Below are 576,716 nucleotides of genomic sequence, written 5' to 3' on the forward strand. Positions count from 1 at the left end.
TGAAAGTCCGGTTCTGGTTCCTGGCGCGCGTCTCTGGTAAACAGTTGTTTTGCTTTCAGACCACGCCCCCTTTTACAGGTAGATTTCGAGGCAGGTATATCACCCGGGCGCCGTGTCTCTATTGAAACTTGAGTCTCACGCGGCGCATCATTTGTATATAACCTGCACCTTAAGTGCGTTGCGCCGCATCCTCCATCGGAGTGCCCGCGGGGCAGTGACGCAGGCTGCACAAGGTGCCAGGTCACGTGGTTCTGGGCAGCAGTCGCTCCCTGGCATGAATGTGACCTGGGAAGTGTGCCAGCCCTGCCCAGGCCGGCTGTGGCGAGGGGCACTGGCAGGGTTAGCGGGTGCGCTGGGCTATCCACGGACACGGAGGGAGGTCTCTGCACCCTCCTTCGCCCTGGGCTGGGGCTCTGACTGAAGGTGAGGCCAGGACCGGGCGGGCTAGAGAGAGCCGGGGTGTGAAGCCGGAGAAGCACGTGTGCCGGCTCATGTGCTGTCCCGGGAGACAGCCGAGCCCAGGCACTGCTCGGGACGGACCCTGCCCTCCTCTGATCCGGAAGCATCTGCTCCATCAGCGCCGGTTTCCTGCTCTTTTCCTGAATCCCTCTCCGCCGAGGTCGGGGCCCGGGGTGGAGGTGCGGGAGATGCCGCCGCGGGTGAGTACCGGGCCCACCGCGCTGCCGGCTCCAGGCACGGAGAGGTCACCTGTGCGCGAGCAGCTCACCTGGCGCCGCCTGGCTTCTGTGCTTTGTTTTTCTCATCACAAACTCAGAGCTTGAACTACAAGAACGGATAGCAGAAAGCCGATCTGACGATCTGCTCGCACTTGCCCTGGGGAATGCCTTCATCACTTAGGTGGCGGGCGAACCAAAAAATGAATGAGGCGAGCCGAGGCTCTTGCGTCCCATGCACGAGCCAAGCCTTGCAAAAGTTTGCCTTAAAGCGGTCAACATCACATAGAAGATATTGACGTCTCTTCGAAATTAAAAAAACTATTTCTTTAACATGTGAAAGCGTCAACGTTAATACGTCACGTTATAGTACTTAGCGAACAGTACTTATTAAAAGTGATGGTTTTCAAACATGAACTTGGAACCATTTTTACCCCCACACTGGCAACAACGACGTTAGTAGTTGCCGAAGATCACCCAATTTGGTTGAGCGCGGAGGTCACAATGAATGCAGTTTTTCTGTTTTCCCTTTGTATAAATCACCCACTGAATGGGCTTTGGGGAGGTGGCTGAACTGTGGGAGCTCCCCCCTCCCCACCCCGGGATTATTTGGGATTTGGAGCAGTCCCCAACTGTTTAGGGCTACATCGGGCTTCCTGGGCTCCATTTGGGCTCCCCGAGTATATAATGGGACATTTTGTTACCCTGCCACCATTTTGTACGGTGACACATAGGCTTGGCAGTAGGAGGTGCAAAGAACTTTTGTTCCCCTCCCACCCACCCCTGCAGCCAGTCTAAAGGCAGGTGTAGATTTGTCATGCGGGAGGCTTGTTGAGGAGAGGTGCTCTGGATAGGGGTTTGAGTGTTGTCGCTTGAGAACAGTTTTACCAGCAGGGGAAGATCAAGTTGACATGTTTTGCAGAAGTTTAGGCTTGTTGAAAGCGGCAGTCCAGGTGGGGGAAACTAACGGGTAGAATGGCTCATGCCTGGACGAGCCGGGCTGGTAAATGTTCGGCACAAGGTTGTTTTACTTAGAGTTGCTGTAAATATAGGCTGCAAGGAAGTTTAAACTCAACAGGCATTCAGGTAGAAGGAGAAACTACAGGATTGCAATAAGGCATTGTGGGAGAGTAGGGTAGCGTAGGGGTGGGGGTTACAGGTAAGCTGTTTGTATAGTGAGACAGTTAGTATTGAGAGGCAAAGGCCTAGGTTATCATGGTCAGGTCACCGGTTTTCAATAAAGCGGTCTTTTCCACACAGCCGGTTGTCAGTCTCAGTTTGCTCCCCTGTTCCCCAATGGGTATCTGTTTGTCTCTCCTTTTTTATTTAAAACGTTTATGCTTTGTTTTTACCTCTTTGTGCATAAAAGTAGAGTGAGGGTACCAGGCTCATTAAAGCTCAACTTGTTTTGGGCTCAGTGTTTCAACAGGACCTCGAGCTGAGTCAGAGCTGGGTCTCCTTAAGCAGATTACCAACTAAAAGCAGGGTAGAGGGCAGGCATACCATCAAATGTACCTACCTTAAAAAATATCACTTTGTTACAGAGTTGAGCTCTCCTGGCAAACACTTGTGTGTATCTTGCAGGCCACATGAAACTACAGCAAGGATCAACCCATGCTGGAACGAACCACTTTCCAGGATTAGGCATGTATTTAATGTGAGTCTAAAACAATGAATTGGAAAACAAAAAGCCGTGGGCAGGAAACATGGGGCCTCATTACGAGGCTGGTGGTCTTGAGACCGCCAGCGTTGCGGTGGCTGTCAGGAGCACCGCTGCTGTGGCAGTCCGACCACCACATTACAACCCTGGCTGTCAGTCTGCCAGGGTACCGACGTCTCCGCTGGGATTGATGACCCCGATGGGCTTATGGTGGCAGAGGTTGGAATCAGCCTGGGTGGAGCTGCATTCAGTGCCGCCCTGCTGATTACGACCTGGTTCTCTGCAAACCTTTTCATGGTGGTAATACCGTCATGAAAAGGCTGGCGGAAAACAGGTGCAGGCATACCCCTTTCCAGCACCCTTGCAATGCTCACAGTCTTCTGTGCAGACAGTGAGGATTGCTAGGGTGCTGGTGGCCCCTGTGATGGCAGCATTGCTGCCAGCTTGATTACGAGCCGGCAACAATGCTGCCGCCACATTCCCACTCTGCTGACAGGTAGAATCCTTGGTTTACACCCATCAGCCCTGCAGGAAAGTCGTAATGGGTCCAGCGTGGAGGTAGCCAGCATGGCGGCAACCTCCCTGTCAGAAGTTCGGAGGACGGGTCTTCCCATCCGCCAAACTCCTAATCAGGCCCATGGTGTCCTGTTGACAAGAGTGATTTGGTAAGTCCAGCTCACCATGCCTTTCATCCTTCAGAGTTAGATAGTCTGGTACACTTGGACTCTGTGTTCTTTGTAAAAGGCATAGCACTGACAATATATGTCAAATAACAGCTATTTAACTTCCAGGATACAATTTAGTTTGCAGTGTGATGATATAAAAACTGTAATTTTGTGATTACACGTTTTATAAATACAGCTTTCCATTAAGGGAAATGGTTGTTTACCTATGTGATGAAAGACACAGGGATGAGATTCAGCGGCCCCAGGTTGTTTCTTGTCACTATCAATGGCTCACCAGTTATTAGTTCTCTTTATTTTGCTTTTCATCCGGTTCCCACGTTTCCCACTACAGACAGCAGAATAGAAAGTGAGACTAGTTTATTAGCCGGACTGGGTGGAGATCTTGCATCTGGTCTGCAATGCCTAGAGAGACCTGGAGATAGATGCACGGCTGTAGAACTAGGAGATGCACGGTCTAATCTCACCTTCTCCACATGCTTGTATTGTGTGATCTGGGCATGATTTTAGCCCCCGGTGCTTCGGTTCAAACTCCGTAATGGGTTTGTTCGAGACTGGAAATACACCAGCATTTTTGCAAGTGAGCAGTTAGAACAGAGGCCTTCAAAGCTGGTGCATGAGAGGAGTTTCAGACTAACATCCATGTTCCCATTTAAATATTTTATATGTAATTTTATCCCATGTGGTATCCATCCTGCCTATTGGGCCACAAGGCCTGGCTCCATGCAAGTTTTCAGGATGACCACTTACTATGTGATTGTTTCCATTTAAACACCCGTATATACTTGTTTGTTCCATGTGGATATCCTGGAAATCTGGTATCAGTAAAGCCTGTTGGGACACAAGGTCTACATATTTTTCTATTTAAATTAATAAATTAATTGTGTGTGTGTGTATATATATATATATATATATATATATGTTTCATGTTTCATGTGGATATCATGTAAATCCCAAAGGAGCTGCATGTTTCAAATTTTATGACCATACTCTGATGCAGTGTTGAAATGTCTTAAACTTGTAGATGTTCAATTTGAGCCAAAAGACATCCTTTGAGAAATGCCCGATAAAGAGAAACAAGGTTGTTGTAACCATGACTTTTTTTCCTCTTTAAGGCCTCAATTCCGCTCTTTTGAATGGCGTGCTAATCAATCAAAACGTACATGATTAAATCAAGTGCACATTCAATTCATATTGTTGTCTTCTTCAAATATGATAATCAAGCTTCCATTAATATTGTCATGTTATTTAATCATTGAAGCGGACAATTCAAGTTGTAACCATTATTATGAAATCAGAGTTTTGAGAAGGTTGATAATTGCATGTTTTGTTGTCTTTTCAAAACAACAGTGCCTAATAGAGAGAAAAGAGCTTGAAGGACATTGTGCCTCTCCTTGTTGATTGTTTATTCTGAAAGATTTCAACGAGCTTCTAAATAAGGTTATAAAAACTTGGTACAGGGAGCTAAGAGTTAGAGAGGATTTTCACGCCTGGTAAAGACGGGGGCAGACACACCCAAGTACCTACTTGAACTGAAGGGTGCTGGGTGGGAATCAGCCTTCGCTGGCTGTCTGGATGAACGTGCTTATCACTCACACACATGCTTTGTGAGCTGAAAATTGCAGGCTTGCTGTTTAACTGAACTCACTGTAATGAAATTAGGTTTGCAGGTGTGAACCATCTTTGAAATGCATCATAGGCTCCTTACTTGCTAGTGTACTATAATTTGTAAAGTGCTTAGAAGTAGCAAATGAGGGTGTTAGTTCAGTAGTTTACCGGGCTCTAATTCTGGAGTACTTTCTGCACTTTACACTTTTTGTTAACTTTATTGCTGCCTTATTATGTATGTTCTTTGTGATTACAATTCAAATTGTGTGCACTAGATTAGGACTCTCATTTTACAATAAAAATCTTTAAATGTATTGTGAAGAAACAGGTTTTTTGCAGGTTCCCCCCACTTCTAGCTCCATTTGGATTACTAGCTGCTCTTTTTCTACTCTGAAAGTGCACTGGAGCCTGCTAACCGAGTCCCAGTGCCAGTGCTTTCGCTCTAAATTATGATGCATATAAATTGATAACCCCAATTGCCAAGGACTTTAACTCCTTTTATAAGTCCCAGTTATGGGAGTTAAAGGTGTTCCCAGGGCCTGCTGGACTGATTCTGCCACCCTGTGGGACCCAAGTAAAAGGATGACAGCAGTCCTACATCTACAGACTGCATGTGCAGTGCACACTGCCCAAAACTGGACCTTGCCCGCTCCATCAGTGGCAAGATCTCAGCACTATATTTAGGTTGAGCGTAAGAGTGTGACCTTTTGTATACTTGTACTGTGGGCTTAAAGCCATTTCATTTGTTCATGTCTGTGTCATTTAAAAACTCCTGGCTTGCTAGTAGTCAGTCATGCTTATTTGTACCTCCTTTTTCTCTTTGGCAACAGGGGACCAACTACTTTATAATTATACTTTGTCATGTTCATAGGGGGACTTTTTTTCTGTTTGTTTCCTGCTCCTGTTTGGTGAAGCTTCTCTTTTCATTTGCAGAACATTCCTGCTCTTAGCTTGGCTGTAATCTTGGTCACATTTGCTTTTCCTCGCTCTGCACCCTCTTAGCTGCCTGGCTCCCACTGTTCCTTGGTTTAGATTCTGTTTACTGAGTGTGCCTGCCCAGTGTGTTTATTTAATTACTTGTTTGCTAAGTAGCCCAAACTCCACCCAAAGGTATTGGAGGCTTTACATAAGTACCAGCTACGTTGCACAAGGACATATTCATTTTTTTTTTTAGGCACAGCAGGATTAAGTGATGTTGAGCCTACGCTGTGACTTGAACCTGGGTCCTCAGTTCCAAAGCCAGCAGCTCTAGTCGTTGTGCCACACCTTCTCCCTGTTTTATCATGATTCAGTGGAGCACACAAATAATCATTCCAGTTCCTTTCATTGTGACAGTACGGCATGCCACACTTTATGTTTACCTCCTCCATTTGTTATTTAATTACTTGTTCAAACCTGTTATTGTTTAACGGTAGGGAACCAGGACTTAGCACACGTGGGTGTCCTATGTCACATGACCACCACAGATGCTTGCACAAAACTGCACACACACTCGCAGGTCGCACTTTTAAAGTTGACTCATCAAGCAAAAGACATGCACAAACTCCACCTAAAGGTATTGAAGGCTTTACAAAAGTACCAGCTATATTACACAAGGACATATTCATTTTTTGTAGGCACAGCGAGATTTAGTGATGTTGAGCCGATGCTATGACTCAAACCCGGGTCCTCAGTGCCAAAGTCGGCAGCTCTAATCATTGTGCCACACCTTCTCCCTGTTCTATTACATTTCAGTGGAGCACATGAGGCATTCCAGTTCCTTTGATTTTGACAGCCGTGCATGCCGCACTTTATGTTTACTTCCTCCATTTATTTATTTCATTACTTGTTCAAACTTGTTATTGTTTAACGGTAGGGAACTAGGGCTTCCCACGCTGACCACCACAGATGCTTGCGCAAAACTGCACACACATTCAGAGGGCGCACTTTAAAGTAGACGCATCAAGCAAAAGACACACAATTTTGTGTATTAACAGATATAGCAACTGATATAAATCTATGTGATTCTGAACATGTGATCTTAAAGACACCACAGATAGTGGAAAATATTTCCATTTGAAATGAAACCACGTTTGTTGTGAATAAAAAACAGGCCTTCGTGTGTCGTTCTAGGTCAAATGAGCAGATGGCATGCAAGTTCGTGTGCTGCCTAAAATAGAAATCTCCTAATTACAAACTTTATTTCTCTACAAACCACTGTTGTCAGAGCTTGAGTACATCTTTAGTGCCTGCATTTCTGCTCTGAAACAGACTGAGACAAATGAGTGTTAAGTAAACTTAGTGACAGGCCTGCTAACATCTGCATTCCAGGCAGCTATAATCTGCTGCCTGCAACATCGCTTCAGATTATGACACATCGGGGAAGGGGTTTCCCCCCAAAAATGTGCCCAACTGTCAAGATGTTCTTTCCATCAGCAACCCCCGGCCTACTCTTTTTTTTTTTTTTTATCTTTTGATTTTTTTTTTTTTTAGTTGAGTCTGGCTGCTGGTATTTGATATCAAATACAAGAAAGTATCATTCCCTTTGTTTTGGAATTAATGCTGTAAGATTCTCGTTTGGTGGAACTTTTATGAAATAGCATGGCTATTAGGGTGCTAAATGACAACATTTTCATTTTTTTGCCACAGATAGAGGAAGAAGGTAAATGGAAGTGCTTTAGTTATATGCAGGGCTACTGGAATTATGTGTCAGGAAAAGTCCAAATTATGAGGCAGGGTTGACCAATTTATGTGTCAAGAAAAGTCCAGGTATGAATTTGCAAGGTAAATAGCTCTAACTCAAGCAAATGCGAGGCCTACTGCATTGCAAATGCTTGTTAATATATGGCGGTCATCCCTAAGGTAGGCCTCCTGAGCTCAGGAGGCAGGGTGCATTAATTATAGTAAGGGTGTGGCCATACAAGTGCAAGCTTATATGTCACAAAAGTAGCCTCTTTCCATCAAGGGCTACTGTAAATGTTCACAGGGTCATAGGATAACATGGGCTGGCACCTAGGCATCCCGAGGTTGCCAGCTCTATTATGGTCCCACTGAAAGGTGTCATGTTTGGTATCAAACCACTTGTCTCATCCAACCGACATGTCACATGACCACCACAGATGCTTGCACAAAACTGCACACACACTCGCAGGTCGCACTTTTAAAGTTGACTCATCAAGCAAAAGACATGCACAAACTCCACCTAAAGGTATTGAAGGCTTTACAAAAGTACCAGCTATATTACACAAGGACATATTCATTTTTTGTAGGCACAGCGAGATTTAGTGATGTTGAGCCGATGCTATGACTCAAACCCGGGTCCTCAGTGCCAAAGTCGGCAGCTCTAATCATTGTGCCACACCTTCTCCCTGTTCTATTACATTTCAGTGGAGCACATGAGGCATTCCAGTTCCTTTGATTTTGACAGCCGTGCATGCCGCACTTTATGTTTACTTCCTCCATTTATTTATTTCATTACTTGTTCAAACTTGTTATTGTTTAACGGTAGGGAACTAGGGCTTCCCACGCTGACCACCACAGATGCTTGCGCAAAACTGCACACACATTCAGAGGGCGCACTTTAAAGTAGACGCATCAAGCAAAAGACACACAATTTTGTGTATTAACAGATATAGCAACTGATATAAATCTATGTGATTCTGAACATGTGATCTTAAAGACACCACAGATAGTGGAAAATATTTCCATTTGAAATGAAACCACGTTTGTTGTGAATAAAAAACAGGCCTTCGTGTGTCGTTCTAGGTCATATGAGCAGATGGCATGCAAGTTCGTGTGCTGCCTAAAATAGAAATCTCCTAATTACAAACTTTATTTCTCTACAAACCACTGTTGTCAGAGCTTGAGTACATCTTTAGTGCCTGCATTTCTGCTCTGAAACAGACTGAGACAAATGAGTGTTAAGTAAACTTAGTGACAGGCCTGCTAACATCTGCATTCCAGGCAGCTATAATCTGCTGCCTGCAACATCGCTTCAGATTATGACACATCGGGGAAGGGGTTTCCCCCCAAAAATGTGCCCAACTGTCAAGATGTTCTTTCCATCAGCAACCCCCGGCCTACTCTTTTTTTTTTTTTTTTATCTTTTGATTTTTTTTTTTTTAGTTGAGTCTGGCTGCTGGTATTTGATATCAAATACAAGAAAGTATCATTCCCTTTGTTTTGGAATTAATGCTGTAAGATTCTCGTTTGGTGGAACTTTTATGAAATAGCATGGCTATTAGGGTGCTAAATGACAACATTTTCATTTTTTTGCCACAGATAGAGGAAGAAGGTAAATGGAAGTGCTTTAGTTATATGCAGGGCTACTGGAATTATGTGTCAGGAAAAGTCCAAATTATGAGGCAGGGTTGACCAATTTATGTGTCAAGAAAAGTCCAGGTATGAATTTGCAAGGTAAATAGCTCTAACTCAAGCAAATGCGAGGCCTACTGCATTGCAAATGCTTGTTAATATATGGCGGTCATCCCTAAGGTAGGCCTCCTGAGCTCAGGAGGCAGGGTGCATTAATTATAGTAAGGGTGTGGCCATACAAGTGCAAGCTTATATGTCACAAAAGTAGCCTCTTTCCATCAAGGGCTACTGTAAATGTTCACAGGGTCATAGGATAACATGGGCTGGCACCTAGGCATCCCGAGGTTGCCAGCTCTATTATGGTCCCACTGAAAGGTGTCATGTTTGGTATCAAACCACTTGTCTCATCCAACCGACTTGTTCCCCAAGTCGGATTTAATGTGACATGCACCCAGGTGGCTACCTTTGAGGTTGCCCCTGGTTGCCCCAGCCTTCCTGTGCCCTGACTGACAGCCTACAGACTACTGCCATAAAGAGAGGCATCTGACCCCTTGCCAGGAGGTGTGAACCCTCCCAGGAGTCAGAAACAAAGGCCTGTCTGGGCAGGAGGTGTCACCTCCTTCCCTGGCAGGATGTCTAGTGAAGTGGCACATCAGGGCAGTGAGCTTCAAAGCCACAGAGCCTCTGATATGCAAGTAGGCGGCCTCCTAGAGGAGGACGAAGCCCCCCCTACCCCAGGTACATTTGCAACCCAGGCAGGCAAGAAAATTAGGTATTCAAGAGGCATACATCCCCAGAAAGATAGCCACACTCCTAAGGTGTGGTACCTGGTCTGTACAACTGAAGATGGGTACTGCGATTATTAAAAGTGGTGGAATAGAGGCTTCTGGGTAGAAAAGGTGCCACCCTCCACAGGAAGTGGTCACCTCAAGAGCGGATTAGTCGCTGAGGCTAGAAGCCCTTTGGCTACCAGCACCCACACCCCTAACACACCTAAACCTAGCATCTAAGGCTCTCTCCTGGTACCAAAACCTCAGGGCTAATGAACCTACAACAAAGGACAAAGAAGAGACCCGTGACTGCGATGTCAGGACCTGCACATAGCAAAAGTGCAATTACCTACAGCTGTGGCAACCACCCTGCAGCTGCACACCCACAGCTCTCCCTGGATATCATTAGGATATCAGGAACACCAGGCACGGTTTGGTGGTCAACTAAGTAATGATGGGGCCACCTTACCCATGTTGGCTATATATGTACTATATTGTGATGTAGAAAATCTGATACTCTCAGAAGTAACACAATTACTGAATCAGGTAGTGTCTGACTATAGATGACATGGACAGTGTGCCTTGCAAACATCTGTTAATGCAGTGCGAAGATTCTGCCCCGAGTGCAGAGACTCCACCCCGAGAACCCTGTGCACTCGTAACTTTACCATTCTACCTTTGTGAATCAGGTCCTTAATTCCCAAGAAATCAGAGCTCACCAAAAAGCCATTAAAAATACCTCATTACAGAGTTAAGCAATGTGATTTTCTACATTTAACAAAAGGCACTGCACTTAAAATGTGCCTCCTTACTGAGTGATACATGATGGTTTTCCGCGTCTAAAAATACCCTGTGCTTAAAATGCTGATAGCAGATCATAGCAAGGGCTTACAAAAAACACAGTAGCTAAAATTAATTAGGCATTCTTGAATCTTAATTTGAAGGACTATAGCAGAATAGGAGACGTATGAAGCACGATAGCAGAATTGAAAATTAAAAGTGAGGCCTTATTAAATCAAAGTGCATTTAAATCAAGCTCAGTGCTAGGATCTATCAGGGTTAGAAATAAATCACACAATCGTTAAAATACATTTGACATGACTAGCTGGTAAGTCAGGGAATGAGGTGGAGCATCAAAAGGGTGATGTAAGGTTACATTGGAGTCTTAGCAAAGGTGTGTTCAAATGTGTTCCAGACCCTTCCTTCCGCAGGTCAGAGTTCAGGATGACAACATCTGTATTTGGCAGATACATACCCCCGAATATTAAGTGTGGGATTGTTGTGATGGCGGCCTATTAGGAGGCAGTATGAATCTTGCAGAAAGTGTTAGGGCCTGATTACAACTCTGGAGGACGGTGTTAATCCGTCCCAAATGTGACGGATATACCACCTACCATATTACGAGTTCCATAGGATATAATGGACTCGTAATACGGTAGGTGGCATATCCGTCACATTTGGGACGGATTAACACCGTCCTCCAAAGTTGTAATCAGGCCCTTAGTGATTATTATTTTTGCAAAGGCTTAAGATGCTGGTGGCTGCCTTCAGGAACTTAAGAAATCTTGACAAATGCTGTGTGGAGAGCCTTCCTTTAAACAGCCTTCCACTGCCATGTTGCAGGTCAGAATATTAAGAATTCAAAACATCCCCACAGCCAGAATTTTGTTTAAGGGCTGAAATCTTCACCAATACAGACAGACAGCATGGACTAATGATTCTGTTGGATAGTCACATAAGCAACATGCAGTCTCTGTAAACCCCTTCAACCTTTTTAATTTGAATCCTTTTAACTAGATCAGGTGAAATTGTAGTCACATCAATTGATGTTTCTGAATCTTTGAGAGAGGTAGGGTTAAATACATAGGCAGTTGCTGGGGATCACAGAGCTTAAATACCCAGCCACCATGTGAATGTTTTGCCAGCTCCTCAGCATCAGCCAGGGCAGAGATAGTTTTTGCCTGTTTGGAAAGTGAACTTGTGAGCAGCTTAAGGTTCAAACAAGCTTCCCAAAGATCCGCTGCCTCCAGACAGCATAGTAACTGATTCAAACAATTGTTCCAGGTTGAACCTTCGTGGTATATGAGGCTCTTGAGTGACCCGTCAGGGCCCATCCTCGCCTTTCCACAATAAGACAAGAATCTAGACTTGAACATAAGTTCTTGTCCCAAGAGATGGAATTCTAGGCAGATTTGTACTAGCCCAGTACATAATGGCAGGTGGAAAATTTGTCGATAAGTTACACTGTTCCCTGTCCAACCAGGCGGTGAGTTTATTTGGCAGTGCAATGGTACCTTATGACAGTGTAGGAATTCATTTACTGTTAATCCTTCTCTTACTACACTTATGTCAGGCCATGCCAGGTTCTTTTATAGCCTTTTAAAAATTGTTAGTGAATAAGAGGAGTTTTTCAAGGCTTACAAGCGTATGAGTTCTCGTCCTCTTTCGTCCACCCAGATTCCCAGGTATCTATTTGATGAGTTTCTTTCTAGATTTAAGGCCTGATTTAGAGCTTGGCGGTAACAGTCCCACCATCAGTTTTACATCGGAAAACCTGCCCGCCGCCTTGGCGGTCCGCCTGCTTGATTTAGATGTTGGCGGTCCCATAGGCAATAGACCGCATGAGTCCCACCATCTCTACCATGAAACTCCACCCGTGTCGACTCTGCCATTGGAAATAGTGGCTGCCGGCAGGACTCCAGCCAACCTTACCGCCAAGCAGATTTGGATGTGCCTTCCCACCAAGCCAACTGTGGCGGTGCTACCTCCACACCTGAGTTGGTGGATTTGGGGGCGGGGTGGTAAAAAGGTAAAAACCTACCCTTTTCCCCAGTTCAACTTCTGTTTTCAACTGGACATGAATGGACAAGACCTTCCGCTGCTGCTGGACCACAAAGAAAACACAACTCCAACTCCCCACCCCCCCACACTTCCCTGGCAGACACAAAGGTAGGTAATCTACATCTCCACTGTACGTTGTGTGGTCACTGCACATGAGCTTGGCATCACTGCAGTCATATATATGTCATAGTACTTTTTTTCAAATTACTGTGACATGCATATGTCGATAACACATTTGTGGCACACATGGATGGGAACACACTAGTACAAGACACATATCACAAACATACACAAATGTAAATTTGGTGCGAGTATTCATTGCCAAATGAATGCTGGCACCACACTGACGTTACAATCACACTTGTCAACGATGTCCATGCGTGTACAGGGCAAAGAGACCTGTAAATGTGATGTTGTGTATGTGAGTCAGTACTTGTGTGTGTGTGCGATTGGATTGGCTGGTTGAGGTGGAGGGATCTGGAGTGGGTGATGTGGTTGTGTCAGATTGTGTGCCACTTGCAAATGGTTCTGATGTTGTGTCTGGCTGTGTGTTGTTTTGCTGTGTGTAACATTCAGGTGAGTGTTGTTGTGTGAGAGTTGATGTGATGTATGTAGTTGTGATTTTGTGTGTTTGTGTAGATGAGTGTGTAGTTGTTGTCGTGTCTGGGTGTAGTGTCAACAGTGTGTGGGTGTTCTGGTTCGGATGTATGGCAATGGCTGTTTTTTGCATATACGTTTTGTGGTGGAATGGCAATGGGTAATTGTGTGTATGTGGTGTGCTGTGTAGTGTGTTGTGCAGTGGGACACACATGGGCAAGATACAGTGTGTGTGTGACTTACCTCTCTTCCATAGCTACTGTGATTGTACGATGTCCATTGGGTCCTGTGACGGCCTCCCTCCGTCCGAAGTCAGCCTGCTGCAGAACTGTAACATCAAAATATGGTCGGCGGGAATCCACCAGCCTGACGGCTAGGAAGAACACTCTGTCGTGGCGGTTGGCGGCTCAGCCACAATACATCTAAATACGGTGGTCGGAACACAGTCTACTTGGGTCTGCCGCGGCTAGGCGGAAATACCGCCAAAATCTAAATCCGGCCCTTAGTTTGTTCAAAACCACAGTTCTCCTTTTAATTATCTTCTGACCAAAGAAAACCAACTTGGTTTTAGAAATGTTTATTTTATTTCTATTTACTTGGCAAAACTGTCCTACTGCTTCCAACGATCTTTGCAGATCCACCTGGTCTAAAAAAACGGTGTCATCTACATATTGTAGTGCCTCAATTTTTTCACTGCCAAATTTAGGGGGAAAGCTATTGCAGTGCCTAGAGCAGCATGGTGTGAGGATTCAGCCTTGTTTTTAGTGTAAATCGTTTTAGAGGTTACCCAGCATGACGAGACTCTGTCACCCAGGTGTCAGTGTAGAGTGCAGTTATCGCCCTCAAGAGATAGGGTGGGGTGCCCCATTTCTGTAATGTCAGCCTCAGAACATCTCTTGCCACACTATCAAAGGCAGTAGCCAAGTCGATGAACGCAGTGCAGATTAGCACATGTTTCCAGCTCTTCATTAAGAATCCTAGCAAAACATTTTCTCTCTACGTTAAGGAGTGCTATGAGTCTGAAATTAATGTTTGATGGAACAAAGAATGCTGGAACCACGCATGCCTGAACAACGTGGTTGGAACAACGACAATCTCATAATGTGGGGATATAAGCCGCCAGCCTTATGGCAGTGATACCGCCACATTAACCCTGGTGGTAAATAGACTGCCAGGGTTAAAATGAGGGCCTATGTGTGCAGATTGAAGAGGCGAGTCAGATGTTCATCCCAGGTCTGATGCCGGCAGAGAGGCGCACAGCAAAGTGGCTGATGTTTTCCCAGGAGACGTCCACACCGAGTCGCAGCGCAGAAAATCCGCTACTAATTGGGAATTTGTGAAAAGTGATCCTTGCCCTGGTAGGAGATGCAGGATAAAGCATGGCATATGGGGACTCTTCTGCTTTATCCGAAGAAACTTGCGCCTTGCCTTCTGGACCGCTATTTGAAATCTGTGTACAGTGTGATTTCATTGCCATCAAACTGTAGAGAGTGCCGCTGTCTGGCCAACTGAAGAGCAGTATCTGGGTCCTTTTAATTTAGGAGGTGGGCAACGATTGGCAGAGCCTGGGTGCCTGAAAGTGGTCAGGTTGCCAAGAACCGGTGTGCCTGCTCAACTGTTAGTAGCTTTGAGGAGTCAGTGCCAAACAGAGTCACCAAAGGGTTCTCAACATAGTCTTCCATTTTACCAGTATTTGCAGATTCGGGCACCCCCAGGATACGAAGATTATTGATGTGGGACTGCGCTTTGAGATCTTCATTCTTCGCAGCTATGACCTTGAGAAACCTTTCCATATTAAGCAAGGTGTCTCCTTGGGATGAAACAGTGTCCTCCACTGTAGAGAGGCGGTTTTACGCCTCCTGCAACCCGCTATCCTGCTTCTCCAATTTGTGCGTGATGGCGTCCATCCTGCTTTACCTATTGTCCATTTTGGACTCAATAGACACCAAGCTTTGCTGAATCAAAACCAGAAGTGTTTTCATGTGCACTGAGTCTGAAGTGTCATCTGAGGATGGGCCTGCTGCATCCAACTTCTCTCCCCCCATTCTCCAAGACACGCAGAGTCTGACGGGAATTAAATTGTACTTTGGACTGACAACCCTCAGCCTTGCCCGTTGCAGTCCCAAATGCTAATGCCACAGGGCAACCAGGCAGTAGGATTCTACGTGGTGAGTGGGTTCCACCAGAGGTTCCCAGGCTATGGCAGCCCAGCTAGAACTAGGAGGAGAAAGTAACAGAAGGGTAGTGGGCCAGAAGCTCAACTTGCCCTCCGAGTGCAGTAGTACTATGTCTGTAACAATGCTAATGATAACAGCCACAAACGATGGTTGCCTACCCGCCCAGGCAGAGGTTCAAGGGTATACTCCTACAGTGTATAACCAGTCCAATCAATATCAGAGCAAATCACCAGGCAGAGATCCCATGTGCCAAAGCAAAAGCACACGCAGCAGGCAATGACTGTGCACTATCCCGAGGGCCCTCTGGGAGGATAGCAGGGCCCAGTGTCTATGTATGGGGAACTAGAATAACTGTAGAGCCTGCCATTCGAAAGTTGAATACATACTACACCCCACTGAGAGCATCACAGCAGGGGGACACGAGCAGACCTAATATCCTGGACCAGGCATTACAAGGAAAAGACCATGTGTATGACTGAAGCGGAAGTCCAACAGTTCCTCATGTTTCAATAAAGCACACCCACCTCCCAAATATCAATCAACAGGGGCTCCCTCTTTCCCGGCAACAAAATCCAGGCAAGCATGGCCTCACATGCAGGCCCTGGCTCACCAAATGTCAATGCATGGAGGCCAGTGAATTAAGCGGTGCGTGGTGTAGCACAAAAGTCTTGTTGTAATATAAACCAGTCAGTAATCTTCTGGGGGCCGGTATCTTTTTCAAAATAGGCAGCAGCTGTTCGGGACCTAGGGTGGCCGACCCCAAGTTCAAGTGCTATTCAGGCAGTTAAATTCAGCAGGTCCCCAGGCCTCGGTTCGGTCGCGGCATCCCAAAAGCACCACACTACATGCAGCCTCCCTCTGTCCTGGACCAACCGGGCAGACTATTTCAAGAATGTGCGGTATGGTGAATCTTGCTTACATCATTATTCATCAGTCTATGCTCTCCCAGGGGGCCAGCACCTCTCGGAAGGCAGGCAGTCGCTTTACAGAGCTTAGAGTATCCAACCCAGAGTCCGATGACTCGAGCCAACAGTCAAAGGCGGCCAGGCATCACGCTAACAGGCCTCCGCTCGGCTGCCACCCAATGGCCTTGCCCCATACTCAGCAGCCAGTCATCCCAGACCTCACTGCGCGCATCCCCCACTCAGTGCCACGACGTACCTGGAGTGAGCAGACAGGACTTGCTTTGGAGAGGCACTGGTAAATCGTAGTGTGCTTTCCTTCCGCCTTAGATGACTGCCATGTTCTGTGTGGCCATAGGCTGGACAGCGATTAACCTTGCATATATTGGCAAAAACATACACCAAATCGATATCGCTTTGTTGTAGTATTGTTATTGGAGGCAGTCCAATCCCCAGCACTGCCAGGGCGCACTGGATGAGGCAGGATGGTGGTAGATTTTGTCTCTGGACTGCAGGAGCCTCACAGGAGTGTGGCCATCTTGCATGCTGGCTCTCTGGCGGCCCCATTTCCTTAAGCTTAGTATCAAGGAGTTGCAATTCAGAAAGTTCACACCTGGGGTGCCAGATATCTTGAATAAGTCCTGAAGTTCCTTCTGTGTAGAATCAAGGAAAAGTAGTCTGCTTGCCTGATGTGTAAAGGTTATTTGAATAAATGACTATAACTATCCACTCTTGTTCATGGTGCAGATATTTATGTTTCCCATATGGTCCTAGAGTTTAAAATCTGATTTCCCAGTGTTTGAATTACCATTTTTCTTTCCTTTGTGTTAGTAGCCATTTATGATGTTTGGTAATCGCTACAAGTGTGTTATATTAGAGTCTAGATAAACAGTGAGCTTCGGTTGTTCTTACCACAAATGTAAACATTAGGTACTTTATACCTGCAAAGTGTGAGACATAGGAGGGCGATGTTATTTTTCCCCCGAAGATGATTCAATGATTCATTAACGTTGGCTACTTATAAAGCTGCCTAATAATAATGTTTTAAATAAGTTTCTCATTTGGCATTCATTGAATGGTTAATGGTCTTACAGTTGTGTTCATATCTTGTATGGGATGTTTATGTACTGTTGTAATTGGTTTCAGAACTGAAAGAATTGCCCCCTGACGAAGGGCTTTATCTGGCCCGAAAAGTAGTAGTATCTGTGACATGGACACACAATATCTATATTGATGTCAATACTACTCATGTCAAAGCCCTACACATCATGATTTTATATTGAAATAGAGATGAATAATGCAAGAACCTAGCAAAAAATATGGTTCCATTGTATATAAAAGAAAAACATGTGAATTGGACACTTACCCGTGCAGGTAGTGCGAAGCAGCCTAACCGGGGTTCTTGTATTAATTTTCAGCCTTATTTTCTGATGAACAGTGTTGATTGTCAGTAGAACTGGCACTTTCAATAAGTACAAGAAAACTGTAATGTTAGTGAAATTATTGTTGAGGTCACAAGTAGAGCTTTGGTGGGATGGCATAATTGTTGTACTGCTAACAATAACTAAATAATTTCAGTGTAGCTAAGCCAAATGACCGCTACCCTAAGTGGCATTTGCAGCTCAAGTGTACCCCAAATATTGGGGAGTAAATCAGCACTGAGTTGAGTAGAGAGCAGCATTCAATGATATAACCAGTGACTGTGCTCAATAGAAGAGAGTGGAGAAGTGGCTGCCTAGAAGCATAAAGGCCACCTGAGGCCTTGGTTCAAAGCAGAGACACTGAACTAGCTTGATAGAGGGTGGACAGCACAGAGGGTAGAATAAACATGGTGGGTGAGACCAGAGTGTAACAAGAGCTAACAGAACAGGCCAAAGGTGTAGCTGAGTAAACCACCCTACAGGGAGGAAACAACAAAGGCAGCCAATTGCTGAAAGCGGAATGATAAAGATGGAAATATTCACTAATAATTAGATGGGGCACTACAGATACATTCGCAGTGGACATTGTATACTAAAGGAATAGACAAGAGAAGTCTAATCCAGGGGTCTCCAACCTTTTCTCTAACAAGAGCTACTTATGTCCATTGAAAATCATCATGAGCTACTAATAATGTTAGTGGTATACACAGCAGACAGCATTACATTTGTGACCTCCATATGCAAGCTTACCAGCCGTGCTCACCTCAGTGCAGGATTACCAGCCGTAATGTAAAAAAAAAGCCTTAGTCAATTTGTAATGCCTCTACTAGGGGAATACATAACAGCCACAGGTGCAATGCTCCCTGGCACCAAGGTAATACTATAAGTAATAATAAGTCTGTCAAGGCTGCATGATTTATCATTCAGATATCAGCTTTTCAATTTTGGTGTAAATATATTAATACAATCAAGCAAAAGCTTCTAATTTAGTAGACTAGGCTGCACACAGGAGAGCTACTCACAGGTTGCTGGAGAGCTAGCAGTAGCTTATGAGCTTCTCGTTGGAAAAGCCTGGTCTAATCCATAGACGGACAGGACTTCAGCAGCAGACAGGAATTGATAGAGTGGCCTCACTTTGGTGGCATATGTGTATGGGGGAGAGGCAGAATTGCCTTGACAAAAAAACACCCTGGAATATACCAGATACAGATGCTGTGATGGCTTCACGCTCACACTCTCCTAGGTGTTGAAAATGTAGTGGGCTTTGTGGTAAAGGGCAAAATAGGTAAAACACATGCACCATGATGGGTACCAGTGAAAACAAGCATTTGCAATGCAACGGGTCTCGCGTTTGCTCATGTTAGAGCTGATAGCGTTGTAAACCACCCTACAGGGAGGAAACAACAAAGGCAGCCAATTGCTGAAAGCGGAATGATAAAGATGGAAATATTCACTAATAATTAGATGGGGCACTACAGATACATTCGCAGTGGACATTGTATACTAAAGGAATAGACAAGAGAAGTCTAATCCAGGGGTCTCCAACCTTTTCTCTAACAAGAGCTACTTATGTCCATTGAAAATCATCATGAGCTACTAATAATGTTAGTGGTATACACAGCAGACAGCATTACATTTGTGACCTCCATATGCAAGCTTACCAGCCGTGCTCACCTCAGTGCAGGATTACCAGCCGTAATGTAAAAAAAAAGCCTTAGTCAATTTGTAATGCCTCTACTAGGGGAATACATAACAGCCACAGGTGCAATGCTCCCTGGCACCAAGGTAATACTATAAGTAATAATAAGTCTGTCAAGGCTGCATGATTTATCATTCAGATATCAGCTTTTCAATTTTGGTGTAAATATATTAATACAATCAAGCAAAAGCTTCTAATTTAGTAGACTAGGCTGCACACAGGAGAGCTACTCACAGGTTGCTGGAGAGCTAGCAGTAGCTTATGAGCTTCTCGTTGGAAAAGCCTGGTCTAATCCATAGACGGACAGGACTTCAGCAGCAGACAGGAATTGGTAGAGTGGCCTCACTTTGGTGGCATATGTGTATGGGGGAGAGGCAGAATTGCCTTGACAAAAAAACACCCTGGAATATACCAGATACAGATGCTGTGATGGCTTCACGCTCACACTCTCCTAGGTGTTGAAAATGTAGTGGGCTTTGTGGTAAAGGGCAAAATAGGTAAAACACATGCACCATGATGGGTACCAGTGAAAACAAGCATTTGCAATGCAACGGGTCTCGCGTTTGCTCATGTTAGAGCTGATAGCGTTGTAAACTCATAACCCGACTTTTCACCTATCGGCAAAAGTGCATTTATGCACGTAACCCGAAAAGGTGCAATTAACTATGTAAAGCGCTCGACTTCTGCCAATCGAAATCGCGCTAGTAAATTAGAGAAAAAGTAGTCCACGAGCCGGACAGAAAACAGTGAGCCTCGCATGTTTTCTGTACTTGGTCGATGTGCTCGAGGAGGGCTAGCCACCGGAAAACTAATGAAAGCAAGCAGATTTTAATAGGCAAGCCCACGAACCAATGAAAAACATGGACGTGACGTCGACAGGGCTCCGAGCCCTTTTCTAAACACTAAAGCGTCTTGCTGCGATGCGCGAGCGCATGCAACGCAGGCTCGACCCTAAAAATGGGCAGGAGGATGCAGTGTGAAAACGAGGTTAGAGCGCCGTTAGAAATTGGGTTTGTGGTTGGCAGAGGTATGTACCCTGTCCAGGCAGGAACCACAATACTAGATAGGGCAAGTCACCAATACACCCTAAATTAACCTGTGCTCGCCCCCTGGCAGCTTGACACAGAGCAGTCAGACTAAACTTGAGAGGTAGTGAGTAAAGTATTTGTGCAACACTTCCAACAGTGTAAAGATGACACAAAAAAGAAAAACTGAGCTTAATTTAATAAATGAAACAAGACCAAAACAACAAAAATTCAATAAGTAGATCTTGAGTTAGGAATTTTTTAAGAATAAACAGTGGAATAGCAGTTAGAAGCAATACGTTCTTACTTGTGGTATCTGATAGCGCTGGACCGGGACAAAGTCAAGAGTTCAGGCCGACTTTGATGGAGCCTGGGCCGGCTACAGGGACCCAGTGAGGCCCGCTGAACAAAAGTACCTTGGTCCTAGTTGCGTCGGTGGAGGTGCAGACAGGGGCTAAGGCAGAGGATCCTCACCCGCTGTATTTTTGAAAAAGGAAAAATAAAACGATAATAAATGATAATAACGAATCCTATGTTATTAACATTTTATTTTTTCTGGGAGTAACGGGTGGAATGGGGTGTGGCTGGGATGGAAGGAGGGGGCCAGAGGAGGACTATGCACCATAACGTGTGCATGTCTCTTTGACCGGCCGTGTTGGGCCAGCCAAACAGACATGCGCACATTGCATGTTCTCTACCCTGCAGTATTGCACAGCAGAGTGGAGAACATGCACAGGCTCCCACTCCCAGTCTGAGCTGTGAAGCAGGCCGCTCAGACCAATCACAACGCTGCTGTCATGCTGGTGACAGCCATGTCGTGATTGGCTGGGAGCGTGTGCGCATCCGGAAACAGGAAGAGGACGAAGATGGAGATGAACGCATCTCCCCTCAGAGGTTAGGGTTTTTTAAATGTTTTTTTTTTTTTTTCAACGCTTCCGCCGTCCTATTGCACCCCATCCCGCCCTGCCATCCCCGTTCTGTGCCAACCACTACTGGATACAGAGAAGGCGATGTGTCTGTGTCAATCCTCACACAGTCAAAGAGATGCATCACATTTCCCCACACAACAGCGGCGATGCAGCAGTAGCAAGCTGAGGTGGCTCCGAAGGTAATGCGCTGGAGTCTACCTTTGCACGGATGATATGCATCAATTTTCCCCACGCAGCAGCGGTGATGCGGTGACTCTGATGTGCGGTGGTTTCAAAAGGCGATGCCCTGGTTCTGTCCTTGCAGTGCAGTGATGTGATATGCATCAATTTTCCCACGCAGCGGCAGTGATGCGGTGACTCTAATGTGCGGTGGTTTCAAAGGTGATGCGCTGGTTCTGTCCTTGCAGTGCAGTAATGTGTTCCAGTTGCTCCTCACTCTAGAGGTGATGCGCCAGTTCAGATCCACGCAGTGGGGCAATGCACTGGTTTTGTCCCTCTCAGTACCGGCAATGCAGTGATTCTTATTGGAGCAGCATTTCATGCCCACTTTCACGGGCCCAGGACTGGATTGGCACCACTTGGGAGGTCAAGACGTGCAGTTGGCAGAGTCCAGGTGCTGTAGTAGGTGAGGTAGAAGTCTTTTGTGTCCCTGAGACTTCAGAAAACAGGAGGCAAGCGAGAAAGCCCTTGGAGTCACTCTGGTTCTGGGTTGGAGAGATGTGGTTCCAGTCCTTCTCTCTATCAGGCAAGGTGGGCAGTAGGCAGCAGGTCAGCAAGCAGAGCATGAGTCCAACAGGGTCCAGCAAAGTGACAGTCCTTTCAGCAGCATAGTAGTCCTTCTTCCTGGCAAAGTATCCACAGGTCCGGAAGTGTACTGAATTGATGGTTTCAGAAGTCCAGTTCTTATACCTAGTGATGACTTTGAATTGATTGGGGGAGACTTTAAAAAGGGGCCTTTGAAGTGCACAGAGTCCCTATTCTTCCTGCCCTGGCTTCAGACTCACTACAGAGGGATATGCAGCCCTTTGTGTGGGGACAGGACTCTGCTTATTCAGATGTAAGTGTCACCCTCTCCCGCCCATCCTGCCCAGGATGGACCATCAACCACGCATCAGTCATACCTAAGCTCTCATTGTGTGTGGCTGTCTATAGGGAAAGCAGAAGCCCAGCTGTCAACTCATCCCAGACATGTATTGGAGACAGACAGAAGGCACCAAATAGTAAGAGTAAGTAAATGTCAACTTTCCAAAAGTGGCATTTTCAGAAGTACAATTTAAAAATCCAACGTTACCATGAGTTGTGGTTTTAAATTGTGATTCCAGAGACCTCAAACTCGGAGATCCCATCTCTTCCTAATTGGAAATTATCCTCATGATGTGTAATAAAATAATCCCAATGTTATCCGATCGGAGAGATAGGCCTTGCAGTAGTGAAAAACAAATGTGCACTACTAGGACATGTACAATTTAAAAGTACATATCCTACTTTTCAAATACACTGCACCTCACCCTTGGGCTGCCCAGGACCTATCTCAGGGGTGGCCAACATGTATTAAAAAGGAAAGAGTGAGCATGGCAAGAGGGTTAACTTACCAGGCCAACTTGGCAGTTTAAAACTGTTCACACAGGCTCTACAAGGGCAGGCCTGAGACATGTTTGAAGAGCTACTTATGTGGGTGGCACAATCAGTGCTGCAGGCCCACTAGCCGCATTTAATTTACAGGTTGGGGATGGCCCCTGCTAAAAGAACTGAGTGGCGTATTTGAAATTAAGTTCTACTCTTCCGCTCACACTACCACTCCTCAATAAAGCATGTCAATTCCATGGAAGACCCCATTCATCCCCGTCAAATTCATGGTTTTCTCTTGGTTTATTTACCCACACTAATCTCCCAACTCTTGTCCATTTTTCCTTCTTACTCCCCCAGTAAGATTTTGGGCTACTGAGATTTCCAGCAACAACATGTACTTATGCCTAACTAATGATCTGGCAGGGGATAGAGGTTCCCAACGTACCCCATCCAATCATCCATCTTTGGACTTAATCAGGTTACTGTTGTTTGCGAATTTGTTTAAAAGTGATCACATGTATGTATTTATATATAGTTACGAAGTTTGCAGAGTGGAAAACGGGTCAGCTATGTTTTCGGTGAAGAATTGCTCTGTACCTCTGCCCACAGTCTCTGCTGATCATGGTATGCTGTCTTGCCTGTAGTACCTGCTGAGAACAGGGTGTGACAGCTTCCCATGCCTTGTGCTCAGTCCCCTGCAGTCAGTGTCCATAAGTAAATGACCTTTGAGATATCTGGCAGTGGACATAGTGTCTGGCCGCTCAGCAAGGCTGCCCTTTTCACTTTGCGTTAGCTTCAGTCTCTCCCCAGTACCAGTTGGGAAGCGACTGCATCCCCAGGTGGAGACAACTGAACCGTCAGTTGTGATTAAAAAATGAGTATGTTTACACTTTTGTTGCAGTAGTACTTATTCTCCCTTGTAGATGGAGATAATACTTCAAGTTTGACAGAATTATGGTAATTGGTCTTTACATTTCCTTTGGTGAAGCGAATTACTTCCCTCAGTCATGGTGCCCCCCCGGGCAGGGGTGGCCGGTAATTTTAGCAGGAGAGGGCACATGAACACATACACACTCACACTTATGCTTTCGCACCTTATGAACACACACACATACACACACCTACACACGTACAAACACACATTCACAACACTCACTCATAAATTCACACACCTTCATACCTTAATACTTACACACTTGAACGGAAAAAATATAAAAAAAACATACCCTCACTGCAGCTTGTAAGGGAAGCCTTGGAGGTCCCAGGAGGGTTGGGACTCCTTCCTTCCCTCATGGAAGGCCACAGCCCCTCACTCATCACAGGGTGGTTGGGATCCCTGAGACTGCTGACCTCATCCCACTGTGTGACGAGGTGTCACTGATTGACACTTGGCCGTGGGCACTTCAGGGCTTAAAACTGAAGCGCCCAGGTATGAGGCTATCAGTGATGCTCCCCTCATCATGAGAAGGGAGGGCCTCAAGGCACATTTACCAGGCTGTGGAAGTCACACCGACAGGGCTGTGAAATCCTCTGCCTGGCAAAGTTCTGCTCAGGCAGCCAGGGGTCCGGGCAGTTAGCGCCTGTCTAGCTCCTGGCTGCCTGATCTGAACAAAAAGAGTGTCTGTAAGACTGACCTTTACTCAGCCTGACAGACACTCTTCATGTCGGGAAAACAGTGGAGGGTGTGGCCTCTTGGCATGAAGGGATGGGCAGCGGCTGCCCAGAGGCACCATGTCCTCTGTTCTTCTTCTCCACATCTTTCATCGAGTCCGGGTCTTGGACGTCATTGGAATATGGTGAGGTGGATCTTATGTTCAACATGGACTGGGAGGGCAAGGCAAGTGACTGCCTCCGATGGTCAAAATCTGTGTCCTAGTGGACTTCATCTTAGAGAGGACAACCTATCTGTCCACTGGACAGGCATTGTGGAATTAGAAGTGTAACATCATCATGTCAGTGTCTTTAAATTTGAGACAGATTTCACTGCAGCAACACATGAACATGGTCTCACAGCTCAAGCCTAACTTGAAAGAAAATGTTGTTACTGTGAGCAGTTGAATGTGTTCCAGTCTTCTGGATCTATGTATGCCCACCAAACCAATTGACAATTGAAACAATAAACTTTATTGTGATTGCTATGCCATTCTTCTAAATTTAATTTTGTGTGTGTTTTTGTTTCAGAAGTTGCTCCTAGCTTTACTTCTTTAGTGACAGAAGATGGATCGGCTGCTGCCTGAACTCTGTGGGTCCAGACCCTTAGACCCGCTTCCAGTCTGGGAACATGGGAGCATCGGGTACTGCTTTAACGAGCTGGTGCTGAGTGCTCTCCCACACCTTCTGTTGGCTCTATCTAGCGCATGCTATGTGGGAACGCCTAGGTATGTATACACCATCTAAACTGACCAAATTTGGTATTGCATATCTACTTCAACATTTCACACCCTCAACCACATCCAGCAGACCACTGTTTTACGGGTGAACACTGTGATAGATACCAAGTTCTGTTACTTTCCTACCAGCTAAATGTATGATACTTTGAGCTCTTAGAACAGTGGTTCTTAACCTGTGGCCAGTGGAACCCTGGTGGTCTGTGATACCTACTCAGCGGGTCCGCAACTGTATTGCAAAATTAAACAATAGGGAAATTATTAATTTCAAATTAATAAAGTATATACAAATAAAGAAGCAAAATAGAAAATGTTAAACGTTTTCAATATTTGATTGTTAATTAAATATTTGAGAATTTGTTTGATGTATACTTGTTTTTGTATTTTTGTGTACAGTGTTTACAGTCAAATTATAGAAATTGCTTCCGCCGGGGGTCCCCGGCTTCCAGAAAGAGTCAGCGGGGGTCCCCGGATTCCAGTCATGGTTCAATAGGGGTCCACGGAAGTCAAAAGGTTAAGAACCACTGTTTTAGAAGATTGCCTCCTTACAGATAGACCATACCAAGAGGTATTCTGTATTTCTATACCACCTGCTTTACTTAGGTGTCGAAGCAGAAATACTACCTTTGCCTGTCTTGTTGAGTCTACTTGTCTTGTCACTGTGCCAAACCGCATAGGAATGGGACATGGCCGGACTAATGAGTGGAAAAGAGAGGGGGAGGTCAAACCAGTCTTACCAGCTGGGTAAGTGGGCAGACCTGAAAGGCGGTGGCAGTGAGAAGAGTGTCAGCTGGAGAACATTGGCAGGGAAGAAGAAACAAGCTGGTGGATGAGGGTGTAGGGTTAACAAGCAGAGGAGGTAAAACAGGCTGTCACTGGCTATTCCCTGTGAAAAAAGATGAAGCAAAAGTGGAAATGGAAGTCAAGGAAATGTATATGACAGCAAGGTCCTGAATAAGCCTGGTTGAAATTTTTGTTACACCAGCATAATCTTGTGCAATTTCCGGCTTTTTACATTATGCCTGTTACAAGAAATTCATGAAATTACACCATTGCACCTAGCTGCATATTAAAGAATACTTTAGTGGAAAAAAAAAACAATTACGCAAGCACAAGAACACTTCAATTAGCTTGTAAATGTAGGCCGTTTGCTTATAATTTTATTAAATGCTAGGATGGAACTCTTAGTTTACTTTGTTTACCTTTGTCTATAGGTTATCATTATTCTTTTGATTATGAAGATTGCCCCTTAAAGAAGGGAGTTTCCCCAAAATGCGTTGCAATGTTGTATACATTATTTGATACTTCTAATGTTCATATGGCACCAGCAATCAATATAAAAGGATCCGGAAACTAAGGCTTCAGTCCTACCTTTGAAAAATAATATGAAGAAATGGCTAAAGTTTACACACTAATTGAATTTAAATGTGTTAAAATATATGAAATCATTCACCTCACTGTATTATGAGATGCCATCCAGGTTTCTATTGTATACATTTCTTATGCATTTGATTGACCGTGACTGTGGGCCTTAGGAGATACCAATCTATTTTGGTACCTCTCCTAGGGATCAGTCTCATAGAAGGCTACACCCACTGTGTGGACGCAGAGAAGAAAGTCATTGGTGACAGATTGTCCCCATTTATGTTGTCGCTAACCCCACAATAATATCTTTAATGTTGTTGCTACCTTTAGTGTCTGTATTCCTTGTTTACTCAAGGACATACATTTTTTATCATGCATGAACCATACAAGAGTCTGTACCCTTGACATGTGAATTTATCATATGATGCTTTGTGCTAAAAGTGGACGGGTTAGGTTTTTTCAGCCTCCCAAAACATAAGAGAACCTCCAGGTGGTTCTCTAAGGTGTTGATGTTAAACCTTACTTTGAACCTGCTGGTGCAGCACCTCCCAATCATAGTTCCCTGTTCAGCTCCTTGGAACTAGATTAGGAGCCCTTTACTTGGTCTCTGTCATAGGGGCTCAACTGGTTGACAGTTCCTAGGTACACACCTCTCTAAGTCTGTTTAGCCATCTGACGTCACTGCTTCACAAGTACTGGTTTCTACCCGCATTGGAAGAGACTGGCTACTGGAGAAGAATAGCATACATAGGCTGATCCTCTTTCGGTCCTACCCTCTCTAGGCCTTCCATTCATCCCGCTCTTTGACCCTTCTCCTGTCCAATCCCCCCTCTCTCTCTCTTGTCATCCCTTTCCTGCCTCTTTTCTGGTCTATCCACCTTGTGTTGCACTTACAGATAGATTTGTGATGTATTCTGCATGTATGACAACTCTTGCATAGGGAGAGCCACTGATGTGGCAGGAGATGGGTCAGCAAGTTCCTTGAGAATCTGGAGTATTTCTTTTCAATGATGTAGAACATAGGACATAACTCAAAAAACGTTTATTTTTAAACTTCTCGGATTCAAGCTTGTAGTCTTCCTCAATCTATACTTCATTTGATTTGGTCAGTAGTCAACATCCCATACGTCTTTTTGTAGAGAAATGCATTTTGTATTCCCTAATATTATGCCTTGTCTATTGTAGATTTCACGGATCTGAACACCGTCCCAGACTTGCTTGGAAGTGCAGGATCACTGTTTCTTTCCTCTTTGCAGTGCTTGCCATCCTCAGTATTATCCTGGAGGCTGTTTTTCTAAAGCAGGAAACAATTGCCTTGGAAGTGTTGACTGGTGGAATCTCAGCACTGGCATGGATCACTCACGGCATAGCTCTATTTAGGCTCCACAGGTCAGCAGATTGCACCTCTAGAGGCCCCTTGGTCTTGGTATTCTTGGTGCTCCTTCCTGTGCCATCCCTGGTCATCAAGTTTGTGTGGTATAGCCATAATGGATTAGCATCATATCCAATGCTGCCTGAACCCATTTTGGAACTTATTGTCACAGGTCTTCAGCTGGCCTGTGTTGCCATCTACCTACTTGCGTTCCTGGCTCCTGTTCCCACTCACCAAGCCTTTTTCACCATAAATGACACCTTGGTATGTACCCCTATTCTGACTGATTCAGGGGCCCTAGTGCCCGAGTGGCAGAAGATTGATGAAAATAATGAGAGTTGGCTTTCACGTTTGTTCTTCCACTGGATGAATCCTTTGTTGAAACGTGGATACCATAAAGATCTGAAGCAGCCTGATGATGTCTATCATTTACCATACAATCTCCAAACACAAATAATCCGCAAACGATTCAATGCCTGCTGGCAGAAAAAGAATGCCACTCTGAAGGGGGTATCTAGTTTGGCCAACCAAGAAGGCAGCAGCAGACTTCTCAGTCCCACAGATGACACAGATGGGAGCGGTCTTCCTCATGGTACTTCAGGCATCCATAAGGAGGTAAGCCTCTTTTCTGTACTCATCTCAGCCTATGGTCTGAGGTACTTCTCACTGGGGATTGTCAGACTATTGGTCAGCTTCATGGCCCTTGCTGGCCCTCTTTTGCTCAATCGCTTGGTGAATTTTATGGAGACACGCCAGGAACCTTTGAGCTACGGACTACTCTATGCCTTCGGGCTCTTTACCTGTTCTTTTCTTGGTGCCCTGTTGCACAATCAATTTGAATATGAAGTGCATAAGTTGGAGCTAATGGTCAGAGCTGCAGCTGTGTCCACCATCTACCGCAAAGCTGTGAGGGCCAACAGCAGTAGCTTGTCTCACTTCTCAATGGGTGAAGTGGTCAACTTCATCAGCACCGACTCAGAGCAGCTGACCAGGTTCTGCTTTGCCTTTCATGAAGTATGGATCTTGCCAATTGAGTTTGCTGTCACCTTCTATCTGCTATACCAACAAGTAGGGCTGGCATCCCTGGCAGGGCTAGGACTCACACTGCTTCTCATGCCAGTAAACAAGTGGATTGCCACCCTTGTCATGAACAAAAACTGCAGCTTCATGGAGCACAAGGACACACGTCTTAAGGTAAAATTATTTTCTATACATTGAATTACGCCTAGGTGTTCATTGCAGTACTGTATAAAACAATATCACTAAATCTGATATCCCTACAGATGGTAACCATTTTTGTCATTTTTTATCCTACAGTTAGAAATGAAGGGGGTCATTAAGAGTTTGGCGGGCTTAAGAGGCTGCCCGCCAAAGTCCAGCGGCCAGGTTGCCACCAACTGAACAGCCTTCCCGTGGGCCCCATTAGGAGTTCCCTGCTGGGTCAGAGGATGGAAACGGTGTTTCTGGCCGATGACTCAGCGGGGAACAGCCCACAACATTGACACCAGCTCATAATTGAGCCGGCGGCAATGTTGCGGTGTGTAGGCTGCAACAACACCTGTCTCGCTTTTCACTGTCCGCAATACAGCACCCCATCTCCACCAGCTTTTACATGGCGGTGCAACCGCCATGTAAAAGCTGGCGGAGAGGGGCAGCGCTGCCAGTCCCTCCAGTGGAGGGAAACTGGCAGTGCTGGCGGTCTGACTGTGGCCCAACCGCCACGGTCATAATGTGGTGGTCAGACCGCCACCACGGCCCTGGCAGTTTGAAGACCGCCAGGGTCATAATTAGGGCTTATACTCAGTCTATGGATGTGTGGCGAGTCCTTTGCATTCTTCTCTTGTCAGATGGCTAGGTATAGTTCAGATAGCAGAACACGCAGTCCTTCCCAAGACTTTAACCAATTTCTTCACAAACATGATTTTAAATGGTCTGGAGTTCCATAGCTTGCAATGCCTTCAGTGAATTTTGGGACTGTCTGTTCATCAGAGGACAGTAGTTTAACCAAACACATGAAATGTACACCCACAAACATGAATAGAAGCAACCATGAGCCACAAACAAGTACGTTAAGGAAAACCAAAACTCTCAAATATTGTGACACAAGCAATTGACATCAAAGTAAAGGTATGGTGCTATGTTTCTATTGTAAATTATTAGATACACTCCAATAAAGGACTTAAGGGAGTGTTTATTGACAAAAGAAATGATAGCCACTCAGCCACATCAGCTGTTGATTAAATTGCAGACAAAGTCAACTGTCACAATCAGTGGTTAATGGAATGTTGATCGTACCAACTAAGCGGACTAGGGGAATGTGGGGGAGGAAGGAACAGTGCATTAGTATGTATTTAAACAGATAGCTATAACCTTAAAAATTAAGGATTTTGACAAGCTTGTATAATATTATTATGGTAGGCAATTGTGCTGTGGATAAAATACAACAGTTCTCCTTTCCATTAATGAAAAAAGATATGACTTTTGTAGCATAACTCATAACATTACTCCTTCCAGAATTTTAGGGGAAAATGTAATCCTTACCCCTAGCAGGAAGTGCATGAGCTCTGACACTGCGACCATGCCCATTACCACTTGAACCGCCTTGGGACCTTACATCGGTACACACAATGGGCCTAATTACGAGTTTGGCGATCTTGAGAACGCCAAACTCGCAATGGCAGTCAGACTGCCGCACTCCTGGTGGTCCGGCCACCAGATTATGATCCTGGTGGTCTGACTGCCAGGAGACCACCGCCTCCACTGGGATCAGGGATCCCACAGGTTGGCTGTGGTCGACGTTAAAGTCAGCCATGGCGGTGCCGAGTTCAGCACCGCCATGCTAATCGCAACTTCCCTTTCCACCAGTCTTTGCATGGCACGGTCCCCACCATGAAAAGGCTGGTGGAAAGGCAGTCCTGGGGAACACGGGGGCCCCTGCACTACCCATGACCATGCCTATTGCAGAAAGTGCACATTTTGAAGGTGCTGTGTGCGTCAGTGTTGGCCTTGGCTCCCTTAGATGCCGCAAAGCACAAATCAGACATTCCTTGTTCTTATTTTCCACAATCCCATCCATACTGGGAAACTAGTACGTGGCTCTGACTTTAGATTTAGTTAGACCCCTACCGAAATGACCTTAATAAGCAGTTCTGCAGTCCTATCCAACATGCCTTAGGTGGTACCATCCTGTCCCCTCTCATAACTTTGTTATCAATTATTTTCAATTCTTGTTGTACTGCCCAGTAATTCCTGAGGTCTTGATCTAAGTTACCTGGATTCAAAGGCCATCACTGAACAATCTTCTCCTTTACACTTGAGTGTTATATCATTCTCCATGCGAGTATTCGACTCTTCTTTTGTGATGCCAGGAATATTAATCATAAGTATAGATTCATCTATCTTGTTTCCATCTATCTCTTGCCCCTTGCAGGGTAACCTGGAGAAGCAATCAGCTCCGGAGTTCTTTGTATCTGGGACATACTCAATTTTGAAATTGTATCCCTCCAGTTCAATAAGCCGTTAAGCTGCACGAGCAGTAATATTCTCCCACCCTTTTGTGAAAATTATATAAAACAAAGGCTTATGAGCAGTACTCTCAATGAAAGGTAAACCCCATTAAAAAGAATTAAAATGTAAAATAGCCCAAGTACAAGCTAGTGCTTCACGCTCCACAGTAGAATATTTGCATTCAGCTCCAGTTCCCTTCCCACACACATCAATGGTTAGGAGAGTTTTACACCTGGTGTCAAAATTTCCCAAGAAGGGGGCATTGATGGTAGATCTTTGGACTGATTCAAAGGATTCTTGACATTATACATCCCACCTGAAGTGTATCCTCTTTTTTAAGAGGCTTCTCAATGGTGCTGTGACGTCTGCAAAATTGCTTACAAATTTTGTAATATACTGAACTAACCATAATAAGGATTTCAATTCCTCATTGTTCATTGGGTTGGTGCATCTTTTACTGCCTTTACTAAGTCTAGTTTTGGTTTAATCCCATGTCTGGAGATTGTATGACCTAAATAATCTACTGACTGCACACCGATGCAACACAGTCTTTTTTTTATGGTTAACCCTGCTTTCTTGAGTACTGTTAGAACTTCCCTCAATGAGTTATCATGACTGTCTGCCAAATCACCATAAATTAGAATATCATTTTGGAAGCATAACACATTTTTTATCCCTCCCAAAACTTGTTGCATAACTCTTTGGAATTAAGTACCTGAAATCTCCAAATGGAGTTTTTTAAATGAAGTTAAGGATTTGGAATCTTGATGCAACTCTAATTGGTAGGTTGGCCGGTTAATGGAATGTTGGTAAGTACCAACTAAGAGGACGAGGGAAATGTGGGGGAGGAAGAAATAGTGCATTAGTATGTATTTAAGAAGATAGATACAGGATTAAAATACAAAAGTAAGAATTGTCACAATTTTGTATAATAATATTATGTTAGGCAATTGTATTGTGGATACATTGCCACAGTTTCTTAGTAGAGCATTGAGGGGACCATACTAATATCACAGTACACATTTTCCCAGGTTTGTAGTGCATGCTGTCCTACTGTGCACCATGCACCAGTATGAGCTTACGCAGCACATCTCCACAATGGTCTGTAGAGCACTATGAGAGAGAGCTGGAGAGTAAAAGAGAAGCTTGGAGTATGAAAGAGAGAAAATGAGCATGTTACGTTAGTGCCACATAAGCCACAGGAGGAAAGGGCCCAGTAGGGTCCGGCGAGCCTGTTTTGTTTGTCTGGCATCCCAGGGGAAAAGACTCTGGTTTGTTTTGCGATTTTTGCTAATTTTTTGTGTACTTATGAGTTCCTACATAGTGGGAGAGGAGCCGCTGCAGAGCTCAGGGACATGCAGGGGCTGCAATCCTTCCTAACTATTTTTTGGAAACTGCAGTGTTGGCAAAGTTAGAGAGATGCTGAGGCAAAGGGCACAGGGTGGCATACATTCCAACATTTTCAAACTGGGAGAATCTGCATACAAATTGGGCCATGTATTTTCTCCATTTATTTATATTGTAGCAGCAGCAATTTGAGTGGGAAGACACCTAAAATAAAGCAATTTTTAGTTCTAAAAATCAGTTGTCTCCTACCTGAATCATCTGTGTTGATATGTATTGGGTGGGCCTCATCGTATCTAGAATCATATTGGCTGGGAGCAGAGTCACTTCCTATTTGGGCCCAGCACATGCCTTGTCTGCACCTTTGTCTTCAAGCATTCACACCACCAAGGAAGAGCACTGTCTTCTAGGGCATACATGGTGGCCTGAGACGATATCTCAATATCCTGCCGTACAGTGGGTTCAGTGTGTGCAGAAAGCTGGACAGCTACACCAGAGCATGAGATTGGTGCTGGAGAAGAGAGGATAGTGGTGGACACTATACAGAAAGTGAGTACTGCTTCACCCCTTATCTATCACTTGAACATGATATGATCCTCCTTGTCACCCTTCTCTGCAGAAACCAAGCATGCCCTGATCTGAAGCCTCATCCGGGCATCACAATTAGAGGAGGCAGTGGCTAATTGAAAATTAGATGGCAATGTAGCAGGTAAAACTCACCCCTACACCTCTCGAGGAGGAAGTTACTTATAGGACGAATAGCCAACAGGCTCAGGGGACTGCGTTTGTCTTTAAACTTATGAAGAAGGTGTACCAACAAATTGCAGTTGAGCACCTTAAAAGCTCTGTCTACCATCCTTAAACAGATTAATTGGTAGAGAGGCCAATGTCTTGAAAGTCATCTAAACTGAGTTCTTGCTTTGCTTTCTAGGACTTTTATTCCTGATTTTCTCAGAACAACTCACTTTTGGACTTGTGAAACACAAGACCATAGTCTCAGGGTTACATTTTTGATGCTGTACTGCTACAGGGAATGAGCAAGCTCTACACATTGGCATCCACCCTTATTCACCCATCTCCTGAGTGTTCATTAGGCTAAAAATCATTGTCCGGCCTGGTGTTTCCCAGCACTAGCTGGGCTTCAGCTGGGAGGGTTTGAGCTTATCAAAGCAGTACATGTCACAGGCGGTGGTAGTCAAGTGGGGTTGAGGGCAGACATACATTTGATCTTAGTTCTGTTTCCAGCTGTGATGGGGGGGGATGAGCCTTCTGGTTCTGCTTGGCTTGTCCTCCATAGCATGGGCTAGATTCTGTGGGGTGGGTTCCAAAAGAACAAGTTAATTACCTTTGGTAACGCCTTATCTGGTAGAGACTCTATCTAGCCGCAGATTCCCTACCTTAGAATATTCCCCAGGCTCACACTGGATCCGGACATTTATGTGAGCTATACCCCTGCGTGTCAGTAGGTGCCATTGTTTGGTTCCTCTTGGTGTTGTTGGTGTCATCCCTGCCTGAAGTGATACATGCAGTGTCTATGTAGGCACCACCCCAGCACACTGACGTCCATTTCTTTTTGCAACTTTCCGCGCCATGTGAGCAGAGCCACAAAGTACACTGGCAACTGGTGTGTGGAACTAGGGCTCTAAAAAGGAAATAGCTTGTATCTATACATTTTTTCTCAGAGCGGGGAGGATGGGTGGGTTGGTAAAGAATCTGCGGCTATAATGTCTCTACCATATAAGACATTACCTAAGGAAAGTAACTTATTAATCTGATAGAGAACTCTAGACGCAGAAACCTTACTGTAGAATAGATACCTAAGCAATACCTCACTGGAGGAGGGTGTGCAAATACAATTTAGACCAGAAAGTCCTGCAGAACCAAACAGGCAAACTGCCCATCCTGACAAACCTGACTGTCCAGGCAGTAGTGCTTGGTGAACATGTGCAGCAAGGCCAAAGTTGTTGCTTGACAGATGTTGAGGACCGGAACTCCTGGTGCTAACAGAGTAGTCACAGCCTTTACTCTGGTGGAATGAGCATGCAAACCCTTTCTGTCTGCTTCTTGGCCAATGCGTGGAAGATTTTTATATAGAGTACAATTCATTGGGATATGGCTTGTTTCAGCACAGCCTTCCCTTTCTTGGCTAAGACATATCCCGCAAAGAGCTGATCGTCTACCCGGAACGGTTTTGTGTGGTCAAGGTAGGACAGTCTTTTTGGGTCCAACCAGTGGAGTCTCCCCTCTTCCTTAACAGGAAAAGTTGGAGTGTAAGGAGTGTAAAAGGTAGGCAAAGGGATGGACTTGCCTTCAGTGATAAGGATACTTGAATCCAAAGGACCAGTTTGGGATGAGACATATGGAGAATGATATTACAGCGCCTTCACTTCACTGACCCTCCAAGCGGATGTATTTGCCACCAGAAGGGCTATCTTAATGATGAGAAGCCTAAGAGGGCAGGTGTGAAGATGCTTAAATGGAGCACACATTAGAAAGGTAAGAACCAAGTTAAGATCCCATGGAGGCATAACCAGGTGAGCTAGAAGAAATGTGCTGCAGACTTTTAAGGAGCCTATTTACTATAGGGGACCTGAACAAGGATGGCTGATCTGGCAGCAGCAGGAAAGCAGAGATGGCAGATAAATAACATTTCAGTGTGCCCAATGCGGAGCCCTGCATGACTAGGGTAAGGATAAACAAAAGATCTGGGTAAGGGATGCAGATAAATGTTCACATGTTTGGCTGTACACCATGCCACAAACTTGCTCCAGCGGCTGCTGTATACCGTCTTGGTGGAGGGCCAAAATAACATTAAAGACTTTGGTCAGAAAGTTGAAAGCTGTCAGCTGTCGCCACCCAGTCTCCAGGCATGAAGGTGGAGGGTTCGACAGGTTCATGTGGAGAACCTTAGCAACACAAAAGGATGATGGATGGAGTGCTGACACTTTTCAAAACACCCCTAGTCACAGACCTGGGTTTAATCCATTGTTCTTTTGCTCACCACGCCACCCATGTTTGGACCGAGCCATATTCAAATCAGTCTTGACTCTGTTCCTCATGTGAACAGTCAAGCCCGAACTGCCAGGCCAGGTCCTCCCTGGACCGGAAACAAGCATCTTGGGACCAGTTTCGGGGTATCAGCTTTCATCAGCCAGGCTAGCTTGAATCCAATGGTACAGTGAGCAAGGGACCCATGTCTGGGCAAGGATGACGTGGGCCAGGTTGTTCCTGATCTTTTTGAGAAATCTGGGCAGTAGTGGTATGAGTGGAAAGGCGTACAGGAAGCCGAAGCTTCACTCAAGATGAAAAGCGTCTCTGAACAAGAGCCGCCTGGAAAACTCCAACGTGCAGAACTGCTGACATTGAACATTCTTGGCAGTAGCGAACAGATCTAACCAAGGCTTTCCCCACTGCTGAAAGAGACTTTGCACTCCCTCCGGTTGGAGTCGCCATTCATGATCAACTAGGCATCTTTGGCTGAGTTGGTCCGCTCTGGCGTTCAGAGAGGCCGCCAAGTGTTGAACCACCAGAGAAATGCCTTGTCGTTCCAGCCATGTCCAGAGATGTATGGACTCTTGACCTAGGGTCCACACCCCCACTCTGCCCCCTTTGTTGCAGTACTGCATGGCAGTGGTGTTGTCTGAGAACACCTGCACAGACCTTACCTTAATGGAAGGTAGAACAGCTTTCAATGCCAGTCGGATCACTCAGAGCTCCAACAGGTTGATGTGGAGGCCAGATTCCACCAGAGAGCAAAGGCTTCTAATCTCTATCCCTCCCAGGATGGCTGCTCTAGTCCAGGAGTGACATGTCTGTCACTACTGTCAGATTTGGTTGGGGAAGGGAGAGGGGTCTACCGCAGACCCAGTCGTGGATCATCAGCCACCACTTCAGGTCTTTTGCTGTGCCCTACATAATCAGGACCACGTTGAAGAGAGTCCCCTGATGCTGCACTCACTGGAAATTCAGGTCCCACTGCAGAGCCCGCATGTGCTAGTGAGCTTGTGTCACAGACAGGATGCAGGAGGCAATGAGACCCAGCAGCCTCAGTGTCACTCTCACCGAACACCAGGATAGAGGCTGAAACATCGGTATCATAGCCAGAATGTCCTGGACTCGCTGCTCAGAAGGATAAGCCCAAAACTGCACTGTGTCCAGAACAGCTCTGATGAAAGGGAACCTCTAAGAAGGGGCCAGGTGTGACTTCAGCACATTGATAGTGAACTCCAGTGAGTGCAGGCGGTACTCTGCGTACTCTGGACATGCAAGACGACTGCCTGGTGCGAGCCCATCTTCAACAGCCAGTAATCAAAATAAGGGAAGACTGGCACCCCTGATCTCTGCAAATGAGGTTTAACCTCTGCCATCCCCTTGGTGAACACCTGAGGGGCGCTGGTAAGGCCACATGGGAGCACGGTGAACTGAAAATACTCGTAGCCTAAAGTGAACCACAGGTAACGCCTTTGGGCAGGCAGGATGGGAATGTGAAAGTATGCATCCTGCAAGTCCAACAATACCATCCAGTCTACTGGGTCCAGGAAATACAGGACTTGAGCGAGCGTGAGCATTTTGAAATTCTTCTTTTTCAGGAAGAAACTACAAGGGTGCAGGTTTAGGATCGGTCAAAGGCCTCCGTCCTTCTTGGGCATCAGAAAGTGGTGGGAATAACAACCATGTCATATGTCTGATGCCGACACTCCCTCTGTGGCTCCCTTGTCCAAGAGATCTACCACTTCCTGGCGGAATAAGGAAATGTGGTCCTCCATCAGCCTGTTGCAAGTGGGTAGCATGAGTGGAGGGGTAGTCACAAAGGGAAGGGAGTAGCCCCTTTGGACAATTCGGAGAACCCAGTGGTCAGATGTTATTGACCTCCAGTGGTGCCGGTGATGACGTATCCAGCCCCACACTGGATGCCTGTGATGGTCAGAGGGAAAACTAAAGAGCCTTGGAGGTTGCGGGTGCCAGGGCAGGGATGGTATTGGATATCTAGCTACCTGACAAATGAGGTCCATGGGTACTGTGTCCTTGGCCACGCAAGGGCTGGGAAACCTGTGTCAGGGGTGGCTGTGTGGGTAGAGGTGCAACTTGAAGCCCCTTTTGTGGCCAGGAAAGGAGTGAAAGGCAAACCGGTTTGGCAAGGGGCCATTGAAAGGCCCAAGGACCTGACCATAGCTCTGATGTGCTTATGGTGCTCCTGCGCCGCGTCTGCTTTGTCTCCAAAGAGACGGGAGGGATCAGAGCTCATGTCCATGACCGAGGCCTGGACAGCCCCTGAAAAAACAGTAGTCCTCATCCAGGCATGGCTGTTAAGGGCCACTGATGATGAAATTGCTCTGCCTAGTGAGTTGGTCACATCCAGCCCACAGCGTAAGGCAAACTTGCAACCGAGTCACAAAGTGAATGGGAGTATCAGCCCAAAAGGCATGCGGTGTTCACCAGCTGCCGCAGCAGGCTGGCAGAAGAAAACCTCCTCTTTCCCAAGGCTTCCAGGCTCTTGGATTCTGGTGGAGTGGATAGGGATTGCACCAGGATTTACTCTGGAAGTGAAGGCTTAGACCACTAAGCTCTCGGGTGAAGTGCTTGGTGAGGAAGAAGGGTTCCCATGGGCAGGGAGATGGCAGCAGGCAATTGTCCTATTCACAGGAGCCCCTATGCAGGACTTGGACCAGGCCCCCAGTAGGACATCCGTGAGGGCTTTGTTCGGACAGGAGAAGTGGTTTGGATGGGTTCACTTCCGTCTAAAGCACCTCTGTCAAGGTGTTTGTCTTGACCGCCACAGAGAGCAGCTGAAGGTCCAAGACCTCAGCCGCCCTACTCACCAACATAGCAGATGACGCTCCATCCTCTGTAGCCACAGTAGGACAGATCAAGCCAGTATCTGGCGAGGTGCTCAGTTCACTGGCATCCACCAGATCCTCACACCAGGTGTCCTTGGTGAAATCTCTGGGCTGGTATTCATCAGGGTCCAGTGGCCTGTCCCGATCATCCCCCAAGTCTAGTCCATAGGAATAGGGATCAGGCTCTGGCCTGGAAGGGAATACCGCCAGACACCCCAGAGTTGACATCGGACAATGCCCATCCGACTCTGTGTCGGATTTGGGGATGATTATGAGGACGGCACTGCTGGTGGATGCTGGCAGCGCTGGGGACATTAGCAGTAGAGCCGGGAAGGTCGAGGTGGCATAACTGGCGATGGTCTGCATCCGTCTGTTTATCCGAGGGGCCTGACTTGCGCCGGGGTGAGATTACTGGTGGAAACCAGTAGAGGCCCCTCCCAAACTTACAGGCTGCCCAAATTTGAGGTGCATGTCCTCCTAAACCTCACGGAAGGGTGGGGGTTCCAGGAAACTTGGGGAGGGGTGGGGATGTACTAGGCGCAGGCTCACCACGGAATTAGGCCTCGAATGCTGATGTTTCCATTCTCTCTTCAGATGACTTTGATGGTCTGGGCCAAGTTGTAGACCTCTTCGTCATCTTGCTCTTCTTATGCTTGTGGGGCTTGCCCGAACTGCCAGACGACTTTGACTGCGATGACCAGCATTTGGAATGTCTCCGTGACCGATCCAGGCACCTTCCAGTTGACCGGGATCAAGAGTGTCATGGTGGTGCACATCGAGCAGCCTTCTTCATGGATATTCCTACCACACCAGGAGACAACGTCTCAAAAATCTTCAAAAAAGGTCAGTCAAAAACTGACTGGGGGTAGCTCTTTACTGGATCTGCGCTGACTGGCATGGAAAGAAAAGAACTGACATCAGCGCAGGGATGGCGCCTATATAGGCAGTGCACATGACACTCCTAGCATGGACGCTGTCACGTGGAGCCGAACGACACCACCTACCAGTGTGCAGGGGTACCACTCGCATGAAATTTCCGGATCCAGTCTGATGCTTGGGGAATATGCTAAGGGGAAAAAATCAGCAGCTAGGAGCCTCTATCAGATCCCCATCAATGCTGTTTCCTATGTTAGTTTGAAGCAGGCCCATGGTCTTTTTTTTCATATCTTTCTGTGATGCCAACTCAGCCAAAAAGCATCATTACACACCAATGTGTTAAGCTAATCACAAGAAGGATTCAATGAAGACATAAAGGTTATATAAACAGATCCTACCTTAATATTACATTTATTTCAAGTATCCAGATGAAAACGTCCTAGTAAACAGGTTGCTTAATGTTACCCATAAATACATTGTACTGGCTGTCTAAAAATCATATTTTTTGGGGAGTTCATTCTCTAAGAACTTCAGTTGAAGAGAAATGTGACTACAGCTACCAGGACACATCAGTTTGTTATATGAAATGGTGAGGTTGATTCTGTTGTTCTGAATGACAAACAGCAAGTGGTGATAACTATGACAAGTTCTGAATTGGAATGGGAAACCTCTGACTTACTGATGTGCGTGTAGGATCTGGAAATGTTGACTTTTTCACATCATCCTCCAGGTCCCAGCATAATTGTTGCTGCTGGCTGAAAATACAGGACTATCTGAAAGGATGGGTAAGATGATTTGGTCACTTTGCTCAATATTCCATGGAAAGGGCTTCTGAGGGCCCTCTGTCCCCAGAACTATACATAAAGGTCTTGTGTATGATGTTTATAGCAGCACCTAATCAGTACCTGCTGCCCAAGTTGTCATCTCTTGATCTAGGAAAGGAAGTATTGGGTGGCATTAAAAATGTGCAATTAATAGCATCTGTTATGTATGGCTCGTAGATACGAGAGAGGTGTCGTAGAAAGCACTATGTGAAAATAAGTTATATATAATTATGTCTTCCTGCATGCACTGCAAATCCATTGTGCGCAAATCCATGGCCAGTCCTCGAATTTGCAACCAATGAGTTTGAGGACTGGGTTTTTGTCTTACCCCATTGGTGTAACTACGATACCCATATACTTGCTAACAGCTCCTTGTCGTCCAGTCGGACTGCTCATCGTTTTATGATTCTTCCACCTCCGTTCAAATCTTGGGGAGCACACTCTGCCTCTACTAAGATCATGTTCAGTGTTTCTTTCTTGTATTTAGGTGTTTAGGGTTTAAAAGAGTTGGAAATACAAGTCTGAGCTTAAAAAGCATGGTTGTCTCTAGTCTTTCATATGAAAAAATTGGCTACGTTCATTAGTATCCTTCACAGCCGCTGTGGTACTTTCTGGGAAGCCAAATAAGCATTCTTTATTGTGAGGGTGGGTGCAGGGCATAAGGTAACTCCCCTGTAGACAGGTTGTAACAATCACCTGTTTACTGTGGAAATGAACATTATTTGTTTTCCTCTCATACCTTTTTTCGAAGCTCTGTGCACTATGTTAACGTAAAGTGCCTACAAATATACCTAGGTGTCTGCAGAAGCGAGATGCTGCAGTGCACGTCAGAGCGAAGCACTATTGCATTTTATTTAAAAGTGCCTAAAGTTTATGAGAAAGGATAGACGTGATCAAAGATGACCATAAACTTGCATACTGTCAGTCTGTAAGCAGTAGGCAGATTTCTTGGCTTTCCCATCAAAACTGCCCTAAATCAGCCAGAGACACACGATGCTTGAATCCGCTATTGTGCAGATTATAACCAGTATTTGTACTTGTGAAATACCTTTTTGCTACACGATAACAATAACTAGTACATATGTACATACTTTGTACATGGTAGTCTCCCCTTCAGCTGCCCCCATCGGTGTAAACCATGCTAATATTTTTTAACCTTGAGGTCCATAGTAGTTGCAGAAATTTAGCAGTCTATTTTTAGATCCCCTCTGTTTTAGGACTCTATAAATTTTGGCACTGTCCTTGGAGGATAACAACTCTCTTGACCACCTGCTTCATGTCCAAACCCCCCCAAAAATGCTTTGTTTTGATGATGAAGAGGATGGAGCAGCTTCTGGCAAGTCATGTTCAAAGGATTCTTCTGCTATACTAAAGCTTGAGAGAGGGTACCTCTTGAACCACATTAAGGGGGTCATTCTGACCCCGGCGGGCGGCGGGAGCCGCCCGCCTGGAGGGAGCCGCCAGAAGGCCGCCCGCCAGCCCAGCGGGAAACCCCTCCCCACGAGGAAGCCGGCTCCGAATGGAGCCGGCGGAGTGGAGGATGTGCGACGGGTGCAGTGGCACCCGTCGCGAATTCCAGTGTCTGCAAAGAATTCAAAGTGGGGCCCTCTTACGGGGGCCCCTGCAGTGCCCATGCCCATTGGCATGGGCACTGCAGGGGCCCCCAGGGGCCCCACGACACCCCTCACCGCCATCCTGTCCCTGGCGGTCTGAACCGCCAGGAACAGGATGGCGGTGAGGGGGTCGGAATCTGCGCTGCCATGGGGGATTCCCAGGGCAGCGGAAAACCGGCGGGAGACCGCCGGTTTTCCTGGTCTGACCGTGGCCAAACCGCTGCGGTCAGAATGCCCTGCGGGGCACTGCCAGCCTGTTGGCGGTGCTCCCGCATCGCCGGGGTCGGAATGACCCCCAAAAGGCCTGATTTAGATCTTAGCCGAATTGGTCCAGCTGTCGATTTTCTGTTGGATTACTCGCCCGCCAACGTGGCAGTCCGCCCACTCTATTTAGGTGTTTGTGGGTCTATAGCCGAAAGTCTGGCAGTGAACCGCCATCACCGCCAATAATGTTTACCGGCGTCGACTGCGCAATAGGCTAAAGCAGCTGGTGGTGTGACTTCAGCCTGTTTTAATGCCAGCTCAATTAAAATGTGCCTTCCTGCCTATGTAACTGTGATGACTAAACCGCCACACCTGAGTTGGCAGATTGAGAGGGATACAAGTTGAAACCCATCTTTTTTCAAGTTTTCTCATTTCCTGCTGCCATGCTCCAGATCGTACAAGTCCTACCTTTGCTGCTGCTACTGGACTAACACGTAAATTAACCCTGTCATCATAGGAACTGAAAAGTTGCCACTGTTTCACTTGTGATCCTCGGAATTGTTGGTGTTCATTCACACTGGATTCTTGCATGTTTTAAAAATAGTTGGAAGCAATAGTACAGTGATGTGCAATATATATGTGTGTAATGTTTTAATTAGATAGGCAGACTTAAAAAAGCACACCTCAATAAATCATTTACACTCACCAATCTGGTACTAACTGCCTTCATGCCAATGAACACCTACACAAAAAGTCACATCAATCTCAATGCGAAATGTGACAATGCAGGTATAATAATTTTCCCTAAACTACCATATCATATTCATAAACAGTGTACATCATTGGAACTACATGAATCCAATATCATGCACTACACAGTTCTACATGTGGGTTTACACATAATGTACAATCAGTGTTACCTCTAAACTGTAAACATGTCAGAGATATATTAAGGTCACATGTCTCCCCGGTTTGTGCAATTGTTCTTAAACAATATATCTCATTTAACTCTAAAGTTCATTTTCCCTGTGTAATGCATATGTGTATACTATTCACATATCCAGGTAAAATAAACACACATGCATTCTCAACTCACAGAAATAGAAACATTTATAATTTTGGTGTAACTATCCAGTAACATGATAAATGCTTGCACCAAAATTAACATGTCCATCACAAATGTGCAACACTGATGTATGCACTACTTAAATATGTCAAAAAGTAAGCCTGTGCTTGTCACTGTCAGAAATGGTAAGTGCATGTCACACACATTTGCAGAAATAATATTATCAGCAAACAATTACTAAAAATTAGTGCCAGGGCAAAGCTTTGAAAATAAAATAAATTTTAATGAAACAATGAGATAATTCTCTCATAAAATAAAAATGATAAATGAAAGTCCTTAACATTTTCAATTGAGTCCAGCAGTTGAACAGGGGCTGTAGGCCTAGAACTTGGCTTTTGATTGCGCTGTCAAGTACATGCGCCTCAGGAAGCGGTATCTATAGGGTAACGAGCAGGCACCTCAGTGATCTTACTTGGGAGCGGAGTTTGGGTTTGGGAGGGGTGGGATTGATTTTGGGAGGTTGACACAATAGTGAGCAATTGATCAATAGGCCCGGATGGCCTGGCACATTGCTTAGCTCAAATCAATCCCTTCCATGGACACTCTTTGAATTGCCCTCTTGAGTGTGCCCTTAAACCATGCTACTACACCATTTGCTTAGCTGCCTAGGCGTATACCTTTGTGTCTGAAGGAGTGAGGTGTGGCACTGCAAGAGACTGTTGAATTTTTCCACTGGGATGATATTGATTCTCAATATACACAACCTTGTCTATCGATGCTCCATTGTCAAGTGATGAAGGATATGGGGTGACCGTTTACCTTCAATGTAATTCTGGGACAGTGTCCAAAAGAAGTTTGGTGCTTTGTTTGGCGAGTTGTTTTGGAACTTCGTCTTCTTCACAGGCATGTAACCCCACATGTGCATGCCGCCTTCTGGTGAACATCATCAGCATGCACCCATTGTCTTCGCAGGTACTCAGAAGTGTCATTGAAGAACCTTTGTACAAGGATCTTGATGACGATTGATTTTGCTTGGTCTCCACTTGTCGTAGCTGATGTCACTTTTTGATTTTGTGGGCGTAGCGAGACTGCTTCTGGTACGTTTTCACGTCCGTTATTCTTTCCGTTGTGACACACTTGATTTTTCCTTAGCTCGACACACAGTTATGAAGTGGTTCCCTTTCCAACAACCTTTACACATTTGTACTAAGGCTAGGCATTTGCCTTCATGGGGAAACAACAATCCACATCAGAAGCATAGTTTTTTTCTCTTTGGGGAAGTCGACTTACGTGCATCAGTTGTGTGCTTGTGCTTGCTTTTTATGGTGAACGCTGATTCATTGTGCACTGTCCCTGCTTCCATGCCAGCAGCTTGTCTTTCTGCTCGTTCCTCTGCTCTTGCAGCCATCAGCATTTCCTCTAGACTGAGTGTGTCTCTCAACATGCTCCTTCCAAAAAAATCTGAAAGGCGGCCATGGATGATTCGGAGGCTCATGGCTTCTTCATCTGTAAAAGCCACAGAACTTGCAAGTGCGTCAAGTCTTTCAACAAACTCATCCATTGTTTCACTAGAACTGTTGTGCTTTGTTGAAGATATACCTTTCCTATTCAATAATCCACATTGTTTTAAACTTGGCTTTCCGCGCTTCTTTCACCGTTCAGTACAGTGTTGGTTCAGGCCGTGAAACTTTCTTTAGGGCTTCTTTCACTCCATCACCTGCAAGGATTTTCAAATGTTTGATGATTTTCTTATCTTATTTCTCTAGCGCATCTATGAAGTGATAGTGTTTCAATCCACTCAGTCCACCTTGCTCCAATGTTTTGTTTCTAGGATGTGTTAAACGGCTGTGGTGGCTTAAAGAACACGGCTGCATTGTATTTCACGCTCCTTTCTGACGCCATTGCTTTAGCACATGTCGTTCAGCTGATTTTTCTGTGCTGGGTGACTACAACAACATCTGCAAGCATCAGCTGCATGCAGAGGCCTACATCACACTATGCATCTTTCACCCCTGAACGTGAGTATGCTCTCTATTTCTTGTACCTTGTTGGTGTTATGGTTCTTTTCTTGCTTCACCTTTATAGTTGCTCTGTGTTCAGTACGCAGTGTCTCTGCCGACAACCTCACCGTCAGTATTGGCAGCGTTTAGAATACGCTCCTCTGCAGGACCTTCGATTGCTTCTGTGGTTGTGTATAGGCTGGAGCAGGGCTTTGACTCCACATGTGCTGATTGAAAACTGCTTTGTGTTGATTCTAGGCAAACACAGCCCACACAAGCAGTTTGCCGTACCGTTGCGGACTCTTTTCAGGAGCAGTATTGTTTTCCATGGGCACATAACCTCCTGCTTGTCACCAGTTGTATCATCTTCACCAGCCCAGGGTCATGCAAATAGATTATGCCACACACAGGAGCTGCGATTGAGCATGTCTTTATTCTCCATCATCCATTTACCCACTGCACATTACGTCATGCTTCCCAGAACCACACCCTGACACCTCCCCTGTATATCCTGTAGTTCCTGTTCAGAGTCTGCCCAGAAATACAAGGTGTCCTTGTGCGTATAGCATCAATAAGCTACACATTTTTCAGGCTTAAAAAAAGCTGGGAAACTGGAAGTAGAGGACGGACAACACAAAAAATAAATGGACAGAAACAAGAAGAGAAAGGGGGAGGCAGGACACCATAAAAGAGTAGGGCATTGAGCAGGGGAGACAAATTCAGCCAAAGCAATCCCACATTCACATCAAATTACTCTCCAAATTGCCAGCCCAGAGGAGGGAAAGGTGTGCCGTCCCCAGGTGATCCTCCGAAGTCTTGAAGAGGCGCAAGAAGATGCTGGCTACTGCCTGGCTCCTGTAGGTGTTTGGTACTCATGGGCCTTCCCCACTCTGCCTTTAACCCTTGTGTTAAGAACAGTGGAAACAGAAGTATATGATGAGGACAAATGTGACTCATTGGCTGGCAAGATGAATGAAGCCCTTTAATCAACTGTCTGATCAAAGTCCTGTCTTTAACTTCTGCACACCTCTCTAAAAGTAGCCCCGTCTTCCAACACGTGATATCAGAAGTGGGATATTCTTCTCTCTGTCTTAAAATGACTACAGTTGTGCAGCAATTGATTGAAGGACAGAAGGATTTAGAATGGACTTTGAAACAATATATGAAAGGTGCTGACCAAGAAATAAATGTTTTTCAAAACAACCTGAGTAACCAGTCAGAACAATTACAAAACATATATGAGAATCAATTACAGGTCACAACCAGACTTGCTCAAACTAAAGGTCTTTTTCCCATGGGAACTTAAATTGCCCTACAAAAGTTCACGCCGGGAGAGGATCCAGGCGTCAAAAAGAAATGTTCCCCAAATAATGCCTTAGTAATCACAGAACACTGGGAGATAGATACAAATTTTAGGGCCCTACTTTCCGATTTGCCTGGCAGAGTGCGAGGGAAGATCCTGTAAGGCATTTAGAACTGTTTAAGAATGGAGGGTGAGCTTTTCTATAACCCAAGATCTCTAGCCAGAAAGTGTGAATGGTCGTGAAAGAGAAGTTGTTTTCTGAACAAGACAGGTGCTAGCAATTGAGGTGTATCTAGCAGGTTTCCCAATACGATACAGCAAACTTTTTTGAACTTTAAAAAGTGGACTATCCATTTTCAACTGACATGTTGAAATAAATGACTTCTAACAGTGACCGTAGGGAAATCTCTGAAACAACTCTTCAGGCTTTATAAAAATTGAAGAATATTATAGCATCCAAGCCTGTCTTGCATTCACCAAATTTCAATTCCACTTTCATTTTGCAAACGGATGCTTCTGATATAACTGAGAAGTTGTGATATTACCTAGAAAGACACAGGTTTATACTGTAAATGAAACATGCCCCACTCACTTGGAAGAGTACTAGCAAGGGAAATAACCTGAGAATACTACAGTTGTTCCTTTCCCTGTAGACATTCAACTTTGAGGCTTGACACAGAGAAGGGAGGGGCCAACTCAGTGCAGACTTCCTCTTCAGTGATCCGATCATTTTTCCAAAGCAGAAAAATCTAAGGGGAGGGATATGCAACGAAGGAGAGAACTTACTTGATGGAGTTCCACATCCATACTCCTGCAGCGTTCCACAGTGACCTGAAAGATATAAGAAAATAATTAACAGTTATAAATAAGGACAAGCAAAAGAAAAAAACATAGAAAGTGAAAACAGACTTTCACACATCATCTTTCAGGCTCCAAAAGCTGGGGAACTGGAATTAGAGGAGAGACAACGGTAGGAAGGCACCAACAGAAACAAGAGGAGAGAGGAGGCAGCAAGAGACCACGAAAGAGTCAGACATCGAGCAGGGGAGATAAGTTCAGCCAATGTGATCCCAAATCGCATGAGGAGATTACTCTCCAAACCTCCAGCCCAGAGGAGGGGAAGGTGTACCATCCTCTGAGGTTCCTCCGAAGTCTTGAGGAGACCTCAGACTCTGCTAGCCCCTGCCAGGCTCCCGGACCGTACTTTCCCACTCTGGCCCGGACTTCTGAAGAAGAAAAGGAAAAGACAGAAGATTAACCCTTGTATTAGGAATGGTGGAAACAGAAGTATAAGATAACAACAAAAGTGACTCATTGACTGTTCCAGCAAGATTTATCAACCTGTTTAATTGCCACTCTGAACAAAGTCCTATCTTTAATTTCTGTACCCCTCTCTAAAAGCAGGCCCAGCCTTCCAATACTAGTGTATTGCCCACTTGTTTAAAACTCCACCCCCAACAGAACCACCCTCCCACCAATGTATGACCAATGTCACCAATTGGCTGAGTGATAACCGTCTCAAGTTTAACACAGACAAGACGTAAGTCTTCATCTTTAGCAGCGACAAAACCCACTGGTGGTAGAACTAGGGGCTCACTCTAACCCCAGCTGAACTTGCCAGGAACCTCTGTATCATCCTGGGCAGAAAACTCATCATGAGGTCCCAAGTCAACGAAGTGTCACCAACCTACTCCTTCATTCTGCGCATGTTACGTAAACATTTCAAGTGGCTTTTCCAAAATGCAAGGCGCACCATCACCAAAGCCCTCATCACCATTCGACTGGTCTATGGAAACACCCTCTGCGTGGGAATCGAGGTCCACCTAGTTCAAAGACTACAGACTATACAGAACGCTGCAGCAAGACTCATCTTGGATCTCTCTCGCCACTTCTGTATACCCACCGGCATATAACGCAGCAAAGCAGTAGGATGCTCCTTTGCCTACCTCGCACCCAAAGCCTGGAACGGCCTCACCTTGCACCTCTAGGACCTTCCCTACTCTACAGAAGTACCGCAGGATGCTGAAACACTGGCTGTTCCACTGAGATCCAGGACCCTGCCAGCACCTGGATACACTCATGAGTGATAAGTCACTTTCTACAAGTCAAATGATTGTTGAAGTTGTCGAATTTCTTCTCTCCATAAGGGTCATGCCATTCTTGTGCCTCATTAAACTAAGGCATCCATTGCAGAAGCCTGTATTTATCTATGTGTTTCTTCGCGTTGTGGTAGGCCCACTCAGCTTTTTGCCCTTCCATGTCCAATAAAATTAACACCACTGACTTGGGGAACAATTCATGTGTTATTGCCAACAAACTATTGTATTAGCATGGTATGTGTATTTAACAATATCTACGAAATGTTAAGATGTTGAATGTCTCAATCATGCATATCACCCTAGTTATCCTGACTCTACTGGTTAATAATCATTATCATAAAAATACTGTGACTTATAAAGCGCATGGCTTCTTCAACAAAGTGACATAGAGCTGAAAACCCAATCCAGATGATCCGCAAGCACTGCCAAAGTATCATGAGATCAGCCCGAGCCGATAAGCCAAGTTTTAAATTCTTTCGGAAAAGAGATTCCCTTGGGGCCTGCCGAAGCTGGGGGGGGCAAGGAGTTCCACAGTTTTGGTGCAAGATAACCAAATGAGGACCCCCCAATACACACTCTGTTTACTATAGCAATAGATCCCTCTCTTTTGTGGGAAAAGGGACATTTAAAGCCAATCATGGGTGCCATAAGTTGGCCAAACGTTACCTTCAACATGTTGTTGGTAAAGGATGTCTTCAGTTGAATATACCATGCTCCAGATGAGATCTATGATTAGGTATAGAACAGTGACACAGCCTGTGTTTGCCAGCACAAGAGACCCGCTGTTCTATTACACTACCCCTGCCTTACAGCTTTCCATGGAATTCTTCCTGCACACCAGCATTTCTAAAACTTCCTTTTGACTAGTAATTCCCTGCTTTCAGTAACTCCTGGAATATGTCACACTTCATGTCTCCTGCATTTCAGTTACAGTCCGTGAATACCACAATTCTATTGACTTCTCGTGCACTCCAGCAGATCTTAAATGCACTGAAACAGTTACTTTAAGTTCCGCTGCACTGTTAGTGTTTCCTTAGTAAGGAGGTATCAACTGGGACATTGTGAGTGTTTGACATCTTGGGACTGTTCACCTCCCTTGTTATAGTCTTTTTAACTGCTGCCTATTTGGACCTAGACTTCTGCCCTAAGCCTTGTGTACACCACTAGACTCCAATCTTTGAGGAGAAAAAAATACCTCTAAAGTTTTGTTTAAAATCTATTTTATTAATATAATAAAAAAATGCAGTACGCGGATAAGTAATAATTCTCTGCACATGCTTGTACAAAAATAGAAAATTCGAGGCTTCCCAATCAAACTTCCCATTGAGCACCTCTGCAGAGCTGTCTTTAAATAAAAAATTTCATTTTTGACATGCCTTAAGTGAACTAATTATTTATCATTTTCTCAGAAATTCCCTGAGAAAGGGGTAATCATCAAACATAAATGAACATGTTATGTGTGCTTTAAATTCGCATCAACATTGCAGCATCATTTAAAAAAAAAAAGTTCTGGAGATTATAGAAAAAAACCTTTTCCATCAAAAGTCTCTCCTCATGTTTTCTTTCCGGGGGCCGTGGCCCCCAAAGCAATCACTCCTGACTATGGACCTGCCACAGGCCATAGAGTTCAGTGCCACAAGGTTACGTACCTGGGTTGTAATCTTTGTGGACGGTGACACAGATTCCAATGCTAGTGAGATAGCCCAGAATGTTAATGTGCCTTCTGCAAGATTAGGTAGCAGGTCCGACTCCCTGTAGGGTAGGTGGGAAGATATGTGGAGGGGGGGGTGTAAGCAGGTGTGCGTGAGATATACGTGTTGCAGAGTCAAATAGCTTCTATCACCTCTCATGCTGAAATCTCTGCATGCCATGTGAAGAGGTGAAAGAGAAACATTCTGTGGCATCTTTCGTGTTTGGGTTTGCGGGACCCAGGGCTGTGGCCAGGATCTGTACCCTCTTTCACTTCCTTACCTTCTCCGCTCACATCCTGCTTTGTTGTTGAGTAACCAGCTGTTGCTTCTGGTTTGACTTCATATAGTGTTTTATTAGCGGCTTCACAGGGATTTGGGCCTCACTGCCTCTTGTTGGAATGAACCTAGATTCCATTCACCATTCCTTAGTAGTTCAACAGTGCCATCAATGTGTTGCTCCTGGGTTGAGGACTCATAGTATTTTCTGATGGTCTACCACATCCACCAGAGGCTGGGTTCCTGGCACTCCTTGGTTTACCCATATAATATCTCACTGGTACCACTACTGCCTGATGGTAGGCCTACATTTGAATAGCCCCTGCATGAGTGCTTTCATGATTCTTTCATGACTACTTGCATGATGACTTCACAATTGCTTGTGCAATCACTTTAAATGACCTTAAATGACCACCAGCGAGACACTTTTTTTTAGGCATGAATACATTAACGAATCACAGACAATACAGGTATTTTCCCATCATGCAAACATATACAATATTAAGTGGGTCATTATGACCACGGCGGTATATGGTAATGTGGCGGGTTGTTTGCAGCCAACCCGTCAATTTACCATTCCTACCGCCATGGCGGTAGCAGCCCCCGGGCCAGAGATAACAATCTCCAGACCGGCTGCCGCTACTGTACCAGCGGCGGCATTTTGAGCCAGCGTACCACCATGGTTTTTGTGGCATTAGCAATGCCACGAAAACCATGGCAGTAGGCCCTATCAGTAATAGGGAATTCCTTCCCTTTCACTAGTAGGAGGCTCACCCACCCCCCCAAACACTCCCCAGACACCCCCTATCTTCAACACCCCCTCCCCTTTTGATACCATCCATCTGCCAGATTATTACCACTGACGGACTTCTGCCACAATAAGGGCGGAAATCCATCAGCTATCATACTAGGGGACGGTGGTAAGGTGGCGCTGCTACCATCAGCACCGCCACGCCAGTAGAATGCTGCCAGCTGTATCATGACACATGAGACGGCCTGGTGGTGTTCTGCTGGCGGGCGCTGCTGGCGGTAGCAGCGCCCCATCCCATTCCCTGCCAGAAGACCTCCTGGATGCAGGTAAGTTGGGTTTCCAACAGGGGAGGGGTTGTTGTGTGTGTGGGGTTATGTGCATGAATGTGTGAGTGTGTGCGTGCGTGAATGCAACTGTGTGTAGTGTTTGCGTGGGTGTATGCATGTGCGAGAATGCGTGTCTGCATGTCAGTGGGAATGTGTGTAAGGATGTGTGTGAGAATGAATGGATGCATGCGTGAATGAATGCGTGTATGCCAGTGTGAGTGAGTGTGTGCATGCGTGTTGCCTGTCTGCGAGTGTTTGTGTGTATGGGGGGTCGGAACGGGGAGCGTGGATGGAGTAGGGTGGTGGGGGGCATCTGGGGAATGTTTGGAGGGTGAGCCTCCTACCAGTGACAGGGAAAGAATTCCCTGTCACTGGTAGGGCCTACCGCCATGGTTTTCGTGGCGTTGTGAATGCCACGAAAACCATGGCGGTAGGCAGGCTCAAGATTCTGCCGATGGTACAATAGCGGCCGCCGGGCTGGAGATTGTTATCTCTGGCCTGGCAGCTGTACCACCATGGCGGTAGGAACGGTAAACTGATGGGTTGGCCGCAGCCAACCCGCCAATGTCATAATGTGGCGGTATGTATCGCCAGCCTTTTGGCAGTACTACCGCTGCATTATCACCTACTGCTGGGGTCATAATGACCCCCTAAATGACAAAGGCTTACATATGTTGTGACAACGGAGTGATAAATAGCACAACCCTCTGTAACTCGGTCTGCGTCTCTAAAGATATAGACATCCCTTGGCGAAGTGCTCTGCGTAACCCCGATACTGGTGATCCTGGATGTGCTTTCAGTCAGTGCAACCAATATCAAACTCATCGGCCAAGCCTATAATGTTAGGCAACCATGTTCAACATGCCTTAACTGAAACACTTAGGCCCTCATTATGACATTGGTGGTGACTGTTAAAGTGGCGGCAATACCAACAACAGGCTGGCGGTAATTACTGCTAAATTATGACCATGGGGGTGAGAACTCCCATAGACATCCAATGTACCACACCATCCGCCCGAGCGTTGACACCATGCACCACGGCGGTAGCCATCAACAGCCAGGCTGAAGACAATGTACTGCCCACCATATAATGGCACTGCAATCCGCCACACTGTTTGGGGCGGTACCAATGTCATCAAAAGCCTGGGGACTGCAAGGTCACTGTCTCGCAGGGGGGTAACTTGACCACTGGTTCTGGAAGGGGCTCCATGCCCATTATCTTTGCTGGGGAGTGCAAGGTCACAGTCTCTCAAGTGGGTGACTTGCCCACTAGTTCTGGAGGGGGCTCCTTGTACAGAAGTCCCTGGATGGTGGCCTTCATGCCCTCCGCTGGAGGTGAGGGCTGGCTGCACTGTCTCAGCTTGAGGTGAGGGCTCCGTGACCACTGGTGGTGGTACCCTGCCAGCCTGTGCTGGAGGTGAGGGCTGCAGTGTCTCATCAGGTGAAGGTGCCTCCTGGGCAGCCTCTGCAGGAGGTGAGGGCTGCTGTGTCTCAGCTGGGGAAGGTGCCTCCTGGGCTGCCTCTGCTGGAGGTGAGGGCTGCAGTGTCTCAACCTGGAGCTAAGGGCTCCGTGACCACTGGTGGTGGTGGTGGTACCCTGCCAGCCTCTGCAGGAGACTCCTTCCCTTTCATACCAGGAGGTTAGGGCTTCTTCGCTTTCATGCCAGGAGGTGAGGGCTTCTTCCCTTTCTTGCCAGGAGGTGAGGGCTTCTTCCCTTTCATGGCAGGAGTTGAGGGCTTCTTCTCCTTCATGGCAGGAGTTGAGGGCTTCTTCCCCTTCATGGCAGGAGGTGAGGGCTCCTTCCTTTTCATGGCAGGAGGTGTGGGATCCTTACCCTTCCTGGCTGGTGGAGTGGGATCCTTCACTGTCTTGCCTCCAGGCCCAGGAGGGGCCTCCACTGTACCCGTGGACTGTTTCGTTGAGATGCTGGGCTGGGTCGTTGGAACCCTGCTCCTACAGGCAGGACGGGGAGGGGAGGGGGGAGTGTTAGAGGTCAAGTTGGGCAAGGAAAAGCTTCCTATTGACGGTGGGGCGGGATGAGGGAGGAGAGATGGGAGTGGAGGTTGAGGGAGTGGTTGTTGGAGGAGTACATCTGCTGGACTTGAGTGCAGGTGCATGGGCAGGGTGCTGATGTGAGGTGGATGGCTGTCGGGTGTCTGAGTGCTTGCGTTGAGGGGGGACAGACAGGGTGGGAGAAGACACAGGGGACGCATGGTTGGATGTTGTGGAGGTGTCTGCTAGTGAGGTGTGTGTGATGTTGGTGTGGTGATGCTGGTGGTGGATGTTGAAGCAGTGCATGCAGGTGTGAGTGTGGACGTGACTGTGAGGGAGGTGGAGGAGGTGAGGAGGGAGAGACAGTGGAGGCAGTGTATGTGGTTGTGTGTGCAACTGTCTGGTGTTTGCATGAGTGCTTGTGGGCTGAAGTGTGGTGCCTGTGTTTGACTATGCCACTCTTGTGTAATGTCTTGTGTGCATGCTCGTCTATATGTGCGCATGGGATGAGTTGGGGTTGAGGAGACTAGGACTGGGAAGTGGTAGTTGGAGGGGGGCACAGTAGGAACAGGGATAATGGCTGCCATCAGAGAGGAGGCCAGAGCCTGAATCGATCTCTGTTGGGCCGCCAATCCACTGTGGATGCCCTCCAGGAATGCATTGCATTGCTGCATCTGGAATGCCAACCCCTGGATGGCATTCACAATGGTTGACTGCCCTACAGAGATGGATCTCAGGAGGTCAATAGTCTTCTCACTCAGGGCAGCAGGGCTCACTGGGGCAGGGCCTGAGGTGCCTGGGGCGAAGATTGATGCCCACCCTTGTGGGTGAGCAGGCACGGGCAACTTGCTGAGGGGCTACTGGGATGGCGGTGCTGGTACGGGGGGTGGCAGCTTTACCTGCAGCTGGGGTGGTCACGGACGTGTCCACCACCACCAGTGAGCTTCCATCGGAGGAGGTATCTGGGTTAGTGTTGTCACCTCCTGTCTCCCCCATTGTACTCCCCTCACCCTCAGTCCCACTGGTTCCCTCGGCGTCGGTGGACTCTGCCTCCTGGGTCCTGTGGGATGCAGCTCCATCTGTCGCCGGTGCCCCTGCTCCTCCGCCAGATGATGCTAATGCACACATGGACAGGATGACAGAAGAAAAAAGGGGGAGAGACGGAAAGGGAGCACTGGGTCAATTACAGCACCAACACCACACATGGCATACACAATACCGTCACACACAGGGATCAGGATTGAGCACTATGCATTGCACTGCCATTCAATTGGCTAGATGCTAGAGCGAGATGAAGGCCAACCACTGCCAACTGTACCCCTCCTGGGACCCACTAAGCCTTGTCTGACATGGAATGCAACCTAGCAAGGTTACCTGGATTTCCCTTTCAACCATTACCCTTGAGCTGGATCACGCTGCAATGTCTGGCCTGGCATTAAGGGGCACCCACTAACTGACACCCACCACCAGGATCCCATGACACTTACCAATTATTGTAGTAATGCCCACTGTACTAACCCCCTTGTGGCTGCTGTGATGCCCTCAAGCGCCCATCCAGCTCTGGGTAGGCCACCGCCCGTATGCGGGCCATCAGTGGAGTCAGGTTCCGACGGGCACCCCTTCCTTGTTGGGAGGCCATCCCCAGCTGGGCCTCCACGATCTTCCGTGCCCACCGTCTCAGGTCCTCCCACCGTTTCCGACAGTGGGTGATCTGCCTGCTATAGACCCCCAGGGTCCGCACGTCCTTGGCGATGGCATTACACAATCCCTTCTTTCAATGGGCGCTGACCTGCAGATACAATCCAGCCTGTCACACATATGGCCCACCAATTCCGTTTCCATCACTGTTGGCACACACATCGCCAAGCGGCCACCATGTACACTACCACAGGACACTCCCCCGATGACACGATGCTTGCACACACATCTCCATGTGTACTTTCCACATGCATCGTGCCCAAGGTGTACTCACCTGTTGGTCTGGAGGCCCATACAGCAGTCCTTACTGGGGTAGGACCCCATCCACCAGTCTCTCCAACTCCTCTGTAGTGAAGGCAGGGTCCCTTTCCCCGGTCACATGGGCCATAGTAGGTTCCAAACACAGGTCACAGCAGCACACGCAGTGTAGGTGTTCTCCTGTGGAAAGTCAGGAAAAAAGTGAGGATTCAGATCGGAAATGGCGGTCACGTCCGCGGCGGTGTACACCATCACCACCGGCACTGATCCCCATTGGCCACTGTACTCCATAGAGCCCCATATTAGCCAATGAGAAATTGCACCGCAGTGCAAGATCGCCTTCCGCCACAACACCCAACGTCAGCGGAGTTACCTCACTTACACCTGTCCCAAGATACAGAACAGGTGGTCTCCATTTCATGGTGGTGGACAGCGATCAGAATAACCCTAACTGCGTCACTGCTTTAAATTGCACATACCTTGCTATTCCCACTGTCCTGTCACATTGATGCTCTATGTACACCGAGATGGTGGTTCCATTGTTCTAATTGTTACAGCCTACTCACTCTTGTGTCCCTTAGATACCTACTGTTGCGAATGAATGGGAGGAAGAGACAAACCCCTGTGTACAGACCCCTTCTGGACTTGGCTACACTAAAGGACCGGCACATAATACTCACCTATAGAATGGACAGGGCCACAATCACAGAGCTGTGTGCCCAATTGGAGCCTGACCTCATATCAGCTATCCGTAAACCCACTGGGATCCCTCCTCTTGTGCAAGTGCTATCAGTGCTTCATTTCCTGGCAACTGGTTCTTTCCAAGTGACAGTGGGCTTGGCAGCAGGAATGTCACAGCCAATGTTCTCAATCGTGCTTGCAAGGGTTTTGTCTGCCTTGGTGAAACACATGTGCCCCCAGGTGGAAGATTTGGCCACTGTGAAGGCTGGATTCTATGCAATGGGACATATTCCCAATATTATTGGAGCGATTGACTGTACACATATTGTGTTTGACCCCCGCCAGAATTTCACAGGTGCTCAGGAATCGGAAGAGTTTCCACACACTGAATGTGCAAATGGTGTGCCTGGCGGACCAGTACATCTCCCACGTCACTGCCAAGTATCCTGGGCATGATGCCTCTGTCCTGAGAAATAGCAGCATCACAAATGTGATGGCCCAACTACAGAGGCACAGGGTGTGGCTAATAGGTGAGCCAGAGCCCACACTCTCTGTATGTCAGTGTATGCCTTCAGGTGTTATCCCCTTATCATTGTCTTAGGCTAATGTTTGTCCCTCAATACTTGCAGGGGACTCTGGCTACCCAAACCTATTGTGGCTGCTGACCCCTGTGAGGAATGCCAGGACAGGGGCTGAGAACCTTTATAAAGAGGCACATGGGCGAACCAGAAGAATAATCGAAAGGACCTTCGGCCTCCTAAAGACCAGGTTCAGGTGCCTCCTTCTGACAGGTGAATCCCTGTGGTACTCACCCGGGAATGTCTTCCAGATAGTAGTGGCATGCTGCATGTTGCACAACCTGGTGGACACTGAGTACAGTGAGGATGAGGATGTGGATAACAGGACATCAGTTATAGGTCAATACTTCCAATGACACTCAGGTGAGACAGTGGAACTGATCATTGCTATGACTATTGATTTCAGCTGTGTGACTGTGGCTTGATGGCATTCACTTGCTTTGCATCTCAACTTACTGTCACCTATGACTTGTCATTTTACAGATTTTGGTGATATGACAACAATGTCCTGATGTGATCACTACAGACAGTTATAGGTCATTAATTGTATTTCACAGTGTTCAGATAATTTGCACCAGATGTGACTGTTCCCCTAAATGCACATTCTCAAAACATTAAGGGCCTGATTACAACTTTGGAGGAGGTGTTAATCCGTCCCAAAAGTGACGGTAAAGTGACGGATATACCACCAGCCGCATTACGAGTCCATTATATCCTATGGAACTCGTAATACGGCTGGTGGTATATCCGTCACTTTACCGTCACTTTTGGGACGGATTAACAGCTCCTCCAAAGTTGTAATCAGGCCCTAAATACTATCAGTCAAGTTGTGTTCAAGGGTGTTTGTTGCATTGCTATAAAATGTAGGGACAAGTGCAATGGAATGGGGTGATGGTAGTGGAAAGTCCAGGGTATTATTCCAGTCTGTTTGCAGCACAGGTCTAGTGTCCGAGGGGCCATAGGAAGGGGAACAAAGGCAGCTCAAAGTGACAAGGTGACAGGGTGGGACAAATGGGGGACAATCAGGAGATTCTCATTTCCTGGTGGTGGTCTTGGCCTTGGCAATTGTCTCTGGCTTCTCTCTGATTCGCAGAGAACATTTACGGGGTGGTTCACCTTCTGCAGGGGGAGCAGTGCTGGTGGCCTGTGGGTCCTGTGGCAGGGCCTCCTGCCCACTAGCTGCAGTGGAAGTGGTGGGCTGGTCAGTAGGCTGGCTAGTGGTAGGGGCCCGCTGGTGTGCTGTTGAATCCCTCATGATGTTGGCCATGTCTGCCAGCACCCCTGCAATGGAGATCATGGTGGTGTTGAGGGCCTGCAAGACCTCCCTGATCTCCCGATGGTGTTCCTTCTATAGCCGCGTGTTCTCCTGCATGTTGTCAAGGATCTGGCCCATCGTGTCCTGGGATTATTGGTAGGCCCCCAGGATCTTGGTGAGTGCCTCCTTGAGAGTCAGTTCCCTGGGCCTGTCCTCCTCCTGGCGCACAGCAGTCCTCCCAGTGTCCCTGTTGCCCTGTGCCTGTGCCCCCTGAATGGTGTGCCCACTGGCACTGACCGCAGGACCCTGATCGTCGTGGGTGTGAGGTGTGGACTGAGATTCCTGTACAGGTGGGCACACTGCTGATTGACGTGTCCTGGGGACAGAGGTGTGGGGACGCTTTGTGGGTGCTGTGGTGTTGGATACTGATGGGGGTGGCTCTGTGGTGGACTGTGATTGGGCTGGGATGACCGACTGTCCAGTGGTCCCTGATGGGCCAGGTTGTTGATCGAGAAATCCAGAGTTCCTGTCATCACTGGGGGCATCTTCTGTTGGGGTACTGGTTTGTCGTGGCACCTCCTCGCTGCTGACATTGGCTAGGGCACCAGTGGGGATGTAGGTGATGTATTATGCTTCATGCCTGTGACATATTGTACATCCCTAGCTTCCCCTCTATCGTTGCTGTTTCCTTGCCCCTTGTTCAAGGGCCGCTCCCAGGGCGACAATTTATTTTTTAGGCCATGTCTGCCCCCCCTGGGGGCAGATCAGCCTATTATAATTTTTATCGGGAGACTTGGGGGAACGTTGGGTGGAAGGAAATTTGTGGCTCCTCTCAGATTCTAGAACTTTCTGTCACCGAAATGTGAGGAAAAAGTGTTTTTTGGGCCAAATTGTAAGGTTTGCAAAGGATTCTGGGTAACAGAACCTGGTGAGGGCCCCACAAGTCACCTCATCTTGGATTCTCCTAGGTGTCTAGTTTTAAAAAATGCACAGGTTTGTTAGGTTTTCCTAGGTGCCGGCTGAGCTAGAGATCAAAATCCACAGCTAGGCCCTTTCCAAAAAACACATCAGTTTTCAGTGTAAAAATGTGATGTGTCCATGTTGCGTTTCCTGTTGCAGGCATTAGGCCTACCCACACAAGTGAGGCACCATTTTTATGTGGAGACGTGGGGGAAAACAGAATAGCAGAACAAGTGTTATTGCCCCTTGTCTTTCTCTACATTTGTTCCTTCCAAATGTAAGACAGTGTGTAAAAAAAGCCGACTATTTGAGAAATGCCCTGTAATTCACATGCTAGTATGGGCACCCCAGAATTCAGAGATGTGCAAATAACCACTGCTTCTCAACACCTTATCTTGTGCCCATTTTGGAAATACAAAGGTTTTCTTGATACCTATTTTTCACTCTTAATATTTCAGCAAATGAATTACTGTATACCCGGTATAGAATGAAAACCCATTTCAAGGTGCAGCTCCTTTATGGGCTCTGAGTACCTAGGGTTCTTGATGAACCTACAAGCCCTATACATCCCTTAACCAGAAGAGTCCAGCAGACGTAAAGGTATATTGCTTTAAAAAATCTGACATCGTAGGAAAAAGCTGCAGAATAAAAAGTGGAGAAAAATTGCTTTTTTCACCTCAATTTCAATATTTTTTTATTTTAGCTGTTATTTTCTGTAGGAAAACCTTGTAGCATCTACACAAATGCCCCCTTGCTGAATTCCGGATTTTGTCTATTTTTCAGAAATGTTTAGCTTTCCGGGATCCAGCTTCGGTTTCACTCTCATTACTGTCACTAACTGGAAGGAGGCTGAAAGCACAAAAAATAGTAAAAATGGGGTATGTTCCAGTAAAATGTCAAAATTGTGTTGAAAAATGTGGTTTTCTGATTCAAGTCTGCCTGTTCATGAAAGCTCGGAAGATGGTGATTTTAGCACCGTAAACCTTTGTTGATGCCATTTTCAGGGAAAAACCAGGAGCCTTCTTCTGCAGCCCTTTTTTCCCATTTTTAAAAAAAATCGAACTTTTTGCTGTATTTTGGCTAATTTCTTGGTCTCCTTCAGGGGAACCCACAAACTCTAGGTCCCTCTAGAATCCCTAGGATGTTGGTAAAAAAGGACGCAAATTTGACGAAAGTTATGAGGGCCTAAGCACGAACTGCCCCAAATAGCCAAAAAAAAGGCCTGCCACCTGGCAGCGAAGGGGTTAATTTGTGCCTGTAGTTGTTGGAGGCAATAACACTTATTTGATGGGACCAGGAAACTGATTGTTGTCTCCCTGGTTTTGCTCTTGATCAAGTAAATGGAAAAGTTCCCTGACTTAGCTGCCTGGGCTGTCACTCCAGGCCCAGAAAAGAGCCATGCGTGTAATGGTGTGACATCAGTGAAATCAAGAGCTTGCACTGACTGCAAGCTGGGTCACACAGCAAAATTGGTCCCATCCTTCTGGGAACAGCTCATTGCATGTCATCGCTGGTTATTGAATTGTATCTTGACAGCTTAGCTGAGGTGGGCCAGGCCATTTGCACCCCATTCTTGGCACTGCCTTGCATAAATACCTGCCTTTAGCTGTGTCTCACTGTCCTGCTGATGCCCTGCTAACTGACCAGCACTCTGGAACTGGTGCCATTTTCTTCTACTGTGCTGTACCCAGGTCATCCAGCACGATGGACAGTGGATGAGCAACATGGGACAATGGCAGCATGCTCTGGTGTGTTCCTCTTGGGCTATGTCCCTCCAAACCAGGAATGTGCCTTTGGCTTATCTCCGGATGGCAGTAGGGGAGCTTCTATCTGTATGCAGAGGATGCACAATCAGCAACCGCCAAGCTGTGGTTTCTTCAGCCCTATTTTGCTCCGTACAGCCACACCTGGAGGTTGAGGTAGGAGTCAGCAAATGAGCAGACACCGATTATCTCCGCTTCAGGCAGTGCCTATGTGCTTTACTTCCCGCATTGGTACTCATGGGCCTTTGATTGAGACTGTCGCACAGTCAGAGTAGGAGACAAGAGAAGGAGCCATGGAGCAGGGCAGAAGGAGGTTATGTATAAAAAATCTCCCTTATGCATGCCTGCGAGTGAGTGCCTTTCTGTAAGTGTTAGCACATAAGTGCATTTGTGAGCAAGTTTGTTGGCTAGCACCAGTGGCTCTGGAATATTAATGTTAATTATCTGCATATTGGGGAAGCCTTGGTTTGATGGTGCTCATCCCTGACAAAATGTTTGCCCTAACACAGCTTTTCTTAACCTGTGGTTCGGGGACCCCTGGGGTTCGCAAGGCCAACTCAAGGGGTCTGTGACTGCTTAGAAAATTAAATAATATTAACATATTTATAAAGTGTATATAAATAAAGAATCAAAAAATTAAATTTTACATTTTAAAACGTTCTGTAAATATAAAGGAAAAAATTAAGGGCCTGATTTAGAGTTTGGCAAAGGGGTTATTCCTTCTGAATGGTGACTGATATCCTGTCTAACAAAATATAAATTCAGTTATACCCTAAGGGATTTATATTTCGGCGGATGGGATATCCATCACCGTTGTGACGAGTAACCCCTTCGCCAAGCTATAAATCAGGCCCTAAAGTTGTATCCCCATGGGAGCAATGCAAGTGCATCAAACAGAATACAGCATGGATGGTGGGTGGCCTCAATGGAATTTAGAAAAGCTGCAATCTTTCTATTAAAATTTAGATTTATTTTTATATTTGTGAATTAAATAAAACAATTCATAAATTGTGTATTTGGTTGATGAATGCCTGTTTCTCTGTTTTTGTGTGTTGTTTTGCACTTCAAATCATTGAAATTTCTTAGTCCAGGGCCTCCGATTTCCAGTAATGACTCAGTGGGGTTCCCTGGATTCCAATAAGGAATCATTGTGGGCCCCCGGATTCCAGAAATGATTAATTGGTTGTCCATGGAAGTCAGAAAGTTAAAGAACCACCACCCTAGCATATTGGTCATAAGTAACTTGGTATATTCTGGGTAGCCTGGTATGATAATGTCCATTTTAGGCCAGCCTTAGTAATTAATGACATATTGTAGGTATTCATGACATTAGATGGTCAGAATCTACTAACCAGGTGTGGCAGTAGTAATTGGGAATACGTGATGAAAATGAAGAATTGATCTTTGGTAAGCAAACAGGTATTTACTAAAAGCAAAAAACTTTTTTTTCAGGGCACACATCGTTTTCTACTGTAAATGTTAAGCATTTGCTTGGGGGAAATTGACATTATTTTCCAGAATTAATACATATATTCAGTGTTAAAATGTGTGTATCATACACCGAGAAGCTCAAGTTTGAGGACCAAATTAATTAAAGTATTGCCAAATATACGTTAAAAGCAGATATATCAGGTATTTTCACTTATGATGTATAAGCGTATAGTCAGTAATATTGTCATTACCTCTTGCCTAATCAGACCTATAAGGTTTCCATAACTATAGCAAGCAACCTTCTAGGAGGCTGTAAAACCCGCTTAACACGTTAATGTGTGTGATTGCAAAAGTTTGTGGTTTTCCCCTTCTTGTCCCCTTTAAGGAGATTCTCACTTAAGATATGATTGAGAATGTATTTGGAAGGGGGAGAACAGAAAAATGAAAGTTAGTGAAATGTAGATAGCTAAATAGATGCTTGAGAAAAGGCTAGTTTTGTGGATTTTCATGTTCTGAACTATTTGTATCGTCCATGGCTTTACATGTATTTTTTACCATTTTGCCACCATTTTCTCAAAATTATCCTAGGGTGGTTAAATCTACAACGTTCCGGGGGGAAACAAGGAAGGGCTAGGCTTTCTTATCACAAAGAATTGTAATGGTTCAGGATTATCCTTTCAGAGTGCATAACATTTTAGCAAATGCATTTGAAAATTGTTCTTTAAAATGCACTATTGTACTCTCCAAAACCCCCCCTCCAGAACAACCCAGAGGGTACCGTACCCATTGCCTACATGTTTAACGGATATGTGAGGATTTAGGGCGTGATGTAGATGTTGGTGGAGAGGTTACTCCGTCATAACGGTGATAGATATCCCATCCGCTGAAATGTAAATTCCATTATATCCAATGAGATTTAGATTTCGGCCGATGGGCTGTCTGTCACTGTGGTAACGGGGTAACCCCTCCAACAATATCTAAATCAGGCGATAAATCTGCTTGATGAACAAGCAAGCAAAACAAGCAAAACATGGACCTCCCCCCCCACCTGATTAAACAACTCGCCCTGAGGGGTAGTGAAAGTACCAGAGGATGTGGTCAGTGCCTGTGCAGGCAGTGTTGAGGCCAATGATTGAAGTTGGATGCACCAGTGGGGGGATGTAGGTGGGTGACTATCTGCTACAAAAGTTTTGGCCTCAAGTACTGTAGCATGTTTGGAAGTTAAAGGAGGCACGCACAGCAGTAACCTAATCGTACAGTCTTAAAAATAGCTATCATGAAACCCACCATCAAAACAACAAAAAGTGTCCAACTTCAGGAATCTTTGCCAACTTTCAACAATGTCCAGATAACCATATAGCTGGACACTGGGCTAGCCACTGATGGCTACTAGGGGTCAATGTCCAAGTCACTGGAGACAAGGTACCAGTAGTTTACCTTGCTTGCCTTTTAGAACTTAATGGGGATAGACAGACAAATAATGGATCAGTTTTGCATGTGTCCTGAAAGTAGTGCCCAAAAATTCAGATTTGAGATAGTCACAGTATACATTTACTGGTGGTTGTACACCCTTGGTACAGAAGCACCTACATGAGTCCAGGGTATCACAGTTAGCCAAGGGCAAGTGATCAAATGGGTGTTTCAGAGGACCCTGCCTTTAGCTACAGATAACTCCTGAACTCCAAGGGCACTACTTCAAAACATTTTTGGATCAGCTCACCAAAACCAGCTGTCTCGCTCTGGGACAGTAAAAAGTTAAATGGATTCACCATATCCGCAAGCTGTGACTCTGGGACAAAGCACGCTTACCATGCTTGACTTTCAAAGACGATAGAACAGCTCATCGACCTGGTGGTAGTTGTTTCTCCTGAGCAGCTGGGCTTGGGAACTTGTGGGGAGTTTGGATTCCTTGAAATGCCCTCACAATGGTCCTGCTAGTGAGCCAGGCCTTGAATTGTCTTCTTGGAATTAGGGCACTTCCTCTAGATAGACAAAGTCTTGCTCTTCCTTTAAGTAGTTAAATATTTCTCCTTTCCAAGTCAAGCAACAAGGCTTCCAAGACATTAACCAATCTAGAGGTAGAGTGCGTTCACAGTCAGGCTCCATTCACGGCCTTTATCTTCTTTCCTACACTGGAGTCTATGCCTCCTTGGTGTCCAGCCGAAAGGGATGAACCTATTGATGCACCTCCACACAGCCTGTACTTCATATCTGATGATGTTTGGGACATGGCCAAGAAAGCTGGACCTCATATATGATCCTCAGAAAGACCATAATGTCTTGAAGGACATGCAATATGTATTCCTTAGATACGTTTTTATTGTATTAAATCAATACTCAAATACTTGTTTTAAATTGATAAGTGTGAATTGTTGCCTTTCACCATTTCATCTAATGCATGATTGTTTTCAGTTTGAAGTGTTGTTGCAAAATGATAAAACAACTATATGATATCTAAGGTGATATGTAAGATGCGCTGTATAAATATGACTACTTTGTAAGACTGTAACTTGCTGATAATTGAAAATCTGTGGATGTGTACAATACGGTTTCAAGTATGTACAGAAAAAGGGTTGTGATTTACAATAGTTGGGCCACTTATTACCCCCTTTGTCTGGTGGTAGCCCCAGCCCAATCCTTACAGGGCACGAATATTGTGACAGCTACAAAGCAGTTCTGTGTGCCTTAGCATGTACAGAGCAGGCAACACATTCTGAAAAAGTGTCAGCGCAAACAAACAAGTCCCTCATGTTTCACAGAATAGGCACCTACAGTATGTATCACAGCAGAGGTACTTCAATTTCACCCAAAGATTCATATCCTGTGAGGGCTGTGTGGCAGGTCTGTGGCGATGTTAAGTAACCCTTGATTGCTTTCTAAATTCTTCTTGCGCCTTACAGCTGATGACGGAAATCCTGCGTGGAATCCAGGTGATTAAGTTCTACGCTTGGGAGAAGCACTTTGCTGACAAGGTAAAGACCATTCGTGACAAGGAGCTTCGAATGCTGACGACCATCAAGTACATGGATGCGGTCTGTTCCTACCTCTGGGATGCTCTGCCTCTGCTCCTTGGTATCCTGATCTTCACCACCTACGTCTTGCTGGGGCACCAGCTCTCTGCAGCCACGGTTAGTGTGCAGTCAGCTCATTCGAAAAGATTTGCTTTCCATCAAGGTTAAATTCACCTTCTCTCACTGTTCAAAGCACATGTAATGCTGCAGTGCCTTCTATACGAAGCGTTGTGTAATGTAAGTAAGGTACTATTGCCTCATCTCTTTTAAATTATTTTTCACTTGTTATGGACCAACTGTCTGGGCTAATTTCTGCACCTCCTCACAAGGTGTGACATAACCATACAGTTATCACCCTCACATAATAACTTGCATGCACCACATTATAGGATGCGAAGCGTAGAAAGACTCTACTAAACTGCCTTGAAATTATAAAGGGCTATAAAGAGCCTGTATTTTGTAATCTAAAAGGCCAGAATAGAGTTCACTTGTTTTTATCACCCAATATGGCGGCCTCCTCAAACTTCATCCAAGCATTGGTTGTGGGCATGTTTGCATGGACCACCATCTCCGAGTTACCTGCAGCGCTGACAAGCATGGTCCTCTGTGAGGATCTCGGGTCGTTTGTGCTGCCCTTGAACATTTGTTTGTGGAATCCATTCTCAAGCACACTTAAGGTGACTGTTCTGCTAGCGCCTGAGCAGAACAGCACTTGTGACGAGACAGTCTAGCCCCATCAACTACTGGGATGTCTGCTGTGCTTCACATAAGCTAACCTACAATGCAGACGTCTTTTATTGCAAACATACAATAGACTGCTCTATAATCAGAGTTTGCATCTCTCATTGCCTGATGACTACTTTCACACAAAAATTCCTCGGTGTCTGGAAAAGTATTTTACCACTCGAAAGCTGTAATACTGTGCCTGGAGTGGTGAATGGCTTTTGTCATTTTACAGCTCGGCGAGGATGACACTATGTCAATCCTATGTTTAAAGATTTTGCTGTACAAATGGCAAAAGACTTTGTCCCTATCTAGCTCGGCGTGGATAGCACTGTGCTGATACTATGCTTAAAAACTTTGCTAGATAAACAGACGTTTGAGGTGAGCAAATCTAGAGTGCCGCTGGTGTTGTAGGGTGCTCCTTACTGGAGCTGCTCTCCACCTAAACTTGGGAACTACCCAGAGTTCTCTTTTCTTTTTTGTATGTATATATATATATATATATATATATATATATATATATATAGAGAGAGAGAGAGAGAGAGAGAGTGAGGGGGGCTTTTAGGGCTTAGGGTGGGTACTGTTTTTTTGGTGTTAAGGGAGCTTTTAGATTTTAGGGTGGTTATGGGTTTTTGGGAGGTAAGGGGTGTTTAGGGTAGGTGTGGGTTTTTGGGTGGTAAGGAAATTTTTAGGTTTTAGGGTGGGTATGGGTGGTTGGGTGGTAAAGGTGTTTTTAGGTTTTAGGATGTGTATGGTTTTTTGGGTGGTAAGTCATTTTTAGATTTTAGGGTGGGTGTTTTGGGGTGGTAAGGAGTGTTTAGGGTTTAGGGTGAGTGTGGGGTTTTAGGTGGGCATGGGCTTTTGGGTGGTAGTGTAATTTGTAGGTTTTATGGTGGGTATGGGTGTTTGGCTGGTACGGGTTCTTTAGGGTGGATGTGAGTTTTTGGGTGGTAAGGACATTTTTAGGTTTTAGGGAGGATATGGTTTTTGGGTGGTAAGGGCATTTTTAGGTTTTAGGGCGGGTATGGGTTTTTGGGTGGTAAAGTTATTTTTAGGTTTTATGGTGAGTTTTAGGGTGGGTATGTTTAGGTTTAGGGTGGGTGAGGTTTTTTGGGTGGTAAGGGCATTTTTAGGTTTTAGGGTTGTATGGGTTTTTGGGTGATAAGGGCATTTTTAGGTTTTAGGGTGGGTATGGGTTTTTGGGTGGTAAGGGGTGTTTGGGGTAGGTATGGATTTTAGGGTGGTAAGGGCATTTTTTGAGTTTAGGGTGGGTAGGGTTATTGGGTGGCAAGGTGATTATATAAAAAAAATATATATATGACCTACTGGCGGTCACCAGTAGGTAGTTATAGTTAGGACCATGTTTCCATAGGAAAAGTGTTTTTTGACTTGCCTATGTCTTTGGCACCGTGTGACGAATCTTTGCAAAATTTTCCACAAAAAGTGTCACGTGATTCTTGTTGCGCATTGAAAGTTTTGGGGTGATCCATCAAGCGGGGGACGACAAAAAGGGGGCTAAAAAAACGTTGTGTTTCCCATGTTAATTCCCATAGGATTCTTTAGACACGACTACAGACCGAACCACTGGACGGAATTGCACCAAATTTGGCAGAAAGCTAGCTGTCCGTATGCAGATTACGCTTTCACTATTTGGAGTGAGTCCGTTAAGTAGTTTTTGAGAAATTTAGGGAAATTCAGATTTGTATGTCTCTGGCCGTGAAGTATTCGCGAACAAAGATGAGCTTGTGTAGGGAAATGCAAAGCTCTCATTGGCTGCCAACACTTCATACAAGGAAATGTTGGCACCCATCTTGGGACTCGGCTTGAGCAGAGTCCCAGACAAAACAGTAAAAATAAAATAAAAGGGGCCATGTTAGAGACACCCTGCCCCTTAGCACTGGTGGAGGGGTCTCAAAGGGACACCCCAAGATTAAAAAAAATAAAAAAAATGTAATCTTTTTTTTTGCCATGAGTACGTGATGTTTGCAAATTTACGGCAAAACATTAAAAAAAAAAAGCGCTGCTCCCACGCTTGTTTTTTTATAGGCCCCCTGGTGAACCAGGTCCCGGGGCATAAACTTTTAGTGTGGGGGGTCCTCCTGGCCCCTCCATAGTTCGGGGGACCACCTCTTCCCCAAAGCATTTTTTTAATATGCTGGGGGGCCGTGGCCCCCCTGCTGGCCTGGGGACCACCACCTCCCCAGGGCTTTCATTTTAAAATATGCTGGGAGTCAGTGGCTCCCCTGCTGCCCTGTGGACCACCACTTCCCCAGGGCTTTCATTTTAAAATATGCCGGGAGCCTGTGGCCCTTCTGCTGCCCTGGGTACTGCCACTTCCCCAGGGCTTTCTGTAATGAATAAGTGGGGGGGCTCACGGCGCCCTGCTGCTCTGGGGACCACCACCTCCCCAGGGCTTTTCTTAATTAATATGCAGGGGAGCCTGCTGCCCTGGGGTCCTCCACCTCCCCAGAGCTTTCCTTTTTATGTATGCCGGTGGCCCCGTGGCTTCCCTGCGCCCCGGGGACCACAATCCCCAGAGCATTCATAAAAGTATATGCAGGAACGCCCCCTTCCCCCCCTCTCTGCCCTGGGGAACACTCCCCCTCCTAATCTCCCCCCCCCAGGGCTATGACCTAGTTAGAGAGGGGCAGCGCGGTTTGCTCTGATTGCTCTGGGGACCGCCACCCCCCCTAGGGCCGGCTCCTGCTAAGTCCCGGGGTGCCCACCTCCAGGACATAGCTGTTTGCTGTGGCTTGGCTGCAGCTTTGCAACTGCAGCCTAGCCACAGCAAACACTCTGCTGTTTTGTAGCGGGACCTTTAAAACAGGTCCCGCTGTCAAACAGGTAGCTTTCATTTCTCTCCCCTGCACACGTGCAAGGGACAGAGATGAAATGCTTTGTCAAAGCAGCTCCCTGTTGCTGAAGCTATAACACTGCGGGGGAGGCCTTAAGGTTTCCCCACAGTTCCAGGCAGCCTATAAAGGTTTTTTTTTCTACAAAGAAATATAAAAATATATAGGGACCATGGGGGAGCTCTTGAGGGCTCCCTCGCGGTCCCAGATAGCCCATAAAGGGCTAACAAAATTAAAAAAAAACTGTAGCTCAATGTGAAGAGAGCTTTGGGGGTTTCGAGTCCAGCTGAACTCATTTCAGTTGTTTTTTATTTTTATTATTATATTAAAAAATATATATATATATTTTAAATTGGAAACCAATAACTTATTCTAAGTATATCAGACATCAAAGAAAAACTCTCTCTCCCTCTCTATTGCTCTGTCTGTCTCTCTTTCAATCAATTCTCCTACTCACACACACACTCAGACACTCATACACCCACTCACAGACCTACTCAGACCTTCATGCACTCACTAACAGCCCGAGTCAGACCCTCAAGCACCCACTCAGACCTAGTCACACAGTTACGCACCCTCTCAAACACCCACTCAGACCATCCCCCCTGACAGACCCACTGATACCCTGACGCACCCACTCAGAGACCCGCACACATATTAATACACCCACTAAAACACTGATGTATCCACTCTCACACCCAAACAGACACTCTGACAGCCACTCTTACCTCTGATACAGCCTCTCCCACCTATTCTCACACCCAGAGAGGCCACAGACAACTTTTGCCGTGCATGCGCAAAGGGACGTGCACAGCATCAGGTTGGGTGGTTAGGGGGGTTGGCCGTAGGGACTGGCTATAGGCCAGCCCTTTCGGGCAACCTCTACTGCACACAGGAGAAGGCTGTGCACGGTGCAAGTTTGGGTGCTTATAAAGGGTTGGGCTCTGGGCCTGGCCGCAGTTGTGGCCAACTGCTGCCACGCACGGCCAAAGGCCGAGTGCGGTGTTGGTTGGATTCACATATAGCAATGAAAATTACTATACGTTAAAAAAAACATAGAAGTTCACTGAAAAAAGCAAAGGCGAGAGCACAAGTTATAGTTACCTTACAGTGCGAGTTTTAGTTACTTGAAAGAACTATAACTATAACTGCTGAATTTCTATTCTTTTGTACGAGTAAATTCAGAACCTAACTATAACGTCCCTGTAACCTTTGTTTTTTTGTGTGAATATAGATATATATAGGTTATACTTACCACTTTCCTTTTTACCACACATATGCCTTTACCAACCATGCCTTTACAACAAAATATTTATGGTAAAGGCAGGTGTGGTAAAGGCATATATGTGGTAAAAACTTTCGTTATAAATGCATGCATGGTAATTACGCATGTGTTGTAGTGACCACGTTGTAAAGGCATGCGTGGTAGTTGCGTGCATGGTTCCGTCATACAACCCCAAACACACGAGCGAAGGCAATCTAAAAAGAAAGTGTGCAGTAACTAACCTAAATAGCAAGAAGTGAAATAACACATGTAACGGGGCCAGTAGCTATGGGAGGGAATGACGCACCAAAAGGAGGGAAAATAGCCATGATTAACCACTGAAAACTAAGAAATGTAGAAAGGCGTTTGAAACAACCAATGAAAAGCACTGGGTGTGTTCTAAGCCCACAAACTGAATGCAGCATGTCTAGAAGACCGCTCATACGTTCTGCCTAGGCTGGACCTAAAAAAGGGTAATCTGAAGCCGCATTCGGTGTAATTCCGTCCAGCGGTTCATACTGCAGGCGTGTCTAAAGAGTCTACGGGAATTAACATAGGAAAAGCACTTTTTGGACCCCCACCCTCTTTTCTTGGCCTCCTCCTGACGTATCATTCTGAAACTTTCCAATTACAACATGACCCTAGAGAGCACTTTTTTGGAGAATTTTGTGAAGATTCGTCAAACGGTGCCAAAGATATAGGCATGTTAAAAATTGCTTTTTCTGTGGAAACCAGATCCTGACTATAACTTCCTACTGGCAACCCTCACCCAACCCTGAAGTACTCAGCAGGTAGTGATCCATCTCCCTGCTCCCCTTCCCAGCCAAATTCATCGAAAAGACCATCAACAGGCAACGTTCTGATGACCTAGAACGCCATTAACTCCTGGATGACTTGCAATCAGGATTCTGAAGCAACCACAGCACCAAAACAGCCCTCATCCCTGCCACTTATGACATACGCACAGTCCGCTGCCCTCATCCTTCTAGACCTTTCCGCAGCTTTTGACACCATCTCTCACCACACTCTTATCACCAGACTACACACAGTAGGAATACAGGGACCAGCACTCAAATAAATAGCTTCCTTCCTCTCTGGAAGAACAAGCGTCAGGCTCCTGCCGTTCACATCAGAACCCGCGGACCTTATCTGCGAAGTCCCACTGGGATAATCACTCAGCCCCATACTTTTCAACATGCATATGACTCTTCTGGTAAACATCATCAGATCCCACAGAATCAACATCATCTCCTATGCTGATAATGCCCAGCTCATTTTCCCCTCAGACTATGCCGTCACCACCAAGACAGACCTCAAACAATGCATATCCGCCGTGTCCATTCGGATGAAAGTAAACTGCCTCAAGCTCAACACCGACAAAACTGAAGTTCTCTTCAGGAATAAGAGTTCACCTTGGGACTCCACCTGGTGGACCAGCTATCTTGAAACCACATCCACCTCAGCTAACCACACTAGGAACCTAGGCCTCATCCTGGACACCAACCTCACCATGAAGTGCCAGGCAATTCCATCACCTCCTCATGCTTGCACATCCTCCACATGTTACAAAACATCACCAGTCGGCCCTAATCACAAGTGGATTGGACTGCTGCAGCACACTTTATGCCGACATCCCAACCCATCTCTTTCACAGACTTCAAACCATCCAAAACACCACCACCATACTTGTCCTCGACTTCTGCACCGAACCCACACCACACCCCTCTTCAGAGAGCTCCATAGAGCTCCATTGGCTGTTCATCCAGAAGCGCTGCCAGTTTAAGCTTCTCACTCACACATTCAAGTCACTACACAACACAGGACACATCCCTCAATCACCAGCTTCACTTCCACCAACCCACCAGACTACTTTGTTCAGCATCACTCTCACTCACACACAAACCACAGAAGCAGAACAGGAGGTCGACCATGCTCCTAGCAAGCCACCAAATCCTGGAACAACCTCCCCCAACACATCAGGGCCTTCTCCTCACTTCTTGAATTCCACAAGAAGCTGAGGACCTGACCATTCCATTAGTTTTCTTGCGGAACCATCAAGACTGTCTGTATGCAGACCCAGCCTCACCACAGGCTTACACTCATCTACCTAGTGCCTGGATACCCTCAAGGGTGACAAGCAGCACTATACAAATCCACCTTATATATTATTAAAAGGTGCATAGATTTGGAGGTAAGAATAGTCAAACTATTCTTACTTATTTGCACTTACCTTCTTGATATTGATTTGATCCTCAATACTTTAGACACAATATTCTGACCACACAATATTTTTGTCCTCGAAATTCTGTCAGTGATCCCAATTAGCTTATCAGCTTCTCATTAGGTAGATAATAGATATAATGGTTCCTTACCTTACCTGTAACTGTAGTTCTCTGTCAGGGGAATGTCCATTAAAATTATAAGCTCTGAGTAGTCCTGCCAATGTGTGAGGAACCCAGAGCAGTTTTTTCAAAGTTACATCCAGTTCACCTTACTTTGGGAAGGCCAGGAAATATAAGTGACAGACATGTTAAACGTTGCATCCTTAAAAACAGGTTATATTGCCAATCTTATTGAATTACTTTAAATTAAATTACTTTAAATTTAGAAGGAAAAAAGTCATACCCCTAAAAGTCACTTAAGTAAAATGAAAAGTGACCTTTTAAAAAATCCTTCACAAATGCTTTTTACTTATTTTTAAAGTAAGACAATGAGTAATACAAGTTGCAGCTTTCAAATCTCAGCAATTGAGATGTTCCTAAATAAAGCAGCAGTATCTAATTTTTCTTTGGTGGGGTGGGCTCCATGCCTACCAGAAAGGTTCTTTGTTTACTTTTTGATAATAAAGGATTATGCAGGAGACAACCCATCTAGACAAGGATTGTTCAGAAGTGGCATATCCTGTCCATATAGGACCATATTTGCCTAAGAGTTGCTTTGATTTTCTTAAAGGTTTTGTCCTATCTAGATAAAACTTTAAAGCCCTTCTAAAATCAAGAGTATGGAGAGACCTCTCTGCAGGAGAAGAAGGATTCTGAAAGAATGTAGTTAAAGTAATAGTTTGATTGAAGTGGGAATTTACGATGTGTCCTCATCACTACCCTGTTGCTATGGAATAATGAATAAGCCTCGTGAATAGAGAGCCTGTATCTTGCTAACTCTGCAAGCTGAAGTAATGGCTACTAAAAAAGAAGCCTTCTAAAATAGGTGTTGGAGAGAAGCCTTATTAATGGCGAAAGAGGACAATGTTTAACTCCCATAAAGGAGAAGGTCTTCTGATGGGTTGATATAACTTAATATCTTCCAGAAAATCTTGAAGACGGGTATTCTGAAGAAGAACATTTGTGAAGGACATTTTTGATGAGCTGTGATTGCTGCAAGGTACACTCTTATTGAGAAGAATTACAATTTTGCTTCAGCAAGCTAGAGGAGGAAGAGGATTGAAATTGGTCTGAGAACACCAGTTACACTTGAAGGAATAGGAAGTTCTTGTGGATGGTCTTTTGGCTTCTCTCAGAACATCCGTGCATTCCTGATGGAGATTCAGATGACCATATTGTATGAGTTTAGGAGCCATGCAGCCAAGTTCATTGAGTAAAGGTTGGGAGGTTCAATCTGGCCTCCATACTTCTGAAGAAGATCTGGTCTGCACGGCAGCCTTCTGTGTGGACGCTCTGAGAGGTGAAGGAGATCCGTGAACCACCACTGTCGAGGCCACTCAGGAGCAATGAGAATCATTCAGTGTGAGAACTTGATGATCACTGTTGGCAGTAGGGCAATTGGAGGAAAGGCGTTAAGAAATTTGTCAGACCATTCAATCCATAGGGCAATCCCCAGTGTGCCTGGTTGGTAGAAACTCAAGGCGTAGCTTGGGTATTTCTTGTTTTCCCTGTCTATTTGGTGAAAACCCCAATTGGAAAAGATGTTGTTAACTACAACATTGTTAAGAACCCATTCATAATTTTCTTGAATCATTCTGGTGAGAGTGTCTGCTTGAGCATTCTGGGTATCCGGATGATGGACCACTGTAATCTTGACATCCCTGGAAATAATCCACTACCAGATTGTCTGTGCTTCCAGGCACAGAGGTCTGGATCTTGTCCCTCCCTGCTTGTTTAGATAATGCATGGCTATTGTAGTATCTGTCTGAACAAAGATAGAGCCTGAGGGCCAGATGTATCAAGCAATTTTGCATTCGCAAACGGTGTGAATCGCAAAATTCGTCCGTTTGCAAATGCAAAAATGCCTTTCAAGATGTATGAAAGGCATTTGCTGTGCAATTTTAAGGAATCGCTAAAATAGTGATTCCTTAAAATTGCGACCCCATTTAGAGAATCGCAAATTGCAATTCTCTAAATAGGAAATTGCAAATAGGGAATTCCTATTTGTGATTTCCAAAGCACATGTATCAAGCGTTTCCTAAATGCGAATTGGGCATTTAGGAAATGCAATTACCACAAAATACACTTTGGTGGTAAGCATGTGCAATTTAAAAAAATGCATTATCAATGCATTTTTAAAAATGACATGTAGTGCACACATGCCCCTAGGGCGTGTGTGTGCTTCACATGTCCGCAAATATTTTTTCGGGGTGCATCAGAGGGAACCTTAGGCCCCCAGCACCCTGGGGTTTGCATTACCTAATTTGCAAATTCCTAACTAGAATTCGCAAATTGGGAAATGCAAAACCATTTGCACCTATGGGCCAATAGGCTCATAGGTATGAATGGAGTCCCATTCTCTATTTGCTATTCGGTAATAGCGATTGCGAATTTTAAGAAATCGCTATTACCGAATCGCAAATTTCATACATCCCATTTTGCATTTTTTTAAATAGCGATTTTTTAAAATTTGCTATTTAAGAAATGCAAAACGGATCTTTGACACATCTGGCCCTGAGAGACAGGAGGAAAGCCTTTTGATCTAGATGTACTACCCCCAGCTCAAGAAGGCTGATGTGGTTAGACTGTTCCCTCTGATACCATAAGCCTTGAATCCGTAGATGGTCTATATGAGCACCTCAACCTGGTAAGGAGGCATCTGGCACTTTGGTTTGGCCAGGTTGTCTTGGTTGATTTTCATCCCTTTGAGAGGATTCTGTGAGCAAAACCACTATTTGATTGAGTGGTCCGTATTTCTCTGTCTTCCCGTCTTCCAGAGATCTGATCCTTTTGATCTTCCAGACAGTGCTGGAGAGGCAGCTCGAAGAGACATGCATGTGGGACCAGAAGATGCATGATGCCATTAAACCTTCGGGGAAAAGAGGCTTGTCTTACGGTTGGATGGGATGTTTTCTTCAGATTGCAACATTTCTGGAGGTTAGATAATCGTTTGTCCCTGAAGGAAACACTTTTGTTTGTGCTGTGTCTCAAACTGCACCTAGGCATTGCAGAGATTCAATAGATGTTGAGATGGGTTTGTCGTGATTCACTTGTATACATAGTCAATTGAAAGTCAGGATGATTAGATGATAATGTTACCTTGCTTGATGATAGGAACATGCTTTGATGAGCCAATTGTCCAGATATGAATAGAAAGAGATTATAATTTTTCTGAGGTGAGCTGCTAAACCCACCATACATTTGGAGAAAGTTTACGATGCAGACTTGAGGCCGAAGGGAGGGACCTTGTATTGATAGTGATCTTTTCCTACAATGTTTTTTGGCTATTGGGATGTGAAGTTAGGCATCTTGCAGGTCTATTGAGCACAGACAGTTCCCTTGATGTAGAGGTCGGTAAATCTGATGAAGAGCCTACATCATGAATTTTTCTTTGCAAACCCATGTGTTCACTTTATAAAAAATGTCTGCAATCATTTTTGTAGCCTTTCTTTTTCACCAGAACATAACAGAACATAACAGGAATACATTCCCATTCCTCTCTGGTTAGAGGGATTCTTCTACACCACGTTTCTGCAAGAGGATTGATACTTGTTGCAGTTTTTCCACTGGCAAAGGGAAGGTTTCTTCAATGGAATGAATATATGATGGTGGACACCTGAATCTGAGACTGTATCCATTCCCTACAATATTCGGAACCCATATTTCAGTAGTTATTCTTTGCCACTCTGGCAGGAAAGATGTTATACTTCCCCCATACCAGAGTACGCAATGAAGAAGGAGGAATGGACTACTAATTTTTTGCCTACATTTGGTTTAGTGACCTGAGCAAATGATTGCTGTCCTCCTCTTCCTTTTGACTGATGTGCTGTTGTTGATGTCTGTGTGCTGAGATGATTGTTGTTGCTTTTCTTCTGTAATCCAATGAGGAGTTTGAACCCTCCGGTGGAAGAAGCAGTGGTCATAAGGCCTATAGTAATGTCTCCTATATTCACTCCTTTTCTCTAATTCAACAGCTTTGATAGTGTTGAGCTCGGACTTCATTCTAGACATCTCATTGTCAGCATGAGAGCCAGAAAAAGTGCTACCCGAAAAGGGCAGGTTTAGAATCTAGTGTTGGGCTTCTGGTTTCAAATCTGTGAGTCTCAGCCAAGGTGAATGCCGAAGCGCTAGTCCACTGCAACAACTATATGGTGCTAGAGTGGAGGAATCAACTGCAGGACTGATGATTTGGTTTGACTACATCATTCCTTTATTGACGATCTCCTGGAAATCCTAACATCTGTTACTCTGAAGATCTTCCATTAGGTGTTGAATGGAGGCCTAAAGAGACCTATCATAGCACCCTATGAGAGCAGTTGCACTAGCAGCTGGCATGAAAACTGCAGAGGTTCCACAGACATTTCTGCCCACTGAATCCAGTTTCTTGCTTTCCGTATCAGTAGGTACTGTAGAAGATGGAGCTGTGGCGTGAAGTTTCTGAGCAGGTGAAACAATGATAGAGTCTACTATTGGATCTGTGAGAAGAAAATACGGATCTTGATCCAGTGGTCTGTATTTCTTTTGCAGGCGTGATGGAGCAGCCTTCTAAGCAGCTGGAGTCAGAAAAAGTTCATCACTGGTTTTGAGTCCCGAAACCAAAAGATGTTGTGTTCTAGCTGCCGACCTTCAATGAAGTGTCTCAAAACTTTACTGACGCAGATGTAGTAGTAGTTGGTAAACCAATATTCAATTTGTTACTCCCCTGATAAATACCTCCTGGAAGGTGTCACTTTCACCTCTAGGAGATATCCCCGTGGAGGAGATTCTGTTAAGGGATGCAAATATCGTTCTGAAGAACATCTATGATGAGATTGTAAGGAAATAGACATGAGGTGGGCCATGCACCACTTTATTTGCACAAACCTGTGTGAATTGCCCGCTGGGATTAACCTGTGATAATGAAGTTACTAAATATTGTCTGTGCATATTTGCTGTAAGTTTAGAGCTAGAGTGCCTGCATCCTGTCCCTGCTTCAGCTCTCCTCTCTTATACTATTGTCAGTATCACACCCTGAACAATATCCTGTATGGCACTTAATATTACTGCACTACGATAGTTAACATCCTACATTGGCAACCAACATTTTCTCTTCCAGCTGTGCTCTTTTGGATCCAGCAGCAGTTGGTGACCTATGCAGAATCCCAAAGTTATCTCTCAGGGGATCTCCATTGATAATCATACTCAATGAATAGACCTGCCCACGTTTGGGACCTCTGAGCAGTTCTTTCAAAATCACATTCAATTTGTCTTACTTCAGAAAGTCCAGAAAACATATATAGGACAGACATGTTAGAGTACGCAGCCTTAACAACAGGCTCTATTGCCAATCCTACTGAATTACTTTAAAATGTTGAAGGAAAAAAGGTTCATACCCTTAAAAGAACATTAAGTATAATTAAAAGTAACCCTTTAAAAAAGTCCTTCACAAACGCTTTTTGCTTCTTTTTAAAGTAAAATTAGGAGTGATACATACAAATGTATCTCCTGTCAAAAGTGTAAGGATCTGGAAAACATCATCTGAATAAGAAATTTGTAGGAATGGAAGGAGACATCAATTAAATGGTCACAGAACTGTTTTGAGGCATACTGAAAGTAAGTATGCTCTTCCCCATTAGGAATGAGGGGCATACATAAGCCAGACTCTCGCCAGAGTTGAATCACAAGCATAAACAAGAACCTATTAAAGCCAGAGAGACATAAATTGTACTTCTGGAAGGCCAGGTGATGGTATTAAAGAGCAACAAGATAAAAGAAAAAATATGATTAAAGCTGCTGCTCTATCAAAGAGCCAACAAGTCAGTTAAGCTCCTATTCCAAAGATTGAGATAAGAAACCATGTAGCTAAGCAGAGATCCATAGGAAGCCTTAAAGGATAAATGAGAGCGGAAAAAGGGGCCTAATTTAAAACTTCTATACAAATATACACTGCAGGGTAGCAGAACAGTGAAGACATATCAGCCTTTCTCAAGTAGGTTCAGCCCTCAACTATCCCTACAGAATGGAGATAGGAATTAGATAAACACATAGATGCACAAGAGATCTTACAGGCTATCATTTCCATGTACCACGTGAAGTTCCCAGGCCCAGACAAGCTTTCAGTGGCCTTCTCTAAGGACTTTTCACCCCTCCTTCTAGGCCCCTCACAACATTGTTTAACTTCTTTAATGAAGAATCAGGTGTTACCCCAACAATGAAAGAGGCCCAGGTAGTAGTGATTCCTAAACCAGGAAAGGCAACAGAATAATGTAAATCTTGCTTAATGCAGATATTAAGATTGTCATCGAGATCCTTATGGAAGGCTAGGTAAGGTACTGCCGATATTACTGAAACCAGACCTGGTGGGTTTTTTTTCTGGAAGAGGCATGGCTCCAACAATATCAGGAAGGCGGCCCATTTAGTAAGAAAAAAGGAATCTCAGCCCATCTAGTATCCTTGATGCAGAAATAGCATTTAATAAGGTGAGCTAGGAATCCCCGAAGACAATGCTTGGAAGACTAGGGATGGGGCAGTTATGAAATATTTGTTATTGGCTAACTCTAAAAACACAGAATCCGCAATTAAAGTTAGTGGACTTCGCACCAACAAAATTCAACTTCAAAGAGAGACAAGACAGGGCTGCTGCTTGATGCCTTTCCTTTTTGTACTTGTAGTGAACCACTATTGACTCCAATACAAGCTAACAAAATTATTACAAGGGAACACTCTAGTGCAGGAGAGAACAAAATCAACGTATTCACTGATGACATGTTTCTAACCCTAACTAAAACTCCCTGCCTGACCTTTTAAAATATCCGGAGGACTTTGGAATGGTTTTATTATATAAAACTAATACACATAAATCATAGATTCTAAATATTGTGATCCTGAAAGAAAGTGATCCCCCTTAAAATGTGTGAAACCATCCATAAAATATGTGGGGCTAAATATTATAAACTTTGTGAAGAGTAGGACTAAAGTTGATTCACCAAACCTCAAAGCCTAAATCTTAGCAGATCTAACATAATGGAAGAGGCAATACATCTCCTGACTGGGCGAAGGTCAACTTAGTGAAAATAAGTGTCCTGCCAAGCTTACTTTACTTATTTCAAGCATTAGTGACGTTTATACCGCTTTCAGAGCTTGCGGCCCTACAAAAGCACATGATAAAATGTATGCGGGTGAGAGATTGAGCAAAACCTACAGAGAGAGGTAGATTGCCTGTGCCTGTATATACTTCAGTAATATTACGCCAGGCTGCTCAGCAAATTAGTCGGATGGTACTCTACAGAGTTTTGAAAAATGTGGCTAAGGAATGGGCCCTTGTAGGAAATCCCATGGCTTAAAAAGGCGACGAGGCTGCAAAATCTAAATATTTCAGAGTTCACTAAGACCACTCTTTTGATATGTGCCTAAGGTGAATCAAGAGCGGTCTGACTACTGCACAGGTCTGTATACTCTGATCCACTTTAACACCCCATTCTCAGCCGGGATGAATGGAGTGAGGTTTAGTAACTGAACAAATGGAGAATGCTTGATGTTTAAGGATACATTTGAAAAGGGACAAGTGAAGTTCTTCTCAGAATGCAAGAAATATTTCCAGCTGACCAAAACAGATAGAATGCAATACACACCGATTGGACACTGGGTAACGCACCCACAAGCCAAAGAGATCACCACTAGACATCTGAATCCCTTTGTGACCCTCCTAACCATATATGATGCAACAAAAGGTCTGGTCTCGAAATTATATAGTTTACTAAGAGTTAGCATTCCATCAAAAAGATGATGCTACCAGGGTCAATGAGAACTAAAGATGGGAAGTGGCTTTAGCAATGCAGGGAAGAGTAAGGTGGAATGTACATAAAAAGCTTTAGGAGCACTGAGCACTGCAAAGCTGTATATAAGTTACTAATAAGATGATACATGACGACGAGTAGATTAAAATAAATGTATGCAGCAAGGTCAGATATTTGCTGGAGATTTGGAAAAGACAGGGGCACCGTTATTCCCATGTGTTGGAAGTGTGAGACAATGAAAACCTTCGGAAATATTTTTTTTTGTCACATTGATGTGATTAGGGTGTACCAACACGTAGAAACCAGACTGTAATGTAATTTAACCAGGAGGATGGGAGTCCATTAGATAACATTTACTAGGGGCAGCTGAGCAACTCATCACGGTGTACTGCAAGAAAAAGAAGGCACCATCAGATGTTCTCTGGATGAATAGCATTTTGCACACTTAAGCAGGTGAAACCTGGCACATAACATTTAGTGATCTAATACTAAATTTGATAACATTAGTTCCCCAGGGCTAGAATACCTGACACACATGTCCAGTGAATGAAACAGTCCTTCCAGGATCCAAATGTTATATATGTTTGACACTGAGTCAGTTTGACGACAATGGGACTAGACGTATGGCCTGTTCGTAGGAGGAGAATTGGTACCTTAAGTTCTCCATGTGAGGTGCCATGTGCTGAGGGAAGTGGGACTTTGGAAATGAGTACGTTAAAGTAAATGATTCATACTTGTTCTTAAATCAGGTTAGTTTGTCAGAACTACAGGGTAACTGATCCATGCCAAAACCTCAGTTGAGAGGACATCAGGGACTCAATTATATTGTGTTTGTGCCATCATTGCTCTAGATGTAGATGCCCCCAGAAATACATATTATTATGGCATGTATTGTCACTTTGAATTATTGAATTTTGTACTACCTGTGACAAGCAAAATTCAATAAAATGTTAAAAAAACAATATTCTGAATTTTTATCATTGTTTAGGTTGGGCACCACCTAATCTAGAACCTAATGATAGAAATTCATTCAATATCTTTGAAATTAAGGGCTTGATTTTAAGTTTGGGAGACTGGGTAATCCATCACAAATGTTAAGTATCTTGTTCACCAAACCTTTAGTCCACCTGTTCTATTTTGAGGTGGTAGGACCACCATTTTTCTGATGGCAGTGCCCCCACTCTCTTATTCTGATGGCCTGACAGAGTAGTGGCATCAGACCACCGACCCTATTTAGAGCAGTCTGATGTACCTTTTTTCTGTCCTTCCTGGCAGTCACAAGCAGAAAATTGGGGCCATTAGTTTTTAGCTTTTCAGAGACTAACTCTCGCTTTTGGTGTTTGTTTCTGAAGAACAAAAAAAGTTTGGTGTGCGGCCAACTAGAAGACAGCAGGCGGCCATGTACCAAACTTTAAGTGCCTTCACATGAGCTACTATGGCAGCGGGTTTTGTGAATGCACAGATATCACTACCGGACCTCTAGTGAACTGAAATTGTGGCATCTTCAGTCTGTCAGGGTGAGGAATGTAATGTCCCCCATCACCGTAACGGAAATAGTAAAAGGTGCCAAGGGCTACATCAGCCCATAAGTCAATTGTTTGAAGGACCCCACCGCCCACTGTAGATGTGAAGTTAGCTGTCTGTATACAGTCTGCGAAGCCTGATTTACACTAGACTAGTACAGTTTTACCCTCAGTGCAGTCACTTGCTTACTCCTTTAATTTGTGTGTATACCTTAAACAGGCCATTGGAAGGTGGGTTCCTTAGGGTAGAATGGATCCGTCTTTTTAGGAGTCCAATCACTGTTACTTGATGGCCTAGCTCCTGTTACTGTGTTATCCTCACTCTCCATGTTTCTCCACTGACTCCCCTCATGTACTTTACTTGAGTCATCTCTATTGTGATCTGCCTTTGTTTTTTTTCTCTCTTTATGCCATCACTTACCTTTCCTTGACACTGTCACTTATTAATATCTAGCTATAAACCTCTTTGAAAGACACATGTGGTACAATATCCTACTTTTACCATAGGTCTTTACAACCTTGTCTCTCATCGACATGCTGATGTTGCCACTCAACCTTTTCCCGTGGATGCTGACTGCAATTGTGCAAGCCAAAGTGTCCCTGGATAGAATTGAGCGGTTCCTCCAAGTTCCAGATCAGGACGTGGACTCCTATTACATCACAGGTAAGAGGCCGGCAAAGGAGTAGGGACAGCACAAGAGCCAAGCAGTAGTGGGAAGTCAGGAAGGGTCAGAAGACATCAGATAATTGAGCTAACTAATCATAGGGCTAGAAGACCCTCAGGATTAAAATGCATTTGGTGTTTTATAATTGATATAGAAACAATAAATCCACATAAAAGAATGGAGAGGTATAAGGTGAACTACCGAATACCAGCAAGATGGATCTCTGATTTAAAGACTTGTCTCTGACATCGTTAATTCAGGCTTCCGTTCTTCCAAAGTTGGTAAATTAATTACCACTAAGTTGGAAAATATCAATAACTGTTATTTACAATGTATAGCCTTAGTAGAAGTGCAGTATGAAAAAGCATATTAAGACTTATTTTAGGAATATGTGTGGATGGTTTCTGCCCACTATATCACATGCTTTATATTGCATGACACTTATATCACATTATTTACATCATCCTGACCTCTACATTGCAAGGTAAGTATAATAGGTGAATACAGTAGTTCACAGCATAATGCAGATAATGTGAAATGAATAATAATGCTAATATACTTACCATGGCGATGTAATAGGCGATATTTTGGAAGTGATATAGTTAAAAGTAGATATTATTGACCTCGGATTTAGTATTATACAACTGTACAGAAGCTCAGGAGAAGGGAGGGGGGCTGGGTCCATAAAGTCGTGATTAAATCCATGGGCATCTTGTGCAGCAGTACTAGTATCACAATAATGGCAGTCCCGTGGAAGCACAAACTGACAGAAACATATGATGATTATAAGTGGCAAATGCAGCACACTATGTTGTGTTATCAGCAATTCTGTGGCACCATCTAAAATTGATAGGAAAGCAAAGCACTTTGTGGTCCAAACCCCATTTTATTCCTTCAGTGTTAAGAGGCTCATTTGCAAATTTTTAGAACACTAAGGGGCTGATTACAAGTATGGCGGTCAATGGACTGTCATACTCGCGGTGGCAGATTGGACCGCCGCAACCTTGGCGGTTCGACGCCACATTACTATGCTGGCAGTCGGACTGCCAGCACACTGCCCCCACCGCCAGGATCTCAGATCCCGATGGTTTGGTGGCGGTGAATGTTGTCGTCAGCAACGGCAGTGCAGAGTTCGGCACCACTGTGCAGGTCTTGACTTTCCTTTCTGCCAGACTTTTCATGGCGGAAAGGCAGAGTTGGGGCCACAGGAGGAACCCCTGCACTGCCCACGACCATGTTGTGGACAGTGCAGGGGCCCCCCTGTCAGGACCCTTGGAATGCGCACTGCCTGTGCAGGCGGTGTGCATTCCAAGGGTACTGGGGGCGCGGTGGAAACATTGTAATACGGTGGTGAGGAGGCCGTCGGCTCGGGGCTGTCTCCCCACTACTGTATTGGAGGCCGGGCAGTTCGTCTACCCAACTCCTAATGAGGTCACAGGTATTTGAGTTTGCGCTTTTGACATGTGCTGCACACATTAGGGTTTCTGCAAGTCACATACCAACTAGAAGCATAAAGGTTCATGCTGGAGGTAATGTAGGTATCATTCACTTACACCTGTGGGTTCATGGAAGTGATTGTGTCAGAGTGCTCATCCTTAGCCCATACAAGTAAAGAAAATATGTGATGTAGAAGCTGGAGTTGACAAACATTTCAGGTAATAGGGAGGAGTTTTCTTGGAAGTTAGCATTAAAACAGTGCTTGCCAGCCACTGTGTCCTCTGACTTTATTGCCCCCTGTTTTCTTAATTCACTGATGCTCAAATGGCACGTGTGATGCAAGTCCGACTGCAAAGCAGTCACCGTTGCTGGAGAGCATCAACACTCCCAGGTCATGGCAAAATGCCAGTGATTGGGTGGGGCAGTTACCAAAGGTGCTTCTGTCATGTCACCAGATTCAGACAAGACAAGGTCCAGAGGAAGAAACCATGATTCATATACTTTGGAGGGTTTGTAAAGTGGAGCATGCCAGTACTGGTTGGCCAGCAGCTCTCTGCAGAAATAAATTATGCAAGGTGCTTTGTATAAGCATGTAGCCTGTTATTGCCTACATGCACTCCATTCTAGGTTTTGATAGGTGTTGAGAGCCTAGTGACTAAGCCATCATAGTGGCTACTGCTGTTCACTTCCAAATTCTGACATAAAAATCTCCTCACTGAACATCGAAAATTTATAATGGAATGTCTGGCAAAAGGATTGCAAATTGATGCAGCACGGATTTATTTAAGGAGTAGATAGTCCACTTAAACAAATAAAAATGTATTTACATTAGAATACAACATATGTGTTGAGCACCCCCACCACTACTGCATGATCCTGAGCATGACTCATTCACCATGTAAATTTGTCATGCAGAACGTGTTTTTGTCAATCAAGGACTCTATGTTATAGTGCCTCTAAAAGCCATTAAATCCCATCTGTAAGTGAAAACTGTCCTATAATGTCCCACCTAAGTATGGTTAGTTATCATCAACATCATAATCTTTATTTTGGATTCAAAAAGAAATCCATAAAAGGAACATATAAAACAGTTACAATTCCAAAAGAAACAAAATATGACTTCATAAAAATAAAATGAGTGGGCCCAGCAAGACTTCATTCTCATCACACAATAACTAACCTACCTAGTACATCATACTAAGATTTAATTTAACACCAAGCTTTTCATCTTGGATATGTACATCACATTTCCATCCTTTGCCTTATCTTGACCCTTTCTTTAATAAAGCGTCCAATAGAATAACATATACATTCGTTATTTAACATTTGTAAAAACAGCAGAACGGGGCACACTTGCCTAAAACCTACGTTTTTTAGGAGCAGTTTAATGAAAACTAAGTGGGTCTGTCTATAAAATGTACAAAACATTACAAAGTGAAGGGTATCCTGAGGAGACACAAGGTCACAACCACTGAAGCTAAGGTTCTTAACTGAGTTCCACACTTTAGGCAGTGCCAGCAGACAATGTAACGCACTCAGCTTGAGCCTAATTAACAAATAGCGATGATCACTGTTTGTTACAAATGTAAGGTAAAGCTCAATTGAAGTTACTGTCTTTAACAAGATGTTCCCACAGGCTCAATTCTTTGACATAAGGATTATTTTCTTACCGTATCTCAAGAGGTAAGAAATGCCTTTCTTGTCCACTGTATATCTTTCTTTGTTAGTGACCCTGGGCTGCTAATCATCTCTAGATTGCCCAAGGCGTCTGAAGAGCTCTTTACATATTTCAACCAAGCACTGTTTATAGCCCCGTCCAGATTTAAACAATCCTCAATTATTGCCTGATTGCGCTCGGGCTCAGGATTAACCCAAATGAAAATCCATCTAATGAGGGTTCGCAAGGCCAAGGTGAGAGCTTTAGTAAGCCTAGTTTCTGATGTGTGATATAGGTAGGGATGGTATTTGGCAAGCATAACAAAAGTTATGTAAAAAGATTTTCCACATCTTGTAGAGATACGAGGTCCTTATACCTCCAGATATCATTTCCATAGGTCAAGGCAGGCACACGCTTAGCCTGATACATCGATATTTGGACAAAATAATGAGTCATATATATTAGGAGACACTAATATCGAGTTTTTATCATGGTGTCACAGAAATATCGTGATGCAGGAATATCATTGACAAAAATATCTTTTTTATTTTTTAGGTAAGTAGTATCGCTTTCAAGACTATTATTGTTGTTAGGATCTTTGACAATTATATAGTTGTAACAAATATTGTTTTTTAATTCTTTGTTTTTAAATAATATTTTGATTGTATATGTTATATATTTGTATAATTTTTTTTAACATAGTAATTGTAAGTTATTTATATGTCTAATTTAATTGTTAATAGTAATTGATAGTGTTGTAGCAGGTTGTGAGGTTTGTAGGAGTACAGGGTGGGAAGTTAATTAAGTATAATACATTTTTTATTAATATTATTTAATATGAATTACTTCATTGAGAATTAATTATACAAATTTTGTACATATTATTTTTTAAAGTTATATTTTAGGTGCGGGTTGTTGGGTTCGTAGGGGCATAGGGTGGGAAAATAAGTAATAATGTATAAATAATGTATTAACATATTAACTATTTAATTGATAATTATGTAAATAGTCTAATTATTGTTTTTGTAAGATATATTTTATGTGCAGGCAGGTTGGGTTTGTAGGGGATAGGGTGGGATGTTAATTATGTATTCATTAATCAATATTATGTTTTATTAATTAGTTAATTCATAATTATGTAAATTGTGTAATTATATTTTTAAGTTATATTTTAGGTGCAAGTTGTTGAGTTTGCAGGGGTACAGGGTGGAAAGGTAATCAAGTAATAGATTAATAATTATTTATTATTAATTATTTAATTGATAATTATGTAAATTGTGTAATTCATATATTTGTAAGTTATATTTTAGGTGTTGGTTTTTGTGTTTGTAGGAGCATAGGGTGGGAAGTTAACTAAGCTCATATTACATTTTAATTTTTAATTGTAAATAAAATATGTAATTTATTTATAATTATGCAGATTGTTTAATTAGTGTGGGGAGTTTTTAAAGTAATATTTAACAATTAATTATTCAGTTATTAATTATTTTATTTATTACTTAATATGGTAATTGTGTTTTTTATTTAATTATAATTTTAATTTGGGCTGCTAGGTATGTGGGAGTAGAGCGTGGCAACTTAATTAAATAATTAATGACATTTAAATGTGATATTAATTATTAAAAAATTGTAATTATGTAAATTGTTTAATTGTTTTTAAAATGTGTATATATATATATATATATATTGAATGTTTATATTAATAGTTTATGTATTTTTATTCAATTAATACATGTATTAAAATATGGTATATCTTTGAAGTGAAGTACTTTCCCTACTGCTGCATAGACTGGAGTGGAAATAGTAAATTCTACCCCTTCTGAGTCTAACACTTCCCCTACTGTTGTACCGACTGGAGTGGAAATAGTAAATTTTATCCCTCAAGAGATCAACACTTTCTCTGCTGTTACACAGACTGGAGTGGGAATAGTATATTTATTATTACTCCAGTATTGGAACTTTCATAGAGTCACATGCTTGAATCCTTCCCCATCGTCGAGATGGGAGTCCCCGGAATCTTAGAAAAGCAATGTCCTAATAGACATACACATTTTAGGCCTGAAGTGCTTAGTTTAGCATCATATCACAGTCATTTTTAAAAGAAGGACCAAACTTCCACCAATCAGGTGAGGCCACCCTTTAGAGTCCTCCAGAGAGAGGCTCGATTCCCTCAGTTTTTCCACCACACATCGTGCTAAGGAGTCTCCTCTGACCTCTGCTCAGTTTCTTCTAGTCACAGCTGCTGCAGAAGCATTATTTCTTCATCTTCATTCTTCTATTTACCAAAAAAGGGGTTGTTTAGACCACATTCATGAAGAAGAGGCTGCACATAGATGATCCTCACTAAGACTGCATATACCGTCTCTACCCAGATTAAAATACCAGAGACTGCATGGTATGTCGCACTTGTTCAACAAAAACCTTGAAAGATCATGAGGAAAGCCTTCTTTGGCTGCAAAAGCTAAAATCCAGAGACAACCCTGTCTCTGAAGAAGAAAGCGAAACTTCATCCACTACAATTTCCAGAACACCTGTTAAGCGTGCTAGAGAGGTTCCAGTCACTCCAGCCTCTGCAGAAGGCATCCAAAAAGTCTATTGAGGGCTTTGTAAAACTTCACAGTCCCTCAAATCCCCTCATAAATCTGCCAAGTAAAGATCCAAAGAAGTCAGATTTCCTCTCAAAATTTACTAAGAAATCAAAAAAGCCCCCAACGCCACCTATTAAGGTAAAACATACCTTCAAAAAAACAGCTTCAGCACCGTCGACGAGCAAACTGTCAGCGGTATCTCAATCGATGAGGACATTGATGAGGACGTTGTCTACAGTCTCTACCACCATAACAGTGTCGACGGTGGCATCCTGCATGTTGATGGAGTCATCGTCGTCACATTCGTCACCATCTTTGTGGTTTGCATACAGCTTTCGTGCCCATCGAAGATAAACATCACCTCATCATTGACCCACTTGCCGACGCCAATCATCCCGTCAATGCTTTCATCAACGACTCTTCCATTGACGCTCTCATCAACGACACTTCAGTCGATGTTCTTGCTGATGACGCTCCCGTCGACTGTGACGGTACTCCTGTCGAAGGGACTCTCAGTAATGCCACCACTGTTGACAACAAGACATCTGCCTATCATGATGGATTCTTCTCAACCGTCGACAATTGAAACACCGACGAGGAGGCAAAGACCCACCACCTTCCCTCTAGTCTCAACAACAACATCGTTGACAGCACAAATAAGACTGAAATCTATCAAACACACCTAACACCATCTGTAACATTTCCAAGAAAGGTGCCGGACACTCCTGCCATCCCACCTGCTGGATGACGATGAATCTGATGCCGATGACCTTTATGGAGATGCAAGGAGTCCATCTGAGCATAAACAGCGAGGAATTCGATCTCACCTACTGTCTCGAGAGGCTCAACTAATCTGGAGCTGGTGTATCCGCCACACAGTACACCTAAAGGCAGAACACATTGTAGGGTACCCGAATGGTATAGCAGACACCATAAGCAGGATGCAGACCACTTGTCACAAGAGTGAATTGGACCAGAGAATGCTAGACTCCCATCTTTCTCTGGTGGGGCAAATCGAGTCTGGATCTTTTCGCGACCCCACGGAAGCCAAATGCAAGTTCTTCGCAAGCTGGCATCCCGATGAGGGGTCATGGGGGGATGCCTTTTCAATTGCATGGTCTGACATATTTGCTAAGCCAAGCCCTGCTAGGTCATACCAATAGCCCCTGCATGACGGCGTCAGCACTGGTACACAGATCGTCTTCTACTGTCAGTACATCCTCCCATCTTTACTGACTATGAGCCAGGAACAAGTTCAGCATCTGGATCCCTCCTCCCTCAGCATGGCTCCTGATTTCCGAGAATTTGGTCATCTAAATATTCCAAAGAACTGCAGAGACATACTCTCTAAGGCACGGGTGGATAGTACTAATAAATCATGCCACCTGAAGTGGAAAAGGTTCTGTCTCTGGTGTACAACTGCTAATGTGCATCTCATCTCCTCGTCTCCAGAGGAGATCTTGCCCTACCTAGTGCATCTAGTGCAATCTGGATTGGCACCCGCCTCCATTAAGGTGCACCTTGCTGCTATCTCAGGTTTTAGAAGATCATTGGATAAACCATCTTTGTGGTCTCTCAGGCTCATTCAGCAATTTCTCAGAGGATTGTTCAGAGCTTTTCCCCCAATCAGATCCACTGCTCCGACATGGCAACTTAACATTGTAATGGGACAATTAATGAAAGATTTGTTTTAGCCCATTCATAGAGCGGACTTGAAGTATCTTTCCTCAAGCTCACGTCAGCACATAGGGTTAGCGAGATTCAGGCTTTTACCATCCAACAACCATTCCTTCAATTCAGGGAATTTTTGGGACTAATCCAAAGTTAATTCCTTAAGTCCCCTCAGACTTTCATATCAATGAGCCTGTAATTCTTAAATCATTCTTTACAAACCCTCAGACTGCAGCTGAGCGAGTCCTTCACTCGGTAGATCTCAAAAGATGAATCAGAATCTACTTAGACAGGACTAAAACATTCCAAAACACAAATCAGCTCTTTCTAGCTTATAGTGCACTTAGGAAGGGTTGTCCTGTAACGAAACAGACTATGGACCTGATTAAGACCTTGGCGGATGGGATACTCTGTCACAAACATGACAGATATCCCACCCACCGTTTTACAAGTTCCATAGGATATAATGGAACTTGTAATACAGCAGGCGGGATATCGGTCATGTTTGTGACAGAGTATCCCATCCGCCAAGGTCATAATCAGGCCCTATATCCAGATGGATTTCCAGTGCTATTGTTTGTCATCAAAAGGCAGGCCGGCCTTTCAACTCTGCAGCACATGCACATTCCTTGAGAGCCATCTCCACGTCCATGGCAGTGTTCGCAGGAGTGTCGTTGCCTGACATGTGCCGTGCTGCAACATGGAAAAATGCACACACCTTTACTCAACACTACTGTTTGGATACGGAAGTCCAGAGAGATTCAGCAGTGGGACAGGAGGTGCTACGATATCCCTTTCAGTAAAGGTGAGCCTTTTCTATCTTCCCACCATCAACATACTCTTTGTCATGCACAATCTTCTCTACAGCTTCTACATCTTCCCTCTTACGTGGTTGATCTCATATATTTAAATATATACATATTTATATATATAGTGAAACAAAGAGACTAGAAAGGAGAAAATGTGTGCTCTTACTGCTTGCTATTCTGTTTCAAGCATGTGAATCTATGACAGTTCCAATACTGGAGTAAGAAAATAGTTACTTACTTGTAACTGTAGTTATCCAGTATTGGAATCTTTCATAGATTCACATGCGACCCACCCACCTCCCCAGAGAGGCTCACCTTTATTTCCCTCAATTATGTATCATATATACGCACTAGTGCTGGAAAATCTGAGGGAATGCAGCTTCTCTCAAGAGGGTTCTAAAGGGTGACTGTGATATGATACCAAACTAAAGACCTCAGGCCTACAATGTGTATGTCTATTAGAACATTGCCTTTCTAAGATGCCAGGGACTCCTCGACGATGGGGAAGGATTCAAGCATGTGAATCTATGAAAGATTCCAATACTGGAGAACTACAGTTACAGGTAAGTAACTATTTTCTCTCTAAAATCGAATAGGTTTGTTAATATTGTTTGACTATACATTATTATTATGTGTTTGTGTATTTAGTTTTATGTTTTTATATATATATATATTTTTGAAAACGTATTTGTATTGTTTACTTTTTATGTATGTTAAATTGGCAATGTTTAATTTTTTTTTCCGAGTTTACTGTAGTTTTATTTTTATTTTTTTTAATGTATGTGTATGTATACTTGTTTTATTAGTAAATAAAAAAAAATAGAAAATCATAATATAAATTAAAATTATTATTTTTAATTATAGTTTTACATTGTTTATGTGTACATAAACATACACATATACATATGCGTGTGTTTGGGTATATATTTATCTCTTTAAATATTATTTAAATATATTTTAAAAATGCTATATTAATGTTACAAGTTCAAATATTTTGTATTTACTGTTTTTAACTATATATATATATATATATACGTATATATATATATATATATGTACATATATATATATGTGTTAAAAAACAATATTTTTGTATATATTTTTTCGATATTAGTGTAAAACGATTTTTTTTCGATATTTTTATGCTTACCTTTATATGTATAGGAAAACAATATTTTGTGAGCAATATTTTTGACACAATATTTTGGTAGCACGATATTTAGGGTTTCAGTTTTATGTCAGTAAACCAATAGATCCTTATCATGGCTTTCACAGACTTAGGGCCTCATTATGATTTTGGCGGGCTGACCGCCAGTCTGTCAGACACGTGGGGAGGAGACCACCGCAAAGCTGGAGGTCTCCCCCGGCACTATTACAATATTACCATATTTTGAGGTTTCATCCAGTCACCCCAGTAGAAACAGAGCGGCAGGAGTGTGGTGCTTGCAAGACAGCCAAACTCGTAAAAAGGCCTTTATTCCCAACTTTGTGGCAAAGTCAAAAACTCCCTCATAGGTCTTTGATAAAGACTTCTTCTTGGCAGCTAACAAAGTAACCCACATACTCAAAGAATCAAACAAAATGCCTAGATATGGAAAAGTATCCCCCCTTGAAAGAATTCTGCCTTGCACACTGAATTGCCTAGTCTAGTTGATCGAGGCTCAGGCACCATAACATACGTTTTTGAATAGTTTGTTACTAACTCCAATGAGTTCATAAACTTTACAAAACTTCAGCTGCAACTGGAATCAGAAAGCAGATCTGGACAGCAGGACCCTGTCATCCACATACAGCAATGTGGCGATATAGCACCCCCTCACCTTGAGAAAGTCAACACTACCCTGCAAAAAAACAGATTGTAGCTTGTTCATATATGAGGTAAACAAAAAAGGGTTGAAATACACTCTTTTCTAACTCCTCTCCGTGTGGGTAATGATTCCGAGCAAGAACCAGTTTGGTCAGTAATATCATAATCATGCTATGTTGATGACATCGTATCTCGTATCTAAAATTAGTTCTATTAAGTTTAAAGGGCTAGTAGTGCTAGCATTTCATGGGCTAGTGCAGTTAGCTTTTATATGACCTCACCTTGTAATAAGAAGACGGTGAAAAGAATGAGGCATAACATAATTTTTTTTTTTCTTTTTTTTTTTTTTTAAAGTTTCAAAAGTTTTATTAAGAATATATAAGGCGGTACATACAGCATATAAACAAACTGTTTAGCTTTCAAAACATTTTTGTTCTTTTACCACAATTATTTCCATTGTGAGCATATATGCATGTACTGTCAGGCAAGTAAAAATTCCCAGTTGCATAGTTGAGTTTTGTACCCTTATTTTGAAGAAAAAAGGAAGACAGGTGGGGGGGGGTGGTAAGAGGAGGAGGAGCGAGGATAGGGTTGTGTGGGGGGAGTTGATCTTGGTATAGGGGAGAGATGAAATAGTCATATGAAATGGGGGGTGGGAGAGAAGGGGGAGAAAGAGGAAGGGTAATCGCGGGGGGATGTAAGATGAAGAGACTCGGGGTAGGCAGGGGGTCTTTGTATCCTGAGACTAGCTTGTTCAGGCCGAAGAGTAAATCGTTCTGTACTTCTCCGTCTGTAGCAAGTTACTATCTTGGGGTAGATAGTATGTATGTTAGATATGGTGAGGTTGGTTAGAGAGTGTCTATGTCTTATATGAGTTGATTTCTCCGTCCTTGTTTGTGTTAGAAGCGACTTGTATTATTATGTTGGGTAGTTCAGGGTCTCGGGCATATGTCAAAATTAGAGGCCTGTGGATTGATCGAGAGAGAGAAAAAAGAGAGAAAGGGGGGAGGAGAGCGTAGCTAGGGAGAGAGAGAAGGGACAGTAGGAGATTAAATATGTTTCCGGGGTCTAGGATTCTCAGAGGGTGATTGGTAATTGATATTCCCTAATCATTGATCATTGAACATTGGTCATCCACCAGCCGCTTCATGGTCTCTTCAAGAATGGGCGCCAGACCTCCGCAAATAGTTCTGCTTGGTCCTGTAGGTTATAAATCACTCGTTCATGGGTAGCCGTTTGATACATGGCCGTCATCCATTCTATGGGTGTGGGGGCAATGCGAGATCTCCAGTGCCGGAGTATGCATATTTTGGCCGTGGCAAGTGCCGTGTGGATTAATCGTTTATGTGCCCGCGATAGGGAGGGATACGGGCGAATGTCATGTAGAATGATAAATGCTGGTGGGGTCGGTTTTGGTATCTGTATGAAGTCCGATAAGGCGAGGCGTACCGCGTCCCATAGTGACTGTACCGTTGGGCAGTGGCATAGAATATGGAGTTGGTCACAATATGGCTCTGTGCATCTCCAACAGTTCGCGTGCGGTATCAACCCTGCCCTGAAGAGTTTAACGGGGGTCCAGTACCACCCCTGGAGGATTTTAAATAGGCAAAATTTAAGGCGTGCTTCACGTACGCCCCTGTCGAGGGTTTCTAGTATGTCTGGCCATTCTTCGTCCGTGTAGGTTATCTCTAGTGTGTCCTGCCACTTTAAGCGTAGTCGTTCAAGTAGAGGCTGAGAGTAAAGGTGGTTAGTTAATTGGGCATAGAGGCCAGCCAAGACGCCTTTTTGTCGGCCCCATTTCTGAAGATAGGTGACGATGGGTGAGGTTTTGAGCATCCACGGGGGGGTTCCTAATGTTCTCCGCATACAGTGTTTGAGCTGTAGATATCGCCACTCCTGGTTACTTTGGATACCGAATTCTTCCTGGAGGGAGGCGAATGTGCGGAAGCTATCTCCATCTATTATGTGAGATATATTGTGGATACCTGCCTCGGACCATTGGGGCCATCTGAGAATATTCCCTCCTATTTTAATGCTTTTATTCCCTGCTATGGGAGCCTGAGTATGCAGGGAGGGGTGGACTCCTAGTAGTCGATGGGCTCTGCACCACGCTGTGTTTGTAGCCTTGAGGATGGGGTTAGCTAAGGGAACATGGTCGGAGTATGTTCCTCCCATCTCCGTATACTGTCCATATAGGAGTTTCTCTGTGATCACCCATTGCGGTGGATCGGCTATATCCGGAAGTGTATATATTAGCTGTGAGAGTTGTAGGGCCAGAGAGTATTGTTCTACCGAGGGTAGTCCTAATCCTCCGTAGGGCCGTCGTGCCAGTATTGTTGCAGGTTTCAGTCTTGGGCGTGAGGAGCCCCAGACGAAGGCCCTTATTAATGCGTCTATTAATCGGAGTGAGGAAAGAGGTATCTGTAGGGGGAGCATGCCTAGCACGTATGTGAAGCGTGGTAAGGTGACCATTCTGACCGCCTGTGTCCTGCCCCACATGGACAGGCCTAGTAGGGACCATTTGGCAAAGTCTTGTTTCATTTTAGATATAAGGGGGTCTATGTTGTCCCTGACCATATGTTTTAGACCTCGTTAATGAACGTTCCTAAATATTTAAGGCGGGTCGGGGTCCATTTGAATTGGAGGCCATGTATCGCTGCCCTCGTCGTTATGCGGGATAATGGTAGTGCCTCGCTTTTATCCCAGTTTACCCGATATCCGGATAGGGATGCAAAGTCTTCTATAGTGGAAAGTAGTGCTGGGAGCGAGGTTTCTAGATCGGACATTGTTAACAGAATGTCGTCTGCGTAGAGATAGATTTTGGATATGCCCCCGGTGATATGGATCCCTTTTATTTGGTGAGAATTTCGTATGGTGGCAGCTAGGGGTTCCATGGCCAATAGAAATAGAAGTGGCGACAAGGGGCATCCCTGGCGTGTGCCCCTTCCAATAGGGAATGGGTCTGACATGATGCCCCCACAGTTAACCTGTGCTGTGGGGTGGTCATATAATAAACGTACTTTAGAGATAAATTGTTCCCCCAGGCCAAAATGCTTCATGGTTGTGAATAGGTAGGACCACTCAATGTGGTCGAATGCTTTCTCCGCGTCTAGGGACAGGGCTAGGGCTTCGTCAGGTAATTGTATGGATTCTAACAGTGTATGGCAAAGAGTTCGCATATGATTTCTGGAGGTACGGCCTGGTACAAATCCTACTTGGGTATTGTGAATCAATGATGGTATCACCTTGCGGAGCCGCACTGCTAGAACACTGGCTAGGAGTTTGACATCCCCATTCAAAAGGGAGATAGGACGGTAACTGCCGCAGAGAAGGGGGTCTCTCCCTGGCTTAGGCAGGATGACAATCGTGGCTTTATTGGATAGAGCGCCCAGGGAGCCTTCTTGACATGCTTCTATCAGTGCTTCATGTACTGCGGTTATTGCCTCCTCCCCAGCCCATTTATAGAATTCCGCAGGGAATCCGTCTTCTCCTGGAGATTTATGGTAGGGGAGGCTTGTTATAACTTGGGTTATCTCTTCTTTGCTTATGTTACCGTCCAAGAGGGCCCTGCCTGCCTCAGACAGATGAGGCAGATTGGCCGCGGTAAGGAATATCTCCATTTGTGTTTGATCTGTCGTCGTTTCAGGAGTGTACAAATGTCGGTAGTACTTGGCGAACTCGTTTACAATGTCTTGTTGGCGAGTTAGCACTGCTCCTGAAGAAGATGTTATGGCCGCAATGGCAGAGGCTGCCTCTCTTTGTCGGAGCTGCGCCGCTAGGAGGCGACCTGCTTTTTCCCCTTGTTCGTAATGGCGGCCTCGCAATTTTTGCAGTGTGTATTCCGCCTGAGATGTATAGAGTTCGTTGTGTGCCATGCGGGCCTGTTCTAGGGCGTGTCGCAGCCTAGGGGATGGTTGGGCGGTATATTGTTTAGTGAGGTCCTGTATCGTGGTCTCTAAGGTGGTTTGGCGGGCTATTCTGTCTTTGTTGGCCAGTGCTGTGTCTCGCATCATATTCCCTCTTAGGGTTGCTTTTGCTGCCGCCCATAGGATCCTTTTTGAGGATACAGTGCCTGTATTCTCGGCCATGTATGTAGCTACATGAGCTTTTAATTGTTCCTTCCCTTGGGGAGAGCGGTATCTGTGTACAGCCAATCGCCATGGTTTTCGACCAGAGAAGGAGAGTCCCACCTGGATCCGGATTAGTATTGGGGAGTGATCTGAGAGCCCGCTGTCTAGGATGCAGGTGTCTTGTATATGAGGGATTACAGTGTGTGATACTAAGAAATAATCCAGACGCGATTGGGTGCCATGGATGGTGGATAGGAAAGTATATTCCTTATCTTTCGGGTGTTGTATTCTCCAGCAGTCCACTAGACCGACGTCGGTGGTCAGGTCTGTCAGAAGCGCTCTGTCGTGATTGTTACATATATCAACACGGCCTGTCCTATCCATTATGGCGTCTTGGACGAGATTCCAGTCTCCCCCGATTATGTATCGAGTAGTTCCGATTTCTGAGGAGGCGATTTAGCTGTAGAAGGAATGGGCGTTTTGGGCCGGTTGGTGCGTAAATGGATCCCACGCATAAAACAGTGTCCCCTAGTTTTAGTTTAGCAAATATATACCTTCCTTCCGTATCATTCCAGGTTTTAATGATAGTGACCGGGAGGGATTTACGCACTAGTATCGCCACTCCACATTTGCGGGGCCCGTTACTTCCAGATTCCTGACTCGTTGGACGGCAGCTGAAGGCAACCTTCCCTACCCAATCCCGTTTAAGTTTACTGGATTCCAGGGTGTCAAGGTGAGTCTCTTGAATCAGAGCTATATCTGTTTTTTTGGATTGAAGATAGGACAGTATCTTTTTCCGCTTAACATAGCTCGTCATGCCGTGTACATTCCAAGAGAGTACACGTAATGGTCGCGTCGCTTGAGGGTGGGACTTCGACATCTTGGATAATTGTGAGTAAGCACCCTCGTTCCGGGGTTGGTGTTGGTGGGGGGGGGAGGGAGGGAGGGAGATATTGACTTAGTTGTTAGAGTGGGAGTTGTGTTTCGATATGATACGGTATTTTATTTTATACGGGGGTTAGCAGCTGGTGGAGGCCAAGGGAGTCCTCTGGAGAAGAAAGAGAAGAGAGAGGAGAGGGTGAAGGAAGAGAGGCAATATAAGTAGGACGAGAGCCAGATGGAGGGGAGATATGAGGGGAAAAGAAGACAAGGAGAAATGAGAGGGAGAAGAAAAGAGGGAGAAGGAGGGGGAAGGGATGGATGCGTGTGCTGAAGTTGAAATTGAGAGTATAGCAAGAGAACGTGCAATTGGGGGGAAGAAGTGGAGAAGGATAGGGATGAGGGAGGTTAGGAGCCCAACCTCCTTCGTTCGTTAGGTCTGTAAACGGCGGGACCGATTTCTCTCGGAGCTCTCGTGCCGTCGGGCGATCTCGATCGGGGGGGGGTGAGGGGGGAAACAACAGACAGCCAGTTGTCGATATGTCGGTGATAAGGAGGGGTACACAGCAGTGCTTATGTTTATGTATCGAGAAGTGGGTCTGTTCATCGGTGGTTAGTGGCTAGTGTATTAGTTATATAACTAAAGTGTATATTGGCAGAAGTAATGGTCGGTTAATAACTATAGTACCTGGGCGGCGCTGGAGAGGAGGGGGGGGTGTCGGGTGTTGATGGGGTATGGTGTTTAGGATGTTGTGCCTAGTACTTGATGTTGTATGGTATCGTAGGGTGTTTAGGAGTTCATAAGATAGGGTCGTAAATTAAAGTAGGGACTGGGCAGACAGAAGGACCGAGACCGGCTGGCGAGGGGGGGGCAGGGCAAAGGAGGGGGGAAAGAGCTCAAACAGAGTATTACAGTTCTTGCGTATGTAAGGGTACATAAAGATACCAATATACAATATAATATAATACTTCCTGAGCATTTCTTTTCAACTATAACACTGCCTCGTCTCATCTCGCCTTACAACGTTTCAATGACATATTAGGTTGATCAACATAACATATCCTGGTATCTTATCACATTATCATGTTAAGAGCCATTATGCCAAGCGTCTCTCTATTAATCGTAGGATAGGTAATGGGTGTAGCTGAGCCCCGGGTTACGCGAGGATAATGCGTATCTCATCCTATTACAAACTCCTTGCTGTGTATTATTACATCATAATACTGACCTACTAAGGTCTTACTTGGTATGTGCCACCATCATAGTCGTTCTGTTGTAGATCATAGTTTAAGATAGTAATAATGATTAGGATGGGGGTAGGTACGAACATCCGGGGAAAGGAATAGCTAATAGTTTATAATTTATATTGTGATGTTATAATGTGGTGTGGTGTGGCAGTGTAGGATGTCATATTATTTCGCTTTGTTATGCGGTATTATGTTGTATTATGTCCTTGTGTTCTATTTTTTTCCCCATTTTCTTATTGTAGAATAAAATAAAGTCAAGTAATGGGAGCGTTGATATGTCTCAGGTTATATCGTGTTGTGTGTCCCTGTATTGGAATTAATTTATCTTTACGTGGTCTAGTCCCATCCCTTGGGGTGATAATGGGGGCTAAACGGTTCTAATGTCAGCGCTGGTCGAGTGTGGTGTGTATTAGGAAGATTTCACATTCTTTGTTGTTTACTACCGTGAGATATTTTGTAGTGTGTGGAATATAAGGCAAGTTCCATGATAGTTAGTTAGTGTTTATTTTTTGTTATCTGTTTAATGCCCCTGTTACCTTGTTACCTTGTTATAGGGTTATAGGGTCGGGACCGGGCCCTTATTCAACATACAGGGAGTTGGTGGGGTCTGATCCCTATTCTAGTAATCATCATCTGTCGTGTACTGAGGGCAAATAACGATTTACTGGTAGTTTTCCATTATAGGGCCTCGGCTCTAGTCATAAAGAACATAGATTTTTCATGTATCTGGTTTTAACATTGATACTAGCAGTCTTAGACAATTACAATAGTAATACACATATGGTCTGGAAAGGTACATATTCTTCCGCGGAGTCTATAGTTGTTATTTTCGACTCTCTAGCAATAGTCCCACAAGTCGTCTTGTCGCGTTACCTTCTCAAGAAGATCCAGTTGTAGGCTTTAAAGGGGAGCGGGATTTGTCTCTCTCCGATAGTTGGGTGTGGGTTACTACTGCGTGTAAAATCTGACCCCTGTCATCATATGATCTGGTTAGTCTCTCCATGTCTCTACCTCTATGACTGGCTCCGGTGTCGTGTAGAGCCGTCTTCGCCTTTTCCATTCCCGAGTGGGGGGTTTCGGCCCTATCACTGCCTCCTACAATGTCATGCTCACTGTCTGTGTTGAGAGAGTCCATAGGCTGGGATTGGAAAGAGTCAAGGAAGAGTCACAATTCGTCGGGGTTATAAAAGTCCTTGGATACTCCATTTTTGGTAACCCACATTCTTGCAGGGTCAAAGAGACCGTATTTCATCTCTAGTTTGCGAAGCTGGGGTCGTAGGGCTAGGAAAGCCTTTCTACGTTCGTTGGTTTCCTTGGAGTAATCGGCGGTTATTCGGATCTCGTGCTGGTCTATTCGGAAAGGGACGTGGTTGCGTGCTACTTGGAGTATTTGTCGGGTTTGATTATGCCGCAGCAAGCATGCGATGATTGGGCGGGGCCTTGAGGAGTTGTCAGAGCGTTTTGGGCCTATCCTGTGTGCCCGTTGGAATTCTAGCGGCGGGTCAAAGTCCAACGAAATCATTTTTGGAAGAGTGGAGGTCAGAAAAGCCTGCATATCCGAGCCTTCTTCGTTTCCGGGATCCCAAGTATGCGGATATTGTCTCTCCGGCTCCTGTCCTCCATGTCCGTTAGTTTGCTCCTGAGGTAGAGGAAGTCTTGTTCTCGCTCCTGAGACGTGTTGATCTGCGTCTCTAGTGATCCCATGCGTTGCTCTAGCCCTGTCACTCTTGATTGAAAGCCTGCAATGTCAGATCGCATGGATTTGGTTTCTAGTGTCAATGAAGTTATAGAGGCGTCCATCCCCTCTATGCGGCGGCTGACGGTGGTGATCTCTTGTAGTATCCTGTCCATAGTTGTGGGTTGATCTTTATCAGACAGCGTGGTGGACTCGTTTAAAGGTGGCGATGTTTGAGGATTTATCTTTGTGGGGGTTAGGCGTTTGTGTTGTAGCGCTTCTGAGAATAATAGTTGTCGTGCAGGCTTGCTGACAGGTTTATGGTTCGGTTTGTTGCCGGGCATCGCCTCAATTGTCTGCAGAGTCTGGCCACGTGGGGCCCGGGTCTCCCTCCGTGAATTCCGGTAAGGATATAGATGTTCTGTGCCAGCCTGGTCTCGAATTTATATTGTCTCTTCTCGTTTTTCTGGGTCCTTGGTTGCTGGTGATAGACTTGACTTCCCCCTCTTTCTTTCCCTCCTCCTGTCTCCGCGTCCACTTATTTATTGTTCTCCGTATATCTTTTTTGCCCTCATTCTCTTTAGTGTATCCTCCTAGCGTTTTTTGTAAATGGCAGAGGCCTGTCAATGTCAATGTCTATGTCTATGGGGCAGAGAAGGTTATATTCAAGGAGTTGCCATGGGGTCGTTGTAGAGCCTACTGTGGCCCTTATTGTTGGAAAGCTGTGACTTGTGTCTGCCAAGGTTGATTCTTCAGTGGTTGACGTTGAATAGCTCCAGGTCTTTTGCCGTCTATCTGATCTGACTGATCTGAGCAGGGTATGTGTGGCTCTTCGGCTGTCCCCGTCAGTAGTCCGCGTTAGGTATAAGTATAAGTATAAGGGGCGATGAAGGCTTTGATTTCTTACACTGGTGCCAGTCCTCTCCCTTCTCCTGTATCTCTGTTCTCTTGGCTCCCTCTGGCTCTCCTCATCTCCAATGCCCCTCCAGTCGCTCACCCCCCTCGTCTCTCCGCCTCCACGTGCCTCCCGTCGTGCCCCTCTGCCCTCCTCAGTATTAGCTGTCTGGAGGGGGGGCGAGGGTTTATTATCCCAGCGGGAGGGTTTTGTTGTCCCTCTGTGATGGAAAAGAGGGGAGAATTCGTGCCTCTGCCTCCGGTGATGCCGTTCCTATTTTGAAGAGACTCGATCCTACCTCTCTGGCTGGTTTTCTCTCCCGGCTGTCGAAGGGGCCGCACCCCTTTGCTGCGTCTCCCTGTCTCCCTGTGGGGGGTCGAAGGTCCGCGGATGTTTGTTGGCGTTGTAGTGAGATGGATGCGGGTCGTCCCGGCTCCCGCAGTCCCTGCGGCCTGTTCAGCTGGCTCCTTGCCGCTGCGGGCACGCCGTCCCCGGTCTTCCGAAGACGCGGCTCCGCCCCTTTTGCCAGGCCTTATCGGCCTGGGGCGAGTCGCGAGTTTCCTGCCTTGCGTCCCGCTCCTACGGGGTCCCCGGGCATGATTTCATGTCGCCGCTGTTGTAGGGGTGGAGGGGCACCGGACCCGGTGTGTTGTCCGGCTGTCTTCTCGCCCCCGTCGCCCCTCCGGGGTCGCCACGGCACGGAGCTCTCGCTCTAAGCGGCCATCTTGTTTCGTGGCCCGGCCACGCCGAGGCATAACATTATAATGGGCCACATGGAACCATAGGAATCGGCTCCATCATTTAGGTATTTAGCTGTAATCAGCTATTTATCAAATGTTTAATGATATTCAAGTTGGCTATTAATGCATGCCATTCCGTCCATCAGGATGTAGAGCTGTGTATTGTGCCTAGCATTGACTCCATCACATTCATTTGATGACAGACGTCAATAAAAAATACGTACACCATAGTTTGTTTATAATTCAAACATTTTGTACAGACTAATTATTGAACTTATCTTTTGTGGTATCCTTTCTCAGCTCCTGCATCAAATCCAGAACTGGCCATAGAAGTACGCAATGCTACGTTCTCTTGGTCTCTGCCGAAGGAAGGCGGTGTTGGTCTAGTTGATACCAAGGAAGAGCAAGAGCAAAAGGGCGCATTAGAGATTGTCATCCATCATCTGGCAGTGAAAGAGGTAGGACAATGTCTTCCTTTAGGAATTTGGTGTGACTGGAGGAAGGATATCATTTAGAATCTGAGGTAAAGTCACCAAATTCACATCCATTTTATCTCCCACAAATCAACAGAAAAGTTAAATTAAGCATTTGTATGTATATATTTTTCATCATTTTTAACATATGTGTAAGGAAATGCCTCCTTGGCATGGTTGCCCCCTGACTTTTTGCCTTTGCTGATGCTATGTTTACAATTGAAAGTGTGCTGAGGCCTGCTAACCAGGCCCCAGCACCAGTGTTCTTTCCCTAACCTGTACTTTTGTATCCACAATTGGCAGACCCTGGCATCCAGATAAGTCCCTTGTAACTGGTACTTCTAGTACCAAGGGCCCTGATGCCAAGGAAGGTCTCTAAGGGCTGCAGCATGTCTTATGCCACCCTGGAGACCTCTCACTCAGCACAGACACACTGCTTGCCAGCTTGTGTGTGCTAGTGAGGACAAAACGAGTAAGTCGACATGGCACTCCCCTCAGGGTGCCATGCCAGCCTCTCACTGCCTATGCAGTATAGGTAAGACACCCCTCTAGCAGGCCTTACAGCCCTAAGGCAGGGTGCACTATACCATAGGTGAGGGTACCAGTGCCTGAGCATGGTACCCCTACAGTGTCTAAACAAAACCTTAGACATTGTAAGTGCAGGGTAGCCATAAGAGTATATGGTCTGGGAGTCTGTCAAACACGAACTCCACAGCACCATAATGGCTACACTGAAAACTGGGAAGTTTGCTATCAAACTTCTCAGCACAATAAATGCACACTGATGCCAGTGTACATTTTATTGCAAAATACACCCCAGAGGGCACCTTAGAGGTGCTCCCTGAAACTTAACCGACTGTCTGTGTAGGCTGACTAGTTCCAGCAGCCTGCCACACTAGAGACATGTTGCTGGCCCCATGGGGAGAGTGCCTTTGTCACTCTGAGGCCAGTAACAAAGCCTGCACTGGGTGGAGATGCTAACACCTCCCCCAGGCAGGAGCTGTGACACCTGGCGGTGAGCCTCAAAGGCTCACCCCTTTGTCACAGCCCAGCAGGGCACTCCAGCTTAGTGGAGTTGCCCGCCCCCTCCGGCCACGGCCCCCACTTTTGGCGGCAAGGCTGGAGGGAACAAAGAAAGCAACAAAGAGGAGTCACTGGCCAGTCAGGCCAGCCCCTAAGGTGTCCTGAGCTGAAGTGACTCTAACTTTTAGAAATCCTCCATCTTGCAGATGGAGGATTCCCCCAATAGGGTTAGGATTGTGACCCCCTCCCCTTGGGAGGAGGCACAAAGAGGGTGTACCCACCCTCAGGGCTAGTAGCCATTGGCTACTAACCCCCCAGACCTAAACACGCCCTTAAATTTAGTATTTAAGGGCTACCCTGAACCCTAGAAAATTAGATTCCTGCAACTACAAGAAGAAGGACTGCCTAGCTGAAAACCCCTGCAGAGGAAGACCAGAAGACGACAACTGCCTTGGCTCCAGAAACTCACCGGCCTGTCTCCTGCCTTCCAAAGATCCTGCTCCAGCGACGCCTTCCAAAGGGACCAGCGACCTCGACATCCTCTGAGGACTGCCCCTGCTTCGAAAAGACAAGAAACTCCCGAGGACAGCGGACCTGCTCCAAGAAAGGCTGCAACTTTGTTTCCAGCAGCCTTGAAAGAACCCTGCAAACTCCCCGCAAGAAGCGTGAGACTTGCAACACTGCACCCGGCGACCCCGACTCGGCTGGTGGAGATCCAACACCTCAGGAGGGACCCCAGGACTACTCTGATACTGTGAGTACCAAAACCTGTCCCCCCTGAGCCCCCACAGCGCCGCCTGCAGAGGGAATCCCGAGGCTTCCCCTGACCGCGACTCTTTGAATCCTAAGTCCCGACGCCTGGGAGAGACCCTGCACCCGCAGCCCCCAGGACCTGAAGGACCGGACTTTCACTGGAGAAGTGACCCCCAGGAGTCCCTCTCCCTTGCCCAAGTGGAGGTTTCCCCGAGGAACCCCCCCCTTGCCTGCCTGCAGCGCTGAAGAGATCCCGAGATCTCTCGTAGACTAACATTGCGAACCCGACGCTTGTTTCTACACTGCACCCGGCCGCCCCCGCGCTTCTGAGGGTGAAATTTCTGTGTGGGCTTGTGTCCCCCCCGGTGCCCTACAAAACCCCCCTGGTCTGCCCTCCGAAGACGCGGGTACTTACCTGCAAGCAGACCGGAACCGGGGCACCCCCTTCTCTCCATTCTAGCCTATGTGTTTTGGGCACCACTTTGAACTCTGCACCTGACCGGCCCTGAGCTGCTGGTGTGGTGACTTTGGGGTTGCTCTGAACCCCCAACGGTGGGCTACCGTGGACCAAGAACTGAACCCTGTAAGTGTCTTACTTACCTGGTAAAACTAACAAAAACTTACCTCCCCCAGGAACTGTGAAAATTGCAGTGTCCACTTTTAAAACAGCTATTTGTCAATAACTTGTAAAGTATACATGCAATTTTTATGATTTAAAGTTCCTAAAGTACTTACCTGCAATACCTTTCGAATGAGATATTACATGTAGAATTTGAACCTGTGGTTCTTAAAATAAACTAAGAAAAGATATTTTTCTATACAAAAACCTATTGGCTGGATTTGTCTCTGAGTGTGTGTACCTCATTTATTGTCTATGTGTATGTACAACAAATGCTTAACACTACTCCTTGGATAAGCCTACTGCTCGACCACACTACCACAAAATAGAGCATTAGTATTATCTATTTTTACCACTATTTTACCTCTAAGGGGAACCCTTGGACTCTGTGCATGCTATTCCTTACTTTGAAATAGCACATACAGAGCCAACTTCCTACATTTGGTGGATCAGCGGTGGGGTACAAGACTTTGCATTTGCTGGACTACTCAGCCAATACCTGATCACACGACAAATTCCAAAATTGTCATTAGAAATTGATTTTTGCAATTTGAAAAGTTTTCTAAATTCTTAAAAGACCTGCTAGGGCCTTGTGTTAGATCCTGTTTAGCATTTCTTTTAGAGTTTAAAAGTTTGTAAAAGTTTGAATTAGATTCTAGAACCAGTTGTAGATTCTTAAAAAGTATTCCAACTTTTAGAAGCAAAATGTCTAGCACAGATGTGACTGTGGTGGAACTCGACACCACACCTTACCTCCATCTTAAGATGAGGGAGCTAAGGTCACTCTGTAAAATAAAGAAAATAACAATGGGCCCCAAACCTACCAAAATACAGCTCCAGGAGCTTTTGGCAGAGTTTGAAAAGGCCAACCCCTCTGAGGGTGGCAACTCAGAGGAAGAAGATAGTGACTTGGAGGAAAATTCCCCCCTACCAGTCCTATCTAGGGAGAACAGGGTCCCTCAAACCCTGACTCCAAAAATAATAGTCAGAGATGCTGGTTCCCTCACAGGAGAGACCAACACCTCTGAAATCACTGAGGATAACCCCAGTGAAGAGGACATCCAGTTAGCCAGGATGGCCAAAAGATTGGCTTTGGAAAGACAGATCCTAGCCATAGAGAGGGAAAGACAAGAGATGGGCCTAGGACCCATCAATGGTGGCAGCAACATAAATAGGGTCAGAGATTCTCCTGACATGTTGAAAATCCCTAAAGGGATTGTAACTAAATATGAAGATGGTGATGACATCACCAAATGGTTCACAGCTTTTGAGAGGGCTTGTGTAACCAGAAAAGTGAACAGATCTCACTGGGGTGCTCTCCTTTGGGAAATGTTCACAGGAAAGTGTAGGGATAGACTCCTCACACTCTCTGGACAAGATGCAGAATCTTATGACCTCATGAAGGGTACCCTGATTGAGGGCTTTGGATTCTCCACTGAGGAGTATAGGATTAGATTCAGGGGGGCTCAAAAATCCTCGAGCCAGACCTGGGTTGACTTTGTAGACTACTCAGTGAAAACACTAGATGGTTGGATTCAAGGCAGTGGTGTAAGTAATTATGATGGGCTGTACAATTTATTTGTGAAAGAGCACCTATTGAGTAATTGTTTCAATGATAAACTGCATCAGCATCTGGTAGACCTAGGACCAATTTCTCCCCAAGAATTGGGAAAGAAGGCGGACCATTGGGTCAAGACAAGGGTGTCCAAGACTTCAACAGGGGGTGACCAAAAGAAAGGGGTCACAAAGACTCCCCAGGGGAAGGGTGATGAGACAACCAAAACTAAAAATAGTAAAGAGTCTTCTACAGGCCCCCAAAAATCTGCACAGGAGGGTGGGCCCAGAGCCTCTTCACAAAACAATGGGTACAAGGGTAAAAACTTTGATCCCAAAAAGGCCTGGTGTCATAGCTGTAAACAGCATGGACACCAAACTGGAGACAAGGCCTGTCCCAAGAAAGGTTCCACTCCAAACTCCCATCCAGGTAACACTGGTATGGCTAGTCTCCAAGTGGGATCAACAGTGTGCCCAGAGCAAATCAGGGTCCACACTGAAGCTACTCTAGTTTCTGAGGGTGGGGTGGATTTAGCCACACTAGCTGTCTGGCCGCCTAACATGCAAAAATACAGACAGCAACTCTTAATTAATGGGACTAGAATAGAGGGCCTGAGGGATACAGGTGCCAGTGTCACCATGGTGACAGAGAAACTGGTTTCCCCTGGCCAATACCTGACTGGAAAAACTTACACAGTCACCAACGCTGACAATCAGAGAAAAGTACATCCCATGGCAATGGTTACTTTAGAATGGGGAGGGGTCAATGGCCTGAAACAGGTGGTGGTCTCCTCAAATATCCCAGTGGACTGTCTGCTTGGAAATGACCTGGAGTCCTCAGCATGGGCTGAGGTAGAACTAAAAACCCATGCAGCAATGCTGGGTATCCCTGAACTGGTGTGTGTGAAAACAAGAGCACAATGCAAGGCACAGGGTGAACAAGTAGAGCTGGAGTCTGGAAGAATGGCCCAGCCTACCAAGAGAACAGGAAAGTCAGTTGGGAAGCCAACTGCAACACAGCAAAAGAAAGGGAACCTCTCTTCTCAGGAAGAAGTTCTGCCCTCTGAGGGAACTGAGCCTTTGGAGCTTGAACCTTATCAGGTTGAGCTCTTAGGCCCAGGGGGACCCTCAAGGGAGGAGCTGTGTAAGGGACAAGAAACCTGTCCCTCTCTTGAAGGCCTTAGGCAGCAAGCTGCTGAAGAGTCCAAGGGCAAGAAAAGTGGAACACATAGGGTCTATTGGGAAGATGGACTCCTGTACACTGAGGCCAGAGACCCCAAACCTGGTGCCACTAGGAGAGTGGTAGTGCCTCAGCTGTTCAGAGAGTTCATCCTAACATTGGCCCATGACATTCCCCTTGCTGGACATTTGGGACAAACCAAGACGTGGGAGAGGCTAGTCAACCACTTCTACTGGCCCAATATGTCCAACATGGTTAAGGAGTTTTGCCTCTCCTGCCCCACCTGTCAAGCCAGTGGTAAGACAGGTGGGCACCCAAAGGCCCCCCTCACTCCACTTCCAGTGGTGGGGGTCCCCTTTGAAAGAGTGGGTGTGGACATAGTTGGTCCACTGGAACCTCCCACAGCCTCAGGAAATATGTACATCCTAGTAGTAGTGGATCATGCTACTAGGTATCCTGAAGCTGTTCCCCTTAGGTCGACTACTGCCCCTGCAGTAGCCAAGGCCCTCATTGGTATCTTTACCAGAGTGGGTTTCCCTAAGGAGGTGGTGTCTGACAGAGGTACCAACTTCATGTCAGCATACCTGAAACATATGTGGAATGAGTGTGGAGTGACTTATAAATTCACTACACCTTACCATCCACAAACTAATGGCTTAGTTGAGAGATTCAACAAGACATTAAAGGGCATGATCATGGGGCTCCCAGAAAAGCTCAAAAGGAGATGGGATGTCCTCTTGCCATGTCTGCTTTTCGCTTACAGAGAGGTGCCACAGAAGGGAGTAGGATTCTCACCCTTTGAACTTCTGTTTGGTCATCCTGTAAGGGGACCACTTGCTCTTGTTAAAGAAGGCTGGGAGAGACCTCTTCATGAGCCTAAACAAGACATAGTGGACTATGTACTTGGCCTTCGCTCTAGAATGGCAGAGTACATGGAAAAGGCAACCAAAAACCTTGAGGCCAGCCAACAGCTCCAGAAGTTTTGGTATGACCAAAAGGCTGCACTGGTTGAGTTCCAACCAGGGCAGAAAGTCTGGGTTCTGGAGCCTGTGGCTCCCAGGGCACTCCAGGACAAATGGAGTGGCCCTTACCCAGTGCTAGAAAGGAAGAGTCAGGTCACCTACCTGGTGGACCTGGGCACAAGCAGGAGCCCCAAGAGGGTGATCCATGTGAACCGCCTTAAGCTCTTCCATGACAGGGCTGATGTAAATCTGTTAATGGTAACAGATGAGGATCAGGAGGCAGAGAGTGAACCTCTCCCTGATCTTCTGTCATCAGACCCAAAAGATGGCACAGTAGATGGAGTGATCTACTCAGACACCCTCTCTGGCCAACAGCAAGCTGATTGTAGGAGAGTCCTACAACAGTTTCCTGAACTCTTCTCCTTAACCCCTGGTCAGACACACCTGTGTACCCATGATGTGGACACAGGAGACAGCATGCCTGTCAAAAACAAAATCTTTAGACAGTCTGACCATGTTAAGGAAAGCATCAAGGTGGAAGTCCACAAGATGCTAGAATTGGGAGTAATTGAGCGCTCTGACAGCCCCTGGGCTAGCCCAGTGGTCTTAGTCCCCAAACCTCACACCAAAGATGGAAAGAAAGAGATGAGGTTTTGTGTGGACTACAGAGGGCTCAATTCTGTCACCAAGACAGATGCTCATCCAATCCCAAGAGCTGATGAGCTCATAGACAAATTAGGTGCTGCCAAATTCTTAAGTACCTTTGACTTGACAGCAGGGTACTGGCAAATAAAAATGGCACCTGGAGCAAAAGAGAAAACAGCATTCTCCACACCTGATGGGCATTATCAGTTTACTGTTATGCCCTTTGGTTTAAAGAATGCCCCTGCCACCTTCCAAAGGTTGGTGAATCAAGTCCTTGCTGGCTTGGAGTCCTTTAGCACAGCTTATCTTGATGATATTGCTGTCTTTAGCTCCACCTGGCAGGATCACCTGGTCCACCTGAAGAAGGTTTTGAAGGCTCTGCAATCTGCAGGCCTCTCTATCAAGGCATCCAAATGCCAGATAGGGCAGGGAACTGTGGTTTACTTGGGCCACCTTGTAGGTGGAGGCCAAGTTCAGCCACTCCAACCCAAGATCCAGACTATTCTGGACTGGGTAGCTCCAAAAACCCAGACTCAAGTCAGGGCATTCCTTGGCTTGACTGGGTATTACAGGAGGTTTGTGAAGGGATATGGATCCATTGTGACAGCCCTCACTGAACTCACCTCCAAGAAAATGCCCAAGAAAGTGAACTGGACTGTGGAATGCCAACAGGCCTTTGACACCCTGAAACAGGCAATGTGCTCAGCACCAGTTCTAAAAGCTCCAGATTATTCTAAGCAGTTCATTGTGCAGACAGATGCCTCTGAACATGGGATAGGGGCAGTTTTGTCCCAAACAAATGATGATGGCCTTGACCAGCCTGTTGCTTTCATTAGCAGGAGGTTACTCCCCAGGGAGCAGCGTTGGAGTGCCATTGAGAGGGAGGCCTTTGCTGTGGTTTGGTCCCTGAAGAAGCTGAGACCATACCTCTTTGGGACTCACTTCCTAGTTCAAACTGACCACAGACCTCTCAAATGGCTGATGCAAATGAAAGGTGAAAATCCTAAACTGTTGAGGTGGTCCATCTCCCTACAGGGAATGGACTTTATAGTGGAACACAGACCTGGGACTGCCCATGCCAATGCAGATGGCCTTTCCAGGTTCTTCCACTTAGAAAATGAAGACTCTCTTGGGAAAGGTTAGTCTCATCCTCTTTCGTTTGGGGGGGGGTTGTGTAAGGAAATGCCTCCTTGGCATGGTTGCCCCCTGACTTTTTGCCTTTGCTGATGCTATGTTTACAATTGAAAGTGTGCTGAGGCCTGCTAACCAGGCCCCAGCACCAGTGTTCTTTCCCTAACCTGTACTTTTGTATCCACAATTGGCAGACCCTGGCATCCAGATAAGTCCCTTGTAACTGGTACTTCTAGTACCAAGGGCCCTGATGCCAAGGAAGGTCTCTAAGGGCTGCAGCATGTCTTATGCCACCCTGGAGACCTCTCACTCAGCACAGACACACTGCTTGCCAGCTTGTGTGTGTTAGTGAGGACAAAACGAGTAAGTCGACATGGCACTCCCCTCAGGGTGCCATGCCAGCCTCTCACTGCCTATGCAGTATAGGTAAGACACCCCTCTAGCAGGCCTTACAGCCCTAAGGCAGGGTGCACTATACCATAGGTGAGGGTACCAGTGCCTGAGCATGGTACCCCTACAGTGTCTAAACAAAACCTTAGACATTGTAAGTGCAGGGTAGCCATAAGAGTATATGGTCTGGGAGTCTGTCAAACACGAACTCCACAGCACCATAATGGCTACACTGAAAACTGGGAAGTTTGGTATCAAACTTCTCAGCACAATAAATGCACACTGATGCCAGTGTACATTTTATTGCAAAATACACCCCAGAGGGCACCTTAGAGGTGCCCCCTGAAACTTAACCAACTGTCTGTGTAGGCTGACTAGTTCCAGCAGCCTGCCACACTAGAGACATGTTGCTGGCCCCATGGGGAGAGTGCCTTTGTCACTCTGAGGCCAGTAACAAAGCCTGCACTGGGTGGAGATGCTAACACCTCCCCCAGGCAGGAGCTGTGACACCTGGCGGTGAGCCTCAAAGGCTCACCCCTTTGTCACAGCCCAGCAGGGCACTCCAGCTTAGTGGAGTTGCCCGCCCCCTCCGGCCACGGCCCCCACTTTTGGCGGCAAGGCTGGAGGGAACAAAGAAAGCAACAAGGAGGAGTCACTGGCCAGTCAGGCCAGCCCCTAAGGTGTCCTGAGCTGAAGTGACTCTAACTTTTAGAAATCCTCCATCTTGCAGATGGAGGATTCCCCCAATAGGGTTAGGATTGTGACCCCCTCCCCTTGGGAGGAGGCACAAAGAGGGTGTACCCACCCTCAGGGCTAGTAGCCATTGGCTACTAACCCCCAGACCTAAACACGCCCTTAAATTTAGTATTTAAGGGCTACCCTGAACCCTAGAAAATTAGATTCCTGCAACTACAAGAAGAAGGACTGCCTAGCTGAAAACCCCTGCAGAGGAAGACCAGAAGACGACAATTGCCTTGGCTCCAGAAACTCACCGGCCTGTCTCCTGCCTTCCAAAGATCCTGCTCCAGCGACGCCTTCCAAAGGGACCAGCGACCTCGACATCCTCTGAGGACTGCCCCTGCTTCGAAAAGACAAGAAACTCCCGAGGACAGCGGACCTGCTCCAAGAAAGGCTGCAACTTTGTTTCCAGCAGCCTTGAAAGAACCCTGCAAACTCCCCGCAAGAAGCGTGAGACTTGCAACACTGCACCCGGCGACCCCGACTCGGCTGGTGGAGATCCAACACCTCAGGAGGGACCCCAGGACTACTCTGATACTGTGAGTACCAAAACCTGTCCCCCCTGAGCCCCCACAGCGCCGCCTGCAGAGGGAATCCCGAGGCTTCCCCTGACCGCGACTCTTTGAATCCTAAGTCCCGACGCCTGGGAGAGACCCTGCACCCGCAGCCCCCAGGACCTGAAGGACCGGACTTTCACTGGAGAAGTGACCCCCAGGAGTCCCTCTCCCTTGCCCAAGTGGAGGTTTCCCCGAGGAACCCCCCCCTTGCCTGCCTGCAGCGCTGAAGAGATCCCGAGATCTCTCATAGACTAACATTGCGAACCCGACGCTTGTTTCTACACTGCACCCGGCCGCCCCCGCGCTGCTGAGGGTGAAATTTCTGTGTGGGCTTGTGTCCCCCCCGGTGCCCTACAAAACCCCCCTGGTCTGCCCTCCGAAGACGCGGGTACTTACCTGCAAGCAGACCGGAACCGGGGCACCCCCTTCTCTCCATTCTAGCCTATGTGTTTTGGGCACCACTTTGAACTCTGCACCTGACCGGCCCTGAGCTGCTGGTGTGGTGACTTTGGGGTTGCTCTGAACCCCCAACGGTGGGCTACCTTGGACCAAGAACTGAACCCTGTAAGTGTCTTACTTACCCGGTAAAACTAACAAAAACTTACCTCCCCCAGGAACTGTGAAAATTGCACTGTGTCCACTTTTAAAACAGCTATTTGTCAATAACTTGTAAAGTATACATGCAATTCTTATGATTTAAAGTTCCTAAAGTACTTACCTGCAATACCTTTCGAATGAGATATTACATGTAGAATTTGAACCTGTGGTTCTTAAAATAAACTAAGAAAATATATTTTTCTATACAAAAACCTATTGGCTGGATTTGTCTCTGAGTGTGTGTACCTCATTTATTGTCTATGTGTATGTACAACAAATGCTTAACACTACTCCTTGGATAAGCCTACTGCTCGACCACACTACCACAAAATAGAGCATTAGTATTATCTATTTTTACCACTATTTTACCTCTAAGGGGAACCCTTGGACTCTGTGCATGCTATTCCTTACTTTGAAATAGCACATACAGAGCCAACTTCCTACAATATGTGCTTCTGGACACCAAATCCGCTAAATGTGGAGCAATTATATCAAAAAGGTGCTGGATATTTGGTTTACAAACAGGATTTTAGGTGGAATAACTGAACATTTTGAGAAAAAGCAGAGTGGTGGCAACAACTTTATTGTTCCACAAATACAATTGATGTAAAATAATGAGAATGCAATTTCCCATCCTTGGATTGAGGGGATCAAGAACACTTGTGAAGTTTGCAAATTTAATTCTGGGAGATTGAGAGTTATTGAGGCTGGATAGTGCTTTTGAACTCTCCACAAGTTTACTGTTGAACTAAAACCTCAGAACCACGGTTCACAGGAACTTTAATAACCATCATCTCAAAGGTGGCTGGAGCTCGGAGATGTTTACCAGTCATCAGGTCCTGATGAATTGTTATCACATTGCAGTTTGCTATACAGCAGCTCAAGATGAATCTTTATCATAAATACGGTATCGCATGAGAGAATGGATCTCTCCCACATGTATCATACTACACATAAACATTTAGGACCTCATTACGAGTGTAGTGGTCTGAGAACCGCCACACTCGCCGCACGTGCACGGGCAAAAAATTTTCCCTGACAGGCAAAGACAGTGGTCTTGGTTGTAGTCAGCTAGGACGGTGCTGAACTCAACACCGCCTGTCTGACTACAACTTTGTTCTCCGCCAACCTTTTCATGGCGATTTCGCCACCATGAAAAGGCTGGCGGGTGGCTGACAGTGCTCATTCCGAGGGTGCTGGTTATCCCCCTTTGTGCTACGAGATAGCACTCAGCTTTTTTAATGAAGCCAAGTGCTGTCTTGTAGCACTGTTCCTGCCAGTCTGACTTGCAAGAACACGTATTGCAATGTTCCCGCCGGTCAGCCCAGTGGAACATTGTAATACTCTCTGGGGGGATAGCAGTGGCATCTTCCCCGCAAGTTTGGCTGTCCTGTGTGGGACCGCCAAACTCGTAATGAGGGAGTTAGTGGTTGGAGTGTTGGCTGCAGGTTTCTGAATCTTGTGGTAAGTCTGGTTTGAAAGTAGGATTTCTAGGCATCTTCATGCATTAAAATAAGGATGCTGAAGTCAATTCTACTAGAGATGGGTAATGAATGAAACTCTGTAAGGAAAGGGGTGATGCACTCTTCTGTTGTCTTCTATCACTGATTGTGCTGTCTGGAAGGTTCTGTAGAAGCTTCAGAGTGTTAAGCAGCCTTTGCTGCACTCTTAGATAACAAAAATATTCCAGTTTAGCATCCCTGTTATGATCTTTTTGCGCATTTGGAGAATGTGATGTTTGTGACCTGCTTGTAAAGGGGTCTTGTTTATTTTATGACCTAACCCACTTGAGGACCAAAGAAGATGTTCTCTAAATGTTGCCTAAATTCTTGATGGTGTTATCTCTGGTGGCTGTAGGACGTAGGGAAGGGAAACTCTTGAATGAGGAAGGTTACCCTCTGGTTTGCTACCTATGTAAAGCACTTTGGTCGTTCAACCATTACCAGCTACTACATTTGCTTTCATTCATGTTCAAAAGCTGTTTTCAGGTACCCTAAATACTTCAAACTTTGTTTGATCTTGACTTGTCACTGTTTACCATTTATGCATCATGATGACCTAGATATCCTAGCGAGTTACAGTTGTCAATGGCAAACAGTAAGCTGAAAGACACAAGTTTTCATCACTGCAAATCCAGCTCCAGCCTTCCATCCTTCTGAGGTATGATAAATTGCACAGGATTGAATAGGGCGCTATTTGCAGTGTTTATAAAGTGCAAAAGATTGATATGAAGCACTGTATAAAACACAGGCTGTTAGTTATAAATATGTGATGTAAGACTGGACTGGTAGTGAGTTTAGAATAAGCTTTGAATTGTCATTGTGGGATCCCTCTGTTGATCCTCTTGTTATAGATGTCTGTGTCAATGTGTCCTTATTTGTAGCATTCCAAAAGAAATTATTTTGTCCAAGTGATTGCTTGATTCGATTCCCATAAGCTTGTTAAATCTCACTAAGAGGGTTGTGTGATTCATTGTATCAAATGCTGCACTCAGATCTAGTAGGATAGGCATGGCTACATTCCTGTCCATGCTTTGAAGGTGGGCACCCTGGATATGGATACTTGATTGAGGCAGAAACCTTAATGCTGGAATGTCTACGAAATATTGATAAAATTGATCTGTGTCAATTTTTCCATGACTTTTGTCGTTTTGTCTTTTGAGCAGGGAGAGATCCTGTCTATTTTGTATCATTCTGCAATGCAGTCCAGGGCAATGGCAGCCACTGATGATAACCTGGGCATTCAGTAAATCTTATAAGTTTGAGAAACTCTCACTGGCTTCAGTCATTAGGTGGAGCACTGCACATTTTCACCACTACACATTTGTACAGGTTACTCCTCTGGCAAAAGTGGTAACTGGGGGCAGCTTTACAGCTGTCCTTCTCCAACTGCAATTTTTTCTCTGACGAGTTCTGATTGAATATTGTTTACGATGTTCTGTATTTTGATAAGAAAGGAGCAATGAATGCTATCACAAGATCCTTGTGAAGGGTTTATAGAAGGAAGAAATTTATTTTTTAGTGACTTCAAAATGTGTAAGAGTGATTTTGTTTGGTTGTCAGGTTCCATGATTTTATATGTGTAATCTAGCAAAGTCGCATATTAGCATCAAATGTGACTGTAAATGTCTAATGTGGATATATGGCATTAGGAACTCACTCACACAATTATTGCAGATGCTCTTTTGGTAAATACTGACCTCATAATACTTTTGACGAGTGATTCAGATGAAGAGAGGTTCTCTTTTATTCCCTGTACTTATTAAGATTCCCCAACTCACATAGTGAACATTTGTTCATTTTTCTCCTCTTCAGGGTTCACTAGTTGGGGTTGTCGGAAGAGTCGGCTGTGGGAAAAGCTCTCTGCTTGCAGCAATCACTGGGGAACTAAACAGGTAACAATTTCCAATAAATTGAGTCAGTTGATCATTCTTTAATGAGCAGTGCACGTCCTTTGAAAGGCTATATTAATGGTGTTCTCCACAGAACAAAAAGTCCACATCAGGACTTTCAGGTGCCTCCTAGGCATTAAAAGTACTCTTCCTTTGTGTTCAATGCGTTCTTACCTATTTGGCCTACAAATCACAATATCGTGTAATTAAACCTAAATAAACCACTGGGTAATCTTAATGGACTCATAGTAACCTTTGAAAATGTGTTGGCTCTTCTTGAAAGTAGCTTCAATTGCTAAAATGTTTTGGAATTTGAAATGGCCAGAACCAGTCTGTTTTCTATCATAGGGATTCCCCAATACTCTTAGTGAGATCTAAGGTACCTTTCCCAACCACCCAATTGACTCATCAGCTAATGACATGGGACACCAATTGAATAAAGATATTTAATTTACTTTACTGGAATGTGTGCAGAATTAGCTTTAACCAGTTGGCCTAGCTCCTTTTACTACCAAGCACCAACTCCCAGCATGCTGTATATGGATTATCTCGGCATGGATATATCATACACCAACATGATTAAGGTGTCTCGGGTGACCAAAGCTTCCAATGCAGCTGGATTAAATGTATGGCCTTGTGACATCGTTAACCTGTATCGTCCGTGGTGGGCATTGTTTTTGTCTTGTAATGTCGAAGTCAGAGTACTGTTGTGGAATAGGTTCTTGAATCTGCGTGTCCCTTTAAGCCTAGTTTACTTCCTTTCATAGTGACAACAAAACACTGTAAGGCCTACATGTGTTAAAAATATATTTTCTAGACGGATGTGTGGCATGGCTTCACGCTAGCACTGCGTCTCTTCTAATATTCATGTTAATGAACTGAGTTCTGTCTTGTTAAATGCTTTTAAAAAAAATTATTTTGGTAAGTTACCATTTACAGGTTAATAGAGACTCGACAGTAACTGTTTTTGTATGACTGTCGGTTTTCAGTACCTGGGGTTCCTCTTTGATATGGGACTTGCATGGAGACCACTTAAGGCCTCTTTTAGAGTGGTTGGTAACAGACCATCCTCTAAAAAAAACTTAGGACATACCAGCTGCCCGCCTCTGCTTTTGAATGCCTCATTTAGCGTACTTGTTAAGACAATGTCACTAATAGCAGAGCCTGTGGTAAGTCTCCAATCCAAAGAACTCCATCGTTGAACATGATGCTGTTGAAAATTGCAACAAAGTGATCACTCAGCTAATTGATTGGGTACCACTTTCTATGCCGTTTCCAACAGCAGACCCATCACAAATTGCTGGAAAAATCCCTATGCATGCATTGAAATCCCACCAGGTGGGGGTAGGGTGTAGTTGTAGCAACCTATTCCATTCCATTCCATTGTCCCGCAGATTTTAGAATCTGTCTTCAAGAATGACTGTTGACAGGTTACTTATATCCAAAGTAGTTCCTTCCATGTCCCCAAAATGTTTGCAATGTTGGTAGACAATTTAAAATTTGTCTGCCATCAAATTGGAAATGAGCCCCATAATGTGCTCAACAAATTATTTATATTTGAGAACCAATATGATAACTATTTGTTTGGATTCCGATTCAAACCTATGCCATAAATGTTAAGGTAACACTGACATATGGGTCCCCAGGTCCGTTCCCAGTCAGTACTGAACTTAAATATTTCATAGAAAGTCTACCATGGCGTTGTTTCTTGGGGCATGGATAGGCAGCCCTGATTGAAGTGATCAAAGAAGATCTGGTATGGGTTTGTTTTTGAGAAGGGTTTGTTCACTATCTATAATATTTAACTGCTACTTTGCTATCGATGGGGGGGGGGGTGACAGGGTCCTGATGAATACTGATGATTGTACTGCCACAGAGTACTGCCCCTGTTGGAGATTATTTATTTTATTTATTTACATAATTTGTTTTACTGCTTGTGGTCATGCTTCTGGAGTTCTGTATGGTTGGAGGTGAATTATTTCATTTAGTTTAAATTGGGTTGTACTTTCATCCAAAGGCATAAGCCTATGTTTGCATACAGACACTGACCTTCCTTGTTATTCTGTGGTGAAGGTACATTTTGACATGCCCACTAATCTCTTTGTGAAATAGGAACATCAATAATGTTTGTTTCTCTTGAAATAAGAAAGGAGTCACTTCCGTTTTCCGATTTTCTCAATTTTTAAATGAATGGATCTAGTTTAGTGGTATTTTGTGTTTTTTTTGTCTTTATTGTTCGGTGGTGTTTATCATGTAATACTTTCAATGAGGTTATGGAGGTTCCCAGAATCGTAATTTTGTACTTCCTTTGGACCCTACAAATAAATAGAATATGCTTCACAAATTCATAAAATAATTGTATAGATTCCATGACACAAAGTATATAGCTTATGTGCTAATCTGGTACACTGACTAGGTCTTCTCTCCCCCTACTCCCATAACATAATTTTCTCAGCTGTGAGTCTTTAGGGACTCTTGTTAGCTTTGTGTCATTCTTGTCTGTTATCCTCTGGAGGTTCTTCTTTATGCCATTCTATAAAACTAGCTTATATTCTTTCTGAATATCATCGGCCATCAGCCTGGATCTGGAAAGTTTTCATTAGCTTTTCTCTTGTGCACCGACAGGTAGTGTTGCGTGGTGTTGTTCTACCTCGTGCTGCTCTGTCCCACAAGGAAGTGACACTAGGAGTATATATATATATATATGTTCGATGGCATGTATATGCTGTGCACATCCCACCATCTGGTGTTGGGCTCGGAGTGTTACAAGTTGTTTTTCTTGGAAGAAGTCTTTTCGAGTCACGAGATCGAGGGACTCCTCCCATTTCGGCTCCATTGCGCATGGGCGTCGACTCCACCTTAGATTGTTTTCCCCGCAGAGGGTGAGGTAGGAGTTGTATATGCTAGTAATAGTGCCCATGCAATGGAGTGAATACGTATGCACATAATGTAGTTTAAAGTAATATATTTACAAATATACAGATGTTCAAGATCAACTTCTAAACGGCTACAGGCTCCCGGGGAGGCGGGTGGGCGCATGTGAATCTGCAGCGACTAATGCCACGAACAGATGTACACTGGGTAAGTGACATTTTCCGTTCGATGGCATGTGTAGCTGCAGATACACATGCTGTGCATAGACTAGTAAGCAGTTATCTCCCCAAAAGCGGTGGTTCAGCCTGTAGGAGTTGAAGTTTTTTTAAACAATGTTCGTAGTACTGCTTGGCCTACTGTGGCTTGTTGTGCTGTTAGCACATCTACACAGTAGTGTTTGGTAAATGTATGAGGCGTAGACCATGTGGCTGCCTTACATATTTCGGTCATTGGAATATTTCCTAGAAAGGCCATGGTAGCACCTTTCTTTCTAGTTGAGTGTGCCTTTGGTGTAATAGGCAGTTCTCTGTTTGCTTTAAGATAACAGGTTTGAATGCACTTAACTATCCATCTAGCAATGCCTTGTTTAGAAATTGGATTTCCTGTATGAGGTTTTTGGAAAGCAATAAATAATTGTTTTGTTTTTCGAATTTGTTTTGTTCTGTCAATGTAGTACATTAACGCTCTTTTGATGTCTAATGTATGTAGTGCTCTTTCAGCTACAGAGTCTGGCTGTGGGAAGAACACTGGTAATTCTACTGTTTGATTTAAGTGGAACGGTGATATGACTTTTGGTAAAAATGTAGGATTTGTCCGTAGAACTACTTTATGCTTGTGTATTTGAATAAATGGTTCTTGTATGGTAAATGCTTGAATCTCACTTACTCTTCTTAAAGATGTGATGGCAATTAAAAATGCAACTTTCCATGTTAAGTATTGCATTTCACAAGAGTGCATGGGCTCAAAAGGTGGACCCATGAGTCGTGTTAAGACAATGTTGAGGTTCCATGAAGGAACTGGTGGTGTTCTTGGTGGTATAATTCTCTTTAGACCTTCCATAAATGCTTTTATGACTGGTATCCTAAATAGAGAAGTTGAGTGCGTAATTTGCAGGTAAGCTGAAATTGCTGTAAGATGTATCTTAATGGAAGAAAAAGCTAGCTTTGACTTTTGCAGATGTAGTAAGTATCCTACAATGTCTTTGGCAGATGCGTGTAAGGGTTGAATTTGATTATTATGGCAGTAATAAACAAATCTTTTCCACTTATTTGCATAGCAATGTCTAGTGGTAGGTTTCCTAGCTTGTTTTATGACCTCCATACATTCATGTGTAAGGTCTAAGTGTCCGAACTCTAGGACTTCAGGAGCCAGATTGCTAGATTCAGCGATGCTGGATTTGGGTGTCTGATCTGTTGTTTGCGTTGCGTTAACAGATCTGGTATGTTTGGTAGTTTCACATGAGGCACTACTGAGAGGTCTAGTAGTGTTGTGTACCAAGGTTGTCTTGCCCATGTTGGCGCTATTAGTATGAGTTTGAGTTTGTTTTGACTCAACTTGTTTACTAGACATGGAAGGAGTGGGAGAGGGGGAAAAGCGTAAGCAAATATCCCTGACCAACTCATCCATAACGCATTGCCCTGAGACTGATCTTGTGGGTACCTGGATGCGAAGGTTTGGCATTTTGCATTTTCCTTTGTTGCAAATAGATCTATTTGTGGTGTTCCCCAACTCTGGAAGTAAGTATTCAGTATTTGGGGGTGAATCTCCCATTCGTGGATCTGTTGGTGATCCCGAGAGAGATTGTCTGCTAACTGATTCTGAATTCCTGGAATAAATTGTGCAATTAGGCGAATGTGGTTGTGAATCGCCCAATGCCATATTCTCTGTGCCAGGAGACACAACTGTGTTGAGTGTGTCCCTCCCTGTTTGTTTAGGTAATACATCGTTGTCATGTTGTCTGTTTTGACAAGAATGTGTTTGTGGCTTATTATGGGTTGAAATGCTTTCAGCGCTAGAAATACTGCCAATAGTTCTAAGTGATTTATGTGAAACTGTTTTTGGTGAGTGTCCCATTGTCCTTGGATGCTGTATTGATTGAGGTGTGCTCCCCACCCTATCATGGAGGCATCTGTTGTTATTACATATTGTGGCACTGGGTCTTGGAAAGGCCGCCCTTGGTTTAAATTTATACTGTTCCACCATTGAAGCGAGGTGTATGTTTGGCGGTCTACCAACACCAGATCTAGAATTTGACCCTGTGCCTGTGACCACTGTGATGCTAGGCACTGTTGTAAGGGCCGCACGTGCATCCTTGCGTTTGGGACAATGGCTATGCATGAGGACATCATGCCTAGGAGTTTCATCACCATTTTGACTTGTATTTTTTGATTTGGATACATGGCCTGTATTACATTGTGAAATGCCTGAAACCTTTGTGGACTTGGAGTGGCAATCCCTTTTGCTGTGTTGATTGTCGCCCCTAAGTATTGCTGTGTTTGACACGGCAGAAGGTGTGACTTTGTGTAGTTGATTGAGAAACCTAGTTTGTGGAGGGTTTCTATGACATACTTTGTGTGTTGTGAACACCTTTCTAGCGTGTTGGTTTTGATTAACCAATCATCTAGGTACGGGAACACATGTATTTGCTGCCTTCTGATATGTGCGGCTACGACTGCTAGGCACTTTGTAAAAACTCTTGGCACAGTTGTTATTCCGAATGGCAACACCTTGAATTGGTAATGTATCCCTTGGAATACAAACCTTAAGTACTTTCTGTGTGAAGGATGTATCGGTATATGGAAATATGCATCCTTTAGGTCTAGTGTTGTCATGTAGTCTTGTTGTTTGAGTAGTGGGATTACATCTTGTTATGTCCCCATGTGAAAGTGATCTGATTTGATGTAGGTATTTAATGTTCGGAGATCTAATATAGGTCTCAGACTCTTGTCTTTTTTGGGTATGAGAAAGTACAGAGAGTAAACTCCTGTTCCTTTCTGGTGTTTTGGTACTAATTCTATTGCTTCTTTTAGTAGCAATGCCTGAACTTCTAGTCCTGGAAGATCTATATGTTGTTTTGACATATTGTGTGTTTTCGGTGGGACGTTTGGAGGGAATTTGAGAAATTCTATGCAATAACCATGCTGGATAATTGCCAGTACCCAAGTGTCTGTTGTTATCTCCTCCCAATGTCTGTAAAATTGGCTTAGTCTCCCCCCCACAGGTGTTATGTGTTGGGGATGTGTGACTTGGAAGTCACTGCTTGTTTTGTGGGGTTTTGGGGCTTTGGAACTTCCCTCTATTTTTTTTTAATTGTCCCCCTCTATATTGCCCCCGAAAACTTCCCCGCTGATATTGGCTTTGATAAGTGGGCCTTGCTTGTGAGGTTGTGGCCTCTGTTGGTTGACCTCGAAACCCTCCCCTAAATTGTGTTTTGCGAAATGTGCCTCTGCTTTGTGGGGAGTAGAGTGCGCCCATGGCTTTTGCGGTATCAGTATCTTTTTTGAGTTTTTCAATAGCAGTGTCGACTTCCGGCCCAAACAACTGCTGTTCATTAAAGGGCATATTCAGCACGGCTTGTTGTATTTCCGGCTTGAATCCTGACGTACGCAACCATGCGTGTCTCCTTATCGTTATTGCAGTATTTACTGTCCTTGCAGCCGTATCTGCTGCGTCCATTGATGACCGTATCTGATTATTGGAGATACTTTGTCCTTCTTCTACCACTTGTTGTGCCCGTTTCTGGAACTCTTTGGGTAAGTGTTCTATGAAATGCTGCATTTCGTCCCAATGAGCTCTATCGTATCTTGCCAAAAGTGCTTGTGAATTGGCAATACGCCATTGGTTTGCTGCTTGTGCTGCAACTCTTTTACCCGCAGCATCGAATTTGCGACTCTCCTTGTCTGGAAGTGGTGCATCTCCCGAGGTATGAGAGTTTGCTCTCTTGCGAGCTGCCCCAACAACCACAGAATCTGGTGTTAATTGCTGCATAATATAAACAGGGTCCGTTGGTGGTGGCTTGTACTTCTTCTCCACCCTTGGAGCTATGGCTCTGCCTTTTACAGGATCCTGAAATATGTGTTTGGAATGTTTTAGCATTCCCGGGAGCATAGGTAAGCTTTGGTATTGGCTATGAGTGGAGGAGAGTGTATTAAACAAAAAGTCATCCTCAATTGGTTCTGAATGCAAGGTGACGTTATGAAACGCAGCTGCCCTTGAGACCACTTGCGTATTGGATGTACTGTCTTCAGGTGGCGACGGCCTCGCAGGGTAACAGTCTGGGCTGTTATCTGATACAGGAGCATCATAAAGGTCCCATGCATCAGGATCATCTTGACTCATTGCAGTATGAGTTGGGGATTGCATCAGTGGTGGAGTGGCTACCGGTGATGTGTGCATTGATGGTGGAGGAGATGGTGGTGGAGTTGTTTGTCTTGCCACCTTTGCCTGTAGCTGCTTGTCCTTTTCTTGAAAGGCAAGTCTTCTTTTCATCTTAATTGGGGGAAGAGTGCTTATCTTCCCTGTGTCTTTTTGAATGTGGAGCCTTCTTTGAGTGTAGTCTGGCTCAACAGACTCAAGTTCCTCTCCGAACTTATGTCCTTGCATCTGGGAGGACAATCCCTGTTCCTCTGTGTAGGAACCTGTTTTCGGTTCCGAGGCTGGATGTTTCGGAATCGAAATCTTTTCGGTCGCCTTTTTGGGCTCCGAGGAAACCTTTTTTATTTTCGGCGTCGTGGTGTCTCGGTGCCGAACCATTTCTGTGCCACTGTCTCAGTGCCGAATCTGCTCGGAGCCGCTGTCTCGGGCCCGAGATTGTTGTGTGGCGGTATCTCGACCGGAGTCGGATGACTTCGCCACATGCATGCCCTTTTTCGGTGCCGATGATGGGTCACCTATTTTTCGGGTTAAGCCATGGCCTGTTGGTGGTGGCGTCCCCTGGGCTTTTGTTGTCTTCTCGTGAGTTTTATGTTTAGACGTCTTACTCGCGGTTTTCGGCGTTTCTTTGGGATCGAGCTCGTCCGAGTCCGATTCTTGGATGGAGAAGGTTTCTTCTTCCTCCTCGAAACGCCCTTGTCCTGTCGGCGCCGACGCCATCTGCAGTCTTCTCGCTCTTCGGTCTCTTAATGTCTTCCTCAACCGAAACGCTCGACAGGCTTCACAGGTATCCTCCTTGTGCTCTGGAGACAGACACAAGTTACAGACCAGATGTAAGCAAATGCAGTCTCATGTAGAGTACACCAGTTGTAAGCGTAGCATTCATTAAATGTTTTCTATCATTTAACAATTATGTGTGATTTAGGAGGAATGAACAGGGGAATGAAATGCCACCGAGTCGTATGGCAGTCTTGGATGGCAGGAGCTCAGTAACCACATTAAAAGAGGATATACTGAAGTCTGGGAGCCTACTAGAAAAAATATAACTAATCAAAACTATGGCCCTCATTACAACTTTGGCGGGCGGCGGAGGCCGCCCACCAAAGTTGCGCGTCGTGAATACCGCACCGCGGTCGGAAGACCGCGGCGGGTATTTTGAGTTTTCCCCTGGGCTGGCGGGCGGCCTTCAAAAGGCCGCCCGCCAGCCCAGGGGGAAAACGACCTTCCCACCATGAAGCCGGCTCGTAATCGAGCCGGCGGAGTGGGAAGGTGCGATGGGTGCTACTGCACCCGTCGCGTATTTCACTGTCTGCTATGCAGACAGTGAAATACAAGCGGGGCCCTCTTACGGGGGCCCCTGCAGTGCCCATGCCATTGGCATGGGCACTGCAGGGGCCCCCAGGGGCCCCGCGACACCCCCTACCGCCATCCTGTTCCTGGCGGGCGAACCGCCAGGAACAGGATGGCGGTAGGGGGTGTCAGAATCCCCAAGGCGGCGCAGCATGCTGCGCCGCCTTGGAGGATTCTGACGGGCAGCGGAAAACCGGCGGGAGACCGCCGGTTTTCCTGCACTGACCGCGGCCAAAGCGCCGCGGTCAGAATGCCCTAAGGGGCACCGCCAGGCTGTCGGCGGTGCTCCCGCCAACCGCGAGCCTGGCGGTCACAGACCGCCAGGCTCGTAATGAGGGCCTATGTGTCTATTGAACAATTTGTGAGTCTGTGTGATATTAATATTGCCTAACATCGTCATAGCTCCCTTGAAAGATTAGCACTTTAACAGGCCTGCTGAGAATCAAGCATGTGACATTAATCTCACATAGAGATATCTACAGAGGAATCTCAGGCTTTGCAACATCTGTCTTTCATTCAATTGTAGATCTGAGAAGGTCAATCTGATATGTTTGTACTGCCTTCGAGTCATTCATGTGTTGTCCTTATTCACATAGGCCCCCAATTTAATACAAAAAATAACAGCATCATATGTTGTCAACTTGCAGTTAGAAGTACCTGCAAAAAAGCTTAGGCATCATTCATACGGGTGCTATATTATAACAAATATACTTAAATATTCTTCAAGTATGAATTGACACCATAATGCATTACAGAAGAACCTGAGCTATGCAAACTTTGTAAATAATTTTTATTATAAATGACTAACATACATGGTCTATTGTTCTATTGACACTGTTCCATCAAGTATTTTGAAGAAGTGTTCCTGCTACTCAAGTCCTTGCACTTTACTATGTCTTTCTGGCGTTTATTACTTTTTTCAGAAAAGGTGGCTATGTATTTATCTCCAATCAAGAGCATGGATTCGGCTTTGTTGCACAGGAGCCATGGATACAGTTTGCAACAGTGAGAGAGAACATCCTATTTGGGAAAAGCTACAATGACATGTTCTACCAGGAAGTGATTGAGGCCTGTGCGCTGACGTATGATCTCAGTGTGAGTAATAGCCCAGATGCATGCATCGTACCATATGTCATAGAAATATAAAATCATTGACTTGCATATGATTGAAGAGTGGGAGTGGTTATGCCAGTTGCATGGCTGAGCCTTTGCTTTGGATCCCATGACTTTGGTTGACGTCTTCATCTGGGTGGACCAACCTCAGCTATCCCACTTCTGACACTTCCTTCCCAATCGTAAGACTCCTCCAATCGCGTTTGTTGGTCACGACGTACTCTAGCTCTTGTTATTTACTCAGATCGTAGACTCAGCGCCTCCGTCAGAACAGCCCTCCCTGGATTATCAAACACATACACACCACCTTGTCTTTTATAAAGCACTGAAGACTTGTTTATCCCAGTCATAACTCTGTAAGTGTTGCTACTTAGGTCTTCTTCACAAGCAGGGGCTAGTCATTTGTAATATGAGAGCTGAAACTCTTAAACATCCTCAGTTCATAACGGAATGCAAAACCAGGCCTTTTTGTTTTAGAAAACTGCTGAAGACTGAGCTTTTTAGACATTCCTTTGGCTCACTGAAGTCAGCGTTTTTGGGTCCTGGTGACTAGGTCTGAACCATTCACAGATCTAGGATGTGTGTCTCACCAACCAATAATTGTAAACAACCGTCAGTGCTTTGAGGTGATCTGAGTTCTAGGAGAGGGTGATTTATGAGTCCTTATGAGGATCCCCTTAAAAAGGCTTATGATTCAGTGGTTAGATGTAGAAGAACAAGGACACAAAAAATATTCTCCACCAGATAACATTCAATATGCAGCAAATGGAGAAGGGCAGATTGAGTTTCCATTTCAGATTCAGTCTTATCTCTAGCCACCAACGAATTACAACCTCTGTCATCATTCCTTGCAAAGTAACTAATCGATTCCCACATTACCCTACTTCCACCTTTTGGATATTGACTGATCTCAATCTTAAATGTTTATGTTGCAGCCCACACTGGCAAGAGCCCCTTCTGCATTCAAAAACCATGGGATCTGTTCCACCTTGAATTATTGTTATGAAGTGACTCAAAAGTTGACATGCCTGTTGCAGCAAAACATACCTGCATTAATTAACCCCTTCGCTGCCAGGCCTTTTCCCCCTCCTGTGCCAGGCCTTTTTTTGCCTATTTGGGGCAGTTCGCGCTTAGGCCCTCATAACTTTTTGTCCACATAAGCTAACCAAGCCAAATTTGCGTCCTTTTTTTCCAACATCCTAGGGATTCTAGAGGTACCCAGGCTTTGTGGGTTCCCTTAAAGGAGGCCAAGAAATTGGCCAAAATACAGTGAGAATTTCGTTTTTTTTTAAAAAAATGGAAAAAGTGGCTGCAGAAGAAGGCTTGTGGATTTCCCCCTGAAAATGGCATCAACAAAGGGTTTGTAGTGCTAAACTCAGCAGCTTCCTAGCTTTCAGGAACAGGCAGACTTGAATCAGAAAACCCAATTTTTCAACACAATTTTGGCATTTTACTGGGGCATACCCCATTTTTGCAATTTTTTGTGCTTTCAGCCTCCTTCCAGTCAGTGACAGGAATGGGCATGAAACCAATGCTGGATCCCAGAAACCTAACCATTTCTGAAACGTAGAGAAAATTCTGAATTCAGCAAGGGGTCATTTGTGTAGATCCTACAAGGGTTTCCTACAGAAAATAACCGCTGAAAAAGAAAAATATTGAAATTGAGGTGAAAAAAACATCAATTTTTCTCTACGTTTTACTCTGTAACTTTTCCCTGCAATGTCAGATTATGGAAAGCAATATACTGTTACGTCTGGTGGACTCCTCTGGTTGCGGGGATATATAGGGCTTGTAGGTTCATCAAGAACCCGAGGAACCCAGAGCCAATAAATGAGCTGCACCCTGCAGTGCGTTTTCATTCTATACCGGGTATACAGCAATTCATTTGCTGAAATATAAAGAGTAAAAAATTGCTATCAAGAAAACCTTTGCATTTCCAAAAAGGGCACAAGATAAGGTGTTGAGGAGCAGTGGTTATTTGCACATCTCTGAATTCCGGGGTGACCATACAAGCATGTGAATTATAGGGAATTTCTCAAATAGATGTCTTTTCTACACACTCTCCTATATTTGGAAGGAAAAAATGTAGAGAAAGACAAGGGGCAATAGCACTTGTTTTGCTAATCTATGTTCCCCCAAGTCTCCCGATAAAAATGATACCTCACTTGTGTGGTAGGCCTAGCGCCGGCGACAGGAAACACCCCAAAGCGCAACGTGGACACATCCTAAATTTTGGAAAAAAACAGAGGTGTTTTTTGCGAAGTGCCTACCTGTAGATTTTGGCCTCTAGCTCAGCCGGCACCTAGGGAAACCTACCAAACCTGTGCATTTCTAAAAACTAGAGACCTAGGGGAATCCAAGGAGGGGTGACTTGCGGGGCTCGGACCAGGTTCTGTTACCCAGAATCCTTTGCAAACCTCAAAATTTGGCTAAAAAAACACATGTTCCTCACATTTCTGTGGCAGAAAGTTCTGGAATCTGAGGAGCTACAAATTTCCTTCCACCCAGCGTTCCCCCAAGTCTCCCGATAAAAATGATACCTCACTTGCGTGGGTAGGCCTAGCGCCGGCGACAGGAAACACCCCAAAGTGCAACGTGGACACATCCTAAATTTTGGAAAAAAACAGAGGTGTTTTTTGCGAAGTGCCTACTTGTAGATTTTGGCCTCTAGCTCAGCCGGCACCTAGGGAAACCTACCAAACCTGTGCATTTCTGAAAACTAGAGACCTAGGGGAATCCAAGGAGGGGTGACTTGCGGGGCTCGGACCAGGTTCTGTTACCCAGAATCCTTAGCAAACCTCAAAATTTGGCTAAAAAAACACATGTTCCTCACATTTCTGTGGCAGAAAGTTCTGGAATCTGAGAGGAGCTACAAATTTCCTTCCACCCAGCGTTCCCCCAAGTCTCCCGATAAAAATGATACCTCACTTGCGTGGGTAGGCCTAGCGCCGGCGACAGGAAACACCCCAAAGCGCAACGTGGACACATCCTAAATTTTGGAAAAAAACAGAGGTGTTTTTTGCGAAGTGCCTACCTGTAGATTTTGGCCTCTAGCTCAGCCGGCACCTAGGGAAACCTACCAAACCTGTGCATTTCTGAAAACTAGAGACCTAGGGGAATCCAAGGAGGGGTGACTTGCGGGGCTCGGACCAGGTTCTGTTACCCAGAATCCTTTGCAAACCTCAAAATTTGGCTAAAAAAACACATGTTCCTCACATTTCTGTGGCAGAAAGTTCTGGAATCTGAGAGGAGCTACAAATTTCCTTCCACCCAGCGTTCCCCCAAGTCTCCCGATAAAAATGATACCTCACTTGCGTGGGTAGACCTAGCGCCGGCGACAGGAAACACCCCAAAGCGCAACGTGGACACATCCTAAATTTTGGAAAAAAACAGAGGTGTTTTTTGCGAAGTGCCTACCTGTAGATTTTGGCCTGTAGCTCAGCCGGCACCTAGGGAAACCTACCAAACCTGTGCATTTCTGAAAACTAGAGACCTAGGGGAATCCAAGGAGGGGTGACTTGCGGGGCTCGGACCAGGTTCTGTTACCCAGAATCCTTAGCAAACCTCAAAATTTGGCTAAAAAAACACATGTTCCTCACATTTCTGTGGCAGAAAGTTCTGGAATCTGAGAGGAGCTACAAATTTCCTTCCACCCAGCGTTCCCCCAAGTCTCCCGATAAAAATGATACCTCACTTGCGTGGGTAGGCCTAGCGCCGGCGACAGGAAACACCCCAAAGCGCAACGTGGACACATCCTAAATTTTGGAAAAAAACAGAGGTGTTTTTTGCGAAGTGCCTACCTGTAGATTTTGGCCTCTAGCTCAGCCGGCACCTAGGGAAACCTACCAAACCTGTGCATTTCTGAAAACTAGAGACCTAGGGGAATCCAAGGAGGGGTGACTTGCGGGGCTCGGACCAGGTTCTGTTACCCAGAATCCTTTGCAAACCTCAAAATTTGGCTAAAAAAACACATGTTCCTCACATTTCTGTGGCAGAAAGTTCTGGAATCTGAGAGGAGCTACAAATTTCCTTCCACCCAGCGTTCCCCCAAGTCTCCCGATAAAAATGATACCTCACTTGCGTGGGTAGACCTAGCGCCGGTGACAGGAAACACCCCAAAGCGCAACGTGGACACATCCTAAATTTTGGAAAAAAACAGAGGTGTTTTTTGCGAAGTGCCTACCTGTAGATTTTGGCCTGTAGCTCAGCCGGCACCTAGGGAAACCTACCAAACCTGTGCATTTCTGAAAACTAGAGACCTAGGGGAATCCAAGGAGGGGTGACTTGCGGGGTTCGGACCAGGTTCTGTTACCCAGAATCCTTTGCAAACCTCAAAATTTGGCTAAAAAAACACATGTTCCTCACATTTCTGTGGCAGAAAGTTCTGGAATCTGAGAGGAGCTACAAATTTCCTTCCACCCAGCGTTCCCCCAAGTCTCCCGATAAAAATGATACCTCACTTGCGTGGGTAGGCCTAGCGCCGGCGACAGGAAACACCCCAAAGCGCAACGTGGACACATCCTAAATTTTGGAAAAAAACAGATGTTTTTTGCGAAGTGCCTACCTGTAGATTTTGGCCTGTAGCTCAGCCGGCACCTAGGGAAGCCTACCAAACCTGTGCATTTCTGAAAACTAGAGACCTAGGGGAATCCAAGGAGGGGTGACTTGCGGGGCTCGGACCAGGTTCTGTTACCCAGAATCCTTTGCAAACCTCAAAATTTGGCTAAAAAACCACATGTTCCTCACATTTCTGTGGCAGAAAGTTCTGGAATCTGAGAGGAGCTACAAATTTCCTTCCACCCAGCGTTCCCCCAAGTCTCCCGATAAAAATGATACCTCACTTGCGTGGGTAGGCCTAGCGCCGGCGACAGGAAACACCCCAAAGCGCAACGTGGACACATCCTAAATTTTGGAAAAAAACAGAGGTGTTTTTTGCGAAGTGCCTACCTGTAGATTTTGGCCTCTAGCTCAGCCGGCACCTAGGGAAACCTACCAAACCTGTGCATTTCTGAAAACTAGAGACCTAGGGGAATCCAAGGAGGGGTGACTTGCGGGGCTCGGACCAGGTTCTGTTACCCAGAATCCTTTGCAAACCTCAAAATTTGGCTAAAAAAACACATGTTCCTCACATTTCTGTGGCAGAAAGTTCTGGAATCTGAGAGGAGCTACAAATTTCCTCCCACCCAGCGTTCCCCCAAGTCTCCCGATAAAAATGATACCTCACTTGCGTGGGTAGGCCTAGCGCCGGCGACAGGAAACACCCCAAAGCGCAACGTGGACACATCCTAAATTTTGGAAAAAAACAGAGGTGTTTTTTGCGAAGTGCCTACCTGTAGATTTTGGCCTGTAGCTCAGCCGGCACCTAGGGAAACCTACCAAACCTGTGCATTTCTGAAAACTAGAGACCTAGGGGAATCCAAGGAGGGGTGACTTGCGGGGCTCGGACCAGGTTCTGTTACCCAGAATCCTTTGCAAACCTCAAAATTTGGCTAAAAAAACACATGTTCCTCACATTTCTGTGGCAGAAAGTTCTGGAATCTGAGAGGAGCTACAAATTTCCTTCCACCCAGCGTTCCCCCAAGTCTCCCGATAAAAATGATACCTCACTTGCGTGGGTAGGCCTAGCGCCGGCGACAGGAAACACCCCAAAGCGCAACGTGGACACATCCTAAATTTTGGAAAAAAACAGAGGTGTTTTTTGCGAAGTGCCTACCTGTAGATTTTGGCCTCTAGCTCAGCCGGCACCTAGGGAAACCTACCAAACCTGTGCATTTCTGAAAACTAGAGACCTAGGGGAATCCAAGGAGGGGTGACTTGCGGGGCTCGGACCAGGTTCTGTTACCCAGAATCCTTTGCAAACCTCAAAATTTGGCTAAAAAAACACATGTTCCTCACATTTCTGTGGCAGAAAGTTCTGGAATCTGAGAGGAGCTACAAATTTCCTTCCACCCAGCGTTCCTCCAAGTCTCCCGATAAAAATGATACCTCACTTGCGTGGGTAGGCCTAGCGCCGGCGACAGGAAACACCCCAAAGCGCAACGTGGACACATCCTAAATTTTGGAAAAAAACAGATGTTTTTTGCGAAGTGCCTACCTGTAGATTTTGGCCTGTAGCTCAGCCGGCACCTAGGGAAGCCTACCAAACCTGTGCATTTCTGAAAACTAGAGACCTAGGGGAATCCAAGGAGGGGTGACTTGCGGGGCTCGGACCAGGTTCTGTTACCCAGAATCCTTTGCAAACCTCAAAATTTGGCTAAAAAAACACATGTTCCTCACATTTCTGTGGCAGAAAGTTCTGGAATCTGAGAGGAGCTACAAATTTCCTTCCACCCAGCGTTCCCCCAAGTCTCCCGATAAAAATGATACCTCACTTGCGTGGGTAGGCCTAGCGCCGGCGACAGGAAACACCCCAAAGCGCAACGTGGACACATCCTAAATTTTGGAAAAAAACAGAGGTGTTTTTTGCGAAGTGCCTACCTGTAGATTTTGGCCTGTAGCTCAGCCGGCACCTAGGGAAACCTACCAAACCTGTGCATTTCTGAAAACTAGAGACCTAGGGGAATCCAAGGAGGGGTGACTTGCGGGGCTCGGACCAGGTTCTGTTACCCAGAATCCTTTGCAAACCTCAAAATTTGGCTAAAAAAACACATGTTCCTCACATTTCTGTGGCAGAAAGTTCTGGAATCTGAGAGGAGCTACAAATTTCCTTCCACCCAGCGTTCCCCCAAGTCTCCCGATAAAAATGATACCTCACTTGCGTGGGTAGGCCTAGCGCCGGCGACAGGAAACACCCCAAAGCGCAACGTGGACACATCCTAAATTTTGGGAAAAAACAGAGGTGTTTTTTGCGAAGTGCCTACCTGTAGATTTTGGCCTCTAGCTCAGCCGGCACCTAGGGAAACCTACCAAACCTGTGCATTTCTGAAAACTAGAGACCTAGGGGAATCCAAGGAGGGGTGACTTGCGGGGCTCGGACCAGGTTCTGTTACCCAGAATCCTTTGCAAACCTCAAAATTTGGCTAAAAAAACACATGTTCCTCACATTTCTGTGGCAGAAAGTTCTGGAATCTGAGAGGAGCTACAAATTTCCTTCCACCCAGCGTTCCCCCAAGTCTCCCGATAAAAATGATACCTCACTTGCGTGGGTAGGCCTAGCGCCGGCGACAGGAAACACCCCAAAGCGCAACGTGGACACATCCTAAATTTTGGAAAAAAACAGAGGTGTTTTTTGCGAAGTGCCTACCTGTAGATTTTGGCCTCTAGCTCAGCCGGCACCTAGGGAAACCTACCAAACCTGTGCAATTCTGAAAACTAGAGACCTAGGGGAATCCAAGGAGGGGTGACTTGCGGGGCTCGGACCAGGTTCTGTTACCCAGAATCCTTTGTAAACCTCAAAATTTGGCTAAAAAAACACATGTTCCTCACATTTCTGTGGCAGAAAGTTCTGAAATCTGAGAGGAGCTACAAATCTCCTTCCACCCAGCGTTCCCCCAAGTCTCCCGATAAAAATGATACCTCACTTGCGTGGGTAGGCCTAGCGCCTGCGACAGGAAACACCCCAAAGCGCAACGTGGACATATCCAAAATTTTGGGAGAAAACAGTGCCTACCTGTGGATTTTGGCCTGTAGCTCAGCCGGCACCTAGGGAAACCTACCAAACCTGTGCATTTCTGAAAACTAGAGACCTAGGGGAATCCAAGGAGGGGTGACTTGCGGGGCTCGGGCCAGGTTCTGTTACCCAGAATCCTTTGCAAACCTCAAAATTTGGCTAAAAAAACACATGTTCCTCACATTTCTGTGGCAGAAAGTTCTGGAATCTGAGAGGAGCTACAAATTTCCTTCCACCCAGCGTTCCCCCAAGTCTCCTGATAAAAATGATACCTCACTTGCGTGGGTAGGCCTAGCGCCGGCGACAGGAAACACCCCAAAGCGCAACGTGGACACATCCTAAATTTTGGAAAAAAACAGAGGTGTTTTTTGCGAAGTGCCTACCTGTAGATTTTGGCCTCTAGCTCAGCCGGCACCTAGGGAAACCTACCAAACCTGTGCATTTCTGAAAACTAGAGACCTAGGGGAATCCAAGGAGGGGTGACTTGCGGGGCTCGGACCAGGTTCTATTACCCAGAATCCTTTGCAAACCTCAAAATTTGGCTAAAAAAACACATGTTCCTCACATTTCTGTGGCAGAAAGTTCTGGAATCTGAGAGGAGCTACAAATTTCCTTCCACCCAGCGTTCCTCCAAGTCTCCCGATAAAAATGATACCTCACTTGCGTGGGTAGGCCTAGCGCCGGCGACAGGAAACACCCCAAAGCGCAACGTGGACACATCCTAAATTTTGGAAAAAAACAGATGTTTTTTGCGAAGTGCCTACCTGTAGATTTTGGCCTGTAGCTCAGCCGGCACCTAGGGAAGCCTACCAAACCTGTGCATTTCTGAAAACTAGAGACCTAGGGGAATCCAAGGAGGGGTGACTTGCGGGGCTCGGACCAGGTTCTGTTACCCAGAATCCTTTGCAAACCTCAAAATTTGGCTAAAAAAACACATGTTCCTCACATTTCTGTGGCAGAAAGTTCTGGAATCTGAGAGGAGCTACAAATTTCCTTCCACCCAGCGTTCCCCCAAGTCTCCCGATAAAAATGATACCTCACTTGCGTGGGTAGGCCTAGCGCCGGCGACAGGAAACACCCCAAAGCGCAACGTGGACACATCCTAAATTTTGGAAAAAAACAGAGGTGTTTTTTGCGAAGTGCCTACCTGTAGATTTTGGCCTGTAGCTCAGCCGGCACCTAGGGAAACCTACCAAACCTGTGCATTTCTGAAAACTAGAGACCTAGGGGAATCCAAGGAGGGGTGACTTGCGGGGCTCGGACCAGGTTCTGTTACCCAGAATCCTTTGCAAACCTCAAAATTTGGCTAAAAAAACACATGTTCCTCACATTTCTGTGGCAGAAAGTTCTGGAATCTGAGAGGAGCTACAAATTTCCTTCCACCCAGCGTTCCCCCAAGTCTCCCGATAAAAATGATACCTCACTTGCGTGGGTAGGCCTAGCGCCGGCGACAGGAAACACCCCAAAGCGCAACGTGGACACATCCTAAATTTTGGGAAAAAACAGGTGTTTTTTGCGAAGTGCCTACCTGTAGATTTTGGCCTCTAGCTCAGCCGGCACCTAGGGAAACCTACCAAACCTGTGCATTTCTGAAAACTAGAGACCTAGGGGAATCCAAGGAGGGGTGACTTGCGGGGCTCGGACCAGGTTCTGTTACCCAGAATCCTTTGCAAACCTCAAAATTTGGCTAAAAAAACACATGTTCCTCACATTTCTGTGGCAGAAAGTTCTGGAATCTGAGAGGAGCTACAAATTTCCTTCCACCCAGCGTTCCCCCAAGTCTCCCGATAAAAATGATACCTCACTTGCGTGGGTAGGCCTAGCGCCGGCGACAGGAAACACCCCAAAGCGCAACGTGGACACATCCTAAATTTTGGAAAAAAACAGAGGTGTTTTTTGCGAAGTGCCTACCTGTAGATTTTGGCCTCTAGCTCAGCCGGCACCTAGGGAAACCTACCAAACCTGTGCAATTCTGAAAACTAGAGACCTAGGGGAATCCAAGGAGGGGTGACTTGCGGGGCTCGGACCAGGTTCTGTTACCCAGAATCCTTTGTAAACCTCAAAATTTGGCTAAAAAAACACATGTTCCTCACATTTCTGTGGCAGAAAGTTCTGAAATCTGAGAGGAGCTACAAATCTCCTTCCACCCAGCGTTCCCCCAAGTCTCCCGATAAAAATGATACCTCACTTGCGTGGGTAGGCCTAGCGCCTGCGACAGGAAACACCCCAAAGCGCAACGTGGACATATCCAAAATTTTGGGAGAAAACAGTGCCTACCTGTGGATTTTGGCCTGTAGCTCACCCGGCACCTAGGGAAACCTACCAAACCTGTGCATTTCTGAAAACTAGAGACCTAGGGGAATCCAAGGAGGGGTGACTTGCGGGGCTCGGACCAGGTTCTGTTACCCAGAATCCTTAGCAAACCTCAAAATTTGGCTAAAAAAACACATGTTCCTCACATTTCTGTGGCAGAAAGTTCTGGAATCTGATAGGAGCCACAAATTTCCTTCCACCCAGTGTTCCCCCAAGTCTCCCGATATAAATGATACCTCACTTGTGTGGGTGGGCCTAGCGCCGGCGACAGGAAACACCCCAAAGCGCAACGTGGACATATCCTAAATTTTGGAAAAAAACAGAGGTGTTTTTTGCGAAGTGCCTACCTGTAGATTTTGGCCTCTAGCTCAGCCGGCACCTAGGGAAACTTACCAAACCTGTGCATTTCTGAAAACTAGAGACCTAGGGGAATCCAAGGAGGGGTGACTTGCGGGGCTCGGGCCAGGTTCTGTTACCCAGAATCCTTTGCAAACCTCAAAATTTGGCTAAAAAAACACATGTTCCTCACATTTCTGTGGCAGAAAGTTCTGGAATCTGAGAGGAGCTACAAATTTCCTTCCACCCAGCGTTCCCCCAAGTCTCCCGATAAAAATGATACCTCACTTGCGTGGGTAGGCCTAGCGCCGGCGACAGGAAACACCCCAAAGCGCAACGTGGACACATCCTAAATTTTGGAAAAAAACAGAGGTGTTTTTTGCGAAGTGCCTACCTGTAGATTTTGGCCTCTAGCTCAGCCGGCACCTAGGGAAACCTACCAAACCTGTGCAATTCTGAAAACTAGAGACCTAGGGGAATCCAAGGAGGGGTGACTTGCGGGGCTCGGACCAGGTTCTGTTACCCAGAATCCTTTGTAAACCTCAAAATTTGGCTAAAAAAACACATGTTCCTCACATTTCTGTGGCAGAAAGTTCTGGAATCTGAGAGGAGCTACAAATCTCCTTCCACCCAGCGTTCCCCCAAGTCTCCCGATAAAAATGATACCTCACTTGCGTGGGTAGGCCTAGCGCCTGCGACAGGAAACACCCCAAAGCGCAACGTGGACACATCCAAAATTTTGGGAGAAAACAGTGCCTACCTGTGGATTTTGGCCTGTAGCTCACCCGTCACCTAGGGAAACCTACCAAACCTGTGCATTTCTGAAAACTAGAGACCTAGGGGAATCCAAGGAGGGGTGACTTGCGGGGCTTGGACCAGGTTCTGTTACCCAGAATCCTTAGCAAACCTCAAAATTTGGCTAAAAAAACACATGTTCCTCACATTTCTGTGGCAGAAAGTTCTGGAATCTGATAGGAGCCACAAATTTCCTTCCACCCAGTGTTCCCCCAAGTCTCCCGATAAAAATGATACCTCACTTGTGTGGGTGGGCCTAGCGCCGGCGACAGGAAACACCCCAAAGCGCAACGTGGACACATCCTAAATTTTGGAAAAAAACAGAGGTGTTTTTTGCGAAGTGCCTACCTGTAGATTTTGGCCTCTAGCTCAGCCAGCACCTAGGGAAACCTACCAAACCTGTGCATTTCTGAAAACTAGAGACCTAGGGGAATCCAAGGGGGGGTGACTTGCGGGGCTCGGACCAGGTTCTGTTACCCAGAATCCTTTGCAAACCTCAAAATTTGGCTAAAAAAACACATGTTCCTCACATTTCTGTGGCAGAAAGTTCTGGAATCTGAGAGGAGCTGCAAATTTCCTTCCACCCAGCGTTCCCCCAAGTCTCCCGATAAAAATGATACCTCACTTGCGTGGGTAGGCCTAGCGCCGGCGACAGGAAACACCCCAAAGCGCAACGTGGACACATCCTAAATTTTGGGAAAAAACAGAGGTGTTTTTTGCGAAGTGCCTACCTGTAGATTTTGGCCTCTAGCTCAGCCGGCACCTAGGGAAACCTACCAAACCTGTGCATTTCTGAAAATTAGAGACCTAGGGGAATCCAAGGAGGGGTGACTTGCGGGGCTCGGACCAGGTTCTGTTACCCAGAATCCTTTGCAAACCTCAAAATTTGGCTAAAAAAACACATGTTCCTCACATTTCTGTGGCAGAAAGTTCTGGAATCTGAGAGGAGCTACACATTTTCCTTCCACCCAGCGTTCCCCCAAGTCTCCCGATAAAAATGATACCTCACTTGCGTGGGTAGACCTAGCGCCGGCGACAGGAAACACCCCAAAGCGCAACGTGGACACATCCTAAATTTTGGAAAAAAACAGAGGTGTTTTTTGCGAAGTGCCTACCTGTAGATTTTGGCCTGTAGCTCAGCCGGCACATAGGGAAACCTACCAAACCTGTGCATTTCTGAAAACTAGAGACCTAGGGGAATCCAAGGAGGGGTGACTTGCGGGGCTCGGACCAGGTTCTGTTACCCAGAATCCTTTGCAAACCTCAAAATTTGGCTAAAAAAACACATGTTCCTCACATTTCTGTGGCAGAAAGTTCTGGAATCTGAGAGGAGCTACAAATTTCCTTCCACCCAGCGTTCCCCCAAGTCTCCCGATAAAAATGATACCTCACTTGCGTGGGTAGGCCTAGCGCCGGCGACAGGAAACACCCCAAAGCGCAACGTGGACACATCCTAAATTTTGGGAAAAAACAGAGGTGTTTTTTGCGAAGTGCCTACCTGTAGATTTTGGCCTCTAGCTCAGCCGGCACCTAGGGAAACCTACCAAACCTGTGCAATTCTGAAAACTAGAGACCTAGGGGAATCCAAGGAGGGGTGACTTGCGGGGCTCGGACCAGGTTCTGTTACCCAGAATCCTTTGCAAACCTCAAAATTTGGCTAAAAAAACACATGTTCCTCACATTTCTGTGGCAGAAAGTTCTGGAATCTGAGAGGAGCTACAAATTTCCTTCCACCCAGCGTTCCCCCAAGTCTCCCGATAAAAATGATACCTCACTTGCGTGGGTAGGCCTAGCGCCGGCGACAGGAAACACCCCAAAGCGCAACGTGGACACATCCTAAATTTTGGAAAAAAACAGAGGTGTTTTTTGCGAAGTGCCTACCTGTAGATTTTGGCCTCTAGCTCAGCCGGCACCTAGGGAAACCTACCAAACCTGTGCAATTCTGAAAACTAGAGACCTAGGGGAATCCAAGGAGGGGTGACTTGCGGGGCTCGGACCAGGTTCTGTTACCCAGAATCCTTTGTAAACCTCAAAATTTGGCTAAAAAAACACATGTTCCTCACATTTCTGTGGCAGAAAGTTCTGGAATCTGAGAGGAGCTACAATTCTCCTTCCACCCAGCGTTCCCCCAAGTCTCCCGATAAAAATGATACCTCACTTGCGTGGGTAGGCCTAGCGCCTGCGACAGGAAACACCCCAAAGCGCAACGTGGACACATCCAAAATTTTGGGAGAAAACAGTGCCTACCTGTGGATTTTGGCCTGTAGCTCACCCGTCACCTAGGGAAACCTACCAAACCTGTGCATTTCTGAAAACTAGAGACCTAGGGGAATCCAAGGAGGGGTGACTTGCGGGGCTCGGACCAGGTTCTGTTACCCAGAATCCTTAGCAAACCTCAAAATTTGGCTAAAAAAACACATGTTCCTCACATTTCTGTGGCAGAAAGTTCTGGAATCTGATAGGAGCCACAAATTTCCTTCCACCCAGTGTTCCCCCAAGTCTCCCGATAAAAATGATACCTCACTTGTGTGGGTGGGCCAGGTGCCTGCAACAGAATAAGGCCCAAAACCTGAAGGGATAGAAGGGATAGCACAGCAAGTTTATAAGGGCATATTCTTTTATACATCTTTAGACGGACTCTGCTTTGGGGACCCACATAAGTGAGGTGTCATTTTACTTGGGAGACTGAGGGGAAAACTGGGGAGTAGGAATTTTGTGCTGGAGCGGTGATCCTACTAAGAAAAATCAGGAAAATATGCTTTTTTATGCAAATTTTGAGGTTTACAGAGGAGTCTGGGTAAGAAAATGTTGGGGGAGCCACACAAGCCACACCTCCCTAGACTCCTTGGGGTGCCTAGTTTTAAAAAGTTTCTGGGTTTTGTAGGTTTCCCTACATGACGGCCGCACCCAGGACCAAAAACATAGGTGGGCCCTCCCCCCCAAACACAGGTATTTTTGGAATATATCACTTTGATGTGTGCACATACGTCCGTGATGTGCCAAACACTAAAATTGTGAAAAGAAACACACTTAGGTTATGTGAAGAAGACCCCTCACCCACCAACCAAGTTGGTGGCATGCTTCATCATCGGGGTCCCACCCGAGGCACCTAGCGTGTCTCAAGTGTGCTGCGACGCCTGATTACAGCGGAGCAGGTTTTGTCATTTGTACCACACATAATGGTTGGATTTGGCACGAGGGTGAGTGATGGTTCAGTAGATCAAATTTTATTAACAAGAGATTTCACAAAAGTGAAATGCACTGGTAATAACTGAAAGGCCAAAAAACTGAACCAATGACTCACAGCTCGTGAGCTGTAAAGCCACGACAAGGCACCAACCGCTTTACAGTCCATTCACACACCTTTCATACATGACATGCACTAGACCATTCACGCCGCCAGCCACGGGCCCAGCACATTACAAGACTCGCATCCACAGACAGCGCCAGTCAAGGGCCCATCACTTTCATACGCCCACATGCCTGATACAGCAATCACACCAGCTGATGAGTGTGTGGACTGGCGTTTGGCCGGCACTGCCAGCCAAGCGCCACCCCACCCACACCACCAGCCAAGCGCCACCCCACACACACCGCCAGCCCAGCGCCACCCCACACACACGCCAGCCAAGCGCCACCCCACACACACCGCCAGCCAAGCGCCACCCCACACACACCGCCAGCTAAGCGCCACCCCACACACACCGCCAGCCAAGCGCCACCCCACCCACGCCGCCAGCCAAGCGCCACTCTACACATGCCATCCCCTTTTTTTTGTTTTTAAACAACAAAGAAACCACTAATCATAAATTAGTACAAAACTACAAACACAAAAGCTCTAACTGAATACATGACTAATGCCAACCGTGAAACGGAACATATAAAAATATAAAACACCAGTTTACGCTCACGGAATTTCCCAATAATTCTTCTGTGTGTGGTAGCTCCTGAAACAGCCACCCACACACAGCCCAGGCTTTGAAGGACAATCAGGGCAGTACATCCTAGTCTCCTTCCTGATACCTCTTCGAGCACAGACTCTACATCTCTTAGCAGGAAAGTTTTTTTTGGCCGTGGGAGGAATGTGCTCAGCAAAGTGACGATCTTTCAATCTAGCCACATCCTCCACCACTGCTTCTCTAGGAACTCTTGCCTGTTCCAGCACAACAAGGCTAGCTATGATAGACTCCTGAAATTTCACAAATGTCATCCTTGACTCTGGAGAACTATCCTTAAACACAACAAAAGCATTAAAAGTTGCCAAGTGGAACAAGTGAAGCGCTAATTTCTTATACCACACATAAGACTTACGAGCAGCAGTGTAAGGTTCTAACCTCTGATCTACTCTATCAACACCACCCATGTGCTTATTATAGTCTAAGATGCACACAGGTTTGCGCACTTCGGCAACCTGACCCCAAACAGCCACAGGTGAAGTACTCTCATCATGGATGGTGCTTAGCATGTATACATCCCTCTTGTCTACAAATTTCAGAGCTAGCAGCTCATCATTCCGCAAGGCACTGCACTGTCCCTTCTCAAGTTTTTTACAGACAAGCTCTTTTGGATAGCCTTTCCGATTAGAGCGGATTGTGCCACAAGCAACAGTGTCCACTCTGAACAACTCCTTGAACAACCGAACTCCAGTGTAGAAGTTATCTACATATAAATGGTGACCTTTGTTAAACAGTCGTCTACCAAGTTCCCACACAATTTTCTCACTAACTCCAAAAGTGGGAGGACAACCAGGGGGGTCAATATTGTAATCCCTACCAGTGTAGACCCGGAAATTATAAACATATCCTGTACTACTTTCTGACAGCATATACAATTTAATTCCATACCGTGCCCTCTTGCTAGGAATGTACTGCCTAAAAACCAAACGACCCTTGAACAGGACCAAAGACTCATCTACAGATATTTCTTTCCCTGGAACATAGATCTCTGAAAACCGATCTACCAAATGATCAAGGACAGGTCTAATCTTAAAAAGACGGTCAGAATCAGGATGATCTCGTGGCAAGGCTAAAGCATTATCTACAAAATGCAACATCCGAAGAAGAAGCTCATACCGGTTACGACTCATGATGGAAGGAAATATAGCAGTTGCCATCAAGGGACTAGTAGACCAATATGAAGACAGCGACGGCTTCCTTATCAGCCCCATCAAAAAAGTTAAACCCAAGAACTTTTTCAACTCTTTCAGATTTGTGGGAATCCACCGGCTAGCTCTAGAGTGTGGCCTAAGTCTGGCAGCGTTGTCCATCAAATACTGCTCTGCATACAAATTAGTCTGCTCAACAATCTCTTCCAAAAATATATCGTCCTTAAACAACTCAAAAAAGTTGACGGGCAAAAAGTTTTCCGTATTAACTCGACACCCTGGAAAACCAGTAAACGCAGGCAACTGTGGCTGCTCCATGTTTGGTGCAACCCATGCGTCAGGTCTTCCAATGGGAAGCCTTTCAGCCGCTGGCTCCTGCACCATTGGCACATCACTGTCCTCCTCTAAAACAGGCCCTTCATCAGCACCGAGAGTGGCTTCATCATCAGATGATTCATCTCTGACAGAAAATTCACTTCCAGAATCCTGCACTTCCTCCTCTGCCTCAGATGCAGAGTCAGTCTCATATTCATGGTCAGAAGATGACTCAAAAAGCACACTAACAACCTGCTGAGCAGTCATCCTACGGCTGGCCATGATCCTTCCTACAAAAATTAACTGGACAAATACACCACCAACAACCAGCACTGTGTAAGATAAGTAACAAAGTATAGGTTTATCACTAAGAATTATAAACTCAAAAACTATACTGCTCACTTGCCTGAAAAAGCTTGACTCACCAGCAACTACTCTGCACAGCCACAGCAATCACCAACGATATCCCACTAAAAAGAGAAAAAAAAAAGCAAATTAGACATAAGACAACACAATAATCATTGTGCATAACTCTAAGGACAATTTCACACACAATCCTGCATTCAGTACACCACCTACAAACGTGTCATTCATGCATTGCAACAATACTCACTTGGAGTAAATTTATTTACTTACCTAAAACATGCAACTACGCAAACCGCAGGACAACTACTGCCAAAACTGCAACAAGCCACAGCAAAGTCAGCAAAAGCTTTGAACTAGAACAAAAAGGAGAAAAACTGTTATTATCATAAAAGCAAATACTTCGCCAGTTGACAAACACTCCGCCACTAACCATTTTTTCATTTTCCCTTGTGTCTAGTCTTCTCTGCTTGGGGGAAGATGGGCCTAAAAAAAAATAGGCCAATCTACCCCCAAGGGGAGGGGGCAGAAATCGCCCAGATTACATTGCACCCTTTGGGGGGGGCGACCCTTGCTCAAGGGGCCACACCCCCACACAAAGCACACACACACACACATATAGTATCCCTGGCGCTATGGGGATTCTGCCCCCCTTGGGGACAGAAAGGCCTAAAAAATAGGCATATCTGCCCCCAAGGGGGGCAGAACTGCCCAAAAATACATGTGAGCCCCTGGGGGCGACCCTTGCCCAAGGGGCCGCCCCCCAACACAAAAAATAAAAACCAACAATAAAATCCCTGGTGTCTAGTGGCTTTCTGCCCGGCGTAAAAATAGGGCCAATCTGCCCCCAAGGGGGGCAGAAACGACGATAAATACATTGCGCCCCCGGGGGGAGCGACCCTTGCCCAAGGGGCCACCCCCCAACACAAAGCACACATACAAACATATCTTTCTGGCGCTATTGGGATTCTGCCCCCCTTGGGGGCAGAAAGGCCTCAAAAAAATAGGCCTCTCTGCCCCCAAGGGGGGCAGAACTGCCCAAAAATACATGTGGGCCCCTGGGGGCGACCCTTGCCCAAGGGGCCGCCCCCCAACACAAAAAATAAAAACCAACAATAAAATCCCTGGTGTCTAGTGGCTTTCTGCCCCCCTTGGGGGCAGATCGGCCTAAAAATAGGGCCAGTCTGCCCCCAAGGGGGGCAGAAACGACAATAAATACATTGCGCCCCTGGGGGGAGCGACCCTTGCCCAAGGGGCCACCCCCCAACACAAAGCACACATACATACATACTATTTCTGGCGCTATTGGGATTCTGCCCCCCTTGGGGGCAGAAAGGCCTAAAAAAAATAGGCCTCTCTGCCCCCAAGGGGGACAGAACTGCCCAAAAATACATGAGGGCCCCGGGGGGCGACCCTTGCCCAAGGGGCCGCCCCCCAACACAAAAAATAAAAATCAACAATAAAATCCCTGGTGTCTAGTGGCTTTCTGCCCCCCTTGGGGGCAGATCGGCCTAAAAATAGGGCCAATCTGCCCCCAGGGGGGGCAGAAACTACGTAAAATACATTTGCCCCCAAAGGGGAGCGACCCTTGCCCAAGGGGTCGCTCCCCCACACCAATAAACACACACACACACATAACGAAATCCCTGGTGTCTAGTGGCTTTCTGCCCCCCTTGGGGGCAGATCGGCCTAAAAATAGGGCCAATCTGCCCCCAGGGGGGGCAGAAATGACGTAAAATACATTTGCCCCCAAAGGGGAGCGACCCTTGCCCAAGGGGTCGCTCCCCCACACCAATAAACACACACACATAACGAAATCCCTGGTGTCTAGTGGCTTTCTGCCCCCCTTGGGGGCAGATCGGCCTAAAAATAGGGCCAATCTGCCCCCAGGGGGGGCAGAAACGACGTAAAATACATTTGCACCCAAAGGGGAGCGACCCTTGCCCAAGGGGTCGCTCCCCCACACCAATAAACACACACACACACACACATAACGAGATCCCTAGTGTCTAGTGGGCATTCCTGCTGCCCGATCGCATCGCGATCGGGCAGCAGGAATGCTCAGAGACATTGAGGGAAAGGAAAACCCTTTCCTTTCCCTCGATGCCTCTCTCAGAGCACCCCCACCCCGCAGGAAGGTGAAATACTCACCTTCTCCCTTGACGCGCTGGAAGCAAATGGCTTCCAGCGCGTCATTCCCCCTTTCCATGAAATCAGCGTGCGATCGCGCGCTGACGTCATGGGGGGGGGGGGGTGTGGGGGGGGGGTGGGCGTGAAAGGGGAAGGGATTCCCCTTTCAGCCCTGGCCTGGGGGTGTTGGGGGGCGGCCCTCGGGGGAAGCGCTAGCGCTTCCCCCGACTGCCAGTCCCAGGACGTAATGGTTACGTCCATGGCGCCACACGGGCGCTGCCATGGACCTAACCATTACGTCCCTGGCGGGGAAGGGGTTAATTAAGACACCCTAGTCACTGAGTACAAAGAAGTTAAAATTTGTTTCTGAGGTGATACTATTCCTACACTGGGACCTGTTTAAAAGAGCAAACAGAAGTGATTTTTCTGATATAGCTTTCAGGAAAGATGGGCTGAAATAAGAAAAGCACCTACAGTCATTAAACTTAAGTTTAACCCAGGTTATGGGAAGTTAACTTTTGTCTTTGTTTTTAGATCATGTGCTGGGTCGCAGAGAGATTATCTGTGCCTGATCGAAAGAAAAGAGTTCATGAACACACACACATTTAATTAATTGATAGGAAGGATGATTTAACATGCTCCCCAATCAATGTTTTCTGGTACCTTCTGTCAGCTCTACCCTTACAAACTTTAATTTGCATAGCCCTGCTCTGCTCCCCTTCAAAGGCTAAGTCTGACTTGTAGTTCTGCAGTGTTTGTGTCCCCTGTGTTCTCATTCTATACAATACACTTCACTTTCTTGGTCATTTGACCGGTATGGCTATAATGGTACCACAGGCCTTCTTTAGCTACCTGTATTTGATGTTTGAACTTTTTGTACACCAGTTTTTGCTATTCCTCTTTCCTTGCCCAACTTTCACCTGACCAGCCTACTGGACACCCTTGTGCATTTTTGCCAACATTTCTCCCACTTGAAAAAAATAGGGAATTTTAAAACTGTCCTCCATATATCCAGCACTTCAGATATATTTGTTCAAGAAAAGATTTTTCTTTGGACCAAAAATGTTGATCCAAGTTTTTTAAGTTTTAATGGTGCAATGCATGCCCTTCCATAGTCATATCAGTATCCTATTCTGTTACGTTCTAAGATCTGCAAGTCCCTGAAAGTAACAGACTGGCTTGTATCCTTCATCATTATAAGTCTCCATACCAGAAGCCTAAAGAAAGACATTTAAGCAATGAATCCACTTTTTTTAAGGCCCCACCTTTTCCGATGGCACCAGTAAAATAAAGCATGGGCTGATGATATCTTTAAGGATCAGCCTAACAATAAGGAAAACCCACCCAAGAAAATAGATAATAAAATGTTTGAAATACTTCACCATCTTTCTGAGACAAAATTAATGTTCTGCAAGGATACTCATCACTAGAATATTTGAAGCAATCATTATTGATCCTTCAGTGATTTAAAATGTAAAAAATAACTAACATAAATACTGTTTTCCAACAATACCAAATTGTCTGTATTACAAAACATCCAGTCCTTACGTTATTGAGCACTGTCCCAAAATTGGCACCATGGTTCTTAAGTCGTGAAATCACTGACTATTAATCCACATGCTGAGCATAACATTTTGATCCATGTTTGTGTGTTAGGACCAATACTTCATGTACAATAGGGTGTATTTCATTCCAAGCATATGCGCTTGTTGGCTGAGTGCATTCCAGCAGCGCCCACACTGACAATCGTCAGTATTGGTAAAGAGTGCACAAGAAACCTGTGTGCTCAGAAAATGATACTGTAGAGACTATGCTGAACAGGGATGTGGCAATTTAAAATATAATAGAATGTCATTCAATGTTTAAAAAATTGCTCATATATTGAAATATCTTAAAGAACTGCATTGGCTCTCCATTAACAAAAGGGTCATGTTGAAGTCTAAATATTACTACATTAATAGAGCAGTCCAGGTGCTTCCTAGAAGGTAGCTGTGCTTAGAACAGGTATTGAAAAGTGGTCAAGTGGCAGTCCTTAGATACTAAAGCTTATCAGAAATTGGAATTTCTGACATACGTTTAGGAATCTCTGACATAGATTATGTGCATCAAGGTATGCGTCCCAGACGTTTCCTTGTGAACATATAAGGCAGAAGGACATTAATTCAGACTACATTATTTTGGTTATTTGTCTTTATGTGTTCTTATTTGACCTTGACATGTTGAGGGGTAGACATTTGACCCTGACAAATATCGCAATAGATGTTGGATCTGTGTCATTAATCGAAGAACGTGATGTTATCACAGTTCCTAGAAAGATAAGGTCTGCCGACATCTGCGTTAAAAGCCAGACATGACAATGAATCTGCATAAATCAGGGAATATGGCTTGTCTAAGTTCAGGAAGATGGCAGTCTCCATGAACCAAGATGGAGTTGGGGCCTATCTAAGAAGGAGTTGGAGCTTAGGGACCTTACGTCACCCCCAGCTTGTACATCTGAACGTGACGTCATAGGGGGTGTCATGTGACTAATGTGTATATAAATTCATGCTCTCAAGTTATCGTCTACATTATATAGGATAAGATACATGTCTAAAATATGCGGTATATATAGTATAATATAAAATAATATAAAAGACAAAAGTTCATTGTAGATATAAAAGATAAAACTTAAATAAAACATAAATGATAATACATATAGGCCAAATTAAAAATAAGTGTACTAAAAAGCAAAAAATAAAGAGTTCATTGAAAAAAGGAATGAGACTTTTTCCCGTTCTCAGTTCATACAGGCTTTGTAGTACATATGCAGGATAAAGGCCATGATTCGTTAGCCGACTTACTTGTTGAGGTCACTCCTCATCAGAGGGCATGTCGACATTGTCAGGTGCACACACATTAGATGTTGTATATGTCACTAATCATAGAAATTGACACTATCACAGTTCCTAGAAAGATAAGGTCTGGCAACATCTGCGTTAAAAGGCAGATATGATAATGATTCTGCATGAATCAGAGATACTGGAAGCTTCTGTTGTCTAAGTTAATGACTGTGGCGGTCTCCATGAACCAGGATAGAGTTGGTGCCTATATAAGATGGAGTCGGACCTTAGGGGTTTTGCATTCAGAATTCAGTCAATTCCAGAATGATCACAAACAGTTCCACTGGAAACAAGAACTTGGCTTCAGCAACAATATATCTCGATTGGATAGCAAGGAGGCTCTGGACCATGATGAACTGTGAAATCAAGATAGCCTTCACCACCTGCAAACTTCAAGAGAGTAGTGTGGCTTCATGGGACATGCTGTTTTCTTAACTGTACTTAGGCGTCTCGCATAGCGTGCTCAGCAAAAACATGAAGCCTTTCTCCAAGCAGTGCAGACACTCAGAGTGTAATGCCAGCCTTTCCTCCCCTGAATGCATGCACAATGTGACAGTTTGGAGTGAAGGTCACAGATTGTGGCAAAGTAGAATATGTTCCACAGATTACAAATACTAGGGTGCAAAGAGACAGCTTGTGGAACAGGCAGAAAGAGACTGTGGATGGTGGTACCTGTGCACCAGAGAAAGAGGATTCCAGAATTAATTTGGCAAATAAAGAACCATCATTAGTTACGTACTTTGATTGCCCTCAAAGCATTGTGTAGACACTCCAGTCTGGTTACTGGATGTGTACTCTTTCATTGTCTCTAGAATACAGTTCTTTCTCTTTAAAGATAAAGCATGGGTTTGACATTGATTTATTGTGTACTAATGTTGTTGTACTAAGACCTGAGTCTTTAACTCATGATTACCCCACTTTGTATGTCTTGGTTTGCTCAGCTTTGCTTGGTGCCCCTCGTTGGGTCATTGATAGTTCAGGCCCTGGGATATCAGAGGTAGAATGCCCAATGGAAACAATTGGTGTCAAGTAACCTCTACCTAACTCTGATCCACAAACGTACTTCAATTGTCCAAAGTGCTGTACTGGTTCTGTATTCTAAACCCACACCAATCGAGTCAAGTGCTAAAAGGGAGAATTTGTTCTTTTAATTTCGGTGCAGATGTTTTGCAGTCCCACAACACTAGTGGTAAACGAGAGTAACCTTAATATTTACTGCCCAATAACCTCTCACCCTGAGAGAAGGCTGCACCTACCATATTATAAATGAAAAACTGCTTACAGCTCTGATGAACCATGACAGATTACCATGAACAAGTAGTTAGGGATAACTTTGTACTCATTTAATGTGGTAATGTGCATCACATTAATACTGTAAGTTATTCCATATTGAACGGGGAATTCTCTAACTCTTGGGACAGTAGTTGCAAACGTATATGTGCATTCCAGTCACACAGACAGCTGGTGTTTTTATATTTCAGATTTTACCAGCAGGCGACCAGACTGAGGTGGGGGAAAATGGTGTCACCCTCAGCGGGGGTCAGAAGGCTCGGGTCGCCCTGGCAAGGGCGATATATCAGGTGAGTAATTGATGCCACTCTTTTTTTATATTCTCAATGAAATGTGTGAGCATTATACTGAATTATCTTCCAGCGTTCGGAGAACCCACAAATAAATGCGTACTTTCGCATCATGTGAGTATACAACCGCATATCTATGCCTCACACCTACAGGGCATATCAATATATCCACGCCCTCTCACTGTTCAGGGCACTAAATGACAATGCAACACTCCTATTAAAACCATGATACTGAATGCTTCCTCCTTCATGACTCTGGATGTCCACACCCCCATAACACAAAACCAGCTGCATCATAAACCAAGCAATCCCAACCTACACCCCACCCTATTTTGCAGTGAAGCTCACCATCTCTAGTAACTCAGCACACCTGCAGTCAGGATACCATCAGACTGCAAACCAAGACAAGGCAGCAGGTGTTAGACCTGACAACCTTAGTTTTGCCTGCTTGCTTCACATTGTTGCTGGTTTAGTTTTGTAGCCTTAGGACTCTGAGCTCTTTACCACTGCTGACCAGTGCTAAAGTGCATGTGGTCCCTCCCTAAAACATGGTTTGATTGTTATGTTCCTAATAGCCAGATTTAATTTACTTATAAGTTGATAGTAAAGTGCACTACATGTGTCTAAGGCTTGTAAATTAAGTTCTACTAGTGGGCCTGCAGCACTGCTTGTGCCACCAACTTAAGTAGCAGTTTAAAACATGTCAGAGGCCTGCTATTGCAGCCTGAATGCAGTGTTACCCTGCCATGTCAACTTGGCACTTAAAACCTGTTGCCAAGCCTTCAATTCCCTTTTTATTGTGTATAAGCCTCCTCTAGGGTAGGCCCAAGATAGCCTATAGGGTAGGGTGCTATGTAATTAAAAGGTAGGACATATACATTTGAGTTCTACATGTCCCTATAGTGAAAAACTCTTGAGTACGTTTTTCACTACTGTGAGGCCTTAACCTTTCATAGCATAACATTGGGGATTCCTTATTACATTTTATACGTTGTAATTCCTGACTGAGAAGAAGTAGACCTGACATGTTTATTTCCTATAGAATTGTAATGACAAATCCTCTTTATTGGTAAAGTCTGATTGATTGTTACAATTCTGAAAATGCCTCTTTTAGAAAGTTGGCATTTTCCTGCTCTTAGCCCTGTGTGCCTGCAATACATGTCTGGGGTGCAATGGCAGCTGGACTTGTGCATTTCCTCTAGACAGACACACATAAAGGGAGCTTGGGTGTGACTAATGGGACATCAGCATCCTGATGGGCCTTGCTGGGCAGGATGGGAGGGAGGGGCTGACACACCTGAATAGGCAGTGCCCTGTCCCCACACAAAGAACTGCATGCCCCCTGTAGTGAGTCTGGAGCCAGCGGAGCCTTCTTGGAGTTTACTCTACTTCAAAGGCACCACTGGGTATAATAACTAGACTTCTGACCCTACCAACTCAGTACACTTCTGGACCTGTGGATACCCTGCCAGGAAGAAGAACTGCTGTGCTGCTAGAACTACTGCTGGACTACTGTTCTGGAATAACTGCTTTCTTGCTGTGCTGACCTGCTAGCTTATTTGCCTGGATGAGAAGGATTGGACTCACAACACTAGAACCCAGAGTCCAGAGTGACTCCAAGGGCTCGCTGGCTTGTCTCCTGTTCTTCTGAAGTATTAGGGACACAAAAGACTTCCAACTCATCACCTCTTGTGCCTGGACTTTGCTTGCTGCAGGTGTTACCCTGCCAAGTGGTGCCAATCGAGTCCTTGGCCCTTGAAAGTGGGTTAATTGTGTTGCTCCTGTCCGAAATCCATGCATCGACAATGTTGCGCGATTCCATCAAAGCCACCGCATCCTGCTGCTAGGAGGATCACGGACACCACATCGCATGGCGCATCCATTGCTGCTGCTGTGAGACTCGGGAACACTGCATTCCCGACTAATTGATGCATTGCCTCCATGCCCGACGCATCTCTTTGCTTGGCTTGGAGAAGTGTGGCTCAATGGTTAGAGTGGCAGACCCTGAAGCAGAGATCTGGCTCAAGACCAGGGTTCTAGTCCCGCTTCGGCAGGTCTTGGGCTCAATTCCCCTTGACCAGATAATTCTCGCCTTGGTGCCTAATCTAATTCATGGGTCCCACTCTGCAACTCTGGGCAATAGCTTGCTTAATCTCCACAATGGCCCCAACAGCGCTTGGATGCCTGGCTTCACCCTGGGGGTGCTCAGGAGTGGGCGCCTCACAGGGAAAAGCCAGGAGGGGTTCCATAGCGGTATGAGTACAGCGCCTTGAGACCCTAAAGGGTGAGTAGTGCGCTATACAAATGCTAATTTACATTTACATTTTGCTTGGAGCTGATGCATTGCTTATATCGGCAAGATTAACATCAATGCTTCACCTCCTTTGCTCCTCGTTTCTTGCTCTCGACGTCAACGCAACTCCGAACCAAGGTACTGCTTTCAGTGGGCCAAGGCTGGTCCCCGTATCCAACCCACACTCCATTGCAGTTGGTCTGACTTTTCAAATTTGACCCGATCTATTGCGATCAGATAGTCCCGGTTGGAGCTTTCCACTTCTAAGCACTACAACTACGTTTATTCTTTAAAAATGCATATCCAGAGTACTACTAATTGTTTTTTTGCTGTTGTAGTCTTGTTTTGTTCATTAAATTAAGATATGTTTTTCTAACCTGGTTTGGTATATTTTTGTGTAGTGTTTTCACTGTTTTACTGTTTGAAGTGTTGCACTAATACTTTACACATTGCCTCTTAAGTTAAGACTGACTGCCCTGTGCCAAACTACCAGGGGTGAGCACAGGTTAATATAGGGTGTGTATCTGACTTACCCTACCTAGGATTGTGGTTCCTGCTTGGGCAGGGTGCTTACCTCTGCCAACCAGAAGCCCAGCTTATAACAGAAGGCCTTTTTTTCATCTATACATCCAGGATCTAGAACAAGATCCCCATATCCATCAGGATTGCCACAATGCTTCTCCAATTTAGGAAATAGTTAAAGAGGTAGCTCTTTAAAAAACACTATGGTCCTCATTATGAAATTGGCGGTAAAAAACGACTGTACGACGAAACAACGACTGCAAAAACAACTACTGCCTTAACAATGAGGTCGGAACACCGACCTCGTTGCTACTACTAATGATTTTACCACGAATGCCTTAACAACGATATTTCTTGTAAAGGCATTCCTGATAAAATCATTAGCAATAGGCACCATTCACCCTACATCCCTCACCCCACCCCCCCAACCCCACCCCAAAACCTAAAACCCCCTGGCCCCCCACCCACTCCCCAAAACCAAAAACGCCCCACCCCCCCAAACCCACCCTAAAACCCCTGACCCCCCACCCACTCCCCAAAACCAAAAACGCCCCACCCCCCCAACCCCACCCTAAAACCTAAAACCCCCTGACCCCCCACCCACTCCCCAAAACCAAAAACGTCCCACCCCCCCAACCCCACCCCAAAACCTAAAACCCCCTCAACCCCCTGACCCCCCACCCACTCCCCAAAACCAAAAACGCCCCACCCCCCAACCCCACCCCAAAACCTAAAACCCCTGACCCCCCACCCCCGACCCCCTCCCCAAAACCTAAACCCACACTTACCTTCGCCAAGTCCCTTCTTTGTACCTTAACCACGCATGTTCGTTGTTCAGAACATACGTAGTTAAGGCACAAAAAACCGAAGTCGTGGTTAAAAAAAGCGTTGTTGCGCTTTCGTTAACCACGACCTTCGGAAAAAAAAAAGTCGTAAAAAAGGATGTTTCCCGTAAAAAACGCCTACCACCGAGGTGATGGGCGCCAAAATACCGTCACCGCGGCTACTATCCGTCCACCAGATTATGAGCGCTGCCGGACTTCCGCCATAAGAAAGGCGGAAATCCGGCAGAGATCATACTGGCGGGCGGTGTTAAACTGGTACTGCTATTACTAGCACTGCCACGCCAGCTGAATGCCACCAGCCATATCACGACCTGTGATACGGCCTGACGGTGTTCTGCTGGCAGGCACTGCTGGCGATAGCAGTGCCCCTTTGCGCTCCCTGCTGGAAGACCTCCTCGACAAAGGTAAGTCTGGCTTCCGACAGGGGAGAGGGGTGGGGAGTGTTGTGTGTGTGTGTCCAGTTGTGTGCATGAATGTGTGAGTATGTGTGTGAATGCGTCTGTGTGTGTTGTGTTGTTTGCGTGGGTGTATGCGTGTAAGAATGGTGAAGTGAGTGCGTGGCTGCATGTCAGTGTGATTGTGTGTATGATTGTGTGTGAGCATGTCTGGAAGTACACGTGCATGAATGCGTGTATGCCAATGTGTGTATGAATGCGTGTATGCCAGTGTGAGTGTTTGGGTGTATGCGTGGTGCGTGTCTGAAGGTGTGTGCGTGTATGGGGGGTGGGTGTGTGAGGATCAGAGGGGGTGGGGAGTGTTAGGATTGGAGAGGGTGGTGGGTGTGAGGATCGGAGGGGGCGTCAGGTGAGTGTTGGGAGGGGGGAGCTGCCTACCGGTGACAGGGAAGGAATTCCCTGTCACCGGTATGGCCTGCCGCCATGGTTTTTGTGGCGCTGCTAACGCCACAAAAATCATGGTGGTAGGCAGGCTCATAATGCCGCCCGCTGTACTATGCCGGCTGCCGGGCTGGAGATTGACATCTCCGGCCAAGTGGCTGATACTGCCATGGCGGTATGAGTGGAGGGCAGCCAACCCGCCATTCTAATAATTTGGCAGTATGTACCGTCTGCCTGTTGGCGGTACTACCGCCACATTTCCACTCACTGCTGGGTTCATAATAAACTGTAATGACCGCTTATGTCAAAACGCATTGACAATCCACAGCCCAGCTACCTCTCCTATCACTTGATGATAAAAATAACATATAAATATGTACAACCATAATTCCTGCATCACTTTGAGAAATGTCGCAGATCAGCCACATGGACTGGTTTATATCCTTATTACACAAGACAAGATAGGTGTGTATCCCCTCTACATTCCTCTACTTACCTCCCAGACTGTTCTCCCACTACTGTGATTGGTAGGATGCATGCTCACACTTTGCCATTTAATACTTTCCTACCTCTTTTGTGGCAACATCTGTTTTCTGGACCTCCCAACAAGTACTAATATTGTATTTTCTTAGCAGTATAAGTATCTGAAAACTGACTGTCTTATCTAACATTGAAGACTGCTATGACATTTCTGTCTTCCAACTTTTCTCTACTTTCCAGTGGGACTCGGGCAATGGCTTCTCTTAATTCCCAAAGTAGGAATACCTCTAACTTGTTTTGAAGCTAAACTGACATACTCCAACTGCTCCCCTTTCTAGCACGGCCTTTCAGCTGGTTATCACCTACTTGAAAGATGACCTGGAGGGAATTAGTGCTGTGTATCAGACTATCTAGGCAGAAACACAGTAGGTGAACCTTAACATCATCTGGGAACCTTCACATGTGGAATGGGAGCAGAGCTATGATTTACTCTAAATTGTATCCATCCACTGCAGACACAAATTGATTCACTACAAATGTATTCATGCATTACATTGGTATGGATGCCCACACTGTTTTTCCTTATCTACAACCGTAATACATACTATCTGGAGTGCCCACCTATTCTGGCATTGTGGTTTAAGGTGAAAAAAACGGTATGCTCCTTTATGTGATAGCCTTTGCCATTATCCATCCCTTTTTAGTTGTGGCATACAGTGGCTTCATTAAGTCCACTCTTGACATGTCATGATTGCTATTCTCATGGTCAAGCGACAGGTAATATTTCAGTAGCTTAGCCACCTGCAAAAGCATATTTCATTGTGTCTTGTGATGCTGATCACACGTCTGATGTTTTAAAACATGTTATTTACTCCAGGTTCTGAGATTTGTGTGAACCTGATCTTCTTCCCTTGTTGGTGCCAATTCCAAGTGTCTCTCTAAAATGTGTTCAGCATAATAAGAGAAGCTACTGCAACCTAAAAAAAAAATCTCTCTCTCTCTTTATTTACTCCCTAAACAAATACTACCAAACGCCCTAATTTCATTGGGACCAACTAGTATGATTTAGGATTTGCTGTCCCATCGTATTCAACATCATGTGACATTTGCTCTTTTTATTGTTCTTTGTTTCACTTCACATACACAAAGCTAACAAAAGCATCTGACATCTGCTATTGGACAAGGCAGTCGAGGGTTTCTAGCTCAAGTCATTGAGTTCAGTTCTTCTTAATCAGTAAGCCTTTAGCTGGTTCATTACTATTTACTGTGAACGAACATACTCACCCAGTGTGTCTGATGGACATTTGCTATTCCTAGAAACAGCTCATGCATTTTAACCAACCCTTCAATGGTGTGTCATCTCTACAGCTTGAACTTCTTGGTGGGTCACACAGAATATAATCAGCTGCTAGAGTGTAAAGCTGGAAACAATTTAGAACATCTGCAGATTGACCTTCATTCATGTGACTCAAAATATGGTTTTACTAGGAAGAGATGTGGAAAGGCGATGGGAGTGGTTTGATACCATGCAAGCCCATGGGTCGGAAATCCGGTGGGCTGGGCAGACAACTTGTAGGGCTGCCTGATAGAACACAATCAATCAATTATACATCATAACCAATTTAATAATGATGAGAAAGGAGGCAGCAAGTCACACACTGGCCTATCTGTGTTATTTAAAGAAAGTGGTCAGGTGGGTAGAATATTTCAAGGCATATGGTTTAGTAGAAGGCACTGGACCTCTGGACCACTCCTTTTAGCGTAGGCTTCATTGACGGTGACACCCTCATGCTGGGAACAGCAGGACATGATTCTACACCACCTGCTAGGAATGCTATATTGACTGTCACTGCTAATGTTGTTTTCAATGGAAGGGTTGTCTCATAGATCTGTTTAATCTTTCTTCTCAGGATAAAGAGATTTATCTTCTTGATGATCCTCTGTCTGCCGTTGATGCTGATGTTGCCAGTCACCTGCTAGAGAAGTGCATTTTGGGAATTCTCAGACACAAGACCAGAATCCTTTGCACTCACAGGACAGAATACTTGAGCAAAGCAGATTACTTGATTCTGATGGATGAAGGAAAAATTATTCAAACAGGTAATAACTTTCTCCCATGACCTCAAACCTTCCAGTACCTGTTCCTGAAGAAAGTATGAGAATATGTGTCTGACAGATGGCCTTATTTACATGGGAAACATTTGTCATCTACTCCTGCTAGATCTGCCATCACCTTGAGAAAGGCTTCCCAGGAGACCCTTCCACCACCTCTTGCACACCAACTCCCATGGCAGGAGGCCGCTCTTAGTGTCATACTGTGACTTCTGCATCACTTCTGCTAGGACCAGCAGGCCTTTCCCATGCAGGTGGGAAACTGCAGACTGGCTGGGGCTACTTTGCTGCACCCATCACACCATAAATGCATCATAATTGACAGTTTAAAAAAATGAATACGCTGACCCTACCAACAGAAGAAAGCAGGGACTAAAAGAGATACAGGAGTCTGTTCACACTTCCTCCTGCAGAGCTGGTGCTGCCTAATCTGTTGAGGGTTTTAGAAATTGAAATACATTTTTCCACTTGCGGCAAGAAAGACAACATTGATTGTCTCAAAAACACATGATTTAAAATTATGTATTTTTAGTGACAAATACACTATTTTTTTTTTGTTTCCTGAGAAACCATTGTATTGCATTGTGTCTAATGCGAGCCACAAAGTTACACCTAGTGCCTTTATCCCTACTGAGCACCCTGAACACAGTGTATTGACGATTCTCTCCTGCATTGCTGAAGCAAAGCACCTCTCATTAAATCTTCTGTCTTCAGCTATCTTGCTTGCAGCTGCATGCCTGACCACTGCCAACACAAGGTTAACCACATTACTCCTCACTGTGCATCTCCACTGGTTCCCTTTTCCAGCATGTGTCAAGTTCAAATCACTCTGCATCATCTTCAAGGCCATGCACAGCAGTAGGCACGAATACTGACCAAGGCACCTTACTTCCCTCTTTAGCTTCACTTGCGGCATGAACCTGTTGAAACTGGAGAGCCCCTCGGTGGTCCCAGAAGGCAAGATCCCAGTGTCTGGGAGGAGCTCTCCATTCATCTCTGCCTGCCTCTCACAGACTCTCTGGACGAACCTCAGATCCCTTCCTTACACCCTTCTTCCTGTTCCTCCTGTTCCATCACTGCTTCCAGCTTCTTGTCAGTTGATATGATTGTAGTCATGTCTTTGTGCCTGTATAAATGCACGTGGCACTGATCTTCCTTAAATATTGTCCAACTCATGCAACTGACTTTACTTGATTAATGCCCTATGTGGAGTACTCTTTTGCCCCATTGGGCAAGGTTGGTGCTACATACATAGCTATGGGAAAATACAAAAGATAATTAACCACTAGCTTGCTGTCCAGCCACAGTTCATTAATCAATGCCCTAACCTCACACCCGGTGTATTAACTAGTAAAGTTCAACCTGCTAATGGCATATTTACCATTAGACCCCACCCCATACTTGACTCTTACACCATTCCTTTTCCTACATTCTATAGTGAAGGTGAGGTTGGCTAGAAGCACAAATTAAATAGTAGCTCATATAATTGTGTGTACATGCACCACCTAGGCACTGACAGTGAGATATTTGTTTTTTACGGTTCTTTTTTGCTGATTTTCCTCCTTTAGGTACACCCTCTGAAATCCTTCCATTGGTGGAAGCCTCACTTAAGCACAGCAGCAAGAGAAGAAAGAAAGTGTCTGTGGGTAAGAACAGCAGACTGGTACATCTTTCACAATATCACATCTCTGGCCTGCTCTTTTCATCTAATCCTGCTGCTGCAGAATCAGGATAGTAAAAGATGGTGTAGTGTGAGACTGAATCCATTCTCTCTTTGCCTCTTCATTTTTGCTGTGTCACAGCTATAAAGAGCAGTCTTAGGTGTGGATGACAGGCACCTTCCATTCAGAAGTACTTTCTCAGTTGCTCACCACTAGCCCTGCATGCTTACCACAGCCGCACCTATCATGGCCTCCATGTATGCAAGAGAAATAGGGGCCTGAAGGCTACCACTTCCACCGCCGACTCCTGACACCTGTTTTTTTTTTTAAATCTGTTTATTTATTTCAACTGGGTTGATAAGAAAAAACCTACAGACAAGAAGACATGCTTCATATATACCAAATAAAATGGTACCCAGGAAACTGAGCTTCAAGACATGGAACAAGTCATGCTTTACACTATAGAGCAGTGCTGAGAGGGATCGGTTGTATATCAGAATATAAATGTCAGCCTAATTAAACGCAACCTTACAGAAGACAAGATGCAAGACACGCGTAGCAGTCCGTCAAGAGGGCCAACCACATATGCATTGATACCTAGACAAATGATTCCAGTTTTAAGTAATACAACAATTAAAAAGAAGAAACTTGAGCCAGTGCCCCTCCTGTCCCACACACACACCAGATATAGTCAGGATGACACATGGTTATACTGGTCAACATACAAGGTCTTAGTCCTGAAACAAAGTGAATAGGGAAAGGCCAGATGCCTCATAAATGTCATGCGGTTAGGTGGTCCTCGAGCCTCCGCTGCTCCATCCCCGCAACCCAGTGGACTGCCCGGAGCCTCAGTGTCATGTTGTATGGCAGCCTGGAGATCAGTCAGGATGGTGTCCCAGTTGGTGGAAATGGAGTATTTGCTCATCCCTGAGTTGTCTTCTGTATGCAGTGTGACACTCTCTGCCTGGGCCCATATAATGAGAGATTGCATTCCGGCTGCTAAGGTTGAGGGTTCTGGTGACTTCCACTGCCGTGTAATGAGGCGTTTAGCTATGAGCAATCCTAAGTCGAGCAAACATTTGGTGACCCTTTGTTTCCTGTTCTTGTGGAAGAGACCTAAGAGACATTAGGCTAGATGTACGTAGCTGTTATCATGTTGAAAACGGGCGATTCCCAGAATCAGGCCGCTTGCAATAAGAAAATGGCATTTTGGCATGTACCAATGCAATTTTGCAATTCAGTGATCGATTAACCGGATCAAAAAAAAGTTTGAGAGTCGATATTTGGAAGGGGCATGCTGAGGGCGTCCCTTACAAATAGAGAGTCGCAGTGGAATGTCAGATGGTTTTGTGACCGTAAATTTGGTCGCAAAACAAACACAGTTATCACCAGCTTCAAGTTGATTGCAACCCCTTCCCCTTTGTGAATGCGGGCGCCAACATTTTTTATGTTTGTAATGCATCTAATTTTCCTGTAGGGAAAACAAGCTGCATTTTAAAAAAAACAGCTTTATTTAAAAAGCAGTCACAGATATGGTGGTCTGCTGCCCCCAGCAGGCCACCATCCCTGTGAGTGCTGGCCGTTCCCAATGGGGTCACAAATTGCGACCTACCTCTTGAATATTGATGATGTAGGTCATTTACGACCCCATTGGGAATCGCTAAATGTGTCTGAGACACATAGTACATTTAATTTTGCGGGTCTCTAATTGCAAGTCACAAAGAATTGCAATTAGAGACTCGCAAAATGAAATGGTCATACATCTTGCCCATATTTTGCACATGTGCAATGCAGGGCACCCTGTGCATTTGAATAGTGAAGCGTGACGCCTTGCCAGTAGCAATGAAGAGATGGACAGGCCCAAAGCATGTTGAGTAGGTCAGTGTCGAGCAGGTGGCAGTGAGGACAGGCATCATCTGCTCGGTGGAAATAGCAGGGGGGGTAAGACAGGCCCTGCTTATGATGTAAAATTTGATACGTTGGAAACAAGCATTGCGTGGAACATGGACTGGGCTCTCTAATAAAGCAGCCCACTCTGTCTGTGAAGGGGTGAGTCAGGTCTTCCTCCCAATGACGGCGCAGGGACATGAGCTGTGGTCCGGTGTGGACTTGCAACAAATCTGCAAACCAATGTATAATTCTTCTACCCAGTCCCATCACATGAAGGTACTCTATACTGGGTGTTCTTGCATCACATCTCCTGATTTGTTCCGTAGTGTTGTAATCAGTGAGTTGTATAAAAGGAATTGGGCAGGGGGTTTAGCAAAGATTAGCACAAGTTACTTACCTTCGGTAAGCCCTTATCTGGTAGAGACTCTGGGGGTCATTAAGACTCCGGTGGTAAAAACCGCCTACCGCTGCGGCGATGGCCGCCAAAAGACCTTCGCCGCGGCTACCAGCCGTCCACCAGATTATAACCAAAGCCGGAGTTCCGCCAGAAGGATAACCTAACGGCATCAGGGGCCTGACTCCAACCAGAAAGTTTTGGCTAATCTCCTTGCTTTCCAGTAGCTGGCATCTTTCATCTCTGTGTAGCGCTGTTGACATAGTCTACGCTGAAAGTGACATGCACAGTGCCTATATAGGTGCCACCCCATTTCATTGACCTCAGTTCTCAACCTTTTTTCTGCAGCAGTAGCATGGAACCAAGTTGAGGAGCAATGACTAGTTTGCCAGCTTGAAGTCCTGAAGGGTCTCTTCAATTGTAAATGAAATACAGTTTGCAGAACCGGGAGGATGGGAGGGTTGGTAAGGAATCTGTGGCTAGATGGAGTCTCTATCAGATAAGGCGTTACTGTATATAAGTACTTGTTCATGGCTAGAATATATACCAAAGCAATTCCCCTCGGACGTGGGTCTGCAGACTGTGTTACACTAAGAAGTCCTGGAGGATCGAATAGGCAAAGTGCCCATCATGCCAGATCTGACTGTCTTAGCAGTAGTGTTTGACAAAAATGTGCAGAGATGCTCACGTAGCTCTGCTTTAGCTCTGGTGGAATGAGCTCTTAAGCCTGCAGGGTGCTGCGTCTTAGCCATTGGAGATGGTTCTTTTGTGAACTGTCTTACCTTTCTTTGCACCTGAAAAAACAAAGAGTTGATTGTCCACTCGAAAGTATTTGGGTAGACGTAAAATTACAACAATCATCTTGGGTCCAGACAGTGGAGTCTTTCCTCTTGCATGGTAGAATGAGAGGGTTGAATAAAGTAGCCAGTGTGACAGTCTGCCTGACGTGAAAAGGTGTAACTACCTTTGGTAAAAAATAAGAGACACGGGTCCTAAGGACCAGTTTGATGTGGAAAAAGGGCCTACAACTCACTGACCCTGTGGGCAGATGTTATTGCCACAAGGAAGACGGTATTGATGGTCAGCAATCTTAGATGGAAGCTGTGCATAGGCTCAAATGGTGAGCTCATGAGAAAAGTAAGGACTAAATTAAGGTCTCACTGGGCCAAACTGAAGAGCTTAGCAGGAATCCTGTTGTAAACTTTTGAGGAAAGGAGTCACAACAGGTGACTTAAACAAGGAAGGTTGGCCTGTGTAGGAAGCTGGCTCTGCATATACTATCAAAATGAGATTTGGGGCCACATGTACAAGGATCCGGCATTTGTCACCACCATGAGCTCTGGATGGGGAAGAGAGAGGTGCCTGTTGTTAATCCAGTTGTGGTCCATGAGCCACCACTGTAGATCTTTTGCAATTCCCTCCGATATCTAGACCACTTTGGAGAGATTCCTCTAAAGCTGTGTCTGCTGGGACTTCAGATCCCACTGGAGGTCCTGCAAATGCCAACGGGCATGTTTTACCAGCAGGATGCAAGCGGCCATGAGACCCAGCAGCCTCAGAGTCAGCCTCACTGCACTATAGGATAGAGGCTGAAGCATCGGAATCAGCTGGAATATCCTGGACTCTCTGTTCTGGAGGATAAGCCCAAAGCTATACTGTATTCAGAATAGCTCCAATAAAAGGGAGCTTCTACGAGGGAGTCAGGCATGACTTAGGCATGTTGATAGTGACTCCCAACGAATGCAGATGGTCTGCCGTAGTCTGGCGATGGGAGACAACTGTCTGGGGCGAGCCTGCCTCCCACAGCCAGTTGTCAAGTAAGGGGAAGGCTGAGAACCCTGACCTCCGCAGATGAGCTGCAACCACTGCCATCTTTTTTGTGAACACCGGAGGAGTGGTGGTAAGGCCAATGGGAGCACAGTGAACTGGTAATGCTATTCCCCTGCTGTGAACCACAGATAGCTTGTATAGGCAAGCAGGACAGGGATGTGGAAGTAGGCGTCCTGCAAGTCCAGCACTACCATCCAGGATTAAGGACAGATAGAACTTGAGCCAAAGAGAGCATCTTGAATTTTCCTTTTTTTTATTAAGTAGTTGAGAGGGCACAGATCTACGATAGGATGGAGACCTCTATCCTTTTTTGGCACCAGAAAGTAGCGGGAATAGCAACCATGTCCTACTTCTGATGCTGGCACCCTCTCAATGGCTTCTTTGGCCAGAAGAAAGTGGTGGTTCTCTGTCAGTCGATCAGTGGATGTGGCAAGGGTTGTGGGGCCTGTTGGAATGGGAGGGCATAGCCCCCCTGAACGATCTGAAGCACCCACTTGTTGAAACTTATTTCCCACCATTGGGGCATGTAGTGCTGAATCCAGCCACCAACAAGGATAACCATGGGGGCAGGAGGACAAATTAAAGAGGCTTCTGAGTTGCGGTTGCCGGAAGGGGGGATGGATTGAGTCTACCTCTGGCTCTAGTTCTCACAAGGCCTGTTGGCGCCGTGTCCACTGCCATGAAAGGACTGTGATGCCTGCTGGCTGTGGTGGCAGAAATGGACACCGCCTCTAAAGGGTGAAAGGCGATTTGGTGCTGTCGAAGGGGCTATGGTGAGCCCGAATGACCTAGCAGTGGCCCTACTGTCTTTAAGTGGTCCTAGAGCTGAATCTGCCTTTTCTCAAAAAAGGTGCGTCCATTGAAGGGAATGCCCATAAGGTATGTTTCGACAGCTCCAAAAAAGCCAGCTGTCCTTAGCCTTGTGTGGTGTCAAAGTGCCACAGTGGAAGCAATGGCTCTGCCTAGCAAGTCAGTTGTATCAAAACTCCATCTGATGGTGAACCTTGCCGCATCTCCCCTGTCAGCAACAGCTTGGGAGAGCATGGACCAGGCAGCACTTGTGCAGCAATAACCCGCACATTGTAGGAATAATGGCCTGATAAACACACTGTGTTTACGGACCACAGTGCCAGGCTGGAGGAAGAGAAAATTCTCTTGCCAAAAGTATGCAGCCTCTTGGACTCCCTGTCCAGTCATGTGGTAGGGAACACACTGGGATTAATCCTGTAGGTGGGTTGGAGTGCTGGGAGAAAAAGGCTAGGTTCCTGGGAGCGTGGCAGTGGTGGCAGGCGATGGTCCTGTGCACAGGAGTGCCTATGTAGGGCTTTTCCCAGACTCCATGCTGGAAATCTGTGAGTGCTTCATTAACAGGGAGTAAGAGTTCTGATGAAGATACCCCGGGTTGAAGCATCTCTGTCAAGACATTGGTTTCAACCTACATTGTGGCCAGCTGCAGGTCCAGGATCTCAGCCGGCCTCCGGACCACCATTGCAAAAGAAATACCCTTTCCTGCAAAGCCACTATGGGAGAAGAGAGGAGGCCAGTGTCTGTTGAGGTGTCTAGACCACTGGTGTCAGCCAAGTCATCGTATCCGTGGTCATCACCGTGAACTCTGCTAGGGGGTTGGAATAGCCATGGAGAGCCTCTGATCCCTACTAGGAAAAAAAGGCTCCTTCTCCTTGGATCCGGAGATTTTGCTCATGCAGTACCGCTGTACACCATCAGACAGCGTTGGTCCACTCCCAAACTAGAACATGTCTACTAAATAAGGCGTTACCGAAGGTAAGTAATTTGTTCATCAGCATCCGAGCTGGCATCAAGCAACACTGGTGTTGAGTGATGCCGGTCCGGCTCTGCATCGGCATCAGGAATCAGAATGGAATCAGTGCCTCTGATGGGGGGGTGGTGACACCGGGAACAGTGCTACTGGAATGGTCCCCAGAGGAGGCCTCGAAGTTGCGGCTGGGACAGATCTGCTACGGATCCTGAGGGCCCGATTGGTGCCACAGGCAGAGCCTCTGGCAGTGTCCCAGGCGGAGACCCTTACAAACCTACGGGGCTGAAAGGTGCTTCAGAGGGGTTCAGTTGACCAAAAATGGACCTCTTGGCCAAATAAAATTCTCATAGTTGGGTAGAGGTTGCTATGGCAACCCGGAGAGGACCCAAAATCAGATGACAGCTCTACAGGAACAACCTAGGAGTAAGGCCTGGATCTGTAGCATCATTTCCGTGGGTCGTCCGAAGAATGGGAGCAATGTAGAGAATATGAAGAGCACTTCTTGGACTCATTCTTGTGAGACTTACACGAAGAAGTCCGAGATCACAACGAGGATCAACAGGAGCGACTCTGGGAGCGGTCCCGAGACCTCCCTCATGACCGGGACTTGGATAGTAGACGTGCAGCCAAAAGCTTCATGGCTGGCTTGTGGATGGCCTTTGGTGTCCATGGTCTTGCACACCTCACAGGCCGCGGAGTTATGGTTCCACCCCAAGCACCATAGACAAACCAATTGGGAGTCCATAATAGAAATCCAGTCAGGCAGTCGATCGGTGGACGTGGCAAGGGTCACGGGGCCTATTGGAATGGGAGGGCATAGCTCCCCTGAACGATCTGAAGCACCCGCTTATTGAAACTTAATTTCCCACCATTGGGGCAGGAAGTACTGGATCCTGCCACCAACAAGAATAACCATGGGGGCAGGAGGACAAATTAAAGAGGCTTCTGAGTTGCGGTTGCCGGAAGGGGGGATGGATTGAGTCTACCTCTGGCTCTAGTTCTCACAAGGCCTGTTGGCGCCGTGTCCACTGCCATGAAAGGACTGTGATGCCTGCTGGCTGTGGTGGCAGAAATTGACACCGCCTCTAAAGGGTGAAAGGCGATTTGGTGCTGTCGAAGGGGCTATGGTGAGCCTGAACGACCTAGCAGTGGCCCTACTGTCTTTAAGTGGTCCTAGAGCTGAATCTGCCTTTTCTCAAAAAAGGTGCGTCCATTGAAGGGCATGCCCACAAGGTATGTTTCGACAGCTCCAAAAAAGCCAGCTGTCCTTAGCCTTGTGTGGTGTCAAAGTGCCACAGTAGAAGCAATGGCTCTGCCTAGCAAGTCAGTTGTATCAAAACTCCATCTGATGGTGAACCTTGCCGCATCTCCCCTGTCAGCAACAGCTTGGGAGAGCATGGACCAGGCAGCACTTGTGCAGCAATAACCCGCACATTGTAGGAATAATGGCCTGATAAACACACTGTGTTTACGGACCACAGTGCCAGGCTGGAGGAAGAGAAAATTCTCTTGCCAAAAGTATGCAGCCTCTTGGACTCCCTGTCCAGTCATGTGGGATTTATCCTGTAGGTGGGTTGGAGTGCTGGGAGAAAAAGGCTAGGTTCCTGGGAGCGTGGCAGTGGTGGCAGGCGATGGTCCTGTGCACAGGAGTGCCTATGTAGGGCTTTTCCCAGACTCCATGCTGGAAATCTGTGAGTGCTTCATTAACAGGGAGTAAGAGTTCTGATGAAGATACCCCGGGTTGAAGCATCTCTGTCAAGACATTGGTTTCAACCTACATTGTGGCCAGCTGCAGGTCCAGGACCTCAGCCGGCCTCCGGACCACCATTGCAAAAGAAATACCCTTTCCTGCAAAGCCACTATGGGAGAAGAGAGGAGGCCAGTGTCTGTTGAGGTGTCTAGACCACTGGTGTCAGCCAAGTCATCGTATCAGTGGTCATCACCGTGAACTCTGCTAGGGGGTTGGAATAGCCATGGAGAGCCTCTGATCCCTACTAGGAAAATAAGGCTCCTTCTCCTTGGATCCGAAGATTTTGCTCATGCAGTACCGCTGTACACCATCAGACAGCGTTGGTCCGCTCCCAAACTAGAACATGTCTACTAAATAAGGCGTTACCGAAGGTAAGTAATTTGTTCATCAGCATCCGAGCTGGCATCAAGCAACACTGGTGTTGAGTGATGCCGGTCCGGCTCTGCATCGGCATCAGGAATCAGAATGGAATCAGTGCCTCTGATGGGGGGGGTGGTGACACCGGGAACAGTGCTACTGGAATGGTCCCCAGAGGAGGCCTCGAAGTTGCGGCTGGGGCAGATCTTCTACGGATCCTGAGGGCCCGATTGGTGCCACAGGCAGACCCTCTGGCAGTGTCCCAGGCGGAGACCCTTACAAACCTACGGGGCTGAAAGGTGCTTCAGAGGGGTTCAGTTGACCAAAAATGGACCTCTTGGTCAAATAAAATTCTCATAGTTGGGTAGAGGTTGCTATGGCAACCCGGAGAGGACCCAAAATCAGATGACAGCTCTACAGGAACAACCTAGGAGTAAGGCCTGGATCTGTAGCGTCATTTCCGTGGGTCGTCCGAAGAATGGGAGCAATGTAGAGAATATGAAGAGCACTTCTTGGACTCATTCTTGTGAGACTTACACGAAGAAGTCCGAGATCACAACGAGGATCAACAGGAGCGACTCTGGGAGCGGTCCCGAGACCTCCCTCATGACCGGGACTTGGATAGTAGACGTGCAGCCAAAAGCTTCATGGCTGGCTTGTGGATGGCCTTTGGTGTCCATGGTCTTGCACAACTCACAGGCCGCGGAGTTATGGTTCCACCCCAAGCACCATAGACAAACCAATTGGGAGTCCTTAATAGAAATCCAGTCAGGCAGTCAATCGGTGGACGTGGCAAGGGTCACGGGGCCTGTTGGAATGGGAGGGCATAGCTCCCCTGAACGATCTGAAGCACCCGCTTATTGAAACTTAATTTCCCACCATTGGGGCAGGAAGTACTGGATCCTGCCACCAACAAGAATAACCATGGTGGTAGGAGGACAAATTAAAGAGGCTTCTGAGTTATGGTTGCCGGGAGGGGCAATGGATTGGGTCAACCTTTGGCTCTGGCTCTCACAAAGGCCTGTGGAAGCTGCGTCCACAAAGCTTGAAGCCGGTAAGTTTCTTCGGGGATAACTCAGTAAAATAGAGAAAAAAGGCACAGAAATGTCAAAAAATGGCAGTCAAAAATGATGTGAGGTGCTCGTCCAGATCTGCGCTAATGACACGGAAAAGAAGGAACTAAGATCAGCGCACTGGGGTGGCACCTACATAGACACTGTCACAATGCCAATGATGGTACAAGAAGCCAAATAACACTATCTACCTGCGCACAAGGGGATTGCTCCAAAATGTCCAGATCCCATCTGATACATGGGTAATATTTTAAGGTAAGGACTCGGCAGCCAAAAGTCTATATCATAATATATAAATTATGCAAAAGTACTGAGTTTAAATAAAGGGTTGTGGGATAATCCTCAGGTTAATCTTTAATGACGTTCATAGTCAAGCTCGCCTTAACCCTAGAAGAGAAGTGATCTGGAGGACTGAATCAATAGCACTTTGTTTATTTCAAGAAGCATGAAGCTTTTTCCCAATCTGAGGTGAATTCTATGAATGTTTGATCATGGAAAATGTACACAGGGGCCAGGCACCCAAGGGTATCCCTAGAAAAAGAGGGTTGTGTCTATTTTAGATGTTATCTGTTTATTACTAGTAAATTAAATTAATGCAATAGAAGTATGCACCCAGTGCTATGACTGTTTTCTAGGGAATAACATAAGCTTCATAAATCATTCCTGGACAGGCATACCAGCTTTCCCAATCTAACACATTAGGGGTGTGTTTCCCTTTTGATGTCTTAGTTGTGCTCTGTCTCATTAGCATCATCTGAGGGTGACAACGAAGAAGAAGAGGATGATAACGAGGAACAAAGTCAGAGCCTTATGGACTTAGGAGATCAGTCTGAAGATGAGGAACAGTCAGGGGAGCACCTGAAGACTGATGCCAGTCACCACCGTGACACAGACAAAGGGCAGATGTCAGAGGAGTCCGGGTGTGGCCATAACCTCATCGATGAGGAAGAGAAGAAGGAAGGCCTGGTGTCCTTCCTGGTCTACAGGGCATACAGCAATGCAGTGGGCACACCTCTGGCATGTGCTATCCTGTGTTCTTTCCTCTTCACGGAAGGTAACTCAAGACTCTTATTCTGAGTGCTTCACATTCTGCAGATGCAATGTGTGTGGCTCACAAGTGTTAGCTGATCGCATTATCCAAAATTCTAAAGCATGTACTTTATGAATGACTGAGTCCTAATTGTGAAAGAAACATGGGCGTAGCTGAAAACTGTACTTATTCTGACAATCTACAATTTTGCAAGTCTCTGTGGACATATTTGTAAAGGAATTGTTACTGATAAATTCGGGGTATTTCCGTGTAAACAACTTTTGACAAACTCTTTCTAGGGTGCCTGCTGACATTTTGTCTACAGTGAAATACACAGAGTTTGGGTCAGCCCTTTGCTCATGACGGAATGGCTTTATTGTCTACGTCAGTTCAATGTTTCTGATTTAGTGGCATTTCTCCCTATGCTTGTTTTTGTCCCCATATGCTCCAACCCCTGCAAACCTTCCCGGGAGCGTAGCTTCTATACCATTGTGTGAATGAATTGTATTCTTCCACTGACATCACAGAAATATTTTTTTTTTTATTGTTTAGCATGCCACATGAGTGCATGGCTTTTCTCTCTTTCTTCCTCATCCACCTTCTACCTGCTTCCTACCTCATCACCTGCTGGCCAGTTGCTCTCCTTCCCCTCCTCTTCCTGTCCCTAGTTCATTTTTAGAGTCGAGCCTACGAGTCCATGCGCTAGCGCATGCGTGTCGCTTGTGAGACTCCGTTGTATACAGTAAAGGGCTTGGAGCCCACCTGTCACTTACCATTTCTGGCTTGCATGGCACTCCTCTTTACAGCCTCGTAATTCGTCACTGTATTCAAGCATTTCTGTTCCTCTGTGTGGAGCAGGAACCAAGCACTGATTGATTCAACTTAATCAGTGCCCGCCCGCTGCTCCAGAGGTGACTGAGGTACTATTTTGTTCTTCTGAACTTCTAGTGTCCTGCAAACAGAAGGGATGTGACTGTCAAAAAGATGCCCAGCAGGACGAACAAAATTGCAGTTTTATTTTTTATAGCTAACTTTGTTTTATTTTTAAGTCTTCTTTTCTCACTTTGCATTAATGTTTTCTTTTGTTTTTGCTTGTGGGCGCTCTTCTCAAAAGATGACCGTTATCTTGTTCTAAACACTACAAAGCAACATTGTTTCTTTATTATGTGTAATTTCTTAATCGATGCTTTAACATGCAGGACACCCCAATCCACGCCACTATGATCCACTCCACCTCACCCCACACCAATCCACCCCAATCTAATCCCCTCCAACCCACCCCATTCCAATCCTCCCAACCCACCCCATTCCAGTCTGCCCCGCTCCAGTTCGCCCCACTCCAATCCAAAACAATCTACACCCCTCCAAAAACAATGTGCCCCACTACAATCCAAAACAATGTGCCCCACTCCAGTCTGCTCCACACGAATCCAAAACAATATGCCCCTGTCCAGTCTAAAACAATATGCCCCACTCCTATCTATCCCACTCCAATCTGCCCCACTCCAATCCTAAACAATCTACCCCACTCCAATCTGCCCAATTCAAACAATATGCCCCACTGCAATATGCTGCACTCTAATCCAGAACAATCTGCCCCACCGCAATCCAAAACAATCTTCCCCACTCCAATCCCCCTCACTCTAGTCTGCCCCACTTTAAACCAAAACAACCCTCCCTGCTCCAGTCCTCCCCAATCCAAATCTGCCCCACTCCAATCCAAAACAATCTGTCCCACTCCAATCTGCCCCACTCCAATCCAAAACAATTGTCCCCACTCCAATCCGCCCACTTCAGTCTGTCCCTCTCCAATCCAAAACAATCTGTCCCACTTTAAGCCACCCCATTCCAATCTGCCACACTCCCAGCCATTTCAATCTGCCCCTTTATTCCAAAACAGTCTGTCCCACTCCAACCTGCCCCAGTCCAATCTGCCCTTTTCCACCCTGCTCCACTCCAATCCCAAACAACCCACTCCATTCCAAAACAATCTGCCCCACTCCAATTCGCCAACTCCAATCGAATCCACCCCACTCCATTCTAATTTACCCCACTACAATCCAGTCCACCACACACGAATCCACCCACTCCAATCCACCCCAATCTAGCCCAGCCTTCCCCACTCCAATCCAGTAACCTCACTCCAATCCATTCTTCCCCACACAAATCCACTCCACTCCAATCCACTCCACTCCACTCCACTCAAGCCGATCCACCTCACTCCAAGCTAACCCACTCCAATCCAACCCACTCTACTCCAATCCATCTCACCCCAATCCAATCTAATCTACCGTACTCCAGTACAGCCACGCAAATCCAACCAATCTACCCACTCCAGTCCACCTTACTTCAGTTCAGTCCACTGCTACCCAATCCACTTCACTCCAGTCCACCCACACCATCCCAATTCATCCTACTACAATACAATCAACTTTAATCCACTCCACTCCAATCCAATCCACATTCATGCACCTTACTCAAGCCCAGTCCACCCCACTCCAAACCACCTTAATCTACCTCATTCCAATTCAATCCACCTCTTTCCAAACTACCCCAATCCAACCCATCCCACCCCACTCTAATCCACCCCACTCCAAATCAAAAAATCAAAATATTTATTGTTTTAGCCTAACCTGCCATAACAACTAAATAAATTAAATCTTCACATCCGAAATACATAAATATAGCCTCAGATTGATTGTGGAACTATTTTGTCAGTAGCCCTATACAATTTCTTTGACAACCAATTCATTCAGTTGGAACTTCACATTGTGCTTAGATCAACCCATACAAGTTTAAAAAGGATATATAGGCAATAATCAATATTTCTGAAATACTAATTGTAGGAGGCTGGCCTGGCTTATAGTGGGTACCAAAGGTACTTACACCTTGTGCCAGCTCCAGTTATCCCTTATTAGTAGAGTAGTAGTGTTCTAGCAGCTTAGGCTGATAGAGGTAGCTATAGCAGAGCAGCTTAGGCTGAACTAGGAGACATGCAAAGCTCCTACTATACCACTTATATCATATAGATACTATATCATAAGAAAGACAATACTCAGGGTTACCAAAAATAAAGGTACTTTATTTTAGTGACAATGTGCCGAAAATATGTCAGAGGATATACTCCCTTAGGAGGTAAGTAAAATGCACAAAATATACACACAAACCAAAATCAGGTAAGTAAAACAGTCAGAAAGTACTGCAAACACTGTAGAATACAATAGGATGCAATAGGTCTAGGGGCAACACAAACCATATACTAAGAAAGCGGAATGCGAACCACAAGTGGGCCCCTAGGCTAGCGCAGTGTGAAGAGGGTCGCTGGGAGTGTAAGAAAACACTAAGGGTGTCCAAGATACCCCACCCCAAGACCCTGGAAAGTAGGAGTAAAGTACTACTATTTCCCCAGAAACACACTAAAGTTGTGATAAGGGATTTTGCAAAGACCACAACAGACTGCAAAGTACTGAAGACAGATTCCTGGACCTGAAGACCTGGAAAGGAAGGGGACCAAGTCCAAGAGTCACAAAATTGCCAGTGGGGGTCAGGAGCTCACTAAACCCCAGATGAAGGTGCAAAATGGCTGCCTCTGGATGGAAGAAGCTGAAGATTCTACAACAACGAAAGGTGCTAGGAACTTCTCCTTTGTGCAGAAGATGTCCCCGTAAATGCTGGAGGATGCAGAGTTGTTTCCTTGGCAAAATACCGCAAACAAGCCTTGCTAGCTACAAGAGTCGCTGTTAGAGAAAAAGGAAGCTGCTTGGGCCCAGGAAGGACCAGGATGTTGCCACTTGGGAGAGGATACAGAGGGGGCCCTCAGCAATGTTGAGAGCCCATGCACAAGCAGAAAGCACCCGCAGAAGTCCTTGAACACAGGTTCAAGAAGTCTGAACATGGCGGTCACCTCAACACTGCAAAAGGAGGTTCCACGACACCGGAGATCAACTCAGGGAGCTGAGCATCACAGGACAGAGTGCTGGGGACCTAGGCTTGGCTGTGTATGCAGGATTTCTTGGAAATGTGCACAGAAGCCCTTGTAGCTGCAGTTCACACGGTACACAGGATTACTGTCTGGAGAGGGGAGGCAAGGAGTTACCTCCTCCAAATTTGGACAGTTGGACCACTGGACAGTCTGGGTCACTTGGGTCCACCACCTGTGTTCCAAGGGCCACGCTTGTCAGGATGAGAGGGGTCCCAGAGTACCGGAGAAGCTGATGTTTGGTGCCTGCTGAAGCAGGGGAAAGATTCTGTCAACCCACAGGAGATTTCTTCGTGGCTTCCAGTGCAGGGTGGAGTCAGGCAGCCCCCAGAGCATGCACCACCAGGAAACAGTCAAGAAAGCCAGCAGGATTAGGCGCTACAATGTAGTCTTCTGGCTACTTTGTTGCAGTTTTGCAGGCGTCCTAGAGCAGTCAGCGGCGATCCTTGGCAGAAGTCGAAGAGAGAGGTGCAGAGGAATTCTGGTGAATTCTTGCCAGTCGTTATCTGAGGAAAAGCCCACTGGAGAGACTCTAAATAGCCCTCAGAAGAGGATTGGTCACCTAGTCTGATAAGCACCTGTCAGGAGGGGTCTCTGACTTGACCTGCGGGCACTGGCCACTCAGAGGCCTCCAGAGTGCCCTCCTACCTCTGGAAACAAGATGGCAGAGGTCTGGGACACACTGGAGGAGCTCTGGGCGCCACCATTGGGGTGGTGATGGACAGGGGATAGTCACTCCCCTTTCCTTTGTCCAGTTTAGCGTCAGAGCAGGGTCTGGGGGTTCCCTAAACCAGTGTAGACTGGCTTATGCAAGGAGGGCACCATCTGTGCCCTTTAGAGCATTTCCAGAGGCTGGGAGAGGCTACCCTTCCCCAGCCTTTAACACCTATTTCCGAAGGGAGAGGGTGTAACACCCTCTCTCAGCGGAAATTCTTTGTTCTGCCCTTCTGGGACTGGGCTTCCCAGACCCCAGGAGGGCAGAACCCTGTCTGTGGGGTGGCAGCAGCAGTAGCTGGAGAGAAATCCCCAGAGAGCTGGTTTGGCAGTACCCGGGGCCCATAGTGGAGCCCCGGGGATGCAAGGAATAGGCTCCCTAATACCAGATTTGGCATAAGGGGACAATTCCATGATCTTAGACATGTTACATAGCCATGTCCGGAGTTACCATTGTGAAGCTACATATAGGTATTTACCTATATGTAGTGCTTGCATGTAATGGTGTCCCCACACTCACAAAGTCCGGGGAAATGGCCCTGAACTATGTGGGGGCACCTTTGCTAGTGCAAGGGTGCCCCCACACTTAGTAACTTTATACCTAGCCTTCAGCAAGTGAAGGTTAGACATATAGGTGACTTATAACTTACTTAAGTGCAGTGAAAATGGCTGTAAAATAACCTGTGCATTATTTCACTCAGGCTGCAGTGGCAGTCCTGTGTAAAGGTTTGTCTGAGCTCCCTATGGGTGGCAAAAGAAATGCTGCAGCCCATAGGGATCTCCTGGAACCCCAATACCCTGGGTACCTAGGTACCATATACTAGGGAATTATAAGGGTGTTCCAGTGTGCCAATTGAAATTGGTAAAAGTAGTCACTAGCCTATAGTGACAAATTTAAAGGCAAAGAGAGCATAAGCACTGAGGTTCTGGTTAGCAGAGCCTCAGTGATACAGTTAGGCACCACACAGGTACACACATTCAGGCCACAAACTATGAGCACTGGTGTCCTGGCTAGCAGGATCCCAGTGAGACAGGCAAAAACAAAATTAAATACATGTAAAAATGGAGGTAACATGCCAGGCAAGATGGTACTTTTCTACACTAATGTGCAAACATTGAGAGGATGTAACTAGGAAGACATGACATTGCAAGACAGAAAGTCCTGAATAGACTCTTTGTCCACCAACTCATTTGGCTACATTGTCGCATGGTGCTCTAGTCAGCTCAAAACAAGTTGTAATAGTTTTTAGGTCACTATTTCCAACGTAAGTTTATATGAATATTATCTAAAAATACTATCTCTAAGTGCATAACATAGCAATCCTAAGACTAAACATTGGGGGACCCAATATAAAGGACGCTCACAGAATACAACTGACCTAGAGCACCTTCCCATTCGATACTAGTTCTGCCGTGCTAGCAAGGGGTGCTTCTCATCTTAAGAACTCAGTGGCACCATTTGCACTACTTCTCACAATACTTAGCCAGATGATATGTCAAGTTCAGGGAACATTATTGCACTGTTAATCTACCCAGTCCATCCCAATCCAATCCACCCCAATCCACCACACTTAATTCAATCCATTCCACCCTACCCCATTCAATCCAGTCCACCTCACTCCAATATACCCAAATGTGATCCACCACAATCTGATTCACCCCACTTCAGTCCACCCCACCCCACTCCAGTCCGCTCTAATTCAATTCACCACATGCTACCCCAATCCAATCAGCCCACCACACTCCAATCCAATCCACCCCTCCTGTCTACCTCACCCCACTCCACCCACACCATCCCAATCCACCCACCCCATTTCAGTCCCCTCTACCCCGCTCCAATCACCCCACTCCACTCCAATTGACCCCACTCTACTCCAATCCACCCCACTCTACTCCAATCCACCCCACTCTAGCCCAATCCAATCCACCCCACCCCACCCCATGCCAGTCTAGTCCACCACACTGCAATCCAATCCATCCACCCTCACCCACTCCAATCCACCCTAATCCAATCCACCTCACTACAATCCCCTCCTACACGAGGAAGACAGTCACCCATGCACTTGTCACTAGCAAACTGGACTGTGGCAACACACTCTATGCCGGCATCACCAAGAAACTGCAATCAAGACTACAAAGAATCCAGAATGCAGCAGCCAGACTCATCCTGGACATCCCCAGACACAGCCACATCTCCTTCCACCTCAGAAACCTACACTGGTTCCCAGTCAACAAGCGCACCACATACAAACTCCTGATCACACCTACAAGGCACCACACAACATAGGACCTGCATACCTCAACCACCGCCTCCCCTTCTATGTACCCAACAGACATCTCCATTCTTCCCAGCTTACCCTTGCAACCGTCCCCAAGATCCAGAAAAGCACAGCAGGAGGAAGATCCTTCTCCTACCTAGCAGTCTGGACATGGAACACGCTACCTCTCAAGCTCCAGCAGACCGCAGCACTGAAGCAGTTCAGGAAGGACCTCAAGACTTGGCTCTTTAACTGAACAGCACGCCCACAAACAGTGCCTTGAGACCCTCCGGGTGATGAGCTGAGCTTTACAAATAACTGATTGATTGAAACGACCTCCATATTCACTCCAATCCACCACACTCTACTCCAATTCACCCAACTTTCCCAATCCAATCCACCACACCCAGTTCAGTCCATCCCACTCCAATCCAGTCCACCCAACTCCATTTCAATCCACCCCAGTCTAATCCACCCCATACCTATCACTCCAATCCAAATCACCCACCCCATCCCATTCTAATACACCCCCACTTGAATCCTCCCCAACCCAATCCACATCACCCCATTTAAATCCACCCCAATCCACCCCACTCTATCCCAATCCAATCCACCCCACTCTATGCCAATCCACCCCACTACCTCAGTCCACTCCAACCAACTTCACCCTATTCTACCTCACTCCACTCTGCAACACTCTCTGCCACTCAACCACTGTACTCTACTCCCCTCTACTCAACTCAACTCTATTCACCTACTCTACTCTATGGCACTCCAACAAATCCACTCTACAACACTCTCCTCCCCACTCCACTCTGACACGCCATGCCAATAACTTTTAGTCATGCTGGACAGCAGCCACACTGGTGTACAACATGACAAAACACATTGTCAAAGCCAATAGCTCTTATATAAGTGAAATCTATTGTTTTTGCCAATGCTTAATTTGAATAACTCCTATTATGCTGCTCACTTCCTCGCTCACCCCTTCCTGGCCCTGCTTTATTTTTATTATTTTTTGTTTTGTGCGGGTCTTGCAGCTGTACATTGCTATTGTCCGCTTGCTTCTATCCATTTTAGCAGAGTTCTTGCTCATGCATTATTTCTTGATTTACTATTACAAAAAAAACTAACTCCATCTTGGAAAGATAAATTAAGACTAGTGTTGCAACAAAAATCATTACAGGATAGCTGCTATGTGTGAGCATACACTTGCAGGCATCAGTGACCAACTTAGAATGATGTTGGTTATACTTTGGAAAACGTAACATTTAAAGGAGTCTACAAGTGTATGTGGGGCGTGGGAGATATCAAATGGTTTGTTTTACTTTATGAACAAAAACAAATTCCAAGATGGCTGCCCTTCCATGTGCATGCTTACACACCCGCATGTGACCATGCTTGAATGGTGTTGACCATAAACTGTGGCAACACTAGCAAGCATTGGCAAAGCTAAAAAACTCTGAACCTGTGTCTTTGAAAGGCAAACATTGTTGACTTCTCCAAAACCTGACAGAGCTTTTACAGTAATGTTCTCAGCATGTGTGTCCTGAAAATGCAAAAAATTGTTTGCATTTCCATTCCTACTCACAGTGGTTTGAAAGTACTGAAGATACCACATCGCAGCAGGGTGTCTTGGGATTACCCACAAACATTGTATGTGTTGACTATCTGGAAGTGTTTGGAAGGTGTACAAAAGCTTAAATTACAACTACTCTACGCTTGTATAATGTATTGAACAACAGGGAGGAGAGTTTCCAATAAAGGAGGAAAAGTAGGCAGGCTACCACTTTATGCAAAAAAAAGCATCACTATTCATGCTGGCCGGACAAGAGGTGGACGCATATGGTGTTTGTTAGAAGCAGGTGCGTGTTTTTTTTAGTTTTAAACAAAGTGAAAGAGTCCGGTCTTATCTCGATAGGTATATTATTTCAGATCTTGGGTATGCTGCCTGATAAAAAAAAAGTGAAATATAAAGTTGCCTTGTTGCAGTGCTTGATTTCTAGGTGTAAATATTTGGTGCTCTGAAGATGCCTATGGTTTCCTGATAAGGCTAGATTCTTCATTAGGTTGTGTGATGTGTTTAGTTTAAGCACCTTTTGAGGTTATAGATGATGACCAAAATGTTCACCCTGCTTGCAGAGGGAGCAATTTTACTTTATTGTCATAGAGGTAATGTAGTCATATTTGTTGCTGGTCTTGAGGCTGTGTTTGTGAAACTTCACTCCTAATTATCTTTGCCCATGGACTCTTAATGCTAACTGGAGTGCACAGCCACACTGTGTTTATGCTAAAAAGGCACCGGGTTTGTATTGTCACTCCCACAGATGCTAGGACCTTGAGATTTATTCTAACTGCCCTGAATTTCCAATATGTAAAAAAAAAAAAAGATTTATATAAAAATATGGTTCCGAGGGGACATTGATGTTATTTTGTGTGTGACTACTGGGCTATAACATATCTGTGCTTCAAGCTCACTAATACCTGCTTCACTGCAGAGCTCTGCTACTGATGGAGAGTCAAGTATACAAAAGGAGCATATCACGCCAGTGGTAAACAACAAGATCCTCATCTTGATGTCCCAGGGACCAGAGAAAGGGTCTCCGAGAAACCCCGCCCCAATGTGCTTTCTGCCACAAAACAGGGAACAGGGAAATTAGGGACAGGATGTATCCTTAAGGATGTAGACATGTAAATTTAGTGATCTGCCATGGACTGGTGGGATTTGCACACTCAATTCTAGTGCCAGGATGAATGCATTTTGGGTAGCAACGTAGTCTATAATGATAGCACACCCCTGGACAGAGCAGCAGTATTGTGCTACTATGTGATGGTAGTACAACCCTGGTATTGCCCTGGGATATTGTTATGATATATAAATTCAGCAACTTTGGCAATGTGTTCCTTGTCTTGGAGAATAGATACTTTCTGGGAGATGTATCATGCTTAGCTAACTGCTATCAAAGCTTTCAAATACTGATAAGTGGTGCTAAACCTTCCAATCACAGATGATTGACATAGTCACTATATACAAGTGCTGACATCCTATAGCAATTAAGCAATGGCAGCTCTATCGTTCTCCTGAAAGCGCTGAAAGCTTTATTCAGTAAATGATTTTACTTCTCTCTGTCATAGCTGTGCCTTATCAACTCCCTTAATATATATTCAGTGATAGCTCTTCTTCATTTACCCAATTTTTAATTAGCGCCTTCTATCTAGGCTAAGCTCCTTGACATCCAAGGGATGTGCCCTACATCCATCCAGCTCATGTATGTGAATTCCTTCCATCCTTAGTAAACGTGGTGGCCTCACAGAAAATAGGTCAGGGCATCTCACCATTGAAACGACAAATCGCACTACCTCTTATTCCTGTTGGGACATTTGCTCATCACAGCTTTCAATAGGTGCATTAACTTTATTCATGTAACAGTCTGCATGTTGTCTTCACAGCTTCACGTGAACTCTCTGCTTGGTGGCTGTCCCACTGGGTATCTACTTTGTGGAATCAGACCGAAAGAAACCTTTCCATGGGCGACTTGGCAGCTTCGTCACATATTCTCTCCGTGGCAGACCCAATGTAAGCAATTTATCTTTTCTGGTTTCAATGCACACTTGTTTCCACCATCAGATGAGGGTGGTGTTAATAATTTTAAAAAATCCAAATAAAAAGCCCTGAAAGTGGAATTCAAAAGTAGTAACAATAACATCTGTTTAGACGTACCACACTATATTAGATGCCCACAACCAACTTTTGCTTGTGATAAAATGGGATCTACCAGCAAAATGCCAGAGTCCAAAGCAATATATTGTAAAGCTCAGTTTTCTAGTTTCTGTGCTTTCACAAATGTCTGACAAGGCTGGAGAAAGATGAGAGATTCCCCTTTGTCAGAGTGCTGGGATTGATGGTGTTCTTAGAAATGAGGAATTACTGTGGTATTTCTTGGTATTTCCCCTGCCGGAACATTACGCCAGCAAAAAATCTGGGTATATTTCTGTGGTGGTAAATGTGCGAAAGATGTGCAGCTACACCAAGAAACGGGTGCAATACCTGAAATTCTATGCTAAAATTTGGTTTTCTACCCTAAGTGTCCACGTTGGAATACCATGATATCCCATGATTCCAGAATTACTGATATCCACAGAACTGAAAATTCCGGGTGTCGCAATATCAACAAGGTGTTCTCAGCCACCTCACAAATGGAGCCACATAGTTTTACTCTGAAAGTAACATGAGGATTGAGACAACCATGTTCATAGAGACAGGATGTGGAGATATCTGGATTGGCTATTCCTGTCCATGTGTTTATCTGACAAAATAAGGAGTTCATTAAGAAACGGGTGATAATGAGGCATCTGACAAAATTCAGCAGATGCACGGTCAGCCCATGTTTCACATTACCTGCCTTATTTGGAGTGCAAGATATGCCAGTGTGTCTGACTGTGGAGCCACTCCTGTCAGGAGAACCCTTGCAGCAGAGTAACCACTGACAAAAAATGGCACAGAATGCCCCGTTTTATCAAGGTTAGTCCCGGACTCCAGGCTTTTTTTCCTGCCTGAGACTCTCAAGTACACGGACAAGAAAAATTTGAATATGTCCTCCAAGTTTTTGGAAAACAATTCTCAACTTTTCTGGGTGTGTTAGTTCTAAATTTTTAGAGGACATACTCTGTTTTGAAGGGATCTTTCTTTAGAAAATTTGGATTGAATGGAGAAGGCTATCACTGTTTTTTTCAGTAAAGGGAATGCCGTCATTGAAGCAGGATGTCACTTAGCTGAAAAATGTAGTCGACTTGACTATAAAATAAACGTTTGGTAGTCAGCCTACATAGTCTTAATGATGAAGGACATAGGTGCCTGAGCAGCCATTCCAGAACTCTTTACACATTTTGTTACTGATTAGATGGTGGCTCTTCTAGGAGAAGTGATGATTACTATAATCCCTCAAGATGGACATATTCTAGTGGAAGCTGAAGGCGATGGCAGGCATAGGATGAGCAACCAGTGAGAGGTAGGAGGGAGTGAACTGCAGATAGCTGTATTTCTTTTCATTCTGTAGCTTGGCCGAGGGATGGGCGCCTCCCTCTAGTAGCCACTTTGTTCTTTGACTATTATCACATATCTGATAAAGGCAGATGCCTGCAACAAAGGGTCACAGAATCCAGAGGAAAAAACACAATGGCAGAAACAAAATCCAGGACAAGGTCTTGATATACAGGAATCCAAAGTGTGGTGAAGGAAACCAATACAAGTGAAGGAATTCAAAGAAAGTTGAATGAAGAAATGTAGATGAAGATGTAGCAAGCAATGGCAAGTAAGGAAGAGAGCTGAGAGTAACCACTCGACTAAAGTAGAGAACTTTGCAGTAAACAGAAATGAGAGCAAGGACAAGAAGAAGACACCAAAGCATTCTATGTCTGCATTGCAACTTAGCAAATTGATGATATGGACATCCTTCAAATAAAGAAACAGGAAGCTGCAAGAAATGTTGAGGTATGTGGGAAGTCCAGCCATCTTGGAAAGTTTAATTATGTAAACAGTAGTGGATAGATAGCCGTCCTGAAATGGTTTCAGGCACAAGGAAAATACAAGGGATTAAATGCATCCTATTGGTGGAGCATGAGATTAACATGCCTACAGCCTGCACCACCCACCTCCTGTGACTTTCAGCAAGTTGTGAGACCTCCAGCAGGGAAGTTCTGTGCCCCGTGCATTCCCAGGGTGTGAAGCACCAAAGACCCAGAATGCCATGGCACATATTTAGAAGATCCTTGATGGTCTTAGTGCATATTTTACTATCAAGACCGTCAAAGCAACCAACTCCTCTTCCCCAGATAGGCTTTTTCAGTTGTATACAACCTTCAAAAACATGCTGGTGAAATTTAAGACTAGAGTTTTTCATATTTGTTTCTGGTAAAAGTGCCTATTGTACTACTCCTTTCAATGTGTATAGTATATTCTATATTTACGTTACTCATTAACTTATTTTAACACAATATTATCGCCTTCCACCTCCTAACGATGTGTCCATCCTTTATAAATCATACCACATGTTTTCTAGTCACTCCAGTGCATGAAACGGAGACCGATATTATAATCTTTTGTCACTTCACAAATAGCTTTGTGTATTTGTATTAATGTACTCTGTAGGACAGCTATCTGGCAGTAATGAACCACATATAAGGAGTTGCACCTGCCTTCTGCAGCCACCTATGATGAATGAATCCTGAGTGTCATTCTTTAACTGTTTCGGCTCCAGTAGATACCCCACCGCCATCATTGCTCCTGCACAGCCGGGCATCTCAGAGGATCTCAAGTTCAACCTCATTGTTTACGGATGCATAGCGGCCGCCAACTCTATTCTGACACTTATACGTGGCTTTATGTACGCTTATGGCACAATCCGTGCTTCGTTAATCATCCACGACAGGCTGCTTCAAAGGGTTCTGAAGGTAAGTGACTGCAGGGCCTGCATCACTTAATGCTGTTCACCACAATTTTTTTTTTAAGTTTGAGTTGATTAAGAACAGCAAAAAAACTGCAGTTCAATAATTAGCATAAGTTGTAATACCAAAAATATAGCTGGGGTAATAAGCATAAAATCCAATACATGGAAGTAACATTGTTAAACTAGATATACATATACAAAAATAGGCATTCCACACTGTAAGAAACAGTGGAAATGCAATAGGAGTATGGAGGGGGGATTGGGAAAAAGAAAAAATATGCAACTACACTGTAAAAGATAGAGAAAATAATAACAATAAAAAACTGCAGACATTATGAAGAGGAGAAAAGGGTAAACTTTAATTATATACATATATTTATGACACTTTATAAATCGTCTTTTAATATAAAGAGGCAGTTGGGTGCATTCAAGAAGGTTTCCTTACTTCACAGAAAAAAATATGCACAGTTCCAAGGAAATGTATCACTATAGATCTTCCCCTAATCGAGGGGAGATCTAGAACGGTCCCTATGGGTAACCTGAATCAGGAACAAGTGCCTTCACTCACAAATTGGTGACATGCTTCATCATTTGGCTTTGCTCCTCGTCAGACCGGCACTGCAATGTCTAACGGGCCTCCCGTCGGAGCTCTTTACGGGAGTTCTTTAGAAGAGAATTGCCGTAGGTGAATTCAATAATGTAGGATTGGTGAGATGGACTGTTAAAATTGATTAGAAGAGCCCGACGGGAAGACTGCATGGTAGGAAATTTGTGCCGGCGCGGTGATCCCACACAGAAATGTGAGGAAAATCTGATTTTTTAGCTGCAGTTGAGGTTTGCAGGGGATTCTGGGTAAGAAGACTTAGGGGGATCCTTGTATACCACACCTCCCTGGACTCCCTCAGGTGTCTAGTTTTCAGAAATGTCTGTGTTTGGTAGGTTTCCCTACATGGCTGCCAAGCTTGGGACCAAAAACGCACGTACCCCCTTGCAAAACCAGGTCGTTTTGTGATAGATAGGCTCCTCCTAAGTGGTTGTCTTTTCATGGTATGTTAGCTTACACAAGCGAGGATGAATTAGACCAAATTTAGTGTTTATGGCTCTCAACTGAGGATGCATATTCAGGAGTTGGTTCCATCAATCTGCTGTAACTTTAGCTACATCCTGAGATAAAAATAGTCTGTGACCAGCCCAGATAATATTTTTTAGCTTTGATGTCAGACATTACTTGTAGCAGGTCTGTATATTGCAAGAAGAGCAAAATGACTCCTGTGGTTTTTCACAAACCCTGGTACCAAGCCTATGTGCCTTTTGTATGTTTAGAGGAATGGTCATAGACATATCAAGAGGTTTTGGGAAAAAAGATTGAAAGTAGACAGTCATGTCAGAGCCCTTAAGTGTTTTCATGAAGTCCATATAAGCACTGGTTATTCCTGCAATTTCAGTTTTCAAGATCATCAGTGTGCTTTTTAAGTAGAGAAATTTCTGACTCCAGATAAAAAATATGTGAAGCTGCAAGTTGAAGACTATCTTTTTTTCACTCCATCATTAAAACTTGTGACTTTAGAGAAGACCACTTATCTAAATGTTGCAGTGTTGTGGTAGTCTCTACCATGAAGAGTTTCAGTGCACAAATTTCTGCAAGGATCACATCCATAGAAGCCAGTGTAAATTTCGCTGGACATGGAGGGGGAACTTTTTAGGTCTTTTATTTCACCCCATCGACAGTTTACTTAACAAGGCAGCTTTTGGAATGGCACCTGGATGAGACTCAGATTTCTGAGCAGTAGCATCATCCATATCATTGTATTTAGAATCTGAGTCTGACAGAGTAATGAGGTATCAGAAAGTTTAAAGTTTCTTGTTTTCCCCATATATGAGAAAAAAGGGAAAATTCCAGGAGACTACTGGTTCCCTACGAGCATGTGAGGCAAAACATTGAGTAGAAACCCACGGGCGGCATTAGCAATGTACTGAAAACCTTAGATATAGGCACTGCGCTTGAGTAAATCATGAATAATTAAAGTTATGACAAATAAATTCAATTATCTCCCTGTGAAAAATAATAATTCTTTCATGAAGAACAAGTCAACGGCCCACTGGTCTGAAAAACACAAGAAAAAAGTTCAGGAAATAGTTTTGGAAACATGAAAACATTTATCTGGATCACACATTGGGATCTGACAGTCATACATTGGGTCCACTGACCAGCTGAGCAAAGTAAAAGGAAGTGATGTGGTGAGGTAACATCTTGGTGGGCAACAAAAACTTGCAAAGTACTCACTGTTAAATTTCAATCTAAGCACAAGTGTCGCTGAAAAATTCTGACATCAGCAGAAGTCAAGCTTATAACTGCCATGGAAATGCCATGAAATGCTGTAACTTAAAGAATAGGGGGTTTATGTAAGTAGCACGACAACTCCAAAAGCGGCATTATGCAAGTAAACGCGCTCGCTGCCGTCCACAATGGTGGATGCGACCTCTCGCTGTGAGGTCACATCCTCCCGGGGCAAGCTGGGTACAAGAACAAAGAGCAGTGGGGCTGAAAAAAGGCTTCAGCAACTCACCAGAACTTCAGGAGGAGGCACATGATTGTCCCCTCCGAAAGGTGAGTGCTGGAGTGGTCTCAAGGTTGTCGGAGGCTCCTCGCGCCAGCCAGAGTTCAGCAAGGTGCCGTCATCTTGTTTACCATAATCTTGTAATGCTGGCAGTTCGTAGGCTGTAACTGATTGGCCTTCAGTATGTGCAACTCTGCATAGCCTTCCCCTTCTTAGCTCATTCATACCCTGCAGAAAGTTAAGAAGTCAACCCAGAAGTCTTTTGGACGGTCTAGATGGAACGACAATGCTCTTTTTGGATCCAGATGGTGGAATCTCTTCTCTTCTTTAGAGGGATGAGGCAGAACAAAGAAGGTAGGTAGAGTGATTTTGCCTACATGGAAGGAAGTCACAGCCTTATGAAGGAAGGAGGCACATGTCTGGATGACCATCTTGTCTGGGTAGAAGATGTATAGAGGGTGTGCTAGGTGTGCTAAGAGATGTTCCTCCTGGCAGATATTATTATCACTAGAAAGACAGTTTTTATGGACAAGTGCCTCAGGGAACAATTGTGCCAAGGCTCAAAAGGATAGATACAGCAAGAAGGTGAGAGCCAGATTCAGATCCCCATGGGACATTATTAAAGACATGGAGGGATGCTGCAAGTAACCTAGCAACAACAGGTGACTTCATGCACAAAGGTTGGTCTGGCCACTTCCTGACGGAGCAAGGAGAGGTGGCCCACTGTCAGCTGGTCGTAAGTGGGTGGCCTGGGTGGAGGGATAGTCATAAAGGAGAGGGAGTAGCCCCTTTGGACTATTTGCAAAACCCAGTAGTCCGATGTTATTGACCACCAGTGGTTCAGGTCATGGCGTATCCTCCCACTGGATGCCCATGATGGTCAGTGGGCAAACAAAAGGGATTTGGAGGCTGCGGCTGCTGGGGGGATGGTGGACAGACCTGACCTCTGGCTGCCTGTCCCATGTGGTTTATGGGATTAGCATCCATGGTTACGAAAAGGATGGGAAGTCAGTTGGCTGTGGTAGCTGGAACGGTATGGATGTGGTTGGAGCCCCCTTTCGTGGCCACTAAAGGGGCGTAAGGCGGACTGAGGTGACAAGGGGCCATAGACAAGCCCAGGGATCTGTCCATTGTTCTGCTGTCCTTCAAGCGCTCCAGCACTGAGTCTGCCTTTTCTCCAAAAAGGTGAGAGCCATCAAAGGGCATGTCCATAAGTGAGGTTTGTACATTCCCTCAAAAAACAGTTGCCAGTGATGGGGCTGCAGGGCCACTGGCGATGAAATTGCTCTAACCAGCAAGACAGTTGTGTTGGGTCCATTCATATGGTGAACTTTGCTGCATCTCTCCCATCAGCAATAGCTGGGGAGAGAATGACTCTGGCCTCCTCCAAACCCCTGGGTTGCACTTGTGCATTGAATCCCAGATCTAATGAGAATATCAGCACAAAAGTGATGCCGTGTTTACCGACCGCAGTGCAAGGCTGGCAGAAGAAAACATTCTCCTTTCAAGGGTATCCCACCTTTTGGATTCTTTATTTGGTGGGTGTTAAGAACACACTGGGGTTGATCCTAGAAGGGGAGGCTTGGACCACCAAGCTCTCCAGGCTGGGGTGCTGGGTAAGGAAACTGGTGTCCCCAGGAGTGGGGCAATGGTGGCGGGCAATTGTCCCATGTATAGGAGCCCCGCTTGGATCAGGCCCTGAGTAGGAGTCAGTTAGGGCTTTCTTAAATGGAAGTAGAGGGTGACTCGGCTGAAGCACCTCTGTCAAGGCGTTTGTCTTGACTGCCACTGAGGGCTGAAGAAAGTCCAAGACCTCAGCCTCCATACGCACCAGCATAGCAAAAGAGGCTCCCTCTTCCATAGCCATGGTAAGAGAGATCAAGCCAGTGTCAGGCGAAGAGTCTAGTCCACTGGCCTTCACCAGTTCCTCATTCCAGTTGCCCTCCTCTTCTAAGGGATGCTGGTAACCATAAGGGACGTCAGACCCCTTCCATTCTTCTCCAGAGCTATCAAGAGAAAAAGGCACTGCCTCTGCTCCGGAGCGCATGGTCCTGGGTGGCGTGGAATCGGCTTCGGGCCACGCCGATCCGACTCCATGTCGGAGTCAGGAATGAGGATGTGGATGTGGCTGGTGCCGCAATGGGGCATCAGCACTGGAGGGGGTGCTGAGGAAGCTCTTGGTCTCACCGGCGGCTCCACTCTGGCTTCAGAAATGCATCCATGGGCTTGGCTGGCATCAAAGGTGAACCCGCTGGAGGGCATGTCCTCATACAATTCTTGGAGTTGGGCTCCTGGAAAATCAGGGAAGCACGGAGTGGACCCTGACTAAGGATCCTCTGAAGCATAAGGCCTGTAGTGCCAAAGCTCCCGCACCTCATTGGATGACTTCGACATGTACAGTGAAGTCAAAGACCTGTTCAACTCGTTGTATTTCTTATGTTTGTGGAACTTTCCCAACAACTTGAGAGCACCACAATGATTGCTGGATGCAGCTCCATCAACAAGTCAGGGACCTTCTGCCTGGCCGCGATCTGGAGCATTGCGGTGTTGTCGGTTGGTGAGAATCTTGAGGGATTGCTCTCTCAGCACCTTCAAGTGCATAATGCAGCAGTCCTCACAAGTCTTTGAGTCATGGTCACGCTTCAAACACACCAAGTAGGGGTCTGTCACAGACATTTGCCTGTGACAGGCTACACATAGCTTGAAACTAGCAGGTTTCTTGGGTGACATCCTCACACCAGGAGAGAAAACTCTCAAAAAGCCATTAAAAAGTGACTGATGGTAGCTCAGACTGGATTAGTAGTATCTGGCATGGAAAGGAAAGAACTGGTGTCAGTGCACTGGGGTGGCACCTATATAGGTACCATGCATGTCACTTCCAGCATGGACAACGCCGACATGGAGCTAAATGACACAAACTACTGGCACTGAAGGGTACTGCTCAAAAATCTTCCGGATCCAGTCTGACGCCTGGGGATATTTCAAGGTAATAAGGAATCTGCGTCCAGAATTCTATATCAGGTACAATTTTTATTTTGTTAGGTCTGTGGTGGCTCCGCATTGCTGATTAAAAAGAAAAATAAAGGTGCCCCCACTCTCCAAGCTTACATAAAGACCATGGGGTCCTCATCCTCCAGGGCTGATTGAATAATTATGAGGAAGGGGGGTTTGTTGCCTCCCTTGAGCCATCTCAAAGACACTGGGACCCCACCCCCGGGACGATTGAATACCTATGTTGTGGGGGACATGCGGCCCTCCTTCCCTAGTCTCTCTAAGGCCTTTGGGACCCCATCTCCTGGGGCTGGTAAATTGTTTATGGGGAGGGGGCATGGGGCTCCCCTTCGCAAGCCCTTTCAGATCCCTATCCCCTTGGGCTGAAGTGTTTATCACAATGGGGAGGTGGGCGTGCAGCCCCCAACCTGGGTCATTGAAAGAACTCGTGGACTCCCTGTCCAGGGCAGATTTGTAAATTTAGTGGAGGCCGCCTTGCGGCTTCCCATCTCCTAGCTTCACAAAGGCCTAGGAGCCCGTTTGGTTTCACATATGGGACGTCAGGCCCCACTCCCTGAGCCATAAACCAGATCCGGTAACCCCATCCCACTGAAGTTTCCCTGAAGGAGTGTGTGGACCTTCCCTGCCCACACTCTCCCAGGCAGGGAACATAACTTTACTCCTGGGTAGGAAAACAGAAAAGAGCTGTTACAACCCAGGATTTTTTTTTAATGTTGTGTGAGGGAGGCACAGGGGGAGGTTGGGATGCAGGAAGTGTAGCACGCCCCTCCTCCCCACCCAGCGACATTTTTAAAAACACAGTAAGCCTCCTGGATCATTGAATCCATGATTTGGACAGCAAAAAAGGATAAATAATGAGAAAAACTATTCTTCATTTGAAACAAAAAGAATCCTTAAGATTTCTAGTCCTTTATAAATGATATAGATTCTGACACTACTCTGAAAGTATTTGCAATGTTAAAGAGGAAGTGTAGACCAAACATCAGATTCAGCGACATGAGGACAGGCAAATCAAGCGCTCCACACTTTTGAAAGCAATACCTAATTTAGCAGTCCAGATTGATGACTACCAGAAGTCACAGGTATTTCAGATTAATAAAAGATACAAGTCAGTTAGCACTTTGTTTAAACATAATGAGCAGTTCTTGGTTCTTCATATAACCATTGTATTCAAACACAAGCCACACACAAATCTTGGCATGGCTTAATCCTCCATCCAGTTTACAAAAAGGGGTGCTCGCTAACCCCTGCAAATTATAGACTTATTGCTTTGTTGGAAGTTGAAGCAAAATATTTTTGCAAATTACTTCTGCAAGAATTAGGGGAGTGGACCGTTTAGTCACAACTTGTTCATTCAATCAGGCAGGTTTCCTCCCAGGATCTGGAACCACTTCAAGCATTCTTGCACTCTCTAACATATGCCTCCATTGTTGACTTTTGATAAAATCTCCAGAAATCCTTTATGGTGCAAAATTAACCAGTGGGTATACCCCTATATTTCGTATGTGCAATTCAGATGCTTTATCCCAATACATGGGTTAGAATCAAAGATAGTGCTGTCTGTGCAGCCTTCACTAAAAGATGTACATGAAGTTGGCTGAAGCAGAGATGAGTTCTCAAGCCTCTTCTGTTTACTTACGCATAGCAGGCCTGGATGATGCAGTCAGTGTTCTGGTATCTCATTTACCAAAGAGTGGAAGGGGCAGCTGATCACATCCTTACAATATGAGGTGGCATTGTTCTTTTAAGTGAAACATCAGTAGGTCTCCAAAGACTAATTACAGCCTTAGATTTCTACTGCAAGCCTAATCACACAGCAGTTAACATAGATAAAACTACAGTCTTCACCTGTGGTGGAAAAATAAAGGAAGCTGGCTGTTTGTTCATTAACAGTGAAAAGATTGAGGGCCAGATGTAGGTAGGAAAAAATTATCGAGTCGGAAATTGCGAGTCGTTGCGACTCGCAATTTCCGACTCGCTAAATGTTATCCAAGAAGAAAAAGCGACTTCAATTTGCGACTCGCAAATGAAGTCACACCGCAGATTGCGAGTCCGCTGTTTGCGAGGTCGCTTTTTGCGACCGCGCTAAAAACGAACACGCAAATTGCGAGTGGGTGTCGCAAATTGCGACTGTGCTGCAAATTGAATGCAGGTGCAGCAGAACACTCTGGAAAACACTTCCTGGCTCCTGATGATGACATCACAGCCAGGAAGTTTACAAATACACCTGGGAGGAGGGAGGACCACACCCATTTTAAACTGCTGAACTGCAAACAGGAGGAATAGCAGCTACCATGGCAGAGACACCTAGAAAGCGCAAATTGAAATTTGCAGAAAAAGAGCTGGAGGTGCTAACTGAGGAATGCTGCCAGCACCATGAACATCTTTTTGGGAGGGCAGCCCTCAGTGTGCCAGAGATGGAAAAGAAAAGAATCTGGACCGAAATACAGGACAAGGTGAACTCCATGGGTGTCAGCCACCGGAGTATAGAAGAATTGAAGAAACGGTGGTATGACCTGCGCTCCCGGACCAAGGAGAGGGTGGCAGAGCGGCTCCGGGAGATATGGGGCACTGGAGGGGGACCATCCACTATATTACCACCCACACCCCTGGAGGAAAGAGTGGAGGAGACCTTGGAGCCAGAGGCAGTGTGCGGGATGGGAGAGCTGGACACTTCAGAGCCAGGACCATCAACCGGTGAGTACCATGAGACATGCATGTACACCCATATATGCCATACCCCCACCCACCTTGTACACAGCAGCATGCACAACCAAAATAGCTCCATTTCAGAGTAGCAACCACCTGCATGGTGCATTATGGGCAATGTAGTCAAGTAGGCAGTTGATAGGCAACAGTTTATTAGGAAGCAGATAGTAGATGGTAGATACTGACAGTGTGTTCCCTATGTCCCACAGGTCTCCACACAACACCACCTCCAGCTAAAGCGTCCAGGGGCCACAGGTCAGCCACCAGCCTGCAGAGGACTCAGGACCAGCCACCAAAGGGACCTGCACCACCCAAACACAGTCACCTCATGATGCACCAGTTGCCATACTGGGTGATGACCCAGCACCCGGTCCCAGCCACAGTGTCGGTGTAGAGGACACGGAGCCTCCACTGCGTCGCAGGCGACGTCTAAATGTCCATCCAGTACCGCAGGCTGAGTCACGGGATGCCTCCATGTCGGCCGCCGAGGCTGCACTCCTACATGGTCAGCGCCTGCAGACACGGGAGATAAGGAAAATATCAGGGGCCATGCGGCGCATGGAACAGAACCAGAACACAGGGCTGCAACTGGTACACACACAGCTGCAACAACTCAATACCCATGTAGGCGACCTTGCACTCTCAATGAGACAACTGGTGGCAGAACTCATCACTGAGAGAGAGGGTGCAAGGCGCTGTGACAGGCAGCTAATGCACCGGCTGGACCGCATGTCTGCCTCCATCGTCAGGCTGGCAGTGAACACCACTGGCCTGTCACGGCGCACGGTCAACCTCCAGGTAGACATGGGCCACTTTGCCAGTGATGTGGCACGTGGACTGGGACGTCTCAGCCACGCCGTAGATCTCATGGAGGCACGACAGGTGGCTAGGGGCGAGGCAGACACGCCGCAGGACAGCGAGGAGGGCTCCACCGTTAGCAGTGTCTCTGCCAGTGACACCAGGGTGTTGCGCAGTGGTAGCGCAAGGCAGGGCACTGCTGACACACCAGGAACCAGCCATGCTGGGTGAGGCCGGTGTAGAGTGTGAGCTCCGCACTGTCCTGGAGTAGAGGCACATGAGATTAATGTGTCCTCATGCCAAGTGGACTATTACAGCCCCTGAACTGTAGTTTATGTATATAGTTTTCTTGGTGCACATTATTAAATTCCTTGTTTGTTCCACTTCACACCTGGACTCTTTGTGTGTGACATTAGTGAGTGTGGTGACAGTTAGCACGTACCTTCCAAAGTATTGGTTTGCAATGTGGTCCTGTCTCAGTCTGCCTTGATTTGCAATGCTTCTATCCCCATGATGGCGATGTGGTAGCTCTTGCTCGTCATCCTCTGAATCTGGGTCTTCTGGGGTGAGAGGTAGCCCACGTCTGGTGGCAATGTTGTGCAGGATAGCGCATGCGCTAACGATCTTGAAAGCTGTTATTGGAGTATACTGGAGGGCACCTCCACTTCTGTGGAGGCATCTTAATCTTGCCTTCAGCAGTCCAAAGGTTCTCTCTATGATATTTCGGGTCCTCCTATGTGCACTGTTGTATCGCCTCTCTGTCTCATTGCTGGGTGTTAAGTACGGGGTAAGTATCCATGGTCGTAGTGCATATGCACTGTCACCTGTTTGGCACAAAATGTACAATGTTAGCTGGGCATAGATGGGTTCCACATTGACCTGTGTGTATGTCTTCAAGGTGTATCAGCTATACCTAGGAGGTATCCGTCTCCAAACTCCCCACGTTCTAGGCGTTGGTGTATCCCACTGTGCCTGAAAATGTAGGAGTCATGTGTGCTCCCTGGAAATTTGGCAATCATGTCAGTGATAACGTAATGTGCGTCACATACCACCTGGATGTTCAGTGAGTGGGTACACTTCCTGTTGCGGAACAGATATTCCAGATTTGCAGGAGGGCATATTTGTATATGTGTCCCGTCTACACACCCTATTACATGGGGGAAGTTGGCAATCCTGTAGAATTCCAACTTGGTGCTGTTGATTTCTGCCTCATTCCTGGGTAGGTATATGTATCTGGACATGTGTGTGAGTAAGGCATCTAGGAATGCTCTGAAGAACCGTGAGAGTGCACTTTGGGATACCCCATCTGCCACGGCAATGACCCCCTGATAGCTACCCGAGGCCAAGAGGTGCAGTGACCATAGCACTTGCACATGTGTAGGGATGGCGCAGCCGCGCACAGTCTGGCGTTGAAGCTGCGGATTGAGTAATTCTATTAAATCTAGTATAGCTGCACTTCTAAGTCTATATCATAAATCTCCTCCTCAGTTTGTTGGAAAAGTGTCTGTCTGGTTCTGTATATCTTCTCCTGTCTCTGGCTCCTCCTCCTCATCTGCTGCGTGGCGTGGGCTCTCCTCCTCCTTGCTATCACATATATCTCCGCCATCTTGAGTAACCCAGGTGCCTTCTGGGTCTCCTTTTATACTTTGGTTCTGTTTACCACCTGCTCTGAGTTAGCGGTAAATTGGAAGTGTAAAATGGGCTTTTAGCGACTAGTCGCAATTTGCGAGTGGCTATTGAATTTGGTTTGCGACTCGCAAATTGCGACTTCCTATTTGCGGGTCGCTATTTTTGCCGAGTCAGAAATGGGATTTTTGCATCCCGTTTCCGATTTTGCAGGGTCGCAAATTGCGATTCGGGCCATTTGCGACTTGCAAAAGTTTGTTACATCTGGCCCTGAGTGTGTAACCACCTATAGGTATCTTTGAATTCTTTTTTGACGAGCCCTGTAGTTTCACTGAACATCTCTTGTCACTGAAATCCAGAATTCAATCATTTCAGTTTACCTGCAAGACCATACCCAAGAATTTGAGTGGAGACTCATTAGAGCTATTATTAACTTGTTATAAAAAGTGCATTTTTACCAGCCTTGATATAGTCAATTGAATCCTTATATGGAGAAACTTTTACATTTGGTTGGTCTAGCTGCTTGCAGTGCTTACAGATAGCTTTATGGTTTTCCCACATGTACATTACAGGCTCAAACAAGGTTGGAATTAAGTTTGGTAACTCTAGCACAAAAAGGTGTCATTCTTAAGCTATGTATAAACTAAAGAATGTTTCAATCTTGTCATTGAACACTATATAGGGGCTGAAATAGAATTTGAATGACCAATGGGATATGGTAATGAGTGGCAATTTATGGCAACCGCCAAATAAAGTTCTTTGACTGACTGACTGGTAACGAGTGTTAACTTGTTTAAAATTGTTAATAAATCTTCAAAAATAAATCTTCAAATGCTGATGATAAAATCGCTTTTTGTAAGCAATCTCATGCTTGTATTGTCATCGGTTCTTGCGAATCATGAATCACCTGTTTGAAATGTTCCCAACAAAAGATATATATTTTTTGTCCTCATTTCACTGGCAGTTCTATGCTCAACTCCAACTGCTTGGTGTCTCCTTTCTGGAGTACAGACTGCAGGGCCAAGCTGAATAATGTGTATGTTTCTGACAATCCAACCTTATCACAGCAAAGCTGTGGTATAATCATTGAACTTACTATTTGCTTGCCAGATGATAAAGGGGTGCCAAAGCTTTTCAACATCTTTATTCTTATGTCCAAAGTCCAGTTGTGTCATATAGCTCACTGACTTAATCCAATCTGATCCTGGCAGGAGCTCAGGTGAAATCCATTTTTTACAAGTGTCTGTTCTTTCTAACAAGATCAAGAAGAACATCAGGCTCTTTCGGTCTTGCTCATTTTGTTCAATGTTATATCTATCCTAAATAAAATTAAAGTACGGCTAACCTTAACTTCAGTTCTCATAATTTCCCTTAAGACGCTACTTACTTCATTCCAGAAAGGTACAAGAGTGGGATAGTCTACAAACATATTGTATTGTATTGTAATCGTATTTATATAGCGCTTACTACCCCGATGAGGCGTTGAAGCGCTTTTCAGTGAGTAGCATGCTACTCCGGAACACAACAAGAATTAGTGATGGATTAGTATCGGGAAATAATGAGTACAGTTTTAGTATTAATATGAGTTAATTTGATCCGCGGATATGAGAGTTTGATAGTTAGATTGACTGGAGTAATGGAGGGGTGGAGGAGGAAAGAAATCCAGAAGTGTTAATGGGAGTATATCATTCATTTACTCAACCCAAAGGCTTGGGATGAGTAAAGGGGATGGAGGAGGGAAGAGTATGTGGAAGGGTTAGGGAGAGCATAGTAGCAGGGTGAGATCAATGCGGGAGAATTTAGTAGGGTTGTGTGGAAGGTCACGGTAGTAGAGTGAGGTTTGGTGAGTTAGATGTGGAAGCGGAGGGAAGAGCTTAGGCAGAGTTATTTAGAAGATGAAAGTAGTAGAAGCGATTTGGGATGAGTCAGAGTGAGAATGGAGGATAGTTTGGTAGAGACACGACATATGATGATGGGTAGATAAGTGTGATAAGATGAGAGCAGGAATTCATAGATATCTAGTATAACAACCCACCCAGGAACCATGCAATGATCCACGAACATGCCAAGCACAGAAACAACATATACACATACATATATATATATACATAAACACACACACATGAATACACACACATATGCACATACAATACATAATTAGAACCATGGGTAAAATATACTTAGTCAAACAGGTTTAAAGAGTGTGTGTGTATTTTATTGTTATGACATATTAGTGATACATATTTTCTAAAGAAACTATACATAACTAGAAATATACACATAATCTGAAAAAAATATTTATCAACATAGGCATATGCAGTTCATAGTTGTTTGAATTTGGTGGTTATGAAGGAAAGAGGCAACTCTTGAGTAGTTTTCTGAAGACAAGAAAGTTATCTGTGGCTCTTATAGTTGGGGTAATGAATTCCATAGTTTGGCTGCTTGAACGGAGAAGGATGTACCACCTTTAGTCTTTTTCTTGTATGGTGGTGTTCTAAGGCGGGGTGCCAATCTTGAGCGGGGTTTCTTTGTTGGATGTATTTGGTTATTTTGTTTCTGATAAAAAGCAGTCCTGTTCCATGTATAGCTTTGTGGGTGATACAAAGCAGCTTGAAAGTGCATCTTCTGGCAACGGGTAACCAGTGTAGTGGGGCTTGAGAAAGGACGAGGGAATAGAAGACTAGAAAAAGGGCGGATAATCACTGTAGCAAGGTGCAAGACTTTGATGCACTTTTAGGGTCGCAACCTTTAGTAACTGCTCTAAAATTCTATACATCATTTCGTGTATATCCAACTTCAAAGACACAGCAATGGAGCAATAAAAGTAGCAACGTTTTTTTTTTTTGCATCAGCAGCGTGTTGGCTAGAAACAGGTGCGATCTGTTGCCACGGCTCAACTTGACAAATTGAATTCATTGCATGGATCGGCAGGGGACTGTTTGGTAACTTTGTTGACTACAGTTTTTTTTTTTCTTTATATTACTTGGAACACTGATATAGCTTATAATTGGATGACACTTTATATCTAGTAATGCGTATCATGGCATGCTAGATCATTTATGGATGCATTTCCTAAGCGATTGGGGACATTTCAGGACTGTGCCGACCAATTGCAGGAGCCAAAGTGCTTTAAAAATGATTTGTTTACTATTAGTTCGCTTAGATGTATCTTTTCAAAACAAAAATGGCACCCGAGGTGCTGTGGAAGGGGCTCTCTTGCAAAGGTTCTTGGAGATGGGTATTAGAGATGATTCTGGGGTGGAAATTCCTCAATTCCTTTACAACTGTTTCACTAAAATATTTACAGATCTGTCAGAGCTTTTTAAACGTTTGGAATTTTAAATTGTGGCATGGGACATCAATATGCCACAAACCCAAGGAAGAGAGGTTGGTGACTGCTGACACTCTCTGTTTGATGAATGCGCAGATGAGCAGCGCGGTCTCTTGGCTGCTGCTCAGCTGAATGAAATAAGTGTGCTCAGCCTCAGAGTGCAGATAGATCAAGTGTATTCCTGTTACACCGAATGCCATTCTCCTGTTTCACAGGTACACAGCTGCCAGAGGTCACGTGACCACAGCATAATGGCACTACCTACAAAGAGCTGTATTCAGAATCTAAATCCCACGGGTTTTGTGCAGTCCTAGCACAAACCCTCTGGCCCAGGAGGCTATCAGGTGGCAGGCGAGGAGAAAACAAACCTATTTGCACATTTGGCCTGAATGCGGTGGCCTTGAAAGATTACATCAATTCAATAACTATATCATTTAAACACCATTCCTTTTTAAGACCTCAACATCTCCACAGGTTAAATGGGGGTCTGTGCCTATTTTCTGAGGGAGAATTGTTTTTATGTTTAATATCAGTGAACAATGATAGGATAACACAAACACAGACAAATATTTTCAATACTTGCTTTTGTGCTGAATTTTAACAGTCGGAACAGATACAGAGGAGCCCAAACCACAAGTAGAAGACTAAAATTAAAGTGTCAAAATAAAGTACCTCAATATTAAAACACATACAACAGAAACAGCGCTGTCCTTATAATGTGAAAACAACACTAATAACTCAGTAAGTGTGAAAAAAACTCATTCATATAGACTGACGTTCATGAGAAATAATTTCATATTTTAGAGTGCATAGTCCCGAACTAGCCAAGCTAGAGGAACAAAGAGAGGGATGGTCCACATCCCCTCCCCTCCCCGGCAGCAGATGCTCTCCATGAGTAAGGGAGCGAGTACACTACATGTTCACATCTTTAACCATCTCCAGGCAGCGAGGCGCCAGCACTACACAGGACACTCCTTTTCTGGGCCACTGGACTGGTGGGTTTTTAAATAGTGGCCTACACCTCTGAGAGTTGAGCTCTGTGAGATTTACTGAAAACCATTTTGAATTGTGGAGATAGCAACAACAGATTTTCTCCTTAATCTGTAAGTTTGCACATTAGCTCTATCTGGCGGTGTAACAGTCTGTAGATTTTCTACTCGAGCGGCAGCTTCCTAGTTCACTGACAAAATATCGAAAACCTGAATATTGTGATACAATAATAATGTTTAAAAAGTATTGTGCTCAAAAACATGGTTTCCTTTACTTATAACTGAATGTACAAAAATATCGAAAAAGAGTATTGTTTTATACTAATCTCAAAAATATAGAAACAAATATTTTTTTAAATATATAGTTAAAAAATAGTGAATATTAAAAATATTAACATGTAAAAGTAATATAATGTAAATTAAATACATTTCAATATAAAAAATATATACTTATGTAAACAGACATGTATATGTGCATGCTTGCACACAATGTAAAACTATTAAATGTTAATTTATATTATACTTTAATATTAACAGTTAATATAGCAAATATATATACACACACAGAATAAATTAAAAAACGTAAAATAATTTAGAAAACAAAATTAAACATACCAATTTAATTACACATAAAAAAGTTTTTAAAAAAACATTTTACTAACATTATATACTACAAACTAAAAAATGTAAAATGCACAGAACCATAATAATTTTAAACAATACGAAAAAACCTATAGGTTTCTAGGAATAATACATATAACATTTCCACTCCGCTCTGTGCAGCAGTCAGGAAAGCGTTGGACTCAACATGGGTAAAATGTACTATTCCCACTCCAGATGGTGCAACAGTAGGGAAAACATTGGACTCAGGAGGCGTAAAATGTACTACTCCCACTCCAGCCAGTACAACGGTAGTTAGTGTTGGACTCAGAAGGAGTACAATTTAGTATTCCCACTCTAGCCGGTGCAGCAGTAGAGAAAGCGTTGGACTCATGAGGGGTAAAATTAACTATTCCCACTCCAGTCTGCGCAACAGCAGGGAAAGTACGTCACTTCAAAACACATACCTTATTTTAATGCAATTAATTAAATAACACTATAAAGCTATTAAGATAAAATCAAAAACATACATTAACAAAATAACTATATAGTTAAAAAATATATATTAAAAAAGTTATTTAATTATTATTTCATCAAATTCCCTCACCCCAACAATGCACCAGAAACCCAATCCTCAGATTACTGGATTAAAGGATTGAAACCCAAAACAACACAAGAGTCTTGTATCTAATAACAGAAGTTAAGGATGGGTGGGAAAACAAGTCTACCTTTTGACCCCTTGTTAGGATGAATCCTCCGGGGTCATCATCATCATCAGGACAAAGTAAAGGTAGACACCTAAAAGCTAGAGTAACAGAAAATCAGACCTGTCTCCACAAAAAAAAGCATTTGCAATACAATAGGTCTCAGATTTGCTTGACTTAGAGCTATTGGTGTTGTAAAAGCATAAATTGACTTTTCTTGCCACATAAATTCATCAACTGTGTAGCATAATTTGGTCCTCTCTGCCACATAATTCCAGTGGCCCTGCATATACCTAAACCACTTCCATTTACCTTTTTACTGTTTCTGCCAAACATTAAAATATTGCCATTATTTATTCTTTTTTTAACATTAATATTTTGTCCCCCCCCCCCAGTGTTTGGGACCCAGAGATGACCTAGACAGAAAGAGCAAATTGTGCGGTGAGTTAAGGGCAAAACTGTTTTGTAAAAGTAACGCCCGCAAAGCATTATGGGGCAAGTTTCTGAGTGCAGCAAATATTGTAGTAGCTTGATTGTAATGCGCAGAACAGCCCCTAAATGACACCATAATAAAAATAGCATTTGTAATAAACATTGTCATGTAACCATATAGTCAGCCCCAAGAGGGCATAACAACATGAAAACAGAATGACAGAAAGTAATACAGTGTAACCATATATGTAACCCTTAGAGGGCGTAGTGTCTTATACATTTTCAGACATGCTGCAATACTGTTGCAAAAAGGCCCTTAAAACACATACTAATCCCAGCTGTAAAACAAAACTTACAGCCATAAGAGAGATTATAAAGACATTGAACAGTGGGAGAGGTTACTATTTTGGTCATCCTACAACCTAGTGTGGGGACCCAGAGATGACCTAGACAGAAAGAGCGTGTCGTGCTGAACGGTTTGGTGGTCCCATTGTTGTAAGAGTTATGGGCAAAAATGCTTTATAAAAGAAATGCTCAGCAAAGCATTAGGTGGCAAGTTTCCCGCATTTTGTAAATATTGTAGTATTGGTTCTCCTGCTGTGCCGGGAGAGCCGGGAGAAGATTTCTGTTCTTTTTTCTGTGTTAAATGCGCAAGTTTGTATATATTTTTCAACTGGTAAATGATAATCTTGTAAACCGATTCTCAGATCGAGGTCACGCTATATGAAACTTCACGTAGTCATATGAAGCGCACCTCTGGTCGAGTTTGCACTATATGAAACTTTTAAAAAACCTAAATTAAATATATTAAAAATAACTCCCTCCAGCTTGCAGCCTTCGTGCGCGGACACCACAAAGAAACAGAGGCATGCCCAAAACAAGGAAGAGGAGGAAACGATATACAGCCATGCCTGAAGCGGACAGGCAAAAGAAAAAAGTATTGTGCCACACTAAGCTATATGGCCGATTTTACAATAATCATTTAATAGGGTCAGTCTCCACGACGGTAACAAAGCAGCCTCAAGGCGGGACAAATGTAAAGCATTTACCTACGAAATTAAGGGAATTTTGAAATACAAGCCAAGGAACGAATGAAGGTGATGGGCGTGAGATGGGCATGTTGCAAGCCCATAGATGTAGATTACAACATGTTGAGAGACAGCGCTTCCGCGCTGCCTAGGCTCAACCTAAAAAAAACATACAAACTAATGGTGAAGATCTAATAGAACAAGTCTTACCAAACCAGAAAAAATCAGGGTAAAATTTCCTGAAAGAAATCCCATTCACATTTCTTTCTGTGGGAACAAAATCACAGACATATTTACTAATATAAATGGTTAGCATCCCTTTTATAGGCTTGTTCCCCACTTTGGAAGCAAATCGGAAAATCACTGGCAAAGCCAATAGGTCTCACTTTTGAGAGCCATTGGCTTTGGAATGATGCACTTTTTAAAAATGTAAAAGTGCTTTAGCGCTGGATGCCGTAAAAAGTTCTTTTTTAAATATTATTTTTAGTCATGCTACATAGCAGCCACACTGCTATACAGCATGGCTACAAATTGTTGCCAAAGTTGGCAGTGCCCCATGCTGTACAGCAGGAACAAAAGGCAAAGGCAGAGCCAATATTCTCAAATGAGAGACCAGTTGGCTTTGCCAATGCTTTTTAGATCTCAGCACAACACCTCTGATTCTGAGCAAATCAATTAATTTCCCCATGCGTGAAAAAGAAATATGACATTTGGCAAAAAAAATATCCTTTGTTTCATATACCATTGTGTAGGACCTGTGTTGGTGGTTAAAACTAAGTACCTGATAAAACTAGTAAAACAAATCCAGAAGGCCCTGGAGACCATTAGCAGACCTGGTCCAACAATAATGCATCATCTGCATATTATAGGACAGGAACTGGGTGATTGCCCAGTCAGGGTACATCTTTACCAAAGCTCATCAGGTATTTCTCACTCACCAGATATTTCTCAAGCCAGTTAATGTATTGTGTGAATAGGATTGCCACCAGACATTGCCTTGGTGCACCCCCCCTTTCAGACTTGATAGGTCCTGTAATTTCACCCTTTAGGCTGTAACATGCCCTTGCTGAGACGTGAGAATAGGGAAATTGAGGACTCCTTCATCCTCAGTTCTGCCTTAGTGGACGAGAGCTTTGGCCTATTGACTGCATCAAAAGGAACAGCTCAGGTTAATTAATGAAAAATGTACCACAGCCTACCAACAAAAACAAAACAGCTTGCAAGTTACAGCTGTAGGGCACACAACTCATGGTTCATCCTACAATAAAGGCAAAAGATAAAGGGAATTAGCAACAAAAAAAAAGCTAGAATGGCAAAACACAATAAAAAGGATTTTTATAGACGGCCTTATAAGAGAGCAGCTGCAAGAGACTAGCATGGGAGTCAAAAACAGCTTCAAAAGCAAAAATCTGGATTAGATTACATAAAGCCGACCTTTTCTGACATCACAGAGAATCCTGGTTTTAAGTGAACAAAAACTACTCTAGTGAACACTGCGAATTCTGGGAAATGGATTACTTATGTAAAGTCATTGTATGTGACAGAAAAAGTCAAATTATAGTACCCGTCGCTAATACAACAGACTTGAGTATCCTCGTATAGGTAAGAAGCAAATGCTAAAGATGCATATAGAAAAATAACATTTGAACTTCAAACAGATACAACTACTGATTATTTTCTCCAGAATATAGTCCGATAGAGTATTCTCTAGACCCTCTGGCACTATGGACTCAATTAACAAATATATGAGAGAAAACATGAAGGACTGCACCCTGCTGAGCATTGCAAGAGTAAAGTGCGCATTAGGTATCAATCAGTCCTGTGAGACTCATAGGAATAGCTAGTGGATCCCAATCCCCCTTTCATCACAGATGGACACACTCAAGAAGACTAGGAACTATTAATATATTTTCAAGATTTATTAAAATTTAAGTCCTACCATGGTGTAAAATATGAATAGCAATTAGGAAAAAAGACAAGATAGTGGCAATTATATTTGTTAATAGACTGAACAACAGAAAATACTGTAACATTATGGGTGTTCTATACTCCTCCCTTCCTTCGGCTAAGTTGTTCTTGGCACTAAAAAGGGTCCACTCAATTTTCAGAACTGTCCTACACCCGACTAACCTTTTCCATTTAACAGAAGCAGAGTTCAATAGGTGACTGCTGCTGTTCTCGTCTCCACACTTCACTGACTATGTTGCCCTCTAGCAGGCAGAAAAGCCTTTGGAGGACTATGTGCCTTTTCCATAGTGTTCAACAAGAAAATGTGTTTAAGCTACTGCATAACCCATCCACCTAGAGTTACTGGATCAAAGTTCTTCTCTAATAATTCTGCATTTCAGTTTATATACACAGTCTGAACATTTTAAAATGTTTTTAAAATAAACACTTAACAAAAGCTCCTATAGACCTTCACGTATAGTCTGCAAAACGCCATTTACTGTTTAAAAACAATACTGAAAAAAATCAAGGCATCAAATTCTATAAAATCTTATTCATTGCTTAGGTACAATAACTAGTAAATTAAACTATCAAGGCATGCTAGGAAAAAACAATATATTCAAGCATAACTGATCACATTGCACTGATAATTGTGCATTCACATTTATTTCAAAACATACCCCTAAACAAATGAACGTGTAACTCAAAAATGGAGATGCTTAAAATCAAAACTATATGAGGATTATATCAAAATGACTAGTATGACCCTAGCCCATTGGTCAATCACTGAAAAGGTACTTGGAGCAATAAATGCAAGAGAGCAAGACAGTGCACGGGCGCAAACAGATTACCAGCTGCAATTTTAATAGCCAGTCTAACCTACTGGCTTGAAACCATAAGCGGGCTATTTTTTTTAATTGAGCTTGATGGTGCAGTAATCGTGCCAAGTATCAATTTTCCATCTAATACACAAAATGATTCTAAGTCAGATCCTTCACTTCATAGGCCAACAGCATTCCTGGATGTTGAGTTAAAGTACTACACAAGTTCACTAATAGAGACTAACTAATCAGAATTTATTGCTGTGGTTTTAAACTGGTTTTATGGCTGATTGCTGAATAACAAACTGTATCCCTCTCTCTGGTGGTATACAGAACACTAACAAAAGGAGGCCAGTTATTTGCCTGTTTTATCGATTTCAAGAAATCAATCCACAAATAATGTTCGCTTGTGAATCTCACCCGAGTAGAGAAGTCAGGTAATATCCCAGACCTAGATAAAAAAAAAAAATGCATTGAATCTTTTTACCTATTTAGCAACAATGACATAGATTTGATTACACTTGAGGCCAAAAATCACATTCTTGGTTACTATAGTGTGCAAATGATATTGCTTAAACAGCATGTCGGGAAATTTGAAGCACCTGAAGGCCTCTTTTAGTCTTATCTACCAAAGTGACATAGTCTGCATAATCAGTTGTGAACTATTCAACATCTCAGTTCTAGGGGCAATAGTTCCCTCTGTCCTGGTTTACATTCATGGGTATGAATTAGTACAGGGTCCATTGTAATAGTAAACCAAGAGTCACAATTTAACATTCCAAAGATTTCAGTAACTCAAGAACGCTTGGTGAGCTTTTCTTACAGATTCTCTTCTCAAAGCTATCAAATGCATTTGATAAAAGCCACAAATTAACTTTCTCCACGAATGCTGCATCACTTTCCAACTAGGTAAGTAAACACAAAAAGGTTGACTTATAGAATGTTTCTTCCCCTCTAAAACCACCCTGAATGACCAGATTGATGTTATTTGCTTGGCCCACAAGTGGATCCTGTCAGCATAATGTTTGAAAAGATTTTATTAATTGTCACTATCACAGATTTCAAATTCAGTGTTTCCAAAGAGGCCATATTGCCTTTCATTTAACTTACAATTATTCTTAACCAATGATGAGAAAAACAGTGGTTTCATATGGAAAACACAATACATTACATATCTGTCCACCAGTTAACTAATGGCGTCAGCCAAAGGGCAAGTATGTTCTCTTAATGACAGAAGAGAAAACTTAACATTGCCTTCTTGTCACTACTCTTCCCAACCTCGTCCACTGACGAATGCAGTCCTTGGGAATGCTGACTCTCACACACTACACCCTAGCCAGAATCCACATCTATTTTGCACTTTCAGCTCTGTACTCTAGCCACTAATCCCTGTCATCTCACTCAAACTGAAATCTACTCACCACAAAACCAGGAGATCCCCCAGACCACTGTCTCTACCTTTGACTCTCCTTCCTCACTTTTCCTTTTTTACTGGCTTCTTCTCTTTGCCTACATCCCAAGATTATCCTGGATGTGGACACTCCCTAACTTCCAATTTTAGATGTCTGATTGTTTCCCAGTTCTAGCGTCCCCCTTCAAACTCTTTCCATGGGTTCAACCCCTTTACCACTTGTATGCATACCAAACCACAAGACGCTCCACTAGCGAATTAACAGGAAACCCTATTCAGCTCTGCACAAGGCTTTAAAAGATCCCGCCTCACCTGATTCACTCTCCATTCCTCCAGTAGCCCCAAATATCCCTACACTAAACTTCTCTCACAACACTGAGGGATCTTGTTCCCCGCATGACACTGAGCTCTCCACATCAATCCCAGACATATAACCTGCAGGACAGACCAACTACTGATCTATAACACGAAACAAGCATTTGCCATGCAATAGGTCTCACATTTGCTGGAGTTAGAGCTATTGGCGTTGTAAATGCATAACTCGACTTTTCTCGCCATATAAATTGGTCAACCCTACTGCAAGCAAGTAAGTCCTCTCTGCCACATAATTCCAGTGGCCCTGCATATGACTAAAGCACTTACATTTACTGCAGAGTCTTGCCCCAGTGACCTTGAACATTCCTTAGATTGTTTTTAGTACTGTTTCCTTTTAATTAATTTTTAATGAGGGTGATGTGTGAGGGACTGTTACTGACATTTTCGTAGAAACTTTGTTTGTTTCATGCAGCATCCATAAAAAAGGTGCATTAAGACCAAAACAGGACCTTGCATAGGAGAAATCGGAGGGTGTCACAGAGATTATCTGCAGTAATATTAGTGAGCTGCTGCTGTATTATAAGTATTGAAAACACACATCACTATCCCTGAGTATTAGATGTAAACGCATTAAGAATTGGGATGGGTGTGCCTGTGCATGGTCAGTGACCTGGCCAAAGAGGGCGAGAAAGAACTGGATCATAAATTCAATCTGTTAACAACAGCAGCCCCCAAAATACTTTTCGACCAGGGCCCTCAAGATCCTTAAGAAGCCCCCCAGGGGAAAACTCGGGTAAAAGTATAATAAATGTGGTTGCACAAGTAGGGAAGTGGATTAGGCTGCAGTTGTCAGTAGCTGGTAAAGTATATCTTATGAAGATGGTTATTCTCCTGAAAAGCCTTCGCTAAAGAGTTTATGACAGACTTGGAGCTTTACATGGGGCAAACTTAAGTCATAATGTCTGACATCTCTCAGCTGTTACGAAGAAGTTGGAACTGGAGGGGCAGCTTTTAATCAACGCGGCAAGTGCTAATCTGTGTAAACACACTTTTTCATCCCACGCTTTCAGTGCCTGAAACATAATACTATATGGTACGCCGGGTGCACAAGAGGGGCTTAAGGGGCAGAGGAAAGAGAGAGGAAGGAGGATTTGTAGATGTAGTAAAAGGGATAAAGCACATTACTTTGTGAAATTACCAATATTTTTAAAGTCTTTCCAGAGAGAGAGAGAGAGAGAGAGAGAGGAGAGAAGAGAAGAGAGAAGAGAGAGGAGAGAAGAGAGAAGAGAGAAAAGAAAGACAGAGAGAGAGAGAGAGAGAGAGAGAGAGAGAAAAGACACGTTTGGTGAAATCAAACAGACACCGCACTATACCCGACTGAAAGCACCTTTCCATGCCACAAAGGATGTCACAGTATACATTGTAAAGCGACTTTAAGCTTGGCATCTATGTGAATTTTCAGTGCTGGGCAGCTTATGGCTTAAAATCTTCTCCAAAATTACTGCAGTTATTTTATAGTGCAAACTTCACCAGCAGTCATCAAAGTGCTTTGCAGTAGCACTACTTGTATTACACAAATGCAGATTTATTTTTTTGTGGGCACACGGGGAGATTAAGTGAATTGCCCAGAATCACGGGATGGTGAATCGACATCAATACTCAAACCTTGTTTCCCAATTACAAAGGGAGCAGCTTTGGCGTGTCGCCACATTTGAGATACCGGTTGACGGAGAGCGTTAATTACAGTGGGAACACTTTGGATATCATGGACAAAAAAAAACCACAGGATTAAGTAAAGCATGTGAAGTGTAATCATTAAGAACATTGTTACGTTAACGCTTTTACACTTATAATATGCTGGTTGAAAAAACCTGCAACATTTACCGTTCTAATGTGCACAAGAGTGAAGTACCACATGCTGCTGCTACATGTCCCTTGCGACCTCTTTTGATCACCCATAAACTACTGCTCCCTGCAATCTTGAAACCCACACATCCCCAATGACTTTCAGGCGCTGTGCTGAAAAATAAAGCGCAGCACTGGTTTTGTGAAAAGTTTTACACTGTTTGTCATCAGCTTGTACCAAATTGCACCTCTTCCATCCTGGTGTCACTCCCATAAATTTGGCCAGTCTCTAACGCATCTAGTAAGCTCTATGGGGAAGGGGGGTGATAGTTCTCTTTTAATGGTGCAGACTTTACTGTGGCATAAAGTAGATTTAAAGATACTTGCCATATTAATTATACTGCAAGCTCCGGCAAGTCTTTCTCCCATATCCGATGCAGATCTACATCTTTCTTGTCTTCTGCTGTAACCATGTCCCAAAACTATAAGCATACTTCTTTCTTAATTTGCTTATTGTCCTCCAAAAGGACTTCATGTTCCCAGTAATTGATCTCTGCTAGACTCTTGAACATAACTGTAGAAATGTAAAGTTTGCGATTTACCCTTCGGTTAACTCCAAAAATACTTACAAGACAATAGAAGTTTCCCCATACCTCAGATGCTCCCCAAGTGGAGAATTTCCCATTTTGCAAATGGTGACTAAGCTTATCTCTCAACCACTCAGGGGTCCTAGCAGAATCCCAAAATGGGCACAGAGTCTGTATAATAATAGAACCTCAGAGCTTTCGTCAAGTAAATCCATACTGTGAGCGCTTTGAGAAGAACTTTTGGCCTCACTCGCTTGAAGAATTTTGGGTCTCCAAACTTATACAGAAACGTTTCAGAATCCAAGTCCATTAACATAGCAGAATACATGCAACACATATAAGTTCTCTGGTTTCCTTGCTAATAGCTAGAAATTTTCAAACTAAAAAGCATAGCAATATTTCTGGAAATCCGGCAGGGCTAAGCATCCTTGTTTTAATATCCTCCTAAGCTTTTTCCAGGATCTCGTTGCACCTTTAGATGACCAGATGAAACTATGTACCCTCCCTTGTGGTTTTTTGAACTGCTTGTTCACAAAAAACAAGAGTACATTATTAAAGAAAAAGGTTAATTTAGGAAGAATCATCACCTTGATAATATTTACTCTCCTGTAAATAATTAATGGCAAATTCTCACATCTTCTTAACAACCTTTCAGTAGCCATATTAGCTTGAGCCATTTGTTTTGGCAAGAACATCTCAATTCTCTGTCAGTAATGTCCCAAAATACCTACTCTGATCCCTGAGACGGTATGTGTAGTTCACATTTGGCCATGCCAATACTGCCATCCTGTATAATAATGTAATTTAAGATGGTTTATCACAGTAGACAAAATGCAGGTGTAGATCAGCCTTTAGGGGATCATGTACAGCCTAATGATAACCCTATTATACCCCAGAATCCTCTGCATCCCAACATGATAAAACATTTCTTATCTGATTGTGTGAATTTCACTCAGTGATCTGTGTCCCAATGTAGGAAATGGTAGAGGGTTGTAACTAAAGTTTGTTACATTGCCTCTTCTGTAACATTCCCAGTCACTGGTTTGAGAGTCACTTCCTCCTCTTCCTGTGTGTGAAAAAGGACTAAAACAAAATGAAAACATATTAAAAATGTACATGATGCCCTGCTAGCAGACACATAGCCCAACAATCCACAATAGTACATCTGTTTTGCCCAGAAGTATTGTCGGCTCCTCCTCTGTATTATAATGCTTTAAATATCTAGTTTCTAGCTTTATGATGTGCCTAGACTCTTTTCTCCTAAGTAGGAGGACTCTCTTGCTGCCCTTATTGAATTTTATCTGTTCAATGCCATAGTATCCCAACATTTTGATTTCCGAACAGTGTCTAGTGTAGGGTAGAAGCTATCATTATTATCAATAGCCCTCATCTGCTCTTTAAAATCATTTTTTGACAGTGTAGATTGTGCTGCCAGGGTATCAATTCCCACATGAGCAAACTAACACATACTCCACATAGTTGGAGCTACATGTGAGAAAATGACCTTTGCACTACAAGACAGGGTATTCTTTAGTAGTTTTGCTGTATTTAGAGGTCTTGCATTTGCCGTACAGAAAAAAGCCCTTAATATAATTGATCTTAGTACTCTGCTTTAGATTGATGTCACTGTGAAACTAATATGCCTTTTACGATATGTGATCTTAGGTTTGTCACTAATCATTGTGCTGGAGGTACTGTCATATTTCTACACATGACCTCACCTACATCCTTGGAGTGGCCATTAAATGTGGTAATGAGTCTGATCTCATTGGTGTCTTTTTCAACAATATCCTTGTCTCTGTTTTATAGCATTATGTCTCTGTTTTTTTCTTTTACTCTCTGTTCAGCCTTATTGAGAACCCACCCATGGAAACCTCTTTCCTTGTTCTTTTAGGAAATCAGCCTCTGTTACAGTTGTATTTTGCTCTCAGCAGTTCCTCCTTTCTCATTTTAAGCGGTTCTGGGTGATTTCTGAGAGCAACACACCAGGAGTCTCCAGGCTTTTCTGTAACAAGAGCTACTCATTTTTAATTAAAACATACCAAGCTACTAATATTAGTGTTATAATAGTGACCAAACCAGACAAGATTCCATTAATGCCCATCATATGCAAGTTTACTAGGACTGATCACCCCAGTGCATCAGGCAGGGTTTCTGAAAGTAGTGATTAAATCATTTTATCTATTGCAAATCCCTCTGCATTGGTAATACATAACCCAGTGCTCTTGGCACCAAGGTTATGGTATTAATTTTATATTTCTGCCCAATGCCACATGATATATCACTCAGATATCAACATTATATTTATTTTGAACATGGACAAATTGTTCTGCATCCATTAGCCTATGAGTTCTGAAAATACACACATTTTGTCTTGAATACACACTCAATTCTATTATACAAATATTAATTCAGCCAAGTACAGCCTTCTAATATGATGGGCTGGGCTGCACACAGAAGAGCGACTTACAGGTACATGGAGAGCTACAGGTAGCTGATGAGCTTCTTGTTGGAGAAGCCTGCAACAGACTATTGCCTGCTGTTGGTTTACAATGGAGGCTGCTTTTAAGTGTCACACCCTGTACCTCCATTAGCACATCCAGGAATACTATGCTGTCTCTATTTACTTTGAAATTAAATCCAAATTGAGGGTGTTATGTTTGAATTTCTTTACAAAATCCCTTGCCGATTCAGGTGATCCTTGCCAGATAATAAAGAGACCATCAATGAACCTCAGCCATACTATGACATTTCCATCTTTTCATTCATGTCCAGATCTGTAGACACCTGTTTCTCCCACCAGCCCATGAAGAAATCGGCATAACTAAGGTTGAAACAGGTCCCCATTACAGTACCCTTCAACTGCTTGTGTAATGTCCCATCAAACATGAAAATTTTCTTTTAAACCTAACATTTCACCTTTTCGGATAGCATATTCATATGTGACACATAATGCAGTGGCCTTGCTCACCCCATATTGGACCAGTCACAAGTGCACACATTCATAAGTGTATATTAGCTGCAGTGTATTCATGCTCCAAGTTTCTTTGGGTCTGGCCACAAAGAAATGTCAATGCTCAAGCAGTCATAAAAGACTTGCAGTGTCTAGTAACTGTGGGAGCAATTCCTAGCTTGTATTCAGACAATGGTCCTGCGTTCGCCACTAAGACGTTCAAGGTTGTTATGTCTGCTCTGGGAGTATGACTGCTATGCTTGTCCCTTTTCTGCTAGGAAAGTAACAGGATTGAGCATCGGTATGCTTAAACAAGCCTTCACTGCTAGGATATTAAGTACAGGTATGAGCTGGCTTCACAATCTGTAAGGAGTACAGAGAGCATTGAATAAGCTGCCTAGCGGAGTATATAAATATTAATGGACTCTTATCACAGAATATCATGAAGTCAGAACTAAATTATCTAGGGTGAAACAGTGTGACTCTGTCACTAGCAAAGATACGATTTCTAAATCTGTTATCCCTGGCTCCCTAAAGTGGGAGAGCTAGTTCAGGAAAAGATCAGTAATAAATAAAGTTGTGGGCCATATTACAGATCACCCAATCCAGTTCTTGGCTGTAGAAGGCACACAGAAACTAATTTTACCACCATCGCCTGCTTCAAAGAAAACAGAAAGATGTCAATTGATCACATCAAAAAGCACTATGTTGACGATTCTGTCCAGCAGACTCCTGTTGACGCCAAGGTTTCTCCAGAGTAGAACCTCACATCTTCTCCTTACTCCATCAGGTCTACTCCTAGAAGAGTAAAGCTGTGTTGAAGCTCTAATCTCCTTTCCAAGGATAGAAGAGCCTGTTGTTTTCCTAGCTTTATCCAAGTGTCAGCTTCCTTGGATTAACCCTATATTGCAATTTCAACAATCCCAACGGTTCAAACTACTACTGTGACTTATTATGAACCACTTATTACACCAACATGGATTGAGACCGCACCACTGCAAGAAATAGTACTCTATGAGAATGAGTTTGATATGAATTTTCAAACAAGTTACTTGACAGCTCACTCTGTAGCTGCTCAATGTTACAGATGGCTTTGTGTTTGCTTTTGGTTTCCAAACGGATACTCTTCACCACCATGGTCTTATTTTTGGATTGCTACTGGGATGTTTTACCTTTTGATGTGGATTAATATGCTGATTACAGTCCTGCTATTGTTAAATGGGAACTACATTCCTGATAAAACTGTGCCGTTTCCTGTGGTCCAGAAGTTGCAACCGCATTGATCTTCACGCAGAGCATGTCACGATCATCAGGCTGTGAACATTGCTGTGTCCTGCATATCTTGGGTTGAATGGTGTTGTTTGGCAAAAGGTCCCCTATCAGGTTATGGGGCTGTTAAGATTTAATACACATACCCCATGTTTTAAGGGTCTTTAGATGATATTATAATTCCTGGTTCTTTTTCAGGTTCATGGGATGTAGATGATGTTCAACAGATAGTTGCTGATTTGTCTTCCGACATTGCATTACAAAGTACGGACCCATATTTGAATGATGAAAACCATCAAGGAATGTTTTGTTTTTGCCATTATGACCATCATTACATACACAGAACTAGTAGTCCCTGAGAAATATATAATTATACAAAGTGGGATCATTGTCGGGCTCCAGCCATAAATAGGCCAAACCATTTTCAGAAGAAAGTTCTTTATTTCAAAAGTGACAACAGGTTAGACTCCTCTGCTTTCTTTTACGGGGGAAAGTTAAAAAAAAAAAGAAATTCCAATTATAGGTTTATATTATATATTCTGAACAATTTAGTGAAACTCTTGCTGTCCAAGGTTATCAATATTGGAAGGGAAATATAAATGTGAAACGTGTTTGGGGCACCACATTTTGGCAAATTAAAGGTAAAGAAAAGCTTTATTTAGATAGAGCATGCTTGATACCTAGGGGAATTATGTTTTTGTATAAAACTAACCAACAAACCACCTGCCTATGACTAGCTTCCTTTAGAGATTTAAGAACACCATTTATTCCAAAACTTACATGTCCAGTTGGCATTGGAAAGATAACATTACTGATAATTAGTTAAATTAAAAAAATCAGAATGGTATCTACAATTTGACTGCATTTGATTCCACTGGAGTTGCCATATTGTAATGTATAAGTCACAGTCAACTGCTAGGTAGGTCTGCATCCCAACCAGAGCATGCAGGAAGGTTGTGTACAGCAGTGTTGTTTTGTGTTTCACAATTTAAAGCACTTATCAACATTTTGGGTGTTTTCCCCACCAAGAGATCTTTACAGAGGTCTAAAGGTCTTTGATTCCAGAGGGAAGTCGGTTGCTAGCTTTCTGCTCGCAGCTATAAGCCTGTGATACCAGAAATGTAAATAGAGGGTTACCTGTCACCCTAGTATTCCGGCTTTCCAGAGATATGAATTCCTCGTTCTCATATACGTTTCCCCATGTGAGTAATTTTCGTTTTTGCAGCCGGGGGGATATTTATGCCCTATACGGTCAGGCAGAACAATGGTGCTTGATCAACTGAAAGTTGGGGGCATAGAAAATGTTCTTCTCTGTCTCATTTTGTAATTTTCTCCAGGCTGTGATAATGCAGTGGACAGAGTTTATTTTATCTTTTTTTACCACTTTCTAGGACCAAAGTGCAGTTTGCAATGGAGTGGGAGATGCAACATCTGTTTCAATGCCACATGCGCCATACACCTTTGTAGATGGAACCATTAGTAAACAAATTGTGCCTGTGCACAGGTATTATATAGATCCAAATCAGGGGCTGTAAATCCTCTAATTTTATAGGGCAGTGTCAGTGTTTTACACGCTGTTCTGGGTCTTTTTTCAGCCCATGCTAGCCTGATCAGTAGGGAGCACGGTGCGTTAAAACTAGTGGTCAAAAATGTTAACTAATAAAAATCTGAATTTAGCTAAGCCGACCACCAATGTTATTAATCTTAGTCTGCGCGCCACTGAAAGGGGTAATTTAACCCATCTGCTCACTTGTTCTTCCAAGGCGCTGACCACTCAGCCATAGTTCAATTTTGTGATCTTGTCTGTCTTTGTTTCAACTTATCCAGATACCCAAATGTTTAATAGGATCTGTGCACCACACTAGTGTAAAATCAATCTAATTCTACCCTTGGACACAGTTAGTGGGAAGATGGTCAATTTTCACCAATTTAGTTAATGTATTATCACATGTATATTTTATTTATTATTAATATATTTAATTACTATCCAAATCTTATAAATTCTCTTAATATTGGGTTTAGGCGTTCTTGGGGGGCCGTGATATATAATGTCATGTCATCCGCGTGGACGGAAATAAGGAAGGAGTATTGCTAAAAAGCATGGAACATACTGTGTGTGATGTTGCCATACTTTAGCCACCAGGGGCTCTAGAGCAAATGGCACGTGTAACAGGGGACGTCCCTCTCTAGTTCCCCAGTGTATTGATGTTGAGGGGCAGAGATGGCTGTGTATAGCTTCGCTACAGGCAGGAGATGTGCAGAGCAGTTTAGTAAGCTCAGAAAAGAGGAAGGGTTTTCCAAACTTCCCTCTATCACATACAGGTAGGGTTATTCAGTGGTGTCAAATGCCTTACTTGCATCCAGATTGACAACCATGTTAATCATCTCAGGCTGGATGAACACCATTGTTGTGCGTAAGTTATGTGTGATGGACCTCCCTGGTGCGAACTACACTTGATCTGGGAGTATTCTCTACATCTTTAGAAGGCGAAGCCTGTTTACTAGCAGTTTTGCGAATATGTTTGTTTTGCATCACAACTAATTAGTGACAGTGGGTGATATGAGCTGCAGCTATCTGCTTGTTGAGAGAGCTTGAGTAAGACTATCAGATTACCCAGGCGCAGCGATGGAGGAAAGGACCCCCTGCTGGCGGCTTTGGTAAACATTTTCAGCAGGAGAGGCACTAGCAGGTCTGAGTACCTCTTGTATAGCTCAACACGGAGTCTACCTGAACCTGGGGTTTTACCATTTGACAAATCTCGTATCACTTTTATTTCTTTTATTGTGAGGAATTGGGTTAAGAATTGCCTCAGTCATGCTATTGCTGTTGGTGCGGGAGCTTTAAATACATGTTTTGTGGATTTTTGGGCCGCGTTCGACCGAGTGAATTGGGAAATGTCGTGGTCCAAAAATATAATCCCACATAGTGTCCTAGGGATATTAAAAGCTTCATAAGGAGAAGTGGACGTCTGTGGAGCTGCACATTAGTGATAGCCCCTCAAGACGGATAACGATTAATAATGGGTCACACCAGAGATGTGAACTGGCACCCACACTATTTGCCCCCTTCTTAGCAGATCTCCCCAAAACGTTCTTAGCTATGCATTCCTTTTCGTCCAAAATGGGAGGCTCTCATGTCCTCTGCCACATTTAAATAGATGACGTATTAATTTGGATAGAACTCCGGTTGGCCTGAAAATGAATCTGGAGGAATTCCATAAATACTGCCAAAGGAACAAATAAATAATCATCTTTGATTTTTGGCATGAAGCAGCACAGTTGTGCTCGTCTAATATGGCAAACTATTATCCAGGAAATTGCTGAATATAAGTATTTAGAAAGGTTTGGTCACCACATGTGGTACCTAAGCACTAAAGCACTTTCAACAATGGACAGATAAAAAAAAATAAGAAGGACTATGGGGGCCATTTCCTTCTCCCAGTACTGATGGCATATAAAGCATTGGTTTCACTGCAAGTCCTTTACGGAGTGGGACTTCTAGGGTTGAGTAATTTTAGAGAGAGGGGAAAGTTGGAAGGGGCTTGTCTAAAAAAAACAATTGCTAGCCCTGTCAAAATGTGCCATGTCTCCAGCCATAAAGACTAAGCCGTAAGAAACCGGGCTTCAGTCCTAATTCTCCGTCTCACTCAGCACCGGCTGGCATGTAGGCAGAGTGATGTGGCGGGCAAATGTGAGGTTGGTGCATACATGCATGTAAGGTGTGTGTAAATAAAAAGAAAAGAACACTAATCTTGCTTGCTTCACAACGTTCAATGTCCTCCTCGCTCCGGTCTCCAGCAAATTCCCTTAAGCCATCCTTACGCTGCTCTCATGCTGGTAACTAGCATGAGAGCAGTGCCAGGATTGGAGGGAGTGGCCTCTCTCAGCGCTTTTAAGATCACTGGAGGCATGTGCTTTCTGTAACCCAGCTGTCTTAAGACAGCTTGGGTCAAGGAAGTTTAAAATGCGCATGTCTGGCTGGCTGTCCCAAGACAGCTGGACAAAAACACAAGCGCACTTTAAACTGTGCACAGCTCACTGCTGCCACTCAGCGGCAGTGGCCCCGCCCCGTCTTTACACTCAGTTCAGGATGGGAGGATGTAAAATAAAATGGCAATAAATTAACTTCATTACCATTTTATTTTTCATCCCTGGGGGACACTTCATGCAGGGGGGAGACGCTCTTCTGCCCTAAAGGAGGAGCCGCCGCTGGTCTCACTAGTACGCTTCCTTGTCTTTTGGAGTAAGTTGATAACGTCACAGCAGCTTAAAATTGCCACTTTATGCAAAGACAAAATCATTAAAGGTGAGCTCAGTTGGGCAAAAAAGGTAAGGATGTGGTTACGTCCTATGGCGGCCGCTCTGAGAATCAAACATTGTGACGTGGTTTTACCCCTTCCCAGTCGCGGCTCGCTGCGCTCTGAAGGAGCGGGCACAGAAACACAAATGATGGATGGAATGCAGAACCAATTAAACATTCACCCCCAGTCACAAATCTGGGTTTAATCCATCAATTCTTTTGCTCATGCCACCCCAGTTTGGACCCAGCCATATGCAAATCAGTTTGGACCCTGTTCCCAATGGGAACAGTCCAGCCCGAACTGGGCTTGCAGCTGCTGCTGCTCGTGAGGGGCGACGCCATAGCAGAGGACTCACCGCTGCCCCTTCCTACCACAAAGAAGAATTAAGAGAGCTGGGTCAGGCAGTTTTAAGTGAAAGGGACCTCCAGTACTTAGGCTCAAAGGCCAACCTTTTGATTTACGCAAATGCCAGAAATAAAATGTTTCCTTTACCTACCTACATGAACTCGCAAACTTACAAATGTGCAATTACATTTTTTAATTTAGAATTGGCCTCCTCTCCCTTCCTGCTCACCACTTAGAGATATGTTCCTTTAAGAATATGGACGGGATGTGTGGTTGTGGTTTGCTGCACAAAAATACATTTTTTTATGGATTGTCGTTATGCATTTTTTCGCATGGTGGACATTTTTAAAGCCAATTTTTTAAAGTACGATATAAGATCAAGTTTGGCTGCATGGAGCTTTCTATTTCAGATGCAATTTTTGAAAGTAACTTGTGCCTTGGCAAGAGTCCTAAAAGTTTTTAAATAATTTGTGCACACTGAATGTCAATAAGTTTAAATATTTTTCTTAAGAGTTTCTATTTTGATAGTCTGTTCGGATGCTATTGTATATATTGTATTGTATGTGATGTGTGAATGTATAGTTTTATCTGTATTTGTAACTGGGAAAATGTATTATGTAATTGTTTTACGCGCTTGTCGCTCAAATGAACCATAAATTTGACTGACTGACTGCATCACAACTAATTAGTGACAGTGGGGATATGAGTTACAGCTATCTGCTTGTAAGGGGCTTTGAGCTAGACTATCAGGACAGCCTCCAGGAGCGCTGGAGGAAGTGACCCACTGTTGGTGCTTTGGGTAAACATTTTCAGCAGGTGAGGCACTAGCAGCTCATAGTACGTCTTGTATAGCTCAGCAGGGGGCCTATCCGCACCTGGAGTTTTGCTATTCAGCATATTTTGTATCACTTCATTTATTTCCTCTATTGTGAGGAATAGGCTTAGGAATTGCCTATGTGTGTCGCTCGGCCGTGCTACTGCTGTGTTGTCAAGATATCTGTGAATTTGTGTGGGGTTTGTGTGTCTGTGTGAGACATAAAGTTTTCTACAATAGTCAACAAACACTTCCTTTGTCTCGTTCGCGCCATTTTTAACTCTGCCTTCCTGTTCTGCTATGGAAATGACATTGTTTGCGGTCCACAGTTTCCTAATCTATCTGGCAAGTGGTTTTCCCTTCTCAATACACCCTGGCCCTTGCACAAATATTTAACTTCTCATTCTGCCACATCATTGTATTCTGTGATTTTCTCCCTAGTAGTTTTCCTTGTGGCCATGTTTTCTTGGAGAGTCATCTGGTGTTCTGGGACTTTAACCTCTTGCTCAAACAGTTCCATACGGTGTCTCCGAGATTTTAAAACTTCGTCCTGTTTTGCAATACATGGCCCCCGATCACACCTTAAGCCTCCCAAAAGCATGCTTCTCCTGAACATTACCTTGATCTTCATCAATATAGTTTTTGATCACTGTTCTGACTTCTTCCCTAAAGACATTGTTCAGTAATACCCTAGGAGGCAGTCGCCATATATTATCCAGTCTACGTGGGGTTGGTACATTAATGCTGAGATTCGCACGAGAGTGGTCAGAGATGGTGTGGCTGAGGAGCTCCACTTCCTTTGTCCAGGTGGTGATATCTCAAGTTGCTATCCAGTAGTCTAGCCTAGATCAGATTTTATGATTGTTGGGGTAGTATGTTTCCTCTCTTAAGTGTGTGTGTGTGTCTGTATTGCCATATATCTAATAACTCCCCTTCATACATCATTTGCCGTAGCAAGTCTGGTCTGTATGTGGGAACTGTCTGTCAGGATCAAGGGTTACATTTAAATCACCCCCTCAAATGAATGTGTGAAGGATGCCTGCTATCTATGTAGTGTACCAAATGTAGGGGTACACCATGCAGGTAGTCCAGACAACCCTTATTGTCTTACAGGGTTTAAATGAATAATCCCAAATGCTCTGTTTGTGGTAGTGTGAGCGAGCACTTTAGGCTTATCAGAGGATAGTGTTGAGCATTTGTTGTAGACACAGAGTCAATAAATGAGGCACACACTCAAGAAGAAACTCAAGATCAATTTAGATAAATAACATAGATTTTGATATTAATTTATACACCAAGATCTTCGGGATCAGGGAAGTACTTTTCAAGTTAGCAATATTTAAAAATACAGAAAACATAACTGTCAGATTTGAGGCATGAGCCTCGAACACAGTAATGTTATCCTAAGGGAGAAACAAGCACTGCATAGGGTCACTTGAAAATGACTTATAGGACTTTTGTTCTGGACTTAAAGTTAGTAGGGGCCAAGGTCGGAGAAAGCACCAAAAGTTCAGGTTTATCTAGTCCTGGTGTGCCCGGGGTGCTTCCACTGGTGGTAGCCTTGATTGCTACTCGCTGAAGTCAATGGGGAAAAGTACCTGTAAACAAAAGGCTGCAAGTGGGGACTGGGGGACCTGTCAGGCAGCGCCCAAAAGGGGGGGGTTCAGATCTTGAGGGTATCTGGAGCAAGGTTGCACTGTCGTAGGCTCAGACTTGGGCTGTGGGGCTCGGGTGCAGAGATGTTTTGTGCAGCGGGTCGCTTGTGTTGGAAGCTCTCAGTTTTTAGTGAGACCTGGAGATGGGGACAAAATAGGACAGAAGGGCCACTCTCGATGATGGCCTCTGTGATGCTGGCATTCCACATTGGTAGGTCTGCCTTGGCAGTGTTGGTGTCTGGGCTGGCCACTTAACAATCCTTGGCTGCTGCAAGAACTCTGGTACCCCTGGCCTGGATGTGTTGATGGGGCTGACCTCCTGGACACTCGGGATCCTCTTCCTGGTGAGTTGATCCTCAGTGGACCCGATGGTCAGCAAAACGGGGACCGGGTAGTTGTGGCTAATGCCTGCTGGTGCAGAAAAGAGGCGCCTCCACTTCAAGGGAGATGCTGGCTGGTTGGCAAAGTGCTGGCAGGCCTCCAAGACTTTGGGAGGATGCACAGTAGCTGGACAAGCTGGGTCTTTGCAATTGTCAAGACAGGAGCAGGCAGGGTTTGGTGCCAAGTCCACAGCTAGTTCACAGTTCTTGTGTCTTCATCACCTTTTTGTCCTTTTTCTTGTTGTAGTCAGGCAAATCAAAGTTGCTGGAGCCATCTAAATACCGAATTTAGGCGCATTAAGTGGAGTGTAGGGTAGTTGCCAATGGGCTATGTATCCTTTGGGTGACTACACCCCCTAGTTGACTACTTCCTTTGGGGAGTGGGCCTTTTCCTGACCCAACGTTCCTAATGTCACCAAAATTAGGCTGGTGAAACCCTTCAGCACGTCAGGTAGCCCACTGTAGGGTGTGAATAGCCTGGAGGGGCAACACGCCTACTACATAGCTAATTTCCTGTTTAACCTGGTGCCAAATGGACATCAGGGCAGAGGATGGCATTCTCCAGGCCTGCAGGAAGCCGGAGTCGCATTTCAAAGGCAGCAGAGTTGTTACAATCAAAGATAGATCCCCGTTAGGCAAGCAACATAGGTTATATGATGACATTTATTTGAAGTATAAAGTCTCAGTTACAGGTTAAAGTTTTAGGTGTGCTGGAGAAATCATGTTTAGAGAGTGGGTTGAGCAGCAGGATGCAGCTCCTAGTGGGGCATTGATATAGCATTGATATAACACCTTTAACCTGTAACTAAGACTTTATTCTTCAAATAAACTTCATCATAAACCCTACCTTACCTGCCTACCAAGGATCTATCTTCCATTGCAACAAGAGGTTTTGAAACCTCTGACGTTAGGATGCAGATTTACTAGCCACCCTGCAGGAGGAGGTGATAGTACCTTCTCCGGAGCAGGCATTGTTTCTTGGCCTCAGAGAGCTCTGGCTCTCACCTACAGCGGGCCAGAAACTTGTCTGTGGTTGTAGGCTGGTGGAGACCAGTCAGCCAGCACACTAAAAGACTAGTAGGTTTTAGGGGGCACCTCTAAGGTGCCCTCTGTGTGCATGTTATAATAAATCCAATACTGGCATCAGTATGGATTTATTAAGATGAGATGTTTGATACCAAACACCATAGGGTTCAGTAAAGCCATCATGTAGCTGGGGAACTCGTAATGACCAGTGCCCAGTATATATACCTAAGATGGCTTCCCTGTTCACTTGTACCATCTAGTAATCGAACTAGACAGCAAAGAGGCATATTTGTTCATGCTGCAATTCCCTCACATGTATTATAATGCACCCTGCCTTAAGTCTATAAGGCCTGCTGTATGGGTGACTTGCATATATAATATATGTATTGACTTGGGCATGGCATACAGTGAGTGTGCCATGTAGTGTTTTCACACATGGTTTGCACCATGTCATGCAGCCTGCAATGGCAGTCTGTATGCAATTTGTATGGGGGTCCTTTAGGGTGGCATAATACATGCTGTAGGCCTTACGGACATTCCCTTAGTACCTATGGCCTAGGTACCAGGAGTACCATTTTCTAGGGACTTATAGGGGTGCTAAAGTCTGTGCCAATTGTAACCCAATTAGACCATTTTACCTTTTTTTTAGGGAAGGAGCACTGATACTGGGGCCTCGTTAGCAGGGACCCAGTGTACCTCACTCGAAAAACATCATTACCAGTGGCACAAATTGGGGGTTACCGTGACCAGAAGGGGCACTTTCCTACAATGTCTAAGGGGAAAACCGCAGACCTGCCCCCGGAGTGACAAGAAAAACTCAGGATCACCCATATTAGAGCCATACATGTTAACAGCTGTAATATATTTATATATCTGCACTGCCTTGCCTTGACTCACTTCACTCATAAACATTCACCCAAACAAACTATAAAGACTACACTGTTACTGATTACTAAATCAGTTACAACAAATCACACAGTAGTCAGGAGTTTACCACATGGGAACAGTTAGCCTCTGGACTGTTCATCTCTAACTTTATGATTATGGTGGACGAGTAGCACACTAAGGTGCACATGTACAAATGTCAGGTTTTACAACTCGCAAATTGCGAGTCTTAGAGACTCACGATTAGCGAGTTGCAAAACCTGATGAACAACAGTGTCCTTACCTGGCACTCTGAAGGGGCCCGGGGGCTGCTCACTGTCAGCGATTCCCAAATGGGTCGCAAGGGACCTGCCTCATTATTAATTCATGAGGCAGGTTACAAATTGCAACCCATTTGGCTGCACTCATATCAGACCACCATGCCTCTGACTGCTTTTTAAATAAAGCAGTTTTTTAAAAAGGAAATCGGGATGCATTTCAAAAATAAAAAAGAAACATTTCAGTTTAATTTTTTCAGAGTAGGCAGTCGTCCGTGGGATCACTGACTGTGCTGAAAAAATGTTTCCACCCCCCTTTGTGAATGGGTTAGCACCAGTTCGAAATTGGTGTTAACTGCAATATTTTTGTGACCACATTCACGATCACAAAAGAATCATACATACAACTGCGATTAGCAGTTAGGAAGGGACGCCATTGACATGCCCCTTCCTAATTGCGGCTCCCAAACTATTTTGTGATTCCGTAAATAGATTACTGAATCGCAAAATAGCATTAGTACATACCACATTGCTTTTTTCTGTGCGTAAACGGCCCGATTCTGTGAATCGGGCCATTTGTGCACAGAAAAAAGCTTTGTACATCTGGCCCATAATGATCTCTGCAGGAGCCTCTTATAGAGTTTTAGATGGAATTATAGTAGTCCACAGCTGCAGAGTCATCATGCCTTGGTCTCCAGTCACGATAGGGCCTCCAGGTTTTCAGAACTGTGAGAATTGTAGTTTGCAATGTCATATAGCAAATGTTTTCCTTTTGTGCACCTGTTCATTCTGCCGGGGGGTGGGGGACAAATGCAATATATGTACCATCGCCCCAATTATGTTGGGGATATGTCCGATTGCATAAAACTCGGCATTCACTGTGGCCAAATCCTCATCCTGGGGGAAAACAATGTAGCTGCACATGTGTTTTATCAGGGCAGACAACACTCTTGTCAGCACGTTTGAGAACATTGGCTGTGACATTCCTGCTGCCAAGCCCACTGTCACTTGGAAAGAACCAGTTGCCAGGAAATGGAGTACTGATAGCACTTGCACAAGAGGGGGGATCCCAGTGGGCTGACGGATATCAGATATCAGGTCAGGCTCCAATTGGGCACACAGCTCTGTGATTGTGGCCCTGTCCAGTCTATAGGTGAGGATAATGTGCCTGTCCTCCAGTGTTGCCACGTCCATCAGGGGTCTGTACACGGGGTGTGTCTCCATCTCCTATTCATCCGCAGCGGTAGAAATCTAAGGGACACAAGAGTAAGGAGCCGGTCACAACCTGAACAATGGAGCTACAACAGTAGTTTGCATTCTGCAAGCATGTAATGGGTCAGTGTGATTTGTCCAGTATGTGCTAACACCTCTTGTGACGCAGCATTATTCCAGAGGCTTGCACCCCTCTTCCCCCCTCCCCTCGAAATGGCATCCGTCTGTTCTGTGTGGAGGGATAGGTGGAAGTGAGGTAATTCCAATGATGTTGTGCGCCGTTTCAGGAGGTGGTCGGGAACCGCTGTGCAACTCCTCATTGGTTAACATTGGGCCCTGTAGGGTTCCAGTGGCCAATGGTGATCTACGCCAGCGGTGATGCCATGCACCACTGCGGACGTGACCGCCATTTTCTTACATATTCCTCCCTTGCTACCTGGCCATCCATTGGAGAGGACCTACACTGCATGTGCTGCTGTGACCTGTGCCTGGAAGCTACCATGGCCCGTGAGACTGGGGAAAGGGCCCCAGCCTTCACTTCGGAAGAGTTGGAGAGACTGGTGGATGGGGTCCTACCCCAGTATGGACTGCTGTATGGGCCTCCAGACCAATAGGTAAGTACACTGTGGGCACGATGCATGTGGCAGGAATGCATGGAGTGGTATGTGTGAAGGCCTTGTGTAAGGGGGGTGGGTGGATGTCCTCTTGGCAGCGTACAGGTTGTGTGCTGGGCTATGTGTGTGCCAATGGTGATGGAAACGGTGTGGAGGGCCATATGTATAACAGGCTGGACTTGTTGTCTAATGGTATTTTCCTGTGTGTATTGTCTCTGCAGGTCAGCGCCCATCAAAAGAAGGGTACATGGCGTGACATCGCCAAGGAGGTGCGGACCCTGGGGGTCTATGGCAGGCAGAGCACCCACTGTCGCAAACGGTGGGAGGAGCTGAGACGCTGGGCACGAAAGTCGGCGGAGGCCCAGCTGGGGATGGCCTCCCAACGAGGAAGGGGTGCCCGTCGAACCCTGACCCCCCCTGGTGGCCCGCATACTGGTGGTGGCTTATCAAGAGCTGGATGGGTGCTTGAGGGCATCACAGCAGCCACAAGGGGGTGAGTACAGTGCCCATCATTAAAACTTACGCATGGTAGGGTGGTAGCCTGGTGGTGAATGTGTGTCAGTGGGCGCCCCTAGGCCAGGCCTGACATTGCAGCGTAGGTCCCCTGGTGGCTAGGGTTCTGAAGGGATAATCCTGGCACTTAGCTCATAGGCATCCACTACTGGCCAGGGCTACGTGGGTCCCAGGTGTGCTGCAGTTGGCGGTGTGTGCCCCTCCTTATCCCTTGGGGGCTAGCAATATCAGTGATGGTACAATGCATAGTGCGTAGGCCTGTTCCCCGTGTGTGAGGGTGCTGTGTATGCCAACGGTACGCCATCCTTTGTCTCTCTCCCCCCTTCTTCTTTCATCATTCTGTCCTTATGTGCATTAGCATCATCTGGCGGAGGAGCAGAGACATCGGTGACGGAGGGAGCTGCATCCCACAGGACCCAGGAGACAGAGTCCACCGACGCTGACGGCACCCGTGGGACAGAGGGAGAGGGGAGCACCTCGGAGGAGACAGGAGGGGACACTTCAGACACAGATACCTCCTCCGATGGAAGCTCCCTGGTGGTGGCGGACACTTCTGTGACCACCCCAGCTACAGGTATAGCCGCCCCCCCCTTATCAGCACCGCCCTCACAGCAATCCCTCATTGAGTTGCCTGTGCCCACTCTCCCAGGAGGGTGGGCATTTCCTTCGCCCCAGGCACCTCAGGCCCTGCCCCAGTGAGCCCTGCTGCCCTGAGTTACAAGGCTATTGACCTCCTGAGATCCATCTCTGTAGGGCAGTCAACCATTGTGAATCCCATTCAAGGGCTGGCAGCCCAGATGCAACAAACTAATACATTCCTGGAGGGCATTCACACTGGATTGGCGGCCCAACAGAGATCGATCCAGGCTGTGGCCTCCTCTCTGATGGCAGCCATTGTCCCTGTTTCTACCGTCCCCTCTCCAACTTCCGCTCCCAGTCCCAGTCTCCTCAACCCCAACCCATCCCAGGCACACATACAGACGAGCATTCACACAAGACAACACCCAAGAGTGTCACAGGCAAACACAAGCACCAAACTTCATCCCACAGGCACGCACACAAACACCATCCAGTTGCAGACACAACAACATCCACTATTTCCACTGTCTCCCCCTCTTCCTCCTCCTCCTCCACCTCCCACCTAGTTATGTCCACACTCACACCTGCATGCACTACATCATCATCCACTACCAGCATCATCACCACACCAAGCAGAACACACACCTCACTGGCAGACACCTCCACAACATCCATGCACACGTCCCCTGTGTCCTCTCCAACTGTCTCTGTCCCCCCCTTCATAAAGTACACAAACACAAGCACTCAGACACCTAGCCGCCATCCAACTCACACCAACATACAGTCTATGTATCTGCACCCAAATCCAGCAGACAGACGCCTCCAACAACCACTCCCTCATCCTCCACTCCCATTCCTTCTTCCCACCCCAATGTCCCTAAAAAACTGTTCCTATCCACCATTGACCTCTTTCCTACCCCTCCCTGTAGGAGGCTGGACTGGCTTGTAGTGAGTACCAAGGGGTACTTGCACCTTGCACCAGGCCCAGTTATCCCTTATTAGTGTATAGGGTGTCTAGCAGCTTAGGCTGATAGATAATGGTAGCTTAGCAGAGCAGCTCAGGCTGAACTAGGAGACGTGTGAAGCTACTACAGTACCACCTAGTGTCATATGCACAATATCATAAGAAAACACAATACACAGTTATACTAAAAATAAAGGTACTTTATTTTTATGACAATATGCCAAAGTATCTTAGAGTGTACCCTCAGTGAGAGGATAGGAAATATACACAAGATATATATACACAATAGCAAAAATATGCAGTATAGTCTTAGAAAACAGTGCAAACAATGTATAGTTACAATAGGATGCAATGGGGAAACATAGGGATAGGGGCAACACAAACCATATACTCCAAAAGTGGAATGTGAACCACGAATGGACCCCAAACCTATGTGACCTTGTAGAGGGTCGCTGGGACTATCAGAAAATAGTGAGAGTTAGAAAAATAACCCTCCCCAAGACCCTGAAAAGTGAGTGCAAAGTGCACCAAAGTTCCCCTAAGGACAAAATAGTCGTGTTAGAGGGAAAATGCAAGGAAAACACAAATCAGCAATGCAACAACGATGGATTCCTGACTGAGGGTACCTGTGGAACAAGGGGACCAAGTCCAAAAGTCACAAGCAGCTCGGAGGTGGGCAGATGCCCAAGAAATGCCAGCGGTTGGTGCAAAGAAGCTCTTTCTAGGCTGAAGAACTGTGAATACTGCAGGAACGACAAGGGCTAGAGACTTCCCCTTGGGAGGATGGATCCCCCACGCCTTGGAGAGTCGTGCAGAAGTGTTTTCCCGCCGGATGGACGCCAACAAGCCTTGCTACACGCAAATCGTGCGTTTGGCGTTTTTGGACGCTGCTGGGGCCCAGGAGGGACCAGAAGGTCGCAAATTGGACCTGCAGAGAGAGGGGACGTCGAGCAAGACAAAGAGCCCTCACTGAAGCAGGTAGCACCCGGAGAAGTGCCAGAAACAGGCACTACGAGGATGCGTGAAACGGTGCTCGCCGAAGTTGCACAAAGGAGTCCCACGTCGCCGGAGACCAACTTAGAAAGTCGTGCAATGCAGGTTAGAGTGCCGTGGACCCAGGCTTGGCTGTGCACACAGGATTTCCGCCGGAAGTGCACAGGGGCCGGGGAAGCTTGCAAAGTCGCGGTTCCCAGCAATGCAGCCCAGCGAGGTGAGGCAAGGACTTACCTCCACCAAACTCGGGCTGAAGAGTCACTGGACTGTGGGAGTCACTTGGACGGTGTCGCTGGATTCGAGGGACCTCGCTCGTCGTGCTGAGAGGAGACCCAAGGGACCGGAGATGCAGCTTTTTGGCGTCTGCGGTTGCAGGGGGAAGATTCCGTCGACCCACGGGAGATTTCTTCGGAGCTTCTGGTGCAGAGAGGAGGCAGACTACCCCCACAGCATGCACAAGCAGGAAAACAGTCGAGAAGGCGGCAGGATCAGCGTTACAGAGTTGCAGTAGTCGTCTTTGCTACTATGTTGCAGGTTTGCAGGCTTCCAGCGCGGTCAGCGGTCGATTCCTTATCAGAAGGTGAAGAGGGAGATGCAGAGGAACTCGGCTGAGCTCATGCATTCGTTATCTAAAGTTTCCCCAGAGACAGAGACCCTAAATAGCCAGAAAAGAGGGTTTGGCTACCTAGGAGAGAGGAAAGGCTACTAACACCTGAAGGAGCCTATCACAAGGAGTCTCTGACGTCACCTGGTGGCACTGGCCACTCAGAGCAGTCCAGTGTGCCAGCAGCACCTCTGTTTCCAAGATGGCAGAGGTCTGGAGCACACTGGAGGAGCTCTGGACACCTCCCAGGGGAGGTGCAGGTCAGGGGAGTGGTCACTCCCCTTTCCTTTGTCCAGTTTCGCGCCAGAGCAGGGGCTAAGGGGTCCCTGAACCGGTGTAGACTGGCTTATGCAGAATTGGGCACATCTGTGCCCAACAAAGCATTTCCAGAGGCTGGGGGAGGCTACTCCTCCCCTGCCTTCACACCATTTTCCAAAGGGAGAGGGTGTCACACCCTCTCTCAGAGGAAGTTCTTTGTTCTGCCATCCTGGGCCAGGCCTGGCTGGACCCCAGGAGGGCAGCTGCCTGTCTGAGGGGTTGGCAGCAGCAGCAGCTGCAGAGAAACCCCAGGAAGGGCAGTATGGCAGTACCAGGGTCTGTGCTACAGACCACTGGGATCATGGAATTGTACCAACAATGCCAGGATGGCATAGAGGGGGCAATTCCATGATCATAGACATGTTACATGGCCATATTCGGAGTTACCATGGTGAAGCTACATATAGGTAGTGACCTATATGTAGTGCACGCGTGTAATGGTGTCCCCGCACTCACAAAGTTCAGTGAATTGGCTCTGAACAATGTGGGGGCACCTTGGCTAGTGCCAGGGTGCCCTCACACTAAGTAACTTTGCACCTAACCTTTACCAGGTAAAGGTTAGACATATAGGTGACTTATAAGTTACTTAAGTGCAGTGTAAAATGGCTGTGAAATAACGTGGACGTTATTTCACTCAGGCTGCAGTGGCAGGCCTGTGTAAGATTTGTCAGAGCTCCCTATGGGTGGCAAAAGAATTGCTGCAGCCCATAGGGATCTCCTGGAACCCCAATACCCTGGGTACCTCAGTACCATATACTAGGGAATTATAAGGGTGTTCCAGTAAGCCAATGTAAATTGGTAAAAGTGGTCACTAGCCTGTCAGTGACAATTTGGAAAGAAATGAGAGAGCATAACCACTGAGGTTCTGATTAGCAGAGCCTCAGTGAGACAGTTAGTCACTACACAGGTAACACATTCAGGCACACTTATGAGCACTGGGGCCCTGGGTTACCAGGGTCCCAGTGACACATACAACTAAAACAACATATATACAGTGAAAAATGGGGGTAACATGCCAGGCAAGATGGTACTTTCCTACACTCCCCCCATCCTGCACGTATGGCCAGGGTATCAGAAGCCCAGACAAGCACTTCAGCCACACAGTCCACGGGCCCAGTTCCATCCGCAACCACACGTGGTGAAAAGGAATCCAGGCCACATGTACTGAAGGGGAAGGAGCCTGCACCTGCCACCAGAAAGGGCAAGGAGCCTGCAACAGCAGGCAGGAAGACCAAGGAGCCTGCACCAGCAGGCAGGAAGGGCAGGGAGCCTGCACCAGCAGGCAAGAGGGTCAAGGAGCCTGGGCCAGCAGCTGTGACGGAGCCCCCACCACCAAGCATGGTTGTGCATCAATCCGAGGGTGCAGGGGATGTGCAGGAGCCTCCCCCCACCAGCAGCACCACCACAGTGCATCCATCTGAGGGCGCAGGGGATGTGCAGGAGCCACCACCCACCCGCACCACCACCACAGTGAATCCATCCGAGGGTGCAGGGGATGTGCAGGAGCCTCTCCCCACCAGCAGCCCCACCACAGTGCATCCATCCGAGAGTAAAGCAGGGGATGTGCAGGAGCCTCCCACCACCACCAACACAGTGCAGCCATCACCGCCGGTGGATGACATGTAATCCTGCATCCATGGGCTGCTGTGTGGCCTGTCCACTCCAGAACGAGTGGGAGACACCCACTTGAGAGACTGTGGCCTTGCACTCCCCAGGACCAAGCACAGGGCATGTTGCCCCCTCTCGAACCAGTGGGCAAGACACCCACCTGAGAGACTGTGGCCTTGCACTCCCCAGGTCCCAGCACAGGGCATGTTGCCCCCTCCAGAAACAGTGGGCAAGACACCCACTGAGAGACTGTGACCTTGCACTCCCCAGGACCAAGCACACGGTATGTTGCCCCCTCCAGAACCAGTGGGCAAAACACCCACCTGAGAGAATGTGGCCTTGCACTCTTCAGGACCAAGCACAGGGCATGTTGCCCCCTCCAGAAACCAGTGGGGAAGACACCCACCCGAGAGACTGTGGCCTTGCACTGCCCAGGACCAAGCACAGGGCATGTTGCCCCCTCCAGAACCAGTGGGCAAGACACCCACCCGAGAGACTGTGGCCTTGCACTCCCCAGGACCCAGCACAGGGTATGTTGCCCCCTCCAGAACCAGTGGGCAAGACACCCACCTGAGAGACTGTGGCCTTGCACTCCCCAGGACCAAGCACAGGGCATGTTGCCCCCTCCAGAACCGGTGGGGAAGACACCCACCCGAGAGACTGTGGCCTTGCACTTCCCAGGACCAAGCACAGGGCATGTTGCCCCCTCCAGAACCAGTGGGGAAGACACCCACCTGAGAGTCTGTGGCCTTGCACTGCCCAGGACCAAGCACAGGGCATGTTGCCTATTTACCAACTGATGGGCCTGCAGCGTTCTCTATGTGTTGATGCAGGTGACAAGTGGGGCCTTGGACTTTGGCCTGTGGCCACGTGACCCACGCTAAATGAGGACTGGGCTGTGTCTATTGTTCTGTACATTTGTATTATATCTGTTACATTGCCTAAATTATTATTTAAACTGTGTTGTTCTTATTACATTCACTTTGGTAAATTATTTTTGTCCTTGCATTATCCAGCCGATTTAAGAGGAGATAACTTGTTTTCTTATGCATCTGGTTGTGTGTATGGTGTTTGTGGGGTGTGTGTGGTGCGTGTGTGTGTCACTGTTGTTTTCCTCCCCCCTCCCTTGTGTGCTAGGCGGCTGTACTCACAGTCGTCGTCTTTGCCGGCGTTGGTGTTCGTGGTGGAGCAGAACGTAGAACATCATCGGAAAAACATGCAGTTCGGGCTCCATGGCGGGGTGGTTCTTCCCTGTGTCTCCAAAGGTGAGTCCTTTCACTTCTGAGCTCAGTTTCCTCCAGGCTTTTGATGTCGTTGGTACCGCCTCGGAAAAGGTGGCAGATTGTGTTGTTGTGATATGGTGGGTGAAACTTTGTCTTCCGCCTGGCTGTAGGCAGCTACTGCCGTGGTGCCTGTTGTTTCCGCCCTGGTGGTCAGTGTGGTAAATTGGCTGCCTTTCGGGGATCTTTCGTCCATGGTCATAATTTGGCGGTAGTTACCGCCAGCCTGTTGGCGGTATTATCGCCACTTTATTCCCAACCGCCAGGGTCGTAATGAGCGCTATAGTCTCATATACAGTCCTGCATATGGATGTATTCAATACATCAATCAATACATGCATCTTTATTATCAATCTGGGAATGTTGCACATACTCTGTTTGTTCCCTCCAGGGACCTTTGATTTTGATATGAAACGTGTTAATACAAATACCCAGAAATGTTAAGTGCAATTTCATCAAATTCACATGTGCATGTTGTTTGGTTCTTTGACTGTTACACGTAAGTATGGTCACCAAGCTTTTGCAAATGCATTCTTGTTGTTTTAGTGTTTCTGCTGAAGCCCATCATCACTGTTCTCCATTAGCAGCAAACAGCTTCTAGCAGATTAAAAAGTGCATGCTATGTATTTCTTTCCTTAAAGAATATCTTTTAACAACTTGAAATAGCTGAAAAAGCATTGCACAACTACTTACTGAGTGTTCATTCTAACAGTCTTGAAAAGGCCTCTGCTGAAAGTATTATAGGAGTGAACCTAATGGGATGGATGTTAGAGAGGAGATCTGGGTGGGCACCACTTCAGCGCCCACATATTAGAACGTTGCAGTGCGGTGGAAAGTGGCCTTCACCCGCTGCCCAAACAGATGCATTCTGTTCTTTGAGACACAGAAGTGCACAGAAGTAGCCGGGGTGCCATTCAGGCATAGCAATAAGCTCTGCTTTTCGGAATCAGGTATAGTGTGTGCACTGCCTGTGAAACTCACATTAGGCTAGTTTCCCAAAATGCTAGAACTGTATAGTGCTTAGAGGTGGCATGCAATGGTGTTAGTGCCAGAAATATAATAACCATCATATAATATTTCCTAATGTTTACAGTATTAGTTCATTTTCACTGTGCTGTATTGTTTCTATTCTGTGTTGTTACAATTCATGTCATGTGCACTTAATTGGGCGTTTAAAAATAAAATATACGTTTTAAAATGCACATTCTGTTCCCTGGTGTTCCTTGAGTGTGTGATTCAGTTCTGAAAGAGGATTTGTGTTTCCACTTAGTGCCCGGTCTCTTTTCAGGTACAGATCATTACCAGAAGCACATCCTACGACTAATATTGCTTGGTGGGTTGTGTATTGGCTGCAGCCCAACTGATATTCTGATGCGGATCGGTGCACTGACTAAGTCCTTAGTGCCAGAGGGGAGTGGGCAGAATATGGACTCCTGTTGTCTAGAAAACGTATCATAGATAGGTCGCTAACTAAGCTCCATCATAATGCACATTTTTGGGACACCACCCCTAACTTGGTTCGTCATCCCTAATATCTTCACAAAACTTAATTAAAGTATTTTCAGACCTCAGTTAACTCCTTTTTGAGAATATATGGTGTACGCTGACCAAATGGTTATTGTTTTGGGCCATCAAAATGGCCTCTTCTTGTAGAAGATGGATTCTATGAATGTGTTGTTCTCTAAGTGTAGATCAAAGTCAAATGTTTCACTGTAATGTTTCTCTTTCTTGTTGCTAGGCGACTGTGACCTTCTTTAACACTACTCCGATGGGACGAATTATTAACCGTTTCTCATCCGACTTATACTGCGCTGATGACGACCTCCCCTTAATCCTCAGCTATTTTCTGACTTTTTTATTTAGCCTGATGGGTATGGTAGTGATGATAAGCTATGGGCTACCATGGATCATACTGGTCCTAGTGCCATTGGCGGTCCTCTACTTCTATATCCAGCAGTACTACCGGCACACCTCGCGGGAGCTGAAACGGCTTTGCAGCATCACCTTGTCTCCCATCTACACCCACTTCTCCGAGACCCTCACCGGGCTGACCACCATTCGTGCCACCCGGGCCACAAGCAGGTGAGCGACTCTTGCAGTTCAGTCCTTGCATGATTCCTGTTGGCACCAGATGAAATACTGAATAGCTGATTGATGTGAACCAGAAGTGATTCATTGATACTTTTTCTGTAGCATTTCAGAGAACTTTTTAAAGTTATTTTGCTCTGCTGAATCTTGGCAAAATATATTTTGGTAAAACATGGGGGTAATGAGAAGAACTGCTCTTAGTAAAGAGTAATGTCTGAGTTTATCCCTGTGGAACAGTTGGAATGGACAAAATGTTTGGGAAGCATTGTTCTCAGGTTTCCACTGAATACCTGGGGCATGTAGGATGCTAGAGGATATAATATGTGCTGCAAAGCACCTTGAGAGAAAATAACATTTTCCAGTAGGCATTGTTCTGATAGTGTGTATGAATCTGCCTGAAAACTACCAGGAGAGACCGACTGGAGCTAAAGAGATTAAACCATAGTTGAGAAGACACAGATCTACTGCTAAGAGAACAAAATAATCAGCCAGTAAAGGAAATAAAGAGCTGTCAGAAGCAAAGACAGTGTTATTGGGAAGGAAAACTGAGCAGTGGCAGGAAGGAACAGAGCTTTCAATCAATCAATCAGTCAGTTTTTCATAAAGCAAACTACTCACCCGTGAGGGTCTCAAGGCGCTGGAGGTGGGTCCGGGCCTCATTCGAAGAGCCATGTCTTGAGGTTCTTCCTGAAGACGGTGAATGATGGGCTTTGTCTGACATGCGTGGGCAGATTGTTCCAGCTCTTAGCTGCAAGGTAAGCGAAAGATCTTCCTCCAGTGGTGGTTTTCTGGTTGCATGGGATGGTGGCTAGCGCCCGCTGGGCGGAGCAGAAGGGTCTGTCGGGGCTATGGAAAGAGATGCGATGATTCAGGTAGGCCGGTCCGATGTTGTGAAGGGCCTTGTAGGTATGGGTGAGTAGTTTGAAGTTGATTTGCTTCTTCACTGGGAGCCAATAGAGGCTCCTCAGGTGTTGGGAGATATGTTCCTGGCAGGAGAGGTTCAAGACAAGTCTGGGGGCAGCGTTTTGGATGAGTTGTAGTTTCCTGATGTTCTTTGTTGTGGTGCCGGCGTAGAGTGCGTTGCCGTAGTCAAACTTTCTTATGACTAAGGCGTGGGTGACTGTCTTGCGGCAGTCGACCAGGATCCATTTGAAGACTTTGTGGAGTTGACGGAGGGTGTGCCAGCAGGAACAGGTGACTGCGTTTACCAGTCGGGTCATTGATAGGGAAGAGTCGAGGATAATTCCTAGGTTGCGGGCATGGTCAGTCGGAGTAGGAGGGGCGCTGAGCGATGAGGGCCACCGGGAGTTGCCTCAGGCTGAAGTAGAGTTTCCGAACATGATGAGCTCAGTCTTGTGTGAGTTGAACTTGAGGCAGCTCTCCCTCATCCAGGCAGCGACGGCTTCCATTCTGGTGTGAAAGTTCCTCTTAGCTTTGTCTGGGGCTTCAGTGAGGGATATGATGAGTTGTGTGTCATCGGTGTATGACACGATGTTCATTCTATGGCCTCTGATGATGGTTCAAGCGGGGCCACGTAGATGTTGAAGAGCGTTGGGCTACGGGAAGATCCCTGAGGGACTCTGCAGCTGACTTCTATCGGTTTGGATATGAAGGGTGGAGCCTGATTGTCTGTCTTCTTTCGGGGAGGAAGGATGGAATCCATTGTAGGGCTTTTCCGCGGATTCCTGCGTAATGGGGTCTGGTGCATAAGGTGTTGTGGGAGATCAGGTCGAAGGCTGCTGAGAGTTCAAGAAGTATGAGTGCTGTGGTGTGGCCGCGGTCAGATGTCATCGGTGGCTGCAAGAAGAGCTGTCTCCGTGCTGTGGTTGCTGCGGAAGCCAGACTGAGAGGTATCCAGAGAGATGTTGTGTTTGATGAATTGTCGCAACTGTGAGTTGATGGCTTTTTCCAGTACTTTGACCAGGTAGGGTAGTAGCGAGATGGGCCGGAAAATCTTTAGCTCTGATGGGTTGGCCGTGGGTTTCTTCAGGAGGGGCGGACTTTGTCGTGTTTCCAATCTTCGGGGAAGGTGGCTGTGCTGATAGAGCAGTTCAGCGTATTTCTGAGTTCAGGGCGATGGATGCACCGGGTCTGTTGTAGATGTGGTGAGGACCGGGGTCTGTGGGAGCTCTGGAGTGATTGCTGTTCATGATGCTTTCAGTCTCTTCTTTGGTGAGAGTGAACCAGCTGATGGTTTGGATGGGTTCTGGGGGGCTGGGTTGGTCGTAGGTTCTGATGCTGTCTGGATTCTGTGGGAGGAAACCTTCATAAATGTCCTTAATCTTACGGTGGAAAAAAGTGGCCAATTTGTTGCAGAGGTCTGCGATGGGGGATGTTGGTGGCTTCGGAGGGGTGATTGGTGAATTTGTTGATTACCGTGAAGAGTTCTCTAGTGTTTTGCGGGGAAGTGTTGATGCGTTCACGGAGTGTGGCATTTTTTGCGATCTTGATGCGTCGGTGGAGCTACTCTCAGGAGACACCAAAACTCCAAGATGAGAAACCAAACCACTATCAGACAAGAAAAGAATTGTAAAAACTGTCATGGGCGAGCAAAGCCTCTCCATGGTAAGGTGAAATGCCAAACCAGTGTAAGGAAAGAACCTTAAAAATTGTCACGAGAGAAAATAAATTACAGTTAGGATTGACATCGCTCTACAAAGAAAACATAAAATAATTCAGAGTTAGAAATAAAGAAAGCATTGTTATAGAGAATACTCCAATCAGTCATTGAGAAACCAATTGCTTTCAGGAGAAAAAATGAATCAAAAAATGAATCATTCTGAAGAAAGCAACATAATATTCTGGAGGGTAAACATGCCCAAGAGTGAATCAGAATCACTGACGGGAGGGACGCAAAAAACCACAGTTTGTGAGTTCTTGGATGACCTTTCGGTAACACATGAGAACCCATGTCGACTATCTGGGTGCAACCTGTTGTAAAGTATTTAATCCAATCTGTGAATGGCAGAGCAGTCCTCATCGTCAATATTGTTGAAGGCCACAGACAAATCCAGTATGATCCATTAACCTTGGACAACAGATCTAATGGCCCTGGCTGATGTTATCAATCATGCACACTAGTAGTCTGCGGCCTCTAAATGGTTTACTAACTGGGAGTACTGTCTTCTGTACATTCCCTGTCTGATGGAGAGTTTGACAGGGTGATAGATGTTCCAGGGTTTTTGTCCTTATCTAGCCCTCTGAAGGGGCGCCAGGGCTGTTCATTCAAGCAGGTCTCCTGGACTGATTCGCCAATAATAAAACTACTAACATAAGGCTCTTTCTTCAGAGGCTCAAGGGTTTGTTTTAATTCCTGGCCCCTCAAAGTTTCCTGGACACCTGATGGCACCAGGCTAGTCATGAACCTCAGAAGGTTACAATATTTGCTGTGGATGAAATCCTTAAAAATTGAAAAATGCAACTATTTTGGAAGCACTGCAGTTGTGAGACTGGATATATTCATTGAAAGATTTATTCATTTTCAACAATGTAATTGGTTCCAAGATGCAAAGGTGTGGAGTTAAGATTACTAAAACCGTTCTTACCTACACATACTTATCTTGACGATATAATGGTAGTGGCATTCTGATATATTCACTATTGTGGCATGCTTCCCTTATTTCTAAACAAGGTTATTAGCAGCGTAGCCTAAAATGTTTATTGACATATTGTTAGAAATGGATGTTCTTTACAGGTTTCTGTTGCAAATATCAATCATGACAGAGTAATTGTAACTTCCAGCTGGCTACATCACCAGATACATGGTCCTGGACCTCCAGTGACGCGAAATGCCACATCAACGCTCTGGAGCCAAAGCCCACTTTTGTGATTTGCTATTCCTTTTCTATAAGGAAAGTTGCTTGAGTGTGCATGAACAATACAATCATTTCAAAAGCAAGTGCTCTTTTTTTATATTACAAAACAAGGAGGCACACAGTTCCATTTAATTTGTCATTTTGCTGTTCATATTTGGGGCTAAGTTCATAACATATCCCCTGTTGTATCCCATCTTGAGGGGAAGAAGAGTATGGAAGAAGATAAAAAGAATACCTTCTCATCCTTTAATGGATAGTGGCTATACCACAAAATAAAGAACTCTCTCAATTCAGACCTGTGTGTTTTGCTAGGATAAATCTTTCCACCACACAGAGCATGTCAAGGGGTTCCTTTCCATTTGGAATTAGGGAAAGAGCCTCCATACAGTGATTTCCCATTACACTAGCCAGAGATGTTTCTGTGTGCCTCCCTCACATTGCCCCAGTTAATGGGATGTGTCAAGAGTAAGGCCCAATAGCTCTGAGATGAAACGTATTGCCTCAATTTGGCCTCACAAGATTTGGTTCTTGGGCCTCCTACTCTCATCAGACAACTCCTTTCTTTAAGTTGCAGTTCTCATTCTCACCCCACCACTTCAGACACTGCTGTGCTCTCCTTTTGCGCTCTGGACACCACTGCGCAAGCTGTATTTTTCTTTTCATGATGGAAAGCTGAATCAGTGTTCTACTACAGGCTCCTCCGCGGGGCTTTGCGTTACTCCAGATGAAGCTTTATGTGCTAATCATTTTTTGTGAACAACCTTACCTGGAAGTCAGACCTTTTAGTAGCAATTACTTCCAATGTAAGGATTGTCAGATTGAAGATTGTCATCCAAAGTAGCACGTACCATCTCTCACAGAGACAAGGTGGTCCTTCGCATAGCGCCTTCTTTACTAAACAACATTACTAAAGTTCTGACAGTTTCATCTCCACCAAGGAACAGTTTTGCCTGTATTCATCCCTTTCTCATGTTGCTTTTTGGTGAATAAACTTTGTACAAACTGATTTCTCCAGTACAAGCCCCTTAAAAACGTCAGATCTTTTTTAGAGCTATTGTGTTATTACTCCTTGTAATAAAGCAGTATAATCCTTCCTTACCATGAATTCTATATATCCAAATGTTCTGACATTCATGGAATTTTGGATATGTGATGCTTATGCCACGAGAGCAAAAGCAACCATATTTCCTTTCAAAGACATATCAACTGCAGACACATTTGTATGGCAGTGAAGTGAGCCTAAACATACCTGTTGTTTGTAACCATTGCTCCTCGGATGCAACCTCGAAGACTAGAAAATGCTGTTTTCTGTCATCAGATTCTAACCAGACTACTTACTTGATACCTTTGCAGCATATCATGTCTCCACGTCTGACTGTGGTTTAAATCAAGGTTCCAACAAGTTGAGAAGAAGTAGTTAGAGCCCAATGGTGGGAGGTGGGGACTGAATGAAGATTAAAGAACATTAACCTTTGGGTGATTCTGGTTCTGATGTCCCCTGCACTTGCTTCTTCACGGCACCCACCAGACCATCCATTCACAGGATATGCTAAACCTATACACATCATAAAAATATAATATAAGTTTCTATTGGAAAAAACCCAGTTTGTGATACACTGGTGAGGTGGAGAATGGGCAAGTAGAGGGATGCTCTTGCTTTGGAGTACCACTGCATAACTGATTTTGTTGGATAATCATTTTTGTCCTGTCAGTGGCTGCATGTACTTGCCAATCAGAGGTAGAGCAAGGAGGGTAATTGTTCTTCTTCTGTTTATACTTAGTAGTGAACGCTTTGGATTATGTTTGTTGTTAATATGTAGGAACATTTGATTCTGCACTGATGTCCGCTCAAGGGAAGGTTGGGTGATTTTCATATAATTACCTGTGGCACGTCTCAGTTCTACTCCATTATTAGGGCTGTGAAGTTCTGGTCTTGCTGTGGTCCCCTGCAGGTTTGAGCAGGAGAACGAAGAGCGCTTGGAGAGAAACCAGCGATGCAAGTTTGTCAGTAACACTGCGATGCAGTGGCTGGATATCCGTCTGCAGATGATGGGCGTCATTGTCATCACAGCGATCGCGGTAATCGGCATCATTCAGCACCAGATGGAATCCGGCAGTCCAGGTAGTTTCTCTTTACTACCCCCAGTCTCCTTCCCCAGGAGAGTAGGCATTGTGCATATACAGGCTTTGTTACCACAGGAACAGATTTGATAGGTTTTCATCAGCCTTGTGGATTGTCGCACCTGGTTATGAAGTTGACCTTATTCACTTTCTCTATCTTGGGCTCTTACATATGCATTGGTACAGAACTACACACATGCATGTTTGTTTTTGTGTCCGATGATTTTTATTCAGTCATTCAACAGTTTGCAAGAAGCGTTCCTTTGTGTGGTCTCCCCAAAGTTTCTATCCGTCATTTACTCAGGGTTCCTCTCCCCTTTTTTTTCACTACAAGTTTTTCCCCTCAGTTCTAAATGTTTATTTTGGTTTACGACAAATCGTTAAATCACCATCTGTCAGTAAATCAAGCCTGCCATTAACATACTCACATTAAAACACTGTCTTCCAGAATTACGAAAAAAACATTTTATAGTCAAAAGAAGACAACTTCATAAAGATTTTCATAAGACCCTCGTCCACCTCACATTTACATATTTAGGGTAGAAGGTAAACTGAAAATTCACACCATAACTGAGAAATGAAGTGGAGTAAGAAAAGCAAAACAAAAATGCCTAAGAATCTTCCACCCCCCAAAAAAAACTGGAGGATGAACATAACGAAGACGCATATACTGTCAGTGATCCATAGGATCCCTGGGGGGTAAATCATGCTTCGCTAGCCACTGATTTCCATAATAAGAACAGAGAAAATAAACATACCTGATAAATTTTTCGATCATTTCCTCAAAACTATCTACCTATTTTAGTGTGTGCAGCAGTTTTAAATGTAGTCTGTATAATACTAGGGTTGTTCTTAAATCACACAAACAACCTAAAAAGGAGTCCTTTGATGCATAGTGTGGCTACCAACTCGGTGGAATTAGCAAATAGACAGAAAGCTCCAGAAAGATTGATTGAAAAGCTTTGATGGCTTCAGAGACTTGAGACTGACCCTCCAGTTAAGATGGGGTGGACATCAGTTACCCTACAGATGTGGACTGTAGATGTCAAATCATAATAGCCACGTAAACTTTAATCATTAGTATTCTAGATAGGCCACCATACTCAGCTGAGAATTAAATATGGGAAAAAGCTTTAAAAGGCAAATTCTAGGCCAACGTTAGTGTGGTAGAAGACGTCGAAGAAAAAACTGATAGTATTCTGAAACACGTCTTCTTTTTTGTAGCTGATATATACAAGAAAAGCTGGACTTCGTTTTTATTTTGATTATAGAAAATATAGTTTAAAATAAGCCAAGATACTGTATTCATTTCTTAGATTAGGTTAATTAATGATAGTGTGTAAAGATGGGGCAATTGCTAGTCCAGACTTTGGGGGTTATTCTAACTTTGGAGGAGGTGTTAATCCGTCCCAAAAGTGACGGAAAAGTGACGGATTTACCACCAGCCGTATTACGAGTCCATTATATCCTATGGAACTCGTAATACGGCTGGTGGTATATCCGTCACTTTACCGTCACTTTTGGGACGGATTAACACTCCTCCAAAGTTAGAATAACCCCCTTAGTGATGTAACTCACATTCAAACGTGTAAAGTTAGACAGCCTTTTATAGAAATGAGGAATGATCAGTTTTTGTGTCACATGTTAAGGCGAATTGCATGCTTTGCTTTTAATCTAAGGTTAAATTACCTTTTAGTTCAGGAACCTAGAAACAGGTGGCCAGTGGACCACAGAGGAGAGACAACATCTCATAAACTGTTTGGAGTTAAAGGCAGGTTTGTTTGTCCTGAAGAGATTTAGAAACAGTTTGAGGAAGCATCCAGTATCATCAAGAATAAATAAGGTTACAGCTGTGAGATGCATAAATAGACTGATATGTGGCCATAAACATAGTTTAGGGGGAGCTGGCTTTGGAACTTGAGAATTGCTGTTTGGATCACTAAATTGTGCTGAGGGCAGAGTATCTACCAGGTTTGGAATTTGTGTCATTGAGTGGATTACAGCAATTGAAAGCAGATTCCGATTTTCTTTTTTGTCTTTTTTTTAAATGTTTTTATTTTTATGCTTAAAACAAAAAAGCAGTAGCTGAATCTGATTTTCAAGCAAATTTAGTTAATGTGGGCTCACTGAAAGTGGATTTGTTTGCCACAGGACAGACCTTCTCTTTGACTTTCCATCAGGTACTCTCTCTACTTGTAGGTTACACTAGGCTTCTTCCATGTTTGGTTTCCCTGGATCTTTCGGTGGCAGTAGTTTCGACAAGGTTTCTTTCCACCAATGGTAGTACCTGGGTGTTTTTCTGTATTGATTTTCCCAGGGCGTCTCATCACGTGTAGTTTCTGCATGCTAACGCCTCATTTGTAGCTTTCTTATGGGTTGTCTCAAGCTGCTCCTACTTTGGGGAATCTACTCATCAGTGGCCTCCTCATTTAATTTTGGCAGGGTTTCCCTATCATTATTATTTACCTGTAACAAATATGTTTTCTCTTCGCCTGTGACTTCTCCAGGTTTTTCTATCATCTTAATTGTGCCAGGGGCTCTCCTCGTCTGTTTCATTTTCAGAGTTTCCCTCCTTCTGTGGCCTCTTTGGGAACTTTTCTAATATGTGGCTTCCCTGTAGCTTCTGCACACTACTTTATTCTCACATCTGTGGGTTCCCTGGAGCGTCAACTGTTGTTCCTTAAGTTTGCTCCTTATTAGTAACTTACCTGTGATTTCTCTGCATTTTTGGTTTCCACTAGGTCTCCCTGTAGTTTCCCTGCATCTCGTGTTTTTCTAAGGCTTTTCCTGATCCTGGATCTTTTCTCCTTATCTGTGATCCCCTCAAAATGTTTTCTCCTGACTCTGTACTGTGCCTCTTAAGCAAGAGCTGTAACAATGAGGCCTTTTAAAAAAGAGGCAACTTCACCATGACCTTCTTGTCTCTTACATCATTTATTCAATGGAGAGGCACCGGTTTTTCATGTGAACACATTTTTTTTTACATTCTCCTGAGTTCCCTATTGGTCTGTCCACCTCTTGATCTGTAGGGAAAGCCATACTGACTAGTGTATATATTTTGTTGACTTTTTTTTTTATGTTTAGTGTAATTCAGCAAGGTTTTAAGAATAGTATATAATGGCACTTAGATACATAGCCAAAAGCTGCCATTTCTTTTTGAAACAACGACTTTCCAATTACTTTAAACTCTGTTTGCCCCTAAATATTCTGGTATAAATATCATACTTCTAGATAAGCTAAGATTTTATAGCTAATGCATGTATTCTAATGAGGGTGGTATAATCCATTAAATTCAGTATGTTTGTCTTATAAAAATATTTTTATGCAATTTAAGTTAAATTGCTAAAACTAAATATAAGGTTTGTGCTGAAAGGGAAACTCAAATTTAACACGTTGCGAACACCAATATTTCAACAGTACTACGAGAATTAAACAACTTTTACATACTGTGATTAAATAAATTGTACTTGAGCAGAGGATGTTCTGTAAAAGCCCAGCTTTGTTGAGTGAATATATAATTTAATATTGTACGTTTCCACAGCCATTCCAATGCCAGATGTGGTGGCTCTGGGGCATAATACATCCTCTACAGAAATCTGTTTTTGTCCTAATGGCCACAGGTTGAAATCCCATTGGGTCTAATCAATCTTTCAAGTTCAGCCTCACCCACAAGGTATCGTAGCATGCTTCATCATAGGCAACATTTCTACACCAGGGGAGGTAACTACCACTCTTGTGGACTCAGCCTATAATGGGAGTTCTTATGATTATAAAACAATACAAAGTGGGTAGTGGTAGACCTACAATGGTTCTTCTATCCATGTAATTTAATTTAAGCTAAATGGTTTCAATTATATGGGTAGTAGAAGCATTGTAGTTCTATCACTGCCCAGATAATCTTCCTATATAACCCTATCCAGGGTTCCCAAGGAATAAAGGAACTCCTGTGGGTATACCCTGACATATTTAGTTTATAAAACTGGGTCCCTGCTTTAATCCAGAAAAAGCATATGCAAGAAAGCCCATCATAGGTCGAGTCCACTAGAGTGGTATTTACCTAGCTTAGTGTGGATAGGTTGCCTATGATGATGCATGCCACAACAAGTAGTGGGTGAGTCAACCTTTCCAAAATCCCTGAGCACCTGGGTCATTTAGCCTAGGCATCATTTGTGTGAATATGTTCAATTCAGGATGATATGCCTGGGTATCTTCCTCTTTCTCTTTCTTTGCGTATTGACCTACCCACTCCAGCCAGCTCCCTTGCGGTTCATTTCCCGTAGTTGGTGCTTAGCATATCACAGCTTCAGGCATTCTGTTTCCTCTGCTGCTTCTGAGTCCCTCTAGGCAAAGGTTGTCTTGGCTTCTTATCTGTGAAACTGTGGGGGTCAACCTTTTCATCTGCATAAACCTCATTTGAGCCCTACTTCATCTTGTTGACATATTTGTTCAGCTTCGTACTGACTGTGCTCTTGGCTTCCCATTCAGCTCACATTGTATCCAAGTGTCTTCTTGAGCAGAGGACTGCTGTGTGCTTAGTACAACAACAACTGGTGTATTTAATCAGCAACAAAATGCAGATCTGTGCTCAGGAGATATCATCCTCCTCTTTGGTGTCATAATATTAAATAAACCTTGTAGGGCACCCTACTTGTTCTCATCCAGGAAGGATCTTTGCAGGGCCAATGGGAGATCTAAGAGGCAACAGGCTGAAGAAGTGATTGTCCACCATCACCGCCTGGATGTCCAAGGCCTACCTCAACATGAAACCCACCAAGATGTAATCGATGATTATCGCTAATAGCAACACACAAAAATAAGTTCAGTAATGGCTGGCAGACATGAAACTGGATTGCTTGGTGCCTCATCCTTAAGATAGCAGTAGGTCCCTTGACTTCCACATCAGTAATACCAGCTCATGAGTCACATAAGGCAAAAGACCAAAATGTCTAAGAAGTAACTATTCAAGCTCCACAGAATAAAGCTAATTATAACAAAAGCAGAGTTCAGGACTGCTGCCCATGCATTGGTCCTTTTTCACCTCAGGGAAGCTCAGCTCTCCTGCAATGTATCTTCAAGAGCCACCTGACATCTATAAGAGCTTATACATACATTTAGAGGCCTCACCTAATGCTCTTTGAAAATCCAGTGAGATCATTCCTGCCCTGGGGGAAATCCATTGGTACCCACTGCCCAACCTGAATCACCTTCAAGCTATAATACCTGGAAGGTTCTCCCTTCTGGCTACCAACATCATGACCACCAGTGGAGTGCACAATACACACAACAGTGATATTGTGGCTAAAGCAATTACAACATGATGACAGCACTCTAGTGGTTTGGTACTCCATGCCAGTCCAGATAATCCTACTGGCGTCTACTTTTCTCCACTTCAGGAAAAAAAAGTGTAGCAGCTTCTCTATCCAACATCTAGTTAGAGTGGACATCTTGGTTGCCTGACCACCCAGGGATGGCATGCAGTAGAGCAGCACTTCCATGAGAAGGAAAAGGACCATCACCTTAACGGCAGTTATGAAGTCTGCTTACGTTAGAATGCATTTTACTCTGCTGAGTGTCTCTGCCTTCCTCTCCTCCCTTTATTTGCAATCTAATTCCCCTCATATACCTCTCACCTTGCTATTAGCCCCTCTGCTTCCTCTTGTCAGCCTCTCATTCCCTCACCCTCTCTTCTCTCCTCTTCATCTTTATCTGCTGAACAATGAAGTCTTTTCTTATAGTCTTGGGGCAATCAGGTTACCGGACAGAATCCTCGCTCCCAAGGCCAACTTAGATAACAAGTTCTAATTGAATAACAAAGCTACTGCCCTTTGGCAATGGCAGTCCTGGATAAGCAAGGTTCAGCAATTAAGGTGTACTGTCTGAGGTGGAAATGGTTAGAAGAATCTCAGATACAGCATGGTACGGTAACATTGAAAATAAAGGCAACGTTCAGTGCTCTCTAACTTCAGAGAAAAATAGGACTATCATTTAGAGGTACACACAAAGAGCAGTTAAATAAGGTGCACACAGGAAATAAGAATTTGCTATAGCCTTATTATAGTGCATGAGCATTAGGTGCTAGATTAAATTTTTACTGTTATATTCGCTCAATGTTCTTTGATGCCCCATTGAATTTTATAGAATTGCCAAACAAAAAGTATACAGTATAGCCATCTTGCTACAGTATGGATCACCTTGTATGTATTGCTGTAGGTGCAAGATTGGGCAACTCAGCGGACTGAAAGCTCAGTTTCCAAAATTAAAAATAGCTGAAAATTGCTGGACCTAGAACTTAAACCACCCCCATTATCCCCCAATGAAGGTAATGATGTACTTAATGGTTCCTTAAAAGTCTCAATATGCAAGTTAGTAGTGACTGGGGGTCTGCATACTGCTGTCCAGACAGGATATAGTTCTGTCTTTCATAATCCAGGGTGACAGATGTAATGGTGCATCAGCAACCACTATGAGTTTGCCAGGGGTGCCTATCATTCTAAGCGTGTCTCTCAGAAACCACCTTGAAGTAACAGGGGCACCCACTAGTCTGGGTACAAATGCTTCAACATTTCCCACTGGGTTAACCACAACTGAATGTACATTTACTCAGAACTGCAAGGGCTAGATAGATTATTCAAACAGCCTACAATCACGATGACTTCCTCCAAAGCCATCCCACAGCCAAATGAACTGGACTCCGCACAGTGTTTGAGAAGGCAGACAAACTTCTGATTACTCAGGCATTATAAAGGTACAGGGATGGGGTGGTGCATGTTCACTAGCACGAAGAATGGTTATTCTGCAGTTCCACAGCCCAGTTGATGCTTCACTGGACCGTCGATCTTTTCTTGTTTTTCCTGGCCAGGCTGACTCCAGGGATATTGTGGCTCCTGTGTGATACTGGGCCAATAAAGCACCATCCACACAGATGTTTTAATCAGCTAGGCCCTCAACAGATCTTCCTGGGATCTATATAGCTTCTCCCTTGAAGGGTCACCTATTCCCTCAGGGCATGCCAGCTTCTCTTCTCTGCAGGTGACATCTTCAAAGCTTCTTCTGAAGAGCCCAGGACTGTACCCAGCCTGCATAGGAGAACCTCAAGTCAGCAGGGGTTTAGCTTCTGACAACATGTGCTCTGCCCTGGTGCTTTGAAAGTTCAAACAGCTTACTGGATTAAGATGTACAGTATTTGGGTATGGTGGCACAGCAGGGCACCTGAGTCTCTTAGGGTGCTGCCTTTTCAAAAGATCAACGATATAGCCAATTATGTGGAAATGCATCTTCCCATTCTGCAAAGTGTGGATGTACCCAACACCAAGTCATAGTTTCTAGGTGACAGAAGCTGCACAGATAGAGAGGGAAGCATAGATATTAGTAGAGCAAGGGAAACCTATGCTAAACCGTATTAAGGCCACAGGTACCATCAGTTTAAGGGAAGGGGCCCCAGGGAAGGAGCATGCAATTTTGACATGTCTACTAGAGGACAAAGAGAAATCTGCATGAAGACGCACCATCATGTGCAGAAGAAATGCAGCTTCACAAATGGACATCACATTACAACATTCTGTTGTGAAGCACTCAGGCGACATACTTACAGTATCCACACACGTTTTATACCTGAGAACAGGCAGAGGACCCATTTATTGGGGACTTAATTGACTAATGCTACTGAGGAGAAATAGTTGGCAGTAAAAAAAAAGGCGTGTGCCCCTGGAGTAAAATCACACTGCCATTCTCATTATAACAAGAGATGAAGAGGATATTAACCACCCTCACTTAAGTTGAGGATTTGCTTTGAGTCGCCCAGACCTCCCCCTTCCCCCATCAGCAGAGTTATTATCGCCTCATGAACAGTGCAGCAATAGCGGAACATCTCCACATTATCTGCAGACTGCCATGTTCACTGGAGGAAAAATATTGGGCATGCCAAGCACTCGGAAAGGGTGGCACAGCATTCCCAAACCATGCAAAGGACCTTTGTCCCACTGTTAACTCTCCATAGTAATCCTCCACTCTTGTACAGAGTAGTGTGACTGTAGATGTTTTCAGATTAGTAGATACAAAGGTTGGATAAGAACCCTTGCATACCTAACCCACTTCTCCACTCCTCCTCTGGTGTATTCTCTTCCCCTCTAGGTCTTATTACACATGTGCACAGCTCCCTCACTGTCACTCCTGTTGTTTCTAAGATCTATGTCTCTCTCTTGGTTTCTACAGGACTGGTAGGCCTGGCTCTCACGTACGCTCTCTTTATCAATATTGTGCTGTCACAACTCATCTCCTACTTCACACGTACGGAGACCATGATGGTGAGCATGGAGCGAATCGAGGAGTACTCCACCGAGATCCCCAAGGAGCCAGAAGAGGAGGTCCTGCAGGTAACATATTGTTTGCCATAATGAGGGATGTGTGACTTGTCCAACACTCAAACCCCATGTGCAAACATATTATTGATAATGCTGACTTATGAAAAGACAATGACGGCTTCCAGTGATCTGGCAAATAGCAGAACAAGGGCAGATCCTGAGACAGAGAAGAGGATGCCTGTTCCTAGAATCTTAGAAGTAGCCAAAATAGAACCTGTGAAGAGGAAGCAAAATTAAAATCATCACAATATTTTGAGAAGTTCCTGAAAAATAATGAAAAACAGATAGTGCCCTGAAACACCAGTGCAGGCCCTCAGAATAGAAGGCAGAGAAGGTAGAGATGTCCGCGTACACCGAAGAGGCTCCGAAAAGAAGCAGAGATGAAATCTGTGAAAAGCAAAGGGGATAGAGCATTCATAGTATAATGACTGAGCCCTTGAGGGATAAGGCACACTTTCTTTTTAATATCAAATTGTGTGTGTTTTGTAAACAAAATAAATCGAAACATTGCACACAGTGGATCACAATAAAGCCATCTAAGCTTACATCGGTGACATACATTTGAATTTTAAAATCCAGTGTCATCTAGCCCAGGCCATAGCAAGCCCACCATCTCCCCCAGATTTTGCCATGTTTTAGGGGACATCCCCATGCCACGTATATGAACTCCTCGTGATTTGTACACCAGTCCAGCCCATCTCCGAATGGCATTTGGGTAGGGAGTGAGTACCCGGAAAGTTCCAGCTTTTAGCATAATCTCTTTTCACAACCACAGTTCCAGTCCTTATTAGGGTGCATTCCCTACAGGGGCCCAGCAAGTCACCCAGGATCCCTAGCAGAGTTAGGTGTGGTGATGAGTATATGTGACAGCCAAGGACTCTAGACAGCGCAGTGAAGATAATTTACTAGTACGTTAATATAACTGTGCAACCCCACACCATGTGGAAAAATTCACCACTGACTTCCAGGCAGCGCAAAACATTAAGGTTCCAGTAGTCTGTGGGCCTGCCACAGCGGCTGGGGCGTAATGTATGCAAAATCAAGGAATTCACAGGTGTGTTGGGCCATACACGTCTCTCTCCAATCACTATCATTCAGTTTGCCTAGCTACTTCTCCCAACATGTTCTACAACCCGACCTGAAATTGGGGGAATAAATAATCCGTGATTTGTAAATCTGAGATTTCCCTGTTTCCCCAAGGGACCCATAAGTAGTTTAGCCTCCAGTGGACTATATTCCGGAACATCAGATGGAGATCCCTGGTGACAGGATAGGGCATGGCATCGATGTAGGTAGAGTTAGAAATGGGATTTATGTAAGTCAGAGTCCACTTGGAGCTCCCATAAAGTCTTCATTTATGCTCCTCCCCACAAATCTCTCAACTTTGAGATCTTTGAGATTCCTATACGGTCACACCTATGAAACCCCTCCAGGCATGCTGGGTGTGTCAGCCATCACCTCTCCAGAGGGTGGGGTCACAAGCGTCACCATCACCTTCTGGTCCCTATCAGTACACCGAAGCGCTGGCCTCCACACCTGCAGGACCACCCTGGTGGCCCCCAGGAGGGACCGTGGAATAGGTGCACCATATAGAAAGCCCAAGAAGTGTTACTGGCCATGCAGTGGTACTTCCCCTCTAAATGCTGGGTCCTCCCTCCCACCATTCAGGCAGTCGTTAAGGACTAGGGTTTGTGCTGCTTAGTAGTAAAGACGAAATATCTGCCATCGCCAGCCCACCGTCAAATTTAGACTGCACCCATTTACTAAAGGCTATGCGGTTAGGGTGTACCCGATCACAAAAACATGCATATTTAAGCAGTCATTTAGCAGAACCAGCTTCATGGGATAAGCAAAGAGAAATTTAGAAGTACATACAAATGCAGACTTTTATGTCCCTAAAATTACTCCGGATTATCATGATTAGGATTGAAGCCAAGGAAAGATTCATAACAATAGCCTGAGAAGGCACTCAAGAATAGAACTGAGGGTAAACTTATTAACTGACACCAAATATGAGGGCAGTTAAAGCAAGTACTGACAACACCACGTAATCATGGACAATGGTTATTCAATAGTCTCCTTACCAGTGTTCATTATGTTTGCCACTCTATATTGTAAGAGGTGCTGCTAGTAAGAAATCTTAATTTTTCCACCAAACTGAAAGCTGTAAAGAGTTGGTCTTTCTGAGGCTAGTTGCCCTAGACCTATATGACCTAAAGCATTCATTCTGTGAAATGTGGTAATGGTGATAGATGTAGGAAAGTACCCTCTTTTTGGCATGGTTACCCCCACCTTTTGCCTGCTGACAGTGTGTTTTGACTGTGTTCACTGGGATCCTGCTAACCAGGACCGCAGGGTCTGTGCTGTCTCCCTCTAAATGTGGTTGTCCCTGACTTGGTACACCCCACAATTGACAAACTGGTGCTGCCATATAAGTCCCTAGTATATGGTACCTAGGTACCCAGGGCATTGGGGCACCAGGGGTCCCCCATGGGCTGCAGCATGTATTCTGCCACCCATGGGAGCCCATGCAAAATGTGTCTGCAGGCCTGCCATTGCATCCTGCGTGAAAAGGTGCATGTACCCTTTCACTACAGGTCACTGCACCAGGTCACTGTAAGTCACCATGTGGTAGGCCCTCCTAACCCAGATGGCAGGGTGCAAGTACCTGTGTGTGAGGGCACCCCTGCATGAGCAGAGGTGCCCCCATGAACTTCAGCTCCATTTTCCTGGACTTTGTGAGTGCGGGTAAGCCATTTTACCCATACTGAACATTGGTCACTACCTATGTCCAGCTACACAATGGCAACTCCTAACCTGGGCTTGTTTGTTATCAAACATGTCGGAATCATACCCCAATACTGTTGCTAGTATTGGTTGTAGATTCCATGCACTCTGGGTGCTCCTTAGAGGGCCCCCAGCTTTGCTCCTACCAGTCTGCAGGGTTTTCCTGGGTAGCCCGTGCTGCTGCCATCCTACAGACAGCTTTCTGCCCTCCTGCTGCTTGAACAGCTGAAATCCAGGAAGGCAGAACAAAGGATTTACTTTGGGAGATGGAGGCATCACCTTCTCCCTTTGGAAATAGGTATTACAAGGCTTTGGAGGGGTAGCCTCCCAAGCCACCGGTATGCTCTGAAGGGCACATTTAGTGCACTCCTTGCATAAACCGGTCTGCACCAGTCCAGGGACCTCCAGTCCCTGCCCTGGTGCGAAACTGGACAAGGGAAAGGGGAGTGATCACTCCCCTGTCCGTCACCACCCGAGGGGTGGTGCCCAGAGCTCCTCCAGGTGACCACTTGATTCTGCCATCTTGAATCCAAGGTGAGCAGAGGCCTCTGGGAGCATCTGAGTGGCCAGGTCAGGCAGGTGACGTCACAGCCCCCTCCTGATAGGTGGTCACCCTGCTCGGCGACCAATCCCAGCAGCACTCCTCTGCAATGTTTACTTCAACTTCTGGCCACTGGAACCGCAACTGGACTTCACAGGAATCTACAATCTGCAGCTCCAGTGACAACTTCGCCCTGCAAAATTGTTTCTCTGGCTCCTTCCAGCAAGTGCAACATTTCCCTGGTTGTGCATCCTCTGAGGGTGGCAAGTCTTCAGTCTGCACCAAGAAGCAAGAAGGAATTTCCCTTGGAGTGAAGGAGTCACTTCCCTGCATCCGCAGGCACCACCTGCAACGATAACCCACTGCATGAGTCCTCTCTCCCGCAACTCTGCCTGGATCCTGCAACACAGGTGGTGGTCCTGACTGGGCCCCTCTGTCCCTTCTACCAGACCAACTGTCCAACTTTAGAGGTGGTAAGTCTTTGCCTCTCCTTGCAGGACAACACCCCTGTGCACCACAACTCTTGCAGCTACCTTAAGGCTCCATGTAGCTCCACCTCCAGCACTCTTCTCTGCAACATGTGGTCTCCTGCCTGCTGCTCCAGTGACATGGTACTCCTTTCCAGGTGTGCTGAGTGGGCCTTGCTGCGACTCCTGTGCCTGCTGTCTGCGAGTTGCCTTTCGGGGCTGCATCCATGACTTCTTGCTCTCCTGACTGCTGTGGGTCACCTGGGACTCCCCTCCATGGGTTGAGTCTTCTCAGACCTTCCTGGTGCCCAGCAACTCTGCAAATCCTCTTCTGCAACTCCTGCCTGTGCCAAGGCTTATTGGTGGTTTTCCCACACCACTGACGGACTGCAACTCTTCTTCCGACGTGGCACATCGACTGCATCACTTCTGGATCTCTTCTTCTGCTCCTGTGCTGCATAGCCGACTCCTGGTCTTCACCATCGACCTGGTCCTGCATTTCCAGAAGGGTGGGTAGTGGTTCCTGCCCCAAACAGACACTCCAACTGGAACTGGACTTGGTCCTCTTCATTTGCAGGTCCTCTTCTGCCTGGATCCATCTTTTGTTTCTTGCAGTCTTGCACGGTCCTTTCACAAAGTTTCTCTGTGGGTTTGGGAAAAAGCAGATACTTACCTCTTCTTTCCTGGTCGCTGGGGGCACTCTGGTACTTAACTTTTGGGGTTCCTAGTTGCTCCAGCTCCCTTCTACAGATTCCACTTCCCTGGGTGGGGGTCTGATCTTTGCATTCCGTTTTTTCCTATATAGTTTGGTCTCCCCCAGGGTCTCTGTTGTTTACTGTTATTTCACTGTTTTCTATTGCTTTCCATGCCCATTCCTGATGACTAAGGTGTATATAATAGTGTGTTTACTCACCTGCTAGCAGATGATTGCCTATAAAGTATTATAGTATTTGTGTCACTAAAATAAAGTACCTTTATTTTTGTAACACTGTGTGGTTCTTTCATGTGGAAGTGCTGTGTGACTATAAGTAGTATTGCATGAGCTTTTCATGTCTCCTAGATAAGCCTTGGCTGCTCATCCACAGCTATCTCTAGAGAGCCTGGCTTCCTAAACACTGTCTACACTTCACTAATAAGGGGATACCTGGACCTGGTATAAGGTGGTAACACCACACACTAGGGCAGCTTCCTACAACAGAATCACCCATGGGGAAAATGTTTTTCATACTGAGCAGGTTTTCACTAGGGTGATATTTCCTACTCATTTCAAGTTCTCAGAATTTGGGGAATTTGTGCAGTTTGCTCATTAGTGAATTAAGGCAAATGGATTAGTACAGCCATCTCGGGTATTGAACCCTCATACGGAAATATCGTTTTTACCTTGGTTTGTAAAGCTTTTGAAGAATTTATTTTATTATTTTAACTCAAAAGCTTTTAATGTCCCCCACTTAATTTTTTAATTCAAAGACTTTTTTGTATTTAATATAGAAGGATAACTTTCAAGAGCATAGTAAAACACAATAAAGTTAGTCTATCATAATGTAGTATAGTAGTATGGGGGTACTAAAACCACAAAGCAGTTAACACTCATTTAGATGCTGCATGTAAAGCACATATATATTGACATAAACATATCTCATTAATTGATAATAGTCCCCTGTACTAAAAAGAATTGTATTATCTTCTGGATACTGATGTCTATAATAGAAGGCACACATAGTACCATCCAGCTTATGCCAATGGGAGATAGTACAAAGGAGAAATTACATACCATCTTATATTACTAGATAATCATGCCACCAATGCATGCCCAGGTAGTGTATCACCGAGGGTTAGTGAAACTGAGACATAACTGAACAGGGTAAATTAAGGAAGGTGGGAGGGATGTCCGATAAGTGTTCGTGAGATAGCTTATGATGTGGTATCCTTTTCCAAATATATATCTATGGAACGCCATACTGTACTAGAAATTTGTGGTGGAGTTTGATTTCTAGATTGAAGTGAGTGTGCTCCTCCAAGATACATAACCCAGGCCCACCAGGTGTGATATGAAAGGGTCTTGAATGATTTGCATTCAGAAAGAATTACTTTAACTGCAATTGTTAGGAGAAGATAAAGTAAGGGCATATCTTTAGGGTTAAGGTTCAATGTAGTTGCAGCAGCCCAAGGTCCGAGAGTCACTGTTTAATACATTTAGATTTATAGTTGATCTAAAAATGTTAGGTAGTTTATTTTGTATTAATCTCCAATAAGGTTCTAAAAGAGTGCACTCAAAGAACAAGTGAGCATGGGAACCAAGCATCAGATTACAATTCCAGCAGACATCATCCTCACGTAGATGTGGTTTATGTAATCTCATTGGCGTCCAGTGTAATAATGAATAGCGAAGAACTTGGACCGTATGAGAGTGGGAGATATTTTGTTTGAAAGTGATAATTTACCATTTTTTTGCCAATAGTTTTTGGATATGTGATTAAATACATCTGCATTAAAGTGTTTGACCATTTGGATAACAAGACCGAGGATTGTGGGTTTTGTGGGTCTGCTACATATTTGTAAATTTTGGAGGCAATATCACCCGAAGATTACCATGTCTGAAGTCGAAACAGCAAGGATGGTTGTTTGTGCAGTGTGAGCTTAGACAATTTCACCTTTATTTTAAGGAATTTGTAGAAGTCTAGATTTGCTACGGCATGTACGCTAGCTAAAGATGAAAAAGGGATCGGATCTTTATTATTGTCATATAAATCTTTAACTAATCTAATTCCTTAGGCAGCCCATTTGTTGCATCTTCTAACTTAAGTTAAGAATTATGCCAAGTGATGCCCATCTGGAATTCTGGAGTGACATTGGGAGTTTTTATCTAGAAGTTTGAGAGCTTTAATGGTGTCTGTAAATATTTGTTTGGAAAGAGATGGTAGAAATGTTGACATTGTGATAAAGGATGCAGGACTAAAGGGAGAACAAATCTCCTGTTCAATCTCTAGCCATCTGGGAGTGTTAACTGTCATTGGGAGTAGCCATACCGCACCTTGTGCTGCTAAAAACGCATTTTAATGAAGATCCCAATAGCTGAAGAAGGAAGATCCAGAAAAAGGCATATTCTCTATTCTGTTGCGCATCTGGATTTAGAGATGAAAGTCACATCCATGAATTTTGTTTTATTGTGATTCTATGGCACCTGAGCCACCGAATTGAGCCAAATTCCACAGCTTCACTTATAACTTGATTTGAAACCAAGGATCCTTCTTTCATCATTTCTGTATTGCCCTGTTGCAAATGTTTAAGCAAATCTGATAAGGGCTGCATGCTGTCACATATTTTTCGGTGGTATCTTTTGAGTAGCGACGCTATTGCTGGCACTTTTCAGATGGGTACACATCTTCCTACTAGTGGAATCCATTTGTTTGCCTTACCTTTTAAGTGGGGCAGAAATGTGTGGTGCAGATGCATGTTTTTGCCGGATTGCTGTCACAATGACAGATTAACCTTAAAAAAATATGGGTCCTGTTGAGGATGCCTGTATTTTTTATGGGGGAGGTGTCACTGTTTTGATTTGATTTGAATATTTGTAAAGGGCAAGCAAGTATCTGGGAGCGTCTTGGCACTAAATGACAAGGTTAGGAATAAGCTCCTTAAAGCTGAAAACTAAGAGCCCGATGGTTAAGGCCTTTCTTGGGAATTTGTGTTTTACTGTTAACTGAAGAGCCAGGTTTTAATATCTTTCGAAACAGAAGAAAAGAAGGAGCTGTTTTTAGTTCTGACAGGAGCAAATTCCAGTTTTGTGCATTACAGATAACAAAGCCTCAACCTCTCCAGGAGAAGAGCTTGTATGTAGAAACAACCAAAATGTTGGCTGAGCTTGAATGAAGAGTCCTGCATGGTACATACCATCTAAAGCACTGGTTCCCAACCTGTGGTCTGGGGACCCCTGGGGGTCCGCGAAGCCTCCTCAGGGGGTCCTTGACTGCTTAGAAAATGTAATCATACTAAAAGATTCGGTCCCCAGCCTTCAGTTATGACTCATTGGGGGAGCCCCAGATTTCAATAATAATTCAGTACGGGTCCCCAGGTTCCAGTACTGATACAGTGGGGGTCCACAGAAGTCAAAAGTTTGGGAACCACTGATCTAAAGCTATCCCTCAGGTCTGCTGGACCTGAGCCATGCAGTGCCTTGGAGGCAATGCACAAGGCCTTAAAGATGATACGCATTCTCACCGGCAACCAGTGAAGCCTGTTCATGGCCTGAGAGGCTGAATGAAATCTAGATACCTTCAAAAGCATCAGGGCAGCCGAGTTCTGAAGCAACTGTAGTTCGCACAGCACGCATTTTGTGAGGTTTTGAAATAGTCTATTACAATAATCCACCCTGGATAGCACAAGGGCTATAACAACCACTTTAATTGATCAAAAAGTATGAACTGATGGATTTTCCTAATTACCCGCAGAAAGAAGAAAGAAGTGGAAATCACATTGTTAGTTTGATCTCTGTGGGTAAGTCTATCATCAGTCAGAACACCCAGATTTGTTACTTTATTTACCCGTGTTGGAAGAGAGCCAAGTTCGTCTAGCCACCAAGAAGGGGACCGGAAGGATGTGTTTTTGCCAAAAAGAATGGCCTCTGTTGTTGAGGAATTTAATTCAAGACAGTTGTTGTCCATCCATTGGCTCACCGCACTCGTGCAATTACGAAAGATGTTATCATATCCAGGCCTTTACTGGACAGAGAAACAACAATTGGGTGTCATCGGCGTAAGACACTAATGACAATCCAAAAGATTTCACTAGGAATTCCAAACCGCACTAAAATCATTCAGGGCAACAGATTGAATGCGGTCAGTAATGGGTGAGCACAGTAATGAGTGCAACGCCCCCAGTCCTTAGATGCACCAGCTGGTCAATCAAGAGTTCATGACTGACCTATCAAACGCTGCAGATAAATCAAGAAGGAGAAGGGCAGCATTTCCACCCTTATCCACTGATGTCTTGATTACCTCCGTGGTCACTATTTGTGCAGATTCTGTACTGTGACATTTGTGAAACCCAAATTGTGTATCATCCAACAGATGGTTATTATCCAGAAAAGCAGCTAACTGTATGTTCATACACTTTTCAACAAGGTTGGCCATAAACGGAAATCTCAAGATAGATACGTACTTATTAGACTGTAGTGGGTTGAAATTAGGGAAGAATTGATGGAGATTTCAGCTGTTTAGGAAAACAGCCTTCTCGGAAAATGGCATTGAAGATCTTTGTTAATTGGGAGGCTGCTACATCAGGCATTGGTGAATGACCGATGGGGGGCATGGATTAGCAGGAGAACCCAACTTAGTACTTAAGATGACTTGTTTTACTTGTTCCTTCAAAAAAGACTCAAACTCAGTAAAAGAGGTTTCGGCCTTGATCCTGGGACACATATCCTTTCTGGATGAGTTATTCGCTGATGTCAGGGAAAATTTATTAAAAATAACTTTGACTTTATTCTGAAACGCTGGTGCTAATGTATCACAAGAAGCCTGATTAAAATCTGTTGAGTTTCTAATAACTGGAGACAAAAGTTTGGTCACTGTTGGAAACAAGGCTTTGTTGGAAGAGCAAGCTGATTCAACTGTTTTGACGTAATAGGGATATTTTTCTGATAGAATACATTTTTTCTATTGCACGATTAAAGCTTTGTATTTTTATTTTTCTAAGGGATCATATTTTCTTCTCTGGATGCATTCCTGTCTACGGAATGTTGAGCTTAGCAGCTCCTCTCATAAGCACTTCTTGAAAAGTAAGTATGTGGCCTAGTGGTAATGCCCTTGTTGGAGACAACAGAGAAGATGTAGGTGTGTAAGATGTGTGAGATACATCTGTATGATCTTCTGTGGGTTCTTGCCAGAGTACTTTGAGGAAAGATGGATTTGCTCTTAATAGGTTCTTGCAGAATATAAGACTTCCACTTCCCTTTCATAGTGGCAACTTCGAAGTCGCCTTTGAGATTTTTCTTGCAGGAGAAAACTCTAGAGTTCATGTAAGAGTTTGTGTAGGACCCTCCAAAGGTATGATTGGTTGACTATGATGATTATGCAATGGAGCTGGATCTGGAGATGTAGACACTCTTGAATGGCATGAAGGAGCATACGTCTCCACTCTTTGCCTCTTTCTTGATGAGGATTGTCTGTCTGATGATGCATGCAGAGACTTAGAATGAATGGAAGATGGTGAAGGCCAAACTGTAGGAGATCTTGGTGTAGAAAGTTTGTTTTGTCTCTTTGACCTCAACTGTGAAGTGTTCGACAATGATCCACGGCATTGGTAATGTGGTTGCCATCAAGCATGAAGGTATCACTGTTGCTGGAGATTTCATCACTGATGGTGTACACCGTTGATACTTGGACATCAACAGTGAAGATTTTTTGTCATTCACTTCAAGTGTCTTCAAGATGCTGAACGACGGGTACGATGTCAGTAACTGCAGGAAACTTCAATTAACAGCAAACATGTCTGCGCCAATGCTCTTGAAATCAACATCAAAGATGTCGATTCTCTATGACATTGAGAATAGTGATGACGTCTCTCTTTTTCACCAGATTTCTGTCCCTGAGGGTTCTTGGCGGAGGGTAGGGTTGTAGAAGCAGGTTGAGAGGCTGATTGGTCCAGCCTACTTTTTTGTCCTCTTCTTCTGCTTGAATGTTTAACATCATCCCACTCAGTATGATCCCCTTTCTGTCTTTCAGAGTTATATTTGACATGTTTTGACAATTACCACGATCCTTGACACAGTGTGTTAGAGGGAGGGAGGCAACACAACGCATATGAGCTTCTGAGATTGCCCTTTTTTTCCTCCCACAAGAGGAGCAGTTCAACAACGTGAAGGCATTTTGACTACAATTCTTACCAGAATTAGATGAAAACTGGCACACTTGATGTCAAATATAGTAAAATGTTGAATGAAGCAGAAAAAAATACTTATTGGAAGACAGGAAAAAATATATATTTTTTCAGAATGAGTTCTAAATCAGGCCATTCATTTCTCAGTTACTCAAAGATCCTTCTCTCCTGAGCTGGAAGAAAGAACTGGCTTTGGGAAGCAAACTACCAGTACAAAGCATTGTAGGAAGCGTTACCTCCCAGGTTCTAAAAACGCAGTCCCCTATTTACCCTTTACCTGAAACATAGGACTATCAGACTAGTTTTTCCCTTCATGTACACTTTGTAATCAGATGGTCTTCCATTTTAGATGCGGCAGTGCAGTCCTTCTTATATTCTGTTGCATTGTATCCTGGTGCTGCAGCAACCTGTTTTACAAAAAGAAGAGCCATATTTGCGCATTTAGGAAAACATTTGGAATCTGACAGGCTCCTATTGCATGCTCCTAATATTACATCCATGGGCAGAGACTGTTGCTTTCAGTGGCAGGAAACTATGTCAAAAGGTGTTCCGGGGTCCGCTCATGGGAACAGGGAATACTCTAGTGTTTATGTCTTCAAAGAAAATTCCCACGATGCAGAACTTCATACTTTCTATTAAAGAAACAATAGCTGACCTCAAGAACATCGTAAAAACAGATTGACCGAGTTAGCAATGTCACAGTGTTCACAACAAAAAGATTGTAGGAAAAACATGGATACTCATTAATTGTTCTGCCGTTTGCACTGGTCATGCTCATAGTAGTACCTTCTAGCTGCTAACTCTGTGTAGGTCCAAATGTCCTCTTTTGGCATGTAAAGCAGTCCCGAGTCTACTGTGTGCCCGCTGGCCTATAAGACCTGACCCCTGCTTTTGTATGTTCTTGCCCACTTTGTCCTCAATTAAAGTACACTATGGATTTACCAGCCTACAACTCATGGGATATACATTTGCAAATTAACTATAATATTTCCACACAAAAGGCCTTCTTGAGTGTTAAAATATGGAAGGATATAGGACTGCTCAATATCCAAATCGTGAATGAATCATTCAAGAATAAACATAATTAAGTCTTTCAGCACACCATTAATTCTGCAGGTTTTATTTACTACGTAGCAGACTTGTCCTACATAACTTACCACAAATAATCACAGCACCCATCTTCCTAGTTGTATAGATTTTATTATTCCACTGCAACAAAGCTCTAAAATGATATGTGCCACCAACCTCTCTTTCATTCCTGAAATATATTTGTTATGAAACGTTCTCAGGGCTTCACTTGTTCTACTTATTAATGTACCGTCATATGATATTTGTAAAATTGAGACAAACCTCCATGAAATAAGTGTCAGACCACCCTCTGGTGATCAGGGACTAGATTAGTTGGACTTTTAGGCAGTGAAGTAGGATACTTTCACTGCCACAATACCTCCTAATGCCTCCCACAGACAATATGTCCCGTAATCAATAAATTCTTACTACCCTACCCCACCAGGTCATCTTAATTTTCATGTAAAACCAAGTGGATGTGGAACCAAGAGAAAAAAAAACAGAGTGATGGATTGGATTGATAATGGGAATTGTTATTTTTTTTCCTCAAACCACCATGGTCATTATAGTCCTTTGAGTTTCTGTTTGTTGTGTTTAAATGGCTACTGTTAATGTGTCTGCTCCCTGATCTGTATTCTTGAAAAGTGTTCAAGGATTCGAGCACAGGATCAGTGAATTTGACCTTATGTAAAGTTGGGTCTGACAAAATTACATTCTTTTTTCTTTTCTGGCAGGTTGCTTCCAATTGGCCAACTCAGGGGCAGGTGGAGTTCCAGAATGCACTCCTAGCATATCGCCCAGGACTCCCTAATGCTCTGGATGGGGTGAACTTTACTGTTTCCTCCAAAGAGAAGGTGGGCATTGTGGGACGGACAGGATCTGGCAAATCAACCATGTTCATGGCCCTGTTCCGCATGATGGAGCTTGAAGAAGGCCACATTTTTATCGACAATATCAACATCCGGTTGGTTGGGCTGCAAGCACTGAGGTACGACAGGCTGAAAAACGTTGAACTGCCAAGTTGTGCAACCCAGGTCTTATGGCCTATTACATAGTCGTGTATTTCTAGAAAAAAGGTTTGCTTTGATTATGTTGCATTGTAGTAATTGTATGGTGTAAGTCTAGATACTGCAGCAACAGACCTATGGTCGTCTTCTCCTTGAGAGTGTAATGCTCCATGCATTATTTATTTGATCAGGGCTAATCGGAAGGGTCTAACCTCAGAGACATATTGTATTTGGCTGATGACAACCAATTAGAATGACTGAAACAGAAGGTTGTTTCAGCAGTTCTCATTTGCCGCCATCGGTCATTCAGAAAAGGTCTATATCATTAGACCCCGAGATTGGATAATGCCAACCTATTCACAACAACAGCTAGTAGTCTGTTTGCCCAAGACTGTTTTGCAGCATAGGAATGTGAAGGCTAGCGGTAATCAAATGGTTTTGTTAGGTTCATGGAACGAAGTCTCCCTGTTTCTAGTCGACCTGCAAAGCACATGAAGGCTTGTTTTTCTTTATCGTATTCAATCCTGGCGACAAACTTTTTAAGAACAAAATGAAGGCCAAATTATTTGTATTTCAGCACAAAATTGCATCTACCTCTTCTGTTAATCCATTGACAGGTACAATAAATCAGACGGGATCTAAGGACCGGATCACAAAGCCCTTTGTGGTTGCAAAGGGTCTGATTCACAGAATCGGGGCATTTGCAACAGCAAAAAGGCATTTTCATATACAAAAGTAAATTGAAATTCAGAAACACGTTACCAGATCTCAATTGAGATTAGCAGCCAAATACCAATTCAGGTGCATGCATATGTCATCCCTTTCAAGTACCAAATTGGATTGGCATGTATTAATGTTTTGCAACCAAATACTAATAGCAAAACACTAATCTTTAAGCCAGTCGCAAATGGTAAGGGATCACAAAGGGATCCCTCCCCCTTTGTGAATGTTGATGAGGACATTTCTAGGAGTCAGGGAGTGGTCCCCTGAGCCTTTTCCTAAAAAATGAAACACACTTTTTATGTTATTTCCAAGCACATTCTATTTTAATTTACAGAAAACAGGTTCAGTTTACATAAGTGCCTTGTTTAAAAGCAATCACAGACATGGTGGTCTGCTGACCTCAGCAGGCCACCATTCCTGTGATGTTTGTGATTCCTAGTGGGTCGCAATTTTCTACCTACCTCAGTAATATTCCTGAGGTAGGCCAAATTGTGACCCACTAGGAATCAGTAATTTGCGAACTGACCTAGTACATAGGTTGGTTCACAAATTGCCACACTTGTTGCAAAAATACTAGCTGTAAATTGCAACCAGTTTTTTGCAATCAGATTTTAGTAAATCTGTTCCTAAGTTCACAACAGTGATGAAATGGGACCTGCTGACAGTGTCTGGTCAAAGTATATGAAAAAGTGATGGACGGAATGCTTGAATTAATCTCAGCCCCTAGTGATTATTGGGGCACCATCCCAGATCATTGCTATTTTGCATGCCATGCCAAACCATGCCACCTCATTTTGGACCTAGCCATATGTAAATGAGTCTTGACCCGGAGGAATATTGCAGTCTGATTTGCCAGGCCAGGTCAGGTCCTCCCTGAACAGGACACAAGCGACCCTATACCGGTTTCACCATTATTTGGGCTCATATGTCAGGTATACTTGTTCCACTTACACCCATTAGGCACATTAAGTGGGACACCCTATCAAGTATGTGGCATTTTGAACCAGAATGTTTACTGACAGGCTGCTAAACATTTTAATAGAGTTATTCATTCCTTTCCCAGACAAGGGGTTGGGCAAAAACCTGTTAAATGTTCTTTAATAATAAGATTGTGGATTCTGGAGTTTCTGGAGATAAATATGCATATGTCTTCCAGCAGCAGGGCATTTAGGTGCCACCTCGTGGAAATACTTAGAATGTGCTTTTAAAGGCAAAATGAGACCCTAGCCCGCTCATTGTTTCAGGTGCGTGGGAAATCACAGTACATCAACAGAGATGAACATACCTTCCCTAGCATACTTAAAGAAATCTAACATAGGGATCTGCATGTGCGTCTGTCCACATGAAAAGGGAACACTATCATGTGTGCACATTTAATAGCACATGTTAGCAGGTTGGCCAGGGTCAGGCTTCCCAATTATTAGAATAGATGAGTACAAAAATGTTTACAGTAGGTATATAGGCTCCCAACACAGGCAGATATATACTGACTAGTCTAAACACTTGTGTTCGACTACAGAATAAATTAGCTGCAAAAAAAAGGGAGCACACTGCCTCACACTCCAGCAAAAAGTTGGCCCCAATTCATCTTGGTAAATGTAGTCAGATTCGTTTCACATTAACAAAAGTAATCAAAGTCTTTCACCTTAGTAGGTGCAGCAAGTGTTGTGTATCTCTGGACACGTGTTTCTGGGTTTCGCCCGTCATCAGCAGAGAGCAGCATATTTTGTGGGGTTGCTTGAAATGCCACCAAACGTCTTCTCAGGTTTATGTACCACTCTGGTGCGCAGGTGCCACACCAAGGTTCGTCAGCCCGTTAGCTCAAGGGAGCCGTCATTCGACACAGTGCAAAAAAAAAGGGAGCACACTGCCTCATACTCCATCAAAAAGTTGGCCCCAATGCATCTTGGTAAATGCAGTCAGATTCGTTTCACATTAACAAAAGTAATCAAAGTCTTTCACCTTAGTAGGTGCAGCAAGTGCTGTGGATCTCTGGACGCGTGTTTCTGGGTTTCGCCCGTCATCAGCAGAGAGCAGCATATTTTGTGGGGTTGCTTGAAATGCCACCAAATGTCTTCTCAGGTTTATGTACCACTCTGGTGGGCAGGTGCCTCACCAAGGCTCGTCAGCCCGTTAGCTCAAGGGAGCCGTCATTCGACAGTGCAAAAAAAAGGGAGCACACTGCCTCACACTCCAGCAAAAAGTTGGCCCCTGTTTGCCTACTGAGTGGTACAAAAACCTGTGAAGATGTTCGGCGGCATTTCAAACAACCCCTTCAGATATATTTTCTCTCTGCTGATGACGGCCGAAAGCCAGAAACAAGTGCGGCACTTGCTGCACCTACTTAAGGTGAAAGACTTTTTGAAAACATTTCTCTATCTTTAAATCAAATTACTGCATTTACCATGATGCATTGGGGCTATTTTATGCTGGAGTGTGAGGCAGTGTGCTCCTTTTTTTGTGTGTAGAATAAATTAGCTGCTGAAGATCTTAGAAATCTCCAGTTTCTCAGCCAAATAAGTTGCCCATAGTAAACCTTTTTAGATATAACAGGTATTTAGCTGCCTTCACATTAGTTTATTTGTCCACCATGCATGATGGCTAATGCATTAACAGTAACACAAATGGACTACATTTTTCCTAAGCTGTTCTGCCCAAAACTGTAAAATGTTATTTTGGTGTCTTTTCCAACTCAAAGGGATCCTCTTTGCAGACGGAGTGGATGTGAACACCTGCTTTTGCTGCTACAGTTCTGTTACCTTGGACTACCGTGCCTTTTCAACCAGCCTGTGCAGATAGTCTGGCTAATTCCAGGTCTGAGAGTCTACTTTGCTGTAACATGAAGGTCCCTTCAATGACCTTCAGTGACAATAACATCAGGCTTGAGGCTTCTTATTCAGATGCCATCCTCCATTAAAAAAAGCCCAAAACCAACCTTTCTGTCTCAATTGCCAAACGTCTTATTAAGGTGACCAGTGCCGAGATATAGATTTTCTCTCAAGATGGGAAATAATAAAGGATGCTACAGGGTAAGGATGTTCAGGGTCTCTGTCCATTTGTAAGTTCCTGAATGACAAAGATGGAACCACCTAGCCAGTTGCCCTTTTTGGATGTCAAGGGCCAATGAAAGGTGCAGTATTCAGCAGATTTCCAGAACTTGATATTTGTTCAGTCTGGCAAATCAAACATGAAATGCCTGTAAGCAAGAGGGGGATGAAGGTTGAATGTTTCTCTCTCCATTTCTCACTCTCTCCTCCACTATTTCCATCCTATTTTATTTTCTTATGGACTCACAACTGATTGTCAAACTTTCATATTTTTCCCATCAAAGCACGCTTTGAAGTCCATGGATGTGTCTCACTTCTTGTTTGCACAGGTCCAAGCTGGCCATCATTCCCCAGGACCCCTTTCTCTTTAGTGGAACGATTCGGGAGAACCTAGACCCAAGGGGCCGTCACCAGGACGCTGAGCTGTTCCAAGTCCTGGAGCAGTGCCACCTGAAAGAGGTGGTAGTGCGCATGGGTGAGTGTAGTTCAGGTCATTATCCAAGCAGAGTAATCTGGAAGAAACCGTCATTACTGTCTTGTTTATCTAGTTATATATCCCTTAGGGCTTAATTTTGTTGTTGACAGTGGATCTTATTACTCTCTGAAAGCATCACACGAGAGAGGAACTGCAAACTAGGGAACTTCAAAGAGCCTAAGCTCAATAAAGAAATACAACATAATTGAAATCAATGGACGAGAACAGAGGACGAATCGGGGAGCCCTCATTTACTTGTTTCTTGTCTTTGTTGGTGTGACATCTTCCTTGGCATCTTTTTTTGTCTTCATCCAGGTGGACTCAGTTCTGAAGTAGGAGAACAAGGAAAGAACTTCTCGGTGGGACAGAGGCAGCTTCTGTGCCTGGCAAGAGCTCTCCTTACGGATGCCAAGGTACGGTTCACCCGATACACCATGAAGAGCCCAAGTGTGCCTTCAGGAAAAGTGTCCTAATAGAACAAAAGGCGCATTCCCCGAGTATTTATAGAGACCCCGTTCATCAAAGGACAAGCAGAAATTTTTGTTTAGGACCATCCATGTTTCAGATTCTCAGAGTCCATCTAAGAGATATCATTATTTTTGTAATCTAAAGAAACACTTAAAATGTGACTGTGCACTAAAGACAGATATCACTACCAAGGCAGAAAAACAGGTAGTTAAAATCTGGTGTAAAAAAAGCTCTAGACTGGGTAAGAGTGTAGCGTAGGTCCTACAAAAGCAAAATAATCTTGCTCCTTGAAGTGAGACTTCTTAGATCAGTGGAAGAAGGTGATGAGCAGAGAACATCAGTGAGCAGAGGTATACAGTTGGTATTGTATATATACAAAATATATCAGTGGATCTGTGAGACAGTAAAAGCCGCAGCTCTCAACACCACTACCCTCAGTATCCATCCAGATCAGAAAACAGACAGAACGGTTAAGTCCCATTAAAACCCCACTCCCCAAGTTCTGAAGAACAATACAGCTACCTTACTACGCTCATCCTCTTACCCTGTGGTGCAGGTTCTTTGCATAGACGAAGCAACAGCAAGCGTGGACCAGAAGACTGACCAGGTGCTACAGCAGACAATTCGAGAACGATTTGCTGATAAAACTGTGCTTACAATCGCTCACAGGTACCAGACCACCCTTCTCAAAATGCTTCATAGGTACTGGTTAGGAGTGTATAAATGCTATATTGAAAATGGATAATTGTTTGTGGGGGACCCATCATTTCTCACGGAGAGTAATAAATGACTAGGAGTAGTTAGGAGCAAGGTCCTAGTGGCAGGCAGACTAGAAGAGTAAAATGTACTGTCCAGAGTGGTGTATGGTACAGTGAGTGCTATAGGGTGCAATGTGGGTGTGGTGAGGTAGATGTGTGGAGTGCAGTTTTAGTGCTGTAGAGTACTATGGCGGTGCTGTGTAATACTGTGCAGGTACAATGACGCACAATATGAAGGATGTTGGATGCGGTGCAAGTGCCTTGGGGCACAGTGTGGGTATTTTACAAAGCATTTTTAATGTGAGACCTTTCGGGTGCAGTTTGAGTGCTGTCTAGTGCAGTTTTGGTGCTGTGGGATGCAATGTGATGGCATTGTGATTAATGTGATTGCTGCAGAGTTCATTTTTAGTGTTGCACAGTGCAGTGTGGGTGTTAAAGGTTGCACTGTGTGTGATATGGCCGGACATCAGTTGTTATAATGCATGACATCGAGAACACAATAATTCACCAAATTTTTTTTGTACAAATTGTTATTGTTTGCAATGCATTGGTTTACAGTCCTTTACGCACTGTATATACTTTTTATTTACTTATGTATTTGTATGTGTGTATGTAAACATTATATGTAGGCTTATGCACATATGTATAAAGCTAGTGTTACATATATATGTACTCATGACTATTTTATTTTTGGGCGTAAACCCTGTAACCCCAGAAAAATTCTTCTCTCGTCTGGGTAAGAGCAAGGTGAAAAAAGCCAGCTTCCACTAGCACCACAAAGGGGGCTGGCTGGGGCGTGGCCCGTGACTGTGGGGGCCTTAGGGCTTCCCCTTCCGCCCCCAACAATTAAGGCTGTCATACATGTCATGGGTGACTCGAGTAGGCACCAGGGCATCCACTTTTACCTTGCCAGCTCCCGCTGCTACCAACTATGGGTGCTGGCTGGGTAGCAGGCAGGGGTGCAGGGGGTTTTGGGTCCCCTTGCAGACCCAATGTTTGGATACATTGTAGGTGTCCCAGGTGGGTATCAGAGCACCCTCTGAAAAAAACAAAATAACTGAGCAGCAGGAGATGCACATTTATTATTTACTGCCCCTGCAAGGAGTACCTCATAATGCTCCAGAGCTTGTACTTCCTGGTGGTTCCCCAGCTATTTTGTTTAATGTTGTTGGGGGCTGCAGGGAGCGCAGCATCCCCCAGCAATATTAAACAAAAAACACAGTAAGGAGAGGTTACCATATTTTATCTAAAACACACTGCCCTCTTTCCACACTGAGCATTTTCAATTGTTAACTGTGCAAATTACCTTGACAAATTTCACCTTCCTGTGCTCCCAGACTCCAACAATATAACACTTAACCAACGCTTCTCCCCCTCAGAGATTAAGAATGTGATTTACTCTCTGAAACCTGGTAAGGCAGCTGAGCCTAACAGTTTCACAGACAACTTCTATAAAAATTTCCAAAACAAACTATTACCCAACTAGAATCCCTCTTCCAGCAATATGGGATGAATGGGAAAATATTAGGTACAACCTCAGAGGTCACTATTTTCATAATTCACAAAGAAGGGAAAAATTACAGGCCCATTTCCCTCTTAAACGTATATTGTAAAATGTACGCAAAAAAATTGGTGACAATACTAGAAAAAATACTACAAGGCTCAAACAGGATTCTTTAAAGGCAGACTTGGAACAGATAATATTAGGTATTCTGCCACATCATTGAAAGAGCTATATTTCTAATTTTGCCTGCAACTACCATGGCCTTAGACGCAGAAAAGCCTTTGATATCGTCTCATGGCCATTTCTACATGCAGCAGTGTGTAAATTTAGCATAGGCAAAACCTTTACTCACCAGGTCTTTGCCTTATACACTCAACCCTCTGCTGGTATTCGAGACAACAGCTACCTCTCAGACAAAATAAACCTAGCACAAGGGACAAGACAAGGCTGCCCCATTTCCCCTTTACTATATATTCTAGCCATCAAACCCCTACTCACTGCAATCGATCTATTGCATGTATTAAAGGTCTACCAATAGGGAACAAAACTTATAAAATTGCTTCTTACACCCACGGTGTGCTTATTTTCACACAAGATGCTGAAACTTAAGAAAAACCAAAGTCTTCCCACTGAACAACCTAATTCCTGCCGTCCATTGTGAACAACACTAAACTACGCTTGCAACCATTACAAATTAAATACTTATGAATACACTTCAAAAATATTCTAGAAGATACAAAAAAATGAGCTGAAGAAAACCTTCATAATGAAGTTAAAGAAATACTCTCAGCATGGTTGCCTAAATATATTACATGGTGGGGTCACACGGAATGTATTAAGATGATGATTGCCTCACAAATAAATGTTAGCACCTCCATCCCACCCGTACAACTGTCTATTATTTTTTTTTAACAGTTTAGACTCCATAATTTGTAAAGGAAATGAGGCAGAATTGCCCTTAAAAAACTAAAACTAAACAAATACTGTGGAGGCCTGTATATCCCTAACTTTCATGAATGCCAACTTGCCTTTCTAATCAAATAAGCTAACTGTTGGTCCAATACTCACACCAAAGACAAACCCCTTTAGTTATATAGTGAAGAATTTCTCGCATGCTTCCTAATGTCATTGCTAACTATGAAACTGATTAATTCACAACATTCCCATACTGTACTCATAGACACTATTGCAGCCCTCAAAACCCTATATAAAAAACTCTCCAACAAAATCTAACAATCGGAATACGCATCCCTTTTGAACAACTCTAAAATCAAAATCGATGGACTATCCCTCTTATAGACAACCTGGGCAACGAATAGCATTTTATATCTTAACAATCTAGGCTCTTTAGAAATCCCAAGACATTTGTACAGCTACAGAGATCCCACATTTTAAATAATATTGACTTCTACAATTTCCTTAAGCTAAAGGTCGCAGAGAAGAAGAGTTTTGCACCATGCAACTCTGACCTCGTCCCCTTACTCTCAAAACTATCCACTCTTCCCCACACAGCTGCTGCAACATATAAGATTTTAGACTCCCCCCAATATTAAGAACAAAATCACTACTGAAATTCTAAACAAATGGCTAGAAACACACCCTACTCCAAGCCACTCAATGATGAATGAAAAAAACCTGGAAAAAATGTAGACTTAGACCCCAAAAAGCAAAGTATCCCTCATCCTCTCATAATGCAAGTATTGGACCTTTCATGAAGCATATTGGACCCTGGGAAAACTCTTTAAGCTGGGAATCTCTGACTCAGTCAAATATTGCAACTGTCAGGAGCCGCCTGACCTCCTCAACCATATGTTTTACACAAAGATGCTGAACTCATTTTGGAAAGAGGTTCAAAACATAATAAAATTAAACTTTACCACTGAGCTCTCCCTCGATGGCATAGAGTAACATTAGGACTGTGGTCCCACACCCTTGCGCTGAAGCTAAACACTACAGGCATGAGTCTCCTTGAAATCCTACTAACAATGGGAATAAAAAATATTCTCTGCGAATGGAAATCATTCCAAAACCTAATTCACCATACATTGTGGGCGTGGGTCTGCTTCTCAAGGAGTGCAGACAACTCATTGTTCAATAACTTCAAATGCCAGAGTTAATATAAGCTTTTTAATAAGCCAGACTTATATATCCCAAAAATTAAACCTCCCTGGGCATATATCCAATATCCCCTCATTTCTACCCCAACATGTCCAAATAAGCAACACAAACCACCTACTATTACAATATAACAGAATCATGTGATGCTATAGCAATGAGCTGTCTCTTGTACAGATCGCTCAGGCTACTGACACCGTATTACCCGACATCACTCTATCTCCTTACCTCCTCTCTCGTCTTTTATTTTCACTGGGCTTTCTTTATTCCCCCCCCTTTTATATTTCCCTCTTGCCCCTTTGTTTCTCCTCTATTAGGGCTTACAACAAACCACAATGCCTAACTATAAACAGCTGTATCATAGGTATGAATCATGCAATTTGTATGTATCGTGCTTTAAACCTGGAAAATGTCTCACTTGTTGTAAGCATTATATCCAGTGCAACTGATATCATCCTTCTATTTCTTTATTCTCAAAATAATAAAGTATTTGAAATAGAAAAAAAACACACTGAGCTCAGCCAAGCTCAAGATGTATGCTCTTTAGCTGGACTGCAGGGACCCCATGCAGTGGGGTATAGAGTTGCAGATTGCAGCCTGAAAAGTGTTTTTCAAAGACATGTTGATTTTTTTTTTTTATACTAAGGCTTTATTAAAAATATTTTATGACAATCACTTTTATGCAATTGCAATTTGAGAATTTATTAAATGTACATCTGACTATAGTTATTAGTGACTTTAAGGCCATAGTTCTGCATTATATATGTGTATGTGCTGAACCCATGATAAAACTTAAAATTACACTGTTTATATTGTTACATCACATAGGGAGTCGTGCATTCCCATGGGCGGTTGTGCGGAGGGCCCTGCGTTCAGCCCCACCCGTGCATGGCCAAAGACCGCGCACTGTGGGGTTAGGGTTCATGCAAGGGGTTGGGGCACAGAGCATGGCCAAAGGCCTTGCGCAGCAGGGGTCGAGCACCCTACCCCACACCTCGCACCACAGTTAGGTGAAAATGTCTGTTAAAAGATACTTGCTATCTGATCTGATTACTTCCCATATTATATTACTTGTTATTTTTTCAATAACATCATTAATAACATGTCTGCAACATCTGAAATGTCATTATTGATGACAACACTATGCATGACGGGGATGCAAGTTATAGTTACTTTAGGGAATGAGTTATAGTTACTTGAGATAACTATAACTGGTGAATTTCAGTCGTTTTGGTAGGTAACGGTATATTTTAACTGATATTTTCACCTAACTAAAATTAATGTTCCTTTAACTTTGGTTTACATGTATGTGAGTGTGTGTGTTTGTGTGTGTGTGTGTGTGTGTGTGTATATATATATATATATATACACATATATATATATATATATGGCATGTGTAGCTGCCATATAGGAGCTTAACCCGAAAACACGGTGACCAAACATCGGCACCAAAAAAGGCCTCCCAGCAGCCGAAGACATCCGACTCCGGTCGAGATATCGGCTCCGAACAGACTCGGCACCGAGAGTTTGCCACCCCGAAAGTCAAAAAGGTTTCCTCGGAGCCAAAAAAGACTATCGAAAAGATTTTGGTGCCGAAACATGCAGCCTCTGAGCCGAAACAAGGCTCCTATGCAGAGCGACAAGACCTTTCAAAACAATTACAAGGTCACCGGTTTGAACAAGAACTGGGCATGGGAGAGCCAGACCATACCCAGAGGAGGCTGCATATACAAAAGGACACGGGGAGAATCAGAACTCTTCCTCCAATAAAGATAAAGCGCAAGCTTGCATTCCAGGAGGCTGAAATGCAGCCAAAGGCGAAAGTGGCTAAAGAAAAGACACCACCACGTTTCTCGCCACAGCAATCGCCAACACAATCGCCACATCTGTCCCCGGTAGCAACACCCCCAATGATGCAGTCACCAACACACACAGGGATGAGCCAAGATGACCCGGATGCATGGGATTTGTATGATGCACCGGTCTCTGACAATAGTCCTGAGTGCTACCCGGCAAGGCCGTCACCACCTGAGGACAGCACCGCATACATGCAGGTGGTTTCAAGGGCAGCTACATTTCATAATGTAGCATTGCATGCAGAGCCCATAGAGGACGATTTTTTGTTCAACACCCTCTCATCTACGCACAGCCAATACCAAAGCTTGCCAATGCTGCCAGGCATGCTAAAACACGCCAAACAAGTGTTTCAGGAACCAGTCAAAGGCAGAGCCATCACGCCTAGGGTGGAGAAGAAATACAAACCTCCCCCTAGCGACCCTGTAGATATCACACAACAGTTAACTCCTGATTCGATGGTAGTAGGAGCAGCCCAGAAAAGGGTGAACTCACAAACTTCTGGAGACGCACCACCGCCTGACAAAGAAAGTTGGAAATTTGATGCAGCAGGAAAAAGGGTGGCAGCACAGGCAGGCAATCAATGGCGAATTGCCAATTCGCAAGCTCTGTTGGTACGATACGACAGGGCACATTGGGATGAAATGCAACATCTCATTCAGCACCTTCCCAAAGAGTTCCACAAATGTGCCCAACAGGTTGTTGAGGATGGCCAAGCTATCTCGAACAACCAAAAAAGATCGGCTATGGACTCAGCAGACACGGCGCCGAGGACAGTGAACACGGCAGTAACCATTCGAAGACACGGATGGTCACGATCCTCCGGATTTAAGCCAGAAATCCAGCAGGCTGTGCTGAATATGCCTTTCAACGAACAACAATTGTTTGGGCCGGAGGTGGATACAGCGATAGAAAAACGGAAAAAAAGACATGGACACGGCCAAAGCCATGGGCGCGCTTTACCCCCCACAGAGCAGAGGCACTTTTAGGAAGCCGCACTGTAGAGGGGGGTTTTGGGCCCAAACCACAGAGCCTTCCACCTCGCAAGTCAGACCCACATATCAGGGCCAGTATCAGAGGGGAGGTTTTCGAGGACAATATAGAGGTGGACAGTTCCCTAAGACAAGAGGGAAATTCCAGAGTCCAAAAACCCCACAAACCAAACAGTGACTTCAATGTCACAAACCCCCACCACACAACACCAGTGGGGGGGAGACTTACAGATTATTACCACAACTGGGAACACATAACTACGGACGCGTGGGTCCTAGCCATTATCCAACATGGTTATTGCATAGAATTTCTGCATTTGCCACCAGATATGCCTCCAAGAGCACACAATATGACCAAACAACACTTAGACCTGTTACAACGAGAAGTCCAAGCATTGTTACAAAAAGAAGCAATGGAACTAGTACCCAACCATCAAAAAGGAACAGGTGTTTACTCCCTGTATTTCCTAATTCTAAAAAAAGACAAAACACTGAGACCCATATTAGACCTCAGAACACTGAACCTTTACATCAAATCAGATCACTTTCACATGGTGACACTTAAAGACGTGATTCCCTTGCTCAAACAACAGGACTACATGTCAACATTAGATATCAAGGATGCTTATTTCCACATACCCATACATCCTTCACACAGGAAATACTCAAGGTTTGTAATCCAAGGCGTGCATTACCAATTCAAGGTCTTACCATTCGGCATAACAACAGCCCCAAGGATATTCACAAAATGCCTTGCAGTAGTAGCCGCTCACATCAGGAGACAGCACATGCACGTATTCCCTTACTTAGACGATTGGTTAATAAAAACCAGCACTCAGCAACAGTGTTTTCTACACACAAAATACGTTATAGAAACCCTTCACAAACTAGGGTTCTCTATAAACTACCAAAAATCACATCTACAACTGTTTCAAATACAACAATACTTAGGAGCAACAATCAACACTCAAAAGGGGATTGCCACTCCAAGTCCACAAAGGGTACAAGCCTTCCAAAATGCAATACTAAACATGTACCCAAACCAACACTATCAAGTAAGGTTTGTAATGAAACTCCTAGGCATGATATCTTCATGCATAGCCATTGTCCCAAACGCGAGACTACACATGCGACCCTTACAACAGTGTCTAGCAACACAATGGGCACAAGCACAGGGTCAACTTCAAGATCTAGTGTTGATAGACCGCCAAACACACTCCTCGCTTCAATGGTGGAATCCTATAAATTTAAACCAAGGGCGGCCATTCCAAGACCCAGTGCCTCAATACGTGATCACAACAGATGCTTCCATGATAGGGTGGGGAGCACGCCTCAACCAGCACAGTATACAGGGACAATGGGACGTTCAACAAAGGCAACTGCATATAAATCATTTAGAGCTGTTAGCAGTGTTTCTAGCATTGAAAGTATTTCAACCGCTAATAGTCCACAAACACATTCTTGTCAAAACAGACAACATGACAACAATGTATTACTTAAACAAACAAGTAGGGACACACTCATCACAACTGTGTCTCTTAGCACAGAGGATTTGGCATTGGGCGATTCACAATCACATTCGCCTAATAGCACAATACATCCCAGGGATTCAGAACCAGTTGGCCGACAATCTCAGTCGAGCTCACCAACAGACACACAAATGGGAAATTCATCAACAGGTACTACAAACTTACTTTCTACGCTGGGGAACACCAGAAATAGACCTATTTGCAACAAAAGAAAACGCAAAATGCCAAAACTTCGCGTCCAGGTATCCACACCCTCACTCCAAGGACAATGCGTTATGGATGAGTTAGTCAGGGATATTTGCCTACGCTTTTCCCCCTCTCCCACTCCTTCCTTATCTAGTAAACAAATTGAGTCAAAACAAACTCAAACTAATACTAATAGCACCAACCTGGGCTCGCCAACCATGGTATACAACATTACTAGACCTGTCAGTAGTACCTCATATCAAACTACCAAACACACCAGGGGGGTGATTCTAACCTTGGCGGACGGCGGAGGCCGTCCGCCAAGGTACCGCCGTGAAATGACCGCACCGCGGTCAAAAGACCGCGGCGGCCATTTAAACATTTCCTCTGGGCCGGCGGGCGCTCTCCGAAAGAGCGCCCGCCGGCCCAGAGGAAATGCCCCTGCAACGAGGACGCCGGCTCAGAATTGAGCCGGCGTAGTTGCAGGGGTGCGACGGGTGCAGTTGCACCCGTCGCGTATTTCAGTGTCTGCAAGGCAGACACTGAAATACTTTGCGGGGCCCTCTTACGGGGGCCCCTGCCGTGCCCATGCCATTGGGCACGGCGGCCCCGCGGCACCCCCTACCGCCATCCTGTTCATGGCGGGTTTCCCGCCATGAACAGGATGGCGGGTTTCCCGCCATGAACAGGATGGCGGTAGGGGCTGTCAGAATCCTCATGGCGGCGGAGCGCGCTCCGCCGCCATGAAGGATTCCCCCGAGCAGCCGTAAGTCGGCGGGAGCCCGCCGACTTGCCGCTTCTGACCGCGGCTGAACCGCCGCGGTCAGAATGCTCGTGGGAGCACCGCCAGCCTGTTGGCGGTGCTCCCGTGGTCGGTGGCCCTGGCGGCCACCGGCCACCGGCCGCCAGGGTCAGAATAACCCCCCAGATCTGTTAACTCAACACAAACAGCAGATCAGACACCCAAATCCAGCATCGCTCAATCTAGCAGTCTGGCTCCTGAAGTCTTAGAGTTTGGTCATTTAGACCTTACACCAGAATGTTTGGAAGCCATTAAGCAAGACATGAAACCGACTACAAGACATTGTTACGCAAACAAATGGAAAATATTTGTTATTACTGCCATAATAATCAAATTCAACCACTACATGCTTCTGCAAAAAACACTGTAAGCTATTTATTACACCTACAAAAATCAAAACTAGCATTTTCTTCTATCAAAATACATCTCACAGCAATATCTGCCTATCTGCAGATTGCACATTCAACATCACTCTTTAGAATCCCAGTCATCAAAGCATTTATGGAAGGTTTAAAAAGAATCATACCCCCGAGAACACCACCAGTTCCCTCGTGGGTCCACCATTTGAACCCATGCACTCTTGTGAGATGCAATACTTAACCTGGAAAGTAGCCTTCCTAATACCTATCACATCTCTTAGAAGAGTAAGTGAAATACAAGCATTCACTATACAAGAACCATTTATACAAATACATAAACATAAAGTGGTTCTCAATACAAATCCAAAATTTTTGCCAAAAGTTATATCACCGTTCCACCTAAACCAAACAGTGGAACTCCCAGTCTTTTTTCCACAACCAGACTCAGTAGCCGAAAGAGCCTTACATACGTTAGACATCAAAAGAGCACTAATGTATTACATTGATAGAACAAAACAATTTTGCAAGACAAAACAATTGTTTGTAGCCTTCCAAAAACCTCATGCAGGAAATCCAACATCCAATCAAGGCATTGCCAGATGGATAGTGAAATGTATTCAGACCTGCTATATCAAAGCAAAAAGAGATCTGCCTAATACACCAAAGGCGCACTCCACTAGGAAGAAAGGTGCCACAATGGCCTTTTTAGGAAATATACCTATGACAGAAATATGTAAGGCAGCCACATGGTCTACGCCTCATACATTCACAAAACATTACTGTGTAGATGTGTTAACAACACAACAAGCCACAGTAGGGCAGGCTGTATTACGAACATTATTCCAGACAACTTCAACTCCTACAGGCTAAGCCACCGCTTTTGGGGAGATAACTGCTTACTAGTCTATGCACAGCATGTGTATCTGCAGCTACACATGCCATCGAACGGAAAATGTCACTTACCCAGTGTACATCTGTTCATGGCATGAGACGCTGCAGATTCACATGCGCCCTCCCGCCTCCCCGGGAGCCTGTAGCCGTTTAAGTTGATGAAACTTGTACATTTGTAAATTTGTAAATATATACTATTTTTATACACATTATGTACATACATACTCACTCCATTGCATGGGCACTTTTACTATATACACAACTCCTACCTCACCCTCTGCGGGGAAAACAATCTAAGATGGAGTCGACGCCCATGCGCAATGGAGCCGAAAGGGAGGAGTCCCTCGATCTCGTGACTCGAAAAGACTTCTTCAAAGAAAAACAACTTGTAACACTCCGAGCCCAACACTTGATGGCAGGATAATGCACAGCATGTGAATCTGCAGCGTCTCATGCCACAAACAGATGTACACTGGGTAAGTGACATTTTCCATATATATATATACATATATAACCTACTGGCGGTTGCCACTAGATAGCTATAGTTAGGACCATGTTTCCATAGGAAAAGCGTTTTTGACTTGTCCATATCTTTGGCACCTTTGACGGACCTTCACAAAATTTTCCCCAAAAAAGTGTGCCCGTAATTCTTGTTGCACTTGGAAAGTTTCAGGGTGAACCATCAAGCGCGGACCAAGAAAAGGGGGTGGGGCAAAGAAAGTGTGTTTCCCATTTTAATTCCCATAGGAGTTTTGAGCACGACTAAAGCCTGAACTGCAAGACGGAATTGCACCAAATTTGGCAGAAAACTGTTTGGTGTGAATCTGTTCAGTAGTTGTTGAGAAATTTAAGGAAACCCAAATTTGTATATCTAAGGCCACGGATCTTCCCTGATGACTTCATAAAGAATAACAAACTTGTGCAGGGAAATGCAGAGCTCTGATTGGCTGCCAACACTTCAACCAGGAAGTGCTGGCAGCCATCTTGGGACTCGACTTCAATAGAGCCCAACAAAAAGAACATGAGAAAAGGAGGCAGGGTAGGAATACCCTAACCCCAAGCCTTGTTCTTAGGGTCGCAGAGGGACCCTGGCAGGATAAAAAAGCATCTGTTTAAAAAAAGTTTATAGCAACTTTGCAAAATATTTGAATTCGCAGCATTATTTTTTTTTTAATTGAAAAAAGCACGGCCTCCTGTGCTTGTTTTTAATTAAGCTCCTGGGTGGCTAGGTCCCAGGAGCATGTAGTGCTTTAAAAAAAATGGAGGGGGGTGCAAGCGCTCCCACCACAAGGGCTTATTTATGCCCCAGGGACTGCCACCTCCTGAAGCTTAAAGTAAATAGTATGCGGGGGCCTCGTGACCCCCCCGCGGACCACCTCCCGGAGGCATAAAACATACATTTTTAATACTGGGGGGCCTAGTGGACACCCAGTGCCCTGTGGCCCACCACCTCCCCGGGGCAATATACTATAATTATAAAATGGGGGTCCTGCAGACCCCCCGGGCCTGAGGACCACCACCTCCCTGGGGCTACTAAATAAAATAATGAAAGTGGTATGTTGCGGACCCCTAGAGATCACAGCCTCCCCGGGGCTAAGTTAAACTTTGGAGGGGGCCGCGCAGCTCCTCTCGTGGAGCCAGTAATGACCCTCGGGACCGCCACTTGAGATATCATCAGTGATGTCACTGACCATGTCATAAGTGATGTAATATGTGAGGTCATAAGAAGTGCATTGCAGGGGCATAAGTTATAGTTAACTCTGGTAACTATAACTTCTGGATTTCACTGGTTTTGTACAAGTGAAATGTGAGCCTAACTATGCTTACCCTGTAACCTTTATTTTTTCAGTGAATTTATAGGTTTTTTACTTTTATTCTATTACCTAACTATAATGTCCCTGTAACCTTTAGTTTTTTTTAATACATATATATATATATATATTATATAATAAGTACCGGGGATAGCCAGTAGGTAGTTATATTTAGAGCCTACGGCCTGATTTAGAATTTGGCAGATGGGGTTACTCTGTCACAAACGTGACAGATATCCCGTCCCCTTTATTACAATGCCACTGTCGCCTATGGACATCGAAATATTGTAGGAAGCTGGTTCTGTATGCACTATTTCAAAGTAAGAAATAGCATGCACATAGTCCAAGGGTTCCCCTTTGAGGTAAGATAGTGGCAAAATAATTCTAATGCTCTATTTTGTGGTAGTGTGGTCGAGCAGTAGGCTTATCAGAGGGTAGTGTTAGGCATTTGTTGTACACACACAGGCAATAAATGAGGAACACAGACTCAAAGACAATTCCAGGCCAATAGGTTTTTATAGAGAAACATATATTTTCTTAGTTTATTTTAAGAACCACAGGTTCACGATTTACAAACAATACTTTAAATGAAAGGTATTTCACTCAGGTATCTTAGGAACTTTGAATCATCACAATAGCATGTACAGTTTTGGCACAAATGGCAATAAGCTATTTTAAAATTGGACACTGCAAAATTCAACAGTTCCTGGGGGAGGTAAGTATTTGTTAGTTTTTCAGGTAAGTAAAGCACTGACAGGGTTCAAAGTTGGGTCCAAGGTAGCCCACAGTTGGGGGTTCAGGGCAACCCCAAAGTTACCACACCAGCAGCTCAGGGCCGGTCAGGTGCAGAGGTCAAAGTGGTGCCCAAAACGCATAGGCTTCAATGGAGAAGGGGGTGCCCCGGTTCCAGTCTGCCAGCAGGTAAGTACCCGCGACTTCGGAGGGCAGACCAGGGGAGTTTTGTAGGGCACCGGGGGGGACACAAGTCAGCACAAAAAGTACACCCTCAGTGGCACAGGGGCGGCCGGGTGCAGAGTGCAAACAGGCATCGGGTTTGCAATAGATTTCAATGGGAGACCCAGGGGTCTCTTCAGCGATGCAGGCAGGCCAGGGGGGGGGGTCTCCTCGGGGTAGCCACCACCTGGGCAAGGAAGAGGACCACCTGGGGGTCGCTCCTGCACTGGAGGTCGGATCCTTCAGGTCCTGGGGGCTGCGGGTGCAGTGTGTTTCCCAGGCGTCCGGTTCTTTGAAGCAGGCAGTCGCGGTCAGGGGGAGCGTCAGGATTCCCTCTGGGGGGGGCTCAGGGGGCTCAACTCTGGCTACTCACAGGGTCGCAGTCGCCGGGGAGTCCTCCCTGTAGTGTTGGTTCTCCGCAGGTCGAGCTGGGGGCGTCTGGTGCAGAGTGTAAAGTCTCAAGCTTCCGGCGGGAAACGTGTGGTCTTTAAAAGTTGCAGTCTTTGTGGAACAGGGCCGCTGTCCTCGGGAGTTCTTGGTCCTTTTAGATGCAGGGTAGTCCTCTGAGGCTTCTGAGGTCGCTGGACCCTGGGGGACGTGTCATTGTTGCAGTTTTTCTTGAAGTGGGGAGACAGGCCGGTAGGGCTGGGGACAAAGCAGTTGGTGTCTCCGTCTTCTCTGCAGGGCTTCAGGTCAGCAGTCCTTCTGTCCTTCTTCATCTTTAGGTTGCAGGAATCTATATTGCTTAGTTCTTGGGGCCCCTAAATACTCAATTTAGGGGTGTGTTTAGGTCTGGGAGGTTAGTAGCCAATGGCTACTAGCCCTGAGGGTGGCTACACTCTCTTTGTGCCTCCTCCCTGAGGGGAGAGGGGCACATCTCTAATCCTATTGGGGGAATCCTCCATCTGCAAGATGGAGGATTTCTAAAAGTCAGAGTCACCTCAGCCCAGGACACCTTAGGGGTTGTCCTGACTGGCCAGTGACTCCTCCTTGTTTTTCTCATTATCTCCTCGGGCCTTGCCGCCAAAAGTGGGGCCTTGGCCGGAGGGGGCGGGCATCTCCACTCCACTAGTTGGGATGCCCTTGGGGTGCTGTAACAAAGGGGCTGAGCCTTTGAGGCTCACCGCCAGGTGTTACAGTTCCTGCAGGGGGAGGTGAGAAGCACCTCCACCCAGTACAGGCTTTGTTACTAGCCACAGAGTGACAAAGGCACTCTCCCCATGTGGCCAGCAACATGTCTGGTGTGTGGAAGGCTGGCAAAACTAGTCTGCCCACACTGGAAGTCGGGTAGGTTTTCAGGGGGGCATCTCTAAGATGCCCTCTGGGGTGTATTTCCCAATACAATGTACACTGGCATCAGTGTGCATTTATTGTGCTGAGAAATTTGATACCAGACTTCCCAGTTTTCATTGTAGCCATTATGGTGCTGTGGAGTTCGTGTATGACAGACTCCCAGACCATATACTCTTATGGCTACCCTGCACTTACAATGTCTAAGGTTTTGCTTAGACACTGTAGGGGAATAGTGCTCATGCACCTATGCCCTTACCTGTGGTATAGTGCACCCTGCCTTAGGGCTGTAAGGCCTGCTAGAGGGGTGACTTATCTATGCCATAGGCAGTGTGAGGTTGGCATGGCACCCTGAGGGGAGTGCCATGTCGACTTATAAGCTGGCAAGCAGTGTGCATGTGCTGAGTGAGGGGTCCCCAGGGTGGCATAAGACATGCTGCAGCCCGTGGAGACCTTCCCTAGCATCAGGGCCCTTGGTACCAGGGGTACCAGTTACAAGGGACTTACCTGGATGCCAGGGTGTGCCAATTGTGGAGACAAAGGTACAGTTTTAGGGAAAGAACACTATTGGCTTTGAGATTTTTTAAGTCTGATCCATCTGTTTTAGTGGCTTGCTGTTTGGCAACATTTTTAGAATCGATTTGGCATTGCAGACTGACTATGTTAAAAAAACAGGAAATAATCCAACAACAGATGATGGGAGTGGTCATAGATGAACTTACTTGCAAATTATAATGTATGCATACACCAACTCTCTATCATTCAATGAACATTCCATGTTTTTTATATTTTTATATGTTTTAAACTTTTAGGCACTGTTTTTTTTGTTGTTGTACTCCTGTTGAGCGCAGGCTATCATCTTAAACTTCATGTTTTAACTCTGTATTTTTTCTTTTTTTTTTTTTTACTTTTACTTTTTTTGTTGATTGTTGTGCCCTACGGTTTTATGGTATGTTTTTACCGAAATAAAGTGATGATGATGAACACTGGTGCTGGGGCCAGGTTAGCAGGCCTCAGCACACTTTCAAATCATAACTTGGCATCAGCAAAGCCAAAAAGTCAGGGGGTAACCATGCCAAGGAGGCATTTTCTTACAAATATGACATATGGGAGTATTCCATCCACCTAGTTCTACATCAGGCCCCTTGTTTTGATAGGAAAAGCATTTTTTGTTTTGCCTATAATTTTAACGCTGTTTGATGAATCTTCACAAAATGTTCAAAACTAGTTTGACACTCACTTCTGCTGGTGTTTAGAACATTTGGGGTGATTCGTGTAGTGGGGGACAGAGAAAAAGGGGTGCCCCAAAACATGTTTTCCTAATGCAATATCCCATAGGGATTTTAGACTTGAATGCAGCCCGAACTCCTGGACGGAGTTACACCAAAATTGGCAGAAGCCTAGCTCTTGGTCCAGAAAGAGCCTTTTTTTGCAATTTGGTGTAAATCCATGCAGTAGTTTTGGAGTTATTAATGGAAAAAGAAATATAGGTCTCTAGGGACGCGGATCCTTTGTGGATCCTCGGGTACCCGTCAATCCAAAGCTCAATGGGGAAAAAAACCTTACACCCCATACTCCCTCTGTGCACGGCCAAACGCCATGTGCAGCGTGGAGTTGGGAGCATGTGGAGGGAATTGGCCGTGCGGAGCGGTGGTTGTGTTAAAGTACGGCATTTATATATTACTTTATGTTAAAAAAAAATAAAAAATCACTGAGAAAACCAAAGGTTACATGAACTTTATAGTTAGGTTCACATATTACCCACACAAAATCATAGAAATTTAGCAGTTATAGTTATAGTTATACTTATCTGAAGAAACTATAACTTTAGGCCACAATTTATAGTTTCTTAACATAAGTATAAATATAACTGTTATGAAATCTGTGGTTTTGTGTGAGTAAAACATAAATGTGAACCTAACTATAATGTCCCTATAACCTTTGATTTTTTTCAGTGGAAACAAAAATATTTATATATTTACTTAAACAAAGGTTACCGGGATGTCCTAGTTAGGCTCATATTTTAAACGTACAAAACCATAGAAATTCACCTGTTATAGTTAGAGTTATCTCAAGTAACTATAACTCATGTCCTAAAGTAACTACAACACGTGCCTCCATCATGCACAGTTATTTCGCCAAAGATTTTACTGCAAATATTACATTGCTGTTATCAGTGATGTTATCAAAGATGTTATGAGAGCGCTGCGGCCACCCCCAATAACCATCCAAACTTCGGCTGTGTGCAGTGTCCTGTGGCCTGTCCCTGAGACCAACCTCCTAATCACAAACTGAGATTATGTGATTTGCCCAGGATCACAGGATGTTTAATCGACGCCGAGACTTGAATCTGGATCCCCCCATCTGTAAACCCAGCAGCGCTGGTCATGACGCCACATCCTCCCCCAAGTTCATGTGCTAGGCATAGAACTAAGGTGTCTGTCAGTTAATCATGCTTTCTTTTTCACTCTAGGGAAAAGGTATTAAACACAAGTCACATATTTGCTTGATAAAGCAGTGTTTCAATTGGGAATGTTTGTATACTATAACGCAGAAGCACTCTGAATGAACGTTCTGAGCACTGCTGCAATGCCAGTGCAACAGGTGCAGTTGTTAATTTTTAAACTTGAATGCTTCTTATGAATGTTTATTTTTGCCGCATTTTTAACCACAGCTGAGAAAATGGAATCGAAAAGTATATCAAGGACGCGAAGATGTCAAAAGTGTCAAAAATCAAGTGCATTAATAAAGCAAAGGAAAAATGCAGTTAAAAGTTATGGAACAGATTTAAGAGCCCCTTGCGCCATGTACTGCCACATTAGCGTCATTTTTGTTTACGCTAAAGTGTTGATATTATGGCAAAAACGCTGTGCCATATTTACAAAGTGGTGCAAGCATGCATTGCGACACTTTGTAACCCCTTGCACCACATTATGCCTGTGCCAGGCATAATGTATGCAAGGGGAGCATTCTCCCCTGGGGGTGGCGCAAAAAAATGGCGCAAAGAAATCTAAAAGATTTCTTTGCCCCATTGTTTCTGCATCTTTAACACTTGCTCAGAGCAGGCGTTAAAAGGGGCACCCCATTGGTTACAATGGGCCTCTATGTACTGTTCAAGGTTAGCACCAAAAGTTTGGCACTAACCCTGAACAGTGCATCAATAGTGTCAAAAAATCTGACACTATTGCCCCTACCCTGCACCATGCGTGCGCCGTATTCTAAACACGGCGCACACACGGTGGCGGTAGGGGGGCGCTAGGAAAGTGGTGCTGCACCGGGTGCAGCGCCCCTTTTCATAAATCTGCCCCTTAGTGTTTTAGTCACATCCAGGTTATAGAACAGGGCTTTTTACTGGCTTAACTATTAGCTTCTGGTAAGAGCTATCATTCACTACCATGTCAGTTCTGGTCACACATATATAGGGCTTCAAAGATTAACGAGGAGCTACATCCTCCCTTGTAACGGTGTTTTATGGTGAGCGCATGGGGCCCTCCGAGGGTTGAGTGTGTTTGTGCAGTGACGTCTCTTAATGGACAAGATATCACAGTTGTGTGCAGGGTTCACTTGCTTTCCTGGGTGGCTGACACGGTCCTGACTAGGGTGCTCAGAGGATCACTCTCGGTAAAGTTCTCCTTCACAGCTGAAGTCAGCAACTGGGGGACCTCCAGGAGCCACAGCTCTCAGCTCTCACCCTCCTCCTCCCCGTCTGGGCCTTGGGCTCAGTGGCGGCTGGCTCCAGCAGCTGTTAGTAGTAGGCTCAGTGGAGGCTGCTGCAGCAGCTGCTAGTAGTAGGCTCAGTGGAGGCTAGTAGGCTCAGTGGAGGCTGCTGCAGCAGCTGCTATTAGTAGGCTCTGTGGAGGCTGGCTGCAGCAGCTGCTATTAGTAGGCTCTGTGGAGGCTTGCTGCAGGAGCTGCTATTAGTAGGCTCAGTGGAGGCTGGCTGCAGCAGCTGCTATTAGTAGGCTCTTTGGAGGCTGGCTGCAGCAGCTGCTAGTAGTAGGCTCAGTGGAGGCTGGCTGCAGCAGCTGCTAGTAGTAGGCTCAGTGGAGGCTGGCTGCAGCAGCTGCTATTAGTAGGCTCTGTGGAGGCTGGCTGCAGCAGCTGTTAGTAGTAGGCTCAGTGGAGGCTGCTGCAGCAGCTGCTAGTAGTAGGCTCAGTGGAGGCTAGTAGGCTCAGTGGAGGCTGCTGCAGCAGCTGCTAGTAGTAGGCTCAGTGGAGGCTGGCTGCAGCAGCTGCTATTAGTAGGCTCTGTGGAGGCTGGCTGCAGCAGCTGCTAGTAGTAGGCTCAGTGGAGGCTTCCTGCAGCACCTGGCAGTACTGACTGTCCCACCCGTCTTCGCCATTTGTTCTTTTCTACACTCCTGTTTTTAATGTCCTGTAGATATAATTTAGAAGGGTTCCCAGCGTGGCTCCTAACCATGTAAATCCACTTTACTACCCGTCCAGCCACTGGGTTCATTATTGGACTGCGCCTTGTACTGTGAAGATAATTGTGCAGGGGCATACAACAGGGACTCCACAGGGCAGTGCTATATACCCGTCCATATATGGTATGAGTCATATAGCTGCAGGCGGACACCAGGAGACGGGTTCAATTCAAATCGGGCATTGTTGGTGCAATTTGAATGTAGAAACTACTACGAAATGGGCAAACACACCGTTTGCTCATCTAGCTTATCGAAATATTGTTCCAATATAGGGTTTGGATGCTAGGGGGCGGTGCAGCCAGGAGTAACTAGGCCCGACATTAAAAAACACCTTATTGAACACAGTGGATTTTAACAAATTAAAAATAAAAAGAGCACACTTAAAAGTATGATCTGAGACAACTTTTGTCGGTCATTGAATTTGAAATTAAATCTTCTGCTTGCATGTATCCATCAGGTTTGTTTGCTTCGTAAACAACACCAACGCTTTCTTAGGAGGGACTGATATTTAGGGATTGAAATGGTGAAATCTGCTTGTATGTGACAGTTCGGGAGACCGACCTTTTTAAAAAAAAAAGAAAAAAAAACTCAGAGAAATTCACGGGTCCGCAAAAAAAAAAGTATTTTTTCCCTTGGTGTGGTCCGGTTAGGAACCCCAAGTCCAGGGGCTCAGGGTGACCCTACCCTGGCCCCTTATCTTTTTTTTACAACTTTTTTTGTGGTACTCGGCTGAAGCTGAGTCCCAAAATGGCTGCCCACACTACCTTGTTGAAGTGTTGCCAGCCAGTCAGATATCAGCACAGACAGCTGGATCCAAGTACCTATATATCTATATTTTTCAACCTTTAATAGACCCAAAACTACTGAATGGAATTACACCAAACTACAAAAAGCGTAATCTGTGGAACAAGATCTAGCTTCCTGACGAATTTGGTGTAGTTATGTTCAATGGTTTGGGCTGTAGGTGTGTCTAAAGACCCTTTTCTCGACCCCCACTTGATGGATCACCCTGAAACTTTCGACACAGCAGCTGAACTGAACAAAGTATGCGTTTTGAAAATTCTGTGGAGATTCGTCAAACTGCGCCAAAGTTATTGCAAACAAAAAACACTCCTTCTATGGAAACGGGGTCCTAACTATAACTACTGAGTAGCGACCACCACTAGGTAATATATATATATATAAATAATATGTTTTCCCAAAGCACTCTGGTCATAAACTGACACGCTCTTGCTGCTGGTGCAGTCGTGGAGATATGACCATTATCCCCAGTTGAATTTTGAACACCAAAACTAAACGCTGGACTCCCGGTGGCTTTAATTTCCAATTTGTTTAACTGACATCAGCATAACACCTACATGTTTCAACCATTGCGGTCTTGTTCACAGTGGCTGAGTCTTTTAGCAATGTGATCTCTACTAACATGCCTTTATACCCTACTAGACACTATGGTACTGGTAGTCAATAAGTCAGATGATCATTTCATTTAGAGTTCTTATGTCAATGCAAACGTGCGTTTTGTGAAACTGTGTTCTTAAATCATGTAAAGGTGCAGAAACTTGCCTGTCTGCTCGGTGCTAGAATGTTTTCACTTCTATTCATATCACATCCATTATTCATTCACATAACACAGTCTCTATGTTATACATATATCTTTCTAAAAGCATAAGTTCTATTCATAAACAACTCCTTCCGTATACCCAGTCCCTCAAATTGGGAAATCACTGTTTCATGCTGTACATAACTGGAAAAAACACGTTTTGGGACCCCCCTTTTTCTCTACCCTGCTTGATGGATCACCCCGAAACTTTCAACACAGCAGCTGAACTGACTAAAGTATACGTTTTGACAATTTGGTGAAGATTCGTCAAGCGGCGCCAAAGTTATTGGCAAACAAAAAACGCTCCTTTTATGGAAACCAGGTCCTAACTATAAATCCTGAGTGCCGACCGTCACTAAGTTATATTTATATATATATATATATATATATATATATATATATATATATATACACAAATATACATAACTTTACATCCCTATACCTCTTCCCACTCCTGGACCCCCAAATAAGTATCTCCTCTACTCCCTTGAACACTTAAAAAACCTTCTGCCTTCTTTGCCACTACCCACCACTGAACCCTAAAAGCCCTTACCTCCCTTCACTTCTATCCATCCCTGAACCCAAAAAACCCTTACCACCCTTTACCTCTACTTACCATGAAACCCTAAACAGCCCTTAACTCTCTTTACTTCTACCCGCCCATGAACCACAAAAACCCTCACCTCTCTTTACCCCTACCCTACCTGGAACCCTAAAAACCTCTTACCCCTGTAGAACCCTTACCTCCACCACCTGACTCTGACGTCAGTTCCTTTCTTCCCGCCTCTTTTGATGTGGATCCGGAGCTAGCAGTGCTGTGTTTTGACAGGCGTTTCTTCCAGGAAAATGTCTCATTTTCCACCCCTAAAGCTTAATAGTGTACAGGTATAAGCCCTACAATTACAGGGTTTGCGATGTGCCGTGACTGACATTGACAAATGTTGGTGCCAGGCACAACATCCGCTTTTAGTGCCTCGATACCTTTCACGACTCAGTGAAGCACAAAGTCATCCACAGAGGTGAAGCCAAGGTAACAGTCGCCAAACTTCCAAAGAATAAATGGCCCCTGTTGAGGGCATGGGTGCACTCTCATTCCTGAGGCCACTCGCAGAAGCCTTCCAAGTTAAACTCGCAGAGTTAGGTTAAGTTGAGGCAATCCCAAAAAAAGCATGAGAAGTTGAAGGATGAACTCCAACATACCACCACTCACACCATTCAAAGTTGTGTGACGCCCAGCCTCCAGACTGCGGAGCTGTCATGCTCAATGGATTTCAGCAGTGTGCCCGCTCCAGTTTCCTCTCTTGGGAAAAAAGTGGATTAAACTCTCCAGTCAATAAAGACTGATACCGAAATAGCTGGATCTTTGGGTGTCTTGTAACCCAGACAATTCCGAAAATATAGGAGACAAAGAAGCAGATCAAGATGCAGATCCTATAATCCCCTATAAGTCCTTTTTCCGCTCATACAGACACTCTGGATCAAATTGGCAACAACAAAAACAGCAAATCAATGGCTCCAATACCTTCAGTCCTCTAAATATGAGTCTGCAGTCTGACCGAGTAGGACTTCCCAGTAGATGTTTGCTTCCTAACCCAGTTGCCAGTACGAGTCAGAATAGCACTATTCTAGGAAAACAGTCAGCATCACACCAGACAGACGGCTATTGGACATAGTTCATCACGATTATACCCTGGAGCTTGGAGAAAAGCCACCAGCTGTTCCACTACAAAAAGAAAAACACAAACACCTCCCTCACTTGCTGGTGGAGATCTCAGGGATTTTACTCTAGATTTTTAAAAAGATGAGCAGATTGGCAACCAATCCCGAATCTAAGAAGTCTCAACAAATACATGATGTAGTTTTTGTATTCACCCTCTGAGAAATGTTGCCTTTCTTCCACATCTATAGATCTGTAAGACGCTTATTTCAAGATCGCTATATATGTCAAACACAAGAGATTCCTTGGCTTCATAGTGGCAGGCCGCCATTTCAAATTCAAAGCCTTGCATTTTCGCCAGGAATAAGTGGCAAGAGTTTTCACGAAATGCATGGTTCCAGTGGCAACTTTCATAAGAGCAAAAAGGTGGTATGGTATACCCATACCTAGACAACTGGCTAATAGGGCCAACTACCTTCTCTTTGGCATTGGAGGGTGCCAATCTAACGAGGGTAACACTCTCCAGCATGGGGCTATGTATTAACCACAAAACTTCCTTACTAACACCGAGCAAGACTATCATTTTTCTTGGGGCAAAGATTTCCACACCCCTAACTATGCCGTATCTCTGTCCGGAGAGAAGTGAAAAGTTGATACAACAATCAGTCTATTTGCAAACAAAGAACACTGCAAATGTGAGGACACTAAAAGCAATTCTTGGAACTGTCCTCCTGCATACTTTTGTTTTTTTGTTGTCGTTTACAGATGAGGATCATTCAAGAACAGTTAAACTCAGAATGGCAACAGATTCAAGGAGATTGGGCTGATGAAATAGTCACTCAGATGGGGGTCAATAACCAACAGCATTTTCAAGAGTCAGCCATTAAATCCATTGAAACCCAAATATTCTTGACAATAGATGCAACAGACGCATCTCTCATAGGATGAAGCATGCATCTCCAGGACATGGAAACAAATGGTATATGGATGACAGAACAGTGCAATCTACACATAAATGTCTTGGAGCTAAGAGCCATATGATTAGCTTTGAAAGCTTTCCACCACTAGTCCAGAGCACTCATGTCAGAGTTCTTACCAACAGCACTTAAACAATGTTTTAGATTGGAAAGTAGGGAGGAACCAGATCCCTCACACTTTCCAAAGAACTCGGAAGCTTTGGAAATGAGTCATTCATTACAATATAGACATCTCAGCAGAGCATGTCTGGGAGTGTTGCAGATGGCCCAAACAGGCATTACTCGGATATTCATGAGTAGAAGTTAGAGGACTACAACTGCATCTCATCTTTCTAAGTTAAAGGTTTTCCACAGTGGAATATGCTCACCACAGAGAAGAACAACAAGTGTCCCAACTTTGCAAACAGGTGGCCATGCCAGGGATCCAGTAAAAATGCCTTTCATTTTTTTGATAAAGAGATTTTATTAAATTTTGCATAAAACAATTATGAATACAGTACAACATGATGCCAACGGGCATCAAAACAGTAATGGTCAAGTCCTCGGTCCCTGCCCCTTTTATTATTAAATGTTGCTCACCATCCACTCTTAAAGGCCCGCTACATAAAAATACCTTTCAAATGGACTGTATTGGAAAGTTTATTTCTGCCTTTCCTCCAATACCGCTCATCCCGATAGTCATTCACAAGTTACAAATGGAACGCTGCAAAACCATCTTGATAGCCCCAGCATGGTCTCTGCAACATAGGTTCCGCGAATTGTGGAACATGTTGTTGCAAACACTGATCCAGTTCAAATTGGATCCACACCTGGACCCACAGCTGCTTTAGAGAAACAGCAGAAAATGGTTACATCACAATTTGAGTTCCTTCAAATTGACAGCATGACTCATCAGCACTGTTAACTGATGATCCAAGTGAATTGCAAAGAAGTCTTGAAAACTGCAAGATCATCTTCTACGTCAAAACATATAATGCCAAGTGGAAGCATTTTGTTATATTGCCTATGAAACAAAAGCAACTTCAGATGTTAACCTATGAAGCTTTATCATATCTATTAAGTTTGGCCAAGTAAGGGTTGTCCATTGCTTCACTCAAAGTACATCTTGCCACAATTTCAAGATTTTTGGGAAAACCCAATGAGTTCTCTTTATTCTCCCAACGTACTACAAAGGAGTTTATGAAAGGACTCTTTAGACTCTACCCTCCATTTCCAAAATTGGTTCCAGAGTGGCAGTTGCATATGGTCTTGCAGTCTTCATAAGTCAACACTTTGAAACAATCCACAAAGCAAGTATCCAACATATCTATGGATAAGGCGTTCCTGCTACCTCTGCCAAGAGAATAAGTTACAAGCACTATCTTGTAAAGAGCCCATTTTGCTAACAAAAGGTAATGTTAATACCCAATTCAAATTTCATCCTGAAGGTACCATCGACGTTTCATTTGAGACAAACAATATTGCTTCCTGCTTTCTTTCCAGATTGCAAGGCTGAAGCAGAAATATCATTACACCCGCTGGATGTCATAAGATATATAAAGTTCTATTTACAGGCCACAACGTCTTCTTGAAAAACAGAACAATTACTTGTAGGCTTTTCATCAACAATGGAGGTCCAGTTACAAAACACTCTTGCAAGATCACAAAGGGTGATGGTGGTGGGCACAGCCTATCTACAGAAGCTGGGAATACTAGTCTTCCCATACCTCGATGACTGGCTGCTGAAGTTAGTTGTCAGATAATGGCCGCCCCTGTTGAATTGCTGTTTTTTCCATTAATGTGGAGCAGTCATATTTGACACCTTCGCAATGGCTCCACTTCAGTGGAGCCATCCTGGGTAGAGTGCTGTTCCGAGCCATCCCTCCACCTCAGTGAGTCCGGGACACTCGGGCTATGATCCCGATGTTTCAGCCTTTAGCCAGGGTCTCGGGGAGAGTGGCTCTTAGCCTTCTGTGCCTCTTGGCCTCCTGCATCCTGCTTGTTGACGACAATAATGTGGCACATGCGAGCTCTGCAGTTGGATCTGAAGTTTCAGTGGGCTCAGCACCAAGGCATCCTAGCAGACTCCATTGAAGTGTTGAAGGAGACTGCAAAAGATCTGGAGTGGTGCCTGCTCAACTGCAATTGGACCAGTGGGAGACTACTCTCTCTGGCCCACCCAGAGGTAATATTTGTGACAAATGCATCATTGCTGGGTCTGGGAGGTCACCTGGGAAAAGTGGACTCCAATGTGTTGGAGTTGAATGCCTCGCTTGGTACTTAAAGCGTTCCTCCCGGCCATCAAGGAGGAATGGGCTTAGATTCTCACAGACAACACAACTGCCATATGGTATTGAACAAACAAGGTGCTATGGGTTCTGTGCCAAGAGGCCTTGCATATCTGGAAATGAAAACTCTAAGAACATCTCCCTGATTACCTGGCAGGATCTTTAAACGCCAGAGTGGACAAACTCAGTTGACATTGCCTTGCAGATCACGAATGGCAGTCACAGTCAGAGGTTGCATGGGGCATCTTCCAGCAATGGAGTGAACCCATGCTTGATCTCTTTGCCACGCAATAGAAGTCTGTGTCCAGACATTTGCATGTTGAAGTTTCCCTGGCAGTCCTTCATCAGAGATTCATTCAGCCACCATTGGAGGTCAGAACTCTTATAGGCCTTTTCACCCATCCCTCTCCTGCCCAGGTGGCGGAAGACGATTAAGAGAGTCAGGGTCCAAGTTGTCCTAGTGGCGCTGGACTGGACAAGGAGTGTGGTACCTGGAACTTCTGGCCACGAGCATTTGCCTTCTGATACAGCTGCCTCTGCAAGAGGGTCTGCTGTCATTGCACAACGTAAACCTACATGCAAGAGATTTTTATCTTCCTCCACAAATTCTGTTTATGCAGGATGCTGGGAGAAGGTTGTTGCTTGGTATTCCTCCCAAAACAATCAACCCCTAAATGCACAGTTATTGGATGTTCTTCTGTTTTGTGTGTCCCTAGCCCAGCAAGGCTTTGCTGTGGCAACAATTATAGGTTATCTTTTGATCTTCCTACTTTACCTGATCAGCCATTCCTTTTCAAGTCACCTGTTGTGATGCAGTTTCTGAAGGGGCTCATCCACATGTTCCTGCCATCACCGCAGTGGACTTTAATGTGCCACTCCTTTACCTCATGTGCACTCCCTTCAAACCCATGCAGAGTTGTTCTCTTCACCTCCTCACTATCAAGACGGCATTTCTCATCTCAGTAACCTCGGCCAGGCAAGTGAGTGAACTGTAGGCCTTGTTAGTGCTTCTGCCTTGTACATTATTATTTTTCTGGGCAAATTAGTCCTGTGGACAAAAGTAGCTTTGTTGTCCAGGGTAGTTTCCATATACGACAGCAATCAGCTTACTACGTACCGCCCCACCCTTCCAAGGAGGAAGAACGGCTCTGTTGCCTTGATCCTATGAAGGCATTTAGCTTTTTTTTAGAGCGAACCAGAGACCACAGACAGGATGACCAACTTTTTGTCAGTATTTCTGCAGCTGAGAAAGGAAAAGAGGACCATCGCAAGATGGATTGAGTTATGCATCAAGATCTGCTTGTGAGATCACTCCAACAGAGCACAGGTTGCTACCACAGCACTGGTGCATGTCGGACCAACTGTGGGCATTTACTATGCTGTAATGTCGGCGTCCATCTGTATGTTCACAGAACACTACTGTCTGGATAGCCAGGTCCAGCGGGAAGGGCACTTCGCCCAATTTGTCTTGCAGGATTTCCTTGTCTGAGCCATTCCACAGACCCACCACAGAAGGTACTGCGTTGGTATCTATTCACAAAGCGAGGAATCTGCAGTTAGAAGTTTCTATCAGAAGGACAAGCTAATTACCTCTATTAACGCCTTTTCTGGTAGAGGCTCTAACCTCAAATTCCTCACCAACCCACTTTCTTGCCCGATCTGTGGAATGGACTCATACTGTTCATGAATACGTTTTCAAATCTAAACGTGTACACTGTACTATCTGACTTCCACAGGTCCATGTTGCACACCATCGACAGAGATGAGAAAGAAACTGACATCTAATGTGCGCAGGTGGCATACATATGGGGGCTCGATGTCATTTTGCAGTGGATAATTCTGACGCGGAGCCCCACAGTGCCACCTGTTGACATACAAGGGAATTGCTGGTAAGTTTACAGATCCAGTCTGGCGCCATAAGGTGAGGACTCTGTGGTTAGATGGAGTCTCTACCAGAAAAAGCATTACCGAAGGTAAGTAAATGGTCTTTGTTGTACTTACCTGTGTTGTAAAGGTATGACTACTAACGTCCATTTTTGTAAACACAAACATTACGTACCATATGGCCTTCAGTGTGAGTGCTTAAAAATGTTTTGAAGCTAAGTGATATGTAGTGTGTGGTCTGGTGTGTGTGCAGTGGCAAGCAGGGTGATTGTTTAAGACACAGTGGGGGTGATTCTGATTCCGGCGGGCGGCGGAGGCCGCCCGCCAGAATTCCGCCCCCATTATACCGCTCCGCGGCCAGAAGACCGCGGAGGGTATAATGAGTTTTTCCCTGGGCTGGCGGGCGGTCTCCAAAAGACCGCCCGCCAGCCCAGGGAAAAACTCCCTTCCCACGAGGATGCCGGCTCGTAATCGAGCCGGCGGAGTGGGAAGGTGCGACGGGTGCAGTGGCACCCGTCGCGTATTTCAGTGTCTGCAAGGCAGACACTGAAATACTTTGCGGGGCCCTCTTACGGGGGCCCCTGGGCCCCCAGGGGCCCCGCGACCCCCCCTACCGCCATCCTGTTCATGGCGGCTTTCCCGCCATGAACAGGATGGCGGTAGGGGGGGTCAGAATCCCCTCGGCGGCGCAGCGAGCTGCGCCGCCTTGGAGGATTCTTAGGGGCAGCGGAAAACCGGCGGGAGACCGCCGGTTTTCCTGCACTGACCGCGGCCAAAGCGCCGCGGTCAGAATGCCCTGCGGGGCACCGCCGGCCTGTCGGCGGTGCTCCCGCCGACCCTGGCCCCGGCGGTCTAAGACCGCCGGGGTCAGAATCACCCCCAGTGTGTCTATATATTTGTTACTGCAGCACAGTGTGAGGTTGTCAGTTGTCACTGATTAATTCTGCAGGGCACAGAAGCAGGGGTTGAGCAGAGCTTGACAGTGGTCCTGTGTATAATAACACCTGGATCATTTGTATACTGTCAGTACATTCTGCCTGTAGAGGCTTTGCAAGGTTCCGAACACTGTTGTCCTGTATTTTATTTTGTTCATTGTATTATATGCAGAAAGGACCTTATGCTGCCAATTGAGTTTCCCATTACCTCTTACAGCATCTGGCGCCTGCTGCTCCTTCCTTGATAGAGGTGCCTAGAAAGCATAACAGTTGGAGATGAGCATTCCTCACCACTGGACAACTGGAGTAGGACAGACAGACAGGTGTTCACAGCTGTGAGAGTAAACGCCATCCATTAGCCCCCATTTAATAATATTTTGAGCAGGTGCTCACACTTCAAAAGATAGCATCAAATGTACTTACTACTTCGAAGGCCCACAACACTAAATTGCATTGTATTACGAGTGGTAAACGAGGGCCGCTGTATTTTTTAAATGATGGGGAGTCTTACTGGATGAACCGCATTTGGTGGAAGATCACCAGGGCTCACACTCAGCTCTTACTCCAAAGCTTCCATAACACATTGTGAGGAATAACCTGTGCAGTCCCAGTGCTGTCTCTCTCTTCCCTAATGCACCTGTCTTCCCCCTCTCTCTCTCTCCATGCAGGTTGGACACGATCATGGACTCCGACCGGGTGCTGGTGATGCAGGCTGGGAAGGTGGTGGAGATGGGGTCCCCTCAAGTGCTGTCTAATAAGGAAGACTCTGCTTTCTATCGGCTTGTCCATGGTGAACAGCTGTAACAGGAGAGCAAATGCTGCAGTCTAGAAGCAACTGGACAAGAGGTCAAAGGTGATGGCTGAGAGTATGGAGAAGGAGCTGCATTGGTTAACAGATTGGCACAGGGCTAGGCAACCTCACGATCATAGATTCAGTCTTGGCCTGGTGCCTGCTCATGAATGCCTATTGACATCTGGCCACAGGGACAGCCCTGCATTAAATGTGACAGTGTCTCCGTTCCTGTCCTGGTGGGCAACCACCAAAATGGACAATAACTGGTGAACTGTCTGCACTGTTAAGGAATGATTTGGCATGAACCACGAGGCGTGCATTGCTCAGGGGGGTGTCCAGTGTAGGTAGTTGTACCATGCGGGCCTGGAGGAACACACAGTTTTAATGTTCCTGACCTAGTCCCTCCCAGGAGTAATATCAGAGTGTCGGGATAAGGCATAGTAAGAAGGCAGATGTGGTTAAGACGGTCACTAACTCGTGGGAATGTTAGGAATGGTATATTTTAGAGGAAAAACAGAAGCAGCAACCAGAATGGAGAGAAATGAAAAATTAGGGGACAGCAGGTGTCAACCTAGAAGGACAATAAAGTGAGTAGGCAGAGATTGCAGACAATGTCTGGATTAGGAGGGAACACATACCAAACATGGTCGCCAAGACAGAGAGTGATAGTTTGAGCACATTACAATAGAAAACATGAAAGCTGTGATACAAGGACTCCCGAATGACAAGGCTCTAGGGTCCGACAGGCTAACCACAGAGTTTTATAAACTCTATGCTGATTTACTAGCCGCAAAATACTATCCATCCTTAATAAGGCCATTAATAATGGCAGTCCTCCATCTCTGCTGGAAGCCATCTAATTGTCATCTGGAAACCAGATAAATGTGTGGAAACCTGCGACTTGTACAGACACCATCACTAATTAACTGTGACGCCAAAATATTGTCAAAACGTATAGCTAACAGAATCTTCCTGATACTACCGGAAATGGTTTCACTGGACAAGGTGGGATTTATACCTGGATGATGGACAACCCATAACTTGCATAGAATCTCTGTTGTCTTATATTAGCTTAAACCTGAAAGAAATACAGGGATGATACCAAGGTCTTTGACCTTGCATGCCCCTACCTGATGATGATACTGAGTTGTATTGGAATGTCTAAGCTTTTTATGAAACTAATCAGATTATTATATATCAATCCAATCGCTAAACTGTATATGAACAGCTGAATCTCCCTCCCTGTCCCAGTATGACATGGCACCCATCATGGGTGCGCTCTATCGCCTATTCTTTGTGGACTCATGCTTGAACCCCTTGCTGCCAAACTCAGACAAAAATACTCACAATATTTTTCAAGATTTATGGACGACCACTATTGGCCTCACACTATGCATATTGCAGATGGTGTAACACTGTACCTCAGAAACCTTGAAGGCAGTCTCAATCCAATAATAAAGGAAATCATCAGATTTGGGGACCCAAGAATTAATTGGGGTAGTTCAGCTATATTCCACCTCACTCAGAGAATGGCAACATTTCCCACTGAAATGGCAAGATGAACCCATTAAATACCTAGGTATATTGACATTAGCTGTAATGAACAAGTTACTTACCTTTGGTAAGGCCTTATCTGGTAGCGACTCTATCTAGCCACAGGTTTCATACCTTAGGACTATCGCCAGGCATCAGACTGGATGTGGAAATTTTGCATGAGCAGTAGCCCTGTCCGCACCGGAAACTGCTGTGTGTGCATGGACGTCAAGTCACAGAAATATCAGGGTTAGCGAAAGTGACATCATGTGACCTTTGACCCCATGGCATCACAGGAAGTGACCTAACCACCCCTTTAACACTGAATTTCACACGCTAAAGGGTGAGCGCCACTCTGGTCACACCCACAGAACACAAAAACACTTCACATGTAAGGCCCATAGCAATTGATCACTGTGTCAATCAAGTACTCCCACTCTGTGTAGCATACTGTCCATCCACTAATGTGCTTCAGCTCCTCCTCAGGTATTCGACACATTATTTATTGCAATTACAATAAAATATTGATTAACCTATATTAAAATTACGAAATAGAGTAATAAGCCTACCACAGAATGTGCACAGATTATGATTCGTGATTTGCATTTTCTTGCCACATAATTTAGTCAACCACATTGCATAATGATGCTTTCCTACATTTTTGCCAGCATAACTCACAGGCCCACAATGGCAGCTAGTCTCTAGTCGAACTGGAAAACCAGGAAAACCTACTGAAGATATCCGTCTTCTAATTCCTACCTTTTCTGCTAAAGAGGAGTGTAGAAAAACATAAAATCCCTAGTCTGCAGGACAAATATACACAGTGTTTAGTGGAGCTTGGGGCCTGCAGCAAGGCCTTGGAGGGAGTATTGCTGGCTGACAAATTGAAACAGTAACAATTTGTATCTGCTTCCTGCTCTACAGCCAGCAGAAGCCTGGAGCAGTGCTATGTTTTTTTACACAAACAAGAAAGAAATTAAGAAAGTTTATTGTTTTTTTGTTTTCTGTTCTCAGAGTCCAGCTCCTTTGTGACTCGTGTTGTTATTGCAACCTCTGAGGAAGTGGTCGCAAGAGCAGTGCTAGGGGTAGCAAGGGCAAGCCAAGGGTCTCAGTTGTGACCCCGGGCAACCATTAAATGCATGTGCAGTGCCTATACAGGAGCCACCCCAGTGCACTATCTAGGGACAATGCATGTCGCTTCCGGCAAGGACGATGCCGACAATGCCAGGCGGAGCCAAACGACACCACCTACACAGGGGTACTGCTCATGAAAAATGTCCAGATCCAGTCTGACCCCTGGAGATAATTCTCAATTAAGTAATCTGCTGCTAGAAGCCTCTATCAGATAAGCCTGAAATCATAAGGTTTAACAATGGAAATGCAACAAGCACCCATGAGGATAACATTAACATATGGTCACTTGCCACTCACTATGGCACAAAAGTAGGATTAGTCACAATAGGTGTTCTTCCCAAAGTTGTATACTACTTTGTCAATGTTTCTACCCCATTTAAGTAACTTTTTTTGCATCCCTTACAACCTCACTGATCGAACTAGCTTGGGCCAACTAAAAATAAACTTGAATTTCCTGGAAAAGACTAACTAAGCCATAAAACGAGTGAGCATCATAGCACCCAACATGTAACTATCCTATCTATATGCACAGGCACATTTCACACACTATTGTTTAAACCCTTGCCGTGGAAAGGGATGTTGCAACGCATGTTCTGCTGCAGACCGCTCAGTGGGCCAAACATGATTTCAAAACTAAAGAAATAAATACAGTACGCTGTGCAGCTACAGCATTGCACAAACATTATCAGCAAGACCAAACACCAGCTATTATACATGCCCTTAACACTGTTGTCATTGCACCATTTCTTCTCCATGGTCAAGGAGAAATAAATGGCAACTCAGCTACATAAACTACATATTACTGTCTGGGGAGACTTGTGCAAAGAAGCCAATTCTTCACTATTGATACCCCCAAAGCCCACTTATCCACTTGACAGTTTTCTGCACCACAGAATCAAGTACACCTGTGAAAAACATTTCACCCGACTTCCCCATAGAACCAGATCAATTGGACCCACTAGATAAGGTTATTACTGCAAAGACTCCCAAACAGCTCATACCAGCACTATACTGGAAGACCGTGGGAGCAATGCCCCTGCATACTGTTCCCACTAGAGGGGGACGCGATGAGGATCAAGAGGCTTCCCTCACAGATGAGATTTGGGAACACTGCTGCTCACAGACGGGTGAACTGGTGCCTAGAAGCAGACTGTAAATAATCCACTTCATATTCCTACACTGCATGTACTACACTCAGTTAGTAGGATATAAATGGAAATTGCACCATAGCGCCCCCTACAAATAATGTGGTAAGGAGGGAGTGGGGTCCTTTCAACGTCTGGATGTGCCTTAAGTTTTTGGATTCTGGAAACAGACAACAGATGCAATACACGAAATAATGCAAACCCCATGTCGGATGACCCTGGTGGTGCTCTGCTCAGCTGGGTCCAAACAACACGGCATACTCTGAAAAAGACCCTTGCTCTCGCACTAATGTTAGCAAAATGCTTGGAAGCACAGTATTGGCAATGGGGCTTCTCTCTGACGTTGAGAATGTGGATGGCAGATACGTAAGAAACCACTAAAATGTTATGACAAACTCCTACCTCAGACCTCACACCCAAAGGATATTTCACTGTTCAGGCTTTACCTACTATTGAACTCTGAAGAGGACAGGGAGTAAACAACCTGAACCAAGGAACTGTTATATGTGGAGGTGTCTGGCCGGGATGGAATGTCTTATCCAAAGGAAGTTTTCTCACTCTTCAGGCATTATCTACTGTTGAACTCCGAAGAGGGCAGTGAGCAAATCCAACCTAACCGAAGAACTGTGATATGTGTGAAATTTGGGGATGTCTGACCAGGAGGAAATGTGGGGGCACTTCCATTATCTGTGGGTGTTCGCCAGGACGCACCTCTCTATGTACATGATGTGGATGTTTTATTGCTGAACAAGTTTGAAATAAAGTTGTAAAAAAAAGTGGTAGTTTGAGATTTCAAGGCTCCAAGTTTAAATTGTGATTTTGTGTTACAACCGCATCTATTTCCTTCAAGAGCCTATCCATCCCCTGCCCTATAATCAAAAAGATCATTGGCTGATGAAATGCAGGTTATATCGTTTATGGCTTTACTCATACAATGTTTTCTTTTCTATTATTGCAATCACTTGCACTCCGAAACAACCAAAGTAAACACGATTGTTGTCAAAAGTGTGTTCCTGTTATATTTGGAGTTTTGACATTGCGGATAAATACACTGAAAGTTTTTTGCCAGGCACCAGACTCGATCTGGAAATTTTCACTCAGATGGTGTAGTTCGGCTCCTTTTGGCATTGTCTGTGCCAGAAGTGATGTGCGCGGTGTCTATATAGGCACTACCTCGGCATGCTGATGGCAGTTCATTTTTGCAACTTTTCACACCAGTAGCGCAGCACCACAATGAAGACTGACCACTGGTGTGAGTTGCTAGGGCCATTGTAAGGGGGAACCCTTATCCGCTAATCAGGTCACAGAGCGGGAAGGATGAGAGAGTCGGTAAGGTATCTGCATCTAGATAGAGTCTCTACCAGATATGGCGTTACTGACGGTAAGTGTTTTTTTTTTAATCTGATAGAGACTTTTAGAAGCAGATTCATTACCTTAATAGACACCCAAGCAATGACACCCCAGAGGTGGGTGTGCAAACCCAATTTAGATCAGAAAGGCGGTTTTGATGGTTAGTAAACAAAGAGGGCAGTTCTGTAATGGCTCAAAGGCACATCAAGAAGGTGAGGACAAGGTTCAGCTCACACTGTGGCATGATAAATGGTCTGGGTGGAATGTGTTACAAATTTTGAGGAATCTCGTCACAATGAATGATTTAAATAAGGAAGGTTGGTCCAGCAACCGCAAAAATGCAGAAATAACTGAAAGAAAGATAGCCCTTAACTGTGCCCAGGCTGTGCCCAGCTGGGCCAAAGAAACAACAAATAATGGGACCCGTGAAAGAGGAGCAGATAGGGGATCAGTGCATTTTGATACACAAATTTGTCCCATCGGCAGGCATATACCAATTTGGTACAGGCATGTACTGATCTTCTTGAGAACTCTGGGCGGGAGTGGTATTGATGGAAAAGTGTTCAGGAGGCCAGAACTCCACCCGAGACAAAAAGCGTCTCCATGCGAGAGTCAACTGGGAAACTCGTGCATGCAGAACCGCTGACATTGCGCATTCTCAGCAGTGGCGAACAGATTGAGCCAAGGCTCTCCCCACTCTCACAAGAGGCCTTGCACCACCTCCGGGTGGAGAGGCCATTCATGATCCACTAGTCATCGATGTTTGAGTTCGTCCACCTTGGCCTTCAAAGAACTCTCCAGGTGTTGAACCACCAGGGAAATTCAGAGACGCAGCACCTCCTGAAAAAGGGTCAACAACCCCACTCGCCCTCATTGTTGCAGTACCACATTGCGGTGTTGTTGTCAGTGAATACCTGCACTAGCCTTTCCTTACAGGAGGGAAGAAAGGCTTCCAATGCCAAATGCAAATTGCCCGAAGCTCCAAAAAGTTTATGTGAAGTTTTAACTGTGCCAAAGTGCTGAGTCCTCTGACCTACACCTCTCTCAGATGGCCGCTCCATCCCAGGAGTGACGCATCTGTCACTACTGTGAACTGTGGTTGGGGATGGCAGAGGGGTCTGCCAATGACCCAATCAAGGTTGGTTAGCCACCACTGCAGATCTTGTGCAGTTCCCTCCAATGATCTGGACCATATTGGAGAGAGAGAGATTCCCCTGATGCTGTGCTCATTGGAACTTCAAGTCCCACTGCAGAGCCCGCATAGGCCAATGGACTTGTGTCACCAGCAGGATGCAGCAGGCTATGAGGCTCAGCAGCCTCAATGTCTGTCTCACCAAAATTCAGGATAGAGGCTGAAACAACAATATCATAGCCTGAATATCCTGGACTTACCATTCGGGAGGATAAGCCTGAACCTGCACCCTGTCCAGAACAGCTCCACTGAAGGGCAGCGTCTGAGACGAAGTCAGGTGTAACTTTGTCACGTTGATAATGAACACTGGCAAGTGCAGGAGGTTTCCCTTGGTCTGGAGGTGGGAGTTGACTGCCTGGGGTGATCCTGCCTTCAGCAGGCAATCGTCGGAGTAGGGGAAGTGTTAGGGTTTGTACACAGCAAAGAGCATGTCCCCTCTCACTGCACTAGTGGGTTCTGTAATAGCTCTCTTTTAAACTTACTATTGAAAGCCTTTCTTGTTATCTCACCTTCCCCCCCCCCCCTAGGCTTCTGTGTATGTTGTTCAATGTGCTGTTTTGTTTACACATTGGGCCTTGCTTTTACCAAGGCTTCTTTAAAACACTCCTCCCTAGGCCATGTGTTAATCCAACTCATTTGCATAATAACTGAAACTCTGCACACCTTTCAAGAACATGTGCAGCATGTGAGGACCACACCCAGCTCTTCAAACCACACCCAGCTCTGCACACCTTCCAAGAACATGTGCAGCATGTGAGGACCACACCCAGCCCTTCAAACCACACCCAGTCCTGTCTATAAAAGGCATCCCGAGCCTCACCCAGTGCTTGTGCTCGTCTACCTCCCGCTTACCTGAGAACAGATCCCTCGGCGCTGGCACTCCTGCTCTTTACAGACTTTCATTGACTTCAATGGGCGCAGCTTCTGGCTCTTCCTTCTTCCGGTTTCCGGTTCCTCCTTGCTTCAGCCTCTCTCCTATGAGTAACCTGCAAAAGAGAAAGAAGACAAGGTTAGACTGATCAGTATCTCTTGCCAGCAACAAGTAAGTGCAAAACCTTTTATTACCTGAAAGAACTTTGACAACAATTTCTGGATTCGTGTATAGACAATTTGAAACGAAATACCTTCCACGAACATTGTGATTCAAACTCTTTGTTACAAGAATATTTTGCAGAACTTTGTGAAGCAAACATTGTTTTTTCTCATGGAACTTTTAAGAATCGAACAGTGGAAACCATTAACAGCAAGGCAAACAGTAAATCAAGGACTTGCACAAATTACATGCTGTATTTTGATGTAAAAGTACAGTATTTGTTTTATAAAAGATTCTGGAAATATGGGAAAAAAGTTTTACAGTAATAGAAAACACATCCCAGAGCAGTAACACATTCCAAACCTGGAAACTAGAGACCAGGATCCAAGAGGTACTTTTAGAAGAGAATTTCTAATAAATAAAGGGATAGTCAGGAACCCATTTAGGAATAGGTTGCACTTATCTGTTCTTTGTTTATGTTTCATTAGGCACCAGTTTCTACAGAAGTCAGAAAGGGCCGCAGATTTGTGCAGCACTTCAACAGTGGAAACGCAAGAACAGTGTTGTCTCTCTTTTTTTTTATTTTATCCACTTCCCCCCTTCCCTTGAGCTTCTGTTCTTAGTGCACTGTTTTAAAAACTAGTGTGCTGGAACAAGCAGTTTCAGGGTGGGGTCGGATTGTCTTCAACCTCCATCAGAACTGAACAAGAACTCAGGTGAGCTGGGCTTTGACAGGAAGACGGAATCCGAGGGCTGCTGGTAATCCCAAAGGGGAACATGTCAAGCTGAAAATGCTAGTGGGCCACCATGAACCGCAGGCAACGTCTGTGGGCTGGCAGGACAGGGATGTGAAAATATGTGCTGCGCTAATCCAACACTACCAGCCAGTCTCCTCGGTCTAGGGCACACAGAACTTAAGCGAGCATGAGCATTTTGAATTTCTCCTGTTTGAGGAGGTCATTTGGAAGACGCAGGTCTAGTATAGGACGATGACCTCTGTCCTTCTTGGGCACCAGAAGGTAGCGGGAATGGCAAATACAAACTGCTTCTCATGCTGACACCTTCTCTATAGCTCTGTTGGCCAAGAGAGCCAGCACTTCCTGGCAGAGTAAGGAAAGATGGTCCTCTATAAAACAGCCGTAAGTGGGTGGCATAGGTGGGGGCAGCCACAAAGGGGATGTAGTAGCCCCTTTATATAATCTGTAGTACCCAATGGTTTGATTTTATTGACCTCCGATGGGGCAGGTGATGGTGTATCCTGCCCCCCACCAGGTACTCATGATGATGGGAGGGTAAACCAACAGGGCTTGGAGGGGGAGTGGTGGACTGGCCTGAACTCTTTCTACCTGCCCCATGGTCCGTGGAAACTGCATCCCTGGCCACAAAAACGTATGGAAGCTTGGTGGCTGCGAGGGTATATACGCAGTTGGAAAGCCCCTCCGTGGCCATGGCGGACTGGGGTGGTGAGGGGCCATAAAGATGCCCAAGGACCTGGCGTTGGCTCTGAAGTCCTTGAAGCCATCTAGCGCTGAGTCCACCTTCTCTCTGAGCCATAAAAGGGCATATCCATAAGCAAAGCTTGGAAATCGCCTGAAAACCCAGCAGTCCTCAGCCAAGCATGGAGCCGAAGGGCTACTGATGAAGAAATTGCTCTGCGCAGCGAATCGGTCGTGTCCAGACCACAGTGTATGGGGAACTTTACCACATCTCTCCTGTCAGCAGTAGCCTGAGAGTGTATGGCTACCTTCTCTGAGACCATTGGCAGCACTCACGCAACCAAGTCCCAGTTTGTGTAGGAGTAATAGCCCAGGAGGGAAGCGTGTTCATCGACCTCAGTACTAGGCTGGCGGAAGAGAACATTCTCTTGCCAAAGGTATCCATCCTTTTGAACTTTCTATCTGGTGGGGTGGAAGGGATCATGCCAGGGTTAATTATGAAAGTGGAAGCCTGGACCACCAATGTCTCTGGAGTAGGGTGCTGGGTGAGGAAACTGGGATCCCCTGGAGTGTAGCACTGGAGGTGACCAATGGTCCTGTGCACAGGAGCCCCTGTGCAAGGTTCGGCCTAGGCTCCAAGGATGATGTCCGTGAGTGCTTCAGTAAATGGGCCTAAGGGTTCAGAGGGGAGAGTCCCAGGTTGAAACACTTTTGTCAGGATGTTAGTCTTGACTGCCACTGAAGCCAGCTAAAGGTCCAAGACCTCAGCAGCCCTGTGCACCACCATAGCAAAAGAGGCATCCTCCTCCTTAGCCACAGTAGATGGGGAGACTAAGCCACTATCAGGTGAGGTGTCTAATCCACTACCATCCATCAGATCCTCAAATCAGGTGTACTCTGTATCATCTAATGGGTGGAATATTAATCAGGGTCACCATACCCCTCCCATTCATCCCCTGTACCAGGTCTGTCAAAGATAAAAGGCCCTGGCTCCGACCCAGAAGGCATAGCCCAGGAATCGGCATTGTGCAGCACTGGTCCAGTCCCGTTTTGGAGTCAAAGTTGATGGGGATAGTGTTGTCAATGGACGTCAGAGATAGCTTGATCATTGCGGGGTTGTCCAATGTCAGGTGGCGAGGAGCTTGAGGGAGTACTCTCAGTGCCTTTGGGTGCATGGCATGGCAATCCTCGCAGGTCTTCGATTCATGGTCCTTCTGAAGGCACCATGGACTGACCAAGTAGGGCACTGTCACAGACCTCTTTCGGTTTCTTGAGAGACACCCCTGTCACACCAGGAGAAAGGATTTTTTCTCAAAAGACATCGACATAATGTCAAAAAAGCCAGTCAAAAAGTGACTGAGTCATAGCTCTTCACTAATCTGCCTTATCTGGCGCACAAAGGAAGGAACTGATTTCAGAGGTCCGAGGTGGTGCCTATATAGCTATTGAATATATAATTTCCTGCATAGATCACGCCAAGCCAAACAACGCCACCTACTGGTGCGCATGGGTTCTGCTAACGTAAGGAATTTGTGGCTAGAAGTCTCTATCAACTATATACAATATACATACATATATTGGTTGACTGGGGTGTGAGCCCTGGTCAAGCATCAGCCACAATCCCTTGCAGGGAGCTTGGCACAAAAAGCAGTCAGGCTTAACTTAGAGGCAATGTGTAAAGTATGTTTGCAGTACAAAAGCAATAATAAAGTAAAAACACAATACAAGAAAACTTTCAAACCAATTTAGAAAAATAGAGTACATTTTAATAATTTCTTTGAAACCAAAACAAAAATCCAGTCAGTTGAACTGGTGTTAAAGTTTAAAGTTCAAAATAGTGCCTAAAACACAAAAGCATGAACTGCGGACATGTGGTCACCTTTAGCACCACAACCAAAGTTCCAGGATTGTATGGAAACCTCTTTGGGGTTCAGGACAAGGTCAAGGTGCAGGATTCAAGATGGTGTGAGTCTGTTATGTCTCTGTGGCTCTGAAAAAGAGGCCAACAAACCAGCCCTTGAAATCACTTCTAGTAGTCCTAGGTGCAGTTGTAGATGCAGGTCTCAATGGCAGAGCTGGCCTCTGAGAGTTCAAGGCAGGCTCCTGGCACCAAAGCAGTCCTTCCAGGTACAGCACCAGTTTGGCAGAATGCACAGCAGCAAGCAGTCCTCCGAGAGTCCTTCCGCAGGCCAGTAGTGAACTAAAGAGTGGGTCTGAGAGCCCTTTTGTTATACCCTGGTGCCATGCTCCTAGAAGGTGGCAGAAGTGTCTGGAAAGGTTCTTTGGCGTTCTGGGAGATTCCTGCCAACCCTGCCCTGACTCCAAGCTGGCTGCACTGACAATACAGGGTTGTTAAGCCTATTGTAAGAAGACAAGGCACAGCCTATTCAGGTGCAAGTGGGGCTGTGCTTAGATCCACCTCCCACCTTGTCAAACCAGTTAATGGCCCACCCAGGCTCTGCTGTGACTCCGTGACTGGGAGCAATTCACAAAGTCCTAACTTTCAGTTGCACCCAATCATGTGACTTAAGATAGGCTGCAGGCACAGATGGCTAAGGGCAGGAAAATGCCAACTTTCTAAAAGTGGCATTTTAAAATTTGTAATGAACAATAAATAAATAAACGTGACTTGACCATTAAAGAGGGTTTATCATTACAAGTTCAGAGATAGCAAAGATGGCATCTCAACCTCCTCTCTTTTAGGACTTGCCACTTATTAAATGTAATAAGGAATCCCTAATGTTATCCTATGGGAGGGGTAGGATTCACAGAAGTGAAAAACACATTTTGGAGTTTTTCACTACTATGACATGTAAAACCTAAACGTACATGTCCTACCTTTTAATTAGACCACACTCTTCCTTACAGACTACCTAGAGCACACCTTAAGGTTATTTCTATGCAATAAAAGGGGAGTTTAATGCCTGGCAAGGGAGGTTAAATGCAAGGTCGACATGGCAGTGTGACACCGCATTCAGGCTGCAATGGCAGGTCTGGCACATATCTTAGAGAGCTACTTAGGTGGGTGGCACAATAAGTGCTGCAGGCCCTCTAGTAGCATTTGAATTACAGACCCTGGATATTGTGTATAACATTCTACAAGGGACTTACAAGTAATATGAATATGCCAATTGGGATATGTCAATTGGACCATGTTTTAGGGAGAGAGAACAAGCACTTTAGCATTGGTATGCAGTGGTAAAGTGCACAGAGTTCTAAAGGCCAACACAGATGAATTCAGTAAATAAATGGAGGGAAAAGGCAAAACGTGTTTGTGTGATCTTGCAGAGAGGGTCATTTCCTACATATATAATATATTACTATTAGGTCAGAGTTTCTATAGGATGAGGGTCTTTTTTCTTTTCTAATGACTTCACAACATTTTCGAGAAAAAAGTTCATGCACCTCAGCTCATTCCAGGAAAGGTCCCCGCTCATTACACTATAGGGAACGTGGCTACAGTTGCTTTAAAGGGAAATATTCCAATAGCAGAGATCTGTAAAGCAGCTACATGGAGATCTGTTCACAATTTTAATAAACACTATTGTTTGGATTCTAATGCTAGAACAGATGCTGAAGCTGGACAGGCCTCCCTGAGAACCTTATTTGCTTACTCTGGTCAGTTGATTGGGTTCACTGTCCTTTCCACCACCCTTTGGTGGGGATAGGCTTGCTACTCTATTTTAAGCTTATGACTTTCAATGGAGAACCCCTGAGAGAGAAGGAATGGTTTCTTACCTGTAATCTCTCAGGGAAATCTCCACTGAAGTGATAAGCACCCTCCCCCTCCTCCCCTGTGGAAATGACAGAGATGAAAAAGAACTGATGGGTTTGTGAAAAATATTTAACTTGTCAAATTACTTTTTCCCAGCCAATTTAACTTAATTTTGTATATATGAATATATTTATATATAGGTTTGTTTGGGAAAATACTGTCTGAAGAAATTGGCAGTTGTAGCCTTTTATTCTAGGCTGCACACTATTCATGTCTTAAGTGTTTCTCCAGGCCTTAGTGAAGAAAGGCAAACATCTACACTTAAGACCATATACTGTTAAGAAGTGCTCTGGGATCCCCGCGCGTGGGCATGACTATTCAAAGCATATGACTCATCAATGGAGATCTCCTGAGAGAACTGTACTTACCAATTTACCCCGATGTAAAGTACTATGAGGTAAAGGTAATGACTTCCCATGTAATGGTATGTGAGGTATCAACATACAACCTTGTTAAAAAAAAAATTGTCATGGAGTTAGCCTAGAACTAGTGAGATGGAGGGCATGACTTTGCTGGACCCCTGCAGGGTTTCTTGATATGTTGCATGGCAGATGATCCTGGACAGTACTCGTGACAGCTCCACAACAACTGCTGATTACTACCTAGCACAGGGCATACTATGGAGGCTATTCACCAAGGTAAATTTCACTTCTGAGTAATTTATACATTTAATGATCAAGTTACTTACCTTCGGTAATACCCTTTCTGCTGGATACGGTATCTACATGCAGATTCCTCACCTTTTGAATATCCTCCATCCGCCAGCTTGGACTGGAAATTTTCAGTTGCTCTCCCACACTGGTAGGGGACACCGCCTCCAGAACAACTCCGCACAGGGTACCACATGACATCACTGGAGCCATAAAGCACTTCCATAGGCACAGTGGCATCAGTTTCTATCCATTTGTTTACGTACTTTCAGATGAAACTAACATCAAAAGTGCAGGTGCAGTTTTCATTATATTCAATATTCGTATATGAAAAGATGAACAGATGTACAGGATTATTTTGGTATTTTCAGCCATCAATCAGTTTTTGTAAAGTGGCGCTATTCACCCGTGAGGGTCTCAAGGCACTGAGGGGGTGGGGAAGGGGAGGGACCTCATCCAAAGAGCCACGTCTTGAGGTTCTTCCTGAAGATGGTGAGCAACAGGCTTTGTCTGAGGTGCAGGGGGAGGTTGTTCCAACTCTTTGCTGCTATGTAGGTGAAGGTTCGTCCTCCGGCAGTGGTTTTGCGGATGCAAGGGATGGTGACCAGGGCCATCTGGGCGGAGCTCAGGGATGTGGCGGGGGTGTGGAAGGAAACGCAGTGGTTCAGGTAGGCTGGTCCTGCGTTGTGTATGGCCTTGTACGTGTGTGTGAGTAGTGTGAAGGTGTTTTGTTTCTCGACCAGGAGCCAGTGGAGGGCCCTCAGGTGTTGGGAGATGTGTAGTCGGTGTGGGAGATCCAGGATGAGTCTGGTGGTGGCGTTCTGGATGGGTGGTAGTTTTTTATGTTTCTAGTTGATTTGCTGGCGTAGAGGGCGTTGCCGTAGTTAAGCTTGCTTGTGACTAAGGCATGGGTGACTGTCCTGTGACAGTCTGCTGGGATCCATCTGAAGATCTTCCAAAGTTTGCGGAATGCGTGCCAGCAGGAGGAGGCGACTGAGTTTACCTGGCGCGTCATGGATAGGGAGGAGGCTAGGATGATGCCTAAGTTGCGGGCGTGCTCCGTCAGTGCAGGGGGGGGCGCTGAGGGATGTGGGCCACCGGGAGTCATCCCAGGCTGAGGTGGCGTTTCTGAAGATGATGAGCTCAGTCTTGTCGGAGATGAGCTTGAGGAGCTTTCTCTCATCCAGGTGGCGACAGCTTTCATTGTGAGATGAAGTTCCTTTTGGCCGTGTCCGGGTCTTTGGTGAGGGAAAGATGAGTTGTGTGTCATCTGAATATGACACGATGTTCATACCGTGGCTTCTGACAATGGCTGCAAGAGGGGCCATGTTTACGTTGAACAGTGTGGGACTCACTGAGGATCTTTGGGGGATTCCGCAGCTGACTCCTGTGAATCTGGATGTATAGGGTGGGAGTCTGACCTTCTGTGTCCTCTTGCAGAGGAAGGAGTGGCTCCATTCCAGGGCTCTTCCTCTGATTCTTATGTTGTGGAATCTGGTGCGTAGAGTGTTGTGGGAGACCGTGTTGAAAGCTGCTGAGAGGTCGAGGAGTATGAGCGCTGCAGTGTGGCCACGTTCTAGGAGTAATCGGATGTCGTCAGCTGCCAGGAGGGCTGTCTCTGTGCTGTGGTTGCTGCGGAAGCCGGACTGGGAGCTGTCTAGGGAGTTGTTGGCCTCAATGAAATTCCGTAGTTGTGCATCGATTGCTTTCTCCATTACTTTGGCGGGGTAGGGTAGCAGTGAGATGGGCCGGAGATTGTTTAGTTCTGATGGGTCAGCCGAAGGTTTCTTCAGGAGAAGACGTATTTCAGTGTGTTTCCAGTCCTCAGGGAAGGTGCCAGTGTTGATGGAGCAGTTGATTGTGTTCAGGAGCTCGGGCGACAAAATGCGCTGGCTCTGAAATATATGTTGGGTGGGCAGGGGTCCATGGGGGCTCCAGGGTGGGTGCTGTACATGATGCTGACTGTTTCCTCTGTGGTGAGCGTGGACCAGCTGTGGATGGTCTGGGTGGGTGGTTCGGTCACAGGTTCCAGTGCCAGAATGTTCTAGGAGGAAGCTGTCGTAGATATCCTGGATCTTGCAGTGGTAAAAGGTGGCGTGTTTGCCGCAGAGGTCCTGTGACGGGGGGATGCTGGTGGCTTCGGAGGGGGGAATCTGTGAACTCGATGACTGAGAAGAGTTCATTAGAATTGTGTGTGGAGGAGTTGATGCGCTTCTGGAGTGCGTCCTTCCTTGCGTTCTTGATTTTTCAGCGGTGGGCGGCTGTTGCAGCTCTGAAGGAGGCGAGTTCTTCGCTGGTTTGGCTGTTTTTTCTCCAAACGTTTGCAGTTGCGGTTTGATTCTTGGAGTTCGGTGGTGAACTAGCTGGCTTTCTTAAGTATGTGTTTGGCCGATGTTAGCTTGAGGGGGGGGCTAGAGTGTCGGCGCATTCAGTGATCCATGCGTTGAGATTTCGTGCTGCTGTGTTGGTGTCATCGGAGGGAGGAGGGAGGGATTTGGTGCAGGGTCCTGGGGGTGCGGCTGTAATTGTGAAGTGTATCCAGCGGTGGTCGGTCCAGTCTGGGGTGGAGATGGTCTCGATGTTGATCCAGTTGCTTGAGGTGAAAATGGGGTCCAGTGTGTGTCCTGCGATGTGTGTGAGTGCGGAGACCAGCTGTCTGAGACCGAGGGTAGCGAGGTTGTCAAGTAGACCAGTGGTGTTTGGATTGACGCAGTCCTTGAGATGGAAATTCAGGTCGTTGAGGATGAGGTAGTCGTCTGATGCCAGGGCCTTGGGGGGAGCAATGTCTACAGTGTCTTCTTTGAAAGCTGGGTGAGGGCCGGGTGGTGCATTGTTCTTCTGGGACAAAAATGACGTGTAGTGAGGATTTGTTTACTATGGCGATTCCTTCTCCTGGGCAGAAGGGTCAGTCCCTCCTTAGGATGCTGTATCCGTCGTGAACGGCGATGTCTGGTCCCGAGGTGGGGTTGTCCAGGTTAGGGTAAGGAAGACGATGTCTGGTCGGGCGCTGTCAATCAAATCCCAGAGTTCGGCGGTGTGTTTGTGGAGGTAGCGCATGTTCAGGAGCAGGCAGTTGATGGGGTTGTGGAGGTTGTTGGTATCTCTATGTATGGAGAGTACCTTCAGCTTGTTGAGGCTGGTGCTGAAGTTGCAGATCCTGCATGTGAAAGGTCCATGGGTGTCCTTGGGGGAGATGATGCAGGAGTTGATGACACATCCGGTGTTGAGGAGGGTCTCGGCATCGTAATGGAGGCAGGCCAGGAGGTGGTTTAACGGAGATCCAGGGTTCCTGGTGCTGGTTGCGGTCCAGGCGCAGATGGGCGCAAAAGAGCTTGTCTTTGGCGTACCAGCGGTGCAGCTATGCTGCGGCCGCTATTAAAAAGCGGTGGCGGGAGCGCTCAGCTTGGAGGCGGGAGGGCGGGGCGGTGCCAAAGGGGCTGAAGCAGCATGGGAGGGGGACAGAGTAAAGGAGGGGAGATGGAAAAGAAAAGGAAAACAGAGTGAAAAAAGGCAGAAAAGCAAGAGTGAAAGAGGGCAGAGAAAAGGAGGAGAGATGGAAAAGAAAAGAAAAAACGAGTGAGAAAAGGCAGTAAAAGCAAGAGTGAAAGAGCAACAGAGAGAAAATACTTACATGTGATGGCCACTAGACCACCACGGATGAGGCATAGGGACGAGCCTGCGGGTGGAGGAGGGCCTCGAACTGAGAGTCAGGAGGCTCTCAATTCATCTCAGGCAAACGGCAGAGGGAGCAGCAGCCATGCAAACGGGATAGGTTAGGTTCGTTAGGAATCTGCTGGTAGAAACATTAAGTACTCCAGCTAGATGATTTTCTACTACCCAAAGTTTGTGGTCCTGAGCCTAGTACCAGAGTTGTAGAGCTTCTTTGCGGAGAAGAAACAACCCGACTCCCCTTGTTTGTAGAGGTACCACATCGCAGTTGTGTTATCCATTAGACCTGGAGTACTGACTGCAAAGGGTAGGGAGATAAGCTTTGAGTAGTTGATGGATTGGCATAATTCCAACAAATTGATGTGTAAAATCTGTTCTTCTGGAGACTAAACGCCTCTGATCTCCAGTTCCTCCAGATGAGCTCCCCACTCTAAAGTGAAAGCATCTGTAATCACTACTGTCACCAGGGAAGGAGGTTGAAACAATTTTCCTTGTTAAAGGTTGCTGTTTTCCATCCACCATTGTAAATTCACTGTAGTGTCCCTGGAGATCACAATGGATGCTTGTAGATTTCCATTGTATTAGAGCCACTGCCCTCAGAGGCATCACTGGAGGGCGCTCATATGCCAACATGCGTGGGTGACTAAGGGAATGCAGGAGGCTAGCAGACTGAGCACGAATAGGATCTTCAGGACTAGAATGGCAGCTCCAGTTTAAAACATTGGAAAGAAAGCCTGAATATCTTGAAACATTTGAGGAGGAGGGAAGGCTTGACTCAGAGAGGTATCCAGTACTGCCTGTATGAACAGAATGTGCTGAAAGGGTGCCAGGTGAGATTTGGAACAACAACAACAGGGTTGTTACCTGCAAGTGGTAAGACACTATGGCCCACATTACAACCCTGGCGGTCAGTGTTAAAGCGGCGGTGATACCGGCAACAGGCCGGCGGAAAAAAAATGGGATTACGACGTACAAACAAACAGCGCGTTGGACACCGCCAACAGACAGGCGGAGACAATGTACCGCCCACCCTATCACAACACGGCTATCCGTCACCTTTTCCGGGGCGGAACTAACGCAAATAAATGCACTGCGGAAACAGTACACAGAAGGGAAAACACTCACCTTTCCACACCCCACGAGGAACCAGGACGCCATGGAGCCCGAATTGCAGATCCTGCCGGCGATGGTCTTCCTGCTCCTCTATCAGGAGCTCCAAAGACGGCGGCGACGACCACGGTGAGTACTGCACACACACGCAACACCCCCACCCTCACCCACAACACCATACACACAAATACATGCTGCAACATTACATATACACCCCCCAACCCCCCCTCAATAACGCAAGGACAAAAGGAAATGATTGTCACGATTGTAATCAATAAAAATCCATTAGTCAAAAGTCAAAATCCAGTATATACAAATATGTACACCAACTACACAAGTCCGGATAGTGCACCAATCATTGTCCGTGGACCACTGGGCCCAAAATGCATGGGCGAGGCCCACACATGATACCTGACTCCAAACGGAGAGAACACTGGAGGGGCATCACATAGAAAATATACCAGCACCTCAGGGGGAGGGAGAGGGGGGGCACGACACCACTGCTCCACGAGGGGGCTCCATGCCCATTGATGTATCCTGGGGAGTACAAAGCCACAGTCTCTCAAGTCTCTCCAGTGGGTGGGTTGCCCACTGCTTTATCCTGGGGAGTGCAAATCCACAGTCTCTCAAGTCTCTCCAGTGGGTGGTTTGCCCACTACTTTATCCTGGGGAATGCAAAGCCACAGTCTCTCAAGTCTCTCCAGTGGGTGGTTTGCCCACTGCTTTATCCTGAGGAGTGCAAAGCCACATTCTATCAAGTCTTTTCAGTGGGTGGTTTGCCCACTGCTTTATCCTGGGGAGTGCAAAGCCACAGTCTCTCATGTCTTTCTAGTGGGTGGTTTGCCCACTGCTTTATCCTGGTGAGTGCAAAGCCCCAGTCTCTCAAGTGGATAACAGTCTCCACTGGTTCTGGAGGGGGCTTTGTGCCCAGAGTGCTTCATCCTGCCAAGGACTGAGGTAGTGGATGTATCTCTCCACTGGTTCTGGAGGGGGCTTGGTGCCCAGAGTGTTTCATCCTGCCAAGGACTGAGGTAGTGGATGTCTTTCTCCACTGGTTCTGGAGGGGGCCTGGTGCCCAGAGTGCATCATCCTGCCAAGGAATGAGGTAGTGGATGAGATACTCCACTGGTTCTGGAGGGGGCTTGGTGCCCAGAGTGCTTTATCCTGCCAAGGACTGAGGTAGTGGATGAGATACTCCACTGGTTCTGGAGGGGGCTTGGTGCCCAGAGTGCTTCATCCTGCCAAGGACTGAGGTAGTGGATGTATCTCTCCACTGGTTCTGGAGGGGGCTTGATGCCCAGAGTGCTTCCTCCTGCCTAGGACTGAGGTAGTGGATGCCTTTCTCCACTGGTTCTGGAGGGGGCCTGGTGCCCAGAGTGCTCCACGTGCATTGTGGCCGGTACAATTCCCTCACCTGGGTGTGTGTGCCACGAGATTGCCGAGGTACAGGTAGCATGGTACGCCATGGAGGGAGCAACATACCCCACACTGCTGCGGCTTTGCATTCCATATGCAGGTGACAACTGTGATGACAGTGACGCTTCATGGAAGCTGCCCAGGGTCCTGGAACTCACCACCAGCCTCGGACGACTGACTGCTGGGGATGGTAGCCATGTCTGCGGTGGTGCCACTGGCTGAGTATGTCGAGGGGCCGCTGGCGGTGCTTGCGGCGGTGTCAGTCGCTATGGTGCTGGCTGCGGGGTCTGTGGTGGCGGTGCTGGCTGCGGGTTCTGTGGTGGTGGTGCTGGCAGTGGGGTCTGTGGCGGCGGTGCTGGCTGCGGGGTCTGTGGCGGCGGTGCTGGCTGCGGGGTCTGTGGCGGCAGTGCTGGCTGTGGGGTCTGTGGCAGCGGTGCTGGCTGCGGGGTCTGTGGCGGTGGTCCTGGCGGTGGGGTCTGTGGCGGTGCAGGTGGCGGTGTTCTCCGCCGTACAGGTTGGCGTTGACGTGGACAGAAGGTGTGACACTGGTCCCTCAGTCGGTGCCACCATGCCCTCTCCTGACCTGCCCTTCCATTTTTGGCCCTTCCCCACCTTTGATGGTGGTGCAGCTGTCTTGCCACTATCCCCTTTCGTTTTCCCTGGCCCCTTGGTGGAAGAGGTTTTCGGCTTCTCCCTCTGGGATGTGGGCACCTTTTTCACCTTGGCAGTTGGCGGAATGTCCTTTCCCTCGCTCCGTGGCACACTGGCAGCCCTGATGGTTGGCGCACTCCATGACCCCGCAGTTGCTGGCACCACTGTGGATGTGGTGGCTGAGGTGCTGGGCTGGGATCTGGAAAGACTGGCCCTAGGGGAAGGATGGGGGGGGAGGTGTAGGGAAGAGGTCAATATTAGCCAGGAAAAGTTTTTTAAACACACTGGGACGGGTAGATGGAGGGGGTTTGGGAGTGGAGGTAGAGGTAGTGGTTGTAGGAGGTGTACGTCTGCTGAATTTGGGTGAAGGTGCATGGGCTGGAGGTTGTTGTGAGGTGGATGGGTGTTGGGTGGGTGTGTGCCTGCGTTTCTGTACTTTGGGAGGAGGGATCACAGACACACTGGGAGAGGACACAGGATGTGTGAATGGTAGTGGGGGTGGTGAGTGTACGTGAGCGGTGTTTGGTGATGGGCGTGCTGGTGATGGAGGTAGTGGCTGAGGATGTAGTGCATGCAGGTGTGAGTGGAGACGAGACTGGGAGGGAGGAGGGAGACATGCAGGAGGGGGACACAGTGGAGGCAGTGGATGTTGGTATGTGTGCTTGGGTTTGATACTTGTGTGAGTGCCTGTGGGATGTGTGGTGCTTATGTTTGCCTGAGCCACCCTTGTGTGTTGAGGTGTATGCATGCTGGTCTGATGATGTGCTTGGGATAGGCTGAGGTACAGGGGATTGGGTCTGGGTGGAAGAAGTTGGAGGGGGGAGGCTGGACACAGGGACAATGGCTGCCATCAGTGCTAAGGCCAGAGCCTGAAATGATCTCTGTTGGGCTGCCTGGCCAGAATGAATGCCTTTCAGGTATGCATTTGTTTGTTGCAAATGCCTCTCAACACCCTGGATGGCATTCGGAATGGTAGACTGCCCAACAGTGAGGGATCTCAGGAGGTCAATAGCCTCCTCACTGAGGGCAGCAGGGCTGACTGGGGCAGGGCCTGAGGTGCCTGGGGCGAAGGAGATGCCCACCCTCCTGGGTGAGCGGGAACGGGACACACGCTGAGGGGCTGCTGGGAGGGCGGTTCTGGTAGGGGGGGTGGCGGCTGTACCTGCTGATGCAGGGGGCACAGAGTGGCCGCCACCGCAAGGGAGCTCCCATCAGAGGAGGAGTCGCTGTCACTGCTGTCAGCTCTTGTCCCCGCCGTGGAGCTCCCCTCGCCCTCCGTCCCACTGGTGTCTTCAGACTCTGTTGTCTGGGATGCAGCTCCCTCCTGCTCCGGTGCCAATGCTCCTCCGCCTGATGATACTATTGCACACAAGAACAGGGAGACCACAAAAAGGGGGGTCGACAGAAGAAAGACATGTTCAGTGCATGCAACACCACTACCGTTGGTGGACACTACAGACACGGCAGCCCTCTGCACTACGCCATGCACGTATAGTTCCTAGATTAATCACATGCCCATGGGGTACAAGGCCTAAGCCCGATTGCTGCACACATGGAAGTCACAGGACCCTGACTAGGTGTAGATGGCACTAACCAAGAGGGGTGCCTCTGAGCCTGCCTCACAATGGACCTTGCCTACTAAGATCGCCCTGGCCTAGGGGAACCCACTGCCCACCTCCCCCATCCAGACACCTCGTAATGCGTGCAGAGTCAGCTGAATGAGAGTGTACTCACCCCCTTGTGGCTGCTGTGATGTCCTCAAGCGCCCATCGAACTCCGGATACGCCACCGCCAGGATCCGGAACATCAGGGGGGTCATGGTGCGACGGGCACCCCTCCCACGTTGGGATGCCATCCCCAGCTGGGCCTCCGCCTTCTTCTTGCTCCAACGGCGAAGGTCCTCCCATCTTTTCTGGCAGTGGGTGCTCCGTCTGTGGTGGACCCCCAGGGTCCGGACGTCCTTGGTGATGGCTTGCCAAATAGCCTTCTTCTGGTGGGCGCTGACCTAGAGGAATAGTACAGGGGAAAAGGAAAATCTTTACCCGTCCGGACCATCATACTCATTGGCCCACGTTCCCACCCTTGCCCTGACGCACATACACTCACGGTCTGCACATGCAGGCCTCAGTCCCCCCCCCATTTATCCTCCATCCACACCACTCAAAACAGGCATTGCCCATGCAGCATGCTCACAGTGTACTCACCTGTTTGTCTGGAGGATCGTACAGTTGTGTGTACTGGGGGAGGACCCCATCCACTAGTTTCTCCAACTCCTCCGAAGTGAAGGCAGGGGCCCTTTCCCCAGACACATGAGCCATTGTCACTTCCAGACTGAGGTCACAGCAGCACTTGCAGTGTAGGTCCTCTCCTATTGAAGGTCAGGTATCAAGTGAGCGAACAGACAGATAATGGCGGTCACGTCTGCGGCGGTGCGTACTGTCGCTGCCGGCGTACATCGTCATTGGCTCCTCGGACCCATAGGGTCCAATGTTAACCAATGCATGATTGTGCCGCAGTCTTCGACCGCCTACCACAATGGTGTAAAACACCAGCGCAGTTACCTCATATCCCCTTGTCCCACCTTACAGGTCAGGCAGCCGCCATTTCAGGGGGCCACATGGCATTAATATTAACTGCGTCACACCAATGTAGGCCTTGAATACGCACAGTAACAGGCACATTGCGGATTAATAAATGTGTGCAAATGACATGTTGTTATGCCTCAGTGTTGGCTGACTCTCTGCTCGCTGTTCTCGTCCATAGGGCACGTCTGCTGGGGCAGGTGATGAGGTGGCGGCATCCTCCGGTGTACAGACCGCTGGTGGACCTGTCGACAATGGAAGAGAGACACGTAATAGTCACCTACAGACTTGATTGTGCAACAACCCATGAACTGTGTGCCCAGTTGGAGCCAGACCTGATGTCAGCTATCCGGCATCCCACAGGAATCCCCCCTCTAGTGCAGGTCCTGTCAGTACTCCATTTCCTGGCAAGTGGTTCTTTTCAAACAACAGTGGCCATTGCATCAGGGATGTCCCAGCCAATGTTCTCTAACGTGTTGTCCAGAGTGTTGTCTGCCCTGCTGAAACACATGCGCAGCTACATTGTGTTCCCTCAGGGGGAGGATTTGCCCACAGTGAAAGGTGACTTCTATGCCCTGGGACATATCCCCAACATCATAGGTGCCATTGATGGGACACATGTGGCCTTGGTACCCATCGCAGGAGTGAACAGGTGTACAGAAACCGGAAGAGCTACCATTCTATGAATGTGCAGATGGTGTGTTTGGCCGATCAGTACATCTCCCATGTAAATGCCAAATTTCCTGGCTCAGTGCATGACGCTTACATTCTGAGGAATAGCAGCATCCCTTATGTGATGGGGCAACTCCAGAGGCACCATGTGTGGCTAATAGGTGAGGACAAGGACCCTATACAGTGTGAATAGTTGTCTGGGTATGGGGTTGTCCCTATGGGTTAGTGTGTGTCTAACAGTTGTCCCTCGACATTTGCAGGTGACTCTGGTTACCCCAACCTGTCATGGCTACTGACCCCAGTGAGAAATCCCAGGACAAGGGCAGAGGAACGCTACAATGAGGCACATGGGCGAACTATGAGAGCTATTGAGTGCACCTTCAGCCTCCTGAAAGCCAGGTTCCGGTGCCTCCATATGACAGGTGGTTCTCTCTACTACTCACCAAAGAAGGTGTGCCAGATCATCGTGGCCTGCTGTTTGCTGCACAACCTGGCTTAGCGACGGCAGGTGCCTTTTCTGCAGGAGGATGGTCGAGCTGGTGGTCTTGTGGCAGCTGTGGAGCCTGTGGACAGTGAAGAAGAGGAGGCAGAAGAAGAGGATATCGACAACAGAAACAACATAATCATGCAATACTTACAGTGAGATACAGGTAAGAAGATGTCACTGCCTCCCACATCTCATACAATTGTTGGAGCTAACATAAGTCTGTCATTTTCACTCAGTGTATGGACCCTGACTTGTCACTTTGCCTTTCCATTTCACAGATGTGGGTCCCACTTTGTGCCCTCTTCTATATTTCCTCCAGCCCTACATCTGTGTTACATCGGTAATTTGAACAGTTAAATTGACATTGCTATATTCCATGGTTATTGCAATTACACGTTTGTGAAAGCACAAACTGACTCCAGATTGTTTTGTGATTGAAGTGTGTTTATTTCTGTGCAAATAAGTGGAGGGGGTTGTAAAATGGGCAGGGGTGATGGTGGAGGAATGTCCATGGCAGAGTCCACTCTCTTGGTCTCACAGGTGCATTGTCCAAAGGGGCATAGGAAGTGGAGCAATGGCAGTTGAAGGATGGACAGGGTGACAAAAGTGGGACAGAAGGGTGACATTCAGGGGGGTCTCATTTACTGGCGGGGGTCTTGGCAATGTTCTCTGTCTTGTTCCTGGATCTCGGGGACCGTTTGCAGGGTGGTTCTCCATCTGCAAGGGGTGGGGTGCTGGTGTTGTGTTCCTGTGGCGGTGCCTCCTGTCCACTAGTGCCGGCGTAGGTGGAGGGCTATTCATCGTCCAGACCAGTGTCAGGGACCCCTTGTTGTGCCACAGTGTCCCTCCTGGTGTTGACAAGATCTTGCAGCACCCCTGCAATGGTGACCAGCGTGTTGTTAATGGACTTTAGGGCCTCCCTGATCCCCAGATAGTGTTCCTCCTGCAGCTGCTGGGTCTCCTGAGACTTGGCCAGTACCGTTGCCATCGTCTCCTGGGAATGGTGGTAAGCTCCCATGATGTTGGAGAGGGCCTCGTGGAGAGTGGGTTCCCTGGGCCTGGCCTCCCCCTGTCGCACAGCAGTCCTCCCAGTTTCCCTGTTTTCCTGCGCCTCTGTCCCCTGAACTTTGTGCCCACTGCCACTGCCCCCAGGTCCCTGATTTTCTTGGGTTGGTGGGTTTGCCTGGGTTCCCTGTAGTGGTGGACACACTGCTGATTGGCGTGTCCTGGGGACAGAGGGATGGGCCCGCTGAGTGGGTGCTGTGCTGGTGTTTCCTGAGGGGGGAGGCTCTGTGGTGGCTTGTGCCAGTGTCAGGGGAACCGACTGTCCCGAGGTCCCTGATGGGCCGGGCTGGTCATCTTGATCCAGTTGTGCAGAGCTGCTGTCATCACTGTGGGTCTCTTCTGTGGGGGGACTGGACATGTGACGTTGGGTTGGGGTCCTGCAGGGGTGTAAAGGCATGATTATTGCATCTGTGTGTGCCATCGTGTGCAATGGGTGAGTGACCCTGTACTCCAGTTCTTGCATTCTTGTCTTGGTCCTTGTGTGATATTTGGTTTGGGGTCTGTAGTGGACATGCTTTGGTGATGGGTGTCCATGCTTTGTTGTTGCATGCAGGGCTTGGTGTTGGGATGGGTGGGTTGTGATAGTGGGGCATATGTGAGGTGTTGGAGTGATGGGGGTATGTGATGGCATGCAGGTAGGGTGGGGGATATAATAGTAAAGCTTTGCCTTACCAGAGTCCAGTCCTCCTGCTACTCCTGCGAGGCCCTCAGGATGCAGTATTGCCAAGACCTGCTCCTCCCATGTTGTTAGTTGTGGGGGAGGAGGTGGGGGTCCACCGCCAGTCCTCTGTACAGCAATCTGGTGTCTGGAGACCACAGAACGCACCTTCCCCCGTAGGTCGTTTCACCTCTTCCTGATGTCATCCCGTGTTCTGGGGTGCTGTCCCACTGTGTTGACCCTGTCGACAATTCTGTGCCATAGCTCCATCTTCCTTGCAATGGAGGTGTGCTGCACCTGTGATCCGATTAGCTGTGGCTCTACCCGGACAATTTCCTCCACCATGAACCTGAGCTCCTCCTCAGAGAACCTGGGGTGTCGTTGAGGTGCCATGATGTGGTGTGGGTGATGTGTGAGCTGGTGTCTGTTGTGATGTGTGAGGGGATGTGTTGGTGTGTGTTCTTTTAGGTGCGTGGATGTTGTGTAAGTGATGGTGTTGTGTGTCTGTGGATGCTGGTGTTGTTTATGGTGGTGCCTCTCTCTGGCGTGGTATCAGAATGCTGGTAGTAAGGGTTGTGGGTGATGTGGGTGGGTGTTTTATATTGGATTGGGTGAGTGGGTGTGGTATGTGTATGTGTATCAGGTGTGTGTATTTCGATTTGTCCAATGTGGTTGTGTTTTGTAAATGTGTGTGTATTTTGAGCACGGCAGTGTGTACCGCCAATGGAATACCGCGGTTGAAAGACCACCACGTGGATTTGTGGGTTGTGATACTGTGGGCGTATTCCTGTTGGCGTGGCGGTGGAGGTTTTGTTATCGCCAGTTTATCACTGACCTTTGGTGTGGCGGACTTGTGTGGGTGTCTGTATTATGGCGGATTCCGAGCTGTGGGTCCTAATAGCTGTAGCGCAATTCCGCAGCCGCAGTGGTATGTTGGCGGTTTTCTGCACGGCGGTAAGCGGTATTTACCGCCAGGGTTGTAATGAGGGCCTATCTCTCGAGAGCTGACCTTGATAAACCAATCGTTCAGGTGAGCGAATAACGTGATTCACAATTTCTGAGATGTGCCACTACCACTGCTTCTACCTTTGTAAATACTCAAGTTATGTTATCTGAACTTATAAAGAGCACATTCACTGAAGGTCTCATGGTGCTTGAGCTTCAGAAACAAAACTTAAATTATACACTGGCAAATGAAATCATAGCCCAATCTGAAATGCCAGGTCTTCATGAGTTCCCTAATTTGGAATAGCAGGAAGAAAACCTGATGTCCAGATATGGGGGGCAAATGTCAAAAAGCTAGAACCACCCAGAGTTTTCCTTTTGAAGGGTGCGCTAGAGAGAAGATACAGATGGGTGGATCTTAAATTGTAACCAGGTATATATTTATGGATGCAAACCGAGATGAAGGCCGGGCTGATACTGTGTAAAGATTTAAAGGCAATGCAGCAGTCCTTGAAAAAAGAACGTTGCTCAATTGATAGCCAATTTGGTTCCTGCGACAGGTGAGTGATGTGAAACCCCCGAGGTTGTTGGTACAAAAGCCTGTCTGCCTGATTTTGTATTAGTTGGAGTCTGCCGACTCGTCGCTTGGGAAGACCCATGTAAAGGGAGTTAGCATAGTCGATTCTAGAGATAAAAATTATAAATAAAAAATATTATATTTTTACTCTCTTATAAGCTTTACTTTGTCTACCCATCACCATATGTCATGTCTCTATCAATCTATCCTCTATTCACACTCTGACTCATCCCAAATCCATTCTACTGCTTTTATCTCCTAAATAACCCTGCCTAAGCTCTTCCCTCCTCTTCCACATCTAACTCACCCAAACCTCAGTTTACTACCGGGATCTCCCAAACAACCCTACTAAATTCTCACTCATTTATCTCACCTTTAATTCATCCAAAACCCCTCCTGGTACTATGAGCTCCCTAACCCTTTCCACAGACCCTTCCCTCCTTCACCCCCCCTTTACTCATCCCAAGCCTAAATCCTATTACTATAAACTCCCAATTAACACTTCTGGATTCTTCCCTCCACCACCCCTCCATTAGTACAGTCAATCCAACTAACAAACTCACATATCCGCGGCTCAAATTAACTAATAATAATACTAAAACTGTACTCATATTTCCCTATACTAATCTACCACTAATTCCTTTTGGGTTCCGGAGTATCATGCTACTTGCCGAAAAGCGCATCAACGCCTCATCAGGGGTAGTAAGCGCTATATAAATACTATTACAATACAATACAATGCAACAATGGCCTATGTGAGAGCTTCAAAGGAGAGAAGCCTACTAATTTCCTGATTTTACAAAGTTGGAAGAAGCATGCTGAGACTGTGGCCCCTACATGGGGTTTCATAGACAGCTTTGAGTCAATCAATACTCTCAGGATTTTTACTGACTTCTTAGGCTGGGGAGGCGTGCCCATTGGAGACAGCCATAAGGTGGCATTCCACAGGTTAGGTTGTTTTCCAATGATGACAATCTCGGTCTTGTCAGAATTCAATTTAAGTTGGTTACTGTTCATCCAATCACAGATAAATAATATTTTAACCTGAAAGGATGACATTGATTCCGGTGAGTTTTCGATGAAGAAGATCAAGTGCATGTCATCAGCATAATTGTACATTTTGACTTGCATTTTGTTCAGGGTATGCAGTAGAGGGCGGATGTATAGATTGAATAGGTAGGGAGATAAGAACGATCCCTGAGGTACAGCCTAGGATAATTTAACCTTAGGACAGCGGAAAGAGGAAAGCCTAACTGACTGTGACCGATCCTTCAGGAATTACGTAATCCACTCCAGAGAGGTGCTTTTGAAGCCTGTCACCCTTACAAGGTCCACCAAAACCTTGTGATCGACTGTGTCAAAGACTGCAAGAGATCAAGAAGCACAAGCGCCTGGGTAGTCCCTTTATTGAGGGACAGAAGTGAGACCAAAAGGGAGGACCGTAAACTGACAGAGATACTTCATGTGCGTCTGCAGGATAGGAAAATGAAAGTAAGCATCTTTCAAGGTGACAGATCCAACCAGTCTTCTGCTATGAGCAACAAAAGCACCTGAGATAGGGACAGCATTTTAAACTTTTCCTGCTTGAGGAACCAGTTCAGAGTTCTGAGGTCTAGGATTGGACCCAAACCTCCGTCCTTTTTAGGGATCAGGAAACACTGTGAGTAGCATCCCTGACCCCGTTCCTGCTCTGGAAGAAACTCCACAGAGCCCTTTAAGAGTAGGGATTGGACCTATTGTTTGAAAAGCTGTAAATGTTCCTGAGGCAGTGGGTGTGGTTGGGGGAAGAGACAGGGAACGTGTCTGAAGGGTAAGAAATGCACCTTTTCAACAATATGTAATGCCAAAAGGTCCAATGTTAGACACCTCCATTAATATTGACATTGAGATACCCTTCCTCCCACTGACTGTGATACAAAAAGGGGAAACTAGGGCTGCTTTCCTGTGTTGACTGAGGAAGGAGGAAGCAAGAAGGCTCACTGTCTTCCTCTAGTACACCCTCTGTAACTTTTGTAAAGAGGATTTGATGAGTTGTTGCGTCAAATATTGCTGACACCCACAAAATGAGAACCCCCTACTGAAGCCTCAAAATCTTTTAAATTCACTGTAGTCTTGGGTCTGTGATTGAAGGCCATGTGATTGCGCTGTGGCTCTACTTTTTTTTAAATCATTCTAAAGCAGAATCGACTTTCTCTCCCAAAAACTTAGAACCATCAAATGGCTGATAATTCTGTGGTTGGGTGAGGCAAGTCTAACATCTCGGCTGCTTTTCCCACCTCTGAATGGTAGGATATCACCTCTGGATGGGAAAGCTCTGTTGGAAACAAGAGTTCCCACTCTGGGGATCTGTCCAGACCGATTGCATCTTTCAAACCTACAAAGTCCAGGTCAATAGATAATTGGTTATCGCCTTCACATACTTCTTCCAGAGAAACCTCTCCAAAGAGGAAATGTTCTTCCTCTGAAAGCCTTTGCGCTATTCTCTGAGATCAGTGAAGTGGTAAAGCACCCTGAGGAGGCTGTATGGTCTGGTAAAGTCAATGTTTTACGCAAATTCGGTGCAAAACTAACTCCATATTTATACCTTGGCGCTAAACCCGTCTAGCACCAAAGTTATGGAGTTAAAGTCATTTTTTGGACGTGGAAACCCACCTTGCGTCAATGAGATGCAAGGTAGGCATTCACGTGCCAAAAATTACTCTATGGCCTTTAGCGCCATATTTATCCCCCTGTGCTAATATCACGCACGGGGGAGGAAGGGTCAAATAATGGTGCAAAGCTTGGGGAGTTAGGGGACCTGTGGTGGGCCTATTTCCATGGTGGAACACCATGGAATAAGCCCACAGTTGCCCTCCCCAGGCCCCAGGGACATCCCCACCCACACCAGATGGACAGCGGAGGATGGGGGACCCCATCCCAGATAAGTATGGGTAAGTACAGGTAAGTATTTTATTTTATTTTTTTAAAGTGCCATTGGGGGCCCTGAAATGCCCCCACCCCCTACATGGCACTGGGTGCAATGGCCATGTCCAGGAGACCCTGGCCCCCTGTGCTGGCCATTGGGGTATGGGCATGACTCCTGTCTTTTCTAAGACAGGAGTCATGTGGTATGGATGGTTTTACATCAGAAAATTACGCCAGGCTGGTTAGAGTCTTTTTTTTAACTCTATCCTGCCTAATGTTATTTTTTGGTGCAAAACCCCCTTCTCCCATACAGCCAGCCCCAACCGGTTAACATCATTTTTTTTTTTACGCTAGCCTACCCTTTGCACCGGATTGCACCATTCCATAAATATGGTGCCCAGCTGGCACTCAAGAATGGTGCAGGCTGGTGCAAAACTTTTTGATGCAAAACTGCGCTAGTTTTGCGCCAAAAAGTATAAATATGTCCCCAGGTTGGTGGAAGTGAGGCACCGCTCGTGCGCTGGGTACATCACACGGCATTGTCAGCGACTGGGCGAGAGAGAGAGCGACCCCTGTAAACAGTGCTGTCTGTCACACACAGCACAGGAGGAGAGATGTAAATAAAATTGCTATGCATAAATAATTATTAAAAGTGATATACAGAAGTAATTTACTTATATTTTAATAACATTAATTTTGAGATTAATTTTTAAATTCAAAAAAGTTATTAAAAACGGTATCATTGGTTTACAAATATGTAGCATTTTTACATATTTTTTCAACATTAAATTATATTTTTATATACTTTTAACTATTTTCAATAATTTAACATTATCTCCTATGGAGTTTTATTTTAAGACCCTATCTCTATTGTTTTCTGTGGAAGGATGTTGCCACACCAGTGGTTGAACATGTGTGGTGCTGGACTTCACCTCCGAGCTGCAGTGCATTTTGGATCCTTTTTCAGATGTAGTACCTTTAGAAGTGCAGTTTGTGTGATAAAAATGGGCTTACTTTTTTGTGGGTAGATGGAAGTCCCTCCCTAAACTCCTCCCTGTACCTCTCTAAACCTCGTTTCTCCTCCTGAATCCTTTTCCCCTTTTTGTAAATGTTCCACATTTTTTAGCTACTCCCTTATGTCCCCTCCCACAATTACTACTAAAACATATACTTACATGTTTGGAGAACTTGCAGTTGGGCGGATATCTCTGCACAGAAAAAAGATAGGAGAGGCAAAGGTGGAAACTCTGCCCATAGGTTTGTGAATAGCATTTGGTATTATGCACATAGGGTTATTGTACTACTAATTGTATTACAAAATGCAGTGTGTGAATAGGGCCCTGTTAGATCTGGCTTCCTTGGCATGATTTTCCCCTTAACCTTTTGCCTTAAGACCTCCTGTTTTGCTGGCCTTAGGACTCTGCACACGTTATCACTGCTGCTAGTACAGAAGTGTTGGCACTCTCTCCTTAAAACATGGTAAGATTGGTTTATACCCAATTGGTATATTTAATTTACCTGTAAACCCGTAGTAAGGTGGCACTACCTGTTCCCAGGGCCTGTAAATTCAGGCCCGTATTTATACTCCGTTTGCGCCGAATTTGCGTCGTTTTTTTCGACGCAAATTCGACGCTAAACTAACGCCAACTAACGCCATATTTATACTATGGCGTTAGAGGCGTCTAGCGCCAAAGTTCCCGGAATGTGCGTCATTTTTTAGCGTGAACCCCTTCCTTGCGTTAATGATATGCAAGGGAGGCGTTCCCGTCTTAAAAAATGACTCCCAGGCCTTTACGTGGTATTTATACTCCCGGGCAAAAGAGACGCCCGGGAGTGGGCGTGGCTAAAAACGGCGCATTTGCGCCGCTTTTTAACGCCTGGGTCAGGCATGGCGTTAAGGGACAAGTGGGCTCAAAATGAGCCCAGAGTGCCCTCCCCTGCCCCCAGGGACCCCCCCTGCCACCCTTGCCCACCCCAGGAGGACACCCAAGGACGGAGGGACCCATCCCATGGACATTAAGGTAAGTTCAGGTAAGTATTTTTTTTTTTTTTTTTTGTGGCATAGGGGGGCCTGATTTGTGCCCCCCTACATGCCACTATGCCCAATGACCATGCCCAGGGGACAGAAGTCCCCTGGGCATGGCCATTGGGCAAGGGGGCATGACTCCTATCTTTACAATGATAGGAGTCATGTTGATGGGGGATGGGCGTCGAAAAAAAATGGCGCAAGTCGGGTTACGACGATTTTTTCGACGTAACCTGACTTGCCCCATTTTAAGACGCCCATACGCCATTTTCCCCCTACGCCGGCGCTGTCTGGTCTACGTGGTTTTTTCCCACGCAAACCAGGCAGCGCCGGTCTGATTGCGCCGTCTAACGCCATTCCATAAATACGGCGCCCGCATGGCGCTTCAGAATGGCGTTAGACGGCGCAAAAATTTTTGACGCTAAACTGCGTTAGCGCAGTTTAGCGTCAAAAAGTATAAATATGGGCCTAAATGTTGCTAGTGGGCCAGCAGCACTAATTGTGCCACCCACTTAAGTAGTACTTTAAGCATATCTCATGCCTGCCATTGCAGCTTGTATTTGCAGTTTTAAACTGTCTTTTCATCTTGGCAAAATAAACCATTTGTGTATTGCTCCTAGACATCCACACACAATAGGGAGCGTAGGTGTGACTGGAAGGGCCGTTATTGGCAGAATGGGAGGGAGGAGTTGGGTACAGTCCCACTTACACGTGAGTAGGCTGTCCTGCCTCCACACAGAGGGATGCGCACCCGTTGTAGTCTGGAGCCAGAATCAGGAAGGCATGACATATGTGCACTTCAAAGGCCTGCCTATAGAAGTTTCTCCCCACATCAAAGGCACAGCAGGGTATTATTACTGGATCTCAGATACCTCCTGAGTAAGCCTCAGTGACAGAAGGCTCCAGCAACCTCAATCCCAGCACCTGGACTACCCATCTGTGAGTCTATCTTGCCAAGTGGTGCCACCCCATCTGGGACCCTTGAAAGTGGGCCAAAGGTGCTATGCCAGCCTCCGTGAACCCTGCCGAACTGATGCATCTCTTCTGCTGTGCGGTACAACCCGGAGCAGAACTGATGCATAGCTGCTACTGTGTGGATTGGTACTAGCGCAAACATCTGCATCACCCTTATCACCCCATCAGAACCACCGCTGAGCGATGCATCCTCAAAACAGGCCCTCACAGTCCGCATAAACAGTGGCCCGACGACAACGGGGGACTCTGCATCACAGCCTCAGAACCATTGCATCACCCTGACTGCTCAACATGTCCTCAACGCAGCACTTCACATCACAAGCCCTCATCGACAGGATCCTTGAAGGCGATGCAGGACCTCGCACCTCAGCCTTGTTGCATCTCAAAACCAATGCTTTGCTTTGGCTGCGCAGCGCATCTTTGACATGAATCCCACAAAGCTCCTTAAACCAGGATTTATGGTACTTTGTTCATCGGACCTAACTGGGTCCCTCTAGTTGGCCTGCGCTTCATCACTGTCGGCCTGAACTTGTGACTTTGTCCTGGTTTGGTGACACCAGAAGTCCATAGTTACTGCTTCATGTTTTTTGTTGCTATTTTCATGGAAAAAATGTAAATTGCATATCCGGTTTTACTGACTGGAGTTTTGTCGTTTTGGTCCTGTTTTATTTATTAGAAAAATACTCTATTTTTCTATCTTTGTGTGAATCCTTTTTGTGTGGTGTTTTTCACTTTATTACTGTTTGAAGTGTTACACAAATACTTTACACATTGACTCTAAGTTAAGCCTGTGTCTTCTGTGCCAAGAAACCAGAAGGTTGAGCACAGGTTAATTTAGGGTTGGTTTGTGCCGCACCTTGACAACGATTGTGGGGTTGCTGCTTGACAAGGGCTCTCACCCCAGTCAACCAACAACCCAATTTCTTAAATTTCTTAAAGCCCCTATATGTCTGAATGTCCTCAACCTATAGTCTTTAGCCTGCTTGTTGCAAGAGGAATTACTTCACAAACTGCCTTTCTCACTTGTTTGTGGATTTCTTCCTGTTACCTGTCCTGTGCACTAGTTAAACTAATAAAACCTCAAGTGCTTTTGCTTTTGTAGTGTAGCCATTCTTATGTGAAGCGCTTTGTCACCCATCTGGGTCTTGTTCGTCTCTATGTAAAACTGCAAATAAATAAACACAATAGTGTAAGAGACATTGCATAGACACTTGAAACAACAGTCTTAAGTAATGAAGACTTTAGATTACATAACAAATATTTGTGCTTTTATGTTACAACTTATTAGCAGCTGAGTTAGTCCATGTGGTTGAGTTGAAGTAAATCAGGGCTACAAATTCCAGAACACACTATGTTGTGGAATTCTATGACATAGATCAAGCTGACAACCGAGGGTCCAAGTCTAAGTAGTAGAAGATTGTTCTATTGCATTTGTTCAAAGTTTAAGGCACGTCATGGGGTCTATTTAGTGGAAGAAACACTAAACAGTCCAAACACCAATACCCAGACCTCAAGTGTCACACATTGTAAGTGACGCTCACAAATTTGAGGTCTCATTCGCAACAGTGTAAATGTCACACATAACTACAAGGGCAAGAACCTCAACTCAAAATGCTACTCTGTTCAACACTGCTTTGTACAGAGCTATTCCTGGGAGTAGAAGAGGCTGCATGAAGTAATTCAACCACAAGTAAGCCCTCCTACAGACCATTTCAGAAGATTGGAGGGGGGTTCCCTAGTGCTGCTCCACTCTTTTTGTTGATATTCAATGTACATTTATTTAATCTTGTTAATTGTCTAATTAAAGTTATTTTTCATATGATGGCATTAGATATGCTTATAGTGCCTGTTTCCAAAGAAATTTCAGAACTTGATTTCTGTGAGGTCCTCGCGCAGGCACAAATGCTTTGAGGCCATCTCAGAAAGGAAGTAGCAACCTGGGAACTTGTATTCCAAATGAATAATCCGTTATCCAAGAACGGCTGCTATTTTCTTATTTGTTAGTGGGACCCTGGGGAACAGGCTTCAGGTCAAGTAATGTAAACCCTGGTGAAAGATGGAGAAAGTTGATTTAAATTAGTACAGTGGTGGACCACCACAATAGACAGATTATAAACCTATAGACAGGCACACAAGGAACTTAATGTATACATTTATATATTATATATACTCTAGGAGAGTGAGGCATGACACAGGAAATTTGGTGGAACATATAGTAAAGTTTGCTGCAGGTGCTCGTTTGACGTAAAAAATGATTCAGTTACCATTTTAAGAGCCCATATGTGCAGCACTAAATATTGGTTGCACTGCTGCTTTCTGTGAACTCTTATATGATATGTTCCATGGTTCTCTTCCATGACATCTAAGCTATTGCATGATCAAGTGACACCAGAGATGTCAGACTTCTACGTAGAGGTAGGTAAGGCCTGATGGTTACTTGTACTCAGGATTTTGTCCCATTGACACTGCTGCTCTGGTAGGACTCCAGTACTTGACCCATGTTCCAGTCCATGGAAGATACTTGAAGCTGGTAAGATGCCTCAGTAAGTTATGTGTTCTCTGATTACATTTGCTGTGAGATTTGAAGGTCACAACTCTGAATTCCAGCAAGACCAAGTCAAAATTCCATCCTTCAGATCTCTGTAAATTGAACATCACTGAATGGGATGAGAATAACCTTGTAAAGCGTATGTGGTACATATCTGGTGTGAGAATAATTAGGTGCATTAGCAGTGTGCAGGCCCTCCAGCACTGTTCCATCAACTGCACCATAAGTCTCAGGCAGAACATACAATCAAATCATAAATTATGCACAATACAGAATGGCTATGAAAAAGAATATTGGTGCAAGACAAAATGGGGTACAACAAGAGTAATGCCAAGCCTTATATTAAAACCCCAATTTTACACCATTGCCTCCTAGAAATTATAATTCGTAATCATGGAAAATCTACTGTAAGAGTTGAACATATGCTGGAATACCTGAAGGTCTATCACGATAATGAAAAACAATCAGATAAATGCATGTCATTCAATCAACATAACCATCTAATCTTCTTAGCTTGATAACCATCCTCGCAAACCTTCCTTTCTTTCCAGCACCCTGCTCTTCAAGCCCACCTCCTTCCCTACACACCCGTCAGACTCACCAACCCAAGGGAGACTTCCAACCTGAAAGAGACTCGCCTCTTCCTTGTCCGTGGGTAGTCATATCACTAGTTGACTGTGAGCGAGAAGACTTATCTCCATCACCACACGTATCTACGCACTCATCCAACAGCCAATCAAAATGTTGGCTTCCTGTCCTCCTTTGTTCCCCCACACCATCAATCGTACACACAGACAACTTGCTCAGGTGTCATTCGTTTCCATCATCTAAAGAGACAGTATCTGCAAAACACATTCAACACTTTTAATAGACCTAAGAATTTGCTGTCCCCTTTTCTCACGTAAACTTACTGTCCAGCCTCCAGTTTCACTCCTTCATAGCATGCCTCATATCAAAATAGGATTTATACACCACCTGAGCCTTTTAATTATTCCTCTTGACCACATCAGACGACCACAACATATGTCTACATTTCTCCAGCCATCCCAGACTGCGGGGCTCTTCTAATTAATTCAAAGGGATTATGGGCCATTATATCACTGTCACTAATCTTGTAAGCCAACATATTTTTAACCTTCTACAACCAGTTAACATGGCAGCCGTATGATGCTTTTAATTACTTGGCTAAACCTACTGAGATGACAAACCGTGGTCGTGTGAGACTTAATCCAGTTTCTGCTCAGAAAAGTCTCTAGCAGTTCCATCTCGGGCAACTTTGAAAACTTTTTAATTACTCTGTTAAACCTTTCCATAAAGCTGTTGCTACTGGGATGATACATCCAAGTAGTGTTAGGCTTAATCCATTTTCTTCTTAGAAATCTCTCTACTACTTCCCTCTCAGGCCACTATGAGAACGATTGACAAGGACTGTTTAAATGTGCATTGATTTATGTTGTTATTCATTGCAATGGGATAATTGAGTCTGCTTGAATATTGTTTTTCTGTATGTATTAAATTCCCTTTTCCAGTGATTGTTTTTAATTAATAGCAAGACTTCATTGAAACTGATAAATCTGCTTCTTGTTTACTGTTTTCAAACAATAGGTAAGATTTTACAGAATGTAAGTAGGTGACAGGGTGCCAGGGACTTTCTGATAATTGTTTATTCCGAAATTGTTCAACAATGTTCAGATATATTATATAAACTAAGAACAGAGTGTAATGAGCTAGAAAGGAGCTTCGTACCAGAGACTCAAGGTAAAAGCCATACAGAGCAGTAATCATCTTCCTTCTCTGAAGGGATATCTAGCCTTTACTCAGTGGGTTTATTTGCCTGTCTCCCAACGCAGACGAAATTCAAAGATGCTGTTCCTTTGATGGGTATTGGATTTACGCTTCAGAGGGGGTGTGTAGGTGAGAACCATCTTTGCAACTCGATTTGGGCCTCTTTGTGGTGCTAAAGCTTAGCTTAGTTTGCCAAGAGAAATGTGGGTAGGTTGGAGATATTACTATAAAAAAGCTTGATTATATGACCATGTTACAATATTTTCTATTGGTAACTTTTTAGACAAACATCGTTGCCACTATTTTGTGGATTGTCATAATAGTTATGATTCATACTGTATGCACCAGGATAGAATTTTGATTTTAAAATAATTCTGTGAAATGTATTACTAGTTTCCTAATGCTCTCGAGTGTGCCTTTCCATCAAGAAAGAGGGATCCTTCTGATATCTCACAGGATTGATCGTTACCTAGAATGCATCTTACTAAAGCAGTGCTCAGTTGGCTGCAAGGTGACTGAAGTTTGATGGGCTTTCTGTGTCATGTTGGCGCATTGACAAACTCCTTAGTCCCAGGAGTCTAAAAAAGCCTTTTTCTGGAAGGTGTTTTGGAAAGAAAATCCTGAAAATGTATCAATGGCACCTACGCAAAGCCTTGATCTTCTACATTTTTGATTATTTTGGATGACACACTCAAGATATCAATTACTACTATTACAGGAGATGCCCATTGTAATATTGATTACCTCCTTCAGTTCAGATAGTTGCTGATGTTTTCTTTCAGCTGTGGATTTGTCAAGCGCTTGATTGATAGAAGGTTATTTCCTGTTTTGGCTTCGGTTTTGAGACTCATGTTTTGAATCAGTTTTATAACTTCACAACAACTTATTCCAGTAGGGGCATTTTTAAAGACACCAGTTACACATCTCCGAGCTAGGGGGTTTCCTAACATGGGTGGGATAGTATTTGTTTTAAATGCACATCCTTTTGAGATATTTTACTCATGGCTGGAGTTTGAAGCTGTAGATTCCAATACAGGAAACGTACATAAGTGCAGAGATGCTACAGTCCTGACTAATTATGAACACTGACCTAGAAGTTCTGTTAGGATATCAAGAACATCAAGCATGGTTTGGGGGTGAACCACCTCATGTAGTTCAGAGTATTAGACTCTGTCCCTTGAGTAATGAAAGGGTTACCTGTCCTGTACTAGCTGGGTATACAGCGCATTCTGATGTAACAAATTTGATGGTTGCAAAAGCAGGACACATATTAAACCAGATAGTCGCTATTTTAAGGCAACTTCAATTATAGTTCTACATTCCCCTGATGGGGGAATATCTGATCCCAGCCCTGCACTGTAGGCAATTCAATTAGTCCACAGACTAATAATGCCAATAAAGCACTCACAAAACTTTAGGAAACTCGGTTTTGGATTGCTCATAAACTAACCAGCTGGAAGTGGGGTATCCTCATACAACACCTCAGGCTATACATAGAATGTTAACCATGTATGTTACACTTGATGTCGTACCAGCTGTAGAAGAGTGTACTAATAGGGGAACAATATTTTTAAGTATCATTACTATTACACATTCCCTCATTGGTGGTGTCACCGGGGTGTTGAAATAAACATACATTAAGCATAGAGCAGCACCTCTTCTTGATTTAGGAATTCAATTAACAGGTAATTGTGAAAGTTTCCTCACTAGTTCTGTGTAACATTCGAGGAAAACACACAGGTCTGGCAGTGCACCGGAAGTTGGCAGTGGTCCCCATTCAAGATATCAAGCAAGAGCTTCCAAAGAATATTTCAAAAATTTACGCCTCAGTGGTCTGGGATATCTTGGGTTCTCGGGACATAAACCTGCAAATCAAAGCAAAAAGTGAGAATGAGGACTCTAGCAAGGAGACAGCTGCACTTGGGACTAAGAATAAGCAGATGGTGAAACACAAAAACTGAACTCAATCTCTTCCAACACAAGAGTCCAGGAGAGGTGGATACAGTTTGAGAGACCTTGATAAAATCAGAAAGCTGGACTGGTATCAGTAGCATGATAGTCGTTTTTCTTGTTCTTTACAGGGCCCTGGGGATAATGAAAAGGGAGGAAAGAGTGGACGAACTAGGGAGCATATATATGAGTGAGCTTAAATCACATTTTAAGCTTGTGTCGCTCTTGCACTACGCAACGTGGTGCAAGAGCGACACAAGCTTAAAATGTGATTTATGAAGCCACGCAAAGCCACCTTGCATGGTCCTGAGTGGCTTTCTAAATCAAGAGTAAAGAAACGCAGCACATATCGCTCCAATGCGTTAGTCTGCCCCAGGGAGGCATTCCAGGGGTGTTGCGTGGGTGCTACCAAGCAACAGCCACAGATTTTGACGCATTCCCACATTTATTTATTCTCCTTGTGTCCAGCAGCACAAATATAAAAAGTGATTTGACTCAGGAGATTGTTTTTGTGCAGGAAGGTGTCATTTCGCACACAAACACAATCCTCCTTACAAAGGAGACACCCTTGCACCATGGTGCACGGGTGCCGGCATTGGCACTAGGCTGCCAAACCGGCACCAGTGCAGGGACAAAGGTAGGAATGCATTGTATTCGTTTAAAAACAGTGCATTCCTGCCCTTTCCCTGTGACAAAGCAAGGTGACTTGCTGCGCTGCATCACTTGGCCATAAATATGGCCCTAAGTATAACAGAAGGGATGAGTGACTAAGTAAGTACATCATTTAGGGGCATATTTATGAGCAGGGTTGCGTCACTCTTGCACCACCCAACATGGTGTGAGAGTGACGCAAGCCCAAAATGCGATTTATGAAGCCACACACAAGGCCACCTTCCGTGACCCTGAGCGGCTTCATAAATCAGGAGTAAAGCAGTGCAGTACAAATTGCTGCATTGCGTTACTCTGGCCCAGGGAGAGATTCCATGGATGTTGTATGGGTGTTCCCTCACAACATCCATGTATTTTGATGCATTTCCAGAAGTGGGAATGCACCAAAAACCTACGCCTCCCCAGGTGAAGCGTAATGAGTAGAACAATCTTTATTTCTTCTTGCTACTTCCTCATTCTGCAGCACACATAGAAAGAGAAATATGCCTCCTTACAACAGAGGTACCCTTGCTCCATGGTGCAAGGGTGACTGCGTTGGCGCTAAGCTGCCAAAATGGACCAGCCCAGAGACACGGGTGAAAATGTGTCATACTCTTTTAAATATGGTGCATTCCTGTCTTTTTCGTGTGACACAGCACAGCAAGGTGACTTGCTGCATTGTGCTGCATCCCCTGTCCATAAATATGGCCCTTATTGTTCAGTTAATTAAAACCATAACAGAGGTACAGCCAGTGCAATACTGAATCAAATAATTAAAACAAACTGGCATATTTACAAGAAAGTGACGCATCATAGATGATGAGGCACTTTTCTTGCGCCCCCCCTTACCAGCACCTAACGACTCCATGGTTGTGCCATGTTTATAATACGGCGTACCATGGCGGTCGTTAGCACAACAGCGTCAAAATTTGTGATGCTATTATGACGCTTTGCTAAACTAGCGTGAAAAATGTTGACGCTAGTGCAGCAAAACACAGGGAGGCCCATTAAATATAATGTGTGCGTCATTTTAACACCTGCTCTGAGCAGGCATTAAAAATGACAGAACAAATGGTGCAGTGAAATGTTGTAAATTTCACTGCGCCATTTTTCCGGGCCTCCCTGCGCCAGAAATGATATACAAATGTCAGGGCACTCATGAATCAAAGCTCAATCCTTCATGTATGTTATGTCGGAGCTTGATGTTTAGTTCACAGTCATCAAAATATTAATCGGACCGGGATTCGCGTGCAAAGATTCAGTTTAATCTTGAAATAAAAAGTCCATCAGGGCAACAAAAGCCGTCCTTGGAAACAACATCCATAATGCAACAACAGCCAACACGTATTTTGTCCTATGAGATAAATACTCTCAAAGACTTCATCAGGGCTTTCACAATAATTCAAAGGACTTGTATCACCAAAACTATCAGACTAAAACTGAATATCCTATATTGTGCCGTCCCAAAAATCTGCTGAATGCTCACTTCGTAGCGTGTAAAGCCAACTATCAATGAAGAATCCTCAGAAGACCGCGTTCAAATAATCCTGCGGCGCTCCTGTATCCAGTACACCATACTGCGCCAGAAATCCCCCCTCCCCTTGCGTACATTATGCCTTATGCCGGCATAATGTGGCGCAAGGGTTTACAAAGTAGCGCTATGCAAGCATTGCACCAGTTTGTAAATATGGTGCAGCAGAAAAGCCACCTTAGTGTTAAAAAAATCACGCTATGGCGGCACTAAGGTGGCGCAAGGGGCTTGTAAATATGCCCTATAATGTTTGTGGGAACATGGCCAACAACTGCAAACATAATGCAAGTTAAAAACCTCCCACTCCTCTGAGTGAGGATGTAAATTAAGGTACTAGAGAAAGTGCTAAATTCAAGAAGCAGCAAAACACAAAGCCATAGTTTGGTTCATGTGGGGGTTAGCAGCAGGGTAGCAGCAAGGCGCGACAGCAAAACATGGAGAAAACAAACAAAATCACCTCAAAGCAGGTTAGGTGCCACATGGTGAGAGGTTAGTAGACTTTGGAATTACCTTTCCCTGAGCAGTGAATGCAGGGCTTCATGTAAAGGGCAGGATAACAGCAGAGCTGCGACAGAATGACAGCAGACAGACTGTGGAGAAGTGCAGAGCGGAGGACAACGTAAGCAGGACAAGCCCACAAGTTAGGCAAGCTTGATGAAAAAGTGCCTAGTGCCAAGACACAAAAAAACGACGACTGAAGTGCAGCTCAATGAAACAGGGCAATGGTAGAACTGCCTCGCAGGCCACAAACGTGAGGGTAAGTCACAATTAAAGTCCAGCTTCCAAGGGGTCATTGTTGTTGGCAGTTCCTGGTTTTGCTGCAGCAGCTTGGAAGAACTTGACACTTGTAACATTTAACATGGTGTTTGAGCTCAGGCCCGCACTTACAGCCTGGGGGGCTGGTCCGCACCCCCTGACGGTTAAAGTCTCTGCAAAGCAGATCTTTCCTTAACTGTAGCAGCGAAGGACAGATGTACAGAATGTCGATGATGGGATTCCTGCTCTGGTTACAAAATCGACAGATTTCTCCTTTTATTGTAGGACTCTGCCAATGCCGGGGGTTGGCCCCGCAGACTCCACTCCCCTAGTCTGAGCGCTACAAATCTGGACTTTAGCCGCATGGGGGAGGTGCAGTAATGCGTTGCTGCTGTTTCTGCTGTTTGTAGAAGTTGATTACTGCCCAGGTGCGAGAGCTCCTATTCAGAGCAGCCGGATCGTGACAGCTTTTTTGAGGTAATTATTGAGAATTTTTTTAATGCTGGATACGGGAGATTTTCCCCCATAATTCTTTAAGTGAAAGTTGGTTTAGCTTGCAGTTGTGGCGTGCAGCTCTTGAAAGGGGTGGGTCCGGTGCGACAGGGAGGGCAAGGGGGGCAGGAGGTGGTGGGAAGCGGGGGGGGGTCCTCTCTGCTGCAGCCGGCCACCAGCCAGGGTGCTCCTCGGCAGACTGGGAGCCTGTGCCTGCTCTCTCCGGGCTGGAGAGAGCCTACTGCGCATGTGTGTTTGGCCGTCCCAAGACCGCCGGCCAAACACACATGCGCTCTGAGGGAGAGTGCTAAGCACTCCCTCAGTGCACATCACCCCGTCGCCCCGCCCCTTTCAGAACAAAAGGACTGCAGCTTCTGCTGCTGGCGGGGGCGATGCTCCTCCACCCTTATTATGGAGGAGCCACCATGTTAGCTTGTCTTGAAGGTGGAAGCACCCGAGTTGCTTCGGTCTCCCAAGACTAAACCCTTCATGCTGTCTTATGGGGGAAGTCTGTGGCAGAAATTTTAAAAATAACTTCTTCTGGCCCTGGTCTCCTTTGTGAGATCTAATTCAAGCCTTATTTGTGCGGAGGACCCTTTCTTCGGCAGATGGAATGCTGTTTTATAGATTCTAGTGATAATCTTGTCTAGCACGGTAGCCTTCTTGCCCGGGGTAATTTACGTCCCATGAATTAGCATTTGTGTTACCTTGGCTTTCATCATCTGCAATAGAGGCTCTAGGCTTGGAGCCGGTAGTTTCTGAGATACAGACGTGAAGCCAAACATGAAGCTATTGCCTTTGGTTTTCAAGGAGTTCTTAAAGGCGTTAAAAGTGCTTTGCTGTCAAGATGAAAGTATTGATACTCTATGTTTCCCAAAAGCCCATCGCCCTTTAGAAGCCACTTTCCATGTTCTGTGATTTTCTTTCCAAAGATGACAGTCTTGGTTTTAGTATGAAGTATTTCAAGGCTGTTCTTGCCAATGTACAGGTGCAGGGCCGATAGTTGGCACTGTAGGCCAATTTTGGTTTGGCTTAAAAGCACAGGATCATTTGCATAGAGCAGATGTGACCAGTGGCGTAGCGTGGGGGGTGCAGGGGGGGCGGCCGCACCGGGCGCAACATCTGGGGGGGGGCGCGCTCGCACTCGCAAGTGCTAAAATCCACGGGTTAGGGGGCGCAAATTACTTGCCTTGCCCCGGGTGCTGACAACCCACGATACGCCACTGGATGTGACATACGTGGACCTCCCCGTTTTAGGGGGATGGCAATTGACTTTATCTAGGGCCTCCGTCAGATCAGCAATGTACAGTTTGAGGGGATGAGTATGTCAAACAGAAAAGTGAACGGACACATAAAGTTGAAGTTGGCATAAGGGAGGAAGAGAAAGGTTCAGACTCAAAGACTCACTTTAAGAAAAAGAAGGTAGCGGTTTAGCGAAAAAGCATGGCCTACAAACTATGAATACTTTTGCGGAACAGGACGTCAGTGGTAGTGCTTCTGGAGTGCGAGGCAGAAGTGACAATAGTTAGACTTTGACAGAGCATCTGGTGGTGACTCCAACTAAAGAATATATAAATGTTGAGACACCAAATGGACATGTAAACCCTTCAGTTTATGAAGTCGACATACAAATTGAGGGTGATACACTATGCAAAATCAAAGCTATATTATGGCCCCATTTTTTGGATGTTTATGATATCAGCCTCACAGGAGATGGTTGGTCTCTAATTTTTATAGGGGATGCACCTCAAAGTGAGTAGTTAATAATGCAAGCATTTTCCTCCTTACTGCCTGAAAAACTCAGGGAACAATATGTCAAAACAAACCCTCCTGATGGAGATGCTTAACCCAACACAATTCACTGTAGAACCTCTGGTTCTCTTTAATGGGGCTTTAACTCATCTACTGGTGGGCACCTGATCAAAACCAGGATCTTGCCCTCGAATCAACAGGTTGCAAGGTGGCATAGTCCAGTTCCTAGAGATCCAGATGTCGTATTGTAGAACCCACCCCGCAGAGTCTAATCGTCCAAGCACTGACAAGCCGCCCTTCCCAATGCATTTCCTACCTCCCTCCTGACAGGAAATCAAAAAGGATGGAGACATTTGATGCATTGTGGGCGTGGCCAGGGAGAAGACCAGGCAAGACGTTTCTCCCTTAAGCTCCACATGAGAGCCCTCTTTTCCTCCGATTTATGTGAAGACCCACAGTGGGAGAGAGTCTGGACACGGCCCTTGTGCCTAGAAGACAAAGGTTGGGTTGAGGGGCGCGAACACAGCTTCTCGGACCGAGCGAGGGTGTTGAAGCTGCGCCACACTCCTGCAGCTGAAAGGGCAGCCACTTTCCTTGCCAGCGGCAGCCCCAAAGCCCATAGAGCGGACCACAAGATGGAGGCAGCAGGTGTTCTATGGAACATGGGGACCAATAGTGGCAGGCCTCTCGGGATGGCCTGCCAGACCACGAGGACCCATAGGGAGGCCCAGTGTGTATTCAGTTGTGGCATGGCAGCAGTAGTGGCGGGTCCTGACCTGATAGCAGGCTTGCCTGGAGATCTGACTTAGGCTACCAGAGGGCTCATGGATCTGCGTCGCTGCAGGTGGGCCCCATTGAGATAGCGTGCCCGTCCTCAGAGGCACCAGAGATGAGGAGAAGGACCCCGGAGCTGTGATATTGTGATCGGGCATTCAGCCTGGCTGGAAGTCAGCAGACGAAGGGGGACAGCCTCAGAACAACAGAGGTGAGGCCAGGCCACGAATGAGAGAGGAGTCCACCTGCAGAAGCATAGGAGGGCCGGCAGGTCCCTTGGAGCTACAGTTGTGTGGGCGTGCTCCGACTTGGCAAGGGACCTATTCCTTGGTGGGCTGCAGCCCTGGCAAACCCACAGCTTGGGGTGAGTGCAGCAGCTGAGCCCTTGTCGAGGGCCCCCAGCGGATGTGCGAGGCAGAGCGGAGGGACCCTGTGGCACTGGTGATCTGGCTGGGGGCCCCAGAGGTGATTCCTCCATATGGAAGTTGTGAGATTTGTCAGCGGCTAACACTGGTCATCCCCTCCAGGTGCAGAAGGTAGCATAGACTGTGTGTGGCACGGTGAGTGGGGCACGTACGATCAGTGGGCCGGCAGGAGACTAGGGCCCGGAGGAGGACAGTAAAGCCTTATGGCCCTGATAGGGGCTATGTTGGGGCCTTTGCTGACAGGTGGCACCCCTGGCGGCTGGTGGTGTGGACCTCAGCCAGGGTAGTTCCCATTCACAGATGGCGACAAAGAGAGCAAAGACCACTTGCTCCTCATCGATCAGGGATATGCTGTAGTGGCCTACCCCCTGCGCTCCCAGGGAGAGACTGCCCATGCACTACTGGCTAATGTCAAGAGGAACCATGATCCCCATGACCCAGCGACTAGAGTACATCATGCTTTTGGAATTCCATAGACATCACTTCTCTCCGGCGAGACTTTAATCGAGCCTTGTCCAACCTCGACCAGTCCCTGCACCAAACGGATTCCCGTCTGATACAAGTGGAATCAACGATAGCAGACCATGTGCAGGACAACAGAGATCAGACACCACACGTTGAAAAACTGGAAAAAGACTAGGTAGTGCCCCAAGACAAGCTTGACGACCTTGAAAATCATTCCAGAAGGAACAAAATACGGATAAGTGGTATCGCATCCACGATTCCTCTGACAGAACTTGAGTCTCATGTAAAGCCCTCTTCTCCCACATACTACAACCATCCTAGGGCCAACCAGTCCTCCTTGACCACACATACAGGGTGTACTCAGCTTTTCAACAGCAAAATAATCTTTCTCTAGATACTCTTACCTGGATCCACTACTTCCATGCCAAGAAGAATATCTTGCAAGCAGCCAGGCAGCAAGAACCAATAACATATTGAGGGGATAACATCTCCCTCTTCTAAGTTGTCTCAGCCCAAATGTTGGCCCGGAGGAGGAAATTAAAAGTAATAACTCAGCATTTGCAAACCTTCAAAGAGAAAAAGGTCCCAGTCCCAACAATACAGGAGGCCCGAGAGGCCCTGGGCAAGCCATCCACTCTCCCCCCCTCTCACCACCCTCCACTGAGATGAGGCACAGCTCCAGGGGTCTTGAGGCCTCACACTGGTGGACTATGAGGGGGGGCTGGCATTTCCAGTCCACAGGTGTCACTTGCAAAAAAGCATGCAAGCAGCAACGCCGAGGTGGAAAAGACCACAGACAGCCTATATCTGATGAGGACACCCTGTCATGAGTCATAACAGAGGGTATCCGGGCTGGACTGGATCATCCATTAACTTTTTGATTGCATATCCATTGCTCCTTGCTGGATGGTGCCTCACTTTCTAAAGGTTCGTTTGGGGTTGAGGAGGGTGGGGGCTCTTATGTCCAGTACAGAACCCTGCCCCTACTTTTCTGTACAGTATCTTGTATTGTTTTTTTTGTTCTGGACGACGATTTCCCGGGCTCGGGTTTCAACTGCAGCCCGGCAATCCACATTGGTTGTTGTTTTTCAGGTCAAGCTTTGCCTTCAATTGATGTTCTGTTTTCCTATACCCTTGTTGACACACACAATAGGTGTTGCTGAGGGGGCTCTAGCGTCGCATATTTCCTTGTTCATATGTCGTCGGCAGACGAGGAGACCCAGACAGTTGGCCATGGCCATCCAACATGTAGTATCACTTAATGTCGAGGACCTATCTCTCCTATTAAGCATCTGGCCTTGTTGTATTGGCTTAGGCAGAAGGAGATGGATGTGGCATTGCTCCAAAAGACTCACCTCTTCCAGGTAAATGCCAAATGCCTCCATTCATATTGTTATCCAACACAATTTCACTCTTTCTATGCCCGCAATTCCCAAGGTGTAGCAATCCTCCTCCTTAGGGTCTTATCTTTTAAGTTGATAGCATATGCAGAGACCAAGAGGTACGGCAGGTGAGGATCCGGGGCACTTTAGGCACTACTCAGATGACTGTCTATGGCCCTAACAATAGCAGGGAGACGTTTTACACCAATCTGTTTCTGAAACTCTCTCACTTTGCAGTAATGAGCCTGGGAATTCACTGTTTAGACTACCTCCTAGACTCATCATCTCTGTTGCCTAGGTCACCAGGCTCCAGAATTGATGTCAAAGTCCTCTCCGATCACACCCCAGTGTGGTTAATGGTAGGGCCCGCTGAACCACAAAGTCCTTTTCCAAGGCTTGGATTGTGAACCAGGAGGCACTTTGGAACCCAACCATGCACAACAGCATTAAAGATTCAACAGAAAATTACTTTACATAGAATGATAATGGCAAAGTGTCTACCTCAACCCTTTCGGATGTGGCTAAGGCAGTTTTCCGAGGGGCGCTTATCTCCCACACGGCAAAGTTCAAACTTGCACATAAAACTCCGCAAGCAAGAACCAGAAACTCAGGTATCACAGGTTGTCAGGCAACATAAGAAAGGAGAATCCCACAGGTCTTTGCATGAGCTTTGCATGCTTCGGGAGAACTTGATCAGATACTGATGAAAGAAGCAGCCAGGAAGTTACTGTATGTCAACCAAACTTATTATAGTGGGGAGACAAAGCTGATAGGCTCCTGGCCCATAAGCTACATCCGCTAGCAGCACACAATCACATTTAGGAGATTTGGGATGAGGAGGGACATCTGTACTGACAGACAGTGAGGATTCTAGCTGTTTTTCAGCAACACTACTCTACCTTGTTTTGGACCCAAGCCTAGATGAGCAGCTACAAGATATATCTGAGTGACTTCATGCCTCCAGACATGGTGGTCACGTTGACATTGCTAGAGCAGGACATCACACCAGACGAGATCTGGGCAGCCATTAACAGTCTTCCATCCAGAAAGGCCCTGGGTCCTGATGGGTTCTCAGCCACCGTTTACAAGGCATGTGCTTCTGTACTGGTGGAACCCCTTGCCAGGGTTTTCAACTCTGTGGTGACAGACACAAAGCTGGAGTCCCACCTCACCCTTCTTCTAAAGCCTAAGAAGCCCCCAACACTCTGCTCATCTTACAGGCCAATCACACTGTTGAATTGTAACATTAAAATCTATACGTTGACTCTAGTGCCCAGACTTCAACCTGTTTGGCCTGCCCTGATCGCTCCTCAGCAGTCGGGCTTTATCTGCCATGGGCAAGCAGATGACAACATGAGTGTGGGGGTGGCACTCATGGAGGTGACAGAACATCACCACCAACTGGTCGCTCTTCTCCCCCTGAATGCAGAGAAGGCATTTGACAGAGTAGACTGGGCATACCTGTCAAAGGTCTTGGACAAGGCCCACCTGGGCTCAAAAATGAAGGCCTTTATCAGTGTTCACTACAAGAAGCTGTCCACCAAGCTTAAAATCAATGTAGCACTTACTCCAGACATTCCTTTAATGAGGGGTATGAGACAGGTTTGCCCCGTCCCCTCCTGTCTTCACCTTGGCCATGGAGCCATTGGTGGCTACGATCCAGAACAATCCTGCATTCCATGGTGGAGGCAGAAAGCACAAACAAGCCCTCTTTGCTAATGACATAATATGTTTCATAACTAAACCTGCCACTATTATTCTGGCATTGCTTGAGAAGATACACCGCCTGGATGTTGGGCTTTAAAATCAACTGCTCTAAGTCCCTGGTCCGAGGGGTGTTGGACCCTCAAGATGTCCTTAGCGATCCCATCCAACAAGGAGGTTGTAGATGGGCAGTCTTTTATCCCAGACCTGGGATTCGTCTCCTGGCTTGTACACGCACCCTTTATGACAGCAACATGCCTTCATTGCTCCTGACCTTGTTCAAGGATCCCTAACGGTGGGACAAGTTGGAGATATCTTGGCTGGGTCAACTTGAATTTCATGCCCCCAATTTTATACATTTTGCAAACTCTCTCTTTTAATCCCCACGCCAATTCAATGCTTCGCTTTGTGAGGGAGGGCAAATCTAATAGGTGTCCAAATCTTCCTTACTCTGCCCCATGTCTGAGGGGGGTCTGGGTGTTAGACCTGCCAGCCTTAGGGTGGTCTTGCCCAAAACATTGTTTGCATGCTTGCCTCCATTTTTTCTGCCTTTTTCCTCTGTTGGCCTTAGGACTCTGTGCACTTTACCACAGCTGACCAGTGCTAAAGTGCTTGCGCTTACTCTCCTAAACATGGTTTGATGGGCATACACCTGATTGGCATGTTTAATGTACTTGTAAGTCCCTTGTAGAGTGCGCCACATACCCAGGGACTGTAAATTAAATGCTACCAGTGCGCCTGCAGCACTAATTGTGCCACCCACTTAAATAGCACTTCGAAACATGTCCTGGGCCTGCTATTGCAGCCTGTAGGCATTGCCCCACTACCATGTCAGCTTGGTATTCAAAGCACTTTGCCAAGCCTTAAACACCCCTTTTATTACATAAGTCATCTCTAAGGTAGGCCCTAGGTAGCCCATAGGGGCAGGGTGCTGTGTAATTAAAAGGTAGGAAACGTACGTTTAAGCTTTACATGTTCTAGTAGCCAAACACTCACATTTTTTTCTACTGTGATACCATGAGGCCTAACCCGCTCTTTTTTAGGAATTACAGCTTATTAAACATAATAAGGAATCCCTAATGTTATCCTATTGGGGGGGAGGCCCCCAAACATGCCATATCTACCTCCTCTTTTTTAGGAATTACAGCTTATTAAACATAATAAGGAATCCCTAATGTTATCCTGTGGGTGGGGGGGGGGGCATAGGATAACATTAGGGAATCGTTATTACGTTTAATAAGCTGTAATTCCTAAATAAGAGGAGGAGGATATGGCATGTTTGGTACCTATGAACTTGTAATGATAAACTCTCTGTAATGGTAAAGCCGAATATATCATTACAAGTTTGAAAATAAATGCCATTTTAGAGAGTTGGCATTTTTCTGCCATTGTGATTTTTGACTTCCATTGCCACAACTAAGTCCAAATGTAAAAATGTTCACGGCAGCTTCACTCCACAGCTATCTGACGACGATGCTCCCTCCTCAGAGACTCCTGCAGTTTGCCCTACTGAAAGTCTACCTTCTCATAGATATTTTCTTCAAAAAATGTCCAAGTGCGAAGATAACTACTGACCGGGCCCAATCCACTCTGTGTTTCGGAACCGCGCTTTATCGTGGTTGGCCTCAACTTTTGACTTTGCCCCGGTCTAGCGTGAGCAGATGCCCCCTGTTAGCGCGGTTTGCTTTTAAATGCTATTTTGAACCTTTGACTTTAAAAACTCACAGTTCCAGTTCTACTAATTGGCTTTTTGTTGTTTTGGTGTCTAATATGTTACTAAAATTTACTCTGTCTTTCTAAATTGATTTGGGATTTTAATTGTTTTGGGTTTTCACTTTATTACTGTTTGTGTGCAGCATAAATACTTTACATATTGCCTCTAAATTAAGCCTGACTGCTTTTTGTGCCAAGCGACCCATGGTTAAGCACAGGTTAATTTAGTGACTTTTTGCAGTCCACCCTGCATTGAACTGTGGCTGTTGTTTGACTACTGCTCACACCCTAGTCAACAAACAATCACATTTTTCACACTGGGTTTCCCAGTCTTTGCAACGTATGTACTGGTGGCCCAGCTATGTCCCTCTCTCAATTGGAACCACAGTCCTGAGGGCAAACCTTGGGTACAGGTGGCTCACTGGCGAATCAAAAGGTGCAAGTAGGCATTTACCGCCTACCCATTCCTGTTGATTTCCCTAGCCAATAACCCTGACTTCTTTCCAGGTAAGTCAGACCGGGTCACTTTTGCTGGGACCAGGGCCCATTGCCTTCTTTAAAAGACTTCTACAACAACAAGTATTTGTGGATGAGGGAGGAACTCAATGAGAAATAAGCATTTACCCGACGAGACACCTACAGGCTTATGGAGGCACTACACTGGGTGGGGAGGGATCCTGCTGGTAGAGCATCGCAAAGGGAGGAAACTCCAATAGAAACCCTATACACCAACAATATTCAACAGAGAGGTAAGTTCTGGCTGTACTGCTACACTTAGATCTCACCCCCTCCAAGAAACATGCCTATGTAGTGTTTTGGGAGAAAGATTTAGGTATAGACATCACCAAGAGAACCTGCGGAGTGCTATATGGCTGAGAGTGTCCAAATCCTTTGTTTGCCTAAACTATAAAGAAAATGGCTACATAATGCTGGCATACTGGTACCTCACACCCATGCACCTCCATAAGATGTTTGGGGGTTCAGAACTGTGCTGGAAGGGTTACGGGGCTAGGAGTACCTGTTTGCATACATGGTGGTCATGCCCATGAATTCAAGCGTTTTGGGATGAAGTCCTTGTTACAATGTGCTCCATCACTACCATCCCTTTGCCCACAGACCAACTCCTAGTTTTCCTGGAAGACCCCTGGGAACTTAAAGGCATATTTATGGAAATTTGGCATAGGGCAGCACAGCAAGCCATCTTGCTGTGCTGCCCTACGCCAAAGTGAAAGGGCAGGAATGCATCATATTTGTGCAATATGGTGCATTCCTGTCCTTTCCCCTTGTGCTGGTGCCATTTCAGCAGCCTAGCACCAACGCAGGCCCCCTTGCACCATGGTGCAAGGGTGTCTCTGTTGAATGCAGGATTGCTTTTGTGCAGGAAGGGGTACAAAAACAATCCAGAGAGGCGTTTTCCTCTTTCTATGTGAGCTGCACAATGCAGCACTCATGGAAAGAGGACAAAACAAGGAGAAATAAAAATATTTCTCTCTGTTACGCATCATCTTGGGAGGCATAAGGTTTTGGCGCTTCTCCAGGTTTACAAGACTTTGTAAATCCGGGGCAGTGTCAAATTCCATGGGTTTTGCATGGGAAAACCCACCACAATGCACATGGAATGCCTCCCTGGCACAGAATAAGGCAACGCAGTGACTTGGACTGCCTTGCCTTACTCCATATCTATGAGGCAATGCAAACCACACAAAGTGGCTTTGTGTTGCCTCATAAAAATAATTATGTAGTCTGCGCTGCCAAAGCATAAAAAAAGTGACCCTTCGGCAGCACACAGGGCTCTTAAGTATACCTCTTAGGCTATACTCTACGTTGACCTCTATAGGCAGATTAATCTCTCACCTCCTACTGGCTGCAAGCTTGACTGTGGGCTAAATGTGGAAACAGCCACGTGTGCCTTCGCTTAATATGTGGTGGGGGGAGCTGTGGTCAATATATGCAATGGAAAAACGTGCAGCAGTTATCCGCGATCGAGTTGCAAAGTTTGACAATATCTGGCACCCTTCACCACATATGTGAAGAAACAGCAAAGCTCCAGAGGGCTACCTGTGATAATGTCTAAGACTCTGCGGGCTTCTGGGGTGTGCAAGATGTCTTCCTCAGCAGCAGGGACCCAGTCTCCCTTCTCAAGACATGTGGACTATAGGTCAATGTCACATTGTGTTTTTTTCATTTTTATTGACACTGAGGGGTCGTGGGGCTTCCTGTGACAGCAAGTTTGGGTCGCTCAAAGACAAAACTGTGCATGTAGAAAACAAGTTAATCTTGAACAGGAGATTAATACTCACCGAAATGCCTTAGTCTGTGTCTTTAATTCTTTAAAATCCAAAAATAAAGTTGTTTAAAAAAAAGAAGAAAATTGGTGGACTGTTTCACCCACTTCTCGGGAATCCAGCAGGGGTGAATATAACTTAAGGGACCATGAACATTTTGAAAAAACCTAACAGTATCAGTATTCAGACAGCTGCTCTTCACATTCTTTTCAGGATATGAAAGGTAAAAGAACAGAGAGGGGGAGCTGATCCGAGTACCAGAGAAAAAAGGAGTACAGTAGGAAAGGTGAAGCAGGATGCAAGACAGACTTCAGCCTAAAGAGGGAAGAGATACGATTGGACTCTAAAAGTCTAGTGAAGAAGAAGAAAGTAGCAGGACTTTCTAAAAAAACATGCTGATATAGCTATGGGTCATTCTGCGAAACATGATTTGGGTGAGTGTAATTCTAGACAGCGCAGCAGAAGTCACAATATTGCATCAGACGCTTCAGAGGTTTTTGGATGCAAATCCAACTGATGCCTTTATACATGTCGAGACTCCAGATAAACATTTATATCCTCTGGATAGGGTTTACAATTTAAACATACAAATTGAAGGAGACTTACCACACACCATCAAAGCAGTCTGTTGTCTGATGATTATGATATTATCCTGGCAGAAGAAGACTGGCCCCCAGTATCTATTAGTTTAAGCACCTGGGGCGAAGGAAGTCATAAGGGTAGCTTTTTCTCCATTGTAACTGAGGATATCAGAGAAATCCACACCGTGAATGGACTGTGAGACAGACTCCAGCCTTATACAGAAATCAAGTGGGGTGGGACAAACCCTTCAGTCCACATATTGTTTCCTTACGCAGAAAACCTCAACCACAAGCACAATACCATTTAAAGCCAGTAGCCAACCGTGGTATAAAAGCAATATTAGATCAGTTGCAGCACAAAGCATAATGAAACCTTATCACCAATGAACACAGCCCTGGATAAGTCCAATGCGTTTTTTTAGCCAGAACATAGGGCCAGAAAGTAAGGGGCATATTTATACTTGTTTTGCGCCGATTTTGCTTCATTTTTTTCTTTACGCAAATTCAGTGCAAAACGAACTCCATATTAATACTTTGGTGCTAGACCCGTCTAGCGCCAAAGTTATGGAGTTAAAGTCATTTTTGGGACGTGGAAACCTACCTTGCATCAATGAGATGCAAGGTAGGCGTTCCTGTGCAAAAAATGACTCTATGACCGTAGCACCATATTTATCTCCTGTGCTAAAATCACGCACAGGGGGAGGAGGGGTCAACATTATTTAACGCCTGGGTCAGGGCAGGCGTCAGGGGACCTGTGGGTTTATTTCCATGGTGGAACACCATGGAATAAGCCAACAGGTGCCCTCCCCAGGCCCCAGGGACACCCCCACCCACACCAGAGGGACAGCGGAGGATAGGGAACCCCAGCCCAGGACAGTATAGGTAAGCACAGGTAAGTACTTTTTTTTTTAAGTGTCATTGGGGGCCCTGAAATGGGCCTCTCTACATGGCACTGGGTGCAATGGCCATGCCCAGGGGATTCTGGTCCCCTGTGCTGGCCATTGGGGTGGTGGGCATGACTCCTGTCTTTCCCAACAGGAGTCATGTGGTATGGATGGTTTTGTGTCAGAAAATGACACTAGGCTGGTTAGAGTCTTTTTTTTTTTTTTACTCTAACCTGCCTAATGTCATTTTGTGGTGCAAAACCCTCTTCTCCCATACAGCCACCCCCACCCCGCTAACCTCATTTTTTTAATGCTAGCCTACCCTTTGCGCTGGCTTGCACCATTCCATAAACATGGTGCCTGGCTGGCGCTCGAGAATGGTGCAAGCCGGTGCAAAACTTTTTGATGCAAAATTGCGTTTGTGCAGTTTTGCACCAAAAAGTATAAATATGCCCCTAAATATCTAACCGCTTTTAGATTTGACAGAGTGAAGTTTTCATTCTGACTCTTGCCCATAGGCTATAGGAATCGTCCTGGTTTATTTTCAAAGGTATCATGGTGATCTTACAACCAAATCCTGAGGTATTGTCATACATTGATGATATCTATCTTACTGACAATGATTTAGAAATACACCTAACTAGGGTAGACAGAGTATTGACCATATTAACATCACATGGTTACAAAATTAATTTTAAGGCTAAGATTTCCTATCTGATGGTGACTTGCCCAGGGTAAGAGTTATCCAGCGAGGGCAAGTGGATAGCTGCAGAAGTTTCCTTGCAGCCTCTAGATACACTGAAGAAGTTAACAATACAAGGTGAGATTTCCTAACATTGGATGTACCTATATTCCTTACTAGGCTGAAAGATGGAAGCCCTTCTACGACCTGATGTCTCACACGTTTTCATCCAAACAGTGGCTGAACATGCATACTGATATCTAGCATGCGCTACAAGCAGACATGCTTGAGACTAAGGCCCTCATTATGACCTAGGCGGTCTTTGACCGCCACGGTTAATATGGTGGTAGTATGGCCAACAGGTTGGCGGTACATAGCACCACATTATGAGATTGGCAGGTTTGCTGGATCCAACCCGCCACTTCTCCACTCATACCGCCAGGGTGGTATGAGCTGCCGGGCCGGAGATGTGAATTTGCGACCCGGTGGTCCACAGAGTACCACCCCTGTCATTATGAGCTGGCCTACCGCCAAGGTTTTCGTCTCCCACCCCCCAACACTTACCTGATTCCCCCCTCCATCCAAACTCTTCCCACACCCACCCCTGATCCAAACACACACACCCCCACCCCGACATTCAATCTCACCCCCCCACTCGCCCCCATACATACACTAACCCTGATACAAAAACTAACACCTTCACCCCCATACATGCACACAACAGACATGCACAAACACCACAACTGTCCCCACAGCCACATGACCCCCTGCCCCCACCCACACTACAGTCACAGCGCCCCTCACCCAACCCCACCCTCCCCCGCATACGCACACACAGACACCCACACGCACCAGGCATACACCCATTCACTAACATTGGCATACGCACATTCATACACACACTGGCATACATGCATTCATACACACACTCAGACATTCAGCAACATACTCAGACACAACACCACCTTCCTATCGCTCTCCCCTGTCGGAGGCCCCACTTACCTCAGTCATGGATGGTCTTTTGGCAGAGAAGGGGAGCCGCTACCTCCAGTAGCACCCCACCAGCAGAACACCGCCAGGCCGTATTACTGGTCATAATACGTCTGGCAGCGTTCTACTGGCGTGGCAGTGCTGGTGGTAGCAGCGCCAGCTTACCACCGTCCACCACCATGAGCACTGCCGGATTTCGGCCCTTATTGTGGGGGACGTCCGGCAGTGCTCATAATATGGCAGACAGATGGGAGCCACGGTGGCGGTATGTTGGCAGTAGGCGGTATTTACCACCAATGTTCTAATGAGGGCCTAAATATTTACAAGCTAGGGATAATAAAACAAACCTAGTTATTAGAGTCATACCCAGTCACTATGGTAATACCTATGTGACCTACAATAAAGCGATACCTATGTGACCATCCCTATTGTTTACAAGTCTCACTTATATTCCTTAGCTAAAGCACAATTTGCTTACTTTGAAAATATCTTTATAGCTGTACAACAACTATTTTAAAGGAGTGCCCTTTGGCACAGGGAAAACATATAATTGTTGTTTATCTCATACCAGCATTCCTAATGCTCCTGCCCTACACCCGAGATGCGTACATTGGGCCTATTCTTTAAGTACAGTGGATGTAAAGCTTCAGTATGATTCTACTCTTCGTACCCAGGCTTTTCGTCAGTATGAACAACATATTGCTCTTACTCCAACAACTTTATCCATTGACTCTTACCATGGCATATTATATGCAAATGCTCTGCCCAACCTGTGGTAAGAACAAAATACAATTACTGCGCAGCAGTGAAAGGTGTATTGAAGGATGGTCAATTCATCCCACAGAGCACCCACACTAAATTCTTAGGTGATACTACTACACAATATGCAAATTGCATGCCCTGTTGCTTGCATTGCAAAAGACTGACTCGTCAGTTACCATACTTATTGCATCTGACTCATCTTTTTTTGTGGAAGGTTACAGTGCCAATTTGCAGCACTGGCAATAGAATGGATTCAAGGACCCAAATAGAAAACCTATAAAGAATAAACAGCTTTGGTGAAAGATAGCTGTCTTGCAAGATAGGTTTCCATTGGTCCTGTGAGACACACTTTGGGCTATCAGCGTGATGGCATTCATGCCAAAGGGAATTGTATAGACGACTTAGCAGCAAAGGCTGTAATTCAGACTATTACAGTAGTAGTCCTAACAAGATCTCAAACGAAGAAGGACACAGATATCTTAACAGCCATAAATACAACCAAGCAAGGTGGAAAACCTACTGCAGACAGTCTACAAACGATATTTAATATGTCGTTGACGACTGGTCTTGTGCATCTTTTTGAAAACATTGGATCTGGTCTGGTGATTGGATTTAAAACAGTATTTGGACTGATCCCATTTTATTTCCATTCTCTGTTCTCCAGCCTTTTTGGAGGATTTCCAATCATCATACTGCTAGTCAGCTGTGGTATCAACACCTTTCTACTGTTCCCACAAGGAAATCAACAACATGGAGTACACATGTTCAGTTGAACAAAGATGAAGAGAGACTCTAGCACTCTACGTGGGACACGCTTGCCTATCTGAACTCAGAGAGCACTGAATGCTCACATTTCGTAAAATGGATGCTACACTAGTAAAACCTGCATTCTGGTGCATAAACTGTTCGACTGAAATCATTTTAGACAAACAGCTGGAACAACCACCAGTGACTAATCTTGCAATGGAAACAATTGTTCAACCTCAACATGAGCACTATAGACAATGCGGAGCAATGCATCTGTCTCTTCTACACAATGCTATCTATGACTGAGTATGTCACCAGTGGCACTTTTCAATGTAGCTCTTAATAAGTGGCTTGACTCATTGTTATCCTTTGAGCCTCCTGGAGAGGAGCGGCAATTACCACTGAGTGTCTCAGACGAGCAACCAGTTTCTGGTCCATTGAATACAATGGCCCAATTCACAACCAGACCTAAAGTCTAACTTTACTAGCAGTAAAGTTAAACTTGTGGTCTAAGTTTAGACCTTTGGGGCCTGATTCACAAAGGTAAACTTAGACCAAAAGTCTGAGTTTCAACCAAAAGGACAAGTTTAGACCTAAAGTCTAACTTTACTGGTAGTAAAGTTAGACTTTTAGTCTAGGTTTAGACCAAAAGTCTAACTTTACTACTAGTAAAGTTAGTCTTTTGGTTTAAGTTTGGACTTTAGGTTTAAACTTAGACTTTTGGTCTAAGTTTACCTTTGTGAATCAGGCCCGTGATTGTTAACCAAGAACATGCTTTGTATAGTTTTGTTAAAGATCACATGTATGCACCCAACAATGTCGACATGTCCTCTGATGAGGAATGAACTCAAAAATGAGAGTCAACCATATTTACCACAGATTCTGCAAAAGCCTGTATGAACAATGAACTGAAGAACACATTTTCTTTTCAATGGATTCTTAGATTTTTGCTTTATTTTTTATATACTGCATATTTTTAATCTGGCATATTTCATATCATCACTAGTATGTTTGATTGCCAACACGCATAAAACCCTATAGATAGATTGTGATAATTATTCAACATCTGAAACAATGCAAGGCTTAAAAGTATTCATGCATTGCCAAATGCACCAGATATGATATATTTTATCAATTACATATATAATGTATTGATATCCTTTTGTTTTATGGATCAAATCTGTTTATTGGCATTTAAACATGAAGAACAATACAAAGCACTGTAATGATCCCTAATCATTTCAATAATGACATGCCCCGTAACCCTGAGCATGTAGGTATCGTCACACAGCCATCCCAATCTTCAAATTAGGGGGCCATCTCCCAAATCTCGTATGGCTCATATCAGCCTCAGGGCCGGGGAGCACTTAAAACTGGATCTCACCGTGCTCACACTCAAACGAACATGAAGAAGAAAAGAAAAAAAAAAGAACAAGAACATTTGTGCTTCTTCGCCTACATTCTCCGCCTCCCTCTCGGCTGAACGCTTCACCGCTACAATTGTATGGTCATCTCTGCCACCCTCACAGCCCCAATCATTGTTATCCTACTAAACCTCTCGGGTCAACCCCAGCACTCTTAGGTATGTTGGGCACGTCAGCTCTGTAAATTCTGTAGACAGAATCTGAAGGAAAGGTCTCCACAACACACAGATGTCGCCTACTCTCTGCTTGGATGCCAAAGTAAATTTTTCCATCGACAAAATAAACCATAATTTCTGGAGCCAGGACCCATATGTTGGCAACCTATCCGTGCCCCATAGGGCAAGAATTGTCTGCAGGGCAGCATTAAGAGCCAGTGCCATCTGTCGTCCCTTCAACGAGCACAGGGGAAACATAATAGGGTTGAGTAGGCCCAGCAAGACATATGAGGGGAATCTAGGGATCTCTGTTTGAAACACCTTATCAATGTCATCTAATATACTCGTCCAATATCGCTGTAGTTTGGGGCAATGCCAAAGAAGATGTACTAACGTGCCTGTGTTACCGCACCCCCTCATACAAAGGCCAGACTTAGCCGGGTCCCATGTGTTTGTTCTTGCTGGAGTAAGGTACCAGTAGGAAGTTATCTTGTAGGCCGTCTCTGTCCCTGCGGCACTGTGGGCCGTATGATGAGTTCTGTAATAGATATTGTTCCAGTCCTCCTCCGTGAACTCTCTCCCCAGCTCTTTCTCCCACCTCCGTTGACCCCTCGTCCTAGGCGGTCGCCCCCCACCCTGCAGGAACCGATAAAGCTCCGATATCACTCGTTTATCAACCTTCTTTGAGAATATCCAGCTCTCAAACGGGGTTAGTGGCCTATCTATCAAAGCCCTATTCGCAGGCATAAGGGCCCAATGTTGTACTTGATAATACAGTAGTCTATCCGCCTCAGTCAACTGATACGTCTCCTGCATCTGATCAAAAGGGATCACTCCATTCTCATCAAAGAGACTCCCCACCCTCTTGCAGCCCCCATCATACCATCGGCAGAAGCTCTCTACCTGTAGGCCTGGTGGGAAGTCTGGGTTCTCACCGATTGGTGACATAGGGGATGGGAACGTTGTGAGCCCCTGCCGACTCGCCACCGCATCCCACACACGCATCGTCACACCCGTGATCGGGGAGGAATACAGTCCGCGCGCCCTTTGCCGTCATCGGAGCCAGGGCTCCTTCCAAATATGAGACCCCACCACCGCCTGGTCCATAAAACACCAATGTTTCTCAGAAAGCGGCCTGCTCCACTCTAAAAGAAAGCGCAGTTGGACTGCCTGAAAATACCATAACAGACAGGGAACAGCCGATCCGCCCTCCCCCCTAGGGCAGCACAGAACGTTCTGCGGATTCCGCGCCGGCCGACCATCCCAAATAAATTTAAAAATCGTGGTCTGTAGGGTCACTATCGTGCGAGGTGGGGGAGTCAGAGGGAGTGCTTGAAAGACGTAGAGTATGCGTGGAAGCACCGTCATTTTCACCGCCGCAGCCCTGCCAAGCCAAGAGAGGTTATGCTTTCCCCAGCTCCCAAGGTCTCGCAAAACCTCCAGAGCTAAAGTAGCATAGTTCACGCTCACCGTCTTTACCGCCCAGGTCGCCAGATCAATACCCAAATAGGGTACCTGCGATGTCGACCATATAAAGGGGTATCAGGCCCTCAAACCTTCTGCATGTCCAAGAGAGATGGACAAGCCAAGGACCTGCGACTTCTGCCGGAAGCGAGACCATGGGCTCCGCGAGGGTGAGGATCACATCATCCGCATAGAGACTAATAAGGTGATGTTCGCCCCAAAATTTGACGCCATTGACTAGGAGATTATCACGGAGGCGCTGCGCAAAGGGTTCCATATACAACGCAAATGGCAACGGGGAGAACGGACATCCCTGCCGTGTTCCGCGTCCAACCGAGAGTGGCAAGGACAGTTTTCCATTGACTCGTACCGCAGCCCTGGGTGAACAATAGATGCACTGGATCCAGGTCCTGAACCCCGGGCCCAACCCATAGCGCTCCAACACTTGAAAGAGATAGGGCCAATGGACTCTATCAAACGCCTTCTCTGCATCGATAGACAGGAGGAGCGCCTCTCTGTGTGATCTGCCAGTTTTGTCTATTAAATGCAGGAGGTGCTTTGTATTATCTCCACAATGTCAGTGGGGTATAAAGCCCGCCTGATCTGGATCGATAAGGCCTGGCATATAGGGATTGAGGCGGTGAGCTAAGATACCCGTAAACAACTTAGCGTCAATATTCAGAAGCGAAATAGGCCTATATGAGGCACAATCTTCCGGATCTTTCCTGGGTTTATGAATAACCATAATGGTAGCCTCCAGCATGCTAGGCGTAAGAGTCCCGGATACCCGAAAGGAGTTGAAGAGCCTCACCAAGACCGGAGCCAGCTCTGGACAGAACGTTTTATAAAAGAGTGCCGTAAAGCCATCAGGGCCAGGCGACTTCCCGTTCCTTAAACGTGCTATCGTAGAGATAACCTCATCTATTCTTATAGGCTGATCCAACGAGGACGCCTCGTGTTCCCCAAGCGGAGTGATTGTACTATCCGCCAGAAATGCAGCCGGATCCACATCACCCCTCTCATCCGTGGAATATAACCCTTTATAGTACTCAGCAAACACCTCTGCCATTTGGTCGTCAGTGTGCACTTCCCCACTAGAGGGGGAGCGTATCATTTTTATGGCCGCTGCGGAGCGCTGCGCCCTAAGTCGGTGTGCTAGAAGCTTCCTTCACCTGTTACTTCCAATGTAGTACTTATGTTTGAGCCTTGCTATCGCATATTCGGCCCTATCCCAATCCAGCCGTTTCAGCTGCTGTTGCTCTCTCTCCAGCTCCCGCCATACTCTAGGTGCACCAGTACATTTATGTGAATGCTCCCGAGCCGCCACTTTCTGCTCAAGCACTGCTCTCTGTTCCTTCCGTGCTTTATTATCTTTAGCCGCTAGGGATATCACCTCCCCCAGTACCACCGCCTTCATGGCCTCCCATACAGTCTCTATGCTAACTCCTCCATCATCATTAATTCTAAGGTAATCCACTATCACGTGTCTCAGCGTCTCCTCCGCTACTCTAGTCTGCAAAATGGCGTCTCCAAAGCGCCAGCTGGGGCTTCCCACACGCCTCATATCCAGACTCACCTCCAGGGTGATAGGTGCGTGATCTGTCAAGGCCTGGGGCTCTTTTGAGGTCTCCCAGATCCGAGAGATGAACGCCGCCGAGGCCAGAAAAAAATCAATACGTGTATACGTTTTGGAGGCCGCAGAATAGAAGGAATAGTCCCTAAGCTTGGGATTCTCCCTTCTCCAAACATCCTCTAGACCTCACTCAGCCATCCACTGCCTCCCGCCTGCTGTCAGCGCACCAGTCTGCCCATAAAGGTGTCCAGATCTATCTATCTCATTATCCATTACCAGGTTGAAGTCTTCCCCCACCAGAATAGCACTGTCAGGGGTGGTGAAATGGCCTGCCTCATAAAGGTTTCTTGTTGCGTGGTGGGTGCATATATTGTCGCATTAGTGAAGTGGAAGGTCCCCACCCGCACCCTGAGCGCTAGAAACCTGCCCTGTACCTCATGAAGCTTACCAATCACCTCACCAGGAAAGGACTTCGACAGAAGTATCGCCACCCCGCGTGTTTCGTAGGGGCTGAGGTCCAGAATTGCCTAGGGAACCACTATAAACGCATTCTATACGTATCCTTGGCTACCAAGTGTGTTTCCTGTAAGAGGCAGACATGACTCCTGGACTGTTCAAGACCAGACAAAATCGCCAATCTCTTTGCTGGACTATTGAGTCCCCGGACATTCAGACTTAAACACTTAAAGGACATATGATGTCAGACCAGTTACATTCTTCTGCAAGCACACCTAACATTGGACCCATACCAGGTTCTCTATTGGAGTGGTCTTCCACACAGTAATAGCAAGCAAGGATGGACGTTGTAGAGATTCCAATAGAAGCACTGTTACACTCAACCTTAACGCACAACAGGTGCTTAGAACAAATAAGTCCTCTAGTACACAAGTCTAAAGAGGTAAAGTCTCGTTGGGCCAGTAGATCCATCTGGATTCGTCACCATTGGTCCAGCGATTCAGTGATGCCCCCGCCTGGGCCCCTCCAGAATAGTCAAAGACCCCATTCAGAGCTCGCACGACCCCAAATCTCAGCGGCATTTCCCAGCGACCCATCAACTAGGCATTAGTCCCGGCGGTCAGGCTGCTCAGTAATGATTGTCTTTCCAGCGCCTGCTCCGTCGTGGTAGGCAGTCGTTGCCTTCTATTCCTCTCCTTCCACCGCCACCGTGGGCGACCGTCACCATCCTCCTTCACAGCCGTCCCGGGCTCTCCCCCAGTCTACTACAGCCGCAGTATCCTTCTTGCCTCCGGCACCGACCTCACCTGATGCCACTGGTCCTCCCATCGGAACATAAGACGGAAGGGGTGACCCCAGGAATAGGACGTCGCATGAGCCCGCAAATGTTCTGTTATAGATCTAAAGTCTCTCCGCCTTTGCAATGTCCGCAACAAGAGATTCTGAAATAGCTGCAGCTTATGTTCACGGAACTGTACATGTGACAGGTTGCGGGTTCTCTGTAGGATGGTTTCTTTTAATCCATAGTTGTGAACACACGCCAATATTTCAGGTGGCCGACCTCCAGACTCCCCAGAACAGCCCACCCGATGAACGTGGTCCAACATAATCTCTCTTGATTCGTCAGAACCCAAGACTGAGCGGAACAACTCCGTGTCGATCTCCCCAATATCCTCCTTTTCCGCTCCTATTGGGGCCCCTCTAATGCGTATGTTATGCCGGCGTGACCGATTCTCCAAATCTTCCACCGTGATCTGAAGTAGGTCCTGCTGCTCGCGAAGACGTAGTATCTCCTGGTGCATGCGTTCCACCTCCTCCCCTCAAGAGATCGCACCATCCTCTACATTCGCCACTCTATCCCCTAGGGATGTGATCTGTGCGTAGTTCCTTCATCTCCTGTGAGATGTCCCTCCATAGCTCCTGCAGGTCGCTCCGCAGTGAATCAAACAGGGAAGAGAGAAAGCCTTTAGTGACTGGGGTCTCACTGTCATTGTCCACCTCCTCTCGGTCATCACAGCCCCTTGTAGCCGCTGCTCCTTCAATAGGGCCGCTTTTTGCCAGCAGGGATCTAGTCAGCATGTCCCTCACCGATTGCTCCCGCCGGGTTTTAGAGGACGCCATGACACTGCCTCTCCTGTACTGGCCGTCAGCCTCAGGCCCGACCACTCCATCCCAAGCCTGTCCAGGCGCCTAGCACGTCTCTTGCGCCAGTGACCTCCTCAGACTATTCGCCCCCAATCCAGTCAGGTAAGCGAAGCGTCATATGCCACCTTCCACTTTATACAGCAGGCTCACATTGCTGCCTTCCTGCCCATGCACCAGGCTGACTGGGCCTCTTCCTTCTCCTCCGTCCCCGAGGAGATCATTGCAGGCCGATTATGCCTCCGACCGGGGCCCACTCCAACCGTACCGGCCCCCCCCACCGGGGAAAGGGACAGGGTGTCCTCTTTGCTCCGCCGCCACCTCCGCAATCCGGGCTCCACCACAGGCCCAGGCCCAGGACGGACCACCTAGGCCCCAGGGGCGGAGCCTGCCAAGGCCTCCCGGCCCTCCATCTCAGGGTCCCCGCGCCGCTCCGCTCTCTTACCAGGTCCGCCGGATCTCTTCCGATGCTTCTAGTGGCCCCACCGGGCCGTCTCCGGATCTCCGGCCATCTAGGCCTCAAGGTGAGGTCAGGCGCAAATTGCTCTTCGGCGCGCACAGCAGCGCGGTGGCCCAGCCGCGGCCCGACACTGCTGGCCCCACGCGCCCACAGGCAAGCCCGGGTCTCCACTGCTGCGCGTCCGCCATCTCCGCTCGCCCCTCAGCAAGCCACGGCGCCCAGGAGGCAATACACAGGGGTCACGATGCTTTTAATGAGGCCCGGGCGGCGGAGCCCGCGGAAACGCGTCCGCTCACGCTGCCATCTTGGCCACACCCCTATCCTTTTCTTTTAAGCTACCGGTATACTACAAATTATATTTACATGTATAGCTTATTTAAGGTATCTTTGCTCCTAGTAAATCGAGAGCAATGATTTCCCTAGACATTAGCTAAATCCTATTGGTTAGATACGCCCTTATGACATCACATTCAGATGTACAAGATGGGGATGACAAAGCATTTAAGGTCCGACTACATTTTGTAAACACCCTAACTCCATCTTAGGTAATGGATGTCGCCATCTTGTCAATCTTAGACTATGGAAGTCGCCATCTTGCATTATTTGTGCAGAATCATTGTCATGTCTGCCATTTGATACAGATGTTGTCTGATCTTATCTTTCTGAGAACTGTAAAAGTGTCAATTAATTTGAAAAATGACACAGATGAAAGACCTGATGCGACATCAGTCTGGAACAAGTGTCTACTTTTCACCATACCAAGGTTAAGCAAGAACAAATACAGACATACAGCCAAAATACTGTTGTCTGAATTGATGTCCTTTTACCTTGTATGTTCATAAGGAAACGTCTGGGATGCACACCTTGATGCATCTAAACTATGTCAGACATTCCTAAACTTATGTCAGAAATCCTATCTTCTGGTAAGATTTAGAGCCACATTGATGGGAATTTGGCATAAGGCGGCTCAGCAAGTCATCTTGCTGCACTGCCCTACACGAAGTGAAAGGACAGGAATGCACCCTATTTATGCAATACAGTGCTTTTCTGTTCTTTTCCCCTGCGCGGGCGCTGTTTCAGCAGCATGCTGCAAGGGGGCCTCCTTTGCATGCAGGATTGTTTTTGTGCCAGAAGGGGCACCTTCCTGCACAAAAGCAATCCAGAGAGCCATTTTCCTCTTTCTATGTGTGCTGCAAAATGCAACACACATGGAAAGAGGGAAAAACGAGGAGGTTTTGGCACGTCCTCAGGTTTACATGATTTTGTTTGTGGCGTAGGAAAATCCACCGCAACGCCTCCCTGGCAAAGAGTAACGCAACACAGCACCTTGTGCTGCCTTGCCTTTCTCCATATATTGTGGCCTCTTAGATACAAATATTTAGTCTGCGCCACCAGAGCATCAAAAAAAGGGACTCTCCTGTGGCACACTTAGCTCATAAATATGCCCCTTAGTGTACAAGGATTGCCAGTTGAATACTTGTGAGGAGAGGTCCTTCGCCCAGATTATCACTCAAGATTCTGCCAGAAATGGTCTCACCTACTGCCAGCGCATTTCACAGACACTACATCTCACCTGAAGCCAACAAAGCTGAGCGGAATAAGACCACGACTGCAGCGTGTGAGTGGCCTTCAAAGGAAAACACTATCTTTATGTCTCCGCTGTTAAAGACGGCCTTTGCTGTCAACGATGTATGCAGTGAGCCTCTTCTCCCTAAAACTCTAGATTGCAAGTTGCTCTGCCTTCCATGCTCTCCTAGTGTAGTGCATAGAGATAGATTTTAGGGTGTTATGTTCTAGCTGACATTTTAAACGTGTTAGAAATGTTCATTTTGTTAGCTCAATATTTATAATGTGCCTTCTTGCTGTTTTTATAATATTCTGTGTAGTTGTTTTAGACATATTGAGAACATCCCAGACATATTGATGGACATCGTTGAAGGATGACCCATCAAACTATGGGGCATATTTATACTCCGTTTGCGCCAAATTTGCGTCGTTTTTTTCTACGCAAATTAGACGCAAAACTAACTCCATATTTATACTTTGGCGTTAGACGCGTCTAGCGCCAAAGTTCATGGAGTTAGCGTCATTTTTTTGCGTGAACACCTTCCTTGCGTTAATGATATGCAAGGTAGGCGTTCCCGTCTTAAAAAATGACTGCGATGCATATGCGTCGTATTTATACTCCCGGGCAAAAATGATGCCCGGGAGTGGGCGGGACTAAAAAACCCGCATTTGCGCCGGATTTTAGCGCCTAGGTCAGGGCAGGCGTTAAGGGACCTGTGGGCTCAGAATGAGCCCAGAGGTGCCCTCCCAAGCCCCCAGGGACACCCCCTGCCACCCTTGCCCACCACAGGAGGACACCCAAGGCTGGAGGGACCCATCCCAGGGAAGAAAAGGTAAGTTGTGGTAAGTATTTTTTGTAATTTTTTTTGTGGCATAGGGGGGCCTGATTTGTGCCCCCCTACATGCCACTATGCCCAATGACCATGCCCAGGGGACAGAAGTCCCCTGGGCATGGCCATTGGGCAAGGGGGCATGACTCCTGTCTTTGCTAAGACAGGAGTCATGTTAATGGCGTCTGGGCGCCAAACAAAAATGGCGCAAATCGGGTTAAGACGATTTTTTTGCCTCAGCCTGACTTGCCCCATTTTTGGACGCCCAAACGCCATTTTTCCCTACGCCGGCGCTGCCTGGTGTACGTGGTTTTTTTTCACGCACACCAGGCAGCGCCGGTCGGCTAACGCCAGCTAACGCCATTCAATAAATACGGCGCCCGCATGGCGCTTCAGAATGGCGTTAGCCGGCGCAAATTTTTTTGGCGCAAAACTGCGTTAGCGCAGTTTTGCGTCAAAAAGTATAAATATGGCCCTATGTATTTATCAATGTTATTTGAGGGAACCCTGCTCTGGCAAACATGGTATTTACTTCATCTCACACTAGAGATTTTAGCAAGCTTTTAACATCGCCCAGGGTGAGGTTCACTCCGGAAGTGTGTTTTTCAAATCATCCTATTGATTTGCCCGCTCCCTTAGACAGCTGGGGTAGTGCTCTCTTTAAATTATTTGTATCCATCTGTGGCCATGGTATGTGTGTGGGTACTTGCCCACCCTTGAAAATGAGGGGTAACTGAGTTATTTGCTGAGGATTTACTGACCTCTGGCCCAACCTCAGATCTGGTCTATTACTTCAGATCACTTCAGTTGGTTTGTCTGTAGCATACTTCTCCCAGACTGCAAGTCACTCTTACATATAGGGGTAATTCCAGTCTGTGTCAGCCTGTCCTAGTCAGATATAGTCTTCTGCAGTTGTCTTAGACAAAGTGTTAAAAAGACCCTTGTAGGGGCCATGGCTTTCTCCCCTCTTTTTTAGTCCACCTTGCCAATTCATCCGAGAAGGGCTGGCAATAGTAACTACCCTCCTTTTCGAGGAGTTGTAGGGGTGGTGTCCAAAGTTGCCTCAGCTCCCTGTGATTCTTGTCTCTTCTCTTTAGGTGCAACTCTAACGGGATCCTGGTACCCGACACCTGGCAGAATTTGGATAAAGAGCATAAGGCAGGGGCTCCCCTGAAGGCTTCTTTGGGGCTTCTCTGGGGGCAGTGTCATTGCCTCTTCGGCTGCTGTTGGTTTCACATTTGTTTTTGTATTACAGAATACCCACCATAATGACAGGGTTGCTTCCCTTTTCTGTCTTTTATTTCTTTTATACTGAGAGCAAATGTAAGTGAATGTATATTCAGGTATGTCTTTGTTAGACGTCCCTTCCTTTGGCCATGGCTGAGCATGGTCCTTGGTACCTTTGTACCATTGTTTACATTATTTTTCTATCTGATTCTTGTCTGACGGGAACATTTTTATCATGTGTTTGAGAGGGGTCTCAATGGTCCCCTAAGGACATATTTCCTATGTGTATTTCCTGTTTATTTGTCCATTGTCTTATTCCCCTTTTGGACCTTGTCTCCTTTACTAAAAGATTTGTCTTTAGGAATATCGCTAACCTCTGGCAGTGGTAACCATGTGTTGATTTCCTGCAGTGTTACCTGACTTCACATATATTGTTGTGAGACCAAATCAATGAACATCAGCCATACTTATCGCTAGTCTGTGTAACACTTCTTCCATGGTTATATCGGGGCGGGTGCATTTACGGGAGTTCTGAGTGGATTGGTGCCTGATGCAACACATGTTACAACATTACCATGAATGTAAATAACTACTTGTGGTGCTCAAGGATGTGGTCACCCACTCATGTTTTAAACTCCTGAATTGTGAAGGTCTGTGAGAAATGCATCAAGGAGGGCCCCTTATTTGATGGGTGACTGCTATTATGTCAAACCGAGAGGCATTACACGGGGGTTCTCCATGGGCCCATTGAAATATTACTTTTAACTTCAATGGCATCTGTTTCCAGCCACAGTGAATCATCAGTCTCACTCATAGAGAATTATTATTAATCTTGTTTTTACCTGAAATAATGTTTCCCCACTTCCAGGACACTTTGGGGGTTTCTATTAAAATATCAACAATATGGCAAATATCTTGCATCCTTTCTTCCTCGACTATATCAGACTGTATGACAATCGGCGGGGGCCCTGCGACTTCTCTATATTTTGCCCATTATGATTATGAAATACTGTACTCTTTGTATGCCAGCCTTCTTTTTCATGGAGGGATATCTACATGCAACTACTGTGTTTTTCGGGTTCACAACCAAGGGTCTGACCGTGTTTAGAGCAAAGTCAATTGACACTAACCATCCGGTTGTACCCTTACCTAATCGTCAAACTTTCGAACTGATGCCTCAGCCTCGGTCGCTCTCCCTTAAAGACGCCTTCCAGATATCCTAAATCTGAGAATGTTTGACAGCAGTGCTTAGAAGCAGGGGCTGCTTATATATACAGTATCTATGCTGCTCAGTCTCTCCCCAGGGCATGTTGAAAGCCTCTTCCCCACTCATCATGCCCCCTCCAGCCCCAACTTACTCTCCGTGGAGCTAGAACACCAGCAGCTGGACTCATGGTCACATCCAAATGGGCATTATAGCATCCAAGCTGATTTGTTACTGTCAGCATGTGAGAAGGAGTCCCTGGGCAGCTGTAGTAGTGGGTCTGTATATACTTCTACTCCTTCAATAGAACCCTAGAGTACGGAATGGCTAGTATGTTATAGTGTTCTTATATAAATATGGGGCTGTGGAATGTTGTGACATTGGAAGAGATGATGCAGTGGTGTGAGGAGCTGTAATACAACCTTGTATGAAGAGTTAAGCAATAAACTTATTGGAAACTACACCTGGTTTACGTTTGGAAACTACATTTGGTGTACGAAGTTACTACAGCAGTCACACAACCCAGCTGAGCTACTTCATTTATCATAGCTGCCATGTGGCTGTGTCATCTTTACATACTTTTAGCCAATGCCACACAATAGTATTACCAGTCCCGAAAAAGGTTAGACCTAGAATAAGGTGTCACACAGGAAGAAGCAGCTTATCAAGTAAACATTAAATAACAGAAAGCTTTTCAAAGTGAAAGAGGCAGTAGCACAAAATATGAAGATGAACCATCAAGACTTGGGAAAGTGGAGGAGAGGGAGGATGAAAGTGGTGCAACAAGAGGAAAGACAGACAAAGGAAAGAAAAGACTTGTGTGGACAAATATCTTGACAGAAATGAAAAACAACCCACAAACGAAGAACATACTATCCTAATTGAAACTTGTTATAGTATAGTATAGTAATGAATAGGGAATAGGGAAAGGAGAGTAATAAGAGACAAAGGGTGATGGGAGAAATCTGAGGCAGAGAGAGACTGGGAAGGTGAAGAAGAATAGGGTTAAGGATATAGATACAGTGAAGAGTTAGAAGGAAGAAAGTAGAGATACCTGGTCTAATGAGGACAGAGAGAGGGGAGCGAGGGAAGTGAGGGACAGAAGAGACAAAATCAGCAGGGAACAAGGAATGAGAGAAATGATTAGACAGAAGCAGGGGGACAGGGAAGGAGTTAGGATGATGGGGCTTCTGGTAGGTGAGAATGAGGAACCTAGTGAGGACACAAGAGGAAGCGAGAGAGAGAGAGAGAGAAGATAAATTAACAGGAGGAAGGAAAGGAGCTAGCGAAACAGAGAAAGACAAAACAACTTGTGCCTTAAGGTAACTATAACTCATGCCCCCGCCATGCACAGTTTTTTAATGAATAATTTGTCATGAGTGCTGTAGTATCTGGGGGAATTAGCAGTGCATGGTGAAGGCACGAGTTGTAGTTACCTTAGAGCATGAGTTATAGTTACTTGAAATCATTTCTATGGTTTTGTACGTTTATTATTATTTATTATTATTTATTAATTTTATATAGCGCACAGCTACCCGGAGGTTTCCCGGCGCTAAAGACAGTGCGAGACAAAGGCAGACTCAAAAGAACAGCTGGGGCAGTTACTGGTTAAAGAGCCATGTCTTAAGCTCCTTTTGAAATCTAATGAACGCCCTCTCATGACGTAAGTAAGAAGGAAGAGAATTCCAGAGAGAGGGAGCTAGGAAAGCAAAAGAGCGTCCCCCCATTTTAGCACGTCGAAATTTGGGCACCTGGAATTTTATTTGATTTTTATTGATCGGAGTGGACGAGAGGGCCGATATTGTTGGACCAAGATTTTAAGGTAGTTAGGAGCTAAGCCCATATTAATTTTGTACATATAACATAGGGCTTTAAATTTAATACGATTCTCAATTCTTAGCCAATGAAGTTCACGAAGTGCACCAGAAGTAGGAGTGATTCTGGGCAATTGGCAAAGAAGCCTGGCCGCCGAGTTCTGAACAACTTGCAGTTTGTGTAGCGCTTCTTTATTCGCACCCAAATAGAGCACGTTTCCGTAGTCCAGTCTAGAAATAACCAGCGCTTGGACCACAGTTCTCTGTGCAGCCACAGGAAGCATCCAGAGAATTTTACGAAGCCACTTTAGGATAGCGAAGCAGGTAGAAGCTACTTTGGTCACCTGTTTTTTCATAGTCAACTGATCATCAATTACGATGCCCAGGTTGCGTGCAGAAGGGGAAGGGATTGGGGGGGGGCCCAATTCAAAGGGCCAATGTTGGGGGCCCCAGAGAGATTTTTTATTTCCAAAAATGAGGAGTTCTGTCTTTTCTCCATTAAGTTTGAGTTTATTTAAATGCATCCAATTGGCTATCTTAGATAGTCTTATTTGCAAAGAGGAAGGGTTAACGGTTTCTTTGGAAGAGAGTGAAAAAATAAGTTGAGTGTCATCGGCATAAGAAAAGATAGTTAGACCAGCTTGTTCTGCTATACTTGCCAAAGGACTAACATATATATTGAAAAGTAGTGGACTGAGAATGGAGCCCTGAGGAACTCCATAAGGGGATGCGCGGGTCAAAGAAGAAGCTGTATGGGAAAAAACCTGAAAAGTCCTATTAATTAAGAAACTGGACAGCCACAAGAGGGCTTTGCCGTCAATACCCTTGATATTAAGCAATTTTAGGAGAGATGAGTGAGATACAGTATCAAAAGCTGCGCTTAAATCCAATAGGATAAGAGCTACCGTTTCTCCTTTATCAATTTGTTGGCGGATATTTTCAGTCACGCCCAATAAGGTTGTCTCAGTTGAATAGCCAGCGCGAAAACCAGATTGAGATGGATGGAGGATATTACTGGTTTCTACAAAGTGGGATAATTGAAAATTAACATGTTTTTCCAAAATTTTGGAAAAAACAGGCAAAAGAAAAATTGGACGAAAATTAGAGAAAATTTCAGGATCAGAATTAATTTTCTTAAGTAAAGGGAGAACCATTGCATGCTTCCATAATGCAGGCACATAAGCTTCGGTAAGTGACAAGTTAAGAAACTTCATGATAAAGAGAAGTATGGGGGGGTTAAGTTTTTGAAGTACTTTGATGGGGATAGGATCTTGCGGGGAACCAGATTTAATGCAAGTGAGAATATTAAGAAAAGAGGCAGTATCCATAGGGAGCCATTCATTAAGTAAGTTAGAATTATTAACTTGGGTTGTTTCTTGAGTGATAGGAGAAGATAAAATGTAAGTGGATTGGGATTTAGTACTGATACTGGAATAGTTAGAGTGAGTATGGAATTCAGCATAAATTTTGTCAATTTTATCCACAAAGAAGGTTGCCAGATCATTACATTTTTTGGAGTCAAAGTCAGGGGGCTTAGATAGGCGAGAGTCACCAGAGAGTTCCTTTACTACTTCAAACAGCACTTTGGGGCAATTCTGAGATTGTAAAATAATGTCGGAGGCATATTCGGCGCGCGCGGTGTTGCATGATCGATGATAATTAAGAAGAGCTAGTTTGTAAGTAGCTTTCCTGTCTGGGTCATAGTTTTTTCGCCATTTCCTTTCCAGGTTCTTGCATTTAGTTTTTTCTATTTTAAGGGTTTCTGAGAACCAAGGGGCGGGGGGATGCTGGAAGCCCTGTTTGTTCTTTTTATTTAATAAAGGAAGACATTCATCAGTAGCAGATGAAAGCCAGTCACCAATAACCCCGACATCTTTAATACTCGTGATTAAAGGTAAGGTTTTTTCCAGCATCGAGTTCATAGTATTAATATCTAAATTTTTCCAATTCCTATAAATACTGGATTTGGCGAAGGAAGAGGAAAAAGTCGGACCCTGTTTATGTGCAATCGAAAATTCCACCAAAAAATGATCAGACCATGGAATGGGAATGGCTTGTTTACATGAAATCGTATCAAGATTGGAAAAAATAGGGTCTAATAAATGTCCTGCCTTATGCGTGGGGCCAGAATTGGGTAAAGAAACATTAAGTGCCGCTAAGTTGTCTAAAAGAGTAGTACTCGTAGTACATGATATATCATTGAAATGTAGGTTCAGGTCTCCTAATATCAGAAAGTTGGTAGTTTCTAATAAAAAGGGAGCAATAATATCAGGGTGGGTCGCTGCCCAGAGACCTGCGGGACCAGGAGGACGGTATATAAGGGCCCCGGAGAGAGTAAAATTAGGTGATAGTAGAAGTTTGAAAAACCCAGCTTCACAATTTTTGAAATCCAGATCTACCCATTTACATGTATGGTCAGTTTTAAAAATTAAAGCTATACCCCCACCAATTCGATCAATGCGATTTCTTCCAAGATAGGTGTAATTGGGGGGAAGCGCATAAGCCATATCGGGTCCCGAACTCTCATTGAGCCAGGTTTCGGTTAGAAAAAGGGCATCAGGTTGTCGGTCCGTAAGGATGTTCAATATATCGTCCTTATGCTTGGGTAGTGAGCGGCAATTAAGGCTGAGGAAAGTGAAGGAGGTAAGAGATAATTTAGTCTTGTTAGTCAGAGGAGGAATTCAGCTAGACTCATAACGAAGGGAGTTCAAATAAAGAGGAGGAGAAAGAATAAAGTTACAGCAAGAGCAGCTGTATGGGGCTGTATCAGGGATAAGGAGAGAGCAAAAGGAATTGGGGACAGGTCGTAGGTTCAAAAGATTATTACGTGTATAGACAACAGAATTTTGGGCAGGGGTTCTGGCCCCAGGCCCCGGACGGTCACGGACGGGCGCAGACGGGCTTGCCTTAGGCGCGCCAGCGGCGCGTCGCGGGAGTCATCTGAATTTAAAACTGAATAGTCAGCTGTAGAATATCCAATTAATGGGCGACCCGGAAGTGGTTAATCACTTCCTGTTGCACCAGTCGTCCCTCCACGCAATCCAAACAATTGGCGGTGGATCGGGGACGCAGTGCAGGTGAGGGGAACGATTAAAGGATCAGTAATGACTCATCTGAAAGTACATTGAAATAATGAAAGCAAAGTGTGGTTTTAAAAAGCAGCGCGACGCTAAGATGCAAAGATAAAAGAAAACGGAGCCCTTTACCAGGCGCTTCGCTGTAGCCAGTGATTAGCGCTATATTAAAATTAAAATGTGAGCAAATACCTACAGATACAACATTAAAATATTAGCGGGGAAGAAAACACGGAGCCCTTTACTCGGCGCTCCTTATCAACAGATTCAAATAAAGTCTTTTAAAAGGAGATTACGAAATTACAGGCAGCAAAGCACAGATCTTTAACCAGGTGCTTGTAAAATACCAGAGTTAGGGAAAACTGCCACTCGTCAAACGCGTCCGCTGCGCGTCGCGGGAGGCATCTGAATTTAAAACTGAATAGTCAGCTGTAGAATATCCAATTAATGGGCGACCCAGAAGTGGTTAATCACTTCCTGTTGCACCAGTCGTCCCTCCACGCAATCCAAACAATTGGCGGTGGATCGGGGGCCCAGTGCAGGTGAGAGGAACGATTAAAGGATCAGTAATGACTCATCTGAAAGTACATTGAAATAATGAAAGCAAAGTGTGGTTTTAAAAAGCAGCGCAACGCTAAGATGCAAAGATAAAAGAAAACGGAGCCCTTTACCAGGCGCTTCGCTGTAGCCAGTGATTAGCGCTATATTAAAATTAAAATGTGAGCAAATACCTACAGATACAACATTAAAATATTAGCGGCGAAGAAAACACGGAGCCCTTTACTCGGCGCTCCTTATCAACAGATTCAAATAAAGTCTTTTAAAAGGAGATTACAAAATTACAGGCAGCAAAGCACAGATCTTTAACCAGGTGCTTGTAAAATACCAGAGTTAGGGAAAACTGCCACTCGTCAAACGCGTCAAACGTTTAAAATGCGCGCCTAACTATAATGTCCCTGTAACCTTTGGTTTTTTTAAGTGAATTTCTTAGTTTTTTTTAAACCTATTTCCTAACTATAACCTTCCTGTAACCTTTGTTTTTTTCAGTGAATTCCTATGTATTTTTTAACGTAAAGTAATTTTCATTACTATATGTTAATCCAACCACCACAGCGGGAGTTGACTGCAAGGCCTGCGGCCAACCCCTATAATCACACAACTCTGCACCGCACCGGGCCTTCGGCCGTGAGCAGTGGGGGGTTGGCCGATCCCCTATAATCACCCAACCCTGAGAGAGAGAGAGAGAGAGAGAGCGAGAGAGAGAGAGAGAGAGAGAGAGAGAGAAAGAAAGTGATTTAGAAAAGGAATTAACAGAGAGAAATTGAAAGAGACAGCGAGATAGAGTTTTTTTAGTCTTTGATGAATGATATACTTAGAATGAGATATTTCCGGACAAAGTGTGAGATCACCTTTCAGTATGTAACAAATATTTATAGTACAAAAGAAACTAAAGCAGGAAATTACCACAGGCTCACCTACAGTCTTTCACCTTAACCATCAGGATCCATGTCTGAGAGCTTACACACTAGGCCAGAGGTGACTCCTTACTGTGCACTTTCCAGACTTAGCTATGACATTCAGCCCACAGATTTTGAGGGGGAAAAACACTTAAATGTTCCATCACTAGGAATGTTTAACAATCAAAACACAAAAAAATAAACAAACACACTGTCAGGAGATACCAGGATTTTAACCTTCAACCTACTGACAGTCTATGAGCTTTACCTTCAGGAAAGAAGTGAAGTACAACATTTGTGCCAAACACCTTGCTACTTTGACGCTTTGAAATCATTGCATGGAGTGACCATTACAATAACAATCGCTCTCTCTCTTCCATCCCATTACAGGATGGAAGAGAGAGACAGAGTGACAGGACCACGGGGAGCCTCAAGCCCCCATGGTCCTAACAAGCTCCCCACTTCCTGCGGGAGCCGGCAGAGCTCCCACAAGCAGGGCACTGCTTTAAATAGTGGCTCCCTGCTTGCTGGAGCAATGTTTTCATCTGTTTCCCTGCACACATATTTGCGTGCAATGAAACTGATGAACTCTGTTTTCTGCAAGCAGGAGCTGTTTGAGTGTTTGCTCTGACTAAGCGGGAGCTATCAAAGCTCCCGCCAAGTGAGAGCAAACAGCTATGTCCCAGGGGTGGGCACCTCGGGACATAACAGGAGCCGACCCTGGGGGTTTGCAGTCCCCAGGGCCATCACTGGCTCCTCAAGAGGGTCTGCGTGGCCCCCCTCCAATGTGAACTAGCCCTGTGGAGGTGGCGGTTCCCGGGGCTGCGGGGGGGGGGCTCACAACCCCTCAGCACACAGTTGATACTTTGCCACGGGGAGGTGGAGGTCCCTGGGGCTGTACGGAGGGCATGCAGCCCCCCAGCATTCATTATAAATTAATCCCTGGGGAGTTGGCGGTCCCTGGGGCTGAGGGGGGTGGTGACTGGCCCCCGCATTCTATGTGATTTAAACTCTGGGGAGGTGGTGATCACTGGGGCATAAAATTGCTGTAGGTTCTTTATTTCAACATGCCCTCTTGACTTGACCCACCCGGGGGCTTTATAAAAACAACTACGGGAGCCTGCGCTTGTTTTTTAAAACTTTTAGCTGCAAAATTGCAGCAATTATTTTTAAAGGTCCCTTTTTGCCCCGGTGGGGTCCCTTTGGGACCCCAGCACCAGAGCTAAGGGCTACCCTGGCTCTTTTTCTTTTTTTCACTTTTTCTTGGGGCTTGTCTGAAGCTGAGTCCCAAGATGGCTGCCAACACTTCCCGGTTTGAAGTGTTGGCAGCCAATCAGAGCTCTGCAGCTCTCGGCTCGAGCATGTCATTATTTGCAAAGTTGTTGCAGCAACAGATATACAAGTATGGATTTCCTTAAATTTCTCAGCAACTACTGGATCTATACTAAATAACAAAAAGCATAATCTGCAGAACAAAATCTAGCTTTCTGCCAAATTTGGTGTATTTCCATCCCACGAGAGTCCTGCAAGATTGTATGGGGGTAAGAAAAAAAATAAAAGGGCCAAGGCTCAACCAATAGTTACTATTCTTATTGAGCAGGTGAAGAAATGCTGTGATGTGATTGGGTGCAGAGACAGGAACAGCTCAGAGTTTTCTTGGTGATTTGGGGAAGAAGGAAGCCTGTTCGAGTTGCACTCAGCAGAGGTGACTGAATTTGAAACAGAGATAGACTGGTATTTTCAGCTGTATATAAGAAACTGCTCTAAAGTCAGCTAATTAGAAATATACTTTGTGAACTTTGCTGAGAAGTGTCAGCATGTGCACTACTGTTGTAAATTGATTCAACACAAGGTTTAGTGAGTCAAAAGCTGTTTGTAGAGGTGCATGTTCATTAATATGTTTTGAGAGGTAGGCTTTAGACTGTGGGGAGATATCACCAAATATTGGATGTGTGTTAAAAAATGTAATGTTCAATCTGTATGTAGATCAGCAATCTGTAAATACAAGGCCTAGGGTTTTATGCACCATACCGTGTACATATTTTACCCCACAAAATGTTTGAGTGGAGAGATTGTCATTTCTAGAGTAAAACACTGTTCTCATTTTTAGGAAAGGTGTGTAAAGAGGAATGTGTTACTTTACAAATTGTTATGGAACCACGCTTAAAGCATGTTATAAACTAATTGTGAAATAATGCACTGATTGAAGATGTTGATTTCTTCAAGAGAAAGGAATATGTAGGTACTGGTACAGTACATATATCTATGTGATTGTGAGTGAAAGATAAAAAACACTTTAGAGTATATAGGCCCTAATTATGACATTGGCGGTAAGTCCCGCTTACCGCCATGCCGACTGCCACCAACATACCGCTGCCGCAGTTTACCGCTACCCATATTACGACCCACACATAGCAATCCGTCACTATACAGCCACACACACAAGTCCATCAGCCCAAAGGTCGGCGATAAACTGGCGGCAGCAAAACCCACACCGTTACGCCAACAGAACTACGCCCACAGCATTATGGCCCACGAATCACCTCAGCGGACATTCAACTGCGGTAAACCATTGTGGTACATAACGCTGCGCTCAAAATACACACACACTAACAAAACAACACTACTTTGGACAATTGAAACTATACACACCTGACAAACATACACACACCACACCCACAACACTATAAAACACACACACACACACTACCCACAACCCCTTACGACTCAAATAAATTGACAACAGAGAGAGAGAGAGACACCAAGAGCACCCACAGAACCAGAGCCACAGAACACCATCACCCATACACCATCCACGCATCTTACAGCACACACCCCAACACATCACCCCACACACCCTCACACATACCACACACACTACATCCATGGCACCACAAAGATACCCCAGGTTCTCAGAGGAGGAGCTAAGGGTCATGGTGGAGGAATTCATCCGGGTAGAGCCACAGCTATTCGGATCACAGGTGCAGCAGACATCCATTGCTAGGAAGATGGAGCTATGGCGGAGAATCGTGGACAGGGTCAACGCCATGGGACAGCACCCAAGAACAAGGGATGACATCAGGAAGAGGTGGAAAGACCTATGGGGGAAGGTGTGTTCCGTGGTTGCGACACCAATGCATAGACATCACTCACAGCCCTGCATGGACACCCATCACTAAAGCATGCACATTAGAGAGAATCACCTAGCCCACAAAATCACTACTCACACAAGGCAAAGCTGACAGGGCAATCACAACCGTACAGGGCAACACACCCATGCACAAGATGTCAAACGCAGAAACAATAACACTGCATTTACATCCCCACAGGTACCCCACACAACGTCACCGGAGAGGAGGTGCCAGCAACATCCAGTCCCCCCCACAGAAGAGGTCCACAGTGATGACAGCAGCTCTGGACGCCTGGATCTGGATGACCAACCTGGTCCATCAGGGATCTCCGGACAGTCAGTTACGCAGGCACAGTCCCATACCACCACAGAGCCTCCCCCTCAGGAAACACAACCACAGTACCCACCCAGCGAGCCCATACCTCTGTCCCCATGACACGTCACTCAGCGGTGTGTCCACCATTACAGGGACCCCAGGCAACCCCACAAACACAGGATGAGCAGGGACCTGGGGTCAGTGGCAGTGGGCACATGGTTCAGGGGACAGAGGCACAGGACAACAGGGAAGCTGGGAGGACTGCTGTGCGACAGGGGGAGGACAGGCCCAGGGAACCGACTCTCCAGGAGGCACTCACCAACATCCTGGGAGCATACCACCATTCCCAGGAGACGATGGGCCAGATACTGGACAAGTTACAGGAGACCCAGCAGCTGCAGGAGGGACTGTACCTGGGGATCAGGGAGGACCTGAAGGACATCCACACCACCCTGGTCACCATTGCAGGGGTGCTGGCAGACATGGCCAACACCATGAGGGAGGCAGTGGCACACCAACGGGCCCCTGACACTAGCCACACCGATGAACAGCCCTCCACCTCCGCTGCCACTAGTGGACAGGAGGCCCCGGCCACAGGACCAACAGGCCACCAGTGCCACCCCCCCCCCCTGCAGAAGGAGAACCACCCCGCAAGCGGTCCCTGCGATCCAGCCAGAAGCCAGAGAACATTGCCAAGACCCCTGCCAGGAAATAAGACTCTCCTGATTGTCACCCTTGTGTTCTACTCTGTCACCCTGTCCACATTGAACTGTCATTGCTCCACTTCTTATGCCCCCTTGGACAATGCACCTGTGATACCAATAGACTGGACTCTATCCTGGACGTTCCTCCACCATCAACCCAGCCCATTCCACTACCCCCTCTACTTCTTAGCACTTAAATAAACACCATTTAAAAAATACAAGTATGGAGTCTGTCAAATGATTGAACAAAGTATTTGTTTAACAAGCTTTAAACATTGCAATACAACTGTACAGGAATAAATACATAGGAATGACCTGTAGTAGGCTGCAGTCAACACACCAGGTGCCAGAGTGGGGCACAGATAACTGAAAATAGAGATGCCAAAGGGTACAGTAAGTGACCATAGAATTGGGAGAATCTGCCTGCCATGTACAATGTCAAATACAAAACTGTCAATGCAAAGTGAAGTTACAGTGTCTTACCTGTGTGTCACTGGAAGTACTGTTGTATAATAGCTGTTCTGTTGTCCTCATCCTCATCCTCTGCCTCCTCATCTTCTCTGTCCACAGGGTCCACTACTGCCACATGCCCATCTCCAGCCTCATCCTCCTGCAGAAAAGGCACCTGGCGTCTCAAGGCAAGGTTATGCAGCACGCCATGATGATCTGGCACACCTTCTTGGGTGAGTAGTACAGGGATCCACCTGTCAGATGGAGGCAATGAAACCTGGCCTTCAGGAGGCCGAATGTCCAATCTATTATTCTTCTTGTTTGCCCATGTGCCTCATTGTAACGTTCCTCTGCCCTTGTCCTGGGATCCCTCACAGGGGTCAGCAGCCATGAGAGGTTGGGGTAACCAGAGTTACCTGCAAGTATCGAGGGATAACTGTTAGCCAAAAACTAACCCTTATGGCCAACACCATACCCATACACCAACATATACTGGGTGGGAACCACAGGCTCTCCTATTAGCCACACCTGGTGCCTCTGGAGTTGTGCCATCACATATGGGATGCTGCTCTTCCTCAGGATATAGGCATCATGCACAGACCCAGGATACTTTGCATTGACATGGGAGATGTACTGGTCTGCCAGGCACACTAACTGCACATTCATCGAGTGAAAGCTCTTTCGATTTCTGAACACCTGTTCATTTCCCTGGAGGGGAGGGAAAGGGGTCAGACAAATACAATATGTGTACCATCAATAACCCCAATAATGTTGTGGATATGTCCCATTGCATAGAAGTCAGCTTTCACTGTGGCCAAATCCTCCACCTGGGGGAAAACAATGTAGCTGCGCATGTGTTTAATCAGGGCAGACAACACTCTGGTCAGCACTATTGAGAACATTGGCTGAGACAATCCTGCTGCCAAGCCCAATGTCACTTGGAAGGAGCCACTTGCCAAGAAATGGAGCACTGATAGGACTTGCATCAGAGGAGGGATCCCAGTGGGGTGACGGATAGCAGATATCAGGTCAGGCTCCAATTAGGCACACAGCTCAGTGATTGTGGCCCTGTCCAGTCTATAGGTGAGGATAATGTGCCTGGCCTCCATTGTTGCCAAGTCCACCAGGGATCTGTTCACGGGGGTGTCTCCATCTCCTATTCATCCGCAGCGGTTGTAATCTAGGGGGGAAAACGGTGAGCAGCTGGTCAGTATTCCGCATTTCCAAACACTACACGGCATTGCATGTTGTGATTGTAACAGTATGTCATTGGATAGGCCCAAATGGTGCCTATGTATACTGTGACGCAGTTAGGTGCCATGGCCTGGCCCCCCTCACTGAAATGGTGTCTGCCTGTCCTGTGTGGATGGACATGTGGAAATGAGGTAATGCCGCTGACGTTGTGTGACGTTCCGGGAGGCGGTCGAGTACCGCCATGCAACTCCTCATTGGTTGTCATTGGGCCCTATGGATTACAGTGGCCAATGGTGGTGTACACCAGTGGTGACAGTACACACTGCCGCAGACGTGACCACCATTTTCTATCTTTTCACTCACTTGCTACCTGACCTTCTACAGGAGAGGACCTACACTGCAAGTGCTGCTGTGACCTGTGTCTGGAACCGACCATGACTCGTGTCACTGGGGAAAGGGCCCCTGCCTTCACCACTGAAGGCGAGACTGGTGGATGGGGTCCTACCCCAGTACCGAAGGCTGTATGGGCCTCCAGACCAACAGGTAACTACACTGTGAGCACGATGCATGGGGCATGAATGCATGGAGTGCTGTGTGTGAGGGCCACATGTGGGGGGGTTGGTAGAAGGGTTCTGGGCAGCGTGATGCATGTGTGGTGGGCAATGTCTGTGCGTAAGGGGACGTGAGGGCAATGGTAGGCCATGAGTGTAACAGGCCAGACGGTATGACTGATACCTTTTTCTATGTTTCTTTTTCTGTAGGTAGCGCCCATCAGAAAAAGGGTTTATGGTGTGCCATCGCCAAGGACGTGCAGACCCTGGGGGTCTACGGCAGGCGGGGCACCCACTGTCGCAAATGGTGGGAGGACCAGAGATGCTGGGCAAGGAAGGCGGCGGAAGCCCAGCTGGGGATGGCCTCCCAACGAGGAAGGGGTGCCCTTTGAACCCTGACTCCCCCGATGGCCAGCATACTGGCGGTGGCTTATCCGGAGCTGGATGGGCCCTTGAGGGCATCACAGCAGGTACAAGGGGATGAGTACTGTTTCCTAATATACTACTTGCACATGGTGGGGTGGTCACCGGGTGGAGTTTGTGGCCCTTAGGCCAGACCGGACATTGCAGGGTAGGTCCCATATTGGGCAGGGTTCTGATGTAAAATACCTCCAATCAAGCTAGTAGGCATCCACTACTGGGCAGGGGTCTGTGGGTCTCAGGTATGCTGCTATTGGCGTTAGGTATTCCTGTCCATGGGCTGGTGACTAGCATTGTGACTGTTAGCGCATTGCCTAGTGCGTAGGGCTGTTCCCTGTGTGTGTGTGTGTGTGGTGTACGCCAACGGTGGTGTTGTTGCTGCCATTGACCAATTGTATCCTTTGTCTCTTCCCTCCCTTTTTTGTTTTGTCACCCTGTCCTTATGTGCATTAGCATCATCTGGCGGAGGAGCAGAGGCACCGGTGACGGAGCGAGCTCCATCCCACAGGGCCCAGGAGGCCGATTCCACTGAAGGTGAGGGCACCAGTGGGATAGAGGGTGAGGGGAGCACCACAGCAGAGACAGGTGGGGACAGTTCGGGCAGTGATACCTCCTCCGATGGAAGCTCCCTGCTGGTGGCGGACACATCTGTGCCCACCCCAACTACAGGTACAGCTGCCACCCCCGTACCAGCACTGCCCTCCCAGCAGCCCCTCAGCGAGTTTCCCGTGCCCGCTCACCCAGGAGGGTGGGCATCTCCTTCGCCCCAGGCACCTCAGGCCACGCCTCAGTTAGCCCTGCTGCCCTGAGTGAGAAGGCTATTGACCTCCTACGATCCATCTCTGTTGGGCAGTCAACCATAGTGAATGCCATCCAGGGGCTGGCAGGCCAATTGCAACAAACAAATGTATTTCTGGAGGGCATTCACTCGGGCATGGCGGTCCAACAGATATCAATCCAGGCTCTGGCCTCCTCCCTGATGGCAGCAATTGTCCTTGTCTCTAGCCTCCCCCCTCCAGCTTCCTCTACCCAGTCCTGTCAACCCCAACCTATCCCAAGCACACATTCAGACCCGCATGCACCCAAGACAACACACAGAAGTGGCTCAGGCAAACACAAGCACCACACATCATCCCACAGGCACTCAGACAAACACCATCCAGATGCAGACATAACAACATCCACTGCCTCCACTGTGTCCCCCTTCTCTGCCTCGTCCACCTCCCTCCCAGTACCATCTCCACTCACACCTGCATGCACTACATCCTCATCCACTACCCCCATCACCATCACGTCTATCACTACACACCCCTCACTGGCAGTCACCACCCCCACATACATGCACACGTCCCGTGTCCTCTCCCACTGTGTCTGTGCCCCCTCCTCCCAAAGTACACAAATGCAAGCACTCAGACACCCAACAGCCATTCACCTCACAGCAGCATCCAGCCCATGCACCTGCACCCAAACACAGCAGACTGACCCCTCCTACAACCACTCCCTCTTCCTCCTTCCCCAAACCTTCACCCTCTTCCCTCCCCAGTATCCCTAAGAAGCTTTTCCTCTCTGCCGTTGACCTCTTCTCTACTCCTCCCCACCCTCCGTTCTTGACGTCGGGCCAGGGTGGTCAGAACCCAGGCGAGCACCTCAGCCACCCAGTCCACGGCCACAGTAGTGTTGGCAGCTACTGCAGATGGGAGAGGATCCAGGGAACCAGCCATCAGCACTGACAGTGTGCCTGCACCAGCTGCCAAAGGGAAGGGCAAGGAGGCACCACCAGCTGCCAAGGGGAAGGGCAAGGAGGTATCATCAGCTGCCAAGGGGAAGGGCAAGGAGGCACCACCAGCTGCCAAGGGGAAGGGCAAGAAGGCACCACCAGCTGCCAAGGGGAAGGGCAAGGGGACTGCAGGCAGGAAGGACAGGAGGCCTGGTGCTGGGACTGATTCTGAGCCCCCACCACCAACCATGGCGGTTCAGCTGTCCAAGGCTGCAGGGGAAGGGCTGGAGCCTCCCCCCACCACTGGCATCCCCGCCACCAGCACCACTGCCAGTAGCAGCTGCCCAAGTGGGCAGTTGTCCAAGGCAGCAGGGGAAGGGCTGGAGCATCCCCCCACCACTGCCTGCACCGCCACCACCACCACTGCCAGCAGCAGCATTCCCAGTGGGCAGCCGTCCGAGGCTGCAGGGGAAGGGCTGGAGCCTCCCCCCACCACTGGCATCCCCGACACCAGCACCGCCACTGCCACTACTGAGCAGCCATCACTGCCGGCGGGCAGTGTGTAGTCCTGCCTCCATGGGCTGTGGTGCGTCCAGGACCCTGCAAATCATGTAGGTATGACACCCGGGTGAGAGACTGTGACCTTGCACTCCCCAAAGGCTGCATCACAGGGCACAAGGTCCCCTCCAGAACCAGTGGAAGAAGCCATCCACTCACCGCATCCTTGCCAGGATGAAGCACACTGGGCACAAGGCCCCCTCCAGAACCAGTGGGCAAACCACCCACTTGGGAGACTGTGGCTTTGCACTCCCCAGGACCAAGCAGTGGCAAACCACCCACTTGAGAGACTGTGGCCTTGCACTCCCCAGGACATCGCACAGGGTATGTTGCCCCCTCCAGGACCAGTGGTGTTGTACCATCTTCCGGCTGAGGTGCCCCCCATTCCCCGTCCCCTGAGGTGCTTGAGTATTTTCGACCTGATGCCCCTGCAGTGTTCTCTCTGTGTTGTTGCAGGAGTCAAGTGGGGCCTTGGCCTATGTGTAGTGGCCATGTGGCCCACAGACACTGAGGACTGGGCAGTGTCCCTCCATTTGTATATATGTATATACTGTTTTGATATTGAAGCACAAATTTCTAATATTTTATCTTATGACACTCACTTTAATCTATTCCTTTTGTCCTTGCATTATTCCTGAGGGGTACAGGGTAGATATGTGATGTTATTGCATCTGTTAGTGTGTATGGTGTTGGGGGTGGGGGTGTTGCACGTGTGTCACTCTCTTTTTCCTCCCCCCTCCCTTGTGTGCTAGGCGGCAGTACTCACTGTGGCCGTCTTCGCCGGGGTTGCTGTTCGTAATGCATAAAGAAGGTATTCAATCATGGGGAAGATGTGCAACTCGGGCTCCATGGCATCGTGGTTGTTCCCTGAATCTCCAGAGGTGAGTGCTTTGCCTTCTGTTTACTGTTTCCACTGTGCTTTTGATGTCGTTGGTACCGCCCCGGAAAAGGTGGCGGATAGGCCTGTTGTAATACTGTGGGCGGTACACTGTCTTCCGCCTGGCTGTTGGTGGTTACCGCTGCGGTGCTTGTTACTACCGCCGTGGCGGTCGGTGTGTTAAAGTGGCTGTCTGTGTGGGCGGTTTCCGCCGTGGTCAGAATTCCATTTTTTTTACCGCCGGCCTGTTGGCGGTATTACTGCCGCTTTATCACCGACCGCCAGGGTTGTAATGAGGGCAAAGTGATGTATCACTGTTACCAATTATTGACCAGTATTAAATGTTATCTTTTTTGTTTTCTTTATTTTTTAGGTGGACAATGGAAACAGGAGTTTAGAAAAACAGAAGTATCATGTCACAAAAAATATGGCTGAGAAAACCAAACATTGTTCACTTTGGAAGAAAGATGGAACTGTAACTGTGCGGCACGGCAGGAAAAAAAATAATTGCACAACCAATGTTGGTACCGCCTCTGGCGGAATCTGTACCCTTGAAGAAGCTTGTTCTGAGTAGCTCTACTTGTTTTTGATGACAAAATGGTCTGTTTACATAAACAGCTAAAACGTGCTTTATTCAGAAAAGGAGGATTGTTATCTGCTCAAACAGGTGTAGATTTCTGTAATGATGTAACACATACTGGTTGTTCCTAATTTCCCAGCTGAACTCCTTTTTGCTAATTTTATTTTATTTTAAGTGGCTCATTTGCCACGTAGCCTGCCAGACAGACTATTAAAGCAGATATGGTTTGGCAGGCTAAGGTGGCTGAAACAAAGGAAAAGAAGATCTACGTACATCAAAATCCAGTAGGCGAATGAAGGAAAATGGGAGGAGGTGTTGGTGTCGGATTGAGGAATTTTTTTTATAGCTTAGTTAAGTTTGATAGGGGCCAGTCTCTCCCCACACCATGCAACATAAACCGATCATCCCAGTGAGAGTTCTCAGCAGAGAGGCTAGTACCTCCCCAAACCCTACTATGCACACCTGTGATCTGGGAGAGGTCTCAGTGTAAAGGCCAATTTCTTCCTACACCCTAGTATACACCCCTTTATCCAAGAGACAGTTCTCATTGTTGAGGACAGTCTTTCCCCCATACTGTATTGCGCATCCTTATTGTCCTTTGGAGAGGTCTTAGTGGAATGGCCAGTCCCTATTATAATCTACAGTGTAGAGTGGTTATTATGTGGTGAGGTATTTTTGAAGACTTCAGTCTCTCCTCACTCCCTACTATATACTGCTGCCATACTGTGGACAGGTGTGACTGGAGTGGTCTCTTTTTGCCTACAATCTTAGGAGTAGGAAGTAAAAGTTGTAAGTACTGTAATGAAGGAGAATGTACATTATGTAACTTTAAAAAACTTTACGATCTTGGGAGAGTCTCGCAAGATCATATTAAAAAACAGGTACCAAAAATCCAGTGCATGTAAATGTTACCTACTGCAACAGGGTATGTTCAGTAAAAATGCAAATTCCACTTAAAAAAGTACAGTCTCGCAAGGTGCTCACAAACGCAAACCAGCAAACACTGCCCCTTCACAACTCTCGTGAAAGGCCCGTGAGAATTGCCCACTCTATGTATGGGAGCATCATGGTTTCTGCAAATGTCTCATGAGAGTCATCAAGAGGGAAAAACAGGTACACAGTAAAAATAACATACATAATGAAAGTATTGGGTAGCTCTGAAAAGAGATTTTTGAAGTAACATTTCAAACAACTGTATTTCTTTGTGCTTTTCAACATTTTTAACTCTTTTTGTACTTTTTTTTTTTTAAAGGGATAGAACGAAACAAGAAAGTGGGAGTAAAAAACATTTCCTTCAAAACAAAGAGGAGAAAAATGTAGGAAAAAATGTTTAAAAAAATCCTACTTCCTAGACCTGTCCCTTGCACCACTGCTTGTCTCCGAGGAAAAAATGATCTTCTTGTATCAACAGCAAAAAAGGGCTTTGTTCAGATATTCTAAGTTGTTGATGGCAAAGCACAGCACTTTGCCACCCCAAAGGAGGAGTGGGACTTGGTTGGTATACCTCCACAAGCTGCACCGACAAAATGTAGCCCTGCCTTTTCAGAGACACAACAGCATGGTTCTCCCATGGTGAACTCTTGAGGCACTGTGTGGTAATAACTCTGGTTCCAGCCTAATGGCAGTTTTACCCCGCCCGAGGGGTGAAGTGCAATGATCTCCATGCCTCTAGAGTCCCAGATATGGAGGATACTTCACCACTATTGGGAAATGCTTGTAGACCTCCTATTTGGCATAGAAGTGGCCTGTTATTTTGCAAAGCGTCTGGGGTGGGGAGGGTTGATACATTCAGCGTTAGCCAGAGATAGTGCGGTTGTTCTTTGAATTTGAATTTGACAAATCAGGGGACGTGATTTCCTCATCCACTATCCTAATGTATGTTTGCATGGAGGCAAGACTCACCCACATATATTGATGTTTCTTGGGTGGCAGTCTATCTGCCAGTTGGGTAGGTGGGTGGTTCTGAACCCATGGTGCTAGGTAGCAGGGTGGGGGAAGTTTTTTAGTTGGGGGACCATTGTTCTTGTTCAGTTTCAAAACTGGTTGTTTTTCTATTTTCTATAACACTGACTCCATACGTGTAGTTCCAATGTGGGAGAATCTGCAGAGAATCATTACACAAATAGTGGCCTTCCTGTGAGCCCTGAATCCTGTTGATATACTTTACCTTCGCAAATTACCACACGCGTGTCACAACATGACCATATGGGCATGGAATGTGAACGGACTGAGGGGTAAGGTGAAGCGCACATTGGTCCACCAATACTTGTATAAACATACCCCTGACCTTGTACTGCTCCAGGAGACACACCTGCATGGGATTAATTATAAGGTATTAGATAGATTTGACTATACCTTGCTTGCCCATGCAGGATATACAACTGACTCGAGGGGGACTGGGATACTAATCAGACACGACTCCCTTGGTGGATATGTAGTACTCTGCCAATTGGGAGGGCAATCTCCTTAATATTTGCTCCCTATATTTTCCTCCTAGACTTCATGCCCAGACATGGGCGCACTTCTTTTGGAATTCCCCCTAGGGTCATCATATTGGGGGGGTGACACAAATATGATGATGGACCTGGCACTGGATAGAGCGAGGGAAATTGCCTCAGGCAGTATGGGAAGTCCACTACTCTCCTTTGTAGAGACCATGGGCTTGACTGATCTTTGGTGCATTCACAATCCGCAGGAGACACAATTTACTTACTTCTCAGTGGCCCATGACTGCTTTTCTCGTATTGATCATGCTTTCACCTAACATGCCCAAGGAGACAAGTTCTGAGCTGCAGCGCTATGGCCAAGAGGGATCTCAGATCACTTTCTGGTTGAGGTGCAGCCGTGGGGTCCGGTCCGACACTTTATGCTGGCCCCCAAATTAGACCATTGGCACCTGCAGGACAAGCAAATTAGGGACAAAGTTCGAGCTGGGGCAGACACCTATTTTAAATTGAACAAGGCTACTTTTACATCAGCCTATACCCTTTGGGAGGCTTTTAAGGCTGTTATGTGTGAGCAAGCCCAGGCCCTGATGGGAGGGAAAAAGAAACTATAATGATGTGTGCAGATATAGAAAAAGATATCGCAGACCTAGATGATAGGATAGCGAGGGATGATACAAAAGAACTCCGTCGCCTCCTATGTCTCTGACAGAGTGATCTCCCAGCCCTAATGGAAGAGAAAACACGTAGGTATGCCCTTTCTGCACAATGCCAACTATATGATGTAGGTGATAAGGCCAATAAATTACTGGCCTGGCTAGAGAAGAGGGATAGAGAGTGGCCTTGGGTACTAGAGGTGGCCGAAGACAACAAAAGACTACACAACAATAGTAATGACATAGCAGAGACATTTCCAGCCTGTTATGAGGGCATTTATGCGTCCACAACAACTATGACAGATGGGGACTGTGAAGAGTTTCTAAGGGATATCAGCCTTCAGACCTTGTCGGGAGAAGTGAGAGAGACTGTGGAGAAAGATTTGATGGTGCCTGGAATTGCACTGGTCACACATGACCTCCAGTCAGGGAAGGAGATGGGTCCCCAATGAAGTACTTTGGAGAACTTTGCCCCTATCTTTGATGGAGAGAGTGGCATTATATAAAATTATTTCCCTCCCACGCTTACTCTACATATTTCAGAACACTACCTACAGTATCCTGCCAGAGCTCTTCCAGCACAGTTTGCCTTTTGTTATGGAATGGAAATACTCCACGTATTGCACTGTGCAAACTCCAGAGGGGGGTGTACAAAGTGGGCTAGACCCCCAGATACTCTTAAATACTACAGGGCTTCACAGTTGGTGGCAGTAAATGATTGGGTCTTTAGCGACTGCGAAGAGCTGGTTTATACAGTGACAAAGTGGTGATGGGTAGGAGGGACTATGTGGTAGCATTATACCGCCACCACCTAGAGCAGAGCCTATTGACCCACACTCAGACAGCAATTCGGGTATGAAGGGAAGCCATAGGTTTCTTGGGCTGGCAAAATAAGCTTACTGATAGGGTGCCTCTCTGGGACAGTGATCTTCTGAAGGAGGTGGGCAGTTTGGAAGGCTTCTCCAAATCAGAGCTCATCTGCATTAAACGCTTGGGAGATGTCTGGAGAGGGCAGTCCTTTATACAGTTTGAAGTTCTGCAACAGGAATTTGCACTGTCAGAGACCAAAAGATACAATTATCTCTGGCTTGGCCATTCACGTAGATGCCACATACTGGAGGGTGAACAGCTGCAAGAGGCCACTCCTCTAGAACACAAGCTATTTACAGAGCCCATATCTGATAAGTCTATGTCACCGATTCATAAGAAGCTAGTGAATAATTCTCCAGGCCCATTGGTATCCTTGAGGGAGGCCTGGTCCAGGGACATACGAGACCATGACACCTGGACTGAGGCATGGCATTGCAGGGTCCAAGGCAATTAGCAATCCGCGATAGGCTTAGACTAGTACAGTTGCGAATCTTCCATAGATCTTACTACTCCAGGACCTTCCTACATAAGATAGGCCGGGCTGCTACATTATTGTGTCTCTGAGGGTGTGGCCAAGAGGGTTCCTTCTTTCATGTCCTATGGGAATGCCGAGCTATTTAGACCTGTTGACTGGCAGTGACCAACAAGCTTTCACAGGTTCTAGGAAGAAGTGTTCCCCTCGATGCCACGTGGCTGATCCTACTAATATCGGGTGAAGAGCGATAAGAAGGTATGGGTGACACTGGCAGCTGGAGTAGCAAAGAGGAATGCTGCACGTTCCTGGGGAAAGATGAATTCCCCATGTGTCTCAGATTGGGAAACTGATCTAGACTGGTCCCAAAGGACAGAACAGGTAGTCGATGAAAGTATGCAATATCACAAACAATTTGAGAAAGTGTGGGGTGCTTGGACAGCTTTTCAGGGAGGGGGAAGAATGGGGAGACTCAGGGAAAAGAGAAGTGAAGACACTTCTACTGTGATCTCCTTGGAGAGGTCCGTAAGTCATGACGCAGGCCATAAAAGAGCCAGTTCGCATTATACTATGCCCATAACATTGTAATTCATTGCCTATACTGCTGTATTCTCAACATGATTCTCTTTCATTGCTTCTTGAATCAATTGTATAACGAGCATTGTATTAAAAAGATTTTTTTTTAAAGATATACCGGATTATTATCTGCTTGCACATGCCATGCCACTGGATTCAAGCTAGCCTGGCTGATGAGGGGTGAAACCCCGAAACCGGTCCCAGGATGCTTGTTTCCGGTCCAGTGAGGACCTGGCTTGGCAGTTCGGGCTGGACTGTTCCCATGAGGAACAGGGTCAAGACTGATTTGCATATGGCTGGGTCCAAACTGGGGTGGCATGGTGAGCAAAAGAACGATGGATTAAACCCAGATCTGTGACTGGGGGGTGAGTGTTTGACAATGTTCAGCATTCCGTCCATCACTTGTTGTTTTTGCTTTGTCGCCCTAAATGGGAAGGGTATGCCCAGACGTGGGTCCCGTGCTTCCCATGCCACTGGATTCAAGCTAGCCTGGCTGATGAGGGGTGAAACCCCGAAACCGGTCCCAGGATGCTTGTTTGCGGTCCAGTGAGGACCTGGCTTGGCAGTTCGGGCTGGACTGTTCCCATGAGGAACAGGGTCAAGACTGATTTGCATATGGCTGGGTCCAAACTGGGGTGGCATGGTGAGCAAAAGAACAATGGATTAAACCCAGATCTGTGACTGGGGGTGAGTGTTTGACAATGTTCAGCATTCAGTTTTTGCGCATGCATACCTGGGCAGGCACACTGTCACCTAGTAAAAAATGTTGATGCCCTTGAGGAGTTATCAAACCCAGCAGCACTAGCTAACTCACCCCAAGCAAGGCATTCAGGGTGCATAGCTTTCAAAATACCATCCAAGCCTACCTGGAATGAGCAAAAGCAACCTATCATTATAGTTCTTCAGCGAGGTTTTAGCTTTGTACATTTAAGTACACATTTTCAAGATAGTGCAAAAAACTGAACCGGACAGATTTAGGAGTAAGTCTAAAGTTCTACTTTTTTTGTAACTTTATGTCTGGCCTTTACCCATTTTTGCTTATCAAAATCTGGTCACCCGAACTAAAAACTCGAAATAATGTTTCCGCAGAGATCCGTTCACCTGAATATCAATTATTAACTGATTGCCGTATTGTTTGTGAACCACCAGATGGCGGCATCAGGCAGGAAACGACATCCTGTTCTGTTATCAGTGGTCTACACAGATTACAGCATCTACATGTCGAAATAACCCTAGTCCAGTTTATTACAGGGCACTAGGTTAAAAGTAGCCATCTGAGGAAAAGGAAACCGAGAAAGGAGAACAGCTCTGTAATGTTCGCGCTCAACAATACTTGAGAAGCGCGCTTTAATGGCCACAGCACTCTTCTCCCTATGTGAAATCATTTGCCCAGTTTATAGATCTGGCCGATACAGAGATGAGGGTTTAACTCCAGCGCACTCTCATTGGTCGTTGGGAATGTCTTCGTCACATCCATTGGTTGATTGTAACTGGCAATAAAATGTAGGCGCTGTGATAGCTGCTCATTAATGGGAACAGAACCCTCTTGAAAGTTGGAAAATGTAATATTTTATTCGCTGCAAAAATCATCAATTTTGTTGTATACATTTTGTTTGATTGGTTCTTGAATATAAGTACTAGCCAACAGGTGTTTCACTCTAGCTCGCCAGGCCGTAGAGCTTGTTAACTGCCTCAAAGCTTTGGAACAAACAAAAATAAAAACATTTTTAAAGAACAACCTGACGCATTTCCGAGACGTTCGCCACGTGCTGCCACATACCAGAAGTGAAAAATCAATTGGAGTGTTTTTTAATCACCTGACTACAGTGAGAAAGTGAAAAACATAAAGATTGTATAATAGGTCAGCATTTTTGTGTTGACTGAAGTGGTACGGCCTGCTAGCATGGCGCATGCCTAATCACCAGTGACATTGTTATGTCTCATTCAATTACTTTTCATATTCATTACTACCTCAATGTTTCCTATTTTCTTGTACTTCTGATGTGCGGCTGTTTGCTTACTAGATAGACGACCACATTTTCAGCAAATTAGGCAACAAATGTAATGGCACACGATATAACTTTTTTCTTGAGGCGGCCGCTGCCCTGCGCACACTCATCATTTCATTTAAAGTAGGTCACTCTGCAGTTGGTTAAGCTACCCCGCACCAGCCCTCCCTAGCTCAGCCAGAGCGGGCTTTGGTCCTGCCCCTTTCAACCACTGGCTTGCTTCCACCATCCTCCTGTGGCTATTGGCTCGAGAACATGTTAATCACTTCTTGGCTCAGCCCAGTGAACTATACACCTATCACCTTATGCCACTGGCTTTTAGACTGTATCCTTCCGCCACTAGTGCTTCCACTGAGCTGCAGGAGGGACTTCTGTACAACTATAGACGCAACTGTCCTCTCCTGCTGGCTTCGTCTATGTCTCTCGTCCTAACGTGTAACTGTTGCATGTGTTCGCACATTAAACCCTGACGCATTGGTTTTGCCAATACTTATTTTGTATTCTGGCACTTGGAGTTCTACGTATATTGCATTATAGCATCTATATAGTGCTTACTAATCCTAGGTGGGGTGCTAAAGTGCTTGCCCATATGGATAGCCTGCAGGGTGTGTGGTTGTGAGTTTTGCGTTAGTACTGAGCCTGTGTGGGAAGTGCTTCTTTGTAGGGCATAATGACTACTGGGGTACGGTTATCATGTGATGGGACACGGCACTTAGTGTTGTCAATGATGGAAATGTGAGGGATAGACACTCAGCTTACACTTTGCGATACACTGGAAGCATCAGTTAGCTCTGCAGGTCCCTTTATGGTATTTGTATTTTTTGTAGGTGGGATTCCAGCCCTGATTCTGTATTGGTTGCTGCCTTAAGGTTGATCCCTCCACAGTGATATGAGTCTGGACAGGTACTAGGGGGAGGGAAGAGTGTGTCCAAGATCTGCCCAGGTGGCCTCGGGTGTGATCAGGATAATAGGGAGATAAGTGAAGGTCAGAATATATAGCTGGTCGGACCTTCAGTGTTTGACTACGGTAGAGCCCTCCGTTGGCCAGCATTGTTTGGCAGATCCTTCTGTAGCCTCTTCTGTTGTTTGCGTGTGCTGTTGGTGTGCTGTACTGTAGCACCTGAACAGCACTCGCTACCCTGTGTGTAGTGCTGAAGCGTTAATTCTTGCAGACAGCATGCTGCAATGTGTAGGATCTGTGGCTGGGAGAGAGTTGTCTTAGTATTGAACTTCTGTGGAAAATATCTGCATTTCATGAGTGATGACCATCAAGGTGCAGCTATCGTGTTGTGGGACAGAGTGCGTGGTGGTGTGATGAACGAGGAAGTGTCAGAGATAGGCGAGCATTGCATTTTGTTAAGTTTGTGGTATGCTGGTAACACTGACTAGCTAAGCAAGTCTTTTTAGTGTGTTGGTGATTTTTCTTTATGTGCTCTAGCCCAGTGGTTCCCCACCTTTTGACTTCTGTGGATCCCCACTTTATCATTACTGGAACCCAGGGACCCTCACTGAATCATTATTGGAATCCAGGGACCCCCGACTGAGTTATTACTAAAAGCTGGGGACTTAATTTGTTAATTATTTAATTTTCTAAGCAGTCGCGGACCCCCAGGGGTCCCTGGACCACAGGTTGGGAACCACTGCTCTATCCCATTTCCTGTGGTTGTTATGGAATGAGGTCATCCACTCTGTGATTTTACAGATCTGGGGAAGTGGGAAAGGAGCGAGTGGCAATCGGAGTGTATTACAGTTCTCTGTTCTATGAGTGCCGTTCTGAGATGTTATTTAGGAAGATTTGCCAAGATGCACTGTGTTACAAACATCCTTTTGTCATAATAGGACGTTGGCACTCAGGAGATATGACTTTTGCCAACTTCAGGTCGGACTATGTTGGAGTCCTTTGGTCACCACCGATGTGTGGGAGGTCTCTCTAGTCTTTGCGGGTCTGTCTGGGTATTATTTAGTGGTTAGTTAAAGGAGCTGCAACAACCTGTATCTGTGCCCTTCAGTTGTCAGTGAGGTTCAGCAGGCCCTTTCATGCATTATAAGCCTGGCTGTCGATGACCCGGGACCAGCTCGTGAATTGTTATGTGAGATCTCATAGCAGCACAGAGTACGTCAGATTGAGGCCGGGAGTACCATCAGAAAGATTACAGCTACTCTCCTCCACCTGGTGGTTAGAGGTAGAAGGAAAGGCAGTTTCAATGTTTATGGTGTGATGTGTGGAGGTTGTGGTTAGAGTATCCCATCTCATCCACCAGGAGGTGGTCTTCCGGTGCTGAGTGGCAGCAAGTATTTATGATATTGAGTGGAGAAACATAGCTTATCCCTGGGATAGTGCAACAGAACAGTTAAGCACTGCAACAATGAGATTAAGCTGTAAGCAGAGAGACTAAGAGGTGTGGCAGATCAGAAATTAGATCAAGAGAAGTCAAGAATAAAAACATTTTGTTGCATGGAAGTTCAAAACAAGACACACTTTACAAATGTTGTGGGCCAAGATCTGTAGGTGTGGGCATCAGAGAAAATGTCACTAGAGAAGCAAAGTGAAATTTTGAAAGAAACACACAGGATATGAGCTGAAAATAGATGATGGAAGAAAGGTGAAGTACTAGACTTCAGGTCATGGGGTGTGTTCTTTGCTGTACTTTCGGTAGGTCTAAAGTTCATGCCACAGTCTGTGGAACCTCCTGTACTTGGTACAGTTCTAGACTTCAGGTTACATGGTGTGCTCTTCGCTGTATTTAGAGTAGGTCTAAAGTTCAGGCTTCAGTCTGTGGTACCTACTGTACTTCGTACAGTTCGTGAGTTCAAGTTACACTATGTGCTCTCAGATGTACCTGGAGTAGTTCTATAGTTCAGGCCACAGTCTGTGGTACCTACTGTACTTGGTATAGTTCTAGACTTCAGGTTACAGGATGTGCACTTTTCTGTACTTGGAGTAGGTCTAACGTTCAGGCTACAGTCTGTGGTACCCACTGTACCCGGTATAATTCAAGACTTCAAGTTACGGTATGTGCTCTTAAGTGTGCCTGGAGTGGTTCTATGGTTCAGGCCACAGTCTGTGGTACCTGCTGTACGTGGTATAGTTCTAGACTTAATGTTACAGGATGTGCACTTTTCTGTACTTGGAGTAGGTCTAAAGTTCAGGCTACAGTCTGTGGTACCTACTGTACTTGGTATAATTCAAGGGTTCAGGTTCCAGTATGCGCTCTTAGGTGTGCCTGGAGTAGTTCTATGGTTCAGGCCAGTCTGTGGAATCTCCTGTACTTGGTACAGTTCAAGACTTCACGTTACAGGATGTGCACCTCGCTGTACTTGGAGTAGTCTCTGGAGTATCCTGTACTTAGAACAGTTCCTCTAAAGTGTGTCTCGCTGAGTCGCACTTGCTGACTCCTGCCTCGGACTGAAGACCTGTGTGGAAGCAGGCAGGGCAGCAGTGACTGGCTGCAGCTTACAGCCCTTGTATAGGGGAAAGGAACACACCATCTCCTACTGCCCATCCCCTACCTTTGCAATAAAGGTGCCATATGTGTGCCCAAGGACTTGGGTAGCTCCCCCAATTAACCCATGCTGGGAACAAGCAGCTCCTGATGGTCAAGCCTTTCCAGAAGAGCGACCCGCCTGGTCATGATCATGCAAGAAACAAACAGATAGGTGGCGCTTAATTTGTGCTGGTGCTCGTTGGGGGTGCATTCTGCATCCCCAGTATTCAGCAGTGCCAGAAGCAGGTTCCAAGAAAAATGTAGGGTCCCTACACCTCTGGTTTTACGTATAAGGTACCTCAGATGGAGGCAAAGAGATCCTTGCTGCTGTGAGTGGCTGGTGATGACACAGAGTCACCCATTGCATCTGTGTAGTAGGAGAAAGTTGTGGAGTTTTCCACCCCCAGAGGTGTTTAGAATTTTTGGCTTCCATGCCCTGGCCCTAGCTTGTCTGGGGGTCAGAAATGACTTGTGTCAAAACCCTGTGTGTGTGCTAGGCAGTCTTTATGATATAAAAGTGATGCGCAGGCGGTGCAGGGGGCTTGTAAATAAGCCCCTTGTATTGCATTGCAGCATTTATATATCTCTTATTGCCCCTATATGAAGCACTGAAGTGCTTTCTCACATGGGGAGAGGTACACCTTGCAGGGTTAGGAGTGTGTTGTCTTATTATACACTTTGATGCATACTTCCACCAACATCATGCCCACTTAGGTTTCAGACCAATAAGGGAGACATAACCAGGGTAGTCTCCATCTGGGTTGACCTAAAAACCGAAACCAATGATGATAACCTAGGGATACTTGTTCTCCTGCACCTCTCAGCTGCAGCTGACATGGTAAAGCAACAGATTATGTTTACCAGACTGAACTACGTGGGTATCCAACTATCTACTCTTGACTGGATCCCAGGAAACCATACTCGGAATGTCCACATGACCCATTACCTTATTGGCCTCAAAGCAGCCAGTCATCTGTGTGTCCCCAAGGCACAACTCATCACCTTCCCTCTTCAATTCAGCATGACAGCCCTAGATTCACTAACCGCTCAGTTAGAATGACATGCTATAATTATGCATGTGACAAACAGATCGTCTTCAGAGTATCTAGGTTACCAGGTTCTGTCTACCTTCTCAGCTGACAACGCATGTTCAAAAATATGTAATGTATCAAGCGCCATTTCAAACTCAGCATTGACAAAAAGAGATATCCTCATGTGCAGAAGCTTGGCCAGTGGTAGTCTCATGTGGTCAAATACCAAGGCCCCCCTGCACTTTCCCCATCCAAGTCAGAAAGAAACTTGGGATAAGCAGGGCCTCAGAACTGCCCCTTGAGCCACACATCAACAAAGCAATAAAAGTCGGCTTTTACCATTTCCATAACTTCCCACCTACGTGCCATACCTTCAAAGAGCTAGCATTACCTTTATTCTCTCTTGGCTCAATTACACCAACACACTCACATTGGGGCTCCTAGCGTACCTCACAAAAAGACAACCAGGGTCCAGAAGAATTTCACGGCCAAGCTCCTCCTAAACCTTACCCCAGAAAACACATCTCCCCAAACTACATACCGTTTTGTAGGGTCCTAGACAGTCACATATGGAGTTGAATGAGCCAACGTCTACCCCCCCCCAACTCAAAATAGCCAATAAGGGCACATGATAGCGAGAAATAATATTGGAATCATCAAAAGTATATATCCTTTGAGTATGAATGAAACCCACAGCCTGGGAGTTTCTCCAAGGAAATACAGCTCTGTTTGCAGCTGTCTCGTTAACCCCTTCACTGCCAGGCCTTTTCCCCCTCCTGTGCCGAACCTTTTTTTGGCTATTTGGGGCATTTCGCGCTTAGGCCCTCATTACTTTTTGTCCACATACGCTAGCCAAGCCAAATTTGCGTCCTTTTTTTCCAACATCCTAGGGATTCTAGAGATACCCAGACTTTGTGGGTTCCCCAGAAGGAGGCCAAGAAATTAGCCAAAATATAGTGAAAATTTCGTTTTTTTAAAAAAAATGGGAAAAAGGGGCTTCAGAAGAAGGCTTGTGGTTTTTTCCCTGAAAAGGGCATCAACAAAGGGTTTGCGGTGCTAAAATCACAAGCTTCCCAGCTTTCAGGAACAGGCAGACTTGAATCAGAAAACCCAATTTTTCAACACAATTTTGGCATTTTACTGGGACATACCCCATTTTTACGATTTTTTGTGCTTTCAGCCTCCTTCCAGGATAATGTATGCAAAGGGGGCGTTCCCCTGTGTGGAGGGGGAGGGGAAGGGGGAGGGCAAAAAAAAAAAATATCTCACAAGGAAATCTAAGAGTTTTCCTTGGACCATTTTTAGGGCACTTTTAAAGCCTGCTCAGAGCAGGCGATAAAAGGGGGCATGCCATTGAATACAATAGGCCCCCATGTACTCTGCGAGCAGCACCAAAATGTTGGTGCTACTCCTGCAGAGGACGCTATTGCCCCCTACCCTGCCCCATGGTGCGGTGTATTTTAAAAACGGCGCACACATGGTGGCGGTAGGGGGGGCACTAAGGGGCGCAAGGAAAGCGGTGCTGGGTGCAACGTCACTTTCCTTAAATCAAGCCGTTGGATTTTTTTTTTTTATCTTAAAATAAAACACATTCAACTAAACATTTGGAAGTGTTTTGAAAATGTGCATTGCCAGCCTTGCCTTTAAAACCCCTCAGACACAGACCAGGGGCACTACAGGAAACATATTCCTACTTTGAATGAGCCAACCTCTCCCCCCCCAACTCAAAATAGCCAATAAGGGCACATGATAGCGAGAAATAATATTGGAATCATCAAAAGTATATATCCATTGAGTATGAATGAAACCCACAGCCTGGGAGTTTCTCCAAGGTAAATTCAGCTCTGTTTGCAGCTGTCTCGTTAACCCCTTCGCTGCCAGGCCTTTTCCCCCTCCTGTGCCGAGCCTTTTTTTGGCTATTTGGGGCAGTTCGCGCTTAGGCCCTCATAACTTTTTGTCCACATACGCTAGCCAAGCCAAATTTGCGTCCTTTTTGTCCAACATCCTAGGGATTCTAGAGATACCCAGACTTTGTGGGTTCCCCAGAAGGAGGCCAAGAAATTAGCTAAAATACAGTGAAAAGTTCGTTTTTTTCAAAAAAATGGGAAAAAGGGGCTGCAGAAGAAGGCTTGTGGTTTTTTTCCCTGAAAAGGGCATCAACAAAGGGTTTGCGGTGCTAAAATCACCAGCTTCCCAGCCTTCAGGAACAGGCAGACTTGAATGTGAAAACCCAATTTTTCAACACAATTTTGGCATTTTACTGGGACATACCCCATTTTTACGATTTTTTGTGCTTTCAGCCTCCTTCCAGTCAGTGACAGAAATGGGCATGAAACCAACGCTGGATCCCAGAAACCGCAACATTTCTGAAAAGTAGACAAAATTCTGAATTCAGCAAGGGGTAATTTGTGTAGATCCTACAAGGGTTTCCTATAGAAAATAACAACTGAAAAAGAAAAATATTGAAATTGAGGTGAAAAAAACATAAATTTTTCTCTACGTTTTACTCTGTAACTTTTTCCTGCAATGTCAGATGTTCAAAAGCAATATACTGTTACGTCTCCTGGACTCTTCTGGTTGCGGGGATATATAGGGCTTGTAGGTTCATCAAGAACTCTGGGTACCCAGAGCAAATAAATGACCTGCACCCTGCAGTGGGTTTTCATTCTATACCGGGTATACAGCAATTTATTTGCTGAAAAATAAAGAGTAAAAAATAGCTATCAAGAAAACCTTTGTATTTCCAAAATGGGCACAAGATAAGGTGTTGTGAAGCAGTGGTTATTTGCACATCTCTGAATTCCGGGGTGCCCATACTAGCGTGTGAATTACAGGGCATTTCTCAAATAGACGTCTTTTTTACACACTGTCTTACATTTGGAAGGGAAAAATGTAGAGAAAGACAAGGGGCAATAACACTTGTTTTGCTATTCTATGTTCCCCCAAGTCTCCCGATAAAAATGGTACCTCACTTGTGTGGGTAGGCCTAGCGCCCGCGACAGGATATGCCCCAAAACACAACGTGGACACATCACAGAAAACAGAGCTGTTTTTTGCAAAGTGCCTACCTGTAGATTTTGGCCTCTAGCTCAGCCGGCACCTAGGGAAACCTACCAAACCTGTGCATTTTTTTAAACTAGAGACATAGGGGAATGCAAGATGGGGTGACTTGTGGGGCTCTCACCAGGTTCTGTTACCCAGAATCCTTTGCAAACCTCAAAATATGGCTAAAATAACACATTTTCCTCACATTTCGGTGACAGAAAGTTCTGGAATCTAAGAGGAGCCACGATTTTCCTTCCACCCAGCGTTCCCCCAAGTCTCCCGATAAAAATGATACCTCACTTGTGCGGGTAGGCCTAGCGGCCGCGACACGAGACGCCCCAAAACACAACGTGGACACATCCCATTTTTTTAAAGAAAACAGAGCTGTTTTTTGCAAAGTGCCTACCTGTAGATTTTGGCCTCTAGCTCAGCTGGCATCTAGGGAAACCTACCAAACCTGTGTATTTTTGAAAACTAGAGACCTAGGGGAATCCAAGATGGGGTGACTTGTGGGGCTCTGACCAGGTTCTGTTACCCAGAATCCTTTGCAAACCTCAAAATTTGGCTAAAAAAACACATTTTCCTCACATTTCGGTGACAGAAAGTTCTGTAATCTGAGAGGAGCCACAAATTTCCTTCCACCCAGCGTTCCCCCAAGTCTCCCGATAAAAATGATACCTCACTTGTGTGGGTAGGCCTAGCGGCCGCGATAGGATACACCCCATAACACAACGTGGACACATCCCATTTTTTGAAAGAAAACAGATCTGTTTTTTGCAAAGTGCCTACCTGTAGATTTTGGCCTCTAGCTCAGCCGGCACCTAGGGAAACCTACCAAACCTGTGCATTTTTGAAAACTAGAGACCTAGGGGAATCCAAGATGGGGTGACTTGTGGGGCTCTGACCAGGTTCTGTTACCCAGAATCCTTTGCAAACCTCAAATTTTGGCTAAAAAAACACATTTTCCTCACATTTCGGTGACAGAAAGTTCTGGAATCTGAGAGGAGCCACAAATTTCCTTCCACCCAGCATTCCCCCAAGTCTCCCGATAAAAATGATACCTCACTTGTGTGGGTATGCCTAGCGGCCGCGATAGGAGCTACCCCATAACACAACGTGGACACATCCCATTTTTTGAAAGAAAACAGAGCTGTTTTTTGCAAAGTGCCTACCTGTAGATTTTGGCCTCTAGCTCAGCCGGCACCTAGGGAAACCTACCAAACCTGTGCATTTTTGAAAACTAGAGACCTAGGGGAATCCAAGATGGGGTGACTTGTGGGGCTCTGACCAGGTTCTGTTACCCAGAATCCTTTGCAAACCTCAAATTTTGGCTAAAAAAACACATTTTCCTCACATTTCGGTGACAGAAAGTTCTGGAATCTGAGAGGAGCCACAAATTTCCTTCCACGTAGCGTTCCCCCAAGTCTCCCGATAAAAATTATACCTCACTTGTGTGGGTAGGCCTAGAGCCCGCGACAGGAAATGGCCCAAAACACAACGTGGACACATCACATTGTTTCATAGAAAATAGTGCCTACCTGTGGATTTTGGCCTCTAGTTCAGCCGGCCCCAGGGGGGGCAGAAATGGCTTAAAATAAATTTGTCCCCCAACCCCCCCGCCAGCAACCCTTGCCTACAAGGTCGCTCCCCTTGCGTGACAGCGCAAAAAAAAAGATCCCTGGTGCCTAGTGGTGGTTTCTGCCCCCCTTGGGGGCAGATTGACCCACAATCGGCCAATCTGCCCCCAAGGGGGGCAGAAATGGTCTAAATACAATTTGCCCCCCAGGGGAGCGACCCTTGCCTAATGGGTCGCTCCCCATCTCTAAAATAACAAACAAACAAAAAAAAACACAAAAAAACTATTTGCCCTGGCGCCTAGCGGTTTCTGCCCCTAGGCCGATCTGCCCCCAGGGGGAGCAGAAATGGCCTAAAATAAATTTGCCCCCCACACCCCCCGGGGAGCGACCCTTGCCTACAAAGTTGCTCCCCTTGCGTGACGGTGCAAAAAAAAGATCCCTGGTGCCTAGTGGTTTCTGCCCCCCTTGGGGGCAGATTGACCTACAATCGGCCAATCTGCCCCCAAGGGGGGCAGAAATGGTCTAAATAAAATTTGCCCCCCAGGGGAGCGACCCTTGCCTAATGGGTCGCTCCCCATCTCTAAAAAAACAAACAAACAAAAAAAAAAACACAAAAAAACTATTTGCCCTAGCGCCGGGAGGTTTCTGCCCCCCCTGGGGGCAGATCGGCCAAATACCAATAGGCCGATCTACCCCCAGGGGGGGGGCAGAAATGGCCTAAAATAAATTTGCCCCCCCCCCGGGGAGCGACCCTTGCCTACAAGGTCGCTCCCCTTGCATGACGGCGCAAAAAAAAGATCCCTGGTGCCTAGTGGTTTCTGCCCCCCTTGGGGGCACATTGACCTACAATCGGCCAATCTGCCCCCAAGGGGGGCAGAAATGGTCTAAATACAATTTGCCGCCCAGGGGAGCGACCCTTACCTAATGGGTCGCTCCCCATCTCTAAAAAAACAAACAAACAAAAAAAAAGAAAAACTATTTGCCCTGGCGCCTAGAGGTTTCTGCCCCCCCCGGGGGGCAGATCGGCCGAATACCAATAGGCCGATCTGCCCCCAGGGGGGCAGAAATGGCCGAAAATAAATTTACCCCCCCCGGGAGCGACCCTCGCCTACAAGGTCGCTCCCCTTGCGTGACGGCGCAAAAAAAGATCCCTGGTGCCTAGTGGTTTCTGCCCCCCTTGGGGGCAGATTGACCTAAAATCGGCCGATCTGCCCCCAAAGCGGGCAGAAATGTCCTAAATACAATTTGCCCCTCCAGGGGAGCGACCCTTGTCCAAGGGGTCGCTCCCCATCTGTAAAACAAAAAAAACAACAAAAAAATCCCTGGTGCCTAGTGGTTTCTGCCCCCCAGAGGGACAGAAATGGTCTAAAATAATTCCCCCCCCCCCCACCAGGGAGCGACCCTTGCCTAAGGGGTCGCTCCCCTGGCGTGAAATTCACGCCAAAAAAAAAAACTCCCTGGTGTCTAATGGTTTCTGCCCCCCTTGGGGGCAGATTGGCCTCATCAAAATAGGCCTATCTGCCCCCAGATTGGCCTAAATGACCTAAATATAATTTGCCCCCTAGGGGAGCGACCCTTGTCTAAGAGGTCGCTCCCCACCTAAAAAAAAAAAAAAAGAAAACATAACAAAAAAAAAAAGAATAAATAAAATGATCCCTGGTGCCTAGAGGTTTCTGCCCCCCCTGGGGGCAAATCGGCCTAATAATAGGCCGATCTGCCCCCAGGGGGGGCAGAAAAGGCCTTCCAAAAAAAACGCCCCCCCCTGGGAGCGACCCTTGCCCAAGGGGTCGCTCCCCTTGCGTGAAATTCACGCAAAAAAGAAAAACTCCGTGGTGTCTAATGGTTTCTGCCCCCCTTGGGGGCAGATTGGCCTCATCAAAATAGGCCAATCAGCCCCCAATGGGGGCAGAAATGGCCTAAATATCATTTGCCCCCTAGGGGAGCGACCCTTGCCTAAGGGGTCGCTCCCCATCTAAAAAAAAAAAGAAAAGGCCTTCCCAGAAAAATGCCCCCCCTGGGAGCGACCCTTGCCCAAGGGGTTGCTCCCTTTTGTCAGTTTCAGTAAAAAAAAAAAAAATCCCTGGTGTCTAGTGGGGTTTTAAAAGCCGGATTGCAAGCAATCCGGCTTTTGAAACCCTGGGTGAGACTTCAAAGGGAAGGAAATACATTTCCTTCCCTTTGAAGCCCCTCCGGGCCTCCCCCATGGGATTGAAAGAGAAATGCTTTGCATTTCTCTTTCAATCGCGCTGCTTCCAGCGCGATGGGGGAGACCCTGTGACTAATCAGCGCGCGCTGACGTCACAGGGGGGGTTGGGGAGGTCGGGGTGGAAGGGGAAGGGCTTCCCCTTCCATCCCTGACTTGGGGATGGAAGGGCTTCTAATGCAAACATCTGTGTTGAGGATGCGTCTCAGCGGTGGTTCTGAGGAGGCTGTGGGCTGCAACGTGATGTTCTGCATTGGGGATGCCTTGCGCTGCAGTCGTTCCGATATGGCTGCAAGGAGATGCATCTCACTGCGCTGGTTCTGCTCACAATACCAGAGCTTTGCTGGAAAAGCACTTTCAGGCCCACTTACATTGTCCAGGTCTGGAGTGGCACTACTTGAGGGGTAGGACTCAGTCAGAGTCCAGTTGCTGGGTTCAAAATGGCGGGAGCCTTTCCTAAAGCTCTGATCAGGAAGCCAGTCAACTAGACCTTGGAATCACTCTGGTGGTCCTGGGATCAAGTTCCAAGTTCAGTCCTTTTCACTTAGGCAGCAGGGTAACAGAGTAGCAGTTCTTCTTGCAGAGCAGCACATCAGTCACACTGTGTCTTCTACAGGTCCAGAGGTGTACTGAAGGGTTGTGTCTGAGGGTCCATTATTTATGCCTGCTACCCACTTTGAAGTAGGAGAAAGTTGTGGAGTTTTCCACCCCCAGAGGTGTTTAGAATTTTTGGCTTCCATGCCCTGGCCCTAGCTTGTCTGGGGGTCAGAAAAGACTTGTGTCAAAACCCTGTGTGAGTGTGCTAGGCAGTCTTTATGATATAAAAGTGATGCACAGGTGGTGCAGGGGGCTTGTAAATAAGCCCCTTGTATTGCATTGCAGCATTTATATATCTCTTATTGCCCCTATATGAAGCACTGAAGTGCTTTCTCACATGGGGAGAGGTACACCTTGCAGGGTTAGGAGTGTGTTGTCTTATTATACACTTTGATGCATACTTCCACCAACATCATGCCCACTTAGGTTTCAGACCAATAAGGGAGACATAACCAGGGTAGTCTCCATCTGGGTTGACCTAAAAACCGAAACCAATGATGATAACCTAGGGATACTTGTTCTCCTGCACCTCTCAGCTGCATCTGACATGGTAAAGCAACAGATTATGTTTACCAGACTGAACTACCTGGGTATCCAACTATCTACTCTTGACTGGATCCCAGGAAACCATACTCGGAATGTCCACATGACCCATTACCTTATTGGCCTCAAAGCAGCCAGTCATCTGTGTGTCCCCAAGGCACAACTCATCACCTTCCCTCTTCAATTCAGCATGACAGCCCTAGATTCACTAACCGCTCAGTTAGAATGACATGCTATAATTATGCATGTGACAAACAGATCGTCTTCAGAGTATCTAGGTTACCAGGTTCTGTCTACCTTCTCAGCTGACAACGCATGTTCAAAAATATGTAATGTATCAAGCGCCATTTCAAACTCAGCATTGACAAAAAGAGATATCCTCATGTGCAGAAGCTTGGCCAGTGGTAGTCTCATGTGGTCAAATACCAAGGCCCCCCTGCCCTTTCCCCATCCAAGTCAGAAAGAAACTTGGGATAAGCAGGGCCTCAGAACTGCCCCTTGAGCCACACATCAACAAAGCAATAAAAGTAGGCTTTTACCATTTCCATAACTTCCCACCTACGTGCCATACCTTCAAAGAGCTAGCATTACCTTTATTCTCTCTTGGCTCGATTACACCAACACACTCACATTGGGGCTCCTAGCGTACCTCACAAAAAGACAACCAGGGTCCAGAAGAATTTCACGGCCAAGCTCCTCCTAAACCTTACCCCAGAAAACACATCTCCCCAAACTACATCTTGTAGGGTCCTAGACAGTCACATATGGAGTTATGAAACCAAAGGGCCTAAAGTCCTTCAGTTTCAGCTTCCTGTGTGCCAGGGAGTCCTTTCCTCTTCCGTGTTAGCCATTTCTTGAAAGATATTAACAACCTCCTTTCTACATTTCTCCACCTTGTTGATGCAAGGTGGGACCTTTTTTGTACATGTTCCTGCCTTATGCTGTACACTCCTTGGGATGTTTCTGATGGCCTTGTCTTTTTCGAAGGAAGAAGAATGACCTCTTCTATTGTTATATTATTAAGATTTCTCTTCAGGATATGAGTTGTTACCAGTTTGGCAGGAGGATGTCACTGATCCTGAAGGTTAGTGAGGAGGATGGTGATGAAGGAATGGTCCAAGCATGATATCCACTGCACAGGTAAAGATTCATAGTCAATACTGTGAGTGAATACAGGCTCCAGCATTGCCCTTCACAGTTGACAGGGGCAGTGGAAAGGAATGTGCACAAGTGTGTTGCAAGCTCTGTTCCTTGGTTTGTGTACTCTAGTCTCCACCAGACTCTAGATGCACACAGATTATGAGCAGCAACTTATGCTTGAAGTGGTCCGGCTGCAATATTCCTGTGAAGTCCTCCACCACTCAGTGACCCAGGTCTATAATACATAAAATTCCAAAAATATTTTTTAGCTAGAGTAAAATGAGACAACAGTGCCAGTCCAAGATCAGCTTGATTAGCCTTTTGGGGATCTGTGGAGCTGTCCTAAAATCCAAGCAGCCCTCATCTCGCTATCCATCTCAGTTAGAATGAAATGCATGTGACAAACAGGCCATCTTCAGAGTATCTAAGTTACCAGCTTTTGGCTACAACAACCTACTCAGCTGTCCACACAAGTTAAAAAAATGTTATGTATCCAGAGCTGTTTCAAACTCAACACTGACAAAGATATCCTCATCTATAAGAGCTTGGCCAGTGCCATTCCCCTATGCATTGGCTAAATAGCAAGGTCCTATGCCTGTCCCCCATCCGAGACAGGAAAATAATACTTGGGATTCTCATGGTCTCAGAATTGTCTCTTGAGCTACACAACAATAAAATCAAAACGGGGTTCTAACATCACCACCCCATCTCACCTCCCTGCATAACCCCCAAGAGGTGAAGCAAGTATCACCCTTATTTTCTCATGGACAGATTACCCAACACTCTCACATGCGGGCTCCTAGTGTACCTCAGAAGACTACAAGGGTCCAGAAAGCACAAACAGAGCAGTTGTAGGCCGTCCTTGACCGCACAGGTGTTGATGCTAAGATTTCCTCTTCCATCTTGGAGTACTGGATGCGCCAGGACTGCAATATTTTAACTGCTTGAAACTTCTTGCAAGTGGTAAATCATACATTGTGATACTAATATTAAGGATACATGTGCTCCCTGATGAAGCCCTTGTTGAATTCCTTGACCCATCTGGATGGACTTTGCTATAATTGAACTGTTTGTCCCTATTATGGATATTACTACAATAGTCCAGGGTTTATTTTTGTAGCGCTCCCTAGTTTCAGTTTTTGTTGTATGGTCCAGAATGCCACAGCCAGGCTCCAGAAACCATTGAAAACACATTTCCCAAAACTACAAAGTCTAATGTAGATACTAGTCACCTAGAGAGTCATAAAGGCCACCATGTCTTCCATACCCAACTCTCTAAATAAATATAGCTATTCCCGCAGCTTCAGACCCCACAATCCTAACTCATTCAAAGCTAAAAAAGAAAAATGAAGTCACATCCTTCCATGCCCTTGGTGAAGACCTCTGGAACTCTCTTCCCACAGGCCACTTATGTTTCAGGAAGGAAATGAAAAGCCCTCTGTTGTTCGCTTGATCCCCCAGATCCTCCCACCCATCAGTTGTCACCTTGTTTTCCCAGCTACTTTCGCCATCCTCCGTTGACATCTTGGTGTTCCATCCCTTCAAATGCCCTCCTTTGTTAGCTCGCTGCCCCATCCCTCCCACCTGCCGTCCATTGTCAGCACAGTGCCCCAGCCCCTGCAATCCACCCTCTGTTGTCAACTTGGTGCTCCAGATTGTATCGCCCACCTTCCATTGTCACCTTGATTCCCCGGCCCCTCATGCTCACCTGTCACTGTCAGCTTTCTTTTCTAAAATTTGTTGTCTGCTTTATTCCCCAGCCCTCCTGCGCACCCCCTATTGTTTTGGTTTGTTTGCTTTTGTCGCTCCAAGTGCGCACGATATTCCCAGACATGGGTCCCAAGCTCACTGTGCCACTGGATTCAAGCTAGCCTGGCTGATGAAGGGTGATACCCTGAAACCGGTCCCAGGATGCTTGTATCTGGTCCAGGGAAAACCTGGCCTGGAAGTTCAGGCTGAACTGTTCCCGTAGGTGACAGGGTCGAGACTGATTTGCATATGGCTTGGTCCAAACTGGGATGGCATGGTGACCAAAAGAATTTGATGGATTAAACCCAGATCTGCGACTAGGGATCATTGTTTGATTTGCTCCGCATTCCGTCCCTCATTTGGTTTGTTTGCTTTTGTCTCCCTAAGTGCACCGGGTATGCCCAGACAAGGGTCCCGGGCTCCCTATGCCACAGGATTCAAGCTAGCCCGGCTGATGCGGGGCGATACCCCCACACCAGTCCCAGGATGCTTATTTCCAGTTCAGGGAGGACCTAGCCTGGCAGTTTGGGCTGTACTATTCCCATGGGGAACAGGGTCAAGGTTGATTTGCATTTGTCTGGGTTCAAACTGGTATGGCCTCGTGAGCAAAAGAATTGATGGATTAAACCAGATCTGTCACTGGTGGGGTGAGTGTTTGATTTATTTCGCATTCCGTCTATCATTTGGTTTGTTTGCTTATATTGCCCTAAGTGCGCAGGGTATGCCCAGATCTAGGTCCCAGGCTCACTACGCCACTAGATTCATGAGGAGTGATATCCCGATACAAGTCCGGGGATGCTTGTTTCTGGTCCAGGGAGGACCTGGTCTGGCAGTTCGGGCTGGACTGTTCCCATGGGGAACAGGGCCAAGATTGATTTGCATATTTCTGGGTCCAAACTGGGGTGGCGTGGTGAGGAAAATAATTGATTGATTAAACCCAGATCTGTGACTGAGGGTGAATATTTGATTTGTTCCGCATTCCCTCCCCCATTTGGGTTGTGTGCTCTTGTCACCCTAAGAGCGCCGGGTATGTCCCGACGTGGATCTCGGGCTCACTACGCCACTGGACTCAAGCTAGCCTGGCTGATGAGGGGGTAATATCCCGAAACCGGACCCAGGATGCTTGTTTCCAGTCCAGGGAGTCCCTGGCCTGGCAGTTCGGGCTGGACTGTTCCCACAGGGAACAGGGTCAAGACTGATTTGCATATGGATGGGTCCAAACTAGGGTGGCATGTTGAGGAAAAGAATTGAAGGATTAAACCCAGATCTGTGACTGGAGGTGAATGCTTGATTTGTTCCACATTCCGTCCGCGCCAGGTATGCCCAGACATGCTCCCGGGCTCACTACACAACTGGATTCAAGCTTTCCTGAATGATGAGTGGTGATAACCCAAAACCGGTCTCAGGATGCTTGTTTCTGGTCCATGGAGGACCTGGCCTGGCAGTTTGGGATGGACTGTTGCCCATGGGGAACAGGGTCAAGTCTCATTTGCATATGGCTGGGTCCAAGCTGGGGTGGCGTTGTTAGGAAAATAATTGATGGTTTAAACCCATATCTGTGACTGGAGGGTGAATGTCTGATTTGTTCCGCATTCCGCCATCATTTGGTTTCTCTGCTTTGGACCACCCAGTGTTAGCCTGATGTCCAGCTCCTCCTACCCACCCTCCGCTGTCAGCTTGTCCCCAAGCACATCCTACTTACTTTCTGGTGTCAACTTGCTTCCCAGTCCCTCCCAACCTCTCTCCATTGTCAGCTTGCTTATCTAGCCTCTCCCTCCTGCCTACCATTGCCAGCTTGGTATTCAAGTCCCACCCACCCTACTCTATTGTGAGGTTCCTCCCCCCAGCCCTTTCTACTCACCGTCCGTTGTCAGCTAGGTGCTCACCTTCCATAGTCTGTTTCCCCAGCCCATCCCACCAAATGTCCATTGTCCAGTTGCTTCCCCAGCCCCTCCGGCCCACCCTCTGTTGTCCGTTTGCTTCCCCATTGTCTCTCCATGTCCTCTTCCCACCACTGTCCTGGTCTCCCACCCCATTTCCCCGTTTGTTTTAATTTAAAAATATAAATAAATGCATTAGTGCTATCCGCATCATAGCGTTTAAAAAAAATATTTATATCCACACTGTACAGCATGGCTAAAAATCCTTGTCAAAGCCAATAGCTCTTATAAGTGAGACCTGTTGGCTTTGCTAGTTGTAAAGAAATGGCTCCCTGTTGCAGTTACCCCCCACTTTTTGCCTGATACTGATGCTGACTTGACTGAGAAGTGTGCTGGGACTCTGCTAACCAGGCTCCAGCACCAGTGTTCTTTCCCCTAAAATGTACCATTGTCTCCACAATTGGCACAACCCTGGCACCCAGGTAAGTCCCTTGTAACTGGTACCCCTGGTACCAAGGGCCCTGATGCCAGGGAAGGTCTCTAAGGGCTGCAGCATGACTTATGCCACCCTAGGGACCCCTCACTCAGCACAGACGCACTGCTTGCCAGCTTGTGTGTGCTTGTGGGGAGAAAATGACGAAGTCGACATGGCACTCCCCTCAGGGTGCCATGCCAACCTCACACTGCCTGTGGCATAGGTAAGTCACCCCTCTAGCAGGCCTTACAGCCCTAAGGCAGGGTGCACTATACCACAGGTGAGGGCATATGTGCATGAGCACTATGCCCCTACAGTGTCTAAGCAAAACCTTAGACATTGTAAGTGCAGGGTAGCCATAAGAGTATATGGTCTGGGAGTCTGTCAAAAACAAACTCCACAGCTCCATAATGGCTACACTGAATACTGGGAAGTTTAGTATCAAACTTCTCAGAATAATAAACCCACACTGATGCCAGTTTTGGATTTATTAAAAAATGCACACAGAGTGCATCTTAGAGATGCCCCCTGTATTTTACCCAATTGTTCAGTGCAGGACTGACTGGTCTCTGCCAGCCTGCTGCTGAGAGACGAGTTTCTGACCCCATGCGGTGAGAGCCTTTGTGCTCTCTGAGGACAGAAACAAAGCCTGCTCTGGGTGAAGGTGCTTCACACCTCCCCCCTGCAGGAACTGTAACACCTAGCAGTGAGCTTCAAAGGCTCAAGCTTCGTGTTACAATGCCCCAGGGCACTCCAGCTAGTGGAGATGCCCGCCCCCTGGACCCAGCCCCCACTTTTGGCGGCAAGTCCAGGAGAGATAATGAGAAAAACAAGGAGGAGTCACTGGCCAGTCAGGACAGCCCCTAAGGTGTCCTGAGCTGAGGTGACTCTGACTTTTAGAAATCCTCCATCTTGTAGAAGGAGGATTCCCCCAATAGGAATAGGGATGTGCCCCTCTCCCCTCAGGGAGGAGGCACAAAGAGGGTGTACCCACCCTCAAGGACAGTAGCCATTGGCTACTGCCCTCCCAGACCTAAACACACCCCTAAATTCAGTATTTAGGGGCTCCCCAGAACCTAGGAACTCAGATTCCTGCAACTTATCGAAGAAGAAGACTGCTGAGCTGAAAACCCCTGCAGAAGAAGAAAGAAGACACCAACTGCTTTGGCCCCAGTCCTACCGGCCTGTCTCCTGCCTTCTAAAGAAACCTGCTCCAGCGACGCTTTCTCAAGGACCAGCGACCTCTGAATCCTCAGAGGACTGCCCTGCTTCAAGAGGAACAAGAAACTCCTGAGGACAGCGGACCTGCTCCAAAAAGACTGCAACTTTGTTACAGAGGAGCAGATTTAAAGACCCCTGCAATCCCCGCAAGAAGCGTGAGACTTGCAACACTGCACCCGGCGACCCCGACTCGACTGGTGGAGAAACAACACCTCAGGGAGAACCCTCCGGCGACTCCGAGACTGTGAGTAACCAAAGTTGTCCCCCCTGAGCCCCCACAGCGACGCCTGCAGAGGGAATCCCCAGGCTCCCCCTGACCGCGACTGCCTGACTCTAAAATCCCGACGGCTGGAAAAGACCCTGCACCCGCAGCCCCCAGCACCTGAAGGATCGGAACTTCAGTGCAGGAGTGACCCCCAGGAGGCCCTCTCCCTTGCACAGGTGGTGGCTACCCCGAGGAGCCCCCCCCCTTGCCTGCATCGCTGAAGAGACCCCTTGGTCTCCCATTGATTTACATTGAAAACCCAACGCTTGTTTCTACACTGCATCCGGCCGCCCCAGTGCCGCTGAGGGTGTACTTTTTGTGTGAGCTTGTGTCCCCCCCGGTGCCCTACAAAACCCCCCTGGTCTGCCCTCCGAAGACGCGGGTACTTACCTGCTGGCAGACTGGAACCGGGGCACCCCCTTCTCTCCATTGAAGCCTATGCGTTTTGGCCACCACTTTGAACTCTGCACCTGACTGGCCCTGAGCTGCTGGTGTGGTGACTTTGGGGTTGCTCTGAACCCCCAACGGTGGGCTACCTTGGACCCCAATCTTAACCCCGTAGGTGGTTTACTTACCTGCAAAAACTAACATTACTTTACCTCCCCCAGGAACTGTGAAAATTGCACTGTGTCCACTTTTAAAACAGCTTATTGTGTTTTATGTAAAAAGTATATATGCTACTGTGATTATTCAAAGTTCCTAAAGTACTTACCTGCAATACCTTTCAAATGAGATATTACATGTAGAATTTGAACCTGTGGTTCTTAAAATAAACTAAGAAAAGATATTTTTCTATAACAAAAACCTATTGGCCTGGAATTGTTTCTGAGTGTGTGTACCTCATTTATTGCCTGTGTGTATGTACAACAAATGCTTAACACTACTCCTTTGATAAGCCTACTGCTCGACCACACTACCATAAAATAGAACATTAGTATTATCTCTTTTTGCCACTATATTACCTGTAAGGGGAACCCTTGGACTCTGTGCATACTATTCCTTACTTTGAAATAGTGCATACAGAGCCAACTTCCTGCATTGGTGGATCAGCGGTGGGGTACAAGACTTTGCATTTGCTGGACTACTCAGCCAATACCTGATCACACGACAAATTCCAAAAATTGTAATTAGAAATTGATGTTTGCAATTTGAACTATTTTTCCAAATTCTTAAAAGACCTGCTAGGGCCTTGTGTTAGTCCCTGTTTAGCATTTCCTTTTAGAGTTTAAAAGTTTTGTGAAAGTTTGAATTAAAACCTAGAACTAGTTTTAGATTCTTAAAAAGTATTCCAACTTTTAGAAGCATAATGTCTAGTACAGATATGAATGTGGTGGAACTCGACACCACCCCTTACCTCCATCTTAAGATGAGGGAGCTAAGGTCACTCTGTAAAATAAAGAAAATAACAATGGGCCCCAGACCTTCCAAACTACAGCTCCAGGAGCTTTTGTCAGAGTTTGAAAAGGCCAACCCCTCTGAGGATGGCAACACAGAGGATGAAGATAGTGACTTGGAGGAAAATTCCCCCCTACCAGTCCTAACTAGGGAGAACAGGGCCTCTCAAGCCTTGTCTCCAAACATAATAGTCAGAGATGCTGGTTCCCTCACAGGAGGGACCAACCTCTCTGAAATCACTGAGGATAACTCCAGTGAAGAGGACATCCAGCTAGCCAGGATGGCCAAAAGATTGGCTTTGGAAAGACAGATCCTAGCCATAGAAAGGGAAAGACAAGAGATGGGCCTAGGACCCATCAATGGTGGCAGCAACATAACTAGGGTCAGAGATTCTCCTGACATGTTGAAAATCCCTAAAGGGATTGTAACTAAATATGAAGATGGTGATGACATCACCAAATGGTTCACAGCTTTTGAGAGGGCTTGTGTAACCATAAAAGTGAACAAATCTCACTGGGGTGCTCTCCTTTGGGAAATGTTCACTGGAAAGTGTAGGGATAGACTCCTCACACTCTCTGGAAAAGATGCAGAATCTTATGACCTCATGAAGGGAACCCTGATTGAGGGCTTTGGATTCTCCACTGAGGAGTATAGAATTAGGTTCAGGGGGGCTCAAAAATCCTCGAGCCAGACCTGGGTTGATTTTGTTGACTACTCAGTAAAAACACTGGATGGTTGGGTAACTGGAAATGAAGTGCATGACTATGTTGGGCTTTATAATTTGTTTATGAAAGAACACATTTTAAGTAACTGCTTCAATGAAAAGTTGCATCAGTATCTGGTAGACCTAGGACCAATTTCTCCCCAAGAATTGGGAAAGGCGGCGGACCATTGGGTCAAGACTAGGGTAACCAAAACTTCCACTGGGGGTGACCAAAAGAAAGGGGTTACAAAGCCTCCCCAGGAGAAAGTGGGTGACACTAGAAACAAAGACAAAGAGTCCTCTGTAGGCCCCAAAAACCAGACCAGGTGGGTGGGCCCCGAGACACAACCCAAAACAAAGGTGGGTACCAGGGTAAGAACTGGGATGCCACTAAGGCATGGTGCCAAAACTGTAGACAGACAGGGCACCACACCAAGGACACTTCTTGTCCCAAAAACAAAACCCCTAGCAAAATCCCAGGGGTGACCAGTGTAGCCAATGGGGATGACTCCTCAGATGAGGAGGTCTTCATAGCCTTCAACTGGAAAAAGGGCCCAACAGGTGAGTTGGAGATTCCAGAGGGAAGTAGACACTTCCACCACCTACAGGTGAATGGAATCCCAGCCACTGACCTGAGAGACACTTGTGCCAGTCACACTATTGTGCATGACAGGCTGGTGTTCTCAAACCAGTACATCCCAGGTGAGATGGCCAGAGTAAGAGTTAGCCCAGACAGGGTCACTGATAGGCCTGTGGCTTTTGTGCCCATAGAAATGGGTGGGACTTTTAGCTGGAAAAGGGTGGTAGTCAGTACAGACCTCACCCTTGATTGTCTCCTTGGAAATGACTACCCAGAGGTTAGTCAGAGCCCAAGAGAGGAACTGGTCCAGTGCCAGTCCTCTCCCAAGGATTCTGGAGGTGCCACCTCTGCAGTAACTGCAAGCAGGCCCCCTGAAGAAAAAGAAAAGAAAACAGAGTAGGAAAGGTGGATAAACCTTTAGCCAAGGTTCCAGCAAGCCAAGGAGATTCTGCTCCAGTAGGGGAGTACTCCAAAAATGGCACTGGTAAAGTCCAACCTGACCCACAAGAAGTCCTGGCTAGTCAGGCAACTGTTAAACCTGAGTGGGTGGCTCCTCAGCTAACAGAAGAAAGAGTGGAAGAAGGGTGTTTACTACAAGATGTTGTAACCCCCCACTCTAATACAGCAGACAGGCACCCTGAACCCAAAGAAGCCTGTAACTTAGCCCCTTCCCTTGTAGGTGAAGAGCTAAAGGTGTGGTTCTGGGCACTGACAGCTGTCAGTGGCCTCTGCTGGGTGTTGGCCTTTATGGCTGCACTATCCTTGGCATGGTGGTCTGACCCCATGCCAAATAGCAAGTTAGGCCCCCTGACCCTGTTGGTCATGGTGGGGTTACTCCAGCTCTGGGTAACCTCTTTGGGTAAGCTAGGGGTGACCCTGGCTAAGATAAGATTAGCAGAGGTGGATACCTCTAACCCCAAAATAGAGAGAATGGGTGGAGACATTAAAAGCACAGACAAGAGGCAGTTCAGATTAGGTCCTATCACTGTGGAAGTGGGTCAGTTCCCCAGAGGGAATGACCTGAACAGGAGGATGTAAGGCAGAGTAGGCCCTGCAACAAACCAGCCTATTTCCTCTACTCTTCCTCGCCTGACAGACTAGGAAGACTCTCCCAGCTTTGGCTGAGTCTCCTGGCCTGTGGGCTGGGGGGGGCTTGTGTAAAGAAATGGCTCCCTGTTGCAGTTACCCCCCACTTTTTGCCTGATACTGATGCTGACTTGACTGAGAAGTGTGCTGGGACTCTGCTAACCAGGCCCCAGCACCAGTGTTCTTTCCCCTAAAATGTACCATTGTCTCCACAATTGGCACAACCCTGGCACCCAGGTAAGTCCCTTGTAACTGGTACCCCTGGTACCAAGGGCCCTGATGCCAGGGAAGGTCTCTAAGGGCTGCAGCATGACTTATGCCACCCTAGGGACCCCTCACTCAGCACAGACGCACTGCTTGCCAGCTTGTGTGTGCTGGTGGGGAGAAAATGACTAAGTCGACATGGCACTCCCCTCAGGGTGCCATGCCAACCTCACACTGCCTGTGGCATAGGTAAGTCACCCCTCTAGCAGGCCTTACAGCCCTAAGGCAGGGTGCACTATACCACAGGTGAGGGCATATGTGCATGAGCACTATGCCCCTACAGTGTCTAAGCAAAACCTTAGACATTGTAAGTGCAGGGTAGCCATAAGAGTATATGGTCTGGGAGTCTGTCAAAAACGAACTCCACAGCTCCATAATGGCTACACTGAATACTGGGAAGTTTAGTATCAAACTTCTCAGAATAATAAACCCACACTGATGCCAGTGTTGGATTTATAAAAAAATGCACACAGAGTGCATCTTAGAGATGCCCCCTGTATTTTACCCAATTGTTCAGTGCAGGACTGACTGGTCTCTGCCAGCCTGCTGCTGAGAGACGAGTTTCTGACCCCATGCGGTGAGAGCCTTTGTGCTCTCTGAGGACAGAAACAAAGCCTACTCTGGGTGGAGGTGCTTCACACCTCCCCCCTGCAGGAACTGTAACACCTAGCAGTGAGCTTCAAAGGCTCAAGCTTCGTGTTACAATGCCCCAGGGCACTCCAGCTAGTGGAGATGCCCGCCCCCTGGACCCAGCCCCCACTTTTGGCGGCAAGTCCAGGAGAGATAATGAGAAAAACAAGGAGGAGTCACGGGCCAGTCAGGACAGCCCCTAAGGTGTCCTAAGCTGAGGTGACTCTGACTTTTAGAAATCCTCCATCTTGTAGAAGGAGGATTCCCCCAATAGGAATAGGGATGTGCCCCTCTCCCCTCAGGGAGGAGGCACAAAGAGGGTGTACCCACCCTCAAGGACAGTAGCCATTGGCTACTGCCCTCCCAGACCTAAACACACCCCTAAATTCAGTATTTAGGGGCTCCCCAGAACCTAGGAACTCAGATTCCTGCAACTTATCGAAGAAGAAGACTGCTGAGCTGAAAACCCCTGCAGAAGAAGAAGACACCAACTGCTTTGGCCCCAGTCCTACCGGCCTGTCTCCTGCCTTCTAAAGAAACCTGCTCCAGCGACGCTTTCTCAAGGACCAGCGACCTCTGAATCCTCAGAGGACTGCCCTGCTTCAAGAGGAACAAGAAACTCCAGAGGACAGCGGACCTGCTCCAAAAAGACTGCAACTTTGTTACAGAGGAGCAGAATTAAAGACCCCTGCAATCCCCGCAAGAAGCGTGAGACTTGCAACACTGCACCCGGCGACCCCGACTCGACTGGTGGAGAAACAACACCTCAGGGAGGACCCTCCGGCGACTCCAAGACTGTGAGTAACCAAAGTTGTCCACCCTGGGCCCCCACAGCGAAGCCTGCAGAGGGAATCCCCAGGCTCCCCCTGACCGCGACTGCCTGACTCTAAAATCCCGATGGCTGGAAAAGACCCTGCACGCGGAGCCCCCAGCACCTGAAGGATCGGAACTTCAGTGCAGGAGTGACCCCCAGGAGGCCCTCTCCCTTGCCCAGGTGGTGGCTACCCCGAGGAGCCCCCCCTTGCCTGCCTGCATCGCTGAAGAGACCCCTTGGTCTCCCATTGATTTACATTGGAAACCCGACGCTTGTTTCTACACTGCATCCGGCCGCCCCAGTGCCGCTGAGGGTGTACTTTTTGTGTGAGCTTGTGTCCCCCCCGGTGCCCTACAAAACCCCCCTGGTCTGCCCTCCGAAGACGCGGGTAATTACCTGCTGGCAGACTGGAACCGGGGCACCCCCTTCTCTCCATTGAAGCCTATGCGTTTTGGCCACCACTTTGAACTCTGCACCTGACCGGCCCTGAGCTGCTGGTGTGGTGACTTTGGGGTTGCTCTGAACCCCCAACGGTGGGCTACCTTGGACCCCAATCTTAACCCCGTAGGTGGTTTACTTACCTGCAAAAACTAACATTACTTTACCTCCCCCAGGAACTGTGAAAATTGCACTGTGTCCACTTTTAAAACAGCTTATTGTGTTTTATGTAAAAAGTATATATGCTACTGTGATTATTCAAAGTTCCTAAAGTACTTACCTGCAATACCTTTCAAATGAGATATTACATGTAGAATTTGAACCTGTGGTTCTTAAAATAAACTAAGAAAATATATTTTTCTAAAACAAAAACCTATTGGCCTGGAATTGTTTGTGAGTGTGTGTTCCTCATTTATTGCCTGTGTGTATGTACAACAAATGCTTAACACTACTCCTTTGATAAGCCTACTGCTCGACCACACTACCACAAAATAGAGCATTAGTATTATCTCTTTTTGCCACTATATTACCTCTAAGGGGAACCCTTGGACTCTGCATACTATTCCTTACTTTGAAATAGTGCATACAGAGCCAACTTCCTACACTAGTGGTTCTTATTATTGCACTTTCTCCTTGAAATAGGTTTATGCTTTTTTTATTTAGATGTTTAATCTAATTAACGATTTGGCTTCCTGCTAATATTGTTTGCTGAGTTATGCTTTATAAAGACTGGGGCAAGACCTCCGATATAAAATGTATGAGCTGGAGCTACCTTCTTCAGCATCCTGGTCTGTGGTCACCACATCTCTGCCTCTACACATTTCGGTTCTCTAGACCACATGGTTCTTGTTTTTGCAGTGTAGAATTCACTCTGTTGCACACCCTGGTGCCATGCAGGGTGATCCTGCTGCATTCTTGGAGCTAACCGAGCATCCAACCATCTACAAGTTCAGAATGATTAACTACCAGGTACTCTATTCAACCAACAGTGCTCCTGGGGAGACATCTACACAGAACTATGCTCTGCATAATACAGTCCCAACAACATGAAGCTGCCAAGAATAGAGCCATTCTCAAAGCTTTTTTTAAAGTAATATCCACAATCTCAACTAATCCTTCTGTGACTCAAGACACAAGGTAAATACATTCCCTACAGTTCAGATGCCCAAAAATGCCCTCTGAGTATTCCAACTGAAAAGGAAGACCGGTGTCAAATTTGCATTTGCAGTAAGAGATGATGCAGATACATTCTGGACTTAGAGAGCGTGGCCCTGCTGGTAGGGTCCCACGGGGACATTTTCTAAGCCACTGTATAGCAGATACGTATGCAGAGGTCTATAGACCTCAACAAGGCCTTTTTCTGCACAGAATTTCCTTTCTTCCCACCACAAACCCCCATATGAGTTGATCGTCCACTCAACAGGCCTTGGTAAGATCACTGCAAAAACTTAAAGCCTTTTTGGGGTGCAAGCGATATAGCAGCTCCTCCTTTTTGAAGGATGAGAGAGAGCAAAGAGTACTGGTGGAGCGATCAATTGCTCACTATAGAAAGAAGTCCCAACCTATGGTAAAAGGCAACCCGAGTCCTCAGCACCAGTTTATCCAGATAGAAGATGGTGTAGGATGGTTGCAGTGAAAGTCCCCACACTTAACTCAAGCAGTGGGCTGGTGTAATGGCAATAAGGAAGGCAGTTTTCAGGGTCAAGCAACGCAGTGAACAACTACGCATAGGGTTGAAAGAGTACACATAAGGAGCATCAAGACCAAGTTAAGATCCCACAGAGGCATCACAAACGGCAGGGAAGGGAACAAGTATCAATCTTCAATAACCTGCATCTCAACTGGTAATTGAAAGCCAGACAGATGGTGTGACAAACACTGAAAGGAATACAGCAGACAGATAACCTTTTATAGTACCCACTGCAAAGCCTTAATGGTGGTTCATAAAAATAAATAAATTAAAAAAAAAGAAACAATCAAAAATAAAAAAAAACATCCAAAAGCTTACCTGTACTTACCCTGTAAGAATGTCAGTGTTTTAGGCAATAAATGTGTGCCAGCACCCAGCATAGATGGATGGAAGGTCGTCTGCCAGCGAGGATGACATCAGATGGCAGCTCAAATGCAATAAATTGCTGCTGCTAAATCTCTGTAAACTGCAGAGGATTGAGTGAAGGACCATGTCCTATTCCCAAGACAGGAGGTCCTCCCAAAGTAGTAACGAAACTGGAAGACAGATGCCCAAGCGTTCCAGCTACCACACTCTCCTAGCTCAGTCCATGTCATCAGAATGACTTAGGTCCATTCTAGATCTTCTTCAGAACTCAGGGCAAGAGAGGAAGAATCCGGAAGGTGTACATGGGTGCCTCATTCTATTCCAGCCAGAATGGGTCTCCTGAAGTAAGGCGGTCAAAGCAGCATTTGATTTAAAATGAATTTAATCAGGAAGATGTAGAGCATAAAACAGACGTGTATCCATCATAAGGGGCACAAAGCTCTCTGTCGCTCCAACTGTCACCATAGAACATGGAACACCATGACATCATGGCAATGATGTCAAGATGTCCCATGCTTATACAGATCACCACATTATTTCCCCTTTTTTTTTTTTTTAAAGACTGAAATAATGAAGACTATAATAAAACAACATCATAACCAAAGGAAAAAAAAAAACATTACTTCCACATTACTGTAACTTGCTGTAATATATATATGTTGAAATACATAAAACAAGCATATAAATATCATGCTAATATTGCTAATACACAACAAAGTCTTGAAATTTCTTAGGTTTGTGGCAAATTCTGGTACTCATTCTTTTTTTATAGTACCCACCACTTGGACTACTTATTTTTCTAAAATGAGTATTCTCAAGCCGTTTCGTATTCTCAACCTGTGTCCGAACAACCGGATCTGATGCGATACGTGAAGTACTCCACCAATTCCCATCAGATAGCTTTACCGTATTCTTACGTATTTCACAGATTTGTTGTGAGTCTTTATATTTGGATAAACCCTTTTTAACTAATACAGGATTCTTTACTCTCACCCAATCTCCCACTTGCAACTCCTTAATCTTAAATCTGTTATTCTCATCTAATCTCTGTAAACTACTCAAATTGGCATGATGTTCTGCAGCTTTCCAGGCCTCTTTCATGTTACTACCTTCATGGAATAACTTTATCATCCAAAAAGGACATATTTCTGTAGAAGCTAATCTTCCTCTCATCAGCTCAAAAGGGGATTTCCCTGTGGCAACATGAGGTGTGGTTCGATAAGACCAAACTAGCTCCTTTATAGCCTGACCTACTGATGAGTGATTCCTGTAAGAAGCTTGAATACAGTCTACTAAGACACGATTAAATCGCTCCACCATGCCATTACTTTGTGGATGATAAAGTGGAGTTCTTATGTGCTTAATACCACATTTACTTAAAAATTGGAACATCTCTGATGACACAAATTGAACTCCATTGTCGGTTAGAATTTGCTCCGGGAAACCTTCACGACTGAAAATTTTCTTAAGACAGTTAATCACCACTTGAGTAGTAGGAAACCTAACTGGTTCAACTTCTACCCATCTGGATAGATGGTCAATAATAACCACAAAATATCTCATATCGGGAGGCAGAATGTGATAAGGGCCAAGAAAATCTAGACCAAGCTTTTGCCAAGCTCTTGTGGGAGATGGAACAAATGCACTAGTCACACCTTCAGTAGTTAACACCTTATCACTGGTGTAACATCTCGTACAGTTTCTCACAAAATCATCAATTTCTCTGTCCATCCCTGGCCACCAAAAATCAGATCTTAACCTTCTTTTAGTAATCGTGGCCCCTAGATGACCAGCATGAGATGCAGTAATCAAATTCCTCCTCAAACATAAAGGTGGAACTAGTTTCTTCCCTCTAACTAATTTGTCACCTTCGATGGACAACTCGTCAGAGATCTTCCAAAAAGGTTGCAGCTCTGAAGGTAGACATTTTTCCTTAGGCCATCCTACTCTGACCATGCGCATTACCTCACACAACATCTTGTCATTCAACACTGCCTTTGTCCATTCCTTTTCGTCTAATGGCATATCACTTTCAGTTACACAGGCAACAAAGCATTCCTCCATCTCTGTTTCCCATTCCTGTTCCTCACTATCCTCTACAGGTAATCTAGATAAACAGTCTGCCCTCCTATTTTTCCCACCAGGTATATATTCAACTCTGAAGGTAAACTCCAGTAACTTGGCAGACAATCTAGCAATTCTCGCCGTTGAACGCTTCCTTTTCCTGCCAGATAGTATTTCCACCAGAGGCCTGTGATCCGTTTTCAGCGTGAAGGGTCTACCCCACAGATACTGCTTAAATTTCTCAATGCTCCACACACAAGCTAGAAGTTCTTTTTCTATAACAGAATACTTGCGTTCAACTTGTCTTAGTGTCCTTGATGCAAAACCCACTGTACTTTCTCTCCCATCATCAGATAATTGAGAAAGAACAGCTCCAAGACCATATTCACATGCATCAACAGTTACAACAGTACTTCTTTTTTCCGAAAACGGTTGTAAAACAGGAACATGAACAATTTCACGTTTGATCTGTTCAAACATTCTGTTACATTCATCAGACCACGTGAATACAGAACTCTTCAAAGCCACTCTAAAACATTCTGTATTTTTGGCGAAATTTTTAAGAAATTTAGCATAAAATTCACATAACCCAAGAAAAGATAACAGTTGGTCTCTAGATTTTGGAGCAGGTGCTTCTAAAATGCATCTGACCAAACTTGGTTTAGGTTTAACACCACCCTCTGAAAAAACATGGCCAAGATATTCAATTTCCTTGGCTTTAAACACACATTTGTCTCCTCTTAATGTCACGCCTCTATTTTCTAAAGTACATAGAACTTCTTCTAGAATCTTATCATGTTTCAATTCATCACATGAAAACACCAAAATGTCATCTTGAAAAATTACAACATTAGAATTATTAGGAAACATGTCCGACATTAATCTTTGAAACACTGCGGCCGCCGAAGCTAAGCCAAAGGGTAATCTGCAGAATTGAAAAGTTCCATCAGGAGTGATGAATGCTGTTAGATGTCTAGAATCCGGATCTAAATCTACTTGATGGTAGGCCGACTTTAAATCCAGTTTGGTGAACCACCTTGCCGAACCGATCTTAGTGATTAAATCATCAATTCTGGGCAAAGGATAACTGTCCACCCATATTGCCTCATTTACATTCCTCAAGTCCACACACATTCTTAAATCACCAGTCTTTTTCTTGGCTAAAACTATAGGAGATAACCATAATGTTGCTTCCACTTTTTCGATCACCCCTTGTTGACACATTTCTTTTAATAGTTTAGACAATTCAGATCTGACGCTTAGAGGGACATTTCTTAATTTATGTTTAACAGGAACAGAATCATGCTTGAGTTTTATCTTATGTGTATAATTGGTGATTTTACCTAGCCGTTCACAAAATAGTTTTTTAAATTTCTGTTGCCAATCAAGTACATGACCAGAAGCAACTTTGATAGAACTCAAATTTCCCTTTTCTATTACAACAGGCTTATCTTGGCCCGGCTTGATGGTAAGGTTGAATTCTGCTTGATGAAGCAGCCCTAAAACATTGATACCTTTCTTGGCAACATAAATCTTACCTTGCAAAGTCTTGTTTAAAATAGTCAAAGAAGCCCAAAAGTAACCTAATAAGTCAATTTTACTGCCCTCAAATGCAATAGTGACCACATCTGGAGGATAAAGAATCTTGGAAGCCCAACTTTCCTTGTACCTGTCTTGTGCTATTATAGTTAAACGAGCTCCTGTATCTACTAATAATTTAATTTTAGTCCCTTCAATAATGACATCAACATCCGGATCAAAAACAACCTTGTTGACCCCACTAACATCTTTGACAACTAACACATACTCGTTCATTTGTTCTTCCACAACACATTCAGCTTCATCACTCAACACACAGCTAATATTGTTCTTTCTAGCACTCCTGCATACTCTCACAAAATGCCCAATTTTGTTGCAATTTCTGCATTGTTGATGAATTGCTGGACAATTTTTAAAAGATGACACATGCATAGAAGAACCACATCTATAACCAATTGGTCTCTGATTAAACTTATTCTTGACTGAAGAATTGTCTGTTTTCTTAACAAAATGATCTTGTTTCTTGTTGTTGCTGTTCTGTGCATAAATAGTTGTTGCAGAAATAGTTGTATTGGACATAGAAGCTTTCAATTGTTTGGCGTCTTCCATCGAACACTCAATGCTCTTAGCAATGTCAATGGCTTTGTCTAATGAAGGATCCTTGCATGTTAATAATTTCTCTTGAATCCTTTTCGAATGACACCTGGCAATTAACTGATCTCTGATGAGTTGTGATGTGAAGTTCTCGAATTCACACTTAGCTGCTAACACCTTCAACGCAGTAATGAAAGAGTCAATGCTTTCACTGGAGCTCTGTGATCTTGTAAAAAACTTGTAACGATGTACTACAATGTTCTTTGTTTTAATAAAATATTTATCTAACTGTGCAATAGCCATTTCAAACTCATCCAGCTCATCCTCTTCAGCCAATTCATAAGCCGGTAGATGATCAAAAATGTTCTGACCTTCAACCCCCAAATGATAATATAATAAACTTTTTTTTCTTTCTGGTCTAAATTTATGGCCATCTATGGCACCAATATACGCCTTAAACGAGCGTTGCCACAATTTCCATTCAAGAGGTGGATCACCAGGATCCTGTAGAAAAGGTGCCGGTGGTAAAACGTTTTGCATGTTTTTCTTTATTTCAATAAATTTGTATTGCTTCTTATATTACTTTTTCTTTTATATTTGTTTCTTCTAAATGTACAGGCAAAATTACCAACTAAAAGATGGCTGAAAAATGAATGAACAACCTATAAAAGTCCTTCATCTATTACAATGCTAGGGTTAACACTGAACCCCTTTTCTATGTTTATCACTCTTTTTTTTTTTTTAAAGAAGTTTGAGCGATCGCCGATCTCAGGATTGAATGGACTATTCAAAGTGAACAATCGCCGGTGTCGGGTAAGAGTTTTTGCTTCCTTCTATTATTTATTTATTTTTTTTAACTAACACGCGCTCGTATCGAGACGCGTACACAATATAAAAAATGAAGGTTGCACGCGCTCAAGCAGACGCGCGAGTACAAACATTCGATCTCCACTTGAAACCGATTGTACTCGTGCCGCACTGCGCCACAGTGTGAAGCTGGTCGCGTTAGTACAGTGACACGAGCAAATATGCTCTACGTACCAGCAAAGTTAAAGTCTTTTGTTCAATCGGTATAACATGCCGCCCTGAAGCTGGTTGTACTCGTGCCGCACTGCACCACCGCATGAAACTGATCACATTAGTACAATGACACGAGCAAATATGCTCAACGTGTCAGTAAAATTAAAGTCTTTTGTTCAATCAGTATAGCCCACCGCTCACACGCTCTGTGCCCCTTGAGAGTTGAAAATGTAATAAAAATAGCTTACATAAACACCGATGATATTTTGGTGGAGACCGAAATATAAGTAGAAAGCTTCAAACGAACAGTTTCCAGAGTTTTCAATCCATTTTGATCCTCGTCGCCATTGAAGTAAGGCGGTCAAAGCAGCATTTGATTTAAAATGAATTTAATCAGGAAGATGTAGAGCATAAAACAGACGTGTATCCATCATAAGGGGCACAAAGCTCTCTGTCGCTCCAACTGTCACCATAGAACATGGAACACCATGACATCATGGCAATGATGTCAAGATGTCCCATGCTTATACAGATCACCACATCTCCTACTAAATAGATCCAGTCAGGGTACTCCCCACTGATCTGCCCAACTCCTTTGATATTCAATGACTCTGTCAGGTGGTTAGCTAGTATGAAAGATGTATTGCTGCTCCCACAGCATAAAACCTCTTGGATGGAGCCCAGGACCCCACTCCACCCTCCTTGTTGCAGTACCACATGACAGCTGTGTTGTTTGTGAAAACCTACACCAACCTCTCCCTGCTGGATAGCAAGAAAACCTTCATGGCTAGACGAATGGCCTGAAGCTCCAGTAGGATGATGTGGAGCTGTTTCTCTGTTGGCGACCTGAGGCTTCTGAGCCCCACCGCTTGCAGATGACCCGCCCATCCCACTATTGATGCATCCGTGCCCTGTGAGATTTGGATGGGAAAGGAGGGGTCTGCCTTAGGACATATTGGGATTGGTCATCTCCAACTGCAGATTGTAGGCAGTCTCCTTCAATCTGACTGGAGTTTGAGTGGTATGCCTCATGTTGGGTCTGGGATTTCAGGTTCCACTGCAGAGCACGCATGTGCCACCTGGCACAGTTGCAAGGAAGAAACACGAGGACAAACGACCAAGAAGCTTCAGAGCCACCCTTTCCAAGATCCAGGACTGAACCCTTAAAATCAAGAGGATTTGACCAAATGTCCTAGCCTAGTGTGGTGGAGGAAAGGCCTTATCCCTCACCAAATCTAAGATTGTCCCAATGAATGGAAGCCTTTGTGAGAGGATCAGGTGAAGCTTCAGCTAGCTTTTGGTGCAATCCAACAATGTTAAAAGTTCTGCTGTTGTCTAGAGGTGGACTTGACAGTGGCAAGCACAACTTCGGCAGCCAGTTCAAAAAGTATAGCAATACAAGAACTTCCAAAGATAGGCAGCAACCATTGCCATCACTTTTATGAACCTGAGGGACTGAGTCAATGCCAAAGGGAAGCACATTGAATTAAAATCATGAAGGCATTTGGAACATGGAAGTAGCCTGAATAGCAGTCGACAACAGTCTCAGAGTTCAGTACCCATCGATTACACCACGAGGAAAAAAAAGATATGCACTTTCTACAGTAGGATGGACTAATGCTCCTACGAAATTCAGTCTGGTGCTGAAGGCTGGTGGGCAAGAAATGAAAGGTAGAGCATAGCCCCTTTGAACAATCTGTTAGATCCTCCTGTCAGACGTGAGGGATCACAAATTGGGAGGTAATAACAGTTGATGTCTAGGCCTGCATGGGTACCTTATTTCACTGTGTCATACCCACTATGAATTGTCAGAGCAAGGGAGGACCTACGGTCTTCCGGGCCCACGACAAGATCTTGTTGGCAATGTCACTTAGGATATGCATGTGTCAGCCCAACAGGTATGTTGCATTTGTCGATTGTAGCACCACTCTGGCAGAAGAAAACATTTGTCTGGCAAAAGCACCAATCCATTTCAATTCTGTCTGGGGGTATGGTCAGGAATCATTTATGATTAACCTTACTTGTCAAAGCCTGCACAATAAGACTTTCTGGGGTAGAATGCTTGGTGAGGAAATCCAGATTCCCTGGCGCATGTCTGTCTCACCTGACGACTTTTTGACTAACGGACAGACAAGCACATAGTTTTGACCACTTCACTGAGGGTGTTATGTCATTGTGCTGTGAAGACCCTTTTTAGTACCTGGGATGGGCACTCTCGTCTTAAGCTTAGTTTCAAGGCGTGTGCCTTAGTTTTCTTTCATACACATTTTTCTTCATACTTTAGCAAGTCTGCTTTTAGCAATTGCTTTTAGATATTTTATCAGCTGCTTCTTCCAGGAAGGCAAGGTTCATACTTCACATTTGTACCACATGTAATCTGTACCTTTGTTCAAGGATGCTACATACTGTACATGATATGCTAACTCGTGTTGCCACCCATAAGCCAGCTTTTATCTCCAAGACACGGCATCTCATCCGAACTGTTCTCCGAATGATGCATGGGTCATTATACACATAGGCCAAAGGAGGGTAGAGGGCATTCCGGTTATGACCGACCTGGGATGCGTGCTGCACAACAGACAGCTGTGTTGACCCTTGCAATTACTTTTCAGCTTCCTGAGAGGCTTGCCATCTATACAACAGGTAGACCCCCTCACTATTCGATTCAGGTATGTGGATGGGCTAATCCCTAAGACCAGGCCAGGCAGAGGGTTACAACCACTATGCTCTCAGATCCAGACATAGGGTTTTGGTAGTAACCTCTAGAACAGCTAGAATCACACAACATGGTTGTTTATCTTCTTCACTTTGGCTGTAATGTTGGTTACTTTGCTGTTTCATCTGCCTTATCACAAAACATGCTTTTTACACTAGAATGCAATTGCTTCAATAAACACATTGAAATCCAGTTTGTATTTAGTGTGTTCCCTTGGCATATGTGACTGAGTGATAAGGGTATGATCTGTTTCCACAACTTCCCTGAGGAGTGCAGAGTGTCAGGTTCAGGTTACCATGAATCACCTTTCACCCCGACAGGTTTGGAGGTTTGTGTGAGGCACTGCGAGCTAGCAAGGAGTTAGGTGGACAGCTACCAAGCAACAGTTTGCTCTTAGTCTCCCACACTCTGCGGTGCTACTGTCCTAAACATGCAGTTTTATTACCAAAAGAGGAACCGCATAACAATTAGATAGCAGCAGGCAGTCCAATATCACCGGCCCAGGTTGGAGACACTCCATCATTAACATAACATCTGTCTTAGTCTCAGTGGAGGGCAACTGCAATTTTATTACCTTAGTTGTCTATGGAACCACTACCACAAATGAGGCACTTTCTTCCACGGGTGGCCCATGTGGTGAATCAAGCTCTGGTGCAGGTGAGGTGGCAAGCCCACTGATATTATGCAAGTCAAGAGATAAAGCATCATCAGTATACTAAGCAGGAAGAAAGTCACCTCCCTCCCCATCATCATCAGTTTCATTATCACCTATGGTGCTCCCTGTCCTGGTACAGGATCTGTCAGAGTCCAAACAGAATGGAGCCCTCCGCTGATCGTGGTGTCACAATAGAGGCATGGGGTTAAAAATCAGGTAGCATTACAACCTGTTATTCTTTAGTTATTTCGATGTGTGACATTGGAGAGCTCAGGCCATCATCTGCTTGAAGTCTGACATGGCCACCAGTACTGGATAATCAATGGGAGCTGGTGAAGCCAGCAATGCAGTTAGCATGGCAGAAATTGAAGTGCACTTTTTGGTATGGGCCCTATAAAGGGTCCCAAAGGGCAGATGTGCTGTGGGAGGAATCACTGGTGGTAACCTAACTGAAGGCCCCTACAGTTCCATGAGGTTCAAAGACATACACGAGGGAGCCAGAAGTACAAATAAGATTTGCAACATAGTTTCCTTGAAAGTCTCTATCTGCTGTGGAGTCGATGAGGGCCTGGTGAACTCTGGATACATCCAGACCAGTTGAGGTATTAGTTACTCTAGCCAGAGACCTGGAAGGAATGCAGCGTATGTCTTGATGACCTTGCATCTTCTTATTGCAACCAGAGTGGCAGGTTGGGGCTGAGTCACACTTCACTTTCTTGTATTTGGCCATTGACTCGCCCAAAGATTTTGAGAGGGAAGTGAAGCAGTTGTGAGAACGGCATAGTGAGCGGGCCCAGGCTTGTGACATGGACTGGGAACAGTACTAGAATGATATCTGCAACGTCTTGCAATGCTTGTCAAATTACAGCTTTGCCACCCAGTCTTGGATCATCTTTTGGTGCTTCAGTGTGAATTGGTCACATGACTTCTGAGCACAGCACAGACACCAAAGACTCAGATCATAGGGGTCCATGACTGACATTTCAAACAGTCTCAGTGTAGCTTAATGCCTATCATTTTCAGCGAGGGACATCATTATCAAGCACACACGGTCTTTGAACAATTTTGAAAACTTCAGAAAGCGAAGAAAGAAAGGATCTGGCTTCAGAGTGCAGGGGTGATGTTTATATGTGGCTTTGCTCTGTCACTTGAGCAGCAGTACAGAGCTAGCGTGGAGCCGTGCATCACCACCTACCTACACACAGAAGCTCTGCTGAAAAAATTCTCCAGATTCAGTCTGACACCTGGGGGATATTCTAAAGGTGAGGAATACGCAGTTAAAATCCATTAAAAATGCATATTTACATTTATCTTTAAATTCTGGGTCAATATTACCACACCATAATTAACATTTACAGCTCTCATGTCACCCCTTCCTACAATAAACTCTCTCCGGAGTGTTCTCACACCAAAAGCCTTTTACAACTGTAAAACAGGAAGAAAAATAGGTTTCAAACATATAATTAATAAGGTACCCTAAGCCTCTAATTGAGTGTTCTCATAAAAGTGGTCCCAGGCCTCTTTCACTAATGGGGCAGCCAGTGTGTCAGCTTGCAGTACATTCTTAAAGAACTCCCTTGGTGCATCAGTTCAGTCCAGCCAACAAGTCTGAATTTCAATGTGTTCACAATAGTACTCAGCAACTCATCAGAGCATTAGACGTGACCTTCTTTGCTGCTGTGGCTTACACTGGTGGACCAGAACTCCCAGAGATGAAGAGACTTACATCTGCAAGGTCTGTGTAATCTGCCCTGCACTGTACACATTGCCAGGGCCGCTGGATCCTGATGTGTCTATATATGTGACTTTAGCTCTTCAATTCCTCCAGTAAATGTCAGGAGCTCCTCACTCATCGATTCATTTAATAAAAAAAATAAAAAAAGTCCAATCAGGTACCATGAATTTCAGCGAAGCCCTTGGTGGATCTGTTTTATATTTGCGTGTATAAGACCATGCAGATGCTTGCAACAATGTGTCTAAACATCATCAGGTTGAACAATTTTTCTATGCATACTGTGAGCCACAGGGGCAAGCTGAAGCCATAGGGATGTATCATCATATTTACAGTATCAGCGATATGTAACTTAAGTAAATCAAATGGCAGGGACTCAGGGGTGGGAAATTGAGGTTTCAACATTTTTACGTAACACAAGGTGGTCACCTATAAAAGTTATGCAGACAGTGACATGCTTCCAGTACTCTATCCCAGGTGTCTCCAAGTTCTTTTTTGTTTTATTAGTGGGAGAGTATGCCACAGTTATAAGAACACACAGGCCCAGGAAATGTATATATTTTCTTTTGAAGCATTATTCAGTAGTTTTTCACATGGTGCGTCACCTCTACCTTATTCATAGTGTGTTGTCAAAATGGCAGACAGCAAAGTCTGGATGGCATTTTTGAAGCATATATGGACACATGTGTCAAAGAAGACTTCTTCATTAGTGTTGAAGAAGCCACACATTTGGCACCCCAATCCTATCACAGGAGCTGCCCATGGCATAGCTATAACAAGTGCACACTATGGAGGAAGTGGTAAAGTCCACATCAATCCCCTCCTGCTACTGTACTGCCATCCACCCTAGCCTTGAAGGCGCAAATATTGGCCTGGCTCTGTTTGGAGGCATGGTTCATCTAACCCAATGTAACATATGGAAGGTATAGAGCACCAAGCTCCCAAAGATGACCCAGAATATCAGTGAGAAGCATGCCGTGCAAGCAAACTGAATGTGTGCCAGTTTTACTGGAATAGCCCCTTAATTTTTTTTTTTTTTCCATAGACAGTTACCATCTACTTAATGGTGGTGGTAATTGCCTGTGCAAAGCTGGAGTGAATGACACTGACATATGTCCAATGGACACAAACTGGATTTTTGCCTGTTTTAACACTAGTGCATGGGTTATGCAAGAAATTGGACTACTCACCTCAAGGAATAATCACAACCTTTGTCAAGGTGAACCCTCCAAAGCACTAAATTAGCTTAGCTCTTGACTTAGGTAGCTATGACACCGGGCAGACAGGCATAACTTAGGGCAATGTGTAAAGTATTCATGCAGTAGCAAAACAGTAATAAAGTCAAAATTCAAAATAATTAAAATCCCAAACCAAATTATAAAAATTGAGTAAAATTTAATAAACATACCAAAATGACAAAAATCCAATAAGGGTGAACCAGAGATATGAGTTTTTAAAGATTTTACAGAAAATGGCTCCAAAACACACAACCGCCAATGATAGCAGGGGTGTGGAATTCCTATAGCCCGACTCCTAGGTCAAATTGTTTGGGGTCAAGGACAAGGTTTCATGTTTATTTTGTCCCTGGGACAAGTGAACCCAACCGCATGCATCACAAACCCTTTTTGGCTGCCACTTTACAATACCACATTATGGATAAGGGAAGGGCATTTTCTGAAGTTAAGGTAATATTTGTGTACATATGTTAATGCTGTTCAAACATTATTAGGATTCATTAATGAAAAGCCTTTATTATTAGGTTGAACACTGTAAGGAAATGTAAACTCAGACTGCCCTGCTGACAGTGGTTCTTGTATAAATATGTGTACACAAGTTTGCAAAGTTCAACAATATGAAGCTACGTACAATGCTCCCAGAATGCTCTCCGATTAGATGCAAATATTTACAGAAGCTTGGGAGAAAGATTGAGTCTTTGCTTTCAAGTTAAATGTTCACAAAAAATGCAACTAGGACAAACGTGTTCTGCTAATGTACTGTGAAATTTTAGGTAGCATTTCTACTAACCCCTTTGTTGCTCATGACGGAAAGGTTCCGTCATTAGCACCGGTGATCGCGTGCTGAGGACTTAATTACTACGCCCTCTGCACACAATCATCAAATCCCTCTGCTGTTTTCAGCAGCAGGATTAGATTTTTCCAAAAACAGCCTCCGGAGTTGAGAAAGAGCTTTTCCAGCTCCCGAGGCTATTTTTCGTTTTCACTGAAATGAGCAGCGCTAACATCACGCTGGCGTCATTTCAGTGAAATTGAAATAAGCCAATCAGCTCATTTCACGTTCTCTGCCTCAGTGTTCAGGGGAACTATCTCAGCCTCCCCGAGCATCAAGGCAGACAGGAGAGATATCATTGGAAAGGGGAGAATCTCCCCTTTCCAATGGTACCCTTCCCTAGTGGATCCCTGCTTGACGTTCACTGCAGGAGGGCAATCCCCAAGCAGCGATCCACCTACTAGACACCAGGGGGCAGGAGTGGCTCCTTGGGCAAGGGTTTTTGCTCCCCTTTAATGTATTTTGGCCATATCAGTCTTTCTGATGGGGGCAGAAAGCTCACTACGTCCCAGCGAGATCATTTATTTTTAGCAAGAGCAGTAGTTTGGGCTGCCCAGAACTGGCTTGGCACTGCCACCACCCCTCCCAAATAATTAGCACATTTTTTCGGCCCTCCCACCCCCGGAAGGCATATGGGGGCAATAGCCTCAATCTGCCCCCCACATCAGGGTGGCAGAAAGCCCACTGGGCCAGACAGAGAATTTTATTTAGCCAGAGTAGGGGTGGGTGCTGGCCAGAATGGGCTTGGCAATGCCCCCACCATTCCCAAAAAACAAGCACAGTATTTCTGCCCGCCCTCCCTGAAGAGGGGGTGGGGGCGGAGGGCAGAAAACCCATTAGGCACATGGGAGTATTATTTTTAGCCAGAGTAGGGGGCGGGGGCTGCCCAAAATGGTCTTGGCAATGCACTCACCAACCCACCCCAAACAAATGAGCAGTCTTTCTAGGGGCAATAGCCCCTGATCCACCCCTCCCCAAGGGGGTGGGGGTGAAGAAAGCCCAATAGGAACCAGGGAGTATTTTATTTTCCACCAGAATAGGGTGCTCTCACAGCACCCCCACCCCAAATAAATGGCCACCTTCTTTCTGCCCATCTGTGGGGTAGATATGGGCAACAGACCCCTATCTGCCCTCCACCCCCCTAGGGGGAGGGGCCAAAAAGCCCACTAGAATCTGGGGACTATTTTTTATCTTTGTGCAGGGGTGGGGGCTGACCAGAATGGGCACGCTGATGCCCCCAAACTTCACCAAATAAAATGGGCAGTCTTTCGGCACCCCGTAGGGGGCAGATGGTGGTTATTACACCGGTTGTGCAGAAAGCCCACTAGACACAAGAGATAAATTTACGGGCATGTCATGGAGCGCCCCATAGGCAAGGGTCACTCCCCTTTGTTTTTGGACACACATTTTGGCCTGTTTCTGCTCCCCTGGGGGGGCAGATCAGTGATATATTTAGGCTGCAAACCACTCAATAACAGGGGGGGGGGGGGGGGGGGGGGGGGGAGAGAGAGGAAGAGAGAGAGAGAGAGAGAGAGAGAGAGAGAGAGAGAGAGAGAGAGAGAGAGAGAGAGAGAGAGAGAGAGAGAGAGAGAGAGAGAGAGAGAGAGAGAGAGAAAAAGAGAGAACGAACGAAAGAGAACGAACTGGAGTTTGTCTGACAGTCTGCGTGTACTGGTATTTTCCAGTGGTGTGTGGATGGCACTTGGCTGCGGGTGTGCGTGGACTGGAACTTGGCTGGTTGTGTGGCTTGCATGGATCACCCAGCATTGTTTTACCCAGAATCCCCTCCAAACTTCAAATTTAGCTAAAATGTAACATTTTCCTCACATTTCTGTTCGGTAAAGTTGTAGGATCACCATGCCGGCACAACTTTCCTACCACCCAGTGCTCCCCTCGGTCTCCCGATAAAAATGATTCCTCACTTGTGTGGATGCCCAAAGCACAGTCAGCCTAAAAACGTACAAAATGTAAAACTGAGGAGGAACCAAAGTGGGTCCTACAGGGCAAGCTACACACTTTTGGCTCTTCCCTGTCACAGACACTTGGCCCACCCACACAGTTATCATTTTATCAGGAGACCGAGGGGAATGCTGGGTGGAAGGAAATGTGTGCCGGCGCAGTGATCCCACACAGAAGCGTTTGCAGGGGATTCTGGTAAGAAAATATTGGAGGATATACGCAAGCCACACCTCCCTGTACTACTCCCAGGTGTCTAGTTTTCAGAAATGTCTGGGTTTGTTAGGTTTACCTAGATAATCACCGAGCCCGGGATCAAAAACGCAGTTTACCCTCTGCAAAACCAGGTTGTTTTGCAATAGATAATTTTGAAATTTCCACAATATGTTTTGGACCATTTCCTGTTGTAAGCACTAGGCCTACCCACACAAGTGAGATAACATTTTTATCAGGAGACTTGGGGGAATGCTGGGTGGAAGGAAGTTTGTGTGTCCCTCTCAGACTCCAGAACTTTCCATCACAGAAATGTGACAAATGATGGGGTTTGCAAGGGATTCTAGGTAATAAAACCTGGTGAGAGCCACACAAGTCACCTCACCCTGAACTCCCCTGGGTGTCTTATTTTCAAAATGTACGTTTCCCTAGATGCCAACTGAGTTAGGGTCCAAAATCCACAGGTAGGCACATTGCAAATAAAGAGTACGTTTTTAGTGGAAAAATGTGATGTGTCCACATTGCGTTTTGGGCCATTTCCTGTCGTAGGCACTAGGCCTACCCACACAAGTGAGGTACCATTTTTTTTTGGGAAGCTTAGAGAAACACAAAATAGCAGAACACGTGTTATTGCCAACTGTTTTTCTCTGAATTTGCACCTTCTAAATATAAGATAACGTGTAAAAAAATAAGTAATTTTGAGAAATGCCCTCTAATTCACCTGCTAGTATGGGGACCCCCAAATTCAGAGATGTGCAAAGAACCACTGCTTTTAAACTCCATATCTTGTGCCCATTTCGGAAAAACAAAGGTTTCCGTGATACTATTTTTCACTCTTTATATTTCACCAAATGAAGTGCTGTATACCCGGTATACAATGAAAAACCATTGCAAGGTGTAGCTCAGTTTTTGGCTCTGGGTATCTCGGGTTCTTGGTAAACATACAAGCCCTATATAATCACCGCAACCAGAGGGGTCCAGCGGACGTAAGGGTATATTGCTTTCGAAAGTTACAGATGAGAACGTAGACAAAAATGGCTGGCTTTTTCAACGCAATTTCAATATTTTTTCATTTGAACTATTACTGTTTTATAGGAAAACATTGAAGGATCTACACAAATGAGCCCTTGCTGAATTAATTCAGAATTATGTCTACTTTTCTGAAACGTTTATCTTTCTGCGATCCACCACTGGTTTTACACCCGTTTCTATCACTAACTGGAAGGAGGTTGGAAGCACAATAAAATAGAAAAAATGGGCTATGTCCCAGTAAAATGCCAAAACTGTGTAGAAAAAAAATCTGGTTTTCTGACTCAAGTCTGCTTGTTCCTGAAAGCTGGGAAGACTATGATTTTAGCACTGCAGACCCGTTATTAATACCATTTGCAGGGAAAAAGAAGACAGACGCTTTCTTCTGCAGCACCTTTTTTCCCATTTTTACCCCCAAAACAACTAATTTAGCTATATTTTGGCTAAGTTTTTGGTTCCCTTCAATGGAATTCACAAACCCTGGGTACCTTTAGAATCCCCAGGATGTTTTTTGGGGGGGAGGGGGGGGGGGGGACACAAACCTGGCATGGATACCTTATGTGGACAAAATGTTATGGAGGCCTAACCACAAACTACCCCAAATAGCCAAAAGAAGGCTAAGCACAGGGCCGGAAAAAGCCTAGCAGCGAAGGGGTAAGCATCATCTACTAAAATGTGTTGAAGCATGCTAGTTTTCCCAAAGCAATATTCATAATGGAAAATTAGTGCAGCCAGTATGAACAAGTTTATGGAAAACAATCATTGGCAAAGCCAATAGGTCTGACATTGATGGTCAGCTTTTTGGTTCTGTCAATACATGTCTTATGTTGACATGGTTTTTGTGAACCTTTATTGTTGTGGGAGCTGCCAAGCCCTCATCATTATAACAGACGTTGTATGGAAGAAAATAAAGGCTGCATTGGAACCAACTTGTCTGGATAACTCAACTCTTCGTGAGAACTGTTGTTGGTGCCCCCTCAATTGCATTATATTATAACAACCATTGGCAAAAAGCAACAATATTTTTTGGTCTCGAAGAGTGCACATTGCCACAATAGTCTTTGGCAATGAACAAAACTACTTTGTGTGCCGATATGCTCTTGTGAGAGAGCAGAATGCGGTCACTCGCAGTGAAACCAGTCAATAGACAGAGAGAAAGAGAGAGACAGAATTTTTATAAAAACATAAGTCTTGATTAACTCAAAACCTATTTAGCCCCTTCTGTGCCCAGTACATAATGGTTACGTCCTGAGGCACAGTGCTGTTGTGCCCTAGACGTAACCATTACGTCCTGGGCACACAGCCCAGAATGAGCGCTAGCGCTCCCTCTGTGGGGTAGCCCCCCATACCCCCCCCCCCCCCCCAAGGCAGGGATGGAAGGGGAATCCCTTCCCCTTCCACCTCCGACCCCCCCAAACCCCCCTGTGATGTCAGCACGCGAGCGCGCGCTGTTTGTCACAGGGCCTCCTCCCATTGCGCAGGAAGAGAAATACTTTGCATTTCTCTTCCGATCACGTGGGGGAGGCCAAGAGAGGCTTCAAAGGGAAGGAAAGTTATTTCCTTCCCTTTGAAGTCTCTCTCTGCGTTTTGGCAGCCGGATTGAAAGCAATCCGGCTGTCAAAACGCCCACTAGACACCAGGATTTAATTTCAAAAAGGAAACTGGCATGAGGGAGCCACCCCTTGGGCAAGGGTCGCTCCCAGAGGGGGTGGGGCATTTTTTTTAAGGCCTTTTCTGTCCCCCCCTGGGGGCAGATCGGCCTATTACTAGGCCGTTAGGCACCAAGAATAATTGTTTTGTTTTTTTGTTTTAGAGGTGGAGAGCGACCCCTTAGGCAAGGGTCGCTCCCATAGGGGGCAAATTATATTTAGGCCATTTCTGCCCCCCTGGGGGGCAGATTGGCCTATTTTTATGAGGCCAATCTGCCCCCAGGCGGGACAAAAACCACTAGATACCAGGGAGTTTTTTTTTTTTTTCGTGAATTTCACGTAAGGGGAGCGACCCCTTAGGCAAGGGTCATTCCCCTGGGGGGCAAATTTATTTTAGGCCATTTCTGCCCCCCAGGGGGCAGATCAGCCTATTTTAATTGGGCCGCTCTGCACCCAAGGGGGGGGCAGAAACCACTAGGCACCGGGGATTTTTTTGGGTTGTTGTTGTTTTACAGATGGGGAGCGACCCCTTAGGCAAGGGTCGCTCCCTTGGAGGGGCAAATTGTATTTAGGCCATTTCTGGCCACTTTGGCAGATCGGCAGATTTTAGGTCAAAACCACTAGGCACCAGGGTTTTTTTTTTTTTTTGCGCCGTCACGCAAGGGGAGCGACCCCGTAGGCAAGGGTCGCTCCCTGGGGGGGTTGAGGGGGCAAATTTATTTTAGCCCATTTCTGCCCCCCCGGAGCTGGCTGAGCTAGAGGCCAAAATCCACAGCTAGGCATCGTTTTCTGTGAAAAAATGTGATGTGTCCACGTTGTGTTTTGGGCCATTTCCTTTTGTGGGCGCTATGCTATGCTATGCTCGGTTTTCTTTAAAAAAATAGGATGTGTCCACGTTGGGTTTTGGGGCATTTCCTGTCGCGGGCGCTAGGCCTACCCACACAAGTGAGGTATCATTTTTATCGGGAGACTTGGGGGAACGCTGGGTGGAAGGAAATTTGTGGTTCCTCTCAGATTCCAGAACCTTCTGTCACCGAAATGTGAGGAAAAAGTGTTTTTTTGGCTAAATTTTGAGGTTTGCAAAGGATTCTGGGTAACAGAACCTGGTCAGAGCCCCACAAGTTACCCCATCTTGGATTCCCCTAGGTGTCTAGTTTTAAAAAATGTGCTGGTTTACTAGGTTTCCCCAGGTGCCGGCTGAGCTAGAGGCCAAAATCTACAGGTAGGCACTTTGCAAAAAAACACCTCTGTTTTCTGTGAAAAAAATGGGATGTGTCCACATTGTGTTTTGGGCCATTTCCTTTCGTGGGAGCTAGGCCCACCCACACAAGTGAGGTGCCATTTTTATCGGGAGACTTTGGAGAACATACAATAGCAAAACAAGTGTTATTGCCCCTCGTCTTTCTCTAAATTTTTTCCTTCCAAATATAAGAGAGTGTGTAAAAAAGACGTCTATTTGAGAAATGCCCTGTAATTCACATGCTAGTATGGGCACCCCGGAATTCAGAGATGTGCAAATAACCACTGCTCCTCAACACCTTATCTTGTTCCCATTTTGGAAATACAAAGGTTTTCTTGATAGCTATGTTTTACTCTTTATATTTCAGCAAATGAATTGCTGTATACCCGGTATAGAATGAAAACCCACTGCAGGGTGCAGCTCATTTATTGGCTCTGGGTACCTAGAGTTCTTGATGAACCTACAGGTCCTATATATCCCCGCAACCAGAAGAGTCCAGCAGACGTAGCGGTATATTGGTTTAAAAAATATGACATTGCAGGAAAAAGTTACAGAGTAAAACGTAGAGACAAAATTTGCATGTTTTTTTCACCTCAATTTCAATATATTTTTTTTTCAGTTGTTATTTTCTGTAGGAAACCCTTGTATGATCTACACAAATTACCCCTTGCTGAATTCAGAGTTTTGTCTACTTTTCGGAAATGTTTCGGTTTCTGGGATCCAGCATTGGTTTCATGCCCATTTCTGTCACTGACTGGAAGGAGGCTGAAAGCACAAAGAAAATCGTAAAAATGGGGTATGTCCCAGTAAAATGCCAAAATTGGGTTGAAAAGTTGGGTTTTCTGATTCAAGTCTGCCTGTTCCTGAAAGCTGGGAAGCTGGTGATTTTAGCACTGCAAACCCTTTGTTGATGCCATTTTCAGGGAAAAAAACACAAGCCTTCTTCGGCAGCCCCTTTTCCCATTTTTTCTTTTTTTTTTTTAAACAAAATTGTCACTGTATTTTGGCTAATTTCTTGGCCTCCTTCTGGGGAACCCACAAAGTCTGGGTACCTCTAGAATCCCTAGGATTGGAAAAAAAAGGACGCAAATTTGGCGTGGGTAGCTTATGTGAACAAAAAGTTTTGAGGGCCTAAGTGCGAACTGCCCCAAATAGCCAAAAAAAGGCTCGGCACAGGAGGGGGAAAGGCCTGGCAGCGAAGGGGTTAGGTGCTCAATTCTCAAAATCACAAACGTGCAGACATGGCATATGCCCTAGCACTAATGCATGTACTGCTTTAATGACTTCACAATTAACAGACGTATTCCAGGAAATCGTACTTCTAGAAAATATGAACTGCATTTTAGCACAAGCAAATATGCATCTGTAGATTTTCTCATTAGAGAATCTTGAACGTTTACAAGTTCACTTTCCCTCCAACCAATTTTTCCCCAAACGTGGAAGAAGTTTTATTTCTGCCCTTGTCAGGAGTAAATTTCCAACCTTTCTTAGTATGGGAAAATATTAGACAAGAGCTGGCGAAAACCCCTAAAACATGCAAACTAGTAGGTTTGCACAAATTCCAAAGCACATTCCAATTGTGGAACTATTGCTTAATGCGATCACTAGCCCCAGTATGTAGATCTGTGGAAAGGTGGTAAAATGTGGGAAGTGGTAGAATTCAAACTTAGCCCTGGCATAACCAGAGAGGCTATTATCAGAGCTCTTATGTAATGAAATTGCTGCCATAATGCATTGCCGCACTATGTGGCACCAAAGGAACAAGATTATTTTCTACAGGACGAGTAGATTTATGAAACAACCAGTCTCATGGACAAGTAGATATTTTATTTAATTCCATACTCCTGGATAGTCGATGGTCACTTCAGACTGGGACCTAGCTGCAATTTTACATAGACTGTGATGGCGCGTCAGTTGGATACAATAGCCAGCTTTAACCTCGTCAAAGATTTTACCTTCTGGCTTTTTCCCAATCCACTACAGGAGTACACTTCCAAAGCCCCACCAAGACCTCCGGGGAGAAAATTAAAAACTCACAGGGTGTCAGGTACTTAAAAAAAAAATTGGTTGTATTCATGAGTCTGCATTTTTCTTGCAGAACTGGAAAGCGGATATCTCTCTCATTATCTAAAAATGGATGTAACAGCTAGATCTCAACATTTCTTCAGTCACTAACAACCTTTGACATTTGTTCCAGCAGGGATAAATTATACTAGAATGATATACAGCTGGAGTCTCTCTGCCATGACAGTGCAAACTTGTTTTTATTTATTACTGTTATAAACTTGAATTTCTTAAAATAATTGTTTCTCTTGGACTTTAAACTCAAATGGCGCATAACCCTCTGTCTTTTTGGAAATTACCAAACCATTTAAGGGATTCAAGCTACATAATACCCACCAACTGAATAAAGTGAGCCAGGGCCACCACCGTTAGAGTCCAACCCACATTCTTGCAAACCACAGAACATCCTTCTTGATTTCCTACATTTTACAGCACATGGGGCATCCTTGCTAAGTACCACTCTCGATATTAATTGAGCCCCCAACTGACCCATCCAATATGTTTTAGGTCATAGACTCCTTATTGAGGGTTCTTAATGCACTAGTGCACTAGGCAGGAAGACACATTGCCCCCCCGAACCCTTCCCGGAAACACTCGGGTGATCATTCCGGGTTTGGCAGTCTTTACCGAAGACAGCCATGCAAGCGGCTGCCAAAAGACTACCAGTGATGGCATGTGAAGACTGCCACTTTACAAGTCACCGACACACCGCCCAAAACACAACCAAAAGATGACACAGTCGGCCGAAACGACTGCATGAAGGAGGCAGCTGCACCACCTGCACCGCCACGGTGAGAACATCCCGCCCGCCATATAACAATTCACAAATCAGCACCGTGATCCCAACATGGCAGGAACCCACTGGCGGTCCAAACTGTCGCAGGAAAAAAAGGTACCACAACCAGAACACTGCACCACATTGGACAATACCATTACCCAACACTTGAGACACATACACACACCTGTCCACAGCACTACAAAACATGCCCCACACAGACCCAGAACCCTTTGCAACCAGAAACTGACAGAGCGAGGAAAGAGCACACTGAAAGGAGACACTGCACCTAGATATCACAGGCACCATCACACTGAACACGCATCACACAACACACCACTGCACACAAACATCGCAGAGCTCAAGCACATACCACATACCCAAACTCCCACCAACCAACAACACACCCAGCATCCCTGCACAACATACACCCACAACCCAACCACCATGGCACTACAAAAAAAAAAAAACACGATTCACAGATGAGGAGCTGAGTGTAATGGCTGATTAAATCGTCAGAATGGAGCAATGACTGTTTGGAGCACACGGCCAGCAGACATCCATAGCCCAGAAGAACGACTTATGGCAGAGGATAGTCGACAGGGTGAATGCAATGGGAACCATCCACGCACAAGGGAGGACATTAGGATGAGGTGGAATGACCTCGGGGGGAAGTACGGGCCATGGCTTCCAGGCACCAAATCGCCGTCATGAGGCCTGGTGGTGGGCCCCCAGAATTCTCATTGTGGGAGGAGAAGGTCCTGGCCATTCTACATCCAGAAGGGCTGATGGGAATACCTAGTGGAATGGACACTAGTAAGTCAAATGCACTCCCTGTGCACAACACGTACCCCCACCACCCTCTCACACCAACCTTACGTGCAAAAGCCCACCATGGACCCAATACCCACCCTTGCATGCCACAGTCCCCTAATGACACCATTCCCTCACAGGCCCACCTAGTACATGGATACCTCCACACTGCAGCAAGTACCACAACTACCACAATGCAACACTCCCTACCCTTGCATGACTGCTACATCCACTTCACATTGCTGTAATTGCACGTTAAGTGCATGGGCACTCACACAGAATGGGACAGGAAAGATATAATATAGGTAACATCCTCTATTGTTCACCTTCCTGAGTAGTCAGTAACAAGTACTTGCCACACAGCAGCTGACAATGCAGCATGACATGCCTACGCAGCAGGACAAGACTGATAAGTCCCCCTTACATTTCCCCAAACAGGCAGACTGAGGACTCTGAACCTTTGGTAGAACTATAAGGCTGTACCGCAATGGCACCAGCATTCCACACATCTGCATTTCCACTACCCCTCATGGTAAGTCAGCTACCTTTCAGGGTCGGAAGCCAAGATGGAATGCTGTAGTCCCCACACACACCTTGATTCATGCAAATACTGGCAACAGACAGGCTTCAACAATACATCTTCCATGTGCAGAGGACTTACAAATCACACATACCTGTACATCATTGAAAGTAGTGACAAATCATGTCAGTCCTGTTGTCATGTGCCTCATCCACCTCCTCAGCATCAGAGCCACCGGCCTCAAACACTTCTCCAGCAACAATGATTTTGCAGACTTTCCCTGGTCGGTAATGTAGGGCACCACCAGACACATGGAGGTAACGATATCTAGCTTTCAAGAGACCGAAAGTGTGCTCAATTACTCACCTCGTCCGACCATGTGCCTCATTGTACCGGTTCTCCCCTCTTTTAGTTAGATGTCAAACAGGTGTCAGGAGCCAGGGCAGGCTGGGCTATCCGGAGTCACCTGTGTGGAAAAGGGAACATGACTATAGGTAACAATGCTAGGCAGAGTGCTGACTGTGTTTGGAGGGGTACAAACGTCTGATATGGAGAGCAGTACACATACCTATGAGCCAGGCCCTTTCTCCCTGTAGCTGTGACATCAATGCAGGGACACTGCTGTTCCTCAGGATGTAGGAATCATGTACTGATACAGGGAATTTTGCATTTACATGTGTTATGTACTTGTCTGCAAGACACACCACTTGTACATTGAGCGAATATGTACTCTTCCGGTTTCTGTAGATCTGTTCATGGGTCCTCGGAGGTACCAAGGCAATGTGAGTCCCAATTACATGTGGGACATTTGCTATGTTGTAGAAGGCTGCTTTTACAGTGGGCAATTCAGGATGGTATGGGAACCTAGTATACCTGTGCACATGCTTGAGAAGGGCACCCAGCACATCCTGCAACACCTTACTGAACTGGGGCTGTGAAAACCCTGCAGCCAGTCCCACTGTAACCTGAAAAGAGCCACTTGCCAGAAAATGCCAGACTGACAACAACCTGGACTGTTGGAGGAATGGCATAGGATTTCTTAAACCCAGCAAGGGGTTCTGGCTTCAACTGATCAACCAATTCCATGATGCACGGTCAGTTCAGTGGATAGGTCAGGATGATGTGGCGCTCTTCCATGGTATCAAGATCTACAAGTGGCCTGTAAACTGGTGCAATCCTCATCACTCCATTGTGGCGATATCTGTGCAGGGACACAAACAACAATCTGGGAACCTCTCACAATATAGTGCACCAAGTATGACATATGACAGTCACGAAGTTTGGTTCATGCAAGTTGGCTGTCATGTAGTGGGAAGACACATTACTCCACACTCCATTCCTAACCAGACGATGGCACATAATCTCTGTGACAATGAACGTATACAGGACATGTACACATACACCTTCCATGTGTTCCACTATACGGATCATATATACTGACATATGTCATCCATAATGTGTGACCGAATGTATCAATTTGTGACGACATGCAGGTAATTACGCTGTGTGAACCCAGGACAGTCATGTTACAGACTAATATGGCACCCACCTGCCCTGCATGCATTGGACAGCTGGAAGTGACTTCGTTCCACCTGCGGAAGTCGTCATGGTGGAAGGCAGTCTGAACCGCAGTGCAACTCCTCTTTGGTTAACACTGACGTCTATGGGAGACTGGGACCAATGACGATCACCGCTGGCGGTGACAGTCATGATCGCTGCGGTCGAAACTACCATTTTGTATGGCCCAGCTCACTTGACTCCTGGTATTAGGGCAAGACAGACCTCCACTTCGTGTGCCGCTTTGTGCTGTATCTTGGAGCAACGATGGCACACACTACAGGGGATAGGGCCCCAGCCTTCACTACAGAGAAACTGGAGAAACTGGTGGAAGGGGGTCCTACCCCTGTATGGGTGGTTGTACGGTGCTCCAGGGCAACAGGTCAGTGCAACGTTCCTTTGTCCCACATGTCAGGTGGTTTTTGACGATGTGTGTGCACATTGACAGGTCATGACGGATCAGGTGTTTTGCATGCACATGGCATGTGTGGAATATTGGCAGTGTGCATGGTCCGTGTTTGTTGTGCCGCCAAAAGTTACAGCTGTATTTTTTATTAATTACATCATGTCCCCCATTTTCGGAATGTATCCCATGCAGGTCAGGGCCCACCAGAAAAAAGGGTTATGGAGAGCCATTGCCAAGGAAGTGTGGTCTCTGGGGGTCCATAGCCGGCAGAGCACCCATTGCAGGACGCGGTGTGAGGACCTGAGATGCTGGACCCGGAAGACCGCAGAGACCCAGTTGGGGGACGGCCTCCCAATGTGGGAGGGGTGCCCATCGGACCCTGACCCCCCCTAATGGCCTGCATAGGGGCGGTGGCCTACCGAGAGTTGGATGGGCGCTTGAAGGCAGCGCAGCTGCCACAAGGGGGTAAGTGTTGACTGTTAGGTGACTTCTGGATGGTTGTGTACTATGACCCTCACTGGACTTGGGATTTACATGGTAGGATAAGATTTAGGGAATGTACAGTCCTGGTGGTCATACCAATCATGTAGGAGTGTGACACTTTGCTATGTTGAGCCATGCAGGAAAAGAAGTGGTGGTACTTTGAGACATGTTCACCTGTACGCATGGGTCGCTCAAGTATGCCATCAGTCTCTGGCAGCATCCTCCATCTCTGTGTGTACTGTAGTAGTACAAGGTGGTCATATTGGCACTGTATATGGGTAATGACAGGCATGTTACGTGTACATTGCAATTGCTTCACTTGCTACATCAATAGACCTCTGTACCACATGTACTCCACACATTCCTGTCAGTTTGTGTGCTCAGTCCCTCTGAGCTCAGATTTTTCTCATCCCGTAATGGACGACATGTGGTTGGGTGTGTGCCTGGGCTGGATTGTTGGATAAGTCATTTAGCCAGTTGATAGGCATGTATTGGTCTTCAGTCAGATGTTTAGGCTGTAGGGTTGAGGTGATCGCTGATGAATTTGGGTACCGTTTGCATGACTCAATTGCAATGGATTGCAAAATGGTCTCTTGTATACCTTGCAGGGGCTGAATTATGTAGTTTGTATATGAAGTGGATCTGTGTTATCACCATTTCCTCTCTTTCTGTTTCTCCCACCCTCCTTATCTCTCCACCTCTGTCTATGTGTGCGTTAGCATCATCTGGCAAAAGAGGAAGGGCACCGGCGAGTGGGGATTCAGCAGCCCACGGGACCCAGGAGGCTGGCGCCAGCAAAGCTGAGGAACCAGTGGGACAGAGGACGAGGGGAGCATCACTGGGAGACTGGGGCAACCACCACATCTGATACAGATTCCTCCTCTGAGGGCGGCTCCCTGGCAGTGGCGGACCCATTTGGGACCACCCCAGCACCATCCTTGCCCGCTACCCCCCTTACCAACACCACCCTCCCTGTAGCACCACACCCAGGAGGGTGGGCGTCTTCTTTGCCGCAGGCACCTCTGCCCCTACCCCAGTCAGCCGTGCTGCCCTCAATGAGGAGGCTGCTCACCTCCTGGGGTACATCTCTGTGGGGCAGACAACCATCGTGAATGCCATCCAGGGACTGGCATCCCAGATGCAGCAGTCCAATGCGCTCCTGGAAGGCATTCACGGTGCCTTGTCTGGCCTACAGAGATCGTTTCAGGCTCTGGCCTCCTCGTTGAGGGCAGCCAGTGTCTCTTCATCTTCCGTCCCACCCCCCTCCAGCTATCTGTTCCCAATCCACAACCTCTCTCCCTACACCCGTCTGAAGCACACATACAGAACAGCATACACCCACTACAACAGACAAGGTGCGGAAAGACCAACATAGCCATCACAAACGTTCCCACTGGCATGCCCACACACACAACACACATCTGCATACAGAACAACAGACACACCTGCACACACCACTGCAACATTCACTCACACATCTCGCATTCCCTCTCCCTGCATCTCTACCCCCAATGAAGGCGCATGCACCCACTCACGCACCCAACGAAAAAAAGTTACTTACCTTCAGTAACACTTTTTCTGGTGGATACATTATCTCACCTTATGGCTTATCCCAATGCGCCAGCATTCAATGGAAATTTTCTTCCCAGCTCTTCACGTCGACGACGTCACAGTTGCACGGCTCAGCACGCGACTCCGTCTGACATCGTGGCAATAATAGGTCCTCACCGGCGTGCTGACGTCAGTTTTCACTATTTTTTAAGTAGGTAGCTGATGTATCCACCAGAAAATGCGTTACCGAAGGTAAGTAACTTGTTCTTCTGATGGATACAACTACCTGTGGATTCCTCACCTTATGAATAGAGTCCCAAAGCAATACTGCACCCGGTGGTGGGTGCCTGACTGGTCACACCAAGAAATCCTGCAGCACAGAACGTGCAAAATGGCCGTCCCTCCTAACTTCCGAGTCCAAGCAATAATGCTTAGCTTAAGTGTGGAGGGAAGCCCAAGTTGCGGCCTTACAGATCCCAGCAAATGGGACACCTCTAGCCAAGGTCAAAGTGGCAGACTTAGACCTGGTAGAATGAGCTCTAATACCCTCAGGCGGAACCTTCTTTGCCAATGAATAACAGATCTTAATGCAAAGAATGATCCACCTGGATATGGCTCTCTTATGGACAGCTCTGCCTTTCATCTTGCCCACATGTCCAACGAAAAGTTGATCATCAACTCTAAAGTTTCTTGTCCTCTCAATGTAGAAACTCAGATCCCTTCTTGGATCCAAGTAATGAAGTCTTTCCTCCTCCTTCGATGGATGTGGAGGAGGGTAAAAGGATGAAAGTGTTATAGACTGCCCCATATGGAAGGGAGTGACAACCTTAGGAAGGAAAGCCGCCCTGGTTCTCAGCACCACTTTGTCAGCATAGAATGATGTGAAGAGAGGTTTAACACTAAGAGTCTGGAGCTCATTCAGAAGCCTAGCAGACGTGTTAGCAGTGAGGTAAACTGTTTTTAAAACAAAAAACCTTAACAAGCAAGAATGCATAGGCTCAAACGGTGAACCCATTAAGAAAGTACAAACCAAATTCAAATCCCACTGAGGCATGAGAAACGAAGTGGGAGGAAACCTATTAGTTAGACCTTTTAAGAACCTACGACTATAGGGGACTTAAACAAAGAAGGTTGATTAAGAAGGCACAGAAAGGCCGACAGCGCTGACAAATAGCCCTTGACCGTCGCAACTGCACCACCCTTTTGTGCTAAAGTCAAAGCAAACATCAGAACATCAGACAAATGGGCTTTCAAAGGATCAATTTGTCTCTCTCCATAGCAAACCATAAATTTTGCCCATCTGCCGGCATAAACAGACTTGGTAGTGTTTTGCCTGGCCGATAAAGTAACATCCACCACTTCTGGTGGGAGAGAAAAGGAACTTAGATTGCCCCATTCAATCTCCAGGCATGTAGGTGCAGGCTCTGGAGGTGGGGTGTAGAACTTGCCCCTGCGACTGCAAGAGGAGGTCTGCCCTGTGAGGGAGATGGAGCGGAGGGCACAGTGAGAGTTGAAGAAGGTCTGCGTACCACACCGTTCTTGGCCAATCCGGAGCTATTAAAATGACTTGAGCCCGGTCTTGGCGAATCTTCCTCAGAACCCGAGGAATCAAGGGTATGGGGGGGGTAACACAAAGTAACTGGCCGTACCAAGACATCTGAAACGCGTTCCCCCAATGCTCCTTGCACTGGATACTGGAGGCTGCAGAATGACAGCCAGTGCGCGTTCTCCTGGTCTATCTGTGGAAAATCCCACATCCAGAAGATGTAAAGGACCAGGTCTGGATGGAGACGCCACTCGTGATCGGCCGAGAAATACCGACTGAGACTCTCCGGAGTTGAGAACTCCGGCCAGATAGTTTGCTACTATGCAAATCCGATGGTCCTGAGCCCAGGACCAGAGTAGCAGAGCCTCTCTGCAGAGAAGGTACAACCCTACTCCTCCCTGCTTGTTGATTTACCACATCGCAGTAGTGTTGTCCGTCAAGACTTGAACTGAACTGACCGCGAAGGGACGGGAGGAAGGCCTTGAGAGATTAATGTGAAACATCTGTTTCACTGGAGGCCAAAGACCTTTGATCTCCAGGTCCCCCAGATGAGCTCCCCACATTAGAGTGGAAGCATTCGTTATGACCGTGGCCACTGGAGGCGGTAGTGAAAACGGCCTTCCTTGGGAAAGGTTGCCATCCACAGCCCACCATCGTAGAACCACTGCAGCATCTCTGGAGATCGTTATCGACTCCTCAAGAGCCCCTTTGTGTTGAAACCACTGCTTGCGGAGGCACCACTGAAGAGCCCTTGTGTGCATGAGTGACCAACAGAATGCAAGAAGTGAACAGACGTAGACCTTGAGGACTGGAACAACCACTCCATTTTGAAACATTGGAATCAACACTTGAATGTCCTGAATCTGCTGAGCATAGGCCCGACTCAATGTGTCCAGTACTGCCCCTATGAACAGGAGGCGCTAAGAGGGCTCCAGGTGAGACTTGGGCACGTTTACTGAAAAGCCCAGGTCGAACAACAACTGAGTTGTCATTTGCAGGTGATGCAGCATGAGCTCGGGAGACCTGGCTTTGATCAACCAATCATCCAAGTAAGGGAATACCGATATTCCCTTACTCCTGAGACTTGCTGCAACCACCGCCATCACCTTTGTGAAGACTCAAGGTGCTGAAGTAAGGTCAAAAGGAAGGACCGCAAACTGGTAGTGTTGCGACCCCACCACAAGCGGAGATACTTCCAGTGTGACTTGAGAATAGGGATATGATGAGTAAGCATCCTGCAAGTTGACAGAACCCATCCAATCTTCTTTGTTCAATGCCAGAACCACCTGCGCCAGAGTCATCATCTTGAGTTTCTCCTGCTTGAGGAACCAATTCAAAATCCTCAGATCCAGGATAGGCATCAGTCGACGATTCTTCTTGGGGATCAGGAAATATCTTGAATAACAACCCTGACTCCTTTCCTGCTCTGGAACCAACTCCACTGCGCCTTTTGATAACAGGACTTGAACCTCCTGCTGCAACAACAGGAGATGGTCTTCTGCACAAAATGAAGGACGGGGAGGGTTAGGAGGGGAAACTCTCGAAAAGGAAGGGCATATCCTTTCCTCACAATATTTAGAACCCATGAGTCCGATGTGACTAACTGCCCATTCATGGAGAAAAAGAAGGAACCTTACCCCTACAGGAGAAGTGTGACTCAAAATGGGTAGCAAATTAGGGATGCTTTCCTTGTTGTGCTCCTCCTGAGAAAGAGGATGATGCAGGGTGCTGCTGGGTGGCCCCTCTTGTCCGAACTCTCCCCCTCCCTCTAAAGGATCTATTTGGAATGCTGGCAGGTTGTTGGACTGTGGACTGGGGTCTTCCATGATAAGCAGCTCCACGCCCAACCCCCCTAAACCTCCGAAAGGACCTGAAAGGGGTAGTAGTGGAAGCCTGTAGACCCAAAGACTTTGCCTTAGAGCGCTTCAAGGACAGTAGGGCCACAGCAGAGTCAGCTTTGGCCCCAAATAACTTTTCTCAGTCGAAAGGCAGGTCCAATAAAGTGGTCTGGACATCTGTAGAAAAGCCAGAAGATCTCAGCCATGCATGCCTCCTGGCAGCAACTGAAGTACCCATCGCCCTGGCCACGGAGTCTGTAGTATCCAGACCAGATGGGATGATCTGCTTAGCCGCAGCTTGAGTGTCTGATAGGAGCTCACTGAACTGCCCTGCATATCCTGCGGTAGGTCAGGAACTACAGCTTTAGCCGCGTCTATCAGGGCGTGCACATATCTACCTAACACAGGTAGCATTGACCGATTTAGGGCCATATTGCAGGATGAAAAAGTCTTCTTGGCTGACTGCTCCATCCTCTTGGACTCCCTGTCCAAAGGTGTAACAGGGAAAGAGCCTGGTGCAGAACGTGCCGACATGAGGCCTGGACCACTAAACTCTCCGGAGTCAGATGCTGCAATAAAAATCCCAGATCCCCCGGAGCCACTATGTACCGTCTTGCAACAGTTCTGTTTACAGCTGGCAATGTCACAGGCTTCCTCCAATATAGGCTCCGTAAGAGCATCATTAAATGGAAGCAAGGGTTCTGCAGAAGCCAAAGAAGGATACAGGACCTCGGTCAAAATGTTCGTTTAACTTCAGCAGCCGGCAAATCCCCTGGAGATGAAAGATCTGACTCAGGGGAAGTGTCTAGCCCACTAGCTGAGACTAGGGCCTGATATTCCCCCAAGGGCTGGTCAATCTCTCCTTCTTCCACCAGCTGCCTCTGGTACTCCTGTTCTTTCAAGAGCCTCAGTGCTCTCCTCTGTGACCTCAATCTAGCCTCCAACCTCGGCGTCAACAGAGTTAGCTGACGTCGAAGACACTTGCTTCAGGACCGATAGACGTGGACCAGGAGAAGGAGATACACTATGATCCAATCGGGATCCATCTGGCGCCGGAGCTGATCCCATCGGCACCGTGGACACGCAAGGTTGCGTCACCGGCATCAACTGTGTATGAGGCGATATCATCGGCGCCGTAGACCTATGAGGCAATGTCGTCAGCGCAGTAGGCCCATGAGGCACCCTCATCTGGATAAAAAGGCATGAACAGCGTTGACTTATATGGAGCTGGAGAGCCAAAGGAGAATGCCAAAGGACCCGTGGGACCAGCCGGTGCACCAGCAGGGGCCATAGCATTAAACATGCTGAACATGGTATTAAAAAATGCAGCCGGATCCGCTCCCGGAGCAGGGAAGGCAGAATACCGCTGATCTTCCTGCGGCACTTGGCTCGGCTGGGCATCAGAATCCTGCACCCTAGGCGAAAAGCGAGGACTCTCTTGGGGCCCAACCACCTCGAAGAGCGATGGCGGTGGAGAAGCCTGAAAGGTCACAGTAGGGCTAACCTCCCACGTCGCACGATGCTGTCTAGATGGAGACCTAGATTGTGAACGACCTGTAGCCGAACAACACCGAGTCGTGCCGGCGCCGCTTCTTATGCTTCTTCGATGAATTATGGGAAGACGATGTCCGATGACTTCTGTGTCCTTTCTTCGCTTTAGCCAGAAAGAGTTTGGCTTCTCTCTCCTTCAGCGCCTTCGGATCCATGCTTTGGCAGGACACACACTCCTCCACATCATGCTTCGAACTTATACACCATAAGCAGTCATCGTGAGGGTCCGTGGCAGACATTCGACCCCCGCACTCACGACAAGGTTTAAACCCTGACTTTTTAGGAGGAGATACTGTAACTAGAGACAAAAAGACACCTTCACAACAGTAGCTCCCCGAGAGTTAGGAGAAAACTGTTAGCGTCGAAGGCATGGAAAAAAGGGAACTGACATCAGCACGCCACAATGACGTCAAACGGAGTCGCGTGCAGAGCAGTGCAATTGTGACGTCCTTGTCGACTTGAAGAGCTGGGAAGACAATTTTCGTTGTCTGCTAGCGCATTGGGAGAATTCATAAGGTGAGGAATCCACAGGTAGTTGTATCCATCAGAAACACACATGCACACACCAGCATCCACGTACAGCACACCAACACATCAGACAAGCAGTCCCTCTACCTCCACTCCCAACCCTCAATCATGTGGCCACCCCTGTGTACCTAAGAAAGTTTTCCTTGCCATCATTGACCTCTTCCCTACTCCTCTCCCACCCCGTGTTCCTGTAAACAACGTGTCCTTGTGCCCCTTCCAGACCCTTACACCTCCCATTGCTCGGGTGCCCCCTCCAGTGTTTCCCCGCTCCTCCACCCAGCAAGAAATCCACCCCTCCCAGTGCCAAACCGAAACATGCTCCTTCCAAATCCAAGCCACCCCCACCACCCTGAAGTGCCCGACTATCCCACTGATGCCCCTATGACATCAAGGCGTATTTGCTGTCAGGAGTCAAGTTGGGGCCATGATTTATGGACAATGTGTCCTGCATTTCTAGACACTGGACTTGCCATTGGCACATTTGTATATAGTATATTTTCATACTTTTGATTTTGAATACAACTGCCCACATTGCTGTGTTTGGCACGTTGAGTTGCTTGTCCAGTTTCCTTCTACATGGTAGTGTGACATCTTTGTGCAACGGTGTGTGAGGTCTGTGTATGGGTTGTGTCTGTGTTGTTGCATGCGCTGGGTAGATGGGTTGTGCCATGGGCATGTTGTAATGTGTCTGACTGCTTGCTTGTGGGATTTTATGAGGTATAGTATGCATCGTGTGTATGGTGCTGCATGTGTGGATTTCCTCGATTGTTGGTTGACCGTGATGTGTCACCTTGTCATTGTTTGGATCGGTGTTCACTGCTATTGATATGGTGTCATTGCTACCTACAGTTCATGGTGTGTGTGTGTGTGGTGTTGCACAATGTGCCTGTCTATGGCTGTGTTGAGGTGTTTGTGGTCTAGTTGTCGTTGTGTGGTTATGGGGTGTGGTGGTGGTGTTTGTGAGCGTTGTGCTATATGTTTGGCACATATCTGCTTGGCTTTGTGTGTATTGGGTACTTGGCATTGACATATTTTGTGTGTGCCTCTGTGTGGCCTTCGCTGTCTGTGCGAGGAATGTGTGTAATGTGTGGGAGTGTATCACTACCATTTCCTCCACTCTGTGCTAGGCGTACTTACGGTTGTCGTCTTCGTCGATGTTGGTGGCCCTGAAGGTGTATGGCAGAGATACAACGCTGGGAAGACTAGCAGTTCGTTCACCATGGCGGCCGCGTCTCTGTGCCTGGAATTGGGTGTCTCCTTTTGTACTTTCTGCTTCTGCCAGGTTTTTCGGCGCAGTCAGCCCACCCCGGCCGCTGCCGGATGCTGCTCGTCGGTGGTGGTAGGGGGGAGCTGGCGGTGAGTTGTCTGTGTTGCGTTGGGTTCACCGCCTTACTCGTTATATGGCAGTCTGCTCCCCCACCCTGGCGGCGATCATAACACTGCCGCCGACGTAGCAGTCAGGTTACCGCCATACTCTGAATGAGGGCCTCAGTTCACAAAAGCTCCCCTCGGTATGCAAAAAAAAACCTAAATGGCAGAGGTTCTGCATAACCTATACATTTCAAGAAATTATGGATATTTAAACCTGAAATTTACTGGAGATAAGCCCTGCCTGATTTGTACAAACCAATTCATGAACAGTTCTGGCCAAACAGGTTGCTAGTGCTACCATAAAAAATTATATAATCTAAGTTAAGTAGGGTAAGCAGTCAATACAAAAGATAGCATTCTGGATATTTGCCCGGTTTCAGAAAAGCAACTTACCTTCTAATTTTGAAGAACAGTGGAGCCCCCCCCCCCCCCCTAATGCCCTCCTCCACTTCCTGTGAGAATTGGCACATAAGACTCTTTATGAGAAGGAACAAGTTCCCCAGACAGCCCATCTCCCCTGGGGCCTTTGCAGATGGTAATGTTAGAATTGCAAAGTTTATTTCTTTCAACGAAAATGGTTGAGACAACCCACACCCTCTGCCAAAACGTGCCTCTCTGATGAATTCCTCAATGTCAGCTTCAGAAGGAGATATGGTTCAATGTATAAATTCTGGAAAAAAATTAGGGAAGTCTTTACCATTTGAGTGGTTTCAATTCTAATATCACTCCTTATTTTGATGCATTTAATTAAATTAGAACTGGCTCTCTGCTTTTTTTCAAGTTGGAAATCTTTTTTTATTGTTTTCTACAAAACAGCTGGATAGTACTAAAACACGAGACATACTTTATTTGATATCTTTCCTTAATTACTTGAATTTCACCCTCCTTTTTATCTCTGGCAGTTTTAGAAATAAAAGCTGCTGAGAGATGAGTGTAAATGGCTTCCCAGACCAGTCAGTGAGATCCCCAGTGAAACACTTCCGTTGCCCTTCCTGCTCTTACAGTACAGACATAGCTAGACACCAGCTAATGCAACTTCCACCCCTGCATTCTTCCCTAGATTTGCAGTTAGTAGTCCAGGCCACGGTCAGATGGGATGGATGATGTCTGCTTCCCAACACTTTACAGTGAATGACACATACATGTACCCACACACACACACACACGTGAACTCATGGTCCGCAGAAACAGTCAGCATTGGAGGCAGAAGCTCAAATGTTAAGGTTAAAAAAATTTTAAAAAAACTAAGATGCTTTTGGTTCATTCTCAAACTGTACCACAAACCCAAGTCAGCACAATATGTGACTCAGCTACTTCTACTCTCACCCTAGACTGACTGTAAATTCAGAAAGCACATACATGCTACAAGAACATAAAGCCTCACTGTTGACCGTTAACAGCCTGTGACACCACTACAAAGTCAAGCAGATAAAAAGGGCATGAGGAAGTCTGTGAAAGGAAGCACAAGAACCTTGACGGTCAGGTTATGCTTCTGTAACAACACACAACCAGCAGGGCCATCCAGCCGACCCCTAGCATACTCAGCTGACAGCCATCGTAGGTGCCAGAAAATGTTCTCACTGGGAGGAGGAGAAAAGGTGGTATGCAGATTGATGTGCTGCCCTTATACTTGGACTCCCTACATCCTACATGGATGTAGCTTGCTATCCGTGTGGGTAAGCACTTCAGAGCCCCACATAGGGGTAGTTATTGCTATACAAAAAACTCCTACAGTATGATGTGCCTAGCACCCCCCACCGGTGAATATGAGTACCTTTAGGAAATCAGTAATTTGGCACTCCAAAAAAATGCAGAACTGTTGTAACCTAACCAATGACACCCACCCTATGGCTGAATTCATAGAGGAACACCAAGTACTCTGGGCTAGTCTATCACTACACCATGACACCTTTACAATTCAGGAACCACATGATTTGAAAAGTTGGTCACAACTTCTCGCAAGACCAATTAACAATGCAGCAAATCAGCCTTCATTAGCTATCAAGAACAAATCAGTTTTCTTCAAGTAATGATTAGAATAGTTCATGATAGAGTAAAACGAAAGCTTAACACTGTATCCAGTTATAAGCCATGGACGGGTTCAGTCTGTGGTTGTGCAAACGTTTTTAAGAGTGTTTCCTGGCCTTTGTCTACAGATACCAAACACCACCACCCTGCTCGACAACCTCGCCAACCTCGGCCTCAAACAACTGGTGAACACCGCCACCCACATCGCCGGACACACGCTCGACCCTATCTTCTCCGCCAGCAAACACGTCTTCTTCAGCCACACCTCTGCCCTACACTGGACCGACCACAGCTGCGTCCACTTCACATTCCGACGCGAGACCTCCCACCTCCGCACTCAACCCACCCCTCGTCGACAGTGGAACAAGATCCCTGAAGAGCAACTCTTCTCCGCTCTCGCCGCCAACCAACCCACCCTCACCACCGACCCCAACGACGCAGCTCTCAACCTCACAAACTGGATCTCCAACTGCGCTGACAACCTTGCTCCCCTCAAACGCACGCATCGACAGACCAACACCAAAAAACCTCTCTGGTTCTCTGACACCCTCAAAGAATCAAAGAAAACTTGTCGTGCCCTTGAGAAGGCCTGGCGCAAGGACCACACCGCGGACAACATGACCGCCCTCAAGAACGCTACACGCGAACACCACCACCTGATCCGCACTGCCAAAAGGAACTTTTTCACCGACAGACTAGACAAAAACAGCCACAACAGCAGAGAACTCTTCAGCATCGTCAAAGAGTTCTCCAACCCCAGCGCCAGCGCCAACGCCGTCACGCCCTCACAGGATTTGTGCGAATCCCTCGCCACTTTCTTCCATCGCAAGATCAGCGACCTCCACGACAGCTTCGGACACCAGACCCAACCATACACCACTGAACCCGCTTCCCCGGACATCACCCTCAACAACTGGACCCACATCAACACGGAAGAAACCAAATCCATCATGAACTCTATCCACTCCGGCGCCCCTTCGGACCCCTGCCCGCACTTCATCTTTAACAAAGCCGACGACATCATCGCCCCGCACCTCCAGACCGTCATCAACTCTTCTTTTTCTTCTGCTACCTTCCCCGAATGCTGGAAGCACGCTGAAGTCAACGCCCTACTAAAGAAACCTACGGCTGACCCAAGCGACCTGAAAAACTTCCGCCCCATCTCTCTTCTACCTTTCCCAGCCAAGGTAATAGAAAAGACCGTCAACAAACAGCTGACCACCTTCCTGGAAGACAACAACCTGCTCGACCCTTCACAAACCGGATTCCGAACCAACCACAGCACGGAAACCGCCCTCATCTCAGTCACAGACGACATCAGAACCCTGATGGACAACGGTGAAACAGTCGCCCTCATTCTCCTCGACCTCTCGGCTGCCTTTGACACCGTCTGTCACCGCACCCTAATCACCCGCCTACGCTCCACCGGGATCCAAGGCCAGGCCCTGGACTGGATCGCCTCCTTCCTCGCTAACCGCTCCCAAAGAGTTTACCTCCCTCCGTTTCGCTCAGAACCCACCAAGATCATCTGCGGCGTACCTCAAGGCTCATCGCTCAGCCCGACACTCTTCAATGTCTACATGAGCCCCCTCGCCGACATCGTACGCAAGCACGACATCATCATCACCTCCTACGCCGACGACACCCAACTTGTACTCTCCCTCACCAAGGACCCCGCCAGCGCCAAGACCAACCTACAAGAGGGTATGAAGGACGTCGCAGATTGGATGAGGCTCAGCCGCCTAAAGCTGAACTCTGAAAAAACGGAAGTCCTCATCCTCGGCAACACCCCGTCCGCCTGGGACGACTCCTGGTGGCCCACGGCCCTCGGCACCGCACCGACCCCCGCAGACCACGCCCGCAACCTCGGCTTCATCTTGGACCCTCTTCTCACCATGACCAAGCAAGTCAACGCCGTGTCCTCCGCCTGCTTCCTCACTCTCCGCATGCTCCGCAAGATCTTCCGCTGGATCCCCGCCGACACCAGAAAAACCGTGACCCACGCCCTTGTCACGAGTCGCCTGGACTACGGCAACACCCTCTACGCCGGGACCACCGCCAAACTCCAAAACCGCCTGCAACGCATCCAAAACGCCTCGGCCCGCCTCATCCTCGACGTACCCCGCAACAGCCACATCTCCGCACACCTGAGACACCTGCATTGGCTCCCAGTCAGCAAAAGGATCACCTTCCGTCTTCTCACCCACGCACACAAAGCCCTCCACAACAAGGGACCGGAATACCTCAACAGACGCCTCAGCTTCTACGTCCCCACCCGCCCCCTCCGCTCCGCTGGCCTTGCACTTGCTGCCGTCCCTCGCACCCGCCGCTCCACGGCGGGTGGGAGATCTTTCTCCTTCCTGGCGGCCAAGACCTGGAACTCCCTCCCCACCAGCCTCAGGACCACCCAGGACCACTCCGCTTTCCGGAGACTCCTAAAGACTTGGCTGTTCGAGCAGCGATAACCCCCCCTTTTTTCCCCCCTAGCGCCTTGAGACCCGCACGGGTGAGTAGCGCGCTTTATAAATGTTAATGATTTGATTTGATACTTCTCATCAAATGCAACTTATTCTAAGTTGGGTCACAAAAGGTAAAGTGGCTTCATAGTTACCAACCTACATGCTACCCATTATCATAGCTGAGAAGAGTAGGGCGCCCTCCTATGGATCATTTGAAGCCCAGTGTTGCATAGATGCATACATATCTAGAACCTCACAGAGCAGGAAAATTCTTATTAACGCTGAATATGGGAACTAGAAGGCTGGCAGAGATATATATTAATTACTATTTCTACTACACATAGTTATTTTCAAGATAATGAATGCTTACCATTTCTAATGCCATGCGCAAGTCTGGCTTACAAACCTCCTGAACACTTCCATTCATTCAACCCATTTTAGAGTTTAACAGGACCTGACCATATCAATGCAAAAAAAAAAAAAAAAAAAAAAAAAAAAAAGAGTATTGAACAAGTTGGATAAACGCACAGTTTGATAAAACGCCCTGGAATCATTAAAGCCAAGGCTGAAAGTGTTCTACTCCTTTCCACCTGTGGTGCACATTGCTGCAGAAAGGAAATCCCAGTTCTTGAGTTTCTGCCTTAATTTGGCATTACAAAAGGATATAGGCCAAAAGAGTTGTTACATGTCTCAACACCACCTCAGCCATTTGTAAAGTCTGCAGAAATTAATTACAAAGAATATCTTTACAGAGAAACTACAACTAAAAAACATTAATAAGTTTACTTAACATTAGAACTATTCTCAAAACAGAACTGCTATAACTAATTTCGTTACAACCTAAATGTATTTGCTCTCTGTCCTAAAATCATAATTCTATTCATAACCTAACTTCAAACTGAACCCTAACACTGTTATCCTTACCCTAATCAAACTCTGACCACGAAGATAACTCTAAACTTAACTTGGCACTAACCCCTACTCAAACCATAAACTGAACCCTCATTCTAACCCAACCTGCCCCTAAACGTATTTCAAATACCAACCCTTACCCTGACCTCTCTAACCTCACTATACAAATGTTTCATTTAAATATTCTGAAACAAATTATTTTATGGATTTTAAGTTTTTCTGACACAACCAAAAAAAAATTTGTTTGTAGCAACCGCACTTCGTATCAGTTTTTGTCAATGTACTTTTAACAATTATTCACTGCAGTGGTTCGTCTGTTTATGCATTATCCAGTAACAGCATTTACTTTAGGATTCTTTTCAATGGCATCTCTCTTGTAGCCTAGTCAGACAGCAGGCCCTGCACAGGATACACTGGATTGAAAGGTAGCTTACTTTAATGGATGTTTATCCTCCTGAACACTCCAAACTGTCTCTGGGGGGCCTGAAGTGGGCTGTCAGACACTCCCTGGGACGAGACCGAGAGATCAAGATAAACTCTGCTGTCAGTAGATCACCTCTTGGAACAAACATGGGCTCCAGCTGTATCCCAAGACCTTGCTGAGCCTGTCACCTGCAAGACCTCTGTTGTAGCTTAAGTGCTCAGCTCACACTTTGGGGGCCTTTGAACCAATGCCACCTCTCATTCAAACTGAGGCTAAGGAATTGGATTAAACAGCATTATGGAGGTTCAGCATTTCTTCCACCAAGTTACCTTAATAAGATCGACTTATTATTACAGTTTTTTGTATTCATGTATTTTATTTCTAATAACCCAAATATCGTGTTAGTCTCTGTATTTTCCAAAAGTTATCTGAAGCTGCAATTGATACATGGCACACAGCACTCAGAAGTAAACAAAAAAAGTACCATGCTCAGATGGCACTAATGCCCAGCCACACTGCCCATATTTAGGAGGCAAACTGACATAACTAATTCCAGTGGGTATTATCCAGATCACCTGAAAGGAAGGTGAGTATCATGCACGCTTATCACAATGTATTCAGTAAGTGGAAAGCCCTTTTTTTAACATATGCACGGTTTACACAACACACAAGGGTGACCTCTCACCCAGCATCAGTAAGGCAGATTTATTTTTATTTTTTAATAAAAAAAAGTTACAAAATGGATCTTAAAACAACGTATGTCACCTTGGCAGGATGTTTTTACTTTTAGTGTGAAGCAGACAGTCCTCCACGTAGATTGTTTTTGTGTTCCATCCCTTTGCCCCCAGTCTTCTGTTTAATCTTTAGACGAAGGTCTGAGCAATGGCCAGGATCTTGGAGAACTCCCCTTCCTTCTTGCGCAAAATGGTGGGAATTGGTGTCTTGATGCGGGTGCCCACGGGATTCCCATTGTCTTCGATGAGGACGACGTTGTTGGAATCAAACCTTGGTGTCATTCTGGGGCCTGGCATCTTATGGCCCACAATAAGCGCTTTTTTCTTCTGCCCCTTTATGGCCAGCAAGATTTTGTCACCTACTTTGCCGATTCCATTCTTGTTGTACACATGGATGCACCGTGGTGGCCGGTGGTAGGGCGTATTGCCAAGGGAGCTATTGTCCACCACACGAACACGGGTCATCTTCTGAATGGCACTGCAGGAGGTGGTGATGCTGAAAGAATGAAAACAGATAAGGAACACATGAAAGCCTTTTCACTTAGCAATACAACTGAAGAGTTCCAGTGCTCAAGAGATGCACAACCTGAGCTCTGGATTCATGAGTTCATTATTAACTAGAGGAAGGATTGTGGATTTTGGAGCAATCTGTTGCAATGGAGATATTTTTACAAGCTATTATTTTTTTTTATTTTTTAAATGGTGGGATAATTAAATCCCTCTATAGCATAACAGAAGGAAACAAACTTCTAGCAGGAGTATGTCATCAAAAAGATATTACAGAAACAAAGTCATTAAAGATGTAGAAACAGAAAATATACCAATCTGGTTAATACTAAAAAAATAACTCAACTAAAACAAAAATATAGGAAAATAGATTACAGACTTACAACAATCTTGTGCATAATGCAGTGGCATTACACCAAGTTGCAAAAGTAGGTACAAACGACCAGCAACAGCCATCTCGTAGTCTTCCAGAGCAGATACCCATCAGAAAGCAGAAGCAACTGTGAAAATTGTGGTTGACCACCCTATCTAAATGGGTAATTGCATAGCAAATCAATGCTTATAGTATTCTGGCGAAAAAGAAGGTCGAGAGAAATCAGATAACATACTTGATGGGAGGAAGTGTGGTATTAGTATGAAGCACAATCCAATAACACGGATAAGGACATATGCTACCTGGTACTAGCATGGCTGTGGGTTCATTTTAAGTGTCCCTAGAATTTAGTTCAGAAATGGAATCAGCTACTGTCAAACATCATAACAGCTACTAACATGCGCACCACTTCCCACGTGCATGGCTCATTCGTGCTCAGATTGAGTCACGCTGACAGTCTCATCCTCATAGTGTCGCTTTACTACTTCTTGTGTTTCAGAATCCCTTCTGATGTATGTTCTCTTAAGCTATCACAAGCTTAGTAGGTGAAGTGCATCTTTGTCACTATTTCAATCACAGTGAACGTCACAATATTCAGAAGTCTTGTACCCATTTTGTTTTCTCTCACACTGATGTCATAATGATGAAATTATGAATTGCTTGGGGAGTTTACAATTTACGGCAAGTGCAATAAATTATTTTTAAATAAGGAAATGTATATATTGTGGGAGAAATACAGAGGATGTGGGTTGCAAATAACCACTCCTGGAGGTGGCATTTATTTTTTTTTAAATGGCCCACCACGAGACACGCTAGAAATCAAGAAGGCCGAAAAAGAAAGGTGTAAAAATATATTACTCTACAACTGATGAAAATGTCCGTGTGATGGACAAGAGGGAGCTGAGGAGATTACCCCTCGGTTATGGGAATCAGATAAATAGGCCAATGCTATATATGGCATTGATGCCCCCAGTTATCATGCTCCCAATATGGAAATCCAATAAACTTTCAGAATCAGGAGATGTTGCTCATAGTTGACAAAACACGAGGGGGTACCCATGACCCTAGTCTTACCTGCTAGCATCTCATATTTTCTAAGTGATTGATTGTTGGATGTCATTTTTTTCCACTTAAGAGGAAAGTCCAATACCCTCTCAGATTCTGATGATTGTGTTCATATAGATAAGATCGAGTTTAGGAGGAAGTGCAGGGATTCAGTGGCCTTAAACAAGCTTGAGCAAAATAGTTGTGGTTCAATAGAAGGAATATATTTCCTGGAATCTTGCCATTTTGTGCCACATCAGATGGCTTCATTCTGTAAAACAGGTGCTTTTCCAACTCCCTGAGGCGCAAGGACAAATAACAAAAAACGTGTAGTACATCTTTTTAACAAAAAAGTCTAAGAAAATTGCGGCAGAATGTCAAGTAGGAAGAAGAACATAAGAAGGCGGAATAGGATAAAAAGGAGGATAAGAATAAACATTCAAGATTCACTAATATGTCGATACACAACTGTACTTGAAAGCCTTATCCGCGTCAGACTCCAACACCTCAAACACTGCCCGAACATCATTCAGACCTGATTGTCCGACGCCTACCTGAAGCTCTATCCAGCCAAGGAGAAATTCCTGTTATTTCTAGAACACAAATAAGAAGTCATGCAAGCATGGCTCGATCACATGAATCTTGACTGCTTCAGACATAATCTTTCACCAAATGCCAAGTCACTTGGATTCACCCTAGACACCAACCTCACCCTCAAGAGGCATCCTGCCAAAAAGCAACGGACTTTAAGACTCCATATTGGTACCCCTTTAAGGGCATCCTATCCACCGCAGAATGTCTTATCCAGAAGACATACAATTATATCACTCCCCATCTTGATGGAACTCTACAAGCGCGCCTTGGTGGTCAGCATCATCTTCAAACCCACATGTATTATTTACAAAGTCATCACGTCCACCACCCCCATTTAGCTTGTGGGCAAGCTCACCATGGTCTGTGGTGTTTGGCGCATCCACAGCCAGGACACTAGCAGACTAAGAAGTGGAAAAAAGTTAAAACAAGGCAGTAGGACTTTTCCATCTATGCACATGGGATCTGGAACAACATCCCTATATTGATTAGGACCTGAATTAATAGGACAACCCCCCACCTGCCCCCAAGGCCACTCCAATGCAGGGAATAGTTGACGATTCACCTCTATAAATGGCACTACATCACAATATATTAAATGTCCACAACCCAGCTTCCTCTCCTCTTACTCGTTGACTTTATGATGGTTTTTGACCATGTACTGCGTTCCGCTGACTTTTTGGTTAGGTATGTGCTATAGAAGTATGTAGTAAATACTCAAACAGATGAGTACAGGAGACACAGCTTTACTGATGGCACAACTCCACAGCTTACTGGAGAATAACTGCTCAAGCACCAACCACACAGGTTTGAACACATACATTCCAACATAGAATACATTATGTCACACCTCATGTCATAGAGCAGCACATGTTGACTGAGTACAGCTTACTACAACATCTCTCTGTTACCAAATAAAGAATGTGTTATCACATGCATCACCAAACATATATTTGTACACGTATAAATAATGAAAAACAAATCAAAGAAAACGAAATGCAAAGAAAGATGCACATGTAAACCTTACGAGAAAGTAAAATAAAATCAACAAAACTAAACTATATATAACATTACAATTTAAAAGAAACACAATTTGATAAACAGGTTTACCTCAGAAAACTACTACTCTCCAATCCTTATGGATTCACAATCTATTCATGCGAATAACACTACCATCCAAATCTCTTCAGGGGATTTACTCTTCCACTTTTCGTTGTGCATTGTGTTGACCTTCATCATTAGTACTAATCTTTCCTTGACTATCTAGCTTGAGAGCTATTTGATCAGGCAGCCTGCACACTCTTGATAAGTTCCACCAACCTTTCCTATTGACTCACAGAATAGTACAACACAGCATCAACTCTTACAGGCGAACCAACATGTTGATTGAGTATAGCTTACTACAAAATACCATTTACATAAATACATAAAGAACAGAAAATAGAAGGAGGAAGAAAAGGAGAAAGAATATGATAATACAGGAGACTGAGATAAAGAAAAGGAGGAGGAAACTAGCAGAGAAAGGGAAGATAAGGTAGAGGGCGGGGAAAAAAAGCAGAGAAAGGGACAAGAACTTCAGTAAACAAGTAAAGGACAACTAGATGAAGGGAAAAAGGAAGAGAATAAGAAAAAAGAAGGTAGCAAAAGAGGACAATGGATGGAAGGAAGGGGTGACAAAGCAGTAGAACAATGAGAAGAATAGTTATACACTTATAAAACAGCATTAGAGCGATGGCTGTTTCCATTGTTAATAGTAATGACGATACCAATATTTTGAATATCAATAAACCTGCTATTAACTGTACAGCATATGGGAATAATAGTCATAGTGATGTAGTATCTATACAAGGTTTATTGCCTCATGCTAAGAAATTTTAAACAAAATAATGATTGAGACCGAAGATGGGGCTCACTTTTGGGAGTTGGAAGAAAACAAAAGAAGCATCTCTTGATTTTAAGTCAAGACCACGTTGTTATAGGTTATGTGTATTTGGAAAACACACTATCGCCATTAGCGTGTCCGTAGTGTGTGTGTGTGTGATTGAGGAACAATCTGGCTACTGAGTTCCTGGATGGGTTGTAGTCTTCTAGTGAGTTTCTTGGTGATCCCGATGTTGAGGGTGTTCTCATAGTCCATTTGCTGATGACTAGGGCGTACAGTTTTCCTAATGTTGCTTGGGAGCCATTAGAAGAAATTCCTCAGCATCGTCAGGGGGTTGGACCTGGATGCAGTGACAGGGTTGACTTGTGCTGCTCTGTCAAATTTGCTGCTGCAGATTATTCCGAAGTTCCTGGCCTGGGTTCTGGTTGTGGATTGGAGTTTGCTCGGCCACAAGCTTAAGTCGATGGTGAGGTGTTCTTGCTAAAGATCACTACTTCTGCCTTGTTAGAGCTGGCTTGAAACAGCTGGCTTCTATCCAGTTAGCGACTACGGACATCAGGCGGTGAACTTGTTTCTTGTGTTGGGGGGTGTCTTGTCTGAGAAGGAGAGTATAAGCTGCATGTCGTTTGCTCAAGAGAGTATGTTTGTTGTGTGCACGGATGACACTAGCCAGAGGAATCATGTATGTGTTGAAGAGAGCGGGGCCGAGTGAGGAACCTTGAGGGACTCCACAGAAGAGTTTGCAGGCTTCAGAGGAGTAAGGTGTCAGGAGAACAACTTGTGTTCTATCCATTATGAATAAGCAGATCCAGTGGAGACTGGGTCCTTGGATACCAATATCGTGCAGCTGCTAGATAAGGATGGAGTGTGTCAAATGCTGCAGAGTGGTCCAGGACAGTAAGGACTGCAGTGCCTCCTCTGTCAAGGATCATACGGATGTTGTCTGTGGTGGCGATGAGTGCAGTTTCTGTACTGTGGTTCAGCCTGAATCCAGGCAGCATGGCTTTGAGGAACTGGTAGTTACTGAGGTGATCGGTGAGACATCAGTTGATTAGATTCTCTAGGATCTTTGCCGGGTATGGAAGGTGGGTCTGTAGATGCAAAGCATGGAAGGGTCAGAGGATGGTTTCATGAGGAGGGGCATGATGTTGCCATGTTTCCAGTTGTCTGGGAATGTGGCTGAGTCAATGGAGGCACTGAGGATGCGTGCTAGTGCTTTGCTGACCAATAGGTGCCCTTTTTGTGGGGCAAGGGTCAGATGGAGCCCCCAAGTGGATGTTCTTCACTGTAGCAGTGATTTTAGCAGTGGTGTCAGTAGGTCACGAGGCCAAGGTTAGTACGTAAGCCGTGATGGGAAGTTGAGCTGTGACTGTGTCCGGCTGAAGAGGTGATTTTGTTACGGAAGAATTCCATCAGCTTATTGCAAAAGTATTGTGAGAGGTTGACGTTGCTCGTGGTGTGGTAAAATCTTTGATGATGGTGAAGATTTCCTTGCTGCTGTTAGTGCTGGAATGGATCCTACCTGCAAGAGCTGTGCACTTAGTGTTCTGTAACTATTGGTGGGGGTGTCTTAGGGCCGTTTTGAAGAAGTCTTAACCTACAGTATCTTGGCTATTACTCCAGTTGCTTGCAGTGGAGTTTTGTCTTCCAGAATTGCTCTGTGTACCAGTTGGCCTGTGGTTGGGCTCTTGACGTTGTGCTTGAGGGGAGCCAGGCTGCCGGCGCATGTGGTGCTCCAGCTGTTGAGGTGTTTGATGGCTTCCAACAAGTCACAGGTGTGCTCGGGCTGAAGCTCATCGAGACAGAGGCCCACTCTTCTTCTGAGATGCTTTTCCATCTGTGGGTTTTTTTCAGGGGTGGTAGGTCTGTGATGGTGCAGGACTGGTATTCTGAACTCACAAGGGTGTGGTATGTCAAGGTCATAGATGCTGGCTTGTCAACTGTGATGTTGCTGATTGAGGAGGAAATTGGGTCCAATATGTGCATGACTGTGTGGGTGGGTTCCGTAATGCTGGGTAATGCGAAGGTCTCCAAGGTTTTCTGAAAAGGACAGAGCTTGGATCAGTGCGGTCTTATAAGTGAAAGACAGTGTTTGAGAGGAGGATGAAGGCCCTGGCATTGATTACTGATAATAATAATATGCTTCCAATCTTGCTTGTTTATCAAGCATTGTCTTTAATAAAAATCTGGACTTTTCTTCTCAAACAGAGAGGAAATGCTGCACTCTTCAACTGCCTCCAATGCACAGCGTGTCAAACATAGGGCCTGATTTAGAGTTTGGCGGACGGGGTTACTCTGTCACAAATGTGATGGATATCCCATTTGCTCTATTACGATTCCATTACTTCCTATGGGAATCGTAATATGGTGGACGGGATATCCGTCACATTTGTGACGGAGTAACCCACCCGCCAAACTCTAAATCAGGCCCATAGTCTCTTAGCAGATGACTTCGCAGCCTAATAAAGGCTCAGCAGTCAACATAAGCTGTGATGTCCTGAGTGCCACACTGTGCTCCAAATCCACAAATTCATGGGATGGAGGTAAACATAACTATGTTGTTTGAAAAAGGCATACTCCGTGTACATACCTGCACCTGCTGCCGGCTGGTAATCCCTCCCGTTGTAATGGTGGGTGCCTACTGCTGAAGCATATATGATGTAATACACACATAAGAGAATGCAATAACAAATGCCTCCCCACTCCAATTCCAGTGATGGCACTTTCCACACTTTCCACACAGTGATTGGAATATTACCTGAATGCGCGTTGGGAGACCGCGCTGCTTACTGCATGTCTCAAGAACGCACTCACACATCTATGGAGTAGAGCCATGGCTGTCCTCCTTTCTTTTCCCCTGTATGAGAAAGAACACAACATTGGCTGAAACCAAGACTTGGATAACACAAAGCTTTACCACATCCTGTAAGTCTTGAAGCACACTCAAAATTGGGTAGCATGACTCCACATTCACAAAAGAAAAAAAAAGGTAACCTCATCAGGACAGGAGCAAACCAGTAATATTTTCCATTGCAAACTTCTTAGAATCAGAGCTAGATTGTGAATGGGAGGCAATATAGTATAGTATAGTTGCTGGCAGGGACATAGGTTCCAATCTCAGCTTCAGCAACCAGACCAAAATGTGCTGTGTTATTCTGGGCAAATCACTTCATTTTATTGTAATAAAAATTATAAATATGTCTTATGTAATATTAGCAGGTGTATAAGCCCATATCAAAAGAATCAACTTTGCTCCTAAACCTATTGATGTGTGCATAGGTTCTGAATAGCAGGGAGATTCAGGGAATAATTGTGATAAAGACTCCACATTTACGGATAAAAGACATATGTACACCAAATATCCTGCACATTCATACACATTAGGCTAATGCCCCAAGAAGAACACCAGATCTCACCAGTACACCAATGGCACACAACCATGTTATGTTTCCTCTGCTACAGACAATCAATGCCTCAAACACTGATTGCACGTCATCCATTCCTGGATGTCTCGTACCTATCTGAAGCTTAAACACATCGAAACAGAAATCGAGTTTTTCTTATTCCAAGTTAAAGACTTCGGTCTCTAAATCTCTGTTACTTGTTCACCTTTGTGGGCAGAATTTAATTTGCATTAGAACAAAAAAAAAAAAAAAAAAAAAAAAAGAAGGATGCCAAAATATTTCATAGGAGGATGCCACTTCCCCACTGATACAGGCAACTGTGTAAGACAGTTGCTGTCACACCATTAAAAAAATATGTATGGCCTAAGTGAACATGTTATTTACCTTCTGTAATGCATTTTCTGGTAGAGACCCCATCTAACTGCAGATTCCTCCCCTTGTGAATTCCACCAGGTACCACACTTGATCAGGAGGATTTTGACAGCAATTTCCTCACATCTCAGTAGGTGAAGTTGTGCAGCTCTGCATCTGGGCCGACCTACCCCAGGGCCACTATATCTACGCCATCTCTCCACAATGACATCAGTTTCTTTCTGATCTCTGTCCATCAGATGCGGAGCCCATAGAAAACAGAGTATGCCAGTGTGCAGAACTCTAGACTGGGAACTTATTCATGGCCTTTATGAGTCCATTCCATAGAACAGAGAGGAGGTTGGATCAGGTGAAGAATCTGCAGTTAGACAGATTCTCTACCAGAAAAGGCATTACCAAAAGGTAAGTAACTTGTTCTTCTGACAGAGGTTAACCGCAGATTCCTCAACTTCTGAGTACATACTCAAGCAGTATCTCCCCAAGAGTTGGGTCTGTGGCATGACTCAGACCAGGGAATCCTGCAGGACAGATCGGGTGAAGTGCCCGTCCTGCCGAACCTGACCGTCCATGCAGTAGTATTTTATGATCATGTTGAGGGACGCCCACGTGACAGCTTGACAGATGTCCATTACTGACAGACCACGCGCCAGTGCAGTGGTAGCAGCCTTTGCTAGATTTGAATGAGCATGCAAGCCTTCTGTGGGTTGAGTTTTGGTTAGCCTATTGCAGTTCTTAATGCACAAAACAATGCCTCGAGAGATGGTCCTTTTACGTATTGCTTTACTTTTTTTGCTCCAGAAAGTTGATCATCAAATCAATGGTCTCTAATCCAATCAATGTAAAAGTTGGTGTCCCTCTTAAGGTCAAAACAGTGGAGCTGTTCCTTCTCTTTAGAGGGATGAGGGGGAGCATCAAAATCATAAAAAGCCTACGTTGAAGGTTGTGACTACCTGTGGCACGGTGTTCCTTTCGTCAAGAGGACCAGCTTGCCTGTGAAAAGGGATGTATATGGTTGTTGCACGGGCAAGAGCTGGAGTTGGCTCACTCGCAAGGCAAAGATAAACCCTGTCTTTATGGAGAGCATTCAGAGGAACTGTGCATCTTTTAAAAGGTGGTGCATATCAGGGAGGTAAGAACCGTGAATTCAAGGGTTGGATGTTAAGGGAGGAACACTAGACAAAAAACTTCTCCTAACGTCCTGTTAGACATCTGGCTACCAAGATGGCACTATACTTGGGGAGGGAGATCGAAAGTCATCAACTGTCGCTGTTCAACCTTCACTCCAGGGCATTCAGGCTGTGCAGGCTTAGGTGCAAGACTCATCCTTGCTGTTGTGACAGAAGGACCTCACGAAGGGGCAGCCAGATTGTAGGGCAAATGCTTACAGACAAAAGTGCTGGGTATCACATTCTCCTCTCACAGTCCTCAGCCATCAGGATGGCTGGGCCCAGTCTTTCTTGACTTTGTTTTAGGATTCTGGGAAACAAAGGTAGGGGCGGAAAAGTGTGCAGGAGTCCAGAGCCCCAGTCTTGGTGAAAGGCTGAGGGAGACCCACTTTAGGAACTCCAACACACAAAATCTTGGACAATGCACATTCTCTGCAGCAATGAATAGATTAAGCTAGGGTTCTCCCCATATTTGGAAAAGGCCCTGTACCTCCTCGGACTATAACTGTCATTTATGATCCGCTAGGCACTGTTGGCAGAGTTTATCCACCCTAGCGTTTAAAGATTCTTCCAAGTGTTGGGCAATCAGGGAGATGCCTGGAGTGTTCAATCACTTCCAGAGTCATAGGGACTCCTGGCACAAGACCAGCAGCAGCCCCACCTCCTTATTTGCTGCAGTACAATTTGGTGTGTTGCCTGTCAGTGCCTGTATACGTTCCCCCTCAATGACCGAGACAAATGCCTAGAGTGCCAAGCAAATCACTTGCAACTCCAGAAAGCTGATGTGGAGATGAGCTTCCTCAAGGGCCCAGAGTCCTCCAATCTCCACCGCAAAGGTCACCTCCCCAACCCAGCAACAATACATCTACCATAACCATTAACTCTGGGAACGGAAGGAAGAAGGGACTGCAGCCGGTCAATTGCAGTTCAGCAGCCATCACTGCAAATCTTCTCTGACACTTGGAGTCAGACTGGTCCCCTTAATGCTGAGCACACTGAAACTTCAGACCCTACTGCATAACTCACACGTGTCACCTGGCATGGTTCACAAGCAGGATGCAGTCGGCCAAGAGCCCCAGAAATCTCAGACCCGCTCTCACTGAGAACAAGGCCAAGGGTTGAAACATCAGGATCATATCCCAAAAGTCCTGGACACAGAAGCAGAGGGAAGGTTCAAAAGCTTTGCTGCAGATGTCTTCCAAACTGCAGCACTGGACTTAAAGTGTACATGCAGTTGTACCCAGCAAGTTCTGAAAATAAAACTGGACTATAAACCCGCTCCTGACTCCATTGAGTTTAGAGGACATGAAGACGGCCTTAAATAATACATATAGGCTTGGAGAGGTTGTGTATTGAAGAAGTCTCCTCAACTGTGCCAATGGATGGTTGAATGTTGCCCCTGCCCCGTGCACCCAGCTTGAGGTGCTCTCTACTTGGACCCATCCCCTTCATTCAGTCTGAGGTGCAAGGGCTAAGCAGGCTTGGTGCACACCAGAGAAATCTACATAGTTATAGAAGTCAGTCTCATTAACAGCATTCACCAAAGGCTCATTCCGTGCAATAGCATTGCTGCAGGCCTTCATACTAGGCATATGTGAGCATTGTTATCTGAAACATCTTGTTACCTGTTCCTCTCCACAACACATTAAACGTAGCTTCTTTGACTTGCCAGCAGCTGTTAGGACATCGTGAATTACCAAAAAGGAGGACGGCAACAAATTTTAAATTCTGAGATCATGGTTGGCATACTTTACAATACTAGTACTCCTGCGTGACAGTGAAGACGTCCAGGCCAAGTCTTACATTTATGTATGGAAGGGTATAATCTAACTAGATTCACTGCAAGTTGTATATTTGCATACCTCCAATCCTTGCTCCTCATGTTTGTCTTTCCTGTTTTATTGGGCCTGACTGTTATTCCTAGTGTTTTAGGTTGATTTGTCTGTTCTTTCTGTATTATATCATAATCTTCCCGTTTACTGTTTGTTAGAAGCTAGTCCTAGTTGCCTAGGTCCTGAATTCTGTTGCTTTTGCTCCCTTCAGCTTGGCCTCATGCTTGTGTTCAATTCTAGCTTGAACCAGAGGGAGGAAGTAAGGTCTGAGGCTTAATGCCTCAACCAGAGACTCCCTTGGTGCTCTCTTTCCATAAGAGCTGCTGGGTGTTTCCCAAGGTAAAGTAAGAATAACTGTTTCTTCCTTTCTTGTGATCTCTTTTCCGTTACAGACAGATCACATCTTATGATAGTTTGTTTATTATTCTTCTTTTCTCTACTCCCCACAACCTTCCTTTTGTTTAGTGTATGCATTGTGAATTGTCTTCCTAGTTGTGCCTTCAACAGGCATTACCCAGTCCCTGGCCACTTTCAACACCAGCCGGCTCTATCTGCCTCAGTGCCCCACTTCTGTCCTGCTCCTTCCAGGTACTCCCTTGTACATGCTCAACACCTCCTCCTGAATTCCAAAGCAAAGAGTAAGCTTTCTCTGTTAGTTATTGCTAACACATCTCCTTGTGGGACAGAAGGGACAGGAGAGGCAATGCTTTATTTAATACATGGGATTGCCGCCTGCAGGAGGAGAGAAGATTTTTGGTGGCAAAAAAAAAAGCCAGAGGCAATAACTCACAGCACATAACACAAGTTAAGTACTGCAAATACAGCAGATGAGGTGCCACCGGCCTACTGACATTGGCTGGATGTAGTGAGGCAGCAAGGCGCAGTTCAACCCTAGGTCTTGCTAAGGGTGCCATGCTGGCAGAACTACAGATACAGATGCTTGTCCCCAGGCTCTCGGATCTCCACAGCATGAGGAATAAACACAGTCGCTCTCTGACACCCCCAGTTCTTGGAGCTCCCATTCCTTCTTTGTCCTTCCAGCATGATGTCAACTTAAGGAACCTAGCTCGGCCAGGAAAACAGTTACTCTTGGTAAGTTCACAGTACAGTGTTACCTAGTTGTGTTCCTATCAGCTGCCTTTCCACTCTCTCTCTTTCTCTCTCTTCACTTGCTCAGCATCAGCAGGGTGGACAACACGGTGAATATCAGACAGGCGACATGCATTCTGAAACGCCTCTTAAGAGTGGAGGCGGTGACAGCTATCGGAGAACAAATTTCTTTGTGATTAAGAGACCAATACAATCAGCTGAAGATGCATGGCTAATTAGGGAACCTGCAGTGATTTATCCAAAATGGCTTCGTTCAACCTGTGATGCGTGGTACGTGTCAGGGTTGAATAAAGCATACTTCCAAATCGAGCAGTTACTGGTTCAAATTCTGGAAGACTCACTAACATTTCTTAACTCAACACAATGAGTACCCTTGAGCTGGGTGATAAGAATTTCTGCTATTGACATGGCTATTTATAGAAAAGGCAAACTATGATAAGAATTGCACCATTAAAAACCTTGTGAAAGGAGCCAATCTTTCACTGAGAATCTTGAGAACCTCCCCACTTCTTTCTGTGTAGAACACTCACTTATCATTCTTCTGAGAGGGTGCTTACAGGTTTGGGGAATTATCTTCTAACCCTATGGCCGTTGCCAGCCTAAGATGAGGTAATTGGGGTTGCCTGTTAGGATAACTTGAGTTTGTCCTAGGTTTTCAACAGGAATGCTACTCTGTCTTATATCCCACAGGTCACATCAACCTCCCTTTTTTTAAAGGGACCTTAAGCATCACTTCTTATAAAAACCTCTCATAATCAGTATCCACTTGTTTTATCTCGTCTCCCCAAAACCTGCACTGCAACAATACTAATATCTTCTGAAAACATCAGTTCGGATGTCATCTTTTTTGGTCACTGCTATTTCTGTGCTTTGTAAAGCACTCTGACACCCTGTGCTCAGAATAGTAGTGTGCTAACTCAATCACCTAAATAAAGAATTAAGCAACAGTATTCTAATCAATACTACTCCACAGTCCCAATAAGCGCATACCAAATGCTTAGACCATGGAGATCAACCAGGAGACAGTATGCAGCATAAAATGTCAACCTATATCATTTTACTGTTCTGTGCCGCTGATATGACTAAGAGTAGCTCCATGTCCACACAGAGAACCAGAGCATCTCCGTTAGACCTGACAGTCTTAGGGTGGTCACCCCCCAACTTTTTGCCTGCCTCCCTCCCTCCATTTTTCTGACCCTGTTTTTTGCTGGTTTTAAGACTCTGCACACATTATCACTGCTGACCAGTGCTAGAGTGCGTGTGCTCTCTTCCCTAAACATGGTAACATTGGTTCCTACCCAATTGGCATATTTCATTTATGTGTAAGACCCTAGTAAAGTGCACTAGAGGTGTCCAGGGCCTGTAAATTAAATGCTACTAGTGGTCCTGCAGCACTGGTTGTGCCACCCCCATAGGTAGCCTTTAAATCATGTCTCAGGCCTGCCATTGCAAGCCCTTTGTGTGCAGTTTAACGGCCCATTTGACTTTCCATTTAAAACGACTTGCAAAGCCTTAAACTCCCCTTTTTCTACATATACGTCACCCCTAAGGTAGGCCCATAGGGCAGGATGCTATGTAAGTAAAAGGCAGGACATGTACTTATGTGTTTTACACGTCCTGGTGGGGGAAAACTCGTTTTCCAGTACTGTAAGGCCTGCTCCTCTCATAGGCCAGCATTAGAGCTGCCCTTATATACTTTTAAGTGGTAGATTCTGATCTGAAAGGAGTAGCCCTGTCATGTTTAGTATGGCCAGAATGGCAATAGAATGCTAATAGAAAATCCTGCTTACTGGTGAAGTTGGATTTAATATTACTATTTTAGAAATGCCACTTTTAGAGAGTGGAAATTTCTCTGCACTCACTGCCATCTGTGCCTTACAGCCTGTCTCTCATCCAAGTCTGATATGTGCTGGCTAACAGCTCCCCTTGTGCATTCCATCCAGACAGCCATAAACCCAGGACACTCAGTCACATCTGCATTCATCTGTATACTGAATGTGTCTCCCTAGGCAGGAAGGGTGGAGGGGCTACCTCTTACACTTCAGAGGCCAGTGGCCTGCCCTCACACAAAGGACTGATAACCCCCCACAGGGATCCTGGCAGACAAGATTGGGCTGAAAGGGGGACTGGAGAACTTCAAAACTACTCTTTGGAGTTTCCCCACTTCAAAGGCACCTTTGGGTATTTATACTGGGTCTCTGACCCCATCAAATCAGACACTTCTGGATCTACACCTGGATTCTGTCAGAGGGACTGCCTGCTGCCCAAAGGACTCATCTGGTTTGCTTTGATGAGAAGGACCGCTGCCCTGCTGGCCCGTGACTCTACTGGAAGGACTCTGCCTTCCTCTAAAAGTGCTTTCCAAGGGCTTGGATTGAGCTTGCCTCCTGTTCTGAAGTCTCAGGTCCAACAAAGACCTAACTAGCGTCTTACTAGTTCACCAACTTCAGTTACTCAAGAATCGACGCCGCCCTGCTGCCTGCTCTGGCTCCATGGTCATCACTGAAAGGAACAACCGCGGCCTGCAACGCAAGTCTGATGTCACCAAGACACTACGGTGTGATCGCAGCACTGCGAAGTCGATACAGCACATCTTGACCGACTGGATTCATCGACCCCACCGGGTCACAAGGAACCAACGCTGCCTCAGCACCCTTTCAACTGGACAGAACTGATGCCTCGCTATACGGAACAGACACCTCCCCTCTCTCCCCTCTCTCCCCTCTCTCCCCTCTCCCCCCCCCCCCTCTCTCTCCCCTCTCCCCTCTCTCCTCTCTCCCCTCTCCCCCCCCCCCTCTCTCCCCTCTCTCCCCTCTCTCCCCTCTCCCCCCCCCCCCTCTCTCTCCCCTCTCCCCTCTCTCCTCTCTCCCCTCTCCCCCCCCCCCCTCTCTCTCCCCTCTCCCCTCTCTCTCCTCTCTCCCCTCTCCCCTCTCCCCCCCCCCCCTCTCTCTCCTCTCTCCCCTCTCCCCTCTCCCCCCCCCCCTCTCTCTCCTCTCTCCCCTCTCCCCTCTCCCCCCCCCCCTCTCTCTCCTCTCTCCCCTCTCCCCTCTCCCCCCCCCCCTCTCTCTCCTCTCTCCCCTCTCCCCTCTCCCCCCCCCCCTCTCTCCCCTCTCCCCTCTCCCCCCCCCCTCTCTCCCCTCTCCCCTCTCCCCCCCCCCCTCTCTCCCCTCTCCCCTCTCCCCCCCCCCCCTCTCTCCTCTCTCCCCCCCCCCCTCTCCCCTCCCCCCTCTCCCCTCTCCCCTCTCCCCTCTCCCCTCTCTCTCCCCTCTCCCCTCCCCCCTCCCCCCTCCCCCCTCCCCCCTCTCCCCTCTCCCCTCCCCCCTCTCCCCTCTCCCCTCTCTCTCCCCTCCCCCCTCCCCCCTCTCCCCTCTCCCCTCCCCCCTCTCCCCTCTCCCCCCCCCCCTCTCTCTCCCCTCCCCCCTCTCCCCTCTCCCCTCTCCCCTCTCCCCTCTCCCCTCTCTCTCCCCTCCCCCCTCTCCCCTCTCCCCTCTCCCCTCTCCCCCCTCCCCCCTCCCCCCTCTCCCCTCTCCCCTCTCCCCTCTCTCCTCTCCCCTCTCCCCTCTCCCCTCTCTCCTCTCCCCTCTCTCCCCTCCCCCCTCTCCCCTCTCCCCTCTCTCCTCTCCCCTCTCTCCCCTCCCCCCTCTCCCCTCTCCCCTCTCCCCTCCCCCCTCTCCCCTCTCCCCTCTCCCCTCTCCCCTCTCCCCTCTCCCCTCTCCCCTCTCCCCTCTCCCCTCTCTCTCCCCTCCCCCCTCTCCCCTCTCCCCCCTCCCCTCTCTCCTCTCTCCTCTCTCCTCTCCCCTCTCCCCTCTCCCCTCTCTCTCCCCTCCCCCCTCTCCCCTCTCCCCTCTCTCCCCTCCCCCCTCTCCCCTCTCCCCTCTCCCCTCCCCCCTCTCCCCTCTCCCCTCTCCTCTCTCCCCTCTCCCCTCTCCCCCCCCCCCTCTCCCCCCCCCCCTCTCTCCCCTCTCCCCTCTCCCCCCTCTCCCCTCTCCCCCCTCTCCCCTCTCCCCCCCCCCTCTCCCCCCTCTCTCCCCTCTCCCCTCTCTCCTCTCTCCTCTCCCCTCTCCCCTCTCCCCTCATCTCATCTCTCATCTCATCTCTCATCTCATCTCTCATCTCATCTCTCATCTCATCTCATCTCTCATCTCATCTCTCATCTCATCTCTCATCTCATCTCTCATCTCATCTCTCATCTCATCTCATCTCTCATCTCATCTCTCATCTCATCTCTCATCTCATCTCTCATCTCATCTCTCATCTCATCTCTCATCTCATCTCTCATCTCATCTCTCATCTCATCTCATCTCTCATCTCATCTCTCATCTCATCTCTCATCTCATCTCTCATCTCATCTCTCATCTCATCTCTCATCTCATCTCTCATCTCATCTCTCATCTCATCTCTCATCTCATCTCATCTCTCATCTCATCTCTCATCTCATCTCTCATCTCATCTCTCATCTCATCTCATCTCTCATCTCATCTCTCATCTCTCATCTCTCATCTCTCATCTCTCATCTCTCATCTCTCATCTCTCATCTCTCATCTCTCATCTCTCATCTCTCATCTCACCTCCCTTCCCCTCCCCGGGCGCCATAAGTGACTGACACCGCACCTCCCTGACTCAAGGCAACATCTTTGGTTCTTCGTTTTCGAAAGGTACTCTGCCTGGGGATCCGTGCGACTCCGTGACCAGCACCAGTGGCGTTGGACTATTGGGAACGACTATGTCAATGATTTCATGATAGTCATGATAGCTCCAGTTGGAGCTTTTGCATTTCTAAGCGCTTTATTGGGATTTCATCTTTGAAAATTCATATCTTGGCTTGTACACATTGGATATTTGACATTTTTACGTTATTTTATTCCGATAAAGATTATCTACTTTTCTAAACTGGTGTGGTGTACGTTTGTGGTGCTTTCATCGTGTTACTGTATGAGTTATTGCACAAATACTTTACACATTGCCTTCTAATTTACGCCCAACTGCTCCGTGCCAAGCTACCAGAGGGTGGGCACAAGACAATTTAGATTGTGTGGTTACTTACCCTGACTAGGATTTTGGTCCCTACTTGGACAAGGGTGTATACCGCTGCCCACTACAGACCCAATTTCTAACAATCTCCCACATACAACACCCAACAATTCCCGCTCACACTATACCCAGAGTTTCCGAATCAAACATGGCAATCTGGGTAGCCTCTTGCCCAATCATCTGGGAGTGCTTCGGGCCACATTTCGACACAACAAATGTATTACTTGCACAATCACAAAGCCTGATCGAACCCAAAGAGGTCTTTCATAAGGTTATGGAAACTCAAAAACATCTAAAACCTCACAAATGTTTACTTAGAACAAAACTTAAAGACCCTCATCTCTGACTTGAACTGCTAGATAGTGGGTAGCGTTAATCACGGATCGCTACTCTGGGATCTGCTGAATACAGTGAAATCACTTTCACATTCTAGTGCATTTATATGAGGTATTTGACTCTTTCTATTCTGTTAAGTCGCTTTGTCTGCAACGTAGACATGACTAATCAATGTACCCAACTTTTTCTGCTTTGTTCCTGAGCAAATGTATTGGACAGGGCCTTTGGTCAGTTTATGGAATTCCTAATTAACAGCTCACATGTCATTCTAATTATAAACAACTTTCTCAAATACCCCTTCTACCTTTGAGGTCTCCCGCCAGAGTTAACTTGGTAAGATTTCCACTATTTCATTTAGTTTCAGACAACCAATTTCTTGGGCTCATACGTGTGCATCTCTTAGCTGCTCACACTAACATGTCTAATCCTCTGTACTTCTTTTTGCTGTGACTACAGAGGGATTACACTTGCTGAATTCCTGGAATTCAGGAGTATGTCAGAAATTACTCCACAAGTAAGCCAAAGCAAAATCTTTGTCAACCCTACCTTAGTCTGAGAATGGGAAGCTCACTTGCAGAACGTAATGTACCATGTTTTTGCACCAACAATTCAGTGTGCAACCAGAGAACTCAGGCTTTTTAAGCCTTCTTTTGTAGCATTTCTTTTTTCGTACTCAAAGCTCTAGATAAAGCTCTAGGCAGTAGGCCAGCGAAGGTTTACCAGTCAGCTCTATGGAATAAGGATCGCAGGCTAGCTGGTTCCTGTGTGAGCAAGGTGGCCTCTGCTTTATGGCAGTCTTTAGGAAAATATAGAAGAGGCAAAACCAACTGTACCCACCAGAATAAACATTGAGCATTTAAACAAGCCCACCAGGGGTACCCTCTCAGTTTGGGACAGTCACGTGCATTAAAAGAAAAGCAGGCCCTAAACAACCCAATTAGAAATCCCTTTATTTCAACTCCGGCTTGGATCTCACCCACCTGGTGGACAATTTCAGTCCAGCTCTGACCGTTCACTCTTACCTGTATGCCATCTGCCTTCACATCAAGCATGAGTCAAGATCCAGATTACCAATCTTTAATGCTCTATCATCTAGCCTCCAGAATAAAAGCAACTTCAGCCAAGAGATCCCCAATGAGCCGCTGAGCCACATGTTATGTTCACCTGAACAAAATGAAAGGGCTAGTCAGAAACATAAGTCAGTCTTTTCTACCCAGTGACCACTCTCAGTAGAGTAGAACTAGAGCCCAAACACACATCCACTAGCTTGAACAGGGGCCAGAACGGTATTCTCGGCATGCTTTGTGCTTCACAGCCGACAGTCACGAGCCATGACCAGCATGGCTGTCACTAAAGAAAGTCAATTAAACATCCGGACCCTATAATAGCGCACTAGGGTCAACCTCCTCTAACAGCAGCACAAACAGAAAAATCAGAGCGCCTGAGCTAGAGAGTGATTCTTTCAGCTTGAGCAAAGAAGGCAGGTTGTGGATACAAGCTACTGCTGCTAAAACATACATTATTCATGGCGCTGAACCAAGGCTCTTGAAGCCTTTCGTTCAATGTAATCCACTGCTTTTACTTTATCCATAACACCGACTACTGCCATTCAGACAGGGCCTTGTTTCACAGTACGCAACTTCAGTCCACGCATCTTACAAACAAATCAAACAAGCATTGACAAAGCCAATAGTTCTGGTTAGTTTAAAAGTAAAAGTGCTTCCTCACTGATTGGGTAGCTTGTGTGTATTGATGTGCAGACCAGTGAGTGAGCATATGAAATAAAGAATGTGTCAACATTTGGATGAATGAATGAATGCACGGGTGATTAATGGGTGAGTACATGGATGCGCAACTACACAGGTGCATGGCTGGAAAAAATGGGCGAGTATATGAATAAAAGGGACGATGTATGGTATTGTAGCATTTATATAGCACTTCTGCTTGTGGAATACTGAAGTGTCTTTTCGGAAGAGGGAAGCACGCTACACCATGCTGGCAGAGTCTTGTATTTGCTGGGATCCTGGTGTTATGAGTGATTATCTAGCTCTCAACTTGTCTTCTCTTGTGGTGCAGTGCCTAGCAGTTAAATGGAGGAGATGTAACAGACATGTAGATTACAACTGGAATAATTAGCAGTTATAATTCCGTTTGCAAATCCCATCTACACTACTCCTGCTGAGGCCACATACAACAGTAGTCAGGTTATTAAAAAGAAGACAATTACCAGTATTTTGCCAATGAAATAACCACACCAAGGCAGGTGTAATCTTTTGTACTCAATTTTTTGCCGTCTATTGCACTGTACGGCACTGCACAGTTTTTAACAGGATATTGTTGTTGCAGTTTATAGCATTTTAAATTGTGTAGTAATCTGCGCAGCATAATACTTTTGGATTCTAGTACTAAGTACTGAAACATATATTACTGCTACATGGAAATGTTACATAGTATTAGTATATTCCATAGTATAGAATAATATTGTATAGTATATTTGCACATCATATTATTGCACTGTATAAAACTGTCAAATGGTTTATTGTAGATGCAATACACAGCACTGCACAGTATTAGTATTGTATTACTGTACTGAGCCATTCAGTTGTCTAGTACTGCACTGTAAGCGACTGTTGCATTGCACAGTATTGCCTTGCACTGCACTGTATTGGTAAAGAGCCGCTCTAGCTAAAGGCGGCAGCAAGGAAACGGGCTGCGGTAGCAGCAAATTCAGCAGGTCTCAGGAGGCTGCTTCCAAATCTCAGGCAGAGCAGGGCCTGGGACAGGGGAGCAACGGAAGGCAGCCTCTGCCGGCACCGCAGACCAAGCCCAAGCCCGCCTCAGTGGCTGCTTCAAACCGATCCCCACGCATGTGAATTACAAGGAAATGTTAGATCAGCGACATGCAAGACTAACTCCAAGCAACACAAGATCACCTCAAAACCAGTCACATTCCAAAAAGGAAAACCATTGTTTGCAAACCAGAGGGTACTTCTATGATGAAATCCTTTTGTTTCATACAGAATGTAGGGTGGATGTATTCCTGCTTTGAGGATTGTAGATATGCGTATCATGTGCAAAGAACTGTGGAGATGCAGTCACCGTAGAAAGGATTACTGTGGGTAGGTGAATGAGCAGGTTCTTCATGTCAAGTGTCGATGGGCGTACAATAACAAGTGTTTGGAGATCCTTGACCCTATTCCCCCCAACCAAGGAGATAAATGGCAAAATAACTGTATAAGCCAGTGTTTCCCAAACGTTTTAGAAGTACGGCCCACTTTGTAGTACAACAAGCTTCTGCGACCCACCTAGCTTTAACGGACATGAAACGGGTGGATTTTTTTTTTTAATGCAACTAAAGCATTGTTTGGTAGCACAGTGTTATTTACGGTCAGCATGTTTTCTATTGAAATGGTCACTAAATTTGCACAGACATACAGTTTAACTGATAAAACTAGATTGCGCAAAAATAATGTGTGAAAATCGAGTTTCAATGAATAGTTATTTGTGCATCACCAAGCAAAGTGTCTTCATTTGCTCTGATCCTAATAAAATCTTGTGTTATGAAATTACATCCTAAAGCCTTTTCTTTTACACTTTCTGTACCCTCACAAGATTGCCCCATAATTCACTTTACATTTATTTTTCTGACTGCAAAGTGAGAGGAGTTTGTAAACACCAGTCCACATAAATACATAAACAGCAGAGACGTAGACTGACAATTGACCTTTGTCTTTGAAGTGCAAAAAAAAAAAAAAATTCAACAAGGTAAATACAGAATTTAAAAGCATCTTTATTTATTGCTTGGACTTTCATGACCGCCCCAAAAAATAAATTTAAAAAAATAGGTTACGGACCCATAGTTTGGGAAACACTGATATAGACCGTGGAATACAGCACCGTTCCAAGATGTCCACAGTTACATCTTACAATACCATTCCTATTCTTGTCTCAGGAGCCACAGATCGAACCCAGAAGGGACAAAGAGGGGGATTTTGGTGCTAGCAGGAGTAGAAGGGGGCCTTTTAGTTGAGCACTCACATCATTCCAGACAAGCACTCCGAGATGAGCCCAGAGAATCACTGAACTCACTGCACAAGGCTTTCTCCTGGGCAGGCTTCCTAAGGTTTCATCTAGTTTTGCTGCTGTGTAAATGCTTGAGGTGGGATTCCAGTGTCTGTGGTCCCTGGACGATTGACAAAGGTGCTTGAGGTACTCCGAATCTTGAGGACCATACTGTCCAATGTCCTTAGACACAGCCGTCGTTGTAGCGTGCCTACCTACGCGTTGAAGGACTCCATCATCTGAAATGTTGTCTCCCCTTTAGTCAGGGTCACGACCCAAGGAGAAGCGCAATCTCGAGAAAGCGATCTAATCGTTGTTGATTTAAATGCAGGATTACATAGCACTTCTGTATACCTTCAAAATGTTGATCATGAAAATCTCAAGATGAAACAAACATTTTCTATGGTATGTAAACATTGGAAACAACCCCCGCAACATCCTTCCTGAACCCTGCCCCCCCCCCACCCCTCGCTCCTGTGTGAATGGATCATGGTGTGACCCGGGGAGAGAAGCATTATTTTATACTGATGTATGTGGGGGCATGGAATCACCTGTACGGTGTTGCGACACGCCACGTACTGTATTTTCAATGCTCTCCACGGAAGGGTGTTTGAGGTCATGGAGCATAGATGCCCAAGCTTGGAAATCATCTTACACTTTATTGTCTGAATGGACATGACTCATTCAGATTTCTTCAGCTACGGCCCATTCGTTGACATCCTATAACCAGGCCTCTAGTCTGGGGGGCTCCGGGCCTAGGCACTGTACGGCTATCCAGCATTTTGCGAGTGTAAGGCCCAGGAGAACAAACTTTCTACTTAGTTTTTAAGTAGTGAGAGGGGATAAGGTCCAATATAAGTTGCCGCCGATTTAATTGTAGCCTCCAAGCAAAGGCTCTATTAAGGATGTAAACTACCTAATCCTATGTGTAAATATAACCTATACTAAGGAATATTAGTACAATGCAGGAACACCGAGACGGGGCAGGTGATGCCGCAAACTTCGGACAGGTCCCAACTCAGTAGGACCTCCGTTACTTGGTGCTTTACCGGATGCGGCCCATCCACTAGTATGAGGAGGGTCCCTGCATTGTACTAATATTCCTTAGTATAGGTTATATTTACACATAGGATTAGGTAGTTTAGGTCCTGAAGAATCGCGTTAGATCCATAGGACATCAATAGCGAGAAACATGTTGGCCTTCTGGTGAATCGTACAGGGGATCCTGTGCGTACAATTCCTAACCTCAAATTGAGTGAGGAAGTGAATAATTTTTTGGGGAGCGTAGACCTTGTTGTTTTCTCTCCCCGCTCTTTGGTTTTAATCATGACAGTGGTTGGATTATTTAATAAAATTTGCCTAACCTCTAGTTATTTTTAAATAGAATGTTTCCAATCCTATACCCTATTCTTTCTAAACCGGGCATATATCTCAAAAGATCTCCGGCAAAGAGCCCCCCTTGAGGGGCCCGTCAGGCATTGCAGCGCCGGCCTGACGTGGAGCAAAGCCCGAGGATGAAGCATGTCACCTTTGGTGAGTGAGGGCTCTTGTTCCAAAATAATCAATTTTCCAGGGACCTGGCTTTCTTTCTTCTTTCTTCTCTCTTTTTTACGATCTTTTCCTTAGATCAGGACCCAATGTGGTTTTCCTGATTATACTTACGTTGTGGAACTGTGTATACCTTGTTTTTGTACATGTATTGGGAGCTCTATACACAGGACCAGGATTTCTCTATCCAAATCTCCCTTTTTCCAAACCCCTCTTCTAGTTGGTTTTTGATCCATTAAGGATGTACAATATCGAGCTCCAATATGTTGAAAGAGCTGTGCATTCCCACACCATATGCACAAAGTTGGCCTATTTCAATGGGGGCATGCGTCGGGCGCGAAGGGTAAACAGTGTGCAATGTCCTGGATGAGAGGTAAGATTGGTGGAGTAAATTGTACTGTAGAAGTTTAAAACGGGCACTACAGCTAGCCAGGTATACCCTTTCATTGATATGGTTCCAATCTCTCTCAGATAAAGGTTCCGGCCCTACGTCCTCCCATCTAGACTGAACTGGCAGAGGCATCCCAGGTAAGTCCTCTTGTAATGCTCTACACATATGTGATATAAGGCGCCTCCCCCCAGTCATTACCAAGAGTGTGTAGTTAATGTTGCCGAGCACCGGGGGGGCCTCCTGGAGGCTAGGCCAAAGCTCTCTTGCTGTTTGCAGAGATTTTTCTATATTGCAGGGACTGGCCCCAGTTGGAATGTATCATTTGCTTCAGCCATCGTTATAAAGCGCCCCTCGGGGTACAAGTCTCCTACAGGAGCGCAGCCTCCATCTTTCTACCATTGGGCCGCCATGGATTCTGCTATTTTGCTAAATGGTTGAAGGATCCAGAGGGGCAGGTCTGCGGCAAAGGGTGCCCATCAGATAACCCTCTTAACCGAACATTTCTCTACGTCCGCCAACTGTCTTTTATCAGATAAGAAGTATTGGGGGGGCCTTGGAGCCCCTCCTTAAGAGCACTGGAAGCTCTCCCGGCACATAGGACCCCTTCAGTAAGGCCTATTCCCAGGAGCCTCCCCAGAGTCAAACCAGGGGATAGCATGTTGTACATTTGCAGCTATACAGTATACCTCCATATTGGGAATTTCCATACCTCCCACCTCCATTTCGGTTGTAGTGTGGGGATACTTACGCATTTTCATTTATCCACCCATAGCAAATCAATAATGATACTGTCAATCATTTTAAAATACACTCTGGGGATAATACAAAACGATCCCAGGAGTATATAAAGGCAGTGAGGGAGCAGTATCATTTTTGCCAGAGAACTACTCCCTAAGAAAGATAGGGGGGCAATTCTAGCCAGAACTTCATAAAAGCTTTAAGTCTCTGTACCACACAGCCTATATTAAGGTCTAGATAAGTTTTCTCAGTGGGTGTTAACCGAATCCCAAGGTATCGAACGTATGCAAGTTCACAGGGGATTTCCAGCTTTGGGAGATCCTTCTGCGGTTGTCCAGTCAGTGACCACAGAGGGTAAAGTTTGGATTTAGAAAGGTGCATATTTAAGCCAGACACCTTCTCAAATTCCTACATTACATTAATGAGGCTAGGTACTATATCTATTGGACTGCTAAGGTATATTAAGGCGTCATTTGCATATAAGGAGACCACATGGGTGGTCTACCCGATGGTGAAGACCTAGGGGTTCAATGCCTGACGGAGTTGTTCTGCCAGGGGTTCCATGGCCAGGTCGAAAAAGATTGCTGAGGGAGGGCAGATGCCCCTACCAAGGTTAAATAATTCGGACACCTCCCTGCCAGTTGTCACTCAGGCACATGGTTCTGCATATAGTAGCTGAACCCATTGAATAAATTTAGGGCCTATTCCAAACGTCCTCAAAACTTGCAACAGGTATGACCTGTTCAAGGAATGAAAGCTTGTTCAATATCCAAGAATGCTAGGGCCAGGGCGCCCTTAAGGTGTTGTGAGAAATGATAGACATGGGTGAGTCGCCTTATGTTAATTAGGGTACTTTGCTTAGGGATAAACCCGGACTGATTGGGATGTACAAGGGAGGGAAGGCATGGAAGGAGGCGTGATGCCAGTAGACTACTCAATAGCCTCATCTATGTTTAAGAGGGGAATAGGACTATACACTGAGGGTACAGTGGGGTCTTTACCTGGTTTGTGAACTATTATTATTATTGGTTCCCGCATGGTGTGGGGGTAGGCATCCCTGCCGTAGAGACTCTCCATATAACTCTAGTACCTACAGTAAAACTCCGCAGGGAAGCCACTGCTCTACGGTGCTTTAGACGTTTATAAGGAGCAGATCGATACTACTATCTCCTCTCTGGTTATAGGCCATTCCATGCCATACCGGGTTTCGGGGGTAATAGTAGGAAGAGACACCCGGGACAGGTAGTTCCCAATATTACTTGTATTTATTGGTGGAGTGTAAGCATAGCTGAAACGGAGATATGAGCAGAACACCTCATTAATGGCCCTCTGCGTGTAAACTAAGTGTCCATCAGTCCTCGTGAGGATAGGGGTGTGGGATTCCTTCCATTTAACAAGCCTGGCCAACATGGCCCCTGACTTATCACCCTCTACATGAAAGCACTGGCCATACTCCGTATATATATGTACTTTTCCAATCCACGCCAGTTATCCACTAAGGATTTACTGGTATTGCACCACTCCTCGAGGCGCTTGACTTGGATGGGAGGTCTTTTTCAATGTTCCCCAGTTCACGTTCAAAGACCGGAATGTCTCTTTCCAGTTGCTGACGGGCCCTGTAGGTTGTCTTAAGACAGACTCCAAGGGTGACTGACTTCATCCCCTCCCAATCTACGGCCTTACTATTCAATGTGCCCCAATTTTCCTATTATTGTTTTTGCTAATGTGTGCTCGAAGGGGGGGATGCCACAACGCCTCTGCGTGCATGCGCCACAACAGAATCAGTGGTCTCCCTGTAAACCTTCTGAAGGTTAAAAACACCTCAGGGTGGTCTGACAGATACTGTGGTATGTATGCAAGATTGGACACACCAGGAACTAGGTCTTCTGAGATTAGATAGTAATCCAATCAGCTGTGGGTGCCAGCGGCACAGATGAAACATGAAAATTGCTGGGTGAGTGGATGTCTGGCTCTCCAGATGTCGCTAAGATGCAATTCACACATCATATTTCTCTGTGTCTTAGCCATATGGGGTTTAGTATGTTGGTGGGGAGGGGACCAGTCCATGTCACCATCTAAAACACAGTTACAGTGTCCAGCCAGAATTATGTCTGCAGTAAGGAAGGGGGCTGCTGCCTGGGCTACAAGGGTGTAGAATGTGGGACAGACGATGCATATACATTAATCAAGTATAATGATAGTATAATCCCATTCCCGCCAGCAGACCATAGGACTATGTATTGACCCTCTGGATCCACTACGTGTTCTCAGTGCAGAAAAGGAACCCCCAGAGCAACCCAAATTAACACTCCTCAGGCATATCCAGAATAAGAGATGGCATATATCTGCTCCCTCCATCTCCTTCTGAGAGATCAGCTACAGTCCCCCAAGATATGTGTCTCTTGTAAAAATGCTTTTGAGGTCTTATAGCGCTTAAGATAAGAATGCACCCTTCTACATTTTTCCAAATGGGCAATACTGAGGACATTCATGTCAGACATTTAGTCATGTGATCCATCAAGTTCCTGGGTTAGTATTCCCACCCCACCTCCCTCCAAATACATCCCTTCTTCCAGTAGCTTCTCGGCCTGCTGATGCAGGAACTGCAAGTAGATCCGTTTTACACAAGTGCAATAAACATTGTCCCAAAACTTTGTTTCTTCACACCAAACACTGGTACCAAACTCCCTCATCCCCATGGGCACCTGTGCCATGACCTTGAACCCAGCTCCATGCCGGCTGGAGCCCTGCCTAGACCCCCCCCATGACTCCTAAATAAGAAGAAAACTAGATCAAACAAGTACTGAAACTAGTCTGTCACGCTAGAGGCGGCGCTACAAGAGCGGATGCGAAGCAAATCGCGCTCAAGCTCCCACCCTGTATCTCCCTACTCACTTCTCCCGTCACCAAATGTAAAACCCTAGAAAAAAAGATCCTCATTCTTCATTTTTCCCCTATGCAGCTCCCCCTCCCCCACCAACATCAGAGGAGTCCTAGCAGTTCCTCATTACTACTCAGGAGATACTTTTCCTCCACCATGCGTAGCAGTCCTCCCGGGGGAGCTTGCCTCAGGAGTACGGAGTACTAAGCAACATGCAGACAGTGCCACTTCCTCTAGAGGTGATCAGTACTCTCAGAACAAAACCTTGATGTAGACTCCAGTATTAATCAATGCCAGTGATATCACTAGAGACATCAGGAGCACTGCATCGGTGCTGAAAGGATTCTTGCCAGGTACATCAGCAGTCGCCCGAAAGGTGCCATCCCAATAAAGTTATATTCTCCCTATTGACTGGGTGCCATCCAGACTCTTCTCTCTTCCTCTTCGCCTCTCATGATGAGTAGACGGATGCCGAGTAGCGGGGGGGTTTGGAGGGAGAGGTCCCATCCCTGGCAACTCAAACTCTGACCCATAGGTTGTGGGTGAGCGTCCAGTCAGTCACTCGCTTCTGCTGAACTGAAAAAGAAGAGTACTGAACGTTCATGTTGCACTCGGAGCTTCACTGGAAATAGTAAACTATATTTTAAGTTCATGTCTCATCTGTTTTTTGACAGCCAGAAAAGTCTTTATATGGTCCTGTATCCGTTGGGTATAGTCTGGAAATATTGATATCTGTCTACCTTGGAACTGCGGAGTGCCCTACTGACCCACTGCACAATGGCGTCGTGATCACAGAAATTGAAAAGGCGAGTAATGACGGCCCTTGGTGAGACCCCACGCTTTGGCGGAGGGACCAGTGCTTTGTGGGCCCACTCTAAAGTGAAAAATGTAGAGAGCTTCTTTGGCCTGAGAGACTCCTCCTGGAACAGCTCAGTGGACGGCCCCTCCGCCTTCAAGGGAAAACCAGACAAAGTGAAGGTTGTTCCTCTGGGAGCAACCCTGAGTCCTCAATGCGCTCATCTAAACGTGCTGTCAATTTCTGGAGGTCAGATACTGTTGGTCGTATCCCGCAGACTTCTTGTTGTAGGGCGTCCACATTCTGTTCAACCGCAGCGAGGCCTTTCAACACTTTACGCAGGTCTGCGCAAAGTAAATTTACCTCAATGGCGACTGCCTCAATTCTATTGACCAATTCGGTTTTTGAACCTTGGATCATCGCTATGAGGTCTGTCACAGAGGGGGGAGCATCTCCGTGCCCCCCCCCCCCTCGCTCCAGGGGGGTCGCTGGTGGGTCTCTCCTCACCAGGCGGAGGTGGTGGTTGGGCCTGCATATAACTGACTATCTTATACGCTTGTGGAGTCATGGAGCTTTTATCCTTCACCACGGCAGCCCGTGCTGACAAGGGCTCAACCCCACTGGTGGCACTAGGGAACTGCTAAACTTTCCAGGGGTTATGCCAAAGGTTCACTCAAATAGCCCCGATCAGCAGAATCATGGAAGTTCCATCCAGGGGGCTCACCTGGCAGGATACCATCTCTGGAGTCACCTGTCGTGTTGAGGTCAATCCTGGATGTGGACCCGATGCCTCCGTTTCCAACGAGCAAAGCGACCCCTTGATTGTGAAGATCCCTTGTCCCGGATGTCCATTCTCGCTCCCCACAATATCGCTTGTTTAATCAGCCTGGGCACACAAAGAGCGAAATTCAACCTATAATAATATGCCCTCAGGCACCACCACAGGTATCCCTCTGGGACCCTCAGGGTCGAGGGCTCACTACCAAGCCTTAGTCTCCACTGGCCATGGCTGGATCCAAGTTTATTTTAATAGTAGGAACAAAAGGCCCTGGTGGGTCCATCTCATTTGCCCCAGCATTGGCAATACATGACTGTTTGGCTGGTTCTGGGGAATCAGACCAGCCCAGTATTTCAAGCAGCTCTCCTAGGACAGCAGGCTTCCCGGTCCTTTCTCAGCCACCAGCAGGAGTCCCCGGCTGCCCAAGAGGTCTCGCCCGCAGGTTGTGCTTCAGGACCTCATGCGCTCCAATCCGCCTCTTTCCAGAATCACCCACCTGCTCCCCAGGCCAGCCTCAGCCACAGGCAGGGTCTTTATTGCAGCCGCTCTCACTGCAGACAGTGTTGAATGGCCCAAGGGAGCCTGGGAGTATAAACAGGGCTCCCTGACACCTCTGGACTCAATTTTCTCTATTCCTCTGTGGTCCGCTCCAACCAGTCTGCATCCGTGTCTCTGTCCCCGCAACTGATAGGTTCCAGAATGCCCCATATCAGCAGGGGGGTGGGTGGCAACGCCTTACCCTAGAGCCTCAGGGTGTCCTTTCTTCAGCACACGGAGGGCCCCAAACCTCCAGAACTCTTTTGCCCCCGCAGTGACCTACGCTCCCCGACCAGCACGGTCCGCAGGTACAAAGCGCAGTTGGGTGCTACTTTCAAATTCCCACTCCAATAACTGGCTCCCCGACTCCCAGACAGACACCGGGGGGCAAGCAGTCACTATGGAGGGTGGATGACCGAACAAAAACATGATATTTACTGGTTAGGGATGGGAGCTCAGGGAGAGACGTCTATTCAGCCATCTTGCCTGGCCACACACACCCTCTCGAGAAAGATGACAGGGTTTTAAATCATGACAGTGTAAGGGTAAATTGAGAGTTCTTACATTAACTGGGATTAAGTGGTCTTCTCCATTCCACCATACCAGTAGCTTCTGATACTTGAATATAGTTGTGAAAAAATCCATTCTACAACAGAAGTTCCCCGAGTGTTCCTGATCCTTGAATACCTGGTCCTGATCCCAGGACAGCAATACAGGAAGAACATGGCTTTGCAAGCAGATCTTGCAGTGGTGGTTGTTGGATCCCGTTTATACGTTGTTACTGCAGGTAAAGTGCCTCTTCTCAAATGCTCTGTGCACAGCTTCACTTGAGCTGCTGTGATTTAGGACTTTCCTGTGGCTGGAGACTGCACTATGTGCAAGAGTGGCACTGTTGCATGCAGTACACCTCTGAGTACACCTGAGTACACCTCTGATGTTTTCATAGTATTGAAAATTGGGCCGAACAGAATAATCTCCCTTATGCTGCAATATGTTATTCCTCAGTCAGTAAATCTCTGTCGTCTTTGGAGCAGAAAGACTAAGCATATTGGCGGATGCCACTTTGATGCATCCAGTTCAACAGCTGATTGGTAATTGTAGCATTTTAGGGTCATAGTTGCGCTTTGGTCATGGCATCGAAGAGCTTATAATTCCAGGGTCTTGGTTGCCCCTGAAATATACACTGGAGTGGCAGGAGGCTCCTTCCTAGATTTTTTGATTCTGCACTGGTGAGTTGTACGCTATAGAATGTACTGTCCTCAAGGAAGGAGTTGTGCTGAAAAGGATGACCCTAAGCATTTCTATTCATTATGAAGACTTTTTAATAATGTGAAGTCTTCAATGAAAAAAAGTTTGAAATGGTGCGAATGTACTCTATATATACATACACATGATAAGGATGTCATCACCCAGCAAGCACAAACAGCTGACATTTGGGTGGTGGTGGTCTACGTGCCTGACCCTCACTTGGAGTGCAGCGGTAGAGGGTGCCGCTGTGTGTTTTAGAATGGAATGTTTGCTCTTGAGAGTATTGAGAGATTAAACACAAAAACACATTGTATGCAGGCCAATTTATGTTTGACAAACCAATATTTGAAAAGCAGAGTTCAGTTTTCCCTCTCAGACTCCATTTGGCCTCGAGTCAAAATCCATTTGTAACAGTGGAAGTTCATTTTTTCTGCATCAAATTCCTAGACAGGAATTCAAGACCCCACAGTCACTAGAGATATTACTTTTCTATTACAGTGGAGCTCATCACTAAAATCATTAACATGACAGCATCACCTAATGCAAGACATCCATTAAAAATAGTGTAAATCATATACTTTAATGACATCGGGGTAAGACAATGAAACACCACGCTTATTCTTTATCCCCCTCTCTGGACTAGCAAATGTTGGTAAGGGCGCTTTACCATTCCAGCACACTCTCACAGTGTCTAGAAGTGCACCCCTTCCAGACACTGAACATCTGCACCGTAAACCTGTGTATAGAGATTCTTTTCACAACCCTTCCAGGAGAGGTTGCTGATCTCTTCTTTCGTTGCTTCATGAATCACTATACAACATCTGGTAAATTCTGCTTCAACAAGACTGGGTTTTGCGCTGTGTTCACCTTCACAACTGGAGAGCAATCGGGGCATGCATTTGGGGGCTAAATTAAAAGCCCAAGTTCCTAGCTCAAGGGCTAAATGAGAAAGCACTACACTTGTTCCATCTTCTGCATGGCTGTAGATCAGCAGCATGTAGACCACCTTATGTACGTATACCCCAGATACAAGGAGAATCAACTGTACATGGTCATATTAGCTAGTTTGGTCCAATACATGCCTAAAACTCTCGCTCTCCAAGGGCTGTGGAGTTGATGAAACATGCTGGATTTATTGTTCATTAACATACAACAATGTCTGAATAGGTTTTAATATACTTATCAGGGGTGTGGAATTTAATAAAATATCTACTTGTCCACGGGACAGGTTGCTTCATAAATCTACGTGTCCTGAAAAAAAAGAATCTTCTTGGCCCTTTGGTGCCATGTTGCGCTGACAAATTATTGCAGCAATCTCATTATATAGGAGCTTTGACAATAGTCATTCTGATTATGCCAGGACTAATATTATAGTAGGGCTTTAATACTAGCAATTTCCTTATTTTGCCACCTTTTCGCAGCTCTAGATCCTGGGGCTAGAGGTGGAGGTAAGCAATAATTCCAGGGTAGGAATGCCCATTTCAGTTTAGATTTGTTCGTGTTAAAATACAGTTCACAAATGTATTCTAGGAGTACGATTTCCTGTTCTACTTTGGTAAATTCTCGTGAGTTCACTAAATTTGTAAATCTGCACTAATCCAAAGGTATATATCATGGGTGCACTTTTGTGACTTTCTTTAAGAATTGGGCCCCTAATTAGGTCTGGGGTTAGCCAACACCTTTTTTTCTCTTTTTTTTTTTTTTTTTTAAATAAAAAATTCTATCTTTGTCTCTATCGATCTATTTGCTTGGGTGAACTGTGAGTGATAGCAATCTACTCTTTCACAAGGAGCATATCAGCACACAAAGTAGTTTTGTTTGGTGCCAGGAAGCACTGTGGCAATGTGTGATTTTTGTGACCCAAAAAATATTTTTACTTGTTGCCAATGTTGATTACAAGGGGGAGGGCCTGGCAGCCCCCACTACAATAAAGTTTAACAAAAGCCATGTCACAACAAGACACTCATTGACAAAACCAAAAGACGGACCACCAATGTCAGCCCTATTGGCTTTGTCAATGCTAGTTTATTTTCATGTTTCCCATAATCTTGATGAAACGGATTATACCGATTTTCCACTATGAATAGTTTTGGGAACTACTAGCTTGCATCAACACACTTTACTAAATGATGCTTCAAAAAATTGGAACCTAAAAATTAACAGTAATTTAGCAAAAAAAAATTTTTTTTCCTAGTGGCGTTTTTATGTGAGTATTTGCATCTAATCAGAGCATTCTGGAACCATTATACGTAGCCTCATATTGTTAAACTTTGCAAATGTTTGTGCATGTTTTTTTTTTATTGGAACCATTGTCAGTAGTGCAGTCCAAGCTTACAACATTTATTTAGACAGCTCACTCTAATAATAAAGGCTTTGCATTAATGAGCCATAAACACAAGTTCGAACAACATTAAAATGGACACAAATATTACCTCAACTGCAGACAATTCCCTTCCCTGCTCCATAATGTAGTACTGTAAACTGACAGCCAAAGTGTTTGTGTTGCAGGGGGCTGAGCCTACTTGTCCCAAGGACAAATATAAACATGAAAACGTGTTGTCCTTGACCCCAAAAAATATGTCCTGGGTGTCGGGCTATAGGAATTCCACATCTCTGCTTATTCAAAAAGAAAAACAAGTTGAAAGAAGGACAAGAGGCTCCAAACTACAAATAATGAAGATGATGTTGTCATTCTGTACATGAGTAAAAGATTGCATCACAATCTTAGTATATTGTCCAACAATTCAAAAGATGGACACATAGTGCGCGTGCAAGGGGTAACATGAATGGCGCATGTGAAACACGTGAAAGAAAGGTCAACCAGAATAATATACACAGAGAAACAGAAAAATAATTTTAGAGGTATTAGGCATGAAAGGAAGATAAATGATCTCAAATCATCAGATCCTAAGCCATTAGCCATACAATCCGCTGAGTTAATGTCTACGGCCTTAGTGATTTTAGGTCATCATAAGGGCAAGGATGCACAAGATTGCAGCAGATTTACATATACAATATATGATGCTATGTTCCCATCTGAGGACCATTTCTAAACCGTGTGGTGAGGAGAGTGCAGACAAGGGACAGAAGAACAATCCAGAATGTCTGCCAGCCAGTCACACTGGGAAGCAAGGGGGATAATCGGTCAATTTAATTTGCTCCTCTTATCTGGTGTAATGGCAATCAAGTTTAATTAGTAGACAGCGCTTCAGGAGCGTGACCGGCCAAAGTACGCCAACTGGCTGTACTGAAAAGGACCACCACAAACCGAGGCAGCTCCTGAGAACTTGAGGCTCATGGAGTGCACAAACCCAGCGCTAAAGTTGCAGGGGTTTAAGATGCAGGGAAGCAAGACTTCCTCCGCATGCGATGCCCGTCCAGGTAATTAGACAAGGATTTAACATTCGGGCACCAGCTCTGATAGAAAGAAAGTCATACCCCTGGCATAACATTGTCACTGTTTAAGACTAGCACAGTAGATCTGTCCAAAATGGGAGTTCAATTATTTAATATTACCACAGCCAGGAATGGCATGGAATTATGTCATTAAACCATTTTTAGCTTCTACCCAAGCGCGGCACTGGGGGATTTGTAAGGACACAGTGGTGACAGAATGGAAGAAACAAGAGATATTGATGTGGATTTCTATATGCAACTGAGATCATATTTGGTCTGTCCTTCGTAATAGTCTACAGTGTTCAAGGGTTTCCGTCAGTGGTGAGCCATGTACGTGAAGAAGAATCCACATCATCTGCACGCTGCAGTAATGCTGGGGCTCACATATTATATACACCATTTGAAAAAATTCGGATGACAGACCTGGTGGGTCTTGACGATCTTCGTATTATAGGATTTAATGAAGAGTGCTGCAAACATCCACAGTGGATGTTAAATGGGGGTCAAGGAGACTAATGGGGTTAGTCTTGAGGAAGATCTAATCTAGTGGCAAGTTTCAGACAGTGCAACCAAGATCTGGCTTTCAATTCCAACATATCAGAAAACGTGTAGCACTGAAAGCGTACTCCGTTCACTTATGTAGAATCAGTATAGATCTACAGTGGAGATTCAAATGGCTGGATGCAGCAGCTCAGGTAAAGCACTGCTGCCAGCAGCTCTAACTCCCAGAAGCCAGCAGCTGAGATTGCTATTGTGCAAACAATGGAATAGGAGCCGGTGTCAGCAGCTCAAATGATAGACATCTCACCAATACCCTGATTTTAGCTTGTCAAATAATACAACAGTTCAATCATGACACCAGTACCAGTTACTCAAATAATGCCCAAGAGCAGTCAGGTCAAATAACACCCCAGTTTAGAAGGCCTGTATAATGTAACACCCTTATGCAATGCAAACATAGCAAAATACCACCTCAATGTCAGCAGTTCAAAAACCCTTCCCAGTATTTGAGCCTTGCCACAGTCAGTCGAGTAAATCATGTACCAGCGGATTATGTGGACTAGAAATGAGAACTAGAATCTGTCTCTAGGGAACCACAAGCAGCACAGTACAGGGCAGTAGTCCCCAGGTCTCTCTGGATGGTGAAGCAAAATGTTCATAAAGATCTCCTGGTCAGCAAAGTCTCCGAGGATCACACATGACTTGTTTTACACATTATTGGTTAACTTGTGGAGTATGAAGACTTAATTTGCCAAAGATGCCTGTAAGCTGACAACACGCCATTAAGTAGGTCTTGCTAAAATGAGGCGCACTAATTAACAGACCTATCCCACCTTTGGTGACTACGCAGCCCAGACATAAATCAACAAGCTCAGAATCATATGATAACTCATGTGAACTATTTTCCTAAGAGGGCACATTTACTTGTTGTAGGAGGCTGGCCTGGCTTGTAGTGGGTACCAGAGGTACTTACACCTTGTGCCAGGTCCAGTTATCCCTTATTAGTGTAGAAGAGGTGTTTCTAGCAGCTAAAGCTGATAGAAGGTAGCGATGGCAAAGCAGCTTAGGCTGAACTAGGAGACATGTAAAGCTCCTACTATACCACTGGTGTCATATGCACAATATCATAAGAAAACAATACACAGATATACTAAAAATAAAGGTACTTTATTTTTATGACAATATGCCAAAAGTATCTCAGTGAGTACCCTCAGTATGAGGATAAGATATATATACAAGATATATGTACACAAACCAAAATTATGCAGATAATAGCAAAAGGAAGTAATGCAGGCAGTGTAAAGTTACAATAGATTGCAATAGGAGCACATAGGTATAAGGGCAACACAAACCATATACTCCAAAAGTGGAATGCGAACCACGAATGGACCCCAAACCTATGTGAGCTTGTAGAGGGTCGTTGGGACTGTAAGAAAACAGTGAGGGTTAGAAAAATAGCCCACCCCAAGACCCTGAAAGGTAGGTGTAAAGTGCACCTACTACCCCCAGAGAGCACAGAAGTCGTGATAGGGGGATTCTGCAAGGAGAACAAACACCAGCAATGCAACAACAGTGGATTTCCGGACCCGAGTACCTGTAAGACAAGGGGACCAAGTCCAAGAGTCGCAACAGTGTCGAGAGTGGGCAGGAGCCCAGGAAATGCCAGCTGAGGGTGCAAGGAAGCTGCCACCGGATGGAAGAAGCTTGGTGTTTTGCAAGAACGAAGAGGACTAGGAACTTCCCCTTTAGAGGATGGATGTCCCACATCGTGAAGAAGCTTGCAGAGGTGTTCCCACGCAGAAAGACCGCAAACAAGCCTTGCTAGCTGCAAGGGTCGGGTTAGGTTTTTGGATGCTGCTGTGGCCCAGGAGGGACCAGGATGTTGCCACTTGGATGAGGGGACAGAGGGGGTGGCCAGCAAGTCAGGGAGCCCTCACAGAAGTAGGCAGCACCCGCAGAAGTACCTGAACAGGCACTTAGAAGAAAAGTGAACCGGAGTCCACCGGAAGTCACAAAAAGGGAGTCCCATGACGCCAGAGGACAACTCAGAAGGTTGTGCACTGCAGGTTAGAGTGTCGGGGACCCAGGCTTGGCTGTGCACGAAGGATATCCTGGAAGAGTGCACAGGAGTCAGAGCAGCTGCAAATCACGCGATACCCAGCCATGCAGTCTAGCGTGGGGAGGCAAGGACTTACCTCCACCAAACTTGGAATGAAGAGTCACTAGACTGTGGAAGTCACTTGGACAGAGTTGCTGAGTTCCAGGGACCACGCTCGTCGTGCTGAGAGGGGACCCAGAGGACCGGTGATGCAGTCTTTTGTTGCCTGCGGTTGCAGGGGGAAGATTCCGTTGACCCACGGGAGATTTCTTCAGAGCTCCTGGTGCAGAAAGGAGGCAGGCTACCCCCAGAGCATGCACCACCTAGAAACAGTCAAGAAAGCCGGCAGGATGAAGCGATACAAGGTTGCTAGTAGTCGTCTTGCTACTTTGTCGCAGTTTTGCAGGCGTCCTGAGCAGTCAGCGGTCGATCCTTTGGCAGAAGGTGAAGAGGGAGATGCAGAGGAACTCTGGTGAGCTCTTGCATTCGTTATCTGGTGAGATCCCCAAAGCAGAGACCCTAAATAGCCAGAAAAGGAGGTTTGGCTACCTAGGAAAGAGGATTGGCTACCAAGAGAGGTAAAGAGCCTATCAGAAGGATCCTCTGACGTCACCTGCTGGCACTGGCCACTCAGAGCAGTCCAGTGTGCCACAGACACCTCTGTTTCCAAGATGGCAGAGGTCTGGGACACACTGGAGGAGCTCTGGGCACCTCCCCTGGGAGGTGCAGGACAGGGGAGTGGTCACTCCCCTTTCCTTGGTCCAGTTTCGCACCAGAGCAGGGCTGGGGGATCCCTGAACCGGTCTAGACTGGCTTATGCAGAGATGGGCACCATCTGTGCCCAGCAAAGCATTTCCAGAGGCTGGGGGAGGCTACTCCTCCCCAGCCCATCACACCTATTTCCAAAGGAAGAGGGTGTAACACCCTCTCTCAGAGGAAATCCTTTGTTCTGCCTTCCTGGGCCAGGGCTGCCTGGACCCCAGGGGGGCAGAAACCTGTCTGAGGTGTTGGCAGCAGCAGTAGCTGCAGTGCAAACCCTGAAAAGGGAGTTTGGCAGTACCCGGGTTCTGTGCTAGAGACCCAGGGGATCATGGAATTGTCCCCCCAATGCCAGAATGGCATTGGGATGACAATTCCATGATCTTAGACATGTTACATGGCCATGTTCGGAGTTACCATTGTGACGCTGTACATAGGTAGTGACCTATGTACAGTGCACGCGTGTAATGGTGTCCCCGCACTCACAAAGTCCGGAAAATTTGCCCTGAACGATGTGGGGGCACCTTGGCTAGTGCCAGGGTGCCCATACACTAAGTAACTTTGCACCCAACCTTCACCAGGTGAAGGTTAGACATATAGGTGACTTATAAGTTACTTAAGTGCAGTGGTAACTGGCTGTGAAATAACGTGGACGTTATTTCACTCAGACTGCACTGGCAGGCCTGTGTAAGAATTGTCAGAGCTCCCTATGGGTGGCAATAGAAATGCTGCAGCCCATAGGGATCTCCTGGAACCCCAATACCCTGGGTACCTCAGTACCATATACTAGGGAATTATATGGGTGTACCAGTATGCCAATGTGAATTGGTGAAATTGGTCACTAGCCTGTTAGTGACAAATTTGGAAAGCAGAGAGAGCATAACCACTGAGGTTCTGGTTAGCAGAGCCTCAGTGAGACAGTTAGGCATCACACAGGGAACACATACATATAGGCCACAAACTTATGAGCACTGGGGTCCTGGCTAGCAGGGTCCCAGTGACACACACACTCTTTTATTGTTTCTGTGCTTGGCATGTTCGTGGATCATTGCATGGCTCCTGTTTTTTTTGGGGTTGTTATACTAGATATCTATGAATTCCTGCTCTCATCTTATCACACTTATCTACTCATCACTATTATGTCATGTCTCTATCAAACTATCCTCCATTCTCACTCTGACTCATCCCAAATCCCTTCTACCACTTTCATCCAGGGATGTGGAATTCCTATCGCCGGACGCCCGGGACATCTTGTTTGGGGTCAAGGGCAACAAGTTTTTATGTTTACTTTGTCCTTGGGACAAGTAGGCCCAACCCTCTGCAGCACAAACCCTTTGGCTGCCTGTTTACAGAGAGTGGAACTCTCTACAGTTGAGGTAATGTGTTTCCAAAAGATAATGCTGTTCGAACTTGTATTTATGGTTCATTATTTAAAAACCTTCATTATTAGGGTGAGTGCTGTAAATAAATGTTTTAAGGTCACACTTCACTACCGACGTTGGTTCCAGTACAAATAAAAAAAACGTGTATACACATGTTTGAAAAGTTTAGGCTATGAGGCTAAGTATAATGCTCCCAGAATGCTCTCTGATTAGATGCAAATGAGGTGTCATTTAGTAAAATGTTTTGATGCATGCTAGTATTTCCCAAAAATATTTCTAATGGAAAATCAGTGTAACCATTTTCAACACGATTATGGGAAGCATGAAAATAAACAAACACTGACAAAGCCAATTGATCTGACATATTTTTATAAGTCTTTTAGTTTCATCAATGCGTGTCTTGTTTTGACATGGCTTTTGTAACACTTTATTGTTGTGGGAGCTACCAGGCCCTCAACATTGTAACAAACACTGGCAAAAAAAAAAAAAAAACGTTTTTGAACTCTAAAAGCACACGTTGCCACCAGTGGCATAACAAAGGCCCCGCAGCCGCCCTCCAGGGGGCCCCTTCAGCACAGCAGATGCCCTGAGTGAGTCGGGAGAGGGGGCTCCTCCATGTTCTTTGCAAAGGGGCACCCTCCAGTTTCGTTACGTCACTGATTGCCACTGTAGTTCCTGACACTGAACAAAACTACTTTGTGTGCCAATATGCTCCTTGTGGAAGAGAAGAATGCGATCACTCACAGTAAAGCCAGCCGAAAGAGAGAGAAATAGAAGTTTAATAAAAACAAAATGTCTTTAACACCAGACCTAATTAGGGACCAAGACCCACATGTAGGTAGCTTTTTGCATGTCGCAAACAGCGACTTTCGCTGTTTGCGACGTGCAAAAAGCACATTGCGGTGCACAAACCCAGTTTTGCGATTCGGTAACCTGGTTACCGAATCGCAAAACGGGTTTGCGACTCGCAATTAGGAAGGGGTGTTCCCTTCCTAATTGCGACTCGCAGTGCAATGTAGGATTGTTTTGCGAACGCGGGCGCAAACCAATCGCAGTTTGCACCCATTTCAAATGGGTGCTAACACTTTCACAAAAGGGAAGGGGTCCCCCTGGGACCCCTTCCCCATTGTGAATGTCACTGTAAACATTTTTTCAGATTTTCCATTAGAAATATTTTTGGGAAATACTAGCATGCATCAAAACATTTTACTAAATGACACCTCATTTGCATCTAATCAGAGAGCATTCTGGGAGCATTATACTTAGCCTCATAGCCTAAACTTTTCAAACATATGTATACACGTTTTTTTTATTTGTACTGGAACCAACGTCAGTAGTGAAGTGTGACCTTAAAACATTTATTTACAGCACTCACCCTAATAATGAAGGTTTTCAAATAATGAACCATAAATACAAGTTCGAACAGCATTATCTTTTGGAAACACATTACCTCAACTGTAGAGAGTTCCACTCTCTGTAAACAGGCAGCCAAAGGGTTTGTGCTGCAGAGGGTTGGGCCTACTTGTCCCAAGGACAAAGTAAACATAAAAACTTGTTGCCCTTGACCCCAAACAAGATGTCCCGGGTGATAGGAATTCCACATTCCTGCCACTGCCTGCTCTGAAAAAATGAAACGAAAACGTTTAATTTTTCGTTTTTGTAATGCATCTCGTTTTCCTTTAAGGAAAACGGGGTGCATTAAAAAAAAAAAAAAAGCTGCTTTATTGAAAAGCAGTCACAGACATGGTGGTCTGCTGTCTCCAGCAGGCAACCATCCCTGCGAGGCCGCCATTCGCAAGGGGGTCGCAAATTGCGACCCACCTCATGATTATTCATGAGGTGTGCATTTGCGAAGCCCTTGCGAATCACGGATTGTGTCAGGGACACCATCCTACATTCGGATTTGCGACTCGCAATTTGCGGGTCGCAAATCTGAACCTACCTACATGTGGCCCCAAATTCTTAAAGAAAGTCACAAAAGTGCACCCATGGTATATGTCGTACCCCTATAAAATATTTGTGAACTGTATTTTAGCATGGGTAAATACGCATGTGTAGATTTGCTTATGTGAAAATCTATTGAGCATTTGCAAGTTCATTTTCCCTCCAGCCACTTTCTTCCCAACCCTGGAAGAAGTTCTAATTCTGCCATTGTCAGGAGTAAATGTCCAACCTTTCTTATTATGGGAAAATATTAGAGAGAAGCTGGTGAAGATCTTTAAAACATGCAGGTTAGTAGGTCTGCAGACTCAAAGGCATTCCAGCCCTGGAACTATTGCTTACTGCTTCCTCCAGCCCCAGTATGCAGATCTGCAGAAAGGTGGAAAAATAAGGAAATTGCTACAGTAGGGATTGAAACTGAAAGTATTCAAGCCCTACTATGGTAGTAGCCCTGGCATAATCAGAGAGGCTATTATCAGAGCTCTTACATAATGAGATTGCTGCCATAATTTGGAGCCACACTACATGGCACCAAAGGGACAAGTAGATCTTTTTACAGGACAAGTAGATTTGAGAAGCAACCTGTCCCATGGACAAGTAGATATTTTAATAAATTACACACCCCTGTTTCATCTCCTAAATATCTCTGCCTAAGCTCTTCCCTTCACCTCCACATCTAATTTAACGAACCTCACTCTACCTCTGTGATCTCCCACACAACCCTACTAAATTATCCTGCACTCATCTCACCCTGCTACTATGCTCTCCCTAACCCTTCCACATACTCTTGCCCCTCCGCCCCCCTTTATTCATCCCAAGCCTTTGGGTTGAGTAAATGAAGGATATACTCCCAATTAACACTTCTGGATTTCTTTCCTCCTCCACCCCTCCATTACTCCAGTCAATCTAACTAACAAACTCTCATATCCGCGGCTCAAATTAACTCATAATAATACTAAAACTGTACTCATTATTAAATGATACTAATCCATCACTAATTCTTGTTGGGTTCCGGAGTAGCGTGCTACTCATCGAAAAGCGCTTCGACGCCTCGTCAGGGGTAGTAAGCGATATATAAATACGATTACAATACAATACAATAACAAACATACTGACAACATAGGGTTTTCACTATGAGCACTGGGCCCTAGCTAGCAGAATCCCAGTGAGACAGTGAAAACACCCTGACATACACTCACAAACAGGCCAAAAGTGGTGGTAACAGGGCTAGAAAGAGGCTACTTTTTCACACTTGTGAAGTGAGAACAAACCTTGATCACTTGTAGGCATTACACTAAAGACAGAAGACTGGAATTGTCACAATCTACAACACTGGAATTGTACAGCGGACTGTAAACAATTCTTCAAATTTAATGAGACGGAATGAAGCCCACACATGCAGAATGAGGAGTTAAATATCTGGAGCGGAGGATTGCAAACATTCTATGAACAAACAAAACACAACCAGAATCTCCCTCGTGGAATCACAGTCTCCTTTGTCCACTCTGCTGTCGAACAACCTCTTCATCCCTCTCCTATCTAGCACCAGTGCTTAGTCTACAGACTGCCCTTGTCATGGAACTGACCACAACAGTCTGCTCATCCTTCCCAGGCTCTTTGTTGCATTTCAAATTGTTATCCGGAACCTACAGCCAAGTGCGCGGAAACATTCTTTGAGGTCTGGGACACAAACTAAGGAAAGTCTTACGATCAGTGGAAAGAGTGCGTTTTTTATTATTTTATTTATATTTTTCAGTGTTATGTACACAAAGTGAACAACAGCAGTAACAAAATCACCATCAGTACATATTCCAATATCCAGCTTCAAGTAGCAACTACACCCATAGTTGTATTTCCACATGCATTATATAAATATATGGAAAGAGTGCATTTTGAAGCACAGTTTTCTCTTAACCATGGTGGAAATGGCATACATGCAAATTATGCATTTGAAAGCACACAGAATTTTTGCATTTAGTCAAATCTTGATAGTGTCTAAACTATGGGTACTCGCAAACTTTTCCCCAGGGGCCACAAAACACTGTCTGTGGCATGCCCGAGGGCCGCACTGATGCCTGTTGGCCGAGAGTGGGGGGGGGTGATGGAAGGTGGGCACAAGGGGGGGGGGGGGGGGGCAAAGTAAGGTAAAGCTCTCATGCATTTAAACACTTTTCTGAAGTTTGCTGACAGTTTATCGTGTTCTTACATGTCTAGTGCAACATATCTTTGAAACTAAACGTATTCCTAAAGATAAGTTGTCTAGGCCACTTAGTTAATGTGTAAATAAAGTATGCCCATTTCACAGCTTTCTGAATTTTTCTGCTTTGTCAAGTGAACAGCAGCCCAGTGCTGCTGTTCACGAGGGGGCCGCAATTAAAGGTCAGGAGGGCCGCATGCGGCCCTCGGCCGTACTTTGAGTATCCCTGGCCTAAACAATAAATTTAAAAGGACTATGATTATTGTTTCAAAATGTGTGATAAATTGTGCAATTCGAAGTACATTGGACCAATAATTCTAATATAAGGCAATTCTGGCTAAAATTTAAATCAAAATGTATGAGAGACCTTTTAATCCCCATGTGCCCCCAAAGCAACGCTTTGAACTAATTTTGGTAAATGGTTAGTTTTAAAACAACTCTAACCAAGAGTAATGTAAGCCTAAGCGGTTCTAAAGGTAATTCCAGAGTTGCCTCCTACCTCTCAACCCAATACTGATTAGATTTTGTACTGTGTACTCATGAATGCCAGCACCCACTGTGGATTCTATAAGTACCAGTATCCAACAGGAATTCCAAGGAATAGGACAACCATATTTCCCCCAGAAACTGGGTATAAACTCATAAATATAACAAAATATTCCTGAAGGAGCCACTTCTTGTATTATTTTGTTGCTTATCAGGTTAGTGAACTGATCCAACCTTTCTTAAATAATGTTAATGAAAAAATGATAAACAGGCGTACCAACGAAGATTAATTCTTATAGTCAGTAAAAATGTTTGATTTCTCCATTAGATTAACAAAAATTACATAAATTATATCATATAAATTCAGTCAGGGTTTTCAAAATGTACAATAACAATGACCTGCCACACTGAACAAGCAAGGACATTTTCTGTGTACAGAATGACCAATGTGGATCAGTATAGGTACCTAACGTAATATGCATTTATAACAAGAAGGCCATTCTCCTTTACTGGAGGATGCAAAAGCATATGTAGTATCCTTGTTGAAGTGAGGATAATGTGTTGACGTTTCAGTCTCCAAAGGCAAATCAGTCCATGAGACCATCATCAGGACACAAAAATGTAAGTAAAGCCCAACTGGACTAACCCCGAGAAATCAATGGATAGCCACTTCCAACAAACTTAATTGGAAAAAGAAATTGCAAGACCATTCACAACTCCTTCTGTCCTATAAACGGAGCGTGTTTGGTGATTCTTGGCGTAAGGGAGCAGAACTGGTGTAGTTTGGTGTTATTCAGTGGGATGTGTGTTTTTGTTAAGGAGCCTGGTTAATGTGTTTTGTTAAGAGGCAGAATTGAAGGATTAAGTCGACAGAAGATTTGCTTTATTCCGGTTGGCCCACCACGTGCTGTGCAGCCTCGCCATCTACTGGAGCAGGACATCCAGGAGCTAGGTGTGAAAGAAACACATTACACAGTAAAGGATCTCGTAATCTTGTGTAATACTACACTCAGAACTGCCAGACTGCTCCATGTTAGCAGGGCAGAGGGCATTATGACTATTTGAGGTCACTGACTGCAAAGGGAAATTTCCACAATTCGTCAATAGCGCCAAGGGGGTCAATCAATTGGTGGAAACTGCGCTACACAAAACTGTGTAAGATAACACCGAGCTCCAGCCCGGGCTTCCCAACAGGTTCAACTGATACGAACCAAAAGCACAGAGCCCGGAAGGCAGAAAAGGTTGTTGAACTAGGCAGGAACCGGAAACAGTGCCCTGCACACGTGAACTCATGGTTGGGGGAGACTCTGTAAACATCCAAGTACTTCTGCTGCTTCCGAGCGTCACAAACCGCGACAAAATCTGACGCACGGCAGCCTTAAACATATTTATTAAACTGTATTATGAACTTGCTGTTAGTTTACAAGAGGGTCCAGTGTATGTCCGAACGTTGTTTACAGTGAGCAGCCCTAGGTGTGCCTGGAACAAGCTTGCCTGACTCTTGCTTAGCACGTTCATTACAATAAAGTATATTTTACAGCACTTGCTGTTTGCACGTAGGAGGCGCAGCGGCTGAGGAGACGAAGGGGCCCTTGGCTGGTAACCCGAGCTACCCTGCAGAAGGCTCGAGACAGAAGCTCCTTCATTACTGGATACAGAGCCCACTGGGCTGTGAACTAGTCTCGTGGAACAGAGTAATGACACAGCAGAAAAACACTTTATTAATGGAAAATAACAGAGCAGCCGCCTGCTCCTTGATCCACCTTCCAGACTATTATGAATGACTTGGCAAACGCACGAGCAGGAAATGGAACAGGGAGACATGTACTCACTGAGCAATGAACCGAGGGGGGCAATGAACTCTAAAAATATGATACTAGAGGCGGCTGACGCTACAGTCCTCTTCTACCGACCCGGTAATGCCGGCTCTCTAGGACAATCGTGACTTTCACAACAATTTATGCCATAAAGTGGTAATTGAACATTAACAAACTAGCTCTGTGTAAATACTTTGCAAAAGCACTTGGTGTTCTTCGGATGTACAGCGTCCCTGTGCGTGAAAAATCTTTGAAAAAGAGAGAAAGCCTTCAGAGAGAGGGTGTTGTGGGTTCATTTTCGCACCTTGCTTGGGCACACATTTTAGCTTAGCTGAGGCCTGTGCCCTTTTACCCAAATATATGCTCCAATGTAATTTATTATGTCAAGTGTGTAAGCGCTTCCAGCCTGTTGTCTTTCTATTGGGCTTTTAACCACACCCATGTCACGCCCATCACTTTCATTCCTTTGTGGGCTTGCCTTTTATAATTTCCTTGATTTTATTTGTGAAAGGCATGCATAAATTATGTCTTTTCCAGAGTTAAGCCCTCCTCGAGAGCACGGTCCAATTACTGAAAACATACGCAGCTCCATGTTTTCCGCATGGTTTCCGGAGTACTTTTTCTTTTCCACACAGTACGATCTTGCTCAGCAGTAATCGAGCGCCTTGCATTACTTACCAGTTTACTTCTATTGTTTAACCAAGCGCTCCTTGGCGAATTCAAGGTTTTACTCAGCCCCACTCATTGGAAAAAGGGCATCTGGGCGCTGCAATAAGATTCTGATTCGCTCTGGATCTGGTGACACATCGCTCACTGACCACACACCCCCCACACTCTCATCACCCGTCCACTTGTGCATCAGCTCCTAAAATATCTCACAGGCATCAACTAAATTTGCACGCGAGGGAGGGGAGGAGCTTGAGTACCCAATGAGCAAAGGGTCAGCATTTGCACTTTATTCAAAGTAAATCTGAGGCATTGTGCTGCAAGGCAAATATCACTTTGAAAAGGTTAAGTATTCATTAAAACAACAAAGGAGGCCCTCTCTGTCTGGCTCCGCTTACACACAGCCAGGCCATGTGCAGAGAGCGCTAACAATAGTCCCTCTCTGTGGTGGGGAGCAGCATACTCGCTCTAGCTTCTCGTGGTGCATGCATGATGCGTGAGGATACTTTGCAAATGATAGTACATATATTGGACAGGGGGGCATATTTAGATGTTAAACATATATCTCAGCATTCAGAGTATATAAAGAACATTTCTTCAGAATGCAATTCCAATACAATTGTCGTGTCTGTACAGAAGTGAGGCGCTAGGAATTACATATGTACCAAGCTGGTGTGAATTGTTGAAATAAAGTCTCTTCTTCACAATGCTGGTCTAGAGTGAGAGCTGCTCTGTGCCCAAAGCTCCCTCTCCACCTCCACGTGATACATTTCCCTCGTGTCATCAGGCACTCATAGATTTATGATTGGCTCTGAAGTGGAGTTTGTACACCTGCAATGCACCGCCTTTTCACAGCGTCACACCCAGTACTTGAGGGAGATTCATGCTCACCCTACCCCCAGAGGGAATGTTTGTACACCTGCTTGAGGGTTCTGCCTTTTACCGAAGTGACTGCAGGCACTTGGAGATGGAAGCACTGGTTTTGTTGCATTTACCCGGTGTCACATCGGGCACTCAGAGGTGAAATACGACCTCCCTTATCCCAGGGGTGGGGTAGTACACCTGCTTCAGGTGCTTCCTTAGCCCAGTGTCACACAGAGCACTAGAAGGAGATCAATGCCCGGTGTAAGGTTTGTACACCTGACCCCAGGCATGGGCTGTATTTCCAATTACCTCTACAGGTTTAAAGTACAGAGAGGTTGTTGGTAAAGAGCAGGGAGCCCAGCGCTGAGACTTTCTTCTCTAAGCTTCACTTTACATTTGCACCTAAGGAGAAAGAACAAGTTGGACAAAGCAGCATCTGAGGAATTCTTTTACAGTGCCTGTCTCAGAAGATGCCCCTCCCCCTAAGCATGACTCGGCATGGGCTCTCGTTGCCCAGACTGGATCCCAGTCTTCAGGGCTAGAGAGAGGGAGGGGGCGGGAGAGTCCGTAAATCAGAATGAAGGTTTGAATACCTAGCAGAAAGCCTTTTTATGGCACCACAGGGACCGGGCAGCAGGCTCCCGAGAGGCTTTAAGTCATTCACTGCAGCCCAGCCACTCCCGGCCATACTCAGGAGCTCCATTGTTTTTGCACAAAGTCCGAACACGCCTCCAGACTACTGCGCATACCTGACCAGGCAGTACAAGCACGCTTTTAAAGTGAGTGTCTATGCGCCAGAGAATATACTTAAACCATTACATCAGTATACTGGAAGTTATCCCACCGACTGCAGCTGGGTGTGCAGCCTGCACATTTTTAAGTCACACCAGCTCACTTCCACTAACCCCACAGTCTACCCTAGGCATTCCCTCAAAAAAATGTACCAAGCTTTCAAGGGTTCAAGCCACCTGTTCAGCGCTCAGTTGCTCGCAAGCTAAGGTCGCCCTCTTCAAATACCAACATACAGTGGTTGAAATGGAAAAACAGAAGTGCAGACTACCTGCTTTCAATTTAAGTGCCAAAAAAGTCCACTTATCCATTCACAATGCCAATAGCTCTAACTCTAGCAAATGCAAGACCTACTGCACTGCAAATGCTTGTTCATTTTAGTTCAGACTGCTTTTCAGTGGGGATGTTTTATTTTTTCTAAATCAGCTGAGATTCTGCAAAAGTGTTGTTATTAATTTCATGCACGACATTTCACCATGTACTTCTGCCCAAGGTTGACAAGATCAGTACATGATCATCCATCTAGTATGGTCGCCACCAGAGTACGTAAACAGTCTGACACTTACGCACATGTTCACGTCAGGCCTATTTCACAGAACATAAACATGTTTCTTATAAAAACATCATACAGGCCAGGGAAAGGGAGGGGGGGATGGGTTATTCCGGCCAGCATACCCATCCACACCGTGATTCCATTTCAGTGCTGACCTCAGCCCTGTCTCTAAAACCAGCCAAGGAGATGGCAGGCAGATCCCCGTTCTCAGGTAATGGAGGTGGGTGCACCTCTCATGGACTAAGTAGGGACAAATTGAGCTATCACTGCTATGCTCTCACTAGGAGTTAAGGGCTAGGTAGGATTCCTATGCACATTTATTCCAATATGCTTGGGTTGTTCATTTTCTTTGCAATGATCGCAACAATCCTAATCTTGTTATCTCTCATTGTCCTAAGAATTTCAGCTCATATATTTAATTGTAGATTGCATTCTTTTCAATAAATTTATTGAAAACTATCCTGCATCTTTTCTTTGGCCTATGTGTGTGTGTATGAGACCCATGTTAATGAAAGAAAGGGGAGAGATTTGTCGACCACGACTTCCCTGAGAGGTCACAGAGTGTCATGGTCAGGGTGCCACAAATCACCTTTACTTCCTAGGTTTGGATGAGGTTCTGCTAGCTAGCCGAAAGGGTTGGGCAAACAGCTACCAAGAAGGTGTGGGATTGAATCAGTGACCCACTAAAGGTGGTGCTGCCGCCCCGAATCCAGCAGTCTCATTTCAATAATGAGAGTAATACGACATGACGATGCCAACGTTGATAAGGTACTAATTACACAGGTCTCTGAGTATCTCTGTCTCACACATGCTAAAGGTACCATAAGTACCATTATACAAAGACATCTGTGGTCTTAAGGAAGAATCCTCCTCATCTGCATAGAGAGCACATATCCAGGTTATAAGTTGTTCAAGCTTGAACCTTAAAGGATTCCCCTGTTGGTGTTCCCAACTCTGAAACCTATTATTTTAACATGGCACAATCAGTAATTATCCCAGAGAACTGTAGACAACCTGTCACACAGTTTCTTTTAGCTACTGAACTAACAAATGAGGATGTCATGTTCGCCATTGGAGCTCATGACTCTTATAGAACAGAAATATTTTATTCATTGGTCACCTTTTCAGCAATAAATGCAGACCCAGACATACAGAATAGCAAATGTACCACAACACTACACAACATACCAATACTTAGAAATACCATTAAATATAAAAAAACAACAAGACCGGTTCAATTGTGCCCTCCCACCTGCAAAACAACCAGATAGATTAGGTCCTTTAAGTAATGATGGACCAACCTGGGCAACATTTGCCACATATCCACCACATCCCAATGTGCAAGCTAGCAAGTAGCTGAAGTCGCATATTATACAATGAGTTAGTAGCAATATATAGACGCTTAATACAATTTGTAATGCAGACCTTAACACCACCGCAGCTAGGGCTGCTCCAGCTGTAAATCAGTTGGATATTACAGGGATAAATCCACAAAATTACCATTCAGTAATAGGAAGAGAGCCAACTGAGCGGGAGAAAATTACCTTCTGGGTTGCACAAAAGACAAACCAGCTGGAAGCAGTGTTTCCTCATATGGGACCCCAAGATAAACATAGAACTCTCACACTGTGCTTGCCATTTGGAATGGTTACCTCAATAGAGGATTGTGCCCCTTGGAGCACAGTCTATGCTGCAATACATACCACAACGCATGGTACACCAACACTTGCAAATTTCCAAAAGTGTTAAAACAAATTCAGAATGAACACAGGGCGGCCCCAGCCCTGGACTTGGTGATAAAACTGATCTGCAATTTTGGCACAGTGTCCTCAATAATTTTAAGTAATATTGAAGGGGAAGCAGCAGTAGCGCTTTGGATTCGCCAACTGCTCTGAGAGGTTTCTCAGTGAGACCAGACACGCAAGCTGCCATAAATTATTTCTGAAACTTATACTAGTATAGGTCATCTGGGGGCCAGACCAACTAAACCTCAATTACAGAGTACTTCCACTACGGAGAGTACTAAGCAAGCAAAAGAGAGCTCCAAAAATAAAAAAAAATAAAATAAAAATAAAACACATGCCTGTTCGCTGTTTCGACTTCAAGGAAGTTGTTAGTCTGGTCACTTCCAGAAGATCTATAAGACTCTGGCGACATATCGTGACCTCTGCCACTCTGTCTAGCAGAGTCATTGCCCAGCTCTTGTTCTTCAACAAAGGAGACTCTCTGCCACCAGAGACTTCAGAGAAATGATACAATCTCAGAAATAGGGAAACTTTAAAAAACACCCGATAGCTACCAATATACTGACAGTTGCCCAACTCGTTACTTCCAAGACATACCGGATAAATGGAGTGACGGAGGAGGGCAGTCAGAACACCTAAGCGACTACGTGAAGATGAAAAAGGACTCTACATTGTTCAGAAACTTTCACAAAAAAGGAAGACAAACTGTCACAGCAAAAGCCCCAATTTAAAAAAAAAAAAAACAAAGATGGCAGCAATATCGGTCAAAGATGCCATTTGTTTTGAGAACATTGTTGAAGAACAAGAGAGGCAACCGGCGGGGTGTCTGGGACCTGCTCGGGACCGCCTAGGAGCTGCGGAGCGGCCTACAGAGACCAGGGCGCGGAGGCACGGACGGAGAAGAACTCACGATAACACTTGGACCACTGCCTGCTCCCCTGGGGTGCGACCCCTTACTCATCCGATGCCCCCCAAGAGCCGTCACAAGAACAGAACCATGGACACCGCGGCGCCGCCGGGGCACAAAGAAGCGGACTCACAGGACCATGCACAAGTTAAAGTACAGGACACCCTAGATAAAATACTTGGGGCGATAGAAGACACAAAGACAACGTTACAGTGGGACATCAACCAAGTTGAGGTGGGTCTACTGAGAGCGGACCACCATAAACTGGTAGACAGAGTCAAAGAAACGGAATCTACGTTGGCGGACATCATACCGAAGCAGAAAGACCTGGCGACTGAAGTGACTTCCCTTGCTGACAGAGTGGCACGACTAGAAAAGAGAGCTGAGGATGCAGAAGGGAGGAACAGGAGGAACAACGTACGCGTGCTGGGCCTCCCTGAGGGGGCCGAGGGGACGAACATGGTGGAATTTCTGGAGAAGTGGCTCAACACAACAGTTGCACCTGGGTGCCCGACTCCCTTCTACACGCTGGAACGGGCGCATCGGGTGCCGTCGAGGCCTCATGCCCCTGGTAGACCTCCCCGTGCTGTGATCGCCAAACTATTACATTATAGAGACAGAGACATCCTCTTGCAGAAGGCCAGAGAGTCGGACCCGTTTAAAGTAGCAAACGGGGAGGTGACACTATTTCCGGACTTTACATTGGAAGTTCAGAACAAGCGAGCTTCATTTCTGGCAGTCAAGAGGGCCCCAAGAGAAGAAGGGATCCAGTATTCGCTGCTTTATCCAGCCAGATTAAGAGTGATGTTGGAAGGGAAGACCACGTTCCTCCAGTCCCCTGAGGAGGCATGGGAGTGGCTAGAGACACATGGGTCCCAAACGGGGCGGTCGGCAAGAGAGGGCCCGACTGGGGCCGGAGACCATGGGATTGCCCGCGACTAACGGCAACGCAAACACAGAAAGAAAAGGGCAGGAAAGCGGCCCTGGAGGCGGCGGCCCGCGTGGGCGGAGAGATGTCTCCCCAGGAGGGCTCCGGGGAGGAGTCGGATGACACATTGGTGTCCTCTGCCGGAGAGTAGGGGTGCTCGGCCCGTGCCCCGAAGGTGACCCCGCAAACGGCTGACAAACTTGGCTAATCCAAAATTGCAAGAGGCAATGGCACAATTGCGGAGATATGGCACAACGTGTGAACAAGTGGCCCCTCCGGACCTGGCCACCCTGCTGACAAGAACCTCGCCTGTCTAGCCAGGCTTGCGAGTACTGCTGATATACGTTTGAACAAGTTGCACTGTTGCACAGTTTTCTGGGCAACCTACAGTTTGGGAGGCGCCCTGGGGTTTGGAAGTTGGGGTACACAGTTACAAGTTAAAATGGCGGAGTGGGTGGTGAAGTCCGACTATAGCAAAAGCCTGAACACGCAAAGGGGCAAATCCGAGGCCCGGGAGAGCCGGGGCCACTTTTACCAGACTGATATACTGAGATGGCAGACTACAATCTCCTAACATGGAATGTCAGGGGGATGGGCACGCCGGCTAAAAGACATAGAATTCTCACCTACTTAAAGAGAAGGGGTGTACAGGTGGCAATGCTGCAGGAGACTCATCTGGCACCAGGGGAGGGAGAGAAACTGAGACGCAGATGGAGGGGACAAGTGTTTGCCACAGAGTACAGTGTACTGAGTATGGGTCAGAGCAGGGGTGCCTCTAACAATAGACTCTTCCATCATAGACCGGGAGGGCAGATTTGTGATACTGGAGGGGAGGCTACTCGGAACCCCGATAGTCTTGAGTTGCATTTACGCCCCTAACCAGGACCAGGTCCCCTTCATGACAGGTTTATCGAGCCACCTTACCCGTCAATGCACTGGAGAGTTATTAATTGGGGGAAGACTTCAACGCAGTACTAGACATAAATATGGATAGGTCAACCCCGCCACTACAAGGGGCAGTGGCAACTAAAACAGCCAAAAGACTGTGCGAATGGCTGGGCACCTGGGGGCTGGTGGATGTCTGGTGAGAGCAACACCCAAATATTAGAGACTACTCGTATTACTCGGGCCTCCACCGGGTGCACACCAGAATTGATAGAGTGGTTTGCACAGCGGGTCTTATAAGTAACATGACACACTCTGAATATCTTGCCCGCACCCTATCTGACCATAATCCCTTGTTGCTGACTTTGAGGGCATCGGAGGATAGACCCCCCATAACGTCTTGGAGATTGACCCCCGCAGCACTCGAAGATCAGGCATACAGAGAGGCCCTGCGCTGCCACCTGGCAGAATATATCGAGATAAATAGTGGGTCTACCCCTTCCAGGGCCACGGAATGGGAAACACTCAAGGTGGTGACGAGGGGCTTCTGCCTAGGGCAATCGGTGGGGGTGAAACGCACACTTGAAAGGGAATTGGCTGCCCTAGAGAAGGATATGCATGAGGGGGAATTGAGACAGGGACCTGCAGCTCAGGAGAATGAGGAATATAACCGTGTCCGTAGAGAACATTCCCGGGTTGAGGAGCAGCTCAGGTGTCACAGCAGGCAAAAATATTTGGCATCCCTACAGTCGGAGGGGGGCAGATCGGGGAGACTGCTGGTGTGGCTGGTGCGCCCAGGCGGGTATAACGAGCCCATCACGAGTGTACTGGATTGGGGGGGGGGGGGGGGGGGGGGAGGACGGACTTCGCAGACTCAGGCCAGACCACATAAATGACGCATTTAGGGAATATTATACACAACTATATGGAAGACCTAGCGACCTGGGAACGGAGACCTTTGATAATTTTCTACAGCAAATCCCACTGCCAATACTGAATTCAGAGGAGAGAGATAGCCTGGGGGGGACCAGTGACTGCGGAGGAGATAAGCGAGGCCATAGCGCAATTAGCCCCCGGGAAGACCCCTGGTACAGACTGTCTCCCCATGGATTTTTATAAAAAATAAAAATCTCTATTGGTTTCCCAACTGGCGGAAATGTACACGGCGGCATTACACTGCGGGGAGTTGACATGCACGCTATGGGAGGCGTTGGTGGTGCCGCTCCCCAAGACAAACGGCAGGGAAGCATCGGTGACGGACTTTCGTCCTTTATCGATGCTAAACAGCAACTTTAAGATCCTTAGTAAGATCATGGCTGGCCGGTTGCTCCCTCTCATGACCACACTTGTGCATGCGGACCAGAACGGCTTTGTTCCTGGTCGTAGTACCTCCCTGAACCTGAGGCGGATTTTTGCTGTTCTGCACATGCCTAACGAGTCCAAGCCGCCAGCGGGGGTCTTGCTTGCTGTAGACTTCGAGAAGGCCTTCGACTCGATCAGATGGGACTACCTAAGAGCCGTGATGTTAAAAATGGGACTCGGGGAGGGTTGGGTAAAATGGGTGGACCTGTTGTATTCGTCCCCACTAGCAAGAGTGAAGACGGGCAGAACAATATCTAGTGGATACCCAGTATTTCGGGGAACTAGACAGGGATGCCCCCTGTCCTCACTGTTATTTGCCCTGGCAATTGAACCCCTGGCGTCCTGGCTGCGGCGGGAAGGTGAGGGTAAGGGAATTGAATAGGGACCAACTGAACATATTGTCTCTCTGTATGCAGACGATATACTTATTTACCTGAGGGATACGACCAGTGGACTCCCATGGGTTTTGAGGATCCTGGAGGGCTTCAGAGTGTTGTCTGGGCTTTGCCTTAACCGAGGAAAAACATTTGTGTTTCCCATGCTGCCAGGCAGTGTACGCCCTGGAGCATGCCTGATGGACATGAACTGGGCCCCGCGGACCTTCAAATATCTGGGCATTCAAATATCTGGGCATTCAAATATTCCACGAACTGAGTGATCTCCGGGATGGTAATCTTGGCAGGGCACTCCGATCCCTGCGGTCCTCGATTGGGTTCTGGCGTTCCCTGAAGTTAACAATAATGGCCAGAGTAGCGCTATCTAAAATGATTATGCTTCCTCGCCTCCTCTACTACTTCGCTAACTTACCACTACTGGTCCCCTCGGCGTGGTTTCGCGAGTTGAAAGCTTTGCTCAGGGAGTTAATATAGGATGATGGTCGTAGGCGCACGGCACTGACGACCATTTGTAGACCGACTCATATGGGTGGACTGGGTGCCCCTGGCTTCGAGGCATATTACCTAGCATCCCAACTACAATGGGTGTCTGGTTGGCTGGTGGGCATGGGGACATCTGGATTTGTGTACCGCCCGCGGTGAGATAGACACAGCCCGGACTGTAGCACGTATGGCAGACAGGAAGATTGCCCCCTTAGGGGACAACATAATGAATAGTGTTGCAATGAAATGTTCGAAACAGTGCATGAGAAGGGTCGGAGTGGGCCCACCATACTCCCCAGCTTTGCCGCTATCGGTCCTTGCCCTGGACCCGGGAGGAAAGGGACGGGGGGGCTAGGGCTGGGACCGTGGACAAGAGCAGGAGTAGTGACAGTTGGGGGGCTATTCAATGAGGGGGTGCTGAGGAGCTTCACTGACCTATCGGGGGGGGGGTGATCCTCAGGGACAGTTTTTACTCTTCAGGAAGTTAATGCATACCTTGAAGGACCATTGGGATACGATTAATGCGGAACCCACTGTCCACGGGGTGTTACACCTCCTGTTGGCATCAGGAGAAGAACCTCATTTGGTTGCTAAAATATACCGGGCCCAGATCGAGGCTGCATTAGACCCTCTGCATTCCCTGAGAGAAAGGTGGGCGAGAACGATTGGGCGGGACCTGTCCGAGGCAGAGTGGAGCAGAGCACTGGCATATCCCCGGACGATCTCACGCAACACGAGATTAAGATACATCCAATACAACTACTTACATAGGACGTACCTCACTCCTCACCGACTGTTCCGTATGTATGGGGGGACCCCTAGGACATGCCCCAGATGTAGGGACGGGGTGGCTGACTTTGATCACATGGTGTGGGGATGTTCAGTGCTCCAGGCTGGTTGGGGGGCGATGATGGCGGTCCTGTCAAAGCTATTTGAGGCGGAACTGCAGCCAACACCTACTATGTGCTTGCTGAGCCTCAAGGCCGGAGCGCCGCGGGGGAAAGTTAGGGGCCGTTTCCTGGACCTGACTCTGGCCCTTTATAAAAGACTGATCACGAGGGGCTGGAAGGCCTCCAGCCACCCCTCGCTGACTGAATGGAAAGGCGATGTTACGAGATGGACCAGGGCTGAACTGCAGGTCCTAAAGGCCGAGGAGGCCAGGGGAGTTCACCAGACCCCAATTGCTCCGGAGTGGGAGGACTTAGTGACAAGTTGGGACGACCTAACGAAGAGATAGATAGCTCCTGAGGTGGTAGAATGAGATGACCAATACGTCTTGGGGAAGGTCCCCGGAACTAGAGCTGGGGTATTGATGGACACACCAACAGACCGCACTCAATGACAAAGGGTAGAGAGGGGCTGGACACAAATAGCTACATAACTGCTGGATTGGGGGGGGGGGGGGGGGGAGCAGAAGGCTGGCCATCCCCGCTCAATGAAGTGCCCCGGCAGAGTCTTCCTTTAATAGCTGCAAAGGCCAACCCACATAAGCCATTAAATTTATACATAGTTTGAAGTTGAGTTAAGCCTGTTATGAGGTCACATAATTCAAAATGGCAACAAAGAATCACGAAGTAAATAACCACTTAAAGTAGAAATGTTAGTATTTTAGAATCAGTGATTAACGAATACTATATGGTAATCAAAATGACTAAGAAGCTATGTAACAAGTATCTGTAAAGTGTAACATGAGCACGGATTGATTGACTGATATGTATGATAAGAACAAGATGTTGCCACAAATGGACTTGCATATGTAAGACAGCGAATAGATAATAAAAATATACTGGGAAAAAAAAAAAAAAAAAAAAAAACCTATAACCTCCAAACATTATCAAGAAACTACAGTCATTACTTGATTTCTTTACATTTGGCAGAACATACATTCCCGACTATGCCCAATGCATAAAACCTCTTTATGATTTAAATTGTGAGGATTTTCCAAGCAAACATATGGCCCTTACACACAACTGACAACAAAACTAATTTGGTCATCAGAATAATTCCTGGTGCCAACGGGTTCACCTATGTCACACGGTACGCATAGCACACAAATCACATTTGTACTACAATGCAGAACAACAATTTTCACCAGCAGAAGAAATACTGAATGCTGTACAAATGTCTGTCATTATTGAGAGGCCACTTGCACCCTAAACTGCAGATCCAAGAATTCCTTCAATAGGAACTTAAGTACCCCGTCCCCACTAACATCTTGCATCTTTATTAATACAAAACAATTATTTACACCAATGTTTCAGCACAACCACCTGTAGGTACTAAACACCAATACTCCGCCGCTTGTGCAGCTGTTAGCAGGTTAATGAGGGATGGTATATTCCACCCTCCACATACCTACACAGGCAGACCCAACAGCACAACATGCCGAGCTTAAGGCTCTAATCTTGGCACTGGAACATAGAGGTCCTGAACAGTCTACATTGTGTGTGATTCATAGTATTGTGTCCAGTCCTACAATGATCACTTACATCATTGGCGCCTGAACGCGATCAGACCCTCAAAAGTTAACACTATAAAACACAAACTTGTGGAGGAGGATAGCAGATCTTAAAGACAGACTGCCATAAGTTCATGTAGTTCATACACTGGACCATCAACATGTAGGAGTACACATTGTAGGAAACACTTTGGCTAATGAAGATGCAAAATCCACAGTAGCTATGGCTTCTGTTGCTGCAATTACTCGTTCTCATACAAGATCAGATGATGAGATACTGGCTGCTGTGAAAGCTTCAGCTGACAGCAAGTTTTTACCAAAAGCATACCCTGCAAAATATTCCTACCACCTCAACGCCCAAAATATTCCATTTGCAACTATCCAGAGGTGGGATATTGTGTGATCCCCAACCAAGATCAGAGATTAGATCTCATTAAATCAGCGAATTAGCGTGTTGCTTCTGCCCATGTTGGTGTGGCGGCTACCAGCTCCCTGTTTCAAAAACACTATTGGTGGCCAGGTCTGTACAAGCAAACAAATTAAGGGGTCCACCATCAAACACCCACCACAGACACCCATCTTAGTTCCAACAAACCACTACAATGTGTGTACCTGGTCCACTGTGGTCCCTTACAACCTGATGGTGCATACCAGTCGCTGTTGACTCGTGTTCTAGGTTCCTATGGGTATGGCCACAACAATCGGCTGATGCTCAAACTGTTATTAATGATTTGGAAGTCTTCATTGGGGCATATGCAGTTGCAGCATTCCACTCGGACCAGGGTCCTGCCTTTGCCTCCAGAGCATTCAGGGACACTACGGCAACAATGAGTGTTCAACTCTATTACTCCTCACTATACCATCCCGAGGGAAACGCGGTTGTGGAGAGAAAGAATTGTGACTTAAAGCAATCCTTAACAGCGAGGATATAGGTTCTGGTCGTAGTTGGCTTCATCACATATATGGGGTCCAGAGAGCACTAAATCATCTGTTCAGAAGGTCCTTGGGAGGACGTACCCACTCGAGGTCATATTTAGGACACCTATGTATGTCCCAGATCTTGATGGCCCTGGTGCGGTGGCGGAGAGACACCCTCGGACATAAATGAACGTGTCGCTGTTTTACAGGAAACACAACAATTCTGTGATGAAAATGTATCTGCCTATGCCCTCGTTCCTTGGGAACGAGGGATTTTCCAACATCTACCTGCTGGATTCCTAAAGCTGAGGATCTAGTATGAGAAAAGATTGCTATGAAAAAGCAGTTTGGCCCATCATATAGAGCAGTGGTTCCAGGCCTGGAAGTACACGGTACCAGAACTGTCATCATAACGCCGCTGCCAGGTTCTAAAGAAAACCACTTTGTTTCAATTGACAATGTAAGATTGCATCATGTGGCTGATCCTGCAGAATAGACCACAAGGATTCCTGGGTAGTTCCCTAGTCTCCCTCACTACCCAACGGGATATACTTCTTCAAGCACTCAACAATGCTTCTGCAAGTACCAATGCTACAATTGTCGCCCGAGCTTGGGAAGGGCAGAGGATTAACTTTTGTTATTTCCGGTCACTACTTCACTGACAAGAAATGTCCAAAATGTAGACCTCTGCTATTCCAATTCAACACAAATGGATGACATTGTTTATTATGAACCACCACCATTGGGTCCATCTACTAGTTTTACACCGGTTTTTGCACAGACTGCTTCTGATTATTTTGTCGACACTGACAACTTTTCTTTAAATTCCACTGCATCTGCACCCATCTCAAGAACACATAAGCTTTTTAATTGGCTCAAACACAATTATTTGGTTTGTCCATGGTACTCTGTATCTATGGATACTGCGGACACTGCTTGCCTTCCTGCTTTGGATTGGGTTTGTCATTGTTTTCTTTTTACTGATAAATGGTCACTCTCTTTCTGAACGCTCTGTTGAATTAGTGGATGAGGTTTTAACAGCGAATTATGGGGAAATGTTCTGTTACCATCATTATAGACATTACTCTTGGCACCGAGCTAGTACCCAGAGATCACACAATGGGAGCAGAAAACTGCTCCAACCCTCTCCACCAGTGGGGAGTTCCTAAACATACATAGAAAAGTTTGCATATTTTACTGGACATGAACGCAGAGTCATTAGTTTAAACTACTGCCTTCTAAAGTGAGAAAAATATTGCTAACCAACACAAAATTTATATATTTCGAATTCTTTTGTTTCCCAGCTGGCTGTTGAGGGCTATGAATTTTGGAGAGTCCTACAACAAGGGATTTGATGCTGAGCACAGAAAAACAAAGTGGAGGTAAACTTGCAGAGAACATTTCTGCATACATTGCCCAGTTCTCATTGGTTTCAGGAAGAGAAAATGTGGTCAACATGATATTGCAATGCAGGAAAGAGCTTTGCTTTGACGAAGATAAATCAGGAAACTTTATAAAAAAAAAAAGAGTGAAAAGCAGAAACTTTTCAAAAACGTTTGCTGGCAAAAAAAATAAACTTCACAAAAATACCGAAGTCACAGTCAGACTAAACCAATTAAAATGCCACAGCAAAGAGAGACAAGAGCAGGACGCGGAATCCTTAGCCTTCATACGGTGCTCTGATAAGACCCCAATTCAACGTCATCTGAAAGGTTTTGTAATGCACATTGGACTTAATCTAGAACACACAAGTAAAATATGATGAGAAATGTTAAATGCCCTAATAAACATTCCCAGTATTCTTACTTTTCAGAATGCTGGATACGGACCTCTGAGGTTGACCGAACCTTGCTGGGCTGGGCATGGAGACCCCATGCCAGACCCTTTTACTACAGGACACCCCCCTCTGGTAGTCTTGTAGGTTTGTTGTGACAACTAGCACAGAAAGGGGTGTTTAAATTAACAATTGCAAACCTATATGTAATTAGAGTCTGTTAGGCCTGACAGCCTTAGGGTGGTCTTCCCCCAAATTTTTGCCTACCTCCCTCCGTTTTCCTGATCTCATATTTGCTGGTTTTAGGACTCTGTGCACTTTGCCACTTCTGACCAGTGTTAAAGTGCTTGTGCTCTCTCCCCTAAACGTGGTAACATTGGCTCATACCCAATTTGCATATTTAATTTACCTATAAGTCCCTAGTAAAGTGCACTGCATGCGCCCAGGGCCTGTAAATTAAATGCTAATAGTGGACCTGCAGCACTGGTTGTGGCACCCACATAAATAGCCCTTTAACCATGTCTCAGGTCTGCCATTACTAGGTCTTTGTGTGCAGTTTCACTGTCATTTCGATTTGGTATTTAAAACTACTTGCCAAGCCTTACATTCCCCTTTTCTTCCATATAAGTCACCCCTAAGGTAGGCCCTAGGTAACCTATAGATTAGGGTGCTATGCAAGAAAAAGGCAGGGCATGTACTTATAGGTTTTACATGTCTTGGTAGTCTAAAAACTCCCAAAGTAATTTTTCACTATTTTGAAGCCTGCTCCTCTTACAGGCTAGCACTAGAAATACCCTTATATGCTTTTAAGTGGTAATTTCTGGTCTAGGAGGAGTAGCCTTGTCATATTTAGTATGGTTGGAATGGTAGTGCGAAATTCTACTTACTGGTGAAGTTGGATTTTACATTAATTATTTTAGAAATCCCATTTGTTTCTTACAGGCTGTCTCCAATCCACGTCTGGACTGTGCTGGTTGACAGCTCACCTTGTGCATGCCACCCAGACAGCCATAAACACAGGACACTCAGCTGCATCTGCATTCATCTGCATACAGATGGGTTTCCCTGGGCAAGAAGGGTGGAAGGGCATTCCATTACACTTCAAAGGCCAGTGGCCTGACCTCACATAAAGGACTAATAAACCCCACAGGGCTCCTGGCAGAGACGGCTAGGTTGAAGGGGGAATGTGTGCACTTCAAAGCCTCTCTTTGAAGTTTCCTCCACTTCAAATGCACTTTTGGGTCTGTGACCACACCAAATCAGGCACTTCTGGACCCACAACTGGAATCTGTCAGAGGGACTACTTTGCTGGAAGGACTGCTGGCCTGCTTGTTGTCCTGTTGCCTGCTGACCCATGACTCCGCTGGGAGGACTCTGCCTTCCTCCTCAAGTGCTCTCCAAGGGCTTGGATTGAGCTTGTCTCCTGTTCTGACTTCTCAGGGCTATCAAAGACTTCACAGAAGAGAAAAAAATCCAGCGCGTTGGAAAATCGACGCAACACCTAAAAATAAAGATTTTTTTAAAAATTGCTGCAGTGCCTCCTCGCAGCAAAAAAAATTAACAATAATCAAATGAAAAATTAAAATAAATAAATAAATAAAAATCGCTGCATCGCCAAACTATCAATGCAGTGCCTGTTCCTGCCCATGAGCACATTCTGGATTTTCCACGCATCGTCCCTGGGTGTCAAAATATCCCCGCACGGCAGTGAGGAACCAAGGCTGCGCTCCTGAAAATTGACACATTGCCCTGCAGCATGGTAAGAAACGACATATCGCCTTTGCCGCACTGGAGAAAAGATTTTACATTTTTTTTTAAATCAATCGACGCATCACTTTCCTTTTCAGCGCATCTCCTCCTCTGGTCATTATTTTTGATGCATTCCAGGTACTGTGTGTTAAAAGGATACAACCACTAGTTCTTAAGGATTGAGACTCATTTAAACCTTTAATAAGTGATATCTTGACTTGGGCATATTGATTTTTGTTGTTTTGGTCTTATTTTATTCGGATAAATATTATCTATTTTCCTAACCTAGTGTGGCATACAGTAACACAGTGAAAACACCACAAAAGTATGAGTTATTGCACAAATACTTTACATATTGCCTTCTAAGTTAAGTCTACTTGCTCTGTGCCAAGCTACCGGAGGGTGAGCACAGGATAACTTAGGTTGCGTTGTGACTTACCCGGACTAGGATTGTGGTACCTATTTGGACAAGGGGCATACCTCTGCTAACTAGAGACCCACCTTTAACATAGTCTAATTTTTACATGCTGTATTTACATGGTGAATCTTTTGAGGTCTCAGCCAGCACTTTGGCTCTAAGAGCCACGCCAGGACCCTGACTCGCCTCTACCTATGAATTTCCTGACTTGCCCACCACTCTTTTAAAGTTAGAAACTTTGGGTGTTTGAATAATTGCTGGGCACCTGAACCACAGTTTCACAAACTTTATGCTGGTGTACATCATTTAGGACCTGGGGAATAATGTGAGGCCTGATTTATGAAAGGGTTTTACCCTTTCTGTGTCAAAGAGGGAATGCTTAGAGGGTCATATTTTCTTTCTTAGTTTCACAGTTGTACATATTTATGACTGCGTGGATATTCTAGTTCTTTTACACATAATTTACAGTTACTCCTTGAACGCTCTTTTCTATTTCATACATGATATTATAATCACTGCATTGCAACATTAATGTCCATTAAACCATAATAAGTTAAGCTTTTATCTAGCACAGATTCTGAACTGAATTTCCTCAAGGTGGTCTCAGATTTGACACTTAATTAAAATAAGGCATAGAAGTAAAGAGATGTGTATAGGATCCCAAATTTGTTCAAGTGGGGAGGCTGGGATTCAACCTCAGTTTCACTGGATACACCATATACTATTCAGCCATTAGCTGAATATTATCTTGTCCATTTCTTTACCTCTAAAGGACAATACTTTTTGTTTACGTTTGTTTGAAGTAAATTAGTACACTGTGTTCAATAAATATAAGTATCACATTAATTTAATCTAACTCAACATATTCATAGTAACAACATGTCTTTCTTGACCGTTAAGCATAAGGGAAGACGAGGGACTACTTTAATCTTACTATCACTGCCTTCCCCTTACTTAACACACACAGAGGAGGGGGGTTGTAGGAAAGTACCATCTTGCCTGGCATGTTACCCCCATTTTTCACTGTATATATGTTGTTTTAGTTGTATGTGTCACTGGGACCCTGGTAACCCAGGGCCCCAGTGCTCATAAGTGTGCCTGAATGTGTTACCTGTGTAGTGACTAACTGTCTCACTGAGGCTCTGCTAATCAGAACCTCAGTGGTTATGCTCTCTCATTTCTTTCCAAATTGTCACTAACAGGCTAGTGACCATTTTTACCAATTTACATTGGCTTACTGGAACACCCTTAGAATTCCCTAGTATATGGTACTGAGGTACCCAGGGTATTGGGGTTCCAGGAGATCCCTATGGGCTGCAGCATTTCTTTTGCCACCCATAGGGAGCTCTGACAATTCTTACACAGGCCTGCCACTGCAGCCTGAGTGAAATAACGTCCACGTTATTTCACAGCCATTTTACACTGCACTTAAGTAACTTATAAGTCACCTATACGTCTAACCTTTACCTGGTAAAGGTTAGGTGCAAAGTTACTTAGTGTGAGGGCACCCTGGCACTAGCCAAGGTGCCCCCACATTGTTCAGAGCCAATTCCCTGAACTTTGTGAGTGCGGGGACACCATTACACGCGTGCACTACATATAGGTCACTACCTATATGTAGCTTCACCATGGTAACTCCGAATATGGCCATGTAACATGTCTATGATCATGGAATTGCCCCCTCTATGCCATCCTGGCATTGTTGGTACAATTCCATGATCCCAGTGGTCTGTAGCACAGACCCTGGTACTGCCAAACTGCCCTTCCTGGGGTTTCACTGCAGCTGCTGCTGCTGCCAACCCCTCAGACAGGCAGCTGCCCTCCTGGGGTCCAGCCAGGCCTGGCCCAGGATGGCAGAACAAAGAACTTCCTCTGAGAGAGGGTGTGACACCCTCTCCCTTTGGAAAATGGTGTGAAGGCAGGGGAGGAGTAGCCTCCCCCAGCCTCTGGAAATGCTTTGTTGGGCACAGAGGTGCCCAATTCTGCATAAGCCAGTCTACACCGGTTCAGGGACCCCTTAGCCCCTGCTCTGGCGCGAAACTGGACAAAGGAAAGGGGAGTGACCACTCCCCTGACCTGCACCTCCCCTGGGAGGTGTCCAGAGCTCCTCCAGTGTGCTCCAGACCTCTGCCATCTTGGAAACAGAGGTGCTGCTGGCACACTGGACTGCTCTGAGTGGCCAGTGCCACCAGGTGACGTCAGAGACTCCTGCTGATAGGCTCCTTCAGGTGTTAGTAGCCTTTCCTCTCTCCTAGGTAGCCAAACCCTCTTTTCTGGCTATTTAGGGTCTCTGTCTCTGGGGAAACTTTAGATAACGAATGCATGAGCTCAGCCGAGTTCCTCTGCATCTCCCTCTTCACCTTCTGATAAGGAAACGACCGCTGACCGCGCTGGAAGCCTGCAAACCTGCAACATAGTAGCAAAGACGACTACTGCAACTCTGTAACGCTGATCCTGCCGCCTTCTCGACTGTTTTCCTGCTTGTGCATGCTGTGGGGGTAGCCTGCCTCCTCTCTGCACCAGAAGCTCCGAAGAAATCTCCCGTGGGTCGACGGAATCTTCCCCCTGCAACCGCAGGCACCAAAAAGCTGCATTACCGGTCCCTTGGGTCTCCTCTCAGCACGACGAGCGAGGTCCCTCGAATCCAGCGACTCTGTCCAAGTGACCCCCACAGTCCAGCGACTCTTCAGCCCAAGTTTGGTGGAGGTAAGTCCTTGCCTCACCTCGCTGGGCTGCATTGCTGGGAACCGCGACTTTGCAGCTGCTCCGGCCCCTGTGCACTTCCGGCGGAAATCCTTCGTGCACAGCCAAGCCTGGGTCCACGGCACTCTAACCTGCATTGCACGACTTTCTAAGTTGGTCTCCGGCAACGTGGGACTCTTTTGTGCAACTTCGGCGAGCACCGTTTCACGCATCCTCGTAGTGCCTGTTTCTGGCACTTCTCTGGGTGCTACCTGCTTCAGTGAGGGCTCTTTGTCTTGCTCGACGTCCCCTCTCTCTTCAGGTCCAATTTGCGACCTCCTGGTCCCTCCTGGGCCCCAGCAGCGTCCAAAAACGCAAAACGCACGATTTGCGTGTAGCAAGGCTTGTTGGCGTCCTTCCGGCGGGAAAACACTTCTGCACAACTCTCCAAGGCGAGAGGGATCCGTCCACCAAAGGGGAAGTCTCTAGCCCTTTTCGTTCCTGCAGAAACCTCAGCTTCTTCTGTCCAGTCGAAGCTTCGTTGCACCCGCAGCTGGCATTTCCTGGGCATCTGCCCATCTCCGACGTGCTTGTGACTTTTGGACTTGGTCCCCTTGTTCCACAGGTACCCTAGATTGGAAATCCACAGTTGTTGCATTGCTGGTTTGTATCTTTCCTGCATTATTCCTCTAACACAACTATTTTGTCCTTAGGGGAACTTTAGTGCACTTTGCACTCACTTTTCAGGGTCTTGGGGAGGGTTATTTTTCTAACTCTCATTATTTTCTAATAGTCCCAGCGACCCTCTACAAGGTCACATAGGTTTGGGGTCCATTCGTGGTTCGCATTCCACTTCTGGAGTATATGGTTTGTGTTGCCCCTATCCCTATGTTTCCCCATTGCATCCTATTGTAACTATACATTGTTTGCACTGTTTTCTAAGACTATACTGCATATTTTTGCTATTGTGTATATATATCTTGTGTATATTTCCTATCCTCTCACTGAGGGTACACTCTAAGATACTTTGGCATATTGTCATAAAAATAAAGTACCTTTATTTTTAGTATAACTGTGTATTGTGTTTTCTTATGATATTGTGCATATGACACTGAGTGGTACTGTAGTAGCTTCACACGTCTCCTAGTTCAGCCTAAGCTGCTCTGCTAAGCTACCATTATCTATCAGCCTAAGCTGCTAGACACCCTATACACTAATAAGGGATAACTGGGCCTGGTGCAAGGTGCAAGTACCCCTTGGTACTCACTACAAGCCAGTCCAGCCTCCTACATTGGTTGTGCAGTGGTGGGATAAGTGCTTGAGACTACTTACCACTCTTGTCATTGTACTTTTCATAAGAGAAAAATATACAAAACAAGGTCAGTGTATATACACATAGCCAAAAAGTTTTGCATTTCCTCTTTTCACTCTTTTCTAAGTGCTGAAAAGTACTCCTAAACTTTCAAAAAAGTTCTTAAAAGTTTAAAAAGTTTTTTTCTGTCTTTCCAAAAAGTTCTGAAAACTTTTGTCTCTTTCTCTATCACTTTAACTCTCTCTAAAAAATGTCTGGCACAGGCCAAAGTGTTGATCTGTCCAAACTTGCATATGACAACCTTAGCTGGAAGAGAGCAAGGAGTCTCTGTATAGAGAGAGGTTTGAGTGTAGGGAAGAATCCTGCCTTGGAACTGTTAATTAACATGCTTAGACAACAGGATAAGGCCAGAGGTGGCCCATCTGTTGAAAAAGTACCTAATAGTTCCCAATCTGATTCAGGGACTCCCCCAGGAAAAGATTCAGGAAAGAAACTTTCTAGCCTGCCCATTACTAGACAATCTAGCATAGATGGTAATGATGATGAGCCACACCAAACAAATAGTGTTGTCTCACATCATAGCAAAAGCATTTATTCTCACCATACTGGTAGTAATGTTTCTGTAAACCAAGCTGTTAAGTTGGCTTCTGTAAGGGACAGGTCTCCTTCTGTTCATTCCCATCATAGCTCTGTTCCTAGAAATGTCCCTCCCACCAACCCTGATGACAGAATGTTAGAGAGGGAACTCAATAAGTTGAGGGTGGAACAAACCAGACTGAAGCTTAAAAAGCAACAGCTGGATTTGGATAGACAGTCTTTTGAATTAGAGAAGGAAAGACAGAAGTTGGGTTTAGATACCCATGGTGGCAGCAGCAGTATTCCCCATAGTCATCCTGCAAAAGAGCATGATTCCAGGAATCTGCACAAGATAGTTCCCCCTTATAAGGAGGGGGATGACATTAACAAGTGGTTTGCTGCACTTGAGAGGGCCTGTGTTGTACAGGATGTCCCTCAAAGGCAGTGGGCTGCTATCCTATGGCTATCATTTAGTGGAAAAGGTAGGGATAGGCTCCTTACAGTGAAAGAAAATGATGCCAATAATTTCCAAGTTCTTAAGAATGCACTCCTGGATGGTTATGGCTTAACCACTGAACAGTACAGGATAAGGTTCAGAGAGACCAAAAAGGAGTCTTCACAAGACTGGGTTGATTTCATTGACCATTCAGTGAAGGCCTTGGAGGGGTGGTTACATGGCAGTAAAGTTACTGATTATGACAGCCTGTATAACTTAATCCTGAGAGAGCATATTCTTAATAATTGTGTGTCTGATTTGTTGCACCAGTACTTGGTGGACTCTGATCTGACCTCTCCCCAAGAATTGGGAAAGAAGGCAGACAAATGGGTCAGAACAAGAGTGAACAGAAAAGTTCATACAGGGGGTGACAAAGATGGCAACAAAAAGAAGGATGGTAAGTCTTCTGACAAGGGTGGGGACAAATCTAAAAATGAGTCTTCATCAGGCCCACAAAAACACTGTGGTGGGGGTGGTGGGCCCAAATCCTCCTTTAATCAGAACAAGGAAAAGAAACCATGGTGCTATTTATGTAAAATAAAAGGCCATTGGACAACAGATCCCAGTTGTCCAAAGAAAGGCACCACAGCTCCTACCACTACAATCCCTACTGCTACACCTAGTGTCCCTACTAATAGCAGTGGTGGTGGGAGCAAACCTACTAATAGCCAATCCAAGGGAGTAGCTGGGCTCACTTTTGGTAATTTAGTTGGGGTTGGTCTGATTAGGGAGACCACAGAGGCTACTTTAGTATCTGAAGGGGCTATTGATTTAGCCACTTTGGTTGCTTGCCCCCATAACTTGGAGAAGTACAAGCAACTAACCCTAATAAATGGTGTTGAGGTCCAGGCCTACAGGGACACAGGTGCCAGTGTCACAATGGTGATTGAGAAACTGGTGCACCCTGAACAACACATACTTGGACACCAGTACCAAGTAACCGATGCTCACAACATAACACAAAGCCACCCCATGGCTGTTGTAAATCTCAACTGGGGGGGGGTAACTGGCCCAAAGAAAGTTGTGGTAGCTTCAGATTTACCTGTAGACTGTGTATTAGGGAATGATTTGGAGACATCAGCTTGGTCAGATGTGGAGTTGGAGGCCCATGCAGCAATGCTGGGCATCCCAGGGCATATTTTTGCTTTGACAAGGGCTCAGGCCAAAAAGCAAAAAGGACAGGGAAGCTTGGATCCTGGAACAATGGACCAAGTGCTCCCTAAAGCTAGGGCTAGTAGAAGCAAACCACTTCCTACTATCCCTCCCTCTACAGTGGATTCTACTTCTGAGGAAGAAGAATTCCCTCCCTGTGCAGAACCTACACCAGAGGAGCTGGAAGCAGACACTGCTGAGCTTTTGGGTGAAGGGGGGCCTGCCAGAGAGGAGCTGAGTGTGGCACAGCAAACCTGTCCCACATTAGAGGGTCTCAGACAGCAAGCTGTCAAACAGGCTAATGGGGATGTCAGTGACTCTCACAGAGTTTACTGGGAGGACAACCTCTTGTACACTGAGCATAGGGATCCTAAACCTGGAGCTGCCAGGAGAATGGTGATTCCTCAGGAGTACAGAAAGTTCCTCCTAACACTGGCACATGACATTCCCTTAGCTGGGCATCTAGGACAAATGAAAACTTGGGACAGGCTTGTTCCCCTGTTTCATTGGCCTAGGATGTCTGAGGACACAAAAGAATTTTGCAAGTCCTGTGAAACCTGTCAAGCCAGTGGCAAGACAGGTGGCACCCCAAAGGCACCCCTTATCCCACTGCCTGTGGTTGGGGTTCCCTTTGAAAGGGTAGGGGTTGACATAGTTGGCCCCCTTGACCCTCCTACTGCTTCAGGCAATAGGTTTATCTTGGTGGTAGTGGACCATGCCACAAGATATCCTGAAGCAATTCCTTTAAGGACCACTACAGCTCCTGCAGTGGCAAAGGCCCTCCTGGGAATATTTTCCAGGGTGGGCTTCCCAAAGGAAGTAGTATCAGACAGAGGAAGCAATTTCATGTCTGCATACTTAAAGGCCATGTGGAAGGAGTGTGGTGTAACTTACAAGTTCACAACACCCTATCATCCACAATCAAATGGACTGGTGGAGAGATTTAATAAAACTCTCAAAGGCATGATTATGGGACTCCCTGAAAAACTCCGCAGGAGATGGGATATCCTTCTACCATGCCTCCTTTTTGCCTACAGGGAGGTACCCCAGAAAGGAGTGGGCTTCAGCCCCTTTGAACTTCTTTTTGGACACCCTGTTAGGGGTCCACTCACACTTGTAAAGGAGGGTTGGGAACAACCTGTAAAAGCTCCTAAGCAGGATATTGTGGATTATGTACTTGGCCTCAGATCAAGGATGGCTGAGTACATGAAAAAGGCCAGTAAAAACCTTCAGGCCAGCCAAGAGCTCCAGAAGCAATGGCATGATCAGAAGGCTGTTTTGGTTCAGTACCAACCAGGGCAGAAAGTGTGGGTCTTGGAGCCTGTGGCCCCAAGAGCACTCCAAGATAAATGGAGTGGACCCCACACAATTGTTGAAAAGAAGGGTGAAGTCACCTACTTGGTTGACTTAGGCACTGCCAGGAGTCCCCTTAGGGTGCTCCATGTCAACCGCCTGAAGCCCTACTCTGACAGGGCTGATCTCACCCTGCTCATGGCAACAGATGAGGGACAGGAAGAAGACAGTGATCCTCTACCTGATCTCTTCTCTTCCACAGATCAAGATGCTCTTGTGGAAGGTGTAGTTTTGGCTGATTGTCTTACTGCTGAGCAGAAAGATAATTGCATAAATCTCCTAGGACAATTTTCAGAACTCTTCTCTACTGTGCCAGGCACCACTTCTTGGTGTGAGCACACTATAGATACTGGAGACAGTTTACCTGTCAAAAGTAAGATCTATAGGCAGCCTGACCATGTCAGGGACTGCATAAAGCAAGACGTTCAGAAAATGTTGGAACTAGGAGTGGTTGAGCACTCTGACAGTCCATGGGCTTCTCCTGTGGTACTGGTACCAAAACCCAATTCTAAAGATGGAAAGAAGGAAATGCGGTTTTGTGTAGACTATAGAGGTCTCAACTTGGTAACCAAAACTGATGCTCACCCTATACCCAGGGCAGATGAGCTCATAGATACACTGGCATCTGCCAAGTATCTAAGCACTTTTGACTTGACTGCAGGGTATTGGCAGATCAAATTGTCAGAAGATGCTAAACCTAAGACTGCATTTTCTACCATTGGAGGACATTACCAGTTTACTGTAATGCCTTTTGGTTTGAAAAATGCACCTGCCACTTTTCAGAGGTTGGTGAACACAGTCCTGCAAGGGCTGGAAGCTTTCAGTGCAGCATATTTGGACGATATAGCTGTCTTTAGCTCCAGCTGGGATGATCACCTGGTCCACCTATGGAATGTTTTGGAGGCTCTGCAAAAGGCAGGCCTCACTATCCAGGCTTCAAAGTGCCAGATAGGGCAGGGTAAGGTGGTTTATCTGGGACACCTTGTTGGATAACAGATTGCACCACTTCAGGGGAAAATCCAAACTATTATTGATTGGGTTCCCCCTACCACTCAGACTCAGGTGAGAGCCTTCCTAGGCCTCACTGGGTATTACAGGAGGTTCATTAAGAACTATGGCTCCATTGCAGCCCCTCTTAATGACCTCACATTCAAGAAAATGCCTAAAAAGGTATTATGGACAGCAAGCTGTCAGAAAGCTTTTGAGGAGCAGAAGCAGGCCATGTGCTCTGCACCTGTCCTGAAAAGCCCTTGTTACTCTAAAACATTCTATGTCCAAACTGATGCATCTGAATTAGGAGTAGGGGCAGTCCTATCACAACTTAATTCTGAGGGCCAGGATCAACCTGTTGCTTTTATTAGTAGGAGGTTGACCCCTAGAGAAAAGCGTTGGTCTGCCATTGAGAGGGAGGCCTTTGCTGTGGTCTGGGCTCTGAAGAAGTTGAGGCCATACCTGTTTGGCACTCACTTCATTGTTCAGACAGACCACAAACCTCTACTTTGGCTAAAACAAATGAAAGGTGAAAATCCTAAATTGTTGAGGTGGTCCATATCCCTACAGGGAATGGACTATACAGTGGAACATAGACCTGGGAGTAGCCACTCCAATGCAGATGGACTCTCCAGATATTTCCACTTAGACAATGAAGACTCATCAGGTCATGGCTAGTCTTATTGTCCTTCATTTGGGGGGGGGGGGGGTTGTGTAGGAAAGTACCATCTTGCCTGGCATGTTACCCCCATTTTTCACTGTATATATGTTGTTTTAGTTGTATGTGTCACTGGGACCCTGGTAACCCAGGGCCCCAGTGCTCATAAGTGTGCCTGAATGTGTTACCTGTGTAGTGACTAACTGTCTCACTGAGGCTCTGCTAATCAGAACCTCAGTGGTTATGCTCTCTCATTTCTTTCCAAATTGTCACTAACAGGCTAGTGACCATTTTTACCAATTTACATTGGCTTACTGGAACACCCTTATAATTCCCTAGTATATGGTACTGAGGTACCCAGGGTATTGGGGTTCCAGGAGATCCCTATGGGCTGCAGCATTTCTTTTGCCACCCATAGGGAGCTCTGACAATTCTTACACAGGCCTGCCACTGCAGCCTGAGTGAAATAACGTCCACGTTATTTCACAGCCATTTTACACTGCACTTAAGTAACTTATAAGTCACCTATATGTCTAACCTTTACCTGGTAATGGTTAGGTGCAAAGTTACTTAGTGTGAGGGCACCCTGGCACTAGCCAAGGTGCCCCCACATTGTTCAGAGCCAATTCCCTGAACTTTGTGAGTGCGGGGACACCATAACACGCGTGCACTACATATAGGTCACTACCTATATGTAGCTTCACCATGGTAACTCCGAATATGGCCATGTAACATGTCTATGATCATGGAATTGCCCCCTCTATGCCATCCTGGCATTGTTGGTACAATTCCATGATCCCAGTGGTCTGTAGCACAGACCCTGGTACTGCCAAACTGCCCTTCCTGGGGTTTCACTGCAGCTGCTGCTGCTGCCAACCCCTCAGACAGGCAGCTGCCCTCCTGGGGTCCAGCCAGGCCTGGCCCAGGATGGCAGAACAAAGAACTTCCTCTGAGAGAGGGTGTGACACCCTCTCCCTTTGGAAAATGGTGTGAAGGCAGGGGAGGAGTAGCCTCCCCCAGCCTCTGGAAATGCTTTGTTGGGCACAGAGGTGCCCAATTCTGCATAAGCCAGTCTACACCGGTTCAGGGACCCCTTAGCCCCTGCTCTGGCGCGAAACTGGACAAAGGAAAGGGGAGTGACCACTCCCCTGACCTGCACCTCCCCTGGGAGGTGTCCAGAGCTCCTCCAGTGTGCTCCAGACCTCTGCCATCTTGGAAACAGAGGTGATGCTGGCACACTGGACTGCTCTGAGTGGCCAGTGCCACCAGGTGACGTCAGAGACTCCTGCTGATAGGCTCCTTCAGGTGTTAGTAGCCTTTCCTCTCTCCTAGGTAGCCAAACCCTCTTTTCTGGCTATTTAGGGTCTCTGTCTCTGGGGAAACTTTAGATAACGAATGCATGAGCTCAGCCGAGTTCCTCTGCATCTCCCTCTTCACCTTCTGATAAGGAAACGACCGCTGACCGCGCTGGAAGCCTGCAAACCTGCAACATAGTAGCAAAGACGACTACTGCAACTCTAGCGCTGATCCTGCCGCCTTCTCGACTGTTTTCCTGCTTGTGCATGCTGTGGGGGTAGCCTGCCTCCTCTCTGCACCAGAAGCTCCGAAGAAATCTCCCGTGGGTCGACGGAATCTTCCCCCTGCAACCGCAGGCACCAAAAAGCTGCATTACCGGTCCCTTGGGTCTCCTCTCAGCACGACGAGCGAGGTCCCTCGAATCCAGCGACTCTGTCCAAGTGACCCCCACAGTCCAGCGACTCTTAAGCCCAAGTTTGGTGGAGGTAAGTCCTTGCCTCACCTCGCTGGGCTGCATTGCTGGGAACCGCGACTTTGCAGCTGCTCCGGCCCCTGTGCACTTCCGGCGGAAATCCTTCGTGCACAGCCAAGCCTGGGTCCACGGCACTCTAACCTGCATTGCACGACTTTCTAAGTTGGTCTCCGGCGACGTGGGACTCTTTTGTGCAACTTCGGCGAGCACCGTTTCACGCATCCTCGTAGTGCCTGTTTCTGGCACTTCTCCGGGTGCTACCTGCTTCAGTGAGGGCTCTTTGTCTTGCTCGACGTCCCCTCTCTCTTCAGGTCCAATTTGCGACCTCCTGCTCCCTCCTGGGCCCCAGCAGCGTCCAAAAACGCCAAACGCACGATTTGCGTGTAGCAAGGCTTGTTGGCGTCCTTCCGGCGGGAAAACACTTCTGCACGACTCTCCAAGGCGAGAGGGATCCGTCCACCAAAGGGGAAGTCTCTAGCCCTTTTCGTTCCTGCAGAAACCTCAGCTTCTTCTGTCCAGTCGAAGCTTCTTTGCACCCGCAGCTGGCATTTCCTGGGCATCTGCCCATCTCCGACGTGCTTGTGACTTTTGGACTTGGTCCCCTTGTTCCACAGGTACCCTAGATTGGAAATCCACAGTTGTTGCATTGCTGGTTTGTGTCTTTCCTGCATTATTCCTCTAACACGACTATTTTGTCCTTAGGGGAACTTTAGTGCACTTTGCACTCACTTTTCAGGGTCTTGGGGAGGGTTATTTTTCTAACCCTCACTATTTTCTAATAGTCCCAGCGACCCTCTACAAGGTCACATAGGTTTGGGGTCCATTCGTGGTTCGCATTCCACTTCTGGAGTATATGGTTTGTGTTGCCCCTATCCCTATGTTTCCCCATTGCATCCTATTGTAACTATACATTGTTTGCACTGTTTTCTAAGACTATACTGCATATGTTTGCTATTGTGTATATATATCTTGTGTATATTTCCTATCCTCTCACTGAGGGTACACTCTGAGATACTTTGGCATATTGTCATAAAAATAAAGTACCTTTATTTTTAGTATAACTGTGTATTGTGTTTTCTTATGATATTGTGCATATGACACTGAGTGGTACTGTAGTAGCTTCACACGTCTCCTAGTTCAGCCTAAGCTGCTCTGCTAAGCTACCATTATCTATCAGCCTAAGCTGCTAGACACCCTATACACTAATAAGGGATAACTGGGCCTGGTGCAAGGTGCAAGTACCCCTTGGTACTCACTACAAGCCAGTCCAGCCTCCTACAGGGGTGGCCACAATTACATTGATTAGCAAAACATTGGGGCAGATTTCCCACAGACCTTCATTGACACATGCGGTTTGCAGCTTACTCCGACTGAAGACAGGGCTGTCACAAGGGTGTACTATTCTGGGAGCACCGAAACCTTTTGAGGGTCCTGCGCTCATCCTGAGGCAACCATGTACAGTCATGATGAGGAAGCTATGAAATTTGACAGGCATTAGTACACACAGCATTCACTATGGCAGCATCTTGGCGCTATGAGTGTGAAAAAGGAAAAAGACCAGTTGCACAATGGTGTAAGAACTAAGAGCCCAAGTCAGATGTTGCAGATAATATGGCTATCAAATAAACAGAAAGCGTTTTAATTTTTTTTCCAAAACGAAAAGTGTTCCAAGATCGTCGTATGAGTTACCAGAAGACTATTGCAGAGGCCTGGATGGAAAAAGCTTTCCATCTGACACAAGCCTGTACTAGGGACAATGACTAGGTCAGAATGGCCAAGCACAAAACACAACTGGGAGCATACCTAGCAATAAGAGCATGGCTTGCTGGTTCTCCTGTCCCATATAATGTCTAGTAAACTAGGCACAATGCTTTAAAACAGATGTATTAGTCAACTGAAAGGCAGTGCTGCTACCTCCTGGCTTACATAACGTGGTCAAACTTCCACAGTCCACAGGCCAATCTCACTGCCATATTCTGGAGCAGTTAAAGTCAGGGCAAGAATTTGGCCGAAATCCCTGGTTAACAACTATTGGGCTACTCTAATCTTAAAGTAACATATGCTGTCACCACAGTCGACCAGTGTTCTTGGAGAATCACTCTCAGGCTTTTCTTTCATAGTTTGTGTTGCTGGGAACATGCTGAGCCACTGCAATGACCTGGGGTTCCAGAGCATGTTCCCTATCAAATTTGAATCCAAGGTGCTTTATAGTATTGATTGGGGAGAATCTGGAGCGCATCCGGAATACTTGGCCACAAATTAATTACTTAGCCTTGCATACATTAAGTTGAAGTAGACCTTTATTCATTTGGACTAGTCTAGCTTTTATGCAAAATGGCAGAGATAATCAGAGGTTCCTCGGCTGAACAATCTTGCCTAAACAGAAGTTGCATAATAATGGCATATAACATACAGTCTATCCCAAAGGAATGGATAATGTTAATAAGGAGGCATATGTAGAGCCCTGAACGCCGTCGCACTGTACTTACTGTCCTCATTCCTGACCTAAAAGGGGCAAGGGATAAGGAATGATTCTGTCCTGCCAAGGAAGTGGAAAACCAGACAAACGTTTTCTCAGACAATCGTTCGACCACGACTGAATGTGTCAAAAGATGCAGATAGATTAAGTAGGTGAAGGGTCATCTGTCTACCTTCATCCCGATTTGCCCTACTGTCATTCAGACTGAGACCAGAGCTGTCCCGGGTCTAAAGCCAGATGATGCAGCATCTAGAAGGGTGTTGTTCAAGGTGTTTCACGAGCCACTGTGCTAGGTAATTCTCCCCTATCTTACCAATGAAGAATAGCTAGCGGCTAGAATCACAACATCGCACCTGAGGCTGAAGACATTTTTTTAACCTTCGAAACAGGCACTTGTAACATATAGGGCCCTTAAACGTTTTTGACCCGAGCCCTGCAAAACTTCTGACAAGCCTCCTGCAGACATTAAAAGCAAAACACTATCTTATTAAAAATTCAACTGCTCGATTGTTCTGCTTCTAATGATTTTTGCCGTTTAAAACTGCAACGGAAAGAGGGGAAGAGGGTAGCGCCTGAAACTCTTGGCTCATCTCTCTTTTAGCTTGCAGCCTCCATGAGACAATTTTGAGTCAGGCTCGATCATTAGGCCCGAGCATTGTTTCGTTGCTCTCTTGGCTTGCCCACCTCTACTTTAAAATGGTGACAGTTGATAATTTGGTCCCAAGAGCAGTGCTTTTTGAATTCTACACATTCTTTAAATTAAAAACACTTCATTTCAATGTAGTACATCATAGATAAATACTGTTATGCACTGTCATGTATGCTAATAAATAATACATCGTATGTTTATCCATTTTGCTGGAAAACCTGCAAGAAGTATGTACTCGCCACAGAATATTTTAGGCAGACATTCAAAAAAGCTCATATCAAGCACAAAAAGCATTAGATTTGGAAAACGAATGCTCAACAACAGTAAAACACAGATGCCTTACACATACTAGCACTCGCGCGCCCCCCCCACCCCCCCTCCTCCGAACACATTGGGAACGCGACGAGGAGCACTGGGGCCTGCGGCAGGGGGCCAAACCGCGGCCTCAAGCTCTGACTGGGCCCGGGCCGAGGAACACGACCTTCCGGAGAGGCGGAAGCCTGGAGGCCCCCTCCACTTGTTTTGCCACTGAAGTAAATGGGAAGAAAGCAAGGGAAAAGAACCAGATCCAACCCACACCAATCACTTGTGAGACCCATAGACAGATGGGGGACGGGTGGCACACGCCGCCTCAGAAGCACGGACAGAGAGGGGAAGGACACACTACACTGCACGGGCTCTACAGCAGTGACGCAACGCTTCACGGCTGTCCTCCTACCGGGACACCTGGACTTTCATCCGCACCCTCACTGCCGCCGAGACTGACGATAAAAGGGATAACCATAGCCCCAAGCACCCAAGAGCACAGGTATAAGAGGTGAGACCCGTCCCTCCTCATGCGGTTGGCGACGCGATATACCTCTCTCAACGGCCACTGTGACAGAACCTAGACGGTGCAGAGGGGACGGGGACGACCCTCCACACCTACAGCTAACGCCCACCCGATTTTTCCACTGCACTGATTCCCTACCTCCCCCGGACAGATGGGGGAGTGCCTGTGCCTGTACCCATGCCCAGATACCCAGTATCTTGACCCTTGATACACTGCGGCAAACGTCAGCTACGTCGCAGCCAGACACCTCTTAGATCCCAACCTGAACGGGAGGGGCCTGCAATGCCCAGAGGCAAGGCGGCAGGAAAACCAACGGGTAAAACAGCTCGACAACTACTATTATCTGAAGCCCTCCGCCAGCAGAAACACCCCCCAACAGAGGTCCTTCAGCCCCCCCGCGCCAACATGGCAGATGACATGCAAGGCGCGACAATGGACCGCATACTGCAGGAAATTTCGGCGGTAGGTCGTAAATTGGAAGGTATGGACAATGCCATGGTGGCGTTGACGGCGGAGACGAGATCCATACGTTTGGACATAGCCGGCTTGATATCGCAGATATCCGGACTCGACCAACGAGTGGCAACGGTGGAAACTCAAATGGCCTCTTGGACCGATAGAGACCTCGAACTCTCGCACCTTCGCAGTAAGTTGACGGACTTGGAGGACAGGAGCCGCAGGAACAATGTCCGCCTCCTTGGGCTTCCGGAGGGTGCCGAAGGCGCAGACATACTCTCCTACCTGCGGGACATATTACCCAAGCTAACAGACATAACATTTGACCCCCCTCTGGAGTTCCAGAGGGCGCATAGGCTGGGCCCTAAGAGACAAGCTGGAAGCGACCGCCCCCGTCCGATTATGGTCAGTATGTTACGACACATGTAGGCCCGTCAGCTATTACAGGTGGCGCGAACGCAAGGGCCGCTCCGGCTGGGTAGTATGGAGATCCGGATATCGGCAGACTTTTCCAAGGAGACAGCAGACCGGAGGAGAGCCTTCCTGTCCCTCCGAGCCCAGCTTCGACGCCTGGATGTGAAGTTCGGTTTATTCGAGCCGGCCAGGATGTGGATCACCAAAAATGGGGAATCACAGAACTTCTACAACCCGGAGGACCTGCGAGCTTTTCTAGAAAGTCTGCAGGACCAAATGCAAGGCCAAACCCAATCCATGGAAACAACTGCCCAGACCGCCCAGCCCGCGCAGGGCCCGCCCTCGGGAGCCAGCCGCTCGGCACCCGCATCTGAACTTGAAGTGCGCTCCACCACAGACCCCCTAACCAGGGGAAGAGATCTTGAGAGACTCGCAAAAAGCCACGACGACAGGGGACAAGTACTTCAAGCAGTGGCGATGCACACACAGCTGTCGGACAGAGACAAATCCCACTCCCCTTTGAAACCCACAACGGATCCCACCTGAGGACAAGACAACTTCATGCCCCCCAGAACTCTCCCTACTACCGGCCACGGGCAGACGCGACCGTACCAAAGGGGCATCGCAGCGAAGAAGACGAAAGGGAGAGATGAGTACCGGTTTTTTGTGAACTTATAGACATACTATTATGGGGACCATTGCTTTTGCTTCTGTTTGTTTTTGATAGTGTTCTTGAGAGTGTTTTTGAATATTTTTGTTCATTATCATTATTATACGTGACAGTATACCCCTTCCTGCTCCTCTCTCTTCCTCAGAAGCCTAGTAACCCGCTCTCTCTCAAATGACGCGACACCTGGTTGCCTGCCAAAACAGAAATTGAGCAGCTCTCTAGAACTGACACATTGTTTTCATTCACTAACCTGCCTTAATTTCGACAATACATTATTGCATTTGAATAACCCGCAGCGGCAGGGAACCGCTTCTCTCCCCCCGCCCTTTTCTCAGCAGCCCATTCGTACCCCGCCCCCCCGCCTCCCCCCACCCTCCCCGGCTTCGATAAAAGCAATAACATTGACACGCACCTTCTTCCTCCTTTCTTGAGATGTAGCCACATACACCCGGCTAATAGTCTCCCCCCCTTCTGTATACCCCACCTGGTGTTACACGGATTTGCATGTGGGTGGGGGAACTAGCTGACTTGGGGGGGCCGAGGCGCCGCGCGTGCGCCGCCTCCCCCCAGTCGGGGGCCCGCTGGTCGGGCACTGGAGCTCGAGAGACCTGGGTTTTGGACCCGCAGGCTACAGTCTTAGAACGTTGGGACTTTTGTCCCGTCTCTCTCTCTTTCTCTTTTATTTTTGCTTATCTCCCTCCCCCTCTTTAGTCTCGCTTCCCCGTTTTACCCCTTAGCAGCTGCCCTTTCTCTCTTTCCCTTGTCTCTCTTCCCCCTTCCTCCTCCCCCTCCCTATCTGCCTCCGACTCCCCTTCTCCCCCCCCTATTACCCGATACCCTCACCTCTACAGTCCCCACCAAGCCCCTCTCCCACCGACCCCCCGCATCTCCCCCCTGCCCTGCTTTGAGTGCTCCCATACTTAGATAGGTCTCAATAAGGCGCAGGGATGTCTGATCCGAGCAGGGTACCAACAACAGCACCTCTTCGGGTTATATCCTGGAATGTAAATGGCCTTACTCATTTCATAAAGCGAAAAAAAGTTCTATCCTATCTCAATTCCAAACAGGTGGACATTGCCCTTTTACAAGAGATACATTTAGATGGTCCGGAATCTGATAAACTGCGACGCGACTGGGTGGGTACCGTCCTGTTTAGCTGTAACCCTCCCTCCCCCAACACAGAGACTACCCCAAGAAAATGCGGTGTGGCACTAATGCTGCATAAAACCCTCCCCCATACTGTTCTCAAATCATGGGTTGACCCTGAGGGTCGTTACGTGTTCGCTAAATTAAAGATGGGCGATTCCACACTGTGTGTGGGCTCGGTCTACGCACCAACAGGTCCGAAACGCCTCTTTCTTACAAATCAACCGACTCCTGACTGAGGAGGGGACTGGAACATAGTCAGAGACGCAGTACTTGACAGAACTGGCCCCTTGGACGTCAGTAACAATGCAGACAGAGCCCTGCAAACTGATATACTATCGGATAACGGCCTAGTGGGCCACTGGAGACTGACCCATCCTAAGGAACGGGAATACACCTTTCTCTCACCGGTTCATGGCACCCAATCCCAGCTTGACTACTACTTCCTGTCCCATAACCTCGCGGCCCGTGTCCACGAGGACCGCATACTGGAGGGCGGCCTCTCTGACCACACCCCGATTAGCATAGCTATCCACTTGAATCTGGTATCCCCGGGCCGTAAACCTTGGAGATTTGAGATACACCGCTACTGCTCCCCCCAGGGTAAGCTGCAGCTGCAGGACCATGCTGCCACCTTTGCTCAAAACAATCTAGGCTCTGTGAGCTCTAGTCGAATCATGTGGGCCGCAGCCAAGGCCTCAGTATGGGGCCAACTCATGCGGGACGAGGCGCTGGCGAACAGAGACAGAAAAGTGAAACAGGCGGCGCTGGAATCTGATATCCGACGGCTCACCAGACAATACACTACACACCCCTCACCCTCAGGGCGTCGAAACTTAGAACGTGCTCAAATGGCCCTCAACGAGTTATATACCTCCCAGGCAGAATATGCTCTACAGAGATTACAAGGTAGGCACTATGAACAAGGAGAGAAGGCAGGGCGCTTGTTAGCAGCCCACCTCAGACAGAGGACAGCTGCCCTTGCCATCCCGGCCATTCGCGCCTCTTCCGGAGAACTGTTAACACACCCGGAAGCTATCGCCAATGAATTTGCGTCCTTCTACAGACACCTCTACACATCAGAGACTAATTCCAGTCCAGCACAATGCACAGCCTTCCTGGCGGGCCTTGACCTACCCTCCCTGTCAGAGGAGGGACGCAACCTCCTAGAAGGGGAAATAAGCAGGCAGGAAATAGAGAGAGTTATCTCCGACCTCCCCTACCACAAGTCACCAGGGGAAGATGGATTCCCTGCGGAATTCTATAAATGGACAGGGAGGGAGGCAATTGACATACTGCACGCGGCTCTGAACGAAGCCTGCTCAACACAGTCCCTGGGGGCTATATCTAATAATGCCATGATAGCACACATACCAAAACCCGGGAGGGATCCACTGCAAAGTGGTAGTTATCGGCCTATTTCCCTCTTAAACAGTGACATCAAAATCCTAGCAAACATCCTGGCTAACAGACTGCGTAAAGTCATACCGTCTCTGATCCATCATACGCAAGTGGGGTTTGTGCCAGGTCGCACCTCAAGGAACCACCTGCGCACTCTATGCCATACAATGTGGGCCGCTAGGGACCTACAAGAGGAGGCGCTGGCTCTGTCCTTGGACGCGGAAAAGGCATTCGACCGCATAGAGTGGTCATACTTGTTCACGACACTAGAGAGGTTCGGCCTGGGAGACAGCTTTATCTCAATGGTGCGGCTACTTTACGACCAACCCGCGGCAAGAGTCAACTGTGGAGGCTTCCTTTCGGACCCCTTCCCTATCCGCAGAGGGACACGGCAGGGCTGCCCCCTTTCACCACTCCTGTTCCTATTAGCAATGGATCCCCTCCCTGCGGCGATCCGCTCCTCCCCCTCCATCACGGGTCTCACGCTGCCTGTAGGTATCTCCAAAATCTATCTATATGCCAACGACGTTTTATTAACTCTTACGGACCTGGAAAGATCCATACCAGCCCTGCTGGAGATTATCGATGGATTTGCAACCCTTTCCGGCTACAGTATCAACTGGGATAAGAGCAAGGTGCTTCCCCTTTCGTGGATGACTACAAGAGCAGCACTCTTAGGCTTCCCGTTTCGTTGGACACCGAGACGTCTCAAATACCTGGGGGTGTTAGTCAACCCGGGCCTAGTGCATATGGTGGCGGATAATATCAACCCCCTCATTGCAAGGGCGAAACTTGACTTCGCAAAATGGAGCCAATTAGGCCTATCCATGTGGGGCTGAGTACAGGCAGTAAGGATGGTCACAGTGCCTCGTTTCACCTACGTGCTGGGACTCCTCCCCCTACAGGTGCCCCTCCATACGCTACGAAACGTAGATGCACTCATCAGATCATTTGTATGGGGCACAATGCGACCACGCTTATCACCCGCCAAACTCCTAGCTCGCCGCTCCCACTGGGGCATGGGGCTTCCATCAGTAGAGCACTATTCAATTGCACTGCACTTGTCCCAGCTGTCCCATACCTTGTCCACAGCGCCGGATCCGCCCCAGTGGATCGCCGTGGAGAAGCAACTACTATCCGCGATGGAGGGACTAGGAGGGCCCTATCGAGACGACCTCCCATCCGTCAGCTCGGTGAATCCCATCTTGAAGGAGACACGAGCGGCCTGGCGAAGGGCCCACCGCCTATTTGGGACCCACCCCCTTTTACACGCCCAAGCACCTCTGTGGTGTAACTGCGGACTCCGGATAGGAGGTGAAGTGCTTGACTGGCCGCAATGGAGGAGGGCTGGGATCTATACAATCTCCCAGATCTTGGAAAATGACACGCTCAAGTCCTTCCTCAGACTGCGGGAAGAATTCAATCTCCAACCGAACCAAGAGTGGAGATACTTGCAACTTAAACACTGCATCTCCCAGGGGACCGAAACCATCTGACGGGGATCTCTGCCCTCACCCGTAGTGGCCTACTTACAACAGTGGGGACAACATAGGGGCGTTATGGCGGGCCTATACGATCTAATCATCCGGCAGCTCTACTCCCAACCCCTCTCCGATAAGCTACGCCTAAAATGGCAAACCCGACTACAACAGACACTAGACCCAGAGGACTGGGAAGACATTCTAGAGGCTCTGGACAGAGGCACCCGGGAGGCACGTCTAAAGTTCTGCCTCTTTAAGGTCCTACACGACTGGCACTGGTCCCCAGCAAAGCTAAACAGGATGGGAATTCTCCCGCATGCAAAATGCTGGTGATGTTCAGAGACATACTGCGACCTCAAACATATTCTAGCCAACTGCCCAACAACCCGTCCGCTATGGGAAACGGTAGGCTCCATCCTGGCTGAATCCATGATACTCCCGGCACCTCTCCCTCTTTCTCTTATACTTCTACATGACATGACATCTCTCCCAGACTTAACCAGACCACATAAGAGGTTGCTGCACACAGCGCTAGCCACTGCAAAAATTTGCATCCTGTGTCATTGGAGATCGGCTATCTTACCAACTCCGGAGGAGTGGATTGTGGCTATGACCCGTATCGCCATGCACAAAAGAATTATTTATAACCTACAAGATCAAGCCCAACTGTTCAACCAAGTATGGGCCCCCTTCCTCACTGGGGGACACCAGTAGCCCGCCTGAAACCACTCACCCTCTCCCTTCCCTCCCCCCCCTTTTTTTTTCTCTTTCCCTTGATGGACTACCCCCCCTCTCTTATTAGTTCCTTAGCTCCTCTTTCTCTTCCTTTCTTCTTCCTCTTCTTTTTTCACCTCTACCTTCTGTTCTCTCTCCACCCCTCTTTCCTTTCCCTTTTTCCCCAACTCCACCGGGGACATGACCGGGGTCTCTCCTACCCTCATTAGCAAACGTCACTCGTAGACCCACCCACCCGAGGCAGCATAAGCACACTAAGTATCAAACATGGACTGTGTCGAGTGAAGCTAAAGAGTACAGGCTCCGATATCCAGACTGACCCGCAACCCTGACAACTCGCCGCCAAGGCGTATATTACCTCACTGACATCCTGCCACCCAACACAGGGATACCCGTCCTTAAATCGATAGCACGCCACCTACAAACACCACAACTTGCTCACTACCCGGACATAGATGCAGAGAGGAATGACCTCCTCACCCCCAAGGGACCTGATGATGAAACACTATCCTTACTTTCATCCCTCCCTCCTATGCTAAATTGAACCATCTATCCCCTCTGTTCTGCCCCCTGTCCCCCCCGTGCAAAGATGCCCTATAACACTATGCTCTATTCAACCCCCATCCCGATTTCTATTTCTTTCCCTTCTTTTCCATCCTTCGGTTCCTTTTCTTGCTCTCTTTTTGACCTCTATTCTTACCAATGATACTATTGCGATTACTGGGATACGTTTTCGAACAACAACTGACAATGTTCCAATGTCTCATCCATCGCTTAGATTTCCTGTTCTATTTTTTCTGTATCATTGTTGGTAAATGCTGGGACTTTGATCCCGTTTGGATTTTGTACCACTTTTGCAGGATCTACAATAAAATAATTTAAAAAAACAAAAAAAAAAAAAAAAAAACAGTACTGTGTCTGCTCAGCTGAGGGAGTAAAAGATGAACAAAGATTGAGGGTGTGGTTAGGTACCACCTGGGCTCAAGGACCAAGAGTGTGGGTATTTATAGTTTTGTGAGCAGGCTTGCGCTTTTCCATGTGAATACCTGCATCCTGGGTTTGCCTTGGCTGTTCCCATTTGTCACAATCTAATCCTGCAGTCTCATCCCCCCTTCTTGAATTCTGCAAGAAGCTAAAAACTTGGCTTTTTGAGTAGTCCCACTAGCCTCGAGGAGTAGCTAGACTCATACCTGCCATGCCAACGCCCTCAACAGAGATGGAGAGGGGCATAGGGAGATTAAAATGAGTCTGTTGGATATTCTCCCACCACACAATAAACATAACAACAGATCTACATTCCACAAGTGAGCCCATACTAACAGTTAGGAATAAAGGCTAACGTAGCTACCCTCCTAGTGTCAGAGTGTTTCCACCAAGGGCATCCCAAAATTAGGATTCTGGAATCCTCAGCCACCTAGGCGGCATGCTTCATCATCAAGTTCAGGAAAGAGATATTAATGCCTGAAAAATCACCACTGGCAGGAGTTGGACAAGTCTGCGCTAAGCGAATTGGCCCTATGTTTTCGGTTGCTGGAAAACGTGTAGCTTGAAAGCTAGTTGTGCTTCTATGGATGCTGCCGCTCTACCCTGGACACTTGAGATACAAAACAGTTGACAGTCGGAAGACTGCCAGAGCAACAAGAACTATTTTTGGTCCATTACATCGGATTTCCAGCGTACTATTACAAGTGCTAACAGTCTGAACCAACTACCTGTAGTTTAGGCAGTGCTTTAAATGGGCCAGTACAGTCCAGGACGGAGTACCGGCACTTTTTATTTTCAGAGGCAGAGTACCTGCACTTCTCAAGAAAAGCATAATACTTTTAATAGGAGAGTACCGGCACTTCTCAGAAACAGCAGGTACACTGGTACAGAGTACCTGCACTTCTGTTTTTCCATTGCAAACACCGAGTTTAGTATTATTATTTCAATACTGAAGTGTTTTAGATTGCAATTTAAATGTTTGTAGTCATTCGAAATTCTTCATTTCTAGCAGTATATTCGCTGTGGGCATTGGATCTCTGACACACAGTTCACTTCCAGCACGTGGCGCCATTCACGCCCTAGCACAGATTCACACCAATAGTACAACATACTTCACACATAAACCAAAAGATTGCGCGAGCTAGCCCCCTTCCCCAGCAGCCTTAGGCGCTCAACGCTGCACTCAGCCATATACTAAAGGGAGCGATTCACTAAATGGCACAAGTCACTCCTCAAACATCTAACTGACAAAGAGCCAGCAACAAGGTGGGCAGGTGAGGACTATAAACTCTAATACCGTGACGCAATACAACTAGCCAGGCAAAGGGAATGAACCACCATTCACCCACGTGGCGTTGGAAATTCCCACTCGGACATATATGAAAAAAAGACTGCACAGAAAAGCGGTCGCAGCAGGGGCATCTAACGGCTCTCCAAGGCGAATACGGCCCAGGAATGCCGCTTGCCGTCAGGCCTCTTGCTACTCGCGTAGCTCATCTGAAAAATGGCTACAACTTTGCAAGAACGCGTACTTAACAACGAACATCGGCCACACATCTCACAATGGAAAGAGGAGCTGGCTGCAGAAGAAAGGAGGCACCCTTAAGAGAGGGTTCATGAGCAAAACGGATTATTTTGGAAAGAACACTAGAAAATACAATGACAGCACATACTTTTACGTCGGGACAAACAGACCATGCGAGAGCCTGCCGTGTAGGTGCAGCTTTCGGCGCCCTATGCTTACCGACAAGGTAGTACCGGGGTATCTTCCGGTCGCCGGTCACCCTGACATGCTGTCAGCAACCCAGAGAACAACCAAACACTTCCGCCCTGTCCAGGCAGCCAATAGCACCGCAAGACTCAAGGGCTTGCAGCAATCATAGCGTCAGTGGGAGTGACGTAATAGACAGATCTCTTCCGGGTTAGAAGAGGCAGAGACAGCACAGGTAGAAACCGCGGGTCAACGGGGACACTTCTAGAAGTATTAGTACGGACGAGATTCTTGTAAACGAGTTATGTGTTAGTATTCACGCATTGTTAAAAGGGAATATTATATCGTTTCTTTCTGACAACCAAATCTTTGCCCCGTCAACTTGTGATTATTAAAAAAAAAATACGTTTACGGAACGGTTGTATGATGTACTTATATCTCTGGAACAGAGTGTTTCAAATTATATGACATAATTATCCACACTTGTCAAAAGTGTAGTACAATAGTTTTTTATTTAGGCGAAAGCATTCATGGCAATTTAAAATTCCCCTTTGGAGGGAGAAGTGAAGTATGCATGTCCAGACACGACAGATGTCTCCTTTTATTGTAATCCAGCTGCCCGGGACACATGCAGGAGGGCCCAGAGGAAGACATCAACTGAATTCTACATTCAATATTAAACAACATACATTCTACAAGAGAACGTTAAGCAAACCAATTAGCATCTACTGGTACTATTACATCATTACAACATAACTCTAGGACATCACATGTCCCCCTCCCCACAATAACAAAAAATCACAATGTGCATAACTACAAATAATAATTACAATACTAAAACACTAAATGCTATATACAATAGAAAAATATACCACTTGATCCCTTAGAAATATTGGTGAACCTCTAATCTTTGAACCTAGACGTAATTTCTCTCTTTCTGGTGCTTCTCCGTAGGATAACATCCTGCTGACATTTCGATACATCTATCCGCCTTCCTTCACCTTTGAATTAAATTGACTGATATGAACACCTCTAGAATCGCGCCAATACAGCGTCTGCCTTCACAAATGAAATTGACTGATATGCATAGTCCCCAGAATTACCCAGTAATCTCTTCGATTCCCCAGAATAAATACATGTGCCAATGGGAAATGTGGCAATCAGAAATGCCTCAAATACCAAAATCCTGCCGCTGTGTATATAAAATGGAAGGTCCACTCCCAAAACGAACAGCGCACAGGATCCAAGAAGAGCAGAGTGCACTTTGTCCAGCCCCTGGGCCCTTTAAGAACGTACAAAGAAAAAAGCACCTTAATGATGGTGATAGAGCGTTCCGTACTATTAATTTACCTGTATTTGGACGCTCTTTAGGCCGATGAATCTTTTGACCAAGTGGGACTCTCTTCACCCGAGATCAGTCAATTTAATGTAATCAATAATCAATACCGAACATAAGCAATACCCTGATCAACATAACATTTAACAATTAATCCAGAATACATTTCGGCGAACCATGACCTTTCGGTCATGAATAACCACAACAGTTTATTCAAAGTTAATGAATTTATTTCCCTATATTAACAAAGCTAGCACAATATAAATGTGTCTCAACACCAAATGATATATGTAAATGAACATTAATAGCTGTCCATAACGGCGGAAAAGATGCAATCTATGCAGCATTTGAATAACAAGGCATTCGATAATAGCAACGCAAATCACTAAAACTATAATCTGTAATGAGCTAATTGCATACATTGGTCAGCATAACAAGGTCTCAAATTGCATCGTGCAACAAAAGGAATTCTCATCTAACCTCAAATTAGCATCGGCATGTGGGACTTCATGCAAAGGCAATTTAGCAACGTTAATTTGGAAAACTCCTAGCTAGGGCTCTTATCAAAAATCAGCAGTTGGTTACCTAAAAGAAACACAATGCAATTGTACAATTTCCTTTCATATTTACCAATTTCAATCAGCATTCAAGGAAGTCTTCGTCTCACAGGTACCGTTTCTCGATCAGCATGGGACGGGGCAAAGGGGCAGGGGTGGACGGGGCAGTTGCCTCTCAGCGGCAAAATAAAACTACTACTTCATGCAAAGGGATCAAATCAAAGTTAAAGTCTCTAGGGCGAGAATTTCTTAAAGTCTCTTTCTCTCGATTAGAGAAAGCATCAGAGTCTCTTTCAAAATGGCGTCGCAGCGAGGTGGGCCATAATAGCTGCACAAAATGGCTGCTAAAAGAAGCTGAAGCTGAAGACCGCTTTCCTCTCGTGCACCTGGTTTAAATAGACAACAGTTCAAATCCAGTAGGGTCTTCCATTGGAGGGTTCATAGGTTGACTTCAAATTGTCCAATCAAAAACAACAGTTCTCAAGCTTTTACTTAAGCATACATTATCCTTGGAGACGGGTACGCAAGTTGCAACATTTTATACCAATTAACTCATTTTCAGAGCTTCCATTGTCCGCACCTGCAGATTGACCTTGGAGCAAAGGAAAAGATGCCAGGCTGGCACGAAACCTTAAGATAAGCATATGAACGATCCCAGTGGAAAAGTACAGCTTCAAGCAAAAATACACGTTTATTAGCACATTGGAAAAACACGAGCATCTAAACCGTGAGACCAGGCAACTAGGCCAAAGCCTCCACTAAAGTTATGCTAAGCTAAAACATTTCAAACAAGCAAATCATAGCACACGTTTACGATTATGTCAGATTTGTGCAATTCTAATACATCACGTTATACAAAGCACGCTTATAAATGTTGGCAAACTACTCTAAGGGCACATTTTGTCCCCGTACAATCTTTATTAGTTTGGTTAAAGTCACACTTGATTATTGCAGTACTACGTTTATGCGCTAATAAATGTAAAACCTTAATTTCTGCGTCATCAATCCCTCCTCTGATGACTACTTGTCATCACACAAAACTATTCCCACAAATTTTATTCCATTAAAATTCTGTCAGTTCTCTTTTCCTTTTAGTTCCCCTAGTTCTTGCTTTATATTCTTCTGCCATTCTTTTCATCATTTTCTCTACCTTCCTTCTCTTAATTCTTGACATAATCATTATTATTCCCCTTTTTATTCCCCAAATTCCAAATATACAAATCAGTACTATTAATATTCCCTGTATTATTTTTAGTAATATTCCATTCCAAATGCCACCAAGCCAATTTCCCACTGAAGCAAGTCCTTTTCCAACCTTCTCCCACACTCCTGGTTCTTTCAATTCCTTCAAATCTGCACTCTCTTTTGTTAGATTAGCAAGCATAGTTTTAATTTTCACACTGTTATCTGGAATATACGTACAACAGTGGCGCGCACCAAGCATTTTGCAAACGCCGCCATCCTTTGCTAAAAGAATGTCTAAGGCAAGCCTATTTTGAAGAGTCATAGCTCTTTCCGCTGCAAGTTCAGCATCTATCAGGATTATAGCACCTGAAAACTTTGTCAACATGTTATCCACTATAGTAGACAACTTTCTTATTTTGATGGAATTCAACACAACTCCCAATGAAGGAATCATGGCTCCAAATATATCTCCTACCACAGCAGCTGCGGTCTCTCTTTTCTGGATACGATGGGATCCAGATGTCTTTGGAATCATCGATAGGTCATCCAGTTGATAAACCTTTGGGAACACTATACCCAAATAACATCTCCCCCACCATCCTTTCGGAAGACGATAATAGGCATTATACCCACAAATGTAATATACACCTGGTATGACAGGGTCAAGTCCGTTCATCATGAATGTCCATTTGGCCTTAAAGATAAACGTATGTTTACACTCACTCGCTCCTACGAAAATGTTGTCATAATAAGATTCACCTCGATATATACAAAATTTCCCTACATGCCAAGCATCTAAAGCTATTCTCCCTTGTGTTTTTATTGCGGCAAAATCATAATGATCTACTGAAGTCCTCTTACTTAGCTCCTTTTCTAATTTCGCATTCATTTGTGCCCTTCTATCATCTGTGCGATCTAAAAAGCTTATTTCTACTGCAGAGAGCGAGCAGGTAAGGTTTTCCCTATGAGCGTGAGCCGTTTCAAAAGGTTGCATTGGCTCGAAAAATTCCCTCATTATTTTAGCATCCCAATCTTTAGCAATCTGGCTTAGCTGCGCTATTATAGGAACATATGCAAAGGTAACATCATAATTTGAGTAAAAATACTGTATGTTGGTCTGACCATAAAATCTAGAAGTAACTATACTACATGTAATCCCATATGTAAGAGGCATGTGGTGATAAGTCACCCCTTCTTTTACTGATGTCGGTATCTGTGTACACACATAACAATCTTTCGCATCCATAGTCTCAACATATTCTGTTAGCAAGCGATAGAAAACGTCATACGAAAGTTCCTTCTTATCATGCAAGTGTCTCTCATCTAATTCCAGTCTTTTCAATGCGGTTAGTTCAGTGACAGTAACAGGAGCAAAAGTAGAAGCATCAATTCTCTCATTCCCACCCTTTCCACGTGTAGCAAGCACTATTCCCATTATTATTAGTACACATGCAATTATCAAGCCTATACACGCATATTTACAATATTTCACTCTACTGTTTTGTGTAGCCATGATCTGTATAGAATCAGAGAGCTAGAAGCACCTATAAAGAAACTATTTAGCAATTCAGTTACAAAGCTGAACGAGCGCAATGTTCACACAGTTTTCTTCAAGAGGCCAGTCACTTATCGGTTAGCAGCATTTGTCTCAATTCGGCAATAACTCAGTCTTTATCAGTTCAGCAAGTGTCTCATCCGGTTTAGCAATGTCTCAGCTGGTTGTATCACGTTATATTGTAGCAAGCAATGTCATTTATCACCCTTTCAATCAACAGCGTCCATAAAACTTTTCTTTTCTATCGGTATCTCTTCTTCTTCGTTCTCGAGGCTTAGAGATACAAATTCGTCAGTCCAATCGTCATTGACTGCATATGCCCATTCTGGACCGGAATATCTCCTGTTTGGTATCCTTTTCCTTTTCAATTTTGCTTCTCTTTTCAATTCTGCCTCACTGGTACTTTCCTCTTTGGCCAAGTCTTTTCCTTCACTTGAGGTTGGTACCACGACAGACACTTCCTTTCTTTTCTCTTTCACTTTTGGCCTTTCTCCGTCGTTCAAATTTTCTTTAGTTCTTAGTTTTATTGGTGATATACTTAGTCTCCTCTTTGCACCGTGTCCACTTGATGGACCTGCAACCTTTTCTGTGGAAGCTTGAACTTTTTCGTTCTGTTCTGCCTTGCCTCCTCCTTCTGGGGAATCAATCACGTTCTCTTTCTCCTTTTCTGTACCGTCTGCTTCTGGGAAAGCCCTCCTCTGATCAGGCTCTCCTGCTTCTTCACCTCTTTCGAGCCTTTCGTCACCGTTACTTTCGTCGGGCTCTTTATCACTCTCAGCTGCTTCAGGCTCTTTGTCACCTTCAGCTGCTTCAGGCTCTTTGCTACCCTCAGCTGCTTCAGGCTCTTTGTCACCTTCAGCTGCTTCGTCGCTGTCTGAGCTTTCTCCTTGGTCTTCCCCAAGTGAGTCAGTCGTTTCGTCCTCAGAGAATATTTCTCTCTCTTCTGTTCCTGCCTGTTCGCTTTCAGTTCGGTTTTGCTCTGTCTCAGCGCTCAGCACTGTTTTATCAGGCACTGGCAGTTTCAGCGCTTCAACTTCCTCATCTGTGGGACACAACACTTTCTTTGTGTGACTGGCGTGAATCCAATTGGGAACTCCCGCACACTTCACAGCGGTAGTTGTCGTCAGGATCACTTGGAAAGGGCCTTTCCAACGGGGTTCCAGACACGACTTCCTCACGTGCTTCTTTACCACGACCCAGTCACCTGCTTTCAGTGTGTGTCCTGGACCTTGGATCGGTGGCAAGGTGGTCGCTTCCACCTGGTGAGAGAAAGAGCGAACCACGTCAGCCAGACCTTTGCAGTAGTCTAACACCATATCATCTGTAATATTCAAAAGCGCGTTTGCGGGAACTGCAGGAAGTCTCATGGCCCTGCCCATGAGAATTTCGTGCGGGGACAATCCAGTCTTTCTGTCAGGGGTGTTTCTCATTGACATTAACACCAAGGGCAATGCGTCAGGCCATTTCAAATTTGTCGATGCACATATTTTCGCCATTCTTGATTTCAATGTACCATTCATCTGTTCCACCAGTCCTGATGCTTCTGGGCGATAGCTACAATGCAGTTTTTGCTCAATGTTCAGCGCTGCGCAAAGTAACTTTATCACCTCGTTATTGAAGTGACTTCCTCTATCTGATTCTAAAGAGATCGGGAATCCGAAACGTGGTATTAACTCCCTCAACAATAGCTTTGCAACTGTAAGGCTGTCATTTCTACGTGTGGGGTATGCTTCAATCCAATGACTAAAAATGCACACAATCACCAACACATACTTCAGACCCCCATGCACAGGCATCTCAATGAAGTCCATCTGCATCCTACTGAACGGGCCGCCTGCCCTACCGATGTGGCTCACGTTCACAACCGTTCCCTTCCCTGGGTTCATCTGGTGGCAAATGACACATCGATGGCAAACTGCTTCTGCAGCTTGACGGAATCTGGGGTTAAACCAATCAGTTTTGAACAATCTTATCATGGCATCTCTCCCTAGGTGAGCCTGCCCATGATAGAACCGCGCTAGCTGCGATAAGAGACCATTTGGCAAAACAAATTTTCCCTCATTTGAAACCCATAACTCATCTGGTCTCTTTGTGCATTGTGACTTAATCCAGGAAGCTCTTTCATCCTCCCCAACACTATTCTGTAATGCTTTAAGTTCATCTATTGTATCTACGACCTTCAAGGCAAATGCTTCAGCTGGTTCGAGTTCTGGTTCACTTATCGAATTCCATTCATCTCTGAGTAATATACAATTCAAGGCACAAAATCTTGCGACTTGATCTGCATATGCATTTCCCAGAGAAACATAGTCCTGTTCTTTTGTATGAGCACTACACTTTACCACTGCAACTTCGGCTGGCATTTGAATGGCGTGTAACAATTCCCTTATTCTCTCCCCGTTTTTCACTGGGGATCCTGAAGAAGTCAGGAAACCTTTCTGTGACCATAGTTGCCCAAAGTCGTGCACAATTCCAAACCCGTACTGACTATCAGTGTAAATGGTGACTTTCATCAATGTAGACAATTGGCATGCTCTTGTAAGAGCTACAAGTTCTGCTACTTGTGCAGAATAGACTCCTTGGAGCCAGGATGCTTCCAAGACACCTGTTACAGTACATACAGCATATCCTGCTTTCAAAATTCCCATCCCATCTCTTAGACATGAACCATCAACAAAAACAATTTGGTCATTTTCATCAAGCTTAGTATCCTTAATGTCAGGTCGAGGTTTTGTGCAAAATTCAGTCACCTGAAGGCAGTCATGCTCGACGTCTTCAGCGTTCTCAATTTCAGCATTTTCACCAGGAAGCAAGGTTGCTGGATTCAACGTAGTGCACCTTTTCAGCTGCACATTCGGTGAGCCCAGAATTATCGTTTCATACCTTGTGAGTCTTGCTCCAGTCATGTGTTGCGTTCGGGAGCGGGTCAAAAGTATCTCAACTGAGTGAGGGACCATGACTGTTACTGGGTGTCCCATCACTATTCCTTCACTCTGAGTGAGGCTGATACCAACTGCTGCTACGGCGCGCAAACACCCTGGAAGTGCTGCTGCGACCGGATCCAAAGTAGCTGAAAAATACGCTACTGGTCTGTTTATGCCACCATGGGCTTGAGTCAGGACAGACAAGGAACATGCATCACGTTCATGACAAAACAATGTGAAAGGCTTTGTGTAATCAGGCATACCTAAAGCTGGAGCCCTGCACATGCATTCTTTCAATTCAATAAAAGCATCCATCTCATCTCCTTTCAGCTCAATTTGATCCAAGGCATCCTTCTGGGTCAGTTTCAGTAAAGGCTTTGCTAGAGTTGAGAAGTTGGGAATCCACTGGCGACAGTAGCTCACCATCCCCAAAAACTTCCTCACCTCCCTCCTCGTCTTTGGTGGACTCATTTGGAGTACACTTGTAATTCTTTCCTTCATTATTCTCCGTGACCCTTTCTCTATTTGGTGACCCAAGTATTTCACTTTCTTCTGACAGAACTGCAACTTTGAAGGAGACACCTTGTGTCCATTCCTTCCCAAATGGTTCAACAGAGCAATGGTATCGGCTGTGCAGCCACTTTCTGTCTTTGATGCAATCAGTAAGTCATCGATGTACTGTACTAGGGTTGACTCGAATGGCAATTCTAATGCTTCCAAGTCTTTCTTTAGAATCTGATTGAATATTGACGGTGACTCAGAAAACCCTTGAGGAATTCGACACCAACTGTAAACTCTGTCTAAGAATTTGAAACAAAAGAGAAATTGGCTGTCCTCATGAAGAGGCACCGAGAAGAATGCTTGTGACAAGTCGATGACTGAGAACCACTCGGCATCACAAGGGACTTGAAACATTATCACAGCTGGATTGGGTACGACGGGGCAGCATTTAATTATGATGTCATTTATTTTCCTCAAGTCCTGTACAATTCGGACCTTTCCACTCGGCTTTATTAGTCCCATGATTGGTGAATTACATGGACTGCTTAACACTTCTTTCAATACTCCCTGTTTTACAAACTCGTCAATGAGTTGGGCGACTTTCATGAGGGTGTCTTGCGCCATATGGTATTGTGGGGTCTGGGGAAAGATTGCATTGGGTTTTACAGTCACTTTCACTGGTTCCACTCCTTTCATCAATCCCACCTCTTTCCCTGTCATATCCCACACTTCCTTTCCGACTGTTTCCCGTAATTCAGCTGGAATATCTTCTTCAGTTATCATCGGGAAAAGGCAAATCAGAGGATACTCTTCATCGACAGTTTCCATCTCTTCCCCCTCTACACTGTCCTCTTCTTCCCCATCACTGCTCATCTGAATTTTAATTCCATCGTTCGAACACATAATCGAACATCACTATTTGCACAATAGGTCTCTCCCTAACAGTGCTATCGGGCTTGAGTCGCATACCACAAATTTATGTAACCCTTGATAGTTACCAATGCTGACTGGCACTGGATCTGTGATTGGGTTCGTCAGGTACCTGTTTGCTACTCCCACTACTTGAACTGTTCTCCCTGAGAGTGGCAAATTCGGTACTTCAATGCTCTTAACAGTTGAACGTGTGGCTCCTGTGTCAACCAAGAATGAAACACGATGACCCATTACTCTTCCCTCCACATACGGACCCTTTTGATCAACTTCCAAGGATGCCGCAAGCACACAATCTCCCTCCTCTCCTGAACTTTCACTCTCCCATACATTGTTTATTCCATTCTCACTGTGTAATGGGAACTGTTGTACTGTGCCATTTGTACTCATTACCTGACCCGAGACCTGTGGAGGAACCATCACTTGCTGCTGACTCATTGGTGCCAAAGGTATTTGCATTTGCTGATTAGGTACCATGGGAAACTGCTGTTGCATTGGCTGCATTTGCGTCATCTGCATACGGGGCATCTGCATCTGCTGCGGCTGCATAGGTTGTAATCCCTGCAGCTGATTTATGGTCTGAAAATTTGGGTATGGACCTCTCATTTTCGGTCCCCTCATTGTCTGGAATGCATTGACATCATTGTTTTGCTGACCAACACCTGCACCTTCCTGCACCACCATCGGGCACTCGCGTTTCCAATGACCGACAATTCCGCACACGTGACACGGCATCATCTTTTTCAATGCCTGCACACCATTCGGAGTCACAACAGTGTTCAAATCCGGACCATTATTCCCAAAACCTCCTCTGCCTCTGCCTCTCGCCTGTGGCTGAAACATCATATTCCCCTGCAACTGCGGCTGCGGTTGCGGTACCTGCTGTTGGAACCCTTGCAACCCTTGCAAACCTTGCAGACCTGTCTGAGCCGCTTTAAGCTGCATCATCATCACTTTCTCTTTCAACTTTTTCTGTTTCACTTCAATTTCGTCGCTACAGTATTTCGCATAATTCAACACCTCATCAATCGGTTTCGACTGCCAGCAAATCAAATGCGTCTTTATCATCTGACTTATCTCTGGTCTCAGCCCTTCCACAAATCTAAACACAAAATGAAGCATGTCCTTCGCCTCTATTGTTTCCGTGCCACTGTAGTTTTTGAACGCCTTCAACAACCTCTCATAGTAACCATGAATCGACTCTTTAGCCTCTTGGGCAGTTCGATCAATCTTCTGCCAATCCACATTTTTCGCGGCAACCTTCGTCTTCAAATGCTCAATCACCTTATAGTACAAGCTCATTACCATAGGTGATGGTGCACCCGTATCCCTGTCTCTCTCTGGTTCACTTGTCGGCCAACCTACAGCTCTTTTGCAATCCTCCCACAAATCTGCCGGAACCACAATCTCAAAGAGGGTGTTCAGGTCGTCCCAAAGACATTTTGCAAGCTTCACAAACCTATCAGTCTGTTGATACCATTCGATCGGTTTCTCTCTCAGTTTGGGAAAATCATCCGTAAAAGACTGAATGTCGCTTCTGTGCCATGGTACATGTATTCATTTTCCCCCTGCTGTCTCCCTCATTGGTAACATGGTTACTGCATCACTACTCTGTGGTCTTTTCTCGTTGAGCTCTGGGACACTGTCTTTCCTCTTTTCCTTTCTCTTTACCCATCTGCTTTCCCATTTGTCTAAGCACCTCCACACTTGTGCACTCTGCAGCAATTCTCTAAGGTGCGCCTTCATGCCTGCTGACCTCATGTGTTCAAAGTCTGTGGTCCAGAAATCCAATCTATAGCTCCTGCTCAAGTGTTTTGTCTTGTCTATCTCAACCCCGTTTTTGTCAGCTATTTCTTGCAACCTTCTATGTACCTTGTTCACGTCTCTCGTAATCCTGGGACATAGATACCTCAGCTCTTCTTCCGAGTAGGACTCTAACCTATTCACACCCATAGTCCCTTCCACCAATTCTTGTGCTTCCATGTTCAACCTGACCCTATTCAGATAGTCTTCTCCCTTCCCACTGGCTGAGCTTTGTGTGGAATTCAGACTGTTGAACCACTGCGTCAGCTGTTGCGCATTCAACCCCATCAGTGTAGTATTCACATCGACTGCCATTGACGGTTGCGGCAACTTTTCAGTGTTCGATGATAGCGGTATCACCAGTGGGGGACTCGACCTCACCATTGTTGACTGAGCACATATGGGACTAAACTCCATCAAGGACCCAGATCCAGTTGGCAGGGCCGCTATTGGAGTTGTCTCTGGAGTGTTTTGAATGCACCTCCTTTCCATCCCGCCCTGCACCATTGACCCTTGACTGCTCATACCTGAATTTGGCTGAATGTAGAAAGGTACCGGTGGACCTACAGTAATGGGTAGGGATATCGCATCTGCGTTCTGTCCATTCCCCATGTTCTGAGACATGTTCATTCCCACACTATGGGTCATCATTGCCGGCATGCCCGTCTGACTCCCTGTCGTCTGAGCATGTGCGGTTCCCCCCTGCATCTGCTTTTGAGGCATCAAAAACTGGGTTGATTCAGCTCGTGCCAATGTTGGGTTGTGACCATTCTGTCCTCCCATTACGGTTGGATCTAGAATCATTCCCGTACTGTTATCACTGTTGTAGTACCTTGGGACCTGCGGCTGATAATTTTCTGCTGGTTTCAATATGGGCACATCTGGATATATTCTCCTAACCTGTGGTATCTGCGGGGTGAACAGTAAACTCGGGTCCTTGGATCCCGATGGCGTTTCTGAATTCGGAGTTTCATTATTCTGTACCGGTGCCGGAGGGGCAGAACTGGTACTTGGACCTTGTCCACTCTCTGCATAAGGTGGTGGACGGTCGTTCAGCAATTGCATGATTAACTCCTCATCCTCTAACTCCTCTTCTCTTCTCAACTTTTCCTCATCCTCTCTATCTTTGGAACACCTCCTGTTTGTCTTACAGGTAGCTTTCTTGCCTGTCGCCTCTTCTTTCTTAGTAATTGCGGGGAACAATTTTATCCCCTGCAACACATCTGACCTCCACACCTTCTGTGCATTATCCCACCTAGCATCCGCTAGTGTCTTTTCTACCTTCCTTATCCTGGTCTCGAACTTATTTTGCTGTTGCTGTCTAGCCATTAGTTCCCAAATCGCTAGAGCCTCAAACTGTGCTGGCCTTGGAGGTACCTTCATGTCGTACATCGCGAATCTCAAATTCTCTAGGATCCTTATATTGAATGTCCCATGGATCGGGAACGCTACGCTCCCATGTTTCTCTGTCAGCTTGTGCCATTGCTTTAGCCAAAGGCACGGAGCTACCCCTTTTTCCTCCATTACAATGTAAGCTGGTGTACCTTCGGGGGGCGTCTCCTCTCCTACGCTCGCTTTAATGTAAGACTCCCCCTTCATCGCACTCTTTAATGCTTTAAAAAATTTCATTTTCTCGTCTTTTATTTCACAAAATTTGTAATCAATAGGTGACTTTAATTCCCGGAATACTCTTCGCTTGCCTTTCCCCTTCCAATCGAGCCCCACGGACTGCGTCCAATCCGTGCGCGACCCTTCTCTCCAACCAACCTATCCCAGCGCGGCTCCTAGTGACGTCACACTCACACACACTGCGGCTGACAAAGCCTCGCGGCTTGTCCTCCTTCACTCAGCTCCTCTCGTAACAACTTCTGGCATGTATCGCGAGCTACCAATTTTTTTTTATAATAAAACAGATCTGTCGGTTTACTACAGGAAGGGTAACACAATCGCTTCAGGACCTTAGGGATTTTTCACTAGCCTCTGCAGTTATTCCATCTTTCTCGGTCCCCACGTTCGCAAGCAAATCTGACCCCCAGACTGCTCTCAACTTGTCAATGATCTATTCTAGTGCACTTAGAATTTTGTCAGAGCCCGAAGTCGAAGTTTTCTTTCACTCCCTTAACACACGTACCGACTCGTTGACCACGCCCGATCAACCTACTAAACCGACCAGACCACAACATAAAACAAGTGTCTCATACACTTTTCAACATACTCCGGAGTCTCTTGACCTCGCAGGGCCCGTCTCAACAACAACAACCACGTGGACCTTTTTCTGCACGAAGCGCCACATGCACATGAAGTTCGACGACTTCCCTACTCTCACACTCGGAGTCGCACCTCCGCTATTTCTATGAAGTTCGACGACTTCCCTACTCCTACACTCGGAGTCGCACCTCCGCTATTCTCTAAAATCCTCGCAACCTTTTCACACGATCTGCGGCAATAAGCTGTGCAAGCGCAAAACCCTAACTTCACTCATACCATCACTAGTACCGCCAACGCCGATCTCACACCTCCATTCTCTCCATTCGCAAGCTCCGCGATCCCGGGAAAGTCGCGGTGGACCTAGCCCATCATCATTTTCTCAATCTGTTTTACCCAAGAAAAATCTAATTCAACACCATATACCTCTCGAGCGGGATCCCAAAAGTTTAAACCGTTAATTCAACACCATGTACTTTAAGAGTGAGGGGTCCCAAAGGGCGAAACCGTCCTCTGCTACCATCTACTGATAGAGCGTTCCGTACTAATAATTTACCTGTATTTGGACGCTCTTTAGGCCGATGAATCTTTTGACCAAGTGGGACTCTCTTCACCCGAGATCAGTCAATTTAATGTAATCAATAATCAATACCGAACATAAGCAATACCCTGATCAACATAACATTTAACAATTAATCCAGAATACATTTCGGCGAACCATGACCTTTCGGTCATGAATAACCACAACAGTTTATTCAAAGTTAATAAATTTATTTCCCTATATTAACAAAGCTAGCACAATATAAATGTGTCTCAACACCAAATGATATATGTAAATGAACATTAATAGCTGTCCATAACGGCGGAAAAGATGCAATCTATGCAGCATTTGAATAACAAGGCATTCAATAATAGCAACGCAAATCACTAAAACTATAATCTGTAATGAGCTAATTGCATACATTGGTCAGCATAACAAGGTCTCAAATTGCATCGTGCAACAAAAGGAATTCTCATCTAACCTCAAATTAGCATCGGCATGTGGGACTTCATGCAAAGGCAATTTAGCAACGTTAATTTGGAAAACTCCTAGCTAGGGCTCTTATCAAAAATCAGCAGTTGGTTACCTAAAAGAAACACAATGCAATTGTACAATTTCCTTTCATATTTACCAATTTCAATCAGCATTCAAGGAAGTCTTCGTCTCACAGGTACCGTTTCTCGATCAGCATGGGACGGGGCAAAGGGGCAGGGGTGGACGGGGCAGTTGCCTCTCAGCGGCAAAATAAAACTACTACTTCATGCAAAGGGATCAAATCAAAGTTAAAGTCTCTAGGGCGAGAATTTCTTAAAGTCTCTTTCTCTCGATTAGAGAAAGCATCAGAGTCTCTTTCAAAATGGCGTCGCAGCGAGGTGGGCCACAATAGCTGCACAAAATGGCTGCTAAAAGAAGCTGAAGCTGAAGACCGCTTTCCTCTCGTGCACCTGGTTTAAATAGACAACAGTTCAAATCCAGTAGGGTCTTCCATTGGAGGGTTCATAGGTTGACTTCAAATTGTCCAATCAAAAACAACAGTTCTCAAGCTTTTACTTAAGCATACATTATCCTTGGAGACGGGTACGCAAGTTGCAACATTTTATACCAATTAACTCATTTTCAGAGCTTCCATTGTCCGCACCTGCAGATTGACCTTGGAGCAAAGGAAAAGATGCCAGGCTGGCACGAAACCTTAAGATAAGCATGTGAACGATCCCAGTGGAAAAGTACAGCTTCAAGCAAAAATACACGTTTATTAGCACATTGGAAAAACACGAGCATCTAAACCGTGAGACCAGGCAACTAGGCCAAAGCCTCCACTAAAGTTATGCTAAGCTAAAACATTTCAAACAAGCAAATCATAGCACACGTTTACGATTATGTCAGATTCGTGCAATTCTAATACATCACGTTATACAAAGCACGCTTATAAATGTTGGCAAACTACTCTAAGGGCACATTTTGTCCCCGTACAATCTTTATTAGTTCGGTTACAGTCACACTTGATTATTGCAGTACTACGTTTATGCGCTAATAAATGTAAAACCTTCATTTCTGCGTCATCAATGGTCAGGGTGGAAATGTTTCCACTTGTACCCAGCTCGTTGCCAATATATGAAGTATGAATGTCCAGACACGAGAGATGTCTCCTTGCCTTTGTTGTAATCCACAGCTGCTCAGGATACAAACATAAAGGCCCAGAGGAAGACATCAATGGACACCTACATTCAATACTAAACAACATAAGAGAACCTTAAGCTACCGAATAAGCATTTAACGGTACTATTACATCACTACAACTTAACACTACGGCATCACAGGAGATCTGGAGGACAAAATGAGTATTTTAATTTAATCATTAACTTGCCTTGGGGTGGAGGGAAACGTAGGTGGAGAAAGCTAAAATAGCATAATTTTTAACTGAGTTTCACACCTAATTCGGGGATAGGGTTGCCACGTTTCTCAGGGACATATATTGTCATTTGTCTATGTTTTAGAGATCTGGAAAGATCAGGAGCTGGTAATGAAATAAGTTTGTGTAACAGTCTTTTGATTTTTTTTTGCACAAAATAGTGCCTCTATTTGATTTAATAATATTCAAGAAAAAAATGAAGACATCATTAACATTGGAAGAATCCAGTTCAAAGGGCCCGGAGCATGCAGGAGCTACTGCGTCCAACCGTGAGGTTTGAGGCCTTTTACTCCAATGTCCTGTGACCTGCCCTGCTATGAATTCTGACCCACGGGGCCAACTACCCCTTCAGCAATTGACTCACACCAATAGTGTAGTCCAACCAATCCAAGGCTCCCTCCGGAGAGTTGGATACACAGGGAGTGGACACGGGCTCACAGTTCAAATCACATGCAGTAGCAATAGAAGACTGTCCAGCCAAATACTCACTTTGAGGATATAGGAAATATTTTATTTTACCACTAACAACACAAAAGGAAATCTGACTTCACAAACACCTACACAGTCCCCCCCGAGATCAGGGCTTTGGTGTTTCATAGGCAATTCCTTGTGTCCCACTCCCTTCTTGCTCTAGCGATACTAGTTATTCCCGATTCACTATAGGCAATATTCAGGTTAAGCCCTACTAGTAGTTTGAGTCTCAAGAGTCGACTCCAATCTCCAACTATATTTTAAAGTCAGAAGTGTTCCAGCACCGAAGTGCTATCTAGCAAGCAAGTTCCCCCAGGGCTGACTGGTCTGAATTCACTTTAATCCACACCACCCACACCTGCAGGATCAAAGCATCTAGAGATCCTGAGGGCACACCCTCTGCAGGCACTGGAGCTGCAGCAGCTGGTTCAGGTGAGTTCACTGCATGCGCCCCAGGGAGGCTGCACTTGATAACCTGAGTTCCTCAAACGCAGCCGTGCACGCGCAGTTAATAGGAGTTTTCTCTTGGCTCCTCCTTGCAGGACAAGTATTTGGTCCATCCCATGGTGGGAGGGGGGGATGGTGAGGAGGGTCTGGGTGTGAAGTTCCTGATGCTGAATCCTCATCCTGGGGTAGGTGTTGGAAATGGTCCTTTTTGCAGGTTTATCTCCAAACTTACTTTTTGCCTTTGACTGCCTGTTTTTGACTATGTGCTGCTCTTTGTTTTTGCTGGCTTTAGGTCATTGGGCACTTTACCACTACTGACAAGTGCTAAAGTGCAGCTGCTGTCTGTCTGAATGTTATTGGTGGTTGGTTTACCAATGATTGGCATATTTGATTTACTATTAAGTTCCTAGTATAGTGCATCACATGTGAACAGGGTCTGTTAATCAAATGCTACTAGTCGGCCTGCAGCACTGATTGTGCCGCCCACATGAGTAGCCCTGCAAACATATCTGAGGTCTTCCATTGCAGTGTCTGCATTTTTAAACTGCCATTTCGAAGGTTTGGACCAAACCTTCCCTTTTACTACATGTAAGTCTGTCCTAAGGTAGGCCCAAAAGAGCCTCATGGGCAGGGTGCAGTGTGTTTAAAAGTTAGGATATGTACTGGTATGTTTTACATGTCCTGATAGTGAAATACTGCTAAATTCGGTTTTCACTATTGTAAGGATTATCTCTCCCATAGAGCAGCATGGGGGTTGCCTTGAAATGTCTTTCAAGTGTTAAATCCCATTGGGGGCAGATAGAAACATGGAATTTGGGGTCTCTGAACTCACAATTTAAAAATACATCTTTTGGTGAAGTTGGCTCTTAAATTGTAAGATTGAAAATGCCACTTTTAGAAAGTGGTCAATTTCTTGCTTAACCATTCTGTGCCTCTGCCTGTCTGTCTGTCTGGGTCAGGATGACAGTTGGGCTATTTGTGAATACACTCTACACGGTCACACAAAGGGAGCTGAGGTGTGCCTTGCATATCCTGATGGGTCTTCCTGGGCTAGAATGGTGAGTGGATGTGACACTTGCACCTGAATAGGACTGTGTCTTTCCTTAAACAAATGAGTCTTTAACCCCCAGGAGTGTGTCTGGGGTCCATGGCAGGAAAGGCAGGTTCTTGTGCACTACAAATAATTTCCTTTGAAGTTTGCCTACTTCAAATGCAGAAATGAGTATAAGTGCTGGATCTCTGAGACCACAAAGTTAGAATCCTTCTGGACGGAGGACATTCTGCCAGGAAGAAAGCTGGCTGCTATAGGTGGAACTGCCACTCTGCCTGTTGCTTTGTTGTGCTGCTGCTTCTATCCTGGGAGTGAAAGGATTGGCTTTCTACATCCTGCTTCCAAAGGTTCTCTAAGGGCTTAGACTGAGCTTGCCTCCTGTCAAAAAGTCTCAGGGACATCAAAGACTTCATCTGACACCACATGGGCTTTCTTTCTGGGAGTCCTGACTTGCCAAGTGGTGCCAAATTCAGTTCTTGAGCCCTTGGGAGTGAGTTCTGGTGTAACCAAGAAGAAACAAGCACATAGACTCCAGGATAACTTCAGAAACCAGCACTTCTGCCTGCACCAGAGCCATGGTCTCCGCTGAGTTCAACGATGCGAAGACGTCGCATGCCCAATACTGCCGCAGTGCCTCTGAAGTCCCGCCACAGCGTGAGTCCCAAGTGCCATTTCACCAACGCCCATGACACCAGACTCCGACTCCGCTGCAGCACCTGTGGCCCAGTGGTGTGATCGCAACACTGTGAAGTTGATGCCTCGCATCTTTACCTGTTGGATTCATCAACCGTAACAGGTCGTAAGGAACAATGCCCCACCACCAACCCCATATCACCTCCCCTGCAACTGTAAGGAACCAATGCCTCACCTCCCCTGCCGAGCAGGAAGGAACCAACGCCTCATCTCCCTGGTGGCAGTAAAGAGCCGACACCGCACTGGCTCTAGCGTCACCTCTCCTCCCCTACTCCTTGCAACATCTTTCTTTCCTTATCGTTTTTAAAGGTACTGTACCTGGGGTCAATGCAACTCCATGACCAGCCTGCACTCCCTTGCTAATGGTTTCAGACTGGTAGGAACAACTCCGTCAAGACGCCGTGATAGCTCCAGTTGGAGCTATTGTGTTTCTAAGCGCTATACTAAGATTTAATCTTTGAAAATTCGTATCTTTACTTGTGTATATTGGATTTTTATCATTTTGGTCTTGTTATACTCAGATAAATATTGACTTTTTCTCTAAACTGGTGTCAAGTGTTTTTTTGGTCTTTTCACTGTGTTATTGTGTGTGTATGTACAAATACTTTACACGTTGCCTCTGATTTAAGCCTGACTGCTCATGCCAAGCTAACAAGGGGATGAGCAGGGTTATCTTAGCAGTGTCACTCCCTTACCCTGACTAGAGCAAGGGTCCCTACTTGGACAGGGTGCAAACCACTGCCAGCTAGAGACCTAATTTCTAAGAGTAGGTGCATAGGGGTTTCCATGGCGGCCTCACTCCTTTGGCGACATTTCATGTCAGATCACACTTTTTGATAGTTCCGGAGACCCTTCTGGTATACAGGATCATTGTATGTCTACTGTACATGGGCACCGACCCGACTGGTACAGCATATCCCTGCACAGCAGTCCCCATGGCATACAGGGTTTTTGCTGCACAAGGGGGATGGCCCACTCCCCAAGACAGTATGTCTGCAGTGGTCCCTTCTGGCATAAAAGGTTTCTGCTCCGTTCCTGCACAGGGCTCTGACCAGATCAGCACAGCGATGATTACAGTTCACTTTGCAGCAGCCCCACTCTAACATACAGGGATCACTGACTTTCTCCTACACACAGGCAATGACCCGATCAGTGCAGCAGCCATTCCTCAGACCTCGCCCAGGGAGTCCACTCAACAGGATTCCTCACTGGACTTTGCTTCCTCCAACAACCTTCTCTTCCTCACCAGACACCAAAATGTGATTTAGGGTCTGGGACTTTGAATTTTATGTTGGGGATTTGTTTACTTTTGAAGTGCCCACTCGTCTGCCCTTTCTTCCTCTTGAAAGCAGTCTGCCACAGCAGAAGCAACTTTAAAGCTGATAGTCCCACAACATAGGCCAGTGAAGTGACTAAGTGAAGTGCATGTCAGCCACACTGATATGTTTATCAAAAGGTTAGCATGGGGTGTTAGCTCTACTCTTTAGGATTCTTTTATCAGCCCCATCCCCTTCCTGGGATGTGAAAGGCCCCTTCCTTGTGACCACTCTCGGAATCGAAGAGCACCATTTGAAGTGTATATGGGAAGCTTGGCTCTCCCTTCTCCAGTGTGTCCTGCCAGGTTTACTGGAATGCAGCAATCCACAAATCTGTCTGGGGGGATTCCTCTACCTCCTCTCCATGGTTCACCATGCAGCACTGAGGGGGTCATTACGACCCTGGCGGAAGGCGGAGGACCGGCGGTAGGACCGCCAACAGGCTGGCGGTCTCCCCTCATGGGATTATGACCATGGTGGTTACCGCCATGGTCATCCATCCGCTTCTCCATTCCGCCCGCCAGGGCGGAGACGACCGCCGGGCTGGAGACCTGGGTCTCCAACCCAGCGGCCGTCACTATACCGCCGGCGGTATTTTGACCCGGCTTACCGCCATGGATTTCCTGCGGTTTGAACCGCCATGAAATCCATGGCGGTAAGCACTATCAGTGCCAGGGAATTCCTTCCCTGGCACTGATAGGGGTCTCCCCCACCCCCACCCTGACTCCCAAAGGTGGCAGGGCACCCCTCCACACCCCGACCCCCAACAGCACATAACTCACACACACCCGACACACATGCAGGCACCACCAACACACACACGCCGACATACATGCCAACATCCACACACACAGTCAGACACGCACACCCACATTCAAACATACACGCACACATCCATACAGACATACATGCACTCATTCCCATACACACAACACCCCCGCAAACATACACGCACTCACACACCCCCTCTACATACACACACGCACACCACCATGCACGCACACAACACCCAACACCACCCCACCTCCTCCCCTAACAGACGATCGACTTACCTGTTCCGTCGATCCTCCGGGAGGGGACGGGAGCCATGGGGGCAGCTCCGCCGACACCACACCGCCAATAGAACACTGCCACGGCGAATCACAGGATGTGATTCGCTGGGCGGTGTTCTGTTGGCGTGGCGGTGAAGGTGGAGCAACCTCCACTTCCCCGCCTCTCGCCAGTATGGCTGTTGGCGGCTCTCCGTCCGTAAAGGGACGGAGAGCTGCCAACGGTCATAATAGGCCGAGCGGCAAACCGCCTGCACAAGCGGTCTTCTGCACGGTGGTCCCTCGGCGGTCTTGAAAAAAGACCGCCGAGGTCGTAATGACCCCCTGAGTCTCCCAAAATGGAACCCACAGCCTGCCATGTATTGTACCATTCTCAGACACACAGAAACCCAGTACATGCATTTAACATGCACACACTGCAGAGCACTACATCTTTCCTGTACGGTATCAATCACAGACTCATATCATCCCAGCACATATTTTTAACACCCACACAGCACATTATCCCCTTGTTGTACCCTTTAGGTACACATAAACCCTTTGTGGATACACCACTTATACGCTGCACAATACTCCACTTCAAACCAATGTAGGCCAAGGGGTGAGTTAAGCACATAGCAACAAAACTTTGAATGAGTGAGCCTTTAAACCTCTCTCCAGTGACACAGGTTAAAAAAGACACGTCCACTCCTATTGATCACTACATGGTATGCTGCCACCACTGCACTAGTGCTGCTTAGCTCCAGGTAAAGGCAATAGGCTTTCACCAATATGAGTGTAGCGCTCTGGGCGCCCCTTGCAGACAAAGAGTGCAATTTTAGAGATAGGCCAAGGTCATGGGGCACACACATGATCCATGTTTGCATATGACAACAGAAATCAGCATTAGGGATTCAGACAGTACAGTTGAGACACTCGGAGCAGGATTGCACGTCCGTTGCCATGCAAAGGACTTTTCCATCCCAACAAACATTCTTTTGTATGTTACGATCTTCTATTCGTTTATTTCAGTTTCTATTTCAAAGGGTAGAAAGTAAAGGGCTTTAAAGCCTTTTCTGATTTTTTTCACTGCCTTGGCATGAAAATACTGGCTAAACTGATAAAATACCTGTCAGTGGTAACCACTATCAGAAGTGTTAGGATATATGTGGAGATACGGCTTAATGGGAAACCTCAACACGTTCCTAAATATCCAAGCACTTCAGACTTGAGTTGTGGCGATGTCCATCATAGCTGGGAGGGAAACAACACTCTGTAAAATATATATGTATTTAGCAAGTGCTTTCATGTCACTAAATACTGTGCTGTGAAGTGCAAAAAGTTGTATCTGAAAATAATGAACTGGGTGAGGTTTTACATATAGTTACAATAATCAGCTTTTTTTTATTTTTTAAACTTCACCTTTTTATATTTAGAAATATCGAAATGGCTTTAGTGCAGTAGAAATTCTATGGAAATTGTATTTTCAGATTTTTGCAAAACATGCAAGAAAATGCTAATTTGGTGTGAGGTATAACAGGAAAAAATATGCTGTCATTAGAAAAACTTCAAGAACTCCCCTCATTTCTGAAAAGCAAGCACTCACATCTTGTGGCCTCTTAATTATGAGTTGCAATTGTTGATGGACAAGCTATACCGTTAGGCAAACTTTCACAGTATTACTAATGCTAACCCCCAAAAAGTTAGCGGTTGAGGCTTTAATTTTAACTTGTCCAGTTACTTTATAAAATATATTTTTCATACTATTTAAAAAATAATGACAGGTTAGCTTAACGGTAACATCATAACATTTCTCATAGGCATTATGAAATTGTTAGTTGAAAGCTCGTTGAGTTAAAAAACGTAAGTCATGGCAACTTATAGTCATACTTGTTGCCAATATATGTGGTTCTATAAGCAGGGCTGATGCACGCTCACAAATTCGTGAACTAGTGTGGCCAATAGACTCTGCCTCTAAACCAACATTTCAGATTGTTCAACTGCAACAAGTTACTGGATTGCTCCTACTTTATAATACTGGGCTCTTTTAAGTAAGAAATCCAAGGTATCCCTGTCTCAGCAGCTCCCACCTTATATCCGGATCTTCTTCACTTTGGGCACCTTAATATCATGTTGCAAAGCCAAGAATCTAGGGGAGCTATTTAACCCTATTGTGGCATTTGACTCTTATCACATCTACCTTCATCTACCTTCACTGTCGCTCAGATTCGGCCGCTAAACTCAGTAAATATTTGTTGTCACAATTCTTTCCCAATTCCCATGTTCCTGATCAAGCTTGATAGTCCTAGCTGCTTACTTGTGGTACTCCCACTGAATGTATTCTCCCCCATTACAAAAGTGGGAACTTTGCAAATGGTTCTTCCAGCGACTGGGAGACGGTGCGGTCTTTGTAGGTTTAGAAGCACAATGGCCTGTTGACGATTGTGTGACTAAAGTGTCCTCTTCCAGACCAGGGAGCTGGTATCCCCTTATTTAGGGTGTAAAGGACATATGTCGAGGTAGGATTCACCTGGGTTTTTGGTTTCACGAAATTTTGCTTTTGGAGATTAGGCCATTCAAACTTGGAATCCTAGGCCCTGAAGAAAGCCCAAGACTTATGTAGGCTAAATTATAGGGGCAGAAGTATGTTGGCTTAGGGCAGTGATACTCAAAGTGCGGCCCTCCTGACCTTTACATGCGGCCCCCTTGACAACAGCAGCGATGAGCTGCTGTTCCCTCGACTCAGCACTAACATTGAAAAAGAGGTTAAGTAACAGGCAAGCCTTTATTTAAAGATTAATTGACGTTAAAGAAAGGAGGTAACTGGGTTATCCTGCACCGTCTAACTTTACAAACACCTTTATTTTTAAAGACATCTTGCAGCAAAAGTGTAAAAATATGACAAGGTCTATTCAGAATTCAAAAAGTGTATTTTATTAACACGCAGAACCGTTTTACATCACATTATATCAGTGAATTGAGAAACTAAAAGCAATAGTTTTCAAACATAACTTTACAAACATTAATTCTTTCTCCACCCTGACAATAATGTCAATGGTGAACTAAGAGGCAAGTCGGTTGTTAAGTGCACCCTTTGGGCTGGGTTCGTATTATACATAAAAAGCATTGTAGTTTATTAAATCAAACACAGGGGAAGGTTTTGTACAATGCACACCCTGAATAGTGTATTTCAACGTCATTTTAAATATGATAATGAAGAAAAAGGAGGGAAAGTGAAATTATACAATTGCCTAGGATCACACAATTTGGTAAAGTGGGAAAGCCAGGAATAATCTAATGTTTTCTAGTTTCGCATTGTGCAATGGGTGTATATGCTTTGTTTCCCCCTACACCCACTTTACTGGAACAGCCTCCTGGAACCACCCACCCCTGACTGCCACCCTGCTGGCATCAATGCGGCCCTCGGTCACATCACAGACAAAGCTTTTTGGCTCCTGAGAAAATGTTTGTGAGTACCTATGCCTTAGGGAGATGCTTTGAGCCATTGCTCTCATTTGCCATCTCATTGGTGTTTTTAGATGTACCTTAGGGCCCCTATATTAAAGGTGATACACCTGGGTACTGCAAGGTATTTTTATTTTATCTGGGTCCCTCCATTTGTCCAGTAGATTCTTTATTGAAGAACTCCCTCCTTTGTTCTAGTCCTTTAGAAGGTTGAGTTTGACCTGGTGCCACTGTCCTATCAGGGTGGGAAGAGGTTGCCGATGATGAAGCATGATAAAAACTGAGTGTGAGGCTTCATCTTCCAAAAGATTAGTCTTCCCATGCATTCTGACAGTATTCCTGTGACGTCCAAATACGGCTCATACTTTAATTCCCAATTAGGAGAATAAGTACTTGAGCTACCATACCTTTTTTGTTTTGTAGAACTTTGCAAATGGTACATTGTTTAATCTGCATACAGTAACACAGTTCTCACGGACTGGTATCAAGCAGGTTGGTTGGCTGCCAAAATCCAAGAACATAGAAGGGTACTCAACTTTGAATCAAGAGCAATACATGGACTGCCTTTCCATATCTCTCACCACTGGTCACAGACCACACCCTTCACATTTCCTATGTTCCACCAACCTTAGTCTGTTTATTATAAGCACACCATCATGTACACCTTACAGGCTGAGGTTTAGACTAATAAATCAGCTAAGCCCTCTTCTCTCGAACATCTGCCCCAGATGAGATAAGATAAGATAGTTTGACAGATTTACAAAGATAGATAGATTTGCGAAGATAGACAGACTTGCCAAAACAGATAAAATAGATAGAACAATAGACAAAGATAGATAGATTTGCAAAGATAGATAGACTTGCAAAGATAGACAGAAGTTGCAAATATATATAGATACACCTGCAAATATAGATAGATACACTTGCAAAGATAGACTTGCAAAGATAGATGAAAAGAATACAATAGATAAGATAGTTCCATATACTTGCAAAGATAGATAGATAGATAGATAGATAGATAGATAGATAGATAGATAGATAGATAGATAGACGTGTGAATATAGACTTGCAAAGACAGAGAGAAACAATTAATAGAAAGATAGGTAGATAGACTTGCAAAGATAGAGAGACAGAAGTTGCTATATAGATAGATTCAGAGAGAGGTAGAGGGACAGGTAGGTAGCTAAAGAGACAGTAGATAAGTTGATAGACAGGTAGAATAGACAGGTAGACAGACAGGTAGATACACAGACGGGTAGATAGATGGACAGATAGGATTGGAAAGTTAGATAGATAAATAGATAGACGTCACAGCACAGATTCACTTAGTAATATAACAGGAAAATAAGCACAACATACAAGAGCATTGAAAGTGAAAACAGACTCGAAAGACATACAAGCAGAAAATACAGACAAAACTTGTGTACAAATATAGCTGTTGTCCTCAATTACAAGACATCCAGTACTGCAGTTATAGATGTCTTCCATTGTGCCCGTTCTAAAAAGAGAATGACTTTAAAAAGAAAAGATCCAAATGGACAAAATCTGGTATACTCTGACGTTGCAGCAATTGTAGGAAAGTAGCTTCTTTCTAGCATGGTTACTCCCACTTTTGGCCTGTTTGTGAGTGTGTGTCAGTGTGAGTTTGCTGTGTCACTGGGATCCTGATAGTCAGGACCCCAGTGCTCATAGATAAAAACCTATATGTCAGTGTGTTTTGCCTGTCTCACTGAGATCCTGCTAGCCAGGACCAAGGTGCTCATAGTTTGTGGCCTAATGTGTATGCCTGTGTAGTGCCTAACTGTGTCACTGAGGCTCTGCTAATCAGAACCTCAGTGCTTATGCTCTCTCTGCTTTTAAATTTGTCACTGTAGGCCAGTGATTTCATTTACTAATTTAAATTGCCACACTTGACCCCCCTCCTTATAAGTCCCTAGTATATGGTAACTATGTACCCAGGTCATTGGGGTTCCAGGAGATCCATATGGGCTGCAGCATTTCATTTGCCACCCATGGGGAGCTCAGACAAACCCTTGCACAGGCCTGCCATTGCAGCCTATTTGAAATAACACACATGTTATTTCACAGCCATTTTCACTGCACTTAAGTAACTTATAAGTCACCTATATGTCTAACCTTCACTTGCTGAAGGTTAGGTGCAAAGTTACTAAGTGTGAGGGCACCCTTGCACTAGCAAAGGTGCCCCCACATAGTTCAGGCACATTTTCCCGGACTTTGTGAGTGCGGGGATGCCATTACATGCGTGCACTACATATAGGTCAATACCTATATGTAGCTTCACAATGGTAACTCCGAATATGGGCATGTAACATGTCTAAGATCATGGAATTGTCCCCCAATTCCAAATTTGGTATTGGGGAGCCAATTCCATGCATCCTGGGGGCTCCACCATGGACCCCCAGTACTGCCAAACCAGCTCTCTGAGGCTTGCACTGCAGCTACAGCTGTTGCCACCTCACAGATAGGGTTCTGCCCTCCCAGCCCAGTCCCAGGAAGGCAGAACAAAGCATTTCCTCTGAGAACAAGGTGTTACACCCTCTCCCTTTGGAAATAGGTGTTACAGGCTGGGGAGGGGTAGCCTCCCCCAGCCTCTGGAAATGCTTTGAAGGGCACAGATGGTGCCCTCCTTGCATAAACCAGTCTACACCGGTTCAGGGACCCCTTCTCCCCCGCTCTGGTGGGAAACTGGACAAAGGAAAGAGGAGTGACCACTCCCCTGTCCTTCACCACCAAAGGGGTGGTGTCCAGAGCTCCTCCAGTGTGTCCCAGACTTCAGCCATCTTGCTTTGCAAGGTGTGGGGGCACTCTGGAGGGCTTTGAGTGGCCAGTGCCAGCAGGTGATGTCAGAGACCCCTCCTGATAGGTCCTTAGCTGATAAGGTAGCAATCCCCCTCTCATGGCTATTTAGGGTCTCTCCTGTGGGCTCTCTTCAGATTCTGCTTGCAAGTTTCCTTCAGGAATCCTCTGCAACAACTTCAGACTCTTCTGACCTCGGATCAACCGCAGCCTGCTCCAAGAAACGCTGTAACTGCAACAAAGTGTCTACAAGAGACACTTTTCTTCAGCAACCTCAGCTCCAAGTCAGCAACTGCAACAATTTCCACGGTGTGCACGCTCTGGGGACTCCCTGTCTTCATCCTGCACCAGAAGGACCGAAGAAATCTCCAGTGGAGTGACAGAGTCACTCCTCTGCTCCAAGCAGGCCCCTTCCAAGACGACGACCGGTACCCTGTGACTCCTCTCACATCGACGAGCATGCTCCTAAGGACACAGAGGGTGGACATCATTGACATAGACTGTCCTGAGGTCCTGCTGATGCAATTTGGAGGAGGTAAGACCTTGCCTTCCCCAAGAGCGAAGGTACCCCTGTGTACTGGGTCTTCTTCGCCTCCTGAGGCCTCTGTGCACTCTTTGCAAAATTCCTTTGTGCACAGCCTGGCCCAGGTCCCCAGCACTCCGTCCTGCGACGCTCAACTCACTGAGTTGTTCTCCGGCGGCGTGGGACCTTCTTTTGTTGTGCTGCATCAACCGCGTTTTGCACCTCCTTTGAACCCGGATCCTGCAACCTCTGGGGGTGCTGGCTGGCATCCTGAGGGCTCTCTGAAGTGCTGAGAGCCTCCTCTTCCTCCTCACACAGAGTTGAGGCCCCCAGGTCTCTCCTGGGTCCATCCAGTGCCATTTTGACGCAAAACCTACTTTTGTCGTAGCCAAGGCTTGTTGGCGACTTCCAACATGAAATCTCGTCTGCAACGATCTTCATGCCATGGGACATCTTTTGCATCATGCAGGAAACCGCTGGCATCTTTCTAGGGTGTATTTCTTCAGTATTCGACTAACCGTGGACTCTTGTTTTGCACCCTCTTCTGGGGTGGCAGGGGCTCCTGTCCTTCCTGGAACTTCTTTCGACTTCTGGACTTAGTCCCCTTCCTTTACAGGTCTTCAGGTCCAATAATCCAGCAGTTGTTCTTTGCAGACTTGGTTGGCTGCTGCAAAATCCCAAAAACGAGGTGTAGTGTGTCCTAAGGAAACTTGCAGTTCTTTACTCCTGCTTTTCTGGGCCCTGGGGTGGGGTAATTTACTCAACTTTACTGTATTCTTACTCTCCCAGTGAATCTGCACACACTACACTTGTCTAGGGGGGAATTCGTGATTCACATTCCACTTTCTTGGTATATGGTTTGTATTCCCCCTAGACCTATTTTCTCCCATTGCATTCTATAGGATTACCTACTGTTTGCATTGTTCTATGACTATTTACTTGTCTAATTTTGGTGTCTAGTGTATATATTGTGTATAATACTTACCTCCAGAAGGAGTATTGTCTCTAAGATATTTTTGGTACTGTGTCACCCAAATAAATACCTTTATTTTTGGTAACACTGAGTGTTGTCTTTACTTGTGCATAAGTACTGTGTGACTATAAGTTGTATTGCATGAGCTTTGCATGTCTCCTAGTTCAGCCTAAGCTGCTCTGCTACAGCTACCTCTCTCAGCCTAAGCTGCTAGAACACTACTACAGTTCACTAATGAGGGATAACTGTACCTGGTATAAGATGTAAGTACCCAAGGTACCCACTACAAACCAGGCCAGCCTCCTACAGCAATCAGATAAAAAAGGAAGCTCCAAAAGGAATTTACAACATCATTAGCAGGAGGCAGGAACTGATAAAACTGGAATTTGTCCTGTGCTGTGAACAGCTGGTAGAATGCGCCCTGCTATCACATCAGGCTATAAACACAAAGGCAACACTAAAGTAATAATAAAGTACGAACAAAAACAATGGCATTGAAGGGAACTACCTTGGTGCAGATGCGCTCCTTGTGAAAGATCAAAATACAGACACCCAAAGTAAAGGCAGCCAGTAGCTGAAGTAGGCTGACCCATTGCCCTATGCTGTATGCCGAAGTGGGTGGAAGCAGAATGTGAATGACACAACAACAGATCAATAGAAGAAGAGAGCTGACTGAAAGCCACTTTAAGTATCTATATTTTTTTGTAAAATCACAAGGATTGGTTAACGGAAGCCTAAAAAAAAAACCTGTCTTGAAAATAATGCATAAGGCAGACTTTGTTCATAAAAAAAGTACAATTCGTTTAGGAACTATAAAACAATATGTTTCCAATTTTATTCTAATGTCAAAATGAGGGAATAATAAATATAAAATCCTCCCCAGACATGAATCAATTTGTTGCCATCATGGTTTGGGTTGCTGGTTTCGTGGTATTTAGTTTGTTTTTGAAAAAACAAAGCAATGACTAATATATTTTTGCAAGTATTTGTTTTGTCAAATGTACTCTAATACATGAATTGAAGTAATGAAGTACCAATACAGGATGCATCAGTACACTTATATAAAACATGAGTATTGTACTACATATAGATGCACATCTGAAGCTGTGTAAACCCCTTTAGCAACAAAAATCTACCTTTTAAAGTCCCTAACCTTTCAATCGTATGGGGCTCATTACGAGTGTGGCGGTCTGGACCGCCGCCAATGCGGCAGCCTGACTGCCACATTACAACCCTTGCGGTCGGACCGCCAGCTCCACCAGGATCTTGGATCCCAGCGGTCTGTCAGTGGCGGAGGTCCTAATCTGCCAGGACCAGGACCTCGTTCTCCACCAGAAGTTTAATGGTGGTAGCACCACCATGAAAAGGCAGGTGAAGAACAGGTGCAGGAGGTCACTGGGGGCCCTTCCCTGTCCAAGCACTTGGCATGGGTAGTGCAGGGCCCCCGGCTAACACTCTTGCAATGATCACTGTTTATTTTACAGACAGTGAACATTGCAAGGGTGCTGGTGCACCCTGCAGGTGACAGCATTGCCGCCGGCTCGATTACGAGCTGAAGACAATGCTGTAGCCTGTTTCCCACTAGGCCAGCAGGCGGAAATGTAGGTTTCTGCCCGCCGACCTAGCAGGAAACCCATAATTGCTCCGATAGGGAGGTCGCCGTATAGGTGGCGGCCACCCTGTCAGGAGTTTGGCGGGCGGGGGTTTACATCCGCTAAACTCATAATGAACCCCTATATATCCAATGACACTGCTCCGAGGGACAGTGTCCTTCCTACACAATTGCTTATGTTTTAAATAATTTTATTATTAAAATCCTTTTTTAAAGATGAATTTATATGACTTAGTCCCATAAATGTCCCTCCTAAACATGCAAATGCTCTTGTTAGAGCACTCAAATAATGATTCTGCGCTATTAAAAATATTGTAAAGAAATCTTGCTCTGACCCTTTAGACCTTTGTAATAACTGTCATGTCAAGCCAAGTTTATTGCATCAGATTAATTAAAATCACCACAATACACAATGAAAGAATATATATAACAACTATATAACAACTATCCTTTCAGTCAGCAAAATAGTTAACAATTGTGCTGATGTAAAGAGTATTCTCCCAACTCCATTTTAAGTAGGCAGAGGCTCCATTTTCTATATTCTTGCAGAATCATCATGTCTACCTTTGACACAGATGTCATCTGTCCTTATCTCTCCAAGAACCTGTGAAACGGTCAAGACACTGATATAGACATCAACAAGACACTTCATACGACATCAGTGTGGAACTGCCTTGTTATCTCAGTTTCAAGGTCAAACAAGAACAGTGGCTAAAACAATGTAGTTTGAACTGCCATATTTTTACCTTATTTGTTTAAAGGAATGCATCTTTGACTAGCATCTTGGTGCTCATTGGTTATACCAGACATTCCTAAGGTGATGTTGAAAATTCCATCTTAGATAAGATATAGTATGAAAGGGCTGCCACTTGATCACTTGTAAGAAGAGGTCTTTCGCCCCAGATTATCGTGAGCAAGATACTGCCAGAGAAGATCCTACCTGCCAGAGATGCTGCTGTATCACCCTTTCGACTGAAAGCTGATATTGAGCTGAAGTCTGGGAGGAGCTGATGCAATGCGTGTTTGCCTTTTCCAGGGAACACAACCTCCTTTAAAAAAAAAATCTCTTTATTATGTGAGATACAACAACTTGTACAATCAACAGCCGACTGGGCCACTGAATTCATTACATATCAACTTACAATAGGAAAAAGGGAGGGGTCTCTGTCAGGAGGGGGATATCACATCTCATTATATTTATTAAAATGCAATGTAGACCTTCCATAAGCACAGTCAAGTTTCAATAGGAGGCAGCAGTCCAGTGTATCACCTCAGCACATGTTACAACAGCAGGACTCTCTTAATGCTTTAGTGTTCCAGGCACCAGGCGCGTCTGTAGGTGCATAATATTCGTCCAATCAGCTATGAATGGCAGTGGTAGTGTGTGTAATGTGACGATTGCAATTTGTCCATACAGGCCCTTTGCTGCAGGCCTCCTACCAGGGTCCTGAGCATAAACTGTGTTCTCCTATGCTAACGCAGGGATGTGTAGCTGTGAGTGGCGTATAGTGCATTGCTTCACGGTCTGGTAACCGCTCGTTCACCCCTTACCTAGATACCATCTTAACGACATCGCCCAGGTGTAAGCCCTTCGTGCTTGGTGCCGCCTCTTATGAGTTGTGGGGGGGGGGAGGGCGGGTGTCATTCTTGGCCTCAATTAAAGTTATGAAGTCATCCCATAGTCCTAGTCCCTTTATTGTCACCCCCCTGTCCTGGAGTGAAAGAAGAACCTGTGCTTCCGCCCTCGACCATTTCAACAGGTCAACTAGCCAACGGCGCATGTCCGGTGCATTCAGTGCTTTCCATTGCATTGCCAGAAGGTGTTTAAACAGCACAAATGCCATATCTATGCACCTATGTACTTGTTTTCCTTTCTTGGACCTTGTGCAGACCCCAAGCAAACAGGATTCAGGTGTGGGGGATAATGAGTGACCAACCAGTTCCGCTGTTAAGGAAGTTATTTCATGCCAAGACTGTAGGACTGGTGGGCAGGTCCATGTCATATGGTAAAAGGTAGCATCAGGTTCTCCACATAGCGGGCATTCATGGCTAGTGTGGGGGAACATGCGTTGGAGCTGGTGTGGGGATAAATAGGTTTGGTGTAAGTAGTAAAACTGAGTATAGCGAAATCGTGGATTACGTGATACTTCTTTTATCATGCTAAGCGCTGTAGTCCATGCAGATTGCGACATCGGTGCTGGGAGAACCTCGTCCCATCTCGCCCTCGCTCTGATTTGACCATCATCAGAGTTCCCAAGTAGGATACTGTACAACTGGGATATATTGTGGTGTGATCCTAGGCCCACTAGTAGATTATGTAATAGGGGTGAGGTTAGGGGTTCAATGTCTCCGTTTCGCCAGACTTTTTGTATAAGTTGTTTCAATGCACATTAGGTTATGAACCGTCCTGGGCCTACATCATGCACGTCTGCGAGTTCAGTGTATGATATAATGCAACCTTCCTTAAATAGATCCCCTATTGTTTGTATTCCCAGTTCTGGCCATGGTTCAAGGGCGTGGTGAGCGTTTAATTTCCACACCTCTTGGACGGCCAGTAGTGGAATCCTAGTTGAATAAAGTGGGATCGAACCCCCACGTAGTATGTAGCGACGCCAGCACATACGAACTAGGACCATCAGAGTGCTACCATACCGTGGAGAGCTGGTGTGGTCCTGCAGCCACAACAGTACGTTTGTATGTCCCAGACTGTCGTGCACCAACGTTGTTTCTATATTGGAGAGGTTCTGTATCCATTGCACTGGCCATTGAAGTTGTGCTGCCGCGTAGTACAGCTCATAATTTGGCGTGTCTAGACCCCCCTGTAAAAGTGGTAAGTATGTTTCGGTAAGTGCTACACGCCGGTGGCCGTTTCCCCATATTAATTCTATCAGCAAGCTATTCAGCGTTTTAATAAATGAGCGAGGGATAACTACTGGGAGTGCTGTGAAGTAGTATAATAGTCGTGGAAGTATTATCATTTTCCCAATCGCTACTCGCCCCAAAGGCGAGAGCGGTAGCGAACCCCAGAATGTTAGGGAGCCCCTAATCGATCAGACAGCGCATCCTAAATTGCCCTCTATTAGATCTGCTGTATTGTGGTATATTTGAAAACCTAGGTATTTAAATGTGGAATAGCACCATGGCAATCTATGCATTGTGAGAGTCGATCTTAAATCCTCCGGAACCGGGGTCAATGGGAATAGACAAGATTTCGTCCACTTCACATGCAAGCCAGATAGATCCCCGAAGAGATCCAGTAGCTGCAATAGGTCCGGTAGCGATGATGTGCATTTATGTAAATATATCAGCGCATCATCCGTGTAGAGGGATATGATCTGTTGTCTGCCGCAATCAGGTATGCCCTACTGTTGTGCACATTGTCTGAGCTGAGCTGCCAAGAGCTCGATCGCTAGTGCAAACAGCAGCGGTGATAACGGGCATCCTTGCCTAGTGTCCCGTCCTATAGGGAAACTTTCCGAGATGGCCTTACCCGTTTTAACCCGAGCAGTGGGGTTAGAATACAGAATAGCAATCCACGTTAGGAATCCCTGGCCAAATCCCATGTTTCGCAGAGCTTCTCTTAAAAAAGGCCATCAAAGAGTATCGAAAGCCTTGTCAATGTCTAGGGATACTGCCACCCTGTCATGTTCCGACTCTGGAGTGTCTGACATTAGCCGCAGAAGGCGTCTAATATTTAGGAAGGTGTTTCGTCTGGGAATAAAGCCTTATTGGTCCTCGTGCACGAAGTGCGGCATCAGTGGGAGCAGTCGATTCACAAAGATCTTGCTCAATAGCTTACAGTCCAGGTTTTGCAACGATAAGGGCCTGTATGACCACACATCTAGGGGGTCACGGCCTGGTTTGGGCAAGACTACTATTAGTGCTTCACGCTGTGAGTCTGGGAGCTGCCCTTTTGTTTGCGCTTCATGTAACATCTCTAGATATGGTTTGAGTAACTGCCAAGTGAAGGTGTGGTAATATTCCACCGGTAATCCTTTGCTACCTGGAGCCTTGTTGCGAGCTAATTGTTGTAATGCCGATTGGATCTCTTCAACCTCTATGGGTTTCTCTAACTCCATCTGTTGTTGTATAGGGGTGAGCGATGGGCGAGAGGAATTGAGTGAAAAAAGTCTGCTACCCGTGCAGCTGAAGGGTCGGGTCTCGCCACATATAATCTGCTGTAGTAGTGCTTAAAGGCATAATTTATGTCTGCCTGTGTGTTAACCACTATCCCGGGGGGTCAAGCCTTATGGCTCCTATGGGAGTACGCGGATGCTCACCTCGAAATAACCATGCTAATAACCTGCTGGAGCGATCGCCTTCTGAATGTGTCCTAGCAATGTAATGTTGATAATCCTAATTTTGCGAGCGCATGTCCACCTCAATGCATCGTGCTCGTGGTTCACAAAGAGCATCAGGGCCAAGCGTGCCCTGAGCTACTGCGCGTTCCACACTGCGTAGGTCTGTTTCTAATAGTGTTAACTCGCGGGCCAGTGTTCGCCGCACAACTCCAGCTGCAGACAGACAGTGGCCTCTCACCACTACCTTGTGGGCGTCCCACTCTACTGCGCGCGACGTGACCGTCCCTCCATTTAGTTCAAAATATTTAGAGATGCACTCGGCCACCTCCTGGTGAAACGGAGGGTCCGACAGCATGTCTGGCTGCAAGCGCCATGTAGGTATGCGAGCGCACATTCTTCCCCACTGCATGGATGCCATCAGTGGGCAATGGTCTGACTGTGTCTTAACCAAATAGGATGCCTCAGTGGAATCGCAAGCCAGTCCAACAGAGCTGAGCAGCAAATCTATGCGGGTGTGCACTCTATGAACCGGGGAATAGAAGGAGTATTCTCTATCTAGGGGGTGTATGCGCCATACATCACAGAGTCCCCTCTAGGACATCCACGTCCCCAGTTAATGTGACATTTTTCTACTGGGAGCGCCTTCTAGTGGTGGATGGGACCGATCCATATCTATATTTGGCACACAGTTTAGGTCACCTCCCCATATAATATTGGCAGTTGGATCTTGGAAGAGTGTAGGTGTAATCGACATTAGAAAGTCTCCCTGTTTCGAATTGGGAGCATATAGCCCTGCTATAGATAGTGGCTTGCCATCTAGTGAACCCTCCAATAATACATATCGGCCATCGACATCCACCGTGCAGTGCCCTACCTCATATGGAACCTCTAGGCCCACCCACACTAATACCCCTTTGGCGAATGCTGATGTCGTAGTACCATATATTAGTCCCTGCCATTTATTTTTAAGGGTGTGCAGTTCTACAGCTGTGAGGCGCGTTTCCTGTAATATCGCTATGTGGATTCTATGACGTTTTAAGTATGCATGTATCCTGTTGGGTTTAGTGGAATCGGCCATGCCTCTCACGTTCCAAGTTAATACGTTGTAGCTGTCAGTTCTCATGTATTTGTGAGATTGTGAATCAGTGTATGGTTTGTTTTGGTGTGTTACACTTGATCGCAGTCATTATGGGAGTTGGTGTTGCAATTTGAGCCTCACCTCCAATGTGCGCCTCCCCCCCAACCTGTTTCAGCATGGTCGGTGTCGAAGAACATGTGATAGAATAACAACAATAAACAGAGTGCAAACTTACTGGGCTATGCCCTCCATGTAACATGTAGGCACAACGGATGCCGCTATTAACAATGTTTCGAACAGCGTCCATTCGGGAACCCACGTGACGTGAGGGGGCATGGATAAAAGGAGCTGAGGTCGCGCAGGTTTCGGCCCACTTCTCATCCGGTCTCCCCTGCTCGCATAGCCATTCATTGTGCCAGCGTCTTTGGTATCAGGCCCCGGGGGGTGCACCGAACAGGCCAACAAGTGGAGTCAGCGGGATGAGACACAGGGCCTCACCGAGCCTCTCGCTGAGTGCAAGACTGGTCTTCACACCTTCTGCGCCACCAAAAATTCTTTGGTCTAGTCCTTGGATCAAGGGTGATGCACCAAGAGCCAGAAATATTGTGCGAGTTTAGAGATCATCTGCTATGCATGGAGTCAATTCTGGGCCAAGTGTAGAAGGGGTCGGGTAGACGCTAGAATGGCCCTGCGACAAGTCCGAGTCCATGGCTTTGTCTTCGCGATGGGTTGTATACTGATTTGGTACGAGATGGGTAGCTTCTATCAAGGCCTGCGCTTGGCCCTCGGCCGCCTGTGACCTGGATGGGCGTGATGTGACACCAGATTTCTTCTTGCGCCGAGGTTGGGGTGTAATCCATTCTCCTGTTGAAGATTCATCACAGAGTGGTTTAACCAGGCCTTTGGCATGTAACCATGTCCATGCATCTTCCAGGGATGGGAAGATGTGAGTTTTTCCCCCTGTCTACCACCCGAAGTTGTGCTGGGAACAACAAAGAGTAGGTGATATTGCACTCACAAAGAAGTTGTTTAACCTTTGCGAATGACGCGCAATTGTGTTGCACCTCCATGGTGTAGTTGGGGTAAGCGGTGATATTATTGTTGTCCAACTGCCAACTGCCAAGGGCCCTGGGATCTGAAACTCTGGACGATCAAGTCACGGAAATTGAGGAGCCGTGCTAATAAAGGCCGGGGCGGGCCCACCGGCCGCGGAGGCCTTCCCGGGATCTGGTGAGCACGTTCGACTGTGAAAAAGGGTGAAACTTTATTTGCCACACCGTGCCCTTCAACCATTGCTCTAGAAATGCCTCAGCATTGGGCATCTCCACCCATTCTGGGAACCCCAGAAAACAGACATTGTTTCTCTGCGACCGACCCTCTGCATCGTCTGCTCTGCGTTTCAGTGATGATACGTCTGTCTCCAACCGCTGTAGCTGGTTCTGTAGATCTTTAATTTAAGGTTGTACCGTTGTGAGTGTGGTTTCATTGTAGGACACCCTGTCTGCTAACTTGCTATGGTCCACCCTAAGTAGATTTACCTCCTGCGCCACCGAATCAATCTTACCCTTCAGGGTTGCCCTGTAGTACAGAATGGCCTGTAGAAGCTTATCAAATTGGGTGGAGTGGACCCGTAAGGTCTCATTCATTTGTTGGAGGATTGTAGTATGCTCACTTGCAATAGTATTGGGGAGTGACACTTCCCCTTCTGTGGGCGGTGGTGGCCGCATCGGCTTTGGTTTCACCATGACTGTAGGGGACTCTGCCCTCCTCCTCGCGTTTCCCAGTCTATCTTTGGCTCAATGAGGCCCCTCGGCTCTCTCGCGCCGGCATGCGCAGATGCGAAGCTCCTCCTGGTAGCGCCTCCCATGATACCCCGGGTTCGTCCAGATCACATTCACATGCTCCAGGGCAGTCCTGGCGGGATTGACTGCAGGATTGTTTTCGGGCCGGGAGCAAAGCTCGCTAGTTAGCGTCCGCACCAGTCGCCATCTTGGCCACGCCCCCAACACAATCTCCTTGACCACTGAAAATTACAGTGTTTTGCTGTAAACAGGAATGCTGTGCGCTTCTTCCCCCTAAGAAAATCTAGATGTAAGTTATTCTACTCCATACTCGTCTAGCATACAGTGTAAGAGTAGGTTTTAGGGCAGAGGTATTAAAACTGTGGGGCATGCCCCCCTGAAGTCCAAGGCGGCATTCCCAGGGGGTCACAAATGCCTCAGTAAACACTTGTAAATGAAGGTGGTCTGGTCATGTGACTTTGTTTATTTTTCGTGTTTCCTGGCTGTCTTATTTACATGAAGCGTTTGAAGTTAAAGTTGCCACCTTTCACAGAGAAAAATGCTGGCTTGCAACATTTTATGATTCTGCAGAAGATGAGACATGGTTAACTAAAAAGTTATATGAACTCATCTGTATTCATTCCTAACTTGGCATTTCTGTCTGTGTTTAT

General features: G+C 45.8%; 2 protein-coding genes across 5 annotated transcripts; one reads left to right on the plus strand and one right to left on the minus strand.

The window, feature by feature from the left end:
* Nucleotides 1–214: 214 nt before the first annotated feature.
* LOC138296822 (ATP-binding cassette sub-family C member 10-like) lies at nt 215–296,681 on the plus strand. Of its 3 annotated transcripts, none has more exons than XM_069236277.1 (22): nt 215–659; nt 25,030–25,226; nt 27,786–29,166; nt 65,207–65,434; nt 82,343–82,499; nt 102,277–102,434; nt 115,913–115,992; nt 125,508–125,679; nt 149,023–149,121; nt 156,008–156,197; nt 157,778–157,855; nt 167,690–167,995; nt 178,373–178,499; nt 181,180–181,372; nt 230,390–230,733; nt 236,507–236,676; nt 244,887–245,047; nt 257,509–257,762; nt 261,881–262,026; nt 262,342–262,439; nt 263,051–263,163; nt 291,955–296,681. In XM_069236277.1, exons 2-22 carry the CDS (start codon nt 25,066–25,068, stop codon nt 292,088–292,090), a joined length of 4,752 nt encoding a protein of 1,583 aa, XP_069092378.1. In that variant the 5' UTR covers nt 215–659; nt 25,030–25,065; the 3' UTR covers nt 292,091–296,681. The 3 variants fall into 3 exon arrangements, with proteins under 3 accessions (XP_069092378.1, XP_069092380.1, XP_069092379.1); XM_069236279.1 differs by having other exon boundaries at nt 181,183–181,372; XM_069236278.1 differs by having other exon boundaries at nt 215–423.
* A 156,276-nt stretch (nt 296,682–452,957) lies between these two features.
* Nucleotides 452,958–539,227, minus strand: MRPL14 (mitochondrial ribosomal protein L14). 2 transcript variants are annotated; one of them, XM_069236280.1, is made up of 3 exons: nt 539,077–539,227; nt 460,156–460,254; nt 452,958–453,496 (listed from the first exon to the last, which is right to left on the minus strand). In XM_069236280.1, exons 2-3 carry the CDS (start codon nt 460,230–460,232, stop codon nt 453,130–453,132), a joined length of 444 nt encoding a protein of 147 aa, XP_069092381.1. In that variant the 5' UTR covers nt 460,233–460,254; nt 539,077–539,227; the 3' UTR covers nt 452,958–453,129. The 2 variants fall into 2 exon arrangements, with proteins under 2 accessions (XP_069092381.1, XP_069092382.1); XM_069236281.1 differs by lacking the exon at nt 460,156–460,254 and having other exon boundaries at nt 539,077–539,190.
* Nucleotides 539,228–576,716: the final 37,489 nt, after the last annotated feature.

The sequence above is a fragment of the Pleurodeles waltl genome, chromosome 5 (genome assembly GCF_031143425.1).
Source record: "Pleurodeles waltl isolate 20211129_DDA chromosome 5, aPleWal1.hap1.20221129, whole genome shotgun sequence".
In the NCBI taxonomy this organism is placed as follows: domain Eukaryota; kingdom Metazoa; phylum Chordata; class Amphibia; order Caudata; family Salamandridae; genus Pleurodeles; species Pleurodeles waltl.

Coding starts and splice junctions, on each gene's coding strand:
- LOC138296822 (XM_069236277.1), top strand. CDS start 25,066: ATGGATCGGCTGCTGCCTGAACTCTGTGGGTCCAGACCCTTAGACCCG. Junction 29,167..65,206: donor ACAAGGACACACGTCTTAAG/GTAAAATTATTT, acceptor TGCGCCTTACAG/CTGATGACGGAAATCCTGCG. Junction 157,856..167,689: donor AAGAAAGAAAGTGTCTGTGG/GTAAGAACAGCA, acceptor CTGTCTCATTAG/CATCATCTGAGGGTGACAAC.
- MRPL14 (XM_069236280.1), bottom strand. CDS start 460,232: ATGGCTCTACTCCATAGATGTGTGAGTGCGTTCTTGAGACATGCAGTA. Junction 453,497..460,155: donor GTCTCCCAACGCGCATTCAG/GTAATATTCCAA, acceptor TCATTCTTTCAG/CATCACCACCTCCTGCAGTG.